Below are 517,005 nucleotides of genomic sequence, written 5' to 3'. Positions count from 1 at the left end.
ACAACTACAGCTGATAATGGTGTGTAGTGTTTTACTTTAAAAGTAAGACTTTGCAAGAGGTTACTGTAGGCAGGCATACGTGACCTGATCAGTAAGCAAGAAACATTAGCAACTGAAATACTGAGACAAGAGACTGCAGGTGGAAGAGGATGACACCCAAAACTTCTGTTTGTTGGCAAGGTTAGGCTCATAGCATAGAAAGGTTGAGACGGTATCACAGGCACAGACCTTGCATTTAGTTTATTGTAATCACTCAAGCTCAAGTAAAGGTAAATCACCACAAAATAAAGAATTCGGGACTGTTGTCATTTATTCAATTTCTTGTTGCCTGTTGTATATAAAGTAAGTAGAGGAAAAGGGACAGCTTATAAATACTAAAAGGGTCATCAATCTCAGAGGTCGGTTGGTAATTGATTTCTGCTGTCCTATCAAAAAATAAACCAAACTCTTAGCACAACACAAACTGCATACACCATGGACAGCCAGGGATACTATGCTCTTTTATGCTTTCATATTTATGAAATTCATTTTACCAGTTATTTTACCTATTAATTTGATGCAAACATGCAGTATTTGACACTAATTGAAAATCAATTGCAAGTCTGGCAAGTTCAGCGGGCTTAGGTGGCCTTCTTTAGCCAAGAGCAGGCAGGAATTTCACACAACTAGTAATATCAGAATTATGACTGATAACTAAGTTTGTAGGTGAATGAAATTACAGAGAGAGGAAAACAACCTGAACTAGAATTTAAAGGAAAGGTTCATTCGGGCAAGATACTAAAATCTGTTGTTATATTTCCTAATCAAAATCTTCTCACTATATGTATAAAGTGATATTTTTGAAAATGCTTACAAGGAAAACATTTTAAGTAAGCTTCTCAAGGTTCTTAAATGAAGGATAACATCATTGTTCTCTTCAGGAAGTTGAGATGCAAGAGTTAAGTAAGCAGAAAGATATCACTACCTGACAGTTTAGGGAAAAAAAATCATTAAATCTTGTAACTTTTATTCTTAACAAAAAAGAATCTATGATCTCATCTTAAAAGGAATAGATGCCTTCTATTCTCTATCAAAGCCAGTTGTGATCTTCGGATCTCAATCAATATAGCTTCCTCTCTTCCAAGAAACTTCTCCAGTCTAATCTTCTAACCAGAATTCAACATTGAGATCTATCGACTTTTATAACTCCAAAGTGACCGTGGATCATTGAGGGAAACAAGCAGGAATGTTATCAAGTGCTCAAGGATCAGTCATTATCTTACTAAGCAGCAAAGTTGACTTGAGGAGCCACATGACTTAACCCTACTTCTCCCTGATGTGTTCATTACCATCACTTTCAGAGTGAAAATAGTGTGCCAGTGTCCAAAATAGGAATGGCCACCCTGTTATCTTGTACATTAGGTCAATCAAGAAACTCCAAACTGGACCTTTAGGCAGTCCCAATGAAGAGAGATGGCACTCAGTATCAGAAATCAGAGGTGCAAAGGAAGTCCTCGTTCAGGATTCCCTTGAGTTAACCTGTAGATTGAGATGGTAGAAATGAAGGCAAGTGCAATGTTAACATTCATTTCAAGAGGACTAGAATATAAAAGCAAGGATATACTGCTGAGTTTTTATAAGGTGTTGATCAGTCCACATCTGGAATATTGTGAACAATTTTAGGCCTCACATCCAAGGAAAAATGTGTTGGCCCGGAAGAGTACAGAGCAGGTTCACAAGAATGATTAAGAATGAAAAACCTAATGTATGGCGAGCATTTGATAGTTCTGGGCCTGTACGCGATAGCCTTCAGAAGGATTGGGTGGGTATGGTATCTCATTGAAACCTACCAAATAATGAAAGGCCTTTATAGAGTGAACATGAAGAGATGTTTCCATTAGAGGGAGAGTCTAGCATCTGAGAGCAGAACCTCAGAATAAAGAGACATCAATTTAAAAAAATGAGAGGAGAAATTTCTTCAGGTAAATCTATTGAAATAGAGGACATTGGAAGCTCAGTCACTGGGTGTTTAAAGGCAGAAATTCATAGGTTCTTGATTGGTTAAGAGGTAAGGTTACAGAGATAAAGCAGGAGAATGTTAGAAATAATCAGGCACAAATAAATGACGTAGCAGACATGATAGCCCATATTCTGCTCCTGTATCGTATACCTGTGTTAAGTTTCTTTGTAGATACACAGCTGACCATCTCCTAACCTTAATTTCACACAGGGAAGTCTGTGGTTAGGATTCAGTAACTTTTCAATATTTTCTGCTTTTACATAAGACTCCATAAAATTGTGGGAACTTTTTCAAAAAGAACATTTTTAACCTTGCAATCAATATAATCAGCTGACTCAATCAAGCATCAATCTTTAAACAAGAGCATGGATTCTTTACTTACCTGCCTCTCCCCTGCTCACAGCTACAATTTTCAGGTAGAAGTGGTTTATGAAAGGCAGCATTCTAATTAATTTCCATGTATCCTAGCAAATTAATTGCATTTCACATCTAATGGAAATGCAGATAAGCCAACAGTCTTTCTTGGGATAAATTTCACTGCACACTTTTGATGCAGAACTATTTGTGAAATGGTGCAGCTCTCATGGCAATTATCACCAAACAGCTAAATTTTTTTTTGCACAACATCCATATGCGTATTGCCAGATTTCAAAACAGTTAAAGGATAATTAAATACATACGTAAAGGAACTCAGTCATTATTTTAATATTTGTTTAAAATGTGGGCAAATGTCGAATTTAGTCTTCAAGACAACAGTAAAAAGAAATCTATTGCAATGAACTACAAATGCTAGTTCAATCATAGTAAGGGAATAATACGCAACATTAAAATTGATATTCTTTAGCTTAGTCTGTGCAATATCTTGCACAAGCTAGTAAATATATTTATCTAACTATACACTTATTCTCCTTGCAAAATACTCTGAATTTCTTTCAAAGCAAGGCATAAAGTTTTTATTATTTCAATGCTTTGATTTACCCAGTAAAAGTTTGTACAAAATGGAAAATGGCTTTTATGCCACAGACAAAATAGTACAGTACAGCAACCGCATTAAATTCAACTAACAGACACAAATATTTAACATTAGGCAAAGGAGGTTTTACGAAAATGTTTCTATGTTACACAGCTTTTATTTACAGAACTTTTAAAGTTTCCCTTCCGTACCCAAAGAAAATTTAACTGAATTACTTTTAATCACATACTGATTTAAGAGTTACATAATTCTGAAGCATTCACATTTTGTACATTAACATCTTAAACAATAATCAATTCCAGCTCACTTTCTAATCAGTTTCTCACATCCCAAACTCTTCGATCAGATATATCCAATAGAACTCCCTTTGTACTTTTCTAAATCAGAAAAGGACTGTTGATATTTGCCACCTTTTCCAAATGAATGGAGTTACTAGATTCCATTTTGAGATAGTTTAATAGATATAAATGCAACCTACTATCCGCTTTTCTGTGTTTTTATATGTCTTTACATTTTTCGGTCAAATGAAATCCATTCAAGTTGCAGTTTTTGTATTAAACTTTTCATTTATCACTTTTTTTCCATAAAGGGGGAAAACAAATAGATTAATTCTGAAAGAACATTCTGAATTTCCTCGTTTATGTACTACACATTGGAGTTAAATAACATTTTTCATGGTTCTCTTGACATTCCAAAAATCTTGAATTCTTCTGGAACCAATAATGTTGGTTCTCTCCACAAATCAATTAAACGCTTAAAAATCACACAAAGCTTTTTGACCAAGATATTTCATAAAGATTTTGTAAAATCCAATGAATTGTCAATGAATTATAAACTTAAATTTCATTTCAGGGTTGGTTGATGTAACTTAATATCATTTAATACACTGAAGCTCAAACTCGACCTATGTAAGCAATCTTCTACTCTCCTATATGGTAATCTCAACTAATGTAATGTGAAAGAATGATAAGGGCAAGCGAACATATTCCCACAAAAGAAGTGTAAAATTCTCATCTGCAAGCAGGTTAGTCATATAACTTCCTAGTAAAATCAGAAGCCGGTCAAATCCCACTGTTTTAACTGCAGTTGGTGAACAAATTAACAGCAAGAGAAGGATTGAAAATCTTTGAATTTATGAAGAAATAGTCATAAAGACATCTTTATTTACCATTCTGCTAAATTGAGCAGAAACCATTTTTCCTCTACTAAAGAATTTGGCTAAACAGTTTTACCTCAAAAACTAACTGATTCATTATTAAATGATTTGCTCTTTCTAATTACAGAATAGAATAATAACTTCTAAACTTTTCTGTTAAAGAAAATGTGGTGAACCTTAAAGGGTAAGACAAGGTACTGTTCAGAGATTCCAATCGCTCTCAAATTATGGTACAATGAAAATCCATCTATGTTATGAAGGAGTGGTTTCACGAAAAATTGGAAAATTTTCATATATCCTGAAAAAAAAAGTGTGAGGATTGGAAAACTACTGACACTATCCTTTCCATCTTGTCCCACTAGTTGAAGCTGCATTTTGATCCTATAATTTTATTAAGAAAGCTGCTGTGTAAAACAAAAGTGAATAATATCAAATTCTTAATGTGACATTAAAACACTTCTGCAAAGGAAATGTAAATTAATTTTGTGCTGTAAAAGCAATTCATCCAAATAACCACATTTGAATCATGAATAAAAAGGGTACAATACATTGGGACTGCCACTAAAATAGGAATCAAATAATAATTTCACACACAATATGTAAACATGTTTTTAAATAAACCAATTTGCTCATAGTTTTAATATATTTTTTGCATTTTACTGTTTTTATATGACAAAATCATAAATCTTTGCAGTCACATACAAGCCTTATTTTAAATATAATGAATGCACAACATTTGGCTGTAAACAAATTAAAACAGCCAGGTATTTACATATTCTCCTGATTAGCCATGTGATTATCCAAACAACACAACACAAAAAAAGTTGTTAGAAAACAGTGAGAGCACCTATTAAAAAGAAAAAAAACCTCCATAATAGTCATTTTTTAAAGCAACAACATAACAATAGTTTGAGTGTTATTAGATATTAAAGCACACAAAATACAATCCAAAGCTTTGTAAAATGCATTATAAACAACTCTACCAAGCATATCCCATAAATGTCTTTATTTCTGTAGTTAAGACAAAGTCTGAAAAAGAGTTGAGAAACTTGAATCTGATCCATGATTTTGCTGCTTTCATTTTTACCATTACACTTGGCGACGAAGATTTACCCACAGTATAACAGAAACCACTCTGTACTATTCTCAAAAGTTACATTCAGTAACAAGTCATTTTAACACAATATTCCAATAATATCATGAGGCAATTTTCAAGAACTATGGCTTCTGTTCATGTTCTTCACTTATTGATGTTACCTGTATAGTGGTATGTCCTTCTCCTGATGTGGTTTCAACAGTGCCTGAAGGTACAGCCATAAATGTGCTTCCAACAGGTGCCATTTGATTGGCATTATGAAGTGCAGCATTGAGACCAGGAACTGTAGTGAACAGCTGGATTGGACTAACTACCTTCAACACTGTGTTCCCATCTTGGATAGCAGCTGTGCTTAGCACAGCCAAATTAGAAGCATCTGGATGGATTTCAACTGCATTGGGTATTCCAGGACTTGACGCTAGAACACTGTACCCTCCAATTAATGGCGAAGCTGTGGCAGTAAATGTTGCTGTGTGTGGTGGATTCTTACCAACTCCTGAGACTGGAATAGTGGATAATGTTGTCATTTTTCCTATATTTGTCAGCTGAGACATTGGCACTCCAGAAGCCAATGTAATCTGACCTGATTGAGATGCTGTAACCATATGAGCTGCCACAGTTGCTGGTCCTGATGTTGCCCTTGTAAGACGAGGCCGTTTTGAAGGAGGAGCTGCTGCAACTGGAGTCAAAGTCATGAGGACATTATTTAGGTGCTGGGATTTGTGTTTTAATTCTTTGGCTCGTTTACGATGCTCATCACATTGTTGTTCCAAAGCTGAAACAAGAATAAAAAAAACTGTGTTCAGAAATACTTATCACATTTTTCATTTAACACAAAAAATAAGCTAATCTAGTAGAGTTCAATGATTAGAATTACATTGAATATACAGCCAAAAGCAAGCTGTTCAGCCCAAATGGCTCATGGCATTGTTCATTAAGACTCCTCCTCCTCCTCCTCCTCTATTCCATTTAATCCTTTCAGCCTATCCTTTTATCATTTTTCCCCTATACGTTCCATACAGGTGTTTATGCTGTTCAGTGCAACTTCTCCAAGGGCTAAGGTACTCCATAATCAACCGCTCACAGGGTATATTCTGTAACTTCTTACTGAATTTGTGGAGTTTATTAGCTGTGTTCAGGAAGGTTTCTTGACTCAATATGTAGATATGCCTACAAGAGGAGAGGCTGTACTTGATCTGGTATTGGGAAATGAACCTGGTCAGGTGTCAGATCTCTCAGTGGGAAAGCATTTTGGAGATAGTGATCACAAATCTATCTCCTTTACCATAGCATTGGAGAGGGATAGGAACGGACAAGTTAGGGAAACGTTTAATCAGAGTAAGGGGAAATATGAGGCTATCGGGCAGGAAGTTGGAGGCATTAATTGGGAACAGATGTTCTCAGGGAAATGTACGGAAGAAATGTGGCAAATGTTCAGGGGATACTGGAGTGGGGTTCTGCATCGGTACATTCCAATGAGACAGGGAAAGGATGGTAGGGTACAGGAACCGTGGTGTACAAAGGCTGTTGTAAATCTAGTCAAGAAGAAAAGAAGAGCTTACGAAAGGTTCAAAAAACTAGGTAATGATAAAGAGCTACAAGATTATAAGGCTAGCAGGAAGGAGCTTAAGAATGAAATTAGGAGAACCAGAAGGGACCATGAGAAGGCCTTGGCGGACAGGATTAAAGAAAACCCCAAGGCATTCTACAAGTATGTGAAGAGCAAGAGGATAAGACATGAGAGAATAGGACCAATCAATTGTGACAGTGGAAAAGTGTGTATGCAACTGGAGGAGATAGCAGAGGTACTTAATGAATACTTTGCTTCAGTATTCACTATGGAAAAGGATCTTGGCGATTGCAGCGGACTGAAAAGCTTGTGCATGCAGATATTAAGGAAGAGGATGTGCTGCAGCTTTTGGAAAGCATCAAGTTAGATACGTCACTGGGACTGGATGGGATGTGCCCCTGCCTACTGTGGGAAGCGAGGGAGGAGATTGCTGAGCCTCTGGCGATGATCTTTCTGTAATCAATGAGGACAGATGTTCCACAGGATTGGAGGGTTGCAGATGTTGTTCCCTTATTCAAGAAAGGGAGTGGAGATAGCCCAAGAAATTATAGGCAAGTGAGTCTTACTTCAGTGGTTGGTAAGTTGATGGAGAAATCCTGAGAGGCAGGATTTATGAACACTTGGAGAGGCATAATATGATTAGGAATAGATAGCATGGCTTTGAGAAAGGCAGGTCATGCCTTACGAGCCTGATTGAATTTTTTGAGGATGTGACTAAACACATCGATGAAGGTAGAGCAGTAGATGTACTGTATATGGATTTCAGCAAGAATTTGACAAGGTACCCCATGCAAGGCTTATTGAGAAAGTAAGGCATGGGATCCAAGGGGAAATTGCTTTCTGGATCCAGAACTGGCTTGCCCACAGAAGGCAAAGAGTGGTTGCAGACGGTTCATATTCTGCATGGAGGCCGGTGGCCAGTGGTATGTCTCAGGGATCTGTTCTGGGACCCCTACTCTTCTTGATTTTTATAAATGACCTGGATGAAGAAGTGGAGGGATGGGTTAGTACATTTGCTGACACTATGCTTGGGAGTGTTGTGGATAGTGTGGAGGGCTGTCAGAGGTTACAGCGAGACATTGATAGAATGCAAAACTGGGCTGAGAAGTGGTAGGTGGAGTTCAACCCAGATAAGTGTGAGGTAGTTCATTTTGGTAGGTCAAATATGATGGCAGAATACAGCATTAATGGTAAGACTCTTGGCACTGTGGAGGATCAGAGGGATCTTGGGGTCCAAGTCCATAGGACACTCAAAGCTGCTAAGCAGGTTGACTCTGTGGTTAAGAAGGCATACGGTGCATTGGCCTTCTTCAACCATGGGACTGAGTTTAAGAGCTGAGAGGTAATGTTGCAGCTATATAGGACCCTGGTCAGATCCCACTTGGAGTACTGTGCTCAATTCTGGTCGCCTCACTACAGGAGGGACATGGAAACCACAGAAAGGGTGCAGAGGAGATTTACATGGATGTTGCCTGGATTAGGGAGCATGCCTTATGAGAAGAGTTTGTGTGAACTGGGTCTTTTCTCCTTGGAGCGACGGAGGATGAGAGGTGACCTGATAGAGGTGTACAAGATAATGAGAGGCATTGATCTTGTGGATAGTCAGATGCTTTTTCCCACGGCTGAAATGGCTAGCACGAGAGGGCATAGTTTTAAGGTGCTTGGAAGTAGGTACAGAGGAGATGTCAGGGGTAAACTTTTTTACGCAGAGAATAGTGAGTGTGTGGAATGGGCTGCTGGCGGCAGTGGTGGAGGCGGAAACGATAGGGTCTTTTAAGAGACTCCTGGATTGGTTCATGGAGCTTAGTAAAATAGAGGGCAATGGGTAAGCCTAGGTAGTTCTAAGGTAAGGACATGTTTGGCACAGCTTTGTGGCCCGAAGGGCCTGTATTGTGCTGTAGATTTTCTATCTTTCTATGTTTCTATGAATTAATTAGTCACCAGCTCCCATATATGGACCTCAATACCAGCTTCCACAAAATGTGGAGAACATCCTGACTAGATGATTTAAAGTCATTTCATAAAATTAAGCATCTCTGCCACATCCCTCATCAATGTTCTCTTTTCTAACAGCTAGTTGGAAAAAAGGTAATAGAAAAACAGAAAGTAATATTGCACCAAATGAGTCAATTAGGTACACATAGTTCAAATTACATGCTATAAAGGGTTAGCAGTCAGAATTCAGGACCAACATGTTTCCTTGAGGGAAAAAAACAAAGATGGCAAGGTGTAGGAATCTCAGATGGTGCAAGATGTTGCAAATTTAGTCAAAAAGGGAAAAAAGGCATAATGAAGGTTTAGGCAACTGAAATTTGAAATGGACGTTGAGGAATATAAAGAAAACAAGACAGAACAGGGTATCGAGAAGGGTAAAAGCAGTTATGAAATATGCTTGGCTGGTCAGATTAAAGAGAATCCCAAAGCAGTTTATATTTCCATTAAAGAGGGTAATTTGGACCACTCGAGAACAAAGGAGGAATTTTATGAATGCAGCCAGAGGAAGTGGGCGAGGTGCTGAACCAATATTTCAAATCAGTATTCATCAAGGAGAAGAAATTGGAAGACAAGCAACACACACAAAATGCTGGTGAACACAGCAGGCCAGGCAGCATCTACAGGAAGAAGTACAGTCCATGTTTCGGGCCAAGACCCTTCGTCAGGACTGACTGAAAGAAGGGAACATGGGAGACAGTGGGATAACAGAAGGGATAAGAGATGGGTATGCTGTTACTATAGGACATGTTGACATCAAAAAGGAAGAAGTTGTTGGGTTCTAATGGGTTGGGGTCATGATAATGTATAAGGTCCCACAGCCTAATGCAAACTGTCACAAATTATTGGGATGAGGTTGCTGGGGACCATGACAAAGATCTTTGAATCCTCTTTAGCCACTAATTGACCAGAGATTGACTCATTTAGCCAGGCAATGTCATAAGGGAATGGAGCATAGACAACATTGTTCCTCTGTTTAAGAAAGGCAAAAGGGAAATCATAGGCCAGAGAACAATACATCCAAGGTAGGAAAATTATTGAAGATTCTGACGAATAGGATCTACCATCATCGAGGGAAGTATAGACTTACTTATTAGGGATAATCAGCATGGTTCAGTGTGGGGTAGGTCAGGTCTTATAAAGTTGATTGTGGCTCCTTGAGGAGATTTAAAAAAATAATTAATGGGAGTAGGGCAATGGATATTGTATATATTGACTTTAGAAAAGCTTTCAACAAGATCCTTCTTAGAAGGCTGATTCAGAAGATTAATGTACAGAGAATCCATGGAGATTTGATAGATTAGATTTGCATTTGTCTTGTCATAGAAGACAGAAGATAGTGGTGGAGGAGTATTATTCTGACTGGAAGTCTGTGACCAGAGGTGTTCCACAAGGATCAGTGCTGGGACCTCTGTTGTTTGTGGTAGGTTTGATGCAGTATCCTTGCTGTTCCTAGTAGTGCACCCTTCTGGACCAAGATCTCAGGTGTTATTTCCGGAATTGGAGCCACTATCCCAATCCAGGTGTCACAGTTCCAAGTGCTCCCATCACCACTGGGATTACAAACACAAAATAATCTGCAGATGCTGTGATCAAAGCAACACTTACAGTACACTGGAGGAACTCAGCGGGTTGGGCAGCATCAGTGGAAACGATGAGTCGACGTTCCGGGCCAGATGCTTGTGGGTTCAGTTGAAAGACCAGTAATTTGAAAGACAAAGGGGTGGGGGAGGGGAAGCATCAGACGCAGCCACCCACTTCAACTCTGTTTCCCATTCCCATTCAGATATGTCCATACATGGCCTGCTCTACTGCCATGATGGAGCTAAACTCAGGTTGGAGGAGCAACACCTCATATACCGTCTAGGTAGTCTCCAGCCCCTTAGTATGAACATAGAATTCTCCAACTTCTGGTAATTCCCTCCCCTTCCCTTCCTCTATCCCTATTTCACTCTGCCCCCTCCCCCAGCTGCCTATCACATCCCTCATGGTTCCACCTCCTTCTTCTACTACCCATTGTTTTCCTGCCTATGACGTCGATGCTTCCCCTCCCTCACCCCTTTGTCTTTCAAATTACTGGTCTTTCAACTGAACCTACAAGCATTCTTCAAATCCTTCCACCTCCTTCATTCTTCAGTCCTGACGAAGGGTTCCGGCCCGAAACGTCGACTCATCGTTTCCACTGATGCTGCCCGACCTGCTGAGTTCATCCAGCGTACTGTAAGTGTTACCACCGGGATTATTCTGGCTTTAACCTTCCACATCCTTTCTATCTGCTCTTTCAAGCCCAGGTATTTCTCCAGCCTCTCATATTCTTTTTTCCTGATGTTACTGTCATTTAGGATTGCCACATCTATTACTATTACTTTCTTCTGTTCCTTGTCTAGTATTATTATGGGTGGCCAGTACCTGCTTATCAGTCGGTATTTGGAAGTTCTATAGGGTCTTAGCTTTGTCATTCTCCACAAACTTCTCAGGTGTTTCCCATTTGGACTTGGGAGTGTCCAATCCATACTCAGCCCAGATGTACCTGTACACAATTCTTGCAATGTGGTTCTGCCATTCAGTGTATGCTGTCCCTGCCTGCATCTTGCATGTGCTGGATGGTTTCAGCAGATTCCTTGCAGAATCTGCATCTTGAGTCTTGTCTGCTGTGATAGACCTTGCTTCTATTGCTCTTGTGCTCAGTGCCTGTTCTTGTGCAGCCAAGAGCAGTGCCTCTGTGCTGTCCCTCAGCCATACCATTGGTACGACTTTACTATGTCAGCCACCTCTGATATCTGGCGATAGTTCATCCCGTGCAGTGGCATGTCCTGCATCTGGTCTTCTGGCTCTGCTTCACCCATTTCCATATCCCCCGCCTGCTGTCTGAGGTATTCTCCTAGCAGGTTGTCCTTAAGGGCCATCTTCCTGACATACTCATGGAAGTACCCCTCGTGCTAACGCTACATCTGCCCACAAAAACCTCCAAATGAGAGTGACAAGAGTCAAGCCGGCTCAGGCACTGCCCGAACTAACAAGGTCCACACCAATAGTTGGAGTACCGGGACCATCGGCAAGAAATTGTACACACACATACACACACACACAAAATATATATGATTTGGTCAAACGTGCAAGGTGGGCTGTAAGTTTGCAAGTGACACAATAATCAGTGGAGATGTAGACAATGAGGAAGGTTGTCAAAGGAATCAACAGGATATAGAGCAGTTAGAAATCTGACAGAGAAATGGGAGATGGAGTTTAATCCAGGTAAGTGTTAGGGTTGCACTTTGGAAGGTCAAATACAAGAGGAAAGTAAACTATAAGCAGCAGGACTTTTAAGAGCATTGACATACAGAGAGATTTTGGAGTGATAGTCCAGAACTCCCTGAAAGTGGCATTGCATAGTTAGAATAACAAAAAAGGCACGGAGCATATATGTCTTCATCAGTCAGGATGCTGAGTATAAAAGTCAAGAAGTCATCTGTATCTGCATAAAAATGTGTTGATTAGGCTACGTTTGGAGTACTGTGTGTAGTTCTGGTTACTAAATTACAAGGAAGAATGTAGAGGCTTTGAGGAGGGTACAGATAAGACTCACCAGGATGTTATCTAAATTAGAGAGTATAAGTTACCTGAAGCCTTTTGACAAACTTGTATCACTTTCTCTAGAGTGTTGGAGATTGAAGGAAAACCTAATAACATAAAATTATAAGAGGCAGATATTGAATAAATAGACTCTTTTTCTCAGGGTGGAAATGCTAAATATGAAAGGGCATATCTTTAAGGTAAGACGAGGGAAATCTAAAAAAAATTTACAAGGCAACTTTTTTTAAACCCAGAGTTGCCAGTACCTGAAAAGTACTACCAGGGGAAGTGGTAGAAGGAGAAGTGGTGGGGCAACCAAGAGGCATTTAGAAAGGCACACGAACAGGCAGGGAATGGTGCAATATATGTGCAGTTCAAATGTGCATCATGGTCAGTACATTCGTTGGAGCCAAAATGCTATTTCCCATGCTATAGTGTTCTGTGTTCTATGGTTATAAACATAAGGCATTTGTGTATCAATTCAAAATTAGCCTGGAATTGTGTTCATTAGTGAATCGGCACTGTTTATGACTGACGTCTGAACAAAACTAATTTATGTGTACCTCAGTCTGGGAACCTGCTAGGCCAAAGTGTCTGGCTCCTCAATGGTGGTCAGCTTTCTATCATTGGATATGAGGAAGTAGCAGCAGAACAAAGCCTATCACAAAACAGCTATAAAAAAACAGAAAGCTAAGCGGTATTCAAGCTTTATTATTTATTTATTGAAATACAGCATGGAACAGGCCCTTCCGGCCCTTCAAGTCGAGCCACCCAGCAACCCCCGATGTAACCCTAGCCCAATCACGTGACAATTTGCAATGACCAATTAACCTACTAACTGGTGCGTCTTTGGACTATGAAGGAAATTGGAGCACCCAGGAAAACCTATGCATTCCACGGGGAGAACATACAGATTCCTTACAAATGACATCGGAATTGAACTCCAAACTCCAACGCCAGCGCCCTGAGCTGTAATAGCATTGTGCTAACCGCTGTGTTACCATGGCTCCTTGACATAATGTGGTTTTATAGGTACGATTATGGAAGAAATCTAAGGCACGGCACGCAGATAAGAAAACCAATCTATTATGAAGCAACTTCAACAAGGAAAAAGATGAAGGAGATGAGGTCAAGAATATTAATTACTACTAGATATAGCTCCACAGTAGTATTAAAGGAAAGATGAGAAATTTACTGGTTAGATGAAAAAAATAAGTAATCTGCTGAACAACTAAAATGAACAGGAGTTTCAGTGCCTACTGAAGGCTATAGAGGACATGGAGATGCAATAAAATGTGAAGACTGCAAGAGAAACTCAGTATTTAAACAAAACCTACGTTTCATCACTGAAGCCTTCTTCCTCAGAATATGATAATGTTTTAATGCTATTTTAGGTATTTGCAAATACTCATCAAAAACACAGATATACTATGAGAGTTGATGTAACCATTTTGGATCCGTAATAAGGATTCTTTCTATTTGCTCACATTCCTGGTTTAACCATTCTTCTTTGGCTTTTTGACATAAGCTTTTAACTTTTTTATCCAAGGACTTATATTCTATAGGATTTGCCTTCTTCCATCTCCTTTCTTCCAACAGATGTTTGATTTTATCTGTCATCCATTTATTCTTTGTGCTTTTTTTCTTTTTTAGGAATCACTGACTTTGCTGATTCTACCAAGGCATCCAAAAAGTTTACATCAATCAGTCAAGAATATCACTGGTAGAAAGCTCCTCTGTTCTTCAGGTGGATGTTTGAAAGCAAAGGGCGGTACCATTATCAAGGAAAAAGATGAGATTATGAACAGATGGACTGAGTATATTCAGGAATTGTTTGAAGACGATTGAGGTGAAAAACCAGAAATTAAAAACACAAAATACTCTGCAGATGCTGGGGTCAAAGCAACACTCACAACACGCTGGAGGAACTCAGCAGGTTGGGCAGCATCTGTGGAAACGGTCAGTCAACGTTACGGGCCGGAACCCTTCGTCAGGACTGAAGAGGGAAGGGGCAGAGGCCCTATAAAGAAGGTGGGGGGAGGGTGGGAAGGAGAAGGCTGGGAGGTGCCAGGTGAAAAACCAGTAAGGGGAAAGATAACTGGGTGGGGGAGGGGAAGCAGGGAGGGGATAGGCAGGAAAGGTGAAGAAGGAATAGGGGAAAGCACAATGGATAGTAGAAGGAGGCGGAACGATGGGGGAGGTGATAGGCAGCTGGGGGAAGGGGGCAGAGTGAAATAGCGATGGGGGAAGGGAGGGGGCGGGAATTACCGAAGTTGGAGAATTCAATGTTCATGCCCAGGGGCTGGAGACTACCCAGACAGTATATGAGGTGTTGCTCCTCCAACCTGAGTTTAGCCTCATCATGGCAGCAGAGGAAGCCATGTATGGGCATATCCGAATGGGAATGTGAAGCGGAGTTGAAGTGGGTGGCAACCGGGAGATACTGTCTGTTGTGGCGGACAGAGCGGAGGTGCTCGAAAAACATTGAAGGTCCATTTTAAAACATTAAAATCTGAAGTTCGTAATGCAATAAATAAGATGAAGGAAGGAAAGGCAGCAGGTCTTGATGAATTAGTAATAGAACAAATTATCGCCCTTGAAAATTATGAAATTGAAAAACTTACTGATTTAATCAATGACATTTATCAGACTGGAATAATACCAGAAGAGATGAAAAAAATCAGTATTTATCACTCTTCCTAAGAAACCTGGAGTAATAGAATGTGAATTACATAGGACCATAAGTTTAATGAGTCATATCACCAAGATACTTCCAAGGATTTTGATGACAAGAGCTAAAAGTAAGATTCAAGTTGAAATAGGTAAAGAACAATGTGGTTTTGTGAAAGACAAAGGTACAAGAAATGAAATATTGATGTTAAGGATGCTATCAGAATGAGCTATTCGTGCAAAGATTTGTTTGTTTGTTTTAACGACTACATAAAAGCATTTGATAAAGTGAAGCACAGTAAGTTATTTGAAATATTACAGAAAACTCAAGAACTAGATTCAAAAGACCTCCACCTAATCAGAAATCTGTACTGGGAACAAACTGCCGCTGTAAGAATAGATGGAGAAGTGAGTCAGTTTACAAAAATCAAGAGAGGCATTAGACAAGGGTGTGTTTTCTCCCCTGATTTATTTAATGTGTACAGTGAAACAATATTACAAAAAATAAGAGACATCTTGGGAATCAAAGGTGGTGGAGAAAACATCAATAAATTCAGATATGCAGATGACACTGTGTTTATTGCAAGTACAGAGGAAGAACTACAAAACTTAATTGATACAGTTGTTGAAGAAAGTGCAAAAATGGGTCTATCTATCAATTGCAAAAAGACAGAATGTATGGTGATATCCAAAAAGAAGGAGAATCCTATCTGCAGGCTGAGAATAAACAGGGAAGACATAAAACAAGTACAGAACTTTTGCTACTTAGGAAGCTGGGTGACATCAGTTGGCAGGTGTGACATGGACATCAAAAGAAGAATAGGGATGGCAAAAGACACCTTTACAAGAATGAAGAGTACACTGACCAGTACTAAACTAGGCATGACAACCCGCCTCAGAGTACTGAAATGTTACATTTATCCAGTTGTTATATGGCTCAGATTGTTGGACAATATTTAGTAGCATGAGGAAACAAATTGTAGCAGTAGAGGTGTAGTTTTTGAGGAGGATGCAAAGAATATAATGGACGAAACGAATATCTAACGGGGATGCCATGAACAGAGCAAACACAAAAGGAGAAATAATGTACGAGATCATGAAAAGGCAACGTAACTTCATTGGACATGTGATTAGGAAAGAGGAGTTAGAATGCACGGTAATTATGGGAAAGATTGAAGGGAAGAAAGTAAGAGGAAGTCAAAGACAAATGATGATGGAGACAGCAGCCAGAGAACTGGAAATGAATACCAATGAATTGATCCACTTGACCCGAAACAGGAGTGTGTGGGCCATGGCAGCCAAAGCTCAAAGTGGGCATGGCACCTGATGATGATGGTGATGATACTATGACAGTAGCACTTAAAATGTATGAACAATTGGGATGGTCCTGCACCCCTGTTCTACACACTGTATCAGAAATAATGGAGCTTGACGTGCACCCGTTGAGCTGAAGCTAAGACATACTGTGCAGATGTTAGGCTTTTACTGAATGTCATACTGTCCAGTTAGAAAACCAGTTATTGGTAGGGTGACCTTTCACAATGATCTGTTACAAAGCTGCAGTCTGGCAGGCAAGGTCATGAGTATTACTGATAAATGAGAAAAGGAGCATAAATATTCTTCTATTTGTAGTAGTTTCTTGTTCGTTTAAAAAAAAATGTGGAATAGTCCATAAATTTTAAAGACAAGGCAGACCTAATATTAAACTAGATGTGATAAAATAGCTTATTCACTTTTAATATTTAATTTTACCTGTCTGAATATCACAAATTTGTTAAAATTATTAGAATGCCTCAAAATTTTCAGAGCCATCAAAACTCTCTTCAAAGTATTGCAAACTGCTCCAATTTGTATTAGGACATGTGCGACCCAGTTGCCATTTGGACTTTGTCATTGGATTCGAAAACACTGATGATTAAAAATAATTCTTCATTATCTGGCCGAGAAAATCTTGGGTGTGCATAGACCATGAGCAGAAATTCTGCCAATGCAGCCCCATGTATATGTGGCTACTGCTGAAATAATAAACAAACGCTAGTTCTGAGGAACAAAGATCACCCAAGGGAAATGTTGGCAAGTTTTTACAGACTTTTACCGGACATTCTGCAGGAAACTACCAGTATTTATCCATGCAACTGCCAGCAAGCATATCGAAATGTGCAAATCCAAAACTTCAAATAGACGCCATAGGAACATATACCTGCTGGATTTTGTAGAGAAGAAGTCCAAGGTAAACTGCATTGTTTTAATAAGTAGTGTTTATAGTAATGTTCTTAATTATTTAATGGAAATTTTCAGAATTGAAGGTTTTTGGTTTCTGAATTCTTCTGAATATCAGAGATGTTCAAAGGAACTGTAAGAAGGATAGACAAGACAGACATTGATGCTCAAGGCACAGCCTTCCCTTCTGACAAAGGTTTCCTCAGCTGCAGCCCACCCAAATGATCAGATATAACAAAGCAGGCCCTGGAGTAATTTCAATGGGGCCAGTAGGCCTTCCCTCAGTAGGTTCTTCTTTACAGACACTGTAGGTACATTACAATTGTTTATTTCTGTGGCAAATGTGGCCAGCAAACTAGAATCAACAAAATCCAGATCATAAAATAACTGCAATCCCTGAAAGTGTCAAGGTGAAATATGTTGGGGTAGGATTACTGCAAAGAAAGAAGATGCTTTCTATAGACATGTATCCTATACACATATGCTTTTCTATTGAGAGAATAATATTCTAATACAGTACTAAGAGGATAATGACATGAATGGCAGAGTGGAAAGTAGACATTACTGAAAGAGGAGTAACAATAAAAGCACCTCCAAATTTGAAGTGATTGACACGAGACAAGATACTTTGCTTCGATGTAGTTTTGACTTATGAGTACTGTGTCACAGGGACATACACAATTGGAATTAAACTGACCTGCTAAATCTCGCGTGTACTGTTCTCGGGAACGATCCATTTGACTTTTATGACTTGCCAAAACTTTTTTAACAAGGTCCAACAGACCGAAACTTTGTACAATATTATTAAGAATGATTGCATCTGAAAAATAAACAGTTAATGTTAGCAAATATAGTCCATAAAATAAACACTCAAAACAATAAAAACATTTCCTAATAAAAATGGCAACTTCTAAACATCTCAGTTGGTTTGGCATAAATTCGAGTTGGAAATAGATGAAATAATTAATTCTTTTAAGAAACCAGTTATTTTTTCAGTCTAAACTTAATGAACTATTTGTAAAATAGAAAATAACAGTGAGAGTAGACAAACTAGCAAGAATCCTACAAATTTACACTCCATTTGTTATCTCAATAAATTTCTTTGTTTTTCTTAACTAAAACCTAAACTGTTCCTGCTGGCAGATTTGTTATTTTGCCTTCCAGCCTGATACAATTCCTCTCCGGAACCAATACTATCCTTAACTTTTGTTAACCATCTTTGTACAATTTTACACCAGATTGAAAGATATTACAGTTGCAATTCCCGTTATTTGTTTCTTCTATACTACCCATTAGCTATTCCGCTCTCAAGCCTTCAAATGAAGTTCTTCAATCTGTATGGGTAACTCACTCTATAGATTGAGATTTATGATCCAGATTCAAGTACATGGTCCCCCAGGTAACAGAAGATGTGGCTGATGGAAATCCAATTCGAAGCAAATTTTACCATAATTTTTTAAAATAACTTTCCATTGTAGTAGTAAAAATAATAATACTAAGTTTTGTGGTATTCCTTAACAACTGGATCCACCAAATATTTCATTGATAAATTGAAAGAATTATAGAAAGAGTAAGCAGAGCAAAATTACATTAGAAAACAGGCAATTCTAACTTAGGAAAAAGATAGCTAATAGATAGCTCATAGGAATGTAATCCTTCCGTAACCCATCTCACTTTCCACTTTAATAAAAAATTCTAATATGTTATCCTTATTCTTCTTTAATTGACCCCACACAAGATGATAATTACCAAGCCTTTCTTGTTGTGCAAGAAATGCTTATCCCAGTTTTACATTGTCAATTAAAACAGAATAATTTAGCATTTTCTTTTTTTTAAATCAACTTCATACTAATATTAACATATATGATTAGCTGATACACAATATTCATTGGGTATGCACGAGTTCCTATGGAGTTAAGTTTGTTTGGGGGCTGGAGAAACAAACAAATTTCGAAATTTCACACTGATGAATCTAGGAAAATCTTGGGTGCAGCTTAATGCCACAGAATGACCATACTTGACTGAATTATGCAATGAGATTTGTAAGTCACAGCTAACAACTATTACTTGGAAAACTTTATTACCGAAGGGAAAGTTCATTGCAAGACTCAGCTACAGATTTGCCCCTGTGACATTACAGACCAATATAGGTATAACGCTATGCTTAAATCCTGGGCAGCCCTTTATCATAGATAAGTTAAAGCAAATTTTCTGAGACTACAAAAGGCATAAATCTATGGAAATGAAATAACTTGATATGTTCACAATATTTTCAAAACATTTTACTTTTAGTTATATTATAAATTTATCTACAAGCCTCATAATTAGCATATCTTTTTTATTGTTAATTACCCTGCTAATGAGCTCTTGAATACTTGCCTGCTACGCTGACCTGTTCTTAAACCTGCTCCGCAAATCCTCCCTCAAGAAATCCAGTTAATTGCAACCAATTCAACTACAGATTAGTAATTGGTCATAAATAACAGGTTCTCAAGAGATTAGGAAGGTAAAACGCAGGCTGGCCATCATAGCAAGAGGATTTTAGTGCAGATCTTACTGCAGTTATGCAGGTCATTGGGTGAGACCCTACCTGGCATAGCTTCCTTACTTGACAAAAAGGGCAGACTGTACTTGCCTGGGGAATGAGTCAGATGATTGTGGAGCAAGTATTTATTAAACTGGTTCCAGCAGTGGCGTATTTGCCAAATAGGATAGACTGGCTACACTAGCCCGAAACTCCCTAGTTTAGGAGAATGGAGGGAAATCTCACTGAAACTTACAAAACTCGTACGCGCCTCAAAAAAAAACTGGATATGGGAGGGATGATTCTCCTAGTTAAGGGGTCTAGAATGAGAGGGTCAGTCCGGGCTTTTACATGAAATTACACACAGGGTTTTCAGAGCAGAAGAGAGAAGAAATCTTTTCAATAAGATGGTGATGAATCTTTGGAATTTTCCATCACAGAGTGCTTAGGGAGAATAAAAATAGTTCTGGGTAGTACAGGAATCAAAGGAGGTGTGGAAGTAAGAAAATGGTGTTGAGGTAGAAAATCAGCTGTGATCTTGATGAATAACAGAGCCAGTTCAAAGGACCAAATGGCCTCCTTCTGTTCCTCTTTATTACATTTTTAGTTTAGACTGAATTCCCAATATCTAAGACACTTTCTCAATGCAAAGGATGAAGATTAAACATTGAAAGTCTACTGGTTTTATTATTAAATGCTTTAAGAATTTTAAGATAATGTTTTTCATCTTCAGCTCTGTCTCTGACCCTTTGCTCCACATTTTTGCTTATTTCTTTGTATTGCAACCCATCCCAAAGAAAACCCCTCACCTCTCCTTGTACGATTCCCAGAAGTTGTCTTCCCTTCTGATTCAGGCCTTATTAGTTTGTCAGCTCATTTAAGGTCCCTCCTGTTTAATGTTTGCTTGCTAGGTACAGATTTTCCATGTATTTTCAGCATTATGCCTTTAAAGATGTTTTCTACTGAAATGTTGCAGAACAAAAGTCTTAAATTAATTTGTTTGATTAGTTACCTGACTTCTGTAAAGTTAGCCCTTCTAAAATTACAGTTATCCCTTTCTCTTTAATCTTCCTGAGATTCATATTAAACTAGCATTCATTGGTGCCATGACTTCAATATCCTGTATGATGTTGAGTTAATTAACATTATAATGTCAGGATTTTATTGTTTGATGAGTCATAAAGTACCATGTTAATCAAACTGAATTCCAAGCAACTTGAGCATTCCCAATCTAAACTTGACAGAAAATGCATCATTATTTAATTTCTCTATTTTCATACATACTCCCTACATTTTCTTTTCATACACTACAATCATCCCTTCTTAAGTTGAATGCAGTATGTTCCTTTTGCACTAAACAATGTCAGATCATAATAGTTCACTGGGTAATTTATGTATTCTGCATTATAAATTGCTAAACCTCAGAGACATCCCTGACAAATATCCCAGTTTCCCACACCCCAAAATGATTATGTTTCTGTCTTCTCAAATCACTTGGTATGAAGTAGATCCTTAAGCTGTGTCTACTTCAGATCTTTTTATGCCAGAACAACTCACAGCATTCCTAACTTGAATTAGAAATAAGAAAGAAAATGCTAACAACACTCACAAGTCAGATAAGAAATGTGGATGTTTCAGGTAGAAAACCCTTTGTTAGTCCTGTTGAGTGTGTCAGCCTTTTCTGTTTTTATTCAAGTTTAGAAAGGCTGCCTGCCTGCTAGTGAAATTGAAAGTGTGGAGAAAGAAAGTCAAGACAAAGATGTTTTTATATCCTTCTAATTGTGCTGGTAGGTTTGGATATTAACTGGATGTGGTTCTTGGTGGATATTCAGTTGAAGAAGATTACCCCAGAACAACAGATAGCCAAGAAAACCAAGAAAGCTCTTTCACACAACACCAAGTCTTCCCGTAGACACATCTCTCAGGCAGAAAAAAAGATAAATTTGCCTTGAAAGGTCATGTTGTGGATCATCCATAATTTAAATTGTTCTTTAATAATTTAAATGAGCTGCCATTTCATTCAGTATTTTAAACATTTTATTTTATAAATTTTGAACTAAAACTTACCTCCAACTTGAAGAGGAGGCTGATGCATTCTTTGTTGAAGGCTTTTCAAAGAACCTTGCATTTCTTGCTGAAACTCCTGTATAACTTCTTCTAGCAAACCTGCTTCTTTTAAGCCACGCCAAAATGAGAATGTGTCATCTTTGATATGACAGAAAATGTTTTTAAAATTACATACAAAATTAAATTTAGGAAACCTTAATTCAGAAGCAAATACAGAATAAGCTGAATTTTTATGTTAATCATTCACATTGATTCTGTCCTTTGCTTATCATTGCTCCTCCTTGTATATAATTTTCTTCAATGCTTAAAAATGATTTTTTTGCTCAACCTAAAATTTAAGTAGCTTGGCAATTTAAGCAGGTGTATTGTTCATAATGAGACAAAATATGTCATTGAAATGACATCAGGGATTATGCTGATAGTGATGGTAGAGATATAATTGGATGACTAGCAGCAAAGAGGGGTTGGAGGAGTAGGGTAATGGATGGTGGAATTTTAGTACAGGATAGTCCCAAATATGTAGTAATTAGTGAATTTGCAGACCTACTTCCTCAGCCTCATGATCTGAAGACCAATGAACACTGCATGAAGTCTAAATTTGTGATAAAATATTCTACCTTCTTACAACATTCTAATTAACTGTGTAATAAAGTTGCAGGACAAATACATTATAAAAGCCTAATGCAACATCCTTACAGTGCCTTGAAAAGTATTCAGCACTACAACCATTTTTACATTTTACTGTCTCATTTTCTAAATTTTAAATATATTGAAGTAGGATTTTTGAGCTAATCTGCAAAACATTATGCATAATGTCAAATCAAAAGAAAAAAAATCCAAATTTTTGTCAACAATTTACTAAAAATTATAAACCAAAATTGTGAGGCTGAAAATGTATTCATCCCCTTTGTAATTACAATATTACCTTTTCTCAGGTGCAATACCTCACCAACTCACTCCATTTGTTGATGTAGAAAGTTGGAAATTACCTGTTTTCAGTGAATTCATAAAAATAAATACCCCCCTCTCTCCGTAAGGTCAAACAGTATGGTAAATTTTCAACAGACCAGACCAAAACTGATAATAGAAAAGCACAAGTCTAGGGAAGGGTACAAGACCATCTCAAAGACATTCAATAAACCTTGGAGCTCAGTGCAGTCCATCGTGAAAAAGTGGAAAAAATATGAAACCACAGCCACACTGCCTAGGTCAGGCCACCCCTCTAAAGTTATTCGCTGGAGAAGAACGGCACTTGTGAGAGAGGCTACTGTGACGGTAACAGTCATTCTGAGTGAACTGCAGAAGTCAGGTGACTGCAACTGGAGATACAGTTCATGGCTCCACAATCTCTAACACCTTGCACAAAAGGAGTATTAATGGAAAAGTAGCAAGGAGAAGCCCTGGCTAAAAAAAAAAAATGTTCTTGACGGTAAAGACTTTGCAAAGCATCACTCAGAAGATACTGTAAAGATGTGGAAGAAGGTCTTGTGGTTAAATGAAACTAAAGTGGAATTTTTTTGCCTTAATACTAAGTGGTACATGTGATGTAAACCTAATATTTTACCTGTGCATCAGCCAGGTAACACCATCCCTACTATAAAGGCGTGACTGCAGCGCGCGCGGCCTCTCTGGTGATGACTATCTGTTGTCTGTCAAGTAGGGGACTGTGCACAATTCTGATTCAATGGAGACAGATGTGAGAGCACGGAGGAACATCTGGAAAACTTCTGACATGCCCGCTTCGCTGCTGCTGCTATTGTGTGGTAACCAGAATCTCCGGAGCTGAAGGCCCCGAAATCCTCGGCTTTGTGTGTTTCAGCGGCTGGGGAGAGGTCGAAGGCGCTCAGCAGAGGATGGCGCTCAGGAGGCTGTACCGGAGAGGCTGGTCGGAAGCTCGAAGTTTTCGGACGGATGGACTCAGTGTCGACTGTGGTCGGCTGCTTCCAAGGCATCAGCAAGTTGACAGAGCCTGCAGGTTTATGGCAGGGAGTTTCTCCCTTTTACCATAGCTTTTACCATAGAAACTACAGCACAGAAACAGGCCTTTTGGCCCTTCTTGGCTGTGCCGAACCATTTTCTGCCTAGTCCCACTGACCTGCACACGGACCATATCCCTCCATACACCTCCCATCCATGTATCTGTCCAATTTATTTTTAAATGTTAAAAAAGAACCTGCATTTACCACCTCATCAGGCAGCTCATTCCATACTCCCACCACTCTCTGTGTGAAGAAGCCCCCACTGATGTTCCCTTTAAACTTTTCCCCCCTCACCCTTAAACCATGTCCTCTAGTTTTTTTCTCCCCTTGCCTCAGTGGAAAAAGCCTGCTTGCATTCACTCTATTTATACCCATCATAATTTTATATACCTCTATCAAATCTCCCCTCATTCTTCTACGCTCCAGGGAATAAAGTCCTAACCTATTCAACCTTTCTCTGTAACTGAGTTTCTCAAGTCCTGGCAACATCCTTGTAAACCTTCTCTGCACTCTTTCAACCTTATTTATATCCTTCCTGTAACTTGGTGACCAAAACTGCACACAATACTCCAGATTCCGCCTCATCAATGCCTTATACAACCTCATCATAACCTTCCAGCTCTTATACTCAATACTTTGATTAATAAAGGCCAATGTACCAAAAGCTCTCTTTACGACCCTATCTACCTGTGACGCCACTTTTAGGGAATTTTGTATCTGTATTCCCAGATCCCTCTGTTCCACTGCACTCCTCAGTGCCTTACCATTAACCCTGTATGTTCTACCTTGGTTTGTCCTTCCAATGTGCAATACCTCACACTTGTCTGTATTAAACTCCATCTGTCATTTTTCAGCCCATTTTTCCAGCTGGTCCAAGTCCCTCTGCAGGCTCTGAAAACCTTCCTCACTGTCTACTACACCTCCAATCTTTGTTTCATCAGCAAATTTGCTGATCCAATTTACCACATTATCATCCAGATCATTGATATAGATGACAAATAACAATGGACCCAGCACTGATCCCTGTGGCACACCACTAGTCACAGGCCTCCACTCAGAGAAGCAATTCTCTACCACCACTCTCTGGCTTCTTCCATCGAGCCAATGTCTAATCCAATTTACCACCTCTCCATGTATACCTAGCGACTGAATTTTCCTAACTAACCTCCCATGCGGGACCTTGTCAAAGGCCTTATTGAAGTCCATGTAGACAATATCCACTGCCTTCCCTTCATCCACTTTACTGGTAACCTCCTCGAAAAACTCCAATAGATTGGTCAAACATGACCTACCACGCACAAAGCCATGTTGACTCTCCCTAATAAGTCCCTGTCTATCCAAATGCTTGTAGATTCTGTCTCTTAGTACTCCCTCCAATAACTTACCTACTACCGACATTAAACTTACCGGCCTATAATTTCCCGGATTACTTTTCGATCCTTTTTTAAACAACGGAACAACATGAGCCACTCTCCAATCCTCTGGCACCTCACCTGTAGACAGCGACTTTTTAAATATTTCTGTCAGGGACCCTGCAATTTCAACACTAGTCTCCTTCAAGGTCCAAGGGAACACCCTGTCAGGTCCCGGGGATTTATCCACTTTAATTTTCCTCAAGACAGCAAGGACCTCCTCCTTTTTGATCTGTAGAGTTTCCATGATCTCACTACTTGTTTCCCTTAATTCCATAGACTTCATGCCAGTTTCCTTAGTAAATACAGATGCAAAAAACCTATTTAAGATCTCCCCCATTTCCTTTGGTTCCGCACATAGCCAACCACTCTGATCTTCAAGAGGACCAATTTTATCCCTTACAATCTTTTTGCTCTTAATATACCTGTAAAAGCTCTTTGGATTATCCTTCACTTTGACTGCCAAGGCAACCTCATGTCTTCTTTTAGCCATCCTGATTTCTTTCTTAAGTATTTTCTTGCACTTCTTATACTCCTCAAGCACCTTATTTATTCCCTGCTTCCTATGTATGTCATACAACTCCCTCTTCTTCTTTATCAGAGTTGCAATATCCCTTGAGAACCAAGGTTCCTTATTCCTATTCACTTTGCCTTTAATCCTGACAGGAACATACAAATTCTGCACTCTCAAAATTTCTCCTTTGAAGGCTTCCCACCTACCGATCACATCCTTGCCAGAGAACAACCTACCCCAATCCACACTTTTTAGATCCTTTCTCATTTCTTCAAATTTGGCCTTCCTCCAGTTCAGAACCTCAACCCTAAGACCAGATCTATCCTTGTCCGTGATCAAGTTGAAACTAATGGTGTTATGATCACTGGAACCAAAGTGCTCCCCTACACAGACCTAACTCGTTTCCTAACAGGAGATCCAATATTGCATCCCCTCTAGTTGGTCCCTCTATATATTGATTTAGAAAACTTTCCTGAACACATTTTACAAACTCTAAACCATCTAGACCCCTAACAGTATGGGAGTCCCAATCAATATATGGAAAATTAAAATCCCCTACCACCACAACTTTATGTTTCCTGCAGTTGCCTGCTATCTCTCTGCAGATTTGCCACCTGCTATCGGGGACTTGGGAGTTAATCGACTCAAGACTTTAAGACTTTTTTTTTTACCGTGCTCATGGTCTGTTCTTCATCAAATTATGGTATTGCTTTGCACGGCTGTAACTATATGTTATAATTATGTAGTTCTGTCAGTGTTAGTCTTTGGTTTGTCCTGTTTTCTGTGATATCACTCCGGAGAAACATTGTATCATTTCTTAATGCACGTATGCATTTCTAAATGACAATAAAAAGAGGACTGAGTGTTCTCATAATCTAAAAACGTGTGGTGGAGATAGCATCATGCTATGGGGATACTTTTCAGCAGCAGGGACTGGAAATCTGGTCAGAATTGATGGGAAGATGAATGCTGCTAAATACAGAGAGAGCCTGGATAAAAACCTGTGAGCCTCTGTCAGAAAGCTTAAACTGGGGAGGAATTTCATCTTTCAGCAGGACAAAGCACATAGCCAGAGCAACCATGGAGTGGCTTCAAATGAAGGAAATTGATGTTGTTGAGTGGCCCAGTCAGAGTCCTGACCTTAACCCAATCGAAAATCTCTGGCAAATCATCAAGGTTGCTGTACACTGTCGCTTCTCAACTAATCTGGCATAGCTTGAGCAAATTTACAAGGAGGAATGGGCAAATCATGCAAAGCTAATAGAGACTTATCCAAAAGCACTACTGGCTGTAATAGCTACAACAGGTGGTTTAACTAAGTACGGAGCAAAGGAGGATGAATAATTCTGAATTTTTATTTTTTCATGCTTTACAATTTAACATTTTTTTAGGGTTCCCCTCTGAAAAATGGAGCATGTGATCCACAAATAAAAGTTCAGTTAAATTGATCAAAATCCCTGGTTGTAATGCTCATTTATGTGAACAAAGGGTTGGGGGCCGAATACTTTTGCAAGGCATAGTGTAGCTAACTTGCTTCAACACACGTTTGTAAATGTTTGAACCAGACAAACAGACTTTGCAGAGATTATTCTTTGGGTTAAGTTTTCCAGCCTGTGACCTAGCATAAATGCTCATAATTGAGACCAGCAATTTTCATGCACATGTTATGAAGAAGTATTAAAGCTTAGTACCTCCAATAGCAGAAATCCATTCACAACTGTCTTCACAACTCTCAATTCCAGATGTTGCAAGTGAGCCATTAACTGAAAAAGTCAGCAATCGGATATGAATTAGGTAATGAAGGATTGTTCTGTAAAATAAATAATGTATTAGTTACCAAGTCATTCAAGTGGATTTCCCTGTACCTCAGTGAAATATATATCTGTTTCAGTTGTTCTTAACATCCTTACCTCAAGAGTTCCACCTCTCAATGTGGAAGGTTTTAATATATTTGCAAATAAGGCAATGCCATCTTCATTTGTTTATAAATTACTGTTTAGATAACATATATTTGTTTTTGGTATCATATATTAAACTGTTTATACATTAATTATGAGTAACAGCTTTGGCATTTATTGTTTCGAATCAGATATGAGAGGAGAAAAGAGATAAAGGAGGCTTTCTCAAGCAATTACTTAGCCTTTTAACCATAATTTACAACTACTTTTAATAAAATATTTTGTAATTTGTCCTTTCATATTGCTTGTATTCACATTGGAAATATTGTAGTCATACTATATATTGAGGGCATAAGTCAGGAATTGAGAAGTATTCCCTTCAGCTTATTGCAGTGAAACATCAACGAAAAAGTGAAGGTCAATTCATACTGTTATATCTTGAAGTCAATAATAGGAATTCCAGAAGTGAATGAGCTGTGCAACTTCTAATTCTCTGCAACAGGTAATCTGCCTAACATTTTAGCCATGCACAGAAAGTGGGCACAGGAAAGTCTTTTTAATCACCTCTTCCCCAGCATGTTCACAAATTTAAATCTCCACAAACAGCTGGGAGAGGTATAGTATGTGCAATGCTTTACCTCAATCTGACTTCTTTCAAACTTCTTGAAGCAGGAAACCATAGCTCTGACATTCACGGTGAGGAGCCTAGCAGAAGGCAAACTGCAAAGTATGGGAAGAGAGATCATCGCTTTTTGAGTCTGTTTTTCATATTAGCCAGATAGACAGATTTGTCTTCTATGGGCGGTGGGAGGAGGCTAGCAGTAATTAGGGCTTATGGAAGCAAATTTCTGTCAGTAAAGATCATGGGGAGAAGGTGGGCCATATTGTCAATGTCAATGTTAGGAGAAATGGCAGGGCTTAAGTGGTGATAAGGTCAGATCAACAACTGAACAGACAGATCACAGAGAATGGGTTTGCAGATTGTCGGAGACGTGATCACTGCAAGTTTGTCTAAGAACCCAGGAAGATTGCAGTTGTGTTTTGTAATTTTTTTGTAACAATCCAATCCCCACGCCTATTCCATAATCCTTTTCCTTAGAGGAGGAGGAAGGTTAATATCATTTTCTATCCATACTGATTAACAAGTACCATCCTTTTATTCAGACACTGCAAAACTTCAGCAGAAGCAATGCCTTACTTCCACTCTTGGTATCTCGTCCAATTAGATCCAGGATCCAGTCTGGAGAAGTTCCACCATGTATCAAGTGCAAATGTAGGACAGCAAATGCAGCAATCTTGAACAGTGGGCCTCATCCAGTAAGGTCCCTCATTATTATCAGAATAATGTCAGAGCAAGTCATTGCACAAATCCTTCCTAAACTGATTATGCCTGGGAATATTGACAATATAACTGTTTCAAACATTTTCTTTGTTACGTTGATTTTCTGTGGCGTGCTTACAGCGGGCAGGCAGCTCTACAGAAGAATTCCATTGGACTTGTATGTAGATTAAAATAAATAGCGGGTCAGATCATGCTGACAAATAAACAGTAGTTCTTCAGAGAACTGTAGATAGTTGTAATTCAGTTTAGTGTGGTCTATCATCCAGTATCTGTGCATTACAGAACACACTGAGGGTCTGAGTAGGCATGCTGAATTTTTACTTATTGCTGTATCTGGTTCCTCAACCTTATGCCTGTCATTAATGGTGCATTCTGCATGGCTCCATTCAATTAAACAGGTGAATTCCATTAAATGGGTGTCTTTTTTAATACTTCATTATAATCAATAGTAATCTTTTAATTAATTTCTATAACACAGCTGCATTAATTTTGTTTTAAGAAATAGTGAGAATTCATTTAATAATGAATCAAATCATGAGAAATGTTTAACAGAATTAGTGTAGGCCCTTCTCAGCATGAACTATCAGAGAGCCAAATAGGGCAGTTTGTGATTGTGCCCTTGGTTTCCCCTTCTTGCAGCATGTCACTAGTCATGGCCTATTCTATTTTGTAGAAGAGTTGAGGTGGTGATACCAAAAGCATGTTAGGAGCTGCACAGCTACAAAAAATAAGTGCAACTATGAGGGGCAATACAGGGGGACCAGACACAAGATACTTGTCAGGGTCAGCCAGATCCAGCCCATTACAACATGTGCCCTTCAATCTCTTAAGCGGAAAAATGTCCGAAAAAGTTTTGCTGGTAGTTTCCTGTTATCTATTTGCATCTGCTTCAAATCAAGTTCTTTGTTCAAAGTCTGACATCAAACTGAAACATTTACAAGTTGCAACAACAACAAACAGAAAGAAAGCATACTACACATTACTTCTATTAGTTAATTACATCGATTTTCTGAATTATCAGATAAGGACATGGTTCATGTGTTCTTTAACAATGTTTGCCTTTAAACATCTGTTTTTACTTGGTCTTCCAAGCACACTCTATGCAATTAATTTTCTATTTTAATTTCTAGGAATGGTTAGAAAAAATACTTATAAGTAATGATAGGCAACCTCCAATTGGTTACTTTCACATTTATCTCATGTAAAATGTATTTTCTAGAAAACTAAGAGCCTGGATTAATTTATTACTTATTATGCCAAGTAAATCATTCCTATTTCTGCTTACTGTTTTTATAGGCAAATACATGAAATGCATATAGAAAGATTCCAAATGCTGAAGGAGAAAGACCCATTAAACCTGTTATTGTCTATGTTTAAATCGTAAATAACACTGACTAATAATTCCTTCCACATCTGTAAATATTTTGTCTTTTACAACCAACTCAACAAGTATATGAAGTATCTCTATCAGTCCTGCTGCAGAAATGAAAATTCTAACTGACCTAAAAGAAACTACTTGTTTGAAGAAATTATCTCTTAATGGACTTAAAGCAGAAAAGATCTCGATGGTTATAATAAACACATTACCATCAGCTATAGCAGGAGTTACTGGGATGTATTCTGTTGATTGCTGACTGCTCAGAGATGATCTGGCACTGGAAAGATCAATTTTTGTACTACGGCAAGTGTTGGAACACACTTCACTATGTTGGAAGAAATCCATTTCTCCTGAATCCATGATTTTTCTTTAATTGAAGTAAAAATAAAAGATATTCCATTAATAAGCTGCATCTGAAAATTACACATATATAACAACAAGAAACAAAATTGCATCTCAGGTGACATCTTCTGCACTATGATGTACTGCACCTTTTTTAATTGGTTATCAAGTTCTTGGACATACAAGACTTTAGGAAATTGTAACAGCATTGATTGTCAAGGGTAGAAGGCTTGATTGCTCCTTAAAGATTTGATATCTGTATTATTTAACACCCCTCAGTGTTATCTGTTTTGCATAACTGCTGCATTGACAAGAGAGATGTAAATGTAAACCACCTGCACTTTAGTTCCATTATAAAACAGCAATGTTTGCCTGGTGTACTCCTTCAGTTCTGTTCTGATATCAAGATGGCTATCTTCTAACAACCACAACTATCATATTTTGTGAAAGATATAGTTCCAGTCAATGTAAATTTCACCACGACTACTAGTGACCAATTTTACCAGGGTTGCTTCACACCAGACACATAGGAAAAACTGTCAAGAGCTATCATTTACATGTCTTCTTCGGAATTTATTTAGTCACATTTCACAGTTCAAAGTAAATTTTATTATTAAAGTACATATATGTCACCACATACAACAATAAGATACCTTCTCCTGCAGGCATACTCAGCAAATCTATAGAATAGTAACTATAAAAGGATCAATGAAAGATCAAGAAGAGTATAGAAGACAGCGACTGTGCAAATGGAAATACAAGTAAACAGTGATAAATAACAAAAGCATGAAATAGGAAGATAAAAAGTCCCTAAAGTGAGATCATTGGTTGTGGGGACATCTCAATATTTAAACAAATGCTAACATGTGGTCGGGATCCATTTGGTGGTAAAACCCAAAATAAAGCATAAGGGAGCAGATTATTAGTAATTAATTGTTGGGTGATAATATTCTTAACAAGACCTTCTTTACTTTGGTAATAGTTAGCAATAAGCTGGATTTGATTTGTCCAGCTTTTATGTGGACAGGACATAACCAGAAAGGTTAGTAACGAATTTAGTCCATCTTTCTTTTCTCCATTCAGCTCTGCACCAAGGCAGCTCCTTAATCAAGTCTCAAATCCTTCATACGCTTGAAGAGCATGAAACATTGCCTTTCTCTTGGTTCCTAATCTTATTTCTATTTCTTAAAATTAGAAAAATAATGCAATTCAAACTTTATATCAGAATAATAACAATATAGCTCAAACCTCAGCATCACACCGTTCAAACGAATAGCTCTCTTCCAGTCTTTTAATGTTGATTTTCCAGCTAAATTCACAAACTCTTTTGGGCTTATAAGCTGATTGTCGAACTAGAAAGAGAAACAAATTTTACAACTTAATTACTATAGAGAACTACATATTAGGTTGTTCAAGTAAGAGGCAGCAAAAACATACTGTACACAAACCAAACAGCCTCATTTTATGCTGTAACATTCAAAAGTTCCACAAATCTAATAAGCTTACCCATCTAGCATCTGTTCTCTTTCCATTATACATTACCAGCTTCTGCATATTCACTAATTGTTGGCAATATTTAAAGGAAATTCAAAAGGACATTCAAAAGAAAGGAGCATAAATAATAACCTTCACCAATGCAGAGTAAAAACAGGTGTATAAAGATAGTATATTGATCCATTCTGGGCCCCAAACAATTCTTCCAGGTGAGGCAACACCTCACCTGCGAACCTTCTGGGGCCATCGATTGTATCAGTGCTCCCGATGCAGCTACCTCTACATTGGAGAGACCCATCGTGAACTGGGGACCGCTTCATTAAGTGCCTCTGTTCCATGTGTCAAAAGTGGAACTTCCCAGTGGCCAAACATTTTAATTCCGATTCCGACATGTCAGTCCATGGCCTCCTCCAAGAAGAGGCCACCCTGGGTAGCCTCTAACCTGATGGCGTGTATATCGATTTCTCCTTCTGTTTAAAAAATGTTTCACCTCCCCCTCCTTTCTTCCTCTATTTCCCACTCTGGCCTTTTACCTCTTCTCACCTGTCTATCATTTCCTCTGGGTCCTCTTCTCTTTTCCTTTTTCCTATGGTCCACTCTCCTCTCCCATCAAATTCCTTCTTCTCCAGCTCTTTACCTTTCCCACCCACTTGGCTTCACCTGTCACTTTCTAACCATCCTCCTTCCCCTCACCTCACCTTTTTATTCTGGCATCCAGTCCTGAAAAAGGGACTCAGCCTGAAACATCAACTGTTTTTTCAGTTCTAGATTCTAGCCAACCTGCTGAGCTCCTCCAGCATTTTGTGTCTTGCATAGTATTCTGATGCCTCCCCATTGAATTTTTATTCCCAAACTTGGTGGGAAATAGGAATGATATTGTAATCTCTCTGTTTGTTCCATGGGTTCATGTATTTGTACATTCAAGTATCAGCCAGTTTTCTTATAGCTTCGCTTAAAAAGGTATCATTCTTTCTTTCTCAGCATACCACTGCATAAAGAGCCAGGCTTTATGCAAAGAGCTGCTCAGTACAGTTTACCCACCTGCACGCATTTGATGTTGATACCAGGACAAACAAACTTCTTCCAGATAAGGTTAGCTTTACTTTCTCCACAAGTTATTGGATAAATGATTTCTGGCTCCATATTATCAGCCTCATCTTCAATTTTTACCTCTGTAAATAGAAAGTAAATGAATATCTCTTAATAATCTTTTTAAAAAGTTACTGCAGAATGGAGAACACAAAGTCTCTTCAGGTGAGGAATTTGATTTAGGTTTCATTGGCCAATATGCTGACTTTATTGGTCAGTACATTAAAATCAGCCCTCATCTCCAGCACTGTTACCTAACACCACTGTGGCTCTGTACTGTAATCTGTGTTAAAATCAGATGTATGAAAATACAAAGTAATACAGTTGTAACACCCTGGGAATGATTTCACTGCTAATGTAATGGTTTTTCTGTAGCAGCAGTGTTTGGGTTATGGCTAGAGATAACGGGGGCTCTGGAATGTGCGCTGTCCAATGAAGGGAGTGTTTTTTACTTTTTGTGTGCCTGAGAACGAGGTGATTTGGGTCTTTTGTTCGGCGGAAGATGAAGAGTGAAGATGCCAGAAAGGTGAGGTCGTACACAGCAGAAAGCAGTGGATTTGAAGTGGGGCCGGGAGTCGATGAAGCCCGGGGAAATCGATGGAGGACCGGCGGAAGGGAAACCGTGAGTTCTAACTTGTGCACATTAGACTGTTTCATTAAAATGGCCCTTCTCCTTTTGTTTTTCTTTACTAACCCTTTGGTCAATTAAGAATTATAAAGCTAAATCATTTAACTGCATATGGTGTACTGTCTGATATTTCATGGTACTGGTTTGTAATGTGGGAACAAATCACACAGCATCCACAAAAACAAGAGGGTTGTACCTCAGATTTCATACATTTGGCAGGGCCAGAGACTGTCTTCCCCAGACTAATGCTGCCCACCGAACCTGAGGGTTACACAGTATTTGATAAACATACTTTCCTGAGTTACAAATATTGCATCTTGGTTCTCCAACTTAGTAAAATGTTATTAATATTTAGGACAATAACTTTAAGTGTATAATATTGTACATTTTAAACTGCACAAATGTGGAAGGATTTTAATGTTACAAATCTATCTCATATTCTATTATTTGAGGAATAAGGGTAACTGAGAGAAATGCTTCTGAGTAGCTATACTAAAAGTGATCTACAGAGATCACCTTCTATGGATGCTATTTTGAGATACAAATTAGGGTCTTGGAAAGAAAATATGGCATTGAGTCCAAAGAAATAGGCGACATTTGGCTATTAATTCCCCACAAAATGTAAGAGGTTGAGGTTGAGGGAGAGGGGCAGCTAAGAAAAAAATACAACCAGCGAGATGCCATATTCAATAGGGAGAAAAAAAAAATCAGATTTTGATTGTTTGGTATGTTGAGAAAAAAAATCTGAACATTGGGATAAAGACACTTCATTTTTGGAACTCATCTCATAATGGAGAAATAGGCAAGACTTACTTTAATGGAAAACATTTTAAGAAAGGTTAATGTCACATTCTTAATAGGTAACACTGAACAATTCCCTAAACAAAAGTAGTGGTAGAAAGATTTTGGAAAAAGTGAATTACAGGAGCCACAACCTCACAAAAATAAAATCCACCAAAATACAATGCCTACCATTTCCAGCAAATACAATCATTAACTTAAAAATAATTTAATTCAAGGATACTTTCATACTATATTTTAAAATAAACATTATGATTAGAAGAGTTTTAGAACAGTTGCAGATATAAGTAATATAGGTTCACAAACTTCTTCTGTTAGAGGAACATAATTAAGACCCAGCCACCACTTATGGGATGGTTGCAGGCAGATTGATCTTTAGTTTACATAACTGATTCCCTATCTCCTTTATTCCATATCCTGATTTCCATTACAGAACAAAAAAAAGCCGATGGAAGCCTTGAATATAGTCAGCACCAAGTATTCACAGCCTTTGTGAGTACAAAATTCTAAATAATCACAAGCAAATATCCACAGTGAAGAAATTCCATATCACTTAACAACTAACCTCTAATTCTAAAAACTGAATCACCACTTTTACCCTGGCTTGAGTCTCCAATTAGAAGAGATGTCCTTGCAGCACCTATCCTGTCAAACACTCTCATACTTGTATGCTTCAATTATATTGCCTCATTAATCTAAAGTACAAAAAATATAGATTCATTTCACCTTTCTCAATCTCTCCTTATAGAAACACCATTGGAATCAACCAGTAAATCCACCTTGTAATCACCAAGTATATCCTTTATCAGGAACAAAGATACCACACACTGTGTGGCCTTACCAAACAAGTGCAGCAAAACTTCTTTATTCTTGCATTCAAAATGCCTGGCAATAAAGGCTTACAAACCATTGATACTCCTGACGAAGGGTCTCGGCCTGAAACGTCGACTGCGCCTCTTCCTATAGATGCTGCTTGGCCTGCTTCGTTCACCAGCAACTTTGATGTATACTCCTAATTGTTTGCTTTTGTTTGCCAAGGGTTACCCAAATCATATCAAAACTAAAACTTACTAATTTCTCACTATTTAAAAAAATCTGTTTGTGTAACCTTCCTACCAAAGCGTATAGCCTTCCTTATTACCATGTTATATACCATATTTTTTGGTTCATCCTCCCTGCACTTTACCTTCCCCATGGAATCTCAGCATACACGATAGGCTCTTGCACAGCAGCTTATCAAAATGTTCTTTAAAAACCCAAATATCTTATTTTCATTGGTTCTTCCTTATCTACACATCCCGTCATATCCTTAAAATATTTATTATTTCTATCAATTTCCTGACAGCTTAGCTTTTGTAATTTCCTCTACTAAAACAAGATGAATCACATTTTAAACTTTTTAAAGTGCCCTGCAACTTTAATCTTGCGCTGAATCACCCAATGATAATCTGCAGCCACACTTACCATTTGCAGCTCTGTGGCTTCACTCAAACAGCCCTGACAACCGCAGCCTTCCCCCTAAGTGAGCTGGGTCTAAATAATAACTGGGCCTCAGGTACTGGATCTCAAGGTGCTTCCCTTAGAAATATTTCAAACCAATTCAAATAGATCAAATTAAAATTTGAATTCAAAGTTGAAATTAAAGTTACTTTAAAATCCAAAAAAAAAATCAAAAACATTAAACAAAAACAGAGAAATAAACAAATCACTTAGATAATTTTAAATTCAAGATCAAAAATCCCAGACAAATAAAATGGGGTTATTACATCAGCCATCCAACATCAGGGGGACTCTTTGGTTTTATGCTTGTGCTCTCCACCCAGACTTCTATGTTGTGATGTACAGCCACTGAAATCAAAAACTAGCTGACCTGCAACAACTTTATGAAATAGCCAACAAGACCTACTGTAAGTATTTTAAAGCCCAAAGGGTTCCCATATTTTATATTAGTTGGTCTCAGAGTGATTGGTCTGTAGTTCCCAACTTCCTGTAGGTGAAGATAGGCCTGGGGAGTGTAGTAGAACAAAGGGACCTAGGAGTACAAGTACATAGTTCCCTGAAAATGCAATACAGGTAGAAAGGGTGGTGAAGAACGTATTTGGCATGCTAGCCTTCTTCAGTCAGGGCAGTGAGTATTGGAGTTAGGATGTTAAGTTGCAGTTGGATATGATATTGGTAATACCACACCGAGGGTGCTGTGTACAGTTTTGATTACTTTGTAATAGAAAATATGTCATTAAGCTGGAAAGAGTGCAAAGAAAATTTATGAGAATGTTGACAGTTCTCAAGGGTTTGAGTACTAGGGAGAAGTTGGGCAGGCCAAAACTTTAATCCTTAGAGTGCAAGGATTGACCTTATTGAGACGTATAAAATTGTGAGGGGCATAGATAAGGTGACTGCAGTCTTATTCCCCTGGGAAGGGAATCAAAAACTACTAAACTAGATGCCAGAGATTTAGGGTGAGAGGATAAATATTTAATAGGGAACCTATTGGATACCCTCTGTACACAGAGGGTGGAGCATTTATGGAATGAGCTGCCAAAAGGAAGTGGCTGAGGCAAGTACAATAGCAACATTTAATAAGGAATCTGGACAGGTACATGAATAGGAAAGGTTAAGAGAGATATGGGCCAAACTGGACATCTTGGTTGGTAGAGATGATTTGGTCTAAAGCACCTGTTTCCATGCACTATAACTCCATGAGTCTAATGAATGTGTAACACTTAATATATTTTAACTGTTCCAGAATCTTGAAAGATCAGCATTAATCCATCCACAGCTTTATAGTTAATTATCTTTATGAAAATGTCATAGCTACCTTTATGAAAATAGAATGCAAGCTATCAGGTCTTGGGAATATGTTTATCTTTTTACCAATTATTTTAATTCCTTGCTCTCTTTAGAGATCTGTTTCCCCATTAAACTTCTCAGCAATATTATAATATTGCTTTAATATAATACCTCTCCTTTTCCCCATTCTGTTTCATTCCTCAATTAAATATGCTTCAGTCACAAAATATGCAATTGTTTGCTATTTTCTCCCATTATACCTTTCCAGAGGATTTTGTAAACTTATTTAGTTAATCTTCCCTTCAAACCTATATAATGATCCTTATTTACCAAGTTTTCACAAATATGTTGCTCTTAACAACAATACTATGAGAGCTTTTCCCTAGAGGACCTGGAAGGTCAATAATTTAACCTGTACCATAGCACAAATGGTGTAAAATACACCTTTCCCAGTTGGGTTCCATGACATATTGTGTTCTCCAAATTACTTTTGGCAATTTGGTTTTTCCCATTTTAATGAAATTTGCAAGATATTTATGAATTGTGTAAAGGCAGACCAGACTTACTATGTGCCAATTCTCAAAGAATTACTTTCTCTCGTAGAGATTGGTAGCTAGTGATATCTCTGGGTACTGCTCTTAACCGATTACTGAAAAAAAGAGATATCACACCTTAGGGATTACACTGGGAGAAAAAGCTGCTTAAATACTTTTACAAACAAGATCTTATATATCTCTTAGTATGGTCTTGAAAACTATAAAATCATAGAAAGTGGCCGTTTGATTATATAAAACTATTCAAAAATGAATGGATTAACTCAAAGAATACTGTATATGCACAAAACAATACAAATAAGATTATTTGTTGGAATAATAGATACAATTATTGGCCAATTGCTAAACAAATACCAAATAGACGCATTTCTAATATCAGAATACCGCTTTTCAACATTTGTTCACAATTAAATGTAATTTCATAATAACATATCCAATATAAATTTAGGGAAGAATTCTTGGATTGACATTTATTTCTATTGGATAAAGTATGATTCTCCCTACCACAGATAGACCCGTCTTTCAAATAAGTACAATCACTACACTTGTGCTTATTCTGTTGTTACCCTATTATCTTTTTTCTACTGAAACTGTGCTTTATGCTCTCTATACTTTTTCTTATCACTAAGTCCAATGTCCAATTTTGGCTGTTATAGCAGCCTTTAAAAGAACAAAGACTATTAATTTCACAGTCAAGTAAACCTCAAAACAACCACAATTTACATATTTACATCAGCAACAATACTTGACATCAAAACAGAAAGGCACCATCAGTAAATGAAAACTGTTCTTTTGAAGCTTACCTCATAGTAATTCAGCTAGTTGAAGAAATGTTTTGAAAATGTTCCATGATTCGCATAATAGCTGGAAGCAGATTTAACTTTCTAGTTGCTTTAAGATTTTTTTAAAGAAACCACTATGGTACTTAAAGTTCCCAAGTCTTTTCTACTTGTGCATTACTGCTAATTCTGGCAGTTTTGTAGATGAATCTATTTTCCAAGTTGCACCTCAGAGGAGTACACTTATTTTGAAAGTTTGATACAAAGATGCTGGCTCTATGACAAAGCATCTCACAGAATCAGTTCATTTTCAGGTGGGAAGCTTAAATCTCACTGCAGTTGATTGTCTAGGAGGGTAATAATGCCATCTAAAAATTAAGGCCCTCAAACCACTCCAGTATTTTAGTACAAGCTAAATTCAATAATTAGAAAATGTTGTTAACACACATTACAAATATGGTTCCAATTTCGTAAATTTTTTGGTTTGAACAAATTTATATTATTAAGCCCTATTATATCTAATTTTTTTTCCAACCCTGTTATGATCAAGCCTTTTTGATATGGAAAATGAAAGGTATAACACGTTTCCCTGATTTATTTTTGAATAACTGTTTCATGTCTTTTGAACCGTTGTCTAATAAAAAAAATTGCCCAGATCCCATTTTTTTTTTAGATATTTACAAATAAGAAACTTTTTAAATACCATGCTGCCTACATTTCCGATTTCATACTCAACTGATATCTTGGAAAAAAAATTGGGCTTAAATCCTTATCAGAAGGGATTAATAGCAACTATTTATGATATAATTATGAAAATACAGCCAGGTATATCTGATAAAATTAAAAACGAATGGGAAGGGAACTTCAACTTCACTTACCTATACAGAAATGGGAGAAAATTTTTCAATTAGTTAGCTCTTCCTCTGTATGTGCTAAACATATGTTGATACAATTTAAAGTAGTGCATAGATCCCACATGCCTAAAGATAAACTAGCTCGTTTTTTCTCCCATATAAATCCTATTTGTGATAGATGTCACTCTGAGGTGGCTTCTTTGACTCATATGTTCTGGTCCTGCCCTCTTTTGGAAAAACTTTGAAAAGATATCTTTGATATCAACAGTTTTGCGCTTTGATTTAGAACCCCATCCTATTACGGCAATTTTTGGTTTGCCAATGATGGAACATAGCTCTTTATCCTCCTCAGCTTGTCAGATGATCGCATTTGTTACATTAATGGCCAGAAGATCCATTTTATTGAATTGGAAAGAGAAAATGCTGTTAATTCCAAATATGTAGATATTTTTTGTGTGGATATCCATGCTCTTCAAATCTAATCTACAATAATACTACACTAGCCAAAAAATTACAAATAAAGGATATCTAATTTTCTATTTTTCAAATATAGCTTCTCCCCATTGTAGGTCATCAGTTCATCAACGAAGTCTCGTCATTGTCAACATTCAGTTCGAAAGAAGATTGCAAAGAATTATTTTAATAGAGACATTAAAATGGTTGTCCTTTACACAATGCAAACATTTGGTTCAAATCATAATCCATAGAATAAGAGTGAATTTACAGGTGACATACAAAAACTTTGTTTTGAACAGTAGCCTTCCCAAATTTTAAGTTGTTTTCAATGTTTTGAAGGTTCATCTTATTTTCATAGAAAAACTGAAACAGGTCAAATCCACTCAGTCACCAACATTGATTCTATTTGCAGAAGACTACCTATAATGACAAGTATAAACAATACAAGACGATTAACATCACAGCTAACATAGTCATGATAATATGACAGTGCTTACCAATAATATCACCCTTCTGAATAAGTGTGGAGGAAGAAGAATAGGTTCCAGGAGTGTTGACAGAGTCCATACTATCTTCACTTAATCCTCCACTGATCCGTCAGAAATAAAAAGGAATTTTGCACATGAGATCAATGTAACCAGGTGAAACTTCGTACATAAAAGATACACACACACACACATATATATATATATATATAAACACAGTAAACTGCATAGACTTTTATTGTCAGATGTATCCTTCAAATTAATTAATCATATGCATTTTTCAAAGCATTTAATTAACAGCTAATTTAAACAAAAACAATTCAACAGTTTGGCTTCTAAATATGTTACCCATAAAAATGTATCACAAAAGAAGTTGATGCTCTACTGCCACCACTTCTATAGCTCATCTTTAGATCCAACCCCTTAATGGAGAAATTATCCTAGTTCTCCAATATAAGGAAAACTTAATTCTGAACAAACCTAAGAACTGCTTTTAGGCACAACCAAAAAAACTAGCATAATTTCCAGAAACAACATCCTTTTCCTTAATCAATATAGATATAGGAGCCATGTATCTATTTTCTGTCTGTCTGTATTCTATTTTGTGTTACAGTAATTTGTCACATGGGTTTGGGTGTAGTAGAAGTAAGTTAGTATAGTTACGTATTCATCCTTTGTGCCGTTAGTTTAGTTGGAGATAAATGGAGCAGGGGATGAATATTTTTTGTTGACCACTAACTTTGCTTATTTTGCTTATTTTGCTAATTCCATTAAAAACTAACAAACTACCGTAGTGATAATCACTATACAAGATCGATCACCTTTGCTGCTTTTGTAATAAAGGATCAAACATACTTTTTTTTGACTTGGAACTCAGTTATTTGGAAGGGCATCATACAGAGCTAATTCCCTCACTCTGCCTCTCAGCAGTTTTGGTTTGTTTTTCAAGTAGACGCTACAATAGAACTGACACTCATTCTTCCAATGAAAATTACACAGCTGGTGAAATTATTAACATTTGACATCCTTTCCCAATTTTCATTTACCACTTAGCCTAAGATTTGCATTCACTCCAAGTATGAAATATCTTAAAACATGAACATATGAAATTAAGACGAAATTTAGGAGTTGGCTGTTATTTACAATAATCACCAAATCATTTTTGCATCTCCTGTAACATTCACATTTTTATTCTCAAAAAGTTATGCTTTCAAGTGCCATTTTGTTTAAGGCAATTTACCTTAACAATGTTTCCATAACATTCAGTGCCAAACTATATGGAGAAATACAAATCAAAGTATTAAAATTATCCCTTTTGAAATTAATATTAAAATATTGTTTTGTTCCACATTCACTTATTTAGAGTACTATAGTTCTCTATCAATGTTAACATAATGCAAATAGCAAGGTTAGATTGTTTAATTACCAGATTACCAAAATCTTTGACTCTAAGATTCGTACAGAGTGTTGTGTTTTGTCCTGTGTAATTCAATGCTGATTCTGATTTTGTTGATCTCAGTGTAGCAGTCTCTGCTGATACGATGCCAGCACCTAGCACAGCAGGTGCTACCTCTGACACCAGATATGGCACACTGCAAACAGTACTTTTTGCACATACTGGAGAATGTTGGTTCTGAATGAATAGATTCTATATTAATGGTAGCTGAGGATTTATGATGATACTGGTAGTGGTGATACTTCCAAGAATAAAAAGGAGCTATAAAGTTGACAAAAAAAAGTCAGAAGATCACATGTCCCTTGTACAAGAAGTCCATGGAAAACCCATGATGGTTAGTTACCAAGGAAGGACAACACAACCTACGAATGTGTGCACACTGAAGAAACCAGCACTATAACCATATGCTCATGCCTGAATTGTCAGATCCTGTGGAGTAATTGAAATGAAGATAAGTTCCTCAAATTTGGGTAACCTTCTGAAGAGTAACCTTGCATGCTTTCAGCAACAGCAGCATTGGCTTGAAATGAAACTGGAACTGGAAAACTGTCAAGATTCGTGATCTTAAAGTGCAGCACATGGCAGGCATATACATGAGGCTATATTTGAGGTCCCAGATCTCATCAAGAATAGAAGTACATTTTGGGTACTGGTTGATTTATATAGCAGTTTCACTGGATTTACAGTCAGGGAAAGCTGATTCACCTGTGAGTAAGTAAAAACTATCATTTATCAGACTCAATTAGTTGAAAATCAAAGCAAATGTGTTTTGTTACCCTACTGTTGATACTATTTGGGTAAATTTGACATCAGAATAAAGGTGCCAGGACAAACAAAATTCTTGCCAAAAAGTAAGCAGTTTCTCTCTGAGAACCATGATAGTTAACAATGTGCTCAAAATTGGTTTACTCTAGTTTTTATCTTCACACCATTTTTTTGGTCATGCAAACAATAGTCAAGGCTTACATTTTTCCCCGGTACTTGCCTATTCAATTTCAAACTCAGCCACAATCTATTACAGCTTCATTTTTATTAAACTTCCCCCTACACCCACAGTTGTCAATCTCACTAAGAAACATCTCCTTAACAGCAGTAAAGTGGTTTTGTTTCTAAGCCCAAGTATCCATGTCATGTTCTGCATTCAATTTTAGAAAAGTTTATAATCCAGCTCTTGCATAATGAAAGACCAAAGCAGCTAACACCTCATTAATCATTCTTAACAATGTCAACATCTGGCATTTCCAGGCGATGGTTAAAATTCGTAACATCTACAAATAAACGTCTTCAATCACTTGGGCTTTAAACAGCATTGCTCAAATCTACAACTTCCACATCTAAAAGGACAAAGGTAGCAGGTGCATGAGATGTTACCACCAAACTGTTTAAGAACTAGATTACACTCCTTCATTGTCACTTGATCAAATCCTGGAACCATCTACTTCTTAATCCTGTAAAAATATGGGAATATATTACTACATGTTTGTTTGAGTTTATTGTCATGGACGTTCACCTCCATAGGGTATAAATTCCATGAAAACTAGCTTTCTGCAGTGGCAGCTCAATAAGGTAAGTTACACAATAAAACAAACAAAAATAGACATGAATGCAAGTTGAGAGAGAGAAAAATGAAATGCAGTTCGAGGTACTATTAGGGTTTTTCTGAAGGGTTCAACAACCTAGTGGCAGTGGGAAGTTGTTGTTGTTGAAATTTGAAGTGCAGATCTTAAGGCTCCTGTACCTTCTGCCAATGAGAAGAGGGCATGCCCAGACAGTAGGAGTCCTTAATACTGGATGTCATCTGCATGAGATATCACCACTTATAGGTATCCTCAGTAGTCGGAACAGCTGTATCCATGTTGGAAACAGCTGGGTCTAGCAAGCTTCGTAACTTCTTATGTTCCTGTGCTTCCCACTGTATGCAAGTTTGTCGGAGGTCTTTGATGACATGCTAAACCTCCTTAAACTTCTAAGACAGATATTGGCCTGTCTTCTTCACAATTATATTTATGTTCTGGTTCCTGGATAGACACCAAGTTTTTAAAACACACAGGAACTTAAAGCTCTTCATCCATTCCACTGAAGACCCTTCAACGAAGACTGGTGCTTGATCACCTGACTTCCCCTTTCTAAATACCACAGTTACTTGATCTTACTGATGTTAAACACGAGGTTGTTGCTACAACACTGCTCAACCAGCTGACCTAACTCACTCCTGTACACCTGTGCAGATGGCATTGGTGCTCTGCTTAGCCACAGTCATAGATATAGAAAGAGAAGAGCAAAGGGCTAAGTATGCAGCCTGAGGTGTGCTTGTGATTTTAGTCGGTGAGAATTAGATCCTGATCTTGAAAAAAATGCTTCAAGAATGCAGCTCAGTTCTGTTTCAGGACAGTCTGAAACAGTTAAAAATATCTGTTCATTTAATGCTGGCCATCTTTAGAGGAATGGATTTAAAAAACAAAGAAAATGTTCAAAACTCTGATGTGTGAAATGGTCCCTTCTAGAAGGTATAGAGTACTTCACTTCAGTTTGTACACTGGTTCACGTACTCCCCATAATAAACGTATGCTTGGTATCCACTAGTTTGTTCTTCATTTACAATCTGGACCTGCCTTAATGCTTTGAGTGACATCAAACTCCTCCAATCTGGCTTACATCTAGGCTTTACAGATGTTTTTTTCTTCCATTCATTTCCTTGATATTAATATTACAGTAAGCTATCATTTGCTTCAATGGAGTAACATTAACTCCCACACCCCACCATCCCAACATTTTCTCTTTTTAAGAGCAAATCACAACTCTTTAAATAAAACTATTTATCTGGCCTAGCAAAGGATGCTTAACATCAAGCTTATGATGTTCCTGTGGGCTAGTTGAATTAATAGAAGCAGACTTCCATCAGAATACTCAGGCAAGCTTGCCTTCTGAGCTGCAGACACAGGCAAGTGTGTCTATTGGCATCATTCCTTTTTCTCTGGTATACACATGACATATAAATTGCTGTTTTTATTAATTCAGCATGATATGAAATGTGATATTTTAGACAAGTTAAATGCTGCAGGTGCCTTTATTCAGTAATAAACTAGAACATAAATTAGGTTATCCACTTTGGTGGCAAGAACAGGAAGGCAGATTACTATCTGAATGGTGTCAAGTTAGGAAAAGGGGAAGTACAACAAGATCTATGTGTCCTTGTTCATCAGTCACTGAAAGTAAGCATGCAGGTACAGCAGGCACTGAAGAAAGCTAATGGCATGTTGGCCTTCATAAAAAGGGGAGTTGAGTATAGGAGCAAAGAGGTCCTTCTGCAGTTGTACAGGGCCCTGGTGAGACCACACCTGGAGTATTGTGTCCAGTTTTGGTCTCCAAATTTGAGGAAGGACATTCTAGCTATTGAGGGAGTGCAGCGTAGGTTCACGAGGTTAATTCCCGGGATGGCGGGACTGTCATACGTTGAAAGATTGGAGCAACTGGGGTTGTATACACTGGAATTTATAAGGATGAGAGGGGACCTGATTGAAACATATAAGATTATTAAGGGATTAGACATGCTAGAGGCAGGAAACATGTTCCCGATGTTGGGGGAGTCCAGAACCAGAGGCCACAGTTGAAGAATAAGGGGTAGACAATTTAGAACGGAGTTGAGGAAAAACTTTTTCACACAGAGGGTTGTGGTTCTGTGGAATGCTCTGCCTCAGAAGGCAGTGGAGGCCAATTCTCTGGATTCTTTCAAAAAAGAGTTAGGTGGAGCTCTTAAAGATAGTGGAGTGAAGGGATATGGGGAGAAGGCAGGAAAAGGGTACTGATTGTGGATGATCAGCCTTGATCACAGTGATTGGTGGTGCTGGCTCGAAGGGCTGAATGGACTACTCCTGCATCTATTGTCTATTGTCTATAAACAACTTGTAAAGCAATCTATGTAAATTTCCTGTGATTGCAAAGATATCCATAAAATTATGAAATGCATTATTAGACAGTAATGCCATAATTATTTAATTTAAGATATAATGCATATTTAAAAGCATAATAACATTGCTGGGAATAATCTGCTAAATCAATAATGTGCCTATAATGTGGTGCAAATGTACTTTATCATTGTTCAAAACAGCAGAATGCATAATGACATCTGTGCACTTACCAGCTCCTGCAATCAGTGTAATATGCGTCAGAATCATAATCAGTATCAGGTTTAATATCAGTGGCATATGTCATGAAATTTGTTGTTTTGTGGCAGCAATACATAATATTAAAAAACTATAAATTATATACTAAAAAATTTTAATTAAATAAGTACTGCAAAAAGAGAGGATAAAGTATTGAGGTAATGTTCATAAGTTCATTGTCCATTCAGAAAGTTGATGGCTAAGGGGAATCAGCTGTTCCCTAAAAATGAGAAATGGGCATGTCCTGGGTGATTGTTGTTCCTATCCACGCCTTGCAGCGTATCGAGTGGCAACCTTGCGATTTCTTTCTTCAGCATTCTTGTCTGTTTTTTACAAGGCTAAGTTGCCAGCGTGACAGTCAGCACAACACGAATGAAAAGTGTGCAAGAAGCTAGGCAGATTCGAATCCGGGACCACTCGCCTCGAAGTCCAGTGCGATGTCACTACACCACCAGCTGGCTCATGTCCTGGATGTTGGGGGTCCTTAACAATGGATGTTGCCTTCTTGAGGCATCACCTTTTGAAGGTATCCTGGATGCTAGGGAGGCTAGTGCCCATGGTGGGGCTGGCTGAATTTGCAACTTTCTGATCCTGTGCAGTAGCCCTCCATACCACACTGTGATATAACCAGTTAGAATGCCTTCCACGGTATATCTGCAGAAATACGTGAATGTCTTTGGTGACATACCAGTTCTCTCAAATAATGAAATGTAGCAACAGTTGTGTATTCTTTGTTATTGCATCAATATGTTGGGCCTAGAATAGATCCTTTTTTGCAGCTTTTCTTACAATTACTCTGAATATCATGAAGGACAAATCAACAAAAACCCAGAAGACTGTGGTGACTGCTAACATGCACATCAAAGCAAGGAAGAAAATAAAGATGTCTGATAATATAAACAGAGTTAGAATTAGGCGATACACTAACATAGAACCCAGAACACTACAGCACAGGAACAAGCCCCTTAGTGCACGATGTTGTGCCAAGCTAATTAAATTAATAATTAAATCCCTGACTAAACTAATCCCTTCTGCCTACACGATGTCCAGTTATTCCAGGAAGCCACCACAGTCTGTAAAAAACTTGCCCCTCACATCTCTTTTGAATTTACCCCCTCTCAATTTAAATGCATGCCCTCCACTATTAAATATTTCATCCCTGGAACAAAAATACTGACCGTCTTGCTATGCCTCTCATAATCTTATAAACCTCTATAGAGGCAACATTTGGTAATCCTCTTCTGCACCCTCTCCAAAACCTCCACATAAATTTCTATAATGGGGCACGAAAGAATTGACATGACAAGCTCCGTCCCTGGACACACCATTCAAGGCAATGTACACTGGATGAATTCCTCTGTCGATAACTATTATGAACTAAAACAGTTTTATTGAACTGTAGTAGCATTGGTAGTTTTCTAATTGTTCTGTGTTTCATTTAAATACATAATTTGTTACTCAGTTAAACAATTTTTAACAATTTCCATAAAACTGGCTAATTAGGGCAGCCACTTAACTGGGCAAAAACGCACTGGTCCTGCTGTGTCCCAATTAACCGGAATCCACCATACTGTCGATCATCATCACATCAACTCTTTGGTTAAAGATGTTATCAATCTGAATCACAATGGTTTATTGGAATTTGCTAAATGATTACTCTTTACTAAAATAATCTGCTGAAGGAAATCAGGATGTCAAGCAGCATCGGGGGGAGCGGGAGGGGGGGAAAGGGGGAGAATGGTGGGAAGGGTGGGCAAAACCTGTTGATGTTTTTGGACCACCTATCATGCAAGGGTTCAACCCAAAACAGTAACAGTTCCTGCCCGCCCACCACCCACCCTCCCACAGAAGCCGTTTGACCTGCTTGTTGCTCCAGAATCTGTGGTCTCTTCTGTCTTTAGATTTCTAATCTAAACTCGATTGTTCACTTATGCTTATGACATGGACAGATAACCAAGGACATATAGAGACTAGGCCTGGGCTCTGCATGTGGACAGTGATTTGAAAATGGGATGTAGAATATCCAGATTCTAGCCTTCGCTCCGTGCTTAAAGGCCAGCAACGTTGACTGGTGACGAAGGAGATCTATGGATCTGGGGCTGCCTCAGGTTGGTGGGTCCTAGGATGTCTGTGTAAACAGGAGGCATGAGGGCCAGTCAGTTGGCGATACCAGAGTTCAAGCCTGGAGCTCTGGGTCACATATTCGACTAATCCAGGATTCAATATTGAAGATCAAAGCCTGAAGTTAAAGAAGTCCAGAAGTTAAAGCCCGATGGCCAGAGCCTAGAAACTTGGAGCCTGTCCTGGACTTGAGGGACTGTCCATGTGTGTGGGTAGGTGGGGGGGAGGAAAGGGGGCTTGTGTTGCTGTTGTTCTGTTGCTTATTGTGTTCTGTGTTGTTCTGGTGAGCACTGTGGGCATGCTGTGTTGACGCCAGGATGTCTGGCAACACTTGCAGGCTGTCCCCAGCACATCCTTAGATGCGTTGGTTGTTAACACAAACATTGCATTTTATTATACGTTTCCATATACATGTGATAAATAAATCGGAATCATATCTTGATCATCTTTCACTCATAAACCATGATCACAACAGGCCTTTATGCTGAATTTCATTTTTTAATCTTTTCCCATTAAAGGAAACTTCATTTCAAAAGCCGAGTAGTACTTCTGCCATGATTATCATTAAAGTTATTATTTACTATCTTTTAAATGAAAGTAATCAGGTTTCAATATTCCACAATTGCTCAAAACCAACAGCTGTATTATATCAACATTACTTATGTCAGTTTGCAACAGAAATTTGAACCATTTTAAGAATTAATAAGCAGATAGTATACACATAAAGAATTTAGAGCTCATCTTTGTACCTCGGCTGTGTTGATTTGAAGTCAACCAAAACTGTCTTAACCTCTTCAACTGAATTTCCATCTGATTGGGTATCAGGTGTTGTTACGACAACTACTTCCTCCACATGAACGTTGACATCTGGAGTAGCCATGTGTACAAAGTTGTAGTGAGTGGATGCCTATAGTTTTCCAGCTAAAAGGAAAGCAAAATTTCCACAAATTACTGAGCTTACAAAATCATGCATTGGTGAGTTATTTGAATTAACTTGTTGAGTACTAATCTAATGCTTCAGCGTCAATGAGCATCAACCCTTGGCTTTTAAACAATGGTGCGTAATTTAACTATTTTAGCCAATCAACTAGCAACAATACATTGAGGTATGAATTATGTATTTCACATAATTGACCTACAGATTCCAAGTGCTTAGTTAAAGAACTTCAACACATACTGAAAACATACAGAAGCCAATTTCCAGTTCGATACTTCCAGTAGTATTTGCAAGGAACTGTGATCCTGTGAACTGTTTACCAATCCATTGAATCTAATGAAAACTAGTACTGCAAGGTTAGAAATTTTCAAATAGAAGTAACAACCAGTGCCTCCCTTGTTGAGAACATTAGGTCAAGGAATCGGCATCATTTTTAATTACAAGGTTAATTTCAAAGATTGCACATGCCCATTCTAAACTCTGCAGACTGCATATTAAAATTAAACTGCCTGTTAACTGTAATAATTTTAGAGGCTCTCAGCCCACTCAATTCCTGCTGATAAACACATACCCATCATTACTAATCTCATTTTCCAGCACGTGACCCATAGCTTTCTGCCATACTGATTCAAGCATTTGCCTGCATACTTTTTAAAATGTTTGTTTCTGCCTCTGCCAAACCCTGATTCTGAGCATTCCAAAATTTAAGCATCCTCTGATGCTTACCATGACAGCCTGCTATACACCCCATGAGGTACGAAGTATTTGTTCACCTTTTAGCCTGCTAAGACATCTATAACGTCTTTTTTAATGGTAGCTATTTCAAGAAATTCACCATCATCCTCCCTGAATTCTCTATAAAGTCTTAGTCAATACAGTACAGTAAAATCACAATAATGCACCATCTGACAACTAGAAAATCCCAAAGATGCGGCAACTCACGAAGTAATGGTTGCTCCACTCTGCTTCCACTCACCGAAGCCCTAGTACACATTTTCCTTCTAACAAACTCAGTTCCTGGCTCCCATGCATCAGAGGTTTACTGTACTCAAATGTTAAACCTCACCCACATCCTCTAGCGCTATACACAGAATGTCTATTTGGTCCCAAATGGCCCCAAATCTTTCAAACAGCTAACCTTCACTTAAAACACTAACAAAATGCTTTGAAATTCTCCTTAATATTATTTGCTGGCAGTAAATAACATATATACCTCCTGCCTACCCACTTCTGATTTTCCAATTTAACTTATGTCTCAACAATTTCTGTATTTTGGTTATGCCTACCGCAATTTCAGTTCCACTTAGCTGGGGTTGTAATAAGAAAGTTGAAACCCCTTACTAATATATTTCTGGAGGAATACAAATGCTCCCCTATCTATAGCTGTTTGGAGCCCTGTAGTACACTCCCAGCAAAGCAATCACCCTCTTCCTGCTCCTAAGCTGTAACCATACATCTCTTTTGAGCAGCCTTCCAGCACATCCTCTTTTATCACAAAAGTGATGGTCTCCTTACCTAAAACTGCAATATTACCTCAGCTTTTATATTGCCTTCCATGTACTTAACACTGGAATGTTGAATTGCCAGTACTGTCTTGTCAACCAAGTCTCCAATGGTAGCAGCCCCAGTATCAAGTTGTCATGTGCTAATCAATATTCTCAGTTTATCTGCCTTACTAATCAGACTGCTTACAATAAAAATCAATGTGATTTTAGCTTTGCATTCTTCCCAAGTTGGTACATAGGCAAGATAATTCAAGATACTGAACTAACTTATTCTTCCTTCTATATTTGATTGTGCCTCCCCCAAGAACTGTACCTCTACTCTCTGCCCACTTCCCTGTCAAATTAGTTTAAACTCTCCCCCACTGCATTGCTTAAGCATCCTGCATGTAGCCAACAACCAATCTCAGGTGTTTACTAGCTTATGACATCAGCAGGACTGTTGTCACATGCGGCTAATTCCATTCAAAGATGCGATCTATTACTTTAAATCAGAATAAAAACTGAAAATTCTGGAAATACTCAACAGATCAGATTATATCTGTGGAAAGAAAAACACGTCAAAGATTCTTTGCTGTAACTGAGAAAGTGTAAAAACAAATTAGTTTTAAGTTGCAGAGGAAGCGAGAGAGAAATAAATAGGACAAATGTAAATCGTTTGTAGGATGTGGCCAGAATTCTCCAGGAGCCCTGTGATTGATAAATGAATGAGGACAGTTTATCAGCAGCCAAACAAACTGGGTGACACAGTAAAACTGTGATATACAGGTTACAGTTTTTGCTGAGAACTAAAACCGAATGAGAATGGTAAGAACAGAAACTGAGTTAATACTATGTATGCATAATGAGATTGCAAAAATTGAGCAGTCCTCTCACAAAAAAAGTTATTTGAAATTGTGGAATTTGATATTCAGTCCCACAACTTCCAAAATGCCTAAATAGAAGACAAGATGCTGTAACTCAACCTTATTTTTGTCATTAAAAACCATAAGACATTGGAGCAGAATTAAACTCTCCAGTCCTTAAGACCATAAGACGGAGGAGCAGAATTAGGCCATCTAGCCCATTGAGTCTGCTCCACCATTCAAACATGGCTGATCCTATTTTTCTATCTTCTCCTCAACGCCAGTTCCCAGCCTTCACCCCGTAACTTTTGATGCCAAGTCCAATCAAGAACCTATCAATCTCTGCCTTAAATACACCCAACAACCTGGCCTCCACAGCTGCATGTGGCAACAAATTCTACAAACTCAACACCCTTTGGATAAAAAAATTTCTTCGCATCTCTGTTTTGAAAGAGCACCCCTCTATCCTGAGGCTGTGCACTCTTGTCCTAGACTCCCCCACAACAGGAAACATCCTTTCCAAATCTACTCTGGCTAAGCCTTTCAACATTTGAAAGGTTTCTTTGAGATCCCCCCTCATCCTTCTGAATTCCAGTGAGTACAGACCCAGAGCCATCAAATGTTTCTCATATAATAACCCTTTCATTCCTGGAATCATCCTTGTGAACCTCCTCTGGACCCTCTCCAATGCCAGCACATCTTTTCTACTACCAAAGTGCATGACCATGCATTTTCCAACATTGTATTTCATTCGCCACTTTCTTGCCAATTCTCCTAATCTGTCTAAATCCTTATGCATCCTACCTGTTTCCTCAACACTATCTGCCCCTCCACCAATCTTTGTATCATCTGCAAACTGAGCAACAAAGTCATCTATTCCATCACCTAAATCGTTTATATACAGCATAAAAAGAAGTAGTCCCAACACTGGCCCCTGCGGAACACCACTAGTCACTGGCAGCCAATCAGAAAAGGATCGTTTTATTCCCACTCAAACATGAAGAAATCTGCAGATGCTGGAAACTCAAGCAACACAGATCAAAGTTGCTGGTGAACACAGCAGGCCAGGCAGCATCTCTAGGAAGAGGTACAGTTGACGTTTCAGGCCGAGACCCTCCGTCAGGACTAACTGAAAGAAGAGCCAGTAAGAGATTTGAAAGTGGGAGGGGGAGGGGGAGAACCAAAATGATAGGAGAAGACACTGTACCTCTTCCTAGAGATGCTGCCTGGCCTGCTGCGTTCACCAGCAACTTTGATGTGTGTTGTTTTATTCCCACTCGCTGCATCCTCCCAATCAGCCAATGCTCTAACCATGTTAGTAACTTTCCTGTAATAACATGGGCTCTTAACTTGGTAAAAGGCCTTCTGAAAGTCCAAATGTACAATATCCACTGCACCCCTCTTATCTATTCTACTTGTACTCTCCTCAGAGAATTCCAACAGGTTCGTCAGGCAGTACTTTCCCTGAAGGAAACCAAGCTGACTTTGTACTTTCTTGTCCTGCGTCACCAAGTACTCCGTCACCTCATCCTTAACAATTGACTCTAACATCTTCCCAACCACTGAGGTCAGGCTAACTGGTCTATAATTTTCTTTCTGCTGCCTTCCTCCTTTCTTAAAGAGTGGAGTAACATTTGCAATTTTCCAGTCCTCTGGCACCATGCCAAAGTCCAATGATTTTTGAAACATCATTTCTAATGCCACCACAGTCTCTAACGCTACCTCTTTCAGAACCCTGGAGTGTAGCTCCTCTGGTCCAGGTGCCTTATATACCTTTAGGTCTTCCAACTTTTTGAGCACCTTCTCTCTTGTAACAGTAACTGCACCCACTTCTCATCCTTCACACACTACAACAGCAGGCATACTATTAGTGTCTTCCACAGTGAAGACTGACGCAAAATATTCATTTAGTTCATTAGTCACCTCCTTGTCCCTCGTTATTATTTCTCCTGCCTCATATTCTAGCGGTCCTATATCCACTCTCATTTCTCTTTTATTTTTAACATACTTGAAAAAACTTTTACTATCCATTTTGATATTATTTGCTAGCTTGCTTTCATGTTTCATCTTTTCCCTTCTAATGATATTTTTAGTTGCTCTCCGTAGGTTTTTAAAAACCTCCCAATCCTCTATCTTCCCACTAATTTTTGCTTTGTTGTATGCCTTTTCTTTTACAATAGTTTTAACTTCCCTTGTCAGCCATGGTTGTACTATTTTACCATTTGAGTATTTCTTCATTTTTGGAATACACATATCCTGCACCTTCCTCATTTTTCGCAGAAACACACACCATTGCTGCTCTGCTGACATCCCTGTCAGCAGCTCCTTCCAATTTACTTTGGCCAACTCCTCTTTCATACCACTGTAATTTCCCTTACTCCACTGAAATACTGCTACATGACTCTACTTTCTCCCTATCAAATTTCAATTTGAACACAATCATATTGTGATCACTGGTTCCAAAGGGTTCTTTTACCTTAAGCTCGCAAATCACCTCTGCTTCATTACATAACACCCAATCCAGTACAGCTGATCCCCTAGTAGGCTTAACAACAAACTGCTCTAAAAAGCCATCTCTTAGACATTCAACAAACTCAATCTCTTGAAATCCATTACCAAGCTGATTTTCCCAATCGACCTGCATATTAAAATCTCCCATTACTACCATAACATTGCCCTTTTGACTCGACTTTTTTAAATTTCCTGTTGTAACCTGTAGTCCACCCCCAAGCCTCTTTTGGGAGGCCTGTATGTATCAACGTCCTTTTACTTTTGCAGTTTCTTAACTCAACCCACAAGGATTCAACATCTTCCGATCCTATGTCACATCTTTCTCCTGATTTGATACCATTCTTAACCAGTAGAGCAACATCACCCCCTCTGCCTACCTTTCTATCCCTCCGATATAAAGTGTAACCTTGGACATTCAGCTCCCAACTACAACCACCCTTCAGCCAAGATTCAATGATGGCCAAATCATACCTGGCAATCTGTAATATTGCAACAAGATCATCCACCTTATTTCTTATACTATGTGCATTTTGATACAACACCTTGAGTACCGTATTTGATATCCTTTCTGATTCTGCATCCCTAATGATTTGATACTCAGCCTATTGGCTGCAACTAAGTCCCATCACCTGCCTGCCCTTCCTGATAATCTGGCTGCCCACTATCTTTACTTTTTACCATCTGTCCTTTCCTGAGTCCCTTCACTCCAGTTCCCACCCACCTGCCAAGTTAGTTTAAACCCTCCCCAACAGCTCTAACAAACCTGCCTGCGAGAATATTGGACCCCTCGGGTTCAGGTGCAACCCATTGCTTTTGAACAGATCATACCTCCCTCAGAAGAAATCCCAATCACCTAAGAACCTGAAGCCCTGCCCCCTGCACCAGCTTCTCAGCCACACTTTTATCTGCCAAACCATCCTGTTTCTATCCTCAATGGAGCGTGGCACAGGCAGCAATCCAAAATTACTACCCAGGAGGTCCTGCTTCTCAGCTTTTTACCTAGCTCTCTAAATTCTCTTTTCAAGACCTCATTGCTTTTCCTTCCTAGGTCATTGGTACAGTATGTACCAAGACATCTGCTGCTCCCCCTCCCTGTCCATTGAGTCTGCTCCACCATTCAATCATGGCTGATTTATTAGCCCTCTCAACCAAACTCTCCTGCCTTCTCCCTGTAATCTTTGCCATCCTTGCTAATCAAGAACCTATCAATCTCTGCTTTAAATATACCCAATGACATGGTCTCCACTGCCATCTGTGGTAACAAATTCCACAAATTCACTACCCTTTGGCTAAAGAAATTCCTCATCTCTGTTCAACAGGGATGTTCTACTATTCTGAGGCTGTGCTCTCTGGTCCTGGACTCCCCCACTACAGGAAATATCATCTCTATATTTACTCTATCAAGGTCTTTCAATATTCAATAGCTTTCAGTGAGATCCCTCCTCATTCTTCTAAACTACAGCAAGTACAAGCCCAGAGCCATCAAATGTTCCTCATTTTTTAACCCTTTCATTCCCAGGATCATTCTCATGAACCTTCTCTGGACGCATCCTTAGATCAAAACTGCTCACAATACTCCCAAATGCAGTCTGACAATACCTTGTAAAGCCTCCGTATTACATGCTGCACTTATATTCTAGTCCTCTCTAAATGAACGCCAACATTGTATTTGCCTTCCTTAATACTGACTCAACCGGCAAGTTACACACTTTTCCATCTGCCACTTCCTTGCCCTTTCTTCTAATCCTGCGGATTCCATGCTTCCTCAACACGAAAACTGCACCTCCATCTAGTTTCGTATCATCCTCAAATTTGGACACAAAGCCATCAATTCAGCCATCCAAATCATTGACACAGAAGAAGAAAAGAAGCAGGCTCAAAACCAACTCCTGTGGTACACCATGAGTAACTAGTAGCCAACCAGAAAATGTCTCCTCCCCGCCCCCCCCCCACTCTTTGCCTCCTACCAATGAGCCAATCTTCTATCTCTGCTGGTATATTTCCTGCAATACCATGGAACCTTACCTTGTTTAGCAGCCTCATGTGCAGCACCTTGTCAAAGGCCTTCTGAAAATCCAAGTAAACATCCAGTGACTGTTCTGAAGACCACAGAGAAGATCGGCCAGAGAGGGAGTGAAAGCAAATTAAAGCAACAGGTGCTTAAAATGGAACCCACAAGTCTTAAAGGGGAGATGCAATAAGGAATTGGCAATGTATCACGGAACTGAAGTTGAATTGAAGAATGGCACTGCAAGGGAGAGTTGAACCTCAAAAGATTTCTTGACACTGGACTACTGTGTAGCAGAAGCTGAAGCAGGGCTGAAATAATTCCATCCACTGGAGGTCAGAACATCACCCAGTAAAAGTCTTCAAAGGCAATTATGTCAAGAGTAGTTATAATTCCGGCAATGACTGTCACAATTGAGAATATAGGTACAGTGGCACAAGATGTTCAGAAACCTAATATGAGTGGTCGGGTGAATGTAACTTTAAATGCTACATCTATAACCTCAAATGGAACAACAGGCACCAGTCAATTCAAACCCACCCTATCTCTAATTATTATGAATTATATTTTGGTTTGAGTTGAGTTAATTAAGTTTTCCAAATGTAAATACAAAATTTCTTGAATATTTTCCTCTATATTTGTAGTAATTTTAACGTATGGCAGAAGCATCATTTGTGTTACGGATTCTAACAAATTTGCTTACTACGTATTCACTTTCAAGGACTCTTTATCTCTTGTTCTCGATATTTACTGCATACTCATTCATTAATATTATTTCTTTTTTTTTTGTATTTGCACAGTTTGCTGTCTTTTGCACACTGGTTGAACACCCAAGATGGTGCGGTCTTCCGTTGATTCTGTTATAATTATTATTCTATGGATTTATTGAGTACTCCTGCAAGAATATGAATCTCAAGGTTGTATATGGTGACATCTATGTACTTCGATAATAAATTTACCTTGAACTTAAAAATCAATCTGATCACTTAGAGATTGCAAAGAAATCCTAACCAAAGATAAATTTTATCACCACTTTCAGCAGGAACACAGTTGGAATGACTTGTTTAATGAAAAAAAAGTTCAGGTTTAAATAACTTCCACCATTTCTGTCAACAATCTGCAGGTTTTTGACACAATCTGTAAACTATACCCCTGTTGTATTCATTTTCAATTGTAAAATTATGTCCCCAAAGACGCAAACTTAGTAAACAGGATTTCTCCCAATGAGACTTTACAAATACAAATGTAGATCATAAATCACATCAGCATTAACATTATGCAATCATGTCACTGATGCCTACCACGTTTCTTTCCCTGCATTAGCATCATAACCAGGTGGAAAACAAGAACTATTGGGCTACTGACTTCTCTATTCAGAAACTGTAATGTCACTCTATTTCTTAGATGAAGTGGAAGACACCTCAAAGCAGATTTTGTCACATTATTGGAGCCTTAGATCAATTCCAAGTTTGTAAAACCAGATAGCTACCTCTCCCTAATTAAAATTCCATGATTTCTATAAGAAAAACAAGTATCCATGCATGTACCCAGCATTCCAGGTTGACAATCCCCACTCTCCGACCTCTATACACACATACGCAAATGAGGATGACCATAGGAAAGGTGACAATATGCTTCTTTTGCCCAGCTAGCTGGCCACAATTCAAGAGTGCACAGGAGGCAAGAGACAAGTTTACCCTTAACGATTCTAAGGATTTTCAGCTTCAGAGATTACAAAATCAGAATATCATTAATTCAGCAACACAACAAAATGCTGGAAGAACTCAGCCAGTGAAGCAGCATCTATGATCATGTGAGGCAGAAGATGGGTGGGTGGGGAAGAGAGAGATGATGAAGGAAGCTTTATAGATGAAGGGCTGAAGATGCGGGGTGGGTGGTGAGGCATGGACAGACATACTGGTATAGGAAAGGGAAATCAAATTAAAATGGGCAGCCATCAGGAGATCCTGCCTTTTGCAATAGACAGAGCAAAGTTCTCAATGCAACAGTCCACAACGTGTCAGTACTCACCAATGTACAGGATAACACACCAGAAGCACAGATACACGAGTTTGACAGACTCCCAGATCTAGTGTCACCTCACCTGAAGGATTGTTTGGGGTGGGGCCCTGAATGGTGGTGAGGGAGGAGATGTAAGGGCAGATGTAGCACTTGTCATAGTTGCAGGAATCAGTAGGAAGGGACAAGTGGACAAGAGATTTACATAGCAATCCCTATGGTAAGGGGATGGGGGAAGAGAGAGAAAGATATGCCTAGTGGTAGGATCTTGATGGCAGAAGTTGCACAGAATGATGTGCTGAATACAGAGGCTCATGGGTGACAGATAAGGATAAGAGGAACCCTAACCCTGTTACGACAACAGAAGGATGAGGTGAGGGTAGATGTGCAGAAATGGAGATTGTGGTGAGGGCAGCATTGATGGTGGTGGAAGGGAAGCCCTATTTTTCAAAAAAAAAGACACCTCAGATATTCTAGAATGGAGAACTTCATCCTGAGAACACATGCAGTAGAGACAGAGGAACTGAGAAAAGGGAATAGCATTTTTTTTTTTACAAGTGGCAGGATGGGAAGAGGGGTAGTCAAGGTAACCGTGAGAGTCAATAGGTTTATAAAAGATGTCAGTAGATATTCTCTTCTCTGGAGTTGGAGACAGAGAGGTCGAGAAAGGAAACAGGTGTCACAGATGAACCAAGTAAATTTGAGATCAGGAAATCAACAAGTTCCGCATGGGTGCATGAAGTAGCACCAAGTGAAGTCATCAATATAGCAGAGAAAGAGTTGTGGGGTATTACCAGTGTATGCTTGGAACACGGACTGTTCCACAGGCCAACAAGCAGGTACATTTGGAGCTGACACAATAACTCATGCTACATCTATGGTTTGGAGAAAGTGGGAGAAGTCAAAAGAGAAATTGTTGAGGTGATAACCACTTCTGCTCAACAGAGGATGGTGGTGGTAGAGGGGAACTAGTTGGGTCACCTCTTTTTCACACTTACAAAAAGCATTAGGCAAAAACAACATCATACATGCAGAAAGACATCCCACTTTAACATCACAATAATGCAACAGTAAAACTGCTGTGGCTTTACTGACTTCTCACAATTAAGACCATAGAATCTCCCACTACATTAATAGAAAGAAGTATCATGCAAAGAATGTGCCAGTGGGTTTCTCACTTTTCAATGCAGCTTACATTCAATATCCAGTCTCTAGTACGGCAGCATGACAGCTTGCCCACTCCCACAGTTAGTTCTCCCTGATATCAAAGGATGGTAGATGTCAAATCATGTAATTCATGTCCATATCTTGACTTTCTCCAACACAATTTAATCCAGCTGCATGTGTAGTTTAAGAGAAAAAAATTTTCCCTTCATCATTATTTAACTTACCATATGTTAACCTCAGTGTCCTCTTTACTCTTCTTTTCATACCACTGCATTTCCTCTGAGTATACTTTTGATTTTTTTTTCCTCCTGCTGAATGCTACCCTTGGTCTAATGACACAAGACTCTACTGTAATTAAAAATCAAGGAACTCTACTGTAATTAAAAATCAAGCATTGGTACCAGGTGCTTGATCCAGAAATGCATCAATCTATGAATTGTATTCCTAGAAAGCCTGATCGAACTTAGCTTGTGTGCTCTACTAAAATGGTGTAATGGTGAAAACTGAACCCCTGATGTACAAAAGTTTCTGTGTGGTGTTGATCTATCTCATTAACTACTTTGTGCCCATGGCACGTGATGCTTTGATGGGTAAACTAGGTGGAAGGAAGCCTCAAGAATAGGTGAGGTTCAGCTTTCAGATTGTGGAAGCAGATGGGTAAAGATTTTTTTTCCTTTTATGATGCTGCAAAGATGCAAAAGCTCTAGTTGGTAGGACAGGTATTTATTAGAATCTCCATATAACCCACAGTTCTGGGTTTCACAGATGCTATGACCCTCATCTGTTATATAATGAGACCCTCTGAAGCAATGTTAATGCTGCAAATTACATGCCTCGGAAAACCAGCTAAGTCAGTCAGGTACAGAACTTAAAAATGGGATCAAATGGATCCCTCATATTCCCTGTATTATATGGTGAGCAATAAATAATTTGTAACTGTGGTACAGTGTCAATGTACACCAACAAAGTGACAGAGCACTATATGGGCTTTAATAACGAATTTGACAAAGTCCCACATGGTATGCTGGGCCAAAAAGTTAAGGTACATGGGAATCAAAACTGACCTACAGATAGGAACCACAGGATAGGGTGGAAAGATGATTTTTGATTGAAAGTCCACGATCTGAGGTGGACCGCAGCAATCAGTGCTGGAACACTTGGTTGTGATAGCTATTAACAACTTGGTAATGAACATAGAAAGTAAGATTACTAACAGTGCAGAAGATAAGAATGTTGGCGATATTGTGAATAGTAAGCAAACTTGTCTAAGGCTAAAGCATTTTATGGATCAGATGGAGAAAAAATGGATGGAGCACTGGTCAATGGAATTTAATACGGACAGGTTAGAGTGATACATTTTGGCAAGACAAGTAGAGTTGGAACATGCACAGTACATGGTAGAAAGTTGAGGATCAGAGGTTCAAGTTTATAGTTCTCTGAAAGTGGCAACACAGGTAGATAGGGTGGTGAAGAAGTCAATGGCATGTTTGCCATTGGTTGAGATATGGAATATAAAAGAAGGGATGTCATGTTGCAAATTTACAAAACAGTGATTGGACTGCACTTGCAGAATCAACACCTGTTCCAGTTGCCACAAAACGGAAAAGTTGTAGATGTGCTGGAAGGTGCAAAGAATATTCACCAGGATGTTGCCTGGATTGAAAGAGTTTAATTTTGAGGAGAGATTGGAAAGGCTGAATTTGTTATCACTGAGGCAATAAAAGCTACAGATTGACCTGATACAGGTATATAAGAGGCATATATAGTCAGAGGGACAGAGGGAGAAAAAGGAAAGAGAGAGAAAGAATGTGTGTATGTAAATAATTAACTGATGGGGTACGAGGGAGAGGTGGGGCATTAGCGAAAGTTAGAGAAGTCAATGTTCATGAAGTCCGCTAATACCCCACCTCCCCCTTGTACCCCATCTGTTAATTATTTACATACACACATTCTTTCTCTCTCTCTCCTTTTTCTCCCTCTGTCCCTCTGACTATGTCCCTCTGACTATACCCCTTGCCCACCCTCTGGGTTTTTCCCCCCTCCCCCTTTTCCTTCTTCCTGGGCCTCCTGTCCCATTATCCTTTCATATCTCTTTTGCCAATCACTTGTCCAGCTCTTGGCTCCATCCCTCCCCCCCCCCATCTTCTGTTAATCATTTGGATCTCTCCCTCCCCTTCCCACTTTCAAATCTCTTACTAGCTCTTCCTTCAGTTAGTCCTGATGAAGGGTCTCGGCCCGAAACATCGACTGTACCTCTTCCTGGAGATGCTGCCTGGTCTGCTGCGTTCACCAGCAACTTTGATGTGTGTTGCTTGAATTTCCAGCATCTGTAGAATTGCTCGTGTTTGACTTTTCCAACTTGACACTTTTCAAAAGCTCCAGCACATCCTTTTCCTTAATATCTACATGCTCAACCTTTTCAGTCCGCTACAAGACATCTCTACAACTGCCAAGATCCTTTTCTGTAGTGAGTACTGAAGCAAAGTATTCATTAAGTCCCTCTGCTATCTCCTCTGGTTCCAACCATACTTTTCCACTGTAACACTTCATTGGTCCTATTCTCTCGCATTTTAACCTCTTGCTCTTCACATACTTGTAGAATGCTTTGGGGTTTTCCTTAATCCTGTCCACCAAGGCCCTCTCATGGCCCCTTCTGGCTCTCCTAACTTCATTCTTAGCTCCTTCCTGCTAGCCTTATTATCTTCTAGATCTCTATCATTACCTAGTTTTTTTAACCTTTCGTAAGCTCTTCTTTTCCTCTTGGCTAGATTTACAACAGCCTTTGTACACCATGGTTCCTGTACCTTACCATCCTTTCCCTGTCTCATTGGAACATACCTCTGCAGAACCCCACGCAACTATCCCCTGAACAATAGACAACAGACAATAGCTGCAGGAGTAGGCCAATCGGCCCTTCGAGCCAGCACCGCCATTCACTGTGATCATGGCTGATCATCCACAATCAGTACCCCGTTCCTGCCTTCTCCCCTTGACTCCACTATCTTTAAGAGCTCTATCTAACTCTTTCTTGAAAGCATCCAGAGAATTGGCCTCCACTGCCTTCTGAGGCAGAGCATTCCACAGATCCACAACTCTCTGGGTGAAAAAGTTTTTCCTCAACTCCGTTCTAAATGGACTACGCCTTTTTCTTAAACTGTGGCCTCTGGTTCTGGACTCCCCCAACATCGGGAACATGTTTCCTGCCTTTAGCGTCTCCAATCCCTTAATAATCTTATATGTTTCAATCCGATCCCCTCTCAGCCTTCTAAATCCCAGAGTATACAAGCCCAGTTGCTCCAATCTTTCAACATATGACAGTCCTGCCATCCCGGAAATTAACCTCGTGAACCTACGCTGCACTCCCTCAATAGCAAGAATGTCCTTCCTCAAATTTGAAGACCAAACCTGGACACAATACTCCAGGTGTGGTCTCACCAGGACCCTGTACAACTGCAGAAGGACCGCTTTGCTCCTATACTCAACTCCCCTTTTTATGAAGGCCAACATGCCATTAGCTTTCTTCAGTGGCTGCTGTACCTGCATGCTTACTTTCAGTGACTGATGAACGACACCTAGATCTCGTTGTACTTCTCCTTTTCCTAACTTGACACCATTCAGATAGTAATCTGCCTTCCTGTTCTTGCCACCAAAGTGGATAACCTCACATTTATCCATATTAAACTGCATCTGCCATGCATCTATCCACTCACCCAACCTGTCCAAGTCACCCTGCATTCTCATAACATCCTCCTCACATTTCACACTGCCACCCAGCTTTGTGTCAGCTGCAAATTTGCTCATGTTACTTTTCATCCCTTCATCTAAATCATTAATGCATATTGTAAATAGCTGCAGTCCCAGCACCAAGCCTTGAGGTACCCCACTAGTCACCGCCTGCCATTCTGAAAGAGACCCGTTAATCCCGACTCTTTGTTTCCTGTCTGCCAACCAATTTTCAGTCCATGTCAGTACCCTAACCCCAATACCATGTGCTCCAATCTTGCCCACTAATCTCCTATGTGGGACCTCATCAAAGGCTTTCTGAAAGTCCAGGTACACCTCATCCACTGGCTCTCCCTTGTCCATTTTCATAGTCACATCCTCAAAAAATTCCAGAAGATTAGTCAAGCATGATTTCCCCTTCGTAAATCCATGCTGACTTGGACCGATCCTGTTACTGCTATCCAAATGTGCCGCTATTTCATCTTCTATAATTGACTCCAGCATCTTCCTCACCACTGATGTCAGGCTAACCGGTCTATAGTTCCCTGTTTTCTCTCTCCCTCCTTTCTTAAAAAGTGGGATAACATTAGCTACCCTCCAATCCACAGGAACTGATCCTGAATCTATAGAACATTGATAAATGATTACCAATGCATCCACGATTTCTAGAGCCATCTCCTTAAGTACCCAAGGATGCAGACCATCAGGCCCTGGGGATCTATCAGCCTTCAGTCCCATCAGTCTATACAACACCATTTTCTGCCTAATGTAAATTTCCTTCAGTTCCTCCGTTACCCTAGGTCCTCTAGCCACTATTATATCTGGGAGATTGTTTGTGTCTTCCCTAGTGAAGACAGATCCAAAGTACCTGTTCAACTCATCTGCCATTTCTTTGTTCCCCATAATAAATTCACCTGTTTCTGTCTTCAAGGGCCCAACTTTGCTCTTAACTAACTTTTTTCCTCTTTACATACCTAAAGAAGCTTTTACTATCCTCCTTTATATTCTTGGCTAGCTTACCTTCGTACCTCATCTTTTCTCCCCGTATTGCCTTTTTAGTTATCTTCTGCTGCTCTTTAAAAGTTTCCCAATCCTCTGGCTTCCCGCTCATTTTTGCTATTTCATACTTCTTCTCTTTTATATTTATACTGTCCTTGACTTCTCTTGTCGGCCACGGTCACCCCTTACTTCCCTTAGATTCTTTCTTCTTCTTTGGAATGAACTGATCCTGCACCTTCTGTGTTATTCTCAGAAATACCTGCCACTGTTGTTCCACTGTCATCCCTGCTAGGATATCTTTCCAGTCAACTTTGGCCAGCTCCTCCCTCATGGCTCCATAGTCCCCTTTGTTCAACTGTAATACTGACACTTCCGATTTTCCCTTCTCCCTCTCAAATTGTAGATTAAAACTTATCATATTATGGTCACTACCTCCTAATGGCTCCTTTACCTCGAGTTCCCTTATCAAATCCGGTTCATTACACAACACTAGATCCAGAATGGCCTTCTCCCTGGTAGACTCCAGTAGAAGCTGCTCTAAGAATCTATCTCGGAGGCACTCCACAAACTCCCCTTCTTGGGTCCAGTACCAACCTGATTTTCCCAGTCAACCTGCATGTTGAAATCCCCCATAACAACCGTAGCATTACCTTTGCGACATGCCAATTTTAACTCTTGATTCAACTTGCACCCTATATCCAGGCTACTGTTTGGGGGCCTGTAGATCACTCCTATTAGGGTCTTTTTGCCCATACAATTTCTCAGTTCTATCCATACTGACTCTACATCTCCTGATTCTATGTCACCCCTCGCAAGGGACTGAATTTCATTCCTAACCAACAGAGCCACTCCACCCCCTCTGCCCACTTGTCTGTCCTTTCGATAGGACATATACCTTGAATATTCATTTCCCAGCCCTGGTCCTCTTGCAGCCATGTCTTTGTTATTCCTACAACATCATACTTGCCAATTTCCAACTGAGCCTCAAGCTCATCCAGTTTATTTCTTATAAAGTGGATGCCCTTGCTAGCACAAGGCACTGGGTAATCTTCCATGCGTGGCTGAGGGATTGGAGCAGGGGGCAGGGATTCAGATATCTGGATCATTGGGACCTCTTTTGGGGCAGGTGTGACCTGTACAAAAAGGACTGGTTGCACTTGAATCCCAGGGGGACCAATATCCTGGCAGGGAGGTTATTGACTCCTTCCTATTCTTAACTTCCACCCACAGAAACACCATAGACAACCCCTCCATGACTTCCTCCTTTTCTGCAGCCGGGACATTATCCCTAATCAACAGTCCCACGCCCCACCTCTTTTGCCTCCCTCCCTGTCCTTTATGAAAAATCTAAAGCCTGGCACTTGAAGTAGCCATTCCTGCCCCCGCACCATCCAAGTCTCTGTAATGGCCACAACATCATAGCTCCAAGTGCTGAGCCACGCTCTAAGCTCATCTACTTTGCTCATAACACATTGTATCAATTAATGCATGTATGCATTTCTAAATGACAATCCCCGCATTAAAATAGACATATCTCAAACCATCGGTCTGAGCGCATACCTTCTCTATCACCTGCCTATCCTCCTTTTTGCACTATCTCCAAGCTTTCTCTATTTGTGAGACAACCTCCCTTTCCTCGTCACATCAGTTCGGTTCCCACACCCCACCCCCCAGAAATTCTAGTTTAAACTCTCCCCAATAGCCTTAGCAAAGCTCCCTGCCAGGATATTGGTCCCCCTGGGTTCAAGTGCAACCCATCTTTTTTGTACAGGTCACACCTGCCCCAAAAGAGGTCCCAATAATCCAGAAATCTGAATCCCTGCCCCCTGCTCCCTGCTCCAATCCCTCAGCCATGCATGGGAGATTACCCAGTGCCTTGTGCTAGTGAGGGTAGAAAAATGCGTGGTTGAGGAGCTGATGCAGGGGGCAGACTTAGTCATGAGGATAGGCAGAAGCACAGTAAAAGGAGAAAATTGATTTAAAATGCATTTATTTCAATGCAAGAGGTTGACAGGCAAGGGAGATGAACTCAGAGTAGATTGGCTCTGGGAACTGATATATCACAGCCATACAAAAATATGGCTGTGGGAAAGGCAGAACTAACATCCCAATGTTCCAGAATACAGACACTGCAGGTAAGACAGAGGAGAGATAAAAGGGAGAGCTGCTTTCTTGATCAACAAGGACATAAGAGATGATATTCTTGGGATCATCCAGTGAGCCCATATGGACAGAAATTAGAAATAGAAAGGGGATGGTCCCTCCAATGAGATTATATTATGGCCTGACACCCCCAAAAAAAACTGTCAGCAGGAATTGGAAGAGCAAATATGTAGAGAGATTGAAGGTAGGTGTATGCATATTAAGGTAATATCAGTGAGAGATTTTTGCTGAGTTGATCGTGATTGGGCCAAATACAGTGTGAAAAGCGTGGACAGAGTGGGATCTGTGAAATGTGTCCAAGAAAGCTCCTTTGATCACTATATAGAGAGACCTACTAGGAGGGTTGTAACACTGGACCTTCTGCAGGGGAATGAGGTAGGGCAAGTGAGGAAGCACCTGTCAACGAGCACTTTGAATCCAGCGAATATAATTAAACAGTAAATTAGAAATGCGTGCAATAAAAGAACAGCAGGTATAATGGGTGACTTCAATCTACATACAGATTGAGTGAACCAAATTGGTAAGGGTGCTGAGGAAGAGGATTTCTTGGAAGGTATGCGGGATGGTTTTCTGAACCAAGATGTCGGGAACCAACTAGAGAGCAGGCCATTCCAGACTGGGTATTGAGCAATGAGGAAGGGTTAGTTAGCAATCTTGTCGTGATTGGGTAAGAGTGACCGTAATATGGTGGAATTCTTCATTAAGATGGAGAGTGACATAGTTAATTCAGAAACAAACGTTCTGAACTTAAAGAAGGGTAACTTTGAAGGTATGAGATGTGAATTAGCTAAGATAGACTGGCAAATGATACTTAAAGGGTTGACAGTGGATATGCAATGGCAAGCATTTAAAGAGCACATGGATGAACTACAACAATTGTTCATCCTAGTTTGGCAAAAGAATAAACCAGGGAAGGTAGTGCACCCATGGTTGACAAGGGAAATTAGGGATAGTATCAATTCCAAAGACAAAACATACAAATTAGCCAGAAAAAGCGGCACACCTAAGGACTGGGAGAAATTCAGAGTCCAGCAGAGGAGGACAAAGGGCCTAATTAGGAAAGGGAAAAAAGATTATGAGAGAAAACTGGCAGAGAACATAAAAACTGACTGTAAAAGCTTTTACGGATATGTGAAAAGAAAAAGATTGGTTAAGACAAATGTAGGTCCCTTACAGTCAGAAACAGGTGAATTGATCATGGGGAACAAGGACATGGCAGACCAATTGAATAACTACTTTGGTTCTGTCTTCACTAAGGAGGACATAAATAATCTTCCGGAAACAGTAGGGGACCGAGGGTCTAGTGAGATGGAGAAACTGAGGGAAATACATGTTAGTAGGGAAGTGGTGTTAGGTAAATTGAAGGGATTAAAGACAGATAAATCCCCAGGGCAGATGGTCTGCATCCCAGAGTGCTTAAGGAAGTAGCCCAAGAAATAGTGGATGCATTAGTGATAATTTTTCAAAACTTGTTAGATTCTGGACTAGTTCCTGAGGATTGGAGGGTGGCTAATGTAACCCCACTTTTTAAAAAAGGAGAGAGACAGAAACCGGGGAATTATAGACCGGTTAGCCTAACATCGGTGGTGGGGAAAGTGCTAGAGTCAGTTATCAAAGATGTGAAAACAGCATATTTGGAAAGCGGTGAAATCATCGGATAAAGTCAGCATGGATTTGTGAAAGGAAAATCATGTCTGACGAATCTCATAGAATTTTTTGAGGATGTAACTAGTAGAGTGGATAGGGGAGAACCAGCGGATGTGGATTTTCAAAAGGCTTTTGACAAGGTCCCACACAGGAGATTAGTGTGCAAACTTAAAGCACATGGTATTGGGGGTAAGGTATTGATGTGGATAGAGAATTGGTTGGCAGACAGGAAGCAAAGAGTGGGAATAAATGGGACCTTTTCAGAATAGTAGGCAGTGACTAGTGGGGTACCACAAGGGTCAGTGCTGGGACCCCAGTTGTTTACAATATATATTAATGACTTAGACGAGGGAATTAAATGCAGCATCTCCAAGTTTGTGGATGACACGAAACTGGGCAGCAGTGTTAGCCGTGAGGAGGATGCTAAGAGGATGCAGGGTGCCTTGGATAGGTTAGGTGAGTGGGCAAATTCATGGCAGATGCAATTTAATGTGGATAAATGTGAGGTTATCCACTTTGGTGGCAAAAACAGCAAAACAGATTATTATCTGAATGGTGGCCGATTAGGAAAAGGAGAGGTGCAACGAGAGCCGGGTGTCATTATACACCAGTCATTGAAAGTGGACATGTAGGTACAGCAGGCGGTGAAAAAGGCAAATGGTATGCTGGCATTCATAGCAAGAGGATTCGCGTACAGGAGCAGGGAGGTACTACTGCAGTTGTACAAGGCCTTGGTGAGACCACACCTGGAGTATTGTGTGCAGTTTTGGTCCCCTAATCTGAGGAAAGACATCCTTGCCATAGAGGGAGTATAAAGAAGGTTCATCAGATTGATTCCTGGGATGGCAGGACTTTCATATCATGAAAGACTGGATCAACTAGGCTTATACTCGTTGGAATTTAGAAGATTGAGGGGGGATCTTATTGAAACATACAAAATTCTAAAGGGATTGGACAGGCTAGATGCAGGAAGATTGTTCCCGATGTTGGGGGAGTCCAGAACGAGGGGTCACAGTTTAAGGATAAAGGGGAAGCCTTTTAAGACCGAGATGAGGAAAAACTTCTTCACACAGAGTGGTGAATCTGTGGAATTCTCTGCCACAGGAAGCAGTTGAGGCCAGTCATTGGCTATATTTAAGAGGGAGTTAGATATGGACCTTGTGGCTAAAGGGATCGGGGGTATGGAGAGAAGGCAGGTACAGGGTTCTGAGCTGGATGATCAGCCATGATCATACTGAATGGCGGTGCAAGCTCGACGGTCTGAATGGCCTACTCCTGCACCTATTTTCTATGTTTCTATAATTCTTTCAGTTTTAAAACTAGATCCGAAGAAGGATAAAGTCAGTTCACAGGTTAAGGTTCTGAGCTGAGGCAGAGCAAATTTTGCAGCCATGAGACAGGATCTTGCAGTTGACTGAGCACAACTGTTTGCAAAGAATAATGGATAGATAAAAGGTTCAAAATATTTCTGTTCAAAAGTCCAAAATATTAATTGTTCATTTTCCTCCACAGATGATACCTGACCTGCTGAGTTCCTCCAATATTTTGTGTGTGATGATCATCAAATACAGATGATCTGGAAATCTATGCTTGGTTTCTCCAATGTAGAAATGACTACATCATGAGCTCAAAATGCATTGTGCTAAATTGAACAAAAAAAAAAGAATTGCTCCTTGATTGAAAACATCTATACAAGTCCCTGGATGATGGAAATACTCATGACAAATTAAGTAAATTTGCATGGGAAAGTGCTCTGAAAACAGAAGGGACTGGTGCAATCTAACAGAGCCTCGAAGAACCATGGGAACAACAGTCTGTCTGGAACACAGAGAGAAGTTGTTTCTAGTTATGGAATTCCATTCAAAATAGAGTAAATTGTGGAGGATGACCTATTGAATGAAGGTGCAACTGGGGTGGAAGGCAAGAACAAAGAGAACCATATCTTCTGGATGGGAGTAGCAGGGTAAGTACAAAATGCAAAAAGAGAGGAGACTCTTTTGACAGTCCTGTCAATTATAGTTGAACAGAAACCACAGTTAAGGCAAATGGAACACAGTTCAGAAGAACTTTCAAAATTGCTGAATTCAATAAAGTCCCAAAGATCTAAAATTGTAACATTAACTCAAGATTTCTCTCCAAACAGATTCTAACCAATCCGACCCTATTTTATGTCATATTTCCAGCAAATACATCTCAGTATTCTAGCATTTTTCCCTCTACTAACTCCAAATTTTCTCTACCCACACTATCCTATACACACTCAAATCAACTGAAGCAATTCTGTCACCTGACCAACCCTGGTATCTACTCTATCACAGACACTCCCTTTTCACTCTCCACCCTCCCTGCAACCAAACAACAATTGTTTTATCACATGTTCAATTCTAATGAAGGATCAACCAACTGAAACATGACTGTATCTGACTTCAGAGAGTCTTTACAGTACTTTCTATTCTTATTTCCGATTTCTAGCATCTGCTGCTTTTCACATATTATATACAAAACAGATTCATTCCACTACCTGATTCAATCCCATATATTTGCATCAAGAAGCAACTGAGTAAATAAAGTTAGAAATGGAAAAATACTGTACCAATTAAAAAAAACTTTCCAGAAATGTACTCTACTATTATTACAAATTTGACAAAGACGCAGATGCAGTTGAAGCCTTCCCACGCCGATCCGGAGCAGATCTTGAAAACTCCAGTTTCCATAAAAGACAGTTATTGTCTAGCGGAGCAGTCATCGTGGGAGAGGTCTGAGTTGGAGTGGCAAGGCTTTGGCTCAACACGTTTTGGCAGAACAGGCGGAGGTAAGGTATGTAGGTAAATTTATTTCATATTTCTTTTTCTTATTTAACTCTTGGAAGAATAGGGGATATGTCTGCAGGGCCAGTGTTCTGTTCTGGGTTTCATATGTGGGATTTCCAGGAGACTTCCAGCCTCCCCAAAGACCATTTCTGCACCAGGTGCATTGAGATGCAGCTCCTTAGAGACTATGTTAGGGAACTGGAGCTGCAGCTCGATGACCTTCGGCTTGTTAGGGAAAGTGAGGAGATGACAGACAGGAGCTACAGGGAGGTAGTCATCCCAGGGTTACAGGAGACAGACAGATAAATGGATGACTGTCAAGAGAGGGAGGGGAAAACGTCAGTTAGTGGAGAGCCCTCCTGTGGCCAACCCCTCAACAATAAGTACTCCAGTTTGAGTACTACTGGGGTGGACGACTACCTGGGGGAAGCAATAGCGGCCGTGCCTCTGACACTGAGTCTGGCCCTGTAGCTGAGGAGGGTAGGAAACTGAAGAGGATGGCAGCAGTAATAGGGAACCGTATAGTCAGGGGACAGAAAGGCAAGGACAGTAGTTTGCCTTCCAGGTGCCAGGGTCTGAGGTGTTTCTGAATGCGTCCACAGTATCCTGAAAAGGGAGGGTGAGTAGCCAGAAGTCATGGTACATATTGGTACCAACGACATAGGTAGAAAAAGGGAGGAGGTCCTGAAAACAGAATACAGGGAGTTAGGAAGAAAGGTGAGAAGCAGGACCTCAAGGGTAGTAATCTCGGGATTGCTGCCTGTACCAGGAAAAGAAAAAATGAGGTGGCAGATAATTGCATGGCTGAAGAATTGCAGTGGGGGCAGGGATTCAGATTTCTAGATCACTGGGGCCTCAACTGGGGCAGGTCTGACCTGTACAAAAGGGAGGAGTTGCACTTGAATCCGAGGGGGACTAATATCCTAATGGGCAGGTTTGCTAGAGCTGTTGGGGGTGGTTTAAACTAAAATGACAGGGGGATAGGAACAAATACAATCCAGCTGAGGGTCAGCCAGCAAGTTTACAAGTAACACACATCAAAGTTGCTGGTGAACGCAGCAGTTTACAAGTAGATGATTTGAGTAAAAACCCTTTCAAATGTTCAAAGGTCTAGACAGAGTAGATGTGGAAAGGATGTTTCCCATGGTGGGAGAGTCTAGGACAAGAGGGCACACCCTCATGATAGAGGGGTGTCCATTTAAAAAAAGAAATGTGGAGACATTTCTTTAGCCACAGGGTTGTGAATGTGTGGAATCTGTTACCACAGGCCGCTGTGGACGCTAGGTTGTTGGGTGTATTTGTGGCAAAAATTGATTGGCCACAGCATCAAAGGTTATGGAGATAAGGCCAGGGAATGGGCTAAGGAAGGGAAGAAAGGATCAGCTATGATTGAATGGTGGAGCAGACTCAATGGGCCAAAAGGCCTAACTCTGCTGCTATGTCTTATGGTGATATAGTCTAATATAATGTAAGGAAGGACAAGACAATGATTGGGTACCAATGCAGACAGAGTAAAGAGTTAAATTGTACCACAAGGAAAAATTCAAAAGGGCAAAGAATTCAGGACTGAAGGTGCTATATTTAAATGCACATAGTATTTGGAATAAGGTGGATGAACTAGTGGTCCGATTAGAGGTTGGTCGGTACGACGTAGTGGGCACCACTGAGTTGTGGTTGAAAGGTGGTCTTAGTTGGCAGCTTTAATGTCAAACGATATACTTTGTATCAAAAGGACAGGCAGGATGGCATAGGCTGTGGTGTGGCTCTGTCAGTAAGAGATGGAATTAAATCTTTAGAATGAGGTGACATAGGTCAGAGAATATTGAATCTTTGTGGCTCAAGTTAAGAAACTGCAAGGGTATATACGCCTCCAAACAGTAGCCAAGATGTGGGGTTGAGATTGCAAAGGGAGCAGGAAAAGGCATATAGTAAGAGTAATGACACAATTATAATGAGGGACTCCAATATGCAAGCTGATTGGGAAAATCAGGGTGGTTTCACATCGCAGGACAGGGGATTTGCTGATTGCCTACGAGAAGGCATTTTACAGCAGGTTGTGCTTGAACCTACTCAGGGAAAGGCTACCTTAGATTGGGTGATGTGTAATAATCCAGATTTTATTACGGAGCTTAAGGTAAAGGAACCCTGAGGAGACAGCGATCATAATATAATTCAAGTCATACTGCAATTGAGAGGGAGAAGCACAAGTCACATGTATCAGTATCGCAATGGAATAAAGGGAATTACAGAGGCATGAGAGATGAGCTTGCCCAGGTGGATTGGAGGGGATACTGGCGGGATGACGGCAGAGCAGAGGTGGCTGAAGTTTCTGGGAATAGTTCACAAGGCGCAGGATAGATATGTTCCACAGAAGAAGTTCTCAAACGGCAGAGTGAGCAACTGTGGCTGACAAGGGAAGCTAAGGACTGTATAAAGCCAAGGAAAGGGCATATAATGTAACAAAAGTGGGTGAGAAGTTGGATGATTTGGAAGTTTTTAAAATCCAACAAAAGGCAACTAAAAATGCTACAAGAAGGAAAAAGATTAACTATGAGTACAAATTAGCCAATAATACAAAGCAGGATACGAAGAGTTTTCTCAGTTATATAGAGTAAAAGGGAGAGTTGATATTGGACTACTGGAAACTGATGCTGGTGAAGTAGTAATGGGGGAGAAAAAAAATGGTGAATGAACTTATTAAGTACTTTGCATCAGTCTTCACTGCAGAAGACACTAGCAGTGTGCCAGAGGTCTATTGAGTGTCAGGAAGCAAGAGTGAGTGCCATTGCTATCACAAAGGAAAATGTGCTAGGCAAACTCAAGGTGGATAAGTCACCTGGACCAGATGACCTACATCCCAGAGTTCTGAAAGTGGTTACTAAAGAGATAGCAGATGCATTGGTCATTGAAATTGCAAGTGTCACTCCACCCTTTAAGAAGGGAGGAAGGCAAAATAAAGGAAATTATAAGCCAGTTAGCCTAACCTCAGTGGCTGGGAAAGTGTTGTAGAGTCCATTATTAAGGACGATGTTTTGGGGTGCTTGGAGATTAATGATAAAATAAGTCAAAGTCAGCATGATTTCTGTGAAAGGAAATCTTGCCTGACAAATCTGTTGGAGTTCTTCAAAGAAGTAACGAACAGGGTGGACAAAGGAGAGGCAGTGGATGTCATTTACTTTGATTTTCAGAAGTGATTTGATAAGGTGCCACACAAGAGGCTGCTTAACAAGATAAAATCCAATGGCATTACAGGAAACATACTGGCATGGAGAGAGGAACAGCTGACAGGCAGAGAGTGGGAACAAAGGGGGGCTTTTCTGGTTGGCTGCCAGTGACTAGTGTTGTTGTTCAATGGTCAGTATTGGGACTGCTACTTTTTACATTGTCTGTCAATGATTTAGATAATGGAATTGATGGCTTTGTGGCAAAGTTTGTGGGTGATACAAAGATGGGTAGAGGGGTAGGAAGTGCTGAAGAAGCAATGCGATTGCAGGACCTAGACAAATTGAAAGAATGGGCAAAGAAAGTGGCAGATGGAATACAATGTTGGAAAATGTACGATAATTCTTTTTGGTAAAAGGAACAAAATTGTGGACTATTATCTAAATGGAGAGAAAATTCAAACATCAGAGCTACAGAGAGACTTGGGAATTCTCTTGCAGAACTCCCAGAAGGTTAATTTACAAGTTGAGGCTGTGGTAAAGAAGGCAAATACAATATTAGCATTAATTTTAACATAGAACATAGAATAGTACAGCACAGTACAGGCCCTTCAGCCCACAATGTTGTGCCGACCCTTAAACCCTACCTCCCATATAACCCCCCCACCTTAAATTCCTCCATATACCTGTCTAGCAGTCTTTTCAGATAAATAGAATATAAAAATAAGGAGAAATCGCCGAGGCATTATAAGACACTAGTCAGGTTGTGATTAAGAGTATTCTCAACAGTTTTGGGCCCAATGTCTCAGAAGGGATGTGTTATCATTGGAAAGAGTCCACAGGAGGTTCACGAGGATGATTCCGAGAATGAAAGGGTTAGCATATGAGGAGTGTTTGGCAACTTTGTACCTGTACTCAGTGGAATTTAGAAGAATGTGGTGAGGTGGTGGTGGTGGTGGTGGTGGTGGGGGGGGGGGGGAATTTCATTGAAACCTACCGAATATATTTGGAGAAGATGTTTCCTATAGTGGGGGAGTCCAGAACTAAAGGGCACAGCCTCAAAATTGAGGGGCAACCCTTTGGAACAGAGGTAAGGAGTAATTTTTTTAGCCAGAGAGTAGTGAATCTGTGGAACAGACAGCTGTGGAAGCAAAGATCATGGCTATATTTAAAGCGAAAATTCATAGTTTCCTGGTTGGTCAGGGCATCAAAGGTTATGGTGAGAAGGCAGGTGTATGGGCTGGAGTGGGATCCTGGATCAGCCATAATGGAATGGTGGATTCCACTCAATGGGCTGAATAAATTCTGCTCAAGTCTCATAGTCCTTCTAAAAAAAATAATCCCACGTGACAGGACAATGCCAAATAGCCTAGAAGCAGAATACATTTTTAAAGTACTTGTAACTAAGATCCAAAACATCTTTTTTTTATAATCTAATTGTCTAAAATCTTATTTATATAGGTTGAGGCAATAATTGTGAATTCTTCACCATCTTCAGGTAAAACAAAACATTTGTAATGAATACCACTATGCAAAGTGGTTTCATAAAGGGACAATTTGTACCTAAAGAAGTTTCTTTTAAGTGACTAATAACAACTACAGAAGCTCCAAACTCAATACAAACATTCATAATTAGAATCAACTTTGCAAACTGGGCATACCTGATTCCAATATTAAACAAACATCATGTAAAACCAACTATCTACAGCTTACTCCCCGCATCTAACATTTTATTGCATAAACTACACTGACTCGTTTCACTTTGAACTTGACAAAAGAACTGTTTGCACATCAAACGAACTCCTAAGATTGGGCTATACAGGAAAGGTCCATAGTTCAAACTCTGTAATCATTTTAACTGTTGATTCAAATAACTTAACTTAATGCTATAATGCTATGATGTAAAAAGTATTTACATTTCTTAAATCAGGAAAAACTTCAAAATAAATGTTATATTTTGGAAGTTTTGGGTAGCATACTTAAAAGGCTAGTTTACCAATAAGCTGCAGATTTGCTGATCCCACTCATTTTCTACGTACCCTTTTCTCCCAAATTAGTAGCCCTGAATATTTAGCAAGTTCCCAGTAGAGTGTTTATCACTCCTATATTTCGAGTGAAATAAAACTAAAAGTCACAGCACTATTAATGTTTTCTATTGATCGCGAACGATGCAAAGACAAATCATCTTGATTTAAGGAAAGTAATGAGAAAAATACAAAATGCTATGTAAATATATAGGTCATGTGCTGTCCTTGGCGGAGTTCACTTAGTTTCTCTCAGCCACATCAGATTCGGCTGTTAGGTCTAGGGAACCTATTATCAAACTGCAGGTGAAAGGGTATTCAATGAAACACCTTGACAATACGATTTTATTTCAATCCATTCGGTTGTTTCCCTTCAACGCCACAATATCCCAGCGCCATCTTAGTATCATTAATACGTGTTCAAATGTCACGTTTCAAAAAGTGTAAAGACACTCGTTTTACATTTTAATCGCTCCAGTACAGCTGTACTGCTCGGTATGTGTGCCCGCACTGAAAAGCCACTCGCTGAGTTTTATACGAACCATATACAAATCTGATAATCACCCGCCCAACTAAAGTGAAGAACATAAACTTGATATGTAAAAAAAAAGTGGCGCATGGATTGACCTTGATAAGAGCCAATGAGAGATGAGGAAACACACATCATTTCCAAAACCTGGCCTATCAGCCGGTGTTGGGCGGGGCTTTTCTCCTAGCAGGTTGGGTTGAGTCACAAAGGCGTTGGGTGGTCAACCCGCGATCTGCAGCGACGCAGGTGACGCCGCCGTCCGTACAGTGTACGCCGTCCAGCCCGTCAGCGTCCTGACGTCCCGCAGGCACCCGCGGACGGCACCCGCCGTGGGGACTCGGCCGAAAATCGGTGAAAACGCTCCGGAGTACTCAGTTCTTACCTGTGCGTCGAGTCGCCGGAGAGCGTCTTATTAAATCCGAAACCAAACATAGACCGGGTCACAAGCGGCAACGTAACTGTTTCAGGAGAGCGCGGCTAAGCGCAGGGGACGTCGATCTGCTGACGCACGTATAAGGGACGTACGTAACCCAGGACGTCATATGCGTCACGGGAAGTCTGTCGGGGAATGCTGATGAAGCTGCTCCAAGCGAAGTCTGTGGGAGTGCAAGTATTGTTACTGCCATTGGTAAATACAACTGTACCAAAGTAAAGCGCAAAGACACAATGACGATTATTAAATAGAATTATCGGGCTTACTGTTTTTCTTTGGCCATTTTTTATTCCAAAGTACTGTTTGACTAAATAGATTGTGGAGCAGAACAACTTGAATGGAGCCTTGTCTAAATTGCCACCCTATTATCCACTGTATGAGGTGTAGACCATGATCCATACTGTCAGACAGCAATATAGCACAGATGCAACCAGTCCATGTTGGCCAGATGATATTTCGTATTTAGTGACATTTCATTCATTCAAGTAAAATTTCCATGCTTGAGTAGAACGGAAATATAGCAAGGCTTAACTGGGAGACAATAACTTTCAGGGCTTGCAACTTCATTTCTCAGCAAGTGCAGGAACCAGACATTTCCATTCACTTGTTCAGCTGTAATATTTCTAACTGAATTTGCTAAGACATTAACCAAGGTGAGAATAAAAAGATTTTATGTACTTCATGGCTGGCATCACTCAGTTGTAATCTGACCATGTAATCAAAAGAGAATGCTTATTTTGTTTTTTTAAGAAGGCATACAGTATATTAAAAACTTGCTATCAATATGTGTAGTGTATTGATTTCGCACTTGAACCCTGGATGAGTTTCACTATACCATCTTGACTTCCTCACCAGCAGAAGAGAGTAACTCGAAAATAAGCAGTCTAATTGCTGGGAGCAGATCAGAGATGAGCAGCAATGCAAAAATGGTCATTTCATAATGCAGCAATGCAATAGGATATGGAGTATAAAGTGAGTTCAGGTCATAAGGAAAGATGCTGGTTATGGAGTCTGTGTATATTTTTTCATTATAAATTAATATGCATATAATGAAAATAGAAACATAAATTGATTGTGTTGTCATTAAAAATCTTCCCAATTGCGGGTGATTAATGTGTATTGCCAGTTAACAATATAAATGTACCTACTGAATTCTCCAGCTATTTTACAGAAACTAAGAATAGAAATATAAAAGCAAACTTGTCTCAATGCTGGTGGTCTGAGATATCATCAAAGAGTGCTGAGAAGCTTCAGCAGGTCAGGCAATATCAATGGAGAACAGGTTTCAAAACCTTGCCTTGAATATGTACATATTGGGCACGTAGCAATTTTCCCTTGCTTGATCTTGACTGTTTTCGTGCAGTTCCAAGTGACTTGACCATTTAGTATTGACTTCCAAGATATAAGTTCTGGCGAATAGTACATAAAAACATGAGGATTTTCTTCGGGCAGTTAAGGTTCATAACTTTTGTAGAACAGTACAATATTATATTTTTGTGACAATAGGCAAATGGCTTACTCCCAGCACACCAAATACAGCAATTTGACTTGAAGACTTCTTGACTCACAGGATAGGCCAACCTGCTGATTCAGAAAAGGCAAAAGGTGGGGTTTCATGTTAAACTCTGTGGTGCTCCAATGTAGCGGTTTTATCAAACTTCTGCAGCCCCAATCTTGATCAGATTCAAATGCACTCCATTCTATTTAGTGAGGGACTCCTCATCCATGATCCTCACCAGAGCTTACATACCAGCAGTGGCCGACTATAATTAGATAAAGCATGACGTCGTCACCAAACAAGAAACAGTCCATCCTGACACATTTAAAATCATAGTCGGGGACTTCAAACAGGCTTGTTTCAAGAAATCCCTGCCCGACTACCATCAGAATATATTCTGTAGCACCAGAGGTCCGAACACACTAGACCACTGTTATTCCATGCCCAGACCACATTTCAGGAGATCCGAACCTTCTCATACCTGCATATAGACAGAGGCTAAAGAGCAAGGCTACGGAGATTAAGACAACAAAGAGGTGGTCACAGATTGCGGAGGAGATCTTACTGGATTCTCTTGAGTTGGTGGATTGGTCCTGTGTTCAAGGACTTGCCTGTGGATCTGAAGGAATACACATTATAAGAACAGTTGTAGGTGAGTGTCCCACCACAAATTCAGTCACAATCTTCCCCATGCAGAATCTCTGGATGAACCATGAGATCCATAATCTGCTGAGGGCCAGATCAGAGGTCCAGGTACAATCACCAGAAAGCCATCTCATGAGCGAAGTGGCAGTTGCAGACTAAAGTTGAATCAATGAAGGATGCCCGATAGTTGTGGCAGTGCTTGAATATTATCAGCTCTTATAGAGTCAAATCAAGCAACATAAATGACAACAGGGCTTTGCTTCCAGATTAACTCAAAGTTCGAAGTAAATTTTATTATAGGACTACATGTATATCACCACATACAACCCTGAGGTTCTTATTCCTGCAGGCATACTCAGCAAATCTATAGAATAGTAACCATAACAGAATCAATGAAAGATCAAGTAGAGCATAAAAGACAACAAATACAAACAGAAATAAATAATGAGAGCAAGAAATAACAAGACATAAGGCCTCTAAAGTGAAATCATTTGTCGTGGGAACGTCTTAATAGACGAGTGTAGTTATGTCGGCGCGTAGCCAAATGGTTAAGGTGTCTAGTGATCTGAAGGTCGCTGGTTCGAGCCTCAGCTGAGGCAGAGTGTTGTGTCCTTGAGCAAGGCACTTAAGCACATATTGCTCTGCAACGACACTGGTGCCAAGTTGTATCGGCCCTAGTGCCCTTCCCTTGGACAACATCGGTGGTGTGGAGAGGGGAGACTTGCAGCATGGGCAACTGCCGGTCTTCCATACAACCTTGCCCAGGCCTGCGCCCTGGAAAGCTTCCAAGCTGCAAATCCATGGTCTCAGGAGACTAACGGATGCCTATAAAGTTATCCCCTTTTGTTCAAGAGCCTGATGGTTGAGGGATAGTAACTGTTCTTGGACCTGGTGGTGTGAGTCTTGAGGCACTTCTACCTTCTACCTGATGCAGCAACAAGAAAAGAATGTGGCCTGTATGGTGAGGATCTTTAATGATGGATGCTGCTTTACTATGATAGTGATTCATATAGATGTGCTTAATGGTTGGGAAGGCTTTATGCGTGATGCACTGGGCTGAATCTGCTACCTTTGTAGGAATTTCCATTCAAAGGCATTGGTGTTCCCATATCAGGCTCTGATGTAGCCAGTCAGTACACTCTCCACTACACATCTATAGAAGTTGGTCAAAATTTTTGGTGTCATGCCTCTGCGCAGACCACTGAGGAAGTAGAGGGATTATCATACTTTCTTCGCAATTATATTTATATGATGGGTCCAGGACAGGTTCTTCTGAGATAGTAACATCCGGGAATCTGAAGTTACTGACCCTCTGATCCCCCTATGAGGACCGGCTCATGGACCTCTGGTTTCCCTCTCCTAAAGTTTACAATCAGTTCCTTGGCCTTGCCGACATTGAGTGAGAGGTTGTTATTATAACACCATTCAGCCAAGTTTTCACTCTCTCTCTAGTACATTGATTCATCACAACCATTCATGCAACAGTGGCTCATGCTCACTTTACTCCTATGAACGTCTTACCTATGTCAGCAAGACTAAGGAGTTGATTATTGACTTCAGGAGGGGGAAACCAGAGGTCCATGAGCCACAACAGTGGTGTCATCAGCTTTGACCATCAAAACATTGAGGAACCTTCAGAAACTCCCACAACCCCTGATGATCCTGTGATTTCAGTCTCTGGGGCCAATGTGCGAGTATCTGTCAGGAGGGTGAACCCATGAAAAGCATCTAGCCCAGGCAGGTGACCTGACCAAGTACTAAAGACCTACGCTGATCAACTGGCTGGAGGTTCACTGAGATCTTTAACCTCTTACTTCAGCTGTCTGAGGTACCCACCTGCTTCAAGCAGGCTTCAATTATACCAGTGTCTAAGAAGAATGTGATAACCTGCATCAATGAATATTGTCCCGTACCACTTACATCCACAGTGATGAAGTCTTTTGAGAGGTTGGTGCTGAAACATATCAACTCCTGCCTGCAAAATGAATTGGATCTACTCCAATTTGCCTACCAGAGCAACAGATGCACAGCCGATGCCATCTCATGGGCTCTTTGCTCAACCCTAAAACATCTGGACATCAAAGACTACAGCTTGGCATTCAATACTATCACACCCCTCCCCCAAATTAATCAATAAGCTTTAATACCTTGGCATCAATACCTCCTTGTGCAATTAGATCCTTGATTTCCTCGCTTGCAGATACCAGTCAGTTTGGATTGGTAAAAACATCTCCTCCATGATCTCCATCAGCACAGGTGCACCTCAAGGCTGTGTGCTTAGTCTCCGGCTCTGCTCACTTTACTCCTATGAACATCTGGCTAAGCACAGCTCCAGTAATATACACAAGTTTGCTGACGACACCACTGCTACAACAACAACAACCTCTTACCTATGTCAGCAAGACTAAGGAGTTGATTATTGACTTCAGGAGGGGGAAACCAGAGGTCCATGAGCCAGTCCGAGGACCTGTCCTGGGCCCAGCAGGTAAGTGCAATTATGGAAAAAGCACAGCAGCACCTCTACTTACTGAAGTGTTTGTGAAGATTCGGCATGACTCCTAAAATTTTGAAAACTTCTATAGATGTGTGACGGAAAGCATACTGACCGGTTGCAGCTCAGCCTGGTATGAAAAATTCCTACAAAAACGATAATGGATACAGCCAAGTACATCATGGTAAAGCCCTCTCCAACATTTGAGCACATCTACATGGAGAAATTTTGCAGGAAAGCAGCATCCATCATCAGGAACCCCCACCACCTGGTTCATGCTCTGTTCTCACTGCTGCTATCAGGTAGAAGGTACAGAAACCTTGGGACTCATACTACCACATTCTGGAACAGTTATTACCCCTCAACCGTCAAGCTCTTGAAGCAAAGAGTATAACTTCACTCAACTTCACTCGGCCATCACTGAACTGTCCAAACAACTTATGGACTCACTTTCAGGGATTCTTCATCTCATGTTCTCAATATTTATTGCTTATTTATTTATTATTATTATTTCTTACCTTTTGTGCTTGTACAGTTTGTTGTCTTATGCAGACTGGTTGAAGGCCCATTAGTATGGTCTTTCATTGATTCCATTATGGTTATCATTCTATTATGGATTTATTGAGTATGCCCACAAGAAAGTGAATCTCAGGGTTGTATATGATGATATATATATATATACACTTTGGTAATAAATTTACTTTAAACTTTGAACATCATAGCAGGGCAGGGAGGGACAATGGGGAGAGTCTGATCTTGCAACATTGTGTAACTGGCTAGGAACAATCTTCATTATTTTAGAGCACAGAACATAGAACCGAGAACAGTACAGCACAGAAACAGGCCATTCAGACCACTTGTGCAGAACCAATTAAATTAGTAATCAAATGTAGAATCTCTTCTGCATACACAATGTCCATATTCCTCCATTTTCCTCACATCGTGTAGCTATCTAAATGTCTCTTAAAAGTCCCTAATTTATCTGCCTCTACCACCAACCAGGCAGCACAATCCAGGCATCCACCACTCTGTTGAAAATAAACTTGCTCTTCCCACCTCTTCTAAAACTACCCCTCTTACCTTAAGTGCATGCTCTCTGATATTAGACATTTCAACCCTGGGAGAAAGATGCTGTCTACCTATGTCTCTCATAATCTTAAAAACCTCTATCATATCTCCCCTCAGCCTCTGCCACGCTGGCACAGAAAACATTCCCCATTTGTCCAACCTCTTGATACAGCACATGTCCTCTAATCCAGGCAACATCATGGTAAACCTTTTCTGCACCCTCTCGAAAACCTCGACATTCTTCCTATGATGGGGTGACAAGAACTGCATACAATATTCCAGATGCAGCCTAACTAGAGTTCTATAAAGCTGCAACATAACTTCTTACCTTTTGAGCTCAGTGCCTCAACTAATAAAGGCAAGCATGCCATATGCCTTTTCAATCACCCAATCAATCTGTGTGGCCACTTTCAGGAAACTATGAACTTGGACCCCAAGATCCCTCTGCTCATCAACACCATTAAGGATTTTGCTCTTAACAGTGTACTGTCTCCTTATATTTCACCTGCCAATGTGCAACACTTCACAGTTGGCCGGGTTAAACTCTAAGTGCCATTTCTCCTCCCATATCTGCAACTGATTTATATCCTGCTGTATTCTTTGTCAGTCAGCTACACTATCCACAAAACCACCAATCTTCGTATTATCTGCAAACTTACTAACCCACCCATTTCCATCTTCACCCAGGTTATTTATTTAAGTCCAACAGCAAAGGCAGAACATTACTAATCACAGACCTCCAGGTAGAATAAATCCCTTCGACCATCACCGTCTGTCTTCTATGGTAAACCCGTTCTGAATCCAAACAGTCAATTCGCCTTTGATCCCATGTATCTTAATCTTCTGGATGAGCCTCCCGCGAGGGACCTTGTCAGACGCTTTACTAATATCCATGTAGACAACATCCATAGCTCTACCCTCATTAATCACCCTTATTACTTCATCAAAAAACTCAATCAAGTAATTAAGACACAATTTGCCCTGTACAAAGCCATGTCGGCTCTCCCCAATTAGGCCATGATTTTCCAAATGTTTATAAATCCTATCTCTAAGAATTGTCTCTAGTTGCTTCCCTATCACTGTTGAGAGACTCACCAATCTATGGTTTCCAGGATTATCCCTGGTTTCCTTTTCATGGCACAGCATTAGATACATGCCAGTCCTCTGGCACCTCACCTGTGACTAGAGAAGATACAATGATATTTGTCAAGGTCCCAGCAATCTCTTCAGTTGCCTCTCACAATATCCTGGGGTATATCCCATCAGGCCCTGGGGACCTAACCACCATAATGCTCCCACAAACAGTCTTTGCTGACGTCGAGCTGGAACTTTCTTTTACATAATAATAATTTAATTTTGAAATTTATATTAATTGCAAAATTACCTGTACTTAATTGCATTCATAAATTTTCTAAATCAGAAATGGACCACAATCTTTACTTTGGAACCTTTTAGAGCTTCAATGCATTTACATTGTCAATGTTTCAGGTTACAACACAGTTACAAATTGTAACATTTAACACAGAATGAGTGCCTGTCAGTTGTTTTGACTGTCTGGCATCATTTACTTGTGTTTTGAGTTATGGTTTGCGTTCGTTTGATGTCAAAGATTCTATATTCTGACTTATTTGTGAAGTAATTTTTTGAAAAGATCATTATCTAATAGACTTCTAAACTTAAAAATTGGTAGAACAAGGTAAAATTTCATTTCTATAAAATTGTTTGTATGATTGTGGTTATTTTATTAAAATTATAAATCTTTCAACTTACCTTGTTAAATTTTTCAAATAATAATGATTTTTATTTTAGTATCCCAAGTATGTCAAAAAGAAAAGCAGAAGAGTTAAATGCTTTGAAGAACAAAGCTTTCCCAAAATTTAAGGTAGAATGTGCTTTTGCAACTCGTAGATATTGAAGTACCGTTTCTGCATCAAAAACAAAAATATAAAATTTGGAGATATTTTTCCATATCAAGATGCTGGTAATGTATGCACCATTTCTACAGAAGTGAAAGTTGGGAGTGAGTTCAATAGTCAAAAAAATGGGAAGAATGGAAGTTAGAACAACATTTTAACCAGAGAATTAATATACAGTAGATACATTTACGAAATTACACAGAAGATATGTGGAATTTTACACATGTTAACTGAAACTCCAGAAGAGCATGAAGAAGGGTGAAACAAGATGCACAGATGAAGTCTAACTATGATATGGTCACAGTAGTAATTGATAACTCTATCTTAACAATTAAAAGTAATGCTTCTAGGCAGTCTATGCTAGAAGTTAATACACATTCAGTGGCATGCAAAAGGGGTGCCCAAACTTTTGCATGCCACTGTATTCCAAATATCTAAATATACCAGAGAAATGCAAGAATGCTGTATTTGAATTTGTTGAGTGCATCAGCTTTGTTCTTTAGAAACAGGTGATGGAAGAATTGTGGAAATCTGCTTTCCATACACTAATTGCTGGCAAAAGCTTAGAGATTTCTGCACAGAAAGTATTCATGTTGTATTTTCAGTTTTGACCGGAAAATGAAACTTATTATAAGACTGTATTTGTGAGTATTTGGAAACTAGCTGCATGTGATAATATCGCTATTGATGAAGCAATAAAAAATTATATCAGCAACAATCTTGATATTGAAAGGATGGTGATGTTGACATCAAACGAGGCAAATGTTATGCTTGGATAGAATAATAGTATGGCAGCCATTCTTCAACTAGAAATAAAACATCTGTCTGAACAACGTTGCACTACACACAGAGAAGACCTGGAATTAGACGGTGCATTGAAAAAAAGAATCAATTATGCAGGATATAGAAAGACTGCTACTAATAGTTCAATATTCAGCAGGTCGTCAGTTAAAAAAGGAAAGCTAGAAGAATTAGCGAATGAAACAGAGCGTGATGTTGTGTCATTTAGACCACTAAACTGTCAGGACATTTTGCTGTTGCTGTTTTAATGAGGAATTGCAAAGGTTTGATCCTGTATTACACAGAGAACGCTAATGAATGTAACAATCCAATCAGCACGTACTGCCTAGAGATCTTGACCAATCCACAATACTGAGTAGCACTTACTGTTCCTTAATGACGTTTTAGAAGATCTGGCATCTCTTTGTAAATTCCTTCAGAAAAGTGGTTTGAATACAACTGAAGCACCACGGTACGCAAAAGCAAACATTAACAATTTACGGTCACAGTATCTTCATGATACCATTTATTGGAGGGACCAAGTGAAAGATCTGCTTGTATCTATAAATTCTGACATCGATACTCTGCCTATTATTTGATTCATTCAGAATGTGTGTAATCATTTGAGTAATAGATTTCCTGATGACGCGTTAAGAGACTGGCAAGCTTTTGACCATGTTACTGTTGCAAACGCAACCAATTTTGAATTTGGAAAAGCGAATATTGTACAACTTACAAAAAAGACGCAGCAACTATTATTTACTATGATGAAAGTGTTGCCTCAAAATGATTGTAGCAATACTGTGATTTCAAATGTGTCGTTTCTGAGAAAGTTCAGACTGGTTCAATAAAGACATTCATTGATATATTGATCTACACGTTTAGAAACGAAGAATTTGAAAACCTGTCAATTCTTGTTGACATCTTTGAAACATTTCAAGCTTCTAGTGCTGACTGTGAATGTGGATTAAAATTTGATTAAAATCATATGAATTTAATCAAATGTAAATCTGGCAACAGAATAGAAGTGGAACTTTTCATGATCTAATGAGGATTAAGATGCATCTTTCATCTGGATGCGAAATTAATCTGGACAGTGCTTAAAGACAATGGATTTGTGATAAAGATAGACAAGAAAAAGTTTACAAAACGTGAAAGATTTTCTTTGTTGTGCTGTATTTCATTATACCCTACAATTACTAAATAAAATCAAAAGTATGTGATTTTTTTCAATTTTCATTCTAAATATTCACGGTATGCATATAACACAGAAAACATTTGAAGTGCTGCACAGATTTCAGGCTGTGTGAAAAATCTCTTGCTCAGAGCAATGCTTGTTCCACGCAGCTGTGGAATAAAAATTAGCGGGAACGTTGCAGCCAACACTACCTCCTCCTTAACTTCAAAGTACCCTAGCATATTAATACTCTGGGTCCTGACTCCCTATCCTCCACATCCCTCCCCCTGGTAAATACTGATTGAAGCACTCATTAAGGACCTCATCCACATCCTTCGAATCCAAGCAAATGTTCTCCTCTTTATCCTTGAGTGGTCCCACCCTCTCCCTATTTATCTTCTTGCACCTGATGTATGTATAGAATGCTTTGAAATTCTCTTTAATCCTTCTTGCCTCTACCTTACTAAGACTGTTTTTAATAATTCAGGGTCTCATTTGAAAGGTAGATAAATATGTTAAACACGTGGAATTATCAAACAAATTTGAAAATATTTGTTGTCTTGCATATGTTGGGCACATAGAGCCAAGGAAATATTCTGAGTTCGCTAATGCACAGATCTATTACCTTTTCCTTCAAGCTGTAATGTTAGGTCTGCAGTCTACCCTTGATTTCTGAGAACTGCTGAGCATCTGCTTTCCCTGCAGATTTTGTTTTTGCTCATATTGCTAAAAGTTATCATGTGTTTTTCAAGGAGATCAGGCCACAGACATTGAACATAATTTGCTGATCTGTGTATCAGCAAAATTTGAAATTTAAGGGCAATGTTATATTTTTGTTCACTAAGTCCTATTCATATCAAACATAGTAGACCGCTGCAGCTAAATAAGGGCCCTTCGGCCCAAAATATTGTGCTGACCTATATACGCCTATTCAAGAACCAACCTACCCCTCCCTCCCTCACATCCCATAATCCTATCTTCATCTTTTAAATGTCCCTATCCTATTACCTCTACCAGCACCCGTGGTGTTGTATTCCAGGCACTCACCACTCTCTGTGTAAAAAAAACACCTCTGATGTCTCCCCTGAATTTCCCTTCACTCACCTTTAATGGATATCCTCTGGTATTGGCCGTGACCACTCTGGGAAAAAGGTACTGGTTATCCACTTTGCCTACGTTTATGCGCTCTATTAGGACATTATTTACATGTATTTCTTCTGGTCACAATACAATAACTGTCTTCTGCTTCTTAAAAGATCGATCATAGTGCCAAGCATTCTCTTCTCTTTACGTTTTGTTACTTCATCCATAATTTGAACTGTTTCAACCATCTTCACACAATCAATTATCAGAATGTGAATTTTAAGGCAATATTATTTTTATCTGTCTAAATAAGGAGGCTTTCTATGATATTTAAGACATCTCTAATGTGTGACTACTACTTTTAAGGCAAAGAGAAGAGCATTCAGATAATGCCTTTCATAAACCTGGAAAGGCCCCAAGCACTTTATAACCAACAAAAATATTCTGAAGTTTTGTCATTGTTGTTTCAGAAAGAGGATTTGCGTTTGTATAATCAACACTCACAAGCTCAGGACTCTCAACATACGTCACATCTAAGTACTCCTGAAGTGTTGAAATGTCAAAAATCACAAATGTCATTCCACTCTTGAAGAAAGAAGGGAGGCAAGGAGGAAATTAAAGGCCAGTTAGCCTGACTTCAATGGTTGGTAAGATATTGGAGTCCATTATTAAGTTGTTGGGTACATGGAGGGTCATGATAAAATGGGCCAATATTAATAATGGTGTCCTTGAGGGGAAATCTTTCCTGACAATATTTAGGGGAATTTTTTGAGGAAGTAACAGGCAGGCTAGCTAAAGAAGAGTCAGTGGATATTATTCACTTAGATTTTCAGAAGGTCTTTGACAAAGTGCCACACATGAGGCTACTAAACAAGGTAAGAGCCCATGGTATTAAAGGAAATATACCCGCATGGACGGAAGCTTGACTGACTGGCAGAAGACAAAGAGTGGGGAATAAAGGGGGATTTTCTGGTTGGCTGTCAGTGACTAGTGATGTTCCATATGTGTCTGTGTTGGGTCCACTACTTTTCACACTATAGGTGATGGAATTGATAGACTTGAGGCCAAGTTTGCGGATGATACAAAGAAAGATAGAGGGGCAGGTAGTGTTAAAGAAATAGGGAATCTCAGAAGGACATAGACAGATTAGGAGAATGAGCAAAGAAATGGCAGATGGAATACAGTGTAGGGAAGTGTATCGTAAATGGAATAAAGACTATCCCTACCACTTTGGTAGAAGGAATAAGAATATTTTCTAAATGGGGAGTGAATTCAGAAATTGAAGGTATAAATCCTAGTGTACGATTTCCTAAAGTTGAACTTGCAGGCTGAGTCAGTAGTAAGGAAAGTATCTACCTATTAATAAAGAAAGGATTTATTTCATGAGGACTAAAATATAAAAAGCAAGGAGTGCTGAGGCTTTATAAGACATTGGCCAGACCACATTTAGAGTATTGTGAGAAATTTTGTGCCCAATATCTCTGAAGGGATGTGCTGGCATTGGAGAGGGTCCAGAGGAGGTTCAGAGAAATGAAAACATTAACATATGAGGAGTGTTTGATGACTCTGGGCCTGTACTCACTAGAGTTTAGAAGAATGAGGTTAGGGGTGAATCTCCTTGAAACCTACTGAATATTGAAAGGCCTAGCCTCAGAACAGAAGGAAACTATTTAGAACAGCAATGAGGAGGAATTTCTTGATGAGAAGATGGAGAATCTGTGGAATTCATTGCCACATATGGCAATGGAGGCTCAGTCATTTGTATATTTAAAGTGGAGATTGATAAGTTCTGGATCAGTAAGGGCATCAAAAATTACTGGCATGAAGATAAGAAGAAAAATTAATCAACCATTGTCGAATGGTGGAGCAGACTCAATGGGCTGAATAGCCTAATTCTGCTCCCATGTCTTATGGTTTTATTGTCTTAATTTCTTAATATATTGGCATTCTGATACATTGTATAATGTTCATCACTAATATTTATGTGGCACAATACACTCAACAAACTTCATTTTTATTAGTCACAATTTTATTATACAAGTTTAGATAGATTTTCCAAGGTCATCTTGAGCATTCTTTTTCTAGATTGTTTTTGCTTCATTTCGATTGTCTGTTCTAAAATTATGATAATGTGAACTAAGAGCATATGAAAGTCCTGTCATGAATTTCAACTTAAGGAAAATATCTCGTTCTTATTATAACATATTGTAATAATGACATAATGAGTACATGTATCCTCAGGAGGCATGGAATAACAGATGGTACATCTGTATCCTGGGATATAATTAACTTGGAAAAATAAAACAATGTTAAAGTCCTTATTATCCTCACAGTCATTATTTCTGTCTCCATGTAATTCTCTTCCTACGCTTTTTCTAAAAATTTAGTTTGTTTCCTACTTCCCTCCAATTCATAAGTTTAACTTTTCACCTCATACCTTTCTTTTTGCATCGCATTCTTCTCAACAATGTTTTGAGATTACAAAAAAATGCTAAATAAGTGGAGGCACCTTTTTTTTCTGAACTCTTCCCACTGCCTGTTGTCCTTGTTGCTTTCTGTATCTTTGAAGTTTAGTGTCTCCAATATATCCATCGTATACTGCTGCTCCTTTATCCTCGGATGTTTGTGAATATGGTTACACAAGTACAAAATTTGCAGTAAATTATCAAACTCGAAAATACACTTCTGAAATTCTAATTCAATTTATTAATCCTTTTCACATCTGCAAATTTTTGGCAGATGTTTAACTTTATGACAAAGATTTTGATTGAATTGATCCTATAATTAAATTAATCTTATAAAAATAGCAAAATCTTAAACATATGAATTAATTAGTTAAAATTTAATTGTTGATAAAATTACTTTGTAATTAGAAAAATACCTTATATCTTACTGTTGGAACTAATTCATAAAGCAAATGAACTTGAATTGTTTATCAGATACAGAGAAATGTATATTTTGTTTTATAGAATTTAATATCCCAAGGGAATATGCAATAATGGGAAATTGATGTTCAATAACAGACAAAAGTGAATTAATGATCTCTTCATTGGTATTGGTGTACAAATTAATTTATCCACAGCATAGGTGGTCAGATGAATCTTGAATTATTAGTGGAAAGAGCACTTTCAAACAGTGTCAGAGCATTAGACTGTTCATAACATGTTCACAATGTAATGGCACTCAAGAGCTTTGTGTATTTTTATGTCTGTATGATGTCATACTCTACTTCTTATTTACCATTAAGTTCCTTTGTGATTTATCAGGTGATTGTATAGGGTGTTTCCAAACTGCTCAGACTGATAAATCTCAGTTGTGCTGAGTTGGTGGTGCCAGTCAGGGCACCTCAGTCGCTTCACCGCAATGTAAACATTCCCTTTGTTCTGCAGGGATTTACTCTTCCCTGCTTTTCACTTGAGAATGGGTTCAACATCCACGGATGGAAAATCCTTGATTTGCAAATGAAGGCTAGCATTTTAAGAGAGAATGACTGAGAGGTGCAGAAGTCAGCAACATTGTTAAATACCCTCTTGCAGTTAGCGGATACTAAATTTTAGAATTAAACAATTCTAATTATTGTAATGATGCCTTATAGAACAGCTGTTGCATGAATGGAGGGCAGGACTCTAACTTCCAGAGTGGAGATATTTTATCAGCAGGGTTTCATTTAAAATTTATTGTTCTTCGCACTCCTAGAACAGGCACAGGCAGAATACAGGGTGCCCAACTGTGAGAATGTTCAAGTAGGGCTGACCATCAATAGCCATTTAACTGATTCATAAGGATGTTTTAAAAAAACTGTTTGGGGCAGGGGATTTTCTGTGCAGGATCTGAAGGAGTAATCCTACAGTTTCTTTGAGATGTATATTATCTTTTCCATTACCCACCAGCTCCTTTCCATTAGCATTGCATATTGATCATAGGAAATGATGCAAGTTAGAATGAAAAACAAAAGCCCAGCACAGATGGGGATTGAAACTGGCAAGAAACTGGCCCCTTCACGCAGATTTTCCTGAAGATTGGTAGCATTAAAATCACAGTACGGTTTTCCAGATATGCAGCGCTGACTTCAATCGACTGACTATACGACAGGATCTTTACCGAAAGATGGCAAATTAGTGAGTTATGTGATCTATAGATTAGGATCCTGGCACACAAGGCATTCTGACTTCTAATCTCACAAGGTGAGTAAGGGAGTAAGTGAATTTATATTGGATGGATAAGCAACCCTAAACGTCATAAAATGCTTTAAGTCCATCATACCATAGTAGCTCACACAGTGTCTGGAGACAGAGAGAGACAGAGAGAGAGAGCGCGCGCACGAGAGAAACGAGAACAGTTTACCTGTTGACTGGCAGACTGTCAACAGCCTTTTAGCAGCACCTGCTTCATGCTCTTGAGTACCATTTACTGTGCAATCTTGGGAATTAAGCCAACAGAACACGAGGATGATCTCAGGTAGAGGGCAGACATAACTCATTGTCACTGGTAAAGCATGACTGCTAAAGGTACAAATATTTAACGTGATAAGATACCCAGATAAGTGTGAAGTGGTTTATTTTGGTAGGACAAATATGATGGCAGAATATAGTATTAATGGTAAGACTCTTGGCAGTGTGAAGGATCAGAGGGATCTTGGGGTCTGAGTCCATAGGCCACTCAAAGCAGCTGCGCAGGTTGACTCTGTGGTTAAGAAGGTGTATGGTGTATTGGCCTTCATCAATCGTGGAATTGAATTTAGGAGCTATGTAGGACCCTGGTCAGACCCCACATGGAGTACTGTGCTCAGTTCTGGCCGCTTCACTACAGGGATGATGTGGAAGCCATAGAATGAGCGCAGAGGAGATTTACAAGGATGTTGCCTGGATTGGGGAGCATGCCTTATGAGAATAGGTTGAGCGAACTCGGCCTTTTCTCCTTGGAGCGCCGGAGGATGAGAGGTGACCTGATAGAGGTGTATAAGATGATGAGAGGCATTGATCGTGTGGATAGTCAGACGCTTTTTCCTGGGGCTGAAATGGTTGCCACAAGTGGACCCAGGTTTAAGTGCTTGGGAGTAGGTACAGAAGAGATGTCAGGGGTAAGTTTTTTACGCAGAGAGTGGTGAGTGCATGGAATGGGCTGCCGGCAATGGTGGTGGAGGCAAATACAATAGGGTCTTTTAAGAGACTTTGGATAGGTACATGGAGCTTAGAAAAATAGAGGGCAATAGGTAAGCCTAGTAATTTCTATGGTAGAGACATATTCGGCACAACTTTGTGGGCCTAAGGGCCTGTATTGTACTGTAGGTTTTCTATGTTTCTATGTGATGCCCCACACGCTTCCTGAGATATTGATGTTCAATCACTTTGAAGCATATCAGTCTCCATACCATGTGTGGTTGTGTGTGTGGGGGGAGAATTCTGTAGAGTAAACTGCTTTTCTTCACTGAAGTCCTAGCTCCATATTATAGGTAGACAAATGGAATCCATGCCATTTTCCTCGTGCATCTGCTCTGAAGCCACCTTCCTTCACCATCGACGGCTCAATGCCTCGGTGATAACTCCCCTTCACTGTAACTGTAGTTTCCAAAGCTCCAGTTGACAGGACTCTCAAATGCATCTGCCCCACTTCTTTCATTTCTGCTTTCACAGTGGTATTCCATCGCTACTAATGCAGGCCTCTTCTATATTTTTTCTGCATCAACAGCTTCAATCATTCTGTAACGCACACTAAATGCTGGAGGAGCTCAGCAGGCCAGGCAGCATCTATGGAAAAGAGTAAACAGTCAATGTTTCAGGCCGAGACCCTTCTTCAGAACTGAGAAGGACGGCTAGGAAAATATAACAATAATTGCTGCTTCGTAGCCACTCTCAATTAATTCTGTGATGTAAAAGTGAAAAAACTAAACAGTATTTCAGAGTCCATCTCAGAATTACTCAGAATTGGACTGTTATTTTTGAACATTGCAAGGCAATTTCCAAGCTTTGGTGACTCCTATACATGGACTGAATTTTGGTCTTCTCATCAATGACGCTGTACACTGCGATTCAGGAAGTAACTATGAGAAACAACATCAAGACACTCAGGAGCAGCAGCTGGCTGCTCCTCACATCGTTCCTGTTTTTATGGAGGTAGGACTTCAGTGGAGAAAAACAGTTTACTCTGCAGAATTCTCCCCCCACACACACCCACACAGGGTATGGGGACTGATAACATGCTTCAAAGTGACTGAACATCAATATCTCAGGAAGTGTGCGGGGCATCATGTTAAATATTTGTGCCTTTAGCAGTCATGCTTTACCAGTGACTATGAGTCATGTCTTCCCTCTGTCTGAGATCATCCTAGTGTTCTGTTGGCTACATTCCCAAGATTGCACAGTCAATGGCACTCAAGAGCATGAAGCAGGTGCTGCTAAGAGGCTGTTGACCTGAAGTCAACAGGTAATCTGTTTTCTTTCTCCACAGATCTTACCTGAACTGATGAATACTTCCATCATTCTCTCATCTATATTGGATTTCCTGCATCTGGAAACTTCTGTACTTCACACTTCCAGCATTGTTTATTTTTTAAATTTCTCCCCTCTGTTCTATCCATCTCCATGTATTTGTATCTTCTCGACACAGACCAATTGCCATTATCAAGCTTTTTTCACTGGATACAGTAAATGACCACAACAGATACACAGGTGAACCTGGAAGGATTGTTTGGGGCCATGAATAGTAGTGAGGGAGGAGGTACAGCAGCAGGTGTGGCATTTGTTCTGCTTGCAAGGAAAAGTATCAGGAGGGAGATCAGTAGGGAGGGACAAGTGGACAAGGGAGTATGTAGGGAGTGATCCCTGCGGAAAACGGAAAGTGGGGGAGAGGGAAAGATGTGCTTGGTGGGGTGATCCTGTTGGAGATGGTAGAAGTTACAGAGAATTATGTGCTAGACGCAGAGACTTATGGGGTGGTAGGTGAGGACAAGAGGAACCCTATCCCTGGTGTGGCGTCAGGAGGATGGAGTGAAGGCAGACGTGCATGAAATGGAAGAGATGTGGGTGATAGAGCGTTGATAGTGAAGGAATGAAAGCCCCTTTCTTTGAAGAAGGAGGACATCTCAGTAGTTCTGGAATAAAAAGCCTTATCCCGAGAGCAGATACGGTGGAGAGAGATGATCTGAGAAAAGGAGATGGCGTTTTTTCTTTTTTCAATATTTTTATTAATTTATATATAAGAATATATAGCAGGAGCAGGGTTTTGGATTTTTGGATCATTGGGATCTCTTCTGGAGAAGGTGGGACCTGTACAGATTGGATGGGTTGCACCTGAACTCGAGGGGGAGCAATATCCTTGCAGGTAGGTTCGCTGGCATGGTTCGTGAGGGTTTAAACTAATTTGCAAGGGGGATGGGACCCAGAGCGATAGAGCAGTGAACGAAGTGCATGGAGTAAAGCCAGATCTAACATATAGAGAGGCTTTGAGAAAAGAGAAGCAGAATAAATGGTGTAAAGACAGTAAGCCAGAAGGGCTGAAATATGTGTACCTCAATGCAAGAAGCATCAGGAACAAAGGTGATGAACTGAGAGCTTGGATACATACATGCAGTTATGATGTAGTGGCCATTACAGAGACTTGGCTGGCACCAGGGCAGGAATGGATGCTCAATATCCCCGGATTTCAGTGCTTTAAAAGGGATAGAGAGGGCGGAAAAAGGGGAGGAGGGGTGGCATTACTGGTCAGGGATACTATTACAGCTACAGGAAGGGTGGGTAATGTAGCAGGATCCTTTTTTGAGTCAGTATGGGTGGAATTCAGGAATAGGAAGGGAGCAATTACTCTATTGGGGGTATTCTATAGGCCCCCTGGTAGCAGCAGAGATACAGAGGAGCAGATTGGGAGGCAGATTTCGGAAAGGTGCAAAAATAACAGGGTTGTTATCATGGGTGACTTTAACTTCCCTAATATTGATTGACACCTGATTAGTTCCAAGGGTTTAGATGGGGCAAAGTTTGTTAAGTGTGTCCAGGATGGATTCCTGTCACAGTATGTGGACAGGCCAACTATGGGGAATGCCATACTAGATCTAGTACTAGGTAATGAACTGGGTCAGGTCGCAGATCTCTCAGTGGGTGAGCATCTGGGGGACAGTGACCACTGCTCCCTGGCCTTTAGCATTAGCATAGAAAAGGATAGAATCAGAGAGGACAGGAAAAATTTTATTTCGGGAAGGGCAAATTATGACGCTATAAAGCTAGAACTTGCGGGTGTGAATTGGGATGATGTTTTTGCAGGGAAATATACTATGGACATGTGGTCAATGTTTAGAGATCTGTTGCAGGATGTTAGGGATAAATTTGTCCCGGTGAGGAAGATAAAGAATGGTAGGGTGAAGGAACCATGGGTGACAAGTGAGGTGGAAAATCTAGTCAGGAGGAAGAAGGCAGCATACATGAGGTTTAGGAAGCGGGGATCAGATAGGTCTATTGAGGAATATAGGAAAGCAAGAAAGGACCTTCAGAAGGGGCTGAGAAGAGCAAGAAGGGGGCATGAGAAGGCCTTGGTGAGTAAGGTAAAGGAAAACCCCAAGGCATTCTTCAATTATGTGCAGAAAAAAAGGATGACAGGAGTGAAGGTAGGACTGATTAGAGATAAAGGTGGGAAGATGTGCCTGGAGGCTGTGGAAGTGAGCGAGGTCCTCAATGAATACTTCTCTTCGGTATTCACCAATGACAGGGAACTTGATGATGGTGAGGACAATATGAGTAGGTTGTTGTTCTGGAGCATGTTGATATTAAGGGAGAGGAGGTGTTGGAGTTGTTAAAATACATTAGGATGGATAAGTCCCCGGGGCCTGACGGAATATTCCCCAGGCTGCTCCACGAGGCGAGGGAAGAGATTGCTGAGCCTCTGGCTAGGATCTTTATGTCCTCGTTGTCCACAGGAATGGTACCGGAGGACTGGAGGGAGGCGAGTGTTGTCCCCTTGTTCAAAAAAGGTAGTAGGGATAGTCCGAGTAATTATAGACCAGTGAGCCTTACGTCTGTGGTGGGAAAGCTGTTGGAAAAGATTCTTAGAGATAGGATCTCTGGGCATTTAGAGAATCATGGTCTGATCAGGGACAGTCAGCATGGCTTTGTGAAGGGCAGATCGTATCTAACAAGCCTGATAGAGTTCTTTGAGGAGATGACCAGGCATATAGGTGAGGGTAGTGCAGTGGGTGTGATCTATATGGATTTTAGTAAGGCATTTGACAATGTTCCACACAGTAGGCTTATTCAGAAAGTCAGAAGGCATGGGATCCAGGGAAGTTTGGCCAGGTGGATTCAGAATTGGCTTGCCTGCAGAAGGCAGAGGGTGGTAGTGGAGGGAGTACATTCAGATTGGAGGACTGTGACTAGTGGTGTCCCACAAGGATCTGTTCTGGGACCTCTACTTTTCGTGATTTTTATTAACGACCTGGATGTGGGGGTAGAAGGGTGGGTTGGCAAGTTTGCAGATGACACAAAGATTGGTGGTGTTGTAGATAGTGTAGAGGATTGTCAAAGATTGCAGTGGGACATTGATAGGATGCAGAATGGGCTGAGAAGTGGCAGATGGAGTTCAACCCGGAGAAGTGTGAGGTGGTACACTTTGGAAGGACAAACTCCAAGGCAGAATACAAAGTAAATGGCAGGATACTTGGTAGTGTGGAGGAGCAGAGGGATCTGGGGGTACATGTCCACAGATCCCTGAAAGTTGCCTCACAGGTGGATAGGGTAGTTAAGAAAGCTTATGAGTTGTTAGCTTTCATAAGTCAAGAGACTGAGTTTAAGAGACATGATGTAATGATGCAGCTCTATAAAACTCTGGTTAGGCCACGCTTGGAGTAGTGTCCAGTTCTGGTCGCCTCACTATAGGAAGGATGTGGAAGCATTGGAAAGGGTACAGAGGAGATTTATCAGGATGCTGCCTGGTTTAGAGAGTATGCATTATGATCAGAGATTAAAGGAGCTAGGGCTTTACTCTTTGGAGAGAAGGAGGATGAGAGGAGACATGATAGAGGTGTACAAGATAATAAGAGGAATAGATGGAGTGGATAGCCAGCGCCTCTTCCCCAGGACACCACTGCTCAATACAAGAGGACATGGCTTTAAGGTAAGGGGTGGAAAGTTCAAGGGGGATATTAGAGGAAGGTTTTTTACTCAGAGAGTGGTTGGTGCGTGGAATGCACTGCCTGAGTCAGTGGTGGAGGCAGATACACTAGTGAAGTTTAAGAGACTACTAGACAGGTATATGGAGGAATTTAAGGTGGGGGCTTATATGGGAGGCAGGGTTTGAGGGTCGGCACAACATTGTGGGCCAAAGGGCCTGTACTGTGCTGTACTATTCTATGTTCTAATACAGAGTACAGGAAAAAAAATTGTCAATACATTAAACCAAATCGCATATAAGACTCCTTACCCTATATTCGTACAAAGCAATTGCAAACGTTTGTAGTTCGTAACATTGAAAAATAATAATTTTTTAAATATAAAATAATCTAACCCACTGCCAAGACCGGAGCTAATTAATAGAAAAAAAAAAGAAAAAAGATTGTTAGTCATCGTCTGTGCTTTAACAGCAAATCAAAGGTTTTGAAAATAATTCAGAAAGGGTCTCCACAATGTTTGAAAGTCTTGATTAGATTCAAAGATTGAACATCGAATCTTCTCTAAATTTAAACATGACATCACATCACGTAACCATTGGGCATGAATAGGAGGGGGTACATCTTTCCATTTAAGCAAAAGCGTCCTTCTGGCCATAAGAGACATAAAAGCCTAAATGTGCAAATCAGATGGCTCCAAAATAAAATCCTTTCCTCCAACAATACCAAATAAAGCAGTCAAAGGATTAGGCTTGAAATTTACTTTAAAAAGTATCGAAAATGTTTGAAATACTTCTTTCCAATATTTTCCAAGACTCAGACATGTCCAAAACATATGAATGAGTGAAGCTTCTCCATTATTACATTTATCGCGATATGGAGATATATCTAAATAAAAACAAGACAACTTATCCTTGGTCATATGGGCCCTGTGGTCCACTTTAAATTGAAGGAGAGAGTGACAGGCACATAACGATGAAGTGTTGACCAATTTAAAAATTTGATTCCAAGTTTCCTCAGAAATTGAAGTCTGTAAATCTTGTTCCCAAAGATTTTTAATTTTATCTAAAGGAACACTTCTCATTCCCAACAGCATATTATAAATATTAGATATAGATCCATTATAAAAAGGTTTCAGATTAAAGATTACATCTAGTAGATTCTTATCAGGACTTTTAGGAAATGTACTTATTTGAGACCGTAAAAAATCTCTTATTTGTAGATATCGAAAAAAAATGAGTTTTGGGTAAATTATATTTAGTTGACAATTGTTCAAATGAAAAAAGACTTCCCTCTACAAATAAGTCCTGAAAGCATTTAATACATAATCTATCCCATTCTTTAAAAGCCACATCAATCATAGAGGGTTTAAAAAAATAATTAGAAAACATGGGACTCAAAAGAGAAAATATATAAGCCAAAATATTTTAGGAATTGTATCCAAATCCTCATAGTGTGTTTAACTACCAGATTATCAGTTAACTTACTCAAAGACAAAGGAAGTGAGGATCCAAGAAGAGAAATAATAGAGAATTTATTAACAGAATTAGTTTATAAAAAAAACCACATCGGGCAATCCTTATGATTTATATAATATAACCAAAATGTAGGATTTCTGCCCAATAAGAAAATCTAAAGTTTGGTAAGACTAATCCTCCATTCTCTTTACCTTTCTGAAGATGAATTTTATTTAATCTAGAATGCTAATTCTTCCATATATAAGAAGATATAATAGAGTCAAGAGAATCAAAAAAGGTTTTAGGAATGAAAACCGGCAATGCCTGAAAAAGATATATAAATTTAGGTAATATATTCATTTTGATAGGGTTAATTCAACCAATTAATGATAACAAAAGAGGCGACCAATTTAAAAGTATTCTTTTTACATGATTCAATAAAGTAAGAAAATTTTCTTTAAATAGACACTTATAATTTTTAGTGATTGTTACACCTAAATAAGTAAATTGGTTTCTTACAATTTTAAAAGGAAGGTTAGAATTTGTTGTTATCAAATTGTTCAAAGGGAAAAGTTCACTTTTATGTAGGTTTAATTTATAACCTAAAAACTGGCTAAAACAGGAGAGTAAAGAAAGCACATGGGGTAATGAAGTCTCAACATTAGAAATAAATAGCAGCAAATCATCAGCATTGGAAGGATATGCAGGTAGGCAGAGGGGGTGGTGTGGCTTTATTGGTAAGAAATGATATTAAATCATTAGAAAGAGGTGCCATAGGATCGGAAGGTGAAGAATCTTTATGGTTGAGCTAAGAAATCACAGGGGTAAAATGACCCTGATGGCAGTTATATATAGGCCTCCTAACAGCTGCAGTGATGTGGACTACAAATTACAACAGGAAATAGAAAAGGCTTGTCAGAAGGGCAGTGTTATGATAATTGTAGGGGATTTTAACATGCGAGTGGATTGGGAAAATCAGGTCAGCACTGGATCACAAGAGAGAGAATTTGTAGAATGTCTACCAGATGGCTTTTTAGAACAGCTTGTTGTTGAGCCCACTAGGGGATCAGCTGTACTGGATTGGGTGTTGTGTAATGAACCAGAGGTGATTAGAGAGATTGAGGTGAAGGAACCCTTAGGAGGCAGTGATCATAACATGATTGAGTTCACTGTGAAATTTGAGAAAGAGAAGCCGAAATCCTATGTGTCAGTATTTCAGTGGAGTAAAGGAAATTACAGTAGCATGAGAGAGGAACTGGCCAAAGTTGACTGGAAAGAGACACTGGCGGGAAAGACGGCAAAGCAGCAGTGGCTGCAGTTTATGCGAGAAGTGAGGAAGGTGCAAGACAGATATATTCCAAAAAAGAAGAAATTTTTGAAATGAAAAAGGATGCAACTGTGGCTGACAAGAGAAGTCAAAGCCAAAGTTAAAGCAAAGGAGAGGGCATACAAGGAAGCAAAAATTAGTGGGAAGACAGAGGACTGGGAAGTTTTTAAAAGCTTACAAAAGGAAACTAAGAAGATCATTAAGAGGGAAAAGATGAACTATGAAAGGAAGCCAGCAAATAATATCAAAGAGGATATGAAAAGCTTTTTCAAGTATATAAAGAGTAAAAGTCAGGTGAGAGTAGGTATAGGACCGATAGAAAATGATGCTGGAGAAATTGTAATGGGAGATAAGGAGATGGCGGAGGAACTGAACGAGTATTTTGCATCAGTCTTCACTGAGGAAGACATCAGCACTATACCCGACACTCAAGGGTGTCAGGGAAGAGAGGTGTGCACAGTTACAATTAGGACAGAGAAAGTACTCAGGAAGCTGAATAGTCTAAGGGTATATAAATCTCCCGGACCAGATGGAATGCACCCACGTGTTCTGAAGGAAGTAGCTGTGGAGATCGCGGAGGCATTAGCAATGATCTTTCAAAAGTCAATAGATTCTGGCATGGTTCCGGAGGACTAGAAGATTGCAAATGTCACTCCACTATTTAAGAAGGGGGCAAGGAAGCAAAAAGGAGATTATAGACCTGTTAGCTTGACATCAGTGGTTAGGAAGTTGTTGGAGTCGATTGTCAAGAATGAGGTTACAGAGTACCTGGAGGCATACGACAAGATAGGCAGAACTCAGCATGATTTCCTTAAAGGAAAATCCTGCCTGACAAACCTATTGCAATTTTTTGAGGAAATTACAATTAGGCTAGACAAGGGAGATGCAGTGGATGTTGTGTATTTAGATTTTCAGAAGGCCTTTGACAAGGTGCTGCACATGAGGCTGCTAAACAAGATAAGAGCCCATGGAATTATGGGAAAGTTACATATGTGGATAGAGCGCTGGCTGATTGGCAAGGAACAGAGAGTGGGAATAAAGAGATCCTATTCTGGTTGGCTGTCGGTTACCAGTGGTGTTGCACAGGGGTCCATGTTGGGGCCGCTTCTTTTTACGTTGTACATCAATGATTTGGATTATGGAATAGATGGCTTTGTGGCTAAGTTTGCAGATGATACAAAGATAGGTGGAGGGGCCGGTAGTGCTGAGGAAACAGAGAGTCTGCAGAGAGACTTGGATAGATTGGGAGAATGGGCAAAGTTGTGGCAAATGAAATACAATGTTGGAAAGTGTATGGTCATGCACTTTGGTAGAAGAAGTAAAAAGGTAGACTATTATTTAAATGGGGAGAGAATTCAAAGTTCAGAAATGCAACGGGACTGGGGAGTCCTCATGCAGGATACCTTAAGGTTAACCTCCAGGTTGAGTCGGTGCTGAAGAAGGCAAATGCAATGTTGGCATTCATTTCTGGAGGAATAGAGCATAGGAGCAGAGATGTGATATTGAGGTTCTATAAGGCACTGGTAAGACCTCACTTGGAGTACTGTGTGCAGTTTTGGGCTCCTTATTTAGGAACGGATGTGCTGACGTTGGAGAGGGTTCAGAGAAGATTTACGAGAATGATTCCGGGAATGAGGGGGTTAACATATGAGGAACGTTTGACCGCTCTTGGACTGTACTCCTTGGAGTTTAGAAGAATGAGGGGGGACCTCATAGAAACATTTCGAATGTTGAAAGGCATGGACAGAGTGGATGTGGCAAAGTTGTTTCCCATGGTGGGGGAGTCTAGTATGAGAGGCCATGCCTTAAGGATTGAAGGGCGCCCATTCAGAATAGAGATGCGAAGAAATTTTTTTAGTCAGAGGGTGGTGAATCTATGGAATTTGTTGCCATGGGCGGCAGTGGAGGCCAAGTCATTGGGTATATTTAAGGCAGAGATTGATATGTATCTGAGTAGCCAGGGCATCAAAGGTTATGGTGAGAAGACGGGGGAGTGGGACTAAATGGGAGAATGGATCAGCTCATGATAAAATGGTGGAGCGGACTCGATGGGCCGAATGGCCGACTTCAGCTCCTTTGTCTTATGGTCTTACAACGAGACTTTATGAATAGTGTCTCTCCTTAAAATACCTTTGATATCATTAGATTCTTGAAAAGCAATGGCTAAAGGTTCTAAGGACAGATCAAAAAGCAAAGGGCTCAATGGACACCCTTGTCTAGTGCCACGTTGAAGCTTAAACGGTTTGGAGTTTTGAAAATTAGCCACTAGCAGAAGGGGCTAAATAAAGTAATTTAATCCATTGAATGAAAACAGGTCCAAAATTAAGATTTTCTGAAGTTCTAAATAAATAATTCCATTCAACTCTGTTGAAAGCTTTCTCAGCATCTAGGGATACCATACACTCTGATACCATGTTAGAAGGAGAATAAATAACATTTAATAACCGGCGCATATTAAAGTGAGAATATCGATTTTCAATAAATCCAGTTTGGTTATCAGAAATGACAGATGGTAAAATATTTTCAAACCTATGGGCCAAAACTTTAGATAAGATCTTAACATCAACGTTAAGTAAAGAAATTGGTCTGTGAGAAGAGCATTTAGTTGGATCATTATTCTTTTTAAGAATGAGCGAAATGGAAGCCTCATAAAAAGCTTGAGGGAGCCTGCCCGACTTTAAATGAATCTGAAAAAACTGAACATAAATGAGGTATAAGCAATGAGGAAAAGGTCTTGTGATATTCGCCAGAAAATCTATCTGGACCGGAAGCTTTCCTGAAACGTAACAAGTGCATAGCCTCAACAATTTCCTAAAAAGAAATAGGTTGTACCAACAATTTTCTGTTGTCGGCAGAAATTGTAGGAATATTTAGTTGATCTAAAACATTGTTCATTACAGTATCATCCTTAGAAGATTCAGAACTATAAAGTTTAGAGTAAATTTCTCTGAAAGTATCATTTATTTCTAAATAATCAATTGTCCTATCACCATTAGCTTTGCATATTTCTTCCATCTGTTGTTTACCTCTAAAGGTTTTAATTTGATCAGCCAATAATTTAACTGTCTTACCTCCATGAATATAAAATTGACTTTTATCTTTTAGGAGTTGGGTTTCAATTGGATAAGTTAAAACAGTGGTCCCCAACCACTGGGCCACAAAGCATGTGCTACCGGGCCGCGAGGAAACAACATGATTTGGCGGTATGATGAGTGAAAAACAAACGTCGCTTGAGAGTTTCTTTTGAAGCGGTGGTAGGGGACATAAAAGGCCTAATGATGATGATAATGCAGAGACAGCTGAGGCCAAGACTACAAAAAAAAACTTCCTTCAACAGAAAATACGACGAGCCATACATAAAATATGTCTTTATTGCGACCGGTGCCTCGCACGCTCCAAGCCCCCTATGTGTGATATGTGGAGACAAGCTGTCTAATGAGGCAATGGAGCCCTCAAAACTGCTTCGGCACCTTGAGTCCAAGCACCCCGCACTTAAAGACAACCCCGATGAATTTTTTGAGCGGAAAAAAACGTGAGCAAGCGGGACATAGAAACATAGAAACATAGAAAATAGGTGCAGGAGTAGGCCATTCGGCCCTTCGAGCCTGCACCGCCATTCAGTATGATCATGGCTGATTATCCAACTCAGAAACTTGTACCAGCCTTCCCACCATACCCCCGATCCCTTTAGCCACAAGGGCCATATCTAACTCCCTCGACAGAAGCAAGTGCTGAGAGCCACTACCTCCATAAATGCTGCTGCTCTGAGAGCGTCGCACTTAGTGGTTATCTGTATTACTAAGGCTAAGAAACGTCTGTTTGAGCAGCTTTGCGAGGAAATGGATGCAGAGCACAAATGCTTCTCTTACACACTGAAGTCAGGTGGCTATCAAGGGGAGATCCCTGGCCAGGATTTTTGAGTTAAGAGAGCAGCTACAGAGATCTCATTCAGGAAAAGAGTCACCATTGGCAGCACACTCCAGTGATGAGGAGTGGACAGCAAAACTCGTTTATCTGTGTGACATCTTCAGCCTGCTCAATGAACTCAATTTGCTACTTCAGGGGAGAATGACAACTGTCTTCAAGTTGGCAGATAAAGCGTCTGCTTTCACAGCCAAACTGGAACTGTAGGGATGGCGAGTGGACAGGGACATATTTGACATGTTCCCTACATTAGCTGGGATTTTGGGAGAGACTGAGGCTGCACCATCTTTCTCACCGCTGGTGCGCGATCACCTATCTTCGCTGTCGACAGAATTCGAGCGTTACTTCCCAACCATAAATGACTCAAGACGTGCAAAGGAATGGGTCCGTGACCCATTTGTGAATGTCCCCAGTGAATCATCCATGTCAGCGCAGGAAGAAGATCAACTCCTCAAGCTTGCAAATGACGGTGGGCTGAAAAGTATGTTTGACATAACATCTCTGCTGGCATTCTGGATCAAGGCAAAGGCTGAATATCCTGAGATAGCCACGAAAGCACTGAAAACATTGCTTCCATTTCCAACATCATATCTCCACGAAGCGGGGTTTTCTGCAATGAGTGCAACAAAAACTAAATTGCGGAATACACTGGACATAAGGAACCCCCTTCGAGTATTGCTGTCTCCCATCACCCCTCAATGGTACCGTCTTGTTGCAGGGAAACAAACCCAGGCCTCCCACTGATTCACGATATTGGTGTGTTGCAATGATTTTATATGTTCATACGAGGAAAATATGTGCTGTGTGTTTAATATCCAAACGTTACTTAAAATGTCATGATGCTATTGACTTATAAGTGTCTTATAATTGACTTACCACTATATTAATGCGAGGAAAATATGCACTGTGTGTTTAATATTAAATTCGTTAGATAAACCCTTTTAGAAACGAAATTGAGTGTATTAGCCACTTATCACCTATATTCCGGTCGTGATTAACACCCACCTCCTGTTGGCTGATCTGCAAGAATATTGTCAATATAGTCAATATTAAACCGGTCCGTGGAGCAAAAAAGGTTTGGGAACCCCTGAGTTAAAAGAAGAAGATTTCAACACGTCTTTTATATAAAACAGGTTGTGGAACCAAGCATACTCTTGGTCTAACTGTTTCAGCTGATTAGCTAAATCATTTCTCTCTTTATTAGCTTTCCTCTTAATACTTGCAGTATAAGAAATACTTTGTCCTCTAATATACGCCTTAAAATCATCCCATCTGATAAGACTAGAAGTCTCCTCTAACGTATTCTCTTCAAAGAGAAAGGTAATTTGTCTCTCCATAAACTTTAAAAAATCTTCATCCGATAACAAAGTTAGATTAAATCGCCAAAATCTATTTGTTTGAAGAAGACCAGGATGATTTAAGGATAGAAACACAGGAGCATGATCTGAAACAGCAATCTCTTTATATTCACAGGATCAAACTAATGGAATCATTTGGCTATCAATTAAAAAAAAATCAATCCTGGAAAATGTATGATGAACATGAGAAAAAAATGAATATTCCTTATCTACTGGATGAAAAAAAACGCCAGACTTCAACAATGCCACATTTCATTAAAGAAGATTTGATAAACACAGCTGATTTATTTGGTATCATTAGTTTAAAAGGTGAATGATCTAAAACTGGATCTAAGCAACAATTAAAGTCTCCACCCATCACCAATGAGTACAGACTTAGATCTGGCAAAAATTTAAAAAAAGCTCAAAAAAACCTGGGTCATCTATATTCGGAGCATATACATTGGCAAATACCATTAATTTGTTATTTAGTTTCCCTGATACTATAATAAAACATCCATTAGTATCAGAAATCACTTTATGTTGAACAAGGGAACTTTATTATCTATGAGAAGCAAAACCTCTCTTGCTTTGGCCTGAAACAAAGAATGAAAATGAGATCCTCTCCATCGATAGAAAAGTGTGAATGGTCACACTTACGTACATATGTTTCTTGAAGAAAAGCAATGGATACCTTAAGTTTTTTAATATAGGCAGAAATCTTATTTCTTTTCACGGGGTGATTTAGTCCCTTTACAATAAAACTAAGTAAATTAACACTTTGATCCATTTTAAGGCTCTTTATAAGAAAGATTAAAATCGCAATCAGAAAAATGTATATCAAACCCAAATAATAAACCTTGAAATATATTAACTAAGCAACAGAATTGACTAGATTCCCAAATCAGCTTCAAGAAAAAAAGACTTCCCGTCCCTCTTCCCCCTCCCAAAGAGAGAAACTCCGTCATAGAGCAACTGCTATGTACTTCCCCTGATCACATTCCCTTAGAAAGCCTTTTGGAACACTTCCAAGAATTCAAGGTTTTTATACTATTCCAACCAAGACTAAATAATATACAGTGAGAAACAAGCTTAGACGGGTTTTGTCAAACAGAAATAACAATTATTCATACTAAAAATATTAAACAGTCATTTTGTAATAAGTAGTATTTCTGTTTTTGCAAGATTTTTAGTCTATTCTATATATATGCATACACACACAGTCATTCATTTTTTTAAAGTCTAAAAATTCTAGCGCCTGTTCCTTCGTATAAAGCCACTTAAATGATCTGTCTTCTAATGTATTCCTCAGTCGAGCCGGAGAACGAAGAGAGGGTTTAAAATTTTGACTGTATAACTCCATCATAATTTTTTTGAACTTAGCACGTTCTGTCATAACTTTCATTGAAAGATCTTGAACAATACGTATCTTTTGATCTTGGTAGTCAATCATACCTTTTCAATGGGCAGCACGAATCAGAGGATCCTTTATTTGAAATTCATGGAAACATATAATGACTGATCTTGGTTTAGATTTTGAAGCCGATCCGTAGATAGGTGAATTGTGAGCACGGTCAATCAAAGGTAGAGACTTTATAATATCAGGGAATAATTTCATCAAAAGATTTGCAAAGAATTCTTTAGGATTATCTCCTTCCATTTGTTCTTTAAGTCCCAAGATTCGTAAGTTGTTCCTCCTACTTCTGTTTTCCAAATCAATAATCTTCTGTCTCATCATTTCATTGATCTTAAATTGTTTTTCATATAGCTTTTGCATATCATTGATTCTCCCATCCAGTAAAGTAATAACATCTTCACGTTCCTTTATCTTCTTATCATGTTCAGTTAGAAACGCTTGAATATCTTCTAGTTTCGTACCTATTTGTTTAATTTCAGCGCTGATTTCTTTTCTGAACTGTTGAAACTCCTCAGTAAGCTTTTGAATTGAACTCGTAATAGCTTCCAAGGCTGCTTTAGTAGTCATATTAAAATAATATCCCGTCTAACAATAGTATTTCAAAAGGTTGGAAAGAAAAGTAAATAAATTAGGAGCAGCAGTAAAGAGCTGTTACTCCATCAGCGGACAGCAGGCAGTCCCCCCAGCATTTTTTACAAGTGACAGGGTGGGAAGTGGTATAGTCCAAGTAGCTGTGAGAATCAATGGGTTTATAAAAGATATCAGTAGATAGACTTTCTCCAGAGATGGAGACAGAGAGATTGGGAAAGGGGAGGGAGGTGTCGGAAATGAACCAAGTAAATTTGAAGGCAGGGTGGAAGTTGGAAGCAAAGTTGATGAAGCAGCGCCAATGCAGTCATTGACATAACACAGAAAGAGTTGGTGAGTGATATTGTGGCTGAGGACCTGTTCCGCCAGACAGAGGAGAGTGTTGGTGGAGGGGAACTGGCTGGATCTGTTGTCCAGAAAGAAGAAGAGAGCTTTCAGGCCCTCATTCTGTGTCTTTTCCCAATTGCAGGCCTGGGCCAGAAACCTGAATCCTTCCTGGGATCTTGTGCAGGTACAGATCACCAACCATTCAACAGTCCTGGTGCAGCAAAATATTCTGGCTCTGCATGGTTCATGAATAGTTTGCAGAATTGGGGCTTTGTGGGAGGAGACCAGTTCAAATGGTGCACAAGCAAACAAAGTGCTGATGGATCAGTAATCAATACCACCTCCAACAAGTAATCCAAATTCCAGATGGAAAAGCAGAGAATTCCTGGATAATCCAGCTCCGTGATTTGTTTTGTTTGCATATTATAATCGATGTTGATGCCAGCAGGTTGGAGGCTACCCAGACAGAATATAAAGTGCTGCTCCATCACAGCAGCAGAGGAGGTCATGGACTGGCATGTCGGAATGGGAATGGGAAGTAGAACTGAAATGGGTGGCTACTGGGAGATCCTGCTTTTTCTGGAGTAGGGTGCATAGGTGTTTGGGTAAGCGGTCTCCCAATTTACATCAGACCTCATCGATATATAGGAGGCCACACCGGTGACACCTTAACTTATGTCAATCAATCCCTCTGGACCCATCCCATCTCAGACATTCCATTTGCTCTCTCTGCTACCAATCCCTATTCCTCACCCTTCTCTACAACTGAAACCATATTTAATTTCTAAATATTCCTCATGCTAATAAAAGCATGAGCTTTGTTTTTCTCTATTTATATCAGTATCAGGTTTATTATCACTAGCATATGTCATGAAATTTGTTAACTTAGATGCTGCTTGACTCAGAGTATTTCAGAATTTTCTGTTTTTATTATGTCTCTCCTCCTCCAATGTGGCATTCACAATAGCATTAGAAAACTATGAAGCTCTTTCCACCTCGTCTATTAACACCATTCAATGCCTTTCAGATCAGAATGACCTCCTGGAGATTTATCAGACAATACATCTCCAAGAGATGAAGGTTAGAATTAATGTTTGCCCTCTCGCATAAATTAGTGTTAGTGACTCCTAGAGTTTGTTTTTCAGAAGCCAATAAATAATGCTGATTGCAAGGACAATCGAGGACAAGCTGTGTACATACATCTATTGATGCTTCTGGACACATCTTCAGTGACGTTCCCGGAATCATCGGGTGTTTCAGGTCTTTCAACATTGTACAACCTCCTCCAGGTGACCCAACCGGGGCTGATCAGACCCCAGCTTGTGTCCAGATGGCTAGCTACTTATGACTCAGTGGCTCCCCTCTTTTGAGCCACAGCCATCTTGAGGCCCTCTCTGCCGCATCGGTGGTACTGCGGATGGCTCTCCTCTTCCTCTCTCCCTCGATGCCCAAAATGCTGAAGGCTCTAACTAAAGAATGGGCTATGAATCCCCTACAACCAACCTCCACTGGGAGACACCTCGCTCTCCATCCAGCCTGCTGACAGTTGCTGACCAGTCCTGTGTACTTGGAGAGCTTCCTTTCAAAGGCCTCTTCCAAGCTATCTTCCCATGGGACTGTCAGCTCCAGCAGCACCATTTGCTTAGTCGACTCAGACACTAGGACAATGTCTGGTCGCAGGGTGGTGGCTGCGATATGGTTGGGGAACTTCAGCTACCCTTTGAGGTCCACCAACAGCTGCCAGTCCCTTGCAGAGGTCAGAATGCCTGCAGATGTTCTTTTGGCAGGTATTGGCTGCTCCCCAGCTCTGACAAAGGCAATGGTCTGCTTGGAGGGTTGGGACCGCTTCACCCACTCAACTCCTGCGCTGACAGCTTCAGCGATGGTCTTCAGGACCTGATCATGTCTCCACCTGTACCGTCCCTCACCAAGTGCCCTTGCACAGCCGCTGAGGATGTGCTCCAGGGTTCCTCGCCTGGAGCACAATGGGCACGCAGATGACTCTGCCTTGCCCCATGTGTGCAGGTTTGATGGGCTTGGAAGCACATCGTACACTGCCTGGATGAAAAATTGGATGCGGTGTGGTTCGGCTTTCCAAAGCTCAGCCCAGGTCACTTTCCTCTCAACCGCATTCTCCCATCTTGTCCAAGCTCCCTGTTGCTTCATTCCCACCGCCTTGCAGGCTCTCATCTCCTCCACTACTGCTCTCACCTCCTCCTGAACTAGACAACACCTTTCCTTCCCTCTGCTGTCCATTTGGGGAGTTGGAAAGGATCCTAGCCCAGCTTGGCCTCATGTGACCACTCCCACCAGCCTCCTGTGACGCAGCCTCGCCTCTGCCTCCTGAACAGCTTCCTCGGCCCTCCACTTCCTGCCAGTACTTACTTGGATCCCTGCTCTAGCCACCTTCGGGTCACTTGAGTCTGTATACTGTATCACTTCTCTGGCTCTTGTTACCTTGAATTCTTCCTCCAAGGATTTGAACGGCAGTTGCAGTTGCTCAAAGGTTTCTAATGCAAGACTTTCTCTTTTGAAACTAATGGAATTTTCATTGCACCCTTCCTGACCAGCACATTCCAAATGGATTACAGGCAACATGGAAGTGGTAGCAGAGAGGCTGCTGCAGCTGTCTCACATCTACAAGTTCAATCTGGTTTCTGGTGCTGTCTATGTAGTGTTTTCAGATTCTCCTTATGCCTGTGGAGGATTCCTTTCATATCCCAAATACTGTATACACTGGTTGTTGAGTTAATTGTCTGCTGTAAATTACCCCCTTGTACCCTGGGTTGGAGAATTGGGAAGCAATTCCACGTGACCTTAGAGACACAGTCATATTCATGACAGCTATGGTAGGCTTTATGTGCCATTGCTTCCTATAAGGCAAAACCTAACAGCATAATCAGCAGTGATGCCTCATTCCCTGATGAGCTCAATGAGTTTTATGCACGATGTGAAAAGAATAACATCATACATGTGCGAATCTCCGCAGCATCCGGCAACCTTGTGATCTCTGTCTCGGAGGTCGATGTCAGAACTTCCTTAAAGAAGATAAACTCTCACAATGCAACACGCCCCAATGGTGCCCCTGGCAGAGTACTGAAAATCTGTTCCAACCAACTGGTTGGAGTTTTCAAGGACATCTTCAACCTTGCTGCCATTGAAGATTCCCACCTGTTTCAAAAGGGCAGAAATCATACAGGTGCCCAAGAAAGTCTGTGTAGGCTATCACCTGGTAGCACTAACACTTAGTGCAATGAAGATAAGAGATTCTGCAGATGCTGAAATTCTTGACAATACAAACAAAATGCTGAAGGAACCCAACAACTCAGCATCTATGGAGGAGAATAAACAGTCGACATTTTGGATCGAGATCGTTGATCAGGATTGGAAAGAAAAGGTGGAGAATTTGACTTCCCATTTCCATTCCAACATGTCGGGCTGTTATCTACTTACCACAATGAGGCCTCACACTTGTTGGAGGGACATTTCATGTTCTGGCTGGGTAACCTCAAACCTGATGGCATGAACATTGATTTCTCTTACTTTCAGTAATTTGTCCCCCCTCCTCCTTCACTTTTAATCATTCCCCATTCTGGATTCCCTTTCACCCTTCTCTTCTCCTCACCTGCCCATCACCTACTCTGGTGCTCCTCCTCCTTCTCTTTCTCCCATGATCTATTGTCCTCTTCTGACAGATTCCCTCTTCTTCAGCCCCTTACTATTTCTACCTATCACCTCCCACTTTCCTTCTTCATTCCCCCTCCTCCCCTACCCACTCACCTCCATTCTCACCTGATTTCACCTATGACCTACCAGCTTGTACTCCTTCCACTCACCTCACCTTCTTTTTCTGGCTTCTTACCCCTTCCTTTCCTGTTCAGATAAAGGGTCTTGGTGGCAGTTTATTCCCTCTATTGATGCTGCCTGACATGCTGAGTTCCTCCAGCAATTTTTGTCTGGTGTGATGAGTTGCTTTGAGAGGTTGGTCATAGCCAAAATCAACTTCTACCAAGAGGCAGAATCTGGATCTATGGCAATACGCCCATCACCTCAACAGGTCTACAGTGGTTGCAATCTTAAGCGCTTTTCACTCTGTTTTGGAACACCTAGATAACAGCAAAATATACATCAAGCTGCTGTTTATTCATTACAGTTAAGCATTTATCACCATCATCCTCTCAGTACTATTAAACAAGTTTCAAAATCTGGACCTCTGTACCTCCCTCTGCAACTAAATCCTTGACTTACTTATCTGAAGATCAGAGTCAACGCAAATCGGTAATAACTCCCCATTGCTGACAGCCTATACAGGCACACCTCAGGGATGTGTGCGCAGCCAATTGTTCAACTCTCTCTACACTCATGACAGCTTAAACACCATCTATAAATTTGCTAATGACACCACTGTCGTTCTCAGAATCTGGAATGGCAACAAGGAGACATACAGAGTGAAATAGATTGTTTGGTTGAATGATGTTGCAATAACAACCTTGCACTCAAGATCAGCAAGAGCAAGGAATTGATTGTAGACTTTAAGAAGGGGAAGTTTGCAGAACTCACACTAGTCCTCATTGAAGGATCAATGGTGGAAAGGGTGGGCACGTTCAATTTCAACATCTTGGAGTAACTAAATTGGACCCAACGCATTGATGTCATCTTGAAGATGGCATGCCAGTTACTCTACTTCATCAGGACCTTGAGCATATTTGGAATGTCACCAGAGTCTTGCAAATTTCTACAGGTATACAGTGGAAATCGTTTTCATTGGTTGCACCATGCCTGACCCAGAGTCTCCAGTACACAAGATCAAAAGAGGTGCAGTGGGTTGTGGACTCAACCAGCTCCATCATGGACATAACCCACCCTCCCTGCTATCAAGGACATCACCAAGAAGTGTTTCCTCAAGAAGGGGGCATTCAGCATTAAGTACCCTGCCATTTGGAACATGTCTTCTTCTCATTTCTACAATCGGAGAGGAGATACAGGAGCCTGAAAATCCACTCTCAACATTTTAGGAACAACAACTTCCCTTCCACCATCAGATTTTTGAATGGCCCATGAACCCATGAACTCTATCACATTGTTCTTCTTTTGAGCTGTTTATTTTTTTTTAACTTATAGGTAATTAGATGTCTTGCACTGCACGGCACTGCTGCCACAAACAAACAAGTTTCACAACATATGTCAGTAGTAGTAGACCTGATTCTGATTGTGAATCAACACATATGAGAGAAATAAATGGGGAAATGAGACTGATGTGGTTGCCATGATAGCTGGAGTAGATCCAATAGGCTAGTTTGGCCTCTTTCGATATTATAAAGAATTGTGAAAACGTCCTCTCACTAATTGAGTGTATTTCTGCACAGTAAGGTTTCTCAACAACAATGTGATAACCTGTTTTTAATAATGGTGGTTGAGGGGTAAAAAGTAGCCAGGAAACAGGTGGTGGAGGGGAACAGCCCTGTTCCCCCCTGGGCTAGGTGCATGTGGCATTTTACATTCACCTAGGAAGGAAGATGTGGCTTTAATTAAACTTTTCATCCAAAAAATGACATATCTTTTAAAGCAGCACTTGTTATCACACTGGAGTATCAGGCTAGATTTTGTGTTGAACTCCCTCTGAAATAAGAATTAACATACAACCTTCTGACTCAGTAATATGCTATCACTGAGCTGCACTTAATAGCTTCACCGAGACACTTGCTAGAGTATAGATGTGAATGATGAGCAACGAACACAAGAAAATCTGCAGATGCTGGGAACCCAAAGCAACACACACAAAATGCTGGAGGAACTCAGCAGGCCAGGCAGCATCTATGGAAAAGAATAAATAGTTGACGTTGCGGGCAGAGACCCTTCAACAGAGCTGGGAGAAAAAAGATGAGGTCAAAGTAAGACAGTGGGGGTGGAGGGGAGGAGAGGAAGAAGTCATAGTCATACTTTATTGATCCCGAGTGAAATTGGTTTTCATTACAGTTGCACCATAACTAATTAAATAGTAATAAAACCATGAATAATTAAATATTAATATGTAAATTATGCCAGGAAACAAGTCCAGGATTAGTCTATTGGCTCAGGGTGTCTGACCCTCCAAGGGAGGAGTTGTAAAGTTTGATGGCCACAGGCAGGAATGACTTCCTATGACGCTCTGTGTTGTATCTCGGTGGAATGAGTCTCTGGCTGAATGTACTCCTGTGCCCAACCAGTCCATTATGTAGTGGATGGGAGGCATTGTCCAAGATGGCATGCAACTTGGACAGCATCCTCTTTTCCAACACCACCGTCAGAGAGTCCAGTTCCATCCCTGGTTTCACCTATTATCTACAAGGTGATAGGTGAAACCAGGACAGGGAGGGGTAAAAGGCTGGTGAAAGAGATAAAGGGCTGGAGGAGGGGGAATCTGATAGGAGAGGACAGAAGGCCTTGGAATAAAGGGAAGGAGGAGGAGAACCAGAGAGAGGTGATAGACAGGTAAGGAAATAGGGTGAGAGAGGGAAACAGGAATGGGGAGTGCTGAAGGGGGGTGGGGAGCAATTAGCAGAAGTTAGAGAAGTCAATGTTCATGCCATCAGGTTGGAGGCTACCTAGACAGAATATAAGGTGTTACTCCTCCAACCTGAGTGTGGCCTCATCACAGCAGTAGAGGAGGCCATGGATTGTCATGTCAGAATGGGAACAGGAAGTGGAATTGAAATGGGTGGCTACAGGAAGATCCTGCTTTTTCTAGCGGACAGAGCATAGATGCTCAGTGAATTGGTCTCCGAATCTACATTGCATCTCTCCGATATACAGGAGGCTAATACTGGGAGCATCAGATGCAGTAGATGACTCCAACAGATTCACAGGTGAGGTGTTGCCTCACCTGGAAGGACTGTTTGGGGCCCTGTATGGTAGCAAGGGAAGAGGCGCAGGGGCAGGTGTGGCGCTTGTGCTGCTTGCAAAGATAAGTTCTAGGATGGAGATCAGTGGGAAGGGACGAGTGGACAAGGAAGTCATGTAGGGAGTGATCCCCGTGGAAAGCGGAAAGTTAGTGGGGAGGGAAAGATGTGCTTGGTGGTGGGATCCCGTTGGAAATGGCCGGGGTTATGGAGAGTTATGTACTAGATGCAGAGGCTGTTGGGGGGGGTGGTGGGTAGGTGACGACCAGCAGAACCTTATCCCTGGTGCAGCAGTGGAAGGTTTGGGGGAGGGTAGACATGCGTGAAATGAAAGAGATGCAGGTGACGGTAGCATTGATGGAGGAGGAAGGAATGAGTGACAAGTAGTAAAGTTGTGAAAAAGGTTGCCATGGCTAAGCAGTATGATAAAAACAGATTGAAAGGCCTTCATATTTTGTTAGAGCTTGCACCTGATCAAAGGCATCTAACTTTATCTTCACATATATCCTGCTCTGATCTGCTTTAGGATCCTTTGTCATGTTCCCTACATTAGCTGGGAACAATGAAGTGACAAAAATACTTGAGTAACTCACTTAGTATAGCCAAATAAGTGCCAAGTATTAAATGCCCCAGCATAAAATCAGCATAAAATCTAAGGAGAAGGAGTGCAAAATAAAGAGACATTGATAGAAGAGAGTCATTAAGAAATCTAATAAAGAGTCCGGGAGAAAGTTCCTTCCTCAGAATGTGGTGAAAAATTATATTTTATGGAGCTCTTGAGACTAATAGAGTACATGTTACTAGCAATCTGGAGAAGATGGGAGGAAGAAACAGATAGAAGGATATGTTTACAGGATGAGATAAATAGTGTGGGAAGATGCTAATGGCAACAAATGCCAGCTTTTCTAAATGACACAAGTCTGTGCTTAAATATTTAAGAAATATGATTCAAACAATAATTTTGGCTGCTTAAATGGTCATAATATAAAATATTGCTTCATGCTCACATCTTAATGAAAAGGCAATTTACCTGTTTGCTGATCAATTCTTTAGTTTTATATATCAAAATATCAAATTAGCAGGAAAATTGCAAGGGAAACACTGATTATCAATGGATGAAGACATTTGATGAATATAATTGGTACCTTAGGTGGTAAAATAGAAAAGGAGAAGAGGGATGTTGGGTTAGCAATTTGAGGATGGACAGTAAAGCAAATAAGAGGAAAAGGTGTAAGCATTGAAAGAATTGTTCAAAAAGACAAGTGCAGGGGTTATTAATAAGATTGATGGGGTGGTATAATAGGAAACAGAGAGAGGACAATTGAAGGGTTGAACACTCATTTGTTGCTGGGGTGGAAAATTCATAGGTGATTAGAAGAGGTGCGGAGAACAAAATGAGCTCCACAACCCAATCATAATTGCAGCTTGGAGAATTCAGCAGCTTCCTTCTGCTGCTCACTGCACAGTGTTGAGGTGAGAGAGGGAGAGGATATTTAGTGGAGATCTATGGTGCAAATTTTCCACACAAAGAGTTGGACCTGGAAAGACCTGCCAGAGGAAGTGTGAACAATTAGCACATTTAAGAGGCACCTTGACAGATAACGGAACAAACAGGACATTGAAGGGTATAGAACTAATCCAAGTGGAATTAGTATAGGTGGTCAGCATAGACACAATGGATCACAAGCCTGTTTCCATGTTGCATGCCTCTAAGAAATATCATCTGAAAGAAGAATGCAGCAAACAAAAGAAGCAACAAGAGAATTTTAAAAAAGTAGATTCTGGATAGATTTAGAAAGGCAGACATCCCAATCTAATGCCCTGGTTTATACAGTTATACTGTTGGGTATTTTATTTCCCCCAGATTTTCTCAAGATGCAATGTGTTCCTTTAATTACATTATACAATTGGGTATTTCATTTTGTTTTGCCATTTATAATAATAATTTAGTTGGTTAAGTTAGGCTTGTTGTATTAGCCAATAGGATTTGTCTTATTAACATTTTGGCCAATGAAATGCCCCAGAACATTCTAGCGGAATCAGCGATAGCCATTTTCTGGAGGGGTCTTGGAAGAAGAAGGAGGACAAAATAATGAAAACGGATGACAAACATGAATGAAGAGCATGGGGAAATGCTCAGAAATAAATTTGGAAGGACAGATACTGATGTGAGAAACTCCTCCTGCAGACTTTGGTCTCACAGAGAATGTGCAGATACTTTTAGCCAGCTAGTTATCTCACAGCCTTGGAGAAAGTTTGACTCCTTGTCCTTCGATGTTGCGTGGATACTTATTTATGTTTTGCTTGGACTGTGTTTTCAGGCAGAATTGTTTTGGTACTGTGAGTAAATGAAGTGATACAACCCAGATTGATATACACAACAATGAGCTCCAAACATTATGTGCACACTTTAGGCTAATGTATATGTAATGGCCCCTTTTTTGTATTTTGTTTGTTAATAGTTTAAAATACTTTGTCAATACAATTTCAATTTAAATTTATACTGATGAGTTAAATTATTGCTTCCCGGTGAACAGTAAATTTGCATGGGTGTGTCAGTGTTCATACCAGTAACAAGCCTACTTTTCCCTTAAAGGAACATCCACACTTCTATGTGTTATGTTTACCCAAATCATATTTACCCTAGAAATGGTTATTTATTGGAAATGGCATTCTCATCATTATTCCCCTTGCATTGTAGACTTATGTTGCTGTTAAGCTGAATTCACAGTAATAGCTAACTCATTACGAGCCTATGGTGAGAGAGTTACACCAATATAATGCTACTTCATCATATTTAAAAGTCCTGACTATGACCTTATCTTCGCCGATAATTTTTTTTCAAACTATCTACAGAAATTCATATCAAATAAACGTGCAATACATGAAAAGGTAACTGTATATCATGGACTTTATTGTGTAATCACATCTTGCACATTACAGCCATCTTAAACTGACATTTAAGTGCACATTATGGAGTCTAAAATGAGTGGGCAAGTATCTTCAAATTGACTACTTCCAGTCACTTTTAATTGTGTAAAGTGGGAGTGATTTGTTAGCATCTTCCCAAAAGTTCAAAGGATTCATATACAAACACATCAAGAATAGCAAGATCTAATCAAGTGATTAAAACATGCCACCTTCATTTACAGTGAGTGGATGAAAGAATCTAGCATCATTTACGGTCTTACCCTGACTCTAATTTCAAGTCCGATAGGCAAATACACAAACTGTCAGAGCTAGAGGTGAAATGGCACATACGTAATTAAATGAGGTGTTAGCATGATACAGTGTTATGAATTATGCACTGGTCTGCCAATCACAATTTTTAAAAATAAAAACTATTTACAAAAGAATTTTCAAAGTTAGTTACTGCACAACAAACGAACACTCTGAAACTTATACAGCTTTATATTTGGCAAACCATTTTCTACTCAGCACAGCTATAGCAGTAATAGGACAAAAAAATTAGCTGGATAATTTAAGACTTTCCTCACATATACCATTTATTTTTTAAAGAGACTAATTTCACAAAAACATTGCTTACATTGAAGTTTCCCCCCTTAAGAGAGTGTGACATATAGAAAGATTAATATATAATGCTACCAATAACATTTTCTATTAAAAGAAGAAACTTACACTGTTTATGAACAAGTTCAACCCACATAAAGAGCCAAATAAATAGTTCTTTTGAAGGTCTAGTGAGCAACATGGCCATTTGATAAGATTGAACATTCCACAGTGTGTAAAGACATACAGACCTTCAGATAGCAACAGGTCATACTAATCTGTGACTTTTCCCACTGAATAATTCAATGACATTCATTTATAATCATGTGTTTGTTAACTTATTGTCATTTTTGGAAATTTAAAAATAAAGCCATTATTAAATAAATAATATTTAAATAATAAAATACATATTTAAAATACATCTTAGGCACACTTTTTTTTAGAAGTACTGTATGTTTGATAAGTCATCAGTTTAATCTATTTTCTCTGATGAGCTGGGTCTGACATACAAATAATGACGTGCAAATAAATTATATCAGAGATATTCAATTATTCTTCAAATGGATATAGATTTCAACAATTACTTCATGCTAGTAGATAGATATTACCATATTTGAGTATAAGACCAAGAGGACGCTCCAATGTGAATAGTAAAATCTATCCAATATTTCTAATGCTTATGGGCACCTAATAATTTCAGGAAAACAAAATGGTTCAATTATACAGAAAATATATAAAAATGAATTAACTTGTTTGCAAATTTTTCAAATTGTAGGTTGAATCTCTCAATTAATATAATGCATCTATATATACAGGTTAAAATACATTGGCAGATTATGATGTCAATAACAATTGAATGTTTTAAATATTTTTAGATTACTGATGTGCTGTTGATCTTTGCCTGCTTACAACTGTCAGTATTGCACATAACAAAAGAACCAATATTCTGAATGCAAAAAAGCATGATCTATTATATAGAAGTACTGAATTCAGAAACAAAAGTTGTATTATGAGAACAGGATTTTATTATTAGATTTATTCCACGATGATCTTCATAAAGCAATGGAACAATTTTTTAGCCAGAAAGTTCCTCTCGTAGCAGCTTGTTTCTACGGACCTCAGCTGCATGCCTTTCCTGTTGTACAAAATGCACAAATTATAGAAGGTAAGATATCTGAAAAAATAGTCTTAAAACTTGTAATCATTTCACTATCATCAGTTTGGGCAAGTTCCAACATTATATTTCAGTATGTCAAACAGAAAATTAATGTGGGCAATTACTTTATTTAATAGATATCCAAAAAAAACCCAACAAATATAGGTACAGATAAAATACATTCTACCCAACCTCCTGAGATTAGGTAGCCAATTCTCCTTAAGTATTCTGCCTTTCAAATTTATTAAACAATTTTTATAAAGTACAGAATACAGATTTTTGATTTCTGCTGGTCTTAATTTTGTAAACTAGGCCCAATGAGCAGACAATTATGCGAATTCTATGCTTGCCTTATCATTTGATCTACAGGCATGATATATTTGTTTTTACTTGCATTTTAAAAAAATTTACAGTAATCACATTTTTTTTGACCAAAACTGTTTATTACTCATCAGGCTATCATTTGTAGAGGGCTCTTCGATTACGTACTGTACTTATAAACAGGAATCCAAAAAATAGGTCAGTATTCAACAGAGTACCTACTGTTAAAAAAAACTACAGAAATTTCCATCAACAGCAGGTTGAAGAAGATGAAAAACATTTTATTAAATGTAGACATATATATTTGAACAACACACTGAGCTAGGTTTCTTTAATTGGGCTACTGTCAACTATTTAATGGCAACATTCAGGACTACTAGACCTTCTTTGCATTCGATGCCAAATGACTACATTAATAACACAGGTTATTCTCCATAATGCCTTCAGAATGTCCAAGCAGTGCAACTGATCCTGAGTAAGAGGAAGTTGAGAGAACACCTGCTAGTCCTTATCGAGGGGTCAGCAGTGGAAAGGGTGAACAGTTTCAAGTTTCTGAATGTCAACATCTCTGAAGATCCATCCTGGACCCAGCATATTGATGTGATTATAAAGAAGGCACATCAACAGCTATACTTCATTAGGAGTTTGACGAGATTTAGCAGGTCACCAAATATTCTAGCAAATTTTTACAGGTGTACCACGGAGGACACTCTAACTGGTTGCATCACTTTCTGGTATCGAGATGCCACTGCACAGGATTGGAAAAAGCTGCACAGGGTTGTAGACTCAGTCAGCTCCATCATGGGTAAAACCCTCCTCAACATCAAGCAAATATTCAACAAAACAGCATCCAACATTAAGGACTCACCCCCTCACTATTAAGGACATACCATGTTCTCATTGCTACCATCAGGGAGAAGACACACACTCAACATGTTAGGAATACACTGCCTTCAGATTTCTGAACGTTCCATGAACCCATAGACACTACCTCACTGTTTTCCTCTCTTTTGCACTTTTATTTTTTTATATATTTCTTATTGTACTGCTGCTGCAAAACAACTAATTTCACAACACACATATGTCAGTGATAATAAACCTGATTCCGATTCATCGTTTTCATTATCCTGGTGGTTTCCTGAAACACGCAAAATTCTTCCTCTGATCAATGAGAAACATAGTGCCTGATATGATCATGTTTTATCCAACAGTCAGGTGTGGTAAATATTTCATTATTCTTTCTTGAGAGCTGAAATATCCTTGGAATTGTCCGAAAAAATATTAATGTGGGCCCAGGCCAATGCTGGGTTATTCCCAAGCTGCATAATCAGGTAATTCTCTGTGACAATCACACTTTGAAGCCTGAATCATAGGCCTGGAGCCTCACTAAAAATAGCATTCAGTTATTTTTTAATGTTTAGAGTCCATTTGTTGGTTCTCACTATTATATGTTCCTTTCTTAATCGAGTTTCAAAATATAAATAACAATTTCAATACATTATATTACTTCATGCAATCAACATTTAGTTAAGAATAAGACATTATGCAGAACTAAAGAATTAGTCATTTATTTTATCAATTCCTTTTTTCAGAAGCCATTGTAAAAGAAGCATGAAAAGGACAATAAATAGGATAAAGATTCGGAAAATGTATTGCTATGTTTATCATTAAAAGTGACAATTGTATCTGTTGCCATAACCTTATAACTAAAGCATTCCAGATACCAATGATGGAAAAGGATGTGAAAATTGGCTTCTTTTTGCCAAATTTATAAAGCTAGAATATCTTGATGTGAAAGATTAGTCCAAACTAAAATCAAGCCCTCAGACAGCCTAGCAACCTATAAAGCCTTTCCCAGATGAATAGGGATAACAGTGAAGAATATAATTAACTAGGAGTAACAGGTTTACATGTATTAAATTTTAAAAACGAAGTGGAATACTTACCTTCTCACGCAGACGATCCTTGAGGGCAGCTATATGCGCTTTGCGATTTTCATTACAAGCTTCCATTTTCTGATTTAACTTCCTTTCGGTCGTTGAGATGAAGTTACAGTTATCCACAATTGCCCTGTGTAGCACAATGCGCCTGTGCTGTTGCTTCTCTGCCAGTTGCTGCAAAAGTTGCATCTCTTGGGTCTGCAAATCCACAGAAATGACACCGATGTGAAAGGAACTTCAACAAACATCATAACATTCAAAGGAAACTGAAAAAAAGAACAATAACTGGAGAACAAGAGCTTGAAATCATTGGCAAAAGAGCCTGAGGGTAAATTAAAAGTCTTTCTTTCCTCACGTCAATTTGTTAGGACTTGGAATCATTGCTTGTAAGGATGAGCGAACAGATTTAACAGTAACTTCCAAATGAGAATTAAACAGATACTTGAAGGGGAAAATTTTAAAACCTATTAAGAAAGCAGTTAGGTTATTTGACTGGATTTTTCAAAAGATCAGTACAGGTGCAATAAACAGAATAATTTCCTTTTGTAGAGTATCTTTCTTTGTCATGTGGTATAGAGATGACGCTTTTTACTCCACTCTTCCTATTTGGCTCTTTCTACAGAAAAAAAATGTCGTTAAATGCTCAACAGCTCAGACATAATTTGAGAAGATGGCATTTAGTATCATATTTCAGATGAATAACCTTTGATAAACCTGAAAAAAACTCATTTTCTCCCTCTTCAGTTGCAGCCTGCTGCATTTTCCCTTTTTTTCCTCCAGTTGTTTCAGATTCTAATATCAACAGTATGTTGTTTTTTTGACTTTTACAAATGGAAATATCAACTTTTAACTTCACATGATGTGGGAAAGCGGGATAGTTTAAGAATAGCATTTTTCTTAGATATTGTGTGGTGTAGCAATATCTAACTCATCAAATGGATATGAAACCAGTCCACATCACCAACCTTTCTCCTATCCTCAGCAGCATCCAGCTGGTTCTGCAGTTTCTCCAAAGAGATGTCCTTCTTCTTTGGTGTGATGGGTTGCTCAGGTGACAGATCAGTGGATTGTGGTTTCAGAATCACTTCAAAAGCCTGTCCAGAGGCACGCTTATTAATTGATTTCACTTCCATATCTAAGGAAGAAAAAATATTAAAAACAATATGATGAATGGCGTATTTTTGTTACTGGTCCAAATAACATTGTAGCTTAAAATAAAAGCTAATCTCAATTCTCCCATTCCATCGCTTAAGCTTTAGGGGCACCACAGGAGGATACACAGCATAGCAGTTAGCATAACACCATTACAGCACCAGCAATCTGGGTTCAAGTTTACGGATGACATCTGGTCAAGATGGCACCAGCGAACAATGCTCCTTTGGTTGACATCTCCTGGATAGATCATGAAATCATGTATTTCACTTCTTTTATGTTTGTTTTTCACCTTGGATGTGATTCTGGAACTGTTGGAGCCTGTGATGGTTTGGGTGTTCTTGCGCTCTGCAGTCTCCGAGGGGATTTCGGGAGGCTGAGGCAACATGTAGGAACCCCATGGTGGGCAGGCTGCAAGGGTGGGTGCGAGACAATGTTCGACTCCACTTTGCCGATGAAAGTAATGAGGGAGACTGAAATATCGAGGTGAATGTGGACGCTTGGAGGTCGTTTGGGTGTTTCAGCACTCTGCAGTCTCTGAGAGCATTCTGGGAGACAGAGACAGCATGTGTGAAGGCTGAGGGAAAGGGTGCATACCATTATTTGATTCCATTTCAGCAATTAAAGCTAATGAAAAGCGACGAGGAAGATTTAAGCATAGAGGCAAGTGTGGAGGATGAGTTCTGGCTGTCTACATTTTTGATGGGTCTGCTACATTGAGGGAAAGGTCTGCTGCTGGGCCCAGTGAATGTTGCCCAGGTTTTCTGCGTTTTGGATCTGGACTTTGACTATAGACTTTTTTGTTTCAGTCTTATATTTTGTGTTTTTCGTACGATCTTTCTTTTTTCGTTTTTGAGCAGGTAGGGTTGATTTGGGGGGTCACTGGGCCTATTCCATTTTGTTTGCTTTTTTGTGTGGGGGAGGAGGATTTGGAGTCAATGTGCCTGTTCCATTTTTGTTCATTTTTTGTGCAGTGGGGGGTGGGGTGGGTGGTTGATGACCGTGGTACCTTTCTTGGTTTTCATGGGCTACCCGGAGAAGAAGAATTTCAAGTTGTATACTTTGATAATAAATTAACCTTTGAAACTTTGAACCTTTGAACAATTCCCGCTGCTATCTGTAAGGAGTTTGTACATTCTCCCTTGTCTGTGTGAGTTTTCTCCAGGTGCTCCAGTTTCCTTGTTGGGTCGGAAGGGCCTATTACCACGTTGTATCTCTAAATAAAATAAAACCTTATTATAAACAATAATAAATAAAATATATTTCAGAATGAATTATTTCTCCATTAATTTTAAAGCTACTGGTTGTGTTCTGTCCTTTGTTACCACAGATAGTAATCTGGGATACATATTTAGCATATTAATTAAATTTTTCTTCTTATATGTAGACATTAATGAATACCCATGATATTGCATGTGGGTTTCTTCTGTTTACCTGCAATGATATGCAAAAGAAACCACAAAACTTGAGAAAGCTATTTGTTTAGAATATTTAGTATTTACACACCTCTTCCACTGAAAATACATCGAACATGTGGGCTGTCCTCCAAGAAGACTTAGTACAAGTTTCTTTGTGTTGAATAATGGAAATAAGAGTCACAAATATCTTAATCCCAGCAGTCATTTAAACATAAAAATAGAATGCAGAATTGTTTTTTTGTGTAAGATCTTGCTTCAAATCCATTCATTTTTTAAAGTTTAGAGTCATCAGGATCGCTTCATGTGCTTTAAGTCAGATTTGGTGACATCCATGATTATGAACAGAACTGAGTTAACTTGAGTCCCCAGATTGACTCAGTGGTGGTCTGTGTTTGCTCACATTTAGCTGGTTTAGATGCAGGAGGCTGAATAAGCTGTACTATGGATGAAAGTTTCCCAAGAGACATTTTCTCTTGAAGGCAAAGTCTTTTCAGGGTACAGGTGGTTGGTTGCACAGGAACCAGAAGGTATGTCACATTGATTCACAGGAGTTTTGGTTAATTATCTTGGAATTAAACTAGGCCATACAAGACTAGTTATAAAGACTTAATGTCTTATGTGCTATAGACCTGGACTTTAAGCAAGATTTAAGACTTCTGTGATCATGAGTCGAGAGAGGTTACTGACTACATACTGGAGTCAGTGACAGATTGGTGACTCCAGGCTTCTGAAATTTTGTGAATGAATTTTCAGGAACAACGGATCCTTCAATTCAGTATATTGTTCATCAATAAGCTAGTACATTTGATCAACCTATTTTTTAACTAATCACGACAAAAATATAATTAAAGTGAATGTCAAAATGTTAAACTGTTTGATTTTATCTGCACTTCAAAGTTCAACGTTAAAAAGTACATAGATATATTTACACTATGTAACTGGAATAATTACATTATAACTACACAATCTAAACATAGGCCAGAACAAAGAAATTACTTAATGCCAGTACTCACCTCCAAATTTGTTGATTGTATTGGGATGTGGTTGAGTATAGAAGCAGGAGCAGATCAGGGAGAGCATTGACAGCTCCTTCATTTTCTCCTTGTAGGCTTTAGAAAATAAAAACATAATAATTTTACTTCTATGAACATGAATTTTTCAACAAGACTTTTGTAAAAAGTTTTTTCTTGATGTTTCACATAAATGGCTATCTATCGAAAAAAATTGCTTAAATTTAAATAATTAAACATATTGGGTCACCATTCAGTTGCACATGAAACAAGGAAACCCAGGTTCCTTTTGTTTCACCAAATTGGTCTTAGTTTAATAATCAAATGTAATATTTATCAGAGGCAAGACTCTCAGAAAGCAGTACAAATGGAAAGTAATACACTTTAATCCCCATTCTTCTTTAATGATACTTCTCAAAATTACGAAGAATAGAGAGTAGCCAACTACTTTCACCCATGATCTCAAGATTGTAAAACTTGATCAGAGAAGTTTACCGCCTTTTTGTTTATGTATGTAGAATTACTCCAACATCCTCTGACTGGTGAATGAAATTAGCTCTTAAATGATTCCTGGTATTTTGCTTTGGTTACACTTTTCAGACAAGGTAATATTTTTGTATTAGTCCTAATTTTGACTTTATTCTTTTCGATTTGTGTCTTATTATCTACTCATCCAGACATTTTCCAGATTTACCACTTCTATACTTTTCACAACCAATGTAAAACAGTATATTGTATTATGGTTGTGGTCTTGAGATATTGGTTGAATATAATCAATTCAAATGCTCCCACTATAATCTTGAAAAAAGTGAGCAGTAAATTTTTTGCCAATTTACATCAATCTCTTGCCAAAATATTAGTAGAAGTAAAGGAAGACTTGTGAGAAATGAGCACAAGAAATTTTTGCAGCAGCTATATTTCCTCACCACTTGGCCCTTCACACTAGAACTTAGTTTTGTGTTTCTTGATCTGTGTCCTGCACTGCCCTTCCATGCTGGTCTATTCTCCTATTTCCTATGCTGGCCTGCCCCCTTATTTTATACACTGATCTTCTTTCCTGTGTTTCGCTGAGCAGACTGAATATCAATCATAACAGTTCCTCTGACCATTTCCACTCAATTTGATTATGGTTCTTCTAACTTACTGCGTTAAGTTAGCTACGTTGTTCTCAACATTGATTTTGGCTTTACTGATGGCTACTCCAGTGGATGTCCCAATAGGGGAAAAACTGTTCAAAATGAGATACGGATTCTTCTAAAAATATCATCCTATGACTTACTTTTGAAGTTTTAATACAGAAAGACCATGAATAGTATGTAAACTGAGCAAATATTAATATACAACCAGTTTGTAAGAACAAAAAGCATTGTTGTAACTCTATGTGTGAGTTACATCAACATTTATAAATCACTAATTCCTCTTTCTGAGAAAGCAGAATTATTTTCTGATTCATAGTTTGCAAAAAGATGACAGCATGTATGGACAGAAATATAACAACTTGTGGAGGAAGATTATATAAAAAGTGGTGTTTTGTGATTGGTTACGAAACACAAATCCAGCAAAGAGAAAGAATGAAGAAGAAGGAATCTCTTACAGTATTAACAAGGATAGATTTCCCCTTGTTCTCACCTATCAACCCACAAACCTACATATCCAATATACAATTCTCCACAACTTTTGCCATCTCCAGTGCAATCCCACCACTAGGCACATCTTCCTCTTCCCTCCCTGCTTTTCACAAGGAACACTCTCTCCATGACTCCCCAGTAATCATCCCTCCAGGCATTTGTCTCTGCAACCATGCTAAGTGTTCCATTTGCTCATGCATCCTCACCCTCACTACTGTTCAGGATCCAAGACGTTCTTTCCAGGTGAGGCAGTTCTTCACAATGTGAACCCATTGGTGTAATTTATTGTATCCGATGCTCTTGATACAGCCTCCTCTACATCAGTGACATCAACAAATATTGGATGATCATTTCATCAAGCACTTTCACTCCATCTGTCATACCAGCTAGGATCTCCTGGTTACCAACCATTTTAATTCCATCTCCCATTTACATACTGACATGTCTGTCCACAACCTCCTCTACTGTTAAATTGAAGCTAGACACAGACTAGAGGAATAGCACGTCATACTCCATCGTGGAAGTCTCTGACCTAATGACATGAATATTAATTTGTATAAATTCCAGTATCTACTCCCTGTACTCTTTTTTTTCCGTATCCCACATGCCCTATGACCCCAGATCTTTTCAATCCCACTCTCTCCATCTGTCCATCACCCACATATTCCTCCTTCTAGTTCCCCTCCTCACCTCCTTCCCTTTATTCCATTGTCCATTGTCCTCTCCTAACAGTTTTCACCTTTCTCAAGCCCTTTGTCACTTCCACCAATCACCTTCCAGTTTCAGACATAATTTCCATCCCTTACCTGCTTATCAGTTCATCCCAAGCCTTCACCTGGATCCACCTATCCATCACTTGCCAGTTCACACTCCACCCCCACCCCCACCTCCTTTTTACACTGGCTATTTCCATTATTTCTAGTCCTTATAAAGGGTCTTGGCCTAATATGTCACCATCCATTTCTCTTTATAGATGTTGCCAGACCCAATGATTTCTTCCTGCATTTTGTGTGCTGTTCTGTTATGAAACATTTGTATTGAACTGCAGAACAAAAACAAAATGGCAGAATAGGAAGTGTGGTATTGCTCCCCAGAGAGGTGGAGAAAACCAGCAGAGTAAATACTTAGCATCAATTCTTAGTAGGACTGAAAGAATAGAGTTCAAACCACTATAATATTACTTCGAATAAAACCAGTGCAAAAGGTATAACAGCCTTAAAATAATTAATGGATCTTCTGTTGTAGATAAATAGCAAATCCAATGGGATAGGATAGTTCAGAACTTAAATTCAGGGAATGAAGATAGGAAGGATATCAGTTAAGGATCTCAGCAATAAAAGCCAATTTTACTAAGGTGGGATGAGCAAAAAGTGGGCTGAAATCTAAGGGGAAAAGCAATAGTACATTCAAAGTAGGACAAGAGAAAAGTTTGGGGAGGATGTCAGAGGTAAGTTTTGTGTTTTGTTCTTACACACACAGAGTGGTGGTGCATGGAACACCCTGCCAGGATTGGTGGTAGAGGCAGATGCAATAGGGGTATTTAATAAACTGCTAGATAGGAACATGGATGACAGAAAAGTAGAGGGCTATGTAGGTGGGAAGGTTTACTGCCCTCACAGTGCATACATACACAGCCATGCAGCGAGTTAAACTACTTCTCAAAAATCACCTGAGTCAAAAATTTTTTTTAGGGTTTTTAAATGAAATCTCTTACTTAGGAAAAGATATTGTTTCAAGGGCAAATAAAGAGTGGCTGGAGATGTATGTCTTTCCAACATGCTTTTTAAATTGAATCAAAACTAACACATACAGGAAAAAATACAAAAGTCAGCTTGCATATACAGTAACACAGTCAAAATGCTGGAGGAACTCAGCAGGCCAGGCAGCATCTAAGAAAAGAGTACAGTTGACGTTTCAGGTCGAAACCCTGCCAAAGTGTTTCCTAGATGTTGCCTCGCCTGCTGAGTCTCTCCAGAATTTTGTGTGTGTTGATCGGATTTCCAGCATCTGCAGATTTTCTCTTGTTTACATATACTGTAGAAAGTAATGTTCACACAAAATGAACTGTGTCTCCAGAGGCCAGAACACTCCCCATCTGACATCCATAGGATGTCAAACTTAATTACTGAAACTAAAATTCAAATGATCATTTCACTTATTCCTTGGCAGAAGAAGGATAGTCAGAGACTGATCTTGAAAGCAGTCTTACAACACCCTTTAACCATTCTCAGTTCAAAAAACTGGCTTTGATGATATACTTGCTCATGGCAATGTTTGTAGGTGATATGGTTCTTACCAAGAAGGGGACTGGATAAATTACCTCTGAAGTGAGTTTGCCATCTTAATATGCCCTCCAACTCACAATAGTCCCTTAGAGTCAAGAAGAGAACAGAGTTTACCGAGAGAATCTTGTTTTGGGAGAGATTCCTGCTTTGTGATGCACTGCACTTCCTCTGCATAAAACAACAAAATGGATTCTAACCTCTGCCCAATTCAGTAGCTCTGTGCTGAAGGATTGCTTACAGTTGTGCCAACTATTGCAAAGGCTGTCTTTAGCTACTCTTGTAAAGGAAAGGGAGCCGGGCAATTGCTCTGGTAAGGGACTTCCTCCCTGAAAGACACTGAAAACATATACTGCCAAGTTAGAGCAGTGATAAATGAGTGATGTTCGTCAACACTTGAAGACGTATTTCTACACCTGTCTCAGGGTTGGCCAAGTTGAAAGTTTGCTGCTGACTATGTTCCTTTTGGGGATTGGCAAGAGATACTGGGCCAGTTAACCACCGGGGGGAGGGTGAGCTCCAAGCAATCTTGTGGCATGATCAGAGAGGTTGAGATCAGTAGGAACATAGTTCCATTGGCTCTTCTGAGTTGATCACCTGATATGTTGGATCCTATTATGTACATAAACACAGAATCTCCTTGTATAATGAAATATATAACCGAGCATGACTTTCCTGTCAGTAAAGAACTTGATATCATCTAGTTCTGCGTCCAGCTATTCAGTTACCGTGTCACCTCTGCCATCTCAACTGCTAGAGCAGCAGCACTAATTTCAAGCCTTGGTATGGTGAGGTCTGCTTTGGGAGAAAGATTTGCCTTCCCCAGAATGTAACCAACTATACTATATTCAGCAGGATTTGTGATCTTCAGATATGCAGCAACAGCAATAACTTTAGTTGACACATCATAGAAGATGCAGACCTCTGTCTTTTGGACTGTAAATAGTGGAATTGTGTATATTCTTCATATTTTCAAACATTTTAAAATGCTGAAAGGAAGAACACCATTGCTGGCACTGCTCATGCTTCTCTTCAGGGAGTGGGACACCCCATCCACAAGTGTCTGAGGTCAACTCTCTTAACATAAGCGTTTCTGGAAGCTGACTGGAACAGCAAAACCACCAGGGTCAAATAGGCTCCTGATAGTCGATAGCACACCATGACACATAAAAGTTCTTCCGGTATCAGCAACCTGCAAAGTAAGGGTGTCAGTAACAAGGTCCCATCTAAAGCCAAGGTTATGCTGCATAGGAGGGAGGTTCTGTCCAAGACCAAGACTATTTGGCCAGATCTTCGGATGGGAAACATTGCATGTCCTCAGTACTGATGGATGCGATCTTATGCAGTTTGTGATTAGACTGTGCCAACATGTCTTGCGATTACTGTGCAGAAATAATGGAAGCTAACAAAATAGGGAATTACTTCATGCATGTGATTACTTCTCCTGCACTAAAAAAATATTTAAGACCATCATAAACATAGAAATGCCTTTTTATGCATCTCTGTGCTTCAGTCTCGAATTCCTTCTCTCCCTCAATAGTTGTCCTCTTAAGGTCATAGATTGCCACAGCTGGGCATGGACAATTGCCAACTACATGAGCACTCATGCGATATTCCAGAATCTCCTTGTCTAGCTGGTGATCACAAAGCCATAAGAATCTGACGTAGTCTTGATGATCCTCTCTCACAAGGAAGCTGTGGAACATTTGTTCCATGTCTGCCATCACTGCGACAGACTCAGTCCTGAAGCACATGTGGACCCCAAGCAGACTGTTATTGAGCTCTGGACTCCTCAAGAGCACATTGTTCAGTGATATACCTTTGAACTGCGCACTTGAATGAAAGACAATTCATATTTGTGCAGATTCCTGTTGATAAACTCTAAAGTTGGACAAACACTTTCTTTGTTGGGATCTGGTGGAGTTGCTAGCTCAGCATAATTGTTTATGAAGGGTCACTCCATCTTCATGAAGAGTCTCTCCATCAACTCTGTGTAACGATCATTCATTTCTGGTTTCCTTCTCAATGTATGACTAAGGGACATGAGTCAGCTGAGGGCCTGTTCTCTGTTGTTTGGTAGAACTTGCTGTGGAGAGTGGAAAAGGAAAGGGAGCTACCAAACAGTTTGATTCATTTTTGCTAGACTCTTTGTTCATGATTTTAAGGAAGACCTCATCTTCAATGGAAGGTGCCAGCTTAAAACTGTCTTCCTAGTAACAGAAGACCAGCTTGCCTAAATCTGGTCAAGGCATTGACTATCAGGGTTCATGATAAAGTTTTCTACTTCAGTTTTGTTGAGCATGATAGGGGTTTTGTTTTCAATGCTTTTGCTGAACACCGCTCTTTGAATGACGTTACTGAAAGTTGAGAGCGTAAAACTAGAGGAATTTCGCATTTCTGTACAGCGGCAGATGAATTCCATAAAGAATGAAAGTGGCGGATAGTTGGAATGATGCTTCGTTTTATACTTGAACCTTTCAGTTGTCCACTGTTCTTGCATATTTTTCAGTAGTTTTGCCCCTATAGGGTTTATTCCTCTTGCTGTATCCGAGAAAAAGAGCCTTGTTTTTTTGCAGCTTGCAGTTCCAAAAACAGATCCAAGAGCTCACGTAGCTTCTACAGTTCTTTATGTGACAGCTTTAGAAAATTATCAAGACTGCTGAAGAAAGGTTCTTTGATTGCCTCTGGAGAGGCTTGGCATTTGTCCAGCCTCTGCCACAGCATTTGCAAACCTTTAGCTGGATTATTAATGTGAACTGCTCTAACTCTTCTTGCATGCTGCAGTGACTCCCCACCAAGCATAGTTTCAAAGCATAACTGATTCTGGTTATAGACTCACAACTGTCTAAGTCAGCTGCTGCTTGATACACCTTTGCCTCTGCCGAGGCATACTCATCTTCCGCTCTTCCTTGAGTGCATTTAATGTAGCTTCTACATGTGCTCTCTCCAAGTCTACATTAACTTTCTCTACATCTACACAAGCTTTCCCTATTTGCATCTTATCTTCGCACTTTGCATATGCTGCTCTAATTCTAGCTGCTTCAGCTTTGGTGAGGGCTCATGCTGTAGTTATGCTAATTGTGGTTCTGTTTGAGCATCATGATGACATGATCAAATAACCACATTCTGACCTGACTTCCGGTCTTAAGGGGTTGACGTTATTCGGATAGGAAGCTGATCTTTTGCATTCAGATGCATCTCCAGTCTGCAGATAATGCCTTTGAAGACAGGTTATCTTTTCACTCCACTGCCCTCAAAGTGCATATGTTCATAGGCATGCAGCAAGTTAAACAAATTCTCAAATAATCACCCAAGATGCTAGCTTTCTTCAGGTTTTTAATGACATCTCTTACTTGTGAAAATATATTGCTGTTTCAAGGGCAAATAAAGAGTTGAGGGAGATGTACAGGTATATGTTTCCACTGTCCACTTCAAATTGAATCAAAACTAACCCTACAGGAATAGGATACAAAAGACAGATTACATATAAGAAGTGATGTTCATACAAAATGAACTGTGCCTCTAGAGGCCAAAACTGACCATAGAGTAGGTTAAAAGGTCGGCACAATATTGTGGGCCAAAGGGCTTGTATTGTGCTGTAATTTTCTATGTTCAATGAAAAACTGATGCCTATTGGAAACCCAGCTTGAAATCCAAAATGACAAGAAGTACTTCTTGATTTTTGAACTCTATTTTCAGGAAAGAAATGTATAATACTGACACTGTTTTAAGGAAGAGGGGTACATTTTCTTTGGGCTATCCAGCATATTAAGAGAAACCCAGAAAGAAAAGGTAGAGACTCTGACCATCATTGTCTAATCTTCTCAGGCTATAGCTTTGCTATCAAAAAATTGAAGGACTGCCAAGAGGGTGGGTGGGGTGGGGCAAGTTGCTGTGAAATGGTTGGGAGGATAACTGAAATGAATAGACTGTGTATTTTCCAGCAACTCTGCCTAAATTGCCGGGTGAGGTCTTTAATGAGTAATTTATATTGGTAATTACCAAGGAGCCAAGGAGAAGTATGTGAAGGATAGGGAGATCGATGATGAGTATACTGATATGCTATGGCACTTCAAAGTAAAGGAGGAGGTCGTATTGGGAATCTTAAACAGCATTAAGGTTGATGCATTTCCATGGCCTTAAGGGATATCCCCCAGATTATTGAGAGGAGCCAGAGTAGAGATTTCTGGGTCCTTGATCAATACCTTTGTGTCCTCTTGAGACACTGATGAGAGCTCGGAGGACAAAAAAAAACCAAAATGCCAGTTCCTTTAGGGTTGCTCATTTTATTCCGCAGATGCCTTCTGTTCTTCCTTTGTCTCTTTGTCTGTCTCTGGTTCCATCTCCAATGGGACTGTTTTTAAAAGTAAACAGAGTATGACATAATACCAAAGACCACATGTAGAGACAGTTGTTCCTTTGTTCAAGTAGGAAAAAAGGGATAATCTGCAAATTATAGACCAGTAACCCTCACACCACGGTAGAGAAGCTACTGGGGAGGAAACTGAGGAATAGGATTGTGAGCATTTGGAAAGCGTAGTCTAATTAGGGACAGTCAGCATGGCTTTGTGTGGGGCAAATCATGTCTTACTAAATTAACTGAGTTTTTCAGGGAGGTGATGAAAGTGATCAATGAATATAGAGCAGTGGATTTTGTCAATTTACATTTTAGTAAGGCAATCAACAAGGTCCCCCATGGAAGATTCATCCAGAATATACAGATATGAGGAGGAATTTCTTTAGCCAGAGGTGGTGAATCTGTGGAATTTGTATATTGGGTCATTGGGTATATTTAAGGCTGAGGTTGATAGATTCTTCATCAGTCAGGGCATGAAAGGATAACAGGAGAAGATAGGAGATTGGGGCAGAGAGGGAAAATGGATCAGCTGTGATGAAATGGTGGAGCAGATTCAACGGGCCAAATGGCTGAATTCTGCTCCTATATCTTATGGTCTCAATATTAAGATTCATGGAATCCAAGATGACTCGGATTCAAAATTGGTTTTCCCATTGAAGACAGAGGGTAGAGGTTGACGGGTCTTACTTCTGTTGAATATCCATGTCTAGTAGTGTTCCACAGGAACCTCCACTACCGTTACTTGTGATATATATAAATGACAAGGTTGAAAATGTGGATGAGTGGGCTAGTGAGTTTACAAGTGGCATAAAGAGTGGTGGCATTGAGGATAGTGTAGTAGATTCCCAAATGATAATATGGGATATAAATCTGTGGCAATATGGGCTGTAAATAGCAGATGTCAGCAGTTGGATTTTGATCTGAGGAAGTATGAGGTGTTGCATTTTGGGAGATCAAATTTACAGGGAAAGTATACGGTTAATGGCAGAGTTGAAGTACAGAGGGATCTTGGGGTCCAAGGCCATAGCTACCTGAAAATGGCTGCACAAGTTGACACAAGTGATAAAGATTTAGAGCATGCTTGTCTTCATTAGTCTGAATGAACTGAATTCAAGAGTCAGTAAATGTGGAGGTTTTAGAGAATGTGCAGAAGAGGTTTACCAGGATGCTATATCGATTAGAAAACAGGTGCGATTGTAGGTTTTCACAACTAAAAATGCCAGAAGAATCATTGCAGCTCATTTATTGAACACCAAAAAACTAAACACAAAACGTGGGAAAAGTCCTTTATGTAATTAACATCACATCAGAGCAGCCTTTGAAAGTGAACCCAAGCCAATGTTGGTGATTGTGAATTTCCTACTAATTAAAATTACCCTGGACTATAAAGACAATTCGCTTGGACAATTTAGGATTATTTTCTCAGGAGGAAGCAGAGGGGAGACCCAATAGGTTTATGAATTTATGAGCAGTATAGATAGAGTAGACAGCCTTCATCCTTCCCCCACCACCCAATGTCAAAATATCTAATGCTAGAGGGCATGTCTTTAATGTGAATGTGAGAAGGGAAAAATTCAAAGGATATGTGTGGAAAAAGTTTTTTTTTTAAATACAAACACACACACAGTGCTGGGTGCCTGGGAACTGACATTATAGGGGTGTTTAAGAGGCCTTCAGATACACCATGAGTATGCAAAGAATGGAGGAATGTGGATCACGTGCAGGCAGAAGATATTTGTACAATTAGGCACCATTGGCTTAGTTCAGCACAACATCATGGGTCAAAGGGCTTTTCGGTGTGCTGTACTGTTCCATATTAATACTAACTGAGGGATATAACAGAAAAGTTAAAACAGAACTTCTTGAGAAAGGACACAAAGGGAAAAAAAAGAATCAAATGCACAAAAGTTTGAGTGGAAATTAAAAATGCAAAGGAAAGAAAGTGCAGAAGAAATATGGGAAAGAAGAAATAAAAAGCAGAAAACATAACAATGAAAACAGAAAAATGAGACATTCTTCCTTAATAATTGCTATGAAAACTAACTTTAATCTTGCTGCACGCAATCTAATGGCTAAACCTCTGTGTAATGTTACTGTAGTTCTATGTATTTATCTTTGCAATGGCTGTTGATTCATTAGATGCTGTGGTCTTGGCACATATAGTATTTTAATGTTTTGTGCAGCTATCTGACATATTTTCTCTTATTTCATTAGTTGGAATCCGTATATTTTCAACTTTTTTCCATATTACTGTTGCAGCTAACATTGTTTTAACCAAGAGCACAGGAATATATTTTAAAATTAAAAATGAAACACATTCTTGTAAAGATGTCTGTCAAGAATGAAGATGTCTTAATGGTAGACTTTTGCACATATTGCACACCTACTAAATGGTTTTGGAAATTAAAAAAAGGGGGGGAAAAATCAATATATATATATATATATATATATACATATTAAGGGAGAAAAGAAGAGTTCCATTACTTTCCAAATTTCTCTGTTGGCCAAAAGTGAATGGAAGTATGATTAGCAAAACAAAAAGAAATTAATTTATATAGCACCTTTCACAACAACGATACTTCTAAAAGAATTTTGCACATCTTTTATTCACAGGCTGAGCCAGCATTTATTTGCCTAGCCTAGTTACCTTTGAGAAGGTAGTTCTGAGTTACCTTCTTTGAGGTCCTTCAGGTGCCAGTATATCCCAATTCAATAAGGGAGGGAGTTATAGGATTTTGACCCAAAAATGGTGACATACTACATTTCCAAGTCAGGATGTCTTGTGGCATGGAGGGTATTTACTGTGTGGTGGGGTTCCTATATTTTTACCGCCCTTATCCTTCTAGCTGGTAGAAATTGTGAGTTTGTTATAGAGTGTTGGTGAGTTGCTGAAGTGCATCTGGGAGATGGTACAAACTACTACTGCTGTGCGTCAGTGGTGCAGTGAATGAATGGTTGCAGATGAAGTGCCTATCAAGTGAGCTTCTACATCCGATATTGTATTGAGCTTCTTGAGTGTTGAAGCTGCAGTCATCCAGCTAAGTGAAGAGTATTTCATCACACTCCTAATGAGAGCCTTGTAGATGGCAGACAGGCTTTGGGGAGTTAGAAGGTGAATTACTCACCACTAGATTCCTAGCCTCTGACCAGCTCCTGTAGCCACACTGCGTATATGGCTGCTCCATTTTAGTTCTGGTTGATTGTAAGCTATTGGGAGATCCAGTGATATTCTTCATAATACAAATTATTAACTCAAGAAGTCCAATTATCATTTAGTGTAATACCAAATATCGACACTAACATAACTACTTTGAAATGTATGGCCGCTTAAATATTACTGTGTTTACCACCCACAGGGATTGAACTATTTTCTATTGCAGCCAATAACAACTCCTTGGTGGCAGTCAAAAGCCAACAATTTAAAAAGTGACGCCATTATGTCTGTGGTGATCATTATTTGCTGTGTTCCATGTACCAATGGTTTACTGCCCTAGGGGAATAGAAACATTGGTGTTCTCCTGAGGGCCATATGACAAAAGCTAGCATTTTCCTACAGAGGCTCTATTCAGATTTCTGAAATACAGAGTCATTTAAACATCAAGGGAAATTTGGCCATTGTTGGCAGAAAATAACTTTTTTTAGTGTGCAGGAACAAAGGTAATGTGTTGCTAGGCCAAGATACACAGACCAAAACAGTGGTCCTTAAGGATAGTAGATTTTTTTTCAAGCAATCTTTGACCCAGACACCACATAATAACATAAGAAACAGAAGCAGGTGTCGGCTATTTCTGTGTATTGTTCCTGTCTGTTGTTCAATAAGATCATGCCTCATCATTTTCCTCAGTTCCACTTTGCTACACTAACTATATGATTGCTTTAATATGGAAAAAATCTACCTACCTTTATCTTAGACCATAAGATACAAGATCTGAATTAGGCCATTTGGCCCATTGAGTCTGCTCCGCCATTTCATCATGGCTGATCCATTTTCCCTCTCAGCGCCAATCTCCGTCCTTCTCCTCATATCTCTCCATGTCCTAATCACAAATCTATCAACCTCTGCCTTAAATGTACCCAATGACTTGGACTCCACAGCAACCTGTGGCAACAAATTCCACAAATTCACCACTTGCTGGCTAAAGAAATTCCTCCTCATCTCTATACTAAAAAGACGCTCTTTTGTTCTGAGACTGTGTCCTCTGGTCTTAGACTCCGCCACCACAGGAAACATCCTCTCTATATCCACGTTATTGAGGCCTTTCAATATTTGATAGGTTTCAATGAGATTACCCCCATTCTTCTGAGTGAAGGTCCAGAGCTATCAAACACTCCTCATATGACAAGCCTTTCAATCTTGGAATCATTTTTGTGAACCCCCTTTGAATCCTCTCCAATGTCAGCACATCCTTTCTTAGATAAGGAGCCCAAAACTGCTCACAGTACTCCAAGAGAGGCTTCCCCAGTGCCTTATAAAGTCTCAACATTACATCCTTGCTTTTATATTCTAGTCCCCTTGAAATGAATATTAACATCACATTTGCCTTCCTCAGCACTGGATCAGCCTATAAAATAACCTTTAGGGAATTCTGCACAAGGACCCTCAAGTCCCTTTGCACCTCAGATTTTTGAATTTTTTCTCCATTTAGAAAAGAGTCTATGCTTTTATTTTTCTACCAAGGTGCATGACCATACACCTCCTAACACTATTCCATCTACCACTTCTTTATCCATTCTCCTAATCTGTCTCTTTAGTAGCCTCTCTACTTCCTCTAAACTACCTTTCCTTCCACCTATCTTAGTATCATCCACTAACTTGGCCACAGAGCCATCAAATCATTGACATCATCTTGATCAGTTAGCCACTGTGTTTCCATAACCCTCTTGATTAGAGTTAGCAAAGTTTCCCAATCCTCTGGGTGAAAAATATATTGCCCGTCTTGTTCATGAATGACCTGTTTTTCTGATACTATGGCCCCTGGCAGGGGAAACATCAACTCTGCTTCTCTAGTGTGAATTCTACGTTTCAATGAAGTCACTACTGTTTTCAGGCAACCATCTCTTTACCCTTGCTCATTTAGGTTATGGGCACCAAACAAGCATCTTTCTATTCCTTATGAGCTTCATTATAAGAGAGAACAGTTGGCATTACACACAGCTTGTTAAGAAGAGTGCAGTATTCTAGATTTTCCTGAATTCACTAAAAGAGCTTTGGTGTTACAAACCACCTCCAGTGATCTTTTTAATGATTACCAGCTGTATTTGAGAAACAAGCTGAAATAAGTATAACCGGGTAACCGTCGAATCTTATTCATTATCATTAAAAGTGTACTTAAGCATCCATCTGGGTAATGTTAGATTAGTTGTCTGTGCCTTTAAGTGGAGACGGTGATGTCATTATGCACGCGCGGGATAGCGGGGAGACCATTTTTGTTATCTGCAGAAGAAGCTGGTGGGGCTTTGGGATTAAGTTCCTCCCAGAGATACTGGGCATGGTGAGGAATGGTGAGTATTAATTGACGATATCCATCTGAATTCATTTATGCTTGTTGGCGAATTGAGAATATCGGTAATTTGACATGTTTTACATGTGGATGCTTTAGATTTTCACAAGTGAAGGCATCGGCGCTGGACAGCATGGCTTGTGCAAAGTTCCTTACTGGCCAAGTAGGTTAGTCTTCCTGTAATTTAACTACCAGGCAATACATTGTAAAAGTTGTGCCAAAGTGTACCTTTTGTCTATCTTTATTATATCATGACTGATTGTGAATGTAACAGCGTAACATGAACGTTTAGTCTCTGTTTGGAAGTTCAGCACGTGTATACTAAAAAGTAGTAGACGTCTTAGACGAGATGTATTCTCTTACATTTTCACTGCTATATATAAGGTACAGGGTTGGTGGGATTCTAATATTGTTCATGTTGTGTACCTTCAGAATTGCCACTACTGTATTAGTACCATATTAGTTTTGTATTAGTTTTGTGCAGTTTCCTTTATGTATTTTTGTACTGCATACGCAATTTGTCGATACACAAGGGTGTGAATTGAAAGTTAAACTGAGATTGTAACGGCAGGAACTGGTTGTAAATTCGTTCTTCCTCCTTCTACTACTCATTGTGCTTTCCCCTATTCCTTCTTCATCTTTCCTTCCCATCCCCTTCCTGCTTCCCTTTCCCCATCCCTTTATCTTTTCCTTTACTGGTTTTTCACCTGACACCTACCAGCCTTCTCCTTCCCACCCTCCCCCCACCTTCCTTATAGGGCCCCTGCCCCCTCCCTCTTCAGTCCTGATGAAGAGTTCCGGCCCATAACGTTGACTGTTCTTTTCCACGTATGCTGCCCGGCCTGCTGAGTTCCTCCAGCGAGTTGTGAGTGTTGCTTTGACCCCAGCATCTGCAGATTATTTTGTGTAAATTCATTCGTTTTGTTTTGAGACCCTCTTCCGGCACTAAAACATCTAAAACAGATCAAGGAATTAAAACCCAAAAAAGTATTTGATGTCTTGAGTGTGTATTTTCCCCCAGGCTACAAAATAAGGGTTGTAAACAAGGTGAAAAAAATTGGGTTATCTGGGTGCCCCTTAAAGATCTGCGTGGAAATTGAAACAGCTACGCAATATTTCCCAAGACTATCATTAATCTTCCAGTTGGTGGTCACCGATCTTTATACACTCCTGCTCTCAGCACGGTAGCATAGTGGTTAGCACAATGCTTTACAGTACAGGCGACCTGCGTTCAATTCTCACCACTGCCTATAATGATTTTGTCTGTTCTTCCTGTGAGTTTCCTCCAGGTGCTCCAGTTTCCTCCCACAGTTCAAAAATATATCGGCATGTAGATAATTAGCCATTGTAAATTATAATTAATTAGCCATTGTAAATTGTCCTGTAATTAGGTTTAAACGGGGAGGTAGCTGGGTGGTGTGTCTCCAAGAGCCGGGAGGCCTATTCCGTGCTGTATCTCAATAAATAAAACAAAATAAATGCATGAAAGCAAATAATAAGGAACCCACAGTTAAGAGGCTCCACCAATATTACCTCAAAAATTCATTTATAAATTGTTGACTATTATCACATTCCAGCATTTATCTCACATGTCAGAAATCTAATAGAAAATTATAACATGTCATCACCTCGCAAACCCATTGTTATGTTAAACCTGAAACAATATGTAACCTTGTTCTTTCTCTTCAATGTTTAATATTAAATAGTAACTGTATTGTAAAGTGGTGCGAGGTTGTCATTACTGCACTGAATGACTGTTATTGTGAACAAGAGCAGATGTCACAGCAGCTTTTAGCTACTGCATATTCTCAGCTATTAACAGGTTCAACATTGACTGTAATAATGTTAAGAGAACATTGAAATGACTGAGAGGCAAACAAAAATGCTGAAAATATAAAATAAAAACAGGGAGTGCTGGAGATACTCAGCATCAGTGGTTAGAGAAACAGAGTGAACGTTGCAAGTCCATCATTTTTAATCGGACTAGAAAAGTGAGAAAACAATTAAGCCAAAGAAAGGGGCTAGGTCAAGGGAAGGAATGGAATATCTGTGATAGAGACTAAGGTTATCCAGGAGATATGTGTGAAGATGATGAATGCCTGTTAATCATAATTGATCTCTCTGGAGATATGTGAAGATCAGGAGATGAATGAACACAGTGGAGCGATCACCAACAAATTCCAGTACTATGACCTGCAGAATACAGCAGTTGCTGGAAATCTGAAGTAAAAAAGAACATTGGAAACACTCGGTAGAGAGGGTTACATCTGTAAAGAGTGAAAATCTCAACTAATATTAAATGTGAATACCTTAGGTCAGAAACAGCCTGTTCTGACATGAACTGGAAGGGCTGGATATCTGAAATTATTGTATTCATTACTGAGTCTAGAGGATGACAACATGTCTAAATGTATGATTCCTAAAGAATAAATTACGCTTTATTGGAACTGGGTAGGAGGCCAAAGATAAAGATTGGAGTGGGAATGGTTGAAGATTTCATTAAAAGACAACTGCAATTGCATGGTCTCCATTCTGAACCAAACAGAAGTGTTCCTCAAAGCAGTAACGTCCCAATCAGGGTTTGGTTGCTCCAATGTAGAGGAGATCAACTTGTGAACTCAATTAACATTGTGAGCAGTTCAATCCTGATGGGTTACCGCACTACAGGAGGAACTATCAGATGAGTCATTAAACTGAGGTCATGCTTTCTCTCTAGTAGATACAAAGAGTTCCATGGCACTGGAGCAGAATTGTTATTCTTGGTGTTCAGGCCAATGTTTATCATTCACTTGATGTTCTTCCCAAACCTACAAACCGCCTATCAAGTGAAGCAGACACTACCATCTTCATCAGCTCCTGTCTAACAATGATCCATCACCCTCTCTTTGACAATATCAACCACATTTTTGTTACTTGGCCAATGTTGGCATCCACCCTATCACAGATACTCCCTTTATTCCTTTCACCTTTATCCCTCTACAATTGAGTAAACACTCCCTTTCTCACTTTTTCAGCTCTGATAAGTGGTCCGAGACCTGAAATGATTCTCTTTCTTCAATTGCTTTTTCCAAGTTACACACCATTCTGCACTAACCCCATTGTTCTTGATTATCTCAACAGCATATTGTGTTGGTAACATATGATCTTTCTCGCACAGTCACATGACCTAAATCATAGAACTCCCTTCATTTTTAGCAGAAGAACCAGAGGAGTTCAAGATAGTTCATTATTACCTTCTCTACAGAAGTAGGAATCACCAATAAATGCTGGCATTACTAATAATACTCACATTCTTACAGGTAAATGCATTTTTAAAAACTACCTAAAACAAGATAATTTGCCATAATCACATTGACTTGTGACAAATTCAATCTGTGCAAATTTGTGCATTTCCTACATTTATCACTTACCAAGTGTAGGGATATCCTAAAATGAGGATGTGAAGAGTTTATATAATTGCAACTTGTTTATCATTTAGTTATCTGGTTGTACTTTCTCTGGAGACTGCCTGAAGTAATTTTCCCCATCTGACAAAACAACCTCTTAACTCCGTCTCAAATAAAAATATTGAAAAACATCCTTATAATGGTAGGCCATAGTATTTAAACAATTGTTGGAGAAACATCTCCACTGCAAGTTTCACATAAGTGCTATCAAAACAGTCCCAAAGATGTAAAATAACTTTTTTGTTGAGAATTATTTTAAAATGTAAATAGATATTTTGATTGTGTCTCGGCCCTTATAATTTTGTTTTGCCTATAGTACACTGAAAGCATTCCCACTGGTATGACTGTACATTCCATGAACACTCACTTACATTGCTAGCACATGATAAAATCAAGGAGCTATTTGCTCTATCATACTTGTTCGATTTTATTAAAGCTCCCCTATTAATCCCCGTAGTTTACAAACGTTTCTTTTTCAAGCATACATACAATTCCCCTTCAAAGTTTATTTTCTAGTCTTTTGATTGTCTGTGGTATGAAGTGTAAGGAATAAGGAGGCATGATCGTAGTAAATGTTCTAATCAATTATAAGACATGAAACCATAATTCCAGTAACCAGCTCTTAAAATGACTTGTAAAATCAGCCCATATTACACTATGCTTTGTTCACATTCAGTACTGTGAAAAAGTCTTAGGCAGATATACAATGGATAGGCAGAGTGCCTAAGACTTTTGCACAGTACTATAATTGTACAAACGTTCGTAAATGTGAGCACAGAGCGATTTTGTAAATCTGTTGGGAGCAAAGGATGTTGGGAATGGCGAGGGTGAAGTTCCATGGGAAGGACGTGGGACAGGTGGAAGAGAAGGAGTTCCAGGTGTGGGGAGTGGCATGAGCACAGACACTCCCAGACCTGAGACACCAGGCAATGTCAATTGATTCCAAACAATTGGTTAATTGATCATTGCAGAATGTCTCTCTGGTGCTTCCCACTCCCTCCCCTCTCTCTTCCCTTTTCCCAACCAAGATTCCCCTCCCCCTGCTCCCTTCCTATTGTCAGTCTACAATAGAGACCCATATCAGAATCAGGTTTATAATCACTCACACATGTCATAAAATGTGTTTATATATAAAAGACTTCTGCAGAGTATTGTAATAACCTGTTTATTGTATGAAAAGAATGCAGTCAGTTCTGTGTGACAACACACCAATTTTCTTGTAAACAAAAAATATAGAAAATATGAGGTATAGGCCGAAGAACCTTCAAACCTACTCTGCCCTTAAACACAATTGCAGCTGATTACTTACTTCAATAAAAGCAAATAAATACTGTGGGAGAGGGGCCAGGCATCCCCCGTTCAGACGAAACTCCTTATAAGTGGTAAATGGTAAACATGATGTTTACCCCGATAACCCAATTGTGATGGTTGCTGATAAGCGATCTACTGTCTGCCATGCTCCTGACCATGAGCAAAGTCAGGCACACTGCACAGTCAGTGTCCTGTCAGGGCAACAGGGAGCAACCTGGTCCCAGTCTCTAGGGATCAGACTGGGTTTGTGTACCAGCAATCATCTTGTACCAGCCCAGGAACCAGGGAGCACACTTGGTCTTTGGAGGTCTCCTACTGACACCAATTACAATTTCAAAAGGTTCTTGTAAAAAATATAAATGGAAGCGACTGTCAGATTTTCTTTCATTGCCCTTCTTGCCTTGGATTCACCTACAGATGTAGGTAAACTGACATGATTCCTAGATAAAGCTGACAGGGCAAAGGTCAAAGATGTTCAATTTCCTGACTTAGGGGAGTGAGAAATGTTTTGCCCCTGAAAATAAAACGAGAGACAGCCAGCATTTTGGGGCAAGAAAATCTCAGCTTTTATGTACTTTGTGGAGTAACTTGGAGGATTCTTTTTAGATTTTAATTATCAAATTTCACAAATAAGTAAACAGCAGAGCCCATAATTTTCATCTTGACAAATGAAGTGAAGGGTTTCTAGGGCTAGGCAGGATTGCAAATCCAGAGTTACCATCAAATCAGCCAATGGAACCGCAGATCAGGGTTCAAGGGACCATTTGACATAGGCCCATTCCAAATTCATGTCTTTGTATAGCATGCATATTTCTTCTCTCATTTCATGTAATGTCCATGGTTACAGGACACCGTTTGGCCCACTAAACTTGCCCTGCTCCCAGGATTCTCCATGCTGAGCATGATTAAGATCCCAATCACATCGAACTGCTGCTGGAATATATAGTTGGCAACTCGAGGAATGATACCCCTCTCCCATTCTCAAGTCTCTAAATTACAAGAGCCTGGTGGGACCCAAACAGGAATAAAAAATGAAACAATAAGGAAACTTTGAAAGTTATTTTTGCAGAAGGAATGACTAAGTAAATATATTTGACGTAGCAGCCACAATAGGCTTGAGTAGCTATTTACATTTTCAGCCGCCCCTTCTAAGGCGGAGGAGAAGATGGTGGCACACCACGCGTGCGCAGCTCTCCGGTGAAAAATGTTATCGTATCTGTTAAATAGGGAGTGTGGACAATTCTGATTTCATGGAGAATGGACGTGAAAGCACAGAGGAACATCTGGAAAAATTTCTGAAACGCCCGTTCGCTCCTGTCATTACTGTGTGGTCGTGAATCTTTCAGAGAGTGGGCCTCAAAATCCCCGGCCTTGCCTGCTTTTGGCGACCGAGGAGGAGGTCGAATCGTTCGGACAGAGATGGCGCTCAGTACTCGGGTGTCAGAGAGCTGATCAGAGCTCGAAGTTTTCGGATGACTCAGAGTCGGACTGTGGTCGGCATGGCAGGGAGAGTTTTTCTTCCTTCTCCCATCTGCATGAGATGTGGGACATTTGAGAAACTTTGAACTTTACTGTGCTCAGGGACTTCTTCATCAAGTTATGGTATTGTTACACTGTTTGTAACTATATGTATAATTATGTGGTTTTGTCAGTTTTTTCAGTCTTGGTTTGTCCTGTGTTTTGTGATATCACACCGGAGGAAATAATGTATCATTTCTTAATGCATACATTACTAAATGACAATAAAAGAGGACTACGTGTCTTCATAATGATCATAATCTTTAGTGCCTGTTTCTCCATTTTGTAATACCATTTCCTGCAACACAGGCATTCTGAAAATTTATTATTTTCTTGTTCCCTTGATTCCCTTAAAGCAGAATTGTTTCTACAGTACGGCATCAGCTGCACCATTATAACAGAGTCAGCAACATTCTGTTCCAGCACAAACAGACTTCCCATGCTTCTAGCGTGAATTGCATTCATTGTGTTAAGTGAATTAAATCTTATGGAAATCAGTGACAATATTCTTACTTAGAGTAAAAAAAACGCACTTCTGTACAAGCAACACACATCAAAGTTGCTGGTGAACGCAGCAGGCCAGGCAGCATCTGTAGGAAGAGGTGCAGTCGACGTTTCAGGCCGAGACCCTTCGCCTGACGAAGGGTCTCGGCCTGAAACGTCGACTGCACCTCTTCCTACAGATGCTGCCTGGCCTGCTGCGTTCACCAGCAACTTTGATGTGTGTTGCTTGAATTTCCAGCATCTGCAGAATTCCTGTTGTTTGCACTTCTATACAGTGTTTTTTTAAAATCAGAATGTGCAAGAAGTTCTGGACAACATTCAGAAATGGGCTGTTACAAGCTAAGTAGTACTTTTTACGCCACACAAGTTGTAGTCAATGATCAAGAGTTTAGCCACCTCCTGTTAACATTAAAATTGCATTAACATTGTTGAGCCTCTATCAATACCCTCCAGGTCAATATCGATCAGAAATCTAATTGAACAGTTTGCATAAACATTTAGCTACAAGAGCAAGTCAGATGCAAGTATTCTGCCATTGCTGACTCACTGTTTTCTCCTCAGTGACCTTTACTGCTTGTGATGAGGGAGTTGGGATTGTGATAGAATACCCTTCAGTTGCCTGGACCAGTGAGGCTCCAAAAGTAATCTCAAAATTCAACCAATTTCCAAGCCAAAGTGGCCAGGTGACTGACTTCATATTCACATTAAATGTTCACTCCTTCCGATCTCTGTGCACTATGATTTTATTATGTATCAACAACAAGCAGCTCCTCTCAAGAATTATTCAACAGCACTTACAGTACACTTGTCTTAAGAACAGTGTCAGATAATTTACTTAGTATAAACAGAAGGAAACTATTCTACCCATCAGACCCTTGGCAGTGCCCAAAACAGCAATCTTTTCCTTCCCTTTCCTTACTTTCCACTGGAAAGTGTTCACTCTCACATATTCATCAACTCCCCTCAAAATTTTTTTTTGAAAGCTATGGAGTTGCACAGCACAGAATGAGGTTCTGCAGCCTACTACATCTGTGCTAATCTACACATCTTTCTAAACTGATCCCACTGGTCTGCATTAACTCCAAATCTCTCTATGCCATGAATTTTCAAGCACATGTCCAGAATCCCTCTTAAGTATTGCTACTATTCCTGCCTCCACTATTTCCTCTGACTACTCATCCTAGATACCATTACTCTTTTGAAAAATCTAACCTCATGCCCCATGTAAACCTCCTCCCTCTCACCTTAAAACTGTGCCCTTTAATTTTGGACATCCCTTTTATGGAAAACAGGCTCTGACTATAAACCCTATCACTGCATTTCATAATTATATATGCCTCTATTATGTCAATTCTCAGCCTCTTGCGCTCCAGAGAATAGAGACCCAGCTTATTCCACTCTCTCTTGTTAACTCAAGTCCTCCAATTCAAGCAACATTCTTGTGAATTTTTTCTCCATCATCTCTAGCCAACTCATCTCTTTCCTGTAATGTGGTGACCAGAACAGCAGGCAAGTGCAGCCTATTCATTGTTTTGTACAGGTGTAATACAACATCACAACTTCTGCATTCAGTGCCTTGCCTGATGTGGGAAACCACACCATATACCTTCCTCACTACCCCATTTACTCTTGTTTCCTCTTCCAGAGAACTATATACCTATAGTCGTCAGTTAACGAAGCTCCACAGAGCCCTGACATTCGTTGTGTATGTACAGCTCTGGTTTAACCATTCAAAATGCATCACTTCAAGATGAAGTCACTCCCAGTTGATCTACTGTATATGTGTTCTAACTATAAGCAAACCATCACTGCCCACCAAAAACTTAATAATCATGCCTACATTCGCATCCAAACTTTAGTATATTGTATATGATGAACAGTGGAGAATGCAGTTCCAATCCTTATGTCACATCAATGGTCACGGGCCATCTAGCTGGAAAAAAAAACCCTTCCACGACTACACTTTGCTCCCATTATCAAGTTACTTTTATATCCTATTGCCTAACTCAGCCTGGAACACACATGTTCTAACCTCCTGGACCAGCCTCCCATGCAGGATCTTGTAAAAGGCTTTTCTAAAATCCATTGCCCTCATCAATCCTCTTTGTCATCTTTTCAAAAAATAACTTTCAACTTTCATGAGAAATGATTTTCCACTCACAAAACCATTCTGACTATCCTTAATCAGTCATGTCCTTTCCATATCCAAATAAATCTTGTCTCTCAGAAATACCACCAGTAACTCTCCCGCCTGTAAGACTCACCAACCTGTAGTTCCCTGCTTTAGCCCTGCTGCCCTTGTCAAATAAAGGCAAAACACTCTTCATTCTTGTGCTGCATCACAAGAGGATAACCATTCAAAAACAAAACTATGCTGGAGCCCCAGTAATCTCCTCTCTTGCTTCCCACAGCATCCTATAACGGAACTAGTCACGCTCAACAAATTTGTCCACCTTTATCGGTTTCAAAACCTTCAATACTTTCTCCTTTCTCAGGATATTACTGTTTCCTCTCCTGAATTCACCAGGTTTCACGTCTTCCTCCCAAGTAAATGTAGATGAGAAGAAGTCAATTAAGACCTTGCCCATTCCCTGTGTCTCCGAATACCGATTACCACACAGATCTCAAAGGGGACTCAGTCTTTTCCTAGTTACCCTTTTACTCCTAATATACTTTACATAATGTTTTACGTTTCTTTTTTGTCTTACATACAGGTATTTTGTGGCCCCTTTCCACTTTGCTAATTTCCTTATTACATTCCTTATGCTCCTCAAGGGACTCACTTGATCCCAGCTGCTTATACCTGACAAAAATAAACTCCTTCTGTTTCCTGACCAGATTCTCAACCAAGATTCTGTAATCTTGCCAGCCTTGTCCTTCACTTTAACAGGCACCTGCTCACTCTAAACTCTTCCAATCTCACTTTAGAAGACCTCCCATTTGCCTATTTACCTGCAAATAACCTTATCCAATCAGCTTTTACGAGTTCCTGTCTGTGCCATCATAATTACCTTTCAGCAATTTCTGACTTTAACTAGAAGCCAATTCCTACCCATTTTCCATGGCTATCGTGAAAATACTAGTATTATGATCACTGGTTCCAAAGTGCTTCCCTATCAACCACTTGTCCAGCCTCATTTCCTAAGCTTTGTTGCTTACCATACTAAGAATGATTTTGCAATTGTTAAATTAACCTACCTGAAAGTCTTTAAAATGTTGATGAAAAGTGGACTAGGCAGGGAAATGCCTGATAGTTATGTGGAGAATGTGCAAACTCCAGAAACACTGCAACCCGGGGGTAACCCAGGTTCCTGAAGCTGTGAGGCCACAGCAACAACTGTTGCACCACCTTGCCCTACAGTAACTCTTCCTCCGGATTCAGATGAACAAGAATGATAATCCTATACAGTTACCAAGCTAGTAGAATTTGCTACCAGATTGACTGTAGGATCTGGATATCCAGAAACATTTAAAAACTACTCAAAATGAAGCAAATAATAAAAAATACTGATAACACTTAAAAAGTTTTTCTTTGAAAAAATGGTCCTGAATACACATGAATCAGTTATTGTTATTAAAAGCTATAATAGGTAAATCAACAAAGGAATCTACCTGTCCTTTTTATTAATGGCAGCAGTCCAGTAGTCTGCATTGAATTCAATGGGTGGGTGCATTCCACGTTAACTAACTACGTGCAGGATGAAGAGAAGGTTCTCCATCATAAAAAAAAACCAGAGGACATGGGTTAAGGGTGAGGGGGGAAAAGTTTAAAGGGAACATTAGCGGGGCTTCTTCACACATAGAGTGGTGGGAGTATGGAATGAGCTGCCAGACGAGGTGGTTCTTTTTTAACATTTAAGAATAAATTGGACAGATACATGGACGGGAGGTGTATGGAGGAATATGGTCCGAGTGCAGGTCAGTGGGACTAGGCAGAAAATGGTTCGGCACAGCCAAGAAGGGCCAAAAGGCCCGTTTCTGTGCTGTAGTTTTTCTATGGTTTCTATGGTTCTATAAATACTGGAGGATTCAAACCAGACTGAGCTCTATAAGTGGATTTCATTTCTGTTTGGAACTATTGTTGTCTATCAGCAAAATCAATGCCCATGACATATGAAGATATGAACATTAAAGATCTTCGAATTCATTTAAGTTCCTGCTGTAGGATCTCAGTAGGTCAAGCAGCATTTGTAGAGGAAAAGGGACAGTCAATGCTTTGGGTCACGACCTTGCATCAGGACTGGATTTTTCCTCCAGAATCCATCATCTGCAGTATCTTGTGTCAACCTCGGCAAAGCAATCCAATATAGTTGCAAGCTAGAAAATTGCCCAAGTAGGTCCTGTACTTGAGAACATATTAAATCTAATGCAGTCAAATAGTGCCCATTTGCTGATCCTCAATCTGCAGAGAAGTGATGGACTACCACACATTATCAAGGACACACAAAATTGGCCCTTATCAGTAACCTATGCACTAATATAAGACAAGACCATAAGACATGCTCTTTAAATTCAACTAAGACTACCTGGATCCTGACCTAATGTCTATTGAGTCCAAATATGGATAACAGCTGAAAGTGAGATAGGAAGAGTCTGATTAATTGTCACATTTAAACTCAATTGCCAGGATTCAAGGATCCCATTAAAGACTGAAACCATAGAGAGTCTTGATTCATAGAACCATCCTCATTTAGTATCAAATTATTATCACTACTCACTACCCAATACAGTATTTAGATTCTAATATCACTACATCTTCCATAAAGGCCATCATGGTAATACTATGAAGTTATGGCTACTACTTCATCTTCTGATCTCCAGGCCTTCCTACACAGGAGCAGAACAGTTGAGGCGTGCATCATAAAAAACGTTGAACCTCAGTAGGCTTCCAAGTTCTAGACCCCCAACTGAGCAGTAACGTGATCTACATCACACAGGGTATAACCAGACATACTGTATTGATAATGGCTGATAAAGTCACCTTTTCTGAAAATTCAATTACACTTTATTTTCCAGTACATTGCAATTGAAAATCGATTTTCTCATGAGTGAAATCCTGTAACAATGAGTTATTGTTGTTGAGCACAACACAGAAAATTTGACCAGGCACTTCCAGCAGTACCTCTGCTACTCTGATATGCTTTCTGTGTTACAGCTACATGGTATTGTGCCATTTTCCATGCACCAATCTTTTTGGAGCAGTGGAGGAGAATTTCCTGGTGTGCCAATGCTGATCACCAGAACACAACTCCAAGAAAAATACAGCCTAAATAAAGCAGTACTGATTAAATAAGACAATAAGATACAGGAGCAGAATTAGGTCATTTGTCCCATCGAGTATGCTCCACCATTTCATCAACCGTGGGATTGAGCTGAAGAGCCATGAGGTAAGAACTATATAAGACCTTAGTTAGGCCCCACTTAGAGTACTATGTTCACCTCTGTGTTGAGCTCATTACAGGAAGGATGTGGATGCTATAGAGAGAGTGACAGAGGATGAGAGGTGACCTGATAGAGATGTATAAGATGATGAGAGGCATTGATCGTGTGGGTAGCCAGAGGCTTTTTCCCAGGAAATGGCTGAAACAAGGGTCATAGTTTTAAAGTATGTACAAGGGGGATGTCAGAGGTAAGTTTTTCACACACAGAGTGGTGGGCACATGGAATGCACTGCCAGTGAAGGTGGTAGACAAGGACACAATAGAGTCTTTTAAAAGACTCTTAGATAGATACATGGGGCTTGGTAAAATAAAGGGATATGCAGTAGGGAAATTCTAGGCAGTTTCTAAAGTAGGCTACATGGTCAGCAAAACATTGTGGGCCGAAGGCCTGTATTGTGCTTTCGATTTCTATGTTTCTATGGCTGATCCAATTTTCCTCTCAGTCCCAATATCCTGCCATCTCCTCGTATCCCTTCATGCCCTGACCAATCAAGAATCTATCAACCTCTGCCTTAAATATACATGAAGACTTAGCCTCCACAGCTGTTTGTGGCAAAGAATTCCACAGATTCACCACTCACTGGCTACAGAAATTCCTCCTCATCTCTATTCTCTATATCTCGATTAGTGTGCAAACTTAAAGCACAAGGTATTGGGGTATGGTATTGATGTGGATAGAGAATTGGTTGGCAGACAGGAAGCAAAGAGTGGGAATAAACGGGACCTTTTCAGAATGGCAGGCAGTGACTAGTGGGGTACCGTAAGGCTCAGTGCTGGGACCCCAGTTGTTTACAATATATATTAATGACTTGGATGAGGGAATTGAATGCAGCATCTCCAAGTTTGCGGATGACACGAAGCTGGGTGGCAGTGTTAGCTGTGAGGAGGATGCTAAGAGGATGCAGGGTGCCATGGATAGGTTAGGTGAGTGGGCAAATTCATGGCAGATGCAATTTAATGTGGATAAATGTGAGGTTATCCACTTTGGTGCCAAAAACAGGAAAACAGATTATTATTTGAATGGTGGCCGATTAGGAAAAGGGGAGGTTCAACGAGACCTGGGTGTCATTATACACCAGTCGTTGAAAGTGGGCATGCAGGTACAGCAGGCGGTGAAAAAGGCGAATGGTATGCTGGCATTCATAGCAAGAGGATTCGAGTACAGGAGCAGGGAGGTACTACTGCAGTTGTACAGGGCCTTGGTGAGACCACACCTGGAGTATTGTGTGCAGTTTTCGTCCCCTAATCTGAGGAAAGACATCCTTGCCATAGAGGGAGTACAAAGAAGGTTCATCAGATTGATTCCTGGGATGGCAGAACTTTTATATGATGAAAGTTTGGATCGACTAGGCTTATATTCGTTAGAATTTAGAAGATTGAGGGGGGATCTTATTGAAACATATAAAATCCTAAAGGGATTGGACAGGCCAGATGCAGGAAGATTGTTCCTGATGTTGGGGAAGTCCAGAACGAGGAGTCACAGTTTGAGGATAAAGGGGAAGCCTTTTAGGACTGAGATGAGGAAAAACTTCTTCACACAGAGAGTGGTGAATCTGTGGAATTCTCTGCCACAGGAAACAGTTGAGGCCAGTTCATTGGCTATATTTAAGAGGGAGTTAGATATAGCCCTTGTGGCTAAAGGGATCGGGGGTACGGAGGGAAGGCTGGTACAGGGTTCTGAGTTGGATGATCAGCCATGATCATACTGAATGGCGGTGCAGGCTCGAAGGGCCAAATGGCCTACTCCTGCACCTATTTTCTATGTTTCTATTCTAAAAAGACGCTTCTCCATTCTGAGGCTGTGTCCTCTGATCTAAGACTCTCCCTTCATAAGAAACATCATCTTCACATCCCCTCTATTAAGGCCTTTCACTGTTTGATGGGTTTCAATGAGGGCACTTCTCATTCTTCTGAATTCTAATGAGTAAAGGCCCAGACTCATCAAACATTCTTCATATGACAAGCCATTCAATCCTGGAATCATTTTCATGAACTTCTTTTGAACCATCACCAGCATCAGCAAATCCTTTCTCAGACAAAGGGCCAAAAACTCAGACATCCCACCATGCAAAAACTCATTTCGGGAAGGTAGCACCTCGCCCCCTGCAACTCCATATACCGCGCCCCCCCCCAGTGGACCTCCAAGGGTGTATGTAAAACTTTGTTTAGTGATTTTATCTAATCTGTAAACCAAGTTGGGTATATGCAGAAAATGTGACATTAAAATATGTACTTATATTATATTATCATGTTTATTCTATTACAACTTTAAGCAAGTCTACAGGGAGTTTGGCCTCATCTTGTAGGACATCAATAGAGTAGCTCCTTAGCAGCTAGCCAGCTAGTTTAAATAATGTTAGCTATGCTAATGAACGAATGACACCTGTTAAACTCACCTCAACATGACTTTTATATTTTAACCCACCATGGGCAATAGAAAAGTCACTGTTGCAAACAGTGCAGCAAGAAACACTGTCATTATTTTGAGGTCCACTGTAAAGCCCGCCCACAGAGAAAACTGATAGGTCTACTTAGCAGGGGTCCACAAACTTTTTTGCATCACAGACCAGCTTAACATTGACAATATTCTTGCGGACCGGCTGACCGGGGTGGGGAGGGGGATATTTTTAATCATGACTGGGATATAGGTGATAAGTCAACTATAAGTCACTTATAAGTGGCTAATACACTCAATTTCGTTTCTAAAAGGGTTTATCTAACGAATTTAATATTAAACACACAGCGCATATTTTCTTCGCATGAATATGGTGATGTCAATTATAAGTCAACAGCATCATAACATTTTAAGTAACATTTGGATATTAAACACACAGCGCATATTTTCCTCATATGAACATATAAAATCATTGCAACACACCAATATCGCTGAATCAGTGGGAGCCCTGGGCTTGTTTTCCTGCAACAAGACGGTCCCATCGAGGGGTGATTGGAGACAGCGATACTTGAAGGGGGTTCCTTATGTCCAGTCTATTCTGCAATTTAGTTTTCATTGCATTCATTGCAGAAAACCCCGTTTCGCAGAGATATGTTGGAAATGGAAGCAACATTTTCAGTGCTTTCGTGGCTATCTCAGGATATTCAGCCTTGACTTTGATTCAGAATGCCAGCAGAGATGTTATGTCAAACATACTTTTTAGCCCGCCGTCATTTGCAAGCTCGAGGAGTTGATCTTCCCGGGCTAACATGGATGATGCGTGTGTAATGACCTCATATGCGTTCAAATTCAACAGTGGGCATGACAGGGAATGAGGAAAGGTGCAGCTGACTCATATCGCCAAATCATATTGTTTCCTCACGGTCCGGTGGTTGGGGACCACTCTTAGCACGAAGAGAGACCAATCAGGTTGCTCGCTCTCCCTCTCCCTCTCTTTCTCAAAAAAATCAATTTCTGGGATATTGTATATATTTTCTGGGCATCAGGGAGCCATTATTGATATGCGGGAGACTCCTGGAACTTCCAGGAGAGGTGGGATGTCTGAAAACTGCTCACAATACTCCAAGTGAGGCCTCACTAGTGCTTTATAAAGTCTCACTATTACATCCTTGATTTTATATTTTAGTCCTCTTGAAATGAATGTTAACATCACATTTGCCTTCCTCACCACATACTCCACCTGCAAATTCACCTTTAGGGAATCCTGCACAAGGCTCCCCAAGTCTCCTTGCACCTCAGTTTTTGTATTTTCTCCTCATCTAGAAAAGTGTCAACAGTTTCATTTCTTTTACCAAGGTGCATGAATATTCATTTTCCGACACTGTATTCCATCTGCCATTTCTTTGCCCATTCTCCTAATACATGTCCTTCTGTAGGCTCCCTACTTCCTCAAAACCACCTGCCCCTCCACCTATCTTCATATCATCTGCAAACTTTGCAACAAAGCCATCAAGTTCATCATCCTAATTATTAACATAACGTAAAAAGAACCAGTCCTCACCCTGTGGAACAATGCTGATCACTGGCAGCCAATCAGAGAAGGCTCCCTTATTCCTACTCCTTGCCTCCTGCCAATCAGTCTCTGCTTTATCCCTGCCAGAATCCTTCCTGTAATACCATGGGCTCATAGCTTATTAAGCAGCATCATGTGTGGCACATTGTCAAAAGACTTCTGAAAATCCAAGTACAGAACATCAACCAATTCTCCTTTATCTATCCTGCTTGTTATTTCTTCAAAGAATTCCAACAGATTTGTTAGGCAAGTTTTTCCCTTGAGAAATACATGCCAACTGCTATGCTGACTATTTTATCATGTGCCTTCAAGTACTCTGAGACCTCATCCTTAATAATCAACTCCAACATCTTCCCAACCTCTGAGGTCAGACCATCAGCCCTATGGTTTCCTTTCTTCTGCCTCTCACCCTTCTTGAAAAGTGGAGTGACTTTAGCAATTTTTCAGTCTTCTGGAATCATTCAAGGATCTAGTGATTCTTGAAAGATCATTGCTAATGCCTTCATAATCTTTTTCAGAACAATCTGGTCCAGGTGATTTATCTACCTTCAGGCCTTTCAGCTTCCCTAGAACCCTCTCTCCAGTTATGGTAACTTCACACACTTCATGACCCTTGATCCTGGACCCTGGAAATTGCACCATACTGTTAGCGTCTTCCACAGTGAAGACTGATGCAAAGTACTTATTCTGTTTGTCTGCCATTTCCTCATCCCCCATTACTAACTCTCCAGTATCATTTTCCAGCAGTCCAATATCCACTGTCATCTCTCGTTTGCTCTTTGTGTATCTGACAAAACTTTTGGTTTCATCTTTAATATGACTGGCTATCTTATTTTCATATTCCATCTTCACCTTCTTAATGACTTTCTTAGTTGCCTTGTTTTTTTTAAGCTTCCCAATTCTCTAAATTCTCACTAAATTTTGCCCTCTCTTTGGCTTTTATGTTGTGTTTAACTTCTAAATGAAATCACTCACCAAGTCCCCATGTCACTGACATTAAAACTGCCTCTCTGAAACTCTGATTTCCAGTTGGTCCTCCAGCTCAACAAACAGCCTTTCCAATTTAAGTCACTCCTCAATATCTCACCAAGCAAATTTCCTGGCTTGAAATTTTCAAATCCCCCTCTAATTCTCAAAAATTAAGCTGTGGTATGAGTGGAATTGTCTCTCCGCCACAATATCAGTACTGGCAGAGGCAATTCCAGTCTAACCACAACTCTTGTTTGATCTGTTGGGCAATGACCAAACTTATCAGCACCTGCACTATTTTAATCAAACCTTGGGAAATTTTCTGCCTTTTAAAGAAGCTGTCTCTTAAAGTTATAGCGCACAAATGATAACACAAGACAAATGCAGAAATTATTTCTAATTATTTCTTAATCTAGACTAGATTCAGGACTAAGTATACTCAAATGCTTAGTGGCCAGGACCTAAACCAATCATAGGTGCCAAATGACACCAGTGGTTGGATAGAGTTATCAGAGCGATGTATGGGATAAAGGACAGAAGATAAGTTAAACAGTAAAGTGTTTGGATTTTAGAGTCTGATAGAGCAGCCTTAAAGCCTAAGAGAATTGCCTAAGAGAAGATGTTCCTGAGAAACCATGAACAGCATAAGAAGTATATGAGGTGTATAAGATGATGAGAAGCATCGATCATGTGGATAGTCAGAGGCTTTTTCCCAGGGCTGAAATGGCTAGCATGAGAGGGCACAGTTTTAAGATGCTTGGAAGTAGGTACAGAGGAGAAGTCAAGGGCAAGTTTTTTTACACAGAGGATGGTGAGTGCGTGAAATGGGCTGCCAGCGACGGTGGTGGAGGCAGATACGATAGAGTCTTTTAAAAGACTCCTGGACAGGTACATGGAGCTTAGAAAAATAGAGGGCTATGGGTAACCCTAGGTAATTTCTAAAATAAGTACATGTCCAGCACAGCATCGTGGGCTGAAGGGCCTGTATTGTGCTGTAGGTTTTCTATGTTTCTATGAGTGATATCATAAGACTTGGCACAGAAATCTTAATAGCTTCAGGCAGAATCCAGCTTAAAGTTCAAAGTAAATTTATTATCAAAGTACATAGATGTCATCATATACAACCCTGAGATTCATTTTCTTGCAGGCATACTCAATAAATCAAATATCAATAATAGAATCAATAGAAGACTGCACCAACAGGACAGACAACCAGTGTGCAGAAGACAACAAACTGTGCAAACACAAAAAGAAATTTAAAAAAGGAAATAATAATAATAAAAAAAATAAATAAGCAATAAATATCAAGAAAATGTGATGAAGTGTCCTTGAAAATTAGTCCATAGATTGTGAGAACAGTTCAGCGATGGGACAAGTTGTATGAAATTATGCCCTCTGGTTCTAAACCCTGATGGTTGAGGGGTAATAACTGTTCCTGAGTCTGGTGGTGTGAGTCCTGAGCTCCTGTACCTTCTTCCTGATGGCAGCAGCGAGAAGAGAGCATGTCCTGGGTGGTGAGGGTCCCTGGTGCTGCTTTTTTGCAACAATGCTCTGTGTAGATGTGCTCAGTGGTAGAAAGGGCTATACATCTGATGGAATGGGCCATGTCCATTATATTTTGTAGAATTTTCCATTCAGGGTAATTAGTGTTTCCATACCAGGCAGCGATGCTGCCAGTCAATATACTCTCTACCACACCTCTACAGAAGTTTGTTAAAGTTTTAGATTTCCTGCCAAATCTTGGCAAACTTTTAAGGAAGTAGAGGTGCTGCCGCGCTTCCTTCATAAATGCTTTTACATGCTGAGTTCCCAGAGTGACACAGAGCAACCATAAATGATTGTCATTGTCCTCACTCTGGGCAAGTCCATCTGGATCTACATAATGCTTAAATAAACTACACTACACTATTAAAGCCATTATTACTACATTATTACGCAGTCACTTGTCTCTGGAATTTGATATAATTCTTGTACATTTTATGTTTACCAATTGTTAGCTGAAGCACATTTAGACTTCATTCACTTAAATTGGAAAATTGTACAATTTACATGAAATCTGTTGGCTCCCTGTTTACAGAAGAAAAGTCCCATTCACATGAAGCAGTTGCAGCAGCTTTTCTACTTCAATACATTGGATCTTCAGGGAGCTTGGTGTGGTGGGGGGGGGGGTTGTCGGTGGGGCTACCTGAGCTCAGATATCTGCTCTTGCAAGCTTTCTAATTGGCAACATCCATAACAGTAATGCATCAAAGGTAAATGCTTAAGAACCTGGATCACTTCAAAATGGATGCCCCAATCACAGACAGTATCACCAGCTGAATAAAAATAGCCAAGGCTAAAGCAGAGCATATTAGTAATTCAGATATGGAGGATATCACATTTGTCAATTTTCCCAACTTCATGTCATTATTCTACTAAATACGCATGTTTAGTTTATAATACAGTTAGTCCCTAATGTATCTCTTGGGACTGTGGCAAATCAGAGTTAAACACAATTGTCTTGCATTTCTTCATCCATTTTATTACTGAAAGCATTAACTGTTTATTCTGAGCATGTATCTGTCTTCATGAAAGTATCATGGAGAGGAATTTCAAATAAATTTATTAATCATTCCTCAATAATGCATGCAGATGGTAACTTCAGATATTCAGATTTCACAATCTGGCTTACATTTTATTTATGTTTGTTCGTGGGGTGTTGATGTTATCGGCAAAGTCATCATTTAATGGACATCACTAATGGCCCTTGAACTAATTTGTTGGTTGATTTTAGATTTCATTTGATACACTGTTGTAAAAGTGGCTTGGCTTAGAGGTCAGATTGGTAAGGATAAGAGAGGCATGAATAGATATGGGGAAAAGGCAGGAGATTGGGGCTAAGAGGAAAATTGGATCAGCCATGAAGAAATGGCAGAGCAGATTCGATGGGCAAAATGGCTTAATTCTGCTCCTACATCTAATGGTCATATAGTCTTATTCCCTTCCCCAAATTGAAGCAAATGGCTCTTTTAATGACAATCCAGTAATTCCATTGGCAATTCCAATTTACTTTTATTAATTAACTTGATCTTCCTTCCAATTACCATGTGAACTCAAAATCAAAGTCCTAACCTTTGGACAACCAGTCTGCTGAGCTAACTGCAATGGTATCATTGCCCTATTTTTAAGCTCTGTTATTTAGTAATTGGGCATTATTAGTAGTATCAGAGTGGGGTTTGGTAGCCTCTGTGTTTGGTATTTTAGTCAGCCAGGTAGTAAAGACCATGAGCCTCTGAAGTACTCTTCTGTTGCTCAGTTTCATGGACACTGTAAATAAAATCTGAAAATCATTTTAAATGTAATATTTTTATACACAACACACTCAGGAAAGCTTGCTTTCTCTAGTTTAACAATGTGTCAATTTTGAAAACTGTTCTCAATTGGCAAACAGTAACAATCTCCTCAATGTATGCTGGCCATGTTGTTAACTTTCTCACATGTTTCCTGAGGTTATGTAATGAAAATGATTATTTTCTCTCTTGAGCCAATCTAATAACCATTGTTTTCTTCTACATGCACCAGCCCACAGTTCAATTTAAGTATTCTGTTTTTTTATGTTCCATTTCAATCACTGTAAATGATGTTTGCTCCATCAGACCAAGGAAAAAGCTTATCCTGGATGATAAATAAAATGAAAGCATTAAAATGAAAAACATTTTTTTAAAAACCTAATACACGTATAGGATCCATCAAGATTATAAGTATGAGGGGCTTAATGGTGATACATCAGTTCTTTCATCCTTTAAAGATTTTTAAGATTCTCAGGTGCCAATGACTCCAGCTGGCACTGTGATGAAAAAATCATTGAAATGATTGGTGAATAATTATCACCTTTTAATTTATTTCTACATGAACTATCAATGGATGCTGTCATAAGTAAATTTACTTTTTAATATGAAGAGTTTTTCAGTTGGTGACTGCACCATCATATATATGAACAATATGCCTGGAAAGAAGATTCCAGTGTAGCAGTTACCAAGTGTATGATATGATGATGATGATGATGATGATGATGATGATGATGATGATGATGATGATGATGTCATCTACTAGAGGATGTTTGGCTTCCAAATCAGTCCAGTTCTTCCTTTACTCCACAGAAACACTTCAGGTACTGAATGGTTAAATATTTCTGGCATCATTTGCCTATTTGTCAGGATATAATCAAGAAGCTAGCACCTCTCTGCTATTAATCCATATCTGGAATACTGTAGATATACATTATATATTGCAAAATAATATTTCTAAAAGTTATATCTGGGCATCTGATTATTTATCTTTTCCTTTTGCATTCTTCCACATTATACTGTATATCCTCTGTTATAGTACAGCTTAGACGTGAATTTGCACATGGAAAGATGGGCTTTATTAAACATACCATAGAATATCACCTTTCAATATACAGTTATCTCGCTCTAATGCAATCATTTTTCAGTGATACTTTTATCGAAGTGGAACATATCAGCCATGTAAAAAAATAGAATGACATATTCAAAGAGTAGGTTATCCAAGAATGACATTTTAAGACAATGAATGGCACTGCTTTCAAATGAATAATGAAACCATTCATAGGTCTCATCTTCCCTGAACATTTGCACATTATATACTCCTCTGTAATATCTTTCATAAAACCGTATTACATCGTAAAACTTGGAAATTGTGCTCAGTGACAATACTGCACTATGGCTTTGAGAATGGGCATTAGTAAATTACCAGTAATAAGTTATTACCATTGTTATATGTATTAGTAAAATGAAATATAGAAGTATTTAAGAGAAAAGTAATATAATTTAAGGATCTAGATGTCTCTTAACACTTCTTTAAAAATAATGGCCATTTATCCATAATCATGAAATGACATTTAACATTTTTTTCCAAGAATCTGACTCTGTTAGTTATTAACAGCACATACTTTTCAGAAATATTACAAATAATACACTTTCATGATATTATCTCCTCTAAACATATGGTACATAAAGTGATCCTTTATTTGATCCAGTAAATTGTAAGAGAATCTAAATAGTGCATCACTTGAAATTTTAAATGTCTAATTCTTGTTGGGTCTGACTGGCATTTCATTTTATAGCTTGCTTTCATTATATATTGTACTTTAACAATTTAATATATTGATAAGAGTTGACATCTGTTCCAGTGAAAATCCCACCAAGTAAACCAGTATACATCCAATATGACACATTTAATGTTGAATTAGTACTTTTTGACTCCAGAAGTGACAGCTTCCTTATCTAGTACCTATTATTCTTCCTCACCTCACTAGAAATGTGTTTTTCATATGCCTGTGCATGCATAATTGACCATTCACTATGAGTAAAATAGGAATCAAACCAGCATGTGCCACTGAACAGTGTATCTGAAGACTTACTTTCCATTGAAACCCAGTTTTAACAAGATTTTAGATGGCTGTAGTGAGAAAATGCCAATAACAAGATTATTGCTCCAGTTTCAAGTAATGAATCAACTGGAATACCAACCTATCACATACTAATGATAAGTAAATCACGGGGAAATTTTACTGTGGCTTCCTTTCATAACAGAGAATCACAAATACTGCATATTATGTACATCAGAGAAATGAAGAGCAGGATGTATCACAGTTTTTCCTCTTAATATGTCTCTGATCATGAAGGGATTATAAATAAAACTTCATTTCAGCAACTGAACAGATGAAAATCATGGCTCCTTCAGAGAATTATGCATCTTGGGATTTCATCTATCCATGATAAAGGTATCTCCATTTCTGTCTGAATGTCAGTACAGTAATAGTGCAACAATTCAGATTTTAAATCAAAATCTAGATTTTAAGAACTCTCCCGAGTCCAGAAAACAGGATGCAGCAGCTGGCAAACCTTCTGTTTGAATTGAATGCTTGTAAATAGCAAACATGTATAATCACACAGGATCTGACAATAATGTTAAAAAAATTCAAGATATTTAGAGGAAAATCTTGAGTTGGGACAGTTAAAGGAAAATACACATACACTGAAAACAAATAAGTCATTTAAGTTAACTAAAGAAAACAAATATAAACCTTTACTTGCCTTTTATCCCAGCACTTGCTTTCTCCCATTGATTTCAATGGGCTTTTGTTGTTGTTGTAGCCTGTTAACCTGGAATGAGCTAATGAACTGATTTCCCAACTTGAGAGGTGGAAATTTGAGGAAGTTTGCACAGCTCAGTCCAACAGTAGATGTCCAGCAGTTGGTACTGTACGGAACTGAAGCCTCCATTGCACCCTTCAATTAGGAATTGAGCAAGTTTGGGTACAGCAGATTTGCAGTGGATGTCAGCTAAAATATTCCCCATTCTTTCTAGTATATTCATGCTAAAGAAAACACTTGATTATATCTTCAGATAGTTTTTTTACAATGGTATTAGAGCAATTGCTTTGTCAAATAGCAGATTAGTTGGAATCTAATGGTTTTTAACCGAGCAACCACCTTAAAGCAATGCTATGACACATCAGACAATAATCTATGTAAGGTAGATGTTGATAGAACAAAGCAAAACTGAAATTGATGGAAACACAAGGCAAATCAAGCAACATTTGCAGAAAGAATAAGTTAGTGTTTTATGTGTGCAACTAGATTCCAATGAAGTTACTCAACCAGTTCATTATTTCTACATTTTTTAGTTTTTGCCATCTTGCATTGAATGTCACCTTTCTTCAACAAAATTTTAGCCATTAATAACATCTCTTTATCAAACTTATAACAAATCCTACTATACATGATGATTTGGTATCTGAATACAAAAAGAATACACTTTGTTGAAGACAGAGTGAACTGTCAGAAGGCAATGAGGATATTACTTTATCAAAACAAAATATAATAGATTGTGGAAATCTGCAATAGAAAACTGAACATGCTAGAAATATTCAGTAGTTCAGACAGCATTTGTGAAGAAAGAAACAAATCAGATTGTTGAGTTCAATCACCTATCTGTTGATCACTTATTAGGAGATTACTTTGATCATTGTCTGTAAACTTAGGGGCTATGTTATTTGAAATTGTAATTCACAAATCTCAGAAAGCTACATGACCTTATGTCTGGACAAAAATAGGTAAACTTTAGCATAGAGCTTTTAATCTTGTTCACAAAATGCTCTTGTATTGCAGCAGTCACTGAAAATCTATGAGAAGCAATTTTTTTGGGTAGATAAAAAGAAAAGCTGGCAAGGACGGATAAGAGATTTAATTCCCAGGGGTTTTGTTAAGTGTCATCTATCTTAGGAATAAAAGTGAACATCTGGACTTGTTATAATTCAGGTCAATGAAATTTCTCACACCAGGGAGCAATGCAAAAGATCAAAACAAGCTGTAAAATATAAATCAAAGGCCACCAAAGCTAACATTGAGTAATTGCAGCAAATTTCTCAAAAGGTGATAATAATTCTAATACAATTTAAAATAATTCAGTGTTGTACATTGTGTTTGATATAATATTGGTATTAATAAGAATCCAATCAGAAATGACACTATTAGCATTAATGTCTTTGTTTGCTGTTGTCCTATAGGATATCCAGTATGATACAGAAGAAATGCATCAGGAAACAGCTGATACATCATTACTCAAAGAAAACTAAGTTGTCAGTTTCTGATGGAAAGCTCTAACATAAGCTTAAAAAGCAATTATTCTTTCTTGTGTATAAAAAGATTTTATGGTGACAATACAGACACATTAAGACAATAAATCTTTAGTGATTTCAGGCTGTTAGATTCCTAAAATATAATGCTTCTGAAGTGATTCAATTTTATAACGCATGCATGTACCATGTCAACATTTCTTAATTGACATGCAAACTTGCACCTGTTAGAATAAATGTACATAAAATATAAAAATAAGTAAGAGATAAACTAAGTTATCACCAAAAGCTTTGTTTTATATTTTTTTAGGAAAATGTTTAAAGATGGTAAACATTCAAAAGCCTATTGAATACCAAATACTTTTCCTTGGTTTTCTAAATATGCTGTTTGCTACGTATCTAAAAATGACTTGCACTGGTGAATACTGTAAAGAGAAAATGAAAGAAAGTAATGAAGTACAAGTATGCCTTAACTAAAAATTCTAATGATCTTTAATATTTTCAATGAAGTGCAAGATTACAGAATGTATTTACTGGATAACAACTTTCTCTACCACCTGCAGGCAAGTCTAATCTATACAGGAAAGTAAGAGCTTATCAGCATTAATAATTGGTTTATTTTTAAATGTTCAAAACAGGGAAATAACTGGCTGCACAGAAAATGTTTTGAAATCTAAGTGGATGATCTACTAAACAAAATGAACAGGTAAGTTATGATGTTTTGCTTAAAACACAAATACCCTCATTTAAATACAAAAACCCTCATTAAGCATCCAGGCATTTTAATCCATGACCCCCCACTTGTCTTGCACCACAAATTGCAGCACAAGTGATCTGACACTCAGAGACACTGCCTCAGTTTGATGCAGGTTTCAGCTGTGACGACACGGCCTGCAAATCTGGCCAGGCGTTGCAGATGCTGCAAACCCTTGTAATTTGTAGCAGCAAACTAATTGTTTCAGCCTAAGATTCTGCCAACAAAGTGTGTTAACTTCAATGAAATTCATTAAAATGAAGGAATTGCTGTCCATACACACATCCAAGCCTCTTATTGTCTCAGACTTACATAACTGAAGAAAACAGAAGGTCAAAGATTTGATCCAAAACAATTGAAAATCACTTTCCATTTCTGTTTTAATTTACTAGCACAGAATTTTACTGATAGTTATCCTATTTTAAGTATTCCGTGTAATATCATCTTCACTTGATTATTTAGCATCACTTTCATCTTCATAATGGCTTATGAGCATATTCCTTAAGGCAACTATTGCCTTATATTTACCATATTTTTATCACTTCTAAGCACACAAGATTTAGGTCTGCCAGGAAACAATAAACACTCCATTTTGTCCATAGTTTATTGTTTCATGTACACAAAGAGAAAGGCATTTACAAAGAAACAGCATTTAGAATTCTAGGCTCTGTGTTTTGTGAGGCAAGCTATAATTTCTGAAGACTTGTTTAACTGGTAGCCCACTATTATAAATGCACTCTAGAGTATATTTATTTTTGACAAGTACTTTGTATTTTGAAAACTGTGCAGGTATTATTCACCTGAGAAATTGCTTTGAAATTGGGCAGAGTCAGTGCCAGGATCTTTGCAGAGATTTCCATTATATAACATTATTTTCTTTACGGCTTACAAATCATAAATCACAGAGCAGCTATTTTACTAATTTCTTCGATATCATCTATGTTGTTATTGGACTTGCCACTGTTTACCCAGTGTGCCCTTCATGACAATTTAAATTTAATAACCTTTAAAATAAATTCTCCAAGCTAAATCTACTTGGTGCTTCTAGAAATCTAAGCAGATCCCAGCTGCAAAAAAATACTGCATTTACAAACTAGTAGCCTCTGTTCATTTATATTGCGCTGGGAACTGACTTCATTTGAGAAGAATTAATGTTTGTCCGCCTCCTTCAGCATGACAGTAAAAGCGCTATTGTTTTAGTTTTCCTCAACAAACAGCCTATTTTTTCCACATTCATGTTTTTATTTGTTTCACAAAGAAACTTTCTAATAGGTCGCAGAACTCTGAACTAATAATCTTTGTCTCGGTTCCCATCAGTAATTTATTCTTTATAACATGGATCAATAAAGCAGGTTGAATTATTCTGGGACATGGCTGTTATCAGTAGCAGTCTCAGCAAATTATTTTAAAAGAAACTATCTTTGGGCAATCATAAAATATTAAAAATTTAATTGGAAAAATATAAATTTCTTAAGTCTGAAGGATATGTACAAAAATCAAACAAGAGACCTGCCAGAGTTGTGAATTTCTCTTCAGGTATAATTTCCTGGTTGAAATTGGCCTGAAAAATAAACATCTCCTGATTGCAGTTTTTCTTATTAAATTATTTTACTGACCTAGTTTCAGTGACATTCCCCCGCAGTCCATTTCCAATACAAATTAATAACTACACAGGCTTGTGTCAACCACCATGCTTGCTGTCAATGTTACAGTATTTGTAATCAATTTATTTGAAAGGCAATTCCCTCTCATTCTCTGTATCAGGGTGTTCAGACATACAGACCTTCACAATTTTCTGTCCACCCAGGGAAGAAATATGGCTGCTGGGTGGAACCTTCTGCATTAAGTCAAATTTGCCTCACACTGCTTAAGGAAGACTGAAGAGAAATGCTGATCATTTTCTTTTCCACTGTTTTAATAATACAATTCTGATACATTACCAATTCCATATGCTTCATCATTTCAAATTACAGCAGGTACTTTCATGAAATAAAAATATAGCATTTAAATTAAACATTCAAAGAACTAACTGTAACCCATACTGCATACAGATCTGCCCTTGGAAAATGAACTGCTGACAGATTTTCCAACACAATATCTTGCTCTCCTCCAAATTAAATTAACATGCAAAATATATTTGTAAAGCAATAAACATAAAAGAAATATTTTTTACATACCGGCTATGGTGCTAGACATGGTGATGTAGGATGTAGAGGCTCAAGTAGCAGGAATGAGATGGGTCTGTTCTGCAGTGCTGTGGAGGCAGATGTCTGAATAAGACACTGACTCAGTGGTGTGTAAACTGCAGGAGAGAAAGAGGAGAGGCAACCTGTTCGAGACAGTAAATCTGAGTGGTAGAGACACTGCTTTGATGTCATTGCTATACTGCCTTTTTCCCTGAACAATGAGTATTAATTTGCTAATGGCTCAAAGACCTCTGGGTCTTAAAATGTACTGATAAAACTGTTTGAATTTGGTGATATATTTTGAAACTCCCCTACTAGTTGCACATTCCAAATGGTAGCTCTTTCAGCCAGTTTGACATTGGAAGTTATTATTTAAAAAACCCAATCATTTTATAAAATATGCTGCATTTATGCGATAGTCTTTGAGCAATCAAAATAAACATTATTGGCCTCTGAACTAAAGGTTTTTTTTATATATAATATATACAATAAGTACCTTCAAATGCTAAAACAAGTCCAGGAGCCTGTGTTAAGGCATTGATGATAGATATTGCAATTCCATTAACCTCTACAGTACTGTGCACTGCATAGCATTTCTCCATGCAAGCCATATGTAATATAGACCATAAATATTCTTTTATTTCTAAAGTGATTCAGCAAGACAGGGCATTGCAGAGACCCTTCCCATGAAATGCCCTAGCTTTTACCAGCAAGAAAAGCTGTCATTGGTTTTAATAGTTTTTAAGTAATCCTAATTCAGCGTCATTTAGAACCTATTAGAATTTGAAGTAAATAATTTAAAAAGTTAAGCTCTATTAAAAATTCAAATAAAATAAAGTCAGTAAAAAAACACATAAAACATGAAGGAATTTGAAGCAAAAATAGGCCATTCACCTTCTCATGGCTGCTTCAACTCTCAGTGAAATCAAAGCTTTTTTTTTATCTTTTCTGATTTAACCCTGCTCTTCATGATTCCTTTCATATTCACAGCTCTATTGATCTTTGTTTTCAGTATAGACTCTACAGCCCACAATCCTTCCTCACAGAGAATTCTGAAGATTCACTGTACTATGGATGAAGAAAATATTTTATAGTCCTGAATGGCTGATCCTGCATTTTGAGACTGTCAGCTCTTGTAAGAGAAAATCTCTCCCCAGTGGAAATGTCATACCAATAGAACCTGTTGTGATCAAACCATGTAAAAATTCCTGAGGTACCAAAATTATTAAACAAAATTATGATGCACAGGTTCAGGTAATATACTGGTTTGGATTGAGGATAGTTTAATGGATGTTATCCCAAGGTTTTCTCATCAGGGTCAGATGTAACTGCAGTAAAACCTTTGAACACTTGTACTTTTATCAATAAGGCCAATGCACCATTTACTTTCCTAATTTCTTGCTACACTTGTATGATAACTCTCAGTAATATACACATAGTATTTACAAAGATACTCTGAACACCAATGGACACGCGTTTCAACCATTTTAAAAATATTGCCCTATTCTACTTTTTCCGCTAAAGTTGATGACCTCTCATTTTTTGACATTACATTCTATCTACTGTGTTCTTGTTCATTCAGTTGGGCTGCATATATTACCCCTAAGCCTCTCCCATCCTTGTCACAACACACTCTGCCATCCAACTTTGAGTCATCAGCAAATTTGGATAAGTTGCAGTTGGCTCCCTTATAGTTCAAATCAATGGTCTGAATGAGGGAACCAACTAATGTGATCCCTGCTGCACCTCGTTAGGCTACACACCTTAAAATAACCCATTTTCCCCTCACCACGTTATTCTGTTCATTAATCAGTCCTTACAGAAGAAGGCTCTTTGGCCCATCAGTCCAAACCATTTAATCTGCCCAGTCCCAATGACGTGCACCAGGACCATAGCCCTCCATAGGCCTATTAACCTATCCAATGTTAATAGGCCTATCCAAATTGGATAATGTACCTATCCAAACTTCTCTTGAACGTTGAAATCAAAATCACATCCACCGCTTCTGGCAGCTCATTCCACACTCTCACCGCTCTCTGTGAAGAAGTTTCCCCTCATGTTCCCCTTAAGCATTTCACCTTTCACCCTTAACCCATAGCCTCCAGTTGCCCAGCACAGTATATTGTTCCCAAACCCATGTCCCCTGATTTTGTTTAATAACCTCGTGCGGCACCTTATTGAAAACCTTCCAAAACACCAAATAATTCTTGTGCACGTCTCCTTATCTATTCCAGTAGAAACAACCTCAAAAACCTTTCAGCAAATTTGACAAATCAGATGTCCTTTTCATAGGTCCATGCTGACCAATCGATCTATTTCTAGTTTTCACTGTGGACTGAAAGTGTCCTGCCATGACGTCCTAGCATTTTCCCCACAGTACATAGCCACATCTTTCAAAACTTTGAGATGCAGAACATCTGATCAATGTCATATATATTCTTTTAGCTCCATTTATTTCACCAATATTTAATGCTGATTTCTTTCATCACCTCAATCACTCTGGACCTCTTGTTCCTTGCTGTAACCAGGAGGTATTCTATGTTTTATTCTATGAAATATGTTTAATTTGCACACAATTTTCTTATCACCCAATATAATTTCTCCTGTATTTTTGTACGGAATCCCTATTAATGTTTGCTAATGATTTATTTCTATAAACTATATCTGTGGAAGCTTTTACAGTCTGGATTACTCACAGATTCAAACATCTCTATTTGATCTCTATTGCTTTCTGAGCCTTAGGGTTCTTGCAGGATTCAAGAATGGCGGGCAGTCTTAATCCTTAACAATTGCTGACTTTAAAGTACTAACAAACATATAAATACAAAGCCAACTAAATAAAGAGCTCAGAAATAAAGCTAAAATGAATGAAAAGCAGTCAGAAGCCAAATATAAAGGATGACGCCTCTGAAAAATCCATCACTTTTATCATCAAAATAAGAGAAATTCCTTAGATAAATTAAACCAATCAATGATTGTGCAATTACATCACGTGGGTAACGTGCTAATATTTAGCCAATGAAAAATGAGAAAGGTGATAATCTGGTAGATTAACATACAGTTTTCTGCAAGTAAATGGGGATAACCCACAACATACTGTGAAAAATGCATGAGTTTGTTACAAAGATTAAAATTCAGCTTTACATTAATTCATCTTAGAAAAAGTATTTAAAATACAGTGGTCTCCAACATCTCTTTCTTGAAGCAATTGCTGGCCATCATTTACTGAGTACGGAAATTTTCCCATTTCATGAGCCTTTTCTCTTACATTGAATTCAGTTGTTGACAGTGACTTGGAAATTTTCTTGTATCCATCTCCTGACTTGTGTTTTTCAATAACCTTTTTATGGAGTTCCTTGGAGTGTTCTTTTGTCTTCATGGTGTAGTTTTTGTCAGGATACTGACTCACCAGCAGTTGGACCTTCCGGATATAGGTGTATTTTAACTACAATCAATTGAAACACTTTGACTGCACACAGGTATTCAAAAACAGATCTCCTTTTAATTATTTATGACTTCTAAGAGCTTTTGGCTGCACTAGCGATGATTTGGTATTCATACTACTACTACTATGTCGACTCAGGCCTAGGGGGCTGGTGTCGGGCACGATGACGAACTCTCCACTTCTCCCTCTCCCTCATCAGTGTGTTCAGTTCATCTACATTAACTGCGCCGCTGTCTTCTAGGAGCGTGTTGACCATAGTCTTGGGAGGGCACCCAGGGTTCACCCTCCTGTGTTTGGGCTCCCATATGATGACTAGGCTGGCAGGTAGCTTGGGGTGGCGTAGACAGTGCCCTGCTCGTTGCAGTCTTCTCGCCTCGATTTTAGTGGTGAGCATCGGTAGGTCGTCATAGAGCTCGACGTTCGTCATGTGCTGTAGCCAACTCACATCAAGAGCCATCCAGAGCATTCGTGTATAGCAGCCATCTAGAGACTTTCGTATCGTCTTGGTGAGTGTCCACGTCTCACATCTGTACATGGAAATGTCATATTAAAGGGGGTGAATACTTACACAGTCACTTATTTAGTGTTTTATATTTGTAAAGATTTGTTTTCACTTTGACACAGGAGAGATTTTTCTGTTGATCACTGTTAAAAAGGCCAAATTAAATCCACTGTGATTGAATATTATAAAACAATAAAACATGAAAACTTCCAAGGGTGGGGGGGGTGAATACTTTTTACAGGCGCTGTGGGTCACCCTATCACCACTTCAACTGGACTCAGTTTTGTTTTCTTGTTTGGGGTTGCCCTAATGCTGTATAAAACTAAGGACGAGCTGTAGGCTATGCTACACCTTCCTCATGATACTCATTTACTTACTGGGATGGCTTCACCCATCTTGAAACTTTGTCCACTATTACTAACACATCTGAATGTCCTTGGCATATCAGTGGAGTAATCTAGTCCACATGTAGATGTAAAAATGGACTTGGTGGGGTTGGAGTACTTCGCTGAGGTAGTTTCTCCATTGATTTGCGATTTATTTTGTAGCATGTCATACATCTCTCAACTGTTTGTCAAGCTTGCATCCTGTACTTTGGATTCTCACCACTAGAAGAATCTGTCAACCATCTTTTGCATTCCAATGTGTCCTAAGCAGTGTATCTTCTGTACCAGGTAAGGAAGCAGCTCAGCTGGGGCTAGCAGTCTATGACTAGTGCCATATCTCCATACTCCATCATCACTTAATAACCCATCATTATCCATCCAGTACCACTTTTCTTCATTTCAGCTGATCTTGCATTTCTTGAATATCTTGCATGTTCGTCTATGACACAGTGTTCAACTTGGTTTCAGTCATTGGGTTTTCTTTGTTTCTTCGATTTCCTTTATTCCTTCCCTTGCTGTCCTTTTTGCAAGTTTTGACTGCAAATGCATTTCCACAGCTTTCCACTGTGGTGCTTTTTTAGTGACCTTTACATTTAGATAGTGCAGCTTCTGATGGTATTTGTATGACTTCTATAAGTTCTCGTACTAGTTGGCTATTCTTGATTGGAGTTCCAATGGCTGTAAGAAATCCTCTTGGTCTCCATAAATTTCCAAAGTCATGGACAACTCTGAAAGCATATGGAGAATCTGTGTAGATATTAGCTGATCTTCCTTCTGGTAGCCTACAGGCTTCAATCAAAGCTTTCAGTTCTGCCTGTTGTGCAGAGCTACCCGGAGCCATGTTTCCTGAGGTCACCAACTCATTTTCTCTGACAACAAGCCAACCAGCCATTTGAATGCACCCTCAATGGTTCAGGAGCCATAAGACCATAAGATATAGGAACAGGATTAGGCCATTCAGTGTACAGAATCAGGTCTGGGTTCAGCAAAGGCACTTCTTTATGGTAATTTGCATCTTCTTGCCATGTTATTGTTCTTGCACAGTCATGATGATCATAATCTTCCATGTCCACTGGCAAAGCTGTAGCTAGATTCACAGGAATTCCTCCTTGGGTGATGATATTAGATGCCTCAAGAAGAGTGGACCACTTGGACAAGCAAGCCGCTGTCACTTGAGAGGCCCTGTTCACGGTCAGTAAAGTATGTACTTAGTGTGGACATCCAACGTTTAAGGTCTTGTCCAGCATGATGTCAGAAACTGTCATGACTGGTAGGTGAGATGCATGCACTGCTAGTAGAAATGAAGCCCCATCCTAAATTGTCTAATTTGGCAGAGTAATATATAACCATATAACCATATAACAATTACAGCATGGAAACAGGCCATCTCAGCCCTTCTAGTCCGTGCCAAACTCTTACTCTCACCTAGTCCCACCGACCTGCACTCTGCCCATAACCCTCCATTCCTTTCCTGTCCATATATCTATCCAATTTAACTTTAAACGACAACATCGAACCTGCCTCAACCACTTCTGCTGGAAGCTCGTTCCACACAGCTACCACTCTCTGAGTAAAGAAGTTCCCCCTCATGTTACCCCTAAACTTTTGCCCTTTAACTCTCAACTCATGTCCTCTTGTTTGAATCTCCCCTATTCTCAATGGAAAAAGCCTATCCACATCAACTCTATCAATCCCCCTCATAATTTTAAACACATCTATCAAGTCCCTCCTCAACCTTCTACACTCTAAAGAATAAAGACCTAACTTGTTCAACCTTTCTCTGTAACTTATGTAAGATACTGTATGCATGAGGTTTGGGGGGAGAAGGCAGGAGAGAGAGAGACAGAGGATGGACTAGGTGCTGCGAGCCCACTAACGGGGTCGGACCCTGAGCGGGGCGTTCGGCGAGGAGAGGAGACGGAGACGGACTCGTGTAGAGCGTCTGGTCGACCACCTTTGTTGGTCCCAGGCGGCCAGTCGAGGTGGTCCGAGGGGTCGCAGGGTGAAGAAGAAGGGTCCTGAGCTCCAACTGTTTGTGCACAAAGAGATTGAACTTTGGTAAGTGTGGCGGCTTTTATTTTCCTTTTATATTTTATTCTCTATTAATTATGTAGTTCAAGTAATACCTATAAACTGTAAATCATTTAATCGTATTTGGTGTATTGTCTGTTATTTGGGCGGGGTAGGGTACATCACACAGCATCCACACAAACTGATTACCCAGTTTGGTGGGGCCGAGGGCTATTTCCCTAGACGACAGCGAGCTGAGCGACCCTGAGGCTGGCCGGGAGAGCTACATCTAGGAGATGAAACCCAGGCAACATTTTAGTAAACCTCCTCTGTACTCTCTCAATTTTATTGATATCTTTCCCGTAATTCAGTGACCAGAACTGTACACGATACTCCAAACCTGGCCTTACCAACGCCTTATACAATTTCAACATTACATGCCAAATCCTATACTCAATGCTCTGATTAATAAAGGCCAGCATACCAAAAGCTTTCTTCACCACCCTATCCACATGAGATTCTACCTTCATGGAACTATGCACCATTATTCCTATATCCCACTGTTCTATGGCGTTCTTCAATGCCCTACCAATATCCAACAGGATGCTACTGATCTCTATGTCCTTGAGTTAAGATTGCCATCATGTAGCCACACTTCTTGTTGATATACAGGGTAAATGCTCTTCCCATATCAGGGATTCCCAATACAGGTGCAGTACTTAGTATGGCCTTTAAAGTTTGAAAAGCTTCCACCTGCTCTTCATTAAGACTTACAGGGTCATTGGAGTGCTTGCTCCTTTCAGCACACAGTGAGGGATTGAGCAATTTCAACATATTAATTGACCAAAGCTCTGTTGTAGTTGCACAAACCTGGAAATGATCAAAGTTGCTGGACTGTTGTAAATAGTTTTGCTGACTTAATGGCCTTAGTATGATCTTCAGTGATTTCCTGTTTGCCTTGGGAAATTTTCTGTCCAAGTAAATGGCTTCTTGTTGTTGCAATTGTTCCTCGTCCAAGATTGTTTTGTGTCCCCTGGGGGCTAGATGATTAAGCAGACAGAGTACATCGTGTTCATCTACAGTCTCAGAGGCGATTAGGATGTCATCCACATATGTATGATAGTTGAGTCAGCGCTTGGAAAGCTCCTTAGATGTTGTCACAATGCCAAATGGTAGACAGTAGGACAATTGTGAAATGCCTGTGGGTAGCATCATCCACCAATGTTGTTGACCATCAACTGTAAAACACAACCATAGTTGACATTCAAGCATCAGTGGTACCGACCAGAAACCATTGGCCGTATTAATGACAGCAAACCACTTATAGGATGGAATTGGGGTGCTGAAGATAGCTGATGGATCTGCCACCAGAGGGGTTAACTTGTTAGTACATAGATCGGCAATCCTGTGATCCGTCATCAGTCTCCAAGTACCATTTGCCTTCTTGACAGACCAGACTGGTCTGTTTGACAGACTGTATGCCTTGACAAGAAGTCCTCACTCCTCTAGCTGATTGACAATAGGTCTGATGCTTTCTATAGATGTTTTACTTAGAGGATATTGTTTGGTACTAGTTCGCATCTTACCTGTAAACTTGGCAGGATCCATTTCCAGCAGACTATGGTCATTATTGTCTCGTGACCATATAAAGTGGCTGGTTAATTTAGATTCTTTCAACCACATGAGATTCCAGATAATTTGACCCTCAATGAATTCAAGTGTGGAGATTAAAGTCAATAGGACATCTGTTCCGAGAAGAGGTTGTGAGATATCTCCCATCCAGAATTGTCCTTCTCTTAGGTGAGGACCAAATAGTACTTGAACTGGCCTGCTTTTGATTAGTTCAATTTTCTGTCCTCCAGCACTATGTGCATATCTTCAGGTGCTAGTCAATGGCACATTGCATTTTTGGGCAATAGTTTCTGTTATACATGTTAGTCCTGCTCCTGTGTCCAGTAAGAATTCAACACGTTCATATCCTACTAGTAAATTAACACACAAGCCATCCAATTTTTGCTCTACCACTGTAGACAAATGCTGCAGGACAGGTCTAGTCATTTTTGCAATATTGATAATGTCTCCATTACATCTGCAAATGTAGCCTGAAGTTGTGGCATTCGATTAAAAATTTCCTTCCCTGGTGAGATGGGGGTTGAAGTTGTTGTTGATCTTATGGTGAAATTGATCTCTTATGCCAACAATGTCCTCTTCTACCACATAATTTGCATATCACTTTACTACCTTGGGATTGTGTCCCATAATGAATTTGCCATGGATTCCAATTCCACTTGCTTTGTTGGTTAGCAGGTGGAAACCATTGACCAGTCTGTACCAGTCTTAATCAGACGTCGATATCCCGCTCCACTTGTTAGGTAAATTGTACCATTTCACTGCAGGAAACAACAGTTTCCCTCCAATTTGCTCCTGTTAGCTTCACCATTTTGGCAACAACTGGTTTCAATCCTTAGATGAAAGTTGATTTGAGAGAGCCATATATGGCGCCTTCAATATTATCTTCGCTTATTCCTGGGACTCCTGAGTAACTGAGCCAAACTATCCTACAGTGGACCTTCACAAACATCTTCTGAAGGCTTCTGTTTGCAATCGACCACTTTCTTCCGATCAATCTGGTTCGGAGTTGTCTCTCCAACCATGCTTTAATTGCTTCCCAACCAGCTGGTAAATTCTGTTTCTTCAACTTGTCATGTCAACTGGTTCATTTGTTAGGTTATTAGCATGGTAACTAAAATTTGAGTGCCATCATATGCAATTTGTACATATTCTTAATTGTTGAAGTTCAGCCCAAGCTTTTAAGCTTTTTTTTTAGTATGTGGAACTTCGCTGTACCATTTGTCAATTCTTTCTGGATCTGGTGGTTAATGATAAACCTCTTGTATCATTTCATACCCTCCATATTCTTTTGTGTTCTTCCCTTAGTTTTCACTGGAGCAAGTCTCGCCATGGCTGCTAGACCAATTACACTGGACAGCAAATTTTTTAAAAAGAAGTTCCTTCCTCAGAAATATTTTTGGTTATATTAGATCACTTAAAGCTGAACACAAAAAATAATTTCAGACTAGTTGTATCACGTAAGAATTTGGAGAAACAAGAAATTAAGTTTTATTGAATATGTGTTTAATTGCATAACAGTGCTAACGTTTTGCAATAGTTCAGCTAAGCTAAAAATGTTCTGTTGATGATTTTTGTTTGTACACAGTGTCTGAGGCTTCTCGCTTAAGTGTCCAATACCAATTAGCCAGCATTGATAGATTCCAGTTGCCCTGATACTGCAATATCCTAGTGAAATTTTTCACCAAGCTTGTCACTGACTGTGCCAAGATTTGCAGGGAAGAAGTCTAAATAAGTTTGCAGAAAATGAATCTTTAGTGACATGTAGCAATTCATGGTTTTGTATGCTTGGTGCATGTTGTCAACCAGCTGCATGTGTTTTGTTGCTCTGTAGGTAGCTGCCCAGAAAACTTTCAACAACATTCTTGAATGCTTTCCATGCACTTTTCTCCAGTGCCACTAGAAGTTCTGCGAATTTCATGTCACTGATGACCCGTTTAACTTGTGGACCAATAATTTATACTGACCCCACTGGTTGCATAACCACAAAAGTTTTAATTAGTTCTGCCACAAATAAAATACAGACACATTCTGCTCACTCTTAAACTCCCTTTAAATGATGTAATGAAGGTATTTATTCTCAGACAATTAAGGAATGGAGGAATTGTCTTACCTCCAAGCTTCACACTTAAAACTTCCTTTCCTTGTCCAGATTTCTTCAAGTAATCGTCCCACATTCAGACACCAAACTGTTGATCTCTATTATTTTCCGATCCTTGGGGTTCTGGAGTCAAAAGTGGTGAGCAGTCTCAATTCTTTATGATCATTTATTTTAAAGTACATGCAAATACAAAGCAAACTGAAAAAAAGGAGCTGAGACCCAAAGCTAAGATGAACGAGAAGCTGTCATAAAAGATGGTGCCTCTGAAAAATCCATCAGTTTTATAATTGAAATAAGAGTGATTCCTTTGATAAGCTAAACCAATCAATAATTGCACAATTACATAACATGGGTAATGTGCCAATACTTAGCCAATGAAAAATGAGAAAGGTGATAAACTGGTAGATTAATTTATACAGTTTTCTGCCAGTAAGTTAACCCACGATACAATGTGAAAAATACATGAGTTTGTTAAAAAGTAACAAAGATTAAAATACAATTTTAGTCTTACATTAATTCATCTAAGAAAAAGTATTTAAAAAACAGTGGTCTCCAACATCCCTTTGTTGAAGCCATTACTGGCCATCAATTACTGAGTTCTGAAATTTTCCCGTTTCATGGGCTTCTGACAACATCACAAGCCTTTTCTCTGATCTCTTACTTTGAATTCAGTTGTTTACTCTCAGCTGGGTCTCTTTTCCTGTTGAGCTTTTGTGCCTTAAAGACATAATGGAACATGAAAAAGCAGATTTACTGATGAGAAAAGATGATTTCTATATTACAGGATATTTGATCACCTATGTCAATGTTCAATGGGGGCAGGTGTGCAACTGACAAAATTAAGAACAATTTGATTTCACTATCATCCCAATTCCCACAAAACTTCACAATGTAGGAAGGTCAAAATTACCTGATATCATTCTCGTTATGGTATAGAAGTTGATAAATTTATTAAAATTTATTTAAAAAATACATCTCAATTTACAGCACAGCAACAGGCAATTCACTCCAGAAGTTACATGCTGATGTATTTTACACTATGTTATCCTCCTCCCACTATCAACTTTTATTTGTGGTGTATTTGTACATAAATGTCATGTGATCAAAGAATGTTCTGATGCCATTCATAACCACCACTTGGTGGGGAGCTCCTTGCTATTTAAGAACTATACACACAGAAAGATGGAGGAACACAGCAGGTCTGGCAGCATCTGTGGATTTTTCAACATTTCAGGCCAAGGCCTTTCAACAGGCCTCCTACATTTTATGTGTGTTACTCTGTATTTTCAGGATCTGCAGAATCTCTTGTTTACCTTTGAGTTAGCTTAAATAGCTAATCTGAAAATCCAGTGTCCTAGCTTTTGTTATAAATAGAATATGCAAAATTCTGGCAGTTTCCAATATGAAGGTTGGATAGATTACCACACTTCTGTCCTCTTCTCTCTCATATGTTGTTGTTGTTTCTCTCCTTTCCCTTTCTTTAGCATTTGTCTGTTTTATACGAGGCCAGGTTGCTAGCTCGATGATCAACCCAGCACAGATGGAAAGTGTGCAAAGAGCCAACTGGATTTGAACCTGGGACCACTTGCCTCAAAGTCCTGTGCCACCGACTGGCTGATTCTCTCTCATATATTCCCCTAAACTTACCCCTTTTATTTGGCAGAATATGCATTGTTTCACTCAAGCAAAAATACATGCATAGCATTTGTTTATTAAAAGATAAATTCTCTCAAAGTCAGATTACAGCTGGGGTTGATAATCTTTCAAAAGACCACAACATGAGCCAGAACCATGTTGTGCCAGAATCTGCTCCTTTTCGTTTCAGCTATTTTCTGGTGGTAATTCTTTGTGCCAAGAGGATTTGACAAGGGAATCCATGAGTCCTTTAGTGCAATTCAGTGCAGCTAAATTCTTTGCTCCTGATTGTCCCTAACTCCAATCCTTGGGTCATTAATTGTTATTAGTGTATAATACTATTATTTCATCTTTAACCTTGAATATATTTATTATATTAATCTTTTCATCTATCCAATACTTTCTGTGCTATAATCAGAAACATTCAGTAGATCAGATTGTATCTGTGGAGAAAGAAACTGATTTAGCGTTTAAGGTCGATAGTTGTTCATAGGAGATGTGTTTTCATTTGTTTTACAAAATCTGTAACTGTTTATTTTTTCCTTCATTCTTTAATATATCCCATTTCTCCAGCAGAAATACACACCTTAAGGAAGTTCCACGGCGGGATTGCCTTTGTCTAGATTTCTTTTGCCACAGATATAGCCTGAGCTGTTTTCTGCTTTTATGTTTTCTGTGTCTTCAGTATTTTATTGTTTGCTCTTTAGGTTTATCAAGAAACAATGTTCACATCTTTTAGTTCTTCCATTTAACATGGCTTTGTTCTCCCATGTAAACATCCCATATTTCTTTAAAATGAGATGCGCTCTGTATGATTTTCCTGTCAAAGTTTTTGAATGCTATTTGTCTTCCCTCACAATACATTACATTTTAAAATTTTATCTAGTACAGTTATTTTCCTAGAACTTGATTTAATCATTTACACTGCTACACTGTTCTTTAACAATATTCCAATTAAATCCATTGACAGGTTTTTGTCTTTTAAAGGCAAATCATAATTGGTATTTATAATCCTCCTCTAAGGCATAAATGTCCACATAATTTCTTAATCCTATTACAAATTTTCTTGACATCTGACTTTAAGCCATGTTAGAATAATGAAGCTCCCTCAGAAGAATAATGGACAATAATGGAGTTTCCTCACTAGGAAACCAAAGCTTTCCTAATTCAATTGGCAATTGTAGGAGATGACTGCCTACAATAGTTATTGTTTTGGTGGTAACCAATATATGCCGTTTTTCCACTCCGTTTATTGAATTGTTTTGAATGATAAAGTTATATCATGGGAACTCGGAACATTAATTATATTAGTCCTATTTGAACGTAGAACATAGAACATAGAATAGTACAGCACAGTACAGGCCCTTCGGCCCACAATGTTGTGCCGACCTTTAAACCCTGCCTCCGATATAACCCCCCACCTTAAATTCTTCCATATACCTGTCTAGTAGTCTCTTAAATTTCACTAGTGTATCTGCCTCCACCACTGACTCAGGCAGTGCATTCCACGCACCAACCACTTTCTGAGCAAAAAACCTTCCTCTAATATCCCCCTTGAGCTATGGCAGCGCGACACAGCTTGCAGCGGCCACTCCGGTGAATTATATCTGTTATCTGTCAAGTAGGGTGCCATGCACAATCCTGATTTCATGGGGACAGATGTGTGAGCATGGAGGAACATCTGGTGAAACTTCTGAAATGCCTGTTTCACTGCCGTTGCTGCTGTGTGATCCAGAATCTCCGGAGGGAAAGGCCCCGAGTCCTTGGATTTGCTTGTTGCTCAGTGGTCCGGATGAGGTCGAAGCGCTCGGCAGAGATGATGCTCGGTGCTCGATGTCAGAGGACTGGTCGGAAGCTTGAAGTTTTCGGACGGACTCAGAGTCGGCTGTGGTCAGGTGCTTCCAATGCATTGGCAAATTTGTGGCGCTTGGAGGTTCATGGCAGGGAGAGTTTTTCCTTTCTACCATCTGCGTGAGATGATGGGGCTATCGGGACTAGAGACTTTTTTTTACCATGCCCATGGACTGCTCTTTATCAAATTAAGGTATTGCTTTGCACTGTTGTAACTATATGTTATAATTATGTGGTTTTGCCAGTTTTAGTCTTGGTTTGTCCTGTGTTTTCTGTGATATCTTTCTAGAGGAACATTGTATCATTTTTTAATGCATGCATTTCTAAATGACAATAAATGAGGACTGAGTGTCCTCATAATCTAATCTAAAAAAAACTTCCCACCCCTTACCTTAAAGCCATGTCCTCTTGTGTTGAGCAGTAGTGTCATGGAGAAGAGGCGCTGGCTGTCTATTCTATCTATTCCTCTTAATATCTTGTATACCTCTATCATGTCTCCTCTCATCCTCGTTCGCTCCAAAGAGTAAAGCCCTAGCTCCCTTAATCTCTGATCATAATGCATACTCTCCAAACCAGGCAGCATCCTGGTACATCTCCTCTGTACCCTTTTCAATGCTTCCACATCCTTCCTATAGTGAAGCGACCAGAACTGGACACAGTACTCCAAGTGTGGCCTAACCAGAGTTCTATAGAGCTGCATCATTACCTCACGTCTCTTAAACACTATCCCTCGACTTATGAAAGCCAACTCCCCATAAGCTTTCTTAACAACCTTATCTACCTGTGAGGCAACTTTCAGGGATCTGTGGACATGTACACCCAAATCCCTCTGCTCCTCCACACAACCAAGTATCCTGCCATTTACTTTGTACTCTGCCTTGGAGTTTGTCCTTCCAAAGTGTACCACCTCACACTTCTCTGGGTTGAACTCCATCTGCCACTTCTCAGCCCACTTCTGCATCCTATCAATGTCTCTCTGCAATCTTCGACAATCCTCTACACTGTCCATAACACCACCAACCTTTGTGTCGTCTACAAACTTGCCAACACACCCCGCCACCCCCACATCCAGGTCGTTAATAAAAATCACGAAAAGTAGAGGTCCCAGAATCGATCCTTGTGGGAGACCACTAGTCACAACCCTCCAGTCCGAATGTACTCCCTCCACCACGACCTTCTACTTTCTGCAGGCAAGCCAATTCTGAATCCACCTGGCCAAACTTCCCTGGATCCCATGCCTTCTGACTTTCTGAATAAGCCTACCGTGTGGAACCTTGTCAAATGCCTTACTAAAATCCATGCAGGTCACATCCACTGCACTACCCTCATCTATATGCCTGGCCAGCTCCTCAAAGAACTCTATCAGGCTTGTCAGCAACATCTGTTTGTGATAAGATATAATAATCCTTGGCTCAATTATGTGGCTGCCCAGAGATCCTAATCTATACACTTCCACTCCATGACACAATGGAGAAACACCATGGTATAGGGTTCTTCCTCTACTGGAGGGGGAGGGGAAGGGGCCGGGTTGGGTGAGGAAGCCCCTCAATAGCACTATGGTAGCGTAGTAGTTAGCACGATGCTTTTGGACATTGGAGTTCAGAATTCATTTCCAGTATCCTCCGTGAGATCGTTTGTACATTCTTTCCGTGAGTGCATGGGTTTCCTCCAGGTACTTCAGTTTCCCCCTCCAGTCCAAAGACGTACAGGTTCGTAGGTTAATTTGTCATTGTAAATTGTCCTGTGATTAGACTAGGGTTAAGTAAATGAGCTGCTGAGTGGTGCAGCTTGTTAGGCCAGAAGGGCCTGTTCCACACTGTATCTCTGACTAAGTAAATAAAATTAATTCAGTGGTGTATTACCTGAGGGGGCCACATGAGCTGCAACAGTCCTATTGGTTATAAAGAGTCTAATAGAACAATCCTGAAAGCATTGACTATGAATATAAGAACGTAAAGGCATTGCAATGTTTAATCTTGCAAGTAAATTTTATTATGAATAAAGTTTATCTTGATCTTTTTTAAGTCATGGTAGGAGGGACTCACCTATATTGAAATTAAAGTTTAAAAAAAAACTTGGGAAGTTCTTTCTAGCTGGGCACAACATATTGATCCAGCTATAAAAAAGGCAAGATAGCGGCTATATTTCATTAGGAGTCTGAGGAGATTTGGGTTGTCAACTAAACACTCAAAAACTTCTATAAATATACCATAGAGAGCATTCTGACTGGCTGCATCACTGTCTGGTATGGAGGGGGCGGGGGGCTACTGCACAAGATCAAAACAAGTTGCAGAAACTTGTAATATTAGTCACCTCCATCAAGGGTTTTAGCCTCTGTAGTATGCCAGACATCTTCAAGGAATGGTGCCTTCGGAAGACAGTGTCCATTACTAAGGATCCCCTCCACCCAGGACATGACCTCTTCACACTGTTACCATTGGGAAGGAGGTACAGAAGCCAGTGATTCAGGAACAGTTTCTTCCCCTCTGCCATCTGATCTCTGAATGGACCCATAAACACCACCTCACTACTTTTTTATTTCAGTTATTTTGCACTGCTTATTTTAACTTAACCATTTAATAGACATGTATATACTTAATATAACTCTGTTTTTTCCCTCTATATTTATTTATAACATATTTCATTGTACTGCTGCTACAAAGGTAACAAGTTTCCTGACACGTGCCGGTGATATTAAGTCTGGTTCTGATTTGGATTTTGCCGTCCCACAATACAGTTATACTTGATCAAATACAGCCGTCTTTCCTTTGCCACTATTGTTCATTCATGTCACTTGGTCTCAATTTAGTAAATGCTAGTTCTTCTCATTCCTTCAGCGAGTACACATTTTAACAGTGGATACTTTGCAATTCTGCTGTTGGTTGCTTTCTTTTGCTTTTACAGACTTTTGTATTTCGGCAACAACAGTCAGCTTATTGGTGGCTTAACAGTAAGATGCTTTGGATGCTTTATAAACCAAACTATTAAAAGTTGTTCAAAATTCTTAATACAGAAAACGTGTCAAAAATACCAAAAATCCCAGACATGACAATAGCTACTTGGCCACCGACAGGTTTACTTAGAGTAAACTGAACAGTATTGTTCTAGCTCATACTGAATTGGCTATCGGATTCAGAAGTGTTTTACAATGGCCTGAGCCACTAGGACTGGCTGAAAGCTGAAAGGGAAAAGGTGACATCGAAGAAGGTGTAAAAAAGGCCTAACATATATCCAAGAACAAATCAACCAAAAACTATCACCTTACTGATGCCTCTACGATGTTCTTTGCCTCTGAATGTTCACAGAAGAAGGAACAGATGGGCCTGATTTGTAACAAGGTAACATCTTGGCATCCGCAGTGGTCATATATTGTGATTTATAGTGGTGTACTGATCACTTAAAGGAGTTATATTTGCAACCCTTGACTATGTCATAGAGTTCAATGACATCTCTTTGGTATGCCAAAAGTGTCCAATTTTTTCATTTAATGTTCAAAGTTCAAAGTATATTTATTTTCAAAGTACAGACAGCGCCTATAAAATGTATTCACCCTCACTGGGAAGTTTTCATGTTTTATTCTTTTACAACATTGAATCACAGTAGATTTAATTTGGCTTTTATTTTACACTGATCAACAGAAAAAAAAACTCCTTTGTGTCAAAATGAAAACAGATCTCTTCTAACTGATCCAAATTTAATACAAATGATTAAATACATAAACATTCACCTCCTTTAATATAACACACCAAATCATCACTAGTGCAGCCAATTGGTTTTATAAGTCATATAGTTCGTTAAATGGAGATCACTGTGCACAGTCAAGGTGATTGTCTGCATTGATTGTAGTAAAAATACATCTGGAAAGTCATATACATCTGGAATACTGCTGGTGAGTCAGTATCCTGGTAAAAACTACACTATGAAGACAGAAGAACACTCCAAGGAACTCCGCGAAAAGGTTATTGAAAAGCACAAGTCAGGAGATGGATACAAGAAAATTTCCAAGTAACTGAATATTCCTTGGAGTACAGTTAAGTCACACATCAAGAAATGGAAAGAATATGGCACAACTGTAAATCTGACTCGAGCAGGCCGTCCTCAAAAACTAAGTAATCATGCAAGAAGGGGACTGGTGAGGGAGGCCACCAGGAGACCTATGACAACTCTGGAGGAGTTAACAAGCTTCAGTGACTGTGTTGGGAGAGACTGTGCATGCAACAACTGTTACCCTGATGCTTCACCAGTCACAGCTTTATGGGAGAGTGGCAAAGGGAAAGACAATGTTGAAAATAACTCACATGAAAACTCGGCCAGAGTTTGCCAGAAGGCATGTGGGATACTCTGAAGTCAGCCAAAGAAGGTTCTATGATCTGATAAAACCAAAATTGAGCATTTTGGCCATCAGACTAAACACAATGTTTGGCATAAGCCAAACAACGCACATCATCAAAAACACACCATCCATACTGTGAAGCATGGTGGTGGCTACATCATGCTGTGGTGATGTTTCACTGCAGAAGGCCCTGGAAGGCTTGTGAAGATAGAGGGTAAAATGAATGCAGCACAATACAGGGAAATCTTGTAGGAAAACCTGATGCAGTCTGCAAGAGAACTGCAACTTAGATGAATATCGTGATAAGTCAATTATAAGTCACTTAAAAGTCAATAGCATCTTGACATTTTAAGTAACGTTTGGATATTAAACACACAGCACATATTTTCCTGGTATGAACACATAAAATCATTGCAACACACCAATATCGTTGAATCAGTGGGAGCCCTGGGCTTGTTTCCCTGCAACAGGACAGTCCCATCGAGGGGTGATGGGAGACAGCGATACTCAAAGGGGTTTCCTTATGTCCAGTCTATTCCGCAATTTAGTTTTCGTTGTATTCATTGCAGAAAACCCTGCTTCGCAGAGATATGATGTTGGAAATGGAAGCAACGTTTTCAGTGCTTTCGTGGCTATCTCAGGATATTCAGCCTTGACTTTGATCCAGAATGCGGGCAGAGATGTTATGTCAAACATACTTTTCAGCCCACCGTCATTTGCAAGCTCGAGGAGCTGATCTTCTTCCTGCGCTAACATGGATGATTCACCGGGGACATTCACAAATGGGTCATGGACCCATTCCTTTGCACATCTTGAGTCATTTGCGGTTGGGAAGTAACGCTCGAATTCTGTCAACAGCGAAGATAGGTGATCCACACCAGCTGTGAGAAGGATGGTGCAGCCTCAGTCTCTCCCAAAATCCCAGCTAATGTTGGGAAAATGTCAAATATGCCCCTGTCCACTCACCATCCCCACAGTTCCAGTTTGGCTTTGAAAGCAGACACTTTATCTGCCAACTTGAAGACAGTTGTCATTCTCCCCTGAAGTAGCAAATTGAATTCGTTGAGCAGGCTGAAGATGTCACACAGATAAACGAGTTTTGCTATCCACTCCTCGTCACTGAAGTGTGCTGCCAATGGTGACTTTTTTCCTGAAAGAAATCTCTGTAGCTGCAGCCGCATCTGTGTATATTCCAACACAGAATGACCAGTCCAGGTTGTCTGACATGTAGTCATTCAAAGACTTGAATAGTTCTGCCCCAGTTGTGTTAGTTGGCAGCAGCAGTGCACACAACATATCCTCATGCACATTATCTTGAAATATATATCGCACATTAACCAGCAGTATTGCCTTGTTCTCGACATTGGTAGACTCGTCGACCTGGATAGCATACCATGGTGACTCATTAAGCCGTTCCAACAGCTGTGCTTCGATGTCCTCCACTATATCATCAATTCTCCTTGAAACTGTGGTAGCTGAAAGAGAAACCTGTGCCATCTTGTTAGCTGCAGCTTCTCCCAACAGTTCACAGTACATGTCCTTGTTAGCAAGCAGAATCAATTCTTCACCAACAGTGAAAGGCTTCTTAGCTTTAGCAATACAGCTAGCCACTAAGTATGATGTTCTCAAAGCAGCAGCATTTGTGGATGTGGTGGCTCTCAGCACTTGCTTCTGTCCCGCTTGCTCACGTCTTTTCCGCTCAAAAAACTCAATGAGTTTGTCTTTAAGTGCAGGGTGCTTGGACTCAAGGTGCCGAAGCAATTTTGAGGGCTTCATTGCCTCATTAGACAGCTCGTCTCCACATATCACACATAGGGGGCTTGGACTGTGTGAGTCACCAGTCGCAATAAAGTCATATTTTATGTACGACTCGTGTGGGTAATGACCTCGCGTATGTCCAAGTTCAACAATGGGCGTGACAGGGAATGAGGAAAGGTGCAGCTGGCTCATATCATTTCATATCGCCAAATCATATTGTTTCCTCGCAGCCTGGTAGCACATGCTTTGCAGCCCAGTACCAGTCTGCGGCCCGGTGGTTGGGGGCCAGTGATTAGAAGATTTGTTTTCCAGCAAAACAATGAACCAAAACATAAAGCCAAGGCTATGCTGGAATGGCTTAAAAAAAACAAAGTTAATGTCCTGGCATGGTCAAGTCAGAGTCTAGACTTCAATCCATGCAAACTGACAGAGCTTGAGAAGATTTGTAAAGAAGAACGGGGAAAAATCGCTGTGTCCTGATGTGCAAAGCTGATAGAGACCTATCCACACAGAGTCAAGGCTGTAATTGCTGCCAGAGGTGCATCTACTAAATACTGACTTGAAGGGGGATGAATATTTATGCAATCAATTATATGGTGTTTTATATTTGTGAGACACTCTGGTTTCCTCCGCTGCGTAAGACCATCTCCAGCCCTGCCAAGTGTCTGAGTTTGAGGCACGAGTCTCTCCCCACTCCCAAACCCCGCTTTGTCTGGACGCCGTGTCGTTCGCTACCCTGTCACAAATTAATGCCACAAAATAACGGGCAGTACACTGCATACCATTAAAGGAATTATATTTATGAATCTTAACTGAAGGGTTAGTAAAGAATAACAAAGAGAAAAGGGCCCATTCTAATTAAACAGTCAAATGTGCACAAGCTGGAACACATCTTGAACTTCCCTGTCACTCGCGTGCTGGGCCTTCGGTCAACGTGAAAGCACACACCACCTTCCGAATATCGCTCGCAATCCTTCTCAAACAAACGGGTCTCCCACCGCATTGTATGCTATGACTGGTTTTCCCCAGCGTCTTCTCTCTTCATCTCCTCTCAATCAAAAGCCCAAGACCCACCTTATTGTCCCTCACCAAGAAAAACCTCCTGCTAATTGGATGCACACGTTCCACATCATCCCTTATCTTGAACAATAACCCAAACAGGCTGAAAGCAGAACAAACAGCTCTTACAGAACTGCTGAATGAAATACCTACAGCGTAACAGTAAAGATGTGAACCAGGACACTGCACTCTCCCCCCACCACAAATAGTCATGTCCCCATGACTTTGAAATAATTGGTCAGCCCGTCATTAATAACACCATTTTCAAAGGAGTTTTGTGATGCCAGAACTTCCAATCCATTTGTAAGTGGTAGTGACATATCTCACTGGGGGATAGTCACAACCCTCTGTTCCCCTGGTGCTAAGTAGGCCAACCTATCTGGGGATCTCCTGACTCTTTGAGACGCCCGTATCCCATCATCTACATCTTCAGTTTCAGACACTCCTTGGGATACTCCTGGTCTACATGGCCAGGCTTCCCCCAGTCTATCACTCACGCTTTCCAGCAACTCAGGTCCCTCTGCTACTTGGCTGAGATCAGCTTCAGTTACTTTAGAGCCCAGCATCCCTTCGGGATCCAGCTGCAAATCTGACTGTTCACAGATAGACCCTTCGATTTCACCTGCCTCAGCATGAGAAGGGTTGGGAATCTCTTCCTCAATTAGTCGGGAGTTAGCAAAAGGCAGCATATATCACACCCCCCTTTCCTCATCCTCTGAATCCGTATCCCATTCAGGGGCAGGGGCCAGTCTAATCTTTCCTGCTGCTGATCTTTCAGTCTCTCCATGTTGCCACAGAGTCCTCTTACCAGGTGTAGGGTCCAGGTCAGGCTCTGGGTCAACACGCACTTCTTGTCCCAGTGGTAGAAGGTGGTTCCGATGTAGAATCCGGACAGGCCCATTCCCATCTTCTGGTTTCACCGGGAAAACTGGTACATTTGGCATCTGACTCTCCACTACATAGGGCGTAGCTGCCCAACGGTCTGCCAATTAAGGCTCCCCTGGTAGCCCCAAATTCCTTATGAGGACTCGATCACCAGGCATGAGGTGGGAGAACCTAACTTTTTGATCATACTTCCTCTTATTTCCCTGGTTCTGCTTGGCAGCCAAGACCTCAGCTAATTCATAGGCCTTTTTCAGCTCCCTTCTCATATCAGACACATACTTGAAATAAGTCTTCTCTTTATCAGCCTCACTCATGAGTATCGGCAATACCGACTCGTCAAGTCCAGCACACTGAAGCACGATGCACTATTCAGGCAGGCCAGCGTGTCCTCGATTCTCGGGACTGTATACTGGTCGGGGACTGTACACCTGTTCAGAGTCTGATAATCCACCCACATCCATACCTTCCCATTCTTCTTCCTGGCCACCACAATTGGAGACACGTAAGGTCTTCTGGACTCAGAGATGATCCCAGTTTCCTTCAGCTTCCGCAGATGCTGCCGAACATCCTCCACCTCTGCAGGTGCCAGTCGCCATGACCTTTCTCTGAACAGGATGTTCTCTGTCACCTGGATGGTGTGACAAGTGCTCTTGTAACAACCCACATCAAACTCGTCAGTAGAAAAGACATCTCCCAGCTTCAACATTTTCTCTAACAACCTCTTCTTCCAACCTCCACGTGCCAGGGAGTCCCCAAAGTTGAATGACTCGGCAGTCATCTTCCCTCTTTTCGGAGAGAGTTTCACCCCAGCTCATCTCACAGGGACACTAGATATTGCCAGCACCAGGAAGAGGTGTACCATTGGCATCCCCAGCCTGAGGGTAGCCTCCCTCTCCAAAGTGCTCCTGACATTCACTGTCACCCTGTTCACCTGTACAACCAAGGGCTTCTGCAGTTTGGGCATCACCAGTACCCCTGCAGGTAAGCGTGAAGCCTCTTCGTTGTCGTCCGGAGCATCTACTGAGGGCCTTGGCCTCAGGAATTCCAGAAAATTTGAGGTTTCCCGTCATCCTCACTGCTTCCCCATGCTGTAACCCGAGTGGTTTTGACTGGGTGAACCACACAGTCCCTCGTCTATGTTCATCATCCAGCCCAGTACGGCCACGCACTTCCTCAAAAGCAGCTCGGAACACAGGGTGAATAGACAATGTTTTCAAAAAGCTCTCTCCAACTTTCTCCTTGCAGGCTCCCACTAGCTCCCTGCGTCCCACAAGAAATAAAGCTTCACCCCTTTCGACCGGCTCCGGACAACCAGCACTGATGTATCAAGGACCTCAGCTACTCCCACTTCTGTCTCCGAAAACCAGCTTCAACGATAAGTAACCATCGTACAGATAATCATCTGTACCGAGACCCCAGAGCTCTAGCGCACTGAGTGGCGTCAATGATAAATGTGTCAAATACCAGTTATAAGACGAATGGTACAGTAGAGTAACCTGAGAGCCAGTGTCAAGTATGGCTCTAGCATAAAACCCTCAATCCGTAGCGATACACTGGAGCTTGGCCCCAATAAGCCCTCAGGAATAGGGTTTTTTGCTTTAGGGTGTTCCTGGATATATTGCTGGGAACGTGTTCCCCATGAGATGCCAGACCATTCCCTCACTGGTTCTCTCCACTTGGGTACCTGGGGGCTCACTCTCCGAGGGGTTTCCCGTCATTCACACTCCCGCCTGAAGTGTCCCTCTTCACCACAGTTATAACAGACAATACTGGCCGCTCCCCTGCTTGCGGGACCTCAGCCACTGGTGTTACTCGGTGTAGTCTGTCCCCTTAGGGGGTCCACCCTCCTATCAGCTCTATCATACGGGAGTCTGCATCCGCTGATAACAACATCTTAGTCCTAAACTCTGCCACCAGCTCCTTCACCACTCCCCAGGGTGGGTTATCTACGGTCACCTCAGCCAAGGCGACCGCTACCGAGGACTGTACACTGCGGACAGAGGCCTCCCACGCCCCCATCGCCTTCTGGTCCTCTCTTACTCCTCTGATCAGCTCGACAAACGAGGGAGGGGGGCAAGCCTTACGAGACATTTGTAGACCCCAAGTGATCAGGTCCAGTGAATGAACGCCTTTTGCCATTTGGTCCATTCTTAACTGATTCACCTCGGCTGTTTGAATGGCCCCTCTAGGCCGCAAGCAATTTAGTTGCCTCTCTACCTGAAAAATATAGGCAGAAAGCTTCTCCTCCTTCTTTTGAAATATATTCTGAAACCCTGTCATAAGTTCCAATGGGCTTCCTGTCGCTCCAAACACCTTCACTAGCGCTTGCATATAGGTCGCAGAGGCAGCAAAGGGATTCTGTGTCTGTCTTTACTGATCTCACTACGTCGACAGCCAGCCCCTTCAAACTTTCAGTCAATCGCTGTCTTTTCGTCAACAGGGAACTACCCCTCATCCAGCAACAAAGAGGTCTGCTCTGCCCAAGTCTCAAACTCCTCTTCCCCTTTAAGGGTGGGCTTCATTCCTGAGAACAGGCTGAGCCTACGATAGCTGGGACTTTGAACCTGGGCATTTTGCCATTTATTCACCAGGGTCAGGGCCGCTACCAACTCAGAGTGCTCAGCCCCCGCTGGAGGACTCATTAGACTTTCTACATCAGACCACTCCTTCCCCTCACTCTGCAGAAATGAGAGCAACTTGTCCTTAAAGTCTCTGCCCCCAGCTACGGGAAGCTGGGGTTCCGATACAGCACACTCACCTTCACTCTCCTCCTTCCGGAAAGTATGGACAGACAATAGACAATAGGTGCAGGAGTAGGCCATTTGGCCCTCGAGCCAGCACCGCCATTCACTGTGATCATGGCTGATCATCCACAATCAGTATCCAGTTCCTGTCTTATCCCCATAACCTTTGATTCCACTATCTTTAAGAGCTCTATCCATCTCTTTCCTGAAAGTATCCAGAGACTTGGCCTCCACAGCCTTTCTAGGGCAGAGCATTCCATATATCCACCACTCTCTGGGTGAAAAAGTTTTTCCTCAATTCCGTTCTAAATGGCCTACACCTTATTCTTAAACTGTGGCCTGTGGTTCTGGACTCACCCATCAGTGGGAAAATGCTTCCTGCCTCCAGCGTGTCCAATCCCTTAATAATCTTATATGTTTCAATAAGATCCCCTTTCAGCCTTCTAAATTCCAGAGTATACAAGCCCAGTCGCTCCAATCTTTCGACATATGACAGTCCCGCCATCCCGGGAATAAACCTTGTGAACCTGCGCTGCACTCCCTCAATAGCAAGAATGTCCTTCCTCAAATTTGGAGACCAAAATGGCCCATAGCCCCACTTCTCCCGGGGCCCCAGTAGTACCAGGCAGTTCCACTGCCATTACGTCTGTGCTAGACTGAACTAGAACAAAGTCTTTGCCCGCCATTTTATCAAACCTCCGCTCCATCCTTGCAGTGTCCATAACCACATATTGTAATCACTTTACCGAACAATAGTTTAACACAGACTTAAACACACAATCCACTGGATCAATGCTCAGGGCACAAGGCATCCAACGAAATCAATAGCCCCACAATGAAACACTTTGGTTTCCTCGGCAGTGTAAGTCTGAGGAAGATGATCTCCAGCCCTGCCAAATGTGTGAAATTGAGGCACGAGCCATCCCCTGCCCTGACCCTCAGTCTGTCTGGATGCTGTGTAATTCGCTACCCTGTTACATATTAATGCCACAAAATAACAGACAGTACACTGCATACTATCAAAGGAATTATATTTATGAATCTTAACTAAAGGGTTAGTAAATAATAACAAAAAGAAAAGTGCCCATTCTAATTAAACTGTCAAATATGCACAAGTTGGAACTCATCTTGAACTCTCTGTCACTCACACATTGGGCCCTCGGTCAACATGAAAGCACTCACCACCTTCTGAAAGTCCCTCACAAACCACCTTGAACGAACGGGTCTCCCACCGGATTGTATGCTGTGACTGGGTCACCCCGGCGTCACCAAGAAAAACCTCCCACTAATTGGATGGCACACATCCCACATCATCCCTTATTTTCAACAATAACCCAAACAGGCTGAAAGCAGAACAAACAGCTCTTACAGAGCTGCTAAATGAAATACCTACAGCATAACAGTAAAGATGTGAAACAGGGCACTACATTTGTAATTACTTTAGATCACTTTGCAGAGATCTGTTTTTACTTTGACATGAAAAGTCTTTTTCTGTTGATCAGTGTCAAAAGAAGCCAAATTAAATCCACTGTGATTCAACATTGGAAAACAATAAAACATGAAAACTTCCAAGGGGGAGTGAATATATTTTATAGGTTTGTATATGTCACTGTATACAACCCTGAGATTCATTTTCTTGGGGGCATACTCAGTTAATCCAAGAAACGTAATAGAATCAATGAAAGACTGCAAAAAACGGGAAGGACAAACAACCAATGTGCAAAAGACATCAAGCTGTTCAAATACAAAAAAAAGCAATAAATAAATAAACAATAAATATCTATAACATGAGATGAAGAGTCTTTGAAAGTAAGCCCATAGGTTGTGTGAACTGTTCAGTGATGGGGGAGAGTGAAATTGAGTGAAGTTATCCCCTCTGGCCCGGGAGCCTGATGGATGAGAAGTAATAATTGTTCCTGAACCTGGTGGTATGCATCCTCAAGCTCCTGTGTCACCTTCTTGAGAAGAAAGCACGGCCTGAGTGGTGGGGGCCCCTGGTGACGGATGCTGCTTTCCTGCGACAACACTCCATGTAGATATGCTCAATGGTGGAGAGGGCTTAACCCACGATCGACTGGGCTGTATCCAGTACTTTTTGCAGAATGTTCCATTCAAAAGCATTGGTGCTTCCATACCAGGCTGTGATGTAGCCAGTCGATATTCTCTCCACTACACATCTATAGAAGTCCATCAAAGCTTTAGATATCATGCCAAATCTTCGCAAATTTCTGAGGAAGCAGAGGTGCTGCCATGCTTTCTTTATAATTGCACTAAAATGATAGATCCACTCAAATTATAACATTGAGGAATATGAATTTGTGACCCTCTCCACCTCTGATCCCCCAGTGGGGCCTAGCTCATGGATCTCTGATTTCCTCCTCCTGTAGTCAATACTCACCTCCTTGGTCTTGCTGACATTGAGTAAGAGGCTGTTGTTGTGGCACCACTCAACCAGATTTTCAATCTCCGTCCTATGCTGATTTGTCATCACCACAAGACAGGCAAAACAAACTACAGTGGTGGAACCAGACATAATGTTCTCACTGATAGTGTTAGCATGATACTGTTACATCAGGGGATCAGAGGTGGAAATGGTCAGCAACTTTAAATTCCTTGGTGTTTTCATTTCAGAGGATCTATCTTGGTTCCTGCATTTAGTACCATTATGAAGAAAGCATAGTAGTGCCTCTACTTTCTCAGAAGTTTGTGAAGATTCTGAATGTCATCTAAAACTTTGACAAACTTCTTCAGATGTGTGATGGAGAGTATATTGACTGATCGTCTCATTAACTGCAGAAGATGGAAATACCAATACCCTTGTCCAGAAAAGCCTACAAAAGGTAGTGGATACAGGCCAGTCCTTCATAGGTAAAGCCCTCCCCAACATTGAGCACATCTACATGGAGCACCACTGCACAAAATCAGCATCGATCATTACGGGCCCCCACTATCCAGGCCATGATCTTTTCGCACTGCTGCCATCAGGAGGAAGGGGCAGGAGCCTTAGGACCTGCACCACCACTTTCAGGAACAGTTAATACACCTCAACCATCACTCTCTTGAACCAAAGGGGATAACTTCACTCCGCTTCACTTACCCTGACACTAAAATGTTCCCACAACCTACAGACTCACTTTCAAGGACTCTTCATTTCATATTCTTGATATTTATTGATTATTTATTTATTTATGTATTATTATTTCTCTTTTTGTATTTACACTGTTCAGTTTTTTGTGCATTGGTTACTGTCTGCCCTGTTGGGTGTGGTCTTTCACTGATTCTGTTGTGCTCCTTGTTTTTACTGTGATTGCCCACATGAAAATGAATCTCAGCATTGTATATGGTAATGTATATGTACTTTAATAATAAATTTATTTTGAACTTTATTAATTCTTGTGCATTGTGGTTATTAAAAGGAAAGCGATTTTTCATTTCCATTTCTGCTCCCATATGGAGAGGAACAAAATAGCTAATTTACAATTAATACCAGTAGACATCCAATTCATGCCAGTAAAAGAAAGTGACGAGAAGATGTACAGGAGATAGATCAGCTGGAGATAGATCAGTCGGCATAGCTTTGTCAAGAGCAGATTGTGCCTTATGAGCCTGATTGAATTCTTGAAGATATAACAAAACCCATTGATGAAGGTAGAGCAGTGGATGCAGTGTATATGGATTTCAGTAAGGTTCCCCATGCAAGGCTCATTCAGAAAGTAAGGAGTCATGAGATCCACGTAGGCCTTGCTTTGTGGATCTAGAACTGGCTTGCCCACAGAAGGCAAAAGGGTGGTTGTAGATGGTTCGTATTCTGCATGAAGGTCAGTGACCAGTGGTGTTCCGCAGGGATCTCTTCTGGGACCCCATCTCTTTGTGATTTTTATAAATGACCTGGAAGAGAAACATAGAAACATAGAAAATAGGTGCAGGAGTAGGCCATTCGGCCCTTCGAGCCTGCACCGCCATTCAATACGATCATGGCTGATCATCCAACTCAGAACCCTGTACCTGCCTTCTCTCCATATCCCCTGATCCCTTTAGCCACAAGGGCCATATCTAACTCCCTCTTAAATATAGCCAACAAACTGGCCTCAACTGTTTCCTGTGGCAGAGAATTCCACAGATTCACCACTCTCTGTGTGAAGAAGTTTTTCCTCATCTCGGTCCTAAAAGGCTTCCCCTTTATCCTCAAACTGTGACCCCTTGTTCTGGACTTCCCCAACATCGGGAACAATCTTCCTGCATCTAGCCTGTCCAATCCCTTTAGGATTTTATATGTTTCAATCAGATCCCCCCTCAATCTTCTAAATTCCAACGAGTACAAGCCCAGTTCATCCAGTCTTTCTTCATATGAAAGTCCTGCCATCCCAGGAATCAATCTGGTGAACCTTCTTTGTACTCCCTCTATGGTAAGGATGTCTTTCCTCAGATTAGGGGACGAAAACTGCACACAATACTCCAGGTGTGGTCTCACCAAGGCCTTGTACAACTGCAGTAGTACCTCCCTGCTCCTGTACTCGAATCCTCTCGCTATAAATGCCAGCATACCATTCGCCTTTTTCACCGCCTGCTGTACCTGCATGCCCACTTTCAATAACTGGTGTATAATGACACCCAGGTCTTGTTGCACCTCCCCTTTTCCTAATCGGCCACCATTCAGATAATAATCTGTTTTCCTATTTTTGCCACCAAAGTGGATAACTTTACATTTATCCACATTAAATTGCATCTGCCATGAATTTGCCCACTCACCCAACCTATCCAAGTCACTCTGCATCCTCTTAGCATCCTCTTCACTGCTAACACTGCCACCCAGCTTCATGTCATCCGCAAACTTGGAGATGCTGCATTTAATTCCCTCATCCAAGTCATTAATAGATATTGTAAACAACTGGGGTCCCAGCACTGAGCCTTGCGGTACCCCACTAGTCACCACCTGCCATTCTGAAAAGGTCCCGTTTATTCCCACTCTTTGCTTCCTGTCTGCTAACCAATTCTCCATCCACATCAATACCTTACCCCCAATACCGTGTGCTTTAAGTTTGCACACTAATCTCCTGTGTGGGACCTTGTCAAAAGCCTTTTGAAAATCCAAATATACCACATCCACTGGTTCTCCCCTATCCACTCTACTGGTTACATCCTCAAAAAATTCTATGAGATTCGTCAGACATGATTTTCCTTTCACAAATCCATGCTGACTTTGTCCGATGATTTCACTGCTTTCCAAATGTGCTGTTATCACATCTTTGATAACTGACTCCAGCAGTTTCTCCACCACCGACGTTAGGCTAACCGGTCTATAATTCCCCGGTTTCTCTCTCCCTCCTTTTTTAAAAAGTGGGGTTACATTAGCCACCCTCCAATCCTCAGGAACTAGTCCAGAATCTAACGAGTTTTGAAAAATTATCACTAATGCATCCACTATTTCTTGGGCTACTTCCTTAAGCACTCTAGGATGCAGACCATCTGGCCCTGGGGATTTATCTGCCTTCAATCCCTTCAATTTACCTAACACCACTTCCCTACTAACAAGTATTTTGCTCAGTTCCTCCATCTCACTGGACCCTCTGTCCCCTACTATTTCTGGAAGATTATTTATGTCCTCCTTAGTGAAGACAGAACCAAAGTAATTATTCAACTGGTCTGCCATGTCCTTGCTCCCCATAATCAATTCACCTGTTTCTGTCTGTAGGGGACCCACATTTGTCTTTACCAGTCTTTTCCTTTTTACATATCTATAAAAGCTTTTACAGTCAGTTTTTATGTTCCCTGCCAGTTTTCTCTCATAATCTTTTTTCCCCTTCCTAATTAAGCCCTTTGTCCTCCTCTGCTAAACTCTGAATTTCTCCCAGTCCTCAGGTGAGCCACTTTCTCTGGCTAATTTGTATGCTTCTTCTTTGGAATTGATACTATCCCTAATTTCCCTTGTCAGCCATGGGTGCACTACCTTCCTTGGTTTATTCTTTTGCCAAACTGGGATGAACAATTGTTGTAGTTCATCCATGAAACCTTTAAATGCTTGCCATTGCATATCCACCGTCAATCCTTTAAGTGTCATTTGCCACTTAAGAGGAAGTTGAAGGGTGGGTTAGTAGATTTGCTGATGACACAAAGGTTGGGGGTGTTGTGGATAGTGTGGAGGGTTGTCAGAGGTTACAGTGGGTCATCAATAGGATGCAGAACTGGGCTGAGAAGTGGCAGATGGAGTTAACCCAGATAAGTGTGAAGTGGTTCATTTCAGTAGGTCAAATTTAGAAGACAGAATATAATATTAATGTTAAGACTCTTGGCAGTGTGGAGGATCAGCGAGATCTTAGGGTCCGTGTCCATAGGACATTCAAAGCTGTTGTGCAGGTTGACAGTGTTGTTAAGAAACTGTATGATGTGATGGCCTTCATCAACCATGGGACTGAGTTCAAGAGCTGTGAGGTCATGTTAAAGCTATATAAGGCCTTAGTTAGACCCCACTTGGAGTACTGTGTTCTGTTTTGGTCACCACTACAGGAAGGATGTGGATACTACAGAGAGAGTGCAGAAGAGATTTGCAAGGATGTTGCCTGGATTGAGAGTTTAGATATGAGAGATATGAGAAAGGGTTGAGTGAACTTGGCCTTTTCTCCTTGGAGTGACGGAAGATGAGAGGTGACCTGATAGAGGTGTACAAGATGATGAGAGGCATTGATAGTGTGGATAGCTTGAGGCTTTTTCCCCAGGGCTGAAATGGATAATACAAGGGGGCATAGTTTTAAAGTGCTTGGAAATAGGTACAAGGAGTATGTCAGAGGTATGTTTTTCACACAGAGTGATGGGTGTGTGGAATGCACTGCCAATGACGGTGGTAGAGGCGTATACAATAGGATCTTTTAAGAGACTTAGATAGGTACATGGAGCTTAGAAAAAAATAGAGGGCTATGTTACAGGGAAATTCTAGGCTGTTTCTAGAGTAGGTTACATGGTCAGCACAACATTGTGGGCCAAAGGGCCTGTAATGTGCTGTAGATTTCTATGTTTCTATGTTCTGAAGGGTGAGCAATTTCAAGTTCCTAGTTGTCAACATTTCTGAAGATCTATTCTGGGATCAACATATTGATGCAATTACAAAGAAGGCACACCAGTGGCTGCATTTCATTAGGAGTTTTAGGGTACTTAGTAAGTCACCAAAGTCTCTGGCAAATTTCTATAGATGTACCATGGAGAGCATTCTCACCATCTGGTGTGGAGGGGCCACTGCACAGGATTTTTTCCAACTGCAGACAGATGTACTAGCCTCCCAGCATACAGGTCATCTTCAAAAGGTGATATCTGTCTTTAAGCACCCCCATCACCCAGGACATACCCCTTTCTCCTCAGAGGTTCAGGAGCCTGAAGACACACACTCAACGTTTTAGGAACAGTTCTTCCCCTCTGCCAACGATTAACCCATGCACACTACCTCACAAGCACTACTATTTTTCTTTCTTTTGCTCTCTATTTGAAATACTTATTTAATTATGTATTAAACGGAGAAGAGAGCTGCCAACAGCTGAGTTTAACTCACAGCTCAGAGTAAGCGAAACAGTCGACTGGGGGCGCTAAAGGCAGCGGCGACCTGAGAGGACCGCCGGAGCAGACCTGTTCATCCAGTAGGGGCCGCTAAAGAGGCGAGAGTTTGGGAGGACTGCTGGAGAACACCTGTTGTCCAGTAGGGGGCACTCAAGGCGGCGAGTGCGCTCCTTTGGTCCGGCGGTCGGATTTGGGCCGCGGAGCCGGAGATTCAATTCGAATTGGAGGTTAGTCGCGCCTTCATGTAATTTATTCTGTTAGCGAAGCCCTTCCGCCTTTACCAGCGATCATTTTTGAGTGGTTTAAGAAGCGATTTCTTTTGCAGGTGTACCGCAGATCTTCCCTAGGGTAATCTTGTGAATTTTAAACTAGTGGCACTTTTAATTCAGCAGCAAATTCCCAATGTGCGTGAAACCTCTGTTGATTCTAATCATGATTACATTCCATTTATGCCATGTATTTGCATTGCTGAATTTATTTTTGCAGTATATTGAGTGTGTATGTAATTCTTTTAAAATTAACATGCATGATCTCTGCATTGTTGCCACTGTCAATGAGCCTTGTTTCCCTTCAAATGATGCTTCCTTTACTGAACGCACATGGAAGCTCCTGTGTGAGTATGGGATCTTGCTCCTGTGAAAGAAAGGTAGCAGTTCGTGTGAGGATAAAGAAACAGGCCAGTAATAATAGTGATGTTGGGGATGTGGAGATGGGCTGGAAAAGTGTGTGTCCACAAGCATTTGGTCTGTACGTGGAATGACTGGAGGTGCGTCTGAGCAAGTGATATGAGAGGCCATTTAGAGGGATGGAATTGAGAACAGAGTAATGTAAATTTAATATGACCTTTTGAGGGAGTATGTAAAATGCCATTAAGTATGGAAAAGATATTGAAGATTGTGACATAGTTTTTCTTAGGACACAATGCTGAGGTCAGAGGGGAGTTGTTGCAGTGGAAGAATGAGAATGTGGTCATCACCTTTGTTGCCAAATCAAAGCTATGTCACAGGGTGTTTGGTGAGAAAGAATGAGTATGTGAGTGCTAGAGACAACTTTTCCACCAATGCTAAGTCACATTGGTGGAAAAAGAAGGAAGTCTTACTGTGTCTGGCATGGAAAGCATACATTACAGAGATTGAAGTTTGTGTCACCAGTCAAAATAATCTCATTGGACTTTGTTTCTCTCTGGGATGTAACTATCAGATCAATGAAATGCATAATTGGGCGATGGAAAACATTGATCATAACAGAAAGGTTTCACAAAACCAGCAAGCTGGTGCATAATTCTTGTGGCTCTCAAGACCTCTTTCATTACCCATTGCTCTCATTCTGATCCGGGTTCTTCAGCAAATGTTGAGTACTGCAACTTTCTCCAGTTTTCTCTTTCCAGTGAAACTATTATCCCTTGTGATCCTTCACTCCTACTGCCTGAGTGCCAATATTCCCTCTTTAAGGTGTGCGCGCAAGCACATCTTTTGCTACTAGCACACAGGAATTTAAACTGCACACGAAAGATTGTCACCCTTTATCTTGTTGGCATGTTAACTGTATTTAACAATTGTACATAATCACATTTCCTTTTCCAGTTTTTCGTGTGGACGTTGTTGACAAAGTGGAGTTCGTGATGAATTGTCTGCGGATTTTAGAACTGGCTTATTTGTACTGTTCTTAATTGAAGAAATTATTCAGTGCGCACATGTTGTTGTCACTGGGCAAAAAAATGCACAGCTCAAGATTTTTGTGCACACGGGTCATTACAAATTTGAGGGAACAGTGTTGAGCGCCCCAATTCTAATTCTCTTGTCCTCTCATTCACTCTGATTTCAAGTCTCGGTCTCGTGCCTGTCCATGAACTAATGTTCTCATACTTTCTAAAAGTGATGCTTGAATCTCTGCTGGAATAACAGTTTGAACCATAATGATGTAGACATTCTGAGTAACATTCACAACATGCAGGAGGAACTCAGCAGGCTGGGCAGCATTCGTGGAAATGATCAGTCAACATTTCGGGCCGGAACCCTTCGTCAGAAGGGTCCTGATGAAGAGTTCCGGCTCGAAACGTTGACTGATCATTTCCACGGATGTTGCCCGACCTGCTGAGTTCCTCCAGCATGTTGTGAGTGTTGCTTTGACCCCAGCATCTGCGGAGTATTTTGTGTTAGACATTCTGAGTGACCGTATGACACCTATCCTCCAGTGCACAGGGTTACAAAAGGCTGCGGAGGGCTATAGACTCGACCTGGTCCGTCATGGGCACAACCCTCGCCACTATTGAGGGCCTCTTCAAGAGGCAATGCCTCAAGAGCCCAGCATATATCACTGTGGAACCTCAGCTTCTGGAACATGTTCCTACTAATGGGGATAAGGGATAGGAACCTGAAGACCTGCACTCAGTAATACAGAAATAGTTTCTTCCCCTCTGCTATCCGATTTCGGAACAGTCTGTGAACACTACCTTTGTAACGTGTGGTAGCTATGTCTTTTTATTTTTATTTATTAAGAGAAACAGCACAGAACAGGCCCTTCCGGTCCAACAAGCGTCACCACCCAGCAATCCACCTATTTAACCGTAGCCCAATCATGGGACAATGTACAGTGACCAACTGGCTAACTGGTATGGCTTGAGCTGTGGGAGGAAACTGGAGTGCCTGGAGGAAAGCCACATGGTCACAGGGAGAACGTAAAAACTCCTTACAGATGGTACCAGAGTTGAACTCCGAACTTGGAATGCCCCAAGCTGTGCTAATCACTACGCTACCGTGTCGCTGTACTGAAGCCACAAATAAACAAATTTTACATCATCCGAGTCAGTGATAATCAACCTGATTCTGAGATGGCATTGACAACGTGGAGCAGACGGTATTTTGTAGAGGTGGATTGGCTAGAATACAAATTTCACTGTTAGCACCAATCTATGGCACTTTAGGTATGCTCATCGAACAGATAAGAGATGGCAAATTAGCTTCAGTACAAGTAGAGTGTAGAAAGAGGTGATCAGAATACCAGGGCTAAGGGCAATTTTAAACAAAAGTTCAGTTGCTCCAAGGTCCATTTCTCTGCTATCAATTCTACAGGGTAAAAAATTTATCAATGGTTACAAGTTATTATGAGTAACACACTGAACTCTTTCCAAAGAATTGTATGTTGCACAATTTGGACATGCGACTGAAGGCGAATATCCTTTCCAGTGTATAAACAAAATTGAGTTGTCAGAGTTTGACAATTATTGCAACAGATGTCAGGTGTATATGATGACGGGTGTACAGGACATGGTCTACAAGTTGCAGATGATATAAAACGTGGCATAGTGAACTGTTGCATGTGTCATAATTGACTTGCTAATAGATGGGATGGGTAGCTGAGAAGAAAATTCATGCTGAGAAATGCACATTGTCACAGTTTGGTAGGGAGAATGAGAAGAGGAATACAGGCAGAATATCTTGAGATTTTATCTGCATTGTTCATTGAAAGTGGCAGGACAGAACAGCTAAGATCCTTGTCTTTATTCATTGTTATCATACACAATAACTGGGAGGTCATGATGAACCTTTGTAAGACTTTGATGTGGTATATGGGGTCCAGTTCTGAGTGTCACACTATCAGAAAAAGTGAAGGCATGAGAGGGGTTGCTGAAGAGATTTATTAAAGAATTCTGTGCTTTAGGACTTCATGTGAACAGAGATATGACAGTCCATATATAAATTAGATAGAGCCAGTTCCCAATGGCAGAAGAGGATGAGGATGTAAGATGAAGGTGACTGATAAATGAATGAAAAGTGACATTTTCACTTTTGTAGGTCTTTATCAAAATCAGGTTTAATATCACTTCATATGTTGTGAAATTTGTTGTTTTGCAGCAGCTCTATATTGCAATACATAAAAAAACTAAATCATAATAGGAAGCGTATATTAAAAAAAAGTTAAATTGAGTAAGTGGTGCAAAAAGAGAGAAAAAAATAGTATTCTCGGATTCATTGTCCATCCAGAATTCTGAAGGTGGAGGGGAAGAAGCTGTTCCTGAAAAGTTTAGGGTTTCATAGTAGGCGGAAACAGGTTTGTTTGCAATGCTTAAAAGAGAACTTGATAATTATCTGAAAGGAAAGAATTTGCAGGTTTACAATGGTGCTACTGAAGGTGGGCGAAAGCTTACTGGCAGTTTTCAAAGCAAGAAATAGAACTAAATACTCTATTAATAATGCTTTTTATGTGGAAAATTGTTGTAACCGATCACCGCAATGAATAGGCGAGATTGATCCGAGGACTGAGGCGTGTGGGTGCGAGGCAGAGTCAGAGCGTAGTCGAGGCATGTTAGAGTGGCTGGAACAAGGTCGAGCCATGTTCGAGTTGGAGTCAGAGATGGAGCTGGAGCAAGCAGAGTTGACAAAAGTTGGAGCAGAGTTTTTCCTGAACCCATCCACCTGAATCGGGAGTGAGGTTGGAGGCATCTAAGCACTGGGTCGATTTGAAAACGTCAAGTACAGGTCAGCACAGAGTGTATTGCAGGTCTCGGGTCCTAGTGTAGGGGACAACCCGGTGCTTGGGCAGCTTAAATGCCATCACTGTCTGGTATGGAGGGGCTACTGCACAGGACCGAAAGAAGCTGCAGAAGGTTGTAAATCTAGTCAGCTCCATCATGGGCACTAGCCTACAAAGTACCCAGAACATCTTTAGGGAGCGGTGTCTCAGAAAGGCAGCATCCATTATTAAGGACCTCCAGCACCCAGAGCATGCCCTTTTCTCACTGTTACCATCAGGTAGGAGATACAGAAGCCTGAAGGCACACACCCAGCGATTCAGGAACAGCTTCTACCCCTCTGCCATTGATTCCTAAATGGACATTGAAGCTTTGGACACTACCTCACTTTTTTTTTAATATACAGTATTTCAGTTTTTGCACATTTTAAAAAATCTATTCAATATACATGATTTACTTGTTTATTTATTATTATGTTTTATTATTTTTTTCTCTCTCTGCCAGATTATGTATTGCATTGAACTGCTGCTGCTAAGTTAACGAATTTCATGTCACATGGCGGTGAAAATAAACCTGATTCTGATGCCGTGTCCAGATGGACTGAAAAGTCAGGGTGTTGGGACTGGAGGCGAGGATCGGGGCTAGTTCCGCTCTGCGACATTTTAATCAGCTCTCCTTAGCGCTGAGGCTGTGCCGTGCTCCCCTTGCTCCAGGCTTAGTGCCAGTGGGCTTCATGACAATTTGCCCTACTGTGTGATGAACTGAGAATGACGATATGGACTTACTCTAGCTGTGCAGGCTTCGGGTTTATGGGTTCAATTTCTTTCTGAACGCTGGTGCTTCCTTCATTGTTTTTTTTCTCTCTGTGCATTGGGTGTTGGTCTTTTTATTAAATTGGGTTCCTTTGGGTTTCTTGTGGCTCCCTGTAAGCAGATGAATCTCAAGGTTGTATGATTTATACATATTTGATAAAAAATGTACTTTGAACCTTGGATTTAAGGACAAAATGATAGATTGCTCAAACATAGAGTCAATACAGGTTTGACAGGGCAAAAGGCCTCTTTACTTGCTAAAGCTACTTTGTTATTCCGTAATACAGAAGTTCCAGGTTTCATAATTGTTTGTGAATACAAATGTATGATTAAAGACATTGAACCACTTTTTTGTGGAGGTGTTCCATGGTTACAGAATGTTTTGGCAATGAAATGTAGGGACTGTTTACTCTTTTCCATAGATGCTGCCTGACCTGCCAAGCTCCTGCAGCGTTTTGAATATGTTGCTTTGGATTTCCGGTATCTGCAGACTTTCTCCTGTAAATAAAAATTGGAATATGTTTAGTAGCACACTGTTACTGTTTATAGTAATGCAGTTGAAGTACAAGTTTGCATGTTTTGGAATGCATTCAAGATTGTATGAGTACAGATGTCACACACACTACAGTTAATTTGGAGTTGAACAGATGTGGAACATCACTGCTGTTTATTTTCGTATGTTTTAATGTGCTTCTGACCTTACTGTAACTTCCTTTGTATATTTCACGAGTTAAGACAGTGAACAGAATTTGCTTTTAATCAAAAAAAGAATTAAACACTATTACCATGGAGTAAATTTGGAAAGCTGAAAAAGAGAACCTGAATAACACTGTGCCTTTTGTTTACATTTTGTTTTTGTTTATTCTCTTTTAGTAACCAAGATGCCCCAAATCCAGCTTGATGGGATTAGTATTGATTTTCCATATATTCCCTATAAATGCCAGGAAGATTATATGTCCAAGGTGATAGAATGCCTACAAAAGGTAATAAGCTAGATATACTGTGTTACATATTATTCAGCAATGTTTTCACTGTTTTCCTTCTAGTATTAAAACATATTTTCAAACACGATGCATTGTGGTTTGTTCATTCAGTGAAACTAAAAACTGTTAAATTTTAGTGTATAAATAGTTATTGCAGTATGTCAAATCATAAAAATGATTTTCCTCCCACCTGTCTCCTGACAAACCTAATATCTAGCTGATAATATAGATTTAAGATTGTTTAATGTTATTTCATGTATGCAATTGTAAGGAGAACAAAGTAATTGTTACTCTGGATCTGATGCAGCGCTGAGGATTAAAAGTAGATCATGTTGGTTTGTTAGGTCTGGTCCTGGGTGAAAATGAGAACCTATAATCGTGTTTCACATAATTTAATAAATCACATAATTGAAGTTAGTCTAGTTATCACCTTGTACTATATTTGCCATTTGGCTTTTCGTGTGAAGGGTGATAGGGCACAGAATTAAAAACCACTTATAGTTAGTGCCATATTTTAATCTCTATGCAATCAGTCATAATGACTTTTTAAACTAACAGTTGCTGCCTGAGGACAATGAGCATTAATGGACCAGCTGTTCATAATCTGGACAGTTTTATACTGAATTGTGGACATACCTTTTATGTAAGTACATACACAAAGAACATTGCATTGTGTGCAAAACATTTCCTATCAAAGTTGGTGTTCATGGCTCTGATGTTTTCCATCATCACTGTGGTTGGTCATAGGTAATATCGTACCTATTTTAGCCTGAAATAAGAACTAGGGTACAATATCTCTGCTTCACACTTCATTTATTTATTTAGAGATGCAGAACAGAACAGGCCGATCAGGGCCAACAAGCCATACCATCCAGCAGCCCACCTATTTAACACTAGCCTAATCACAGGACAATTTACAGGAATCACTTACCCTACTAACTGTTACATCTTGGATTGTGGGAAGAAACCGGAGCACCGGGAGAAAACCCAGCAGTCGTGAGGAAAATGTACAACTCCTTACAGACGGGGCACAAATTGAACTCCAATCTTCAACACCACGCCCCCTCACCCAAGCCGTAATAGCATGCGCTAACAGCTACACTATGGTGAAAGTATAGATGCATTTCGGGGGCTTTTCAATTTTGTTGGCTGAGTAAAGGGCAGAAACTACCAATAGACAATAGGTGCAGGAGTAGGCCATTCGGTCCTTCGAGCCAGCACCACCATTCACTGTGATCATGGCTGATCATCCACAGTTGGTACCGCGTTCCTGCCTTCTCCCTATATCCCTTGACTACACTATCTTTAAAAGCTCTATCTAACTCTTTCTCGAAAGCATCCAGAGAATTGGCCTCCACTGCCTTCTGAGGCAGAGCATTCCACAGATCCACAAATCTCTGGGTGAAAAAGTTTTTCCTCAAAACTTTTGAGGAAAAACTCCGTTCTAAATGGCCTACCCCTTATTCTTAAACTGTGGCCTCTAGTCCTGGATTCCCCCAACATCGAGAACGCGTTTCCTGCCTCTAGAGTGTCCAATCCCTTAATAATCTTGTATGTTTCAATCAGATCCCCTCTCATCCTTCTAAATTCCAGTGTATACAAGCCCAGTCGCTCCAATCTTTCAACATATGACAGTCCCGCCATCCCGGGAATTAACCTCGTGAACCTTACGCTGTACTTCCTCAATAGCAAGAAAGTCCTTCCTCAAATTTGGAGACCAAAACTGCACACAGTACTCCAGGTGTGGTCTCACCAGGGCCCTGTACAGCTGCAGAAGGACCACTTTGCACCTATACTCAACCCCCCTTGTTATGAAGGCCAACATGCCATTAGCTTTTTTCAGTGCCTGCTGTACCTGCATGCTTACTTTCAGTGACTGATGAACAAGGACACCTAGATCTCGTTGTACTTCCCCTTTTCCTAACTTGACACCATTTAGATTGTAATCTGCCTTCCTGTTCTTGCCACCAAAGTGGATAACCTCACATTTATCCACATTAAACTGCATCTGCCATGCATCTGCCCACTCACCCAACCCGTCCAAGCTTCGCTACATTCTTATAACATCCTCCTCACATTTCACACTGCCACCCAGCTTTGTGTCATCTGCAAATTTGCTTATGTTACTTTTAACCCCTTCATCTAAATCATTAATGTATATTGTAAATAGCTACAGTCCCAGCACCGAGCCTTGCGGTACCCCACTAGTCACTGCCTGCCATTCTGAAAGGGACCCGTTAATCCCTACTCTTTGTTTCCTGTCTGCCAACCAATTTTCTATCCATGTTAGTACCCTACCCCCAATACCATGTGCTCCAATTTTGCCCACTAATCTCCTATGTGGGACCTTATCAAAGGCTTTCTGAAAGTCTAGGTACACTACATTCACTGGCTCTCCCTTGTCCATTTTCAGAGTTACATCCTCAAAAAATTCCAGAAGATTAGTCAAGCATGATTTCCCCTTCGTAAATCCATGCTGACTTGGACTGATCCTGTTACTGCTATCCAAATATGCTGCTATTTCATCTTTTATAATTGACTCCAGCATCTTCCCCACCACTGATGTCAGGCTAACTAGTCTATAATTCCCCATTTTCTCTGTCCCTCCTTTCTTAAAAAGTGGGATAACATTAGCTACCCTCCAATCCACAGGAACTGATCCTGAATCTATAGAACATTGGAAAATGATTACCAATGCATCCATGATCTCTAGCGCCACCTCCTTAAGTACCCTGGGATGCAGACCATCAGGCCCTGGGGATTTATCAGCCTTCAGTCCCAGCACTCTATCCAACACCATTTTCTACCTAATGTGAATTTCCTTCAGTTCCTCCGTTACCCTAGGTCCTCTGGCCACTATTACATCTGGGAGATTGTTTGTCTCTTCCCTAGTGAAGACAGATCCAAAGTACCTGTTCAACTCGTCTGCCATTTCTTTGTTCCCCATAATAAATTCACCCGTTTCTGTCTTCGAGGGCCCAATTTTGGTCTTAACTAATTTTTTCCTCTTCACATAGCTAAAGAAGCTTTTACTATCCTCCTTTATATTCTTGGCTAGCTTATCTTCGTACCTCATCTTTTCTCCCCACCTCATCTTTTCTCCCCATATTGCCTTTTTAGTTATCTTCTGTTGCTCTTTAAAAGTTTCCCAATCCTCTGGCTTCCCACTCATCCTTGCTATGTCATACTTCTTCTCTTTTATTTTTATACTGTCCTTGACTTCCCTAGTCAGCCATGGTTGCCCCTTACTCCCCTTAGAACCTTTCTTCCTCTTTGGAATGAACTGATCCTGCACCTTCTGTATTATTCCCAGAAATACCTGCCATTGTTGTTCCACTGTCATCCCTGCTAGGGTAATCTTTCCAGTCAACTTTGGCCAGCTCCTCCCTCATGGCTCCATAGCCCCTTTGTTCAACTGTAATACTGACACTTCCGATTTTCCCTTCTCCCTCTCAAATTGTAGATGAAAACTTATCATATTATGGTCACTACCTCTTAATGGCTCCTTTATTTCGAGTTCCCTTATCAAATCCGGTTCATTACACAACACTAGATCCAGAATTGCCTTCTCCCTGGTAGGCTCCAGTACAAGCTGCTCTAAGAATCCATCTCGGAGGCACTCCACAAACTCCCTTTCTTGGGGTCCAGTACCAACCTGATTTTCACAGTCAACCTGCATGTTGAAATCCCCCATAACAACCATAGCATTACCTTTGCGACATGCCAATTTTAACTCTTGATTCAACTTGCACCCTATATCCAGGCTACTGTCTGGGGGCCTGTAGATAACTCCCATTAGGGTCTTTCTACCCTTAGAATTTCTCAGTTCTATCCATACTGACTCTACATCTCCTGATTCAATGTCACCCCTCGCAAGGGACTGAATTTCATTCCTAACCAACAGAGCCGCTCCACCCCCTCTGCCCACTTGTCTGTCCTTTCAATAGGATGTATACCCTTGAATAATCATTTCCCAGCCCTGGTCCTCTTGCAGTCATGTCTCTGTTATTCCTACAACATCATACTTGCCAATTTCCAACTGAGCCTCAAGCTCATCCACTTTATTTCTTATATTTCATGCATTCATATACAATACTTTTAATTCATTACTCCCCTCACCTTTCACATCGATTCCTATTGCACCTGGCCATACTGTCCAATCCCTTCTTGAGCTTTCTGCTCCAGTCTAAAGGTGATCTGCTGTATATTTGGAGGTTTCTCTCAATAAATTAGTTTCACAGATTGTTGTGGATCTCTTTGTGAAGATTGTTTGGAGGTGTTTCTATTGGTGGAACAATGTACTATGGAAAATAATATATTCTGTTTTTATTTTACAGAAAGTGAATGGAGTTCTGGAAAGCCCTACAGGGACAGGAAAAACACTTTGTCTTTTGTGTGCTTCCCTGGCCTGGAGGCAACATTTAAGAGACAGTATTTCAGCAAATAAAATAGCCCAGAAGTTAAATGGTGATGAACTTTTCAATAACAGGCCTCTGTCTTCATGGGGAAGTGGATCTGTAGATGCTGACTTGGGTAAGATCAACTTTTACCTTGCTTCCTTTCTCCCATCTGTTATATTAGTTGCACATGATACAGTGGCATGCAAAAGTTTGGGCACCCCTAGTCACAATTTCAGTTACTGTGAATAGCTAAGCGAGTAAAGGATGACCTGATTTCCAAAAGGCATAAAGTTAAAGATGACACATTTCTTTAATATTTTAAGCAAGATTACTTTTTTATTTCCATTTTTTACAGTTTCAAAATAACAAAAAAGGAGAAGTTTGGGCTCTCTGCATGGTACTTAGTAACACCCCCTTTGGCAAGAATCAGAGCTTGTAAACACTTTCTGTAGCCAGCTAAGAGTCTTTCAATTCTTGTTCGGGGGATTTTCGCCCATTCTTCCTTGCAAAAGGCTTCTAGATCTGTGAGACTCTTGGGCCGTCTTTCATGCACTGCTCCTTTGAGGTCTATCCATAGATTTTCAATGATGTTTAGGTTGGGGGATTGTGAGGGCCATGGCAAAACCTTCAGCTTGCGCCTCTTGAGGAAGTCCATTGTGGATTTTGAGTTGTGTTTAGCATCATTATCCTGTTGTAGAAGCTATCCTCTTTTCATTTTCAGCTTTTTTACAGACGGTGTGATGTTTGCTTCCAGAATTTGCTGGTATTTAATTGAATTCATTCTTCCCTCTGCCAGTGAAATGTTCCCCATGCCCCTGGCTGCAACACAAGCCCAAAGCATGATCGATCCACCCCCCCCCCCCGTGCTTAACAGTTGGTGAGGTGTGCTTGTCATGAAATTCTGCACCCTTTCTTCTCCAAACATACATTTGCTTATTGTGGCCAAAATGTTCTATTTTAACTTCATCAGTCCACAGGACTTGTTTCCAAAATGCATCAGGCTTGTTTAGGTTTTCCTTTACAGACTTCTGATGCTGAATTTTGTTGTGAGGACGCAGGAAAGGTTTTCTTCTGATGACTCTTCCATAAAGGTCATATTTGAGCAGGTGTCGCTGCACAGTAGAACAGTGCACCACCACTCTAGAGTCTGTTAAATCTTCCTGAAGGTCTTTTGCGGTCAAACAGGGGTTTTGATTTGCCTTTCTAGCAATCCTACGAGCAGTTCTCTCGGAAAGTTTTCTTGGTCTTCCAGACCTCAACTTGACCTCCACCGTTCCTGTTAACTGCCATTTCTTAATTACATTACGAACTGAGGAAATGGCTACCTGAAAATGCTTTGCTATCTTCTTATAGCCTTCTCCTGCTTGGTGGGCATCATTTATTTTAATTTTCAGAGTGCTGGGCAGCTGCTTAGAAGAGCCAGCCCATGGCTGCTGATTGTTGGGACAAGGTTTGATGAGTCAGGGTATTTATAAAGCTTTAAAATTTGCATCACCTGGCCTTTCCTAACAATGATTGTGAACAAGCCATAGCCCGAACAAGCTAATTAAGGCCTGAGACCTTGGTGAAAGTTTTCTGAGAGCTCAAATCTCTTGGGGTGCCCAAACTTTTGCATGGTGCTCCTTTCCTTTTTTTCACTGCAAAATTGTACAAAACAAAAATTATACACTAATCTTGCTTAAAATGTTGAAAAGGATGTTTCATCTTTAACTTTATGACTTTTGGAGATCAGTTCATCTTCTACTCACTTAACTATTCACAGTAACAGAAATTTTTTGTCCAGGAGTGCCCAAACTTTTGCATGCCACTGTAGGTGCCTCATTGAAGAACCAAAGTGGAATTTATCACATGACATCCATTAATGTGCATTTTTCAACACAAAATGCAGTCAGAGCTAAAATTGGAATCCTGTCTTTATTTTTTCCTTAATTTCCTTACAATAGTACACCAGTATCAGTGCTACCAACACTGCCACTTACTTGTTCTATCAAATGTAATTAAAATTCCCTTTTGATGACCTTCTGGAGTAAGTATATTGCATTGTGATGGCCATCAGAGTTACAACTGTTGAGTCAATCCTGATAGAAAATCTCAGCAGTCATTTTGTAATTTGAAAATGGAGATACAAGTTTGTAGAGCAAGTTTGTGTCCTCAGGCAGCAGATCCTAAATCCCTGCTTCATTCTTAATGGCACTTAAAACTTTTTAAAATAGTTTAAATAAATGACAATAACTCAAACTATTGGAAAAGAATTAAAAAAAACATAAATATGAAGCAAAAAAATAAGGCATGTACCCTTGCAATAAAGGTTGGTGACCTTTTTGCATAAGCAAAGCCACCAGGCTATGATGGATCTTAGTGCTCATGTTGTAGCCTGGATGAAATCACTGGAGAGACAGAGTCACTGGTAGATACAAAGCAGCTTCTTTATTCGACACAACAAGGTACAGCAGGGATCATACAGACAGAGACGTTTTCGGTAGGAAGGTCTGCTAGTCCAATGTGGGCTCGATATTTATAGGCTAAACACAAAGGCAATCGCTACTTAAAAAGTTATAGACAATGCTTCCTTTTGAAGCTACATACAAACATTACACCTACTGACTTCATCCTTTCCTTCCAACGCTAACATGTCTGGGTTCGTATCCACAGCCTAAAATCCACATTCTTAAAGGAATGCAAGTTAAATCCACAATACATTTATTTGGCATTTTACATGCTAACATAAAGGACAATTAATATTATAAAGTATAGATAATACTGTCTTCGAAACTACCTGTAAACTTCACACTTCCATCCGCAGCGTCTGGCTAGTATCCAGATATTCACAGCATTTAGGAAATGCATTGTTGTGAATTCAATCCACAGTATTTTGTCAAACAGAAGACTGGTAGCCAGAGTCATTTAAGTGTAAATGAATCATCTACCCAAAAACTCACTCTAACAGTCCCTCCTCTTGGCCCTCCTGGACAAAATATTACATTTGTACCAGGAAAGGCCAACCTAGGAGGATCTGCTCAAATAGGGCAGCAAAAACGCCCTGTCTCAAAATTCCCCCCCGATTTTGTGTGCCTCGATATCTATCCTAGCATTCCCTAATTGCTACCTACCAAATGTTAAGCAGAGAGGCTGTTCCAAGTCTTTAGAAATGTGGCTCCTTCCGTGTGCCTGTCAGCTCTTTCCCTGCATACTGACTGCAATTTAATCACATTCCTTTGTCTTCAGCCCTTTATCCTCTGGTCACTGAAACTCTCCTTCCAGGAGCACCCACAGGCTCTCTCATCGATGTACAGGAAGGGGTTGGGGTGGCCTCTATGTAAACGTCTGCAAGGACCTCTCCCAGGTGGCACCCCCTTCCGAACTGTTCGGTCGATCACTGGCTCAACTGCTGAAAAGGGCCCAGTTCCTCAGACGGGGGGTGACAGCTTCCAGATGCCATGTGCAGTCTGAAATACCATCGAAGTGGTGGAACTTGCCGTCTCTGCTTTAATTCAAAAATCCCTCCCCATCTATTTCCCAATAAATTTCTATACTATGCTATAAAATTAATCACCTACCTTCAGCAACCAGCCTTCTTTACAGAGTACTACTTTAGCAGGCTATTCATGGTTTTCCAACATGCTCTCAGTGTCTTCTGCCACGCTCTCGGCCTTTTCTGCCTTTGCGTTTTCTCCGGGTATGTTTTCATCAGCTGTGGTTGGGTCTGGAATGGCCGGCTGGTGTTCCTCTCTTAGGTTCTCTGTAATTACATGGTTACTGGGTAAACTTGGTTCCGCACTCTGTCTGTGGGAGCAACAAGAGGGTGAGTCGTATGCTTTAATCTGGGTCTAGTGTTTCCACTGACTGCCTTGCCGAGTCTGTACACAAACACACATCATTAGTTAAGAGTACCGTCTGTGGTCCTATCCACTTGGGGACAAACCCCAGCCTTTCCGGCAGCACCCTCACCATAACTTGGTTGCCGGGCTGTGGAAGGACTAGCTCCTCTCCCCCTGGCTCTCTCTGATCAGTGATTCGCTGTTATTTCGCTAGGTCCTTAATACTTTAAGTTGGTTACAAAGGTTTTTCACATATTGTGTCATTCTACCCTGTAAGCCCCAGGCTCCCCGCAACCCATAATTACCCCATAAGGGAGTTGCATTGCTCGCCCCATCAATAATTCGTAGGGGCTGAAACCCAAATTGCAGTTCGGAGTTGCACGCAATCTCATCAGGATTCCTGGTAATACATCAACTCATGTCTTTCCTGTCTCGGCTATAGCTTTGGCTAACATATTCTTGATTGTTCGGTTCATCCTTTCTACCGTCCCTGAACTCTGGGGGTGGTAAGGTACGTGGAACCGTTGTCGAATCCCTAGCAGCCGGCACATTTCCTTCATCACTTTCTCCATGAAATGTGCTCCCTGATCTGAATCCACCTGAACTGGGGTTCCCGACCTTGTGAGGATTTCCTGAACTAGGATCCATGCCGCGGTGTGGGAGGTGCAGTCCCTTGTTGGGAAAGCCTCTACCCACCGGGTGAAGTGATCCATAATTACTAGATGGTAACTTTTCCCCCTGCTTTTTGGCAGGGGCTCTGTGAAGTCTATCTGGATGTTTTCCCAGCGTCCCCTCGGCCAAGGCTGATTTGTTAGCTGTAGCTTTCTGCCCTTACCAAGGTTATGCTGGGCACAAATGATACAACGGCGGCAGAATTTCTCAACATCCCCGCCCATCCCTGGCCACCACCAGTCCTGCAGGAGGGTTGTAATCATGCCCTGCCTTCCCTGATGCATCACCCCATGATATAACTTTAGTAGTGTCTGTCTAATACAGGGTGGGGCCACCGCGACTCTTTCCTTCCCATGTGCCCAGCACCCATCTGTTCCCTCCTTTGCTCCTTTTCTCCTCCATTCTTCCTTCTCTTCTGCCTCTACCTCGTCATATAATTTTACTAGGCTGGCTTCTGTCATTTTCTCCTGCACCCTTGCAATTTCAATTCCCTCTTGTTCCCTTGCTGCCTTATTCACAGTAATGTCTGCCCTTGGAAGAGCTGGGAAAACTTTATGTTCTGGAATGGTCACAGTCTCTCTGAGTATCCCCTGGTGTTTTTGTTCCTTCGCTATACCCTGAACAGCGGTCAGTGTGTCAGTTTGTATAGGGTCCTGCTTAGGGGGTTTATACAGACCCTCCTCTATTTTAACTGGGTTTATCTCTACTCGACCACAATCTTGCTTGTGTGTAGCCCACACTGCTGGGAACTACTGACAAGGTAACCCATAGACCCCATCTGGGCTGCAGTCTCTGGTGATCGGGGCAGCTGCAACTATGCTAGGCAGGTTGTGTATTCTTTTGGTTGTATGCGTTCATTGCCGCTGACTCGTCCATATTATTTCTCCCTTTCCTGAATCTGTAACAGCTCCTGCTTCCCGTAGGATGTCTATTCCAAGGATCTTGCCCTCATTATTTGTACATACCCAGAAATACACTGGAAACTGCACTCCCCCGATTTCTAGTATTTGCGACTCATTTCTTTCAGCTTTTACTGTTTTCCCTCCTACACCCCTGATATAACTGGCCTGTCCTGTTGTTGGTAAGGGTAAGTCTGTTATCGATACCGATGCCCCTGTGTCCACTAACATATTGCATTGCCGTCCCCCTAACTATGCCGTTGTGTACATCCGCAGGTCACCAGCACTGGCAGTGGAGCCTGCTGCCACATCTTTTTCTGCCCTTAGAGGCGCTGTTACTAACTCTTTGATCTGATCAACAGTCAGACTGGTTGCTGATGGGGTGAGTGACTGGGTGTCTGCCGTGACCTTTGCCTGGGATTTCTCCCTCCCTTTTGGACACTGTCTCCAGCCGTGTCCCAACAGGCCACAGCTGTAGCAAATCAACTCCTTCACTGTCTTATAACTAGTATGGCAGTCCTTTGCTAGGTGCCCTGGCTGCCGGCAAGCAAAACAGACTCTCCGGAACATCACAGCAGCTAGATCCACTATACCCACTTCACAATTTCTCTTGCCTTTTCTTTGGTCTATCTCACTGGCCCACGAAACTATCGCAGAGTAGTTGGACCCTACCGTTATGCCTAAATCTAAAACTTCCTGGTGGGCTGAGCTCAGGCCTTCCTTCAGCATTTTTAGGAAGACTGCGTCGTCCCTCCCTGGATTATCAAACCCTGAATACTCCTCGTGTGCTCAATATTTACGTTCTGCATAATCCATGGCTGTCTCGTCAGCCCTCTGGGTCACTGCCATTATCATTCCGCAGCTACTCTCGTCTCCCCCAGCCGCTGCCTCACTTCCCCTTTAAAGGAGCGATATCTTTCTTCATTACTGGCACTCCCGGTAGTTGCCCATGTACCATCCCGCACCCCCTGGTCCATCCTGTCCCACATATTCCTCGGGCACTTCGCTTTTACCAACACGTGTATATCTTTAGGGTGCATCTGGTGAATTTCAACCGCTTCCTCGAGCTTGTGCCAGTATTCTGAATTCCCACAGTGAGGGCAACTCAGACAAGATGCTCTGTTTCTCCCCGGGGGTAAAGGGCGTATGAATAGTTGTAATCAAGGTCAAGGGCTGGCTCGAATCATCAGGGTTCTCAACCTGACGTTGCCTGACCTCAATAGGTGCCATTCTGGTAGATCTATCTGGGTAAAACCTCTCCCAGAGATATCTCCATACTAATTCCCACACTACGCAAAATATAAAACTGTAGAGTATGTATTCCACAGTCTGCCACTTTTGAGTACCTGAACTCATGATGCCTGCTGTCTTCATTAGCATCACACTTGCAAACACATGCACTAAAATGCAGCTCCCTGAGCGAGTATACATGCCCCTACTCTGGTCGTACTGTTGGTTACCAGCTTTTGCAACTGGTGGTCCAAGTCTCACCAAGTTAACATGCAAAGATTCCTCACTTACATAAACATACATGCACACACACACACTTTTATATCTACCAGTTCAGCTTTCCACGTTTGTGATACCTTGTGTCCCGTGCACCACCGACCGAACAGATCCAAGTGTGAGTGTTATTTTAGAAAAATACTCACCAACTTAGACTGCTAGGAGTGCTGGCCACATGACGGGTCACGAAGTATCCCACCCCTGACCCCAAATGTTGTAGCGTGGATGAAATCACTGGAGAGACAGAGTCACTGGTAGATACAAAGCAGCTTCTTTATTCGACACAACAAGGTGCAGCAGGCATCATACGGACGGAGACGCTTTCAGTAGAAAGGTCTGCTAGCCCAATGTGGGCTTGATATTTATATGCTAAACTCAAAGGCAATCGCTACTTAAAAAGTTATAGACAATGCTTCCTTTTGAAGCTACATACAAACATCACACCTTCTGACTTCATCCTTTTCTTCCAACGCCAACATGTCTGGATTGGTATCCACAGCCTTTAGGAATGTAAGTTAAATCCACAATACATTTATTTGGCATTTTACCTGCTAACATAGAGGACAATTAATATTATGAAGTATAGATAATACTGTCTTCGAAACTACCTGTAATCTTCACACTTCCATCTGCCGCATCTGACTAGTATCCCGATATTCACAGCTTTTAGGAAATACATTGTTGTGAACTCAATCCACAGTATTTTGTCAAATAGGAGACTGGTGGCCAGAGTCATTTAAGTGTAAATTAATCATCTACCCAAAAACTCACTCTAACCCTGGGATCAAGGCTTTCGTGTGTCTGCCGCAGGACTTGGAGGATCAGATGCACTGGCTGCTCATCTTCAGCTTAATCTACCTTCTGTGTTTCAGTGCACAGCTGCAGAATTCAAAATTAAACTGACCTCGCACAGAAAATATCTCACTAAATATTGGCTGAATTAAGTACATTTTAACCTGCTGATAACATAATAAAACAGAAAAGGGGTACAAGTACTCAATATCACTGACCAGCTGAGCATATCCAGTGTTTGCAGTTTTACTTTCGACTTCTAGTATTTCATTTTTACCTCAGTAAAAAACTGCAAAAGCTGGAAAGTAGGGTGACTGTAAATGAGTTGTTTTCTTGGCTCAACTTTCTATGATTCTATTCTATCCCATGAGTCATTGAAGTTGAAAAGAAAAATAACTAATTTTGAAGGACTGTCAGGCAGAATTATGTGGAAGATGGCAGGTGAATTAATACTCAAGTAACTTAAATGGTCTACTAGAACTCAGCATCCAATGTATCCACAAATAAACACCACTTGCATAAGGTAGCAGAAAGTCACATGTCTTTAGTGGGTATTACCCTATTCATTGAGAAAAGATGGAGTTAATTTTAACTTTCTTAGCCATTAAAAAAGTCCATATTTACTCAAGTATATGGGTGTGGGGGGGGGGGAAGCAAAATCCAAAAAGGAAAACAAAAGATTGCAGATGTGCAATAAAAAGAGAAAAGAGGATTTCAAGCATTTTATGTGTTTTTTTATATTGTGTATGATATTTTTGTTCTGGGGGTTTGAAATTCACATCTGCTTTTGCTGATATTACTGGTCTCTTTTATCTTTACAGAACAACATTGCAGGTTACTGATTCTTTTAAATTACTTTTTCTTCCTTGTGCAAAACACCAGCTTAATTGAGGATTTACCCTCCTCCTCCCCCTCCCGAAACATCTGTTATTCATCGTTCAGTGTGCAAGCCAGATTTTAGCACGTATAAAGGGATGGATAAACAACTTATTTGCTTAAAATTCAGGGAAATTTATCTGTACATAATGCTATCCTTTGCACAGTTTTAATAATTCCATTCTTTTGCTGTTTGTGGTTCTGATGCTATACAAAGCCAATAAGTGAACTCAGGCGGAACAGAGAACTTAATCTCTCAGTTGCCATTTCAACATTGAAGATGAAGATGGCGGCGCGACGGCAGCGCACACGGCCTCTCCAGTGACGAATATCTGTTATCTGTCAAGTAGGAGACCGTGCACAATTCTGATTTGATGGAGACAGACGTGAGAGCACAGAGGAACATCTGGAAAACTTCTGAAATGCTCACTTCGCTGCCGCTGCTACTGTGTGGTAACCGAAATCTCTGGAGCAGAAGGCCCCGAAATACTCAGCTTTGCTTGTTTCAGCGGCCGGGGCGAGGTCGAAGGCGCTCAGCAGAGGATAGCGCTTGGGAGGCTGTATCGGAGGGGCTGGTCGGAGGCTCGAAGTTTTCGGACGGATGGACTCAGTGTCAGCTGTGGTCGGCTGCCTGGAGGTTTATGGCAGGGAATTTCCTCCTTTTGCTGCCTGCTATCGGGGACTCGGGAGTCGATTGACTCGGGGACTTCTGAGACTTTTTTTTTACCGTGCCCATGGTTTGTTATCAAATTATGGTATTGCTTTGCACTGCTGTAACTATATGTTATAATTATGTGGTTCTGTCAGTGCTAGTCTTTGGTTTGTCCTGTTTTCTGTGATACCACTCCAGAGAAACATTGTATCATTTCTTAATGCATGTATGCATTTCTAAATGACAATAAAAGACGACTGAGTGTTCTCATAATCTAATCTAAACATTTATTTGAATAGCCCCATAATTCTTAAATTTCCATCATAACACAATATCACACAATCTTGCTTGAATAAAAGAATGGAGAAAAAATGCATCACAGACCTGCTTCTCTCATGTTTTGACAGGGTAGTACTGTCATATTTAGAAGCTTCAATAGGTCTTGTTTTACTATGTAAACAAACATTATTTTACATTCCACTCTGTACTGGTGCATCATTTTCATTTTTGATATTAATATTCTGTTGTCAATATCTGCTTTGTAGGTTATGGTGATATTCCAAAGATCATTTATGCCTCAAGGACTCATTCACAGCTCACTCAGGTTATTAGTGAGCTAAGAACTACCTCATATAGGTGAGATACCTCTTTCATATCAGCTCAGTCAGCATTTACCTTTTTCTCAAACATTGGCGCTGTCTATTACTTCTAAGGTGATAAAGTATTGTAGATTAATTTTTACCAACCTAAAACTTGTGTTATGAAAATGGAGTGTAAAGATTCTTTATTCAGTTATCTGTTTGGTGAAATTGGTGTTATCTTCACTACGGCACCTTTACTACAGAGATTGCAAATATAAACTTTTAAATACCTTGCCATACCAGAATATTCTTCATTAAATAATAGTTGTTTCAAAGAAAAAACAGTAAGGCTGGTGGAACTGAATATTTTACAGATACATTACATGAAATTTTGGGTTGAAAGTGTAATTAATGTATATCAAAAGGATTTGTGCTGATATTCAGTTACAGGACACTTTTGTGAGCTATTTTTCATGAGACAGTTTCAGAGTTTATTTTTAAAAGCTGCAATTATTAATATAAAAGGAACAACCTTAAGTAGGAAGTTCCCTTTTGTGTGATTGATGTAGTAAGTCTTCAAACAATTTGTTATTGTGGAACCATTCAGCATTGCCAACTCTGCAGAATGAATTTCTGTCCCTTTTATAAAGTATAACCTGCACCTTTAAAAAAGAGACTATCCTATTCCCTTTTGAAATCATTAATCATTCCCATTTCTACTATTGTCATAGTTATGGCATTCCAAATCATTGCCTACTCTCCAATAAAAAGTTCTTCATTGCATTTCCCCTCTATCTCTTGTCCTGTCCATGCCTCCTAATTGCTATACTGTCAGCTAATGGGAGCAGATTTTCTTTATCTCCCTTATCCCAATGGGCCTTATATATTCTCCCCTACTTATGAGTACCTGACCTACAGTAGTGTGCAAAAGTCTCAGGCACATAGATATAGCTAGGGTGCCAAATTTTTTGCACAGTACTGTAGTAATTTTATGTATTGCATGAGATATGCAAGTGATGATAAGCCTTATTCTGATATGAGTCTCTGTTATTAACAAAGGTGGCAGGAAGAGGGGTAGTGATCAATAAACCAATTGCTGGAAGTCAAATGGCCTTGCCTGGTATCTCAGGGCTGGATGTGTGTCTGTATCCATGCCACCCCTCATCCCTGGCATTCCTTCACTACTACCAGTCCCACTCCACTCCGGTGCTGCATCCTCCCCATACCTGAACATTCTTTGCTCTCACCACATTTACAAACTTGCTCTCCACTCCACCTTGACAAATACAGTATTGTGCAAAAGTCTTAGGCACTAATATATATATGACTGAGACCTTTGCACAGGGCTGTATCGGCAGCCATACATATAAACAAGCATTTGGAGATCTATGGGATGAATTTTCTGGTTGCTGTAGAGCTGCAGGTATCTTCTGCCATCTGGGAAATTACTTCTTGGCCGCAATTCTAACTTGCAAACTGTTTTGGGTTACGAACAGTTCACCTGAACAGAGTCCTGTCATAACTTGAGGGCAACATGATCCTGTGTACTTTACTAGCTATTCTCCCAATATGTCCTTTCACCTTTATGGATCTATTCAGATTAGCTACCAGGTCCCTTTGTTCCTAAATGCACTTTTATAATTGTGTCATTAAATCCCGATTACCTCTCCACATTCCTACTGCCAAAATGCATCACTTTGCACTGTTCTTCATCTGACACATCTCCGCTGCTTCTGCTAGTCTTTTCGTGGCCTGTTGCGGTTAATTTGTTCTATCGTCACCTAAAATATGGTATCATTGGCAATTTTGGAAGTTTACCCTGTATTTTAATAACATTCATACATATATAAAGCAGCTAGCTTTAACTCTAAATGACCTCCATACCATTTCCTTCTCTGGAAGACCAATATTTGCCTCATTGTTGTCTTTAAGCCAAGCTTTTATTCAGTCTACACTGATCTGCCTGTTGAAAGTGTCTCGGTGTAATTGTACTGCCTTTTCTATGGTATTTTGTCACTTTCTTAAAATCAGTATGAACAACCTTATAGTGCATCCTTTATCAACCTTATCTGTTACATCATCATAACATCCAATTAAATTAGTCAAACACAATCTAACTTTTACAAATCAACTACAGTTTCTTTATAAATCCATATCTCGTCACTGTCTAATTTTTTTCCTAGTTGTTTTATCATAATCCTTCACCAAGAGCTTATTAGATTTCATAGTGTTGCCATGCACTATTAGGTACATATTACCTTTGTAGTCCAAAGATCCCCACTTCACTTCCTACTATCTGGTAGACGATTTTATATTGGCTGTCACTCTATTCTCATCTTTGCTGTTTAGTTTGTTTAATAATATTCGGTTTCTTCACTTCATCTAATGAGTAGCAGCTTCGTATCCCACCTTTTATCGGAATGTACCTAGGCTATACACTAGACATCTACTGAAAGATCTATTATTCTTCTGATCAGTTTTATCCTGCCTTAGTCCCCTCTAATGCTATTGAAATTTAGGAGTTATGTTTACCTTTCTCTGTTAATAATCTAAACTTTGTGATACAATGTTTAAATTGATTTGAAAGTACTCCCACTGACATTTGATCCACTTGACGCAGTTTGTTCCCAACACCAGATCCAGCAGTGAATGTTGATTTGTTGGGCTGTAGACAAAGTGGTCAAAGTTCTTCTGCACACATTTTAGGAATTACTTCCTTTACATCTTTATTATCAACTCAATTGATATTTAAGGAAAGTCAACACAGTCGTATTTAGGGATTTCCCTACTGGCTTAATCCTCTATTTTCCTCTCTGTTTGGAGACCTGCAGAATTCTTGTAGGTCTACAGATCATAATCTTTTTAACCTTCCTTATTTCCTTGAAGTCATCCTGCCTTACCAAGGCTGCAATGTCATGCCTAATTGGTATTATTGCCCCACTTGGCTCTTCCTTTTCTGTCCTTTTTCTTTTATATTCAATACCTGCCACTTTTCTGTTACTGCCATTATAGTACTGGCATTGTGTAAACAGGTTGCATTAGTCAGCTTTGCAGACAGAGATTATATTTGGTGTGGTCTTATTTTGAATTATAAATTTATGAACTTTTGCAGAAAACATGATGAAAACTACTGATTCAGTAGGTAAAATTATCTTTGCCTCATCACCTCTGTTATCACTTCCCTTTTTTAACCATTTAGACCAAAGGTGTGTGTACTTGGATCAAGAGAACAGCTCTGTATCCATCCTGAAGTAATGAAACTGGAAAGCAATCATGCAAAGGTAAAACAAAGCAATTCAGTTGATTTCCTTGTGTGCATTCACCTTGCATTTTAACTTTACTGGCTTTTGTTTTGCAAATTGTAAAAAGAGCCCAAATAATTTGAGATATTGCATTATAACATGTAAATAAGAAGAGATAAGAAAAAATGCTGACTCAGAAAAAATTATATTTTTGTTAATGTTAAATCATCCTAACTCAATAGAATTTTTAACTTTAAGAATGGAATAATGTTTATATGAAGAGGGTATTTTCATTTCTTGATGTGTGAATCAGAATTGGAGTCTGTCAAAGAAATTTACTATCGATGATTAGACTTAAACAAATACACAGACCCCGGTATTCGGTTTAATTACTTTATTATGTGACCATGATGCGCCCACTAAGAGACTCTGTTAAAGCAAGCACAAGCATGGTTTTGTATACTTTATGTACATATAGTTCAGCAGTTTTCAGGAGGCAAGAGTTCCTGCTTAGACCTTATCAACAATGTTCAGGATGCTTCCATACCTTACATGAAATTAGACATAGGGTCCCTACATTACACAATCAGTTCCCCATTAATTAGAAGAAGCCAAGCTGTTAGTCATGTAGTCTAAAAGGCCAATGGTTCCTTCTCATTGATTATAGAAAACAATTTATTAGTCACATAGCTTTGAGGGCTAAGGATTCCTCCTTGCACGCAACATCCATGTTTATCAGTTCTTCATTATTAACAGGACTTATTACATTTGTGTGTTATCAATTCTTCATTTCTAACAGGACTTATTGCTAAATAGTATGAGTAGGCAGACAGACCACATTTGCTTCTTAGCCTGCTATCCTCATGATTTGGTTAATCTTTAATTCTCAGGCTTAATTTTCTTCCACAGAGTCAAAGAATCATAGAACGCTACAGCACAGAAAAAGATCCTTAGGTCACCTAGCTCATGCCAAACTATTAATTTGGCTAGTCGCATCGACCTGCACCCAGACCATATCCCTCACATTCATGTACCTCTGCAAATTTCCCTTAAGTGCTGAAATCAGACCTGTATCTACCAGTTCCACTGGCAGCTCGTTCCACACTCTCAGCACCCTTAGAGTAAAGAAGATCCCCCTCATGTTCCCCTTAAACATTTCAGCTTATACCTTTAACACATGATCTCTAGTTCTAGTCTCATCCAACCTCATTTACCCTATCTATACATCTCATAAATTCTATACCTCTATCATATCTCCACTCAACCTTCTACGCTCCAGGGAATAAAGTTCTAGCCTATTCAACCTTTCCCTATTACTCAGGTCCTCGAACCCTGCAACATCCTTCTAAATTTTCTCTACACTCTTCCAATCTTATTGATGTCCTTCCTGAAGGTTGATTTCTTTCCTGTACATAGATGATCAAAACTACTCACAGTACTCTGAATTAGATCTCGCCAACATCTTGTACAACTTCATTATAACATCCCAACTTCTGTATTCAATAAACACACACACAGTGCTGGAGGATCTCAGCAGGCCAGGCAGCATCTATGGAAAGAGTACTGTCAACATTTTGGGCCGAAACACTTTGGCAGGATTTCAATACTTTGATTTATGAAGATCGATGTGCCAAAAACTTTCTTTATGACCCTATCTACCTGTGATGGCATTTCTAAGAAATTATGGATCTGTATTTCCAGATTCCTCCATCCACTGCATTCCTCAATGCCCTACTGTACACCATGTAAACCTTACCCTGGTTTGTCCTTCCAGAGGGCAGCACCTCACACTTGTCTGCATTAAATTCCATCTGCCAGTTTTCAGCCTATTTTTCGAGCTGGTCCAGATCAATTTTGCTGGCCTTCTTCACTGTCCAATACACTCTCAATCTTGGTGTCATCTGCAAATTTGCTGATCCAGTTTACCACATTATCATCCAAATAGTTGGTATAGATGACAAACAACAGCATACCCAGCACCGATCTCTGCGGCACACCACCAGTCACAGGCCTCCACTCAGATAGTCAACCACTTACTACTACTCTCTGGCATCTCCCACAAAGCCAATATCTAATCCAATTTACTACCTCATCTTGACGGCTAGGCATCTGAACCTTCTTAACCAAACTCCCATGTCGGATCTTGTCGAAGGCCTTGCTAAAGTCCACGTAAACAACATCCACTGCTTTGCCTTCATCAACTTTCTTGGTAATTTTCTCGAAAAACTGTATAAGGTTTGTTACACAACCTACGAAGCACAAAGCCACATAGACTATCCCTAATCAGTTCTTGTCTGTCTAAATGCTTATATATCCATCTCTTCCAATAGTTAACCCAATTTAAGTGTTTTGTCAAAAACCACCATAATACAAAATTACTTGGGTGATAATACACTGTATTGTGTATTTTTCGGTCTAAGCAGCAATTCTAACAGACTGAGAAAAAGCAGCAGTCTCACAGCAAACACAAGGAATTCTGTAGATGCTGGAAACTCAAGCAACACACATCAAAGTTGCTGGTGAACGCAGCAGGCCAGGGAGCATCTGTAGGAAGAGGTACAGTCGACGTTTCAGGCTGAGACCCTTCGTCAGGACTAACTGAAAGAAGAGCTAGTAAGAGATTTGAAAGTGGGAGGGGGAGGGGGAGATCCAAAATGATAGGAGATGACAGGAGGGGGAGGGATGGAGCCAAGAGCTGGACAGTTGATTGGCAAAAGGGATATGAGAGGATCATGGGACAGGAGGCCCAGGGAGAAAGAAAAAGGGGAGGGGGGAAAAGCCCAGAGGATGGGCAAGGGGTATAGTGAAAGGGACAGAGGGGCAGCAGTCTCATAGGCTTCATAAAATTTGCACTGATAAAGTATAGGGATGTTGCCTTTCAATATGTAATATGCAATATTATGGACAAAATATTGTGGTTTGAATTTTGTTAATTTAAAAGTGATATTCTTTTGATCTGACCAACAAGCAAATATCCTTGTAATGTAAATCCATATAGAGTTTGAATTAATAATTACTGTGCATGTCTTTGTTAAATTAGGTTAATTTCCACCTGTTTATTATTAATATTTTCTTTAATTGTAACATAATTTTAATAGATAATTCTATTTAATACTGAAGCAATATAAACCAGAAATTAAATAGATATGTGTTTTACTCATGCATGTATTCTTACTGAATTTTTTTTCCATTCTTGGTGCACATTGTCAGAAACTAGTACTCTCAAGTAATTAGTAGAGTAAAGCCATATCTACACTGCTGTTATGGTTTGCTACAATTCCTATTTAATGCATTTGGTCCTCACTGTGTTTTCTTATAGTCTGAAGTGAGATCTTCAATTCAAGAAAGTTGTAAAGAACAGAATAAGCTACTTTGCTCTGTAATTTAATAAGATCTTAATGATTTAATTGTCATCTTAACTCCACATTCAGGCCTATCCCTGATAACCATCCCTCCTGTCGTTGTCAAGAGTCTTTTTACTTCTGGCTTAGAAAGTTTTAAACTCTTCTACTTTTGTTGCCTTTTGAGGAACCTTCTAAAATTTCAAGGGAAAAGAAAATTTCCTGGTCATTGTCATTAATGGGAAACTCCCCATTTTAAACAGTGATCCCTAATTGTATATTCTCCCATGAGACAAAACATAGTCTTGTCATTCCACGCTTAAAGACCATTCAATATTTGAATTCTTCATCGTGTCCAATTATTTCTTTTCTTGTTGAAAGCTGGTGTTATCCATATTCATTTTAAATTCCTTGTTAGTAGATGAAATATGCTCATTTCATTTAGATTAAGTGATTTCAATCATTAATGAAAAATGTGTTTAATAAATGCAAAAGCAGCTTGAAAATTAGTTGTGCCACCCAGTTTCACGGGTGTAGACTTTCTTATCCTTTCCTCAGCAGGTATTTTTTTGCAAAACTACTTCCAGAAAAGTCTCAAACAAGAGAAAATCTCCTGCTGAAGGGTCTCGGCTTGAAATGTTGACTATTCTTTTCCATAGATGCTGCTTGGCCTGCTGAGTTCCTCCAGCACTTCAAATTCAAATTCAAAAAACTTTATTGTCATTCTAACCGTACATCAGCTCTACAGGGCAGAATGAGACAGCGTTTCTCAGGAGCAGTGCAATCATAACATAACAAACGCAACACTAAATAATAAACATAACAATAAATAGTAAAACACAACAGCCACATCTCAGTTAAAATCAAGTTATAAGTGTCCAGTGCAAGTTAAAGGTGTCCAAAGCAGAGTCAGGTAGAGCAGCTATTTAGCAGCCTGACTGCTTGTGGGAGGAAGCTGTTTAGTAGCCTTGTGGTTTTAGTTTTGATGCTCCTGTAACGTTTGCCTGATGGCAGAAGAGCAAACAGTTCATGGAGAGGGTGTGAGGGGTCTTTAATGATGTACCATGTCCTCTGGAGGCATCGACTCTGAAAGAAGTCTTGGACAGAAGGTAGGGAGACCCCAATAACATTTCTCTGCTCCCCTAACCACCCTCTGCAAAGCTTTTTTGTCAACAGCACTGCAGCTGGAGTACCAGCTTGTGATGCAAAAGGTCAGCACACTCTCAACCACGCCTCTGTAGAATGTAGTTAAGATGTTAGTAGGGAGTGATGCTTGTTTAAGCTTCCTCAGAAAGTGCAATCTCTGCTGGGCCCGTTTCACAATCCCAGTGGTGTTCCTGGACCAGGTGAGATTGTCCGAGATCTGCACCCCAAGGAACTTGATGTTTTCCACTCTCTCCACTGTGGAGCTGCTGATGCTGAGGGGTGTGTGCTCAGGCTGAGACTGTCTGAAGTCAACGATCATCTCCTTGGTTTTGGTGACATTAAGCATCAAGTTGTTATCCCTGCACCAGCTCTCTAGGTGTTTGACCACCTCCCTGTACATTGTTTCATCATTTTTGCTGATGAGCCCCACCACTGTGGTATCATCTGCAAATTTAATGATCAGATTCTCCTTGAATCTGGCTGCACAGTCATGTGTTAGCAGTGTAAACAGCAATGGGCTAAGCACACAGCCTTGTGGGGATCCAGTGCTCAGTATGTGGAGTCAGAGATGTTCCTGCCAACACGGACTGACTGTGGTCGCTCTGTCAAGAAATCCAGAATCCAGCAACACATGGCAGTGCTAAGGCCAAGCTGCGACAGTTTCTCCACTAATCTCTGCGGGATGATGGTATGGAACACTGAACTGAAATCAATGTACAGGATTCTGGCATAAGTGTCTTTGTTGTCCAATTGAGAGAGAACTGTGTGCAGTGTGGTGGATATTGCATCCTCTGTAGAGCGATTTGGACGATAAGCAAACTGTAGAGGATCCAGCGATGAGGGGAGGCTGACTGTGATATGAGGCTTGACAAGCCGTTCAAAACATTTCATCACTATGGGGGTCAGGGCAACGGGACAGTAATCATTCAGACAGGCTACAACTGATTTCTTTGCTACAGGGATGATTGTGGAGGTTTTGAAGCATCTGGGGACAATAGCTTGACTAAGGGAGATGTTGAAAATGTCTGTCAGGACATCTGCTAATACATCAGCACATTCCTAGAGCACACGTCCAGGCATGCTGTCGGACCTCCTGCTTTTCGTGGATTGACCCTGGCAAGGGTCCTCTTGTGTTTGCTCTGGATCAATGATTGGAGCCGTCTGGTCAGATGGTAAAAAGGGACTGGCTCTCCCCCTTGCTGTAGTGTTTGATGCTTCAAAGCGGGCAAAGAAATTGTGAAGCCTGTCTGGTAAAGAGGCGTCGCTGTCATCAGTTTTCTGCCTGATCTTGTAGTCTGTCAGAGCTTTAATTCCCTGCCACATACGTCTGGTGTCACTTTGTATGTTGTTCAGAAAAATCTCCTGTAGGAAACATTGTAGAATTACATGAGGATCTAAAGGAGAATCAGATTCACTGTTTCATTCAATTCAGGATGGCACTTATAATTTGCTCTCAACATTCGTCCTTGAGCTCTAATGCAGTGGAAACCATAAACGTTAGCCAGAAATGGGTTACAAACCTCAAGTTTGGATTTGGCTAATTGATTCTCTTTTGTTCTGTTTAATGCACATTATATGGATTCCCTTGTTGATTCATAGATATATGACTTGTATTGATCAAGAAGTTGAGGAGTTTGTAGTCTGACTATGCATTAATTTCTGTTTATTTACCCAGCTCAACTGATAACATTGGTGTAAGCATTTAATGAGTTATAGAGACTAAATGGAATTGTTCAATATTGTTAATTTTTTAATGGGAAACAAATTGTACAATATTTTCATGCACACAGTACATTAATTTGAAAGTTTTTAATTTCCAGGTCCATATGTGTCGAGCAAAAACATCCTCACGTACCTGCCACTTCTATAACAATGTTGAGGGTAAGAGCAGAATTCTGATTTTGAGATTTGTATACACTCCTTGCCAGTTTATTCCTTAACTACACATCCTACAAGAAGCAACAGCCTAGCTGCTGTTTGATTTTGAACGGACCTTCATTTTCTCCATGGCTGGGATCATTTTTCTTGCATTCCAAAAAATAATTTCATGATTAAAGAAGCAAATTGATTGCATTAAAATATATAGTGGAAAAGGCAAAAGGGAAAAAAATACTTAGGAAAGGGAATAAGAAAAATGAAAAATACTTTAGTGGGAAACAAGGCCTATTAAATGACTGGTGTAATGAAAATGGGATAACATACTGGGGAGAAATGAACAAGATAAAGTTCTGATTAGCTAAGACAAATAGCACTAGGCTGGTAAAAGTTGAAGTTCGGATATCCCTTGAAAGGATGGGTTCATTGACTTTGAGATGTTCTGCTATTTCCTCTGCCATGGATTTCTTCTAGCTGGTAGCAGGTAATTTCTGTTTCTCAAGATTCTGTTCTAAACCCTCTTATTTTTTCTCTAATAGCTGTTTTTAGTCCTCTTTATTTTTACCAGTATCCTATTTGTCAGACCCAGGATAATGCTATGATGTACATCATCCATGTGTCCTTTCTGAGGAAGTTTCTTGCTGACATTTTTAGTTCATTGTTCAACAGACCTGTTCTCTTTTTCTTGCTATTTTCTCTTTGCTTTCCAACTTCTTGCGGTGAAATAAATGGTATGAAGAGTAGCAAAGCAAAGTGTATTAAATTTGTAAATTGTGATACATTGCTTTGAGGTTTCTGCTCTTAACTTCTTAAATTTAGGTAACAGTTTTAAAACTTGGCTGAAATCTTACAGCTGAAGCATATTTCATTGAACAAGTCAAACTTTTAAAGAGTACCTAAATTGCTACAGGCAGAATATTAATTAAATTAAAATGTCAGATTGAAACAATTTATAAATGAGGGTAAATATCTAAACACATGCAGTCTCATAGATGCTATTGGAAAGAATATCTAAGGGACAGAAAGAATACTCCTTCACACTTCTGCCTAATTTATGTCATTGCACTCAATAGGATAAATTAATTGGACTTGCTTTTGTTTGTAGGTTTGTCACATTTTGTACCTCTACTTCTGGTTATTTCAAAATGATGAAATTACTTCATCAAACCCCAATTTTTTAAAGCTTTGTGAAGATTTATTTCATTAGATTTTCATTTGGTATTCGTGAATCATAATAATGTAATTAGTGCAACATGTATCACCTTAAGGATTTCCCATATGTTTCAGAAAAGAGTACTGAAAAAGAATTTTCAGAGTCCATTCTTGATGTTGAAGATCTTGTTAAAAGTGGCAACAAGCACAGGTATGATTTGTTAATTGCAGTAAAATTTTAAAATTATGTTCCTTTTGGATAACGTACTGGATAATGTGTATCAGGATCATTAATTCTTGAGAAATGTTGCAATATAGAGCAAAAGTAAAAGGGTAACACAGTGGTATAGTTGGAAGAGTCTGCATATTCTCCTTGTAACTGTTGGGTTTCCTCCAGGTCATAGAGTAAGTCAACATTGAAACAGGCCCTTCTCCACAACTTGTCAATTGCGACTATAGCGCCCATCAAGCTAGTCCCATTTGCTTGCATTCAGCCCATATCTAAACCCGTTCTGTCCATTTATTTATTGAAATATCTTGAATGTTGTTACTGTATCTGACTCCACCACTCTTTGGCAGCTCGTATCATATATGCACCACCCTCAGGCCCCTTTTAAATCATTCATATCTCACCTTCAACCTAAGTCCTCTATTTTTAGTACCCCTTTCCGAGGGAATAACAGTATGCGCTCTGTCCATGGCCTTCGTGATCTCATCCCTCTCTGTAAGATCAATGTTCAATCTCCTGTACTCCAGGGAATAAAGTCCACGCCTGTCCAGCCTACAACTCAGGTCTTTGAGTCCTGACAGCGTCCTCGGAAATCTTTATTCTCTTTCCAGCTCAATCTTTCTTATAATAGGGTGACTTACATACTACACATGTTGCAGTTTCTTCCCACAACACCAAGATATGCAGGTTGATAGTTTTATTTGATATGAGAAGGTGCCCCTTCTGTATAGGGGAGTGGTAGAATCTGGGTAGAGATGGGCAGAATGAGAAATTTTGGAGAAAGTAAGAGAATGGTGTGAGATTATGGTAACATTCAAAAGAGGATGAAAATATTGAAATTAGGCCATTGCTCTTCTGGGGATGAATATTCAACAGCTGGTGCAAGAATAATAAATAAATTGAAGTTGGGGTTAAATAGGATGTAGCAGCAAAGGGTGTAGGATGGGAAGCAGCCCAGGAGCATGCTGGAGGAGTTTAGAGATAAGACTAGGACAAGTTTTGCAAGCAAAAGATGAACTGAAGCTGAATAATGTCATACGGAGATAATGAAGTCATATGATCATGGGATCAAAGAAGTTGCCAAGATTGCAAACATTTTATAACTTCTGACATAGGTACAATTGGTAGAGATAGAGTTTGTGGCAGAGATCAAGGATAATAGATTGTGCCACCTTATATTCATATTGGGTGTTTCGATACATTCAGTTTTGAATATCGAATGAGCGCCACAACAAAGTGGATCAGATGGTTAAGGAAAATGCTGCTGCCAGCATACAAATTTTTTAATTGGGTTATCAAAGGGCATGATAATTTGAGATATGAGGGATGGCAATGATTTGAGGATAAAACTAGAGGGTTGTTTCTTATCTGATCAGACAGGGTGGGACACCTGTGTTGTGAATTTTAATAATTCTTCGAAATTCTGTGAGTGAAAGGATGCTGCCTGAGATTATGGAATGTGTGGAAAAAGGATTTGACTGGATTAGTAGGGATAAATAATGATGTCCCATACAGACAAATACAAAAGGGGATTGGGCCACTTTAAGGAAAATGAAGTTTATAGCTCTAGCCCAAAAAATGAATTTTATTTTGTTATACAACGGATGACTATGGTATTGGCCATAGAATACTTACTTCTGTTCAACATCTGTGGATTCCTGTTTAATTTTTGATAATTTTCTTTCATTTAACTTTAGTGAGAGGCATAGTATTATAAAGTAAGGAATAACATCAAACTGCACACTTAGTACCAGAAAATGATCCCAAAAAAATTCCGCTGACCAGTAAAGGGAAATAAGTAGTGTTTTTAAGAAATACTCCTAAGTTCAATAAAATATGAAAAATAGAACATGCTTGAAGCATTCAGCAGTTAGTCAACATTTGTAGAAAAAGGGAGTTTTGATTTCTTAAATTGAAGGCTATTTATTAGAACCAGTTGCATGAGTAGTGTTTATTATGCTTTTGAACAAACATTAAATCATTGCATTGTATGATGAAGGCAAATTTTCATATAAAGATAACGCCTAAATAAAATGGAGTCATATTTATATGATGCTTTGTTTTACGGTTATAATGGGTTTGCAAATATTACTGTTAATTATTTACAGTGTGGAAGTATCATCAGCTATAATGTCATTCATCAGTATACATATACATGGAACTCTCATAAATGATCATTGAAACTTTATTACTGTATTTCAGTTTTGTTGCAAATAGCTGACACGAAGCTCAGCTTGCACAAGATGGGTAGCTGAAGAAAAAGCATCTGTTTAATAACAGATCTTTAAAAATTGTAAATAATTTACAGTAGAATGACAAAACGTCCCATAACATTTTCAGTTGCCAAAACACACAGATCTCTAAGTACCTGTAATTAGTTACTTTCATAATGGAAAGCTATCAGGATGACGGAAATAACTCTACAAGGTTTTATGAATTATAGATCAAATGAACAAAGCGTATTTGAGAGGAGAGAAAAGTGGCTAATGTTTTCTATCCACTTTGTTTAATTAGGCACAAACATGATTACAGTGTTAGTATTTCAATAGTTATTTAAAACAAGTTTAACACTCTTACATTAATTAGAATTTCCACGCGGAACTGTACTTGTATCCTACTTGATTTTGTCTTTTTAAACAGAGTTTGTCCTTACTATTTGTCTCGAGCGTTGAAGCAGGGTGCTGAAATAATCTTCATGCCATACAACTACTTACTTGATCCAAAGGTATTGTTCAAGAATATTTCCTTTATTTAATAGTCATGGTACTGACATGATATGTGTCATATTGACATGACATCTAGTGAAAAAGGATCTAGTGCTTTTCAGGCTATATGACGAATAAACGCTTCTCAGGCTTCCAGCCTGGTGCAGGTATCGATTTTAACCAACGTTTCAATGACAAGCTCTGTCATCTTCATCTGGAGTGATGCCTGGGCATGTCTAGTCGGGTGGTATTTCACCCCCTGTCATCCGTCCTTCCTGACTTCGGCGCAAAACTACTGAACTGAGCCAGTGGCTTTTGGTGAAGGAAGCTATTGGAATAAAACTGGAGGAAAATAATTTTACCAAAGATGAAGTTCTCGCTCTAAGTAAGAACTGGTATTCGATTGTAAACAAGGTGGGACAGCAGAAACCTGTATAGATGAGGACTAACCAATCAGGAGAGACGGATGACGGGGGTATAAATACCACTGGGCTAGACATGCCTAGGCATCACCCCTGATGAAGATGGCAGAATTTGTCATCGAAGCGTTGGTTAAAATTGATACCTGTACCTGGCTGGAAGCCCGAGAAGAGTTTATTCATGATGTCTAGTTTTGATATGTTAGATGCTCTTAGTAATATTTGTAAACCCTGGTATGAATAGATACAGTACTCTTGAAAATCCTATGAAATACCAATAGTGGATTTCAGAATTATTATCAAAATCATGATGTTAGAAAGCATTATAAAGTATGGAAGGTCATAAAATGGCATGTTGTGCAAACATTTCCCTGATCCTTTTCATTTTCCTTAAAGAAATTGAGGAACACCTTGCTAATAAATGGTTACAACACTGGTGATGGCATCCATTAGTCTCGCGAGACCATGGATCTGCGCCTGGGAAGTCTTGCTTCAGTCTGTGTTAGAGCAGTGTCTGTTGTGGCTGCAGAGGCCCACACGGGAGTGACAGTCTCGGCTGCATCGACTGCACTTGAAGGCGCTGTCCTCCAGCATTGTCTTGGTGCTGTTTTTCCGACAAGTGCACTTTTCTTCAGCAGCAAACCTCAGCTTTTCTTCTCTTTTTAGACCTCTGTGTAGTTCCAACCTCCAGTGAGAATGATCGCTTGTGATGTCCTCCCACCTCTTGATGTTCATTTTCAGTGACTTCATATCTCTCTTGCAAACGACTTTGAAATGAAGATGGGGCTGCCCTTGTGCTCTCTTGCCAGAGGCCAGTTCCCCGTACAGCAGGTCTCTCGGGATCCTCCTGTCTGACATGCGGTGCATGTGGCCCAGCCAGCGGAGACGGCGTTGTTGGAGCAGGGTGAAGAGGCTGGGTATCTGGGCGCGGGCCAGGACCTCATTGTTGGTGACTCGGTCAGTCCACGTGATGTCCAGGATGCGTCTCAGGCTGCGAAGGTGGAAGGTGTTGAGACGCTGCTCTTGTCTGTAGTAGAGGCCCCAGGTCTCGCTACCGTAAAGCAGTGTGCTGAGAACGCAGGCCCTGTAGACTGCAACTTTGGTGTGCGTTGTCAGCTTTCTGTTTTCCCAGACTCTCTTTGTCAGCCTGGCGAATGTTGAGGCTGCTCGTCAGATCTGTCTGATGATCTCGGGGTCTAGGGAGAGGCTGTCCGTGATGGTGGAGCCAAGGTATGTAAACTCGTGAACTATCTCCAGCTCGTAGTTGTTGATGGTAATGGCAGGGGGGTGCTCAACGCCTTGGCCCAGCACGTTGGTTTTCTTCAGGCTGATGGTCAAGCTGAAGTCCTGGCAGGCTCTTGAGAAGCTGTCCATGAGGTGTTGCAGTTGCTCTTCAGAGTGTGTTGCCAGTGCCGCATTGTCTGCAAGCAACATGTTCCCGATGAGTACTTCACGAGCCTTGGATTTTTGCCCTCAGCCGGGACAGACTGTACAGCGTCTGATCTGGTGTGGAGGTAGACACCATCAGTTAATGTTCCAAAGGTGTGCTTCAGCATGACTGCGAAGAAGATGCCAAACAGGGTGGGGGCAAGCATACAGCCCTGCTTCACACCACTGCAGGTGTTGAAGGCCTCTGAAGAAGAGCCGTCGAACTGAATGACGCCCTTCATGTCTGTGTGGAATGACTGAACTATCCTGAGGAGCCTCGGGGGCAACCAATCCTGGCAAGGATTTTGAACAGGCAGTCTCTGCTCACAAGGTCGAAGGCCTTCGTAAGGTCAACGAAAGCGACGTAGTGTGGTTGTCTTTGCTCTCTGCATTTCTCTTGTAGCTGTCGAAGGGAGAAGATCATGTCCATTATGGAGCGTTCTGACTTGAAACCGCACCGAGACTCGGGATACACCCTTTCGGCTATTTTCTGCAGTTTGTTCAGGACCACGCGAGCGAAGACCTTCCCAACGATGCTCAGCAAGGAGATTCCCCTGTAGCTGTTACAGTCGCTTCTGTCCCCTTTGTTCTTATATATGGTGACAATGTTGCAGTCTCTCATGTCTTGCGGCACTGCTCCCTCTATCCAGCACTGGCCCAGTAGTTCATGCAGGTGGTTTAGCAGGACGCCCTTTGCACATTTGATGGCCTCTGGTGGAATGCCATCCAATCCTGGTGCCTTCCCAGTGGGCAGGCTGTCGATGGCTTTACTCAGCTCTTCAGCAGTTGTCAGTGCATCAAGTTCTTCCATGACAGGCAGGCATTCCACTGCGTCTAGCACGCTGTCTGAGATGCTGTTTTCTCTGGAGAAGAGTGCAGAGTAATGCTCCACCCATCTCTCCATCTGCTTGCCTTTGTCATTGATGGTCTCGCCTGTTATGGTTTTCAGTGATGCTGTCTTGCTCTGGGTTGGCCCGATGGCTTTCTTGATCCCTTCATACACTCCACGGATGTTGCCTGTGTCAAATGATGACAGAATGCTTTCGTATAGTTGTAGACAGTAGTCATTTGCACAGTGTTTGGCTGTTTCCTGGGCCTTGCTTCTTGCTGTCCTTAGTGCTTGCAGTGTTGCCTGGGTGGGGTGGCGTTTGCGCTCTAGTAGTGCAACACACTTTACCTCGATGACAGCGGTGAGCTTACTTGACCTCGCTTCAAACCAGTCCTGTGTCTTGCCCCGTTTCTTCCCGAAGGTCTTGAGTGCAGTGCTGTGGATAGCGTCCCTGAGAGAGTCCCATTTCTGCTGAGCATCTCCTTCTGGTGGGTCTGGAAGGAGAGCATCCTCCAGTGACTTGATGAACTCTGCAGCTTTGTCTGGGTGTTGTGTCTTACTGGCATCGATGCGCTGCTTGCCTGGAGGCTTGGCGCAGTGCATCTTCTTCGGCCGGAGTCTGATCTTGCAGCAAACCAGAGAGTGATCCGTGTCGCAGTCGGCACTCTGAAAGGAGCGAGTCATGAGTACGTTTCTCAGGTGACGGCGTCTTGTGATTATCAGGTCTAGCTGGTGCCAGTGTTTGGAGCGGGAATGCCGCCAAGACACTTTGTGCTGAGCTTTGGTCTGGAACTAAGTTCCACCTAATAACTAATTAGGGTCCTTCAAATTTTCTGCTTAACAATTGAAATTGTCTGCTTATTTTCCAAAAAACTCAACTCACATTGGCACGATGTTGCATTATATGACAAGTGGTCTAGAGAACTATATTCTATGTAACAGTTTAGTTTAGTTACTTAAAACTGTGTCTGTGATCAATTATGTGATCCTCTCTGCAGTAGAATTTAATGCCCTGTATTTTGTAGGGAATTTCTGGCAATTCTGTACATTTACACTAGCAGTGGTTTCAGCATGTTCTGGATTTCCAGTCATATCAGCTTGAATCCAGAAACCCCACGTTTGCTGACAACTCTTTACCAAAATCATGAACATAGAAATTATGGGAAAGAGCAGACTTCTCAGTCCCTCAAACCTATTATTACAGCCTGGAGTACCATAAAAAAAATTACATTTTATAACAAGATGGTTTTGTAATACCAGAATTTCTCATGGTTTTTGTTTTTTTTTAACTATAAAAAAGATTTTAAAACCACATGGCCTTCATGGGAACATTGAATTATTTACACTGGCTTTGTGATATCTGCAGTGAACAGTGCAAAATTTTTAAAGTGGCTGTCATTTTGCTGCCATTACCACTGTTCACAATTCTGCCGCCATTACCTCTGTTAAATTTGAATTTGTATCTTATCTGATGTATTCTGTTGAGAGTATTAACAATAACATTTTGAAAGAGTCCAAAGAATTTTTTTTCTTTCTGCAGAGTTAAAGTTTCAGCTTGGACTTTTATAATGCTTAAATAGAAACTGATTATTCAATGCCATTATTTAAATGACAAAATTGCTTTCATTATAGCCGTGAAATGTAAACGTAAATGGGTAAAGTGCATAAAGTGGACCATTTTACTTTTTTTAATCTCTTCTTGTTTAATTTTAACTTGAAGGGGGAAAGCACATGCATTTCAGTTTTACATCAAGTTACTCGACTTCAAGCTCCAATTTTGGTTTGAAATAAAAGTGCTGTTGAAATGCAGGCAAATAAATTTTAATTTGAATTTTCTTAAAGAAGAAGAAAATTCTTCACCAATATGAATTCACTTACTTAAGTTATTGACATATCTTGTTTGGTTAACCTTTTGTACTGTTGCTCTGTAGAGTCGTAAAGCCCATGATTTAGACCTTCGTGGCACGATAGTTATTTTTGATGAAGCACATAATGTGGTAAGCACTTTTTCATTAGAAAATTGTTTTTCATAGTGCTTTCTTAATCTTAGCATTAAGGATGACTTGTTTCCTCAGCGGTTTTGTGGACTGTGAGGTTTCCAGTGTTGGAAATGCAGACTGTTCCACAGATGAAGGCTCACTGGGCAAGTGAGTGGGTAGTTGTGAGTCGGTGAATTGCTTCCTCTACTTACTCAGGGTATTTTATGCTTCTGCTACGTGACTTCTGTATTCTCGATACCATCCTAAATGCTCCTTCGTCATTTTGAGTCCAAGGTCTTCATATATGATTGGGGATGTTGCAGTTCTTCAACCAAGCTTTAAGGAGATTATTGAAATTGTCTGTCTATCCACCCACAGAATAGGATGTTTGCTTAAAAGTATGGCATCAGAGTGCAAGCAGCATTTAGTATTTGTTCTTAAAGGAAAACATTGCTACATATGTATAGTTTTAAATTAATTTAAGCTTCATATTCAATATAGTCATTTGAAAATAACCTGGTTCATCAAAGCAATAGAATTTCACAATATAATTGTGTATTGTCTGGCACTTTATCAAATCAGATTCAAAACATTAGTAAAGGACTTGGTGTTCTGATCTGTGAAGAAGTTTGTAATATCTTTTCACTATATGACATCTTTAGTAGTATACCTCAAGGTACTTACTGTAATCATTATCAAAACAAAATTTGAAAACAAGCCATAGGAAATTATTGGAGAGGTCATTAAAAAGCTTGATCCAAGAAATGAGCGTAAAAGAGGGGAGAAGGTAAATAGATTTTACTAGGAATCTGAGTTTGTGACCTAGGCAGCTAAAAATCAGAGCACCAATGGTACATCCTTGATTTTTTTATTTGGGATGAAGAAGGTCCCTATTTTTTTTAAAGTGCTGTTGTCTGCTACCTCACCAGAATGTCCCTTTGAATCTTTGATGAGGTGAGCCTCATCACATTGCAAAATTACTGTGGATGCATACATCTGCTTCAGATTTTGTACTTGCAGTACTTTGAGCAGCAGTTTCTGTAAAACAAATCAATAGGAGAGCTTTAATAATTTACTTTTTCTTACTGTGAGTAGTTGACTTTTCTTAGCTAGTATCTATTAAAGGCACAATAATTATACTAGTTTTGTGTAGTTTCATATCTCAATCTGTGTTAGTTAACTACTAAATCATAGGCAAAGCTATGGATATTGAGGATTTTAAGAGTTATCATTGATTGCAGGGTAATCTAAAATACAGTTTAGGTGTTATGTATCAAATTAGAGCGATATGTCTAATATTATGTTTAATATCCCTCCAGAATGAGGGGTCACAGTTTGACGATAAAGGAGAAGCCTTTTAGGACCGAGATGAGGAAAAACTTCTTCACACAGAGAGTGGTGAATCTGTGGAATTCTCTGCCACAGGAAACAGTTGAGGCCAGTTTGTTGGCTATATTTAAGAGGGAGTTAGATATGGCCCTTGTGGCTAAAGGGATCAGGGGATATGGAGAGAAGGCAGGTACAGGGTTCTGAGTTGGATGATCAGCCATGATCGTATTGAATGGCAGTGCAGGCTCGAAGGGCCGAATGGCCTACTCCTGCACCTATTTTCTATGTTTCAATGTTTTATCTCTTCAGTAATTGATTATCTAGATCTGCCATCGTACTCAGCACCATAAAGTTTTAATTTATTAGACTCCTAGAGCATTTAAACAATTGTTTTTGTTAAACACCCTAATTCCAGGAATGTAATGCTGGATTAGGTTGGGTAGGAATTTGTATTTTAGAATTGAGTGACATCAAAATAAAATGAACAATTTTAAAAATTTACCATTTGGGTTCATTTAGAACATCTTTTGATAGTAGGGAAATTTATTGTACTGATGTTGTGAGGATATTTTATAAAAGTGGAAGTATGTATATGCAGTAGATTCCAATTAATTTGGGCCATCGGTTAATTGGGACAGCTGCTTATTTGGGACAAATCTTAAAGAACGAAAACTAATTGAGAAAATTGCTGGAAATCCTTTCATTTATTTGGGATACTATACCACTTAATTGGGGCAGGAGACTGTTACCAAACAGGTTCTAACTGGCATCAGTCGCTTGCCTTTGTGTAGCCATTAGACGGTACACCATGCTTAGAGAAAACAGTTTTTAAATAGTGGCAGTTACACGTGTTTGTGTTTATTTAAAAAAAAGCAGAGATATGTGTAAATGTAGTTGATGAGAAATAAGCAGTAAGACAATTCCGAACAGATTTGCTTACTGCGGTTTCGAGGGATTCCAGAAACAGCTGGGAGTGAAAATGAACCAATTTTACTGCTTCAGCAAGTCAGAAACTATGAAAAATTTGAAGATATTACCAATCATCTTGAATGTTACAGTGAAAATAAGGATTTGGAGGATGCAATAGTCAATAGCATTGTCTGAAGCCAGTCCATTATCTGCAGTAGGTGTCTCTGCTGATTTTGTTCATTGCATGTACTGGAAAAATTCCTCCATTGATAACTATTAGGAACTAGTACACAGATTTGTAGTACTATTATTACTGTTCTGATGTGTTCTGTATTACATTTAAATACTAATTTTTACTCAGTTTATCTTTTTAATACCTTTTTAACTATTTACATGAAATTAGCTAATTGGGGTAGCAGCTTAATTAGGCCAAAATGAACTGGTCCAGATGTGTCCCAATTAATTGGAATCCATTGTGTGTATATATATTTTAAAAAGTGTTTAAAGATCCTTATTTGACATATCAACAAATACTCCATTGTGAAGCAGTAATAATCAATTAGGAGCACAACTGTTTGGACACCTGCAAAAGAGGTGAATTTGTAAAAAAAGAAAACAACAATTTGAGAGGAGTTCCTGAGCTTTGGACCTATTTATCTTTGGATGTTAACCTGTTGTGGATCAAGGTTACAGGGATTGCATTAAATCTAATTTTGACAAATGGAGAATTGCAGTGGCTGTGGACACTATGGCATATATGTCCTTGACAAAGGTAGGTTAGTTGGTCATCGTAAATTGTCCCGTGATTAGGTTAATCAGGGTTGTGGGGTTGCTGGGATGGTGTGGCTTGAAGGGCCGGAAGGGCTTACTTCATGCTGTATCACTAAATAAAAAAGACAGTTACAGGGTGGTTGAGGAAATGAGGAACAAAGAGTGCATTGTAATTTAACAGATGTAAGTTACAAACTTTTATAAGGATTCTGTGCTGTGGTAAGGGTTGGGGTGAAAAACAACAAATGGAGTATGGCCTGAATTTGCGATGGTTTACATAAAAGTATTTCTACTGCTATTTTAAAGCAGAGATTTCAGAATAGCCCTAAACTTCATTTGATAGTTGGATTCTACATTATGTCAGTGACTGAGTAAATATGGTTGCTTTGGGGGTAACTTTCTGAAATCAGTGGCTGTTTTCTTATCTATAAACTTTATGTTTAATACAAAGTTGAATGCTAAATGCTAAACTCAGACATATATTTTTACCTTCTTCTCTTTGTACAGCATGGAAATAGGTCCCTCAGCCAACCGAGTTCTTGCCAACCATCAAGCATCCATTTACACTAACTATACTAATAATATTTTATTCTTTCCACATTCCTTCAATCCCCACCAACCCCCAGACTCCTCCACTTGTAAACACTAGAGCAGTTTAACCTACCAACATTTTTTGGGGTGTCAAAGCAAAGAGGAACATCTTAAGGAAATCACAAGATCACAGGGAGAATATACAAGCTCCATAATCCCTTTCTGGAGTTTGGGAATGAACAAATCTGAAGCTGTTCGGTAGCAGCTCAACTGCGACATAATTGTCAGATTCATTGCTGATTGTGTGTAGCTGAGATGTGGATTTGTAACAAAAATTGTCACGCTGGTTTACTAAAATTAAGTTTTAATGATCCAAGTCAAAATAAAGGTGTGGAATGTGTAATAAAATTATAAAATTTGAATGGGTTAGAGTGTGTTGCACTCAGTTGCCTGTATAGATGATATTTATCTTTTCCTAATCATAGGAAAAAATGTGTGAAGAGTGTGCTTCATTTGACTTTACTCCTTATGACCTTGCTTCTGGAATTGAAGCAGTTAATATGATCTTGGAGGAGGAAGCAAAGAAATTAGAACACATTGAAGGCAACCCAGACTTCAATCTTGAATCAGTCAACTCAGGTTTGTGCATTAATCTTTTCAAGTGCCTGTGTGAATTTTGGTAAATGCCCTCACATGAGAAGTGGGGAACTTTATAATTTATAAACAGGAATCACTGAACCCTCTATTGTGGCAGTACATTCTATTCTGCTGCTGAAATTCAGTCAGTTGGCTTCACTTCCCTCTAAACTGTGCAGCCATGCAGTAACCGAAACGCTCCCATGCACATAGTCTTTGTTGCTGTACTGGGGGAATTTTTCTTTTAAGTAATGTTAATATAAAGTGCCACTCGGTTTTTAGGTCATGTAATACATTTCCTGCTGAGAGCAATACTGTGCAGCTGTAAAAAACAAATAGAGGGAATATTGGTCAGCTTCATAAATTAGAAAGGAATGTGCTGCTGCTGTTGCTGTTATATAAAGCAGTTTGATACGAACTAGGAATGAACTTCAAGGGAATAATCAGTGGCATGGTAGCATAGTGGTTAGAATAACGCTACTACAACACCAACAACTCAGGTTCAATTCCTGCCACATCTGGTGAGGAGTTTGTATGTTTTCCCTGTGGCTGTGTGGGTTGTTTCCAGGTGCTGTGGTTTCCTCCCATATTCCAAAGACGTATGAGTTAGTAGGTTTATTGGTTTCCATTCGTGTAATTGGGCTGCGTGGGCTCGTTGGGCAAGAAGGTTCTGTTACCATGTTGTATTCATAAGTAGTCTCAATTTTTGGGCTTCACAATTTCTGTTTATTTCTTCTTTCATAATTCCCAATGTTTTTGGTTTGGTAGTCAGTTCCAGGTTGTTTATCAGAGTACCATTCCGTAAACACCAAGCAGAATATGAATAACTTAGAACATCATTTAAATATATGAAACTGCTATGATTTTAATCTCTATGTAAAGTTTATAATGACTAGATGTCTATTTAATGCATTTGCTAGGATCGGGATTTTAACAGAAGCAAAATTGTTTTATTAAGTCTTAAATGCAATTTAAGTATTTCTCTTCATTTTATAATTGCAAGATTTCGGAAATAAATGACGACTTTTACAAATGACTTTAATTTCTAATAATAATGGTTTTCTGAGATTATTGTCTTGAAGTTCATTCCTCTGTTAATAACACTAACTGCTTTATACAATAGCAATAGCAGCACATTCTTCTCTGTGAAGTCGACTGAACTGAAATACAGCAGCCGAGTATAATGTATTGCCACAAAACAGGGTGCAGTAAGCACCACCAACTAACAATCGATTTCTTAGTAGTCTGAATACCACTGCATGGGTGGATAATCTTTTAGACACTTTTAAATCCAAATATAGATGTAGTTTAGATTAATATTCAAACTAGAACCTTCATGTTGGGAATCACCCATGTATTTGTGCTTGCTCATAAAGTGATGGTTCCAGTAAACAAAATAAAACCATGAAAAATTTAAGAAGACTGAAATACTAGCCTTTCATTCACTTTAAATAAAATTTTATGTATGCTCGAAAAGATAACATTGAAGTTATACAAAGCACAAATGCCAACAAAGTTCAGCCAGTGAAGTAGAATCTGTGGAAAGTGCTAATTAACTTTTAAGATCAAAGATTGTTCATCAAAACCCACTTCTTATTGTGTGCTCTACTGTTTGAGTTCTTTCAGTATTCCTGTTTTAGTTTCATATTCCAGGTTGTGCAGTTATATTAGTTTTCTATTGCTGTTCAAGTAATTTGTCTTTTTTTAGGGCTGAAAATGGATTTGAGTGACCTGGCCAAAATAAAAAGTAAGTTAGTTAAAATTTCAGAGGATGTTTTATTTCAAATATAATTTGGAAAAGTGAAATTGCATTGACTGTTGGTCGAGATGAACAAAAATAACATTAAACATTTGAATTGAATTGACTTTATTTCTTACATCCTTCACATACATGAGGAGTAAAAAACTTTACGTTACTTCTCCGTCTGAATTTGCAATTTATAGTAATTTGTAATAAATAATATGTACAGCTGGACGGTCAATATAGCATAGAAATACAACTATGTCAGCGTGAATTATCAGTCTGAGGGTTTGGTGGAAGAAGCTGTCCCGGAACCTGTTGGTCCTGGCTTTTATGCTGCGGTACCATTTCTGGAATGGTGGCAGCTGGAGCAGTTTGTGGTTGGGGTGACTCAAGTCCCCATTGATCCTTCAGGCTGTCCACACCAGAGTTCTGTGATTGAGCACAGTTCCTATACCAGGCAGTGATGCATCCAGTCAGAATACTCTCAATTGTGCCCCTGTAGAAAGTCCTTAGGACTTGGGGACTCATGCCAAACTTCTTCAACTGTCTGAGGTGAAAGAGGCACTGTTGTGGTTTTTTTCCACCACACAGCTGATATGTACAGACCTTGTGAGATCCTTGGTGATGGGTATGCTGAGGAACTTAAAGCTGTACATCCTCTCAACCTCAGATCCATTGATGTCAATAGGCCTGTCTCTATTCTTCCTGAAATCCACAATCAGCTCCTTTGTTTTCGCGACATTGAGGGTGAGGTTGTTTTCTTGACACCACTGTGTCAGGGTGATGACTTCTTTTCTGTAGGTATTTATACATATGTATTAAACATTTTATATTCCTGAAATGTCTATTACTGGAATGATGACAAAATTGTTAACTTTGTAGAGGGAAGTGAACAACTGCAAGATTTGGAGGAGTATATCAAAAGATTGACTTAAGAGCTGAAATTTAAGCGATGTAATTTTAAGATGTAATTTTGCAGTTCTATTAGGGAAGTGTCACAAAGTATAGAACTGTGATGATTAAAATCTGTGTTGGTGATGGGGAGGATTACATGGGAGATTAGAATTCTTGATGACTGAGAGCTTGTGTTGGGATAAGTAACTAATAGAGTTCTGTGATTTTTTTGATTTTATTTAGCCAAGTAAACATTTCTTTTCCGAGTAAAGATTATTACATTTGCTTTAAAAATAAATTATTGTTTGATAAATTAATTAGAATTTGAAACACTTTCAGATGTCAGAATAATTGCAATGATTTCACTATAAAAGCCACAATTTTTCTTATCTATGAATTAATAACTTTTTTTTGTTTTTTATATCGTCCGTCATTGGAAGAAATCCTTCTTGACCTAGAAAGCACGATAGATTCTATTGAATTACCACCAAATGGAAGTGGAGTGACCAAACCAGGAAGGTATGAATTGATAATACTTTTTCTGTCTCAATAATTGTTAAGTGTGACAACAGGATACCTTTTGTAATGTCAGACTTCTGCACTACATTGCAATGAGATTATTAGGACAACAGATGGATAATACTGTTTGCCCAACTTTTTTCTAGTTACTATTTAATGCTAAAGCAAATGGACATCTACAGAACTGTAAGAAGAAACGAACAACAGAAGATTACTTGAGACTTAAATGAATAGCTCAAAGAGCTGGAAAATATTTTTTTTATCAATGCTACTGATCAGTGTTATACTTGTGATGAATATAAATGAAACATAGAATGGTGTTCATCCAATGGTGACCTCCAACTGGATTCCACCACCAAGCACATCTTTCCCTCCCCCCCCCACCACCATCCACTTTCTGCTTTCCGCAGGAATCGCTCCCTACGCGACTCCCTTGTCCCTTCGTGCTTCAACCTGTCCCTCCATTTGGCCATACTGTGTTCATGCTGCAGCTTGATTTCCAACTCAGCTTCATACTGATCAACAGAAGGTTTTTTCTTTTCATTAGCAACAATTAGTTGGGTACTCACCGACTCAACTAATTGGATTCAGATTATTTAAAATTTAAAATATGGCATCTAATGTGTATGTGAACAATTATATCTTGAATCAAGCTGTTATGGTAAGGACAGTAAACACAAAATTAAGGCTGATGCCATAAATAGTGCTCATTTAAAACCTGTTGAATTGCTGCTAAATGTATCAACCAGTACCCTGAGTCAACATCTCTCAACTTAACTCATGAAAAAGAGCATGTAGAACTCCTCCCCAATGTAATTTAAAGGAACATACATCAAAGTTGCTGGTGTACGCAGCAGGCCAAGCAGCATCTATAGGAAGAGGTGCAGTCAACGTTTCAGGCCGAGACCCTTCGTCAGGACTAACTGAAGGAAGAGTGAGTAAGGGATTTGAAAGCTGGAGGGGGAGGGGGAGATGCAAAATGATAGGAGAAGACAGGAGGGGGAGGGATAGAGCCGAGAGCTGGACAGGTGATAGGCAAAAGGGGATACGAGAGGATCATGGGACTTAAGTCCATAAGCAGTGGTTTGCCCAATGTTGAATTATACTTTTGAGTAAAGCAGATGCTACCAGACCAGGGGGTGTTAATAGACTGTTTACTCAGTACAGGAAGTGCAGGAGATTGATCAGGTATCACACAGAGTAGAACGGACTCCTTGAAGAAGAATGAGGTAGTGAGGAAGGGATCTCTGCGGGAAGGTATATCTACCCAAGGGAAACCGGAATAATTCTCCTACCAGCAACTCAGCCAGGCACAGCATGTGAGATATCTGCACTCCTTTAAAGCTGTTGTGATTAAATGTAGTTGAAAATAAGCTTTCAGTACAGGAGAAGTGTTGATAGTGGGTGGGAAAGATCACTATGTTCATGGTCTTCTGTACATTGGTATATTTCCATGAAACACCTTAATGGATTACCATGTGAAACCCCCGGTTTCCTTGGCTGCGTAAGTCTAGGGAAAACAACCTCTGGCTACGCCAAACTCCTGAGATTGAGGCGTGCTTGATCCCACCCCAAACCCCTGTTTGTGTGGATGCCGTGTCATTCGCTACCCTGTTACAAATTAGTGCCATGACATAACAGACAGTACATCACATTTGAATAAAAGATTATATTTATGACTCTTAATTTGACTATAGGGTTACTAAAGAAAAGAACAAAAAAAAAGGAAAAGGGCCCATTTTAATGAAACAGTCAAATGTGCACAAGTTGGAGATCAAAGTTTCTCCATAGTCACCAATCCTCAATTGATCTCGCCCCCTAGCTTCGTCAAATCACGGTCCTGCTCCAGGTCAAATCCTACGGCCTCTTCTCTTCTGTGTCTTCCCTCTTCATCTCTTCTGGAACAAAAGCCCCAAGCCCAACCTTAGAGTTGACTACAATGAGTTGAAATCCTTGCAAAGGTTTCTGGCCCATCTAGGCTATAGGGCATCACTGCAAGCACCTTGCTTTGCAGGAGTTGTACATGAATTCAGTGTCAGATTGGTGAATGGTGCAAAGAGATTCAAATCCTAGAAAACTGTCAGAGCCACTCCCCCTCTTCTATCAGCTGTGCTCTCTGACATAGGATGGTAATGGCACCTGAAAAGACCATTTGATCCCCATGGTTCAGTATATTACTTTGAGAAGAACAACCCTGGCCTAACCGATCATTGTACATAACAGATCCTCATTCGTAAATCCTTGGAAAATCTTTCCTGTACTGTAAATGTAAATTTGCTGGATCAAATAACAACAGTACAAAAAGATCGTTACTTATCTTTTCACCCGTTTATTTCTTCGAGCTCAGCCGGCGAGTGAACTTGGACCCGACATCAGGGAGAGAAGTGTTCTCATCTCCCCGGCGGTTCAACAAGTTCACTGCCTGATGTCAGAATTGTTAGAAGTTATAAGGCCACCGATACAAAAGAACAATCAGTTTGATAAGCATTCCAGCCAAGTCAATGGACTACTGATACAAACAACAATCAGTTTGATAGACACTCTAATTAAAGAAAGGCATGTACTACCTGGTTTGTTGGAGCCACAACTTAATTACAAAGATAAGAACATCTGTCAAATTTATGCTTTAATTAAGAAAGGTATGCCCTGTGTAATTTCCAGCAGGTACTGCCTTTTGTCAAAATCAAAGGTGTGAAAAGCCAGAAGATGTCTTATGTGGATCTGGGTGAACTTTAACCTTTATTTTGCTCCAAAGAAAGCAGCTGTGAGACGTTATTCAAACACAGTGCAGTCACATAGTCAGTACTTAACCTATTGTTTACAGGAATCTGAGAATCCCCCATTCCCTTAAATTTTATCAGTACCTGCTTTAAACTGAATTAAGACCTTCATATCTTAATGTGTTGTGATCAGAATTGGATGCAGTACTCTAATTTCATCAATACAGTGTATTGCAATATAATCAATTTATTTTTCACTGTGTGGACAAGCACAGAGCTTACTTTGTTTCTGCACCCCTTTAGAGGGCTGTACAATTTCTAGCTGCTGTGGAATATTTCAATTAAAAATAACAAAAATGTAATCTAGAGTTAGCCTGCATATTAGTCTGAGGCTTTGTGGGACTACAACCAGGGGTTAGGGTGAAAGGTGAAAAGTTTAAGGGAAACATGAAGGGAAACTTGTTCACTCAGAAAGTGGTGAGAGTGTGGAATGAACTGCCAATGCAATTGGTGCCTGCGAGCTTGATTTCAAATCTAAGGGAAGTTTAAATAGGTATGTAGAAAGCATAGAATAGAGGGCTATGGTCCTGGTGTAGGCAAATGGGAGTATGCTGTTTTAATGGTTTCAGCATGGACTAGATGGGCCAAAGAGCCTTATCTGTGCTCTACTTCTCTATGATTCCATTAAATCTTGAGTTCTTTGACAGAAATTATTTTCTAGCTTTCTGTTCAATAACTGCTTTTTTTCTCTCGTTAATATTTGATGTTCATTTACAGCTTCATCTTCGAATTGTTTGCAAAAGCCCAAATTACTTTCCAAAACAAGTCTGCAATTTTAGAAGCATTGGACCAGATTATGAGTGCTCTGTCAGAACGTAAGTATTTGTGCTTCATTTTAATTTTGTGTCTCTCACACATGCTGCCTGCGAAGTTTTACTGCATAGTGTAACATTTACGTTATTGGAGGGTGGCTCTCAAAGTACAATCCAAGTAATTGTACAGTCTGGGTTCTTTGCTACTGATGCAACATATGAGATCTATTTCCTTGTAACTTCAGAATGATGAGTAGAACAGTAGGGAAGGGATGAACTGTCAGTTGCTACAGATAACACTGTAAATGTGTCTATATCAATAGTATAAATTAATTTATACTGGGGCATTCTGAGTAACTAGTTATCAGATTGTAATGACAGATTCCCTCAGGTTTTCATATTAATACCTTTCATACATATGCAGGCAGCCTTGTATACTAATTTGTGTTTATTCCTCAGCCAGGGCATGACTTGAGTTTGCTTAGAAGGTGAAATATAACAAAGTCTGTTACTAATGTTACATACCCCGTAACTGGGTTGCCAAACCAGCAGAAATGGATCTCTCAGTTGGAGTCTGGATTACTGGAACTAAGAAAGTTTTATTAAAGAAATAAGCAACACAGTACTCTAATCAAAAGGATAATACAACAGTTCAGCAATGATAAACACCCATGTACACAGAACTAGGATAACAGGATCAATCAAGCTCTATCGTCATCTAGGGGTAAATGACCAGTTTCAAAGTGACGCAAAGTTCAGTTCAGTTCACAGTAATCACTGCCGTGCCGGTGGACAAGGGCGGGGAGGAGAGAGAGAGGGCAAAAGCGAATGAATATTCAAAACGGCTTCCACACAGACCTTCGATATTCCTCGCAGTCAGCTTTCGGGAGAGCCCTTTGTAATGTCTTCTGAGGTCACCGACTGTGACCCCTCCGTTTCAGATACGATCGTTCCTCAGCGGTGAACCCGGCACCCAGGCAAGGGCGGACACACACCAGGTTCCCACCGATCGTACCTTTCCACCCTGTGCGTCTCTGGCTTGGTCCCGCGACCAGCCCTCCAAAAACTCCCACCGACTTGTGGGAGGTGCACCACTTCCAGGGTCTCGTTACCTCGTGGTGTCGTGTGTGTCCTGCCTTAGCGAACCTGTCCCTTTTTATCTCCCTGCTGGGGTATCGCCTGTCCATCACACTTGAAACAGTTCAGGGTTCAAAAAGGAGCCGATCTTGACAGTTCTCAGACCGGTGTCTCCTTCCGTTAAACTCTCTCGTCTCATCATTAACATTTCCAAATGCTGCTCCATTGTCTTATTTATCTCTCTTTCTCTGGAAGACAGGTGGCACATCAGCTGTTGATCCCACTGGTGCCAGCACAGGACAGTTAACATCTTAGTCTATGTGTACTTTTTGTAACCCTCTTTCGATACACTAACATTTGGTGTGTTTCTGATGTTGACATCAGAAGTATGTTTCTGATGTTGAAGTCAGTAAACTTTCTCTTCAATATCAAAGAAATTAAAACTATAACAACATTGGAACTTGAAGTTATAATAGGGTCTTTATTTACTTATCTTAGGTGTTGGAATATTCACCAATACAAGTGGTTTGCAGAAGTTATCAGATATTCTGCAGGTAAGATGCTCTTGTTAAATTGTGATAACACATTTTTTTCTGTTTAAATAAAGGAACGTCTTTAGACTGCAGAAACCCAGTTCTGGATCACATAAGTTGCTCAGTTTACAGGCAGCTCTTCAATCTGCAATTAAGTAAAACAAAATCTGAAACTAAAGCAAAAGTGCCAGAAGGTCACAGCAGGACGGGCAGCATTCCTGGAGAGTGAAACAGAGTATTTCAGATCATCAGAGGTAGAAACTATGAAATAAGCCATTTTTTAAGTTTCAGAGAGGGGAGGGATGGAGAGAATATTTGTGGTGGGGTTCCATCAAAGTCGTCAAAGTAATTATTGAGCAGAGACAAAATGAAGGAACAAGTTGAAACTGAAATAGACAGAAACATCTGTGGAGGAAGGAAAATGAGTTCTTTGAATTTGACTTAAACAGTTAATTCCAAAGGCTGCACTGTGTCCAATGGGCTGGTATTCCTCGATCATGTGATATGCATCATTAGAATGGTGTATATGGTCAAAGATGGTGAAGATGAAAATTGAAAGGAGAGATAACATGATAGAATGAAAGGTGACTGAAAATTCAGTCACCTTGTGGACTGAATGGAGGTGCTCTGGAAAACAGTTGTCTGATTTACATTTAATTTCTCCAGTGACTATTATGGGCACAATGTGTAAATGCACTAAATGAAAGAACTACAAGTGAATTGTAGCTTCACTGGAAGGACAACTTTAGTCTCTAGAAGGTGGGCATGGAAGAGGAAAAAAGTGGAAGTGAGGTACCTTTTACCATTGCGTGAATAATGCTGTGAGAAGAGGAAGTGGAAAAGGAAATGGAGAAATAAGCAGTCTTTTCAGAATGGTGGAAGGGGAGCAGAAGATATTTCTGGTGGTAGCGTTGTTTAGAACGTCACAAAGCTTACAGAGGATGATCCATGGATTCCAGAGTCTGTTAGGTGGCTAGCAAGAATGAAAGGGATTTCCATTCTTCTGGCTGAGACGAGTGGGTGAGAGCACTAATGCGGCAGATGCAGATAAGAGCGCTTTCAACTATGATGGAGGGAAAGCCATGATTAAGGCAGCAATGTCTAAAGATTCATAATCTTTCCCTCCCCTTCCCGTCTTTAAGCTTTCAGAAGTGAATGACACTTTCCCACGCAACCTCTGTGGTTACAATATTTGTTTTATTTTTTTACTTATTACTTTCTGCCATCCAGGAACCTAAGCAGTCCTTCCAAGTGGAAATAGTAATACACTTGAACTTTCAATTGCATTTAGTGCTCCCGATGTGGTCTCCTCTGGTCTGGAGAAACCAAATTTAGATTTAATGACTTTGTTTCACTTTCATGCAGAAGATGTATTGATAGCCATTTTCTGTTAATGTAACTTGCTCCTAATGTCATTACCATCATCACTTAATGATGTGATAATAGCACAAATTAAATATTTTGAAGATACAGTGCTAACACAGTACATGAATGTATGAGGTTAACAAGCTTACATTGCATTTGTTGTTTGATGACGACATTTTTAAAGTGTATTAGGAAAAGGGGGGTGAGCAAATTGCATGTGGATAATCATGGTATTGTAAAGAAAGATAAGAAATTCCTGCATACCCAGGACCAATGGATGACAAATGAAATCAAAAATATAATGGAAGAAAGGAGATGGAAGAAAGCAAATCCTATAGACATCAACAAATCAAGAATATCACTGGTAAAAAGCTCCTCTGTTCTTCAGGTAGATGTTTGAAAGCAAAGGACGGTACCATTATCATGGAAAAAGATTATGAACAAATGGACCGAGTATATTCAGGAATTGTTTGAAGATGATCGAGGCCAAAAACCAGAAATTAAGAAAAACATTGAAGGTCCAAGTATTTCAAAATCTGAAGTTCGTAATGCAATAAATAACATGAAGAAAGGAAAGGCAGCAGGTCCTGATGAATTAGTAATAGAACAAATTATCGCCCTTGAAGATTATAGCATTGAAAAACTTACTGATTTAATCAATGACATTTATGAGACTGGAATAATACCAGAAGAGATGAAAAAATCAGTATTTATCACTCTTCCTAAGAAACTTGGAGCAATAGAATGTGAATTACATAGGACCATAAGTTTAATGAGTCATATCATCAAGATACTTCTAAGAATTTTGATGACAAGAGTTAAAAGTAAGATACAAGCTGAAATAGGTAAAGAACAATGTGGTTTTGTGAAAGACAAAGGTACAGGAAACGTAATATTGATGTTAATGGTACTATCAGAACAAGCTATTCAAGTGCAAAAAGATTTGTTTGTTTGTTTTATCGACTACACAAAAGCATTTGATAAAGTGAAGCACAATAAGTTATTTGAAATATTACAGGAAACTCTACATCTAGATTCGAAAGACCTCTGCCTAATCAGAAATCTGTACTGGGAACAAACTGCTGCTGTAAGAATAGATGGAGAAGTGAGTCAGTTTACGAAAATCAAGAGTGGCATTAGACAAGGGTGTGTTTTCTCCCCTGATTTATTTAATGTGTACAGTGAAACAATATTACAAAAAGTAAGAGACATCTTGGGAATCAAAGTTGGTGGTGAAAACATCAATAAATTTAGATATGAAGATGACACTGTTAATTGCAAGTACGGAGGAAGAACTACAAAACTTAATTGATATAGTTGTTGAAGAAAGTGCAAAAATAGGTCTATCTATCAATTGCAAAAAGAATGTATGGTGATATCCAAAAAGAAGGAGAATCCTATCTGCAGGCTGAGGATAAGTGGGGAAGACATAAAACAAGTACAGAACTTTTGCTACTTAGGAAGCTGGGTGAGATCAGATGGCAGATGCGACATGGACATCAAAAGAAGAATAGGGATGGCAAAAGGCACCTTTACAAAAATGAAGAGTATACTGACCAACACTAAACTAGGCATGACAACCCGCCTCAGGGTACTGAAATCTTATGTTTATCCAGTTATGTTATATGGCTCAGAATGTTGGACAATATCTAGTAACATGAGGAAGCGAATTGAAGCAGCAGAAATGTGGTTTTTGAGGAGGATGCAAAGAATATCATGGACAAAACGAATATCTAATGAGGATATCACTAACAGAGCAAACACAAAAAGAGAAATAATGTATGAGATCATGAAAAGGCAACGTAACTTTATTGGACATGTGATTAGGAAAGAGGAGTTAGAATGCACGGTAATTATGGGAAAGATTGAAGGGAAGAAAGCAAGAGGGAGACGAAGACAAATGATGATGGAGACAGCAGCCAGAGATTTGAAAATGAATACCAAGGAATTGATCCACTTGACCCGAAACAGGAGTGTGTGGGCCAGGGCAGTCAAAGCTCAAACTGGGCATGGCACCTGATGGTGATGATGATGATGATGATGATGGTGGAGGAGGAGAGTATTCAGAATGATGCAAGAAAACTAGCACTGAATCAGAAAAGGTAACCAAAATAAGTGGTAGAGGAAATAATAGCACTGAGTGACCAAGCCTTTGGACCAATCTGTTTCCAATCCAGGATTTAATAGGAGGGAAGTAAAAATATTGCTGGTGCCAGGATTTGTATTTTCTAAAAGTCCAAGAATCAGGAACCATTCTGTTACATTGGAACATTGTGCTGGTTGTTCTCAAACCAAACACGAAAAAATCTGCAGATGCTGGAAGAGTTTTGGCCCAAAACGTTGACTGTACTTTTTTCTATAGATGCTGCCTGACCTGCTGAGTTCCTCTAGCATTTTTGTGTGTTGCTTGTTGTTCTGCTATTTGGAAGGGGAGAAACAAAGGAATTGTGCAACATTCAGAGGAATTAACCCAAAGTGAAGGATTACTAATAACATGGCTGAACACATTGAAAAAACTTTTTCAAAGTGGCAGCATAGGTTTGTGGGTAATTTGTATCTGATGGACTTGCTTGTTTTTTTTAAAGGGTTGACTAAGCAAATAGAAATTTATGTGGATGTTATTTTAAAGCACTTCTACAAGTCATTAGATAAAATTAGGAGGTACTGTTGGCTAAAATTGAAATGGAATTATGAATGATTTATTAGCTCGATTTAGTTAATTCTCTGGGTGACAGAAGGCAAAATGTGCTGTGGCAGGATGTAAGAAGTCCGTTGGCTCTTCAATCTGTTTGAGTCTGTGCTGTCTGCAGAGCAATTCCAATACCCAACCTTCTCTCACAGTTTTCTTGACTATGCTTATTCCCACCCTGTCACTTGTAAAAATGCTATTTCCTTCTCTCATTTCTCCATCTCTGCCACATATGATCTCAGGATGAGGCTTTCTATTTTAAAATATCTGAAATATCCCCTTATTCCAGACAGTGGGGTTTCCCTTCCACCATCATCAATACTGTCCTCATTCACATTTCCATTTCTCACTCATCTGCCCTTACCCCATCCTCTTGCTGTCATGGTAAGGGTAGGGGTCTTCTTGTGCTTTCCTACCACCCAACAACCCTCCATATCCAGCACATTATTCTCCGTAACCTCCGGTATCTCAAACAGGATCCTACCACTAAATACATCTTTCCCTCTCCCCCCTCCACTTTCTGTAGAGATCACTCTCTACGTGAATCCTTTGTCCACTCATTCCCCTCTACTGATCTCCTTCCTGGCACTTACTCCTTGCAATTGTGACAAGTGCTACACCTACCCCTGCATCTCCTCCCTCGCCATCATACAGGGTCCCAAAAAGTCCCCGTGAGTCGGTCAGTGTCTATTGCTCCCAGTGTAGCCTCTTCTACATTGGTGAGACCCCATGCAGGTTGGGGGACCGTTTGGTCAAGCACCTTTGCTCAGTCTTTTGCAAAATGCAGGATCTAGTGGCCATGCGTATTAATTTGACTTTCCATTCCTATACTGACATATCTGTTCATGGCCTCCTCTACTGTTGTGATATGGCCAAACTTGGGGTTGGAGGAGCAAAATCTCATGTTATGTCCAGGTAGCCTTAAAATGAATGGTATGAATATCGATTTCTCTAACTTCCAGTAATTTCTCCTCCGTCCTTCCTTTTCTCTTTTTCCCATTCTGGTTATCCTCTCACCCCTACTCCTCACCTTCCACTGGTTCTGCTCCTCCTTCCCTTTCTTCCATTGTCCACTGTCCTCACCTATTATTCAGTCATCTTCAGCCCTTTCTCTCTCTCTCTTCCACTTCATCCCCCCTCCCCCTCACCTGGTCTCACATATCACCTGTCAACTCGTACTCTTCCCCTCCCCCTACCTTCTTATTCCAGCTTCTGGCCTCTTCTGTTCTAGTCCTGTTGAAGAGCCTTGACCTAAAATGGTGACTGCTTATTTCCCTGCATCGATGCTGCCTGGCTTGCTGATTTCCTTCAGCATTTTGAGTGTGTTGCTCAATACCTCCACTTATTTGGTGTAACATATTATTTTACGTGCCCAGCAACTCTACATGATTCTCCAACCATTTGTCTACATTAGGGATAATTTACATTGCCCATTTAACCTCTCAACCTGCATGTCCCAGCAATGGTGATAGGAAACTGGAGTTCCCAGGTAAAATCCACATAGTGATGGGGGAAATGTGCAGCACTGTAAGATAGCATCAAAGCCGTGAGGCAGCATCTGTACCTCCCATGCCATCTATTATTAGAGTTGGTGATACTACAGTGTTATTGTAATAAGTCAGTCTTACTGATAAATAAGTTTTTTTTCCAGATTGTTTTTTGCATAGATCCCCCTGAAGGTGGTGTCCAAGACACAATGGGACTGAATGCAGCCAAACATTACAAGGTTATTGAATTTTACTTTATTTTTAAGATTATTAAATGTTCGTATTCAGGTAAGTGATCATGACTATTGTGACTTTTTTTTCAATATTCAAGATACGAATTTGTTTATCAGGTGTACATCAAAATGTACAGTGAAATGCACTGCTTGTATTAACAAACACACCTGAGGGTGTGCGGGAGGCGGCCTGCAAGTGTCGCCACACTTTCCAGTGCCAACATAGCATGCTCACAATACTTAGAACACAGCAAGCAACAAAACAACACTAGCAAAATAAGCTGCCTTCCGACCTCCCACCCACACACATACAGTACAAAGTGGTCCAACCACCACCACCCTCCCCACCCGCCCCCCTCCCCCCCCCCCAGGACACACTTACAGGCTATTGACTTCCACAATGGTCTCATAAAGATTTTCAGATATGGGTTATTTATTCAGATATGGGTTGTTTACTTTATTTCTTACATCTTTCACGTACGTGAGGAGTAAAAATCTTTACATTATGTATCCGTCTAAATGTGTAATGTGCAAAGATAGTAATTTATAATAAATGGAATAGTCAGTATAACATAGAAATAAACTCAAAGCAGTGTGAGTTTATCAGTCTGATGGCCTGGTGGAAGAAGCTGTCCCGGAACCTGTTGGTTCTGGCTTTTATGCTGCAGTACTGTTTCCCAGATGGTAGCAGCTGGAATAGATTATGGTTGGGGTGACTCGGGTCCCCAATGATCCTTGAGCCCTTTTTTCACATCTGTCTTTGTAAATGTCCTGAATCATGGGAAGTTCACAACTACAGATGCGCTGGGCTGTCCGCACCACTCTCTGCAGAATCTCTTGAATTCGGGACTTCCAATTTGAACCTTAGGCATTGACCCCAAGACTGGCCAGTCACCAACTAGTAGGCCTTAAAACACCAGACTCGCCAATAACAGGACACCAAACACTAGGTCTTGAAATCTGGACTCACCCATTCACGAACCCAGGGGCTCATCAGACTCATTTCTGCTGTTCACATTCATCAGACTCATTTCTGCTGTTCACATGGAACTCCAACAACTTGCTGACCCTGTGAGGGTAGTTGTGGGGGGGTGGGGGGGAGTGTCTACCTGCATTGGTCTGCTGGCCCGACATCTGACCACAAATGTCCCACATCCATGTCACTGGCCTTCAAATGTGGAGTGGAGGCTCAGACCCCAGCTGATCTCTCATTCCCCTACATTCCAGTCCCTAAGCCCGAATCTGACCCCTAACTTCCTTCCTTGTCCTAGCAAAACCATGCCTATGAACCTAAGAAAACAACTCAAAGAACCACTAAATCTGAGCTGCAACTTCAGTGGAAACGGCAGCTTGACACTTTTCTTGGAATAAAATAGTCAATTCTCATATTGACATCCTTAATGATGTACATGGGAAATGTGCAGTATAAATTTATAGATGGTCTGAATGCAGTATGGAACATTATGCCACTTAATTGGGAAACTGTTGCCAAGCAGTTTCAAACTATCCTCAGTCACCTACAACTTCATTGCCATTAGAGACTACACTTTGCTTAGAACCTACAGATTTTAAATAGCATCACTTGTGTGTGTTTGTGTTCAAAAAGTAGTGATATTTGTCACTGATAGTTGGCGAGAAATAAGCAGTAAGACAATTCAGAACTGTGTGGCTGACTGCGATTTCAAGCATTAAGGCTTGGAGATGCCAGAAACGGCTGAGAGGCAAACTGAAACAATTTCACTACTTCATGTTAGGAACTACGAAGAATTTGAAGGTGTTAACAATCATCTTGAATGTTACAATGAAAATGAAGATTTGGAAGATGCAATCATTGAAAGCATGGTATGAAGGCAGTCCATTATCTGCACTAGGTGTCCGTGCTGATTTTAGATCTAAGACATAGGATCAGAATTAGGCCATTCGGCCCATAGAGTCTTCTCCACCATTCAATCACAGCTGATTTATTATCCCTCTCAATCCCATTCTACTGCCTTCTCCTCATAACCTTTAATGCCCTGACTAATCAACCTCCGCTATAAATATATTCAATGATTTGTTCTCCACAGCTGTTTGTGGCTGTGAACTCCACAGATTCACTACCTTCTGCCTAAAGAAATTCCTCCTCATCTCTGTTCTAAATGGATGTCCCTCTATTCTGAGGCTGTGTCCTCACCATAGGAAACATCTTCTCCAGATCCACTCTATCCAGGCATTTCAAAATTCGAAAGATTTCAGTTAGGTCCCCCCTCATTTTTCTGAACTCCAGCGCGTACAGGCCCAGAGCCATCAAACAATCCACATGTGCTAACTCTTTCGTTCCCAGAATCATTCGTGTGAACCTCTTCTGGACCCCTCTAATATCAGCACAGTTTTTCATAGATAAGGTACCCAAAACTGATCACAATACTCCCAGGTTTTGGAGTTTTCTGATCAGACCTGTACAAATGTTTGTATTAAACACGGAAATGTAGTCAATAAATAGCAACCTGACATAAGTATTATCCAGGTGATCCAAGGCCGCATGAACAGCCAATGAGATCATATCTGCTGTAGACTTATTGTAGAGTCGATTGAAAGAATAGGGCAGCAAACACCAGATGAATTCCTCTATCAATAACTGGTAGGAACCAACTCACAGTTTTATAGTACTGTAGTGTTCTAATTAGTTCTGTATTTTATTTAAATACATAACTTGTTAATTAGTTAAATAGTAGTTTGCCTTTTTTCTTAATACCTTTTTATTTATTTTAATGAAAACTTAGCAAATTGAAGCAGGCACTTACTTGGGTCAAAATGTACTGATGCTGATGTGTCCTAATTAACCAGAATCCGCTGTATTACCACATGTAAATTTATTATCAACTTAAAATGTTGATGGCACTGTATTATCCTTGTTGTTTGCTCATAACTTTGTTTTCTCATTGTTTAAATAACTGCCAAATCAGTTTCACTGCTGTACAAATAAATGCAGTTTTAAATTTCACTAGGTTCACATACACCCAGATAACAGTGGGAACAAGAAGCAGCAGAGAACTGATTTATGGACTTCATCGGTTACAAGAAAACACGGTACAAATCTATAGGAATAATTTAACTACCAATGCAGGACAGTACCATTGTAAAAAATAACTTACTTCTGTTTAATCATCTGCTGCTTGTGAGGTCTGAAAGTGTGCAAAATAATTGCCATGTTTCTGAACTTGCAACAAACATCTGTACTTCAAAGCAAATATTCTAAAAGATCCAAGAAGTTGCTAACAAAATTTTATTTTCTTTTATGTAATTTGTCTCCAATTAGTAAAATGATTTTCAGTATTCCCAAACAGAAGTAGAATATTTCATCAAGTTGGTTCATGTTTGGTTTGTTGCTGCAGGTGGGCATCCAGTTTTTATTTCCAAGCTAGGATGTGCAACTTAGAAACATAAAAAACCTACAGCACAATAAAGGCCCCTTGGCCCACAAAGTTGTGCCGAACATGTCTCTACCTTAGAAATGACTAGGCTTACCTATAGCCCCACACATCAAAGTTGCTGGTGAACGCAGCAGGCCAGGCAGCATCTCTAGGAAGAGGTACAGTCGACGTTTCAGGCTGCCTGAAACGTCAACTGTACCTCTTCCTAGAGATGCTGCCTGGCCTGCTGCGTTCACCAGCAACTTTGATGTGTGTTGCTTGAATTTCCAGCATCTGCAGAATTCCTGTTGTTTACCTATAGCCCTCTATTTTTCTAAGCTCCATGTACCTATCCAAAAGTCTCTTAAAAGACCCTATCATATCCGCCTCCACCACCGTTGCCAGCAGCCCATTCCATGCACTCACCACTCTCTGCGTAAAAAAAACTTACCCCTGACATCTCCTCTGTACCTACTCCCAAGCACCTTAAACCTGTGCCCTCTTGTGGCAGCCATTTCAGCCCTGGGAAAAAGCCTCTGACTATCCACACGATCAATGCCTCTCATCATCTTATAAACCTCTATCAGGTCACCTCTCATCCTCCGTCGCTCCAAGGAGAAAAGGCTGAGTTCACGCAACCTATTCTCATAAGGCATGCTCCCAAATCCAGGTAACATCCTTATAAATCTCCTCTGTACCCTTTCTATGGCTTCCATGTCCTTCCTGTAGTGAGGAGACCAGAACTGAGCACAATACTCCAAGTGGGGTCTAACCAGGGTCCTATATAGCTGCAACATTACCTCTCGGCTCCTAAATTCAATTCCATGATTGATAAAGGCCAATACCTATACGCCTTCTTAACCACAGAGTCAACCTGCGCAGCTGCTTTGAGCGTCCTATGGACTTGGACCCCAAGATCCCTCTGATCCTCCACACTGCCAAGAATCTTACCATTAATACTATATTCTGTCATCATATTTGACCTACCAAAATGAACCACTTCACACTTATCTGGGTTGAACTCCACTTGCCACTTCTCAGCCCAGTTTTGCATCCTATCAATGTCCCGCTGTAACCTCTGACAGTCCCCACACTATCCACAACACCTCCAACCTTTGTGTCATCAACCTGCAAGTCGACCTAACCCTGCCCTTGTTCTTGATTGTAGAAGCCAAGACATGGAGTGGCCTAGCTGAGTAACTACAGTGCATTTTTTTGAATGGTACACACAGAATTTGTTGTGCCTAAGTGGTGAAAGAATGACATTTTTGGATGATTTATTTATAGGGTTTTATTTCTTTGTGACTGTCCTATAATTATGATTTTTCATTTTGACTTTTCCATCTTTCTTCCCTTTGCCGTCAAGACCCACCCATACCATTCAGGTGCCTTGCAGTTCGGTGTGGGCGATTGCATCACGGTTCCTAACCCTCCGAATTGTAGTTGTTGCCTCCCCTGCTTCTAACCATGATGTTATTCCAAATATCATTTCATTCTCTGTCTGCCTCTGCTTTTTCCTTCCAGCTTTCCGGTTATAACTAGATGTTCTAATGTCTGTCTTCATATGATGTGTCCAAAGAATTTTGATTGCTGTTTTCTGATTTTTTTTAAGTAATGTATGTTTTGTTTTCATTCTCTGTAGAACTTCTTCGTTGGTTATCCCGTCTGTATATGATATGCATAGCATTCTTCTGAGGAACCACATCTCTGCTGCATTGATTCATTTTTCCATTACATTTGTGATGGTCCATGACTCGCAGCCATACATCAATATAGAAAATGTAGCTGCTAAGAGTTCTAAGGCGGATGTCAATTGCTATTTTCTTGTTCGTTAGGATGTTTCTCATTTCTGTAAATGCTGTTCTTGCCATTGCTATTCTTGCTTTTATGTCTGTTTTGCATTTGCCATCCGATGTTACCCATGATCCAAGGTACCTAAAGTTGTGAACTTGTTTCACGACTTCATTTCCCAATACGATCCTACAGTTTGGGATATCAGGTTTCTTTGGTATTACCATTACTTCAGGTTTCTTCTTGTTTACGGTTAGGCCAAGTCTTTCTCTCTCTGTGTTGATGGTAGATACTAGTTTCTGTAGATTTACTTCACCGTTTGCTATCAGTACTGTATCATCTGCATAGCAGAGGTTGTTGATATTGTATCCTCCTATACTTATTCCAGGTAGGTTTTGTATGGTTCTCATGATGTTTTCACTGTACAGGGAGAACAGGTCTGGTGATAGAATGCAACCCTGTCTGACTGCTCGCTTTATTGGCTGATATTCACCAGATTCACCAATCTCATTCTCTATCTGAATGGCTGCACTTTGTTGCCAGTAGAGATTCCTGATTATTCTTAGATCTTTTCTGTCGATATTAATATCTTTAAGCATCTTCATGATGACTTAGTGTTTCACTGTGTCAAAGGCTTTTCTGTAGTTGATGATACAGAAATATAGGTTTTCTTGTACTTATATTGACCTTTCGATAATATTCCTGAGAATATAAGTGGCGTTTGATGTTCCTTTGCCTTCGACAAAGCCACACTGTTCTTCACTGATCTCTGGTTTAATTTTGTTTCTTATTCTGAGCATGATGATTCTAAGTAAAATTTTAGTGAGGTGGCTCATTAAGCTAATTCTTCTGTGTTGTCCACAGTCTGCTGCACCTGGTTTCTTTGTCAGTGCAATGAATACTGTCTTTAAAAGATCTTCCGGTATCTTGGGAATGTGTGAGATGAGGTGGAAAGGAGCTGGTAAAACAAGCTCAGAGGGATATACCATCATTTACTCTGGAGGAGAAATACATGAAAAAGGTGTTGGAATTATGTTAGATGAAGAACATGCAAAATCAATAAAAGGGTATTGGACAATATCAGATCGGATGTTACTTGTGAAACTACATGCAAAACCTCTTGACATTAACATCGTTCAAGTTTATGCCCCAACAGCAGATAGCATTGATGAAAGCATCGATCAATTTTATGTTGAACCAGAAACAGCATTAAGACAATGTAAAAGTTCAGAAAATACTGTTATTCAAGGTGACATCAATGCAAAAGTAAGTAAGACCAAGGACGAGGACAGTATTGGGCATTACGCCATAGGTGATAGAAATGAGAGAGGTGAACGACTAGCTACATGGGTCACAGAAAAAGATTATATAATTGGTAATACCGTCTTCAGCAACACCCGAGGAAACTATGGACATGGAAGAACCCAGGGGATTGATTATGTTCTTATAAGGAGAATGTACAGAAATGCTGTGAAATCATGCAAAACATATCCGGGTGCAGACTGCTACAGTGATCACGTACCAATAATCAGTGTGATGTACCTAAGACTCAGAAAGCTTAAAAGACCAAGAGTAGAGCCAAAGCTGAATTTGGGACTTTTGAGAAAAACAGTGACATCAAAAATGAATTCTAAATAACAGTGAAGAACAAATTCGAGGCTCTACAAAACATCACTATTATAGAACAGCAATGGGAAAACCTCAGAGACAGCTTAACACAAGGAGCACAAGAGGTGATTCCCAAACAACAGAAAATAGCTAAAAAGAAATGGATGGCAGAAGAAATTCTGAATCTTAACGGAACAAAGAAGAAAATGTAAGGAAAATGAAAAAGCCTACATATCCTTGCATGGACAGATAACAACTAAGTACAAGGAAGCAAAAGAAGAGTGGCTTAAGGACAAATGTGAGTTAATAGAACAATTGCAAACGTATGCACGACGAGATCAAAGAAGTCACAAATCAGAAGAAAAGCTGGGCAACAACAGGATGTATGAAAGCAAAAGACAGCTCTACAATTATAGAAAAAGGAAAAATAATGCAAAGATGGTCAGAATACATCAAAGACCTATACCATGACAAAGATCAAGAGGACGACTTTGATATTGGCAACAACAATGAGGGCCCAGCAATACTGAAAGAAGAAGTGGAACATGCTATGAAGAAAATGCAAAAGAGAAATCATCAGGACCAGATAACATTCTGATTGAACTGTATGAAGTGCTAGAAGATTATGATGTAGAGAAATTAACAATCTTGTTGAATAGAATATACAATAGTAGCAAAGTACCACCCATACCACTGACCTCAATAATTCTTCCGTACAATTACTTTTCAGAATGTACGTTTGTAAAAGCTTCACCTTTTCCTCAGTCTTTTGTGGAAAAAAGCATTAGTCTCTGCTAACAAAAGTAAATCTAGAAATGGGAGTGGAACCTGGTGTGGTCTTCTGCTGATGTAGCCCATCCACTTCAAGATTCGAAATGCTGGGTGTATAAAGGGAGGAGGAATGCAAGGCCCTGGTGGAGGACTTTGTCAAATGGTGCAAGCTGAATCATCTGTAGGTCAACATCAGAGAAAGAAGATCAAGACACAGGAGTTGGTGATGGACTTTAGGAAGACTAAACCTGCACTGCTCCCTGTACTCCTGATGGTGTGGACATGGATGTGGTGAGGATCTGCAAGTACCTGCAGATGAACCTGGATGACAGACTTGAGTGAAGCACCAACACAGAGGCTGTGTACAGGAAGGGCCAGAGTCACCTCTATTTCCTGAAGAGACTGATGGTCCTTTGGAGTATGTAGGCCTCTCCTTCACGTGTTCTACCAATCTGTTGTCACCAGTACAATCTTCTATGTGGTGGTGTGCTGGGGCAATGACATCAACACAAGTAATGCCAACAGGTTTAATAAGCTGATTAGAAAAGCTGGCTCTGTTATGAGTCAAACTGGACACACTGGAGGCTGCGGTAGAACAAAAGACCCTATAGAAAATCCTGGCATTTCTGGAGTTTCTCACTCTCTTCATGCCACCTTGGCTGAGCAGAGGAGCACTTTTACTAATAGACTAAGACAACTGCACTGCTCCAAAGAGCGCTATATGAGGTCATTCTTACCTTCGGCCATTAGGCTCTATAATGAGTCAACCTATAGCCAGGGGAGTGATGACCACCTCTTGTTAGACTGTTTGAGGTAACTTAATTTTATTCTTTCTTACTTATCTCATAATATTTGTATATTTGTATATATGTGCACTTGTAGTGCAACAGTGACACTTTAATTTCTTTTGGGATGTATAAAGCATCAATCTTCAGAGATGTTCTTCTGCACACTACTGTTGTAACACATGGTTAAGTGAGTTGCAGTTGCTATTCTGTCAGCTTGAACCAGTCTGCTCCAACCTCTCTCATTAACGAGGTGTTTTCACCCACCGACTTGCCACTCACAAGATTTCTTTTTTTCGTTTTTCTCACTATTCTCTGTAAACTCTAGGGAATATTATGTGTGAAAATCCCAGGAATCTGAGATACTCAAACCACCTCATCTGGCGCCAACAATCATTCCACAGTCAACGTCACTTACATCATATTTCTTCCCTATTCTGATGTTTGACCTGAACAACAACTGAACCTTTTGACCATGTCTGCATGCTTTTATGCACTGAGTTGCTGCCACATGATTGGCTGATTAGAACAGGTGTACCTATTAAAGTGATCACTGAGCGTAAATCCTTCATGCAACTTGCCTCTTGGAGAGAAACATGAGTGAAGAAAAGGTGGCATTATTACAGAGCTGTTGAGAATTACATGGGCAGATGATATGATGAGAAGGGAGATTGAGCTGAAGTATACCATAAAGCCAAGAAAAATATAGCCAGATCCTGAATTTGCTTTGTTGAGTTTTAGGTTTTTTTAAAATCTGACTCTGTGTGAAACAAATTAAAAGCAGAGTATTCAGTTTTCAAACTAAGCATAATCTTAAACGGGATTTTTTTAATTTGCCAGAAAATGGCCTTTATGTAATTCCAATGATAAATCATCAAGTGTTTCAATCAGTCCTGTGAGCATTATTTCGTACGTGGTACTTAGTGGTGTTTGAAACCCCTGCTTTTAAAATTCACCAATGGAATACAGTCATATGTAGGGCTTGGAATGATTTATGCAACCTACTTTTGAGATATGTTTAAGTTGCTTCTCATTTAATACTGCTGTACAGCCTTGGTCAGGTGGCGACAGCTGCAGTACTATTGCTGGAGTAACAATTCACTAATTATATTGTTTCTAGTTGCATGTATTTGTAGTGTGAATCAGTAAATCAAGCTATCTTCTATCCTAGAAATAAAATGTTCATGCTGTTGTTTGTGTAACGAACCATTTTCAGAAACTCAAAATCAGGTGGGGAGCTACATTCCAAACAGTGCAAGTGTATCTAACTCGTTGAAGGGTTTTGATTTCACAATAGGAAAAGATTGCATGCTGGTTGGAGTTACAAAAACTTCATAGTATCAATTTAAAGTTCACAAACTTTTGTGGCGGAAAATAAGGAGGCATTTCTTCCCATGGAGCATGAAGATACTTAAGTCACAGGGAGTACATTTATCATACAGAAAATACTTTCTTTTTTAACAGGAATTGGACAAGTCGCCAAAGAAGAAGGTATTAGAGGGGTGTCTGAAAGGAACAAGTGGTCTGCTGATAGCTGTATTGTTTAATGACATCTTTCTTGTGTTTTATTAATACTGTGCTAATGAATGGCTTTAAGACCTTTTGTTATACATTTTGGTGATGTGTAGTTTATAGACTAAAGGGAAGACTTTATTACTTTAACCTTTAAAATATTGACAAAAAACATTTCTGCATGTTACTCATATTAAAATACATCTGTGTAAAATTAATATTCAGATATATTGTTTGTGTCCAGTTAAAGGTACCTGTACGTAGTGGAAAAAATTCTGTATCCGATTATACTAGACATGTCATTCACAACTTTGCGCAGAAGTTATCATTATCATTGTCATTTGTTTTTATTCAAACAATGGATGTGAGGGTATTCCTAAGCAAGGTCAATGTCTGTTGCCATCCCTAACTGCCCTTGAGAAGTTGGTGGATGGTGAACCAACTTCTTGAACTCCTGTATTCCTTCTGGTGATAGTAACAGTATTTAGGACCAGTAAAACAATAAGCTAAGGTATACTTGTGTCAGGATAGTACAGTATATGACTTTTGTTTGAATACACTCCTCAGTATTAAAATTATAGAGGGGATATACAAAGTGCTAAGACAAGTTATTTATTTGGTGTCTTTTTTTAATTTAGCTGCAAATATACAGCGTAGCATTTTTTCCAGATGTATTTAAATTTATTGCAGTCATCAGTCATTAATATGTTGGGCTCTTCATTTTAACAGGAAAAATTTTAAGTTATTGGTGCTTCTGCCCTGGCTACAGTATGGCTGAGCTGGTTCGTCAGGGAATTCGATCCATCATCCTCACAAGTGGTACTCTTTCTCCACTGTCCTCTTTCACATCAGAAATGCAAATGTGAGTATGGTCATTGAAGCATGTAGAAATGTATTACTAAACCACTTGCCTTCCTTTGTCACAACATTTCCAACTAAAAATTGTTTTCACTCTAGATGTACAAAATAAATTTAATACTTAAAGTTCAATAGGTCTAAACATTCAATTTTTTTTGATACTGTTTCAAAAATTATAAAGAGTTAAAGAATCTAATTTTTAATCCACATTATGTATGTAAAAAAATTAGCTTGGTATTTTGAAATAATTATACTCATTTGCATTATACAGATGTTTGTCATGACAGGAAATTAGAAGTGATCTCATTTTTTTAACATACATACCCTGTGACGTATTCCAAATAAATCGCTATCTAAATGAGGGAAAGTTCTTTTAATGAATATCTCCATTATATAACCATATAACAATGACAGCACGGAAACAGGCCATCTCGGCCCTTCTAGTCCATGCTGAACGCTTACTCTCACCTAGTTCCACCGAACTGCACTCAGCCCATAACCCTCCATTCCTTTCCTGTCCATATAGCTATCCAATTTAACTTTAAATGACAACATCGAACCTGCCTCAACCACTTCTGCTAGAAGCTCGTTCCACACAGCTACCACTCTCTGAGTAAAGAAGTTCCCCCTCATGTTACCCCTAGACTTTTGCCTTTTAATGCATGTAAATTATAATGCATGTATAACCCTGGAGTGTGGGCACATGGCCAAGTGGTTAAGGCGTTCGACTAGCAATCTGAAGGTCATGAGTTCGAGCCCTAGCCAAGGCAGTGTGTTGTATCCTTGAGCAAGGCACTTAATCACACAGTGTTCTGCGACGACACTGGTGCCAAGCTGTATGGGTCCTAATGCCCTTCCCTTGGACAACATCGGTGTCATGGAGAGGGGAGACTTGCAGCATAGGCAACTGCCGGTCTTCCATACAACCTTGCCCACACCTGCGCCCTGGAGAGTGAAGACTTTCCAGGCGCAGATCCATGGTCTCGCAAGACTAACAGATGCCTTCTGATAACCCTGGAATTTTGTTAATATTTAATTTTTGATGACTACTGTAAGTGTTAAATCTTTATTCTTAGAACAAAAAGGTAAGTATACGACAATAGTAAATCTATATTAATATTGCCATTATCTCCTTAAGTCCTTTCCCTGTAAGACTGGAAAATCCTCATGTAATTGACAAACATCAGATATGGATTGGGATTGTTCCAAGAGGCCCTGATGGAGTCCAGTTGAGCTCTGCATATAACAAAAGGTAGGCTGCGAGTAAAATACTGTTAGTATTTACTTAAAATGTTACAGACAGGTACATTAATTTTCAAACTAGATTTGTTCACTGTCTTATGCGCGCTTAGTCTTTGTGACTCAGAATTTTTTTCCAGTATAGTTAGTCAGAAATTTATAAATTCATCATCATTGCCCTGATTCATAGAGTGGGAGTGCGGGTTGCTCATTTGCAATGGCAACAGAATCTGCAGAAGACATCTTGAATTCAGATCTGGATTCCTGTGTGCCTGTACCATAACAAATGTGGAAACTTGAAAATCAAAAAAAACTGCATATGTTATAAATCTGATGGAAACCCCCCCCCCCCCCCCCCCGGTTTCCTTGGCGGCATAAGTCATGGGAAGACACTCTCCAGTCCCACCAAATCCATGAGACTGAGACGGTTCTCCCACCCCAAACCCTGGTTTGTGTGAATGTTGTGTAATTTGCTACCCTGTTAGAAATTAGTGCTACGAAATAACGGGAAGTATACCACGCAAACACGAGGAAATCTGCAGATGCTGGAATTTCAAGCAACACACACAAAAGTTGCTGGTGAACGCAGCAGGCCAGGCAGCATCTCTAGGAAGAGGTACAGTCGACGTTTTGGGCTGAGTCCCTTCGTCAGGACTAACTGAAAGAAGAGTTAGTAAGAGATTTGAAAGTGGGAGGAGGAGGGGGAGATCCGAAATGATAGGAGAAGACAGGATGGGGAGGGATGGAGCCATGAGCTGGACAGGTGATTGGCAAAAGGGATATGAGAGGATCATGGGACAGGAGGCCCAGGGAAAAAGAAAAGGGGTGGGGGGGGAACGCAGAGTTTAGGCAAGGGGTATAGTGAGAGGGACAGAGAGAGAAAAAGAATGATAATGGATATGGTACGAGGGGGAGGTGGGGCATTAGTGGAACTTTGAGAAGTCAGTGTTCATGCCATCAGGTTGGAGACTACCCAGACGGAATATAAGGTGTTGTTCCTTCAACCTGAGTGTGGCTTCATCTTTACAATAGAGGAGGCCGTGGATAGACATAACAGAATGGGAATGGGACATGGAATTAAAATGTGTGGCCACTGGGAGATCCTGCTTTCTCTGGCAGACAGAGCGTAGGTGTTCGGCGAAACGATCTCCTAGTCTGTGTCGGGTCTCACCAAAGTATAGAAGGCCACATCGGGAGCACCGGACGCAGTATATCATCCCAGCCAACTCACAGGTGAAGTGTCGCCTCACCTGGAAGGACTGTCTGGGGCCCTGAATGATGGTGAGGGAGGAAGTGTAAGGGCTTGTGTAGCACTTGTTCCGCTTACAAGGATAAGTGCCAGGAGGGAGATTGGTGGGGAGACGAATGGACAAGGGAGTCGCGTAGGGAGCGATCCCTGCGGAAAGCGGGGGGGGGGAGGGAAAGAGAAAGATGTGCTTAGTGGTGGGATCCCGCTGGAGGTGGCGGGAGTTACAGAGAGTTTTATGTTGGACCCAGGGGCTGGTGGGGTGGTAGGTGAGGACAAGTATTCCTAGTGGGGTGGCGGGAAGATTGAGTGAGAGCAGATGTGCGTGAAATGGGGGAGATGCGTTTGAGAGCAGAGTTGATGGTGGAGGAAGGGATGCCCCTTTCTTTAAAAAAGGAGGACATCTCCCTCGTTCATTGACGAAAATGATGAGGGAGATGTCCTCCTTTTTTAAAGAAAGGGGTTTCCCTTCCTCCACCATCAACTCTGCTCTCAAACGCATCTTCCCCATTTCACGCACATCTGCTCTCACTCCATCCTCCCGCCACCCCACTGGGAATAGGGTTCCCCTTGTCCTCACCTACACCGCACCAGCCTCTGGGTCCAACATATAATTCTCCGTAACTTCCGCCACCTCCAATGGGATCCCACCACTAAGCATATCTTTCCCTCCCCCCCGCTCTCTGCTTTCCGCAGGGATCGCTCCCTACGCGACTCCCTTGTCCAGTCATCCCTCCCCACCGATCTCCCTCCTGGCACTTATCCTTGTAAGCGGAACAAATGCTACACATTCCCTTATACTTCCTCCCTCACCACCATTCAGGGCCCCAGACAGTCCTTTCAGGTGAGGCGACACTTCACCTGTGAGTCGGCTGGGGTGATATACTGCGTCCGGTGCTCCCGATGTGGCCTTCTATACATTGGCGAGACCCGACACGGACTGGGAGATCATTTCGCTGAACACCTATGCTCTGTCTGCCAGAGAAAGCAGGATCTTCCAGTGGCCACACATTTTAATTCCACGTCCCGTTCCCATTCGTCTGGGTAGCCTCCAACCTGATGGCATGAACATCGGCTTCTCTAACTTCCGCTAATGCCCCACCTCCCCCTCGTACCCCATCTGTTACTTATTTTTATACACACATTCTTTCTTTGACTCTCCTTTTTCTCCCCCTGTCCCTCTGAATATACCCCTTGCCCATCCTCTGGGTCCCCCCCCCCCCTTGTCTTTCTTCCTGGACCTCCTGTCCCATGATCCTCTCGTATCCCTTTTGCCTATCATCTGTCCAGCTCTTGGCTCCATCCCTCCCCCTTCTGTCTTCTCCTATCCTTTTGGATTTCCCCCTCCCCCTCCAACTTTCAAATCCCTTACTCACTCTTCCTTCAGTTAGTCCTGATGAAGGGTCTCGGCCTGAAACGTCGACTGCACCTCTTCCTAGAGATGCTGCCTGGCCTGCTGCGTTCACCAGCAACTTTTATGTGTGTTGCTTGAATTTCCAGCATCTGCAGAATTCCTGTTGTTCCCGTTCCCATTCTGATGTGTCTATCCACGGCCTCCTCTACTGTAAAGATGAAGCCACACTCAGTTTGGAGGAACGACACCTTATATTCCGTCTGGCTAGCCTCCAACCTGATGGCATGAACATTGACTTCTCAAACGTTCGCTAATGCCCCACCTCCCCCTTGTACCCCATCCATTATTTATTTATATACACACATTCTTTTTCTCTCTCTCCTTTTTCTCCCTCTGTCCCTCTGACTATACCCCTTGCCCATCCTCTGGGTTCCCCCCCCCCACCCCATCTTTCTCCCTAGGCCTCCTGGCCCATGATTCTCTCATATCTCTTTTGCCAATCAACTGTCCGGCTCTTGGCTCCATCCCTCCCTCACCCACTTTCAAATCTCTTACTAGCTCTTCTTTCAGTTAGTCCTGATGAAGGGTCTTGGCCCGAAACGTCGACTGCGCCTCTTCCTAGGACGTATACCACATACGATTCAAGTAATTATATTTATGAATCTTAACTAAAGGGTTAATAAAGAAAACAAGAAGAAATGAACCTGCTTTAATTAAACAGTGAAATGTGCAGAAGTTGGAGCTCAAAGTCTTGTCATATTCACTGATCATCGATCGACTTCGCCCTGGCTTCATCGAATCACGGTCCCATCGGGTCGAAATCCTACGACGTCTTCTCTCCAGCATCTTCTTTCTTCACCTCCCGCTGAACAAAAGTCCCAAGCCCAACCTTAGTATCCCTCACCAGAGAAACCTCCCCTCAGCTCTACCATCCGAATTGGATGGTACACATTTCTCCTCATCCCTTACCTTCAACAATAACCCAAACAAGCTGAAAACAGAACAGACTGCTATTACAGAACTGCTAAATGAAATACATACAGCATAACAGTAAAATTGCGCGTGGCCAAGTGGTTAAGGCGTTCGTCTAGTGACTTAAAGGTCGCTAGTTCGAGCCTTGGCTGAGGCAGTGTGTGTATATCCTTGAGCAAGGCACTTTACCACACATTGCTCTGCGACGACACCGATGCCAAGCTGTATGGGTCCTAATGCCCTTCCCTTGGACAACATGGGTGGTGTGGAGAGGGGAGACTTGCAGCATGGGCAACTGCTGGTCTTCCATACAGCCTTGCCCAGGCTTGCCCCTTGGAAACCTTCCAAGGCGCAAATCCATGGTCTCATGAGACTAACGGATGCCTATGATGATGATGAACAGTAAAAATCTGAACCAGAGCATTACACTGATATAAAAGTAGAAAATGCATAAAACACTCAACAGGTTGGTCAGCATCTGTGGAAAGACTGAGTCAATATTTCAGGTTGAAGGACATTTGTCAGAACGGGGAATGAGAAAAAAATGAATTAAATTTGAGAGAAGGTTGTGGCATGAATGGAATTAAAGTAATATCTGTAGTAGAGTATTACCATAAGAATAAGCTGTGGTGAGAAGGGACAAGATGAAAGTGTCTGTGCTGAATCTTTTGCAGTTGAATACTTGGTAGGGACAGAATATTTGGAGCAGGGAGACCCTGTGCCAAGAGAGGAGAGGACTAAGTACAATATCTGGTGGTGGAATCTTGCAAAAAATGTAAAGGTAATTCTTTATATGCAGAAGCTGTTGAGGCTAAAGATAAGGGACAGTGGAACTCTGCCCTTACTGTTTTGATGCTTGCTTTGAAAAGATACTAGTCTGCATTTAGTTTACCACTGGCACTCCACAATATAGAGAGCACAAATACATTGCATTTACTGCAATCCCCTGTGTTGGCTCCTGGTGTTTTTGTTATCCAGAGTTTCTTCAGAAGTCAAAAACTTGTTCCTTACAACTGTTTTATTAAGTGTTACAAAATAATAACAATAGACAATAGGTGCGGGAGTAGGCCATTCGGCCCTTCGAGCCAGCACCGCCATTCACTGTGATCATGGCTGATCATCCACAATCAGTATCCAGTTCCTGCCTTATCCCCATAACCTTTGATTCCGCTATCTTTAAGAGCTCTATCCATCTCTTTCTTGAAAGCATCCAGAGACTTGGCCTCCACAGCCTTCTGGGGCAGAGCATTCCATATATCCACCATTCTCTGGGTAAAAAAGTCTTTCCTCAACTCCATTCTAAATGGCCTACCCCTTATTCTTAAACTGTGGCTTCTGGTTCTGGACTCACCCATCAGCAGGAACATGCTTCCTGCCTCCAGCGTGTTCAATCCTTTAATAATCTTATATGTTTCAATAAGATCCCCTCTCAGCCTTCTAAATTCCAGAGTATACAAGCCCAGTCGTTCCAATCCTTCGACATATGACAGTCCCGCCATCCCATGAATTAACCTTGTGAACCTACGCTGCACTCCCTCAATAGCAAGAATGTCCTTCCTCAAATTTGGAGACCAAAACTGCACACAGTACTCCAGGTGTGGTAGGTGTGGTCGCACCAGGGCCCTGTACAGCTGCAGAAGGACCTCTGTGCTCTTGTACTCAATTCCCCTTGTTACAAAGAAGAGCTGACGGAAAAAAGACGTTGTGGTCATCCTCTATAAAAGCTAGCTCCAACTAAAAAAAAACACCATTCCAGTGATAGGAATTGAAATAGCCAGATTCAAATGGTGTGAGACCTGCTACAAAAAAACAGAGAAACCTTTAGGAAAAAAATACAGAAACAACTGTACCACAATTACTGGAAAATTCACTGAAAAATCAGTGTATATAGGTGATTGTATAAAAATAGGAGCTAGTATAGGAAAGTTAAACTACAAGAAAGTTGTTAGAAAAATAACGGTTCTACACCCTAATCCAACACCTGCTATGTGTATAGTTTTAGGTACACTCATCACAAATACTGTAGTTTAAAAAAAGGTGTGAGTTAAATGCCTAAAGCCACACTATCTATAAGTAGTTATTTTGGTACTTGTTATTTTAGCATTTCTGTATGTCAGTTGAGATTGTGTTTATTTTTATCAGATCATTTTAGCACCAACGGTGATTTCTTTGGCCAACAGTTTATTACTTTATCTTATTATATCAAAATTAAAATGCATTAGTATATAAAGATGTAGCAGACTATCAAGAAGGTAAATGGAATATTGACCTTCATTGCTAGAGGGACTGAATTGTATAGGATATGATGAATAAGCAGGAATAGGGAACTAGGGTGGGAGGATAAAATGTAGGTTAGGGTATGTGTGTGTGTATGATTGGATGAAGGAATTTGGAATGTAAGTCTATTGCACACTCTGGAGCAGAAGGTGGCAGTAATGCACCATTAAGCTGGGTGCCAACCAGCGTAAAACAAGAAGAAGAAGAAAAAGGGATTGAATTTAAGAGCAGGAAGGTTATGCTGCAACCGTACATGGTACTGGTGAGGCCACACCTGGAGTACTGCGTGCAGTTCTGGTCTGATGTACTGGCTTTGGAGGCGGTGCAGAGGAGGTTCACCAGGTTGATTCCAGAGATGGGGGGGTTGGACTATGATTCAGGGGAGTAGATTTAGGATGGAGATGAGGAGGATGAGAGTGGTGAATCTGGAATTTTCTGCCCAGTGAAGCAGTGGAGGGTACCTCAGTAAATCTATTTACGATGAGGTTGGATAGATTTTTGGATAGTAGGGGAATTAAGGGTTAAGGGGAAAAGGCAGATAAGTGGAGATCAGTCCATGGCCAGATCAACCATTCTTATTGAATTGTGGAGCATGCTCGTTGTGCTAAATGGCCTACTGCTGCTCCTATTTCTTATGTTCTAAAATGTAAATATATATAAAGAAAGCTTCATGGCTTTTAGTAATGGGCACTTTTCTCCCTGTTTAGATTTTCACCTGAGTATATGTCTTCCCTAGGAAAAACAATGAGTAAGTAGCTTTTGTTTTGATTTGTTATCCATTCCTAATTACTCATATATCATTTCATAGGAAAGTTAAGATTCAAGTGTATTAGTTACATGTGGTGCTGGCTGGTTATGGGGAGAAGATTTCCTTCATTGATGGAGATAAGTAACCCAGATTGACTTTAACGTTTAGTAGGTTTATAGTCACCTTTACTAATACTTTAAACATAGGTAGTGTTTCTAACTATAGAGAGATAGCTCTTGTATACATTAACTGCTAGTTTTATTTTTCAGACTGTTTCAGTCATTACATTCCAGATGTCTAGTTTTCAAGATAGGTGACGATATGTCAAGTCCTCAAAACAGAAATTACAGTCTTTCTTTCTCTCTTGATGAATAAAGTGATTAGTGCAGGCAAGATAATGGAGTATTACTCTATGAGGAGCATGTCTGAGGAACTCAGAATAAGTCTTTAGGTTGGAATAGCTTGAAGGTGTGTGATGAATTGAAATTGGGGGTTGCTGTGGTACAAAGTCGTCCTGATAATGGGGCCTGTGGGCTTTGTGGCTGGGAGAAAACATAATGCTGAAAAAAAGATGACCTTTTCAATGAAGCAGGCCTTGCCTCCTTTCAGATTTTGAATTGAATTTTGAAATACCAGGTTAAATGTAAGGCATACAGCTTTTTTTTATAAATGTAGAAATATGCAACCTGCCTTTTAGCTTTCTTTCTCCTTTGATCTCAAGTTTGTGTGCTATCTTCCTCTCTATTTGCTTTCTGTGTACTGTGACAAACTTTCCTTGAAGTTGAACATTTCATTCTCGTAACAGAACATGAATGTTATTTGTTTCTATACAGTTTCATAGAATTGTTTTTCTGTGTGTGCTTGTGTTCCAGAACTAATAAAGAAAACTTTTTGAAGTGAATCATGACTAACATTGCAAAAATAATTGGAAAGCATACATTAACGTACTTCTCAGAACACGTATTTTATCAAGTAATTTTGTTCAACATTTTTTACTTCTAGTAAATCTATGTAGAGTGGTGCCAAGTGGTTTGTTGGTGTTCTTTCCATCATATCCAGTTATGGAAAAAAGTCTAGAATTTTGGAAGGTTGGTGATTAATCTGATATTCTTTCATCATGCTTTGTTTTATTTGAAGGTTTTTCAAAATAAATTTCTGTTGCTTTTAAGTTATTTGAAGGGGCTGGTGAATGAATAGGTCAGTTTTTTTCCCCCTGTGTAGTTATTGTCCATTTATCGATTGATTAGGTTATATTATTTCACATTTTTTTCCCTTTTGTTCCATTTGAATAGATATAAAAACAGAAACATAGAAAACCTACAGCACAATACCGGCCCTTCGGCCCACACAGTTGTGCCGAACATGTCCCTACCTTAGAAATTACTAGGCTTACCCATAGCCCTCTATTTTTCTAAGCTCCATGTACCTATCCAAAAATCTCTTAAAAGACCCTATCGTATCCGCCTCCACCACTGTTGCCAGCAGCCCATTCCACGAACTCACCACTCTCTGCATGAAAAAACTTACCCCTGATATCTCCTCTGTACCTACTCCCAAGCACCTTAAACCTGTGCCCGCTTGTGGCTGCCATTTCAGCCCTGGGAAAAAGCGTCTGACTATCCACACGATCAATGCCTCTCATCATCTTATACACCTCTATCAGGTCACCTCTCATCCTCCGTCGCTCCAAGGAGAAAAGGCTGAGTTCACTCAACCTGTTTTCATAAGACATGCTTCCCAATCCAGGCAACATCTTTGTAAATCTCCTCTGCACCCTTTCTATGGTTTCCACATCCTTCCTGTAGTGAGGCGACCAGAACTGAGCACAGTACTCCAAGTGGGGTCTGACCATGGTCCTATATAGCTGCAACATTACCTCTTGGCTCCTAAATTCAATTCCACCACTGATGAAGGCCAATATACCGTACGCCTTCTTAACCACAGAGTCAACCTGCGCAGCTGCTTTGAGCGTCCTATGGACTTAGACCCCAACATCCCTCTGATCCTCCACACTGCCAAGAGTCTTACCATTAATTCTATATTTTGTCATCATATTTGACCTACCAAAATGAACCACTCCACACTTACCTGAGTTGAACTCCATCTGCCACTTCTCAGCCCAGTTTTGCATCCTGTCAGTGTCCTGCTGTAACCTCTGACAGGCCTCCACACTTCTTTGTATCATCAGCAAACCTACTAACCCATCCCTCCACCTTTTCATCCAAGTCATTTATAAAAATCATGAAGAGTAAGGGTTCCCGAACAGATCCCTGAGGCACACCACTGGTCACCAACCTCCATGCAGAGTATGACCCGCCTACAACCACTGTTTGCCTTCTGTGGGCAAGCCAGTTCTGGATCCACAAAGCAATGTCCCCTTGGATCCCATGCCTCCTCACTTTCTCAATAAACCTTGCATGGGGTACCTTATCAAATGCTTTGCTGAGATCCATATACACTACATCTACTGCTCTACCTTCGTCAATGTGTTTAGTCACATTCTCAAAAAATTTAATCAGGCTCATAAGGCAAGACCTGCCCTTGACAAAGCCATGCTGACTGCTCCTAATCATATTATGCCTCTCCAAATGTTCCAAAATCCTGTCTCTCAGTATTTTTTCCATCAACTTACCAACCACTGAAGTAAGACTCACTGGTCTATAATTTCCTGGGCTATCTCTACTCCCTTTCTTGAATAAGGGAACAACATCTGCAACCCTCCAATCCTCCGGAACCCTTCCTGTCCCCATTGACGATGCAAAGATCATCGCCAGAGGCTCAGCAGTCTCCTCCCTCACCTCCCACAGTAGCCTGGGGTACATCTCATCCAGTCCTGGCAACTTATCCAACTTGATGGTTTCCAAAAGCTCCAGCACATCCTCTTTCTTAATATCTACATGCTCAAGCTTTTCAGTCTGCTGCAAGTCATCACTACAGTCACCAAGTTTCTTTTCTTTAGTGAATACTGAAGTAAAGTATTCATTAAGTACCTCTGCTATTTCCTCCAGTTCCATACACACTTTCCCACTGTCACCCTTGATAGATCCTATTCTTTCATGTCTTATCCTCTTGTTCTTCACATACTTGCAGAATGCCTTGAGATTTACCTTAATCCTGCCCGCCAAGGCCTTCTCATGGCCCCTTCTGGCTCTCCTAATTTCCTTCTTAAGCTCCTTCCTGTTAACCTTATAATCTTCTAGATCTCTAATATTACCTAGCTCTCTGAACCTTTTGAAAGCTTTTCTTTTCTTCTTGACTAGATTTACTACAGACTTTGTACACCACGGTTCCTGTATCCTACCATAACTTCCTTGTCTCATTGGAATGTACCTGTGCAGAACTCCACACAAATATCCCCTGAGCATTTACCATATTTCTTCCGTACCTTTCCCTGAGAACATCTGTTCCCAATTTAAGCTTCCAAGTTCCTGCCTGATAGCCTCATAATTCCCCTTACTCCAATTAAACTCTTTTCTAACTTGTCTGTTCCTATCTCTCTGCAATGCTATGGTAAAGGAGATAGAATTATGATCTCTTTCTCCAAAATGCTCTCCCATTGAGAGATCTGACACCTGACCAGGTTCATTTCCCAATACCAAATGAAGTACAGTCTCTCCTCTTGTAGGCTTATCTACATACTGTGTCAAAAAACCTTCCTGAACACACCTAACAAACTCCACCCCATCTAAACCCCTTGCTCTAGGGACATACCAATCGATATTTGGGAAATTAAAATCTCCCACCACGACAACTCTGTTATTATTACACCTTTCCAGGATCTGATTCCCTATCAGCTCCTCGATATCCCCGTTACTATTGGGTGGCCTATAAAAAACACCCAGTAGAGTTATTGACCCCCTTCCTGTTCCTAACCTCCACCCACAGAGACTTCATAGACAATCCCTCCATGATCCCTCTGCAGCCGTGACACTATCTCTGATCAACAGTGCCACGCCCCCCACCTCTTTTGCCTCACTCTCTGTCCCTTCTGAAATATCTAAAACCCAGCACTTGAAGTGACCATTCCTGTCCCTGAGCCATCCAAGTATCTGTAATGGCGACCACATCATAGCTCCAAGTACTGATACACACTCTGCGCTCTTCCACTTTGTTCACAATACTCCTTGCATTAAAATAGACACATCTCAAACTGTCGGTTTGAGCGTGTCCCTTCTCTATCACCTGCCTATCCTCCCTCCCACACTGTTTCCAAGCCTTCTCTATTTGTGAGCCAACCACCTCTTCCCCAGTCTCTAAAGTTCAGTTCCCACCCCCTAACAGTTCTAGTTTAAACTCTCCCTAGTAGCCTTAGCAAAGCTCCCCGCCAGGATATTGGTCCCCCTGGGATTCAAGTGCAACCTGTCCTTTTTGTACAGGTCACACCTGCCCCAAAAGAGGTCCCAATGATCCAGAAATCTGAATCCCTGCCCCCTGCTCCAATCCCTCAGCCACGCATTTATCCTGCACCTCATTCTATTCCTATACTCACTGTCACATGGCACAGACAGTAATCCCGAGATTACTACCTTTGAGGTTGTGCTTCTCAACTTCGTTCCTCCTGTAGTCTGCTTTCGGGACCTCTTCCCTTTTCCTACCTATGTCATTGGTACCAATATGTACCATGACCTCTGGCTGTTCTCCCTCCCACTGCAGGATATTGTGGACGCGATATGAAACATCCTGGACCCTGGCACCTGGGAGGCAAACTACCATCCATGTTTCTTTCCTGCATCCACAGAATCACCTGTCTGACCCCCTAACTGTAGAGTCCCCTATCACTACTGCCTTTCTCTTCCTTTCCCTACCCTTCTGAGTCACAGAGCCGGACTCTGTGCCAGAGGCACAGCCACTGTTGCTTCCCCCAGGTAGGCTGTCTCTCCCCACCGCCCCCCCCCCCACCCCAACAGTACTCAAACAGGAGTACTTATTGTTCAGGACAGTATAGTAGAAATGAAGTAGGGTGAAAGAATATAACACCTTCAGCTTGAATAATAATTTTAAGTTATAATTACTCTGTGTTTATATAACTGGTTTGGGAATGTGTTCACAAAGACTTCTGTCCATTTTGCTTAGAGGGTGCATGACACTTACTTTAAACTTCTTCATGCATCACCAAAGTTTTTATCACTCAATTGTCAAGTCATTAAGAGTCAGATTAATTTTAAACTATTCTGTCTAACAGGAAGAGGGAATTTCCAATAAAATAAATGAGATCAAGCCTATCTTTGTGGAAGTAAAGGGCAAAGGATTATTCACAGAGGTTTGATAAATTTTACTCATTTTCACTGGTTTATGAGTTTACTTTTTATGTTTCCATTAACTTAATGAAAAACTAAAGTATCTGAGTAGTGTCCTTGACATTCACAATCTGCTCCTTGTTAATGGAAAATCTATTTCAGGTTATGGATGCATACTATGAGAAAGTAAATAATCCAAAGTCAAATGGAGCTTGTTTCTGTGCAGTGTGCAGAGGAAAGGTGAGCAAACAAGATTCATTGGCTTCTGTAAAATCAAGTTACTGTCTGATTTGCCAATTCATTTGAGATAATGTAGCATTTATTAAATACAAAATATAATCATAATATTTCATGTTTGTAATAAAAGGTAATTGGTGCTGTCACTGATCTTGATATTAATATTTAGAACATTAGAAACAGGGGGAAAAACATTCAGCACCTCCTGGTAGCTTCACTATTCAACAGATCTCTTACTTCAAACATCTTTTTTCTGGTGCCCTTTCTCAATATCCAGAAACTTCTGTTTTGCATGTAATCAACAACTTTGACTCCATTATACTTTGGGGTAGAGATATCTGAAGATTCATTACCCTGTTGTAGAAAAGAAATTGTCTTAATTTCAGCCAGTCCCTTATTTTAAGATTATATCCCCCAGTGTTCTGCGTTATTTAGTCAGGGCAAGTATTATCCTCATCTACAGCTCCAGGAAAAATTTTGTGCATTTCACTGAGGTCATCTGTCATTCTTCTAAACTCTAAATAGAGGCCTCACCTACTCCATTTCTCCTCTACTGACAAACCAACCATCCTGGAAATTAATCAAGCATATCCTTTTTTCTTCGAAAAGGAGAGCATATCCTTTCATGAAGTATTACCAAGGACCCATATAATTGCAAGTAAGGCAGGTTTACTCTTGTATTCAAAGCTTTTTACAATTTGGTAATTGCTTAATATACTTGTAAATGTTAAATTCACCAGCTAAAAATACTGTCAGCCTATACAAGCACAATTAATGTGCAACAACAGCAGATTCTTTTCTGTCATTGTACATTACCCTACCAAGCGTTAAAGGCATTGAGGAGGAAAGCAAAAACCAACACAAGATATTAGATAAAGTAATTCGTGTTTTCTGAGAAGGGTATCAAAAAGATAATTAGACAAGTTCAAAGCAAATTTATTAACAAAGTATGTTTATGCCTAAGATTCATTTTCTTGTCGAGATACACAGTAAATCTTTCTTTCTTTCTTTTTAAATCTTTTTATTGAGTAAGTATACAAAAAAGGTAAGCCATATAAACATTAATACAATGTTAAAGTACAATAAAATTCCAAAAGATAACAATACCAAAAAGAAAATACTACAAACAATGTAATTTAAGCATAAGAAACCAAGATAACATAATAGTATACTAGATTTTATATATATCAATGGAAAAAAAAAGAAAAAAGAAAAAAAAACCCCCCAAAAAAAAACCCACCGTGCAACTACCTAAAAGCAAAGCAAAGCAATGGGCTAACTTGAAACCAAACAGAGTTAAACTTAAAATCACGTCCTCAATCCCGACCTCCATTAAAACAGTGAAAAAAAAACAAGAAGGGTAAATATTACATTAAATGAAAATATCGAATAAAAGGTCCCCAAATCTGTTCAAATTTAAATGAAGAATCATAAAGGTTACTTCTAATTTTCTCCAGATTCAAACATAAAATCGTCTGAGAAAACCAAAAAAAGGTAGTTGGAGCATTAAGCTCTTTCCAATGTTGTAAAATACATCTTTTCGCCATTAAAGTAAGAAATGCAATCATTCTACGGGCTGAAGGGGAAAGATTACTAGAAATTTTAGGTAGTCCAGAGATACACAGTAAATCACAAGAAACAATAAATGAAAGACCGCACCCAGCAGAATGGACAAACAGCCAATGTACAAAAGACAGCAAACGGTGTAAATACAAATGAAAAAAAAATAAAATAATAATAAGTAAATAAGCAATAAATATCAAAGACATGAGATAAAGAGTCCTTGAAAGTGAGTCCATAGGTTGTGAAATTCTTCAGTTATTGGGCAAGTGTAGTTATCACCCTGGTTCAAGAGCCTGAAGGTTGAGGGGTAATAACTGTTCCTGAATGTGGTGATGTGAGCCCTGAGGCTCCTGCACCACCTTCCCAATGGCAGCAGTGAGCAGAGAGCATGGTTTGGGTGATGGGGGTCCTTGATGATGGATGTTGCTTTCCTGCGACAGCGCTCCATGCAGATGTGCCCGATGGTAGGGAGGGCTTTACCCATGATGGACTGGGCAATATTCACTATTTTCTGTAGCGTTTTCCTTTCAAAGGCATTAGTGTGTCCATACCAGGCAGCAATGCAGCAGTCGATATACTCTGCACCACACATCTATAGAAGTTTGTCAAAGTTTTAATGTCATGTCGAATTTTTGCAAGTTTATAAGGAAATATAGCTGCTGCCATACTTTCTTCATAATTGTACTTGCATGCTGAGTTCCCACAGTGATGCAGAACAACCATAAATGTTTGTCATTGCCCTTCACTCTGGGACAAGTCTGTTTGGGTTTGGATTTACATAAGTAAACTACACTACATTATTAAAACCATTGTGTCATGATTACTCACTCAACCTGGTGGTTATTTATCTTTGGCATTTGAAATAATTCCCATACATTGAATATTTACCACTTATTAACTGAAGCCCATTTAGATTTCGTACATTTAAATGGCTTTCTTCATAATTGTGCTAGGCCCAGAGCAGATCCTGTGAAATAGTAACACAGAGGAATTTAAAGTTGCTCACCCTTTCCACCTGTGATCCCCTGATGAGGACTAGCTCAAGGACCTCCGATTGAGCCTACTCAGGGAAAGACTATATTAGATTGATTATTGTGTAATAAACCAGATCTTATTAGGGAGCTTAATGTAAAGGAACCCTTAGAAGGCAGTGATCATAATATGATTGAATCCATACTGCAGTTTGAGAGGGAAAAGCATCAGTCACATGTATAAGTATCGCGATGGAATAAAGGGAATCACGGAGGCAAGAGAGAGGAGCTTACCCAGGTGCATTTGAGAAAGATACTGGCAGGAATGCCGTGAGTGCAGAGGTGGCTGAAGTTTCCCGGAATAATTCAAAAGGCGCAGGATAGGTACGTCCCAAGAAGTTGTTCGCAAATGATAGGGTTAGGCAACCGTGGCTGACAAGGGAAGTTAAGGACTGCATAAAAGCCAAGGAAAGGGCATATAAGGTAGCAAAAGTGAGTGGAAAGTTGGATGATTGGGAAGCTTTTAAATCAAACAAAAGACATCTAAAAAAGCTATAAGAAGGGAAAACATGAAATATGAGGGCAAACAAGCCAATGGTATAAGGTAGGCAAATTGGAACAGATCTAAGTCGCAGGAGTTGGTATGTTTCATCACCATCTTCTTGAAGCACTATCACAGTGGATGTAAGTGGTACTGGATAATAGTTATTGAGGCAAGTTACCACCTTCTTAGGCACAGGTTTAATTGAAGCAGTTGAGTATCTCAAACTGCCAAAGTATGAAGTGAGAGATATCTTGAACAGCTAGTTGAACGGCACTCTTAGGTTAGAAGAGTAAAACCTTGTATTCTGTCTGGTTAGCCTCCAGCCTGATTTCTATAAATTCAGGTAATTTTCTCCATCCCTCTCCCTCTTCTTCCATTGCCCACTCTACCTCCCCCCTTACTACTTCTCTTCTGACCTGCCTCTCACCTTTCCCCAGTGCCCTCCTCTTTTTCTTTCTCCCATGGTCCACTCTCCTCTCCTATCAGCTTGCTCCTTCTTCATCCTTTCAGTTTCTCCACCTACCACCGCTCAACCGGGTTCACCTGTCATCTTCTAGCTTGTACTCCTTACCCTCCTTCCACCTTCTTATTCTGGCATTTTCCCCCATCCTCTTCCATTCCTGATAAAGGCTCTCAGCCCAAAATGTCGACTTCCATAGATGCTACCTAACCTGCTGAATTCCTCCAGTATTTTCTGTGTGTTAATCTGGAAATTTCAGCATCTGCAGAATCTCTTGTGTTTACTTCTTTCCTCAAGCCTCTTTGTTAATAGTCTAGTAATTTATCCGCTGCACGTCTGCAATAAAAGAGTTAAGACAATTTGAACAGAATTAGTTAAAATAGATATCAATTTTATGAAAAAAGATACTTTTACCATTTAAATTCCTCTGTACTGTATATATTAATACTTTTGCTGCCTTTAGGCCAGTGAAGGTTTGGATTTTGCTGACATGAATGGGCGAGGTGTGATTATCACTGGTTTGCCATTTCCTCCACGAATGGATCCAAGAGTAATACTGAAGATGCAGTTCCTTGATGAAATGAGAAGAAATTGTATTGGAAGTGTTCAGGTATTGAACAGACAAAGCATAAATTAACTTAATGAGCCAGTCCTTTAACAGCATCTGATTGATAGACCTATGTACTTAGTACTTGCTATTTGATGGTTATCAATTTATTAACACTATATGAAGTTCAAATTATACTGTCCAGGTGTGAAAAGTAAACTTCTCGGTAACTGCACATGGATAAGGTCAAAATATTCTATCTCCATGAGAGGATATCTGGTTTTGCTTTGCAGGAAGTTAATTTTGTTTTCTAAATAATATACTTTTTAGGTTAATACACAAATCATATTGCTTCTATCTGATAGGTCGTTTTGTCAATGGTCTTCACAACAAATTAAGTTTTATTGCATTGACAATGTTATTCGATTGATTCATAGTTTTATGGCATGTTTCTTTTTAAGTATTTATCTGGACAAGAATGGTACAGGCAGCAAGCTTCACGTGCTGTCAATCAAGCTATTGGAAGGGTAATTCGCCATCGAAATGACTATGGAGCCATTTTTCTGTGCGATCACAGGTGTGTAAATAAATCAAGTAAAATCTTATTCCAATGCAACAAGAAGTGATAAAAGTCAAGTGCCAGAATTAACTTACAACATCATCACAAATGTAACTTCACTTCTAACATATTTTAACTTATTAAATTCTGGTATGCCATATGATTTACCATTTAAATAGTAAAAACAAACTGGCAGTGAAAACTTAATACATGATAAATTACATTAAATTCCGTATTTCCCCTAACTTGGAGTCATATAATGTTTCTATACAGTACTATGCAAATGTCTTAGGCATGTACGTATAGCTAGAGTGCCTAAGACTTTTGCACACTACTGACATGGAGCAGAGAGTGAGTTTGTAAATCTGACGGGAGCAATGGATGTTCAGGAATGGCGAAGGTGGAGCACAGTCGAAGCGATGTGTAACAGGTGGCAGGAAAAGACTGCCAAGAACAAGGGGTGAAGCAGGTGCAGACACAACCAGCTCACACCAGGCAAGGTCATTTGATTTCTAGCAATTGTTTTATTGATCATTGCAGAATGTCTCTCTGGTGCTTCCCGCTTCCCTCCCCTCTCCCTTCCCTTTTTCCCAACCATGATTCCACTCTCCCTGCTCCCTTCTCACTCCTCACTCTCAGTCCACAATTAGAGACACACATCAGAAACAGGTTTTTCATCACTCACAAATGTCATGAAATTTGTTTTGTTTTGCAGCAGCAGCAGTGCAGTGTGTGTGTGTGAAACATTCTGATTTCCTCAGCTGCGCAAGTCTGGGGAAGACAATCTCCAGCCCCACCAAACTTGTGAAATTGAGGCGTGATCCCACCCCAGACCCCTGTTTGTGTGGATGCTGTGTAATTCACTACCGTTACAAAATAGTGCCACAAAATTACAGACAGTACACTGCATACGATTAGAAGATTTATCTTTATAATTCCTAATTTGACTAAAGGGTTAGTAAAGACAAGAACAAAAATAGAAAAGGGCCCATTTTAATGAAACAATCTAATGTGCACAATTTGGAGCTCACAGTTACAGAGGTGTATTGAGAGCATCCTGAGCAGCTGCATCACTGCCTGGTTCGGAAATTGCACCATCTCGGATCGCAAAACCCTGCAGCGGATAGTGAGGTCAGCTGAGAAGATCATTGGGGTCTCTCTACCCGCCATTAAAGACATTTACACCACACGCTGATTCCGTAAAGCAAACAGCATTATGAAGGACCCCACGCACCCCTCATACAAACTCTTCTCCCTCCTGCCATCTGGCAAAAGGCACCGAAGCATTCGGGGTCTCACGACCAGACTATGTAACGGTTTCTTCCCCCAAGCCATCAGACTCCTCAATACCCAGAGCCTGGACTGACACCAACCTACTACCCTCTACTGTGCATATTGTCTTGTTTGTTATTTATTGTAATGCCTGCACTGTTTTGTGCATTTTACACAGTCCTGGGTAGGTCTGTAGTCTAGTGTAGTTTTGTGTTGTTTTTTACATAGTTCAGTGTAGTTTTTGTATTGTTCATGTAGCAACATAGTCCTGAAAAATGTTGTCTCATTTTTACTGTGTACTGTACCAGCAGTTATGGTCAAAATAACAATAAAATGTGACTTGGCTTGATGCTCAATTGATCTCATCCCAGACTTCATCGAGACACGGTCCCGTTCCACGTCAAATCCTGTGACCTATTCTCTCCAGCATCTCCCCTCTTCACCTCCTCTCTAACAAAAGCTCCTAGCCCAACATTAGTGACCTTACCAGGGAAACCTCCCCTTCAATTCGACCATCTTAATTGGATGGCACAGATTTCTCCTCATCTCTTACCTTCAACAATAACCCAAACATAAACTGAAAACCAGCAGCTCACACAGAAATGCCAAAATAAAATGCATACAGCATAACAGTAAAAATATGAACTAGGGCTTTACATATGTATGTATGTATATATGTCTGTGTGTGTGTGTGTATAAAATATACACACCTGAATGTGTGAGAATATCTAGATGTGTATCTAAGACTTCTGCACATTACTGTACAGAATAGGACACTGTATTTCAAAGAAGCTCTCTTAAACCTCTTTTGCCCAGAAAAATACAGTGGACTCCAGTTAACTGGTACACATTGAGACCAGTACACTTTGGCCCAATTAAGAGGCTGTCCCAATTAGCCAAAGTTTTGATGAAGTAGTTAAAAAGCCATTAAAAAAGGCAAACTACCATTTAACCAACTAACAAATTATGCATGTAAATGAAATACAGAACAAAGTTGAACATCATCAATTCTACCACAGAACTTGTTTTTGTTCTTTTATTTGACGGTAAATGAACAATATGAACAGACATCTAATTTAGATAATGGACTGCTTTCATGCAATCCATTTGATAATTAACATAAGACATGGGAGCAGAATTAGGCCATTCTGCCCATCAAGTCTGCTCTGCCATTGCATCATGGCTGCTCCCGGATCCCACTCAACTCCATACACCTTGCCTTCTTGCCATATCCTTTGATGCCCTGACCAATTAGGAAACTATCAACTTCTGCCTGATAGATACCACGGACTTGGCCTCCACCACAGTCTGTGACAGAGCATCCCACAGATTCACTGCTCTCTGACTAAAAAACCTTCCTCCTTACCTCTGTTCTAAAAGGTCACCCCTCAATTTTGAGGCTGTGTCCTCCAGTTCAGGATTCGACCACCATAGGAAACATCCTTTCCACATCCACCCTATCTCGTCCTTTCAAAGTTTGGTAGGTTTCAATGAGATCCCCACACAGTCTTCTAAATTTCAGTCAGTACAGGCCCAAAGCTGCCAAACATTCTTCATATGTTAACCCCTTCATTCCTGGAATCATCCTTGTGAACCTCCTCTGGACTCTCTCCAATGACAGCACATCCTTTCTGAGATACGGGACACCAAAATGTTGACAATACTCTATGTGTGTCCTGACTAGTGTGTTATAAAGGCTCAGAATTATCTCCTTGCTTTTACATTATATTCCCCCTTGAAATAAATGCTAATATTGCAATTGCTTTCTTTATTGCAGACTCAACCTGTAAATTAACCTGAGAGCCTTGCACGAGGACTCCCAAGTCCCTCCACACCTCTGATGATTGAACCTTCACCCCATTTAGATAATAATCTGCATGATTATTCCTTTTACCGAAATGCATTATTGTATATTTTCCAACACTGTATTCCATCTGCCACATCTTTGTACATTCTTCCAATATGACTAAGTTCTGCTGCAATCGCATTGCTTCCTCAGCACTACCTACTCCTCCACCTATCTTTGTATCATCCGCAAACTTTGCCACAAAGCCATCAATTCCATTATTGAAATCATTGACAAACGATGTGAATAGTAACAGTCTCAATACTGACCCCTGAGGAACACCACCAGTTACTGGCAGCCAACCAGAACAGGTCCCCTTTATTCCCACTTGCTGCCTCCTGTTTGTCAGCCACTTCTCTATCCATGCCTGTATCTTTGCCTTTATCACCATTGGATTTTATCTTGTCAAGCAGCCTCATGTGTGGCACATTATAAAATGCCTTCTGAAAATCCAAGTAAATGACATCCACTGCCTCTCCTTTGTAACAAGCAGGGTGGACTTCCTCGAAGAACTCTTAACAGGTTTGTCAGGCAAGAATTCCCTTTTCAGAAACCATGCCGACTTTGATTTATCATTAGTCTCCAAGTACCCCGAAACCTCATCCTTAGTAATGGACTCCAACACCTTCCCAACCACTGAGGTTAGGCTAACTGGCCTATAATTTCCTTTATTTTGCCTTCCTCCCTTCTTGAAAAGTGGAGTGACATTTGCAATATTTTAGTCGTCCGGGACCATGCCAGAATCAAGTGATTCTTGAAAGATCATGACCAATGCATATATTATCTCTTTAAGAGCCTTTCTCAGGACTCTGGGATGTAGTACAACTGGTCCAGGTAACTTATCCACCTTGAGACCTTTGAGGTTGCCTACGTCCTCCAAATTTTCACTTCCATTGTAACATTAAAAATGATTGTCAACAAATTCTTCATAGTGCCTAACTTGTTGAAGTAGTGAAATTGTTTCGTTTTCATTTCTGGCTGTTTCTTGCAACTCCAAATCTGAATGCTTGAAACTACAATGAGTAAAATAGTTTTGAGTTGTCTTGCTGCTTATTTCTTGCCAACTATTAGTGACAATAATCACTGTTTTTTTGAACACAATCACAGCATGATTGAAAATCTGTTTGCTGTAAGCACAATGTAGTGTCTAGCGATCACACAATGCCCATGAATGTTGCTAGTTAGAAACTGGCAATAGTCTCTTGTCGCAATTAAGTGGCATGGTGTCGCAAACAAACAAAGGGAATCCTAGCTATTTTCTTGATTAGTTTTTGTTCTTTCAGAGAAGTTCCAAATAAACAGCTGCCATAATGGCCCAATTAAACAGGATCCACTGTATTTCATTATGCTAATTCTTTGAGCCTTATACTTTGTCCTCCATTATAGTATTGCCCCCTTTGTCTCTACCAGTTCTAAATGGTTCTACCAAAATAAGGTTATTTCTTAAACTATTTACTCAGCACAAGATATCAGTTCTTTTACATCATGTTTTATTTTTATAACATTGTAGGTAGTGTTTGCTGTGAAAAATGAGTTAAGCTAAATAAGATTGATGTTGAGCAAAGTGAACTAGTGAATTTGATTAGACTGATGTTGGAAGAAAATTGATTCAATAAGTGCATATTTTTAACTTAGCAGATTTTTAAAGATATTTTTGTCATTGATGTTTCAACTTGTTAGTTAGATATTGTTTCAAAAATACTATTCTCTTAAGTTCAGTCAGATTTTAATTTCCTAAATTTAGGATTTCTTGTCAACTTCATCTGAGTTTGTTTCTTTTTAGGTTTACAGGTACTGAAGTGAAATCACAGTTACCGTCATGGTTGCAGCCATATGTCAAAGTGTATGATAACTTCGGACATATAATTCGAGACGTATCTCAGTTTTTTCGTGTTGCTCAAAAAGTAGTAAGTATCCTGCAGTATATTTGAATTGAACCTACAAAGTGCTGCCCCCACTTATTATTAGCAGAAGAACAGTAGGCCAGCAGCAAAGAGAGATTATTTTTGGGAGGCTATGTGGTTTAGAGAGTAGTTTACTACTGTGATCTTTCTTTGCACCATGCAGTACCACTTTTTTAAAAAAGTTATTATTTGGAAGTTGTGTTAACCTTTTATACAAATTAATGCAATGTAAATTTAAACTTATAGAAGTTCATTTTAAAGTTGATCAAAGCTTTGATATATTTCAGAACATTTGTATGATATAAATTAATTAACTGTGATGCTCTTAGTATATTATATTGAAAAGGTTCTCTAGTGCCACATGTTTTTAAGCATATGCCACTTCTGGACAAATTATTTAAACTTACTAATCATAAAATGATATAATTGCATGACCATTACTTACAGGCTTACTACTGTAATAACAGCATTTCCCTTGCACAAATAGATGCCTCCACCAAAACCAAAGATGGTGACATGTAGTGCCCAGTGCACGGAAGTAAATTCTACCTTGTCTTTTCCTTCTTCTGTACAAATTCTGAAGAAAGCAAAAACTTTAGATTCTCATGTCCCAAGCCTCAAAAGAAAGCGTACAGGTACAGTATGATAATTACTGTAAACTAAATCAACTATTTCCGTACTTGGGTATTTAATAAGTGTGTTAGAAATCTATTTCCAGTTATTTTGAATAGACAAGGCTGCCAAAAGATTGACTACAAAAACAAGATTTCAATCTTTGCAAAAGAAAAAGTAGTGATAAATTCAGCAGCGTTTATCATGCAAGAATTTAATGTATTACAGTATTTCACAGGGAATCCAAGATCATGTGCCATGTTCAGTTCAAGTTGGTTTAGAGGACCAAGGTTAATTAAATTTGACTAAGAAGAGATCAAGATAGAGAGTGGAAAAAAAATGTGGTGGTGCCACTTCTTGAATCAGTAATAGAGAAGGCAAATTTAATGTTGGCATTCAAAACAAGGATGTCCTGCTGAGGTTTTTTAAGGCACTGGTCAGACCGCATTTAGAATACTGTGATAAATTTGAGCCAATTATCTAAGAAAAGATATGTTGGCCCTCGAGAGAGTTCAGAGGAGGTTTATGAGAATGACCCCAGGAGCAAAAGTCTTAACGTATGAATTGATTTCTCTCAGCTTGTACTTGAATTCAGAAGGATGAGGGGAGAGCTCATTGACACCTACCAGATACTGAAAGGCCTGAATAGTCTGGACATTGAGAAGATGTTTCTATTTGTAAGAGAATCTAGGATCTGAGGAATCAGCCTCAGAGTAAGGGGATGACTCTTTAAAACTGAAAAGCAGAGGAATTTCTTCAGCTAGACAGTACTGAATCTATGGAATCTTGCTAGAGAGGGTTGTGGAGGCCATTGGGTGTATTTAAACCAGAAATTGATAAGATCTTGATTGCTAATTAAGGTTAAGGGTTTTAGGGAAAAGGTAAGGGAATGGGATTTTAAAAAATCAACCATGATTGAGTGATGGAGTTGACTCAATGGGACAAATAGCCTAATTCTGTTCCTGTACTGTCTTATTATGGTCTTTCGGTATGTGGGTATAATCAGGTGAAAAGGATCATTTCTGGTCAAATGTGTTAGAAGGCATGTGGCCTCCAGTGACCAGTGTGGGCTCTAATGGTCTATGTCACAGTGTTGGTTAGGAGACCTCTAGGACAGCGGTCCCCAACCACCGGGCCGCAAAGCATCTGCTACCGGGCCGTGAGGAAATGATATGAGTCAGCTGCACCTTTCCTCATTCCCTGTCACGCACTGTTGAATTTGAACGTAGGGTTGCCAACTGTCCTATATTTGCCGGGACATAACTGTATATTGGGCTAAATTGGTTTGTCCCTTATTTCCCCCGCTAGCGTAGAGCGTTCCTATGAAAACTTTAGTGCCAAAATGGTGTAAAGCGAAGAAGCAATTACCATTCATTTATATGGGAAAAATTTTTGAGCGTTCCCAGACCCAAAAAAATAACCTAACAAATCATACCAAATAACACACAAAACTGAAAATAAATAACACTAACATATAGTAAAAGCAGGAATGATATGATAAATACACAGCCTATATAAAGTAGAAATAATGCATGCACAGTGTAGTCGGGAAGATTAAGGCAAAACTGATTTGTGGAGAAAAATCAGCATGTACGCACATGCGCACACTGGTGCCCGCGCAAGGCTTCATGGTCATGGTAGTCTTTTTGGGGTAAAGTGTCCCGGGATTTGACTGCTGCTTTTGTCCCTTATTTGGGAGTGAGAAAGTTGGCAACCCGAACTGTAAAAGACATGTTGAGGTGAGTTTAACTCAACTTGAACACCACCCCATCTCACCCATCCCCAATCGGCCGGTCCGCAAGAATATTGTCAATATTAAACCGGTCCGCGGTGCAAAAAAGGTTGGGGACCCCTGCTCTAGGGGCTTTAATGATTAAAGCATTGTTAATATTGATTTATTGAGAGGCCAGTTGTCAGATAGCCAAGTAAAATGATTAGTTCTGTACACCCTAAACACTTAGCATCTTCTTTAGGAATAACCCATATTTATGAAGGGAACAAGTTATCTTTGATGATGGAGGTAGAATTCACTTTGAAATTGTGGTGCTGTTACAGTATTTCTGTTCCTTGAGTGTTAGTTTCTTGGATAGGCATGGAATGCAATGTAGTCAGCATTTAGAGATGAGAGACTGATGGCAAGATCACATTCAATTTTTTAAGTGCTCTATGGGAGGGATCTTAATTTATCTAGACTCCTGTCAACTGGGAGTTTACGATTAGTTTTTACTCAAGTGTCACTGTGGATGGTGAGGAATGTTGGATGTCAAAGGCAGATTTTTAATGTTAATTAGAGTTTATGTACTAATGGAAGAGAGGAAATAAAAAAAACATTAAAAATAATACGGCTCTATGTGTGGTAGAAGAATATGACATTATCTCTCCTGGAGGTATTTATTCGCCATTTAATTTGAGTTGGCTCTTTTGCAGATTTCCTTCTTGGTTGGGATTGTGGTTAAAGATGTGATGTGAAAGTGTAGCATAGTACTCATTTATCCACTTGCCAGTTCATATTTTTATTTTGTAGAACATTTTTATAAAAGGTGTAGTTAGTGCTGAGTAACTTGGGGTTGGGAGGAAGTGGGATTGTTGCTGAGTATTCATGACTGAATCGATTTTCTGCAAAGTTTGCTACAAAAGTTCACCACAAACCTCGTTTAACAGTTACTGCATTTTTATTGTTTACTTAACTCTGGCTGCCATATGGCATAACAAGTACTCAAGTTTTGCTCGATATTATGAAAACAGGAAATTTCATTTTTGGTTTCAACTGTTCCTTCAGATTGCCTTCCTTTTTTCATTTTATAATATTTTTATTAAATGTATTAAATTTCATATACATAAATACAGAATTCATAAGGATACTTATAAATCAAAATAAGGTAGCACATAATGCACTATATATAAATCACACTGATACAATCATGGTATCCCATATTCATTATCAATCAAATAAAATAAATTGAATTATGAAATACAATAATATGGTTAATTATGTTATTAAAAAAATTACACCCACTACCAAGACAAAGCTAGTTGGTAAGAAAAAAACACACAAAAGAAGTACTTTATTATATAGTATTTTATAATAATAGCCCAGATCTATATTTTAATAACAACAACAATTCAGAGATTTTCAAAATAGTTCAGAAAGGGTCCCCATAATGTTTGATTAGAATCAGAAATCGAACAACAAATCTTCTCTAAATTTAAGCATGACATAACATCGCATAACCATTACGCATGTGTGGGGGCGGGGGGGTAACCTCCTTCCATTTAAACAAGATCGCCCTCCTAGCCATAAGAAAAATAAAAGCCAGTATCCGCAAATGAGAAGGCTCCAAAATTATAGCTCTTTCTTCAACAATACCAAATAATGCAGTCAAAGGATTGGGCTTAAAATTAGCTTTAAAAAGTACAGAAAAAGTTTGGAATACGTCATTCCAATATTTTTCAAGGCTCGAACATGACCAAAACATATGAGTTAATGAAGCCTCTCCATTATAACATCTGTCACAATAAGAAGATATATCTGCAAAAAAAGGAGAGAGCTTGTCTTTAGACATATGAGCCCTTTGTACCACTTTAAATTGTAGGAGGGAATGACGAGCACATAATGATGAAGAATTAACCATTTTGAAAATAGCCCTCCAGTTCTCATCAGATAATGAAGTCTGGAAATCCTTTCCCCAATCTTTTTAAATTTTGTCTAAAGGAGCCATTCTCAGTCCCAACAACAGACCATAAATATAAGATGTTGAGCCATTATCAAAAGGTTTCAAATTAAAAATTACATCTATTATGTTCTTTTCTGGGCTGGTAGGAAATATATGTATAGTTTAGATCTTAAAAAATCTCTAATCTGGGGACGGCTGCTGGCGCAATGACATCGGCGTCAGACCCGGGAGCGGAGGTTCCTGGGTTCGAAACTATACGGGTCCACCCCCGAGTACGCTTTCCATCCGTGCCGGGTTGAGTGTTGAGAAAGCAACTGGACTTCAAAGAGAAAATACTACAAAAAATGTCTGTGTGAGGAGAGGCGCGCCACACAGTGTCTCCCTCTCCCTCTCCCTCTCCCTCTCCCTCTCCCTCTCCCTCTCCCTCTCCCTCTCCCTCTCCCCTCCTCCTCCCCCTCCCCCTCCCTCTCTCTCCCCCCTCCCCCTCCCCCTCCACCTCCCTCTCTCTCCCCCCTCCCCCTCCCCCCTCCACCTCCCTCTCCCCCTCCCTCCCTCTCTCCCCCTCTCCCTCTCCCTCTCTCTCCCTCCCTCTCCCTCCCTCTCCCCCTCCCCCTCCCTCTCCACCTCCCTCTCCCCCTCTCTCCCTCCCCTCCCCCTCCCTCCCTCTCCCTCCCTCTCCCCCTCCCTCCCTCCCTCCCTCTCTCCCCTCTCTCTCTCCCTCTCCCTCTCCCCTCCCTCTCTCTCCCCCTCCCTCTCTCTCTCCCCCTCCCCCCTCCACCTCCCTCTCCCCCTCCCTCTCTCTCCCTCCCCTCCCCCCCTCCCTCCCTCTCCCCCTCTCCCCCTCCACCTCCCTCTCCCCCTCTCCCCCTCCACCTCCCTCTCCCCCTCCCCCCCTCCACCTCTCTCCCCTCTCCCTCTCTCTCTCCCTCTCTCCCTCTCTCTCTCTCTCCCTCCCCTCCCTCTCTCTGCCCTCTCCCCCTCCCCTCCCTCTCTCTCCCCTCCCCCTCCCTCTCTCTCCCCCTCTCCCTCCCCTCCCCCTCCCCCCTCCCTCCCTCTCCCCCTCTCCCCCTCTCCATCTCTCCCCCTCTCTCCCTCTCTCCCTCTCTCTCTCTCTCCCCCTCCCTCTCTCTCTCTCCCTCCCCTCCCCCTCTCTCTCCCTCCCCTCCCCCTCTCTCTCCCTCCCCTCCCCCTCTCTCCCCCTCTCTCCCTCTCTCTCTCCGTCTCTCCCTTTCTCTCTCCGTCTCTCCCTCTCTCTCTCCCTCACCTCCCCCTCCCCCCCCCACGCCTTGTAAAAGCCATGAAAAAGACCATCAGGGACATGCAGACGCACACGCACAGACGCTCACGCAGACGCACACGCCCAGACGCTCACGCACGCAGACGCACACGCACAGACTCGCACGCACGCAGACGCACACCACGCACGCAGACGCTCACGCACAGACGCTCATGCACGCAGACACGCACAGACTCGCACGCACACAGGCACGCACGCAGACGCACACGCACAGACGCTCACGCACGCAGACGCACACGCACAGACTCTCACGCACACAGGCACACGCCAAAAAAAGACTCTAATCTGTAGATATCGAAAAAAGTGGGTATTTGCTAAGTTATATTTTACTGAGAGCTGCTCAAAAGAAGAAAGAAGCCCTCCTCAAACAGATCCTGAAATCGTTTAATGCCTAATCTATCCCATTCTCTAAAAAACAAATCAGTCGTAGATGGTTTAATAAAATTAGAAAAAATAGGACTAGAAAGAGAAAATCTCAATAAACCGAAATGTTTTCTAAACTGTAGCCAGATCCTCAAAGTATGTTTAACCACCAAACGGTCAGTTAATTTATTTAAAGATAAAGGAAAAGAGGATCCGAGAAGAGAAATAATAGAAAATTTCGTAACAGAGTTGGCTTCCAAAAAGACCCATATTGGACAATCCTCACGATTAATATAATATAACCAGAATGGGAGATTTTGTATGTAAATTGCCCAATAATATAACCTAAAATTGGGTAGAGCAAAGCCTCCATTCTTCTTAATTTTTTGAAGGTGAGCTTTATTTAATCGGGGTTTTCTGTTCTTCCATATATAGGAAGAAAGAATTGAATCTAAAGAATCAAAAAAAAGACAGGAATAAAAACAGGTACAGCTTGAAAAAGGTATATAAATTTAGGTAAAATATTCATTTTAGTAGAATTAATTTGACCAATGATAGAGACGCAACCAATTAGAAAGTATCTTTTTCACATAATTCATTAAGGTTAGAACATCTTCTTTGAATAGATCTTTATAATTCTTAGTGATTGTTACACCCAAGTATGTAAATTTTCTTACAGTTTTAAAAGGAAGGTTAGTATTGGATGGTATCAAATTATTTAAAGGAAACAATTCACTCTTATGTAAATTCAATTTATATCCTGAAAACTGACTAGAATTAGTCAGTAAAAGAAACATAGAGGATAAAGAAGTTGTAACATTAGATATAAAAAGCAATAGGTCATCAGCATAAAGCAAAACTTTATGAGTAGTACCTTTCCTTAAGATACCGGTCATATCTGTAGACTCTCGAAAGGCAATTGCTAAAGGTTCTAATACCAAATCTAAAAGCAAAGGGCTCAACGGACATCCTTGTCTGGTTCCACGTTGGAGTTTAATTGGTTTAGAATTCTGGAATTTAGTAAGGACCCGAGCAGAAGGAGATAAGTAAAGTAATTTAATCCAAAAAATAAAATTGGGCTCAAAATTACATTTTTCTAAGGTTTTAAGTAGGTAATTCCATTCAACTCGGTCAAAAACCTTCTCCGCATCCAGAGAAATCACACATTCCAATATTTCCTTGGATGGAGAATGCATAACATTTAACAATCGCTGTATATTAAAATGGGAATATTGATTTTTAATAAATCCTGTCTGATCATCAGATATTATAAAAGGTATAATATTCTCGAGCCTATGGGCCAAAACTTTAGGTAGGATCTTAGCATCAACATTGAGTAAAGAATTGGTCTATATGAAGAGCATTCAGTGGGATTCTTATTCTTTTTAAGAATAAGCGAATGGAAGCTTCATAAAAAGACTGTGTCAACCTACCCGCCTTGAAGGAATCAGTAAGGGTAGAACATAAATGAGGTATAAGCAATGAAGAAAAAGCCTTATAAAATTCTCCAGAGAATCCGTCAGGTCCTGGAAATTTCCCAGAATGCAATGAAGGCATAGCCTCAATGATTTCCTCCTGAGAAATACGTTGATCCAACTGCTTTTGATTATCAACCGAAAGTCCAGGAATATTTAACTGGTCTAAAAATTGTTCATTGCAGTATTATCTTTAACAAAATCAGAACTATACCGTTTAGAACAAAATTCTCTAAAAGTGTCATTTATTTCAAAATGGTCAGTTGTCAAATCACCATTGGTTTTGCGAATTTCTTTATTTTGCCATTTAGCTATAAAGGTCTTCAATTGATTAGCCAATAGTTTACCAGTTTTTTTTCTCCATGTATATAGAATTGCCTTCTATCTTTTAAAAGTTGGCTTTCAGTTAGATACATTATACGAAGATCATATTTTAGTTTTAATTTCAATACGTCTTTTGATTAGTTCAGGGTCTGGTGCCAAAGCGTATTTCTGGTCTAGTTGTTTCAATTGATTAAATAAGTCAATTCTTTCTTTATTAGCTTTTTTCTTAACATATGCAGTATAGGAGATAATTTGTCCTCTAATATATGCCTTAAAATGTCCCAAATGATACGACTAGAAGTCTCTTCCAACATATTTTCTTCAAAAAAAAAACAAGTAATTTAATTCTCCAGAAATTTTAGAAAGTCCTTATCAGATAACAAAGTTAAATTAAAATGCCAGGATCTGTTCATATGAGTGAAACCAGGAAGAATTAAAGATAGAAATACAGGAGAATGGTCAGATACAGCTATTTCTTTATATTCAATGGATTGAACTAATGGAATCATTTGACTATCAATAAAAAAAAAATCAATCCTGGTATAGGAATGATGGACTTGAGAGAAGAATGAATACTCCCTTTCTGCCAGGTGAAAAAAAACGCCAGACATCAACAATATCACATTTCATTGAAAAGGATTGAATAAATAAAGCTGATTTATTAGGTGTGGCTGATTTAGGAGAAGAATGATGAATACTGGGTCTAGACAACAATTAAAATCTCCTCCCATCACTAAAAAATAAAGACTCAAATCTGGGAGGAATGAAAAGAAACACTCAAGAAGTCCTGGGTCATCCAGATCGGGGGTTTACACATTAGCAAATACAATTAATTTATTATCTAGTTTCCCTGACATAATGACAAATCGTCCATTAGGGTCAGAGATAACTTTATGTTAAACAAAAGAAATTGTATTGTCTATAAAAATTGAGACCCCTCAAGATTTTGCTCTGAATGAAGAATGAAATTGTGAACCTCTCCACCGATTAAAAAGGCGTGCGTTGTCACAACTATGTACATGCGTTTCTGGTAGAAATATAATAGGGGCCCTTTTTAATATAAGCAAAAATCTTATTGCGTTTCACAAGGTGTTTTCACGTTAGAAACTAAGTAAATTAATATTTCGATCCGTTTTAAATACTAATTAACAGAAGTTAAAAGATCTGACCATAAATTATTAGAACCAGAGAACAAAGCATAAAGTAAGGTACTCAAACAGAAAATTTGGATGGTAGCCCAACCCAGCTTCCAGAGAAAAAAGAAACCCCGCCCCCCCCAGTCAAAAAAGCCGGCCAAAGAACAGACGGCGTGCTAAACCCTAAAGGCAACCCTCCCAAAGAAATCCTGCTGGCAAAACTCCAATCATTCAAGGATATTATGTTCCTACCAAGAGAAAACAGACAAAATAAACTTAGATCAGAAATCCAAAACATAAGAGGATTCATTTTAACAATTTCAAAAATATATATATGTAGAAAAACCTCAAAATTAATCTTCTGCTTTCAAAAACTTTTGTGCATGTTCAACCGATCCCAGTCGTTTCTGCACACTATTTTTCTGAACGATTCTAAGGCGTTTGGCGAAGCAAAGGGAGGGCTTAAACCCTCTGTTATAAAGCAGCGACATAACTTCTTTATATTTGGCACGTTCAGCCATAACCTCTGGTGTATAGTCTTTGATGAATCTGATCATTTTCCTGTTGTAATCGATCATTCCTACTCGACGGGTATGACAGATTAAAAGCTCCTTAGTATGAAATTCATGAAAACACAAAATAACCGACCTAGGTCGCTCCCCCAACTTTGGCTTCGGGGCTAGTGACCAGTGGGCGTAGTCCAACTTAGGCACAGGCGGCAATAAATCAGGGACTAGCTGCTTCAGAAAGCTTGCAAAGAACTGCGTGGGGTGGACACCTTCAATTGATTCTTCAAGACCCAGAATACGTAGATTGTTCCTTCTGTTTCTGCTTTCCAGGTTGGTAATCTTCTTTGTTAATTTTTCATTAGATAATGATAATTTTTTGCAGAGCTTACTCATGTCTTCTAAGTTCACTTCCAGTATCGACAAAGTTCCTTTATTCTTAATTCGCTTATCATGTTCGATTAGAGTTTGTTGAGTAGTGTCCAACTTGACATTAAGCTGTTGAAATTCCTCAGAAAGTTCTGTTCTTTGCTTTTTAAGAAAATCTCCAGTTGATTCCAAAGTGGTTGGAGAATCATCTTCTTTTTCTTTTGCAGAGGCTTTGGTCTTTCTCAAAGACATAATAGAGCAATATTGAGATTTATAATAAGGTTCCAAAAAACTGGTAGGAAACAAAAAGTTAGGTAAGGTAGGAGCAAGTTCAAAAAGATGTTACCCCCATCGGCTGCCAGCAGGGCTCTCAAATTGCCTTCCAATGGGAACAGTTCCTTTAGGATCTCATCTATTTTGAGCAAACAGTGGCAGTTAATTATTCTTTACAAGTCTATGTTTATCTGAGTTCTATCTGTTGTAATTTCCCCTGCCAAATCACAATAGGACTGGCAGACTGGAAGGTACCTTCCCTCAGTAGCTCCACCAAACCAGAGTGTGGTTGGTGGATTAAAATGAAAGGCAATCATGTGGGCTGGAGTTATTGGAGGAATGTTGTGCACATATCACTTTGGGAATGATGACGCTTTCATGGATCAGGCTGTAATACAGCAGGAATGCTATCGTCTGCTGGAGATGGTTCAAAGCTTTAGATTTAGCCAGGTGAGGGAATTCACTGATGATTGTTCTGTTCAATGACATTCTTTTATTTGTACAGTTTGGCTACTCTTGTGAGTGTAGATCTTCAGCAGCAATGTTATGTGCCACTGTACCTTTTGCTGTATCCATGGTTTTCAATATTTCTTGATATCTAATCTGGCTAATTACTAGTTTGTCAATTAACACTCAATGATGAGAGATACTGTCATCAGTTTTGTCAAGTGATATTTATTCACCAATATAGCCTGCTCACTGATGCCCAGTTATGCCCATCTAGGACTACTTAGCTTCATTCCTCTTAACAGCCATGATTTAAGAATGGACCAATAAGCTGAATTCTAGATGTGAGATCAGAGTGACTGTTCTTGAATCCGACGGAGCAATTGACCAAGTGTGACATCTGGTAATTCTGAAGGGGAAAACACTAAAATAGTTGGATTTATAACTCAAAAAATGCCTGTAATTGTTGCATATTCATAATTCCAGCCCCAGTGTATCACTGTAGGGGTTCCTCCGAGCATTGTTCTCAGCATAGCTATCTTCAGTTCCCAGGGTCTGAAGTGAAAGTGTTCACTGATGGTACAATTTAGATTAATTCCCACTTGACAGCAAGTGCAACAGTCCATGTCTGGATAGGTACATGGAGCTTAGAAAAATAGAGGGCTATGGGTAACCCTAGGTAATTTCTAAGGTAAGAACATGTTCGGCACAACTTTGTGGGCCAAAGGGCCTGTATTGTGCTATAGGTTTTCTATGTTTCTAAGTCAGCAGACAATGATTCCAGAAAACATTCAAGCATGAGCTGATGTGTCAAGCAATATTCATGCAACAGAAGTGTTAGGCAATACCTGTCTCCAGCAAGAAGGAGTCTTGATATTCTGTGATATTAATGTCTGAGTGGCCATCATCAGCTGGAAACTAGTCAGCATTATGTGGCTGCCGTAAAAGGTTAGAGGCAAGATATCCTGTGTTGTGTGGTGTGTTTTCTGACACCTCAAAACCTTTTCACCTTCTAAATCGTTATAGTCACAGATGTTCTGGAATTCTGTCAACTTGCTTGAAACTCAATATCATCCAGAACAAAGCAGCATACTCCATCAAGCTAAATAAATATTCATTCCTTAGACACTGGTCTACAATGATTACAATGAGCGTCACCAACAAAAGTTACTCCAGTTGCTCATCTAGGTTTTTTGCAAACACCTCCCAAACACTCAATTTCTACTACCAAGAAAAGCAAAGGCAACAAAACCATTGGGACACCACCATTTAAAAGTTATGTACAATCCACACACTATGCCAGCTTGGAAATGTGTTCCTATTATCGTCATTGAATCTAAAGCCTAGAACTCCCTTCTCAACAGCCCACTGGAAATTAAAGATTAATGGTTAGCTCTATTTGTACAATATAATTTGTACATCAAAATGTATGGTGAAATGAGTCATTTTGTGTGAATCACCAACATAATTCAAGGAGTGTGCTGGGGCAGCCTGCAAATGTCACCATGCTGTTGGTGCAACCTTGACATCCCCACAGCTCATTAATTGTACGTGCTTGGAATCTGGGAGGAAAAGGGAGCTCCTGGAGGAAACCCATGTGGTCACGGGGAGAACGTACAAACTCCTTACAGGCAGCCGGTGGGAATTGAATCTCGATCGGCGCTGGTAATGTAAAGCGATTGCACTAACCTCTACACTACTGTGTGCCCTCATTAGAAGAAATATCTTCATAAAAAGGAAACGTAGCCACCACCCTCCCTTATACTTTAGAGATGAGCGATAAATGCTGACCTTGTCAGTGATACCCAGATCCAAAATAATCTATTTTGAAAAAGTAGCGTGCTTTACAGTACAACATTTGAAAGGCTGGTTTAGTGAAATCTTATGTTATTTTCTGTTCCATGAGTGCAATTTTTTTTCAGCTAATGCCGTTTTAATTGTTTTAAAGCATATCCATTTTCACTTGGACAAGATCAACTTTTCTTTTATTTCTTTTTCAAACTGTGAGGTCAGCAGCTCTTTCTGCATCCTCGAAGAAGGATTCGTAACTAATTCTGTATTTTTACACAGGTGACCATTCTGGGGAAGATGGTATGGCTAAGCTTTGCATCGAATATGACAGAGACTCTGCAAGCACAAGAAGGAAACCCACAAGTCTCCTTGATGCTTTAGAACATAGTGAAACGAACGCTGATGAAGGGACATCCCTAGGTGAGAAAAAGGTAGGATATGTCCTCGAATGAAATATTTTACAATACCATTTGCACCTTACCAACACAAATGTTCTCCAGTACCTAGTATGTTTCTGTAAAGTAAGTATTTCTGAAAATGTAAGTTATTTTTACCTGATCATTCCAAAAAATTCACTCTCCTTGAAATGTTAGTATTAACTGCCTGTATTTAATCGGCCAATTAGCTCAACTTGTTTTTCTCTAAAAATGCATTTGGGAGAGAAAGCATGATTTAGTTTTCGCTATTATGGTTACACATGGCCAAGTGGTTAAGGTGTTAGTCTAGTGATTTGAAGGTCGCTAGTTCGAGCCTTGGCTGAGGCAGTGTGTGTATCCTTGAGCAAGGCACTTAACCACACATTGCTCTGCGACGACACCGGTGCCAAGCTGTATGGGTCCTAATGCCCTTCCTTGGACAACCGGTGGCATGGAGAGGGGAGACTTGCAGCATGGGCAACTGCTGGTCTTCCATACAACCTTGCCCAGGCCTGCGCCCTGAAAACCTTCCAAGGCGCAAATCCATGGTCTCATGAGACTAACGAATGCCTATATATTATGGTTACCAAATCAAATATCTTTCCTTCTCGCTGTCTAGTCTTTTCCCATCATTGTATTTGTACTTTCACCCTTCACAGAGCGATGTTTCCTTCCTCACCCAAAGATAACCCACTCATCAAGTCTACACTAAATTCTTTGAAAAGCATTCCAATTAGTCTCACTCCCCATCTCCTTTCAAGGTACAAAGGGTCAAATGAGATTGATGTATGTAAATTTACTAATATTAGTAATTAATGTTGGTATATTTTTAATTTTACTTGTAAAAGGTCTGCTGGATTCATATGCCCCCATTCTAAGTTACTAAATTACTACAGATGCATGTGATAGTTTTAATCTTATAGGAACCCCTTCATTCTGGAATGATCTGTATGGAATGGAAGGTAGCAAAATTAAACTGTTTTGCTGATCAATTAGTGAAGAAGAGGGAAATATTCATCATGTTACTTGACATCAAAAGGGTGGAAAATACTAGCATTTATCACTGAGGGAGTGGAAATGGTGCTTCCGGAAAATTACTGTCATAAAGGTGAACAATGTTATGAAAAGCAAATAGTGTATCACAAATCCAATAGAATTTCTTGAAGGTGTAATAATAGGAGTAATCCAAGTGTGAATAGGTGTTTGGTTTACTCCCTAATTATGCATTCAGAAGAACTCAATTTTGATTTGTGACTTATTATCTCAATGTCATAATGTAATTCTTCTCAATCATAGGTCATTGGATTTTTATTTGGTATTTGAAAGCATGACACATCAAATGTTAAAACATAAGATTAAGGCCCTTAGGATGGGGCTATTAATAGTAATTTGCTAGATATAAACCCTTTCTTCATGGCTGTCCTTCAATTCCAGACCAGTTCTGAGGTGAGTGATGAAACTAATGTAGCAACTGCAAATTCTTCCTTCGGTTTGTTAGAAGATGGGTAGTTGATTCACTTGTGAGGTGGTGTACTCCTGCTTCTAATCCAGGATCTTTGTGTGAATTACTGGAGGCTACCCAGATGGAATAATTTGTAGCATTTTGGCTGCAACTGAGAATCTGTGGTTCAATTGTTGGATACTGATCGATTTCTCTAATTTCCAGTAATTCTCCCCACCATTCTTCACCATTTCCCATTCTTGTTTCCCTCCCACACCTTCTCTTCTTACCTGCCTATCACCTCTCTCTGGTGCTCCTCCCCTTTCCTTTTCTTCCATGGTCTTCAGTCCTCTTCTATCAGTCACTCTTCCTCAGTCCTTTATCTCTTCCACCCATCAACTTCCCAGCTCTTTACCTCCCACTTTCCCCCACCAATCACATCGTTCCCTCTCCTTCCCCCCCACCCCTTTTGTGCTTTCCGCAGGGGTCACTCCCTTATGTGACTCCCTTGTCCATTCGTCCCACCCCACTGATCTCCCTCCTGGCATTTTTTTTTTGATTATGAAGACATGTAGTCCTCTTTTATTGTCATTTAGTAATGCATGCATTATGAAATGATACATTATTTCCTCCGGTGTGATATCATAAAACACAGGACAAGCCAAGACTAAAAAAATTGACAAAACCACATAATTATAACATATAGTTACAAACAGTGTAACAATACCATAACTTGATGAAGAAGTCCGTGAGTAAAGTAAAGTTCAAAGTTTCTCAAATGTCCCACATTTCACGCAGACGGGAGAAGGAAGAAAAACTCTCCCTGCCATGCTGACCACAATCCAACACTGAGTCATCCGAAAACTTCAAGCTCTGATCAGCTGTCCGACACCGAGTACTGAGCGCCATCTCTGTCCGAACGATTTGACCTCCTTCTCGGTCGCCAAAAGCAGGCAAGGCCAAGGATTTTGAGGCCTACCCTCCGAAAGATTTCTGACCACACAGCATTTATCCTTGCAAGCAGAGCAAGTGCTACACCTGCCCCTATACCCCCTCCCTCACTACCATCCAGGGCCTTAAATGGTCCTTTTAGGTGAGGCGATACTTCACCTGTGAGTCTGTTCGGGTCATCTACTGTACCCAGTGCTCCCGGTGTGGCCTCCTGTATATCGGTGAGACCTGGCGTAAATTGGGAGATCACTCCAATTTGCGCAGTCCACCAGAAAAAGCAGGATCTCCCAGTAGCCATCCATTTTAATTCCACTTCCCATTCCCATTCCAGTATGTCCATCCATAGCCTCCTCCATTGTTGAGATGAGGCCACACTTAGGTTGGACCTTATAACACCTTATATTCCATTTGGGTAGCCTCCAGCCTGATGGCATGAACATTAATTTCTCAAACTTCTGGTAATGCCCCCCCCCTTCACCATTTCCCATCCCTTTATCCCTCTCTCATCTCTCATCTGGTCCAGTCATTGCCTCCCTTTGGTGCTCCTCCCCCCTTTCCTTTCTTCCATGGTCGTCTTTCTCTTACACCAATCAACTTCCCAGCTCTTTACTTCATTCCTCCCCTTTCGGGTTTCACCTATCACCTTGTCTTTCTGTCTCCCTTCCCCATCACCTTTTAAATCTACCCTTCAGCTTTTTTACTCCAGTGTTTCGACTGTACTCTTTTCCATAGATATTGCATGGCCTGTTGAGTTTCTCCAGCATTTTGTGTGTGTTGCTTGGATTTCCAGCATCTGTAGGTTTTCTCTTGCTTGTGATTGGATTACCTATCGCCTGCCATCTTGTACTTCTTCCTCCACTCCTGCCATCTTGTACTTCTTCCTCCACTCCTGCCACCTTATTCTAACTTCTTACCCCCTTCCTTTCCAGTCCTGATGAAGGGTCTGGGCCCAAAAAGTTGACATTGTGTGTATTGCTCTAGATTTCCAGCATCTGCAGTACCTCTTTTGTGTCTGATTTACTTCGCCATTGCAAAGTCTCGTCGAGGAATGCCTACCCTGAAGAAGTTTAAATCTTCTCTTCAACAGGAGCTCAGTGAGAGCCTCTCTCATTGCTCCTCCACTGGAATCTCTGCCGCTTTCTGATTCTTTGACCACGTGCTCACTCAGATTCACTATTACAGCCACTATCTTTCCTGGGAACTCATCTCTGCTGCCATCTTATATCATGTGGCTTCCAGCTCCATTTCTGGGAGTCTCAGTTTGAACCCAGCAAGAATCCCAAGTACCTGCGTTTGATTGACTGTTTCTCCTGCCGCTGCTCCCTCCAGACTCGATGCGCCACCCTCACTGCTGTGCGAAGGTATCTGCAAGCATTCTCCCATTCTCTACCACAGCTCCGAGCCTCACTTTTCACTGCCTGCCATGGACCTCTCCAACACTTCATCCTCTGCTGAATCCACACCTCCAACCGCTGATTCTTCTCCTTCCTTGCGTCCACTAAGGATTGGGAGCCCGTAGCCCCTGCCTCCTTCAGCCTGGACCCCGGCCTTCTGCAAGCTGCTGACTCTGCTGCCTCCAGCTCAGGCTCAAACTTCGGAATCAATTGTCTCCATACTGTGGACACCGGTGTCTCCAACTCCAGTACTGAACTTGGCCCCTTCAAAACCGCAGACCTCGCTATCACCTGCTCTCTCTTCAACCTATTCGCCAGCTGCTTTCAAACCGCAGATCCCACTATCTCCAACTCACGCTCCAGCTCTAACCTCAGCCACCTCCTTCCACAAGCCGAGACCTTTCTCACTGCTACTGGGTCCCGTGGTTCCTCTTCCGCCACCATTACTTCACACCAACCCTGGGTCTCCTAGACTGCTCTCCACCGTTCTTCCGCTACCTCAATCTTCTCCCCACCCAACGTTCCCAGAACACCCCCACCCCACCCCCTCCTCTGACCCCTCCAACTCTCAACCCACCCCAACCCTAGCTCTAATCCCTGCTGTGTTTTCACCACCACCTCCAACCTCCCCTTCTCTGCAGCAGAACATTCTGTTCTCAGTAAGGGCCTTACCTTTGTCCCCTCCGCCCACTCTCAGTGAGTTCTGTGCCTGCCATAACACTGAGTTCTTCTTTCATCGCCTCCATATCCATACCTACTTCTTTGTCAAGGCAAGGACTTTCCAGCCCGTACCAATGACCCCTCCTCCTGTTTTTAAACCTCCTCCTCTTCTTAGACAGCCTGCTCTGTTCTTCTGCCTGCTCTGGATCTTTTTATCTTTAACTGCTGATGAGACATCAACCATCTCAACTGTACTACTTCTCTCTCCAATTCAAACCTCACTCCCTTCGAATGCACTGCTCTCCAGTTTCCATATTAATCCCAACCTTTCCATCAAACCCTCAGATAAGTTGGGGGGGCGGGGGGTGCTGTAGTAGTCTGGTGGACTGAGTCCTACAATGCTGAGGCCAGAGGACAATTCTCAGATACCACCTCTCACCCCTTGAACAGGATCCCACTAAGGAGCACCAGGCCATTGTCTCGGGCACCATCACTGACCTCATCAACTCTGAGGATCTCCCATCCACTGCCAGCGACTTCATAGTTCCCTTACCTTGCAGCTCCCATTTCTATCTCCTACCCAAGGTCCACAAACCTGACTGTCCAGGTAGACCCAATGTTTCTGCCTGCTGCATCTGGCCCACTGCACTCATGTCTGCATACCGTGACTCTATTTTATCCCCTTTGGTTCAGTCCTTTCCTACCTATGTCCATGACACTTCACACGCTTTCGATCTCTTCAATGACTTTAAGTTCTCTGGCCCCGACTGTATCATTTTCACTATGGATGTCTAGTCCCTGTACAATTCTATCCCCCGTCAGAGGGCCTCAAAGCTTTCTTTCTGGACAATAGACCCAACCAATTCCTCTCCATCACCACTTTCCTCTATCTGTCAGAACTGAACCTCACCCTCAAAAATTTCTCCTTCGGCTCCTCCCACTTCCTTCAAATTCAAGGTGTAACCATGGGCACTCGCGTGGTCCCAGTTATGCCTGCCTTTTTGTCGGCTATATGGAACAATTCATGTTCCAAGCCTACACCGGCATAATTTCTTAGCTCTTCCTATGTGACAATGACGACTGCACTTGTGTAGCTTCCTGCAACCATGCTGAGCTCAGCAGTTTCATCAACTTTGCCGCCAACTTCCACCCTGCCCTCAAATTTACTTGGTCCATTTCTGACACCTCTCTCCCCTTTCTCTTTCTTTCTGTCTCCATCTCTGAAGACAGTCTATCCACTGACAACTTTTATAAACCCACTCACTCTCACAGCTTTCTTGATTCTACTTCCTCCCAACCTGTCACTTGTAAAAATGCCATTCCCTTTTCTCAGTTCCTCTGTCTCTACCGCATCTGTTTTCAGGATGAAGTTTTTCATTCAAAAACAACTGAGATGTTTTTCAAAGAAAGCGGCTTCTGTTCCTTTACCATCAACGCTGCTGTCACCTGCATTTCTTCCATTTCGCACACATATGACCTCATCAGGAATAGGTTTCATATAACCATATAACAATTACAGCACGGAAACAGGCCATTTTGGCCCTTCTAGTCCGTGCTGAACTCTTACTCTTACCTAGTCCCACCAACCTGCACTCAGCCCATCACCCTCCATTCCTTTCTTGTCCATATATCTATCCAATTTAACTTTAAACGACAACATAGAATCTGCCTCAACCACTTCTGCTGGAAGCTTGTTCCTCACAGCTACCACTCGCTGAGTAAAGAAGTTCCCCCTCATGTTACCCCTAAACTACTCTCAACTCATGTCCTCATGTTTGAATTTTCCCCACTGTCAATGGAAAAAAACCTATCCATGTCAACTCTATCAATCCCCTTCATAATTTTAAACACCTCTATCAAGTTCCCCCTCAACCTACGCTCCGAAGAATAAAGACCTAACTTGTTCAATCTTTCTCTGTAACTTAGAAGATGAAACCCAGGCAACATTTTAGTAAACCACCTCTGTACTCTCTCAATTTTATTAACACCTTTCCTATAATTTGATGACCAGAACTGTACACAATACTCCAAATTTGGCCTTACCTATGCCCTATACAGTTTCAGCATTACATCCCAACTCCTATACTCAATGCTTTGATTAATAAAGGCCAGCATACCAAAAGCTTTCTTCACCACCCTATCCACATGAGATTCCACTTTCGGGAAACTATGCACCATTATTCCTTGATCCCTCTGTTCTACAGCATTCTTCAATGCCCTACCATTTACCATGTATGTCCTATTTTGATTAGTCCTACCAAAATGTAGCACCTCACATTTTTCAGCATTAAACTCCATCTGCTATCTTTCAGCCCACTCTTCTAACTGTCCTAAATCTCTCTGCAAGCTTTGAAAACCTACCTCATCATCGACAATGCCACCTATCTGCTTACTTACTAATCCAATTTACCACCCCATCATCCAGATCATTAATATATATGACAAACAACATTAGACCCAGTACAGATCCCTGAGGCACACCACTAGTCACCGGCCTCCACTCTGACACACAGTTATCCACCACTACTCTCTGGTGTCTCCCATCTAGCCATTGCTGAACCCATTTTACTACTTCCATATTAATGCCTAATGATTGAACCTTCCTAACTAACCTTCCGTGTGGAACTTTGTCAAAGGCCTTACTGAGGTCCATATAGACGACATCCACTGCTTTACCCTCATCAACTTTCTTAGTAACCTCATCAAAAAATTCAATAAGACTTGTCAAACATGACCTTCCGCGCACAAATCCATGTTGACTGTTCCTAATCAGACTCTGTCTATCCAGATAATTATATATACCATCTCTAAGAATATTTTCCATCAATTTACGCACCACTGAAGTCAAACTCACCGGCCAATAATTGCCAGGTTTACTCTTAGAACACTTTTTAAACAATGGAACCACGAGAGCAATACGCCAATCCTCCAGCACCATCCCCGTTTCTAATGACATTTGAAATATTTCTGTCAGAACCCCTGCTATTTCTACACTAACTTCCCTCAAGGTCCTAGAGAATATCTTATCCGGACCCGGAGACTTACCCACATTTATATTCCTTAAAAGCCCTAGTACTTCCTCTTCTTTAATTGTCAAACTTTCGATAACTACCCTTCTTGTTTCCTTTACCTTACACAATTCAATATTCTTCTTCTTAGTGAATACTGAAGAAAAGAAATTGTTCAAAATCTCCCCCATCTCTTTTGGCTCCGCACATAGCCGTCCACTCTGATTCTCCAAGGGACCTATTTTATCCCTCACTATCCTTTTGCCACTAACGTAACTGTAGAAACCCTTCGGATTTACAAACCCCATTTCCAGAAAAGTTGGGATATTTTCCAAAATGCAATAAAAACAAAAATCTGTGATATGTTAATTCACATGAACCTTTATTTAACTGACAAAAGTACAAAGAAAAAATTTTCAATAGTTTTACTGACCAGCTTAATTGTAGTTTGTAAGTGTACACAAATTTAGAATTTGATGGCTGCAACACACTAAACGAAAGTTGGGACGGAGTTAAAATAAGATTGAAAAGTGCACAGAATATTCAAGTAACACCGGTTTGGAAGACTCCACATTAAGCAGGCTAATTGGTAGCAGGTGAGGTATCATGACTGAGTATAAAAGTAGCATCCATCAAAGGCTCAGTCTTTGCAAGCAAGGATGGGTCGTGGCTCACTCCTTTGTGCCAAAATTAGTGATAGAATTGTTAGTCAGTTCAAAAGGAACATTTCTCAACGCAAGATTGCAGAGAATTTAGGTCTTTCAACATCTACAGTATATAATATTGTGAAAAGATTCAGAGACATCTCAGTGCGTAAAGGGCAAGGTTGGAAACCACTGTTGAATGCGCGTGATCTTCGAGCTCTCAGGCGGCACTGCCTAAGAAACCGTCATACTACTGTGACAATTATAGCCACCTGTGCTCGGGAGTACTTTGGAAAACCATTGTCACTCAACACAGTCCGTCGCTGCATCCAGAAATGCAACTTGAAACTGTATTACGCAAGGAAGAAGCCATACATCAGCACTATGCAGAAACGCCAGCGAGTTCTCTGGGCCCGAGCTCATCTCAGATGGACCGAAAGACTGTGGAACCATGTGCTGTGGTCAGATGAGTCCACATTTCAGCTAGTTTTTGGAAAAAACGGGCGTCGAGTTCTCTGTGCCAAAGATGAAAATGACCATCTAGGTTGTTATCAGCAAAAGGTGCAAAAGCCAGCATCTGTGATGGTATGGGGGTGCATCAGTGCCCACAGCATGGGTGAGTTGCATGTATGTGAAGGTACCATTGACTCTGAGGCGTATATTAGGATTTTAGAGAGACATATGTTGCCATCAAGGCGACGTCTCTTCCCGGGACGTCCATGCTTATTTCAGCAGAACAATGCCAGACCACATTCTGCACGGGCTACAACAGCGTGGCTTTGCAGGCACAGAGTGCGTGTGCTTGACTGGCCTGCTGCCAGTCCAGATCTATCTCCTATTGAAAATGTATGGCGCATCATGAAGAGGGGAATCAGACAATGGAGACCACGGACTGTTGAGCAGCTGAAGTCTTATATCAAGCAAGAATGGACAAAATTTCCAATTGCAAATCTACTACAATTAGTATCCTCAGTTCCAAAACGATTAAAAAGTGTTATTAAAAGGAAAGGTGATGTAACACAATGGTAAACATGCCTCTGTCCCAAATTTTGTTGAGTGTATTGCAGCCATCAAATTCCAAATTTGTGTATATTTACAAAATACAATTAAGTTGGTCAGTAAAACTATTGAAAATCTTGTCTTTGTACTTTTGTCAGTTAAATAAAGGTTCATGTGAATTAACATATCACAGATTTTTGTTTTTATTGCATTTTGGAAAATATCCCAACTTTTCTGGAAATGGGGTTTGTATTTTCACTTTACTTGCCAAAGCAACTTCGTATCTTCTTTTAGCTTTTCTAATTGCTGTCTTAAGATTCTTTTTACATTCTTTATATTCCTCGAGTACCTCATTAACTCCAAGCTGCCTATATTTATTGAAGATCCCTCTCTTTTTCCGAACCAAGTTTCCAATATCCGTTGAAAACCATGGCTCTCTCAAACTTTTAACCTTCCCTTTCAACGTAACAGGAACATAAAAGATTCTGAACCCTCAAAATTTCACCTTTAAATGACCTCCATTTCTCTATTACATCCTTCCCATAAAACAACTGTCCCAATCCACTCCTTCTAAATCCTTTCGCCTCTCCTCAAAGTTAGCCTTTCTCCAATCAAAAATCTCAACCCTGGGTCCAGTCATATCCTTTTCCATAATTACACTGAAACTAATGGTATTGTGATCACTTGACCCAAAGTGCTCCCCAACACATACTTCCGTCACCTGCCCTCTCTCATTCCCTAACAGGAGAGCCAACACTGCCCCTTAGCTAGTTGGTACCTCTATGTACTGCTCCAAAAAACTATCCTGCACACATTTTACAAACTCCAAACCATCCAGCCCTTTTACAGAATGGGCTTCCCAGCCTATGTGTGGAAAATTAAAATCTCCCACAATCACAACCTTGTGCTTACTACAAATATCTGCTATCTCCTTACAAATTTGCTCCTCCAGTTCTCAGTCCCCATTAGGTGGTCTATAAAACACCCCTATAAGCATCACAACACCTTTCCTATTCCTCAATTCCACCCAAATAGCCTCCCTAGACGAGTCCACCAATCTATCCTGCCAGAGCACCGCTGTTATATATTCTCTGACAAGCAATGCAACACCTCCCCCCTCTTGCCCCTCCTATTCTATCACACTTGCCACCTCACAAGTTTCCACATTCAGCATGTAATTCTCCATAACTTCTGCCTTCTCCAGCAGGATCCCACTGTCAAGCACATCTGCTATCCGCATAGATCGCTCCTATGTGGCTCCCTTGTCCGCTCATTCCTCCCTACTGATCTCCCTCCTAGCACTTATTCTTACAAGTGGAACAAGTGCCACACCTCCTCCCCCACTACCTTTCGGGGCCCGGAACAGTCCTTCCAAGTGAGGTCACACTTCATCTGAGGGTCTATTGGGTCATTTACTATGTCTAGTGCTCCAGGTGTGGCCTACTGGAGGAGAGACCCGACATAGATTGGGAGACTACTTCGTCGAGTACTTTTGCTTCGTCTGCCATAAAAAGTGGATTTCCTGGTTGCCACCCATTTCAACTCTACTTGCCATTTCCTTCCTTTTCAAATCTTTTTATTGTAATATTACACAAAAGAAATAACACGAGTACATTGAAGTAACAACACTTACAATGTCTCAAAAAAGACATTATCTTAAAGATTGAAAAAAAATTTGTGATAACAAAAAAAACCTACTAAGCAGAAAAGTGAGAAAAAAAAGAACCCATTAAGTGTACAACCCCAGAGCCATGCGTCATAGAAAAAGCTTCTAAAAATAAACATCAAACCACCAGCAAGAAAAGAAAATATACCAAAAAATTTACAATTAGATCATGGAAAAAATCTATCAATTAGCTCAAATGATAATAACGAGCAAAAGAGCCCCATCTTTTCTCAAAATCAAATAAAGGTTCAAAGGTTCGACTTCTAATTTTCTCCAAACTAAGACATAGCATCACTTGAGAGAACCATTGTGACAAAGTGGGAGCTGATGTATCCTTCCACTTCAACAAGATGGCCCTCCTAGCTATCAATGTAGCAAATGCAATAACGTGTTGGTCAGACACAGAAATACCATGAATACTTTGAGGAATTATTCCAAAAAGCACAGTTAATTTATTAGGTTGTAGATTAATTTTAAGTGCTTTAGGAATTGTTGAAAAAACCGATTTCCAGAACTGTTCCAATATAGAACAAGATCAAAACATATGTGTCAGTGTAGCTATCTCAGTTTTACATCTATCACAATAACGATCTACATTAGAAAAGATTTTAGAAAGTCTCTCCTTCGTCAAATGATAACGATGTACAATTTTAAATTGAATCAATGAATAGCCAGCACAAATTGAAGAAGAGTTAACCAGCTTCAAAATCCGCATCCAATCCTCAATCATAAAAGTCAAATTGAGTTCCTTTTCCCAATCCTGTTTAACCTTAGATAAAGGACGCTTGTCCCATTGTAATAATAAATTATAAATTCTTCCAATAGAACCATTGAACGAATTACTTAAATATTTTTGTAAAAAATGTCTAATTTGAAGGTATTGCAGAAAGTGTGAGTATGAAAGAGAATATTTATCAATTAATTGTTCAAAAGACATCAATCTATCTTCTTTAAATAAATGCAAAAAAGAATTAATACCTTTATTTTTCCAAAGTAGAAAAATTAGATCACTCAAAGAAGGCTTAAAAATTAATTTTGATAAATTAAACTACAAAGTTTAAATATTTTAAGATTTAAAAAATTGCGGAACTGGAGCCAAATTTGTAAAGAATACTTAATCACAGGATATAGGTTTAAATTAACAACTTTAGCTAATTGTATAGGTAAAGCAGCACCCAATAACGAGGTTAAATAAAACTGTTTTATAACTTTCATTTCCAGGTCTACCCAAATAGGCCGATCACTCTTATTAACCCAATATAAAAAGGCATGTATCGCACATTAACAGCCCAATAATACATTCTTAGATTAGGCAAAGCAAGACCTCCATCCTTTTTCAATTTTTGTAAGTAACATTTACTAATTCTTGGTCTTTTATTATTCCAAATAAAAGATAAAATAATAGAATCAATCCGATCAGAAAAACTTCCTGATCAAAAAACAGGGATATTCTGAAATAAATATAAAAATTTTGGCAAAATCATCATTTTAACTATATGAATATGACCAACAAGTGAAAATGTAAGTGGACTCCATCTACTAAATAAATACTTCGTAGAGTCTACTAAAGGAACAAGGTTGGCTTTATAAAGATCCTTATATTTTTTTAGTAATTATAATACCTAAATATCTAAAAGAATCCGTGACTTTAAAAGGAGTATTATCATATATAGAGACAGAATCATTTAAAGGAAACAATTCACTTTTACTAAAATTTATTTTATATCCTGAAAAACCTCCAAGTTCATTAAATAATTTTAGCAAGGCAGGAATAGATTCATCAGGATTAGATATATAAACCAATACGTCAGCGTAAAGAGAGATTGTATGCATGGTCTCATTCACAAAAATCCCAAGGATATTTTTAGACTCACAAAGAGCAATAGCAAGGGGTTCTAATATTAAATCAAACAACAAAGGACTTAATGGACAGCCTTGCCTTGCCCCCCGTGAAAGCTGAAATAAAGGAGACCTACAATTGTTAGTGACAACAGTAGCAGTAGGGGCTTTATATATCATTTTAATCCAATTATTAAAATAATCACCAAAGCCAAATTTCTCTAAAACATTAAATAAATATTTCCATTCGACTCAATCGAATGCTTTTTCAGATTCCAAAGATACAACACATTGTGGAGTTTTAAAAGAGGACAAATATATAATGTTAAATAGTCTCCGAACATTTGAAAAAGAATAGCAACTCTTTATAAAGCCTGTTTGATCTTTAAAATAATCTTACCCAAAATATTCTCCAACCGATTGGCCATTATCTTTGACAGAATGTTAGCATCGACATTCAGTAATGAAATAGGTCTACATGAAGCACAGTCAATGGGATCTTTATCTTTTTTAAGAATTAAAGAAATAGAACCCTCATGAAAAGTAAAAGGTAAGTCACCTTTCACAAAAGAATCCTTAAACATACGGAGAAAGCAACTTTCCAAATTTTTTATAAAATCTTACAGGATAACCATCAAGTCCCGGGGACTTACCAGATTGCTTTGAAAAAATAGCTTTATGAATTTCGGCTTCAGTGATTAGAGCATCAAGAGTTTTTTGATCCTCAGCCGAGATTTTAGGAAAAACAATCTTTCGTAAAAAAGCATTCATTTCAGAAGAATCTAACGGACATTGAGATTTATAAAGTTCAGCATAAAAATCTTGAAAAATCTTATTAATTTCTTCATATTCCTGAGCCAAGGTGCCATCTTTCCTTCAAATTTTCATGATTTGCCTTTTGGCTGCAGCCATTTTTAATTGAGATGCGAGCAGTTTCTTATTTTTATCTCCAAACATATAAAATTGGCTCTTTAACTTAAGCAAATATCCTTCAATGGGATGAGTTAATAACAGGTTATATTGTGATTGAAGTTCCACCCTTTGTTTAAATAAATCAATATTGGGGGAAATTGCATAAATATTATCTAAATCTTTAATTTGTTTTGAAATTCTATCTAATTCTGCTTTAGTCTGTTTTTTAAGTTTGGCTGAATAAGAAATAATATGACCACATAAAAATGCTTTAAGTGTATCCCATATAATTAATTTAGACATACCCCCTATATCATTAAAAAGAAAAAAATTATATTATCTGGGTTTCAATGAAACTGACGAAGTCAGAGTTTTGCAATAATGTCTGAGACATGCGCCATGGTGGGCGGGCTAGAATGACATCATATTCAGAAGACAAACTCAGAGGGGCATGATCAGATATAGCAATAGCGTCATATTCACAATTTTTAACACTAGGCAAGAAGCGGGGATCGATTATAATATAATCGATCCTGAAATTTTTTTTTAAGCACGTGAGAAGAAAGAATATTCTCTGTTATCGGGGTGGAAATACCTCCACAAATCAATCAACCCAAAATCAATCAAAAATGAATTAATAAATGACGCGGAACGATTTGGAAGTCGCTAATTAGTTGAGCTCTTATCAATCATAGGATTTAAGCAGCAGTTAAAATCCCCGCCCATTATTAACATATATTCATTTAAATCAGGCAGTAAAGCACATACCTTTTTAAAAAAGAAGGATTATCTAAGTTAGGACCATACAAATTAACCAAAGCAACTTTTCTATTACGGATCGTTCCTTTAACAATTAAAAATCTACCATTAGAATCTGATTCAATATCCTCTTGAATAAATTTATTAGATTTAATAAAAATAGACACACCTTTTGTTTTACTCTGAGAAGTAGAGTGGAATGGCAAACCATTCCACCATCCAAAAAATCTATTTTGATCTCCCGCCCTGATATGTGTCTCTTGAGCAAAAATTATATCAGGTTGGAATTGGTTAATAATTTTAAAAGTCTTTTTTCGTTTAAATAGGATGATTCCAACCACGTACATTCCAATTTATTATATTAATCCATTTAAATACCATACTATAATTTTATTCTACTTTATACATGTGCAGAGCACATACCAATATGGGATGATCAGAAATGGCGGCAATGAAGAATACAACCAGATAGAAAATACGCATGCTCCAGAACCACCCAATGTGAAAGAGCCCCTAATTCTAATCCCACCCCCTTCCCGAAAATCCAAGAAAAAGGCAAGCAATCTATGATAGAGTTCAAAGCCACTGACCGCTCCGTCTGTATTTTTTTCCCTCTCCCCAGTTAGTAAAAAGAGTAGAGTGACATTGTAGCAAAGACAATAAAGTCTCAGCAAAGAAAAACATTTACATTCCATCATCTAATAAACAAGAAAGAACCAAAATCATGTTATCTCTTTAGAGAGAAAAACCTGCGGTATCTTTAAGTTTAACATTAATTCCCTAGAAAAACTTTAAATTCAATTATAAAATGTTATAATAAAACATTATTAAAAAATTAATAGTATATTTGACCCAGCTGAATTTTCAAAAATACAGATTAATAATATTATAAGTAATTAAACACTCCCAAATATATATATATATATATAAAGCCCTATTAGTAGGAAAAAACTACCAATTAGCTGATTAAAAAAGAAACAAAAAAAAACTCAAACCAAGTATTAAATTAAAGGAACAAATCCCTTATCTTCTTCTCTGTCGAATGTTCAGATGATCATTTAGATGGTCATACTTGAGCCGTAAATCTTCTTCCCAAAGGAAAACCAACAATATGCAATAATGAACAACTCTCCTTGTCTTCTTTAATTAGTCTCTCAATGAAATATACAAATGATCTTCATAAATCTTCTTTCCAAAATGCAAATAATATACAGATAGCCAAACAACCTTTCAGATAGTTCATTCAGCAGCGGCGTCAGTAACAGTGGCAGGCATAGCCTGAACAAAGTCCAGTGCAGCTTTTGGATCAAAAAAAGTACGAGGAGGAGAATTAGCAGGAAAAACTTTAATTCTTGTTGGGTACCTCAGAGAGGGAAACAGATTTTTTTATCATATGCCTGTTTCATTACCAAGGCAAATTTTGATCTTTGTTCCATTATCTCTCTTGGGTAATCTTCGTAAAAACGGAGCTCAGACTCCATAAATCTAAAAACTCTCTGTTTTCTTGCCTGTTGCATTATTTGATTTTTAATTTTAAAGTGATGAAAGCAAACCAGAACAGATCTTGGTTTACTAGACTCCTTCAATTTTGAAGTAAATGCCCTGTGTGCCCTTCTATAGCAAGCAGCTTCAATAAAATGGTAGGAAATAAAGTGTGAAAAAGCTTACCAAAGTAAGCAGTTAAATCTCCATCTTCAGCTCCTTCTTGCAGCCCAACAATTTGTATATTCTTTCGTCGAGACCTAGTTTCCAGATCTACAAACTTATTTTGATATCTTTCCAAACGAGTTGTAGCTTCAGACAACTTTTGCTTGTTATCTTCAATTCCTCTTCATGTGTAATAACTTGAGTTCCCAGGTCTTTAAGTTTTCCCATAAATGACTTCATTTCATTACTGTTCTTTTCCAGTTGGTCTTTAATTGATCCATTCTGATCCTTAATTGAATTCAGTGTCCAAACGATATCTTCAGCCCACGATGGCATTTCATCAGATCTTTCCTTTTGCACCTTTCCTTTCCCGTTACCTTTATCACTAGGTTCAGGTAAATTCTTCCCACTTCTCGTTGACATAGACATATTGTTCCCCTTCAATCAGCAAATAGAAGAGAGTGGTGGATATATGGAATGCTCTGCCCCAGAAGGCTGTGGAGGCCAAGTCTCTGGATGCTTTCAAGAAAGAGATGGATAGAGCTCTTAAAGATAGCAGAATCAAAGGTTATGGGGATAAGGCAGGAACTGGATATTGATTGTGGATGATCAGCCATGATCACAGTGAATGGCGGTGCTGGCTCGAAGGGCCGAATGGCCTACTCCTGCACCTATTGTCTATTGTCTATAAAAATTTTTAATTCAAAGTTTAAACTAGGGGGAGAGAAAGAAAACTAAGAGCAGCACAAAATTACTGCTACTCCATTTGTAGACAGGGGCGGTCCTCCTACTTGCCAATTCCATTCTGACATTTCAGTCCCTGGCCTCCTCTGCTGCCACGATGAGGTCACGCTCGGGTTGGAGGAGCAACACCCTACATTTCTTCTGGGTAGCCTCCAACCTGATGGCATGAACATCAATTTCTTGAAATTTGCGCCTCCCCCTTCGCCATTCCCCATTCTTGATTCCCTCTCATGCCTTCTCTTTTTAACCTGCACATCACCTCCCTCTGGTGCTCCTCCTTTTCCCTTTCTTCCATGGTCTTCTGTCCTCTCCTCTCAGATTCCCCCTTCTCCCACTCTTAATCTCTTTCACCAATCAACTTCCCAGTTCTTTACTTCACCCCTGCTCCTCTCCCGGTTTCACTATCACCTGCCACCTTGTACTTCTTCCTCCCCTCTCCCCACTTTTTTATTTAAGTTTCTTCCACCTTTCTTTCTAGTTCTAATGAAGGGTCTCAGCACGAAACATCATCCATAGATGCTACCTGACCTGCTGATCTACTTTGTGTGGTCATCAACCATGAATGCTGCTTATATTTTTGTGGGAAAGCTTTGAAAATAACCTTGGTTCTTTCATATTCATGTCCACCAATTCCTGATGGAACTTAGAATAGTGCATTTGCTTCGGTATCTGGTGTTGGGCATGTAAATGACATGGTCAGCCCAAGCAGAGCTGACTGAGTAGAACTCGGACTTTGTAGCTGGGAATGTTGACCTAGAAGAGGACACTAACATTAATTCACTATCATGCAATGGATTTGGAAGATCACTATGATTAAGCAGAGTCAACATCTTACAATAAAAACGGAAAATGCCAAGTCACACTATCTATTTCAAAGGGAGACAAAGATAACATTGAAGAATTAACATTATTTTGTAAAGGGGAAGAAGTTTGTAACAAATCTAATAGCTTTGTTGGGTGTAGCTAAGGAAGTAAAAACAATGGATTTAGTTTTTCAAAAAGCATTTTATAACATGACAAGTTTAAAAAGTTAACATACACCATTGAAGTTCTTTGGTGGAGACATTAATGTCATAATATTGGTGATGTCTTTCCATTGATTTGAAGTGCCTGTAAGAAGTTCACATCTCAAAAGCATAAAGAAGGGCAGAATCATCATTGACTGGTAGACCATGAATTTTGTGCCAGGTCTTGATTTTCAAACATCCTTTGCTTTAGTTGGTCAGAGGCTGAGTTGGCAAATTTAAGACAATGGTGGAATTCATCATTAATGTGTACCTTCACCAGGGGGTATCATCCGAGATACACAAAGTGAGACGTGTTTTCCAGGGCCATGATGTGAATCTGTATTGTTATAAAGGACAGTGTTGACCAGTGAGGGTCAACTTAGTCTTGTGGATATTGAGTATAAAACCCATCCTCTCAAATGCTTCATCATGTAAGACTTCCACAACTTAGAACTTTGTTGCAAAAATGCAAACATAGCCTGTGTAATGCAGCTTGGATACTGGGGTTGGAGTAACTTTGGTATACAATTTGAGCAATTTTCCTTAGATCCACTCCACCAGCAAGCTTGTTGGAGATGAGGTACACCACTGCAGTGAGAAAGACTGAGGACAATGACAAAGCCATGCTTGACACTGAGCTGCACCTAACTTGGCTGTGTTGTGAATCATGGGTTAGAATCATGCCTTGCAAGCCACCACGAAGGAAACGTAAGAGGACCCCAAATTCATGAGGACAGCCCAATTGAGAAGGCTGCTCCATTGTTGAGACAAAAGAATAAGGATAAGCTATTTATAGTGTTTGCAGATACTCCCTGCATTACTCTTGGAAACTACCACTGTATGAAGATCATTTCCACTGTGCTTCTTGATGGGAGGACAGCACAGCAGAATTTGGAGAACAATTCTTGAGTCACTGGGAGAATTTGGTTGAGGGGGACCTATAGGGAGGTGCAGTCTGCTAAGGAAATAAAGAAAAAGATTGCAGATGACTACAAATGTTGAACTCCTTTCAAGAAAGGCAGCAGTGAAAAACCTGTGTTATGATTAGTAGTAAAATTAATGGAAAAAAATTCTGAGGGATAATTCTGAGTATAAATTGAAAAGGCAGAGACAAATCAAAGATTGCCAGCATGGCTTTATCAAGTGTCTATCTTGTCTGACCATTTTGCCTGAATTTTCTGAAGTGGTAGCAAAGTGTGCATTGACAATGGTAGTGCAGTAGTTGTGGTTTACATGGCCCCCAGATCACTATAGGCTAGTGAGCCTCACATCAGTGCTAGGGAAGCTATTGGAGAGAATACTGAGGGATAAGTATGACCTGCTTAGGGACAGTCAGTGTGGCTTTGTGTAGGGCAGGTCATATCTCACAAACATGATAGAGTTTATCAAGGAAATGACAAAGGAGCTTGATGAGGGTAAGGCAGAGGATGTTATCAACATGGAATTCAGTAAGGCATTTGATAAAGTCCCTCCTGGTAGATTGATTCAAAAGATAAAGATGCACAGGACCCAGAATGAATTGCAAGCTTGTATTTGGAATTATCTTGCCCATAGAAGACAGAGATTAGGGATCTCTGTCCTTCAGTCCTCTCCTATTAGACTCTTTCTCCAGGCCTATATCTTTCACTGATCAGCTTCCCAGCTCTTTATTCACCCCTTCCCCTCCTGGTTTCACCTATCACCTTGTGTTTCTACCTCTCCTCCTCCATCTTTTAAATCTACTTATCTTTTTTTCTCCAGTTCTGCTAAACAGTCTCAGCTCAAAGCGTCGACTATACTGTTTTCCGTAGATGCTGCCTGACCTGCTGAGTTCCTCCAGCATTTTGTGTGTATTTCTTGGATTTCCAGCATCTACAGATTTTCTCTTGTCAGAAATCCGGGGTGCAAGGCTGTTATTCTGGGTGGTGTTCTAAAGGGGATCTCTGTTATTTGTGTATGCAGTATATTAATGATCTGAATGAAATCATAGATTGGTAGATTAGCAAGTTTGTGGATAGTACAAAGATTAGTGGAGATAAGGACAGTGTAAAGGACTATCAATAGGATGTAGATCAGTTACAGATATCGGCACAAAAGTGGCAGACAAAGTTTAATCCAAGCAAATGTGAGGTGTGGCATTTTGGGGGGGTTAAATGAAAGGAGGAAGTATACAGTTAATGCTAGCCCTCTTAATAACTTTGAAGTACAGAAGGATCTTGGGGTCCAGAGCCATAGTTCACTGAAAATGGCTACACAAGTGGAGAAAGTGGTAACAAAAGCATATGTGTGCTTGTTTTCATTCTTGTGTGTTTTGAGTTTAAAAATTTGAAAGACATATTGCAGGTATATGAAACTTTAGTCAAACTTCACATGGAATATTGTGTGAGTAACTGGTCACCCCATTATAGGATGGAAGCGAAGAGGGTACAGAAATGGTTTATCAGGATGTTGCCTAAATGAGAGAGCATGAGCTGTAAGGAAAGGATGGACTATTTGGGTTGCTGTCTCTAGAGCTTCAAAGACTATAAGGGGAGACCAGATAAAAGTTTTGAAGATTGAGAGTCTTGGATAAAACTCTGAGAGTCAGAAGCTTTTCCCCAGGGTAGAAATGCCGAACACCAAAGGATATGCTTTTAAGATTAGCAGGAGGAAGTTTAAAGGCAACGTGAGGGGCAAGTGTTTTATGTACAGAATGGTAGGTGCCTGGAATAAGTTACCCTAGATAGGAGTGGAAGTTTTGTAGCATTTAAGATGCTTTTCAGATAAAAATGCAGATGACACCAAGAAATATAAATGGAATGGAGTGATAGGGATGATAGGAGGAGGACATTTAGTATAAATTAACATCAAAATCGGTGCAACAATGTGGACCAAATAACTTGCCCATTGCTATGTATCAGTGAGACCCAACATAGATTCGGAGACCGCCTTGCTGAGCATCTACAATCTGTCTGCCAGAAAAAGCATGATCTCCATGTAGCCACCCACTTTAATTCTACTTCCCATTCCTATTCTGACATGTCGACACATCATTCCATAGCCTTCTCTACTGCCACAATGAGGCCACACTTAGGTTGGATGAACATTGAATTCTCGAATTTCTGTTAATTCCCCCCCCCCCACTTCACCATTCCCCATTCCTGTTTCCCCCTCTCACCTTTTTCTTTACCTGCCCATTACCTCCCTCTGGTGCTTCTCCTCCCCTTTCCTGTTAGATTCCCCCTTCTCCAGCCTTTTATCTCTTTCACCAATCAACTTCTCAGCTCTTTAATACACCCCCTTCCCCCTCTCCCAGTTTTACCTATTACCTACCACCTTGACTTCTTCCTCTCCTCTACCCACCTTCTTACTTTGACTTCTCATCTTTTTATTCCAGTCCTGAAGAAGGGTCTCGGTCCGTTTATTCCTTTTCATAGATGTTGCCTGACCTGCTGAGTTCTTCCAGGGTTTTATGTGTGTTGCCTTGGATTCTCAGTATCTGCAGATTTTCTCGTTTTCATGCCCAGTGATGTACTGTTCTATGATCCATGGGATCCTGAGTAAATTGGATCTAAATTGTCTTGGTGATAGAACAGAGGGTAATAGGTTATTTTTGTGACTGAATGCCTAGGGATCTGTGCTAGGACCCTTGCTGTTTGTAATATACTTGAATGCTTTGGGTGCGGATATTGGAGGCATAATCAGGAAGTTTAGAAATAATATGAAGATTGGTGAAGGGTCTTGGGGCACAGAGTTGATCTCAATGTGTTGGTGAAATGGGGTGAGAAATGAAAGATGGGGTTTAATCCACTGGGGGTGCCTTGTGTTACGTACCCCGTAACTGGGTTGCCAAACCAGCAGAAATGGATCACTCAGTTGGAGTCTGGATTACTAGAACTAAGAAAGTTTTATTAAAGAAACAAGCAGCACAGTACTCTAATCAAAAGGATAATAAATGCAACAGTTCAGCAATGATAAACACACATGTACACAGAATTAAGATAACAGGATCAATCAAGCTCTATTGTTGTCTAGGGGTAAATGACCAGTTTCCAAGTGACGCAAAGTTCAGTTCAATTTAGTTCAGTTCAGTTCGCAGTAATCGCTGCCGTGGGAGATGGACAGTGGGGGGAAGGAGAGAGAGAGCAAAACGAATGAATATTCAAATGGCTTCCACACAGACCTTCGCAGTCAGCTTTCGGGCGAGCCCTTTGTGATGTCATCTGAGGTCACCGACTGTGACTCCTCCGTTTCCAGATACGATCGTTTCTCTGCGGTGAACCTGGCACCCAGGCAAGGGCAGACACACACCAGGTTCCCGCCGATCGTACCTTTCCACCCTGTGCGTCTATGGCTTGATCCTACGACCAGCCGTCCAAAACTTCCCACCGACTTGTGGGAGACGCACCGCTTCCAGGGTCTCATTACCTCGGGGTGTCGTGTGTGTCTTGCCTTAGCGAACCTGTCCCTTCTTATCCCCCTGCTGGGTTATCGCCTGTCCATCACTTCAAACAGTTCAGGGTTCAAAGGGGGAGCCGATCTTGACAGCTCTCCTTCCGTTACTCTCTCCCGTCCCTTCATTAACATCTCCAAATGTTGCTCCATTGTTTTCCTTATCTCTCTTTCTCCTGAAGACAGGTGGCAGACCAACTGCTGATCCCACTGGTGCCAGCCCAGGCCAGCTAACATCTTAATTTATGTGTATTCTCGTCACACTTGGTACTGTAGCGGTTAGCACAACGCTATTACTGCTTAGGACGTCGGAGTTCAATTCCAGAGTTCTCTGTAAGGAGTTTATATGTCTTCTCCTTGAACTCGTGGGTGTACTCCAGTTTCCTCCCACAGTCCAAATACCAGTTAGTCGGTTAATTGGTCAAAGTAAATTGTCCTGTGATTAGGCTAGGATTAAATAGGTGGGTCGCTGGGCGGCATGGCTTGTTCTTCTTCTCTTGTATTTGCACAGTTTGTTGCCTTTTTGCACACTGGCTGTCTGTCTGTCCTGTTGGGTGTTCTTTGATAATATCCTTACTTTGAACTTTAAATAAATGGAATTTTAATGAGCATGTACACCATGTTAAGGTCCTAAGGAGCATTAAACAGCAGGGGGACCTTGGTGCACAAATCCAAAAATCCTCGATTGTGGCAATCCAGGTAAATAATGTGGTTAAGAAGGCATATAGAATATTGATCTTTGTTAGTCGGGGCTTCAAAGATAAGAATCACAGTAGCGTACATCTTTAAAGGGCTGGCTAGAAGGAATATGGACTCTTCCTTGGTCTGTTTTTAGTGGATGAGGCCCTTGGTCATTGATGGCTTTTGATTTTGAAGAACTCACTTATTTTGTGATTGCCAAAAAGCTGCTGGGTCTCCATCCAATGTCTCTTTTTTAAGTCACTGACTTTATATTGAACCTCAGCCATCAAATGGCTATTGATTTTTTTTTCTTCTCTTGCGGCTTACTGCTACTTCTGATTCAATAATGCCTTATGTTTGAGATTAATTAGATTGGTGTGCCTGCCCTGGTCATTTTAACTAAATTAAATTCTGATTGTTCTGTGCAAAGAAACACGAGTTCCAACGCAGCTGCTAATAACTACAATCTTCAGGGAAGTCCATAGACTTTACACTTCTGGCAGACAGCCAAAAAGTTATCTGTGCAGAATTATCTTTGTAACTTAATTTTCTTGCCGCAATGATCTTCCTGTTTTAGAACCAGATGGACCAGAGATAATAGATCAGGTGACTATCAGCCTGCAGTCATCAGAAATCAGCACTGCACACATAATGTGGCCAATCATGTAGTCTTGTATTTCAATCAGTACCATTGTCTAGAACCGGGGCATTACCAAGAAATTTTGCTTGTCTCTGATGAACAAAGTTTATTGCGTTATTATTGTCACGTACCAAGATACAGTGAAAAGCTCATCTTAGTACTTTGATCATGTAAATTAAGTCATCACACATAGTGCATTGAGGTAGAAGAAAACGGAATGATTATCAAAGAAGTTCTGAGTGGAGTTGCCGGGAGCAGCTTGCAACAAGTTACCATGCTCTGCCTAGACTGTGCTCCAAGAGTTTCATCAGGTAGAGCGTCCTGCTGGAGTAAGCCTTTGTGCAGATCATACCTTGCCAGAGGGTTGTACCTTTACTTTACTTTATTGTCACTAAACAATTGATACTAGAGCATACAATTATCACAGTGATATTTGATTTTGTGCTTTGCACTCCCTGGATTACAAATCGATAATAAATATTAAAAATTTTAATTATAAATCATAAATAGAAAAGGGAAAGTAAGGTAGTGCAAAAAAAAAACGAGAGGCAGGTCCGGATATTTGGAGGGTACGGCCCAGATCCGGGTCAGGATCCGTTCAGCAGTCTTATCACAGTTGGAAAGAAGCTGTTCCCAAATTTGGCCGTATGAGTCTTCAAGCTCCTAAGCCTTCTCCCCGAGAGAAGAGGGACGAAAAGTGTGTTGGCTGGGTGAGTGGTGTCCTTGATTATCCTGGCAGCACTGCTCCGACAGCGTGCAGTGTAAAGTGAGTCCAAGGACGGAAGATTGGTTTGTGTGATGTGCTGCGCCGTGTTCACGATCTTCTGCAGCTTCTTCCGGTCTTAGACAGGACAACTTCCATACCAGGTTGTGATGCACCCGAGAAGAATGCTTTCTACGGTGCATCTATAAAAATTAGTGAGGGTTTTAGGAGACAGGCCAAATTTCTTTAGTTTTCTCAGGAAGTAAAGGCGCTGGTGGGCCTTCTTGGCAGTGGACTCTGCTTGGTTGGACCAAGTCAGGTCACTTGTGATATTGACCCCAAGGAACTTAAAGTTTTTGACCTGTTCCACTTGTGCACCACCAATGTAAATTGGGTCGTGCGGCCCACTACTCCTTCTGAAGTCAACAACCAATTCCTTCGTCTTGCTGACGTTGAGGGATAGGTTATCGCCTTCGCACCATGCCACCAGGTTCTTAATTTCCTCTCTGTACTCAAAAACTCATCACTACCCGAGATACGGCCTACAATTGTTGTGTCATCAGCAAACTTATATATTGAGTTCGATGGAAACTTGGCTACACAATCACGGGTGTACAGTGAGTACAGCAGGGGACTGAGTACACAGGCTTGTGGGCACCGGTGCTCAGAGTGATTGTAGAGGAGAGCTTGTCCCCTAATTTTTACAGCCTGGGTCCTGTCTATGAGGAAGTTGAAGATCCAGCTGCAGATCTGAGTGCTAAGGCCCAGGTACCGGAGCTTAAGAATCAGTTTATTTGGAATGGTGGTATTAAAAGCAGAGCTGTAGTCAATGAAAAGGAGCCTTACGTATGCGTCTTTATTCTCCAGGTGGTCTAAGGAGGAATGTAGGGCCAGAGAGATGGCATCTGCCGTTGAACTGTTGCTCCAGTAGGCGAATTGCAAAGCGTCGTGGTTGATCGGTAGGCTGTGGTTGATGTGTGCCATAACCAATCGCTCGAGGTCCTCAATAAATACTTCTCTTCGGTATTCACCAATGAGAGGGAACTTGATGATGGTGAGGACAATATGAGTGAGGTTGATGTTCTGGAGCATGTTGATATTAAGGGAGAGGAGGTGTTGGAGTTGTTAAAATACATTAGGACGGTTAAGTCCCCGGGGCCTGACGGAGTATTCCCCAGGCTGCTCCACGAGGCGAAGGAAGAGATTGCTGAGCCTCTGGCTAGGATCTTTATGTCCTCGTTGTCCACGGGAATGGTACCGGAGGATTGGAGGAAGGCGAATGTTGTCCCCTTGTTCAAAAAAGGTAGTAGGAATAGTTCGGGTAATTGTAGACTAGTGATCCTTACATCTGTGGTGGGAAAGCTGTTGGAAAAGATTCTTAGAGATAGGATCTATGGGCATTTAGAGAATCATGGTCTGATCAGGAACAGTCAGCATGGCTTTGTGAAGGGTAGATCATGTCTAATAAGCCTGATAGAGTTCTTTGAGCAGGTGACCAGGCATATAGATGAGGGTAGTGCAGTGGATGTGATCTATATGGATTTTAGTAAGGCATTTGACAAGGTTCCACACAGTAGGCTTATTCAGAAAGTCAGAAGCATGGGATCCAGGGAAGTTTGGCCAGGCGGATTCAGAATTTGCTTGCCTGCAGAAGGCAGAGGGTCATAGTGGAGGGAGTACATTCAGATTGGAGGATTGTGACTAGTGGTGTCCCACAAGGATCTGTTCTGGGACCTCTACTTTTCGTGATTTTTATTAACGACCTGGATGTGGGGGTAGAGGGGTGGGTTGGCAAGTTTGCAGACGACACAAAGGTTGGTGGTGTTGTAGATAGTGTAGAGGATTGTCGAAGATTGCAGAGAGACATTGTTAGGTTGCAGAAGTGGGCTGAGAAGTGGCAGATGGAGTTCAACCCGGAGAAGTGTGAGGTGGTACACTTTGGAAGGACAAACTCCAAGGCAGAGTACAAAGTAAATGGCAGGATACTTGGTAGTGTGGAGGAGCAGAGGGATCTTGGGGTACATGTCCACAGATCCTTGAAAGTTGCCTCAGGTAGATAGGGTAGTTAAGAAAGCTTATGGGGTGTTAGCTTTCATAAGTCGAGGGATAGAGTTTAAGAGTCGCGATGTAATGGTGCAGCTCTGTAAAACTCTGGTTAGGCCACAATTGGAGTACTGTGTCCAGTTCTGGTCGCCTCACTATAGGAAGGATGTGGAAGCATTGGAAAGAGTAGAGAGGAGATTTACCAGGATGTTGCCTGGTTTATAGAGTAAGGATTATGATCAGAGATTAAGTGAGCTAGGGCTTTACTCTTTGGAGAGAAGGAGGATGAGCGGAGACATGATAGAGGTGTACAAGATAATAAGAGAAATAGATAGAGTGGATAGCCAGCGCCTCTTCCCCAGGACACCACTTCTCATTACAAGAGGACATGGCTTTAAAGTAAGGGGTGGGAAGTTCAAGGGGGATATTAGAGGAAGGTTTTTTACTCAGAGAGTGGTTGGTGCGTTGAATGCACTGCCTGAGTCAGTGGTGGAGGCAGATACACTCGTGAAGTTTAAGAGACTACTAGACAGGTATATGGAGGAATTTAAGGTGGGGGGTTATATGGGAGGCAGGGTTTGAGGGTTGGCACAACATTGTGGGCCAAAGGGCCTGTAATGTGCTGTACTATTCTATGTTCGAAGCACTTCATAGCAATTGATGTCAGAGCCACAGGTCGATAGTCATTCAGGCATGCCACCTTGCTCTTCTTTGGCACCGGGATTATTGTTGCCTTCTTAAAACACGAGGGGATCTTAGACTGAAGCAAGGAACATTTGAAGATGTCAGCAAACACTCCAGCTAGCTCACTTGCACAGGCCCGGAGAACCCGTCCTGGGATGCCATCTGGGCCTGTCGCCTTCCTTGGATTTATCTTCAGGAAGGCCCTTCTAACGTCCTCCTCGGTGACGATGAATCTCGATGCCACCAGGTCCGGTTCATCCGGAGGGAGCGGCACGCTCCTCTTCTGTTCGAATCTTGCATAGAATACGTTAAGTTCATCAGGAAGAGAAGTGCCACAGTTATTGATATTCCTAGCCTTTTCTTTGCACCCACTGATCTCATTTAGACCCTGCCGTAGTCTACTGGCATCCCTCTGGTTAGCCTGGGCTTCCAACTTGGCTCGATATTGCCCCTTGATGCCCTTAATGGCTTTCCGGAGTCACGCCTGGATTCCGTGTAGCGACTGGTATCCCCGAACCTAAAAGCTGCAGCTCTAGCCTTTAAAAGGGACTTCACCTCATAATTCATCCAAGGTTTCTGGTTAGGGAATACCCGGATTGCCTTGCGAGACACACAGTCCTCCGTGCATTTCCAAATAAATTCCATGACAGCTGAGGCATACTCATCGAGGTTAGCTGCCGAGTCCTTGAATACTAACCAGTCCACCAATTCAGTGCAGTCACGGAGGACCTCATCTGTTTCCTCCGTCCAACGCGACACCACTTTTAACACCGTGACCTCCTGCTTCAGTTTCTGTTTGTAAGCCGGGAGGAAGAGTACAGCCTGATGGTCCGATTTTCCAAAGTGAAGTCGTGAGATGGAACGGTAGGCATCCTTGACTGCTGTATAGCAGTGGTCAAGTATATTCAGGCCTCTAATGGGGCAGGAGACATGTTGGCATAACTTTGGCAGCACCTTCCTGAGGTTGGCCTTGTTAAAGTCCCTGGCTGTAATGAGCAAAGCCTCCGGATACCTGGTCTCAAGTCACTGATGTTGGCATACAGTATGTTCAGAGCACACTCCACCTCCGCCTGGGGGGGAATGTAGACCGCTGTCAGTATGACTGAGATGTATTCCTGTGGCAGATAGTAGGGACGACACTTCACCGACAGATGTTCCAGGTCCGGGCTGCAGGAGCTTGTCAGTGCCACTGTGTCCGAGCACCACGCAGTGTTGATCAGTAGGCAGACACCACCTCCCCTCGTCTTGCCCGAAGACGCCGTGCGGTCCATCCGATGGATCGAAAATCTCTCCGGTCGGATGGCACATTTGGGGGTGGCAGGGGAGAGTGATGTCTCGGTGAAACAGAATACACTGCGGTTCTGCATCTCCCTGCAGTAGGTGAGTCTCCTTTTAAGGTCATCCACCTTGTTCTCTATGGCTTGCACATTAGCTAGTAGGTTGGTGGGCATGGGGACCCTGAAGCCCCTCTGCTTCAATCTGACCAGCAGCCCAGCTCTTTTCCCACACTTCCTCAGTAAATAGTGCATCTTTCCAGGTTTCCATCGATGCAGTGTGTTGTTGTCAGCTCTTTGAGGTTGGTGGATGCGTCCCACGGGGATCGATCGGCGGGTCACGTCGTCAGGCGCTCCGGGTCCGGTCGAGTGACAGGGGAGGATCCGCTGCCACTTCCAGCTGCCGGGGGCCCGGGCTGTCGATTGGGTTGGGCCCCGAAGCTGACACTTAATCCCGGAGGGCCGGGCTCCTGGCTGAAACAAGTCCGTGAGCTGAGTCACGGTTGCGGAGGCCTCTGCTGCAGCCAAGCCTCGGGCTCGATTTCCAAGGCCGGTGGCAGAGGCCTTACTTCTGGCAGCTGTGGATGTCCAGCAATGGGGCTTTATGGTGGTCGCTTCGGGGAAGCGTCTAAGGCACCTTGAGGTCTCCGATGTCACTTCTGTGTGGTCGTCTGCTCTGGAGAGGTGCTGGTCAGAATGGGCTGCGTCTCCAAGCGCTCTGGCATGGTAGCAGGCCGTTGGTCTCCGGGAACATGGTGGGCCTCGAACCAGACCTGGCCAGGTGCGGTCCGGAGTTTAAGAGGCAATTCTGGCATGGTGATCTCCAGCTGGCTCAGTAGCTTCGCCAGGGTGTTGTTGATCTTGCTAGATGTAGCAGATTGGAGGTTTAGAAGGGTTTCTCAGGTATAGGATAGTGTAAAGGGCAGTTTGCTCGGAAGAGCACGCGCAGAGTCGCCAGTTACCGGCACCATCTTGATCATCAAGATGGTATCTTTTCCCAACTTGATGTTCATCTCTCAAATTGATCTCTCGCTGGATAGTAGGAATAAGCAAATCACTTTCAAATACCAGGTTGTAATTTGCTGAGGGCTGCAAGAAACTTGCGGGCAGGTTAACTAGAGCTGTTGGAAGTGGTTTAAACTACTACGACGGGGGTGGAAACCAGTGTGATAGAGATGATGAGCCAGCAGGTTTACAAGTACATGATGCATGTAACATTAATGGAAGGAAGGACAAACCACTGACTGAGTACAAATGCAGACAGAGCAAAGAGTTAGATTTTATCGCAGAGGTAAAATTCAAAAAGTCAAAGAATGCAGGACTGAAGGTCTGGTATTTAAATATGCATATCATTCAGAATAAAGTGGATGAGCTCGTGGCGCAATTACAGACTGGTCGGTGCGATGTTGTGGGCATCACTGAGTCATGGCTGAAAGAAGGCCATAAACACAAAATAATCTGCAGATGCTGGGATCAAAGCAACACTCACAACACACTGGAGGAACTCAGCAGGTCGGTCAGCATCCGTGGAAACGATGAAGGGTTCCAGCCCGAAACGTTGACTCATCGTTTCCATGGATCCTGACCGACCTGCTGAGTTCCTCCAGCGCGTTGTGAGTGTTGAAAGAAGGCCATAGTTGGGAATTTGTCATCAAAGAATATACTTTGTATCGAGAGGACAGGCAAGAAGGTATTGGCGATGGTGTGGTTTTATTGGTGAGAGATGGAATTACATCTTTAGAAAGAGGTGACTAGGGACAGAAAAAGTTGAATCTTTGTGGGTGGAGCTAAGAAATTGCAAGGAGAGAAAAAAACATTATGGGAATTATATATAGGCTTCCAAATAGTAGCCAAGTTAGGCGGTTGAGATTTCAAAGGGAGCTGAAAAAGGCAAGTAATAAGGGTAATGTCACAATTGAGATGGGGACTTCAATATGGAAGGGGATTGGGAAACTCAAGTTGGTGCCAGATCGCAAGAGGGGGAATTTGTTGAATGCCTATGAGTTTGTTTTTTAGAGCAACTTGTGCTGAGTCTACTCGGGAAAAGGCTATCTTAGATTGGGTGTTGTGTAATAACCCAGATCTTATTAGGGAGCTTACTGTAAAGGAACCCTTAGGAGACAGTGATCATAATATGATTGAATTCATACTGCATTTGTGAGGAAGAAGCGTAAGTCACACATATCAATATCACATTGGAATAAAGGAAATTACAGAGGCATGAGAAAGGAGCTTGCCCAGGTGATTTAGAGGAGGATACTGACAGAGATGATGGCAGAACAGAGGTGGCTGAAGTTTATGGGAATAGTTCATAAGGCGCAGAATAGATACGTCCCACAGAAGAAGTTGTTCTCAAATGGCAGGGGTATGCAACTGTGGGTGACAAGGGAAATTAAGGACTGCATTAAAGCAAAGGAAGGGGCATATAAGGTAACAAAAGTGAGTAGAAAGCTGGATGATTGGGAAGCTTTAAAAACCCAACAAAAGGCAACTAAAAAAACTAAAAAAGGGAAAAGATGAAATATGAGGGCAAACTAGCCAATATTATAAAGCAGGATACCAACAGTTTTTTCAGTTATGTAAAAAGTAAAAGGGAGGTGAGAGTTGATACTGAACCACTGGAAAATGATGCCGGTGAGGTAGTAATGGGGTACAAAGAAATGGCAGATGATCTGAATGGGTGCTTTGTATTTGTCTATACTTTGAAAGATACCAGTGAAAAGGACCTTGGCAGTTGTGGGGATGACTTGCAGTGGACTGAAATGCTTGAATGTATAGACATTACATTAAGAAGGAGGATGTGCTGGAGCTTTTGAAAGGTATTAAGTTAAATAATTTGTTAGGACTGAAGGAGAAGAAGAAGAAGGCTACTGTGGGAAGCGAGGGAGGAGATTGCTGAGCCTCTGGAGATTAATCATTAATTGATGATTCTTTGTATCATCAATAGGGATGGGAGAAGTACCAGAGGATTGGATGGTTGCAGGCATTGCTCCCCCGGTCAAGAAAGGGAGTAGAGATGACCCAGGAAATTATAGACCAGTGAGTATTTCTTCAGTGGTGGGCAAGTTGTTGGAGGAGATCCTGAGAGCCAGGATTTATGAGCATTTGGAGAGGCATAATCTGATTAGGGATAATCAGCATGGCTTTGTCAAGGGCAGGGCATGCCTTACAAACCTGATTGAATTCTTTGAGGATGTAACAAAACACATTGATGAAGGTAGAGCAGTGGATGTAGTGTATATGGATTTCAGTAAGGCATTTGATAAGGTTCCCCATGCAAGGCTCATTCAGAAAGTATTGAGGCATGGGAGCCGAGGAGACCTTACGTTCTGGATCCAGAATTGGCTTGTCCACACAAGGCAAAGGGTGGTTCCGGATGGTTCCTATACTGCACGGAGGATGGTGACCAGTGATGTTCTGTAGGGATCTGTTCTGAAACCCCTCCTCTTTCTGATTTTTTATAACTGACCTGGATGAGGAAGTAGAAGGGTGGGTTAGTAAATTTGCTGATGACACAAAAGTTGGGGGTATTGTGGACTACCTCTTCATGGGCCTCTGCTTTTCTCCACCTGTAGTCATTAATCAGCTCTTTGGTTTTACTGATATCAAGTGAGAGGTTGTTGTTGTGGCACCATTCAGCCAGATTTTCAATCGCCCTCCTATATGCTGATTCAGCCAGCAACATTGGTGTCATCAGCAAACTTAAATATGGCATTGGAGTTGTGCTTAGCCTCAAAGTCATAAGTAAAAAGTTAATAGAGCAGGGGGATAAGCGAACAGCCTTGTGCTGATGGTGATTATGGAGGAGATGTTGTTGCCAATCCAAAATGACTGGTCTGCAAGTGACAACCACGGTGTATTCGATCAGATCCTATGAGTCCCTGAATATGGCCCAGTCTACTGACTCAAATCAGTCCCACAGCTGCTCTTCTATCTCCTGTAACTACCTCTTGATTGTCCTTCCTTCTGGAGCTATACTTTTTTTGGTTCTGCCTATATGTGATAGGAGGAGGATGGCCATATTATCAGACTTCCCAAAATGCATTCTAGGGATGGAATGGTAGGCTTTCCTTATAGTAGTGAAGCTGTGGTCGAGTTTTGGGACCCCTGTTGCTGCAGGTAATACATTGATGACAATTGGGCAGAGATTTCTTCAAGCAGACTTGATTGAAGTCCCCAGCAGTATTTGAAAGGCATTGGGGCAAGCTGTTTCTTGTTTGCTAATTGCAGCACTCAGTACATTGAGTGCTTGCTTAACATCTGCCTTTGGCAGTCAAGATTAAAAAGCCCTTGAGCCTGACAGCTGTATCTGGCTTTATCGGGAGCGAGCCATGTCTTAGTGAAACAGAGAATGCAGTAATCTTTCATTTCCCTCCAATATAGCAATCTTGTCCTTTAGTCCTCGATCTTGTTCTCCAATGACGACATTTGCTAACAAGATACTGGGTAGGGGAAGTTTTACACCTTGCCATTTTAGTCCATTCTCGTGATCCAACGGTGCATCCCATTTCTTGTCGATCAACACTGGCGCACCTCAGGGGTGCGTGCTAGCCCACTGCTCTCCTCTCTGTATACACATGACTTTGTGGCTAGGCATAGCTCAAGTACCATCTAGAAATTTGCTGACAATACAACCATTGTTGGTAGAATCTCAGGTGGTGTTGAGAGGGCATACAGGAGTGAGATATGCCAACTAGTGGAATGGTGCCACAGCAACAACCTGCCACTCAACATCAGTAAGACAAAAGAGCTGATTGTGGCCTTCAGGAAGGGTAAGACGAAGGACCACATACCAATCCTTATAGAGGGATCAGAAGTGGTGAGAGTAAGCAGCTTTAAGTTCCTCGGTGTCAAGATCCCTGAGGATCTAACCTGGTCCCAACATATCAATGTAGTCATAAAGAAGGCAAGACGGCGGCTATACTTTATTAGGAGTTTGAAGAGATTTGGCATGTCAACAAATACACTCAAAAACTTCTATAGTTGTATTGTGGAGAGCATCCTGACAGGCTGCATCACTGTCTGGTATGGAGGGGCTACTGCACAGGACCAAAAGAAGCTGCAAAAGGTTGTAAATCTAGTCAGCTCCAACTTGGGCACTAGCCTACAAAGTACCCAGGACATCTTCAGGGAGCAGTGTCTCAGAAAGGCAGCGTCCATTATTAAGGACCTCCAGCACTCAGGGCATGCCCTTTTCTCACTGTTACCATCAGGTAGGAGATACAGAAGCCTGAAGGCACACACTCAGCAATTCAGGAACAGCTTCTTCCCCTCTGCCATCCGATTCCTAAATGGACATTGAAGCTTTGGGCACTGCCTGACTTTTTTTAATATACAATATTTCTATTTTTGCACATTTTTAAAAATCTATTCAATATATGTAATTGATTTACTTGTTTATTATTTTGTTCATTTTATTTATTTTTTTTCTCTCTCTGCTAAATAATGTATTGCACTGAACTACTGCTGCTAAGTTAACAAATTTCATGTCACATGCCGGTGATAATAAACCTGATTCTGATTCTTCTCCTGAATGGTCTTTTCCCAATCAGCAGGAAAGTGTGAAATGGGTTGTGATTCTGTAGCTACATACAATACTTCTACATTTCTTTGTGAAACTACAACAAATGGTAAATTCCAACTTGAGCATTCCTTTTGCAACTGGCTTAGGCTAGCAAATAGCTCTGTCCCACAATTATGAGGTATCAGTTGTTACCACATTACAGCCAGTCGAATTGCATTGTAACTGCTTCTTGTAATATGTTTCTGCTGCTGTCACGACATAGTAAATATTGTTCACCAAAGCACACTTCAGGAAGATCCCAGTATTAATAGGCAAAGTGGACAGGCAACACTTGTCATATGTAGCAAAATCTTTTTCAGTCAGGCCCCTTGGTATGATCTCTGGATATACTCATTGACCTCCCCTCTGTTGACATTGCATCACATCCACATCTCCCCTCTTAGACTTGATAACTTAAGTCAGATGGTTGCTCAGAGATATCCAGTCTCTGTTTATGTACAGGTTTTCATAAATTCTATTGTATTTCTTTATTTTCCTGTAAATGCCTGCAAGAAAATGAATTTCAAGGTAGAACTTGGTAACGTATATGTATGATAAATTACATTTCACTTTGACATTCCCTCATTGTATTTTCCAACACGATGCAGTCTAATAAGTGAGTACTTATGATTTTCACCATGTCAGGAAATAAGAAGGACTATTGCAGTATACAGTGGACTCCTCTTATTTTTGCAGTCCCCCAGGACATGACTAGTGAGAGTGAGATTCCAAATGTGGCACACATGGGCATCTTCACCCACCTATTCTTTCATCTGATTGTCTGGTAATCCAATCTGGCACTCTGTGGCCTTCTAAATGTAAAATATTTGCCCTGACTACAGATATGAACCACACAGCATATTGCACAAATTGCATCTTTTTCACTGTGTTGAGTGTCATTATTCATTCTATCAGTATTCTTGCTAGTTATATCCTCTAATGGCTGCAGTAACTGAATAGTTTCTAACACTACTTCTGCTCCTTGTTTACCAACTTGTCCCAGATCACCATAATTTTGTCCTGTGATCCCCTTCAACTTCTTTTTTTTTAAATTTTATTTTTATTTGGATAAGGAGTTCACAATTATCATGTACTTTTTTCACACATATAACCTTTTCCATTTTTGTATATGTATAAAACTACAATTATTTATACATTCTTAAGTATACATTGAGATGATATAAAAGCAAAATAAACATTTAAATAGATAATTATGTACTGTGGTAAATCTAACCTATTAGGCTAAGTAATGAAATTAGTTGTTAAGAAAAGTGGTAATAATAGTTTCCATACAACCCTTCTGGACCATTTCCACTGGTCCAAAATGTTGCATACAAGCCTATATACCAACCATTGTAGGTGTTTATATCCCAATTTGTTCGTGCTTGTTCCTGCCCGCAGACATAATTATCCAATCCCTATGTACTTATTTACTTAATTTTTTCATTTTTTTTATCCCTTTCCCAAATCTTTCCCTTTACTTGTGTTAATTCTCTATTTTCCAAAAAAAAAACAACAAATATTTAGACTAGGGGTGCTTACATTAGCAATATTACTGTGTTGATGAGAAGAGCAATATAAATCATTAGGAGAGTCATCTAAAGTCTGCTCGCATTGGGGTTATATATTCAATCCATTTATTCCAGATTTGATAAAATGTTTCTTTTTGAGTTCTCAGGGAGTAGGTCAACTTTTCCATTTTAAATATTTCCAAGATAATTTCGTACCAATCTTCTAATGTAGGTGGTATTGGATTTAGCCATTTTCTAGTGATTGATTTCTTACTTGCCGCTAAGAGGGCCTGCAGCAACTTTATATCTTCCTTCTGTTCAAGGAACAATACATGCCCCAAATAGAGCGTCTCAAAGTTCAGAGGTATCTGGGACCGAAGTACCTTAACTAATGTTCTATGAATACCTTCCCAAAATAGACTTAATTTAGGGCAATCCCAGAAAATATGAAAATGATTTGCCTCCTTAGAGCCACACCTTCTCCAACACATCACGTTTGTATCTTTATATTTTTCCTGATATGGGGTCTTGAAGTATCTTATAATGTTTTTCCAACAATGTTCTCTCCAAGTCAAAGAATTAGTCGAGGAGCATTGAAAGCTGCAGATTTTCCCCCAAGCCTCCTCTGAAAGTACCAACCCCGCTTCGTTCTCCCAATTCTCTTTAATATACAGTGTATTTACATTTTTAGCATGGGAGAGTGCATTATATAGGCGAGAAACTGATTTACTAGGTATTGAACTGCAAGCCGAATTCAGAATCTTGAAAAATTCTAATTCTACTGTTGATAGGTCTGTATATCTACAACTCTGGTTAACATAGTTTCGTATTTGAAGGTACCTAAAAAAGTCATTATGTTCTAGGCCATGTTTGTCCTGCAGGATTTGGAAACTTTGTAATACTCTTTTATCTATAAATGAGAGGTAGGTTGTAAGACCTTTCTTTATCCATAGCTCAAATCTTTTATCTCCTCTGTTGGGAAGGAATTCGGTATCATATGCACACCATCTAAAGAGTTTTAGCATGTTATTAATTCCACATGAATTAACCACCTTCTGCCATACTTTTAATGTAAGATTTATCCAAGCATTATTAAATTTTTCCAACTGGGCCATCAATCCTTTGTCAGCTATTGAGGCCTGAAGAGGAAAACTGTCAACTAATCCAAATTCTATTTCCTTCCATCTAGCCTTATATTCCCTATTACACCAATATAACAGAGGGGTTATCTGTGAGGCATAAAAATAATTTCTCAGGCAAGGAAGAACCATACCTCCTCTTTCCTTCCCTAACTGTAAGGTGTTATATCGTACTCTAGGTTTCCTTCCTTGCCAAATGAAGCGGGAAATCCATTTGTCCCATTCCCTGAATTGATTATCATCCACCTCCACTGGTAAAGTACGGAAAAGATAGAATAACCGAGGAAGAATATTCATTTTTATAGTATTTATCCTTGAATTTAAACTTAAAAAGGGGATAAGATTCCATCTATGCATATCTGCTTTTATCTCTGAGATTAATGGCCCATAATTTACCTGTGACAGTGTTGAAAGATCCTTCGGCAGGGTTATTCCTAAATATTTTAATGATTTAGCTTCCCACTTAAGATCGTATGTATCCTGCAATTTTTTGGATGGTGTATAATTTAGGGACATAACCTGCGTTTTCTTTACATTTATTTTATAACCTGATATTTTCCCAAAGTCATCCAACAGTGTAAACAATCCTATAAATGATTTTTCTGGTTCACTCAGATAGACCAAAACATCATCTGCGAATAACGCCACTTTCTGTTCAATCCCTGCCACCTTGATACCTTTTACGATTTCGCTCTGTCTTATTAGTTGGGCAAGTGGTTCAATATATAGCGCAAAAAGGAGAGGAGAAATTGGGCATCCCTGTCTAGTGCCTCTCTCTAAAATGAAGGAGTCAGAGAGGTCCCCATTTATCTTAATTCGGGCTGTTGGGCTGTCATACAGAGTCTGAATTACTTTAATAAACCTTTCTTGAAAGCCGAATCTTCCTAACACTCTGTATAGGAATGCCCAACTAACCGAATCAAAAGCTTTCTCAGCGTCCAATCCTACTACCATTGTCTCTGTCTCGTTCTTATTAACCTGTTCTAATATGTGCAGAGTTCTCCTTATGTTGTCCTGTGTTTGTCTTTGTTGAATAAATCCAGTCTGGTCTAAATGGATTAGGCCAGGTAAAAGCTTTTCCAATCTGCGCGCTAATATAGATGTAAATAGTTTGTAATCTAAATTAAGAACACTAATTGGCCGATAATTGCCACATTCTAGTTTATCTTTACCCTCTTTAGGAATAACTGAAATAATCGCTTCTCTCCAGGAAGGTGGAGTTTCTCCTCTCTGCAAGATCCAATTAAAGGTGTTAAGTAGTAATGGGGCTAACTGTGTCTTCAGGGACTTGTACCACTCTGAGGTAAACCCATCAGAACCCGAGGACTTTCCAGCCTTTAACCTAGAGATGGCCACGTTCAGTTCTTTGACAGTTACTGGTTCTAATAAACTTTCATTTTGTAAATCTGTAAGTTCAGGTAGATCTAAAAAATTCAATACACTGTCTATATAGGGCTCATTGGGGGCCCGGGGTTGGGAGTACAGCTCTCGATAATACGTTTCAAAACTCTCTTGAATTTTCCCTATTGTACTCTCCACAAGCTTTGTCTTTGGATTCTTTATTTTATGAATTGTATTGTCTGCTTGTTGTTTTCGTAATTTATATGCTAATAATCTAGCTGATTTACCTCCTACTTCATAATTCTTTTGTCTCAGGTAAAGAAAATTTCTTTGAGTTTCCAACGTATAAATATCATCAATTTCACTTTGCAATTTCCTAATTTCCTGTTTTCGATTTGAATTACTTTTGTTGCTATCTCCAACTTGAAGTTGTTTTAATTTTCCTTGAAGGTCTGCTAATTTTTGTGCATTGATTTTTTTCATGTGAGTAGTAATGGAAATAATTTTCCCTCTCAGTACAGCTTTCAATGTATCCCATAAAATCACTGGTGATGTTTCTCCCGTGTCATTAAGGTCTAGATATTCTTTGATTTCTCCCCTTAATCTCTCCATTACTTTCGGGTTATTAAGTATATGTGAGTTTAGCCTCCATAGTGTTTTCCTCATTTTCCTTTCCAGGATTAGAGACATTGAGACTGGGCTATGATCCGACAGATCAATTGTTGCAATATTACAGTTTTTTATCCTGAGTCTATCTGTATTAAAGATAAAGAAATAGTCTATCCTTGAATAGGCTGAATGAGGGAAAGAGTAATATGTATAATCTTTACTAATAGGGTGTAATTCCCTCCAGACATCTATAATTCCCAACTCCTCCATCAATGAATTCACTTTCCGAGTCAGAGGTTTATTCTGAGTAACTATTCTTGAAGAATCTAATATAGGATTTAATCTAATATTAAAATCCCCTCCACAAATTACTACCCCTCGAGAACTGACCGTTAGGTCAAAAATGTGTCTATAAAATGACCATTCACTACCTGGAGGAGCATAAACATTCAGCAATGTTATTTCTGTACCTTCTATTCTTCCTGTGATTTTTACAAACCGTCCTTCTTTGTCTCTAGTCTCTGAAATATGTTCATAATTAAGAGTACTTGATATTAAAGTAGCTACCCCTCTTTTGTGACTCAATTTATATGATGAATAAAATACATGCTTAAAGTCCATTCTTTTTAATTTTCCATGTTCAGATTGGCTCATATGTGTTTCCTGGAGGAAAGCTATTTGTGCCCTCTCTTTTTTCAATTTAGACATAATCTTATTTCTTTTAATTGGATTCAAAACCCCATTAACATTATAGGAAATTATTTTTACCAATTCAGTTTGCATTTTTCTCTAGTAGAAAAAAAGCACTCTCCTTTTCTAACCAAACAGTAAGCAATCCCTTCTCAACAGTAAACCAAGACATATAACCACACCCTAGACATTTCTGAACGTATAACATTTGAAAATTTTCCCCGACTTCCCACAGTGAGGCCTGAGCACCGACCCGCCTCAGTTCAGAGGGATAACCTCTATCTTCACCCTGTGTTAGAGGGCCCTCAGCAGTTTGAATAATCATAGAGAATTTTCTCCTATTTATGTCTCGACCATATTACTATCATTCAAGTTATTCCGCCTAGATTATTTTCAGTTACCAGTTTTCATTTTACTTTTAAGTCCGATTTACTCTTTTCAGTCATTTCTCTTAATTAATCTGTATTCTCTGTACATTCGCGTCTGAATATTTGCAGCTTTTCCTTGTAGTTTGACACTCTGTTTCGAGTGGAGCGTCCTCGCCCCACTAACTGCCACGACTTCTGCCGAATCTTCTCCAGTAGCGACTCCGGTTAGGTGATAACTTTAATAGGTAGTCCCCGGTCCGCCAGGTCCGACGTTGCCTCCTCCACCGTAGCGTAAGTTTTTGTCCCTTCGTCGTAAAAGACTCTCAGCCGAGCTGGATACAGGGTCGGGAATCTGATGTTGTTTTCCTTCAGGACTCTCCGTGTTTCCGTATATTCCTTCCGTCTGGCAAGAATCCCCGGTGCGTAGTCGTGGTCTAAACTGATTTTACAGTTGTTCCACATGAAACCTTTCTTTTGCCATGCTCTTTTAAGCACCTCTTCCTTCGTTCTGTAACTGAGAAATCTGATCAGAATCGATCTGGGCTGGGCGCCTGCCGGAGGCTGTGGTGCCAACGCGCGGTGAGCCCTTTCTATCTGTAGGTCTTTTGCAGCCGGTATGTCAAGGTTCTCTCTTAAGCAGCTTCTCCACGAAGGGAATCATCAATCCGGGTTTACCTTCGGTTCCTTCGGGAACTCTGTAGATCCTCACATTTTCCCTTCTCGAGCGGCCTTCTTGATCTATTAGTTTCCACTGGAGTTGGTCTTGTAGCTTCAGCATTTCTGCTATCACTTCCTCGGCATTTTGTAGCTTCTCTTCAATTCCAACAATCCTCATTTCGGCTTCATCTATCCGCGAGTTAGTTTTTACTATTTCTCCTTTAATATCTTCCAGCTGTTTGCTGTTATCTTGTCGGAATGCGCGAATCTCTCCGAGAATCAAAGACAGAGTCACCGATTCCCCCTCATTATCTCCGTCCTGGCTTGCCGTGGGAGAGCTAGGCCCTTCGCCTTGCTGCATCTCTTTATGTTTATCAGCCTTCGAAGCGGACTTTTTATTCTTGTTCTTAGACATCATCCTTGCCCCTTTTATTAATATAGTTATGCAATATTAAGTATTTGTCTAAATTCGATTTTGGGGCAGTTTACCTTCTTTTTTGTCGAGAGACCTTTTCCTTACGCCGCCATTCCCTTGATGACCCGGAAGTCCCGATCCCCTTCAACTTCTGCAGAACAGAATTGGCTTATGAATCTATCTCTGCTATATCTAGGAGTATTAACTGCTGATATCCCACTGCATATCCTACTCCTAATAATCCTATAAAACTTTCTCAGCCTTTCTGCCCTAAACCCACAATGAGTAACTGACCTATAGAGTAAATATTGGAAAAGGTGTTGGGTGCCCTAAACCCACAAAGAGTAACTTACCTATAGAGTAAATGTTGGAAAAGGTGTTGGGTGCTGCCCCCCCCCCACCACCTTGGGAGCTGTAATGTTGAAAGATAACTGAATGTGCCTCTAGCCTGGTACATGAGAGACCTTTCGCTTGCATCTTCGAAAACTAATCCCATTGGCCGTCGCTACACTGAAGTGCTCTTGTTCTAACAGGATTCCCCATTCCTTCGTTCCTGCATAGAGCAACCTTGTCATGTTACCATTTCATTGCTGCACTCAAGCATGAATGGTTTATTTGTCCTATGACAGGTATTGACAGCAGATTTACCTCCTCATGCCTGATCATTCGCCACCAGACGTTTTTCTAATGCCATGTTATTTTCAAATATCCATTTCATAGCATTGCACGCTATCATGCCCCCATGTAAAATTACATACCATTGCTACCTCTGCCACTGGTCATTCTTCATTATTTCCTTGATTTACAGTATGTATTTTACTTGCTGTCTTAAGATAGCTCAAAAGGACAACCCATCCAATTGTTCAAAATATTCTGGATAAAGCTTGTTCGACTCCATGTCTATTATTCCTGTAGAAATACTGTATGTTTACAGTACTGTACAAAAGTCTTGGGTACATGTAAAAATAATTATGTCAAGTAAAGGTGCTCTCAAAAATAATGAAATGAAAAGTTACTAAATATCAAAAAAATTACTATGAAGGGCAGGTAAACAGTTTTAAAAAAACCTAAGTCAAATCAATATTTGGTGTGACCACCCTTTGCCTTTAAAACTGCATCAGTTCCCTTAGGCAGCGGTCCCCAACCACCGGGCCGCAAAACATGTGCTACCGGGCCACGAGGAAACCATATGAGAGTCAGCTGCACCTTTCCTCATTCACTGTCACGCCCTCTGTTGAGCTTGAATGTACGTGAGGTCATTACCCACACGTCATCCTTGTCAGCGCGGGAAGGAGATCAACTTCTGGGGGTTGCAGATGACGGCAAGCTGAAAAGTATGTTTGACATAACATCTCTGCTGGCATTCTGGATCAAAGTGAAGGCTAAGTATCCTGAGATAGCCACAAAAACACTGAAAACGTTGCTTCCATTTCCAACATATCTCTGCAATGAATGCAACGAAAACTAAACTGTGGAATAGACTGGACATAAGGAACCCCCTTCGAGTATCACTGTCTCTCATCACCCCTCGATAGGACTGTCTTGTTGCAGGAAAACAAGCCCAGGGCTCCCACTGATTCAGCGATATTGGTGCATTGCAATGATTTTATATGTTCATACGGGGGAAATATGTGCTGTGTGTTTAATATCCAAACGTTACTTAAAATGTTATGATGCTATTGACTTACGTATATAATCATATAACAATTACAGCACGGAAACAGACCGTCTCTGCCCTTCTAGTCCGTGCCGAACGCGACTGTCATCTAGTCCCACCGACCTGCACTCAGCCCATAACCTTGCATCCCTTTCCTGTGCATATACCTATCCAATTTTTCTTTAAATAATAATATCAAACCTGCCTCTACCACTTCTACTGGAAATTCATTCAACACTTACTTCAAGCTCCCCTGATAATTGACTTATTACTATTTTCATGCGAGGAAAATATGCGCTGTGTGTTTAATATTAAGTTCATTAGATAAACCCTTTTAGAAACGAAATTGAGTGTATTAGCTACTTATCATCTATATTCCGGTCATGATTAACACCCCCTCCCCCCCACCCCCGGAACAGAACCGCCAAAAATGATTTGTAGAAAGAAAAATCGGCACGTACACGCATGCACACTGGTGCCCCGCGCAAGGCTTCATGGTCATTATAGTCTTTCTCAGGGTAAGCACAACGTATTTGACTGCTACTCTTGTCCATTGGCAACGCTACCCCTCCTCCCCCCCCCCGGGTCGGCCGGTCAGCAAGAATATTGTCAATATTAAACCAGTCCGCAGTGCAAAAAAGGTTGGGGACCCCTGCCCTTAGGTATACTCTCGTGCAGTTTTAGAAGGAAATTAGCTGGTAGGTTGTTTCAAGCTTCTTGGAGAACTTGCCACAGTTCTTTGGCAGACTTCGGTTGTCTTGCTTGCCTCTGTTTGTCCAGGTAATCCCAGACAGCGTCTATGATCAGGACTCTGTGGAGATTAAATTACCTGTTACAGAACTCCTTGTTCTTCTTTTCACTGAAGGTAGTTCTTTATGACTTTGGCCATGTGTTTCAGGTCATTGTCCACCCACAGAATGAAGCTGGGACTGATCAGACACCTCCCTGATGGTATTGCGTGATGGATGATAATCTGCTTGTACTTCTCAGCATTGAGGAATCTATTAATTCTGACCAGATCACCAATTCCATTTGCAGAAATGCAGCCCCAACCTTGCATAGAACCTCCGCAGTGTTTCACTGCTGGCTGCAGACACTCATCTGTGTAGTACTCTCCTCCTCTTCTTTGGACAAACTGCCTCCTGTTTGAGTCAAAACTTTCTAATTTTGACTCGTCAGTTCAGGGCACTTGCTTTCATCATTCAGCACCCCAGTTTTTGTGTATAGTTGAGTCTGGCTCTGTTTCTACTTCGGAGAAATGGCTTTTTACCAGGAACTCTTCCATGAAGACCACTTCAGACAGGGCTTCCACAGACTGTAGAGGGGTGTACTTGGGTCCTAGTGGTTTATGTGAGTTCAGAGCTGATAGCAGCACTCAACAACTGCAATTTAGAAGGGACATCAGTTTGATGATTCTCTCGTGCTGCATTCAGTTTCCGTTACCAACCACTGTGTTTCTGGTCTTCAACCTTGCCTGCTTCTTTATGCTTCTTCAAAAGAGTTTGGACAGCATATCTTGAAAGTCCTGTTTGCCATGAAATTTCTAGCTGGGAGAGACCTTACAGATGTAGGATGACTACCTTGTGTCGTGTTGCTGTATTATGCTCACTCTTGCCAACGTATAAAAGTTAATGATTTGAAGGTTAAGCTATCACATCTGCCACACCCTCACCTTTAAGTTTAGTTGTCCTTTGCTCAGTTTGATTCCTTCTACACCCATTTCTGTTTCTGTTAATCAGTTTAGTTCGTTCATTTCATTATGTCATTGTTTATCTGCAAAGTAATCAAGCACAATGACAAACATACTGGGGTCCACACCCTTCCTGTAAAAGGTCAATACTTGCTAATTTATCAGGAGCCATTTCAACTCCTCTGGGGAGATCTGAAAGACAGGTCTTTTTCTACTACCACACGAAGCCAAGTGCTGATCCTTAGCTTGTTAGGTCTGCAGTTCATGTACTGTCTTCCAACTGCCTTTGAACCAACAATTGTCCTGTCTTTTCACAATTGTTTCACCTAATTTGGACTTTTCCCCTGTTTTTACAATCATGGACCACATGCCTCTTCCTTCTTCAGTTGAAACGTTCCACATTACCTTGTCTGTCCTGCCTCAAAGCTGCCACTATGGCATTCTCCTGTCCCCCGGCCCCCGCCTCTGCTTCCATTATCCAGTTTAGAATCTGGCTGAATGTATGACCCACATATAATCCCATCCTTATTAATAAGGTCAAACGTGGACCCATACCATCCATCAGGAGTTGTAAGAAGATGTTATCAATCCACTGGATCTCCTTTAGGCCACTATGTTGCTCATATGCCTGATACTTTGCTCAGGATAGTCCTCAACTTTCTCCTATGGACCTTGCTGAATTAAACTGACCCTTAGCTATCGCATCCTTAACTGGCTCCCTCTGGGGATTTGCTTCATTCTTTAAGCCAGTTTTTATTTTGGACATGGTCAGGCAGCATGGACTGGACCTTCCTTAATAATTTAACCGTCAAAAGGAAGTGTATATCATTTAGATTCAGATGATGGGCCTCCTTTAATTTTTCAATTCCCTTGCCAAAAAAGAAAGTTTTCATCAAGACATTTAACAGCAGTTAATTCATTCAGCGACATCTGTTTCTCAGTTGCTGTAAAAGGTTCTTCCACTCTGGATTCTGTAGTCCTATTCCCTTCAGTCTTCCAAATGACCTGGAGGGGAGCTAGTTGTGAGGCACCTATTTCCACTTTGTTATAAGTGGAGGTGATAAATAAATCTCCAAACCCATTTACAACCCAGGAGCACCTTTAAGGCCAGTATGGCACAAGGATTCACTGACGCATCAGCCTGTTGAGCTTAAGAACTCAGGAAGATCATCGTGAATAACTGAGTGGCCAGCCCAGCGCATCTGTGGATGTGAACTTTCCTCTATTCAGGACATTTACAGCAACAGCTATGTAAAAAGGGCCTGGAGGATCATCAGAGACTCCAGCCACTCAACCACAAACTATTCCAGCTGTTTCCATCCGGCTAATAGTACCGCAGCATTAAGGCCTGGACCAACAGGCTCCGAGACAGCTTCTTACACCAGGCCATCAGATTGATCAATACACGTTGATCTGATTGCATATTTGACTGTACATTCATGTATACAAAACAATTATTTATGCCATCTTAGTGTTTGGGCAATATCCTCTCACATTTCCCTTCCTTATCGCTTGTACTTAGCGATGGAGGTGCAACATAAAAATGTTTACTCCCTCATGTTGTGAGATAGATGTAAGAAATAAAATTCTAATTCTAATTCAGTGTTGGTGTTGAGTCAGATGTAAGCCCATTTCTTGCACTATAATAACTGAGATTATAATTAGTAGATATGGAATTCGCATTAATGTAACATTTTATGTGACATGAGTGAATTACTTCTAGACATTTATCACCTTTTGCTTTATAGGTAAATGTGACAAATTGTTATTTTTTCCCATATTTCTTTAGGCAGTTAAGGTATCAACTACGTCACTTAAACATCCGAGTGGAGAACAGAAAGGAGGCAGAAAAAAAATCACACTTGTGAATAGTTATGTACGTATGCTTGTAATTTCATGCATTACTTTCAAATTTCTTCATTAACCAAGACCTGGGGTACTGTGTAACATTTTAAAGTTTGCAGGTGATGGAAAACGTGTCAGAGTATTGGATAGTGAGGAAGACAGTGTGATAAAAGACCAAAAATACATCAGGTGGAGTATGGTTGGGGAAATATGAGGTTATGCAGTTTTGGAAGAGTATTATCCAAAGGCAATGAATGAGTGTTGGTCAATAGACTTCTATTTGCAAATCTTTACAGATGGCAAGTCAAGTTGATAAACAATCTGAATGCATATGAGTTACTTGAGTTGATAAATAGAGAAAAGGAACATAAAAGACCACACTAGAACTTACAATTACTAGTAAGCCCACAGTATTTAGAATTATTCGGGAGACCACACTACAAAAGAGTATAAATCACAGAAACCATTGAGTATAAATCGCAGAAAGGTCACAAAGTAAATGTGAGGAACAAACTGTTATGAGGAGAGGTAGGATAAGTTGGTACTAGGCTTCAACCACTTGAAAAGTGGCCAAGTAGAGAACTTAAAAATAATTAACTGTTTTAATAGTACTGACAGAGTAAACTATCCCCTCTACAAATATATCAACAAAACAAGAGATCATGAAGGTAAGGAAGGACAAGACAATGATTGAGTACAAATGCAGACAGTACAGGGAGTAAAATTGTACCTCAGAGGCAAAATTCAAAAGAGCGAGGAATGTAGGACTGAAGGCATTGTATTTAAATGCACGTAGAATTCAGAATAAGCTGGATGAACTCATGGCTCAATTAGAGATTGTTCGGTATGATGTCAGCATCACTGAGTTGTGGCTGAAGGAAGGTCATAATTGGGAACTTAATATCAAAGGATATATACTTTCTGTCAAAAGGCAGGGGGAAGGCATAGACTCTGTTGGTAAGAGATGGAACTGCATCTTTAGAAAGGTGATATAGGGTCAGGGAATGTTGAATCTTTGTGGGTGGAGTTAAAAAACAACAATGGTAATAAAACTATTATGGGTATCAAATTGGCCTCCAAATAGTAGCCAAGATGTGGGGTTGAGATTATAAAGGGAACTGCGAGGGGGTTGAGATTGCATGTAGTAAAGGTGATGTTACAATTGTAATAGGGGACTTCAGTATTCAAGGGATTGGGAAAATCAGATTGGTGTCGGATCGCAAAAGAGGGAATTGTTCAATGCCTACAAGATGGCTTTTTAGAACAGCTTGTGCTTGAGCCTACATGGGGAAAGGCTGTCTTAGATTGAGTGTTGTGTAATAATCCAGATTTTATTAGGGAGCTTACGTTAAAGGAACTCTTTGGAGGCATTGATCATCATATGATTGAATTCGTACTGCAATCTGAGAGGGAGAAGCATAAGTCATGTGTATCAGTATCGCAGTGGAATAAAGGGAATTACAGAAACATGAGAGAGGAGCTTGCTCAGGTGGATTGGAGGGGATTGCTCACAGGGATGACAGCAGAGCAAAGGTGGCTGAAGTTTCTGGGAATATTTCACAAGGTGCAGGATAGAAACGTCCCACAGATGTACTAGTTCTCAAATGGAAGGAGTAGGCAACCATGGCTGACAAGGGAAGTTAAGGACTGCATAAAAGCTAAGGAAAGGGTATATAAAGTAGCAAAATGAGTGTGAAGTTGGATGATAGAGAAGTTTTAAAATCCAGAAGGCAACTGAAAAAGCCATAAGAGAGAAAAGATGAAATATGAGGGCAAACTAGCCAATAATATAAAGCAGGATACCAACAGTTTTTTTTCAGTTGTATAAAGAGTAAAAGAGAGTTGAGAGTTGATTTTGGACCACTGGAAAATGATGCTGGTGAGATAGTAATGGGGGATAAAGAAATGGTGGATGAACTTAATAAATACTTCGTTTCAGTCTTCTCAGTGAAAGACACAGTGTGCCAGAGGTTCGTGAGTATCAGGGAGCAGGAGCCACTGCTATTACAAAGGAAAAGGGAGATTAAGTCACCTGGACCAGATGGACTACATTCCAGAGTCCTGAGAGAGGTTGCTGAAGAGATAACAGATGCATCTGTCATGATCTTTCAAGAATCACTTGACTCTGGCATAGTCCTGGAGGACTGGATGATTGCAAATGTCACGCCAGTTTTTAAGAAGGGAGGAAGGCAAAAGAAAGGAAATTATAGGCCAATTAGCCTAACCTCAGTGGTTGGGAAAGAGTTGGAGTCCATTATTAAGGATGAGATTTCGTGGTACTTGGAGAGTAATGATAAGATAAGTCAAAGTCAGCATGGTTTCGGTAAAGGGAAATCTTGCCTGACAAATCTGTTAGAGCTCTTCAAGGAAGTAACAAGCAGGTTGGACAAAGGAGAAGCAGTGGATGTCATTTACTTGGGTTTTCAGAAAGCATTTAAAAAGGTGCCACACATCAGGCTGCTTAACAAAATAAAATCCTATGGTGTTACAGGAAAGATACTGGCATGGATAGAGGAATGGCTGACAAACAGGAGAGAGCAAGTGAGAATAAAGGGGGCCTTTTCTGTTTGGCTGCCAGTAACGAGTAGTGTTCTTTGGGGGTCGGTATTGGAACCGCTACTTTTCACATTGTTTGCCAATAATTTAGATAATGGAATTGATGGCTTTTGGTATAGTTTGCAGATGATGCAAAGATAGGTGGAGGGGTAGGAAGTGCTGAGGAAGCAATGTGATTGCAGTAGTAGTTAGACAAATTGGAAGAATGGGCAAAAAAGTAGCAGATGGAATACAATGTTGGGAAATGGATGATAATGCATTTTGGTAAAAGAAACAAAATTGCAGACTATTATCTAAATGGGGAGAAAATTCAAACATCAGAGGTGCAGAGGGATTTAAGAGTCCTCATACAAGACTCCCAGAAGATTAATTTACAGGTTGAGTCTGTGGTAAAAAGGCAAATTCAATGTTGGTATTTATTTCAAGGGGAGTAGAATGTCACTCCACTCTTCAACAAGGAGATAATGCTAAGAATTTGTAAGACACTAGTCAGGCCATACTTGGTGTATTGTCAACAGTTTTGGACTCTATATCTCAGAAAGGATTTGTTGTCATTGGAGAGAGTTTTGAAAATTAAAATTGAATTGTAGAGGTAATTGAGAATGATGAATATACAAGTTTATGACCAAATGTGAGGTCGTGAGTGGAAGAACTTCTGTACTTCCAATCAACCAATAAAAGGGATGAATGGCCAGTTTCAGGAAAGTAAAATACACAGTTTTATTTTTCAAGCTTCTTAGCACTTCAGTAGAACTGTATTTAAAGCATCCCCAACTACTTCAGTACACTGGATTTTGGTTAATTGGGACATATCAGAACAAGTACATTGTTCTTTCTTTTTAAATCTTTTTATTGAGTAAGTATACAAAAAAGGTAAGCCATATAAACATTAATACAATGTTAAAGTATAATAAAATTCCAAAAGATAACAATACCAAAAAGAAAATACTACAAACAATGTAATTTAAGCATAAGAAACCAAAATAACATAATAGTATACTAGATTTTATATATATCAATGGAAAAAAAGAAAAAAAAACCCCAAAAAAAAAACCCACCGTGCAACTAACTAAAAGCAAAGCAAAGCAATGGGCTAACTTGAAACCAAACAGAGTTAAACTTAAAATCACGTCCTCAATCCCGACCTCCATTAAAACAGTGAGAAAAAAAAAACAAGAAGGGTAAATATTACATTAAATGAAAATATCGAATAAAAGGTCCCCAAATCTGTTCAAATTTAAATGAAGAATCATGAAGGTTACTTCTAATTTTCTCCAGATTCAAACATAAAATCGTCTGAGAAAACCAAAAAAAGGTAGTTGGAGCATTAAGCTCTTTCCAATGTTGTAAAATACATCTTTTCGCCATTAAAGTAAGAAATGCAATCATTCTACGGGCTGAAGGGGAAAGATTACTAGAAATTTTAGGTAGTCCAAAGATAGCAGTAATAGGGTGAGGAGAGATATCTATATTTAATACCTTAGAAATAATATTGAAAATATCTCTCCAAAAAGTTTCCAAAGTAGGGCAAGACCAAAACATATGAGTTAAAGAGGCTATCTGCCCCGAACATCTATCACAGAAAGGATTAATATGCGAGTAAAAACGCGCTAACTTATCTTTGGACATATGTGCTCTATGCACCACTTTAAATTGAATTAGGGAATGTTTAGCACAAATAGAGGAAGTATTAACTAATTGTAAAATCTGCCCCCAATCATCCACAGAAATGGTAAGCCCCAATTCCTGTTCCCAATCTACCCTAATCTTATCAAATGGAGCTTTCCTGAGTTTCATAATAATATTATAAATCATAGCCGATGCACCTTTCTGACATGGATTAAGGTTAATTATCGAATCTAAAATATATATAGGAGGAAGCATTGGAAAGGAAGGAAGTATAGTACTTAGAAAATTTCTAACTTGTAAATATCTAAAAAAATGTATTCTTGATAGGTTATATTTATTAGATAATTGTTCAAAAGACATAAGGGAACCATCTAAAAATAAATCCAAAAACCGTAAAATACCCTTAGTCTTCCAAGTTTGAAAAGCGCGATCCGTAAAAGAGGGAGGAAAAAATATGTTACCTAAAATAGGAATCGCTAACCCGAATTGATTAAGATCAAAAAATTTTCTGAATTGAAACCAAATACGCAAAGCATATTTAACGATCGGGTTAGAGACCTGCTTAAGGCGTTTCGAATCAAAAGGAAGAGATGAACCTAAAATAGAACCAAGTGTATAACCCTGAACAGATTGTAATTCCAATGCTACCCATTTAGGAATAGATAGTATATCCCGGTCAAGTAACCAAAATTTCATATGTCGAATATTAATAGCCCAATAATAAAATCTAAAGTTAGGTAATGCTAAACCTCCATCTCTCTCAGCTTTCTGTAAATGTATTTTACCCAGTCTCGGATTCTTATTCTGCCAAATAAATGAAGAAATTTTAGAGTCGACTTTATCAAAAAAAGATTTAGGAACGAAAATTGGTAATGCCTGAAACACATATAAAAATTTTGGCAAAAAAAACATCTTAACTGCATTAATACGACCAATCAAAGTTAAATATAAAGGAAACCATTTAGATGAAAGTTGAGTAATATGGTCTATTAATGGTAAAAAGTTAGTCTTAAATAAATCTTTATGTTTACAAGTAATTTTAATCCCAAGATATGAAAGGTAATTATTAATCAATTTAAATGGAAATTTATAATATAAGGGAAGATGTTTATTAATCGGAAAAAGTTCACTCTTACTAAGATTTAATTTATAACCTGAGAAAAGACCAAATTGTGCTAATAACTCTAAAACAGCAGGAATAGATCTCTCAGGATTAGAAATATATAAAAGTAAATCATCAGCATAGAGTGATAATTTATGGGACTTTAATCCCCGAGTTATCCCAGTAATATTTGAAGATTCTCGAATAGCAATTGCAAGAGGTTCTAATGCAATATCAAATAATAGGGGACTAAGAGGACAGCCTTGTCGAGTACCACGAAAGAGAGGAAAAAAAGGTGAGTTTAAAGAGTTAGTACGAACCGAGGCTACAGGGGAGTGATATAACAGTTTAATCCAGGATATAAATTTCAGGCTAAAATTAAACATTTCAAGCACCTTAAATAAATAAGGCCATTCTACTCTATCAAAAGCTTTCTCGGCATCTAAAGAAATAACACACTCAGGAACATTTTGTGAGGGAGTATAAACGATATTTAACAATGTACGAATATTATAAAAAAGAGTAACGACCTTTAATAAAACCCGTTTGGTCTTCCGAAATAATAGAAGGAAGTACTTTTTCTAGTCTATTTGCTAATAACTTAGAAAAGACTTTAGAATCAACATTTAATAAAGATATTGGTCTATAAGATGCACATTGAGCAGGGTCTTTATCCTTCTTTAGTATTAAAGAAATTGATGCTCTATTAAAAGATTCCGGAAGTTTACCAAGTTTCAAAGAAGCCTCAAAAACCTTATAGAGCCAGGGAATCAATAAAGAAGCAAAACATTTATAAAATTCAACGGTAAACCCATCAGGGCCATAAGTACATTGTGACCCAGTTAAGCGACTGCACCAGTTAGCTGAAGTTTCATGGAAATAGTTAAAAAGTATTATAAAAAAGATAAACTACTGTTTAACTGAGTAGCAAATTATGTATTTAAAAGAAATGCAGAATAAATTAGAACACTACCAAAACTACTACAATACTATAAAACTGTTTATTAGTTTCCAAATAGTTACTGACAGAGGAATTCATTCAGTGCATGCTGATGTATTGTTTTGATTGACTGTAAATGAACAAAGTCAGCACTAGTGTCGATAGTGGACTGTCTTCAAGTAGTACTTTCGATGACTGCATCTTCCAAGTCTTTATTTTAATTGTAGTATTCAGTATGGTTGTCGATACCTTTTAAATTCTTTGCAGTTCCTAACTTGTTGAAGTAGTGAAATTGTTTCATTTTCACTGCCGGCCATTTCTGATGTCTATGAGCCTGAATGCTTGAAACCACCAACTATCAGTGAGATCAATCGCTACCTTTTTGAACACAAGCATGCAAATGACACTATTTTAAAAACTGTTCACTCTAAGCACTATGTAGTGTCTAACAGCCACATGACATGCACACTACTGATGCTGGTTAGAAAATGTTCAGCAACATTGCCTGTTCCAATTAAGCACTATAGTGTCCCAAATAAACAAATGGGATCCTGGGTATTTTCTTCATTTGTTTTTGTTCTTATAGAGTTGTTCCAAATAACTGGCTGCCCTGATTAATTGATGGCTCAGTTAACTGGAATCAACTGTATTTAAAAACTACTGCTTTTAATTGTATGGAAAATTCAGCGTTAATTGATGTCACTTCAGTGTCAGGATAATTTTGTTTTCAGTGCTTACTCAAATTTTAACCTTATTGATAATCTTTCCAGCAATAGATTTGTTTATTTGGTGGTTGATTTGTTTCTTTCTATATAGGGCTTTGATGTGTTACCACCATCAGAGAAGACAAAAGCAGAAAAAGCCAAAATTTTCATAGTAGCTGTAAAAGAGACTCTCAGCAAGGCAAACTATGAGCGTTTCACAGAAGCAATGCAAAAGTACAAAATGACTGATGATTTTCATGCCATGTTAAGTGAAATGGCTGCTCTTTTTACAGAAGATTCGAGGAAAAACAACCTTCTGCGAGGTAATTAATTGTAAAGAGTTTAGTATTGTGCAGCTTCACCAAAAACACAGAACTAAATACTGCTAAATAATGTTTTAAATGAAGTAGTGATTATGAGTCATGCCGTCTAAAAATAGACAACACAACTGCACCCATTGGACTCTAGGCCCTCCACATACTGTATTTCTGATATTTGTACCATTTGCACTACAGATGCTTCTCTGTTCCCGCTTATAATGAAGTAAATATAAATACTGCTGATATGTTCCATGTATTAAACTTTAAGTTGATCTGCCTGACTGGTGCTAGTAATCTTTTTGCTTTTGTTCTCGTGCTGATTTGCAAGTTCTATTCAAAAGGTTCAAAGGGACATCTAAACAAGCCTGATGCATTTTGGAGACAAGTCCTGTGGACTGATGAAGTTAAAATAGAACTTTTTGGCCACAATGAGCAAAGGTATGTTTGGAGAAAAAAAGATGCAGAATTTCATGACAAGAACACCTCTCCAACTGTTAAGCACGGGGGTGGATCGATCATGCTTTGGGCTTGTGTTGCAGCCAATGGCACGGGGAACATTTACTGGTAGAGGGAAGAATGAATTCAATTAAATACCAGCAAATTCTGGAAGCAAACATCACACTGTCTGTAAAAAAGCCAAAGATGAAAAGAGGATGGCTTCTACAACAGGATAATGAACCTAAACACACCTCAAGATCCACAATGGACTACCTCAAGACGCGCAAGCTGAAGGTTTTGCCATGGCCCTCAAAGTGCCCTGACCTAAACATCGAGAATCTGTGGATAGACCTCAAAGGAGCAGTGCATGCAAGATGGCCCAAGAATCTCACAGAACTAGAAGCCTTTCGCAAGGAAGAATGGGCAGAAATCCCCCAAACAAGAATTGAAAGACTCTTAGCTGGCTACAAAAAGCATTTACAAGCTGTGATAGTTGCCAAAGGGGGTGTTGCTAAGTACTGCCATGCAGGGTGCCCAAACTTTTGCTTCAGTTTTTGTTATTTTGAAACTGTAAAAGATGGAAATAAAAAAAATTTTCTTGCTTAAAATATTAAAGAAATGTGTCATCTTTAACTTTATGCCTTTTGGAAATCAGTTCATCGTTTACTCACTTAGCTCTTCACAGTAACAGAAATTTTGACTGGGGTGCCCGAACTTTTGCATGCCACTGTATTTGATTAGCGATAGTCTATGTGGGTTTGTGTGTAGTAGGTCATGTCTAACCAATCTTGTGAAGCTTTTTGAGAAAGTTAACAGGAAAATTGATGAAGGCAGGGCTGTGGAAGTTGTCTACATGGACTTTGGCAAGGGTTTTGACAAGGTCCTGCATGGGAGATTAGTTAAGAAGATCAGTCATTCAGGATGAGGTAGTAAATTGGATTAGACATTGTCTGCACAGCAGAAGTCAGAGAGTGGTAGTAAATGGTGCCTCACTGACTGGAGGCATTTGACTAGTAGTGTGCACAGGTACTGGTGCTGGGTCCGTTGTTGGTTGTCATCTTTCAATGACCTGGATGATAATGTGGTTAACCGAATCAGCAGATTTGCAGATTACACCAAGATTGTGATGACACGGAGCTTGCAGTGGGATCTGCACCAGCTGGGAAAAGGGCAAATGGAATTTAATGCAAACAAGTGTACGGTGTTGTACTATGGAAGGACAAACTATGGTATGGTTTGCACAATGAGCAGTAGGGCACAGAGGAGTGCAGTGGGGTAGAATGATCTGGGAATATAGATTTATAATTCCTTGATAGTGGCGGCACAGGAAGATAGGGATGTAAAGAAAGCTTATGGAACATTGGCCTTCATAAATCAATGTATTGAGTACAGGAATTGGGATGTTATGTTGAAGTTGTATTAAGACATTGGTGGGGCCTAATTCGGAGAAGTGTGTGCAGTTTTGATCACCTGCATACAGGAAAATGTCAATAAGATTGAAAGAGTGCAGAGAAAATTTATAATGATATTGCCAGAACTTGAAGATTTGAGTTATAGGAAAAGGTTCAATAGGCTTGGACTTCATTGCCTGGAGCATAGAAGAATGATAGTAAATTTGACAGAGGTATACAAAATTAGGAGGGGTATAGATGAGCCAAATGTAAACGGGCTTTTTCCACTGAGGTTGGGTGCGACTAGAACTAAAGGTCATGGGTTAAGGGTGAAAGGTGAAATGTTTAAGGGGAACATAAGGAAGAATTTCTTCACTCAGAGGGTGGTGAGAGTGTGGAACAAGCTGCTAGTGGAAGTGGTAGATGCAGGTTTGATTACAACTTTTAAGGGAAATTTGGATAGATATGCAGCTGTGAGATAGGGAGGGTTATGATCCGTGTGCAGATTGATGGGACTAAGCGGATTAATTGTTGGGCATGGACTACATGGGCCTAAGGGCCTGTTTCTGTACTCGTATGTTCCATGACTCAATGATACTATGCTACTTCAAAGGTAATACAGAAAACTTTTAAGAGTATGTTCTGCCAGCTGTACTCCACTTTCAGTGAGTCAGTTCCTAACTTACAGACAGTCTGTCATCCTTCACTGCTCACTTTTTGTCTTTTATTAGACCATAAGACCATAAGACAAAGGAGCAGAAGTAGGCCATTTGGCCCATCGAGTCTGCTCCGCCATTTTATCATGAGCTAATCCATTTTCTCCTATTTAGTCCCACTCCCCTGCCTTCTCACCATAACCTTTGATGCCCTCGCTACTCAGATACCTATCGATCTCTGCCTCAAATACACCCAATGACTGGGCCTCCACTGCTGCCCGTGGCAACAAATTCCATAGATTCACCATCCTCTGACTAAAAAAATTTCTTTGCATTTCTATTCTGAAAGGGCGCCCTTCAATCCTGAAGTCATGCCCTCTCGTACTAGACTCCCCCATCATGGGAAACAACTTTGCCACATCCACTCTGTCCGTGCCTTTTTACATTCGAAATGTTTCTATGAGGTCTCCCCTCATTCTTCTAAACTCCAAGGAATACAGTCCAACAGCGGACAAACATTCCTCATATGTTAACCCTCTCATTCCCAGAATCATTCTAGTGAATCTTCTCTGTACCCTCTCCAACGTCAGCGCATCCTTTCTTAAATAAGGAGACCAAAACTGCACACAGTACTCCAAGTGAGGTCTCACCAGCGCCTTGTAGAGCCTCAACATCACATCCCTGCTCCTATACTCTATTCCTCTAGAAATGAATGCCAACATTGCATTTGCCTTCTTCACTACTGACTCAACTTGGAGATTAACTTTAAGGGTATCCTGTACGAGGACTCCCAAGTCCCATTGCATCTCAGAACTTTGAATTCTTTCACCACTTAAATAATAGTCTGCCCGTTTATTTTTTCTGCCAAAGTGCATAACCATACACTTTCCAACATTGTACTTCATTTGCCACTTCTTTGCCCATTATTCCAATCTATCCAAGTCTCTCTGCAGACTCTCCGTTTCCTCAGCACTACCGGCCCCTCCACCTATCTTCGTATCGTCAGCAAACTTAGCCACAAAGCCATCTATTCCATAATCTAAATCGTTGATGTACAATGTAAAAAGAAGCGGCTCCAACACTGATCCCTGCGGAACACCACTGGTAACTGGCAGCCAACCAGAATAGGATCCCTTTATTCCCACTCTCTGTTTCCTGTCAATCAGCCAACACTCTATCCATGTATGTAACTTTCCCGTAATTCCATGGGCTCTTATCTTGTTAAGTAGCCTCATGTGTGGCACCTTGTCAAAGGCCTTCTGAAAATCCAAATATACAACATCCACTGCGTCTCCCTTGTCTAGCCTACTGGTAATTTCCTCAAAAAATTGTAATAGGTTTGTCAGGCAGGATTTTCCTTTAAGGAATCCATGCTGAGTTCTGCCTATCTTGTCATATGCCTCCAGGTAGTCTGTAACCTCATCCTTGACAATCGACTCCAACAACTTCCCAACCACGGATGTCAAGCTATCAGGTCTATAATTTCCTTTTTGCTTCCTTGTCCCCTTCTTAAATAGCGGAGTGACATTTGCAATCTTCTAGTCCTCCGGAACCATGCCAGAATCTATCGACTTTTGAAAGATCATCGCTAATGCCTCCGCAATCTCCACAGCTACTTCCTTCAGAACACGAGGGTGCATTCCATCTGGTCCAGGAGATTTATCTACCTTTAGCCTATTCAGCTTCCTGAGTACTTTCTATGTCGTAATTGTGACTGCGCACACTTCTCTTCCCTGCCACCCTTGAGTGTCCGGTATCCTGCTGTCTTCCTCAGTGAAGACTGATGCAAAATACTTGTTCAGTTCCTCTGCCATCTCCTCATCTCCCATTACAATTTCTCCAGCATCATTTTCTATCGGTCCTATATCTACTCTCATCTGTCTTTTACTCTTTATATACTTGAAAAAGCTTTTAGTATCCTCTTCAATATTATTTGCTAGCTTCCTTTCATAGTTAATCTTTTCTCTCTTAATGACCTTCTTGGTTTCCTTTTGTAAGGTTTTAAAAACTTCCCAATCCTCTCTCTTCCCACTAATTTTTGCTTCCTTGTATGCCCTCTCTTTTGCTTTAACTTTGGCTTTGACTTCTCTTGTCAACCACGATTGCATCCTTTTTCCACTCGAAAATTTCTTCTTTTTTTGGAATATACCTGTCTTGCACATTCCTCATTTCTCGCATAAACTCCAGCCACTGCTGCTCTGCTGTCTTTCCTGCCAGTGTCTCTCTCCAGTCAACTTTGGCCAGTTCCTCTCTCATGCCACTGTAGTTTCCTTTACTCCACTGAAAACACCGACACATCAGATTTCGGCTTCTCTTTTTCTAATTTCACAGTGAACTCAATCATGTTATGATCACTGCCTCCTAAGGGTTCCTTCACCTCAATCTCTCCAATCACCTCCGGTTCATTACACAATACCCAATCCAGTACAGCCGATCCCCTAGTAGGCTCAACAACAAGCTGTTCTAAAAAGCCATCTCACAAACATTCTACAAATTCTCTCTCTTGAGATCCAGTGCCGACCTGATTTTCCCAATCTACTCGCATGTTAAAATCCCCCACAATTATCATAACACTGCCCTTCTGACAAGCCTTTTCTATTTCCAGTTGTAATTTGTAGTCCACATCCCTGCAGCTGTTTGGAGGCCTATAAATAACTGCCATCAGGATCCTTTTACCCCTGCTATTTCTTAGCTCAACCCATAAAGATTCTGCACCTTCCGATCCTATATCACCTCTTTCTAATGATTTAATATCATTTCTTACCAATAAAGCCATGCCTCCCCCTCTGCCTACCTTCCTATCCTTCCGATACACCGTGTATCCTTGGACGTTCAGCTCCCAGAGACATGTATCTTTTAGCCAGGTCTCAGTGATGGCCACAATATCATACCTACCAATCTGTAGCTGTACAACAAGATCATCCACCTTATTCCTTATGCTGCGTGCATTTAAGTACAACAACTTATTGCTGCTGTTTCACATGTTTATACTCTTCCTTGTTTTATTACAGTCATTCCAGGAATATTACATAATCCTACACCTTGCACTTTATGTCAATCTGTCAGTCTCCAGGCCATGCCACTCATGGACTTGTGCTAATATTGTTTTGTGTCTGTATGTGCTGGATTGGAACTATATGTGGTGAGTGTGGCTACATGTATTATTTTGCACCTTGGCACCATTTAGCTGTCTACATGTGTAGGGTGAATGATAATAAACTTGAACGTAAAGAGGTTAGATGGATCCAGGCATGGCGATGGAGAACTCCAATACTGCTTCATAATTGTGATTTTATGTTAACTATATCAGGTTGGAGTGCTGTCAAATGCTGCATAATAATGACAAACGAACATTCTGAGATATTTTGTGGTTCTAATACATTTCCTTACAAACAGATTTTTATCAGTTTGTTCGCCCACATCACAAGAAGATGTTTGATGAAGCCTGCTATAATTTGACTGGTGAAGGTTGTGGATTTAAACCAGAGCATGCCATTCCACGAGAAGAGAGGCAGAAGAGAGAACAGGAAACTGATGCAGGTATGTATTTTAAACCTTCATTAACTGGAATATGTTCATTTCTGATCAGTTCCTCTTAAGGAGAAATCAATTTTGCATAACTTGTTTAGCGCAAGAGCCTACGAAAAAAGCTTTCTTCATGTTTCCCTTCAAGATACAATGCAGATGAAATTAAACACTCACTGACATTTACTGTTGAGACAACAGATAGGAAGTATCTACGGGTACTTTCCAACAACCAATCTCAGCCATAATTTGTCTGGTTTTACTGTAACCATATGTACCTCCAGTTAAGATATTATAATGGGAAATGTTGCAAATTATGAAATAACTAATGAGTGTTTGCTTTTCAGTAAATCAAGGGAAATCAGGAATTAGACAGGTTCCCCTTTCTTCTCTTTCTTGTGTGTTACATCGTATCCTTTGCTGAGCCCATCTAGAAGGATGTGGGCAAAAGAGGTTAGCTGAGCCCAGACAGCAGTGCCACTCAGGACGAACCTTGTACATCTTTAAATGCAACTCAAGATAGGTCTGCAGATTGATTGGCATCTGAAACCGGTTTGTAGTAGGTTAAGGGTCAGACAAAAGTGAGGTCACATTCTTTGGTTTTCACTCCAAATTATCCAATGTCCCTGCATTGTCAGTTCTGACTATCTGTAGGTTCTGGGAGTATGGTATAGGGGAGCTGGGATATTAATCATAAGCTGAACATTGCCTGTAGTTAGGGTGAAGCAGAAACTGGATTCTAACAACAGCTACCACTTCCACTTGGAGAAAGAAGCTGGTCATCATATACAGGATACCATGCCCTGCACCTCAGTATTCAAGTGCAGTTGCCCAAACCACTTTCTGTTTTATCCCAATATCAAAAATACACTGTATATATCTCCAAGGAAAGTGGCAGAAAATGTGTCTAACTTGTCTTTCATGCTAAAGACTACCTTTCTGTATGGCTTCATCAAGTTGTACGTAGATCCTGGTGCAATACCAAATACAATACTGTATGTACTGGAATTCTGTCTGTCTCCAATATTGTGCAGGATAATGTTGGCTATGTTGCCATAGAACATTCCTTTCAGCAGCATTCTTCTGTTCCTCCTGTCCTTGATAGAACATTTCATCCAGAAGAACCACAAGTCATCGTCTGCATAAAACATTCTCAAAACCTCAAATATGAGAAAATCTGCAGATGCTGGTAATCCAAAACAACATACACAAAATGCTGGAGGAATTCAGCAGGCCAAGCAGCATTTATGGAAGGGAGTAAAGAGTTGATGTTTTGGGCCGAGACACTTCATCAGGACTCGAAACCTATTAGGAGGGGGTGTGGTGAAGGAGATGATGGATCCTGGTGGATAGTTTACTGGGCAGTCTGTTAAAGTCATTAAGTCATTTGCCAGAACATCTCATTGTCCAAACTTTCAAATTGGTGCCAAACCTTGCTTGTCCAGGCCTGAGAGGGGCCCTACTTGTCAAATCTTTCATGTACAGCTGCAGTCCCAGTGCACATGCTGCCCTAGAAGTGGCTGAGGAGCAAGACTAATGGAATGTATGTTTTACATGAAGTTTTGTAAAATGGTGCTGTGGCTTTTATGGAGTTTGTACTTGCTAATGGAAAATGTCACTGATTCTGAAATACGCTAAAGAATGCTCCAAGGACATTGAACATAAGAACAGGCAGGGTTTATGGGGTGAGGCATTGAATACAAGAACAGGGAGGGGATTGAAGAACTGTAAGTACTAGGTAGACCACAACTGGAGTACGGATATAGATTAGATTAGATTCAACTTTATTGTCATTATGCCGAGTACAGATACAAAGCCAATGAAATGCATGTAGCATCTGATCGGAAATGCAAAGAATAGTGTTAGTTACAAAATAACTGCGAATAAAAAAAGTGCTACAGCACACAAATGTATAAGTACTGAGACAGTACAATACGGATGCAATACTGCTTAGCGCTGTGATGAGAGGTTCAGCAGTGTCTCAGCCTCAGGGAAGAAGCTCTTCCTGTGCCTGCTGGTGTGGGAGCGGAGGCTCCTGTAGCGCCTACCAGATGGGAGGAGAGTAAAATGTCCATGGTTAGGGTGAGATGCATCCCTGATAATGCTTTTCGCCCTGCCCAGGCAGCATTTATGGTAGATGTTCTCAACGGTGAGCAATTGGGTGCCAATAATCCACTGGGCAATTTTCACCACATGCTGGAGTGCTTTGTGGTCCGATACGGGACAATTGCCATAGCACACTGAGATGCAGTTGGTGAGTATGCACTCAATGGTACAGCGGTAAAAGTCCGTCAGTATCCTGGGATAGAGGTGAGCTTTCTTGATGCTCCGCAGGAAATAAAGGCGCTGTTGCACCTTTTTGATCAGGATGGAGGAGTTCAGGGACCGGGTGAGATCCTCGGAAATGTGGGCACCAAGGAATTTGAAGCAGTGGCATGCAAAAGTTTGGGCACCCTGGTCAAAATTTCTGTTACTGTGAATGGTTAAATGAGTAGAAGATGAACTGATCTCCAAAAGTCATAAGATGAAACATTCCTTTCAACAAGATTAGTGTATTATCTTTGTTTTGCACAATTTTAGAGTGAAAAAAGGAAAGGAGCACCATGCAAAAGTTTGGGCACCCCAAGAGATTTGAGCTTTCAGATAACTTTTACCTAGGTTTCAGACCTTAATTAGCTTGTTAGGGCTATAGGTTGTTCACACTCGTTGTTAGGAAAGGCCAGGTTAAGCAAATTTCAAAGCTTTATTAATACCCTGACTCCTCAAACCTTGTCCCAACAATCAGCAGCCATGGGCTCCTCTAAGCAGTTGCCTAGCACTCTGAAAATTAAAATAATTGATGCCCACAAAGCAGGAGATAGCAAGTGTTTTCAGGTAACCGTTTCCTCAGTTCGTAATGTAATTAAGAAATGGCAGTTAACAGGAACGGTGGAGGTCAAGTTGAGGTCTGGAAGACCAAGAAAACTTTCCGAGAGAACTGCTCGTAGGTTTGCTAGAAAGGCAAATCAAAACCCCCGTTTGACTGCAAAAGACCTTCAGGAAGATTTAGCAGACTCTGGAGTGGTGGTGCACTGTTCTACTGTGCAGCGACACCTGCTCAAATATGACCTTTATGGAAGAGTCATCAGAAGAAAACCTTTCCTGCATCCTGACCACTAAATTCAGCGTCAGAAATTTGCAAAGGAACATCTAAACAGGCCTGATGCATTTTGGAAACAAGTCCTGTGGACTGATGAAGTTAAAATAGAACTTTTCGGCCGCAATGAGCAAAGGTATGTTTGGAGAAAAAAAAGGTGCAGAATTTCATGAAAAGAACACCTCACCAACTGTTAAGATTAGATTATGAGGATACTCAGTCCTCGTTTATCGTCATTTGGAAATGCATGTATTAAAAAATGATACAATGTTCCTCCAGAATGATATCACCGAAACACAAGACAAGCCAAGACTAAAACTGACAAAACCACATAATTATAATATATAGTTACAAGAGTACAAAGCAATACCATAATTTGATAAAGAGCAGACCATGGACATGGTTAAAAAAAAAGTCTCAAAGTTTGGATAGCCTCATCATCTCACGCAGACCGTAGAAGGGAGAAACTCTTCCTGCCATGAACCTCCAGGTGCTGCAAACTTGCAGATGGCATACCATTGGAAGCACCCGACCACTGCGGACTCTGAGTCCGTCGGAAAACTTCGTGCCTCCGAAACCGAGCGCCATTCTCTGCTGAGCGCTTCGATCCCCCCCGGCAAAGCCGAGGACTCGGGGCCTTTCCCTCCGGAGATTCTGAATCACACAGTAGCAGCGGCAGCAAAGCAGGCATTTCAGAAGTTTCACCAAATGTTCCTCCGTGCTCTCACATCTGTCTCCATCAAATCAGGATTGTGTACGGCACCCTACTTGACAGATAACAGACATCACCAGCGGAGTGGCCACTGTGAGCTGTGTCGCGCCGCCATCTTCTCCTCCCGCCTTCCTTGCACCTGATGAAGGATCTTGGCCCGAAACGTTGACTGTACTTCTTCCTATAGGTGCTGCCTGGCCTGCTGCGTTCGCCAGCAATTTTTATGTGTGTTACTAGGTAGGGATTGTTTTCTTTAGGACTGCAGTGCACGAAGCCTCGATTATGTGAGTGGGAAAAGCTTTGTTCACTTAGCAGGAGTCAAAATCCAGTGAAGGAATTCAAAGAAATATTTTGTCACCCAAAGATGATAGAATCACTAGCCACAAAGGAGGTGGAACTCTTCAATCCATTCAAAAGGTACCTGGAAGAAATTTAACATGCTGAAACTTGCAAGGTGAAGAACTGCTGAGCTAGATAATTAACATAGCTTTTATTTTTAGGCAGCATCAACTTTATAATTGTATGTATCATTTGTGAGCTCTTGAGCTCTAGGTTTCTATGATTCTATAGAAACTGGCACCATTTTGCCATGGAGTTGGACAATCAATGTCAGGACTGTGTAAAAAGAGCTACCTTTTAATCAGGATGGTGATTGAGGTTTAAAAAGCAGTGCTTCGCGGCAGTTTTCTTTGAGTTAACAACAATCAGCGTCAGGACTGCATAAAAAGAGCTATCTTTTAATCAGGAGGGCAATTGAGATTTTAAAGGCAGAGTTTCGCATCAGTTTCTCTGAGTTGAGTGAATGAAAAGAGCTACCTTCCAGGCGAGTCTGCATTCAAGATTTAAAATGCAGAGCTTCGTGGCAGGCTCTGGTGTCAGGATCAGGGATGTCTCGGATCAGGTCCATGGCATTCACAAGAGCAAGGGTGAGCATCCAGAAGTCTTGGTACATATTGGCACCAATGATATAGGTAGACAATGTGAGGAGGTTCTGAAGAGAGATTTTAGGGAGCTAGGTAGAAAGTTGAGAAACAGGAACTCCAAGAAGGTCATCTCTGGATTTCTGCCTGCGCCATTTGCCAGTGAGGGTAAGAAAAGGATGGTTTGGCAGATGAATGCATGGCTGCAGAACTGATGCAGGGGGCAGGGGTTCAGATACATGGATCATTAGGATCTCTTCAAGGGAAGGTATGACCTGTACAAAATGGACGGGTTACACCTGAACCCAAGGGAGTCCAATATCCTTGTGGGCAGGTTGGCTATAAACTCGCTTGGCAGGGAGGTGGAAACCAGAGTGATAGTGCTGAAGATGAGATAGTTGGTTTACAAACAGATGCAATGTGCAGTGAGACTCCTAGCAAGGAGAGGCTGATGATAGGGCAAAATTGTAGTCTACAGGATGAGTTGCAACGTAAAAGGCAGACAAAATCAAGAAGAGAAAGTATAGGACTAAAGGTGTTATATTTGAATGCGCGCAGTTTATGGTATAAGGTAGATGAACTTTTAGCACAGTTACAGATTGGCATGTATGATATTGTAGGCACACTGAATCATAGCTGAAAGAAGCTTATAGCTGGGAGCTTAATGTCCTATGATACGCATTGTATCGAAAGGACAGGCAAGAAGGCAGAAGGAGTGGCGTTGCTCTGCTGGTAAAAAATGAAATCAGATCATTAGATGTGACATAGGGTCGAAAGGTGTTGAATCATTGTGCATGGAGCTAAGGAACTGCAAGGGTAAAAACCTTGATGGGAGTTATATACAGGCCCCTAAATAGTAGTAAGTATGTGGTCTACAAATTACAATGGGAGATAGGAGATGCATGCCAAAAGGGCAATGTTACAATACTCATGGGGTATTTCAGTATGCAGGTAGATTTGGAAAATTGGGTTGGTGCTGGATTCCAAGAGGGAAAATTTCTGGAATGCACACAACATGGCTTTTTAGAGCAGCTCATGGTTGAGCTCACAAGGGGATCAGGTATTCTGGATTGCGTGTTATGCAAAGAACTGGAGTTGATTTGAGAGCTTAAGGTAGAAGAACCCTTAGGGGAAAGTGATAATAATATGAACAAATTCAGCCTGAAATCTGGGAAGGAGAAACAAAAGACAGACTTATCAGTATTACAGTGGAGTCAAGGGAAATACAGAGGCTTGCGAGAGGTGTTGGCCAGAATTGATTGGAAAATCACACTGCCAGGGATGACAGCAGAGCAGCAATGGCTGGAATTTCTGGAAGCAATTCGGAAGGCACAGGATATATACATCTCACAGAGGAAAAATTATTCTAAAGGCAAGATGACACAACCGTGGCTAACAAGAGAAGTCAAACCCAACATAAAAGCCAAAGGGAGGCATATAATAGAGCAAAAATTAGTATGAAGTTAGGGGATTGTGAAGCTTGGCAACTAAAGCAGTCATTAAGAAGGTAAAGATAGACTATTTAAGCAAGCTAGACAATAATATTAAAGATGATACCAAAAGTTTCTTCAGATACATAAAGTGTAAAAATAGGCAAGAGTGGATATCGGACCACTGGAAAATTATACTGTGGAGTTAGTAATGGGGGACAAGGAAATGGCAGACGAACTGAAAAGTTGTTAGCATCAGTCTTCACTGTGGAAGGCACTAGCAGTATGGTGTTAGTTCGAGAAGTCTGGGATCTTGAAGTTATTACTAGGCAGAAGGTTCTTGCAAAACTGGGAGGTCTGAAGGTAGCTAAGTCACCTGGACCAGATGGTGTATACCCCAGGGTTCTGAAAGAGGTAGCTGAAGGGATTGTGGAGGCATTAGTAATGATCTTTCAAGAATTACTAGATTCTGGAAGACTGGAAAATTTTACATATATCACTCCACTCTTCAGGAAGGGAGAGGCAGGAAAATGAAATTATAGTCTGACCTCAGTGTTTGGGAAGATGTTGGAATCGATTGTAAAGGATGTGGTTTTGGGGTACTTGGAGGTACGTGATTAAATAGGTGATAGTCAGCATGGATTTCTCGAGGGAAAATCTTGCCTGATAAATCTGTTGGAATTATTTGAAGAAATAACAAGTGGGATAGACAGAGGAGAATTGGTTGACGTTGTGCACTTTAGTTTTCGGAAGGCCTTTGAGACTGCCACACACGAGGCTGCTTAACAAGTTATGAGCCCATGGTATTACAGGAAGGATTCTATCATGGCTCAAGAAGTGGCTGATTGACAGGAGGCAAAGAGTGGGAATAAAGGGAGCTTTTTCTGGCTGGCTGCCGGTGACTAGTGATGTTCCACAGGGGTCTATGTTGGGACCGATTTTTTTTTTACGTATGTCAGTGGTTTGGATGGTGAAATTGATGGCTTTGTTGCACAGTTTGCAGACGATATGAAGATAGGCAGAGGGCAGGTAGTTTTGAGGAAGTTGGTTGGTTGTTCGTCCATCGTTGACATCGAAGAGGACCTGGACACCATAATGATGGTGTCGAGACTAGCGCATGATTTGGATTTAAGTGAGGGAGAGTTGCACAGCGTCAGCCTCACTCTCTCTTCCCAATTCCCATCTGGATCCAGTGGCAAGACAGAGTCTAGACGGCTGGAGATGGGACTAGGCGCAGTGGATGACCAGGACGTCTTCTGTGTCTTGTCCTGCTCTACATGTTCCACGACGCTTGCAGAGACCGCCTTCTTGACCATTGGACCTTCCATTGGTCTCGTCCGCTCAATCCGCCAGAGTCTGTCTTCACATGCTGGGATGGACAACTCCCTATCTCACCGAGGGTTTGAGACCCGTCGGCTACCCTCACCTGGTTTAGCCGGCTTGTCGAAGCCGTTGCCCGGGGTGTGGCCGCTGTCGCATGCAAACAGCTACGGGGAGCCACAGGTGAGAGCTGAGTGCCAGGTGGGGACCAAAGGTGGACTAACCGCCCTGAAAAGGACGCGACATGTTCCCCCACCAGAGGTGCTACCCCTCCCTGACACCCCATATACCCCATTTACTTTTGAGGAAGTAAAGTGGCTACAGAAGGACTTAGGTTTGGAGAGTGGGCAAAGATATGGCAGATGGAATACAGTGTTGAGAGAAGAAATGAAAGGGTTATCTATTTTCTAAATGGAGAGAAAATACAAAAAACTGAGGCGCAAAGGGACTTGGGAGTTCTTGTGCAGGATTCCCTAAAGGTTAATTTGCAGGATAAGTCTGTGGTGAGGAAGGCAAATGCAATGTTAGCTTTCCTTTCAAGAGGACTAGAGCATAAAAGCAAGGATGTAACACTGGGGCTTTATAAAGCATTGGTGAGGCCTCACGGAGTATTGTGAGCAGTTTTAGGCCTCTTAGAAAGAATGTGCTAAAACTGGGGAGGGTTCAAAGAAGGTTCATGAAAATGATTGCAGGATTGAATGGCTTGTCATGAAGAATGCCTGATGGCTCTGAGCCTGTATTCACTAGAATTCAGAAGAATGAGGGAGGCTCATTGATACCTATCAGATGTTAAAAGGAGTGAATGTTGAGAGGCTGTTTCCTATGGTGGGAGGGTCTAAGACTAGAGGACATAGCCTCAGAATAGAGGGGCGTCCTTTTAGAACAGAGATGATGAGGAATTTCTTTAGCCAGAGTGTGGTGAGTTTGTGGAATTATTTGTCATAGGCAGCTATGAAGGCCAAGTCTTTATATTTAAGGCAGAGGTTGATAGATTCTTGATTGGTCAGAGCATGAAGGGATACGAGGAGAAGGCAGGAAATTAGGGCTGAGGAGGAAGTGGACCTGCCATGATGAAATGGCAGAGCAGACTAGACAGGCCAAATGGCCTAATTCTGTTCCAATATCTTATGGTCTTGTGGTCTTCACCATGGTGTCCTAGAATCCAAGAGACAGAGTAAAATACAAGAGCCCAGACTGAATGTGAAATTTAAGTCCTGTTTAACTTTAAACAAATTATTTTATTCATTGAGGTTTAAAAAATATGTATTTCACTGCATGCTCCATTGCCAATCAGCTTATTGATTTAAAAAGAAATTTGAAATTGCAAATTTATGCATCACATTAATAAATCAAAGTGTTACAGTTTCTGGAAAGTCCTGGACTCTTGAAATCTGTGTGTATATTTCATCATGATATAATAAGGTGCTTGTTCAATTCAGACTACTTCAATATAGTTTACAAATGGAGGCACAAGAGACTGCAGATGCTGGAATATGGAGTAACACAGAAAGCTGGAGGAACTCAGCAGATCTAAAACATCAGTGGAGGAAAATGGGCGGACAGTATTTCAAATTGAGACCTTTCATCTGGACTGGATGTCGACTGTCCATTCCCCGCCACCCCAACCCTCCACCATAAGGCTGTCTGACCTGCTGAGTTCCTCAAGCTTTTTTTGTTTGTTGCTTGCAATATAACAATATGAAGATTACAGCAGAAGTTACTGCAAAAGGTTTATTTTCTAGCAATAAGCTTTAAAAGAAGCTAAAGAAATTTTATAACCCACAGTTGTGACTAACATTTGTTCTTAAAAGCTGAACAATCTGGAATTCCCAAGGTTAATTTTCCAGGAAATGCAAATTGTGTAGTTCCTCATATTGCATAACTCTTTTTTGCAGAACAATAATTACTTTCACTTTAGGGTTTATTGTCCGATTATTCCCCTGCTTTCAAGCTGGCATGCACATGTTGAATATTTCTTATACGGTTAGATGGTTTCAGATTTGATTCTTATTTTGCTTGGACCACTAATGATTCTGAAACTAAGCTTATTCTTCAGCCATTAAGTAATCGTGATGAATCAAGCTTGATTTGGATTTTCTCACCATAAAAAGAAAAAGGAAAAGCACACCATCTGGAATTTGTTAAAATTAATATTTGCATAGTCTATAACAGGGTTCATCAAAACCATAAATTGTTTCCCAGAGTATGCGCTATCTCCAAAAGCAAAGGTCAATGTGAGGAGCTAAATGTAAATCCTCATGTCAAAAGTTTTGGTTTAATCAGGATCCAGATCTTAGTTCACAGAGAAATGAAGAGACAAAGCTCGTAGCTCCAAACTTTCATGGAAATAGTTAAAGAAGTATAAAATTAGGCAAACTACAGTTTGATAGAGTAACAAATTATGTCTACTGGGACCTGCTTAACGCTGAGGATGCATTCCTTAGAGTTGGAATGCTATATAAATCAACGCTATGCAGGGTCATTATTACATTACGTAAATGGACGTGTGTGAATGAATTTTTGTCATTTTTTAAAATTTCAATAAAGGATTGAATAAATGCATTGTAACAAATCAGCACTATGCTGGGTAGTGTTATGCAGGTTCTGGGTGTATTTAAATGAAATACAGAACAAATTAGAACACTACCAATACTAATAGAGTAGTATAAAACTGTGTATTAGTTCCCATTATTTATCGATAGAGGAATTCATCCAGTGTACACTGCCATGTTCTTTTGACTAAATGAACAAAATCAGCGCAGACACCAAGTGCAGATAATGGATTGCCTTCATACAATGCTTCCACTGACTGCATCCTTCAAATCTTCATTTACACTGCAACATTTGAGAAGAGTGCCGATACCTTCAAATTCTTCGTAGTGCTTATCCTGTTGAAGTAATGAAATTGTTTCATTTTCACTCCTGGCTTTTTTGGCATCTCCAGTCTCAATCTTGAAGCCGCAGTGAGCAAAAACAATTCTGAATCGTCTTACTGCTTATTTTGATAACTATCAGTGAAGAAACCGCTAGTTTTTGAACAGAAATACACACAGTTGATGCTATTTAAAAACTGTGCTCTGAGCCAGGGGTCCCCAACCTTTTTTGCACCGCAGACTGGTTTAGTATTGACAATATTCTTGCGGACCAGCCGACCGGGGGTCGGGGAGTGAGGAGGGGGTGTTCAAGTAGGGTAAAACTCACCTCAACGTGTCTTTTACAGTTAGGATTGCCAACTTTCTCACTCCCAAATAAGGGACAAAAGTAGCAGTCAAATACAGGACATTTGGGTTTACCCCGAGAAAGACTACCATGACCATGAAGCCTTGTGCGGGCACCTGTGTGTGTATGTACCGATTTTTTTTCCCACAAATCGGTTTTGGCTTAATCTTCCTGACTACACTGTACATACATTATTTCTACTTTATATAGGCTGTGTATTTATCATATCATTCCTGCTTTTACTATATGTTAGTGTTATTTTAGGTTTTATGTGTTATTTGGTATGATTTGGTAGGTTATTTTTTGGGTCTGGGAACTCTCAAAAACTTTTCCCATATAAATTAATGGTAATTGCTTCTTCGCTTTATGCCATTTCGCTATGAAAGGTTTCATAGGAACGCTCTACCTTAGTGGGGGAAATACGGGACAAGGGCGGTCCTGTATGGGACAAACCAATTTAGCCCAATATATGGGATGTCCCATCAAATACGGGACAGTTGACAACCCTATGTTCAATTTCAACAGTGCATGACAGGGAATGAGGAAAGGAGCAACTGACTCATATCGTTTCCTCACGGCCCAGTAGCACATGCTTTGGTTGGGGACCGCTGATCTAAGCATAGTGTAGTGTCTCACACAAGTGCACGCAACTGCCATTGGTTAGAAACTCTTCAGTATCTGTCTGCTGTCCCGATTAAGTGGCATAGTGTCCCAAGTAAATTAAGGAAATCCCAAGGTATTTGCTCAAGTTTGACTTTGTTCTTTAAGAATTGTCCCAGATAAGTGGCTGCCTGATTAACCAATGTCCCAATTAACCAGAGTTTACTGTATTTATATTTATTATTTTTATTGTGTTCTTTATGCTTATGCTTATCAGATCCAGAATGACTGTAACCAATCTTGAATCATGAAAAAAAAGCTATAAACCTGCAGACTTTCAAATCTTGGTTACTATTTACAAATAATTATTGGAATCCTACTATAGCCATAGAATTTTTTTAAATGGTTGCTAGCTAGGTTAAATTGAAAGCTTCAAATTACTACCCTTATTCTTAAACAGAATAATTGTAGTTCTTCATTTTATGAAAAATCCAGGTAGTGAAAATAAGTGGAAATTTGAGACTGCAGATTCTGACTTGAGTAAGTTCACATCAACAGCAAGTTCAACTCAACAGCTAAATGCTTGCACACACCTTAACAAAGGGGGACAGCATTTAAACTATGGACCTCTTAGCAAAGGTATGTGAATTTTTAGGCTGTACTATGTAATATTACAATTTCTTTTGCTGATTAGTTTTCCTATCTTGTGTTCTCTCTATTTTTGTTTAGGTAACCTTGCTATTCAATAATCCTGACTGGAAAACTCCAAAGTGTACGATTTGGGAAATTTAAACATACATTGATCTCTGATTCGTCTGCCTTTTTTCAATAAGCTCCACTATTACAATATCTCAGTGTTTTACAGTTTAAAAATCCTGTAGGAAAAATCAGGAATTTAGGACTAAGAATGTTTATATTTCAGTTTTGTTATGAATGTCCTTCACTATTGCAACTAAAAATGAATGAGATTTTTAGTTAGTTATTTTATCTTAAAATATTGCATTAATATAGGCTTTTGTCTTCTTTAAATATAGGTGAAATATCTAATAATGAACTAACCAGTGTTGCGGGCACATCTAAAGCATCAGTTACAACAGCAGAGCAAAAGAAGCAACAATTACTTGCTGCTTATATTAATGATGTTAAGAAAGTTTTAGGACCTTGTAAATACAGCAGATTCTCGACAACACTTCAAACGTATAAAAGGACTGATAACTATGAAAACATGGTGTCAGAAATAGCAGCACTATTTACAGAAAAGTGTGAGGATTTTCATTTACTAAGAAGTAAGTAACTAGTGTTTCGATAATGTTGAATTGTATAGTAAGGTTGTATTTGTTCTGCAGTTAGTTCTCCAATGTTACGTCTGTCTCCATGTGTTTACAGTATATGGTTGACTACTTCCAAGATATTCACAAAGTTCTTCTGAAAATACCTAGATTCTCCAATAATTGTAAAACAATTTTACAGAACACTGGCAGCACAGCTAATATTGGCTTTATTGCTTGAATTGTGATTTGGAAAGTGGTTGATGGCTGACCTAAGCACTTTCTGTTGATATTTCAGATTTACAGATTGTTGCTTTAATGTTGATTACATGTTCTCCCTTAATTTAGATTCCATTTCAGTTTGATACTGTTTATGCTTTGTCATGTACCAAATGAATTGACTCATTGTAACTGTGCAGTATAGGTATGTGTCGCTTAACGTCCACGATACGTTCTGTGAAATCAGACATTATGTGATTTGGACGTTGTGCAACTACCATATTATATACTTAGCAAACCTATATGGGGTACTGTAGTGTACCTGTATTGACTAAGTAGCCAAGAACTTTCACTAAAACTGTATACTATACACTATATTTTTTTATTTCATTTTAACCTTTTTAATTTTCTTCACTTCTTAAACTTTTATGTAAACACTTTCTTAGCCTGTATCACACACAATTTATCTAAGATGATCAGGATCATCCACATCACTGTTCTCAACTTCCTCATAGTGTTCCACTGGAAGAGTTTCAGGTCGAATAACCTGCGTTTGGAAGCCATGATGCACTTTACGGTAATGTTTTCGAAAGAAAATTAAACAGAGGTAACGCTACTACACTCAAGAAACGCACGATACATGAGATTTGGTTATGTCCGTTACGTCACGTTCTCCGATCAGGACTACGGACGTATATGTGATCGGACGTTGTCCGAATGGACGTTGAGCAGCGCACACCTGTATGTTCTTCACCTGCATTTAATTGTCTTAAAATACTTCCGTGTCAGATGAGTATGTTTGTAAGAACTCTGGTGCACAGGATCTGGAAGCTTACAATTAGAGCTGAGTAGTTCAAATCTGTTAAAGTTCTGAAGAAAAGATTACTTGCTGATTGCTGTTTACATCAAGGTAACAGTCAAAACTGCTATCAGTTACATAAATACCTAATATATTATTTTACCTTAGAAACTCAAAGTTCTTTATCATTGTATTTTAAAACTAACATTGAATCATTATTCAATCATTGATAATGTCATCACAGGAATGTAATTTGTCTCAAATATCTGAACCATTGTTCATGATGTATACTCTTTAGGGATAGGATTAAACCTGATTATAATAGAAGGAATTGTTAAATTTGTAGAGGACTCATTATGAATAAGTGTTAATGCTACATCTATTTTGGAGAAACAATATCTTGCATTCAGAACGTTCTTTAGTTCAAAGTTCAAAGTACATTTATTATTAAGATATGTGTGTGTGTATATATATACACACACACACCTCTGTTAGTCTCATGAGACCATGGATTTGCGCCTTGGAAGGTTTCCAGGGCGCAGGCCTAGGCAAGGTTTTATGGAAGGCCAGCAGTTGCCCATGCTGCAAGTCTCCCCTCTCCACACCACCGATGTTGTCCAAGGGAAGGGCATTAGGACCCATACAGCTTGGCACCGGTGTCGTTGCAGAGCAACGTGTGGTTAAGTGCCTTGCTCAAGGACACACACGCTGCCTCAGCCAAGGCTTGAACTAGTGACCTTCAAATCACTAGACGAATGCCTTAACCATTTGGCCACGTGCCATAAAATGTGTATATGTCAACATATACTACCCTGAGATTCACTTTTGCAGATATTCACAGTAGAATCATTAAAACACTAAACCGAAAGATGAACAACTAATGTGCAAAAGAAGACAAGCTGTGCAAATGGAATAAATAGATAGATAAACAAATAAATAATATTGAGTACATGAGTTGGAGAGTCCTTAAAAGTGAATCCATAGGTTGTGGAATCAATTCATTGTTGAGGTGAGTTATCCACACTGTTCAAGAGCCTGGTGGTTGAAGGGTAATAACTGTTCCTGTGCCTGGTGGTATGGGACCTAAGGTTCTTGTACCACCTTCCTGATGGCAGCCGTGAGAAGACAGCATGGTCTGGATGGTGGGGCTCCATGATGATAGATACTGTTTTCTTGTGGCAGTACTCCTTGCAGTTGTGCTTAATGAGAGATTTTCCTATGGTGGACTGGGCTGTACCCACTATTTTTTTGTGGGCTTTTCCATTCATGGGCATTGATTTTTCCATACCAGGCCATGATGAAATTAGTCAGGATGCTCTCCATCAAGCATCTATAGAAGTTTGTCAAAGTTTTAGATGACATGCTGAATCTGTGCAAACTTCAAAGGAAGTAGAAATGCTACCGTGCCTTCTTTGTAATGGCACTTATGTGCTGGTCCTAAGATACATCCACTGAAATAATAATGCCAAGGAATTTAAAGTTTCTGATCCTCTCCAGCTCTAATCCCCACTGAGGACTGGCTTATGGATCTCCACTTTCCTCCTCCTCTAATCAATAATCAGATGTTTGGTTTGCTGACGTTGATTGAGAGGTTATTGATGTGGCGCTATTCAGTCACCTTTTCAATCTCCCTCCAATCTGCCAATTTGTCAATACCATTGATTTGGCTAGCAACAGTGGTATTGTCAGCTAACTTGAATATAGCATGATCTGTACTTAGCCTCACAGTCATAAGTTTGTTTTCCCATTTCTAGCTTTTGATCCTTTTCTATTTTGTGCTTTGCCTGTAAAATCCATCACTTGCAAGAAAAGGTATTGAAATGGTGACAAAGAAGGCAGAGCTGCATTGAGATGAAAAGTATTTATACAGATCTGTTGATCATGTGGCCCAGAAGTTGCATTTAGAGTAAAAGAGTGCAAGAAAGCCTAGCATACCATTTGATGTGATCATGGCTGGAAATCAAGGACAAGCTATTGGAAAATCATACAGTAGCAACAAAAATCAACACACAAGTAAATGTGAGCAATTTATAGAAAACTCAATTGATCCAATATTCTCAGCTCTCCTATGGGAAGATTATTTGGTAGTGTTGAAAACATTTTGATGTCAATTTCAAAGTAGTTTTCAACAAAAACAAAATACTGAATTGCTTAAACAGTGGCAATATTTTCTAATTATACCGTTACAGGATTTTATATGTTTGTTAGAACACATCACAAAACACAGTTTAACCAGATGTGCAAAGAACTAACAGGAGCAGACTGTAAGCAGTTCTTCGAGAAGGAGCATCAGCCTGATAAACAAGGGGAAATTCTGAACAAGGATCATCAGAAGCTCCCTAAGCATACAGTTATGACAGAAAAGGAGATTGCCAGTAATAGAGAAAATGGTAGGTAGCCGTTTACTGTCTTTCACCAGTAATATTTGTATAATATTTCCATGGTAAGGCCATTGCCTGTGCTACCAGGGAGAGCTTAAACTAGATTGCAGTGGAGCAGGTTACAAAGAAGCAGCGAAGAAGGCTGGAATCTGATCCAGAATTCAATGTCAGTAAGTTGAGTTTACAAGAAAGGCAGCATGACAGGGAACAAGGAAAGGTTTTTGGATTAAATTGAATTTATTTCAATGTAAGAGGCCTGACAGAAAAGGCAGATGAACTCAGGGCATAGATAACTACATGGAACTGGGATGTAGTCATTATGGAAACGTGGCTAGAGGATGGGCAGAGCTGGCAGCTAAATGTTCCAGGTTACAGGTGCCATAGGTATGACAGAGGTAGAGGAGGGGGGAAGGAGGGAGTTGCATTCCTCATTAAGGGGAACATCACACAGTAGTCCAAGATGAAATTGCTGAAGGGTCATCCAAAGAATCTTTATGGATGGAGGTAAGGAATAAGAAGGTGATTATAACATTGTTGGGATTGTACTATAGGATCCCTAATAGTTAGCAGGAATTAGGGGAATAAATATGCAGCGAGATCGTAAAAAGTTGCAAGAATAATAACATAGTTATAGTAGGGGATTTTAAACTTCTGTAATATAAAATGGAACAGAATCAGGTTTATTATCACTGACTTACAGTATAGTACATAGAATTTGTTTTTTAGCAGTACAGTACAAAGTCATAAGTATTATTATAAATGCCAAAATAAATGCAAAAAAGTAATAATGAAGTTATGTTTATGGATGGCCATAATGAGTGATAAGGGTCTAAATGGATGAAATTTGTTAAGAGTGTTCGGGGAACGTTCCCTCAGGCAATATATAGAAAGCCCTATAGGGAAGGGCAAAACCCTGACCAACTCTTGAGTAATGTGTGTGTGAGGGGGTGGGGTGGAAACAGGTGACTGAGGTGACAGTGGAGGAGAACTTTGGTAAATAGATCATAATTCTGTTAGTTTTAAAATAGCTATGGAACTGGCCCCTGGGTTTAAGTCCTAAATTGCAGCAAGGCAAATTTTGACAGTGTTAGACTCGAAGTTGCAAATGTTGATTGGAGTAAGTTGAGGGCAAATGAACCACAGGGAAGTGGAGGGCTTTTAAAAATGAAATGACAAGAGTTTAAGTTTGCTATGTTCTTGTGAGAGTGAAAAGCAAGTCTGGCAAAAGTAGGGGACCCTGGATGACAAGGGTCATCCTGTAGCAAGGTAGAAAAGGAGGTATAGGCAGGTTTAGGCAGCTGGGGCCAAGTGAATCATTGGAGGAATATAGGAGAATGCAGGAGTATACTTCAGAAAGAAATCAGGCAAAAAGGGGACATGAGGTAGCTTTGCAGAGAAGATTGTGGAGAAATCAAAGAGATTTATAAGAATATTAAGGGAAAAATCACTATAAATTACAAAATAAATAGTGCAAAAAAGAAATAATAAGGTCATGTTTATGGACTGCCAGAGTGTTAAGTGCTTAAATGGACCTCACAGACCGAGTGGACAATTTGTCCGGAGCTGCAGGAGATGGGCGATGTCTTGAATATTTCTCTTTTTTTCCTGTGAAGAAAAACCTGAGGACTTTTGAGCTGGAGATGTGTTTTGTGGTAGTCCACATTAACAGAGGATATGCTGGATGTCTTAATACTTATGAAGATAGCTAAATCTCCAGGGATGATCAGGAACATGGGAAGGTAGAGAAGATTGGTGTAGACAGTCAAGATGGTTATCAGGATTTACAGATGGATTTTGATCAGTGGGTAAGTGAGCTAAGGAATGGCAAATGGATTTTATTTTTGGATAAGAGCAAGGTGTTGCATTTTAAGGAGACAAATCAGGTAGGACCTTACAGTGAATAGTAGGACTTGGAGAGTGTTGGAGAATAGAGGGACTTGGGAGTACAAGTACATTATTCTCTGAAAGTGGCATCATAGAAGGTGTTGAAGAAAGATTTTAGCATGCTGGACTTTATCAGTCAGGACATTCAGTATAGAAGTTGTGATATGATGTTACAGTTGTACAGATTATTGGTGAGGCTGCATTTGGAATAGTCTGCTTAGTTATGGTCACCATGCTATAGGAAATATGTTGTTGAAGTGGAAAGAGTGCAGAGGTGATTTATGATAATGTTGCTTGGCCTTGAACTGAGTTATGGAAAGGCTTTGAGGAGGTTAGGACTTCATTCATTGGAGTATAGGAGAATGAGGGGTGATCTTACAGAAGTGTACAAAACAATAAGGGACATAGATAGGGTGATACGCACGGAGATTTAATAGGAATCTGAAGGGCAACCTTTTCATCCAGAGTATGATTAATAAATGGAATGAGCTGCCAGATGAAGTATTTGAGGCAGTTATAGTAACAACATTTAAAAGTAACCCACACAGATAGGAGAAGTTTAGAGGGATATGGGCCAAATAGTACTAGTGCAGATGGGAATCTTGGTAGGCATAGAATAATTGGGCTAAAGGGCCTGTGCTGTATTTTTCAATGAAAACAATATCAATCCATATTTATTAAATTACAGAGCAAAAGGTCATTTTTTTCTCATCATGAACATTTTACCACCATCAAAAGGCATAATCTGACCAATGTTTGAATATTGGTTGAGCAGAATGATACATGTAGATTCTACATAGTTATTAAATTGAGAAGAACCAGTGAACAAGCCACAATAATTGGGATGGCTTGGAACCAAATGGCTTCTCAGCTATGGAGAGAGGAAATGCACTTTTAAGAGAACAGTTGGAAATTAAATCCCGTATGAGGCTTTAGCCATGCTAAATTATAACTGATAATTTTCAAAAAAGTTTCCTTTCCCTTAAAACTGAACGGCACAGCAGCAGCATTATTCAATAGAGTGATAAATTCAGTTACAGTTCGTGGATAATCAAGATAAAGGTCATTGTCACAAGTTTTTGTGTGTGGTGATATATTTTTCTGCTTAAATAATTAATGTAATTTTGCAATTATATTTTAATAGGTGAAGGATCTGTTTCAACACAATGTAAGATTTCAGCATTCTTTCCAAAGAGTGAGAAATTAAAAGCATCAAATGTTTCAGGGACTTCAAACTCTTGGCATTGTGTTTATGACAGTTCAGTAAAAAGCTGTCCCCCTGAAGCTCAGGAAGTAACAACAAAAAGTATACGGCCTCCAACATCAAATGAAACACTGTTGCCTTTCTCCTCTGATGTGAATTTGAAGTTTGGTAAGTTAAATGAATTAAACTATGCTAGAACAGCTCTAGTTTACAGTATTTCTGACATTTAACAAACATGAAATTCTCTATACCCTTTTATCTTGCTAAAATAGTTTTCCATATCCAATGTTAATTTTAAAATCTACCACTTTCAGGTATTTGCCCTTTGCTGTGCTTCTACTGGACGAAGTGTTCAGTGATAATACTCTTGCTTCTGTCTTTAGAATGTAACACTGACTCAAAAATACAGTGGCTCAATCTGAAAAGAAGCAAGAGTTTTTCCAGTGTCCAAGACAAAATTTCTCTCTCAATCAAAGTCTAAATCTGTGGAGCTGACCACTTGTTTCATTGAGTTAGCTGCTGTGTATCCTTGACTATAATATCGACTGTTTTCTACGAATATTTAATTGGTTGAAGACCACTTAAAGTTGTCCTATGTTGTTCAAGGCATTCTGTAAAGCAGATCTTTTTGGATAAGCTAACTTGCTTACCTATTATTCATTTATCTCGGTGAAAATCGATGTCATGGTTTATTTTAAAAAGGTAAGTAAATATCCAGAGAATAAGCAATAAGATGTAGAAGATTAATGGAAACTGTATTAAGCATAATAGGCTTTTTAGTGTATATTCCATTGCAAGCCATCCTTGTACTGCATAATAATTACTGTATAACTTTTAGTAAATTAGAGGGAATAGATTGGCTTTCTTTCGTTGTTAGTTGCCATTAACAAAGGCTTCTCTGCATGTTTACACATTTCTAGAGTTTTTGCCTGTACAACTGTTATGTACCCCGTAACTGGGTTGCCAAACCAGCAGAAATGGATCACTCAGTTGGAGTCTGGATTACTAGAACTAAGAAAGTTTTATTAACGAAACAAGCAACACAGTAATCGAAAGGATAATAAATGCAACAGTTCAGCAATGATAAACACACATGTGCACAGAATTAAGATAATAGCATCAATCAAGCTCTATCGTTATCTAGGGGTAAATGACCAAATTTCAAAGTGACTCAAAGTTCAGTCCAGTTTAGTAGTTCAGTTCGCAGTAATCGTTGCCATGGCGATGGACAACGTGGGGGGAGAGAGAGAGAACAGGAACAACTGATCATTCAGACACGGCTTCACACAGACCGGCGATATGGCTCACAAGCAGCTTTTGGGCAGGTCCTTGGTGATGTCACCTGAGGTCACCGACTGTGACCCCTCCTCCAGATGCGGTCGATCCTCTGCAGTGAACCCGGCACCCAGGCAAGGGCGGACACATACCGGGTTCCTGCTGATCGTACCTTTTCACCCTGGCCGTTGTCTGGTACTTCCCACCGACTCGTGAGAGGCGTACCGCTTCCAGGGTCTCGTTACCTCGGGTGGCGTGTGTGTCCTGCCTTAGCGAACCGGTCCCTTTTTATCCCCCTGCTGGGGTATCGCCTGTCCATCACTTCAAACAGTTCAGGGTTCAAAGGAGGAGCCGCTCCAGACAGCTCTCTACACATCTCCAGGTGCTGTTTCATTGTGTCCCTTATCTCTCTCTTGAAGACAGGTGGCAGACCAACTGCTGATCACACAGGACAGCTAACATCTTATCTATGTTTATTCGTCACATAATTTACCTGGAAATTCTTGAGTCAGTCTGAGAACTTCCTAATATGGATTGAAGGAAGAAGTGACAGGGAAGAGCCTGAAGCCATTTATGATGTCATTCACTTCCTCAGGACATTCCAAACTGCTTAATCTCTTAAACCTACAGGCATAGTCTTGATTTAATTAAACCTGAAGACAAGAATAATCATTGAGTCAGAAATGAAGTCACAAATTATGGTTTTAATACAAAGTCTGTTTAATGAGGAGTCATTATGTCAGTAAACAGATGTGTTATAAAAATTAGGTGGGTTTTATATAACTTTGAAGTGTGATGTAACTCATTAAAATACCTGAATGCACATTTTGTAATCTAGATATTGAAATGCTTTAGGTATATTAAAGCAATCTCTGTTGCATTTTTTCTCCGTAAACTTGAGTTTTAGCATTCCCAGACTGAACTGATCTGATGCTTCCAAAGCTATCAAATCAATATGGAATAAAACAAAATTGCCACAAAGTTTACTTATTTTAAAAGTTCTTTTAAAAATCAGATTAAGATTAACTTTTAAAAAATAATTATGCTCTTCTGTTTTATGTATTTTCTACCAAATTTAAATACTTGATGTTGTTATGTTGTTTTATTGAATATAATTTGCTTTGTAGAGCTGGATTGTTGATACCTGTACACTTCAGACTCACGGTGTGAGGCTAACATATTAGTTTGGAAAATATTCCCTAACTTGATCTCAGACTTTTAACCACAAAGGAATATCATCACCTGCTCACATATTATTATTGTCTCAATAGTTAAGTAAAGAAAAACAGATATAGTTGTAGAATTGTTTTTAATGTAGTAACTGCCATTGTATGAAAATTTGTGTGAAAACAGTTTTCCAACTAGGTAAATGCAGCAACAGAGTCTGCTTAAAATTCTTCCCAAACATTCTCCTTCTGTGCTGTTTCCCGATTCATTTTCTGCATTGTACTGAAAGGTACTGTATGACATTAAGAATGTGCACACTAATGTTTTAATTTATATGAATCATTTTTAATATTTAAAACTTTGCAACATATTCTGCTAGGTTTCCACTGCACACATTGTAGAATTGATGCAACAGTGCCATTTAGTTGTCAGTACTGTGACTTCACCTGCTGCATGTCCTGCTGGAAGCAGTTATTGAAGGTTAGACTGATCTTTAAACTTTGATGGGGAAAAGGATTGTAACTGTTTTGGAAGGTTGATTGATTATAATCATGACCAGATCAAATCTGAGAAAACTAACTGAAAAGATAGTCTCTTGTTGCATGCATATTTAGGAGCAGATAGGTGGTTGACTATGTTTTTAAAAATGTAATTAAATTAAATTGTTTATTTAATTTGGCTTGGATTGCAGTTTATGTAACTGCTTAACTTGTATAAATGTGCGCATTTATTTTTAAATTGGATTGAAGTTTTCTTCTCGCTTTTCCTTTGCTACTTTCTCCTCATTATAATTTGGACTTATGCCAAGTATATGTTTGTTTTTCTGCTACTTGGGAATTATAAAGTGCATCTATAACTGTCTATTGAGTTCACTTCTGATGCATGTTCAGTGGTTACTTTATTAGATACAGGAATGGTCTTCTGTTGCTATAGCCTGTCCACTTGATGGTTCAACGTGTTGTGTGTTCAGAGATGCTCTTCTGCACACCACTGTAGTAATGCTTAATTGATTAAGTTACTGTCGCCTTCCCATCAGCTTGAACCAGTCTGGCTGTTCTCTTCTGATAGCTTTTATTAACATAGCGTTTTCGCCAGCAGAGCTACAGCTCATTGAATGTTTTTTGTTTCTTTTAGATTAGATTATGAGAACACTCAGTTCTCTTTTATTGTCATTTAGAAATGCATACATGCATTAAGAAATGATACAATGTTTCTCCAGAGTGATATCACAGAAAACAGGACAAACCAAAGACTAACACTGCCAGAACCACATAATTATAACATATAGTTACAGCAGTGCAAAGCAATACCATAATTTGATGAAGAACAAACCATGGGCACGGTAAAAAAAGTCTCATAGTCCCCGAGTCCCCGCTAGCAGGCGACAAAAGGGAGAAACTCCCTGCCATAAACCTCCAGGCACTGTCAACTTGCCGATACCTTGGAAGCAGCCGACCACAGCCGACACTGAGTTTGTCCGTCCGAAAACTTCGAGCCTCCGACCAGCCCCTCTGATACAGCCTCCCGAACGCCATCCTCTGCCAAACGCCTTTGACCTAGTCCCGGCCGCTGAAACAAGCAAAGCCGAGGATTTGGAGCCTTCTGCTCCAGAGATTCCGGTTACCACACAGTAGCAGCGGCAGCGAAGCGGGCATTTCAGAAGTTTTCCAGATGTTCCTCTGTACTGTCACGTCTGTCTCCATCAAATCAGAATTGTGCACGGTCCCCTACTTGACAGATAACAGATATTATTCACCAGAAAGGCTGCGCGCGCTGCCATCTTCTCCTCCTCTAGGATGGATGGTTTAACATCTTCGCCGTCTTCTTGCACTATTCTGTGTAAACTCTAGAGACTGTTGTCTGTGAAAATCCCAGGAGATCAGTTTCTGAGATACTCAGACCACTCCATCTTACACCAACAATCGTTCCATAGTCAAAGTTAATTTGATCGCATTTCTTTCCCATTCTGATGTATTGTCTGAACAACAACAACTGAACCTCTTGATCATACCTGTATGTTTTAATGCATTGAGTTGCTGCCACATGATTAGCTGATTAGATATTTGTATTAATGAGTGGGTATAGTCTGATAAGTATAGAAGAACAGAGAAATGTAAAAGGCCACAAAAAATCTCAATATTTAAATATATCAATACTTAAAGTTGTAAGTGCCATGTACTAGAAAATGAATTAGAATTTTGGGCAGATGGGGATACAAGCACCATTATCAGGATATGACCTTGGTACAGTAGGCTTAGGATTTTATTACAGAATAAGAGATGAGAGGAATTTTCAGTGTATATTGTGGAATCACCATTGTGGTCATTGGGAAGAAAATCTGATCATGAGAGGAAGCTTCAAATACTATGTTATCAATAAAGTGGGATAGACAAGAAAATTTAACCAACTCTATTTTCAAAGTTCTGATTGTAAGTAGGTTTAAAGGTATTTTTTGTGGTTGAGAATTGTTGACAAACTAGGGAAGGAGATGAAGAGAATTCTTTAAACACACAAATTTGTTGGAAATTTGAATGTTTTGCTGCATCCGTGTCCTGTATATCTGTAATATGATCAGAAAGCGCTGCTGGCTGTTAAATATACTGTACAGCAATCCCACCTCACTAGTGAACTGTTGGACTACACAGAAGCTCCACAGCTCGTGCTTACTGCGCACGCCATTGTGTGCTAAAGATTTCTGCAAGAGGTGCCCTCGAAAGCCGTGCGCACAAATGTAAAAGAGAAGAACGTGCGCTGGGAACCGGGAGCGACTTAGATCAAAGCCTTTCAGGCCGCTCTCCCATCATTCTTACTCCAAACATCCATTCACTTGAAAATAAACTGGACTCCCTGCAGCTGAGCCTGAACCAGCGGGAGCTGAAGACCATCTGCCCACTCATCCTCACGGAAACTTGGCTTCAGGACTTGATGCCAGATGCAGCCATCCAGCTGGAAGGTTTCAGCATGTTTCAAGGTGACAGGAGCCCAGCGATCTCAGGCAAGACCTGTGGTGGCAGTATCTGCATTTACCGAAATAAAAACTGGTGTGTGAATGGCATCCCACTGTTCACCAATGATTGAGTTCATTTTTGTGAAATGCAGACTGCTTTATATACCGAGGGAGTTCACAGTTGTGTTGGTAGCTGTATATATCTCTTCTTCCCAACTAATGCTGGCAAGGCACTGCATGAGCTCTACAGTGCATCAGTGACTTTCAAATCTTCATTGTGTCTGGTGATTTTAACCATGCAAAACTGAAAACAATCCTGCCTAAATTCCACCAGAATGTTGTTTCTGCTACCAGAGATGAAAATGCACTTGACCTGGTGTATACAAACATATCAGGTGCATATAAAGCAGTTCCCCATCCCCATATTGGGCTCTAGGATCACTTAGCTGTAATGCTAATTCCAGCATACAACCACTGATCAAAGGGCCAAACTGGTTTTAAAGCGGTGAAGACCTGGCCTGAGGGGGCAATCTCAGCACTGCAGGACTGCTTTGAAAACACAAACTGGAGAAGGTTGATGGAGGCTGTTACCAATGGCAACCACATTAACATCAAGGAATATATGGATTCTGTGACCAGCTACACAGAGAAGTGTACTGGGGATGTTACCATGATGAAGCACAGACAGGTGAGGGCAAATCAGAAGCCATGGCTTAACTGCAGAGGTCTGTGCATGGCTGAGGGATCATGATGCTGCCTTTAGAGTGAAGGATGTGACAGCTGTCAGAGAAGCAAGAACTATGCTTTTCCACTTCAATAGGACAGTGAAATGGGAGCATTCTCAAAGAATTTATAGCCACTTCTGTGATACCAGAGACATGAGGCGCATGTGGCAGGGAATAATTGAGAGGATTACAGACTACAAGGCTACCCTGCGCGTCAGTGACCAGGATACTTCACTCCCTGAGAGGCTGTATGTATTTTACGTCCGGTTTGATGCACAGATCAAAGTGCCTGCAAGGAAGACGTACCTTCTCCCAGGGGAGCAGACACTCCGTCTGGCTGAAGCTGAGGTGAGGAAGACCCTGGCCAGAGTCAACCCATTGAAAGCTGTGGAGCCCAATAATATACAAGGTTGGGTTCTGAAAGACTGCGCAGCCCACCTAACTGAGTTGCTAACAGATTCAGCATCACTCTGGAACAGTCCATTGTCCCCTCGGCTTTTAAGGTGGCAACTATCATTCCAGTGCCAAAGAAGGTGACAGTAATCTATCTAAATGACTATAGTCCGGTGGCGTTAACATCAAGCAATGTGAAATGCTTTGAGCGGCTAGTCATGGAGTGCATTAATGTCTTCCTCCCAGCTACAGAGGACCACTTCCAGTTTGCTTATTGCTCAAGTTGATCCACAGACAATGCAGTAACTTCTGCCTCCACTCTGTCCTGTCCCACCTGGAAAATGGGGTCTCAGATGCCAGGCTGCTATATTAGAGACTTTAGTTCGATGTTTAACACCATCATACCCCAGAGACTATGGGGAAACTGTCAGCACTGGGTCTCCACGCCTCCCACTGCAACTGGCGCCTGAAATTTTTAACGGAAAGGCCACAGTCAGTCTGTGTGGGTAGCAACGTCTCTAGTCCTGTTACGCTAAACGCTAACGTTCCCCAGGGCTGTGTGCTCAGTACACTGCTGATGCATGATTGTGTCACAGGATTCAGCTCAAACTGTGTCATCATGTTTGCAAATGACGCAACACTGGTTGGCCTCATCAACAACAATGATGAGACGGAGTACAGAGTGGAAGTGGAGCAGCTGGTGGATTGGTGTGAGGAGCAAAACCTAAGTTAATGCATGGAGAGAGTTATGTGCACCAAGTTCCTGGGAGTTCACATCACAGATAACCTCACCTGGTCTCTTAATATCACCACCCTGAACAAGATGACACAGCAGTGCCTCCGCTTCCTAAGGAGAAGCTCCTTCCCACCCACCCTCGCCATCTTAATTGAATTTTATAAGAACACATTGAGTGCATCCTGACAAGTTGCATCTCCGTCAGGTATGGGAGCAGCTGAGCATCAGACCGGAAGTCCCTACAAAGGACTGTGAGAAAGAGCTGAGGGGATCATAGGGGTCTCCCTACCATCCATTGGGGACATTTATCAGGAGTGCTGTGTACACCTGGACCTTAGTATTATTAAGGATCCTGCCCATCAATCCAGCATCCTCTCTGACTTTCTACCATCAAGCAAGAGACTCTGATGCACAAAAACAAGAACGGTCAGGATGAGAAACAGTTTGTTCTCTCAGGCCATTAGGCTTCTGAATTCCCTGCCGCATTGCATTCAAAGTGTCAATGATTAATCTATTCTCTATCTTATGATATTTAATTTACACACTTACTTTATTTATGTGTAATTCATCTGTAGATTTTATCCTTACTTACATAAGTTATTGTGTGTTGTATTCACTGCTGTGCTTTACACCCTGATTTGATGAAACATTGGTTTGTTTGACAGTATACATGTGTATGGTTAAATGACAATAAACTTGAATTGAATAAATGTTTGAGGCAGGGGATATTGCATCTTTTCAAGAGAAGTTGGATAAATATTTCGAGCTACTTAAATGCAGGTTTCCAGAAAAAGAATCAGGCAGTGGAATTGGATTTTTCTCACTATTAGCCAATTTAGATCTAGTGGATGAAATGGGCACCATCCTTTAACTTTATATAGTTCCATGCTACTGTCAGTCATGCAATTCCCAGGTAGAGATTCGGGAATACCATCGCACTCAGATGTAGAAGGATTTGTCATTACTGATTCAGTAACAACTTTGTTTTCCCATCAGTGTTGTTAGCTCTGATCTGAACCCCTGAACCTGGAGGGCTGGTGGACCACTCTTAGTCTGTCCTCTACTCTTTGGTCTGTTTGGCATAGGTGACCCAACCAAGAGCCAAAGCATAAAGCCCTGACTGCAACCAGCATAGCCATCTGGATCATTGAGGTGCCCAGGCCTCCAAACCACGACAGGGTTTTGGTCCTTGTGGAGATGCTGCTACTCTATGCCTTCTGTTCTCTTGACATTTGCACCTAGTCTAAATGACTATCTGATCTACCTGTGACTTTCATAATTTTATATCAGATCTTAGTGTCAGATCTTCCAAAGAAAACTCATTTGTCCAACCTCTCCTTATAGCTAATACCCTCCAAGCTATGTCTGGATGCAGTTTAAATTGTTAAATCCAAAAAAAAAAGTGCATGTTGTTTTGAATGTTCCCTACTTGCACTTCCCAGTAAGTTCCAAGTATTCTATTATGTTCCTGGCATTTCAATTGTATTTCAGTGGAATAGTAGTTCCTGTTAATGTTAAACAAGCTTTGTCTGGTTTGCGAAATGCCAGACAAGTAGTTTATACATTTTATTCTTACTACTAGATTATATCAATTAATAACAATCATGAAGTATCTTATAACTGTGTATATTAGATTACGCTATCTTGATCTTTAAGGTTTTACAGCCAATAATCATAATCTTTAATTGGGAGCAGCATGTGGGTTGTATGAAATGTTCTGGGGAAACAAGTAGTATTGACAGAGTTCCAATCAAATCGCACATCAAGCAACACAATACTTACGATATACTTCAATATTCCAAAAAACTTTATTCACAAAACCTTTTGACATACAAAGCTATGTTTTACAATTTTAAAATCGCAGTGTTCAGATGTGCAAAGCTATAGAGACCTGTCCATACACTCAGGGCTGTAACCGCTGCCAATGGTGCATCTACCAAATGCTGACTTGAAGAGGGTGAATACTTTTATATTTGTAATTAATGTAGATCACTTTGTAGAGATCGGTTTTCACTTTGACACGGAAGAGTCTTTTTCTGTTGATCAGTAACAAATTAAATCCACTGTGATTCAATGTTGCAAAATAGTAAAACGTGAAAACTTCTTGGGGGGAGGGGGGGTGAATACTTTTTATAGGCACTGTAGTTCAATTGGTCACAGCAATTAATCTGTTTTCTCCATTTCTGCAGAATTTTCCCTTTGGAAATCAAAGATAAATTACATTGAAAAGAAAAAAGAAAGCTGTTTTAAGTATTATTTCTAAAAGATGAAAATCACTTCGATGCTATTCTTGACTGATATTTTTATTGTAATATTTACAATTATCTTACACTGAGCCATATTAAGTTGAGAGCATTAAAGAGCATCATTATTTTCTCAGCTATCTAATGTACTCACCTATATTGAAATGCAGCTCATTTTACAAACTTATTCTTTGTTCTTCTGTCTTTCCAGGAGAGTAAAATATGCCCTCAATGCAAAGGAACCACCACCAGAAGATACTTGAGGCAAGTTTTCTTTGAGACAGATAATTCACAAGGCTATGACGGACTTTCATGAATGACTGAAACTTGAATATGATTTTTAGAGAGTATCAAAGTGTTGGGCTGTAATTTGTAGCAACCATTATCATTTTTTTTGTAAAAAGCACAGAGTATGTGAATAATAAATACTTCGGACAAAAAACAATATTTTTACTAAGTAATGTCTTGATATGATTTTGTGGCGTGATAACTGTCATTTTGATTTTTTCACCTAAGTTACAATTTCATAAAACATTTACAGTGCTTTGAGAAAGCAAATATTTCCACATTTTACTGTCTCATTTTCTAAATTTAAAATATTGAAGTAGGATTTTTCAGTTAATATACAAAACATTATGCATCGTGTCAAATCAAAAGAAAAATTCCAAAACCGGTTAACAATTTACTAAAAATTAAAACCAAATTGTGAAGCTGAAAAAACTATTCATCCCTTTGGTAATTACTACATTAAGTTTCCTCAGGAGCAATATATTATCTTACCAACTCACCCAATTTGTTGATGTAGAAAATTGGAGGATCACCTGTTTTCAATTAATTCATAAGAATAAATACCCCCTCTCTCAGTGGTTTCTGAGTAGTACCAACATACACTTCAAAATGTTGTAAAGCCAAAACAAGAGATAATAATTCCTTTTCTATAGTTGAATAATTTCTTTGATGGGCATTAAATTTCTTAAAAAAGTAAGCTACCAGACGATCAACTTCATCACCCTCATCCCTTTGAAGTAACACTGCTCCTGCAGCTTCGTCACTAGCAGTTACAGCTAATGAAAATGGTTTTTCAAAGTCAGAGGATTTGAGCACAGGTTGACTACATAGTATAGTTTTCAATTTATCAAAGACCTCTTGACAAGACTCTGTCCAAACAAACTTTTCATTTTTCCTCAAGAGGTTAGTTAATGGAAGAGCAATGTTCGCAAAAGTCTAACAACATTTTCGGTAATATCCTACCATACGGTGACTAGTGGGGTACCGCAAGGCTCAGTGCTGGGACCCCAGTTGTTTACAATATATATTAATGACTTGGATGAGGGAATTAAATGCAGCATCTCCAAGTTTGCGGATGACACGAAGCTGGGTGGCAGTGTTAGCAGTGAGGAGGATGCTAAGAGGATGCAGGGTGACTTGGATAGGTTGGGTGAGTGGGCAAACTCATGGCAGATGCAATTTAATGTGGATAAATGTGAAGTTATCCACTTTGGTGGCAAAAATAGGAAAACAGATTATTATCTGAATGGTGGCCGATTAGGAAAAGGGGAGGTGCAACGTGACCTGGGTGTCATTATACACAAGTCATTGAAAGTGGGCATGCAGGTACAGCAGGCGGTGAAAAAGGCGAATGGTATGCTGGCATTTATAGCGAGAGGATTCGAGTACAGGAGCAGGGAGGTACTACTGCAGTTGTACAAGGCCTTGGTGAGACCACACCTGGAGTATTGTGTGCAGTTTTGGTCCCCTAATCTGAGGAAAGACATCTTTGCCATAGAGGGAGTACAAAGAAGGTTCACCAGATTGATTCCTGAGATGGCAGGACTTTCATATGAAGAAAGACTGGATGAACTGGGCTTGTACTCGTTGGAATTTAGAAGATTGAGGGGGGATCTGATTGAAACGTATAAGATCCTAAAGGGATTGGACAGGCTAGATGCAGGAAGATTGTTCCCGATGTTGGGGAAGTCCAGAACGAGGGGTCACAGTTTGAGGATAGAGGGGAAGCTTTTTAGGACCGAGATTAGGAAAAACTTCTTCACACAGAGAGTGGTGAATCTGTGGAATTCTCTGCCACAGCAAACTGTTGAGGCCAGTTCATTGGCTATGTTTAAGAGGGAGTTAGATATGGCCCTGGTGGCTACAGGGGTCAGGGGGTATGGAGGGAAGGCTGGGGCGGGGTTCTGAGTTGGATGATCAGCCATGATCATAATAAATGGCGGTGCAGGCTCGAAGGGCCGAATGGCCTACTCCTGCACCTATTTTCTATGTTTCTATACCCAAGAATGTTCTGAGAGTTTTCTTATTAGTTGGAGTGGGTACTTCTAAAATTGCCGGAACAGGAGCTAATTTTCCTTGACCAACAACATAACCAAGGTAGGTCACTGTGGCATGACCAAATTCACTTTTAGCTAAGTTAATAGTTAAGTTCACTTTTGAAAATCTTTCAAATAGTTTCTCCACCGCAGTAATATGTGCTTTCTAAGTATTATTTCCTGTAACTGAATCATCAATATGGACATCTGTATCTTTTAACCCATGAATCACAGAATTAATTATCCGCTGGAATGTATCTGGTGCATTCTTCATCCCAAATGGAAGAACATTATATTCATATAACCTGGGGTTACAAATGCAGAAGTCTCTCTACCTCTTTCCGTCAATGGAACACACCAATAACCTTTTAGCAAATCAATCTCTGTAAGGAACTTTGCTTGTCCAACTTTATCCACACAATCATCTACCCTAGGGATCGGATATGCATCAGTTTTTGTCACAGCATTCACCTTCCTGTAATCTGTACAAAACCGAATACTACTGTCTGGCTTAGGCACCATAACACACGGTGAACTCAAATTCGAATTAAAAGGTCTAATAATATTATTCTCTAACATATACTTAATTTCTTGTTCAGCAAGTTCACATTTTTCCCTGTTCATCCGATATGGATGTTGCTTTATAGGCTTTGTATCTCCCAACATCTACATCATGCAAAGCTACGGTGGTTCTTCTAGGAACGTCTGAAAATAAATCCCTATTTTTAAAAATTAACTGTTTCATCTGCTCTCTGCTCTGGCTGTAAATGACCTAATTTCTCATCAGTATTTTCCAGAATTGTTGAGTTTGCTAATCTGGCAGAAATAATGTTGGGTTTAAAATGAGTTTCAGATGAATCATCCATTAAGTTCCCAGTGAACAAACTCATTATTATTGACCACAGCAGTCATAGTAGCAGCCTGTTTCTCATAATACGGTTTTATCATATTTATATAACACAGCTGTGTTGGCTTTCTTTGATCTGGGGTTTTTATCACGTAATCCACATCATTTATTTAAGATTTAATCTCATAAGGACCATGAAATTTAGCTTGTAATGGGTTCGTTTGCACTGGGAAAAGAACCAACACCTTATCTCCAGGCTTAAATGACTTCATTCTAGCTTCCTTATCATACTAAGTCTTCATTTTCTCCTAAGCCGATTTTAAATTTTCCGTGGCTAAGCTACAAGCTTTGTGTAATCTTTCCTTGAATTTTAAAACATAATCAAGCTCCCTTATTAATCTACTGTTCCTTCAACAAGGCCAAAGGTCCTTGAACTCTATGCCCAAACACAAGTTCAAAAGGACTAAAACCTAATGATTCCTGCACTGCCTCCTGTACTGCAAAAAGTAGTAAATGTACACCTTCATCCCAGTCCTTTTCATTTTCCACATCTCCAAGTTTGCGGATGACACGAAGCTGGGTGGCAGTGTTAGCAGTGAGGAGGATGCTAAGAGGATGCAGGGTGACTTGGATAGGTTGGGTGAGTGGGCAAACTCATGGCAGATGCAATTTAATGTGGATAAATGTGAAGTTATCCACTTTGGTGGCAAAAATAGGAAAACAGATTATTATCTGAATGGTGGCCGATTAGGAAAAGGGGAGGTGCAACGAGACCTGGGTGTCATTATACACCAGTCATTGAAAGTGGGCATGCAGGTACAGCAGGCGGTGAAAAAGGAGAATGGTATGCTGGCATTTATAGCGAGAGGATTCGAGTACAGGAGCAGGGAGGTACTACTGCAGTTGTACAAGGCCTTGGTGAGACCACACCTGGAGTATTGTGTGCAGTTTTGGTCCCCTAATCTGAGGAAAGACATCCTTGCCGTTGAGGGAGTAGAAAGAAGGTTCACCAGATTGATTCCTGGGATGGCAAGACTTTCATATGAAGAAAGACTGGATGAACTAGGCTTGTACTCATTGGAATTTAGAAGATCGAGGGGGGATCTGATTGAAACGTATAAAATCCTAAAGGGATTGGACAGCCTAGATGCAGGAAGATTGTTCCCGATGTTGGGGAAGTCCAGAACGAGGGGTCACAGTTTGAGGATAAAGGGGAAGCCTTTTAGGACTGAGATTAGGAAAAACTTCTTCACACAGAGAGTGGTGAATCTGTGGAATTCTCTGCCACAGAAAACAGTTGAGGCCGGTTCATTGGCTATATTTAAAAGGGAGTTAGATATGGCCCTTGTGGCTACGGGGATCAGAGGATATGGAGGGAAGGCTGGTGCAGGGTTCTGAGTTGGATGATCAGCCATGATCATAATAAATGGCGGTGCAGGCTTGAAGGGCCAAATGGCCTACTCCTGCACCTATTTTCTATGTTTCTATGTTTCTTAATAAATGCGAAAACAGTTCTGAAGTGGTAAATTCGAACACAATTCTCAAAATGATAAATTTGAAAGTCCAAGAGATTTATACAGTCAAATTAGTGGAGACTTTCCTGAAGTAGAGAATTCCTCAAAGATGTGACGTTACTGCTGATCCCAACCGGAACCTGCCTTGTCTGCAGGATTCACAATGACGGAAATAAAACGGTTTAAAGGAACTGACCTTTTCCTCTGGAGAATAGACATCGCACAATCCTTCTGGCTTTAGCAGAGGATATGTCAGATGCAGGTCATGTTTTCTTGAACAAAGATTCAATAAAGGTCAATCCTCTCCAAAACCGCCAAACGATATCAGCTTTACTCGACTGGGCGAATTCCTGTACTTCGGTAAGGTCTTCACTCTCCAATACTACTTACAATAGAAAGTAGAACTCTACTTTAAAATGAAACTGCATCATAAGATGAATACGCAGCATAACAGAGTATCTGACGAATTAAATAACGAACTAAACTTAAAAACTAACTCCGTCACCCCGGGGTCTCCCTTTTATACCTGTGGTGAACATGTCATCACGTGACCTCACACTGGTGGGAAAATTACATCACCCCACCATCACATGACCATTGCCTCCTGCTCATAAGATACTCAACTACATTATGGTCATAAGACAGTCACAAGATATCCATGAGGTATGTAACAATTCTAATATCTGAAAAAATCCGAAACACTTCAGGCCCAAGCATTTTGGATATAGGGTACTCAACCTGTATTTATTCAGAATGTGCCAATGTGCTTACCAGCTACTGTCGTTTATTCGCAATAGGGTTAGAGAAAAGTGTGTTCCTATATCGCATTCAGCATGTAACATGATAAAATAATATTTCAGAAATATTGATTAGGGAGTACATATTGGCCAAAACGTGGTAAATTTACTGCACTTCAAAATATCCCCATGGGGCTTTTTGCATCGATGGAATGGCATCATTTTAAATCGGTGTTTCTCAACCTTTTTTGTCCTAGAGGAACCCTTGAAATAATTTTCAGGTCTTGGGGAACCCCTACATAAAATTATTATATCTACACCTCACAGTAGGTTAGTGGGATCAGTAAGTTGTGGTTATAATAATCCAAAAACAATTGTCAATGCTCTTTTGAGTAGAAAATGAATTTTTAACTAATGTTTCTTAGAAAACAGACAGTTAAGCTTAGCTTACCTTTCTTGAAATCAATCTCTTTCTTTCCTTTCATAAATTTTTAAAGCTCATGAGGCAAACATAATAACTTTCTGTTAAATAACTGGCTTAAGCCAAAAAGGGATTTAATTTTTCTAAAGGTAGACCTGGTACATTTAATTTACTACTATTTACAACATGAAAATTCAATGACAATATTGAATAATAAAGGTACTAAAACGAATGACATTTATTGATGAAATCTGTTGACTCATCAGCCTGGATAGAGAAGCTATCATACTATATGAGAGTGAACCTTTTCAATTTCTTGTAGTGCGTCTTGTTCTAGCATTTTCCCACTGTAAGTTTACATGCTGGCATTATTAGGTTCTCACTAACCATAACTTTTCCTTTTCTGGGTAATAGGTTAGACCATAAGACATAGGAGCAGAATTACGCCATTCAGCCCATCAAGTCTGCTCCGCCATCCCATCATGGCTGATCCCCAATCCCATTCAACCCATACACCTGCATTCTCACCATAGCCTTTCATGCACTGACCAATCAAGAAACCATCAATTTCCACCTTAAATATACCCACGGACTTAGCTTCCGCCACAGTCTGTGGCAGATAATTCCACAGCTTCACTACTCGAGCTAAAAAATAATTCCTCCTTAGCTCTGTTCTAAAAGGTCACCCCTCAATCTTGAGGTTGTGCCCTCTAATTCTGGATACCCCCACCACAAGAAACAAGGAAACATCCTCTCCATATCCACTTTATCTAATCCTTTCAAAATTTGTAGGTTTCAATTAACCCCCCTCCTCACCCACCACATTCCAGTGAATACAGGCCCAAAGCTGTCAAACGCTCCTCATATGTAAATCCTTTCATTCCCAGAATCATCCTTGTGAACCTCCTCTGGACCGACTCCAATGACAACATATCCTTTCTGAGATATGGGGCCCAAAACTGTTGACGATACTCCAAGTGTGGCCTGACTAGTGTTTATAAAGGCTTAGCATTATCTCCTTGCTTCTATATTTTATTTCCCTTGAAATAAATGCTAACATGGCATTTGCCTTCTTTACCACAGATTCAACCTGTGAATTAACCTCCTGGGAGTCTTGCACCTCTAATGTTTGAACCATATCCCCATAGAGATAACAGTCTGCACTACTGGTCCTTTTACAAAAATGCATAATCTTTCATTTCCCAACATTGTATTCTGTCTTAAATTTGTTTTGCCCATTCTTCCAATTTATCTAAGTCTTGCTGCAATCACATTGCTTCCTCAGTACTACCTAATCCTCCACCTATCTTCATATAATCTGCAAACTCTGGCACAAAGCCATCAATTCCATTATCCAAATCGTTGACAAACAATATGAAACAGAGCTGTCCCAATACTAACCCCTGAGGAACCTCACTAATCCCTGGCAGCCAACCAGAAAAGGCCTTCTTTATTCCCACTCACTGCCTCCAGCCATTCCTCTATGAATTGTCAGTATCTTTCCTGCAACGCCATAGGATTTTATCTTGTTAAGCAGCCTCAGGTGTGGCACCTTATCAAATGCCTTCTGAAAATCCAAGTAAGTGACATCCACTGCCTCTCCTTTGTCCACCTTGCTTGTTACTTCCTCAAAGAACTCTTAACAGATTAGTCGGGCAAGATCTCCCTTTACAGAAACCATGCTGGCTTTGATTAATTTTATCATTAGTCTCCAAGTACCCCGAAACCTCATCCTTAATAATAGACTCAATACTTTCCAAACCACTGAGGTTAGGCTAACTGGCCAATAATTTCCTATCTTTTGCCTTCCTCCCTTCTTAAAGAGTGGAGTAGCATTTGCAATTTTCCAGTTTTCCAGGACCATGCCAGAATCAAGTGATTCTTGAAAGATCATGACCAATGCATCCGTTATCTCTTCAGCAACCCCTCTCATGACTCTGGGACGTAGTCCACCTGGTCCAGTTGACTTATTCACCTTAAGACCATTCAGTCTGCCTAGCACTTTTTCCTCTGTAATAGCAATGGCACTCGCTCCTGCTCCCTGATGCTTACGTACCTCTGGCACAATCCTTGTGTCTTCCACGGTGAAGGTGATGCAAAGTACTCATTAAGTTCATCTGCCATTTCTTTGTCCCCCATTGCTACCTCAGCAGCATCATTTTCCAGTCGTCTAATATCAACCCTCACCTCCCTTTTACTCTTTATATAAGTGAACAAAAAAAGTTTTAGTATCTTGCTTTATATTATTGGCTAGTCTGCCCTCATATTTTTTTTCCTTCTTGTAGCTTTTTTAATTGCCTTTTGTTGGATTTTAAAAGCTTCCCTATCAGCCAACTTTCCATTCACTTTTGCTACCTCATATGCCCTTTCCTTGGCTTTTATACAGTCCTTAACTTCCCATGTCAGCCGTGGTTGCCTACCCCTGCCATTTGAGAACTACTACTACCTAACCTGCACCTTGTGAACTATTCCCAGAAACTTCAGTCATCTCTGTTCTGCAGTCATCTTAGCCAGTATCATCCTCCATTCCACCTGGGCAAGCTCCTTTCTCATGCCTCTGTAATTCCCTTTATTCCATTGTGATACTGATACATGTGACTTATGCTTCTCTCTCAAATTGCAATATGAATTCATTCATGTTATGATCACTGCTTCTTCAGGGTTCCTTTTCATTAAGCTCCCGAATAAGATCTGGGTTATTACACAACACCCAATCTAAGATAGCCTTTACCTGAGCAGGCTCAAGCACAAGCTGCTCTAAAAAGCCATCCCGTAGGCATTCAACAAATTACCCCTCTTGCAATCCATCACCAACCTGATTTTCCCAATTCCTTTGCTTATTAAGGTCCCACATTGCAATTGTGACATTAATCTTATTACATGCCTTTTCCAGTTCCATTTGCAATCTCAACCCCACATCTTGGCCACTATTTGGAAGCCTATAAATGATTTCCATAATGGGTGTTTTACCCTAGCAGTTTCTTAACTCCACCCACAAAGATACAACATTCTCTGACCCTATGTCACCTCCTTCTAAAGATGTAATTGCACCTCTTACCAATAGAGTCACACCGCCCCCTATGCCTTCCTGCCTGTCCTTTCATGCAAAGTATATCTCTTGATGTTAAGCTCCCAACTATGGCCTTCTTTCAGCCCGAACTCAGTGATGCCCGTAACGTCATACCATCCAAGCCATAATTGCACCACGAGCTCGTCCACCTTATTCTGAATGTCACTCACCTTTAAATACAACACCTTCAGTCCTGCAATCTTCACCCTTTTGAATTTTGCCTCTGTAGTACAATTTAACTCTTGCTCTGTCTGTATTTGTACCCAGTCATTGGCTTGTCCTTCCTTACGTTCATGTTAAATCCATCATCTACTTGTAAACCTGTTGGCTCATCCTCAACTTTATCATACTGGTTCCCATTCCCCTGCCATATGAGTTTAACCACTCCCAACAAGCTCTACCAAACCTGCCCACAAGAATACTGGTTCCCCTCCAATTTGTACACCCCGTCCTATTTTGTACAGGTCACACCTGTCCCAGAAGTGGTCCCAATTATCCAGAACTCTGAATCCCTGTCCGCCGCTCCAATTCTTCAGCGACCCATTTGACTGCCACCTTATTCTATTCCTATCCTCACTGTTGCGTGGCACAGGCAGCAATCTCAGGATTGCTACCCGTGCCACGTGCTAGTGAGGCTAGAAATAGGAAGATAATGCAGCTAAATACGTGGCTAAGGAGTTGGTGCAGGAGGGAGGGCTTCATGTTTCTGGACAATTGGGCCTTGTTCCAGGGAAGGTGAGACCTGTTCCGACAGGACGGGTTGCACCTGAACTGGAGGGGGACTAATATCCTTACGGGAAGGTTTGCTAGTGCTGCCCCGGGGGGTTTAAACTAGATTTGCAGGGGGAGGGGAACCAAAGTGTTAGAGCAGATAGTGAGGTGGAGGAGGATAAAGGTCATGCGAGAACTGCAAGTATAGTGCATGGAGTAAAGCCAGATATAACATATAAAGAGGCTTTGAGGAAAGAGAAGCAGAATAAAGGGTGTAAAGGTAGTAAGGTCAAAGGTCTAAAGTGTGTGTACCTCAATGCAAGAAGCATCAGGAACAAAGGTGATAAACTGAGAGCTTGGATACGTACATGGAATTATGATGTAATGGCCATTACAGAGACTTGGCAGGCACCAGGGCGGGAATGGATTCCCAATATTCCTGGATTTCAGTGCATTAAAAGGGATAGAGAGGGGGCAAAAGGGGAGGAGGGGTGGCATTACTGGTCAGGGATACTATTACAGCTACAGAAAAGGTGGGTAATGTGGCAGGATCCTTTTTTGAGTCAGTATGGGTGGAAGTCAGGAACAGGAAGGGAGCAGTTACTCTATTGGGAGTATTCTATAGGCCCCCTGGTAGAAGCAGAGATACCAAGGAGCAGGTTGGGAGGCAGATTTTGGAAAAGTGCAAAAATAACAGGGTTGCTATCAGGGGTGACTTTAACTTCCCTAATATTGATTGGCACTTGATTAGTTCCAAGGGCTTAGATGGGGCAGAGTTTGTTAAGTGTGTCCAGGATGGATTCCTGTCACAGTATGTGGACAGGCCGACTAGGGGGAATGCCATAATAGATCTAGTACTAGGTAATGAACTGGATCAGGTCACAGATCTCTCAGTGTGTAAGCATCTGGGGGACAGTGACCACCGCTCGCTGGCTTTTAACATTATCATGGAAAAGGATAGAATCAGGAGGACAGGAAAAATTTTAATTGTAAAAGGACAAATTATGAGGCTATAAGGCTAGAACTTGCGGGCGTGAATTGGGATGATGTTTTTGCAGGGAAATGTACAGTGGACATGTGATCGATGTTTAGGGATCTCTTGCAGGACGTTAGGGATAAATTTGTCCCGGTAAGGAAGATAAAGAATGGTCGGGTGAAGGAACCAAGGGTGAAAAGTGAGGTGGAAAATCTAGTCAGGTGGAAGAAGGCAGCATACATGAGGTTTAGGAAGCAAAGATCAGGTGGGTCTATTGAGGAATATGGGGAAGCAAGAAAGGAGCTTTAGAAGGGGCTGAGGAGAGCAAGAAGGGGGCATGAGAATGCCTTGGCGAGTAGGGTAAAGGAAAACCCCAAGGCCTTCTTCAATTATGCAAAGAACGAAAGGATGACAGGAGTGAAGATAGGACCGATTAGACATAAAGGTGGGAAGATGTGCCTGGAGGCTGTGGAAGTGAGCGAAGTCCTCAATGAATACTTCTCTTCAGTATTCACCAATGAGAGGGAATTTGATGACGGTGAGGACAATATGAGTGAGGTTGATGTTCTGGAGCATGTTGATATTACGGGAGAGGAAGTGTTGGAGTTATTAAAATACATTAGGACGGATAAGTCCCCGGGGCCTGATGGAATATTCCCACGAGGCAGATTGCTGAGCCTCTGGCTAGGATCTTTATGTCCTCGTTGTCCACGGGAATAGTACCGGAGGATTGGAGGGAGGTGAATGTTGTCCCCTTGTTCAGAAAAGATAGTAAGGATAGTGTGGGTAATTATAGACCAGTGAGCTTTCATCTGTGGTGGGAAAGCTGTTGGAAAAGATTCTTAGAGATAGGATCTCCGGGCATTTAGAGAATCATGGTCTGATCAGGGACAGTCAGCATGGCTTTGTGAAGGGCAGATTGTGTCTAACAAGCCTGATAGAGTTCTTTGAGGAGGTGACCAGGTATATAGATGAGGGTAGTGCAGTGGATGTGACCTGCATGGATTTTAGTAAGGCATTTGACAACGTTCCACACAGTAGGCTTATTCAGAAAGTCAGAAGGCATGGGATCCAGGGAAGTTTGGCCAGGTGGATTCAGAATTGGCTTGCCTGCAGAAGGCAGAGGGTGGTGGTGGAGGGAGTACATTCAGATTGGAGGATTGTGACTAGTGGTGTCCCACAAGGATCTGTTCTGGGACCCCTACTTTTCGTGATTTTTATTAACAACCTGGATGTGGGGGTACAAGGGTGGGTTGGCAAGTTTGCAGACGACACAAAGGTTGGTGGTGTTGTGGATAGTGCAGAGGGTTGTTGAAGATTGCAAAGAGACATTGATAGGATGCAGAGGTGGGCTGATAAGTGGCAGATGGAATTCAACCCAGAGAAGTGTGAGGTGGTACACTTTGGAAGGACAAACTCCAAGGCAGAGTACAAAGTAAATGGCAGGATTCTTGGTAGTGTGGAGGAGCAGAGGAATCTGGCGTTACATGTCCACTGATCCCTGAAAGTTGCCTCACAGGTAGATAGGGTAGTTAAGAATGTTTATGGGGTGTTAGCTTTCATAAGTCGAGGGTTAGAGTTTAAGAGTCGCAAGGTAATGATGCAGCTCTATAAAACTCTGGTTAGGCCACACTTGGAGTACCGTGTCCAGTTCTGGTCGCCTCACTATAGGAAGGATGTGGAAGAATTGGAAAGGGTACAGAGGAGATTTACCAGAATGCTGCCTGGTTTAGAGAGTATCAAATCAAGTCAAGTCACTTTTTATTGTCATTTCAACCATAACTACTGGTACAGAACATAGTGAAAATGAGACAACGTTTTCCAGGGCCATGGTGCTACATGAAACAATACAAAAACTACACTGAACTACGTAAGAAAAAAACACAAAAACTACACTAGACTACAGACCTATCCAGGACTGCATAAAGTGCACAAAACAGTGCAGGCACTACAATCAATAATAAACAAGACGGTAGGCACAGTAGAGGGTATAGTAGGTTGGTGTCAAGCCAGGCTCTGGGTATTGAGGAGTCTGATGGCTTGGGGAAGAAACTGTTACATAGTCTGGTCGTGAGAGCCCGACTGCTTCGGTGCCTTTTGCCAGATGGCAGGAGGAAGAAGAGTTTATATGACGGGTGCGTGGAGTCCTTCATAATGCTATTTGCTTTACGGATGCAGCGTGTGGTGTAAATGTCTGTGATGGCGGGAAGAGAGGCCCCGATGATCTTCTCAGCTGACCTCACTATCTGCTGCAGGGTCTTGCAATCCGAGATGGTGCAATTTCCGAACCAGGCCATGATGCAGCTGCTCAGGATGCTCTCAATACAACCTCTGTAGAATGTGATGAGGATGGGGAGTGGGAGATGGACTTTCCTCAGCCTTCGCAGAAAGTAGAGACGCTGCTGGGCTTTCTTTGCTATGGAGCTGGTGTTGAGGGACCAGGTGAGATTCTCCACCAGGTGAACACCAAGAAATTTGGTGCTCTTATCGATCTCTACGGAGGAGTCGTCAATGTTCAGCGGAGAGTGGTAGCTCCATGTCCTCCTGAAGTCAACAACCATCTCTTTTGTTTTGTTCACATTCAGAGATAGGTTGTTGGCTCTGCACTAGTCCGTTAGTCGCTGCACCTCCTCTCTGTATACTGACTCATCATTCTTGCTGATGAGACCCACCACAGTCGTGTCATCGGCGAACTTGATGATGTGGTTCGAGCTGTGTGTAGCAGCACAGTCATGAGTCAGCAGAGTGAACAGCAGTGGACTGAGCGATCAGAGATTAAGGGAGCTAGGGCTTTACTCTCTGGAGAGAAGGAGGATAAGAGGAGACATGATAGAGGTATACAAGATATTAAGAGTAATAGATAGAGTGGACAGCCAGCGCCTCTTCCCCAGGGCACCACTGCTCAATACAAGAGGACATGGCTTTAAGGTAAGGCGTGGGAAGTTCAATGGGGATATTAGAGGAAGGTTTTTTACTCGGAGGGTGGTTGGTGCGTGGAATGCACTGCCTGAGTCAGTGGTGGAAGCAGATACACTAGTGAAATTTAAGAGACTGCTAGACAGGTATATATTGGAATTTACGGTGGGGGTTATATGGGAGGCAGGATTTAAGGGTTGGCACAACATTGTGGGCCAAAGGGCCTCTACTGTGCTGTACTACTACTACGCTTGAGGTCCTGCTTCTCAGCTTCCTTCCTAACTCCTTGTATTGTTTTTTTCAGGCCCTCCTCCCTTTTTCTATCTGTCGTTGGTACCAGTATGTACTGTGACTACTGGCCGCTCACCCTCACTTTTCAGGATATTGTGGACATGTTCTAATCTCTAGAACATTCAGAATATCGGAATGGGAATGGTTTCATGCAAACAGGTTGGAGACTATCCTGACACAATGTAAGGTGTTGTTCTTCCAGCCTGAGTGTGGCCTCATCGTGACTTCATGCCATCCAGTTGGAGATTACCCACATGGAGTGAACTTACCTTCTGTCTGTTCTCACAGAGGATCTGTTAAGCCAAAGCCTTGCTACTCTAACTCAGACATCTCCAACAATGACCGCTCCGCTGAGCGATACTTCTCTTTTATAAGGCTGGTTTTTTAAAGCTCTTCGCCGGGCCTGCACGGGAAGGCTTCTGTTGCATCTATGCAGTACTTCAATCAACAATTCCCGTTGAAAAACTTCCTGCTTTTTAAAGCTCCTCACCAGACCTTAGTGGGAACGTTTCTGTTGCGTCTGACTCCCATCAAAAAAATTCCTGCGTTCTAAAGCTCTTTGCCAGACCAGCACTTAAATGCTTCTGTTGTCTGCTCAGTACTCCAATCAATTTGCTACTAAATAACTTGCTGCCAAATTCTTTTACTGACTGTGACTTTATTGAAACAAAAATTGAACTGTTTGGCCATAATGACCATCGTTATGTTTGGAGGAAAAAGGGTGAGGCTTGCAAGCCGAAGAACACCATCCCAACTGTGAAGCATGGGGGTGGCAGCATCATGGTGTGGGATGCTTTGCTGCAGGAGGGACTAGTGCACTTCACAAAATAGATGGCATCATGAGGAAGGAAAATTATGTGGATATATTGAAGCAACATCTCAAGATATCAGCCAGGAAGTCAAAGCTCAGTCGCAAATGGGTCTTCCAAATGGACAATGACCCCAAGCATACCTCCAAAGTTGTGGAAAAATTGTTTAAGGACAACAAAATCAAGGTATTGGAGTGGCCATCACAAAGGCCTAACCTCAATCCGATAGAAAATTTGTGGGCAGAACTGAAAAAGCATGTGCTAGCAAGGAGGTCTACAAACCTGACTCAGTTACACCAGTTCTGTCTGGAGGAATGGAACAAAATGCCAGCAACTTATTGTGAGAAGCTTGTGGAAGGGTACCCAAAACATTTGACCCAAGTTAAACAATTTAAAGGCAATGCAACCAAATACTAACGAAATGTATGTAAACTTCTAACCCACTGGGAAAGTGATGAAAGAAATAAAAGCTGAAATTAATCATTCTCTCTACTATTATTCTGACATTTCACATTCTTAAAATAAAATAGTGATCCTAACTGACCTAAAACAGGGAATGTTTTCTAGGACTAAATGTCAGGAATTATGAAAAACTGAGTTTAAATGTATTTGGCTAAGGTGCATGTAAACTTCTGACTTCAAGTGTACGTACAGTCAGATACACAATCAGATCAATGTGTATCGATCAATCTGAAAGAAGCTGCCCCAGACCCTTTTGGTCCTGGGCTTAATGCTGCGATACCATTTGCCTGATGGAAGCAGCTGAAGCAGTTCGTGGTTTGGGTGGTTGAAGTCCCTGACGATCCTCCAAGCCCTTTTTACACACTGCTGCTGTAAATGTCCTGAACAGAGGAAAGTTCACATCCACAGATGCACAGGGCTGACCTCACGATTCTCTGCGGTGCCCTGTGATTCTGAGATTGCCCATGGTGACCCAAAGAAGAAATAACTTGTGTCACAGACAACTGCTCTTTGGTTGTTGCCATCAAATCCACCAAGTCAGTTACAGAGAAGTGGCTTTGTCTAGAGATGAGCAACATCAAGGAACTCATCTAAGCACAACACATTGTGTTTCTCCCTCCCCTCCCCCACCTTGTAACTCCTGCTGAAAGGTTTCGGCCCGAAACGTCGACTGTACTCTTCCCCATAGATGCTGTCTGGCCTACTGAGTTCCTCCAGCATTTTGCATGTGTTAGAGAAAATTCATCATACAAAGGAACAACCAGCTGACCGTCTCACAAAGAAGGGAGCACCAGCTCTTGTGCTGCTGAAGACACTTAGTGAAGGCTTAAGAAGTGTATCAACATCAAAGGTTAGAATTAATTCCCTTATCCCAATAGATATTTGAAATTTTTTTTTCAATTTTTAAAGATTTGTTTAATATACATAAAAAAGATGGGAGCTTGTTGAGTTCCAGTCATTTGGATGTGCACGCTTTCTCTGTTCTGACATGTGTGTGAGGGGTTGTGGGTAAGATGGCAGTCCTCGTACTGATCTTGAATGGACAAAGTAAAGTTCTTTAAATGAAAGAAACTTGTCTTTGTTGTTTTAGGGTAAACAATTTAAGTAAATAGACAGGAAAGGCTGGAGGGTTAAAGGTCAAATGGGAAAATGAAACTAGCTGAGTGGGTGCCACGGTTAGCATGGATGAGTTGGTCTGAAGGACTTCCATGCTGTATTATTTTGACTTCCTGACCAGGCAATAGCATAGCTGGTCTGTCAGCAAAATCTCTGTCCAGTAACTTGACAAACATTTTATGCATTACTCTATTTTTATCGATTCTCACTACATCTGCATTTCCTGACATGGTGCGACACTGTCACTATTTCGCAGTAAGACTTTAATTCCCACATTTAAAGTCAACAGTTTGAATGGAGTTCCCCCAGTTAGCCCAGCAGAGTGCTCTGACTACTTATGCTGTAACCAGTAGATGGAGTTGTGTCTCCTCCCACCATACACTGACACCAGCGCACCAACCAACCTACCCTTTCCCTCCCTCTTTCCTTCCACTTCACCCATTCCTCAGTGGTTCCTGAGTTTAACAACCTCCCATTATTGATTTCCATCTGAGGCTCTCATCCCTCATTTATTTATGTGGTTATCTATTTATTTATCTCTTTTTTAAAATTGAGATACAGGGTGAAATAGACCGCTGCTCAGCAGTTCCTGATTTTACCTTAGCCTAAGCACAGGACAATTTACAATGACTGACTATCCTATCAGCCAGTACGTCTTTGGACTGTGGGAGGAAACCCATGCGGTCACAAGGAGAACATACAAACTCCTTACCGTCAGCAGCAGGAATTGAATCCAGGTCGCTGGTACTGTAAAGCAGTGTGCTAAACCACTGTGCTACCACGCTGCCCGAGAATGTTTACCTGGAATACCTGTCCACCTGGAACTCTATTTACCTGGAATACCCGTTTGAGAAATATGGACAAGCATGCTTACAGCATGTCCCAACAGTCAGTATAAGGATAATGTTTCTCCTGGCTTGTTGTCCAGAGCAGGGTTCGTGGATTCAACCATTCTGAAGGTAGAGTGGACAACCAGTGCCTTGTTTTCCCAAGGGCAGAAATGGCTAATACAAGTGGGCATAATTTTAATGTGATTGGAGAAAAGCATAAGTAGGATGTCAGAGGTATTTTTTTATTTTTTGATACAGATTGCTTGGAACATGCTGACGTTGTGGTGATAGAAGCAGGTACCTTTAAGAAATTTAAGGGACTTTTAGATAGGCACATGGATGAAAGAAAAATGGAGGTTTATGTGGGAGGGAAGGGTTAGATTGATCTTGGAGTAGGTTAAAAATTCGGCGCAACATTGTGGCCAAAGGGCTTGTACTGTTCTATGTTCTATATCGTGAATTTTTGGGACTCTCTAATTGTACCAAAGGGTGAGATGTCCAGCTCTTAAGAAAAGTGAGGGATAAGGGTGCTAGTGAGGTAGGTGGTGCTGAGGTGAAAAATCAGCTATGGTTCCATTGAAATGGTTAAAGTAGTACTGTTAGGTTCAAAGTAATTAATTAAATGTTATCAGTTCTGTAGATTCACCAGAGGGTGTGATAGGGCCGTATGGAACAGGAAGGCAAATTTCTATCCGCAAAGATGAACTCTTGATCTCCCAATCAACCGTGTCACAGTCCTTGCATTTTACTTGTCTGCTTGAACTGTAACTTTATTCTGCATTATTTCTTTTCTGTTTTATGCTACCAATTTATAAACTAATTATGTATTTGGATCCACGAGACCCTCTCCAGAAAGTGCAGAGGGAAAAAAGCAGGTTTTATGAGGAAAGGTTGAGCTTTTCCTCATGAGGCTCAATCTTTCCTTGAGGGCGAAGGAGAATGAGAGGAGACTTGACAGAGCTGTATAAGCTGGTAAGAGACATGGATAGAGTGGACAGGCAGGGACTTTTACCCATTGTGGTCATGGCTAGTACAACAGGGAATAATTTTAAGTTGATTGGAGGGAGAAATATCAGAAGTAGTTTTTTTTTTAAAAACAGAGCGTGGTAGATGCATGGAATGTGCTCTCCGGATAGTGGTAAAGGCAGATACATTAGGGACATTTAAGATACTCTTAGATATTCACATGTGGGAAAGAAGGTTTGACTGAATTTGGATTAGATTAAAAAGGACAGCACAGTGTTGAAGGCTGAGGGCCCTGTATTGCACTGTGCTGTGTTCATTGATGAAGATGGTGTAACTGTCCCCTTAACTATATTGTTATCATTACGACATTCATTTTCATTCCCCAACTTGAATAGCCTCAAGTTGTGTACAGTTTACACGCCCTCCCAACAGCTTCTGCTCTCATCCTCATAAGCTGTAAGAGTTCCCTGCTGTTGGATAAACCCAAGCATTGAAGTTTCTCCAGTCCTATGTTCTGAATTCGCATTTCAGCCTTACTCGTAACCACAGTTTCCTGGCTCTCTTGCCTGACGTGACTCTAAAATTAATCCAAGGGTATGTGACTGCTTCCTGGAACAATGTGTCCACATTACTTTTCCCCACCCTCTATGCATTACTGTGTCTGAGCCTCCAGCTCTGTGGTGAAGTTCTAAGGTGCAGAGTTACTGCAGGTGTAACCCCTGTGTGATTCCTTAAGGCTGTTATAGCCTGGGCTGATAAAGGGGACAAGTTCCCACTACATATTGAATGCTTCCAATAGCGTGAGCTTCAAATAACCTCTGATAACCAAATCCAGCTCCTGGCCTTCACGTCTGCCTTAGCCACTAAGCCCAGCGTAACTGTTTCTACTTACAGGAGAAGGGGAAAAGGTGGGTTACTGGCTCCTTAGAACAGTCACTTCGGGCAGATGGGGCTCATCAGTTCCGATCGGCAGCTCATCTAGGAGAAGGAAAACTCTGATCTCAAATCTCCACGGCCTTGTTCTCACGGGGAAGGCTTCGGGAGTAAACCCCACAGGAAAAAACCAGAGCTGAAGTCCCTAAGGCAATCTTACATTGAGATCGACGTTGACTGACAAGTCCTGCGTCACTGAGGGTGCCAAACTGTATCGGTCTCTGACATTCCTTTGAGTTCATCAGATGTGTGGAGAGGGAGAACTTGCCACATGGGCAACAGCTTGCTCTGCGTATTGTACTGTCCAGACTTGTATACCAAGACAGCTAGGACACAACATCCATGGTCGACCCTGACTGACGGAGGCCCTTATCATACCATGTGTTCCCTGTGTGATCCCATTCCATATTTGCTTTAAAATTGATGAAATTTTGAAGTATAAATATCTTGCACTATTTTAAAAAGTCAAATGAAATGTATTGATGAGTTCACCTAAACTTGAGGGGCACAACATCCTGATAAGCAGATTTGCTAGTGCTACGTAGAAAGAATTTAAACGGGGATTGTCGAAGGGGAGGGGTGGGATCCCAAACACCGGGGAGCAAACGAGAGGCTGGAAAGTAATGTAGAAGTCAATGACAGCAGCTTGAATAAACATCACAATCAAGGGAGTGGAAGAGAACAAGTAAAGCCTATTGGATTACATTGCATTCACTTCAATGCAAGAAGTCTGACAGGTAAAGTAAATTAATTTGGAGATTGGATGGCAATGGTGGGATTACAGCCATTAAGGAAATATGGTGAAGGGAGGGAAAGGATTGGCAACTTAATGTTCTGAGGTATATATTTTTAAGTGGGATAGAGGCAGAGGAAAGAGAGGAAGGGGACACTTACAACACGCTGGAGGAACTCAGCAGGTCAGGCAGCATCCGTGGAAACAATGATTCGATGTTTTGGGCCGGAACCCTTCGTCAGGACTGTAGAGAGAAGGGGCAGAGGCCCTATAAAGAAGGTGGGGGAGAGTGGGAAGAAGAAGGCTGGTAGGTCCAGGTGAAAAACCAGTAATTTGAAAGACAAAGGGGTGGGGGAGGGGAAGCAGGGAGGTGATAGGCAGGAAAGGTGAAGAAGGAATAGGGGAAAACACAAGGAGGCAGAACCATGAGGGAGGTGATAGGCAGCTGGGGGAGTGGGCAGAGTGAAATAAGGATAGAGGAAGGGAGGGGGAGGGAATTACCGGAAGTTGGAGAATTCTATGTTCATACCAAGGGTCTGGAGACTACCTAGACAGTATATGAGGTGCATACCAAGGGGCTGGAGACTACCTAGACGGTATATGAGGCAGGAACCTCCTTGCTTCCCCTCCCCCACCCCTTTGTCTTTCAAATAACTGGTTTTTCACCTGGACCTACCAGCCTTCTTTCCACCCTCCCCCACCTTCTTTATAGGGCCTCTGCCCCTTCCCTCTTCAGTCCTGATGAAGGGTTCCGGCCTGAAACGTCAACTCATCGTTTCCACTGATGCTGCCTGACCTGCTGAGTTCCTCCAGCGTATTGTGAGTGTTGCTTTGATCCCAGCATCTGCAGATTATTTTGTGTTTAAGAGAGGAAGGGGATTTGCATTTTTGATTAAGGGGAACACTATTCCCTGCAAGTAGCATGGGTGTGTGGCCACACAGTAACTGAACTGTTCCCACACACATAGCCTTTGTTGCCACACTGCTGGAATTTTTAAAAATAGAATGTTAAGATAATTTTGAGATTATGTTAGTACAGTATAATTTTGAAATCTTTGTAAAAATCCTTGTGAAATCCCTATAAATAATTATCGATTCATGAATATAATCCATAAATTTACTAAATAATAAAGGTAGCACAGCCTTTACCTTGAAACATTTTAGAGCTTCAGCATATTTACATTATCAGTGTTTCAAGTCACAACACTGTTATGAATTATAACAGTAAACAGAATGGAAGTCGATAACTCATTGTTAACAAACCATTGGCCAGTTTATAGTGCAAACAACAGGAATACTGCAGATGCTGGAAATTCAAACAACACACATCAAAGTTGCTGGTTCACCAGCAACTTTGATGTGTGTGGCCAGTTTATAGTAGTGTCTGCAAACATAGATTCAGTGTGATGAGTTCAATCAAATGTAAATCCAGAAATAAACTAGATGCAGAACATTTGGCTGATCTCATGAGGATTAACACGTATCTTTCATCTGGATGTAAAATTAGTTTGGATAGCGTTTATCGACAATGTATTTGTAATAAAGGCAGATGCGAGTAAAGTTTACAAAACATGAGAGATTTCTTATGTTGTACTGTTAATTAGTAAAATCAAAAGAATGTAATTTTTCAATTTTCAATCTAAACATTCATAGTATGCACATTACAAAACAAAAGTTACAGGCACCCATCTCAGGACAGGATCAATGGCAGATCAGCCCCCTGCAAGGTAAACACATTGCTCATCCTCAATGGGAAATATAGGCTCTACCATCTCTACTGAATGGGAAGTTGAGTTCAATGGAAACACTGTTACTGGGGCCAAGGCATGGAAAAGATAAACTTGGGAATCTGGAACATGGGAACACTCATGGAGAGCCCAAAGAGTGACCACCCAGAATGATGAGTAGCCGTTGTTGTCCAGGATCTCATAAGGAACAACCTTAATGTAATCACATCTCCAATGACCTGGGTTCAATCTTGACCTCTGGTGTTGCATGTGTGGAGTTTTCACATTGTGTCTCTGACCATGTTGGCTTCCTCTGGCTGCTCAGAATCACCTGCGTTCCAGGAGTGTGTGGGTGGGGAAGTAAATCAATATTTGATAGTACATAGATGAATGATAAAAGTCGCAGGGTGAAGTATTTAAACATGTTTGGAGCTCAAGAGCCACCACCCCAATAGTGTAGCTCTCAGCTTGCTGAGGGAGCAGCAGTGGAAGATTTACCCCCTTGTAGAAAGGAAATTGTGACACTAGCATGCTGCCATGAACATTACTGGAAGGCTACTGACCCTCTACCAGATCAGCATGCCATTATCACCAGGGCATTCCATGCCAGCGACATCGAAAGGTAATGATTTTGATAATGCCCCCATCCCAGGCATGATGAAGTAATTCTCAAGAACAACTTCAATGTGGGTGTTGGATATGATGGCAAAATGTGGAATGGAACCATCAAGTGGAACGGTATGAGAATAAACGGCACTAAGATTGGAGACATCTGGGGTGGAGCATGGACACGTCCCGGATTACTTCATTGCTCTGTTCTCTGACACACACTGTTCAGCACAGGGGCCATGAGGGGACCTAAAGTCCACAAGATGGATCACCAAATCAGTGATGTACTGAAGACTCAGGTAGTTGCCTTACATCACAGGTTGAATATATCTAGGGCAACATCAGGTAATGGAACATCCGGACCATCAAGGCCAATACCATTTTCAGGACCAAAAATTTGAAGGTGACAAGTCTGTTGAATTTAAAATACCTTAAGTTCAGCTATATGTGATGACAATGATCATTCGTCAAAAGACAAAAATTGTCCCAAGAAATGGAGAATTTTGGTTCCACATAGAAAAGTTACTTTATAAAAATACAAGGTTTTCAATGCCATTATTATAAGAAATTGATAGCTGTTTTAGATTTAAATTCATCTTTAATATCTAGACCATTCCTGGCCTTCTGTATTTAAAGAATACTGATGGATTTAAAGCAGTATTTAAAGAGCTGTAAGAAACTGTATTTGTTATCAAGCCCTCGAGTGAATGAGTTGCCCTTAAATAAAAATAAAAACTTTAACATGCATTTCACTGCTGAATATTAGCAGCTTTTATTCACCATGGAAAGGCATAGTCATGATAGTTAGTGAAAAGAAAAAGCTAAAACTAAATAGTTTGCCTTCAGGAGTGTTACTTGTCTCCCATTAGATTTTAGGATTTTAGACAAACTCGGACACCGAACACAGGAAAAGCTTATCAGCAAGAGGTGCAAAGTGTGTTATATACTGTCCATGGATTATTGAAAATCAAAAACACTGAATATGATGAAGATCTAAAATAATAAAGGAAAAAATACTGGAAGTACTCAACAGATCAAATGGAAATTGTGGAAAGAGAAGTGATCAATATTCGGAAGAAAATTATTCAACCAGAAACTTTAGCTGTTTCTCCTCCCACAAATGTGGCCTGTGCACCTGAACATTTAGCATTTTCTTTTTTTTTATTTAAAGACTTGAATTAGATGAGGAAGACAACGACCTGGAAGAGTATAAACAAAGTATATACACTCATTGGCCACTTTATTAGCTACGCCTATAAATGTGTTCATTAATCCAAATATCTAATCAGCTAATCATGTGGCAGGAACTCTTTGCTCAAAATCATGCAGACATAGTCAAGAGGTTCAGTTGTTGCTCAGACCAGACATCAGAAAGGGTAAGAATTATTCTTTCTTTTTGTATCAGCACAGTTCACTGTCTTCTGCGTTCTGGCTGAATGCCCAAGTTGGGAGGTCTCTCACTGATGCTTTTATGGTTATTATTCTATAGATTTATTGAGTATGGCCACAAGAAAATAAACTTCAGGGTTGTTTATGGTGACATATATGTATGTTGATAATAAATTTACTTTGAACTTTGAAATGTGATCTAAGTGACTTTGACCATGGAATGGTTGTTGGTGCCAGACAGAGTGGTTTGAGTATCTCAGAAGCTGCTGATCTCCTGGGATTTTCACACAAAACAGTCTCTAGAGCTTACAGAGAATGGTGCAAAAACAAAGAAAGCAGCCAGCGAGAGGCAGTTCCATACTGAAAACACGTTGTTAATGAGGGAGGTCTGAGGAGAAGGGCCAGACTTGTTCAAGCTGGCAGGAAGGTATCAGTAACTCAAGAAAGCAACAGTGATGTGCAGAGGAACATTGCTGAATGCACAACATATCAAACCTTGAATTGCACAAACTATATCAGCAGAAGATCTTGTACCTTTTAATGTGGCCACTAAATGTACAGTATTATCTGTTCACATTAAATCAGAATTTGAATTAACTTTTTGCACTTCAGTTGAGATCTAAAGAAAAAAGGGAGTATCATTAGAAAGTTATAATGATGTTCCAGTATCAGAAAGCCTGAATTTAATTACCAATGGCCAGGAGGTGTAGTGTAGTGCAAGGAGCACAGTACCTCGCATCACAATGGAGAAAGGAACGTGGTGATTAGGATACCTGAATCTAGAAAAAAAATAGTGAAAATGAAACAAAATTTCCTCATCTGATTGTTGTTTCTGGACAAATATCTAATTTGCTAGGTGGAAAATCTGGAAAAGGCAATGAAAGATAAAGCTAGATTGAGTAGCATGAAGAAACAGTATCAGTCATGCTTAAGTAGTCCTTGAGCTACCTACTGATGAATGACGGTACTCAGGGTATGAAAGACAAGTTTCACCGGATGGGGAAACCTAGAGCTTTGTTTTTCAAAGGATGCACTGAATGGATTGTTCAAAAGCTAAAAATTGTGCTGCAAATTTCAGTTTCCTGACTGAGCTGCTCTACTCATACTCTTAGTGGAGACTGGGATCTGTGGAGAGGATAAAGTAAAATCAGCAGAAAGGCAAAGATACACAGGTACCCCTTAACTCTGACTGATTACTTGTCAGCTGGGATGCGTACAGATCGTCACAACTAGTAACCTATTTAGCGATTGCCAGCAAATGTTTAAAAGAGTATTTAGTTTGAACTGTTCCAAAAACAACGGACTTCCATCAGGTGTAGGATCATCTCTGAGCATTTTCCTGGAGGACAATGACCAGTTAAATCCAGGACCTAGCATATGCCATAAAACACATTTCTGACACATGCCATGTGTTGGACTTTACTAACCATTCTCATTGTGCTCCTCAAACATGAGAAAATCTGCAGATACTGGAAATCCAAGCAACCAAACCCAAGTCCTGATGAAGGGTCTCAGCCCAAAATGTTGACTTTTTACTCTTTTCCATAGCTGCTGACTGGTTGGCTGAGTTCCTCCAGCATTTTGTGTGTGCCCCTGCTCTTTCCAGTCACCCTGACAGAGCTGAAGACATGCTTTTGAATGCTGAACTACTGTGATGTTCACTGCCATCTGTAGGACGTCTGAATAAGTTGTTGATCACAAGGTAACAAACACATTGCTGCAGTCCCGTGATGTAAAACCTTATGGCAGTATGTGCAATTTATAGGAAAGTGAGCTTGATGCCTAATCTAAGCAATGTGACTGAGAAGTAGATATGGTGGGGTGGGGGTTCGGTCAGTGAACACCTCAGTTTGACAAAGTTTCACAAGCATTTGCATGGCCAGAATCTTTTAGTTTTTATTGAGCACAAGTCTTTGCATAATATTTTCAATGAAGCCAATTCAAACCTTAGATAGCCTCAGTGTTAGTCCAAAGATTATTTTTCTGATCTGATTCCTATTTAGATTCAGATTTATTTATGTCATGTACATATAAACATACAGTGAAACGTGTCATTTTTTGTCTGCAACCAATATGCCCAAGGATGTGATGTGGGATTAGCATAAGTATTCTTTGTTCTTATGCAGTTGTTCTGGAGTATATAATAAGTGTGTGGGTGGTGGGTGGGGTGGGGGAGGGGGTATTTGTGAGTATTAATGTCTCTGTGAACGAGACCAGGTTAGAGGGAAGTAAATGGGAAGATGAAATTGAGATGGGTTTGGTCTGAGGGCCAACAAAGACCTAATGGGCCCAATGGTTTTTTTTATTAAGTGAAATCGTGAACAATAGCCAGATCAGAAATGTTGATCAAGTCTGCTAGTTCCCAAAGAGAACTCTGATAGGCCAATCAGAGATAGGAACACAAAAAAAATCATATGTACAATTAAGAAACATTAAAAAAAGTAGAAGTACTGGAGTCATGATAAAGTCTGCTGGAGAGAGACATTTATACACGTTGTCCTCCATAATTCAAAGAGATTGAAGGATAAGGTTACAGGGTGACAAAACGTGCCAGGAGCACTTGGAACTAAAAACTAATCCCTACCGGGAGAAAACAGCACCTGTTCTTTCCGCACTGTTCTCCAGCAGTTTAAGGACTAAGTCCAGCCAGAACAAACTCACATGTGCTCTTGAAAGTCCGGTGTTAACCCTACCTACCAACAGTCAAGCATTGCCATCCTGGTCCCCTTCATGATAGCTTATGAAGAAGTGTGTGACTTCCCTCCCAGAGATGATAGGTGTTTGTGCACTCGACTCTTGATGGCTTGGACCCCCATCGTCGCAGATGTTTCCAACCACAGCATCTGGAAGGCTGTTCTAAATTCCGATAGCACAGTGAAGGAAGCTTCTATCCAGTGTGTAGGTTCTCGCATCAGGCATAGAAACAGCATGAGCATGCATAGATAAACTTGATCGTGTGGTGCACCGTCTCTCAGAAGATGAAGGCAACATGGCGCGAAGGTCTGCAGGGATGTAGCTGGTGTGCATTTTGTATAGCACAGTGGCTGCAGCAACCTGTCGTCTGTGGTGTAAGCTACTGATGGCTAGCTTCTCACGAAACTTTCCTTCTACCTTGTAAAATAAAAATATAAGAGGTGTAATAATCTTTCGGTCCCATGTACGAATCTGTTGTTCCAATACAATTATTGGTCGTCTTTTACAGAGGCTGCACATGCTTGAATGGTGAATCTTTTTATGCAATTTTTGATTTCTTTATTGAAAATCATGTAAAACCCCGCGCTTTGTAACTTAGAAATCACGTTATTTGGAATTGCCGCACACAAGAGTATATTACATTAATGCTAAGCAGTCGTTCTGGTCGCTTAACGTAATATTCTTGACGAGCATTTGTTTTAGACCCAGACCAGTCATGTTCCAGGAATTATAATTGCGCGGTCACTCTTGTAATCGTTTGATACCGGTTCCCAAAAAGTGATTTTTTTTTTAAAGTAAACTATAGGGATACTGGAAATCCCACCAATCATTTCCTTCCTTTCAATCTATGAAATGTCATGATTTCGCAATGAGTGATTCCTTACGTAATCGCAGCACCATAAATGACGCGAATATCAGAGTCTTCAACAGTTGAACTAATCCCAAGCAAACAAACATGTTCTTCAAGGTAAGCGATGAAAGGTTGTGAAAGGTTTCGCTGCTGTTGACTCTGCATTCACAAATGTTTAAACCGTAGTTCGGAAACGTTTAAAGTGTCATGCTGTTCCTATTTTTTTTAGCAACTTTACCTACATTTAATAATTGAAAGTCTTTTATATATAAACATTTTTCTTTCTTATATTGTCTTCAATATAATCAATTATGTGCTGAACTATAAAATATTACGTGGCAGCGCTACTGACTAAGCATTTTGCTGGTAGGAGAATCTGTGCCTTAGATTACTTAAATTGCGCTTCAAAGATTTTGGTGGTTATCTGTGTAATTCCGCTCGTGAAACAGATTAAGTTTACAGCTCGATCAAAGTCTGCAGTACCTCTTGTTTGGAGAGTTTGCAGTGTGTCAGAGGTGTCATCCCTAGTTTAGAGCCCCAGCTAGTCAAATTCTTTTGGATTTATAGTGCAGGTTTTGTGCTTATGGTGTGGAAATGTTTGGAGTCAACTAATTTTCAGGATCTTAAGTCGGAAACCCTAATGCTGAAGTATTAATAACTTTAATAACTTACATATCTGAGTTGTACTTCATTGAACCAGGCTGCCATTCGGCTTATCGTGCCTGTGTGTCTATTGGAGAATGAAACGGCTGATTGCTTTTGGTACATTTTGAAGTGTTATAATTTCTAAAAACAGGCAAACAAAAGGGGTATTTTGTCTAAAATTATTTCAGATGTAATGGCAATGAATGATAGATTGAATAATTTCTTGATTATAATTTCCTCTACAGTACTTCATCTGTATTGCACTCGGAGGAATTCTGTCAAGTTCAGCTGTTCTGTTAGAAGCCAAACCTACTTACCAAAGAACAGATGAAATAACTGGTCAGCTGGTGATATGTGAGAAGTGCCCACCGGGGACGTTTGTAGAAAAGCACTGTACCAGTTCACATCCAACAATATGTGGGTCCTGCCCAGACTTGCATTATACTCAGTACTGGAATTATCTTCGGAAATGTCGTTACTGTAACGTTTTCTGTGTGGAGCATCAGTACGAAAGGCAACAATGTAACTCCACACATAACAGAGTTTGCGAATGCAAACCTGGTTATTACTTAGAGTTTGAATTCTGCCTGAAACACAAAGTGTGCCCCGCTGGTTCTGGCATGACTAAAGCAGGTAAATTGAATATCTCCATTAATGGATCCTTATCTAACACCTGTTGTATTGATACCTGTGGATTCTTTTCAGGAAATATAATACATTTATTTTTTTTTCTGGAAATCATGATGTGCATAACTTGCTATATAAGAATGTGTAGGAAACTGTAAAGGTATGTACAGATAGTGGTCTTATCCTGGAAGACAGAATTCCACTGCTAAATCAGTACGTGTTAATGTACTCTCAGAATTAAAGCTGAATTTGGCTGTCATTTTAACCTATAGAATGTATATGTTTTTTGTAAACGTGAAATGTAATGGGTTGGTATATAAGAGATTATATTCAAACAGAAAAATAGTTTTCTTTTTTTTATTCTACTTTATGTGTCAAATAATGGGGTTCCTAAATTCATTATAGACCACAAATGTGTTAGACTGAGATTGGAATACCAAGTAGAGTATTCAATAAAATTACGTATTTCCAAAAGGAATTTCCTTTCTCCTGAGTTATAACTGGACCCATGTATTTTGTGTTTCCTAGGAACGGCTTTCGAAGACACAATCTGTGAACAATGTTCTGATGACTTTTTCTCTTCAACATGGTCTAGTTCAGAGCCTTGTAAAGCTCACACAAAATGTGATGAAGGTTTAGTGGTTAATGTCCCAGGTAACCGATATCACAACACTCTGTGTACTCCCTGCAAGAAAGGTATTGGATGTTCTATCAATAAAACAGGTATGTAATTCTCTCTTGCATTATAATACTTAGATTCCCTTAAATATCCAATATGCAATGAAATATTTTCTCTATAATCAGAATCTATCATTGTGAGGTCAGTAGAATCAAAATATTAATCTCATTGAATGTTCTGTGTACTTTGTTGTAGTTCAGTATATATTTGTAAGAGTTAAAATGCAGGAATACTCCAAGCACCTTCCACAAACTTATGAGATTAAAAAAAGTCATGAATGGGACCTTACGTTTCTCTTGCTCATTACATAAAGCAGCTACTGCATGAACAGTTTAAACATCCAGTAACAGAGTTTTTCTGATCAAAATTATCTTAAGACCCTAAGACATAGGAGCAGAATTATGCCATTTGGCCCATCAAGTCTGCGCTGCTATTTCTCTCTTAGCCCCAGTCTCCTGCCTTCTCCCTGCATTCCATCATGCCTTGAATAATCAAGGATCTATCAGCCTCTGCCTTAAATATACCCACTGACTTGTCCCCCACAGTTACTTGTGGCAATGAATTCCACAGATTCACCACTCTCTGACTAAAGAAATTCCTCCTCATCTCAGTTTGAAATGGACATCCCTCTATTCTGAGGCTGTGTCCTCTGGTCATAGATTCCCCCACCATAGGAAACATCATCTCCACATCCACACTATCTAGGCCCTTCAATACTTATTAGGTTTCAATGAGATCTTCCCCTCATTCTTCTGAATTCCAGTGAGTACAGACCCAGAACCATCAACCGCTCCTCATATGATAAGCAGTTCAATCTCGGAATCATTATTGTGAACCTCCTTTGAACCCTGTACAATGTTCGCTTATTCATCCTTAGATAAAGGGCCCAAAAATGCTCACAATACTCCCAGTGAGGCCTCACCTGTGCCTTATGAAGGTTCAACATTACATTCTTAGTTTTATATTCTCATCCTCTTGAAGTGAATGCTAACATTACATAGGCTTTCCATACCACAGATTCAACCTGCGAATTAACCATTGGGGAATCCTACACAAAGACCCCCAAGTCTCTTTGCATCTCACATTTTGAATTTTCTCTCCAGTGTCGGTAAGTAATAAAGTGCAAGATCATAATGATGTAGATTTTGAGGTCAGGAATTAATCTTAACATTCTAGGGAGCCATTCTAGGGAGTCTTTTATAACAGTAGGTAGAATCTGTCCTTGAGCCTAATGTTACATACTTTTGTATCTTCTGCCCAGTGGAAGAGAGGATACAATTGAAGAGAGAAGGTACAGAGTGGGTGGGGTCTATGATTATGTTGGCTGCTTTACTGAAGCAGTGAGAAGTGTAGACAAAATCCATAGACCTGGATTCTGTGTAATTCCTTCTCTCTCCTTCAAGGCATTTCTTGCAGTGCACTCCTTCTTTACTATTGCAGGCAGCATGTGCGAGTTTTTCTGGAATAGGACCTGAACCCCAGCCTTCCAACTCAAAGGCACGATATAACAACCACAGCTTTAAAATCATTCAGATCATAAAACTCAGATTAACAAATAACCGAGCTCAAGAGAGCCAGCAGAAGAAACAAAGGAGAGAAATATACTTTCCCTCTTCATTCATCCTCTCCATCAACTCCATTCAATAAGCAGAACTACAATGAAATTTTTGAATATAGCTGAACTGAAATTATTTATTTTGCTTAACATGAGAGTTGTTTTAATTGATCTGTATTGTACATTCCTTCATAATATTAGCTCCACTCAAGTCTTGAGTTTAAAACGAAATTCAATTAGAACTTTTATTGGCACTTTCATTTCTTGTGACTTTCTCAAGAAAGGAAAAGACAAAGATCTATTGTGGCTGGAAATGTCAATAGCTTAATACCAATATAGGTTGTTGAGTAAATTGCTCAATCTTGGTTTTCCTTTCTTCAACAGTGTGCAATGAAGCACTTATTCAGTTCATGGCCTATCAGAGGATCCCAATAAAGAAGCTTGTTAAGTTTCTTAATTTACTTTCGATTCACAATGCTCGGAAAATACATAAGCAAATATTATCGGAGGACAAGAACATGATGTTTGTAATATTACAACCCCTGTTAATGAAGTGGAAAGAAGATGTCGATGAAGAGCATGTCTTTGAAATAATGGTCTCAATACTTGGAAAGGCAAAGATGAGAAATGTTTTAAAAAATGTTCGAGAACGTTTTTGGTGAAGTGTCATTTAAGTTCGGAATTACTCAATCCCCTTGGTCTAAAGGCCAAGGGTTTAAAACAAAAGTATTACCAAATTATACACAAATGGAAGATCTTGATCTTATTCCAGGTTTTAGTAAACTAATTGAGCAGCTGTTGAATGCAACTTTGCAAAGGGAGGAAGAACACCAGCCGAGCTTTCCACTCTTGCCGGGTATCCTGTGACATGTCTGTGCTGACGTTTGGCTCATTTGTGAGGTTTTGCATTGTCTGGAGTTACACATGGAAAACTGTGACTTGGATATTACTGATATCTGGGCAATTTTACTTCAGCAAATATCGATGTTGTAAAAGGAGAGAAATTTGAGAGAATAGGAAGAGAATATGGAGACTACTCAAATGTCATTTTGACCTTGGGATGGCCTTCTAATTCCACCATGTTTCTATTGGAATTAGAAAAGCAGTGAACCTGAACTTCTCTAATACTTCCTAACTCGCCCACTTGCTACTGAAGCCCTGATCCAAGCTATTTCTTACAATGTTTCACTGGTCAGGCTTGTATTTTCTATCCTCTGTAATCTTGATCCAAAAACTCTATTGCCTATATCTTAACTGGCAGCAAATGCTCTGTGATATTGGGCACGAAAGAAAGCCTGATTTTAAACCTGACTTCTTTCTTTCCCCCATTGTTTTGTGACGTTACTCCTCCTTATCTGTGCTGCAAGCTTCCAAGTATTCTATATTCCTGTAAGTCTAACCTTATAAGCATATGCAGCTCCCTTTATCCAACAACAACAAATACCTGTATATCTCACCGATTAGATAATCTGCTTCTTTGCTTTGGTGTCAATTTTTGGCTCATGCTGTTGTAAATAACTCAAGATATTTTGCTGTTAAATAAGGATTTGTCAATGGTAATAATTGTTCAACAATAATTGAATTTAACAATGGTGTGATAGAAGGCCATGCCGCTGGAAATATGTCTATTAATTTTCTAAAGCTATTTATTGAATTTGCCCATAATAGACTAAATATCAAAAGAAGTTACTCATCAGTCTAACATTTCACTTAGCACGTACTCTACCACCCCTATGTTAATTTTATTCAGCCTTCAATTTCTGAGGATCCAAAGTTAGTTCTGATCTTATCCAGGCTGACTAATTGCACGGAAGAATTCCAGGTGACAGCAGAAAGCAATCAATCAGTAGTTTTTATCGTACTTAACTTGACCGAAAGTAGAATAAAATGAACACCAAAAATGAAGGGGAAAGGTGTAAAATCATTTTTAAAAATTTAAGAGCATGAAAATATTTATGTGGATGAAGACACAATTTTGCACAGAAATAGAATCTGAGGTCATTCAGGAATTATGTTTGTATACCATTAGAGCATTCAACAAGATTGCAGCCAATGAATTTTACAGGGAAACAGTAAATCATTGGAAATCTGTTCAAACATTTGATCCTGAAAAGTATTTGTCGTTCTATATTATTTTAAGATACCTTGACATTGGAATTTAATTTATATTAGTTGAATTAAAGACAACATGTGAATAACTTGTGACTGGATATTGAAACAATGCAAAACTATGAAGCTGCCACTAAGTTATCGACATTTATATTTATAGATATGCTATAACAGACAGTCTGTTTCAAGAATTTCTAAATAAAAATCAGATATTTTTTTATCCATTGTTTTTTCCAGTGGTTTGCTTTTACATGTCGGTTTGAAAGACGCTTGATAAAGGTGCAGTCAGTTACATTAACTAAAAATAGATGCTTGAAGAATCAGAACTTTCTAAAGAAACTGGATATGAATCTCTGATCGGAGTTGTTCATAGAGATCGAAGACTATGATTTATTTGCCTGCTGCACAGATCCTTTGTAATATGACTGTCAGCATAATTTTCAAGACAATTTACAAGTGATGGAATGAGTAAGATCTTTTCAAGGTGCTGATGGGCTCAGAGATCTTCCTCTGTAACAATTAACCATATAACCATATAACAATTACAGCACGGAAACAGGCCATCTCGACCCTTCTAGTCCATGCCGAATGCTTACTGTCACCTAGTCCCACCGACCTGCACTCAGCCTATAACCCTCCATTCCTTTCCTGTCCATATAGCTATCCAATTTTACTTTAAATTACAATGTCAAACCTGCCTCTACCACTTCTGCTGGAAGCTCATTCCACTCAGCTACCACTCTCTGAGTAAAGAAGTTCCCCCTCATGTTACCTCTAAATTTTTGCCCCCTAACTCTCAACTCATGTCCTCTTGTCCCCTACTCTCAATGGAAAAAGCCTATCCACATCAACTCTATCTATCCCCCTCATAATTTTAAATATCTCTATCAAGTCCCCCTCAACCTTCTTCGCTCCAAAGAATAAAGACCCAACTTGTTCAACCTTTCTCTGTAACTTAGGTGCTGAAACCCAGGTAACATTTTAGTAAATCTCCTCTGTACTCTTTCTATTTTGTTGACATCTTTCCTATAATTTGGTGACCAGAACTGTACACAATACTCCAAATTTGGCCTTACCAATGCCTTGTACAATTTTAACACTACATCCCAACTCCTATACTCAATGCTCTGACTTATAAAGGCCAGCATGCCAAAAGCTTTCTTCACCACCCTATCCACATGAGATTCCACCTTCAGGGAACTATGCACCATTATTCCTAGATCCCTCTGTTCTACTGCATTCTTCAATGCCCCACCATTTACCATGTATGTCCTATTTTGATTAGTCCTACTAAAATGTAGCACCTCACATTTATCAGCATTAAACTCCATCTGCCATCTTTCAGCCCGCTCTTCTAACTGGCCTAAATCTCTCTGCAAGCTTTGAAATTAATGTCATGGATTAATGAAATCCATCAATTCATTAAATTATATGAAATTTAACATAAATTATACCAGGCAGAGATGTCTATTGTAGTGAGTGTGACCCTTTTATGTTGTAATAAAGATGTTGGAGAGTGTAGTTACACTAATCTGTAAGAAATTGAGCACAAGATTGATAACCTATTTGTCAAAGTTCAAAGTAAATATATGTCACCAAGTGCAGTCCTGAGATTCATCTTCTTGCAGGCATCCACAGTAAACACAAGAAACACAACAGAATCAATGAAGGAGCACACCAAACAGAATGGACACTCCTTCTTTACTATTGCAGGCAGCATGTGCAAATTTTTCTGGAATAGGACCTGAACCGCATCCTTCCAACTCAAAGGCACAATATAACAACCACAGCTTTAAAATCATTCAGATCATAAAGCTCAGGTTAACAAATAACTGAGCTCAAGAGAACCAGCAGAAGAAACAAAGGAGAGAAATATACTTTCCCTCTTCATTCATCCTCTCCATCAACTTCATTCAATGAGCAGAACTACAATGAAATTTTTGAATATAGCTGAACTGAAATTATTTATTTTGCTTGACATGAGAATTGTCTTAGTTGATCTGTATTGTACATTCCTCCATAATATTAGCTCCACTCAAGTCTCGAGTTTAAAATGAAATTCAATTAGAACTTTTCTTGGCACTTTCATTTCTTGTGACTTTCTCAAGAAAGGAAAAGACAAAGGTCTATTGTGGCTGGAAATGTCAATAGCTTAATAGCAATATAGGTTGTTGAGTAAATTGCTCAATCTTGGTTTTCCTTTCTTCAACAGTGTGCAGTGAAGCACTTATTCAGTTCGTGGCCTATCAGAGGATCCCAATAAAGAAGCTTGTTGAGTTTCTTAATTTACTTTCAATTCACAATGCTCGGAAAATACATAAGCAAATATTACCGGAGGACAAGAACATGATGTTTGTAATATTACACCCCCTGTTAACGAAATGGAAAGCAGATGTCGATGAAGATCACATATTTGAAATAATGGTCTCAATACTTGGAAAGGCAAAGGTGAGAAATATTTTAAAAAATGAACAAGAACATTTCTGGTGAAGTGTCATTTAAGTTTGGAATTACTCAATCCCCTTGGTCTAAAGGCCAAGGGTTTAAAACAAAAGTATTAGCAAATTATACGCAAATGGAAGATCTTGATCTTATTCCAGGTTTTAGTAAACTAATTGAGCAGCTGTTGAATGCATCTTTGCAAAGGGAGGAAGAACACCAGCCGAGCTTTCCACTCTTGCCGGGTATCCTGTGACATGTCTGTGCTGACGTTTGGCTCATTTGTGAGGTTTTGCATTGTCTGGAGTTACACATGGAAAACTGTGACTTGGATATTACTGATATCTGGGCAATAGCATCAGTGAAGGACCACACCCAACAGAAATGTGTGAAAGACAAAAACTGATGCAAAAACAGAGAAACAATTATAGTAATAATAAATAAAATAGCAATAAATGTCAAAACATGAGATTTGTTGCACATGAGTCTATTGATGAGACAACAGTTCAGTGATGGAGCATGTGAAATTGAGTGAAGTTATGCCCTCCAGTTCTGCAGCAGGCTGTTTGAGGGGTAATAACTGTTCCTTAACCTGGTGGTGTGGGTCCTGAGGCTCCTGTACCCTCTTCCTGATTGTAGCGGCAAGAAGAGAGCATGGCCTGGATAGTGGGGGTCCCTGATGATGGATTCTGCTCCTTGTAGCTGTGCTCAGTGGAGGGGACCACTTTACCTGTGATGAATTGGATTGTATCCACTACTTTTTAGAGGCTTTTCAATTCAGCAACATAGGTGTTTTCATACCAGGCCATGATACAAGCAGTTAATATATTCTCCACCTTATTTCTATTTCTATAGAAGTTTGGCAAAGTTTTAGATGGCATGCAAAATCTTCGCAAACATCAAAAACACAGAGGCTCCGCCATGTTTTTTTGGTAATTGCACTCACATGCTGGATCTAGGACAGGTCCTCCAAAATAATAACATCTCTGAATTTAGAGTTGTTTACCCTCTCCATCTTTGATGAGGTCTGGCTCATGGACTTCTGGTTTCCTTCTCTTGAAGTCTATAATCAGCTCCTTGGTCTTGCTGACATTCAGTAAAAGGTTGTGTTATGACATTATTCAGCCAGGATTTCAATCTCAATCCTCCATGCTGATTTATCACCACCTTTGATTCAGCCAATGACAATGATGTTGTCAGCAAACTTAAATATGGCATTGGAGCTGTGCTTAGCCACACGCTCATAAAGCAAGTGGAGCAGGGGACGAAGCACATAGCACATTGCACTTGTGCTGATGGAGATCACAGAGGAGAAGTTGTTGCCAATCTGAACCAACTGGCGTCTGCAAGTGAGGAAATCGAGTATTAGCTGCACAAGGGGTATTGAGGCCAAGGTCTTGAAGCTCAATGAGTAGTTTTTTAGGGGTGATAATATTGAATGCTGAGCTGTAGTCAATGAAGAGCATCCTAATGCATGCATCTTCGCTGCCCAGATGTTTTAGGGTAGAGTAAAGAGCCAATAAAATGGCATCTATTGTTGACCTGTTGTGTTGGTAGGCAAACTGGGATGGATCTAAGTTGCTTCACAGGCAAGGTTTGATATGCTTCATCACCAACTTTTCAAAATACTTCATTACAGTGGATGTAAGTGCTTTTGGACAATAATCATCAAGACAGGTTACTACATTCTTCTTAGGCACTGGTCTAATTGAAGCCTGCTTGAAGCAGCTGGGTACTCAGATTACCAACGTGAGAGGTTAAAGTTATCAGTGAACACTCCAGCCAGTTGATCAACACAATTCTTTCATACTCCATGAGGTACCCCATCTGGACCAAATGTTTTCCGTAGGTTCACAGCCTTGAAGGATGCTCTCACATCGGTCTCACGGACTGAAAGCACTGGGTTGTCAGAGGCTGTGGGAGTTTGTGAAGGTGCCTCCACGTTTTGACAGTCAAAGTAAGCATAATAGGCACTGAGCTCATCTGGGAGAAAAACTTTGTTGTCACCTTCCTTTTCACTTTATAAGAGTTAAAAACATTCAAACCCTGCCACAGCTGTGGAGCATCCTTCAGTGATTCACATTTGATCCGGAATGACACTTTGCACGTGAAATGGCTTTCCGGAGATCATAGCTAGACCTCTTGCATTTTACTTGGTTGCCAGACCTGCATGCTACCAATCTGGCCCTCAGCAGATTGCGAATCTCATGGTTCATCCAGGACTTTTGGTTGGTTAAGACCCTGTATGATTTTGTGGGGACATACTTGTCTATGACTGCTTTTATAAAGTCTGTGACAACCATGGTGTATTCGTTTACATCCTCTGCTGAGTCCTTGAACACAGCCCAGGCCATTGATTCAAAGGAATCCTGTAGCCGCTACTCTGCCTCCCACAACTACCCCTTTGTTATCCTTATCTCTGAAGCCTTGCTCTTTAGCCTCTGCCTATATGCAGGTAGAAGGAGTACAGGCAAGTGATCCACTTTCCCAGAACAGTAGGAATTTCTAATTGTAGTTTAGTATTGGTTGAGTATGTTTGGACCCCTGGTACTGCAGGTTATATGATGATGATAATTGGGCCGAGATTTCTTCAAACAAGCCTGATTGAAGTCCCCGACAATGATGTGAAAGGTGTTAGGGTGGGCTGTTTCTTGTTTGCTAATGACTGCAATCAGTACTTCAAGTGCCTGCTTAGCATTGGCCTTTGGATTGAGGAGAACTTAATCAGAACTTAAACTTACTCTTGGTAAGCAGAACTTAATCATTCCAGGTCAGGGGAACAAGAGTGTAATAAATCTGCTGCATCCCAGCACCACAAAGTGTTTATCATGAAATACAGACCCTCCCCCTTTGCCTTGTTCAAATCAGCATTCTGGTCCATCCTGTGTAATGTGAAGCCCTCAGGTCTTACCTACATATCCAGAGTGTCCAGTGTGATCCATGTCTCAATGAAACTGAGAACACAGTAAATCTTCATCTCTAGGATCGATCTTCTTTGAGTGATGGCTGGAATTGTGTAATATTTCAAGTTAGAGATACGTAAGATTCAGTCAGTTACAATGAAGAGCTAAGGATGTATATATGGAGTACAACGGCTGTGTAAGGCAATGGCATTTTACAATATTTCATTTCAAATAACTTGTAGACTTTTCCAATATTATTTGTAGTGGAATGTGTCACATTACAGATTGTGTTTATTCAGTTTTAATAAACTATTAGCATTTTGAATTGTGGTACTTTGTGAGTCTTGACAAGTCTTAATCATCCAACATGGGTTTAAACTTGAAGATTAGATGTGAAAGCCAGCAATGTACATATTAATTGCAACTGTGAACAGTTCTTTCAAATCAGACAGGGGAATGGGATGAAGATCTACATTTACAGCGCCTATTAAAAGTATTCAACTCCCTTGGAGGTTTTCATGTTTCGTTGTTTCACAACATTGAATCACAGAGGATTTAATTTAATTACTCAATAGCTGCAGCTGCAGCAGGAGTTGTAAGGCATTACCTGAACAATGGGAGGGGTGGTGGACAGAGGGAATGATTTAGACATGGTAGGAAAGAATAGAAACTGAGAAAAGAGCAAGTCTGGAAGCTCAGTGTTCCAGGTAATAGATGTCTTGGGCATGCCATCCATATGTAAAAATAGTGCAAGTTTTTTTTACTGATTTGAGAGAATGTCATGGCTGCACAGAGAGAAGTATCTTGGAGGGATTATCCAGCAAGGCCATATGAGTACAAGTCAGGAATAAGGAAAATGCAATCATCATGATGGGGTTACACTATTGGCCTCTTAATAACCAATGGGAGCTAGAGGAACAGAATTGCAGGCAGACCACTGAAAGATGTAAAAGTGACAAGAGTTGTTGGTATGAGTGATTTTATCTTCCTTATATCGACTCCCTTAGTGCCAAGGAATTAGATGGGCTAGAATTTGTTGGTGCATTCAACAGTGTCTCAAAACAACATACGGATTATCAAACCTGAGATGGGGCTGTACTATTGAGGAATGATCATGGCCAGGTGAGTGAATTTTCAGTGGAGGGAGCATTTTGGGAATAGCAAGCGTATTTAAGTTAGTTTTAAGATAGATGTGGATCAGTATAAGCCTGGTCTTCAGGTGAAAGTACTAAATCAGAGGGCTAATTAAAATGAGCTGGGCTCTGCAGCGTCTACACCGTCCTGCTGAAAGCCCAAGCCAGGTGGGCTGGACATGTGGTCAGAATGCCAGACAGCCGATTGCCTAAGCAGCTGCTGTACGGAGAACTGTGTCAGGGCAAGCGCTCAGTCGGGGGGGCAGAAGAAACGTTACAAAGACTGCCTGAAAGCGTCCCTCAAAGGCCTGGGTGTCGACATCAACACGTGGGAGATGCTTGCCCTTGACCGTCCAGCTTGGCGCAGCAAGATCACCACAGGAGCCCGTGCAGCTGAAGTCAGGCGCATCATTGAGGTGCAACGAAAGCGTGCTGTGCGCAAGGCCCAAGCAGCATCCACTGTCACGACAGCACCCACCCACTTGTGTCCCACATGTGGGCGAGCCTTCAGGGCCCGGATTGGCCTCATCAGTCACCTCCGGACCCACAGCCACCAATCTCCCATTTGACTTTGAAGCTATGGTCATCTTCGACTACGAAGGACGAACAACAACAATTAAAACAGTATTAAGTAGGAAGTGGAGAATTAGATAGGGTGGCTGTACGAGGGCAACTCCACATCTGACAAGTGGAAGTCTTTAAAAGGCCAGTTGGTTAAGGTTCAGAACTAGATGATTCCGTGAAGATCAAGGATAAGGATGGCAAGGTTCAAGAACCTCTGACGTCAAAAGATACCATAAGTTCATATCATCAGGTTGGAGGTGGGATCTCCCAGTGGCCACCCATTTTAATTCCACTTACCACTCCCATTCTGATATTTCCATCCATAACCTCCTCCACTGCCGAGATGAGGCCACACTCAGATTGGAGGAACACCTTATATTCCGTTTGCGCAGCCTCCAACGTGATGGCATGAACATCGATTTCTCAAACTTCCAGTAATGCCCCCTTCACCATTTCCCATTCCCTTTTCCCTCTCTCACCTTATCTCCTTGCCTGCCCATTGCTTTCCTCTGGTACTTCCCCCCCCCCCTTTTCGTTTCTCCATGGTCTTTTGTCTCTTTCACCAATCAACCGCCCAGCTCTTAACTTCACCCTTCCCCCACATATCACCTTGTGTTTTTCTCTCTCCCCTCTCCCCCATCTTTTAAATCTACTCCTCAGTATTTTCTCTCCCGTCTTGCCTAATGGTTTCGGCCCAAAAAGTTGACTGTACTCTTTTCCTAGATGCTGCCTGGCCTGCTGAGTTCCTCCAGCATTTTGTGTGTGTTCAATGCAAGTTTATAGGGTGATTCAGAAAGTGTGTTGACCCTCGTTAGTTGGGGGATTATATTCAAGAGCCACAAGGTAATGTTGCAGCTCTATAAAACTCTGTTTAGACCACGCATGGAGTTTTGGTCACTGCATTATAAAAAGGAACATAATTCCCTAAGCAGACTGTCCTCGCCATCTGCAGAATGCTTTATCACCACATCTGAACAAAAAGCACCAGGTCCTCACCAGGCTGGTGGTGAAAGGGGTCGTCCCAGTCAGAATCATAATGAGAATCAGAGTTATATTTATTATCACTGACCTATTAGGTGAAATTTGTTGTTTTGCAACAGCAGTACGGTGCAAAAATCCATAAATTACAAAAATAAATAGTGTGACAAAAGGAATGAGGTAAGTGTCCATGTGTTCATGGACCATTCAGAAATCTGATGTTGAAGGGGAAGAAGTTGTTCTTAAATTGTTGAGTGTGGGGCTCCTGTACCTCCTGCCTGATGATGATAACAACCGGAAGACATGTCCTAGACAGTGAAGGTGCTTAATGATGGATGCCATCTTCTTGTGTCTGTGATGGAGCTGCTGGGTCTAGGACCCTCGGTAGTCCCTTGCGATCCTGTGCATCGGAGGCTCCATACCACCAGCAGGCTCTCTGTATTATAGAAATTCATAAGAGCATTTTTGTGACATACTAAATCTCCTCAAACTCCTAACAAAGTAGAGCCACTAATCTGCCTTCTGCCACGTGCTGTTGGGCCCAGGCTAATTCCACTGGGATGTGTATGCCTAGGAACCCGAAGCTGCTCAGCCTTTCCACCACTGACTCCTCAAAAAGGACTAGTGTATGATCTCCTGATTTCCCCTTTCTGTACTCTACAATCAGTTTCTTGATTACTGACTTTGAGTTAAGGTTTTTGTTGTGACACCACTCAACCAGTCAACCTATCTTACTCCTACATGCGTCCTCATCACTATCTGAGATTCTACCAAAATCATCAAATTTACCACTCACAACACGCTGGAGGAACTCAGCAGGTCAGGCAGCATCCATGGAAACGAACAGTCAACGTTTCGGGCCGGAACCCTTCGTCAGGACTCAAATTTACCGTTCAAAGTTTAAAATAAATTTATAATCAAATACATATTTGTCACCGTATACAACCCAGAGATTCATTTTCTTGCAAGCATTCACAGTAAATATAAATGTAACCAGGTGACTGTTGAACATTATTTTTTATTGTTAAAAGTGCACTTATGTATTCACCCCGGTAATGATAAAACTATTTATCCAGTTATGTTATATGGATTAGAATGTTGGACAATATCTAGTAACATGAGGAAACGAACTGAAGCAGCAGAGATGTGGTTTTTGAGGAGGATGCAAAGAATATCATGGACAAAACGAATATCTAACGAGGATGTCATGAACAGAGCAAACACAAAAAGAGAAATAATGTATGAGATCATGAAAAGGCAACATAACTTATTGGACTTGTGATTAGGAAAGAGGAGTTAGAATGCACGGTAATTATGGAAAAGATTGAAGGGAAGAAAGCAAGAGGAAGACAAAGACAAATGATGATGGAGACAGCAGCCAGAGAACTGGAAATGAATACCAATGAATTGATCCACTTGACCCGAAACAGGAGTGTGTGGGCCATGGCAGTCAAAGCTCAAACTGGGCATGGCAACTGATGATGGTGATGAATGATAAAACAGCTGCCTGTGCCTTTAAGAGAGAACGGAGACGTCGTTATGCACATACAGAGTAGAAAATAAGAGTTACAATATTCTAGAAAGACGAACATCAAGTACTGGGAGCTGCTTTTCCCAGGCATACTGGTTGTATGGTGAGGAAAGATTTTCGCAAGTAAGGTATTGGCTTTGGATAGCATGGTTGTGCGAATTCCTTCTCAGCCGAGTAGTGTGAGCGAGGAGAATTCATTTCAAGGTCTAGCCTATATGTGTTTGGAAGTTAAGCACATGTGTGCCAAAAATTGCAGATACTGTATTAGTTTTGTATATTTTGTTTTATTTCTTTTCATACTACATACATTACTAGTTGACACACAAGTATGTGGGCCAGAATTAAACTGAGATTGTAACAGCAGGAACTGGTTTTTTTTCAAACTTATTATTTTTTACTTTGATACCTTCTTTCTGCATCAAAAAATTTAAAAAGATATAGGAATTAAAGAGCCAAAAAGGTATTTGTTGTCCTGAGTGTGTATTTTTCCCAGGCTACACAAAAAAACACAATAGAATCAATGAAAGATCGCACATAACAAGACAGACAAACACCTAATGTGCAAAAGCCAACAAACAGTGCAGTACAAAAGAAAAAGAAAAAATAATAATAATAAAAAATAAAAAGATAATAGATATTGGGAACATGAAATAAAGAGTCCTTGAAAGTGGGTCTATAGGCTATGGGAACAGTACAGTGCCGGGGTGAATTTGAGTGAAATTCAAATGTTTCAAAGGTTTCAAAAGTACTCTTAATGTCAGAGAAATGTATACAATATACATCCTGAAATTCTTTTTCTTTGCAAACATCCACGGAAACAGAGGAGTGCCCCAAAGAATGAAAGACAGTTAAATGTTAGAACCCCAAAGTCCCCCTTCCCCCACCCACGCAGAAGCAGCTACAAAGCAAAGACACCCCCTCCCCCACAAGCAAAAAAAAAATCCACGCTCCCCCACCGAGCACTCAAGCATGCAGCAAGTATCAATAAAGACACAAACTTGCAGTACCTCAACTACCACTCGTTCACCCGATAGTTTGACATACAAGCTCTCTCTCTCTCTCTCTCCCTAATAAGGGAAAAAGAGGTGTCCCCATTTCACAGCGAGAAGGGAGACATAACAAACAACTCGCTGATTTCTGATGTTAAAAGTCCATTGCGGCGCTTCTTCTGAGCTCTGAGCCCAAAGAACTTGGGTCTCTGGACGCACAACCAGCAGGCAGCTTGCTGCTTTCAATCTTCCATCTCCCACGACACACCGATTTCCTGCAGCGGCACCGACCTCGAGTCTGCCCACCTCCAGAGCCACGAAATCCTGGAACCTTGAAGGCGCACTAGTCTTCTAGGCCATGTCCTTGGCATATCGAATAGCTGCCAGTTATGAGACCCTGAGAGCAGGTTCCATTCCCACAACAAACCAAAGTCAGCGTGTAACTCCAGGTCAGGGTCTTCAAAAGAACCCTGAAAGGGAAAAAGAGATATTAATGATAGAAACGGAGCTGTTTCCGAAGATGCATGCAAAGGAGTCGCCATTAGGCACCATCGTTCTCCTAAGCAGCTATAATCCCCTCTGATGATTGTGGGATAATAATTGTTCCCAAACATAGTGGTGTGGTTCCTGAGGTTCCTGTAGCCTCCTTCATAATGGCAGCTGCAATAAGAGAGCATGGCCAGGATGGTGGAGGTCCTTGATGATGGTTGCTGCTTTCCTGCGACAGCACTCCATGTAAATGTGTTCAACAGCTTTACCTGTGCTGGATTAGGCTGTATCAACTACTTTTTGCAGGTGTTTCCATACCAGACCATGATGCAACCAGTCAATATACACTTCATTGCACATTTACAGTTTGTCAGAGTTTTAGATGACATGCCAATTCTTCACAAACTTCTAAGAAAGTATAGACGCTGCCCTGCTTTCTTTGTAATAGCATTTACATGCTGGACCCAGGACAAGTCTTCTGAAATGATAAAACTGAGGAATTTAAAGTTTCTGATCCTCTCCTCCTCTGATCCCCAATGAGGACTGGCTCTAGGACCTCTGGTTTCCTCTTCCCATGATTGATAATAAGCCCTTTGGTTTTTCTGATGGTGAGTGAGTGGTTGTTGCTGTGGCACCACTCAGGAAGATTTTCAATCTCCCTCCTATATGCTGATTTGTCACCACCTTTGGTTTGGCCAACAACAGTGGTGTCATCAGCAAACAAATATGGCACTGGAGCTGGGCTTAGCCCCACAGCCATAAGTATAAAGTGAGTAGAGCAGGGGCTAAGCACACAGCCTTGTGGTGCACCTGTGCTGATGGTGATTGTGGAGGAGATGTTGCTGCCAATCCAAACTGACTGGGCTCCACTGGTGAGGAAATTGAGGATCCGATTGCACAAGGAGGTATTGAGGCTAAAGCTTTGGAGCTTATTGATTAGTTTTAAGAGGATGATAGTATTGAATGCTGAGCTGTAGCCAATGAAGAGCATCCTGATGTATGCATCTTCACTCTCCAGATGTTCCAGGGTTGAGTAAGAGCCACTGGAAAAGCATCTGCTGTGGACTTGTTGTGATGGGAAGCAAATTATAGTGGATCCAAGTCACTTCTCAGGCAGGAGTTTATGTGTTCCATCACTAACCTCTCAAAGCATTTTATCACAGTGGATGTAAGTGCTACTGGATGACAGTCATTAAGGCAGGTCACCACATTCTTCTTAGGCAGCAGTATAATGGAAGCTTGCTTGAAGCAGGTGGGTACCTCAACCTGTCAAAGCAAGAGGTTAAAGATCTCAGTGAACACTCCAGCCAGTTGGTCAGCACAGGTCTTTAGTATTTGGCCAGGTACCTCAGCTGGGCTGGATGCTTTCCGTGGGCTCATACTCCTGAAGGATGCTCTCATGTCAGTCTCAGACACTGAAATCACAGAGTTTTCAGGGTCAGTGGAAGTTCATGAACTGTGCTGCCATGTTTTTAAGTTCAAAGCAAGCATAAAAGGCATTGAGCTCATCTGGGAGTGAAAGTTTGTTATCACCTATGTTACTTGGTTTCACTTTGTAGGAGGTGATAGAAGGTGTCAAGAATCCTTCAATGGCTCAAGTTTGGTCTGGAATTGTCTCTTTTTATGTGAAATGGCTTTCCAGAGGTTGTACCTTGACCTCTTGTATTTCACTTGGTTGCTAGACCTGAATGTCACAGAGCTGGCCTCAGCAGATTGTGGATCTCATGGTTCATTCAGGGCTTCTGGCTGAGGAATACTCTGAATGATTTGTGGCGACACATACGACTGTTTTTGTAAAGTCTGCGACAACTGTGGCGTATTTGTTCAGATCCTCTGATGAGTCCTTGAACACGGGCCAATTCCATAATGCTCCCCTGCCTCCTGTGACCACCTCTTTGTTGTCTTTGGAGTCTTGCTCTTTAGCGTCTGCTTGTATGCAGGTAGAAGGAGGACAGCCAGATGATCAGATTTCCTGAAATGCAGTCTAGGGATGGAACAGTAGGCATTCCTTATCATGGTATAACAGTGGTCGAGTGTGTTAGAATCACTTGCTCTGCAGGTGATGTGTTGATGATAATTGGGCAGGGCTTTCTTCAAATAATGATTGGAAGGCATTAAGGTAGGCTGTCTCTTACTTGCTGATGGTGGCACTCAATATCTCGAGCGCTTGCTTAACTTTGGATGTTGCGGTAAGTAAGCTGCTGTAAAGATCTTGAAGGAGAACCCAATCATTAGATGTTCCAGGCCAGGGGAACAAGAGTACAACAAGACTACTACATCCGAGCACCACGAAGAGTTTATCATGAAACACAGAGAAGGCATTTGAACTGTGCCTAGCCATACAGTAGTGAGTGTAGAGAGAATAGAGCAGTGGGCTAAGCAGGCAACCTTATCTGAGTTTGCATTGATATTCGGCGAAGAGCAGATGTTATCACCAATCCCACTGGCTGTGGTCTCCCAATGAGAGAAATGAAGATCCATTTCCCGAGGAGGGTACAGAGGACCAGGTTTGAAGCTGGATTATTAGTATTGAAAGGATGATTTGAGCTATAATTGATAAACACGTACAGTATATCTTGTGCTGTCTAGGAGCTCCAAAGCAGATTAGATAGCCAGTGAGACTGCATCGGTTGTAGACAATACTCTTCCCTTGGAAGGGCCCTGGTGGGGAAGAGATGATCCTTCACCTCTTTGTAGAGTGTGGATTTGCAAAGAGGATATGGAGCCGGATGCAAGGATCCTTGTTCCAGTTCATCCCCTTTGGGAACTCCTTTGGGATGGCAGTGCGACGCAGCGCGTGCGGCCTCTCCAGTGGTGAATATCTGTAATCTGTCAAGTAGGAGGCCGTGCAAAATTCTGATTTGATGGAGGCAGACGTGAGAGCACGGAGGAACATCTGGTGAAACTTCTGAAATGCCTGCTTCACTGCCGCTGCTACTGTGTGATCCAAAATCTCCGGAGGGGAAGGCCCCGAATCCTCGGCTTTGCCTGTTGCTTGGCGTCCGGGGCCAGGGCTGAAGCGCTCGGCAGAGATGGTGCTCGGTGCTCGGTGTCGGAGGGCTGGTCAGAGGCTCGAAATTTTTGGACGGACTCAGAGTCGGACTCTGGTCGGGTGCTTCCAGGATGCTGCATCGGCAAGTTTGCGACACTGGAAGCTCATGGCAGGGAGAGTTTCTTCCTTCTACCATCTGCGTGAGATGTTGGGGCTATCGGGACTTTGAGACTTTTTTTTTACCGTGCCCATGGTCTGCTCTTATCAAATTACGGTATTGCTTTGCACTGTTGTAACTATATGTTATAATTATTTGGTTTTTGTCAGTTTTGGTCTTGGTCTGTCTTGTGTTTCTGTGATATCATACCGGAGGAACATTGTATCATTTTTTGATGCATGCATTTCTAAATGACAATAAACAAGGACTGAGTGTCCTCATAATCTAATCTAATCCAATCCCCAGCAGCTGTGCAACAGAGGACACAGCTCTGATCAGAGGGACACACATTGAGACAGACAAGTGTTGCTGTACGGTCATCACCTCGGTGAAGAACACCCTTTGGTCTGCCTGAAAATTGATGACCTTCCAACTGCAGACTGGCTCAGTGCAGTCTGCAGGAATATGTTCTGAGGAATGCACTGAAGCTTGGTGCTGTCAATGCCAGGGCCTTGTGAGGAAGGACCACAGTATAAGCTCCTTTCACTACCACACATGGTGGGGCAGCATTGGGTGGGCAAGGCTCTTGAACAATGAAATGGTTAACATCTCAGGGAGCTACGTGAATGAGTTATGTTACATAGAAAACATAGAAACATAGAAAATAGGTGCAGAAGTAGGCCATTCAGCCCTTCGAGCCTGCACCGCCATTTATTATGATCATGGCTGATCATCCAACTCAGAACCCCACCCCAGCCTTCCCTCCATACCCCCTGACCCCCGTAGCCACAAGGGCCATATCTAACTCCCTCTTAAATATAGCCAATGAACTGGCCTCAACTGTTTCCTGTGGCAGAGAATTCCATAGATTCACCACTCTCTGCGTGAAGAAGTTTTTCCTAATCTCGGTCCTAAAAGGCTTCCCCTCTATCCTCAAACTGTGGCCCCTCATTCTGGACTTCCCCAACATCGGGAACAATCTTCCTGCATCTAGCCTGTCCAATCCCTTTAGGATTTTATACGTTTCAATCAGATCCCCCCTCAATCTTCTAAATTCCAACGAGTACAAGCCCAGTTCATCCAGTCTTTCTTCATATGAAAGTCCTGCCATCCCAGGAATCAATCTGGTGAACCTTCTTTGTACTCCCTCTACGGCAAGGATGTCTTTCCTCAGATTAGGGGACCAAAACTGCACACAATACTCCAGGTGTGGTCTCACCAAGGCCTTGTACAACTGCAGTAGTACCTCCCTGCTCCTGTACTCGAATCCTCTCGCTATAAATGCCAGCATACCATTCGCCTTTTTCACCGCCTGCTGTACCTGCATGCCCACTTTCAATGACTGGTGTATAATGACACCCAGGTCTCGTTGCACCTCCCCTTTTCCTAATCGGCCACCATTCAGATAATAATCTGTTTTCCTATTTTTGCCACCAAAGTGGATAACTTCACATTTATCCACATTAAATTGCATCTGCCATGAATTTGCCCACTCACCCAACCTATCCAAGTCACCCTGCATCCTCTTAGCATCCTCCTCACAGCTAACACTGCCACCCAGCTTCGTGTCATCCGCAAACTTGGAGATGCTGCATTCAATTCCCTCATCCAAGTCATTAATATATATTGTAAACAACTGGGGTCCCAGCACTGAGCCTTGCGGTACCCCACTAGTCACTGCCTGCCATTCTGAAAAGGTCCCGTTTATTCCCACTCTTTGCTTCCTGTCTGCTAACCAATTCTCCACCCACACCAATACCTTACCCCCAATACCGTGTGCTTTAAGTTTGCACACTAATCTCCGGTGTGGGACCTTGTCAAAAGCCTTTTGAAAATCCAAATATACCACATCCACTGGTTCTCCCCTATCCACTCTACCAGTTACATCCTCAAAAAATTCTATGAGATTCGTCAGACATGATTTTCCTTTCACAAATCCATGCTGACTTTGTCCGATGATTTCACCGCTTTCCAAATGTGCTGTTATCACATCCTTGATAACTGACTCCAGCAGTTTCCCCACCACCGACATTAGGCTAACCGGTCTATAATTCCCCGGTTTCTCTCTCCCTCCTTTTTTAAAAAGTGAGGTTACATTAACCACTCTCCAATCCTCAGGAACTAGTCCAGAATCTAATGAGTTTTGAAAAATTATCACTAATGCATCCACTATTTCTTGGGCTACTTCCTTAAGCACTCCAGGATGCAGACCATCTGGCCCTGGGGATTTATCTGCCTTCAATCCCTTCAATTTACCTAACACCACTTCCCTACTAACATGTATTTCGCTCAGTTCCTCCATTTCACTGAACCCTCTGTCCCCTACTATTTCTGGAAGATTATTTATGTCCTCCTTAGTGAAGACAGAACCAAAGTAATTATTCAATTGGTCTGCCATGTCCTTGCTCCCCATAATCAATTCACCTGTTTCTGTCTGCAGGGGACCTACATTTGTCTTTACCAGTCTTTTCCTTTTTACATATCTATAAAAGGTTTTACAGTCTGTTTTTATGTTCCCTGCCAGTTTTCTCTCATAATCTTTTTTCCCCTTCCTAATTAAGCCCTTTGTCCTCCTCTGCTGAACTCTGAATTTCTCCCAGTCCTCAGGTGAGCCACTTTTTCTCTCTACTTTGTATGCTTCTTCTTTGGAATTGATACTATCCCTAATTTCTCTTGTCAGCCAGGGGTGCACTACCTTCCTTGATTTATTCTTTTGCCAAACTGGGATGAACAATTGTTGTAGTTCATCCATGCAACCTTTAAATGCTTGCCATTGCATATCCACCGTCAATCCTTTAAGTGTCATTTGCCAGTCTATCTTAGCTAATTCATGTCTCATACCTTCAAAGTTACCCCTCTGTAAGTTCAGAACCTTTGTTTCTGAATTAACTATGTCACTCTCCATCTTAATGAAGAATTCCACCATATTATGGTCACTCTTACCCAAGGGGCCTCTCACGACAAGATCGCTAATTAACCCTTCCTCATTGCTCAAAACCCAGTCCAGAATAGCCTGCTCTCTAGTTGGTTCCTCGACATGTTGGTTCAAAAAACCATCCCGCATACATTCCAAGAAATCCTCTTCCTCAGCACCTTTACCAATTTGGTTCACCCAATCTACATGTAGATTGAAGTCACCCATTATAACTGCTGTTCCTTTATTGCACACATTTCTAATTTCCTGTTTAATACCATCTCCGACCTCACTACTACTGTTAGGTGGCCTGTACACAACTCCCACCAGCGTCTTCTGCCCCTTAGTATTACGCAGCTCTACCCATATCGATTCCACATCTTCCCGGCTTATGTCCTTCCTTTCTATTGCATTAATCTCTTCTTTAACCAGCAACGCCACCCCACCTCCCCTTCCTTCATGTCTATCCCTCCTGAATATTGAATATCCCTGAACGTTGAGCTCCCATCCCTGGTCACCCTGGAGCCATGTCTCTGTGATCCCAACTATATCATAATCATTAATAACAATCTGCACTTTCAATTCATCCACCTTGTTACGAATGCTCCTTGCATTGACACTCAAAGCCTTCAGGCGCTCTTTTACAACTCTCTTAGCCCTTATACAATTATGTTGAAAAGTGGCCCTTTTTAATGCTTGCCCTGGATTTGTCGACCTGCCAGTTTTACTTTTCTCCTTAGTACTTTTTGCTTCTACCCTCACTTTACACCCCTCTGTCTCTCTGCACTGGTTCCCATCCCCCTGTTGTGAACTAACCTCCTCACGCCTAGCCTCTTTAATTTGATTCCCACCCCCCAACCATTCTAGTTTAAAGTCACCTCAGTAGCCCCCGCTAATCTCCCTGCCAGGATATTGGTCCCCCTAGGATTCAAGTGTAACCCTTCCTTTTTGTACAGGTCACGCCTGCGCCAAAAGAGGTCCCAATGATCCAAAAACTTGAATCCCTGTCCCCAAACTTGAATCCCTGCTTGTTTGTTCCTTTCAATAAAAGTTTATACTACTAAATGTAGTGAACATGAACGGAGAAGTTCTTTGCATTGTTTCTTACTTTGTGTATATATATATATATTTATTATGGATAAAGTCTATTTTTGAAATAAAAAGGGTTTGTTTACAGTATAGCACAGGAGGTGGGTTAGATCATGGTCAATTGATAGACGTAATATATACACTGATGGGCGAGAGCTCATGTAACTCACATGAAACCTACTGATAAAATAGTATGTCAAGAGTTAATCTCAGAGACACAAGCACAACAGAAACATAAGTTAATTTGTGGAGGTTGGTTATAATTCAGGGGGTACAAACTTGATGATACCTTGACAATGATAACAAGAGATCAAAGATACAGTCCAACTGTCAGTAGAATTCAAATCCTTCTGATTCTTAAAACATATATTCTGCGAACAAGGCATAATGAAGAGAAGAAAGGTCTGAAATAAAAGATGCTTCACTGAGAAAACACATTGACAAGTTTGGGCATGTTTCCCAATACCGCTGGGCAAGCAGATTTCGTAATATGAATTTAGCAGTAGATCAGAGATTAGAAAGTGTGAAAACTTAAGAGGCAACTGGAATTTCCTTTCTTTTACTTTTCCATTGTTTATAAGTGTATGGAGTTTTATTATTAATAATATATTGGAACAAAAGTAAGAAGTTGAATTTCCTACTATCCATTTGCAATATTTGTTAACATAATATGAGAAACTCTAATTCCAGAAACAAAATTAATGGATGCTCAAAACTGATGATTTGAGGATTGGCATTTTGGGAAGTAATCTGAGAGTTAACATTTTCTTTATCAACAAATTTTTTTTTTCTCTCATAGAAGGTTAGTTCTGATGTACCTCACGAATTTGATGGCTGTCTCATTGATTCTCTGGTAAGTTAAATTTGATGTTTTAAAAGGGTACTCACTAAAAATTTGTAACTCCACTTAACAGTTTCGCAGATACCGTCATGGTGGACTTGATCTCATATAACAATAAGACAGAGTACGGGAAGGAGAAAGAGAGAGAGGAAGAAAGAAAGAGTCTGGTGGCAATGATATCAAGACAACAACCTTCTGCTCAATGTTATCAAAACACTGGAGATGGTCATTAACTTCAACAAGTGGGCTGAGTACGTGTCTCTGTCTGTATTGATGGTACTGAGGAGGAGATGTTGAGAGCTTCAAGTTCCTAGGTTAAATATCACCAAAAATATATCCTCGTGCAGCTGCTTGGATATTATGGGCACAAAAGCACACATGTCTCTAATTCTTCAGGGTGCAGGGGGTGGAAGCAGATATGATAAAGGCATTTGAGAGGATTTTAGATAGACACAGAAATATGCAAGGAATGAATGGGTATGAGTCATTTGCAGAGAGATGAGATGTAGTTTAATTTGGCATTGTGATCAGCACACACATCATGGGCAGAAGAGCCTTTTCAGTTGTTGTACTGTTCTATGTACTATGTCCCCAATGGCTCTCACCGATTTTCACAAAGACACTGTATGGCCATTCTATCCAGGGGCGTCGCAGGTTGGTATGGCAACTGCTCTGTTCATGACCACAAGAACTTGCAGGAGGCTGTGAACGCAGCCTCTGTTCAACACACACACCAGCTTCCTCTCTGTGACCTCCTTCTGCGCTTCTTGCTACCTCGGAAAAGCAGCCAGCATAAACAAGAACCTTTCTTATTCCGGTCATTCGCTCTTCCCACTTCCACTGGGTAGAAAACGCAAAGACTTGAGAGCACCTACCACCAAGCTCAAGGACGGCTTCTATCCTGCTGTTATCGGACTCTCAAATTACTTTTCATATGCAAAAAGAAGAAGTATTGGTCTCCTTTGTTATGGCCCTTGCACTTTATTTGACTGTCTGCACTGCACTTTTCCAGGATCTGTAATGCTATATTCTGCATTCTGTTTCCTTTTCTACTACCCCAGTGTGTTAATGAATGGTATGATCGGCCTGGTTTTCACTGTATGTTATAATAGTAATCCCAATGAACATCAAAACAAATTACCCTCCTGAAATTCTGAACTAAAAATTTAAAAAAACAAGAAGCACTCAGCAGATCAGTTAAAGTCAAAGGCATTGTTAATACTGGGAAAGATAGAAATAAGATAGTTTTACATTTTAGGGTTGAGTAGGTCAAAGGTGATACCCCTGTAGGTGGGCCAGATTTTCTGTTGAAACTGCAGATTAAGCAAATGATCTATGCATTACAGACAAAAATATTTTCTTACTTTTCCGCCTCTGATGATGTACACAGTATACTGGAGGGAGTATTTACATTTCAGATAAAAGGCATGGGATTTCTTTTGATGAAAGGATTTGGTTGTATGACTGTTGAGAATTAAAAGATTGTTTTTCAAAAAAATGTTCAATATTAAAATGAATCAAAACTTGAATGCCATACATTGATTCAATCTACAACTTCACCATCTGGATTTCGCTGATTAGTATCATATCAACTTCATCTTGAGAAAAACACACGAAATACTGGAGGTGCTCAACCAGTCAGGCAGTATCGATGGAAAAGCGTAAACAGTTGACATTTCAGACAAGATCCTTTTCAGAACTGCTGCCTGGCCTGCTGATTTCCTCTAGCATTTCGTGTGTTTTTCTTGGATTTCAAGCATCTGTGGACATTCTCATATTCGTTATTTTACCTTGGGTTATTTTGGATTTGTTCATCAGCTTGCCACTTAATTGTATATTTCCATATTTCAGATTGCCAATTAATATTCTCTGAGGAACTCATTCAAAGCAATGAAAGGACATTGTAGCAGACTGAAAGGCTAACCAGACTCCAGGCATGTATTGCTTTTATGTATTGTCGTTTTAGTTTGGAAGGTGGCCAGTTCAGCTGAGTTCCTTGGAAACCAATGGCATTTTTGTGGTTAAATTGGGCCCTTCACACTTGCCTCCCCACATTACTGGGAAAAGAAGTTTCCTCGGCTTCACATAGGCAAACGTTATCCTGTTTCAGCAGTCGGAGTTGCACTAAAGTTTTCAAAACATCCAGATGATCAAATATTCAGAGTGAAACCCAAGGAAGGAACACATCACCAAGCCCAAGCATAGACTTGTGGTAAGATTCAGGGAAAATTGATGATAATTAGTATGTATTAAATCTTTATATTGAATTTCTCATTGCTGGTTAGACAGATTATTACCAGACTGAGTTAGATTTAATAGACTGTCCTTAGCCTGTTGGGCATTTGCTTCAGAATAGCTTTGACCTGCATTGCGTTGTTTTAATGTGTTCCTTTATTTCTTTTCTCTGTTTGGCTGCCATCATAATCCACTAACCAGACTGCAGTGGCCTGCCAGCTTCTCAGATCATCACCCCTTTTCCCACCTCCCCCATACTTCCGCCTTCACCCCTCGGCTGGACTCACCTACCATTTTGGGCTCCTCCCCCGCCCATCTTATTCTGGCTTCACCCTCTTCCTTTCCAGTCTCATTGAAGGGTCTCAGCCCAGAATACTGACTTTATTTCGCTCCATTGATGCTGCCTGACCTGCTGAGTTCCTCCAGCAATCTACTTATTCACTTACAGATACAGCGTGGAACAGCCCCTTCCGGCCCTTCGAGCTGCGCTGTCAACAACCCTCAGTTTAACCCTAGCCTAATCATGGGACGATTTACAACAACCAATTAACTTACCTACTAGAACTTCTTTGGACTGTGGGAGGTAACTGGAGCATCCAGAGGAAACCCACGCAGTCCACAGTGAGGAGGAAATCTGTGCATTCCACAGTGAGGACATACAAAACACCTCTGTGACATGCCAAAATAATTCCATAGAACATAGGACAGTACAGAAAACGCTCTTCAGCCATGATTTTTATTTAATTTATATACTTATTAAGATACAGCACAGAACAGGCCCCTCCAGCTCTGCGAGCTGCTCTGCCCAACAACACCCAATTTAACCCTAGCCTCACCACGAGATAATTTACAATGACCAACTAACTTTCTAACCGATATGTCTTTGAACTGTGGCAGTATCTGGAGGAAATCAACACAGTCATGAGAAGAGCATACAAACTCCTTACGGATGGCAGCAGCAGTTGAACATAGAAATATAGAAACATAGAAAACCTACAACACAATACAAGTCCTTCAGCCCACAAAGCTGTGCTGAACATGTTCCTACCTTAGAAATTACCTAGGGCTACCCATAGCCCTCTATTTTTCTAAGCTCCATGTACCTATCCAGGAGTCTCTTAAAAGACCCTATCGTATCCACCTCCACCACCGTCACCAGCAGCCCATTCCACACACTCACCACTCTCCAAGTAAAAAACTTATCCCTGAAATCTCCTCTGTACGTACTTCCAAGCACCTTATAACTGTGCCCTCTCGTGCTAGCCATCTTAACCCTGGGAAAAAGCCCCTGACTATCCACACGATCAATGCCTCTCATCATCTTATACTCCTCTATCAGGTCACCTCTCATCCTCTGTTGCTCCAAGGAGAAAAGACCGAGTTCACTCAACCTATTCTCATAAGGCATGCTCGCCAATCCAGGCAACATCCTTGTAAATCTTCTCTGCCCCCTTTCTATGGTTTCCACATCCTTCCTGTAGTGAGACGACCAGAACTGAGTATGGTACTCCTAGTGGGGTCTGACCAGGGTCCTATATTGCTGCATTACCTCTCGGTTCTTAAACTTAATCTCACAATTGATGAAGGCCAATGCACTGTATGCCTTCCTAAATACACAGTCAACCTGCGTAGCAGATTTGAGTGTCCTATGGACTCAGATTCCAAGATCCTTCTGATTCTCCACACTGCCAAGAGTCTTGCCATTAATACTATATTCTGCCATAATTTTGACCTACCAAAATGAACCACCTCACACTTATCTGGGTTGAACTCCATTTGTCACTTCTCAGCCCAGTTTTGCATCCTATAAATGTCCTACTGTAACCTCTGACAGCCCCTACACTATCCACAACACCCCCAACCTTTGTGTCATCAGCAAATTTACTAACCCATCCCTCCACTTCCTCATCCAGGTCATTTATAAAAATCACAAAGAGTAGTGGTCCCAGAACAGATCCCAATCTTGTCACCAATCTCCATGCAGAAAATGACCTGTCTACAACAACACTTCGCCTTCTGTGGGCAAGCCAGTTCTGGATCCACAAAGCAATGTCCCCTTCGATCCCATGCCTCCTTACTTTTTCAATAAGCCTTGCATAGGGTACCTTATCAAATGCCTTGCTGTAATCAGTATACACTACATCTATTGCTCTACCTTCATCAGTGTGTTTAGTCACATTCTTTCGAAAAGTATGCGATAACCATCAAGGAAGTGAAGGAGACTGTACTGAGAGACTTCCTCTTTGCTGATGACTGCACTCAGTACGCTGGCTCGGAGCCAGAGATACAAGTCAATATGGACAAATTCTCCACTGCTTGTGACAACTTTGGACTCACCATCAACATCAAAAAGACCGAAGTGATGCACCAGCCTGCTCCTCATGCACCGTGCACAGAAGCAAAAATCACAATCAAAGGACAGAAACTACAGGCAGTGGACCAGTTTACTTACCTTGGCAGCACCCTCTCCCAAGCAGTGACTATTGATACAGAAGTTAACTGCAGAATAGCAAAGGCAAGTTCTGCTTTCGGTAGACTGCGCTCCACTGTATGGGAACGTTGAGGAATCTGTCCAGCAACAAAACTGAAGGTCTACAGAGCCGTGCTACTCACTACCCTCCTGTATGCCTGTGAAACGTGGACTGTGTGTATCGAAGGCATGCAAGACAGCTCAACCATTTCCACATAACTTGTCTTCGCAGAATATTAGGCATCAGATGGCAAGATAAAGTACCAGACACTGAAGTTCTCTCTAAAGCAAGTCTACCATCAGTCCACACACTGCTGATGAGAGCACAGACCCGGTGGGCAGGTCATGTCATCTGCATGCCGGACGAGCGCATACCCAAGCAGCTCCCTTTTGGGGAACTCTGTGCTGGAAGACGCTCGCATGGAGGGCAGAAGAAACATTACAAAAACACACTAAAGGCCTCCCTGAAGTTGCTTGACATAGACACGGCCACCTGGGAAACGCTGGCACAAAACCGCCCTACTTGGCACGGCTGTCAAGCTTACGAGGCAAGGCGCACTACTGAAGCACAACATAAGCGCGAGCTGCGCAAGTCCAGAGCCACCAGCGCAACAACTGCAGAGCCTACACGTGTCTGCCCAACATGTGCCAGGGCATTTATGTGCCCGAATTGGCTTGACCAGTCATATTCGGACACACCGCATGCAGCCTCAAAGTGACTAATGGTGTTGAGGTCTTCATTGACGATGATGGACAAACCACTCTAGTCACATTCTCAAAAAATTCAATTAGGCTCGTAAGGCACGACCTGCCTTTGCCAAAGCCATGTTGACTATTCCTGATCATATTATGCCTCTCCAAATGTTCATAAATCCTGCCTCTCAGGATCTTCTCCATCAACTTACCAAACACTGAAATAAAACTCGTTGGTTTATGTCCTGGGCAATCTGTACTCCCTTTCTTGAATACGGGTACAACATCTACAACCCTCCAATCCTCCGGACCCTCTCCTGTCGCCATTGATGAAGCAAAGATCATCGCCAGAGGCTCAGCAATCTCCTCCCTTGCCTCTCACAGTAGCCTGGGGTACATCTCATCCGGTCCCGGTGACTTATCCAATTTGATGCTTTCCAAAAGCTCCAGCACATCCTCTTCCCTAATATCTACATGCTCAAGCTTTTCAGTCTGCTGTAAGTCATCCCTGTAATCACCAAGATCCTTTTCCGTAGTGAATACTGAAACAAAGTATTCATTAAATACCTCCATTATCTCCTCCTGTTCCAAACACACTTTTTCACTGTCACACTTGATTGGTCCTATTCTCTCACATTTTATCCTCTTACTCTTCACATACTGATAGAACGCCTTGGGGTTTTCCTTAATCCTGTCCACCAAGGCCTTCTTATGGCCCCTTCTGGCTCTCCTAATTTCATTCTTAATCTCCTTCCTGCTAACTTTATAATCCTGTAGATCTCTATCATTACCTAGATTCTTGAACCTTTCATAAGCTCTTCTTTTCTTCTTGACTAGATTTACGACAGCCTTTGTACACCATGGTTCCTGTACCATACCATCCTTTCCCTGTCTTATTGGAACGTACCAATGCAGGACGCCATGCAAATATCCCCTGGACATTTGCCATATTTCTTCTGTACATTTCCCTGAGATCATCTGTTTCCAATTTATGCTTCCAAGTTCCTGCCCAATAGCCTCATATTTCCCCTTACTCCAATTAAACGCTTTTCCAACTTGTCCATTCCTATCCCTCTCCAATGCTATGGTAAAGGAGATAGAATTATGATCGCTATCTCCAAAATGTTCTCCTACTGTGAGATCTGACACCTGACGAGGTTCATTTCCCAATACCAGATCAAGTATAGCCTCTCCTCTTGTAGTCTTATCTACATATTGTGTCAAGAAACCTTCTTGAACACACCTAACAAACTCCACCCCATCTAAACCCCTCACTCTAGGGAAATGCCAATCGATATTTGGGAAATTAAAATCTCTCACCACAACAACCCTGTCATTATTACACCTTTTCAGAATCTGTCTCCTTATTTGCTCCTCAATGTCCCGGTTACTATTGGGTGGTCTATAAAAAACACCCAGTAGAGATATTGACCCCTTCCTATTCCTAACTTCCACCCACAGAGACTCTGTAGACAACCCTTTCATGACTTCCTCCTTTTCTGCAGCCGTGACACTATCTCTGATCAACAGTGCCACGCCCCCACCTCTTTTGCCTAGATAAGAGGGCATATCTTACAAAGAAAGTCAAGCGAGTGTGGGATTTTCTCTTTGGATTGAAGGATGATGAGAGGTGACTTGATAGAGGTGTACAAGATGATATGAGGCATAGACTGGGTCTTTTTCTTAGCATAGGAATGGCTAATACAAGGGGGAAAAATTTAAGGTGATTGGAGGAAAGTGTAGGGGGACATCAAGGGCAAGTTACACAGAGAGTGATGGGTGCATGGAATGCTCTGCCGGGGGTGGTGATAGAAGCACAATCATTAGGGTCATTTCAGAAACTCTTAGACAGGCACATGAGTGATAGAAAAATAGAGGGCTATGTAGAAACAAAGGGTTAGATTGATTTTAGAGTAGGTTAACAAGTTGGCACAACATTTTCGCCTGAAGGACCAGTACTATGCTGTAACGTTCTATGCTCTATGTTTATGTAGCAGCTATTCCAGAAGCATGAAAATAGTTTAAGCAATTAACTGTCTGGCTGTTCACCAACCATGGAGATTTTTAGAAATTTTAGTTTTGAAATCCAAAACTATAAGAACAAAATACCATCAAAACACAACTGCAATTAAGTTGAAGCAACACTCACAACACACTGGAGGAACTCAGCAGGTCGGGCAGCATCCATGGAAAATATCGATCGACGTTTCAGGCCAGAACCCTTCGTCAGGACTGTAGAGGGAAGGGGCAGAGGCCCAATAAGAAGGTGGGGGGGGAGGGTGGGAAGGAGAAGGCTGGTAGGGTCCAGGTGAAAAACCAGTAAGGGGAAAGATAAAGGGGTGGGGGAGGGGAAGCAGGGAGGTGATAGGCAGGAAAGGTGAAGAAAGAATAGGGGAAAACACGATGGGTAGCAGAAGGAGGCGGAACCATGAGGGAAGTGATAGGCAGCTGGGGGAGGGGGCAGAGTGACATAGGGATAGGGGAAGGGAGGGGGAGGGCATTACCGGAAGTTGGAGAGTTCTATGTTCATACCAAGAACATTTTGTGTTTTGTGTTTACAATTAAGTTGAAGTTGTGTAGAAATATTAGAAGAAAGAGATTGTATTTGTTCACAACATTTTGTAGTATTTTGCATAATTTAATCTTTGGTAATTACATGTAGCATCTTGTAGTATACTGAATATTATTTGCAGTACATTTTTTACATTATTTTGTTGGTACCGTTTTGCTGAGCCTTCATGAAGAAAAGGCAACACACCCAAAATGCTGGAGGAGCTCAGCCGGTCCGACAGCATCTTTGGAGATGAATATGTACTCGATATTTCAGGCCAAGACCTTTCATCAGGATTTGATGAAGGGTCTTGCCCTGACCCACTGAGTTCCTTCAGTTACTTGTGTGGGTTGCTCAAGAGTTGCAGCCTCTGCAGAAGTGAAGACCGGGTTGGGCTGCCCTGTGGGATGTGAGTCACCTCCCACCCATCATTAGTTATCAGGTACCTATTGGCAGTACCTTCCATTCTGCTGTCCCCACCCTAAAATTAAGAGTGTTAGGAAAGTCTCATGAAAGGTTTAATCATATCTGTGTATTAAATAAGCAAAACCTTACTTTGATGTTGAAAATGAGACATGAAATGAATGAGTTTTAAAACAATTACAGAAAACCGAAACCTGACAATCGTTCATTCCACTATTTCATCATGTGTTTTAAAATGGTTCGAGAATAAATAGAAGAAAATCTGCACCCATAAAAAGTTTCCTCACCTATTGGTCTGCAATAATAATTGTTTTTTTCAAAGATACTACTTTGCATTTCAAGTCCATTTAACACAAATGACTGAAACTATTGTATTACAGTGCTTTTTTATTAGAGATCTCCAGGAGTAATGTCGTGGCCATCACTGAATCGTGACTGAGGGATGGTTGTCATTAGGAGCTGAATGTCCAAGGTTACAAGTTATATCAGAGGGATTGGAAGGTAGGCAGAGGGGGTGGTGTGGCTCTACTGGTAAAGAATAGCATCAAGTCAGTAGAAAGATGTGACATAGGATCGGGAGATGTAGAATCCTTGTGGCTTGAGTTAAGAAACTGCAAGGGTAAAAGGATGTTGATGGCAGTTATATACAGGCCTCCCAACCGTGGCTGGGAGGTGGACCACAGGTTACAACAGGAAATAGAAAAGGTGAGTTAAAAGGGCAATATTATGGTAGTCATGGGAGATTTTAACATGAAAGTAGATTGGGAAAATCAGGTTGGTAATGGATCTCAAGAAAGTGAGTTTGTTGAATGCCTAAGAGATAACTTTTTAGACCAGTTTGTTGTTGAGCCTACTAGGGGAATCATCTATACTGGATTGGGTGTTATGTAATGAACCGGAGACGGTTAAGGAGCTTAAGGTAAAAGAACCCTTTGGATCCAGTGACCACAATATGATTGAATTCAACTTGAAATTTGATAGGGAGAAAAAAAGTCTGATGTAGCAGTCTTTCAGTGGAGTAAGGGAAATTACAATGGTTTGAGAGAGGAGTTGGCCAAAGTAAATTGGAAGGAGCTGCTGGCAGGGATGTCAGCAGAGCAGCAATGGCGTGCATTCCTGGGAAAAATGAGGAAGGTGCAGGACACCTTTCCCAATGGGGAAGGTGAAGAAATACTCAAAAGGTAAAATAGTACAACTGTGGTTGACAAGGGAAGTCAAAGCTGTTGGAAAAGTAAAAGAGAGGCATACAACAAAGCAAAAATTAGTGGGAAGATAGAGGATTGGGAAGTTTTTAAAACCCTACAGAGAGCAACTAAAAAAAATCATTAGAAGGGAAAATATGAAATATGAAAGCAAACTAACAAATAATATCAAAGTGGATAGTAAAAGTTTTTTTTCAAATATGTTAAAAATAAAAGAGAAATGAGAGTGGATATAGGACCACTAGAAAATAAAGTGAGAGAAATAATAATGGGGCACAAGGAGATGGCTGATGTACTAAATGAGTATTTTGCATCAGTCTTCACTGTGGAAGACACTAGCAGTGTGCCTGATGTTGTAGTGTGTGAAGGAACAGAAGTGGGTGCAGTTACTATTACAAGAGAGAAGGTGCTCAAAAAGCTGAAAGATCTAAAGGTACATAAGTCACCCAGACCAGATAAACTACATCCTAAAGGTTTTGAAAGAGGTAGCGTTAGGGATTATGCTGGCATTAGAAATGATCTTTCAAAAATCATTGGAATTTGGCATGGTGCCAGAGGACTGGAAAATTGCAAATGTCATTCCACTCTTTAAGAAAGGAGGAAGGCAGCAGAAAGGAAATTATAGACCAGTTAGCTTGACAGTGGTTGGGAAGATGATGGAGTCAATTGTTAAGGCAATGGAATTGTTGAAGCAATGGAGTACTTGGTAACACAGGACAAGATAGTACAAAGTCAGCATGGTTTCCTTCAGGGAAAATCCTGCCTGACAAACCTGCTGGAACTCTTTGAGGAGATTACAAGTAGGATAGGTAAAGGGGATGGAGTGGATGTTGTATATTTAGACTTGCAGAAGGCCTTTGACAAGATGTCACACATCAGTCATGCTTCATCAAATGTGCAGACTATTTTCTAAATGGGGAGAAAATCCAGGAATCCGAGATGCTGATTGACTTGGGAGTTCTTGTGCAGAACACCCTGCAGGTTGAGCCGGTGGTGAGGAAGGCAAATGTCATGTTAGCATTAATTTCAAAAGGTCTGGACTGCAAGAGCAGGGATGTGATGCAGAGGCTTTATAAAACACTGGTGAGGCCTCACCTTGAGTATTGTGAACAGTTTTGGGCCCCTCATCTTAGAAAAGATGTGCTGGCATTGGAGAGGGTCCAGAGGAGGTTCACAAAGATGGTTCCAGAAATGAAAGGGTTGTCATACGAGGAATGTTTGATGGCTGTAGGTCTGTACTCGCTGGAATTCAGAAGGATGAGGGGGATCTCATTGAAACCCTTCGTACGTTGAAAGGCCTAGACAGTGTAGATCTGGAAAGGATGTTTCCCATGGTGGGAGAATCTAGAACAAGAGGGCACAGCCTCAGGAAAAAGGGGCGCCCTTTCAAAACAAAGATGTGGAGAAATTTCTTTAGCCAAAGGATAGGGAATTTGTGGAATTTGTTACCACATGCAGCTATGGAGGCCCAGTCGTTGGGTGTACTTAAAGCAGAGATTGACAGGTTCTTGATTGGACATGGCATCAGAGGTTACGGGGAGAAGGCTGGGAACTGGGGTTGAGGAGGAGGAAAAAAGGATCAGCCATGATTGAATGGTGGAGCAGACTCGATGGGCCAGATGGCCTAATTCTGCTCCTCTGTCTTATGGTCTTCTTACATAAAATTAAAACTGAAGAAATGTTACCTTTAGTCATCCCAGTCAAGTCAGCACAAGACAAAATATTTGAAACAGAAATTATAAAATCTCCACAACAGAGCAATATTCAAACAATGTTAGGAAATCAACAGTGGATCCAAAGTTTTGAAATATCAGCTTGTTTAATATCATTTTAAATTGATTACAATACAGTTCTATGCTGTGTGGCTACAGCACTTACAGTCAAGCATAACTGGACTTCTCAAAAGGGAATTCGTAAGATGGATATGGAAGATGCCATTCTCTGATAGATCAGTTTTATATGTGGTGCTTTATTCAATGTCTTGGCAAATTCAGATGTACTACATCCAAGTAGACACTCAGTGACCATTTTATTAGGCACCTCCTGTACTGAGTAAAGTAGCCATAGAGTCTCTGTTTGTTGACTTCTACTGCTGTGGCCCACCCACTTCAAGGTCAAACACGTTGTGTGTTTCGAGATGCTCTTCTGCACTCCACTGTTGTCATGTGTGGTTATTTGAGTTACTGTCACCTTGAACCATTGTGGCCATTCCCCTCTGACCTCTCTCATTAAACAAGGTGTTTTTGCCCACAGAACTGACACTCGCAGGATGTTCACAAACAAGAGAAAAGCTGCAGATGCTGCAAATCCGAGCAACACTCACAAAATGCTGGAGGAACTCGATAGACCAGGCGGCATGTATGGAAAAAAGTACAGTTGACTTTTCAGGCCAAAACCCTTTGGCAGACATTTTTTTTTGTTTTGCACACCATCCTCTGTGAACACTAGAGACTGCTGTGCACAAAAGTCCCGGGAGGTCAGCAGTTTCTGAGATACTCAAATCACCCTGTTGGGCACCAACAATCATCTCACAGTCAAAGTCACTTAGATGACATTTCTTTCTCATTCTGACATTTAGTCTGAACAGCAAATGAACCTCGTGACCATGTCTGCATATTTTTATGCATTGAGATGCTGCCACGTGATGTGCTGATTAGATATTTGCATTAACGAGCAGGTGTAGAGGTGAACCTTATACGTAGCCACTGAGTGTATGAATGTTTCTGCCTGACCTTTAAAAAATATCTCCTGCTTCATTGGATCCAAATGTTTATTCCCATGTTTTAAGATTATGGTTTTTATAGCTAAGTCTATGTTAAATAGACAAAGGAATAACATGAGAATGTGTTTCGTTAAACAGAGTTATGATAGAATTTTCCATGTAGTAATTATTTTACTATTTATATCACCACCAATTTTATTTTGTTGCTTTGTTCCCTTGTGCTTTTGAAGCAAGAATCTTTCCAGGAATTGAGCTTGCTCTGGCTGCCAAAACTGAGAAATGCCTTCCTGCAGAGAAGTGTAAGGTCCTTCAAGGGGATAATCAGGAGGTGCTCTCGAGATGCTTGTTTGTCAAGCCACCAGAGATTTCCCTGTTCTATTCCAGATGATTCCATCACTTATATCCAGGTGCAAGGACAGATGAGACAGATAATTCGTGATCAGGATGAGCATCTGAACAGGCATCACTTCCTCAGCAGTGCCAGTAAAACTATACCCTTATTTTGAAAACATTATCCTTAAAGGAGAGAGGGCCACACTTAGGTCCTACCTGACAGATATGCTATAAAATATAGAGGAAATTGATCAATACATATTTTCAAATACAGAGACAACAATAGATACTTCAACCATAAGGCCCGAAGCAGCCCAGGTTTAGCTGTTGAATCTTGTTTAAACAATCTGGAATACTACTGACAGTTGCTAAACTTTCATCAGCAGCACCCTCCCCCCCCCACCACCCCCCATCGCCGCAAGGACCAAAGTTTTGGGGTAAAAACAAATGCACCTTTGGAGGAATTCAGTCAGTCAGGCAGCCTTTGTGGAAGCAACAGGATAGTTGATGTTCCAGGAATACCAACAAAGCCTTTGCCTGTGCTGATGCTACCTGACCTGCTGGGTTCCTCCTGCAGATTGTTTTTTGCTCCAGATTAACTAGTTTTAGATCAGCTGGACAGATTTAAGCTGAATTCAGAGGACAGCAATGGCTGGTAATGACTGATAATGGCATGTATCAACAATTCCATTCCAGCCACATGGTCAGTCACCAATATGCTTACCAACAGAACTACTCCATAGCATCGGTTATGCACCTGACCCAAACACACTTAGAAAACAAGGGCACGCTTGTCAGAATGCTGCTTCTGGATTTTAATTCAGCTTTCTTTTCTTTTCAAATATTTTTATTATTATTATTATCCAAAATTAACACGAGTACATCGAAGTAGGCAACACTTACAATGTCTCAAGAAAAAAAAATTCAGCTTTCAATAACACTGTCTCACAAACCTTGGTGGACAAACTCCTAGTCCTAAATATAAGTACACCACTGAGCAACTGGGTGTTGGACTTCCTAACCAACAGACCTCAGAGAGGCAGGGTGCACAACCACTTCTGCCTCCCCATCATCCTCAAAATAGGTGCTCCCAGGGATCTGCACTGAACCCTTTGTTGTATACTCTGCTCACACATGACTACATGGCCAAACACCCGAGTAATCACATTCGCAAAATGCTGGTGGAACGCAGCAGGCCAGGCAGCATCTATAGGAAGGGGTACAGTCGACGTTTCGGGCCGAGACCCTTCGTCAGGACTAACTGAAAGAAGAGATAGTAAAAGATTTGAAAGTGGGAGGGGGAGGGGGAGATCCAAAATGATAGGAGAAGACAGGAGGGAGAGGGATGAGTCTAAGAGCTGGAAAGTTGATAGGCAAAAGGGATACAAGGCGGGGGAAGGGAGAGGATCATGGGACGGGAGGCCTGGGGGAAAGAAAGGGGGAGGGGAGCACCAGAAGAAGATATAGTGAGAGCGACAGAGGGAGAAATAATAGAAAGAAAGGGGAAATAAATAAATAAATACGGGATGGGGTAAGAAGGGGAGGAGGGGCATTAATGGAAGTTGGAGAAGTTAATGTTCATGCCATCAGTTTGGAGGCTACCCAGACGGAATACAAGGTGTTGTTCCTCCAACCTGAGTGTGGCTTCATCATGACAGTAGAGGAGGCCATGGATGGACATATCAGAATGGGAATGGGACGTGGAATTGAAATGAGATCCTGATTTCTCTGGCGGACAGAGCATAGGTGTTCAGCAAAGCGGTCTCCCAGTCTGCGTCGGGTCTCGCCAATATATAGAAGGCCGCAAAGGGAGCACGGACGCAGTATATCACACCAGCCGACTCACAGGTGAAGTGTCACCTCACCTGGAAGGACTGTCTGGGGCCCTGAATGGCGGTGAGGGAGGAAGTGTAAGGGCATGTGTAGCACTTGTTCCACTTACACGGATAAGAGCCGGGAGGGAGATCGATGGGAAGGGATGGTGGGGACGAATGGACAAGGGAGTCGTGTAGGGAGCGATCCATGTGGAAAGCAGAAAGGGGGGGAGAGGGAAAGATGTGCTTGCTGGTGGGATCAATGGAACACATTTTTATGCTGTGGTGCTACAGCACTTTTAAATATGAATAACCTGGACTTCTTCAAAGAGAATTCTTGATAAAATGATCCAAAAGATACCACTCTTGGTTGGATAACTTTTATATGCGTTACCTTATTAAATGTCCTGGTAAATCTAGTGTTAAGAGAAATTATTAAGGGTAAGGACTAACTCCGCTAGATGGAGGAGAGTGGTGGTAGAGGAGAACTGGTTAGGTCTGGAATCCAAAAAGAAGCAGAGAGCTTTGAGACCTTCCTGGTGGGGAATGGAGGTATATAGGGACTGGACATCCATTTTCTTAAAGAAAGTGGCTTCCCTTCCTCCACCATTTCCTTTTTTAAAGGAAGAGGCTTCCCTTCCTCCACCATCAACTCTCCTTTTTTAAAGAAAAGGGCTTCCCTTCCTCCACCATCAACTCTGCTCTCCAACGCATCTCTCCCATTTCACACACATCTGCTCTCACCCCATCCTCCCACCACCCCACTAGGAATAGGGTTCCCCTGATACTCACCTACCACCCCACCAGCCTCCGGGTCCAACATATTATTCTCTGTAACTTCCGCCACCTCCAACAGGATCCCACCACTAATCACATCTTTCCCTCCCCCCCACTTTCTGCTTTCCGCAGGGATCACTCCCTACGCAACTCCCTTGTCCATTCATCCCCACTGATCTCCCTCCCGGCACTTATCCTTGTAAACAGAACATGCCCTTACACTTCCTCCCTCACCACCATTCAGGGCCCCAGACAGTCCTTCCAGGTGAGGCGACACTTCACCTGTGAGTCGGCTGGGGTGATATACTGCGTCTGGTGCTCCCAGTGCAGCCTTCTATATATTGGTGAGACCCGACGCAGACTGGGAGTCCGTTTTGCTGAACACCTATGCTCTGTCTGTCAGCGAAAGCAGAATCTCCCAGCGGCCACACATTTTAATTCCACGTCCCATTCCCATTCTGATATGTCTATCCATGGCCTCCTCTACTGTCAAGATGAAGCCACACTCAGGTTGGAGGAACAACACCTTATATTCCGTCTGAGTAGCCTCCAACCTGATGGCATGAACATTGACTTCTCTGACTTCCGCTAATGCCCCACCTCCCCTTCATACCCCATCAGTTAGTTAGTTAGTTAGTTATTAATTTATTGTTGTTGTTATTATTAATTTTTTCTCTTTTTTTTCTCCCTCTGTCCCTCTCACTATACTCCTTGCCCATCCTCTGGGCTTCCCTCCCCCTTTCTTTCTCCCCAGGCCTCCTGTCTCATGATCTTCTCCCTTCTCCAGCCCCGTATCCCTTTTGCCAATCACCTGTCCAGCTCTTGGCTTCATCCCTCCCCCTCCTGTCTTCTCCTATCATTTCAGATCTCCCCCTCTCCCTCCCACTTTAAAATCTCTTACTATCTCTTCTTTCAGTTAGTCCTGATGAAGGGTCTCGGCCTGAAATGTTGACTGTACCTCTTCCTATAGATGCTGCCTGGCCTGCTGTGTTCACCAGCATTTTTTTGTGTGTGTTGCATAGCTTTGAGATCAATAGACGAAACTGAGCCTTCCGTGCAAGAACTTGTTTCACTTGAAGAATGGTGTAGAAGCATGGTAATGAAGCACAACTGATGGTCCTCGTCCAACTATTGGCTTTTGCAGCATACAGCAAAGTATGATGCGAAAGAAGATGCAGCAGGTTGCGCAGCACCGACAGCGTACAGAACTTTTGTCACAACTGCAGACACGCAAAGCCCGAACACTCCTGCTGGAGCACATGAAAGAAGATGGCAACTGCATGCATAAGAATGCACACATTCCCAGTCAATTAGGGTTTCTTTGTAATTGGATTTAACTCTCTGCCTTTGGATGCAGTCTTGTCAAGTCTTAATCGCAGCAGAATGATGATAACGCTCCCAATTTATCTTAGTCCACATACCTGGAAGGAAAATTAGGGACTGTTAAAGGAGCAGTATTAGTTTAGTTCTAGGTTAGTGCTTTCGAGCCACAGTGATGGCTCCGGTTTTAGTTAGTTTGAGAGTTTTTAGCTGGAGGTCCTGTTGGCCTAACATTTATTATTTTTTTTAGTTCTGTACAGTTCTCATTAAAGCCAGGTGAACTGTGCATTCCATGTTGGTATCTCTCCTCTGCACTTGGGCCATCACTGAATGCCTCTCCCCCTCTCCCTCCCACTTTCAAATCTGACTATCTCTTCTTTCAGTTAGTCCTGATGAAGGGTCTCAGCCCGAAATGTCGACTGTACCTCTTCCTATAGATGCTGCCTGGCCTGCTGTGTTCCACCAGCATTTTGTGTGTGTTGCTTGAATTTCCAGCATCTGCAGATTTCCTCATGTTTGAGTAATCACGTTGTCAAGTTTTCCAATGATACAACAGTGGTGGGGCTCATCACCAGCAATAATGAGATGGCCTACGGAGATGAGGAGGCAGAGTTCAAGGCCTGGTGCCAGTAAAAAAAATTCTTCCACAGTGCCAATGAGACAAAAGAAATGATTATCCACCTCAGGAGGACTTGCAACACTCACACCCCTTTCAGTTTCAAACTCCTGGGAGTGAACATCTTGCGCAATCTCTCACGCTCCTAGAACACATTCTACACAATCAGAAAAGCTCACCAACACTTCTCCTTTCCGAGGAGGCTCTGAGAATTAGATAATGTCTTAATGTAACAGGCACATCAGTCACCTATTTGTAACCAGTTACAAATACACATTTCAAATTCGTTTTTAATCATGTTGAACATCTGGAAAGATTATATTGATACATGTTGCCTCATATCCACTGAAGTTTCATAATGGAAATTCCTATCCTAAGAAATCTGTCAACTTAAAGAATCTTTCTTATGAGGCTAAAATATTATACTTCATACTTATGCCATATACATTGCCTATGTTAAGTCAGTATAATTGAGACAGAAATTTCCTGATGCAGATGTTGTAGATAGTTTTTTATCCACAAATGACAGTCATAAGATTTCAAAAAATTACAAGGGCAAATGTCATGCGCAATTACAAAAGGAGCATGAATCATTCTTAATATAACAAGACTTTAATGACATTTAAAACAGATAGCAAATTACTAACATCTGGTTTTCCTGCATTACAATAATTCAGCAAAAGTGTTTAAACAGGATCAAGTAATAGATAAAAAAATACTGCACCCTTATCAAGTTCTTGAAATCTGCATTTTAGTTTCAGTTCTGGTATGCTTGATCAGAGCTCTTGTCCTTTGTTTCCTTATTGATTGGTCTGCTATGATTTTTTCTTTACAACGATAATTGCTTTTCATTAGAAGGCCATTTGACATCAATGACTGAAACTACTGTATAACTTTGATTTTTAGATAAAATGGCAATAAAGATTAGCTTTAGTCATTCTAAAGATTAGCACAAACAACAAATGAATTAAATTGAAACAGAAATTCAAAATCTCTACGAAAGAACGATCTTCAAACAATAGTAGGAAATCAGCAGGGGATCCAAGGTTTTGTAATGCCAGTGTGTTTAATATTGATTGCAACACATTTTTATGCTGTGGTGCTACAGCACATTTAAATATGAATAACCTGCACTTCTTCAAAGAGAATTCATGATAAAATGATTCAAAAGATACCACTCTTGGTTGGATAACTTTTATATGCATTATTTTATTAAGTGTTCTGGTAAATCACATCTATACATGTAAATGCTTCTCCTTAACCTTCAATTTAAAGATTTTTCTTGCTTAATTGGTCCCAAATCTTTATTTATAGACTTGATGATTATGAGTTTAATAGCTAAAGCTATAGACAAGGGAATAATGTGAGAATGTCCTCATTTGCCAGAGTTAAGATAGATCATTTCATCACAATTATCACAGAAATCTAATGTTTATAACACTACTGCTTTGTTCTTTTTTATTTTGTTGACCTTGTTCAATTGTGCTTTTGAAGAAAAAGCTTGCTTTATAATAGCAATGGCACTCACTCCTTCTCCCTGACGCTCGCGGACCTCTGGCACACTGCTCGTGTGTTCCATAGTGAAGACTGATGCAAAGTACCCATTAAGTTGATCTGTCATTTCATTGTCCTCCATTACTACCTCACCAGCATCATCTTCCATGGTCCAATATCAACTCTCACTTCATCTTTTATTCTTTATATAACGGAAAAATATTCTAGTACCTTGCTTTATATTATTGGATAGTTTGTCCATTTCCGACACCTCCCTCCCCTTTCTAGATCTTTCTGTCTCTATCTCTGGAGACAGCTTATCCACTGATGGCTACTATAAGCCTACTAACTCTCACAGCTATCTGAACTATTCCTCTTCTCACCCTGTCTCTTGTAAAAATGCCATCCCCTTCTCGCAATTCCTCCGTCTTCGCCGCATCTGCTCTCAAGATGAGGCTTTTCATTCCAGGACGAGGGAGCTGTCTTCCTTTTTTAAAGAAAGGAGCTTCCCTTCCTCCACCATCAACTCTGCTCTCAAATGCATCTCCCCCATTTCACGCACATCTGCTCTCACTCCATCCTCCTGCCACCCCACTAGGAATAGGGCTCCCCTGGTCCTCACCTACCACCCCACCAGCCTCCGGGTCCAACATATTATTCTCCGTAACTTCCGCCACCTCCAATGGGATCCCACCACTAAGCACATCTTTCCCTCCTCACCTCTCTCTGTTTTCTGCAGGGATTGCTCCCTACGCAACTCCCTTGTCTATTCGTCCCCCCCATCCCTCCCCACTGATCTCCCTCCTGGCACTTATCCTTGTAAGCAGAACAAGTGCTACCCATGCCCTTATACTTCCTCCCTTAGCACCATTCAGGGCCCCAGACGGTCCTTCCAGGTGAGGCGACACTTCACCTGTGAGTCGGCTGGGGTGATATACTGCGTCCAGTGCTCCCATGTGGCCTTCTATATATTGGCGAGACCCGACGCAGACTGGGAGACAGCTTTGCTGAACACCTACGCTCTGTCCGCCAGAGAAAGCAGGATCTCCCAGTGGCCACACATTTTAATTCCACATCCCATTCCCATTCTGACATGTCTATCCACGGCCTCCTCTACTGTAAAGATGAAGCCACACTCAGGTTGGAGGAACAACACCTTATATTCCGTCTGGGTAGCCTCCAACCTGATGGCATGAACATTGACTTCTCTAGCTTCCGCTAATGTCCCACCTCCCCCTCGTACCCCATCTGTTATTTATTTATATACACACATTTTCTCTCTCTCTCTCTCTCTCTCCTTTTTCTCCCTCTGTCCCTCTGACTATACCCCTTGCCCATCCTCTGGGTTCCCCCCCCCTTGTCTTTTTCCCCAGACCTCCTGTCCCATGATCCTCTCATATCCCTTTTGCCAATCACCTGTCCAGCTCTTGGCTCCATCCCTCCCCCTCCTGTCTTCTCCGATCATTTTGGATCTCCCCCTCCCCCTCCCCCTCCCACTTTCAAATCTCTTACTAGCTCTTCCTTCAGTTAGTCCTGACGAAGGGTCTCGGCCTGAAACATTGACTGTACCTCTTCCTAGAGATGCTGCCTGGCCTGCTGCGTTCACCAGCAGCTTTGATGTATTTCGCATTATTTTTCCTTTTATTTTACGAGGTCGAGTTGTAATCTCGACACCCAACCCGACATGGATGGTAAGTGCACTCCGGAGCGGCCCCGACTGGATTCGAACCCACTTAGTCACTTAGATCACATTTTTTCTCTATTCTGATATTTAGGCTGAACAACAATTCAATTTCTTGACTTTATCTGCATGCTTTTATGCATTAAGTTGCTGTCATATGATTGGCTGATATTTGCATTAACAAGCAGGTATACAGGTGTACCTAATAAGGTGGCTACTGAGTGTACATTCTTGTAAAGAAATGAATGAACCCACAAGGAGATAATCACAAAGCAGTGTGCTTACATGATGTCTGTTGAGGAAGATTTATTGCCGAAAACATCAATAAAATACTTCCGTTCTTCTACTGATAAATACACTTCTTATATCCAGGTGCGACAACAGATTAGACTGCAACTCAATGTTTCATGTTAAAATCAGCATGAACATTTGAACATGTATCACTTCCTCAGTTGTGCCAGTAAAATTATATCCTTTTGAAAATATTATTTTGAAGTCCTTAAATCTTGTATATTTAATCTGGAAAATTACTGACAGTTGCTGAATGTTCTTAGGCATCACCCCTCTTTGGAATAAAAAACACAAGTACTGGAATATCTTAACAGGTCAGGCAGCGTCTGTGGAGGCAATAGGATACTTCTCATTCTAGGAACATCAGCTATCCCTTTGACTCCATAGATGCTGGCTGGTCTGCTTAGTTCCTCCAGCAGTACTTTTTTTTTCACCCCAGACCCCAGCATCTGAAATTTTGTATACCTCCAAATCTCTAGGGTATCAGCCTTTGTCACAGTTGCCTTAGGTAAGTACTGTACTGAGAAGAGAGTGAACATTAGCAGCTCTCAGGATGATAAGAGCCCGGAAGAGCATTCTGCCTCTCCTGGCTGTGCATCAAAACGTGCATAAACTGAGTATTTTTTATGGTGGCTACTTGTTTGACTGGATTGAAGTTATCAGATGTTGAGCACAACAAATCATGATGTCTTTAACATATTTGTGATCTGGGTATCTGTGGTAAGGCCACCATTGACTGCCCAGCTGAAAATGCATTGAGAAGATGATAGTGAGCCTTGAATTGCTGCAGTGTTTCTGGTGACAATAATGCCACAAGAACTCCAGGACTTAGACCTCATAACAATAGCAATATTTTCAAATCAGGATGTTGTGTGACTTAGGGGGATAGTGGAGAAAATTTGCAGATGGTTTTGCTTTCATTTAGCTGTTTCTCTTCTTCTTGGTGGTGGTCATCACAGGTATAGGAAATGCTTGTTGAGGAGCTGGCTGAGTGATTGGGACACACGGTACATACTCCATCACTCTACTAGAAGGAATTCATGTTTATCAGTAGAAAGATTCTTGAAAATTGGAGTTTAATTTGGCATCATAGTTGGCACAGACATTGTCCGTTGCTTCAAGATGAAGCAAGTCACAGAGACACAAGCAGCAAGCAAAAAAAAAGTAAATTACCCTCTCTTTCCATCTTCTAAATCAACACCAAATTTCAGAGCCACAAGGTCTGATTAACTAAATTACTTCCTTCCCTGAAACGCAGAAAATAAAAGTGTTTGCTGACAATTCTGTAATACAAAAAACACGCATACAAATTCTACATAATTCTATCAGCTAAGTACACAAGTAATAGAGAGGGCAGAGAATAATGCTTTCACTATATTGATACAGACACTTAAAATAGGGAATATTTTTATTTGTTAAATACAAAATGAAATTAATTACATTACAGATCATTTGAATTTGAAACTATTACAAAAGCAAGAATAATTGACACCCAATTTCAGTATTCAGTTACAATATGAGATTATTTTGACAACAACTAAAAATGTATATGGTTACCATTAAAATCTCAGAATTAATGTTTGAATATTTAGCCTCAATATTTGCCCCAATCCAAAATGAAAGAAAAGTGCTCTTTGCAAGGGCTAGCTGCAAATGTTACAGTTGTAACAATATTTAATCAGAGAATAGTGTTAGCTCCAATGCTTCCAATGAAGATGACAGCAAAGAAAGATAAAAGTGCACATTGCATTTCTGGCTTCAACCAGTTCAGAGGTTCCCAACCTGGAAAGGTGTGCTGCTCAGGGAAATAAAGCTTTCCAGGCTTTCCCTCAACTTCTCAGTTTAAACATCATTACTGCCCTGTTGCAATCTCATCTCACATAGCCTACACCAGTTAATAACATTTCCAATCCAATTCCTTTTCTGGAAAACAGTCTCCTCATGGGTTAAACACATACATCTTTATTTCTAAATTGAAGTATGCAAGCTTCAAAACTAAATTGTATCAAATTACATCACAGTATCGCACATAGTAACTCAAAATATCAAGCATTGACCATTGTCCACCCCTTATCACTCTTATTTGCCATTTCCCTTTTGAATTGTTGTTTTATGTGTGATAAATGTATTTTGTACCTAGATTGATGACTTTGATTCCTGATTAACCCTCAATATGCCTTACATGGGCTGACTGTAGAAGTCCAGTTATATCCACATCCCATATTGATCTACATGCTTCAGGAAGGGATTGTTGCATAGAAGTTGGGTGTCTAAATCTTGACCAAGGGACCTGGAATTAGTTTGGTACTCCAGCTATGATTAGCCAACTAATCAAATAACATTAAAAGGGAAATCTTGTTGCAGAAACTCTGTGGGTCAGGCAGCATCTATGAAGGGAAATGGACAGTTGACATTTTGGGTCCCCTTCACAGAGTTCCTCCAGTAGTTTGTTTTTGCCTCAGATTCCAGCATCTAAAGTCACATGTGTTTCCAAAAATATTCTCAAACCTGGATCTTTTCTATCTTCACTTTTCCATCACTCATTAAACTCAGCTTTCAAGAAGCTTTCTCTTGCACTTAAGGTTAAAAAAAATTGGGCAAGAGGGAAAAATTCTTAACATAATGGTCTCAGCTACTATGATGCAATTGGGTTTGTTCCCATAGATACAAAACAATAGTGTACAGAAGATAAAGATCTTCACAAAATTAAAGGAGTAGGTAAAGTGAAAGATAAATTTTTAAAAAATCACTGGAGTCAACACAATCTAATTCTTTTCATGTTGGAGTTGCTTGTAAAAGTCGGAGATCCACAAAACCAGCTGACAGTCCATTTTGCATTTCAAAGCAAACAGGAGTCTTTATGTGATATCCTTTTGCCTTGGTGGCCTGTGAATATTTCTAATGACACATTTGACCATCCATTCAATGCCTTCATTTACACCTTGCCTAGTAGAAAGAGATAAAAAATGGTTTAGTCTAACAAAGTCTGTAGTGAAAGAACAATATAGTCAGTTATGAAATCAGTTACTCAGATTGAGGCATTTCGTATGTGCCATTATTTTTTCGTTAAACTAGCATCAAATTAAAGGCTGAAGAAAGGTTCTGACAAAAATCTTCAGAAACAATTTTTTTCTAGAAAATTAATTTACTTTTCATGAATGCCTTTCCACACAACTAATTTACATCCAATTAAATCACTCCTACATTTTTTCCCATTCAAACATGTTGCCACAAGAGGACACAGGTTTAAGGTGCTGGGGAGCAGGTACAGAGGAGATGTCAGGGGTAAGTTTTTTTACTCAGAGAGTGGTGAGTGCGTGGAATGGGCTGCCGGCAACGGTGGTGGAGGCGGATACGATAGGGTCTTTTAAGAGACTTTTGGATAGGTACATGGAGCTTAGAAAAATAGAGGGCTATTTCTAAGATAGGGACATGTTCGGCACAAATTTGTAGGCCGAAGGGCCTGTACTGTGCTGTAGGTTTTCTATGTTTCTATGTTTCAGGTATGAGATCCTTTCAGGAGCCAAGGATGAGGAATGAGAAAATCTGACATATTATTGTACCAAGCTGATTCAAATTTCTTTTCAATCTTTTCTGGAACACCGCAAAAAGTAGCCTGATAAGAGCAATTAGTCAAAGTCATGGAGAAATACAGCACAGAAACAAACCCTTCAGCCTACAGTCTTCATCAAATAACAAGGGCCCATTTTCACACCAATTGTACTGTCTGCATTCCTATTAACTCCCCCTCCCAGATTCTAACCACCCATCTACACATTAAGTGCATTTTTACACTTACCAATTAGCCTAACAACCCATAAATTCTGGGGTGTGGGAAGAAACCCATGTGATCACAGGAAGAACATACAAACTCCACACACCACTAGTACTTCTGGTTGTGCCAGTGCACCATTGGGATCAAAAATATTGTTTTTGTGCTTCAATTGAGATTTAATATTCATGAATATATCAAAAAAAAGTCCAAAGATATCTAGCACTTTACCAAGTTTTCACCTGGGTCTCAATACCTAGGCCAAACACAAATGAACAAACCCTGGACAAAATCAATGGATCCTTGTCTCCTTTATTTCCCAAATGGACATATACTACATGTTCCATAACATAATAAGCAATTAATTCACATGATGAATGATCATCCAAAGAGAAAACAACTCCATTTACTACATCCAATCATTTGTTAAATTAATCCTAAATCTTGCCTACACTTGAATCTAGAACTCTTTACATATAAATTACTCAAAACATTCCCTGCTATTAGCTTATATTTACTTGAAACTCTATTCTCTCATATTAGGCCTGCAATATATAGGGAAGTATTGTACTGAATTAACATTTTCCTGTACCGTTAGTAACTACAGTACTGTGCAAAAACCTTGGGCACACTGGATTTTTATTCATAGGGTTTCAGATGGTATGGCCACCACAGAGCCCTGATAACAACACCATCAAGGCTGTCAGGGATTACCTGCAGAGAGCAAGTGAGATAGCTAATGTCTGCAGAAGAACCGTAGCAAGTTCTCCAACATTCTTGGAATAAACAACCGATTTTCTTATAAAACTGCCTAACAGACTTGATGCAGTTTTAAAGGCAAAGGGTAGACACAACAAATATTAATTTGATTTAGGTTTTTTAGCTCTTTTTGGCATTTTTTTGATATTTAGAAACTTTTCAATTATTTATTTATACTAATTTTTTTATTGCAACACCAACAAATTACATTCAATACATCCAATTGCCAATTACATTTTGACTGTTTAACCCAGCCACACCCCAACCTTCATCATCATCCCCCATCCACCCTTCTCTCCCCCCATCCCTCTCCCCTCCACCAACCAACTAAATAATAGTGCATACACAGACAAAGCATTCCTATTTTAACAAAAGATCTTTTAAGTTAGATATCAAATTTGTCCACATTAAGATTGTGTTTGGTCGTGCACCATTTACTCTCGCTGATGAAAGTTCCAGGTAAGAAATGTCCAAAAAGCTCCGAAGCCAGTGAGTATTTGAAATATCATGGGGAGGTTTCCAACGCTGAACTACAATCTTCTTAGCTGCAGTCAGGCCTGCCAGCCAAACTGCGTGTTTTTTCCGTAAGGGAAGGGTGGGAGTCATCATTTAAGAAGATGTACAGCAGGGTCCATTGGTAATTGTACCCCCGTTAGTTCTGTAAGAGTACTGGTAACCTTCCCCCACAAACCAAAAACCCCTGGACATTCCCATACAACATGTATAAAAGAGCCAATGGCTCCATGGAGGCAAAATGAGCAATATGGGTCAGGAACCAGTCCCATTTGATGTCTAATTCTCATTCTTAAATATGCTCTATGACAAAATTTCAAGTGTATATACCAATGATTTAGGTTTTTCGAAGCACCGGCAGCATTATCCCAAATAGCATCCAGTCTAAGTCTTGTCCCAATTCAGATATGTCCCTATCCCAGGCTTTCATTCCTGATGTGCGCATATATTTCTGGGAGTTTAATTTATCATAGATATATGACACTATCTGTCCTGGAGCACTCCGTATCTAACTTAAAATGGGATGGTCCTTTAAATCTGACCCCCAGGGAACGCTGTAAGCTTTACAAGCTGATCGTACTCTAAAGTAGAAGAAAAGAGAGTGTTTATCAATATTATGGTTATGGTTATATATCAGTTCTTGAAAGCTAAGGATAGTACTTGGCCCATTAATATCTTGAAGAGTAGTAATACCTTTATCCTCCCAAGTTATGTTAATGAATGGTTTCCCCCCAGATAGAAAACGATTATTGTTCCATACTGGAGATGATTTGCACCATACGCTTTTAAATTTTAGGAATTTTTCTGCTGCTCTAACCACTTGTAGTATATGGGTTAAAATTGGACCGTAATACAAATCACATTTTTTGGTAGACATACCTATAAGGAGAAAGTCCTTCAACCTTATTGGTGCTATTAGCTCTTGTTCTATATTTTTCCATGATGAAACTTTATCCTCCTCCTTCCAATAGCTAAGACTTTTTAATACAAATGCCCAATGATACAATTTAAAATTTGGACATGCCAATCCCCCATCCGACTTTTTGAATTGTAGAGCTGACCATTTTATATTGGGTCGTTTACCATTCCAAACATAGCATCGTAGTAAGGAGTCCAGTTTTTGCCAATATTCTGATGGAGGTGCAAGTGGGATCATTGAGCTGATAAAATTAATACGGGGCAAGATGTTCATTTTAATGACCGATATACGGGCTGGGACTGATGCTGGCAGGTGTCTCCATCTATTAATATCTTCTTCTATTTTTTTCAAAATTAAAGAGTAATTTGTTTTAGCCACAGATGATAGGGAAGAATTAACTTTAATACCCAAGTGGAGGACCTCATTTGTAACCTTAATCTGGGGAGGGAGACACACCTTACTTTTATCCGTATTAATCAGCATCAGTGCTGATTTTGACAAATTAACTTTGTATCCTGAAAGAAATCCAAATTGCTCCAGTGTTTTTAAAACACAGGGGAGAGTTTGTTGAACGTTTGCCATATAAACTAGCGTGTCATCCACATAAAGTGATATCAAATGTGATGTTGTACCTATTGTAATAGGGGAGATCTGAGGAGAGTTTCTAATTAAATGTGCAAGCAGTTCAATAGATATAGTAAAAATTAAAGGAGACAAAGGGTCCCCTTGTCGTGTGCCCCGTCCTATGTCAAATAACTCTGAGAAACCTCCTCCCACACATATCCGGGCTGAAGGATTACCATACAGTGCTTGAATCATATTGATAAATTTATCGCCGAACTTAAATTCTTTTAGAACTCTCCAAAGATATGGCCATTCAAGACGATCAAATGCTTTTTCAGCATTTAGAAATAGCAGGCCACATGCAGGCGGGATTTTATGTGTTGCACTCAGTATGTGTAAGAGCCAGCGAATATTATCTGATGCGAGACACCCCCTGATAAAGCCCGTTTGATCTGGGCTAGTTATTTTCCCAACTACTGTCTCAAGTCTACTGGCTAAGACTTTGGAAAATATCTTGAGGTCGGCATTTATCAAGGAGATTGGACGGTAATCGGCACACTCCAAGGGGTCCTTACCGGGCTTAGGTATAACTGTGATTAGTCATAGTCATGGTCATAGTCATATTTTACTGATCCCGGGGGGAATTGGTTTTTGTTACAGTTGCACCATAAATAATTAAATAGTAATATGTAAATTATGCCAGGAAATAAGTCCAGGACCAGCCTATTGGCTCAGGGTGTCTGACCCTCCAAGGGAGGAGTTGTAAAGTTTGATGGCCACAGGCAGGAATGACTTCCTATGACGCTCTGTGTTGCATCTCAGTGGAATGAGTCTCTGGCTGAATGTACTCCTGTGCCCACCCAGTACATTATGTAGTGGATGGGAGACATTGACGAAGATGGCATGCAACTTAGACAGCATCCTCTTTTCAGACACCACCGTCAGAGAGTCCAGTTCCATCCCCACAACATCACTGGCCTGCGTTTAGATCTCTATGGAAAGGGCCATTTCCAAAAGCATAATTTAATGTTTCTAACCACACTGGCCCAAGAATATCTCAAAGTGCTAGGTAAAGTTCCATAGGTATGCCATCTATATCTGGTGGATGGCCCTTATTTGTAGCTTTGACTGCTTTAAGTAGCTCATCCAGTGTAATAGGAGAGTCTAGAGTTTTGGTGTCCCCTAATGACAACGTAGGGAGGTGTCTAATCCACTAAAAAAGTCAGTGGAGTCATTCTCAGAAGGAACTGAGCCACTTGTGTATAGTTCTTTAAAGTAATTCTTGAATGTCTCGTTTATTTCCTCTGTTGAAGATACTACTCCACGTTGAGCACATCTAATCGCTGGTACAGACGTTTTGCTTCCTGTTGTTTGAGCGTTAGTGCTAAAAGTTGGCTCAGTCTGCTGCCTTCCGCATAATACTTATGTTTGGTTATATGGATCATATATTCTGCCCTGCTTCTCAATAAATCATTTAATTCTGCTTGTTCTGTTTCGAGCTCATTTTCTTTTGTTATGGTGTATCTCCTTTTGAGATCATTCTCCAAAACCTTACATTCTTCTTCTAGGGTGGAAATCTTTTGAAGCCGACTTCTATGTAGATGGGAACTGAACCATATAGCGTTATTTCGTAAGAAACCCTTGATGGAGGCCCAAATCACTGTCACATCTGAGACAGTATTTTTATTTAAATTTATAAATTCTGTCAGTTTTGTTCTCAGTTGTGATAGAAATTTGTCGTTTTTTAGAAGGGTGGAGTTAAACCTCCACCTAGTAGCCTTAATTTTAATTTTGCCATAATTAAAAGTAGATATAACTGGGTTGTGATCAGATAGATGTCTTGGCAAAAATTCTATTGAGTGTACCAAAGGCAGCAGACCGGAGGATATAAAAATGTAATCTATCTGAGAGAAAGTTTTATGTCTTGTGGAGAAGAAGGTATAGTATTTAGCAGATGGATTATGCACCCTCCACACATCAGTTAAATTTAAATCCGTTAGAAAGGTTAAGTGCATTGGAAGCAGATTCTTGACAGCTTGATATAGTTGAGGAAGATTTATCCAGGTTAATGTTTACCAAAGCATTCATGTCCAAACCAACTTGTACAGAACATAGAATAGTACAGCACAGTACAGGCCCTTCGGCCCACAATGTTGTGCCAACCCTTAAACCCTGCCTCCCATATAACCCCCCACCTTAAATTCCTCCATATCCCTGCCTAGTAGTCTCTTAAACTTCACTAGTGTATCTGCCTCCACCACCGACTCAGGCAGTGCATTCCAGGCACCAACCACTGAATAAAAAACCTTCCTCTAATATCCCCCTTGAACTTCCCACCCCTTACCTTAAAGCCATGTCCTCTTGTATTGAGCAGTGGTGCCCTGGAGAAGAGGCACTGGCTGTCCACTCTATCTATTCCACTTAATATCTTGTATACCTCTATCATGTCTCTTCTCATCCTCCTTCTCGCCAAAGAGTAAAGCCCTAGCTCCCTTAATCTCTGATCATAATGCATACTCTCTAAACCAGGCAGCATCCTGGTAAATCTCCTCTGTACCCTTTCCAGTGCTTCCACATCCTTCATAGTGAGGCAACCAGAAATGGACACAGTACTCCAAGTGCGGCCTAACCAGAATTTGACAGAGCTGCATCATTACCTCGCGACTCTTAAACTCTATCCCTCGACTTATGAAAGCTAACACCCCATAAGCTTTCTTAACTACCCTTTCTACCTGTGAGGCAACTTTCAGGGATCTGTGGACATGTACCCCCAGATCCCTCTGCTCCTCCACACTACCAAGTATCCTGCCAGTTACTTTGTACTCTGCCTCGGAGTTTGTCCTTCCAAAGTGTACCACCTCACACTTCTCCGGGTTGAACTCCATTTGCCACTTCTCAGCCCACTTCCGCATCCTATCAATGTCTCTCTGCAATCTTCAACAATCCTCTACACTATCCACAACACCACCAACCTTTGTGTTGTCCGCAAACTTGCCAACCCACCCTTCTAACCCCACATCCAGGTCGTTAATAAAAATCACAAAAAGTAGAGGTCCCAGAACCAATCCTTGTGGGACACCACTAGTCACAACCCTCCAATCCGAATGTACTCCCTCCACCACGACCCTTTGCTTTCTACAGGCAAGCCAATTCTGAATCCACCTGGTCAAACTTCCCTGGATCCCAAGCCTTCTGACTTTCTAAATAAGCCTACCGTGTGGAACCTTGTCAAATGCCTTACTAAAATACATACAGATCACATCCACTGCACTACCCTCATCTATATGCCTGGTCACCTCCTCAAAGAACTCTATCAGGCTTGTTAGACATGATTTGCCCTTCACAAAGCCATGCTGACTGTCCCTGATCAGACCATGTTTCTCTAAATGCCCACAGATCCTATTTCTAAGAATCTTTTCCAACAGCTTTCTCACCACAGACATAAGGCTTACTGGTCTATAATTACCCGGACTATCCCTACTACCTTTTTTGAACAAGGGGACAACATTCGTCTCCCTCCACTCCTCCGGTACCATTCTCGTGGACAACGAGGACATAAAGCTCCTAGCCAGAGGCTCAGCAATCTCTTCCCTCGCCTCGTGGAGCAGCCTGGGGAATATTCTGTCAGGCCCTGGGGACTTATCCATCCTAATGTATTTTAACAACTCCAATACCTCCTCTCCCTTAATATCAACATGCTCCAGAACATCAACCTCACTCATATTGTCTTCACTGTCATCAAGTTCCCTCTCATTGCAGAATACTGAAGAGAAATATTCATTGAGGGCCTCGTTCACTTCCACAGCCTCCAGGCACATCTTCCCACCTTTATCTCTAATCGGTCCTACCTTCACTCCTGTCATCCTTTTGTTCTTCACATAATTAAAGAATGCCTTGGGGTTTTCCTTTACCCTACTCACCAAGGCCTTCTCATGCCCCCTTCTTGCTCTCCTCAGCCCCTTCTTAAGCTCCTTTCTTGTTACTCTATATTCCTCAATAGACCCATCTGATCCTTGCTTCTTAAACCTCATGTATGTTGCTTTCTTCCACCTGACTAGATTTTCCTCACTTGTCACCCATGGTTCCTTCACCCTACCATTCTTTATCTTCCTCACCGGGGCAAATTTATCCCTAACATCTTGCAAGAGATCCCTAAACATCAACCACATGTCCATAGTACATTTCCCTGCAAAAATATCATCCCAATTCACACCCGCAAGTTCTAGCCCCTGCCCATCCTCTGGGTTTTTCGGGCCTCCTGTCCCATGATCCTCTCATATGCCTTTTGCCACACCTGTCCAGCTGTTGGCTCCATCCCTCCCCCTCCTGTCTTCTCCTATCATTTTGGATCTCCCCCTCCCACTTTCAAATCTCTTACTAATTCTCCTTCAGTTAGTCCTGACGAAGGATTTCGGCCCGAAACGTCGACTGTACCTCTTCCTAGAGATGCTGCCTGGCCTGCTGCGTTCACTAGCAACTTTGATGTGTGTTGCTTGAGTTTCCAGTGTCTGCAGAATTCCTCGTGTTTAGCTTTTACATGTTTATTTTACTTTTGCACAGCACTGGATATTAACTAAGACTGGAAACATTTGACAAAGCTCTTATAAGCAATCATGTTGATGTAGTGCAGAGCAATCTGGATAATAATCTTGGTGTTGTGAATGGTCCTTTCTCAAATTTCCATTTAGACTTACTTGCACATTGTCAAAAAAAAATTTACAGTGACCCATTATAAATGGCAGAATATTACACAACAGTCCTTTATAAAGCATTGGATTAAATATATGTCCTGGTATAGTTATAAAATAGTAATGTGGAGCCATCTTAATAATAATTCAAAATGGACTTAATAAAAAACAATTTTAATCAAGTACGAAATTTATTACTCACAAATAGCTAAATTTTAAATATCTTTAAAACATTGTACTGGACTACTTACATTACCTTTATTTATCAAAACTAATTACACCCAACAACAAAATATAGGCACCCTTGCACAATAAAGAAAATTTTGAAGTGTCTTCAAAGACCTAGAAGTCCAATTAGCAGAAACTGTAGTTAATTGAAACCAGTTGAGCAAACCTGGGCAAAAAATTTAAGTAGCATGCATAAATTAGTTCAAATGGCTGCATAATCTTCAATACATACCAAAAGTACTGTGTTTAAAACCTGAATGGTTGGCCAACTGTGCAAATTGCACCGTAAAACTCAGTGACACTAAGTGGAAACACCTTACCAATGAACAGTGGGTTTACAAATCCCCTTATCCTCAGACAATTCACTACAAATCATAAAATACCTCTACCATTAATTTCTCCAACCTTTAGCTGTTTTTGTAGATTTAATTCAGCTTATTTTCTAGACATTGTTTTAAGATATAACTGTTGAAACCCAATGTAATGTGGTAGCATCTACAATAGTTCTGTGAATTCAAGTTACTGTAGAAGCAGCCTCAATCTAAAATCCAACCCTTCTCCACTACTACACTCGATTCCCCATATCCCAACGCAACTTACTTGTCTCATACTCTTTAAAAAAAACACAAATGAATTTCTTATTCTGACCTATTATATACTGAATTGCCCCATTTGGCCTTAGTTGAACTGGTTCAACTGTGAAATATTGAGAGTTAAGTTCAATATGACAAAGCTTTCCATAGTCTTCTTGGAAAACTAAGTATAAATAAACAGTACATCGGCCACCTTCTATCTCTTTTAAATACTCAGACTACAGATCATCAAGTTTACTTCCAATAATCAATTCCTCAGTGCTACATGATACTAATGATTGTCCATTTTAACTATGTTAGTCTCTTTATATTATATCCATATTTAACAGTCTTCTTTCTCCTTCCGTCAACCATCTGACGAACTCCAGTGTTTAATGCAACTTAACCATTATCCATCTCAAATAAATCTACATGTATCAGATGGTGAGTGTAAGTACTGATGCCCCCAATCTCATTTACTATGAACCAGTACTTACCCAGTAAGTGCTGAACATGGTTGCACCAAGCAGTCTCTCTTCCCTATTTTTGGAGCACAATCACTAAAAGCTGTTTTTATGTCTCCAACTGAGAGGCAGATCTATCAAATCATAGGAAAGACCAAAGCATTAATTGTAAGCTAAATGATCTAAAACTGCAAAAATACAGAGCAAGAACAATTTATATCATACCAAGGTCAATTGCATACTGACATAATAGAGATTTTAATTGTACTGAATTCCAGTTTTTACTATTCCACCCCCTCACTCCAAGGAATAATTACGTTAACTCAGAAAGATGACAAACACTGATCTTGTACAGGTTAATTTGGTTCAGCTCATGATGTGAGTGAGCAGTTTTGTCGCACAAGAGCACTACTGCCCATATCTGATGAATTTTCAGTTGACTTATTGGAAACAGAGTTAGGGAGCAAATCGTTTAATTCAAATGCAAACATCCTATGCAACATATTGAAATTGATGAGTGAAGAAATAATATAGTTTGTTTACTTCCCTTCCCTGCACTTCACCTCAAGTAGCTTTACTGCCTGATGGTTGTACAGACCACAAGTCCATTGGTTTGGGTTCAACCATGGCTAACCAACAGTCACGCCTTTGTGCACCTGTCAGACTCTGAGGGTAGAGGATGGGGAAGCTGAGCAAGTAAAACTACAGCTGAGCTCCTATTTCTTACCCAAAATGCAGAAACAAATCTGGGTGATATCATCCTTTACCGAGCTCAGACTTGAAACAGGGCTACTTGGGTGAGCAATCAGAATTATGAACATTCTTCACAACAAAAGCAAGCAATTTTGAGGGGGAAAAGCTCGAAATACAAACAACATTGTTATACATAACTATCTTCTACAAATAAGGCAATGGCATGAAAGGATAATGGATTTGTAAGAGAATAACTCCCCACACGCATAATCCAAGCGCCTTCTCAGGTTTAAGTTTTAAGACAAACAATATCACTTCAAAAATTACATTGCTATAACTAACAAAAGAAAATGGGACTAAGTATGGCAACAAGAAAAATACCTCAATGTCTTGTTTGTTGGCCAATACCAACAATGGAACTCCTTCTAGTACTTCACTTGTGATCATTTTCTCTATGGAATATGAAAATATGAAAATTCTCAAACACATTAATGGCATCTAGAGAAGTGAAATTTAACAGAAACTTCAGCACATTTCCAGGATCTCAAGTAATATCAATAAAAACATTTTCAAACAAAAGGAGAAGTAATGACGTGCATGCAACCAGTAACCCACAGATGCAAAGGACTGACATGTAATCCCATCGCTTTTGGGATCTGGACTTGAATTCATTTTACAGTGATTGGTGAAAAATGCACCTTAACCAGAATGGCTTGTATTCTCTGCGTGATTTAAAAACTGCCCATTTACATGGTTGCTTATACTGAAAACTATTCCCAGCCAGAATGAACATGATAGGATAAGATCCCCTATTAAGTCATGTCCAGTAACCTCATTGCAGTGAGTAACAGGTCTATTTTATGCATAGTGTGCAACAAATATCTATTCATGAAATTCCCTTTTTTTTGTTTTTTGGAAATACATGCTGTAACATGTCACAAATACAGTCCCCTCTGCTCTTTAAAATGTGCTGTTTTAAGTATAATGACAGTTTGTTGGCATATGACTATTTGACGAATCACATATAGGTCCAGTAGACTAAAAGATTATCTCATTATGTTCCTGCATATTATTCATATACAGTGCATCAATCTCTCTAATGGAATAACTGATGCATTTGGTAGAAATCCAACAAAATATTCTAAAGGTATCTAAAGGCAGAATACAAGATAGAAACCAACATCTATTCAGGCCACTTCAGTAACATTGCTACAAATAAATTTATTTTCCTTGCCTCTAATATCCCAAATTATCCAAGTCTAGAAACAGGCCAGGCAGATTGTGGTCAAAATTTTGAACATGAAACTTTAGGTAGCACTTGCATAATAGTAAAGATTAACAATAGTAGACATAGCAGGACAAGTCCCATATCAAACATATCAGCTGAAATACTGGCAGATGACCAAGGAAAACAACTAACATAGGCAGATGTCAAAATTATTTATGGGTATCTGATAATCATTCTGAAATATTTTTAAGGATTATCAAAATACTTCAATAAAATTAAGCTAAACAGAAATTAACGTAACTCACCTTTGCACCAACTTTGTTCCTTTGCATCTGCTCCTTCCCATTAACTAATGAAAATTTTCATAATGAACTTGATCATCTCTGACATGGGATTTTCCTTGGTAAATTCCCCAAGGCAAACATTAAAAAATGCCCATAAACTTCATACAACATGACTCCAATAGCCAGCTAGTGGCTAGCAATTACAGTATTTAATTCATGTGCAATTATAGGAATGTAGATCTTGCTGATAATTGCATGGGGAACTGTTGGGTTAGTGCTTGTGGGAATCCAAGACCACCATTATTCTCCACTTCTCAAAATTCACATTATACACATACAGACATATTAGAAGAGGTTTTTATAAGATGTTAGCTTGCAATGCAGCAATATTTTCCATTGTCTTGTACATACCAAAAGCTATCTTTGATTCAGACAATCGCTCTTCATCAGTTGAATCAATTACGTATATTACACCGTGGGATTCTGCATAATACTGAGAGAAAAAAAGCAAGTCAGTGATTATATTTCAGAGTTTGCTGACAGAATACAGATATAACTGGCTTTGTAGGTACCGTATTAAGTCTTCTTGGGCATTGCTCAACATGATGCATTATATAGTTAATGTATTGCCAAAACTACTGCCTTACAGTATTCGTAAAAAGCAACTTTATAGAATACGTCAGCCACAAATTCAACAGCTACGTTTGCAAGGGGATGTCAAAAAAAACAGAAACAAACATTTCATCACTAATGTTACTTTTAACCATCTACATTATTTTATAAAATAAAAATTAAATTAGCAGTGGGATATCAATCATGCCTTCTTCTCAGAGATACACAGAGATACAAAGCAGAGATACACAGTGAGTACGTGCGCAAGAGAGAGTAGATTATATCATCAAGTAAAGCTAGAATGGTAAACCTGTCCAAGAGAACAGGAAGAGATATGAAGGCAAAGACAACTAAGAGGAAGATTGCTTGCGGCACTGATAAAAGTGCAATGATGATGTCCTACACAGTGGTCCAACAGTGTATGAGGGTCTTCAGTACTGTAGTAGATTGTGTTGGATGGAAAAGTACAATTGGCTTAGAGGTGAAATTTCCTAAAACAGTAACAAGGATTATTGTAATGGTTAGAGGCAAATACTAGTGATAGAAGGTTGTGAGCTTTAAGAATGCTCCTTCCTTCCTAACTGCCTTTGATCCCTTTATATTTTGATCCCAAAACTACATAAACATAAGTGGTGTATCTTGGTCAAAGTGAAGAATTTTAGCTTTTTAAAAATACAGATTTTGCTGTGATCAGTGGAACCAGTTTAATTCTATAAAAATTTTTAGAGAATTTATCTATATTTAACAAATTTCACGACACATGCTGGTGATAATAAACCTGACTCTGATTCTAACTCTATGCGCAATTCTATATTAAATTCATTTATTAATCGCTATTACATCTTTGACATTGAAATGCCCAGAGCACAGTCAAATGGATATATCCATGTAATGTAACATCGCAAATGCACACAAGGTCACAGTGACTTCTTCTGTTCAAAATATGTAATTACTACAAATTCTGACAGAGTTATTTGCATTATGTGGGCCATACCCTCCAAATATCCGGACCTGCTTCTTGGTCTTTTTTTGCACTACCTTACTTTCCCTTTTCTATTTTCTATTTATGATTTATAATTTAAATTTTTATTATACTTACTATCGATTTGTGCTCCAGGGAGCACGAAGCACAGAATCAAATATCACTGTGATGATTGTACACTCTAGTATCAATTGTTTGCCGACAATAAAGTATTAATAATATGAACAAATCTGCTGCAAATTGAAAACGAATTTACATAAACCAAGTCCCAGTTTTTACCAAATTGCTCCAAGATGGAATGTAACCTGTGACATCCCCCCCACCCGCCACTCCCATTGCTTATGAAAACTGTGCTGGGTTGGACTTGGTACAAGATCTATACAGTTTTAGCAACTCCATTAATTTCAGTGGACTGGAATAATTTCAAACAGAGACAAGCAAATTTCAAACAGTTTACATTTATTTAATTATTTTTATTTCTTTTAAATAATTATATTTTATTGTTTTCTAATGACAATCAACTTTTTGTACCTTTTCAATGTCTCACCGACATACACATCCTCTGATTTGGTAATCGGCAAACTGGGAGCGTGGCTTATATTTTAATTTTTTTAAATTGAGATACAGCTTGTAATAGGCCCTTCGAGCCATGCCGCCCAGCAATCGCCAGTTTTAAATCGGAGCCTAATTGTGGGACAATTAACCTTCAGGCTCTTTTATCTCCTCCCTTATGGTAGTGATGAGAAGAGGACATATCCCAGATGATGAAGGTTCTTAATGGTGAATGCCGCCTTTTTGAGGTGCTATCTCTTGAAAATGCCTGATGGTGGGCAGCATGTTCTCGTGATGGAGCTCGCTGAGACTTCAGCCCTCTGAAGCCTCTTTCGATCCTGTGTATTGAGCCTCTATACCAGGTGGTGATGGAACCAGCTGCAATGCTCTCCATAGCACATCTGCAGAAATTTGCTAGCCTTTAGTAGCATACCAAGTATAGCCACTAGCGTGCCTTCTTCATGATTGCATCTATACGTTGAGCCCAGGATGGATCCTCCAAGATGTTACCACATTAAAGCTGCTCATCCTTTCCCCTGCTGATCTCTCAATGAAAACTGGTGGGTGTTCCCCAAATTTCCTTTCCTGAAGTTCACAGTCAATTCTTTGGCCTTTTTGATGTAGAGTGCAAGGTTGCTGTTGCAACACCATTCAACCAGCCAATCCAACTCACTCCTAAAAACCACCTTGTCACCATCTGAGATTCAACAGTGGGGTCATTGGTAAATTTGTAGATAGCATTTGAGATGTGCCTAGCCGTACAGTTTAATGAGTGTAAAGAGAGTAGAGCAGGGAACTGGCACGCATCCGTGACATACACCCGGGCTGATTATATTAGCAATGACATGTGATTACTGATCTGCACTGACTGTGGTCCCACAAAGCGGACACCAAGGATCCAGTTGCACAATAAGGTACAGAGGCCCAGGTTTTGAAGCTTGCTGATTATACACTGGGGTATTGAACACCGAGTTGTAATAAATAAAGAACAGCATGACATGGCTTCTGCTGTTGTCCAGCAGAATAAAAGGCCAAGTGGAGAGCGAGTGAGACTGAGCGTGCTGCAGACTTGTTGTGGCGGTGGACAAACTGCAGCTGGTCCAGGTCCTCGTTCAAGCAGGAGTTAATTCTAGCCATGACCAACCTCCCAAAGCACAGTGCTACTAGACAACGTCGCTGAGGCAGCTCACCCTGCTCTACTTAAGATATTGAGGCCATTTGGCCCATTGAGTTCATACCAGTCCCCCAGCACAGCAATCCCATTCCTCCTCTTATTTCTCTGTAATCCATCAATTTATGCTCTTTCCCATCCATTAACTCTATGTTGGTTCTTTTGTCACCTATGTTTGGGGTTGTATACAGTAACCAATTAACCAGCTATGTTGTTTTACTGGTCTGGCTACATGATGTGGGAGGAACTCAGAGAAATCATAAGGTCCAAGGGGAATGTGCAAATCTCATTGCCTCTGCCCTGACATGCCTCCATTACTTTATGAATGCACTCTCTTCTCTGTAGCAACACTTGATCCCCTTGCTTCTGATTTAAAAATGTTCATACAAGTAGTAGATGGAGGATTGATGATCTGCTGGCTGTCAGGGTCAAGCCTCATATTTCTCCCAGCTGACTGCAATTGCAGTGACTCAAGACCCATATAGTCAAACAAAAGAAATACTGATTACATGTCTGAAACCACTATGTTCAAGAGGAGCTGCTTTCCTTCAACTTTCGATTCTTGAACCAACCTGCATGGCCCCATTTACTTCCCACAGTAGTGATCTTTCATATTCATACAGTTCCCACAAGAGGACCTGCATTCAGCACATCTGCAGCCAACACTTTCCAGATTTCAACAGTAATATCAATGTAAATAAATCACACAGGTTAGCAATGAATATATATAAAAGTACGTAAACCAGTAAGTGTGGAAAGGTATGTATGATAACCAAGCTTCTTAAAGTCTAGGGGTAAAAAGTCTTACGATGTTGAGTAAAGTTCAGTTTGTGGTATTTAGTTGAGAAGTGATGGGGTGGGGGGGGAGGAGGAGGAGGGGGGGGGGGGGGGGAGGGGGAGGGGGAGGGGGAGGGGGAGGGGGAGGGGGAGGGGGAGGGGGAGGGGGAGGGGGAGGGGGGGGAGGGAGGGGGAGGGGGAGGGGGAGGGGGAGGGGGAGGGGGAGGGGGAGAGGGAGGGGGAGGGGGAGGGGGAGGGGGAGGGGGAGGGGGAGAGGGAGAGGGAGAGGGAGAGGGAGAGGGAGAGGGAGAGGGAGAGGGAGAGGGAGAGGGAGAGGGAGAGGGAGAGGGAGAGGGAGAGGGAGAGGGAGAGGGAGAGGGAGAGGGAGAGGGAGAGGGAGAGGGAGAGGGAGAGGGAGAGGGAGAGGGAGAGGGAGAGGGAGAGGGAGAGAGAGAGAGAGAGATATAACTCCAAATTCAGTAAAAATCCAAAGCTACCTCCAATGCCTTAAAGTGACAGTCCAACTGTTAATCTTCGTTCGTCTCTCCTTTCCAAACAAACCATCAATGATGAATGTCTCTCTTCAAACAGTTAATAGGGGCACTCCTGGATCCCCTCACAATAGGAATTGTTTTTTTTAAATTAAGCCATACCATATGCATTGTAAATATCTGTTTTGCATAGACTGGAGTAGCACTGCAATCTTGTTGTCTTGTACAATGACAAAGTTTTATTCTATTCTATTCTAAGTGGGAGTTAAACATAAAATAAGAGATACACAGGCAGCAAAAGAAATAGATCAGCTACCAACATAATTGGAAAAATATAAATAGCAAGTGGAAAGTTTTGGCATTAAACTGACAGGCTGCAGTTATTCAGCTGAACCTTAAACCCTTTATTTTAAGGGAGTAACATATGCTACACTCCAGTTCTCTAGATCACCCCCACATTAAAGAGCACTGAAATATTATAGTCAGAGGTCCCACCATCTCCTCTCATGTTTCCCTCAAACTGCATTCCATTAAATTCTCATGAGACATTAACTTTACATTCAGAATCAAATTATCACTCTCTTATGTGAAGTGAAATTTGCTTTGTGGCAACAGTCCAGTGCAGACACAAAATTGCAAAAGAAATAAAGTGCAGAAAAAAGGAATAAAGGTGTAGGATGGATTGATTGTTCAGAAATCTGATGGCAGAGGGGAAGGAGCTGTTTATGAATCATTGAGTGTGGGTCTTCAGGCTCCTGCACCTCTTCCATTATGGCAGTAACAAGGAGAGGGCAGGTCCTGTACAATAAGGGTCTTACTCAGTTGTCCCCAACCACTGGGCCGCGAGGAAATTATATGATTTGGTGGTATGAGTAAAAAAACAAACGTTGCTTGAGAGTTTCTTTGGAAGAGGTGGTAGGGGACATAAAAGGCCTAACGACGATGTTAACGCAGAGACAGCTGAGGTCGAGACTGCAAAAAAAAAGCTTCCTTCAACAAAAAATACGAGTCGTACATAAAATACGGCTTTATTGCAACCGGTGACTCGCACGCTCCAAGCCCCCTGTGTGATATGTGGAGACAAGCTGTCTAATGAGGCAATGGAGCCCTCAAAATTGCTTCGGCACCTTGAGTCCAAGCACCCTGCACTTAAAAACAAACCCGTTGAGTTTTTTGAGCAGAAAAAATGTGAGCAAGCGGGACCCATTTGTCAATGTCCCCGGTGAATCATCCATGTCAGCGTGGGAAGAAGATCAACTCCTCAAGCTTCTAAATGATGGTGGGCTGAAAAGTATGTTTGACATAACGCCTCTGCCGGAATTCTGGATCAAAGTCAAGACTGAATATCCTGAGATAGCCACAAAAGCACTGAAAACGTTGCCTCCATTTCCAACATCATATTTCTGTGAAGCGGGATTTTCTGCAATGAATGCAACAAAAACTAAATTGCAGAATAGACTGGACATAAGGAACCCCCTTCGAGTATCGCTGTCTCCCATCACCCGTCGATGGGACCGTCTTGTTGCAGGAAACCAAGCCCAGGGCTCCCACTGATTCAGCGATATTGGTGTTGTTGCAATGATTTTATATGTTCGTACCAGGAAAATATGTGCTGTGTGTTTAATATCCAAACGTTACTTAAAATGTTATGATGCTATTGACTTATAAGTGACTTGTAATTGACTTATCACTATATTTATGCGAGGAAAATATGTGCTATGTGTTTAATATTAAATTCGTTAGATAAACCCTTTAAAAACGAAATTGAGTGTATTAGCCACTTATAAGTGACTTATAGTTGACTTATCACCTACATTCCTGTCGTGAATAACACTCCGCCGCCCCTCCCCCCCCCCACCAGTCAGCCAGCCTGCAAGAATATTGTTTATATTAAACCAGTCCGCAATGCAAAAAATGTTGTTGGTGACCCCTAGTCATATTGATGGATGCTGTCTCCACCACTTGAAGAGGTCTTTGATAGTGGGGATAGTGATGAAGCTGGCCAGGTCTGGAACCCATCTGCAGCCTACAGTTCCAAAACTGAAGCATGGATGTATTAAATCATCTAGTAACACAACCACCTTCTCCTTTAATATTACTTTGAAAGCCACCTCTTCTATGATGCATGTTAGGGATTCAGGAGTTATGAAATTACATGAATATACCACTCATTAATTCAAGCAGAACCCAGTCTTCAATTCCTAATGTAAATTGCAACCAATAATCAATTTGAAGTTACAGCTTTGTAACTAAGCAGCACTGTCTAAAGAGCACAGGCTGCTAGCTCACAGTAGAGGGGAGGCTGCTCAAGAGATATGGTTGCAAAGTGAAGTGACCACAAGATAGTTCTCATATACATCAGCCAAATGCAAGACAATGGGGTTAGTAAATTGCCCTGTATCAAACCAAGTGACTATAGTTATGTTGCACTGTTGTGAATTCAAGGAAGCTTGCAGACAATACTGATATTGTCACTTAGCATATTAAACATGGTCACAGGCATACTTGTACACTCACAATATTAATATTGGATATCTAGGTTCTCTGTCTTCAAAAGCTTTCAGACCATCCATCTGAATTACTTTGTCCCAGCAACGGTGTCTGAACATTCAGAAAGTCTCTCAATGAAAGTAGTTAACTCAGTGACCACTGATCAGACTCAAGCTAATGAAGTAAGGGATGTCATAAAATCAATTGAAATTGAATTGTATCACTTGCTGTTACTTTTGCTCTCAAGAGTACAAAAATATCAGATGTGCTTTGAATTTGGGAGACTTGACTGACAGTCTCCAGAATACCTGCTTGACATCTTCAAAGACTTTTATGTCATCAACTTCATTGTCTCTCTGGTAACTCCATTCACAGTCACATCAGCGAAGATAAAAACAAAGTAATCATTTAGTATTCTTAATAAGGTTCTCAGCACCCATATCCACGATCCTATTTTTGATCATTTTAGGCACAACTCCAATACTTCCCTTTTACTATTTATATGCCCTATCGGAGTTTTAATTTATATTGGTAGCTAATTTTTTTTCTTTTCTCTGTGCATCTCACATTAGTTTTCACTTCTCTTTATTCTTTTGTGATCATACTGGATTTTTTCTGGTATTCAAGTCCTGTCATTAGTAAATTTTTCCTGCTTTATCTTCTCCTAGTTCTCTTACATCACACTGAGCATTCTGGGGTTGCTTAATCTTCTATTAGCCCGTGTGGGAATGTGTCTCAATTGTATCTGAACCGGCCCTTTCTTAATAGGTTTGTTGTGTTACAACTTCACTGTTAGACCATAAGACTGTAAGACATAGGAGCAGAATTAGACCATCTGGCCCACTGAGTCTGCTCTGCCATTCAATCATGACTGATCCTTTTTTCCCTGGGGAACCCAATTCCCTGGCCTTCTCCCCTAACCTTGGATGTTGTGTCCAATCAAGAACCTACAAATCTCTGCCTTAAATACACCCAATGACCTGACCTCCACGACTACCTGTGGTAACAAATTCCACAAATTTACCACCCTCTAGCTAAAGAAATTTCTTCACATCTGTTTTCAATGGACGCCCACTATCCTGAGGCTGTGCCCTCTTGTCCTAGACTCCCCCACCATGGGAAACATCCTTTCCACATCTACTCTGTCTAGACCTTTCAACATTCGAAAAGTTTCATAAGATCCTCCCCTCATCCTTCTAAATTCCAGCGAGTACAGGCCCAGAGCCATCAAACGTTCCTTATACGATAACCCTTTCATTCCCAGAATCATCACCTCCAGACCCTCTCCAATGTCAGCATGTTTCTTAGTTGAGGAGACCAAAGCTGTTCACAATACTTAAGGTGTGGCCTCAAGTGTCTTATAAAGCCTCAGCATCACATCCCTGCTCTTATATTCAAGACCTCTTGAAATGAAATCTGTTCTGTTACAGTTTTCCTCATCATCATTTAGTTCGTTTTCCTGGGCCAGATTCACTTTCATCTCATTGAGGTTGGTTTATGTCCCATCAGTTACTTATTTTTACTTTGAATTGCTCCTTCTTTCCTAAAGTTAACTTCATAAAGTTTTAGGTTACCACCTCCTAAATGTTTCCCAACTGAAATCTGGTGCACTTGACTAAACAAATTAAGCAATGCTTCCTCCCTTGTCAGAGCAGAAACTGTCTGCTCTAAAATGTTATCCTGGACGCATTTTAGAAACTCTTCACCCTTAACACTAATGAATCCAACACAAACTGGGATAGGAATAACTTGCCCCATTATAACTCCCCTATCATTTATGCATCTCCCTGGGCATCACTCTCTCGCATTGGTGACTAATTTTAATGCAAGATCCAGCAGTGTAATATTCTTTCTACTGCTTCTCAGCTCCAACCAAATAGACACAGACAAGATTCTGCAGCTGCTGAACATCTTGAGCAACACACACAATATATCGGAAGAACTCAGCCAGTCGGACAGCATCGAAGGAGGGGAATAAACAATTGACATTTTGGGCAGAGTCGCTTCATCAGCGCTGGAGAGGAAGGGGGCAGAAGCTAGGATAAGGTGGGGGTGAGGAATAAAGAAAGAAGCTGGGAAGTGTTTGGTAGAAGGTGCAAAAAGGGCTGAAGGAGTAGGAATCTAATAGGAGAGGACAGTGGACGGTGGAAGCAAACGATGGAGGAGGGCACCAGAATGAAGAGATGGGCAAGAGAGAAGGGGTGAGAGTGGGAACCACAATACTGAATGGAAGAAGAGAAAGGGGGAGGAGAGGAATTTATCATCTTTGACTCTTCTGTACCATCTGACTCCAGCACTGTAATAATCTTTAATCAAAACAGCTAAATTTAGTCAACACTGCCTCCTCTCATTGCTTCCCTATTCTTTCTAAACACATCACATCCAGGAATATTCAGTTCGTACTTCTGCCCCTTTTTGAGCCAAGTTTCTGTTCATGACAGCATACTGCATTCCCACATAGCTAATCGTGCCTGCCTGTGACTTGTTTACCAAACTCAGCCCATTCACTTTCATACACAGTTAACCAAATTTAGTTACATCAATTTCACTGACCCCAACAAATTCCAGTGCTTATCTAATCTAGTATGAACTATCTTCTCCATTATTTATTACCTCTGTGATTCTATTCGTCGGAACACTTTTGTGTTTGTGTGCACTGTGTCATTTTCCAACAGTGTGGCTGTCACTGCTGTATATTACTCTCTCTTCCCAAATACTCCCTCACCCAAATGCCTACTTTCAGTTGCAGTTTAGGTTTTTTTCCCCTTCTGATTCCATCCTCAGCATTGCTGAACTACTGAAAACCTCCCAACAGCATTAGCAAATTCTCCCACATGGATATTGGTCCTGTTGCTGTTGAGGTGCAACATATATTCCCCATAAACAGTTCTATTTGCTCAGCAGTCTAACGCCCTCTTTCCCACACCACCTGTCTAGCTTTCCTTTCTATTTCTGTACTCACACCTACGTGGCACTGGCAGCAAAACAAATATTATCAGCTTTGAAGTCCTACCATTAACCTCTTTCCTAACTTGCTAAACTTTGCCTCAAAGACCTCATCATTTTTCCATGTCATTATTGGCATCAATATGAACTTATGACTTTTGGTTGTTCACTCTTCTTTTTTCCAGGCACACCGACTGTTCAGTGATGCACTTGACACCACCTCTAAGGAGGCAACATACTGTTGGCCAGAAAGAACTACAGTCTACCAACTAGTAAATTAAAATTCATCAACGTTAGTGGAAGCAGACAAACCAATTGTCTTTGTTCTTGCCATTTGCTTGAAGGAGACGGCCGTTATGAGAGTCTGTCCTTGCAGTCCTTCGAGAACTCGGAACTGATTCTTACTCTGGGATAATCTAATCAGAGCAATTGAATGTGGACACAAGGAGTTTCATCTAATTGAATTGACTTTATTACTTACATCCTTCATATACACGAGGAGCAAAAATCTTTATGTTATGTCTCCATCTAAATGTGCTATGTGCAATTTATAGTCATTTGTAATAAATAGTATGTACACCAGGATAGTCAATATAACATAGAAATATAGTTGTGTCAGCACGAATTATGCAGTCTGATGGCCTGGTGGGAGAAGCTGTCCCAGAGCCTGTTGGTCCTGGCTTTCATGGTGCGGTACCTTTTCCTGGATGGTAGCAGCTGGAACAGTTTGTGGTTGGGGCGATTTGGGTCCCCAGTGATCAATGACTTGCTAACCCTGAGACCATTCTCAGACAAGCAAGTATTTATAATGTAAAGTAGCAGGCTTGCTGGAGATGCAATCTGTAATCTTATTAGACTCGGTGTCGGGGTAACCTAGTTTAGCTGGTTTGAACCAGTCAGAGTTGACAGGAACAAACACGAGGCTAGGTACGGTGGGGGGGTGGGGGGGGAAGGGGCAGGAACCATCAAACAATGCTGGTTGTAGCCCTGGACCAAACCCCGTAAGAAGGTGACTCAGGTAGGTCATGTGGCCTTGAGCCAACTGGATGGAGATACGCCAGTCGAACTGACGAGGAACAGTACAAGAGTCAGAAGCTTCAAATACGAGGTAGCATCAACTCTTCAGCAACCACAGGACAACCATTCTGGATGAGGAGGACCCCACGGACAGGTGGAAATCAGGATGTAGACTCCTTTCCTGGGTATTTCATAGACTGTTCATGGAGGGTCAGGGAACCCTAGTGGGTGTGTACACAGTTAGAATGCAAACCAATGTGCTTTTTAGTTAAGACAATAAAGGTTATTTGGCAGTAATACAGATTCTCTCTGTGGTTCTCTGATCATTATTACAAAGGAGTAGATCCTTGTAACAATAACATCCTGCAAATCCCATCTAGGACAACACCACTGCCCATCTGTCTCCCAAAAACAGAATATTTATCATCCCTATCCTCTTACATTCATCCTCCCCCGTGTCACCGAACTTAGCAAGGGTGGGAAGTGATGAGCTCCAAACAACTACAGAAAGTGGCTTCTAAGCATGGATTCTCTCAAATTTTACTGAGTGGAGCTTAGTTGGGGGAAAAATAAAGTCTAACATTTTTATGGATTAGAACATCAGCAAGAATCTATTGGTTATGATATTATATTCTCACAAAAGGAACTGACAATAAAAGACAAAACAGCATATCAGAATATTGCTCATTTTGGGCAACATTTTTCTCAACTCCATGAAACAAAAATAATTTTGGCCTTAGATTATCACAGCCCTCTCCTGACTCAGCACTAATGTAGTTATTAGTTAATCTGTCAGACATTCAGACTTACTTCCCAATTCTTTTTTGTAGCAATATTTTTATAATCGAGGGGCTTGTTAAGTTACTTCAAGGTACTTGCCAGAGACATGAGCCAGCAATTAAAGCAAATTGTCATTATGAGCAGCAGAGAGTCACTTGGTTTTCTGTGTTATTTTCCAAATTTACATGATTTTATAAGTCTTAACCAAGTCACAGTCTGCTACCAATCCCATTTATCAGCAGAAACTGTATTTGAGGACATTGGTTACCATAACAGCACTGGAATATTGCGTATAGCTTTGGTTACTGTGTTACAACAAAGATGTCATGACGCAAAGATGTATTGGTCTGTTGCTAGGACTTGAGGGCCCGAGTTATAACACTACGATTTTATTTCTTGGAGCTTGGAGACTAGGGATTACCTTGTAGAGGTATAGAACATCATGAGGGGCATGCAAAGGGTGAATTCAGCCTTTTTCCATAGGAAAGGAAATCAAAAATCAGGTGGCGTGGTTTTAAAGTGAGAGGAGAAAGACTTAAAATGGGCCTGAGGGGCAACTCTTCACACGGAGGGTGGTGCTTGTATGGAATGAGCTGCCTGAAAAAGTGGTTGAGACAGATGCAATAACATTTAAAAGACATTTGGACAGGTAACTTTTATAGGGATATGGAACAAACACAGCCGAACAGGGACACAGGAGACATGCAGGAACTCAACGGGCCAGGCAGCACCCTTCAAGGAAAATGGACCATTGACATTCTGTATCTGAAAGGATCTTGACCCAAACGTCAGCTGGCCATTTCCTCCATTGATGCTGCCTGACCTCTAGCATCACACTAAATTGGGGCTCGCTCAGATGAGTATTTTGGTCAGCATGGACAAGTTGATCCCAAGGGCCTGTTTCCACACTGTATTACTTAATGACACTTATTTACTTCCATGAAATAAATATATCAGGTTTTGATTCATAGTTTATGACCAAGCCTAGACTCCACCGTTGTCTCATTTGGAATCACTGGTTCACTTAATTAATCATTTCCAAAGAAAAGAATCACTGAACCCAACCCTTTGATTAAACCATGTCTACAGAGGTATAATCCAAACCCCTCATCATCTTATTAATGTTAGTCAAAACAATCTGATGTTCTACTGTTTAGTAATGAGAGAAACTCAACCTTGTCTGGGTAACCAAGCTGATTTAAACTGAGAGTTCAGAACAGAGATGCAAAGAAATTTTTTTAGCCAGAGGGTGGTGAATCTGTGGAATTTGTTACCACGGGCAGCAGTGGAGGCCAAGTCATTGGGTGTATTTAAGGCAGAGATTGATATGTATCTGAGTAGCCAGGGCATCAAAGGTTATGGTGAGAAGGTGGGGGAGTGGGACTAAATGGGAGAATGGATCAGCTCATGATAAAATGGCGGAGCAGACTCGATGGGCCGAATGGCCGACTTCTGCTCCTTTGTCTTATGGTCTTATGAAAAGTTCATTTGTTCTCCCCAATACCAACACCTTATGAAAATGGCAAATTAAATTTTCTAATTGAGGCCTAGACAAGGTATATTACAAGGTCAAAATAATGTGCACTTTTCATACTGAATCACAATGTAAAGAGTCTACATCACAGAAATAAGCCATTCAACAAAACCTCTATCAAGTCATCCCATGCCTTCAATTTTTCCATAGAAAAGAACCCTAACCCATTTAGGTTTTTGCTGATAATTATGACTTTAATTTTGGTACCGTTCCCACAAACATCTTTTGAAATTTCTCTAGTTTACCCATATGCCTCCCCCACCCCACAATGTGCAGAACAGAACTGCACAAACTATTCAAATCTGGGACAATGAAGGCTTGGTGCAAGTTATTTCTCTTTATTAATTGCATTTTGCTTTTTAATGACTCATTAAACATTACAGAGGGATAATAACCATTTGAACTGAAAAAGTGAAGTTAGCATGGAAGTGCATGTCAGTAGTTAAACTGACATCATTTGAGTTATATTCTTCTCATTACTTCTCCCACTAATGACTTTGTGGGGAATAGAAAGGGTGCAGAGGAGATTTACAAGGATGTTGCCTGGTTTGGGGAGCATGCCTTATGAGAATAGGTTGAGTGAACTCGGCCTTTTCTCCTTGGAGCGACGGAGGATGAGAGGTGACCTGATAGAGGTGTTCAAGATAATGAGAGGCATTGATCATGTGGATAGTCAGAGGCTTTTCCCCAGGGCTGAAGTGGCTAGCATGACAGGACACAGTTTTAAGGTGCTTGGAAGTAGGTACAGAGAAGATGTCAGAGGTAAGTTTTTTTTTTTACGCAGAGAGTGGTGAGTGTGTGGAATGGGCTGCCTGTGGCGGCGGTGGAGGCGGAAACGATAGGGTCTTTTAAGAGACTCCTGGATGGCTACATGAAGCTTAGAAAAATAGAGGGTTATGGGTAAAGCCCAGGTAGTTCTAAAGTCGGGACATGTTCGGCACAGCTTTGTGGGCCGAAGGGCCTGTATTGTGCTGTAGATTTTCCATGTTTTTATGTTACCTCAGTTTTGTACTTTTAATGTTGCAGAATATTCAGTCCTACAAACCACAGCAAAGTTTGCTTTAAAATCACTATAATTGGCTACAAGTTAGAAAATGCAAAGAATTCAGACTGGAATCTAGCTACCAAGAATGCTAGAATTTGTCTGCACTCGAATGATAGACGAGAACAGGAAGTTCGAATGTGACACTTCCACAAATGGAATCTATCAACATTAAGCATCTGGTTGTCTATGATCACTTAAGAGGAATACTGGATGGCTACTTTCCATAAACTAATAACTCATGGTATAGCAATTTGAACACTGACTGGTTTCTAATGAGTTTAGTTTTCTGATTTGAACAAAGCCTTCATTTGCATTTTAAAAGAAAAAGTAAAATACCTTATCCCATAATGATTGGAGCTCTTCTTGTCCCCCTAAATCCCAGAACATGAGGCGTGCTGAACCAATGTCAATGGTGCCAACTGTAAGAAATAAAATTAAATTGTTTGAAGGATTATGAACTAGTGTGCAAGTAAATAAATAAAGCACATAGATAACTTCAATAGAACTAAATATGAGAACTTGCTGCTGCTAATATGTTATGCTTCAGTGAAACCACTACTGAGCTTCCAAGCACTTTCCTTTTGATACTTAGATTTTGAACTTCATCACCTTAATGTTTCAATTAAAAATCTATGTATACATCTCAAACTCTAAACATAGCTACAATCCATCAATACTGAAAAAAAAATCACACACAGCCACAGTTTAGAAACTTACTGTTCAAGCCAACTGTAGTAGTTATCTTTGATAAATTCATCCCTTTGTAGTTTCTGCTAAATTTAGTTTTTGTCTGCTCCAGGAAGGTCTGTACACATTGGTCAAAAGAGAAAAACAGTAAGACTCTACCATAGAAAAATGGTAACTCTACCATACAAAAATAAGTTCTTAGATGTGAAGCATAGAAACAGCTGATAAATGGCAATTCAACTTGCAGCAGTGAATGGACAGAATGTTATTTTTCCCCACACTATTAAAGTGTCAGACAACATAGTATTTTCTTTTTACGCAGTTAACGCGATTAAGTCATCTAATTCTATTTTAAAGCAATGAAAACTTACTGTACTATATTTACACTACACTGTAGTAATAATCCAATGCTAAACAATATAAGAGAAAAGGCTATTTGATAAAAGTTCTCAATCTGTTACAGCTAAGAACTTAGGTCTTTACACTCTTTGAGAACATGTATAAATTTATTAGACTTTGGATTTTAGTCACTGTGCTGAATTATGTTTTTTTTACGTAACTTGGACACAAATCACACATCTTTATATTATCCAAATAACACAATTACTTCCTAATTCAGAATATATTTTCATGAATTTATCCTTCCTGTAAGAGGTCCTGGTGACATTTATCCAAACATCCATCAATGCTACTCTAAAAGATCAGTTTTATTCAGTACTAATACGCAGCCATCGAAAACTCAGCATTTTGTTTTAGTTACTCTGGAGTTCCAGCACCTGCTGTGTTTATGATTTGAGAAATCCAATTTTAATTATAGACTTTCAGTTCCCAATTTTAACAATCCAACATTTAGGACTTGCATGGTGCCAGATTAGCACATTTTTTGAAGATTTGTATATTCCTGAGACTTCAAAATACTATTAATTCACATTCCTTTTAAATTATTTTTAAAAATTGGAGCATTATTACAGAAGTTAACCTTCAACCCACCAGATGGCAGTGACCACATATTTTAACCTTGCATTCCCTGCTTATGTCTGTTAAAACACCCCTTCAAAGTTGCTGTTGCAACTGCTTCTGCCTTCTCCGCTGGCACTGTGTCTTAGACATCTACTCCACTTTATATTTAAAATTTGCCTAGCATATCTCCATTAAACTTTCCACCTATCACCTTTAAAGCCAATTCCTTTAACAGTTCACATTTCTACCTAGGGAAAGTGTCTATCTACCCGATCTATGCCTGCCATAATTGTATATATTTCTAACAACACTCCAGAGAAAACAGCCCAAGATTCTCCAGCCTCACCTTATGCCTAATACACTGAAGTCCAGACAACACCTTGGTGAACCTGTTCTGCATCTTGTAGTGTGGTGACCAGATCTGCATGCAATAATTTAAATGTGATCTATTCAAAGCCATATGACTTCCAGACTTCAATGCCTGATGCCCAAACTGATGAAAGCAAGTATGTCAATATGCTCTTTTTAGCACCCTATCCACTTGTATTGCCACTTTCAGAAAGTTATGGACTTGCACTCCATGGTACCTGTGTACATCAGTGTCCCCAGCGGTCCTACCATTTACTGTATACCTTAATCTTGACCTCCCACAATCTATCAACTCACACTTATCTGGATTAAACTCCACCTGCCAGTTGGAAATTTGTGCAAAGAAAATTATCCATTTTGCTGTATAATTTTAATTAACTTCCTCCATCAAATTTTATGTCATCTGCAACATTTATGAATCAATCCACTTTTATTTTCACTCAAGATCAGCACAGAGGCATAGCAGTTAGCACATCACCTTACAATGCCCGTGATTATCGACTGGGGTTCAATTCCCACCGCTGCCCATAATGAGTTTGCATGTTCTCCTCGTAACAAGTTTCCTTCAGATGCTCCATTTTCCTCCCAAGTTACAAAGACGTACAGTTAGGGTTAGTGACTTGTAGGCATGCTGCATTTGCACCGGAAGCATGGTGACACTTGCCGGCTGCCCGGCATAATCCTCACTGATTTGATCTGATGCAAAGGACACATTTCACTCCACATTTCAAAATACACGTGCTAAATAAAGCCATTCTTTATCTTTTATCACCATCATAAATAAATATTAGAATAGGAGAGGTCTCAGCATTGGTTCTTTGCAGAACACTACGGTCACAGACCTCCAGTCAGAGAACACTCCTGTACCACTGCTTTCTGTCTTCCAAAGCAAAGCCAATTTCAGATCCAACTTACTAACACACTCTGAATCCCACGTGGCTCAAATTTCTACAGCAGCTTACCATGTGGGACATTGTCAAATGCTTTACTAAAGTCCACACAGATAACATCCACTGTCCTAAGTTAATCAATCATCATTATTTCCTGAAAAATGACATTTGAAGTAGGATCTCCACACGACATCATACTGACTATCCCGAGAGAGTACATGATTTGCCAATCGCCGAGTAAATCAAGTACGGATTACATCCATACAATAAATTTCTCTGTGAGACCTGTAGCGTTAAAGGAAGAATAGGGATTGAGGTCCCAGCAAATTCGAAGGCCGTACAGCAAACATTATTTGGTGATCTAGATGTCAAAACATTGAGATATTCAAATGGTCAGATTAAGAACATAAGAAATAGGAGCAGGAGTAGGCCATCTGGCCCATCGACCCTGCTCCATCATTCAATAAGATCGTAGCTGATCTGACCACGGACTCATCTCCACCTACTTGCATTTCCCCATAACCCTTAGTTCCCCAACTATGCAAAAATCAATCCAACCTTGTCTTAAATATATTTACTGAGATAGCTGCCACCTCTTCATTGGGCAGAGAATTCGACAGATTCACCACTCTAAATAATAGTGATAGTAGGTGATTGGAGTTTTACCATACCATCAATCCTCCAAAAGATAAGAAAAGCATATGATGATACAAACTTTGATTTTCCATATATATAGACAAGGTAAAAAAAAAATTCAAATATCATCTTACTGTTTTGCCTGCATTGTCCAATCCCAAGATAAGTATGCAATATTCATCCTTCTGGAACATGTACTTCCACAGGCCTGACAATAATGTATACATCCTGCAAAGCAAAATGGCTGTTATAAATATTTCATTTCAAATAAGTATGTAGAGGCTCCACCTCATACAGAATGGCCACAAACAACATCAGACTCCGGTTACCAAACTTTGATCTTAAGTATTTCTTTGGACCTGTGGACGACGTACGTCCAGCTGAGGTTTTATGAATTCTGCGGTGTCTAATGAGGCCGATATGGGAACTGCAGTCTCTGTCACTGGCAGGGCAGACGGTGACTGATGCCACAGATCATTTGGATGTGTGCTTCTTCTGCTGCTTGTGTAGAGGATCGGTGGTGCTCCCAGAGTGTGGCTTTGAGGTTCTCAATACCAACTTGTACGCTTATTTTGAACTTTGAGTAGTTGAGGGCCAGTAGTCAATGGGGATATCGGACTTCAAGCAGATCCTTTTTCTTCCCCCTCTGATTTGTGGATCTCCTTCCACAATGGAATAGAGCATCTGTTTCAGGAGTCTTACAAACATAACCAACCGAGACTCAGTGCTGTGAATACAGGGCCAACTAAAGGATCCTTCCAGTTATCATAGAATTGCTTGTGGTATGAGCACCGCCTGTTAAAAATACCCCTACATGTTATACTGTTCCACAGGTTTAAAAATAATATATTTAGACCATCAGTATCTTTTTCACAAGAACATGCATTTAAGGTGAGAGGGTGAAAGTTCAAGGGAGAAGCACGGGGCAAGTCTTCTTTTAAAATAAAGCATACAGTGAATGGTAGTTGACTAGAACAGAAGTTGTGGTGGAAGTAGAAATGAGAGTAGCATTAAGAGGCTTTTAGGGAGATGTGAATAAGCATCAAACGAAGGGTTATGGATAACACAGCCATAGTCTTACAGCATCAAAATAAGCCCTTCGGCCCAACTCATCTATGCTGACAGCCCATCAAGCCATCTCCATCTGCCCACATTTGGCCCATTGTTCCCTAAACCTTCCATTATTTTATTCATAAAATGAATAAACAGTTGACATTTTGGGCCGAGACTGTTCTCTGAACTGGAAAGGAAGAGGAAGACACCAGACTAAAATGGTGGGGGGGGGGAGAGGGGGAGGAGGACTAGCTAGAAGGTGATTGGTGAAGCCAGCTGGGTGGAAAAGGTAAAAGGCTGAAGAAGGGGGAACCTGATAAGGAGAGAATGGATCACGGGAGAAAGGGAAGAAGTAGCCTGATGTCACAAAGGTTGGGCTGGTGGCACAAAGGTTGGAGGTGTTGTGGATAGTGTGGACGGCTGTCAGAGGTTACAGTGGGACACTGACAGGATGCAAAACTGTGCTGAGAAGTGGCAGATGGAGTTCAACCCAGAGAATTGTGATGTGGTTCATTTTGGTAGGTCAAATATGATGGCAGAATATAGTACTAATGGTAAGACTCTTGCAGCGTGGAGGATCAGAGGGATCCTGGGGTCCGAGTCCATAGGACACTCAAACCAGCTGTGCAGGTTGACTCTGTGATTAAGAAGGCATACAGTGTATTGGCCTTCATCAATCATGGAATTGAATTTAGGAGCTGAGAGGTAATGTTACAGCTATATAGGACCCTGGTCAGACCCCACTTGGAGTACTGTGCTCAGTGCTGGTCGCCTCACTACAGGAAGGATGTGGAAACTATAGAAAGGGTGCAGAGGAGATTTACAAGGACGTTGCCTGGATTGGGGAGCATGCCTTATGAGAATAGGTTGAGTGAACTCAGCCTTTTCTCCTTGGAGCTACGGAGGATGAGAGGTGACCTGATAGAGATGTAGAAGATGATGAGAGGCATTGATTGTGTGGATAGTCAGAGGCTTTTTTCCCAGGGCTGAAATGGTTGCCACAAGAGGGCACAGGTTTAAGGTGCTGGGGAGTAGGTACAGAGGAGATGTCAGGGGTAAGTGTTTTTACTCAGAGAGTGGTGTGTGCGTGGATTGGGCTGCCAACAAAGGTGGTGGAGGCGGATATGATAGGGTCTTCTAAGAGATTTTTAGATAGGTACATGGAGCTTAGTAAAATAGAGGGCTTTAGGTAAGCCTAGTAATTTCTAAGGTAGGGACAAGTTCAGCACAACTCTGTGGGCCGAAGGGCCTGCATTGTGGTGTAGGTTTTCTATGTTTCTATGAGGGACACCGGGGGAGAAAGGCCAGGGAAGTGAGAAGGGGAAAAAGGCCAGAGTGTGAAATGGAGGGGGGGGGGCGCAGAGTTACCAGAAGGAGAAATCAATGTTCATGCCAACAGGTTTGAGGCCACCGAGACAGAATACAACGTGGTGCTCCTCTGCCCTGAGGATGGCCTCATCTTGGCAACGAGGAGGCCATGGACTGACAAGTTGGAATAGGAATGGAGATAGAAAATAAAATGGTTATCACCTGGAAATTTCACTTTTGGCCAATGGAGCAGTGTTGCTTGTTTCTTTATGTTGTTTATTTTAAATTAAATGTTCTTATTGCTCCACTCCTACACTTTACAATCTGATTATTAAAACAGATTCTTCCACCACTGTCATCAGAGGCTCTCAAACTCCACCACCTGCAGCTATCCTAGCCCAGAAGGTTTGTATAGTCTTCACCTTCTTTCCAGCCTTGGTTGGATTAGCTTTAATCAGGTTTCTTCCACTTAGCAACATAAAGTGCTCATCTTCCTTCAAGACCCATCCTGGTATCAGTAGCACTGCACAATTTCCCATCATCAACTGTTTGCTCACGAAAATGTTGCTTACTCGTTATTTGGGGTAACTCCCCCCCCCCACCAATTTGTGTGCAACTTCCAACATTAATCTGTTCCTCCATAATTACCCCCAACACAGCCCAGTTCCATTATGCCCAAGCCTTACTCCACACTGCATTCCCATTCTATCCACACTAGTCTAGATTCCTTAGCAACTTGGCTCTTTGCATTGTAATCCTCATCACCAGAATAATAAATTTAAGTGATCAAAAAGTTAATACAGGGCAATATAGATATTGCTTGCTTACTTAGTCATTAAGGCTAAAATATGTGAGAGGGTAGAAGAGTGACAAATCACACAAAAATGTAAAAATATTCATTTAAAACCTGGTAAGAATATAGATAATTAGACAAACGTCAATACATTATTAGTCATTTAAAAAAAAGGTTAGGGAGATTCTGATGTTGAAATACTGTAAATTAGTTTCAACAGAAGAGTCTCAGCTGCTAGAGTTTCCAAGCTGCTGTGTTCTATTTTTGCAGTATGTAGTGATAGAATGCCATCCTGTTTGAGAAACTATTCTTAACTCCGATTCTGTTCAAAGTAAGGTGCTTTATTTATCTAACATCGCTCCTGGACCATTACTGCCCGGTCTTATAGACATTCAATCCAGAAACACCATTTAATCTTGATTAGACATATTAGGCCAATTAAAAGCAGCCCCGAAGATACAAAAATGTTTTCTAATTCCGAAGAATTCTGTAGACGTCCATATGTCTGGAGCTTCCGCGCACATAAAAGAATACATTTAAGAGTTTAATTTTTCAATCGTAAACGCATTAAAACATGTCTAGTTGTCGACCTTCTGGTAGTCGGAACTGAATAGAAGGCAGCTTCAACTACCATTAACAAATCCTTGATTCAGAAGGAAGCACCGTTACTTTCTCGACAACACTTGGAAAATATATAGCTCCTACCTGTTACACCTTTCCAGCCATTTAAAGCACGTTAATCCCCCTCGCTTTATGAAAGCAACCCTGCCCGAGAAAACCCAGGAACCACCGGAAGTATTCGTGTCTCGTTGGCTTCTGGACTCTGTAGTTTTGATGAGGTACCGTTCTGAAAGGATTCGCTACTCTAAACTACAATGTCCATGCTCCACCGCAACACCAGTATTGTGACGATGCAGATATGCAGCGCGAACGGGTCTTTTTACAACGAGAAAATTGCGATAGCAAAATGTTCAAGGAAAGCAGAACGTAGTAATAGATCTGTTTGCTTTTTAGCAGGAATCGTCCAACAACACAGTGAGCTACTCTGAACAGGGATAATGTGGTTATTTAACAATATTCCTTGATTTCTGTCTCCCTCCTCCCTTGTTGCCTGACTTGAGAATTTACAATATATTCAATGGTTCAATTTAATATCAGAGAATCACTTTCATCTTAAATTCTCAGCATCCATAGAATTTTGCTTTTGCACAATTCTTCTCTAATTTTTTTTTTCTGATCCGAATCTGGAATCCCAGTCTTTAATTGTAATGAGTTTGTAATCCTGAATTTCTGACTTAATTCTAACACACAGAGTAATAAATAATGCCATCTTGCAGTAAAATGTTTTGGTATCAATGAAACAGTAGTTAGTAGTAGAGATAGTTAATACCACCTCAAATAACGTGTCTCGACCTGAAATGTTGACTGTCCATTTCCCTCCATAGATGCCACCTGACCTGCTGAGTTAAAAGCAGTATTCTCACAGTCACAAGGAATTCTGCAGATGCTGGAAATTCAAGCAACACACATCAAAGTTGCTGGTGAACGCAGCAGGCCAGGCCGCATCTCTAGGAAGAGGTACAGTCGACGTTTCGGGCTGAGACCCTTCGTCAGGACACAATCATGGTCTAAACTGGACGTACTCCAGCACTCTAGACCATGCAGTCAAAATGTGGCCTCTTTATAAAGTGTTAAACCATATCTATAACTATTAAGGAGGAAGATGCTACAACATCATGTGAAAAGCAGTAAAGTTCTAATGTGGTAACCCAGCAATTATCCTTCCACCAAAGGAAGAAAAAAGGTGTATTTATGTTAAATCTTTTGTAGGCTTGGAATGTTCTGATGCATTCAACAGTCAATAAACAGTATCAACACCAATAACACAAGAGATTCTGCAGATGCTGGAAATCTTGAGCTATACATACAGAATGCTGCATGAGCTCAGTAAGTCAGGCAGCATCCAGGGAGGGGAATAAACAGTCAACGTTTTGGACAGGTTCTGTCCTCTTCCTTTCTAGTCCTGATGAAGGGTCTCTGCCCATAATGTTGACTGTTTATTCCCCTCCCTGTATAGATCAATACCAATAGATTAATTGGTGTGAAAACAGACAACATACAGGCGGGAATCAGAACAACAGGACCAAACAAAAAGAGCAGAATTAGTAAAACTAAACTCCAGAGAGACAAAGTCACAGACTGATTTTGCCAACTCCAAAATGATGGCTACGGTTTAAAGAAGTGTAATTAGGGTTCAAAAGCAACAATGGTAAATGGTCATCAGCTGATGAGTATTTTCTGATAAATTTCTACTTCATTCTGTATCTGTAAGGGTGCAATATGACAGGGCAACTCAGCAAAGTGCAATATACATCCTGTGCCCATGTGGAATGCCATGGCCATTTCTCGGTTCCCAGACAACCACGTGTAAGTGAAGTATCTTTGACTGCAGCAATGTAGGCCGTTCATCCATGATGCTGAGGACTTTGGGAATAACATGTTTGTCACTCTGCTGCCAAAGGGAGTGCAGAAAGAAATAGAATAGATGGACACCAAGTTAAGTAAGAGGAGCAGAGGGATTGTACGGGAGTCCCCATCAATCCATTTTGTTCGTCAACAGATTTTTCCCTTTTGGCAGCTGGTGATTCTCTGAGGAGGGTAGCCAGAGATGAAAGAATGGAATCACAAGTAGCTCAGTCGCACAGGAGAGTGAAAAAGACTCAATATCAAGAGGGAGAGGCAGGCATAGCTGTAACTTTAGACATGACACCAGGATGGTGTGTTGTTTCAACAGACTATCTGCTGAAGAAATTAAATGGTCAAGCAACATTTGTTGGGGAAAAGGAGTTGTTGATATTTCAAGTTAAAACCCTGCATCAGGATTGTGTGTCACTGTCCTGATTGTTAATTCCCTATCTTTCTCCTAATTTCCTTTGATTGTGCCACAGGCAGCAGAGGTGTCTCAGCTATGTTCTCAGCTGAGGCTGACCAGTTATCAATTACATGACCGATCTTCACTATATCCCTTTGTTCTATGGTTTCCAACATTTCTCTCTAGGGAGCCGATCATCCTTCCAAAGCCTGATGATTATTTCAGGAAGTATATTAAGCTGAGACAACAAGAGAAAAGAGTGTTTGGTTTTCCGTGAAACATTATTGAAAGGGTAAAATAAAGAGACAACTTTCCATTATAGAAACATAGAAACATAGAAACATAGAAAATAGGTGCAGGAGTAGGCCATTCGGCCCTTCGAGCCTGCACCGCCATTTATTATGGTCATGGCTGATCATCCAACTCAGAACCCAGCCTTCCCTCCATACCCCCTGACCCCTGTAGCCACAAGGGCCATATCTAACTTCCTTTTAAACATAGCTAATGAACTGGCCTCAACAGTTTGCTGTGGCAGAGAATTCCACAGATTCACCACTCTCTGTGTGAAGAAGTTTTTCCTAACCTCGGTCCTAAAAGGCTTCCCCTCTATCCTCAAACTGTGACCCCTCGTTCTAGACCTCCCCAACATCGGGAACAATCTTCCCGCATCTAGCCTGTCCAATCCCTTTAGGATCTTATACGTTTCAATCAGATCCCCCCTCAATCTTCTAAATTCCAACGAGTACAAGCCCAGTTCATCCAGTCTTTCTTCATATGAAAGACCTGCCATCCCAGGAATCAATCTGGTGAACCTTCTTTGTACTCCCTCTATGGCAAAGATGTCTTTCCTCAGATTAGGGGACCAAAACTGCACACAATACTCCAGGTGTGGTCTCACCAAGGCCTTGTACAACTGCAGTAGTACCTCCCTGCTCCTGTACTCAAATCCTCTCGCTATAAATGCCAGCATACCGTTCGCCTTTTTCACCGCCTGCTGTACCTGCATGCCCACTTTCAATGACTGGTGTATAATGACACCCAGGTCTCGTTGCACCTCCCCTTTTCCTAATCGGCCACCATTCAGATAATAATCTGTTTTCCTATTTTTGCCACCAAAGTGGATAACTTCACATTTATCCACATTAAATTGCATCTGCCATGAGTTTGCCCACTCACCCAACCTATCCAACCTATCACACAACACTGCTGCTATTGACTTGGAACTTCTCCACAATATTTGGAGCAGAGCAATTTCAGTTACTGTAAGTAAGAAATTAAATACGGTGTGAGGATCCCCACCCCAGGTCTGGGTTGTGCTATTTTAGTTGACCTGGTTTGGGATCCATTGCTGAGCGGTGCCCATGAGATGGGGGAGGAGAAGTCTGAGTTGACGAGTATTCTTATCGCTGTCATGTAAAAGGGACTGGATAAAATGTGTTCATGCAGAGCGAGGGTAACAGGGTGCATATGTGTTGGAGCTGGTCACTTGGAGGCACCTTTGCAGACAATGCATTGAATAACAAGAGTAATAAAGTATTGAAATAAATTTACATCTATTTTTGCAAATTGCACAGTCCCTGAGGTTCTTCCATGTGCATCATATATTAAGCACAGAGGAAACTGGGCGTACAAATAGCTGTCCAGTGGCAGACAACAGCAGGCCTTGATGTGATGTTCAGCGCTTCCTTCCGTTTTGTGAGGCAAGTGTTTTTTGTGGACTTTTGATGGAGAAGCAGCCATTTATGGTACTAATAGGGCGTTTCAGAGTTACTTAAAGAGGACTCAAGCTATGGAGTTCAGGGCTAGATATAAATGTAAGGCAAGTCCCATTTAATTTACTCACAGGTGTCTCCATAGTCTTCTACCCCCTTTCATGCCAGCCGAAAACCCTCAGTGAATCTCAGCTCCCAACCCTCTACCTAGAACTATCAGCCACCAAGTCCCCACTACGATTCTTGGGAACAATAAGACCAGACTCTCCCTCCCCCGCCCCCCCCCAACTTTGCTGGGCCTACAGCTTTATATCTGACGCTGGTGCTGATCTCATGTTCAGCTGCTCCATCAGCCTGCTGACCGAGTCCGCCCAACCTCCCCCCTAAACTGCCAGCTCAACTTTTCCCCAGTACACATCTGTCCCACCAGCTTCCCCTCATATCAATATGCCAGCAGTCAACCCAGCCCTGTGATCTCCATGTCTATTATTGATTCTCCTCTGGCGAGTGTCTCCTACCCAGTCCTCCTTCCACCCCCTTGACCACTGTCCACTTGCCACACCATCCCTGTCCCGTCGTCACCAGATTTCCTCTATGTTTTTTTCAATGTCAAACCTCATGCAGGGAAGACCTTCCTCAGTTCCAGGTCTTTCCATATGCACATAGTGCCTTGAGCCTCGTGTATTACTGAAGTTTCCAGTCACAACCCCTCTGACTGTTCAGTTGTTGTCTGGCTGCACACTACACTTTCAAGGCACAAAACAATTTCCATTTTGATTCTGAAGGTACATTTAGTGAGAAAGAGATTGTAGGGTTGACTCAGATAGGTAAAAATAGGTGTAGACTATTTTCAAAATAGGGAGAAAATTCAGAAATCAGGTACAAAGGGACTTGGGAGTTCCAGTGCAGGATACCTTAAAGGTGAACTTGTAGTTTGAGTCGATGGTAAGGAAGGCAAATGCAATGTTAGCATTCATTTTGAGGGAACTAGAATATCAAAGAAAGGACTTTATAAGGCATTGGTCAGACAGCATTTGGAGTATTATGAGCAGTTTTGGGTCCCATCGTCGTCGTCATGGCTATCCCTCGAGGTCAAGGATGATGGTCTTCGTTCTGAAGAAGTGGCCCACAGAGCAAAGATGCCTGTGCGTGTATTTGTTTAACGTGTACTTGATGTTGCACTCCAAGAAGCACACGATACTTCACAAATCAACCAACTGATTCTAATGGCATGGAAACCACGACGATTGGAGCTGATGGATTTTTTGCAACCTTCATCCGCCTTCACAGCCATTGAGTTCGAAGTAACTTTGTCCGCCTGTTCCACTATTGAGGTCTTGGTTGGATTGTTCTTTGTCGGGGACCCTACCAGGAGCATAGCTCTGGACGGCATGGCTCTCGGGATCTCAGGACCACACAAGCTTCTCCACTGTGACAAGGTGACAATCCACGGAGAATCCCATATCTAAGAAAGGATGTGTTAGCATTGGAAAGGATCCAGAGGAGGTTTACTAGGATGATCACAGGAGTGAAAGGAGTAAAGGATCGTTTGATGGCTCTGGGCCTGTTCTCATTGCTGTTTAGAAGAATAAAGGGGATCTGATTGAAACCTATCAAATATCAAATGGCCTAGATAAAGTGAATATGGAGAAGATGTTTCTAATAGTGGGAGAGTCTAGGAGCAGAGGTCCAGCCTCAGAACAGTAGGAAGGCCCCATGGAACAAAGGTGAGGAGGATTTCTTTAGCCAGAGGGTGTCACGGTCCCGATCGTTAATTCCCTATCTTTCTCCTAATTTCCTTTGATTATGCCACAGTTCCGACCATTAATTTCCCATTTGTTTCTGATTCTCTTTGATGACAGCACACCTGGTTTCCATCAAGACCTGCAGTTTAAGAACCCTGGCATTACAACCACTAGTCGCCAGATCGTTGGTTTTGCCTGTGTGGTAATTAACAATTCCCGGCCGCTTAGGACCGTGTGTTCTAAGTTTTGCTCCAGTTTCAAGGGTTGCCTATGAAACTCCATCTCTCTGTGTCAAGGTCCCTCCTGTTTGCTGTTCAACGTTCATGTCCACGTAAGCATCCTAATTCAATCTCCGTGCCTGTGTCCTGCACTTGGACTTGCTTCATTTGCTCATTGCAACAGAACGATATGGCTACAATGGACCCAGCAGACACGAATACCCTGCAACAAGCCCTCGCCAGCCAGGGCTCCCTACTGGGTCTGCATGATCAACTTCTCCGGGATGTCATGGAGAACCTCCGTTCCCTGTCTGCTAACATAATGAAGATGGGTGACCAGATGGACCAGGTATCCACTCATTTTACCCCATCCACTCCTGGAACTCTGTCTAATCAGCCCAGACAGCCTATAGTGGCAACACCCCTGCCAAGAGAGCCGCACGTACCTGAACCAGATCACTACACTGGGGATTTGGGGAAGTGCCTTAGCATGGGGTACAGCTGTTTGGGATAATCAACTGGATTAACTCATCAGGGGTGATTGATAAGTTCATGGCCTAAAGTAGCAGGAGTTGAGTTATTAACTACAAAATTTCTGCATGACCACTCAAAGAGTTGACCTGCATGTGCTTGTAATGACAGCTGTATAACTCATCCCCTTCTACCTTAGGCCATGAACTTATCAATCACCCCTGCTGTGGACACTTTCTGGAGGTCCAAAATCCTTATGCTCCATGACCGCTGGACTAAGTGTGTAAATGTAGGAGGAGACTACGTTGAAACATAAATGTGCTAGGCTTTCTAAAATTGACTCTACCTTGGGTCACGAACTTATCAATCACCCCTCGTATTTGCTTACTTTTATTGTTTGCAAAATTTGCTTTTTTCTACACTTTGGTCTTTTTTTAATGGGTTCTATCGGGATTCTTTGTTTTGTGGCTGCCTGTAAGGAGGTGAATCTCACAGTTGTATATAGTATACATACTTAAATAATAAATGTACTTTGAACTTTGGTTTTACATTCTTAGGATCTAATTGCCATTTTAGGAATTTGGATGCAGGGTGACCTCAGGTGGAACTAAGTATTTCAAGGTTTCATTAATTTGGAAAGACAGACCAAAAGGAAAAATAATAAATAGGAAGGGATGACCTCTGCATATTAGTTTGAAAGGATCTCAGTTTTGCAGGTAATTGTTAGATTTACAGTAGAATGAATTTTAATGGAGCCGTGTAGCAACAGATTCAAAAATGTTGGTGGGAATAGTTTGCAGGTAACTGTTTATTTATAGTCGGCTCCATCTTGGGTACTGGCCTATAAAGTACCCAGGACAGCTTCAAGGAGCCGTGTCTCAGAAAGGCAGCGTCCATAATTAAGGACCTCCTGCACCCAAGGCATGCCCCTTTCTCACTGTAGCCATCAGGTAGGAGGTACAGAAGCCTAAAGGCACACACTCAGTGATTCAGGAAGAGCTCCTTCCCCTCTGCCATCTGATTCCTAAATGGACATTGAACCTGTGAACACTACCTCACTTTTTTAATATATATTATTACTGTTTCTTTGCACAATCTATTCAATATATGTATACTGTAATTGATTTATGTATTATTGGTGATTTAATTTATTTTTTCTTCTTCTTCTATATTATGTATTGCATTGAACAGCTGCTGTAAGTTAACAGATTTCACGACACATGCCGGTGACAATAAACCTGATTCTGATTCTGATATTAGTGGTTGTGATGTAGGGCATAATATGAAAGAAACAATTGCACAGCTCCCTCACCTAATACTCAGGATGAATTCCTGAAATGATTGTGCTGGTAGAATCTGTCTAAAAGGGGTCATTATATAGAGAGAAATTTGTCACTGATAACACTGCTGTGCCAGGTACGTGGTAGGAATCTCTGCCCTCACAAATGCTGCATAGGAAACCTGGTGCCAACTGATGCCCTATACTGGGGCTTCTACAGTAACGTATGTTTCTACTGCACAGCAAGGTCTGGTGTTTGGCTGCCAAAGTGTGTAACGTGGCTGCTCAACACTGATGTAGGACAGCAGGTGGGTAATACTATATCTAGGGACTGACAGCTTGTCCAGATCCTAATACCTCTCTCCTCGCTGTTGGATGTGCAGGTTGGCCAGCAACCACCTTTGAGCTTGTTACCACAGAGAAATCTCAGAGCTGAAGGAAACTTTGCAGTCAGATAAATGGAGGAGGAGACAACATCTTTATCACATCCCACAAAAAGATGATGAGGGGCAGCAGGATCTGAGCAGTCAATGCATTGGGCAGCAGTGCCAATTCCTAGCAAAGTCTCAAGCAGGTTGGCGTGCTGGGTCCCATAGATTAGCACATAACTCCTATAATACGACACTTGGCACCAGCATCACCAGCCCCCATGAGCAGACTTCACATTGAACTGTGGCAGACTTGTTGCTATGGGAGCGAGAGTGCGTGCCAGGTTCTCTGCAGAACAGCACACAACAGCAGGGAGAACAAGGGTCTGTACCAGATTCCCAGCACCAAGGTGCCTGGCACAGCAACACATAGCCTGAGTGACATCTTTTTAAAAGGTAGAGCAGGATACACAGCCATAAGTGTTCTGACTAAAGGACCAAGTACACTCTGTGTATAACAAATCAGCACTGTGAGGTAGCGCTAAGTGGGATAGAGAAGCCTTTAAGAAGGCTAATAGAGTAATAGTGGGGGAACATTAGGAAAATCAAATAGAACTAACAATGTAGACTAAGATGATTTTCTGGAATGTGATTGAGATCATTTTCTAGATCAAAGTGTTGAGGAACCCATGAAGGAGCTAACTATTTTAGATGTAGGTCAGTGCAATGAGAAATAGTCTTGCTGTAAAGGAGGCCTGAAGAGAAGGGGTGGTTATGACATGATCTGATTCTATATTGGTCATTGGTGATGTAGTAAATCTGAAACCAGGACTTCAGTCTAAAGAAATTAAGTTATAAAGGCTCAAGAGGCAGGCTGGCTGTGGTGGATTGGGGAAATAGATTTGCATTTAAAGAATTCATGCATGAATTGTAAAATTCCTTGAAGGCACAAAGAACCAACAGAAAATATGGCCAATCAATCAATAAAAGAATACATTTTAGATAGTATTAAATGTAAGGAAGCTTTAGACTTCAGCAACAGATGCCTATGAAATTGATAAAGAAAGTGAATATATTATATGGGAGTAAAGTAGCAAAACCATAAAATCACAGCTTCTAGTGATATGGGAAAATAAAAAGACTATTGAAGGCAAAGGTGGTTGCCTCACAAGGAGAAATTATAATGAGAATAAGACAATTGCAGAGGAATTTAACAAATACTTTGTCTCCATCTTTGGAGAAGAAGAAATAACATCTTCCCAAAAATAATGAATAAACCTAAGGTCCTGTGGAAACAAGGACTTAAAAGAAGTATAATAAAGGAATACTACTAAAGCAGTTAATGAGTTTGTAAAATCAGAAATCCCGAGGACATTTTAGAGTTTTGAAAAAGGAGGTTGTAGAAGTAGTATGTGCACTAATTTTCATCTTCCAAGATTCCAAAGGCTCTGCAATGGTTCCTTCAGATTGGGAGATAGTAAATAGGGTTCCACAAGGAAAACAGGAAACAGTGTGGCGACCCACTTGCTGGCACCCACGAACCGGCTCACAACAGCGCGCACAGGCAGAGGGCCGGCCCCAAAAAGGGCGCCAGGCCATCGTCACCAGCAGGGGGAAAACCCCGCGCGCGGAAAGGGTCTGGGAATATGCATTCCCCACAGCAGTCCCGCCCCAGGGAGGGCGGGAATGGAAAGGCTTTAAAGCAGGCCACGAAGCTTGAATAAATCTCTTTATCGCAACTCCAACTCACCAACTCCGTGTGGTTATTCTAGCGCTGTGTGTAGCAAACTGCTACATTTGGTGATCCCGACGGCCCAAATGATATTTGGGCCAGAGATGACCGACGCCGCATCTGTTCACGCAGTTTCGTTACAACTGCCAAGCTTTTGGCCACTGAGACTCCGTCTGTGGTTGGAACAGGCAGAAGTACAATTCCACATTCGGCAGATAACCTCGGAGTCCACTCGCTACTACTATGTGCTGAGCTCTCTCGACCAGGAGACTGCTGCTCAAGTTGAGGAGTTTATACAGTCGCCCCCCGGAGAATGACAAATACAGAGCATTCAAAGCCCTGCTCATAAGGACTTTTGGACTCTTGCGGCGTGAACGAGCATGCCGCTTAATGCACCTGGATGATTTGAGAGACAGGCCGCCATCGGCATTAATGAACGAAATGCTGGCCCTGGCTGAAGGACACAAACCCTGCCTCATGTTTGAGCAGGCGTTCCTAGAGCAACTGCCCAAGGACATACGCCTGCTGCTGTCTGACACAGATTTCAGCGATTCCCGGGAGGTGGCGGCCCAAGCAGATGTGTTGTGGAATGCCAAGAAGGAGAGAGGGGAATCTGTCGCACAGATCACCAAGCCGCGTGCCCAACGACAGACCAGACCAGGCCCAGCAGCAGAGCCCAATGAACAATGGTGCTTCTACCACCAGCGGTGGGGCACAGAGGCCCGCCGCTGTAAACCACCCTGCAAATTCCCGGGAAACGCCAAGGCCCAGCCGCCACCAATCGCTACGGCAGCTGGCCATCAGGACAGCCTCCTGTACATCTGGGACAAGCAGTCAGGACGCCGATTTTTGGTCGACACCGGAGCGGAGATCAGCGTTTTACCTCCAACAAGTTACGATACCCTCAACAGAGAACCCAGACCCACCCTGAGGGCTGCAAATGGCAGCACAATACGAACCTACGGCACCCGCACGGTGCGGCTACAGTTCAGCTCCAGCCGGTTCACGTGGGACCTCACACTGGCCGCCGTGGCCCAACCATTCCTGGGGGCGGATTTTCTGCGAGCCCACAGCCTGCTGGTCGACCTGCAAGGGAAGCGAGTAGTCCACGCCAAGACTTTTCAAACGTTCTCCCTGGGTGAAGCAAAGTTGCCAGCTCCACACCTGGACTCCATCACGCTGTCCAACGATGAATTCACCAGGGTCCTGGCGGATTTCCCATCAGTACTGACACTGCAGTTCACAGCAGCCATGCCCAGACACTGAGCACAGCACCACATCCCGACCCAGGGACCACCCCTCCACGCCCGTACTCGAAGGCTTCCCCTGGACAAGCTCTGACTGGCGAAGGAAGGGTTCAAGAAGATGGAGGAATTGGGGATCATACGACGGTCCGACAGCCCATGGGCGTCCCCCCTGCACATGGTGCCCAAGGCAATGCGGGGCTGGAGACCATGCGGTGACTACTGCAGACTGAACGAGGCTACAACGCCAGACCGCTACCCTGTGCCACACATTCAAGACTTCGCAGCAAACCTACACGGCGCAAGGATCTTTTCCAAGGTAGACCTTGTCCGGGGATACCATCAAATCCCAGTACATCCAGACGACATCCCCAAAACAGCACTCACCATCCCGTTCGGACTTTTCAAATTCCTCCGAATGCCGTTTGGTCTAAAGAATGCCGCACAGACGTTCCAGTGGCTAATGGACGCGGTGGGATGTGACCTGGACTTTGCATTCATCTATTTGGACGACATCCTCATAGCCAGCAGTATTCGGCAGGAGCATCTGTCCCACCTCCGCCAGCTCTACTCCCGCCTGAGCGAATTCAGCCTTACAATCAACCCAGCCAAATGCCAGTTCGGACTCGATACCATCGACTTGCTGGGCCACAGGATTACTAAAGACGGGGCAACCCCACTGCCCGCCAAGGTAGACACGGTCTGCAACTTCCCCCGACCCAACACAATCAAAGACCTGCAGGAATTCGTGGGTATGATGAATTTCTACCACCGTTTCCTCCCCTCAGCAGCCCAAACCATGCGCCCCCTATTCACTCTAATGTCAGGTAAGGGCAAGGACATTACCTGGGACGAAGAGGCCGCAACCGCTTTCGTTAAAACCAAAGAAGTCTTGGCAAATGCCGCGATGCTAGTGCACCCCAGAACGGACGTTCCTACTGCCCTCACGGTGGACGCATTCAACACAGTAGTCGGTGGAGTGCTGCAACAACTCATCGAGGGTCGCTGGCAACCCCTGGCGTTCTTCAGCAAACACCTACGACCACCTGAACTCAAATACAATGCTTTCGACCAGGAGCTATTGGCACTATACCTGGCAATCCGGTATTTCAGGTACTTCTTAGAAGGTAGGCCCTTCACTGCGTTCACAGAGCACAAACCGTTTATCTTTGCGTTCATGAAGGTGTCCGACCCCTGGTCATCCCGCCAGCAGCGACATCTGTCCTACATCTCCGAGTACACGACGGACATCCGGCATGTCTCTGGAAAGGACAACGTCGTGGCGGACGCACTATCCAGACCTACCATACAGGCCCTGTCCCAGGGGGTGGACTATGTAGCGCTGGCAGAGGCACAGCAGGCAGACGCTGAGATCCCCAGTTACAGAACTGCGGTCTCCGGTTTGCAGCTCCAAGACCTCCCCGTAGGCCCAGGTGAGAGGACCCTACTATGTGACGTAGCTACCGGCCAACCCCGCCCCCTCGTCCCAGCAGCCTGGCGCCGGCGGGTGTTCGAATCCATTCACAACTTAGCGCACCCCTCCATCAGGACAACAGTCCGGCTGATCTCCAACCGGTTCGTGTAGCATGGCTACGTAAACAGGTCAGTGAATGGGCCAAAACGTGCATGCAGTGCCAAACGGCCAAGGTGCAGCAGCACACCCAGGCTCCGCCGCAGCAGTTCGAACCCACCCCCCGGAGGTTCGACCACATTCATGTGGATATTGTGGGGCCCCTGCCAGTGTCGCGAGGAGCGCGGTACCTCCTAACTATAATAGACCACTTCACCAGATGGCCAGAGGCAGTCACGCTCACCGACACCACCTCCGAATCCTGCGCCCGAGCACTGATCGCAACCTGGGTAGCCCGCTTTGGGGTACCGGCCCACATTATCTCTGACAGGGGCGCCCAGTTCACCTCCAGCCTGTGGTCGGCTATGGCCAGCCTTTTAGGATCGCAGCTACACCACACAACTGCCTACCACCCACAGTCGAACGGACTAGTGGAGCGTTTCCACCATCACCTGAAGTTGGCTCTCGTGGCCCGCCTGGAGGGGCTAACTGGGTGGACAAACTTCCCTGGGTCCTGCTCGGAATCCGCACGGCGCCCAAAGAGGATCTGCACACCTCGTCGGCCGAGTTGGTGTACGGCGCACCCCTGGTAGTCCCAGGAGAGTTCATACCAGCCCCAAGGGGGCAAGAGGAAGAACCCACAACAGTCCTGGACAGACTACGGGAGAGGCTTGGTAACCTGGCCCCCATCCTCACTTCACAACACGGACAGAGCCCGACCTGCCTACCCAAAGACCTGCAGAACTGTAAGTTTCTTTTTGTACGACGGGGCTGACACCGGGCACCACTACAGCGGCCCTACGAGGGGCCGTTTAAGGTGATCAGGAACAACGGGTCCACGTTCGTGCTGGACATTGGGGGGAGAGAGGAAGTTTTCACGGTGGACCAACTCAAACCGGCCCACGTGGACTTGGCGCAGCCGGTCCAGGCTCAGGCACCGTGGCGCAGGGGCAGACCTCCCAAACAGAGTCCGATCCAGACTGTGGACATTGGGGGAGGTATCACCGGTTCTCGGGGGGGGTTATGTGGCGACCCACTTTCTGGCACCCACGAACCGGCTCACAACAGCGCGCGCAGGCAGAGGGCCGGCCCCAAAAAGGGCGCCAGGCCATCTTCACCAGCAGGGGGAAAATCCTGCACGCGGAAAGGTTCTGGGAATATGCATTCCCCACAGCAGTCCCGCCCCAGGGAGGGTGGGAACGGGAAGGCTTTAAAGCAGGCCGCGAAGTTTGAATAAATCTCTTTATCGCAACTCCAACTCACCGACTCCGTGTGGTTATTCTAGCGCTGTGTGTAGCACACTGCTACAACAGGAACTATTAACCTGCAAGTTTGACATCAGTAACAGGGAAAATGATATTATCATTGAGCCAACTCACTACTGCTTTATTGAAAGGAAATCATGTTTGTCTTATCTCTTGGAGTTTTTGGAGAATGTATCCAGGAGAGTAAGAGAGGGGTACTAGTCTATGTGATCTGTTTGGATTTTCAGGAGGTTTTTGGGATGGTCCCACCCAGTTAGATTTATGAACAAGATTAGAACACAAGGAATTGGGAATAATTAGCAGGTGTGAATTAATAGGGGCAACATGGCAAATGGAATACAATGTGGGAAATGTGAATTCCTCTAACCTGACAGAATAAAAAGAAATACTAAGTATATTTTAAATGGTGAGAGATTGGGATTGCCAACATACTCAATGTAAGTTAACATAGCAAAGAACAAACTGCTGGAGGAACCCAACATTTATTTCAGGTACCAAGGTTCCTGTACGGTAGCACAGAGCCTTCCACAGATGCTGCCTGGCACACAGAGGTTTTCCAGCTGTTTGCTTTCTTTTAGCTCCAGACTCCAAAGCTAACACGTGCAACAGGCAATTAGAAAGGCAAATGGTATTTTGAACAAGAGTAACAATATAGGAACATGGTGAAACCATGCCTTGAACATTGTATACAATTTTGATAAGACCACAAGACATAGGAACAGAATTAGGTTACTTGGCTAATTGAGTCTGCCCCACTATTTGATCATGATCGATTTATTAACCCCCTCAACCCCTTTTTCCTGCCTTCTCCCTGTAACCTTTGACGCACTTGCTAATCAAGAACATGTCAACCTCCGCTCCAAGTATACCCAATGTCTTGGTTTCCACAGTGGCCTGTAGCAATGAATTCCACAGATTCATCACTCTCTAGCTAAAGAAATTCCTCCTCGTCTCTATTCTAAAGGAATGTCCTTCCATTCTGAGGCTGTGCCCTCTAGTCCCAGAGGTCCAAAACTGTTCACAGCACTGCAAATGAAGTTTGACAATGCCTTTCAAAGCCTCAGCATTACATCCTTGTTTTATGTTCTAGTCCTCTCGAAATGAATGATAACATTGCATTTGCCTTCCTTACTACTGACTGAACCTGCAAGTTAGCCTTTAAGAAATCCTGCACTAAGGCTCCCAAGTCCCTTTGCACAATCAGTTTCTGAATTTCCTCCATTTAGAAAAGTCTACACCTTTGTTCTTTCAACCAAAGTGCATGACCATTCACTTCCCTACATGATATTCTATCTGCCACATCTTAGCCCATTCTCCTAATGTGTCCCAAGTCCTTCAGCAGACCCCCTGCTTCCTCAACACTATCTGCCCCTTCTCCTATCTTTGTATTGTCCACAACTTTTGCCACAAAACCATCAATTCTGTCATCTGGATCACTGGCGTATAACATGAAAAAAACAGCCCCAAGGCTGACCCATGCAGAACACCAATAGTCACTGGTAGCCAACCAGAAAAGGCCCCCTTTATTCCCACTCTTTGCATCCTTCGGGGCAGCCAATCCCCTGTCCATGTTAGCATCTTCCCTGTAATACCATGGGCTCTTATTTTGTTTAACAGCCTCACATATGGCTCCTTGTCAAACACCTTCTAAAAATCCAAGTAAACAACACCCATTCAACACACATCAAAGTTGCTGGTGAACGCAGCAGGCCAGGCAGCATCTCTAGGAAGAGGTACAGTCGACGTTTCAGGGTTGACGAAGGGTCTCGGCCTGAAACATCGACTGTACCTCTTCCTAGAGATGCTGCCTGGCCTGCTGCGTTCACCAGCAAGTTTGATGTGTGTTGCTTGAATTTCCAGCATCTGCAGAATTCCTGTTGTTTGCGTTTTTAAAAACAACACCCATTAACTCTTTTGTCTAACCTGCCCATTCTTTCCTCAAAGAATTCCAACAGGCTTGTCAGCAAGATTTCCCCTTAAGGAAACCATGCTGATTTCAGTCTGTTTTATCATCTGCCTCCAAGTACCCCAAAACATCATCATTAATGATGGGCTCTAATATCTTGCGCACACTGAGGTCAGGCTAATTGGCCTATAATTTCCGGTCTCTGTCTCCCTCCCTTCTTAAAGAGTAGAGTGACAGTTGCAATTTTCCAGTCCTTTGGAACCATTCTGGAATCTAGCGTTTCTTGAAAGATCACTACTATTGCCTTCACAATCTCTTCAGCTACCTCTTTCAAAATCCTGGGACGCAGTCCATCTGGTCGAAATGACTTACCTACCTTCAGACCTTTCAGCTTCTTAGTAATAGTGACTGAGTTCATTTCTTCCCCCTGACACCCTTGTATTTCTGGCATATCGCTGGAGGCTTCCAAAGTGAAGACTGACGAAAAATATTTATTGAAATCATTTATCATTTCTTTATCCCCCATTACTACCTCTCTAGCATTATTTTCTAGCAGTCTAATACCCACTTGTGCCTCTCTTTTACTCTTTATATACCTGAAAAAAACACTTTTGGTATCCTTTTTTATATTATTGGCTAGCTTACCTTCATATATCACCTCGTTTTGCCTTGTTGCTTTTTTTTTAGTTGCCTTCTGTTGGTTTTTAAAAGCTTCCCAATCCTCTAGCTTCCCACTAATTTTCGGTATATTGTATACCCTCTCTTTTGCTTTTGTGCTGTCTTTGACTTCCTCTGGTTGCTTCATTCTCCATTTAGAATGCATCTTCTTTGGGATCAATCTATTCTGCGAATTACTCCCAGAAACTCCAGCTATTGCTGTTCTGCTGTCATCCTTGCTAGTGACCCCTTTCAATCAACTTTGGTCAGCTCTTTCTCATGTCTCTGTAGTTCCCTTTACTCTGCTGTAATACTGATACCATCAATTTTAATGTCATCTCGCATTCTGCCTGTCCTTTCGATATGATGCGTATCCCTGGATGTTAAACTCCTAACAGTGATTTTTCAGCCATAACTCATTGATGCCCACAACATCATACCTGCTAATTTCTAACTCTGCTACAAGATCATCTACCTTAACTCCTTAATTCAAAAGTGATGCTGTATATTTGTTATACATGAGCACACTGAAGATTTACTGAAGTGATGGATCTATCAAAGGACATTCTAGCAGTAGGTCAATTTTACTGTTGGAAGCTCATCAAATGTTATTTTATATACAAAGTATTGGTTTATATGTTTGCTTCTTATGGGTCCTTGTGTATAGAGGTATAGAGGGGAATGAGCAGTTTGATTGTTTAGCTGATAACGGTGGATACAGACCTTCCACTTAGCAAATCAGAAGCTAGGGGGTTATGGCCAGACTTGTGGAAGATTGGGCATAAGGGGAGTCACCTTTAAAGAAGAACAAAACTGGTGGGTTTATAGGAGAAGGGGGTAAATAAAAGGGAAAGAATTATATTGACTCGACTTAGAATTGGGAATACTATGTTTACTTGTTCCTTGCATCCTGTTGGAAAACATCACTCTGTGTTGTGTAGGTTTGTCATCATTATGAAACATTTGAATATATATTATTACAGTGTGAAGCATATGGTGCTGGCACCCATTAGTCTCGCGAGACCATGGATCTGCGCCTGGAAAGTCTTGCTTCAGTCTGTGTTGGTAGAGCAGCGTCTGTTGTGGCTGAAGAGGCTCACACGGGAGTGACAGGCTCGGCTGCAGCGACTGCACTTGGAGACGCTGTCCTCCAGTGTTTAGTGCCTGGTGCAGTGTTTACAGTCCGCAGTTGGGGTTACTTGTATCCCTAAGCCCCACGCACCCAGCGGAGCGGGCGGACTGTGGCGGGACAGCTCCTAATCGGCGGGGGGCTAACCAGCTTGAAGCGGGAGTAGCTGTCCAGTGAGACGCGATGGTCTCTCCCTCTGTCGAAAGCAACCACTGGCGCCTTGCTCTACGCCAGTCGAGCACAGGCTTATAACCGGTAGACTGCTGCTTTCTGTGTTGTGCCATCATGGTGAGGCGACGCTGGAGTGTCCTCTCCAGGGCGCAGGCCTGGGCAAGATTGTATGGAAGACCGGCCCTAGGGACTCCAGCTCTGGATTTGTCCTCAGGGTTTACTCCCGAAGCCTTTCCCATGAGTGGGTATGGCCGCAAGGCAGCGGAGGTTTGAAATCAGAGTTTTCCCTCTCTTGGATGGACTGCCTTCCCAGGCTGATGAGCTCCATCCACCCGAAGAACTGGTTTTAAGGCACCTTTGCCCCTTTTCAGACATCCCACCTCTCCTGGAAGTTCCGGGAGTCTCCCGCATATTGATAGCAGCTCCCTGACGCCTGCAAATTATATACAATATCCCGGAAATTGATTGTTGCTTGCTGCACTGTCTGCAACAGTGACTTTTCTATTGCCCATGATGGGATAAATGACTGTAAAAGACATGTTGAGGTGAGTTTAACGTGTCATTTGTTCATTAGCATAGCTAACGTTATTTAAACTAGCTGGCTAGCTGCTAAGGAGCTACTCTATTGATGTCCTACGTGATAAGGCCAAACTCCCTGTAGACTTGCTTAAAGTTATAAAATGACTCCATGATAACATAGTGTAAGTACATATCTTAATGTCACATTTTCTGTATAAGACAATATAATAAGGATACACCTTATGTTTTTATTTCTTTTAGGGACCACAACATATTAGGGAGGCTAAGCGCAGGGAAGGCTCAAGTATTGGTGCTACCTCCCTGAAATGAGTTTTTGCAGGGTGGGATGTCTGCCTTCTCCTGTCAGTAGAAACAGTTTTTTTTACCAAAATATACTTTATTCAAAAATAAAATTATGTACAATAAACCATTCAATGTCTGTCAGTCCTTTTCAGATGTTTACATTATGGTCTATACATATCCACACTTTTGGCCACCCACGTGGCATTCCATTGGTTCACCTTTCCACACTATTATTGATGGGTATACTCCCTGCCACCCGACCCCTCCCACTCCTGTG

At 40.7% G+C, this 517,005-nt stretch overlaps 5 protein-coding genes across 17 annotated transcripts; 2 read left to right on the top strand and 3 right to left on the bottom strand.

The window, feature by feature from the left end:
* Window positions 1–2,735: 2,735 nt before the first annotated feature.
* On the bottom strand, window positions 2,736–77,599 carry gmeb2 (glucocorticoid modulatory element binding protein 2). 4 transcript variants are annotated; one of them, XM_063041436.1, is made up of 12 exons: window positions 76,800–77,599; window positions 49,122–49,293; window positions 41,873–41,905; window positions 40,645–40,736; window positions 33,238–33,368; window positions 31,951–32,054; window positions 30,570–30,727; window positions 27,434–27,505; window positions 21,838–21,975; window positions 17,944–18,066; window positions 12,404–12,463; window positions 2,736–5,999 (listed from the first exon to the last, which is right to left on the bottom strand). In XM_063041436.1, the coding sequence occupies exons 2-12, from the start codon at window positions 49,250–49,252 to the stop codon at window positions 5,347–5,349; spliced, it is 1,695 nt and encodes a 564-aa protein (XP_062897506.1). In that variant the 5' UTR covers window positions 49,253–49,293; window positions 76,800–77,599; the 3' UTR covers window positions 2,736–5,346. The 4 variants fall into 4 exon arrangements, with proteins under 4 accessions (XP_062897506.1, XP_062897508.1, XP_062897507.1 ...); XM_063041438.1 differs by lacking the exon at window positions 12,404–12,463; XM_063041437.1 differs by lacking the exon at window positions 41,873–41,905.
* A 40,155-nt stretch (window positions 77,600–117,754) lies between these two features.
* On the bottom strand, window positions 117,755–167,011 carry LOC134336624 (stathmin-3-like). 2 transcript variants are annotated; one of them, XM_063030968.1, is made up of 6 exons: window positions 166,859–167,011; window positions 125,364–125,459; window positions 124,011–124,148; window positions 122,746–122,915; window positions 121,787–121,978; window positions 117,755–119,498 (listed from the first exon to the last, which is right to left on the bottom strand). In XM_063030968.1, exons 1-6 carry the CDS (start codon window positions 166,875–166,877, stop codon window positions 119,439–119,441), a joined length of 675 nt encoding a protein of 224 aa, XP_062887038.1. In that variant the 5' UTR covers window positions 166,878–167,011; the 3' UTR covers window positions 117,755–119,438. The 2 variants fall into 2 exon arrangements, with proteins under 2 accessions (XP_062887038.1, XP_062887039.1); XM_063030969.1 differs by lacking the exon at window positions 124,011–124,148.
* A 31,885-nt stretch (window positions 167,012–198,896) lies between these two features.
* rtel1 (regulator of telomere elongation helicase 1) lies at window positions 198,897–404,689 on the top strand. 9 transcript variants are annotated; one of them, XR_010017115.1, is made up of 38 exons: window positions 198,897–198,974; window positions 204,904–205,013; window positions 209,351–209,546; window positions 219,174–219,264; window positions 222,409–222,490; window positions 228,759–228,819; window positions 230,101–230,176; window positions 232,835–232,919; window positions 237,507–237,572; window positions 241,580–241,733; window positions 243,439–243,477; window positions 244,809–244,887; window positions 248,385–248,482; window positions 249,995–250,050; window positions 255,735–255,809; window positions 258,791–258,872; window positions 266,392–266,524; window positions 267,659–267,772; window positions 274,316–274,356; window positions 275,359–275,444; window positions 279,539–279,616; window positions 279,756–279,833; window positions 283,832–283,978; window positions 284,377–284,492; window positions 289,376–289,499; window positions 289,984–290,131; window positions 302,043–302,194; window positions 347,715–347,801; window positions 354,814–355,024; window positions 360,903–361,046; window positions 372,864–373,007; window positions 373,403–373,654; window positions 376,844–377,044; window positions 380,064–380,291; window positions 382,945–383,045; window positions 389,821–389,873; window positions 402,465–402,651; window positions 403,430–403,555. XR_010017115.1 is itself a non-coding variant. In XM_063041427.1 (37 exons), exons 2-37 carry the CDS (start codon window positions 204,912–204,914, stop codon window positions 403,524–403,526), a joined length of 4,077 nt encoding a protein of 1,358 aa, XP_062897497.1. In that variant the 5' UTR covers window positions 198,897–198,974; window positions 204,904–204,911; the 3' UTR covers window positions 403,527–404,689. The 9 variants fall into 9 exon arrangements, 8 of the variants coding, with proteins under 8 accessions (XP_062897497.1, XP_062897500.1, XP_062897502.1 ...); XM_063041427.1 differs by lacking the exon at window positions 402,465–402,651 and having other exon boundaries at window positions 403,430–404,689; XM_063041429.1 differs by lacking the exons at window positions 198,897–198,974; window positions 402,465–402,651 and adding an exon at window positions 199,023–199,095 and having other exon boundaries at window positions 403,430–404,689.
* An 11,895-nt stretch (window positions 404,690–416,584) lies between these two features.
* Window positions 416,585–443,031, top strand: LOC134357826 (tumor necrosis factor receptor superfamily member 6B-like). Its single transcript, XM_063069534.1, has 6 exons — window positions 416,585–416,651; window positions 417,425–417,812; window positions 418,335–418,529; window positions 424,362–424,597; window positions 441,127–441,180; window positions 443,020–443,031. The coding sequence occupies exons 1-6, from the start codon at window positions 416,640–416,642 to the stop codon at window positions 443,029–443,031; spliced, it is 897 nt and encodes a 298-aa protein (XP_062925604.1). The 5' UTR covers window positions 416,585–416,639.
* A 20,160-nt stretch (window positions 443,032–463,191) lies between these two features.
* Window positions 463,192–498,364, bottom strand: arfrp1 (ADP-ribosylation factor related protein 1). Its single transcript, XM_063030959.1, has 8 exons — window positions 498,273–498,364; window positions 494,548–494,641; window positions 491,589–491,676; window positions 491,208–491,290; window positions 476,886–476,967; window positions 475,344–475,414; window positions 474,303–474,403; window positions 463,192–464,736 (listed from the first exon to the last, which is right to left on the bottom strand). Exons 2-8 carry the CDS (start codon window positions 494,638–494,640, stop codon window positions 464,649–464,651), a joined length of 606 nt encoding a protein of 201 aa, XP_062887029.1. The 5' UTR covers window position 494,641; window positions 498,273–498,364; the 3' UTR covers window positions 463,192–464,648.
* Between the last annotated feature and the right edge of the window lie 18,641 nt (window positions 498,365–517,005).

This window comes from Mobula hypostoma, chromosome 2, assembly GCF_963921235.1.
Source record: "Mobula hypostoma chromosome 2, sMobHyp1.1, whole genome shotgun sequence".
Lineage (NCBI taxonomy): Eukaryota > Metazoa > Chordata > Chondrichthyes > Myliobatiformes > Myliobatidae > Mobula > Mobula hypostoma.
Note: the sequence above shows the minus strand (reverse complement) of the source record. Positions and strands in the feature narration are given on the sequence as shown.

What these genes read in the sequence shown, in the direction of transcription:
- gmeb2 (XM_063041436.1), bottom strand. Translation starts at nt 49,252, where the DNA reads ATGGCTACTCCAGATGTCAACGTTCATGTGGAGGAAGTAGTTGTCGTA. An exon ending in GTACACGCGAGATTTAGCAG is followed by an intron (nt 12,464 to 17,943) that starts GTCAGTTTAATT and finishes TTATGTTATTAG; the next exon opens with GTTTTCCTTCAATCTCCAAC. An exon ending in AGTTTGTCAAAAGGCTTCAG is followed by an intron (nt 6,000 to 12,403) that starts GTAACTTATACT and finishes TTCTTGTTTCAG; the next exon opens with CTTTGGAACAACAATGTGAT.
- LOC134336624 (XM_063030968.1), bottom strand. An exon ending in AAAGGTTCAAAGTTTCAAAG is followed by an intron (nt 122,916 to 124,010) that starts GTTAATTTATTA and finishes TTTCTTCCTTAG; the next exon opens with ATATGGAAGTGAAATCAATT. An exon ending in CTGCTGAGGATAGGAGAAAG is followed by an intron (nt 121,979 to 122,745) that starts GTTGGTGATGTG and finishes GTGGATTTGCAG; the next exon opens with ACCCAAGAGATGCAACTTTT.
- rtel1 (XM_063041427.1), top strand. Translation starts at nt 204,912, where the DNA reads ATGCCCCAAATCCAGCTTGATGGGATTAGTATTGATTTTCCATATATT. An exon ending in ATTGTATTGGAAGTGTTCAG is followed by an intron (nt 283,979 to 284,376) that starts GTATTGAACAGA and finishes TTTCTTTTTAAG; the next exon opens with TATTTATCTGGACAAGAATG. An exon ending in CTATGGACCTCTTAGCAAAG is followed by an intron (nt 373,008 to 373,402) that starts GTATGTGAATTT and finishes CTTTAAATATAG; the next exon opens with GTGAAATATCTAATAATGAA.
- LOC134357826 (XM_063069534.1), top strand. An exon ending in TTCTGGCATGACTAAAGCAG is followed by an intron (nt 417,813 to 418,334) that starts GTAAATTGAATA and finishes TGTGTTTCCTAG; the next exon opens with GAACGGCTTTCGAAGACACA. An exon ending in ATGTTCTATCAATAAAACAG is followed by an intron (nt 418,530 to 424,361) that starts GTATGTAATTCT and finishes TTTCTTCAACAG; the next exon opens with TGTGCAGTGAAGCACTTATT.
- arfrp1 (XM_063030959.1), bottom strand. Translation starts at nt 494,640, where the DNA reads ATGTATACATTATTGTCAGGCCTGTGGAAGTACATGTTCCAGAAGGAT. An exon ending in TGAATCAAAGATAGCTTTTG is followed by an intron (nt 475,415 to 476,885) that starts GTATGTACAAGA and finishes CATATTCCATAG; the next exon opens with AGAAAATGATCACAAGTGAA. An exon ending in CCATGTTCAGCACTTACTGG is followed by an intron (nt 464,737 to 474,302) that starts GTAAGTACTGGT and finishes TCTTTCTACTAG; the next exon opens with GCAAGGTGTAAATGAAGGCA.